The sequence below is a fragment of the Manacus candei genome, unplaced genomic scaffold (assembly GCF_025592945.1).
Source record: "Manacus candei isolate 608988 ecotype Guabito, Panama unplaced genomic scaffold, ASM2559294v1 h1tg000013l, whole genome shotgun sequence".
Taxonomy (NCBI): domain Eukaryota; kingdom Metazoa; phylum Chordata; class Aves; order Passeriformes; family Pipridae; genus Manacus; species Manacus candei.
The window spans coordinates 7,239,004-7,738,536 of record NW_026138061.1 but is presented as its reverse complement, the minus strand read 5'-3'; the positions used below and the strand labels follow the sequence as shown (position 1 = coordinate 7,738,536).

General features: G+C 40.3%; 7 protein-coding genes and 1 long non-coding RNA gene across 20 annotated transcripts; 5 read left to right on the top strand and 3 right to left on the bottom strand.

The window, feature by feature from the left end:
• Positions 1–63,552: 63,552 nt before the first annotated feature.
• Positions 63,553–104,927, top strand: NDRG1 (N-myc downstream regulated 1). Its single transcript, XM_051778569.1, has 16 exons — positions 63,553–63,615; positions 77,488–77,566; positions 81,091–81,126; positions 88,505–88,610; positions 90,287–90,407; positions 92,356–92,418; positions 94,030–94,090; positions 94,538–94,624; positions 96,124–96,180; positions 97,134–97,237; positions 97,631–97,687; positions 98,568–98,619; positions 99,378–99,425; positions 100,931–100,966; positions 102,288–102,339; positions 103,082–104,927. Exons 2-16 carry the CDS (start codon positions 77,504–77,506, stop codon positions 103,345–103,347), a joined length of 1,209 nt encoding a protein of 402 aa, XP_051634529.1. The 5' UTR covers positions 63,553–63,615; positions 77,488–77,503; the 3' UTR covers positions 103,348–104,927.
• An 8,882-nt stretch (positions 104,928–113,809) lies between these two features.
• On the bottom strand, positions 113,810–149,448 carry CCN4 (cellular communication network factor 4). 5 transcript variants are annotated; one of them, XM_051778574.1, is made up of 7 exons: positions 149,211–149,448; positions 134,398–134,411; positions 133,295–133,348; positions 121,473–121,755; positions 117,474–117,731; positions 115,322–115,515; positions 113,810–114,180 (listed from the first exon to the last, which is right to left on the bottom strand). In XM_051778574.1, exons 1-7 carry the CDS (start codon positions 149,281–149,283, stop codon positions 113,881–113,883), a joined length of 1,176 nt encoding a protein of 391 aa, XP_051634534.1. In that variant the 5' UTR covers positions 149,284–149,448; the 3' UTR covers positions 113,810–113,880. The 5 variants fall into 5 exon arrangements, with proteins under 5 accessions (XP_051634534.1, XP_051634530.1, XP_051634532.1 ...); XM_051778570.1 differs by lacking the exons at positions 133,295–133,348; positions 134,398–134,411; XM_051778572.1 differs by lacking the exons at positions 133,295–133,348; positions 134,398–134,411; positions 149,211–149,448 and adding an exon at positions 136,211–136,464 and having other exon boundaries at positions 121,496–121,755.
• Positions 149,449–188,462: 39,014 nt separating this feature from the next.
• TG (thyroglobulin) lies at positions 188,463–336,441 on the bottom strand. Its single transcript, XM_051778582.1, has 48 exons — positions 336,343–336,441; positions 334,599–334,707; positions 333,635–333,732; positions 332,976–333,179; positions 332,476–332,635; positions 328,362–328,468; positions 327,110–327,253; positions 325,112–325,297; positions 320,747–321,811; positions 318,898–319,485; positions 317,491–317,733; positions 317,035–317,172; positions 316,385–316,462; positions 315,824–315,936; positions 314,800–314,911; positions 313,433–313,633; positions 309,452–309,661; positions 307,063–307,217; positions 306,420–306,576; positions 304,850–305,074; positions 299,772–299,921; positions 298,044–298,214; positions 294,017–294,139; positions 292,190–292,305; positions 291,434–291,542; positions 290,555–290,752; positions 290,013–290,180; positions 289,402–289,467; positions 288,603–288,686; positions 286,364–286,501; positions 284,948–285,124; positions 283,860–283,971; positions 283,234–283,313; positions 281,268–281,411; positions 278,855–278,920; positions 269,980–270,117; positions 268,764–268,928; positions 267,452–267,674; positions 263,605–263,698; positions 259,816–259,975; positions 254,602–254,801; positions 222,023–222,187; positions 221,125–221,292; positions 211,352–211,533; positions 206,774–206,881; positions 194,312–194,452; positions 193,357–193,547; positions 188,463–188,784 (listed from the first exon to the last, which is right to left on the bottom strand). Exons 1-48 carry the CDS (start codon positions 336,428–336,430, stop codon positions 188,669–188,671), a joined length of 8,334 nt encoding a protein of 2,777 aa, XP_051634542.1. The 5' UTR covers positions 336,431–336,441; the 3' UTR covers positions 188,463–188,668.
• SLA (Src like adaptor) lies at positions 229,929–251,376 on the top strand. Its single transcript, XM_051778581.1, has 8 exons — positions 229,929–230,105; positions 235,088–235,181; positions 240,475–240,574; positions 243,826–243,912; positions 245,236–245,339; positions 246,793–246,924; positions 248,469–248,601; positions 249,531–251,376. The coding sequence occupies exons 2-8, from the start codon at positions 235,121–235,123 to the stop codon at positions 249,748–249,750; spliced, it is 837 nt and encodes a 278-aa protein (XP_051634541.1). The 5' UTR covers positions 229,929–230,105; positions 235,088–235,120; the 3' UTR covers positions 249,751–251,376.
• LOC127467076 (uncharacterized) lies at positions 326,218–327,200 on the top strand. Its single transcript, XR_007902967.1, has 3 exons — positions 326,218–326,379; positions 326,765–326,864; positions 327,087–327,200. It is a non-coding gene; the product is annotated as an uncharacterized LOC127467076 (long non-coding RNA).
• Positions 336,442–338,949: 2,508 nt separating the features above from the next.
• PHF20L1 (PHD finger protein 20 like 1) lies at positions 338,950–394,844 on the bottom strand. 7 transcript variants are annotated; one of them, XM_051778432.1, is made up of 22 exons: positions 394,740–394,844; positions 393,670–393,775; positions 386,467–386,638; positions 386,228–386,312; positions 385,370–385,458; positions 383,159–383,221; positions 379,355–379,562; positions 378,568–378,699; positions 375,765–375,847; positions 371,761–372,013; positions 369,555–369,740; positions 369,143–369,349; positions 361,587–361,643; positions 360,213–360,317; positions 356,880–357,044; positions 356,316–356,497; positions 354,511–354,610; positions 353,290–353,376; positions 352,149–352,344; positions 351,374–351,743; positions 347,774–347,939; positions 338,950–346,622 (listed from the first exon to the last, which is right to left on the bottom strand). In XM_051778432.1, the coding sequence occupies exons 2-22, from the start codon at positions 393,750–393,752 to the stop codon at positions 346,480–346,482; spliced, it is 3,132 nt and encodes a 1,043-aa protein (XP_051634392.1). In that variant the 5' UTR covers positions 393,753–393,775; positions 394,740–394,844; the 3' UTR covers positions 338,950–346,479. The 7 variants fall into 7 exon arrangements, with proteins under 7 accessions (XP_051634392.1, XP_051634394.1, XP_051634393.1 ...); XM_051778434.1 differs by having other exon boundaries at positions 347,774–347,936; XM_051778433.1 differs by lacking the exon at positions 394,740–394,844 and adding an exon at positions 394,173–394,562.
• A 13,918-nt stretch (positions 394,845–408,762) lies between these two features.
• TMEM71 (transmembrane protein 71) lies at positions 408,763–417,006 on the top strand. Of its 2 annotated transcripts, XM_051778559.1 has the most exons (9): positions 408,763–408,867; positions 411,880–411,937; positions 412,996–413,205; positions 414,008–414,177; positions 414,687–414,866; positions 415,391–415,466; positions 415,968–416,017; positions 416,221–416,293; positions 416,534–417,006. In XM_051778559.1, coding segments are annotated over exons 1-9 (831 nt in total). In that variant the 5' UTR covers positions 408,763–408,854; the 3' UTR covers positions 416,535–417,006. The 2 variants fall into 2 exon arrangements, with proteins under 2 accessions (XP_051634519.1, XP_051634518.1); XM_051778558.1 differs by having other exon boundaries at positions 416,221–417,006.
• Positions 417,007–424,656: 7,650 nt separating this feature from the next.
• On the top strand, positions 424,657–457,999 carry DNAAF11 (dynein axonemal assembly factor 11). 2 transcript variants are annotated; one of them, XM_051778552.1, is made up of 12 exons: positions 424,657–424,741; positions 428,279–428,446; positions 431,059–431,136; positions 432,955–433,127; positions 433,883–434,082; positions 435,238–435,426; positions 438,080–438,157; positions 440,673–440,738; positions 442,390–442,459; positions 443,285–443,380; positions 448,711–448,796; positions 457,429–457,999. In XM_051778552.1, the coding sequence occupies exons 1-12, from the start codon at positions 424,732–424,734 to the stop codon at positions 457,613–457,615; spliced, it is 1,401 nt and encodes a 466-aa protein (XP_051634512.1). In that variant the 5' UTR covers positions 424,657–424,731; the 3' UTR covers positions 457,616–457,999. The 2 variants fall into 2 exon arrangements, with proteins under 2 accessions (XP_051634512.1, XP_051634513.1); XM_051778553.1 differs by lacking the exons at positions 448,711–448,796; positions 457,429–457,999 and adding an exon at positions 445,627–447,196.
• Positions 458,000–499,533: the final 41,534 nt, after the last annotated feature.

Sequence of the window (499,533 nt, the reverse complement as noted above, 5' to 3'; positions counted from 1 at the left end):
CATTCCTCCTCACTGCAGAGCAGGTGCTGGCTCTGTTAGATCTCACTGTTACATCCACTCAGAGACCAGATTTGGCATTTCTGCTTTACTAGCAAGACAGATGAAAATCAAAGCCCATACATATTTTTTTTCCACTATGTGGTTGGGCTGGAACAGTGAAAAGAGATTTATGCTGAAAAACAGTTGCAGAAAGAAAAAGATGCCATGAATGAAGTCTCTACCAAAATGGGAATTGGTAAGGGAAGGGAGTTCACAGTACACAGATTAGTAAAGATTGTCCAGGTCGGAAGGTTAATTGAGGTGTGGGTCTCGATGATGTACAAAGGACAGAAATGTCATTTCATGGCTTCATTCACTCTTTCCTATGGAAAGAATTACTTCTTTTAGAAAATAGTCTGTTCATTTCATTGCACATTTAGCTGTGGGAAGACATCCCTGAACTAACCCTAACCCTAACCCTAACCCTGAACTGGCCTGGGGAATGGAGAAAGAGAGAGAGACATCAGGTGTTCCTATTCTACACATGATCCCATCCTCAACTAAGACCACGGCTGATACTAGCCTGCCATGAGAAGGTGACAGGTCCAACATCCCCTCCTCATCATCTGCAGTGTGGTCAGCTCAGAGGTGAGCAGGCAGCAGCCCCATCAGGATGTCCTGCTGAATCAGCCCTTCACTCCACCTGATTTAGGGTTGTTACTGACCTTGCTGAGACAGGAGGGAGTGAAGTGAAAGCTGCAAAGCCTCCTATTCCATTCCTCATCCCCTGCTCCATGCAGTAGCCTCAGGAAAGTCTCTGGTTCATCAGTTTGTTATTGATCCACGTCACTTACAGCAGTTGTAATTGCAGAGATGGGAATCACAATTAGAGCAGTGGGAACAGTGTAACCTGTGGTGGTTTCCAGAAGAGGCACATCTCTCATGCAGGAGTGGGCAGAGCTGATCCAGAGACTGTGTGGTCAGGAGCAGTATAATTGGTCTCTGATTTCCACTTTTCAAACCATGCAGGTCACCCCATTTTCCTCAACCCACACCTCACTGCGTGTGCGTCTCACCTCATTTCTCCTGGCCTGAAAAGAAACAGAGCACTTGAACTCCTAAGGACTGTTCAAAAGCCTGGAAGGCAGAACTGAGCATCTCTGACAGCCACATAGCTTTTGGACAAGAAGCCCCTGCTCATGCAAGAAGACATGCAGCACATTCCACTAACCCTAAGATGATCTGGGTAGTCCCTGTGTCCTTCTGCTGTGTGCTGGATAAGAGAGCTCAGAATCCTAAGATCGTTCATTTTAAGGGATAAATAAGCAGGTTTTAAGTCAGAACACTTTTTCTGAAGAAGAACAGACTAGGACCTCCACTGTTAAGAGCTAAAAAACCAGGTTTTCACACAGCAGTCTTACTGAACAAAAAAAAAAATAAATTGTTTTACAGAAGCTGGTAGAGCTCCAACCAACTGATGCTTGATTTTTAACCCTTCCCATCTAATTAGAACCAGAGCTTGTTCAAGGCAGTAGGAGTGTAATGTTGCAACCGTGGGCAAGGAAAGGAGGGAATGTGAAAAGAGAGAGTGAAATCTGTCCCTTTCAAGATCCAAGAGATGCCAGACTGGTTCTCCCTTTTCATGTCACAAGGAAGAGGCTGTGCAGCTGCATAACCACATCTCTGTACACAGGAGCAAACAGCAGCAGCCACTGCTCATGAAGAGCCCATATCTACTGGATTTTTTCCCTTAGTAAATCCATACTTTTGCTAGAGCTGCTCTGGATTGGCTGTTCCACACAGCTATAGGAACCAGCAATAACCAACAAGCATAATTAACAGATTAGACTGCCCTGCTTCTGGCAGAGAAGCCTCTCCAGTTCTTTGTGGTCTTCTTCCAGAAGGGTAGGCAAGGACATGTGGCATATGTACAGCTTCATTTATTCTGTCCCTGACCTGCATTTTGGTCCTGATTATAGTCTCTTCTCTGGTAACAGCTAATGAAATCCCAGTGTGGGCTTTTTCTGATTTTCTCACCCCTCTCCTTGCTCCCATTTCTGACTTCTGAGATGTCCTGAAAATAATTCTGTTAGCAGGAAAATAAACAGGACACTACTCTTGATGGTATTCAATTGTATTTTCTCTTTCCCTGATGTCAGCCCCTGGTAGAGGGGGATGAAGAAGAACTCAGAGCTATCGGAGAAGCTTTTCTGGCACAGACGAGGAACCCGCACTCTGCCAAACCCTTTGCTATTGTTCAGCGTGCACCCTGCTGCTTGTTTGGGACCAGGAAAATAGAGCCTTACTGTGAAATTTTAAGTGAAAAAGATTAAAACTGAGCATAGCAAAGGCAGGTCAAGCAGCAGAATGAGCTGGTCCAGCAAATGGCCATTTTTGCCTTCTGTGACAGCTGATGGTGACAAACAAGAATTTGGGTTTTTTAGTGTCTATTGTTATTTTTGGCTTAGAGATGAGGGGTTTTATAAGAGTCTGAGCAGAAGTAAGACAGAATACAAACTAGGCTTGCATCTTTTCAGGCTCATTTCATGGGGCAGTCTTTGTCCCCACAGACACAGCTAGGCCCTCCTTGGGTTAGCTCACCACAATCTAACATTCACTCCCAGCCTGCCAGGCCCCTGACTTCCACCATTGCTGGACATCTTGCTCATCCAGGAATCCTGTGTCCATCTGTGCTGAGGGTGCTGAGTGCTCTTGCTTGTTTGTTCAAATTTACCTCCTCTGAGTGAAACAGAGATTGTGGTGTTGCAGGATCAGTTCCTTTCCAGAGCAAATTTGCTTAAGCACAAGTTGTATTAGTGAAAAACACAGTTATTAAACTTTGGAAGAATTTCCTCTGCACCACAGGGCAAGGTTGTCCCATTTCAGGGTCATACATCTTCAGGAGTTTCCTCACACCCTGCAAGGGCTCAGGATGTTCCAGTCAGTCAAGATACGGAAGAGCCAACTTCTGAGGAGACTCAGCTGAACCCCTGATCACAGTGAGTATTGCCATCTCACTTCTCAGACTTTCCTCCAGATGGCAAACAGCATGTGCTCAGTTAAACTGAGTGACAGGCTGAAATAACAAGTGAATACATCAGGAGTGACAGTGAGGGAGAGATATTGCTTGAGGCGACACTCCGGACTGAATGGAGTTGCTTGGAAGCAGGAGGGCAAACAAGACGCTGTAGGTGGAAGAAGACATATCAAATCACCCTTTTCTTCCTCACAGTGAGCATCAGCCTGTTTTCTATCCTGCCAAGCATATTGCATTGCTTTTACTCTGATTGCTGCAGAAATGTCTTAAGTCTCCATGTTCCCTTCCTGCCCAGATTTTTCCCTGAGAGCTTAAGTTTGGCCACAGAGTGACAGACAAAAGGCTCAGCTGCCCCAGCATCCCATCTGCAATGGACATCCTGGAGCAGATGCCTGTGAATGTGCACACACAGCAAGTCAATTATTCCTTCTATTCTCTCTCAACTTCTGGCAGTTGACACACCAAAGAAGGGGTTATACTTCAATCCATTCTGTCCTATGTGGATTTCTCTTGCTGTTTTGACTCACGTTGAAAGACTCTGCAGGAGTTGAAAAAGGTCTGAACTCTTTCCATCAAGAGAGGGCAGTGCTGTTCTCACTGTCACAGCCCAGGGACACCTGTGCCAAGGAGAGATAAAGTGCATGATGAGTTATTAAAGTGGCACAGTTCTGTGTTTTGGTCTCCTAGCAAACCAATTGAAGAACTGCTGGGGTTACAAAAGCCAGGAGTTAATCAGTAACTCAGATGTTTATCACTTGCATGTTTAACTATTTTTTTCCTCAATTGCAATACCTGCTGGTTTGGGTTATTCTGCCTTCATTTAATGAGTAACTACTGAGAAGGGGATTAAATACACCTGTTCTCTCAACATATTGGGACTTTTAGTGGTAGCCATTTTGACTGTAAGCAGCTGTATCCCACATTCATTAACACATGGAAAGGAAAATTCAAGCGTTTCTAGAGATAAAAAGAGTTGAGTCTCTTCAGTACAGATCAGCCTGTTCCACTGTCTAGTCTGGCAACTTCCTAGTTCAGTGCTGTTTTGTAGACATGAATCTTCATGCACACCCCAGTATGACTTTACCCATTATATATTCTCTCAACATCTGCTGTTGTTCTTTCCTTTCCATCTGTTCACACAGAACCACAGAAACCTGTGGAGCAGAGAGATCTCCAGAGGTTTTTGGCCCATATCTTCCCTCTGCTCTATGTCAGTGTTTCCATTTACTGGGACAGGAACAAGGAGGTGAAAAATTTTATTGTAGAGTGAATTTTGGATTAGGTGCTTTCTATAGGGGAGGACCTGTTGTTCCCAGTTTTGCTATTGCTAAGTGTGTGAAGGGTTGCAAATCAAGAACTCTGCCTGCTCATATGTAACCTGAAGCAATGTGGTCCAGGAGCACTGCAATGGTAAATCAGCTGAGCATGAAGGTTTTTAACATTTATAAAAGTGTGTTAAGGCAGCACTAAGCAATATTATGCATTTTTTTATGCAATTCTTCCTGAAGAATGGGCTGATCTCTTCATGCCTCTTCCCACTCTATCATTCTGATTCCTTCTTGTGTTTCATTTCTCCCCAGGTCCTCACTGTTCTTGGCTGCTTTTCTCTCTCTCTCTTCAAAATACAGCTTTTAAAGCAACTGTTAAAAAGTTCATGGTGTCAAAGCTTTGTGTACATTCATAATCCACTTTTCTCACTACTGATAATGACATGCAACAATCCGGGTTTAACTCCTCTTTGCTCAGCAGAAGTGCTACAGCTCTCTCTTTAACTTAATTTCACTTTCCTAGTGGGGCTGTCTTCCCCAGAGCCTCTGCTCAGTCACATGACATCCAGCAGATTGGGCTGTGAACACGGGCCTGAGCTCACCCAAAACAAAAGCACATATGCAAATGAAGGCAGCAATGCTTCTGCAATGTGTACTCCTGGTGATGCTGACCGAGCCTGAAAGCACAGAGCTGGATGCCAGCAGCCCAGGCTGAGTTTAAAGAAGTGGTACTGGGAAAAGAAGGATGGATTGATGGGCATATTCTTCTTGTAAACTGGAAAAGTCTGACCACAGACAGTCAGAAACCACAAATCCAGAACTGTGCTGGGCAAATTTCATGGTTGTTTTTCAGAGAAGAAACTCTCTTGACCTGGCAATGATGTTACCAGCTCCCTAGCATTGATTCTGAAGTTCACTTCTCTCTTTCCAGCCTAAATTAAACGCTAAATAAAGTCATCTATTGCAAAAACAGCCCTATGTTTGTGGTACTATTTATTAAACTGCCTGAAAAGCCCCAGCTCCCTAGTGAGATAAGAGGAAACAATATTTTTGTGTTACCAATTTTTTTATTAACTCTGTCAGTTATATGCAGTGAGGTGAAAGAGGTAAAAGAAAGGAATAGCAAAGGAGGGAGAGATCTCACGAGAAAGGGGGTCAGTAATTTGCCATTTGCCATTTGCTGGAGGTAGAGTAGTAGTTTGGTCTCAAAGAAGAGAACAATAAAAACAAACAGAGGTCCATGCTCTGCAGCACAAACAGAAATCAGCTTCCACAGAACATGCCAAGAAAACCTGTGACCAAGCCACAACCATGTTGCCCCATTCAATGGTTGTTAACAAGTCAGTAACAAATTTGTACATTTCTGTCTACATTCAGCTACTGCTTGTGCAACCAATTTATCTTTTCTGCTCAGTCAGTGACATGTCATCATTTCTGGTGTGTACCTTCAGTCAAATGATTGCAGGTGAGAGAAGCACACACAGGCTGTAGGCCTGTAGGAGATGACTGGATGGCTGCAACAGACAAGGGGCAAGACAGTAAATTCCCTTAGTTTCCCACTTATTTCCCATTAAGTTTTCCCAAGTAGATGCCCTTACATTGTAATCTCTTCTGAAATCTTCTGATAAACACTGCTCATGGCAGAACCAGGTATTACAGGCACATATGACCTGCAAATCAGGAAAGCTAATTTGCTGTGCTTGGAAAGCTTTTCTTCAGTTTACCTTGCCTGAAGACAGATACTCTTTTTATCTGCATTGTGAGAAAAGGCATTATCTTTCAGAAACATAACAATATATTGAGATGGAAAAAAATCACACCAGACCTGAAGTCAACAGATACGAGCAGAAGCACTTTTTATGACCATGACCTTAATTCTCAAAAACAATTAAGAATGGAAGAGGGAGGATGAAAGAGAACAGTTCATTAGAGGCAATGACGTGCTCAGAGCTCACACAGGTCAAAACATGCCAGGCAGCATTGTTCTTCTTTTAGCACTAGACTCAGAAATATCACATGGAAGGTGTATGTCCCAGGAAAAGGTATCACCCACTCCTTTGAGACATTATGGACGTGCTTGCAGGGACGTGATTTTAGAGAATCAGTTGCTGATTCACCATGGGATTTTCGTCCGAGTTAAAATTTTACTTTTCTTTCCTAACACTACACAGCTCAGCCTGGAACTCACCAAATCTAGCAAGATTTATAATCTGCTAACTTTCAACTTTGCCTCCACTTCTGTCCTTTGCAACTAATCATTGTTTTATTTCTGGAAAGTTGAAACCAGACATAGGGAAAAGTGACCAATCAAGCAATAATATTCCAGTTCCTACCAATGCCAGACACAGAACTTCCTAACTGTGTGTTTACATGTACAAGGGCTAGAAGTCCAAGAGCAGGAGGCTGGAGATGACTGCTCCTGAAAACTACCTGGAGGGCATTTCTAGGTCCAATTTTCATCCTCCTCCCCAGACCAGACACTCATAAGATCCAAGGCATTCCCAAGGCTCAGTTTCATTTAAGCCAATGGGGATTCTCAGACGAAATTCAACATTAGTCTTGTCTTGGACTCCAGGCAACCTGGAAAGGCCTAACATAATCTTAGCATTTGTACATACACCCCCTCCTGTGCCTGGTGAGCAGATCTCAGATTTCCCTGTACATTCAGTGCAGCTTTTACCACCATTGCCATTCTGCACAAGGGCAGTATGCAACACACAGACATGCACAGACACCAACACATGGGAGTTTCACACTAGGTTTCTGAATTCATCATTTCTCTTCATGTATCAATATAATAACAAACTAAGACCCCCCAAAAAAATAAAAAATTAGGCACTTCCAATCATGTCCTCTGTTGCAGTTCTCTGAATTCTCAGGTGCCTTTCTCCTTCTCTGATATTAGTTCTTCATCTTGATAAAACAATTTCCATCTCTTCCCCCTCCTGCTAAGTGGTTTCTGTGAATCTTGGCAAGTTCCACCTCTCTTCTGTTTTAAAACATCCTGTATTTCCCTGAGCTTGTGTCGGAGACATTTCACCCTCCAAAATGCCCTCCAGTACATAAGGAAAGGAAAAGACATGAACTTCACCCTGCCTCGTGTGTGGGTAGGATGAAGTCATCAGATTTGATGACTCACTTTGCTCCTCTACGAAAGGTGAGACACTCTTTTGTCATCAAGGATGGCTACAAAGAAAAAAATCTTGATTTGCACATCAGCTTCCTCATACCAGAATCATGCCTGTAATCTGTGTGGTGCACATGTGCTGATATTCAAACAGCACAGCATGTCTCAATTCAGAGCTGAGAGATTAAGAGAGTCGGGGTTATTCAAGACATAAACTCTTTTAGGTCACTTTGCAAAATCCTTCCTTTGAAGTCAGCAGGCCCGGGGTCAGAAGAGAAAAAAAATCAGCCTAAGCATATGACAAAAGGGAACAGAGGTGATGACCTCGAGGAAATGAGTGTGGACCAGGATATAGGTCTCTCTTAGTCACACAGGGACTGTACAGGTGCCAACGGTATCACGCTTCACACACAGATGTAGCAGTACCATCTCAATTTTACTGCTATTTTTAGTATCAAAAAAGCGAATAAACTCTTATATTTAATGGTCTGAATACTCCTGCTAATAGGAACTAAGCTTGGACCTGCCCAGGATTTGAATGGGAAATCCCTGCTGTGGGTTCACAAGAATTAAAATTGATCACTTGGTAGGAAAGCAGTAAAGCAACATAGAATAGGTTAACTGTTCTTTTTGGCACCATCTTCACAGAACAGTAAAAAGGAGATAATGGTGACATGAACCCCCCATGCAAACAGTGCATCCTGATGGGTCATCACTAAGAGGAGGGTCTTGTGTTAGTAGTGGGGAGACTGAGTATGGCAGAGGAGTAAGGAATTTATGAAGAGCCTGAGGAATTATTAACACACTGTAGATTTGATTTCAGAACTTTAAACTGGGGGTCTCTGAGTTCATGATGAATCAGCTGTAATACACTGTACAAAGAAAATAACTTCCTGGCTTCTCCAGGTCTCGAATACTCTCCATCCCCAAACAGAGCACAACAAGATTAATGGTGCTCCAGACACAGACCATGAGGATGTGTCTGTTCTCACAGGCCCAGCTCTATATCTTTGCATGCTGAAAGGGAAACAGATGTTCTCCAGATGAAATTCATGTTATTACCACTTGTCCTACTGTCCTGCACTAAGAATCTTTTTTTCTGAAAAGCAGAGATCCTGTGTAAGTTGGGATGGGATCAGACTAGGTGAGTGACTGGATGTTGCTGCAATTCAGAAATGGCAATATAAAACTGAATAGCAGTCAGTGGAGTCCAGGCTGATGCCCAGGTCTTCCCTTTGCTATACAAGTGCCCAAACACATAAGGATAGCACCAACTCCATCAAAGAAGAGCTAAACTCAGTCAAGTCCAGGATGATGAAGCTATTGGCATAAAACTTGGGGTTTTAACAGTTGATTTCCCAGAAGCTTATCAGTTAAGTGTTTTCTTTCCTTTTGTTTCTTCACTAAAGCACTGCAGGGCCCAACTCAGACCAGCTGCCTGACCATACAAAACCTACCAAAGTCTGTAAACCAGCAGTGACATAGAAAACTGGTATCAGGAAGATCACTGTTACACAGCAGTGTGATTTCTTTCAAATGTGCAAGGAGTTCTAGTGAAAATTATGCCTGGAAAATGGTTTTCTATAGAGGAAAACACTTAACCAAGTTCTAGAGAGCATCAGTCTGTGTCAGCATTGCCAACACTGCTTCTTGATGCCAGATTTTCCCAAGACAGCTGCAGATTCAATACCACCTACCTCCTCACAAAGTACTTTACACACTCCTGCCCTGTCCTCCAAAAAGTCCTTTCAAGAGGATAGAGTTAGGAAGATCTTTCAGACAGCATCTATCTGAGGTGTCTTTAACATATTCCATATTTCACTGGCATGCATACAAGAAATATGCTCTTAGTCTATGGTAGAATTCAGGAAATACTAAGATGCATAGATCTGTAGTAGACTGGGATCCTTTAAAGGACCTATGAATATGGAAGAACAGATGCTTCAGGGAATTACCATATGAATTCACGGCATACACAATGCAATACAAAAAATGCTATTTATGATGATTATGTCATTTTTGTGAAAACAAAACCTGCAGCAAATGGGCTAGAATAGCACTATTCAAATACTTCAGAAATGCAATTCCCCAGTGGTAGTTGTTAGAAGCCTGATCTTTCTGCAATGTAAAGACTCTCTAGGAGGTAAAAAGGAATAAAATACGGCCCCAAGTCTCACTGAGAATCCCAGATAGGATAATTAGCATACCTGTAAATTGAATTTCAGTGACAGACAGAGAAATGTTTAACCTTCAGTGTAAGGCAGGCTGCAAGTTACCTGCACTAGATGTTATCCAGTAAATAAATCTACTCTACAACAGGCTTTCTCACAAGTTTTCTGGCAGCTATGCTATTTTCATCCCCCCTGAGAGCTCCACCCAAAGAAATTGAAAGTTTGTGTGAGGAGAAGCAGAAACCTTCCTTCCCCACCCTCCTCTGTGGGTCTGCTTTCCATCCAGGCTCTTAGAAATCCCCCACACCTCCGTTCTACTCCACAACAGCAGGCAGGTCCTACCACTCCTTCTAGCATGGAGCATCCTACCATGCCCAGCTGTGATAGAATAGCTGTGACAGAGTAGTCCACTTCTGTGGACATCATGTAGTGCCCTGGAAATTATACTGTGATACGAAATCCTGGTTTTTTTTCCTCCCTGTCAAAACTCAAAAAAACTTCATGAGCATTTAGCTTTCTGCAGTGAAGCATGAATGTTGTACCCTACCCTGACTTTTGTAAAATATATAGCAAAAGGGTAAATTCCTAGAGGACATCTCAAATCTTCCTTTCAGGTGTATAATCTTCTATCAGACCTTACAAGATTTATTTGCAAAGAGTAAGTCCTTGCAATTCAGTATAATGTTTCCTTCAGGCTGCCTTTGCCTCACACCCAGGGAACTGTCTCAGGATTTTTTTCCCATTAAAAGTAGGTTGGGTCTCATCTGCTGAGGGCTGGGCTATTCCCTGCAGGATCCCAAGTGCATTCCTGAAATAGTTGTTGGGTGGATCACTTATCCTGGGGTCCATCCTGTTTGAATATGTAAAGGATTCCAGTGTTATCTGGCATGTTATCTGTAGGGTACTGCCCTGTGCTTTCCTCTCTTGCCTTATCTGGGGTTTCCTACTCTTTGAACACAGCCAGGAAGGTGCTGGTGGTGCCATATTACCTGCAGTAATGCCTCTCTCCGGTGACTTCTCCCGGTGAGTCCCATTACAGTGGGATGTGCCCACCTCCACAGACTTCTAATCCAGCCTGCCAGAAGCAGTCTGCCCAGGGTTTTTTTAAGTCTAGTCCCATCCTCACAGGGTCATTATATTAAATATCAATTATTGTTAATTAATAATATATTAATATTAATTATTTATCTGTAGTGTATAGGAGAAATATCCTTTTTGGGGGCTGGGGGGAGGGAGAAGTGTATATGTGTGTGCATGCTGTGGGAATTCTACATATACTCTGAACCTGCAGCAGACCTCAGGTAATGTGGGGTTGTGTTTACACCCTGCTGGTAATCTTCTGAGAAATCTTCATCTTTCATGGGGAAATGCAGATGCAAATAAATTCAAAATGTATCCTAGGAAAGAATGATTAAAGAATTTGTCATTTCAGACAGAAGTGCCAAGAAAGAAACAACCCACTTAATCATCACCTCAAGTGGAAAGTTCTGTTCTCTTTTCCAATGCAAAAAATCAGGACTCCAACTTACAAATGGTCTTTTCTTTCATAATTCAGAGTTGCTTTGTGGAGCTGGGGTTGCTTTGTGCAGCACCTGGGCAGGCAGGAGGCCTCAAAGATCAAGAGACTCAGGTCTCAGGAGATCCAGGGACCTTTACACCTGATGAATTTTGGACAACATCTCGGCATTGAGACTTTAGCAAAGACTTTCCAGCCTGGGGGACCTCTGGGTAAAAACTTGTGTCAGATGAGAGAGGAAGAGAAGTTTTTTGCAGCCTGTGAGCACAGAACTAGCAAGAGTGAGCAGGCAATCAGTAAGGAGCTGGAGGAGGAGCAGAGACAGGGCTGCCACTGATGCCCAGCTTGCCCTGCCCTGTGGATCAGGCATCTCTGGGCAGGAGCATGAAGATGGGGTGACGGATGATGGGAGAGGTCAGGGAGCAGTAAACAGAGAAGATCAGCCTTGCAGCTGTGTTTAAAGGATGCTGGAACAGCAAAACTAGATCGTGAGACAAGGAGGTTAAGGGGAGATGACCTTTATCAGTTTATTTGACACAGCTGGAAAAGGCAGAAGGTGCTTCTGGACTGCAAACCCTTCTCCAAGTTGGTATGGTTTACCCAACTGTAGTAGGTAGAAATATAACCTCTTCATGTAGACTTTTCAAATCTCACATTTAGAGATTTGCATAGATGTCACATCACTTCTGAAATGACACTCTGACATTCATAGCCACAGAAAGTCCTAAGAACACTTCCCCTACCCAGTAGTGGGTGCTCCAGCATGTGAAGTCTTCAACTGGTTTGTTTGCTGCCCACATTCTGTTTTAATTTATTTATTTTTAAACACTAAAATACACCTGAAAAATCAAATGGCAGAGGCACAGTTGAAAATACAAAGCATCCTGTACATTTGTGGGAAACAAGGTAAAAGGAGTAAATCTCTGTGACTCAGTGGTGAGACATGTATCTGCCATCAGTTCAAGTGATAAATCCTTTTCTAGAGGAATGCAAAACCTGAAAGCTAGCTGTGGTTGCAGCTTTGCTGTCCTAGATTTAGGGATGTTTTTAAGAGGCAATCAAACAATTCGTCTAGTAAGTAAAACTTGTGACTCCCTTTCTCCCACTCACACACAGTATAATAATGCTCATTGTTTTGATTACAAGTTATGTGGGGGAAATAATACTTCCCCTTAACTGAGGCAGCATTTTAAAGAATGGTGAATCGTGTTAGAAGGCATTTTAGCTTCTGAGAAATGCAGTGCAAGGTCTCGATAAATGTGTATCTGCTCCCAGCCGGCCTCTCAGTAAAGGTCAGTGGGCAGACTGAGTAGCTGTCTGAGGTTTCAAAATGCTAGTGTCCTTCAGGAAAGGTTATCTTTGGTCAGACTCTGACAGTTTGGACAGGATGGTGTGGCCCTTGGAAGCAGAGCTGCTCCGGTACTGGTGCAGATGAGCAGTTTGGTTGGGTAAGCAGTGCAGGTTTTCGACTACAGGCTGATATTTGTTTGTATGGAGCAGGGACACTGACCAACACAAACCTGGCTTCTGCTCAGATTGGAGTCCATCTGACCTTGTTTACTACCTCATCCCTTCCCACTGAGGCCCCAGGGTGACAGGTTCAAGTTGCTGCACCAACAGCTGGGTTGTGGCATTTTTATCAAGCAAGCTTTATTTTTCTCCTATCTTGTTCATCCCTGTCATTGTTGCAGTTACACACCCCTGAATGATGTGTTCCCTGTAGTAAGCCGGGTGGTTACTATTATGGCCACTATTAAAACATAAAGGAGAGATAAAGACGTGTCTCAAAGCAACAAAGGAACAGAAAGGCAGATGAATGCAAACAACTGAGTAATTAACACGTATTTCTGGATAAGCATTCTTATCTGAAGTCAAAGCTTCATGTTTACATTTTGAACTCTCATAAATGCCTGCTGAGCAGAAAGCAAAGTACAGTAAAGCAGTATTTAATTTCAGGATGGTGTTGACCAAGCTTTGCCATATCCCCTGGCAAATCTCATTGAGTGTGTCGAGAGCTCCCTTAGAACAGTAACATATTACAAATGAAAATGAGAATTTAATCAATAACTGATTTTCAGGGGGTTTTCAGCAGACATCACAAATCATCACTGATCTTTGCTCAAGCACATGACTGCTCTGAATAAACACATGCAAGGGAGTGAGTCCAAGTGTGCTAATAAATAGTGTCTCCAGAACAGTAGTGTCTCCAGGAGCAGTAGTTTATCTCTTTGTTGGTATCAATATGGTAGTTCTAATTTTGGAGGTGTGCAAGGTGAAACGAGCAGACATCGATCCCGAAAGGAGGAGGCACAGGTCTGTAGTTAGCACTGTATCCCTCACAGGTTCAGCAATGACCTCAGTCAACTCCTATTCCTTTGGCACTTTGAGTTGTGGCTACAAACACACATCTTGTGAAAGAGTTTTCCTCCCTTAGGTGTGCATAGGGTACATTTAGAGTCCATCAGAGCTTTTGATTTCCATGATTGATGAAGACTTGGTTGCTTGTTTTCCTTGTGGTACTTTTTCTCTGACCCATCACTCTTCCCATGGTGTTATTCCAAGCTGTGATCATTGTAAACAGGTAACATTCAATCTGTCTCCATTTTCATCATGATATAGGGGAAAGAGCACCAGGCTGGGGTCAAGGAGGCACAGGGAGCTGCTGGAAGCAACTTAGGGCTGTAATCACAAGCAGAAGCCCCAGCACTTGTTACTGCTTGAGAAGACGGGACTGTGGATTTGCAATGGTGAGTGGGGCAACCAGAAAGGAGATGGAGCGATGTTGTAGAGCCCTCTCTGCAGTTTCCACCCTGGAGCCCTCAGCAGTGTGGGAGTTTCTGAGCTCTGCCTGTACGAAAATAATTCACACCAAATAAAAAAGTGTTAGTCTTACAAAAACTCAAAATAAAAGGAACTTCAGACATGTGACCTTTTCTCCCTAAAACAAATATATACTTCCATCATGCTAAAGTGATTTCTTATTTCTTTATCTTACACTTAAAAAAAACAGGCAAGGTATTATATAAAGCACTTGCATAAGCTCACCATCTTGGTGAACATCACATTCCCAAATACTAGCGTCCAACACCAGAAGACTGGTAAGCTGAATAAGTTAATTTGTAGCAGCACTGTGCTACACCATTTGAAACATCCCTTGCATAGCTGATTCTTTTGATGGGATCTTTACACCGGAAAAGAAAACACCATGCATACATATATTCTGTTGAGAAGTTGTAACATGCTGCTACTGACTTTACTGAGGAGTTAGGCCAAATGGAGGATGTGCTCTACCAAAGTGATGGTGGAAAAAGATATTACTCGGAGGTGATCCTGCAGACCAAAGTAAGAGGAGTCAGAAAAGAAGGGGTGCAGACCCACGTTTGCCTTTCCAGCACTCTGCCCAAAAGCATCTGTCTCCTGCATTTCTTTGAGACACTATGTTTGGAGCTGTAGATCTGCTTCTATTTCATCTTCTCCAGATCATTCTTTTTTTTTCTCGTGCAGCAGAGCCAGGAGAACACTCAAGCACCTTTCTCAAATGCTGCACACTTACCAGCTATGCAGATGGTCCCCATTTCAGTCATTTAAGGCCATAGAACAGCATGGCACTCATGGGACTGCCCTATCCTGAATCACAAACCCATATGGAAGATGGTCAGCTCTCAGGTTGCTGGGAGAAAATCAGGACTGCATTAGTAAGGCTGATTTCCAAACCTTATCTTTCAGCTAATACTCTTGGCCTTGAAAGGTCACTGGGAATGGCACTGATATGGCCTTGAGGGCTGGGGAAGGAACCCCCCTCCCTCTCTCCTGTAGGAGTGCAATCACTTCTTACTGGTATCTTGAATGAGCATTGCCCAGCCCATAACACTACAAATTATCTGACATTACTGGGCAAACCTTCCTCAATTCAAACACTAAGCATAAACCCTGATGTGACTGAGTCACATCAGCACTGAGGTCATTACTGAAGCTATTTAAATACTTTCTACTCCCTTCCCTCCTCCTCCTGCCCACTGCTCCATACTCCAAACTAAAAAATTTCCCTTGCCCATGCTATATTAAGATAATATGCAGAAAATCCAATACATTATCCTCAGGATTAAGTAGCATCAGTAGAGCATATTAACACGTTGCTGCTGTGCTTATATCAGGGGCACATTTATTCTCAGCAGGAACTAAATGTTCCCAGCGATTCCCTGCACAGGGAAGGTGGGTAGCATACCAAAGCCATGCATTTAGAGGCTGTGGAACACTTTAACTACAGATATATTAAGGAATTTGCCTCAGGAATGTAAACAGATCCAGAAGGTTTTGTGAGCCAAGGCAATTAATTTTAAGAGTTCTCTTGCATGCACACACATGAGTACGCACACGTACGTGCTACACCCTTCTGCCTGTACCATACATAAATATACAACTAAAGCAATATTTCTGAGACACTAATAATAGTAAGTGCTCTTGCCACAGAGAAGAATACTTCATACTTATTTGGGGTGGAGTGAGAGGTCATTCACTGGTCAAACAAGGAGTTGTCCATTCATAATACAATATTAAAGGATGACTTGGGTTTAGCTGCAATGCATGGAGAGTGTACATAAAACACATCTCTGAGGAGCTGAATATGGTTAAATAAATTTACTGGAACAAAGAACAGCTTGACATCAGGAAAGAAAAATCAAATTTAATCTTGTCAGGCATTTATTGGATCTTAGGGTCATCTTAATCCTTCAGTGCAAATTGTTTATTCCCTGTGTTTTTGTGCAGCTCTCAGACACTCAAATGAAATGTTTTTACATGCCCCGGTCAGTCAATTCTAGCCTTAATCTCAGTCATACTCTCGTTTTAGGCTTGGACTGCTTCAAGATTACACTCAAAACACTGCACCTAAAATTTCTGTATGGTCCTTTGGCAAAAAGAGATGAAGACATATACAACAGGACTTTGGCAGCTGTGGATGTTCAATAATCTTCAGTCATCACCCAGTTAATCAGACTACTGATCAGCTTCTGCACATGCACTCAGCTGCCCTATCCAAGCAATCAGCCACCTTATCCCCATGTTCACACAGCTTTGAAACCATACTGGGCACTGGCTCTGTCCCCTGAGGGTCCAGTTTCATTTTCTGTGCCAGCAAGACCATCATCCTGGAAAGATCAGGCTCCTCTCAAAATCAAAGTGTGGCCACCCCTTTTAAAAAGTCACCTTGTCACTCTCTACAACTCTCTGAAAGGAGGTTGTAGTAAGATGGGGGTCTGTTTCTTCTCCCAGGTAACTAATGACAGTAGGAGAGGAAATGGTCTGAAGTTTTGCCAGGGGAGGTTTAGACTGGATATTAAGAAGAATTTCTTCAACAATAAAGCACTGGAACAGGCTGCCCAGAGAAGTAGTGGAGGGATTTAAAACACATGTAGATGTGGCATGTGGGGACATGGTTTAGTGGTGGATTTGGTAGTTCTGGGTTGATGGTTGGACTGAATGATCCTAGAGGTCTTTTCTGACCTAAATGATTCTATCATTTTATGATCCTAAACACAAATTTTCTTTATTCTAAGTGTCTGAAATATGAGAGTTTTTCCAACATATTTAGATCAAGGAATTAAAATTTCAGAATATTTTCTCTGATGTTTCTCTATCTAAATAGTAAAAATATTTATAGTTCACTACATACAGATCCAAGATTTCAGTTCATGTCCACCTTTAATTTTAATATGGCTCTTTGGATTCTTACTATGCTTGAATTTTACTGAGGGGTTTTTGTGACTTTTTATTTTACCAGTGGATTAGAGTCCAGTGTTTAACACACTGTAAAGGAAACAGATATTAAAACAAATTCTACTTAAGAAACTAATTATATTGTCAAATTTTTTTGATAAGTTGTTTGTAGACTCTTCCTAAAACACTACACATCACAAATTACACATCACAAATTACACATCACAAATTACCAAACTGCCATTCTTTTTTGTTCAAATTTGTTCATCATGTTTGAAGAGTTAAGAAAGTTCTTCTTTACAACTTCAGATAAGATACAGGGATGTCTTAGTCTGATTTTGTCCAAGTAAAAATTTATTATTTTTTCTCTTTACTTATATCTTTTTATGGTCAATACACAGAACTAACTGACCTTTTCCTGAGTGGTGGGCAGTACTGCACTTACAAGAGCAACTGAAACAGGTTTGGGATTTTTTGGGCATAAAGTCAAGCTTTATGAAAGACACAAAAAAATCATACACTTCCCTGATACACAAAGACAAAACAGTCCAACATCTGGCAGCCTCATTCAGTCAGATTCTGTCTTTTCTTGGCAGTAGCAATACAGGCACAAACAAACATTAGTGTAATCACTGGGGGTTTTTCTTTATTTTTCATGTTTTATTAAAGTAATGCTTCATTGTTTTACGAGATACTTGGAACCTACAGCTAATTGAATCCTGACTTTTAATTTGTTCTGAGGTCATGCCTAGCTGTCTCAGCCACAGCCCATGGTTTCCCAGCTGTGACAAAAATGCTGGAGGACAGCACCCTTTGGATGGCACAGTGTGGTTCTTTCCCATGGAAATGCAGAGCAGGACCTGTTCTCACCATGTGAAATACTTGGATTTTTTAAGCCAGAGCAGGCAAAGGCTTTCCACAAACCTCTAGTAAGCTACACGTGAGGTCTCACTATACCTGCTCCCATAAAAGGAGTTCTGATGATCTTTCTCTGTTGTTCATAGAAGGACTTTCAAGGACGAAATTATCTAATTTTGCCCACCTAAATGTTTGATATCCAATGCAAACTGATCTTGTACTCTCCCTCTGTAATTAGTGCAAAAAATAAACACATGGGAGGAAAATCCTACCCCTCCTAGACTCTCCTTTGGGGATGTGATGGATAATCTTGCATAGATACTTCTGCATTGCCTGGAAATGACTGATGTGCCTTTTAGTAGAGAAGAATTCCACGTTTAAATTACATACACTGAGGTAAAAAAACCACAAAAACAAACAAACAATGCCTAGCTACTCTGAATTCTCTCAACTCTGCACTGAAACTGAGCCGTCTCACCAGTAAATGGTAAAAACATCAGACACTGTGTCAGTTGTCAACATTACAACTACCTCCTTGCCTCTGCCCTGGGAAGGGCTAAGCCTTTATATGAAACTTTACTGAATGTCTATTTATAGCTGTTATTTATTAAATAGATTCACCTGACCAGAAGGCTGCCATGTCAGTTCACTCTTGATACTGTTTTAAGTGGAGGCTTTATAGTAATCTACAGTAAAAACCTGCCTTCAGGATTGTGCAGCTACAATTTAGGGTGGCTACTGTTATTTTTTAAAGATCAAAGCTCCTTTCAATGTATTGATTATAAACACTAAGGGAAAGAACAGTTCAAGAGCCAAGAGAAACTTCAAAATCATTTTGTTGCATCTGAAGAAACCTAGAACTTCTGGCACTTTGTGCTTTCCATGTTATATCTGCTGTCCCATTTAAACTTCTGCTCAGAAGCAGCTCAGTGTCATTTCAAACACAAACCCCATCCAGCCCCACACTGTGGGCAGCTCCTTGCTGTTCTCAGTGGTGAGTTTGGCTGCCTAGGAGACAGCCAGACATCAATTGCATTGAGACTTGCCTGACCCATGTCCATGGCTCGTCCTCTTACTTCGCCCTGCGACATCTTTTGAACATTACAGCTTCTTACAGTTTGGTCCTGCCCTGTTCCTGACATTTGTTCCACTTCTTGCTCTGCTGTTTTGCTCTTTCTGACACCTCATTTCTTTGCTCTGTTTGTTTTCCTTAATAAGAAAAAAAAAACAACCAAGCAATGAACAAAGGGAAAAAAAAAGGCAAAAAAGGAGAAGCGGTGTGAATCATCACCTTGAAGTTTCTCTCTCCTTTGGGTTGCTTTGACTTGATGCCAGCCTAAAAAGTTGGTCAAACGCTTCTAAAATTAATCATTTCAAGCTGCCTTTGCTCTTTAACCAGAAGCCCAGTGATTAGTATGATCTAGTCTTTGTCCCTGTTTTCTTCAGAAGAGTTTTTTCCAGAGAGTATTTTCATTAGTAGTCTACAGGATATTCCCTTGTAAAACTGCTCCAATTATATTTAATCACTAACACTGTACATACAATAATTAATTAACATTAAACCAGAGAGAGCTTGACATTGCTATTCATTGGTTTGATAGTCTTTGATCCGCTATTCAGCTGCTTTATCTTCCATAGCTTATGGAGCAAATCCTTTTGGGAATCTGGTTCAGTGTGTCAAGACTCTCCAGTTCTGTTCCAGTGTTACCAATATTCAGTTTAATATCCAGTTTCTTGAATTTCTTTCTTTTCTTTCTTTCTTTTCTGAATTTCTTTCCATCAACAAACTAATCAGTGCATGGAAACTCATGACGCAAAAGCTGAAGTTTTTCAACAGCATGTCCAAAACTCTTTATTATCCTGCTTTGAGAGATGATGTATCAGGGGACAATTTTGTAGTTTGAAAGTGGAAAAAGTTTCCAGAGTCCACAAAGTTCACTTTCTTCCTGAAATATGATATGATACATCTCTTCTTCACCATGAACACTCAGCATGTAGCAGGAAGGTAGAACAAAACACTGGGCTTTAGGCACTTCCCAAAGAAAAATATCATGTGCAATAAAGCTTTTTCTTCTTTCATTAAACAGAAAATTTAAATCACTTTTTTGCCAGCAAAAATAATTGCAAACCTGAAGGGAGGACTCAGATAAAAATAAGCATCTCAGATTCCTTGTGGCCTGGCTAAAACAATATTCTATCCTTAATCTTCATTATAAACAGTATGAGGAGCAAAATCCAAAAGAAATAGATTTACACATTGATGCTTCATGTAACAAATAGATTTGAATGAGCACTTTCAAGCCGTTTTTGCTGCACAGAATTTGGTCTTCTGGCCAGTGCTGAACACTGGGCTGCTGCAGTCCTTCTTCCAGCTATGTCCTGATAATTGGGCTAAGTTCAGACATTTAGATTTTTAAAAAAACATAGAAGCAAAGAACTTATGTTTCATGTCCTGTTGATACATCATTTAGCGCCTGCTTGAGGTTTGCAATTTCTGCTTGTGGAATGGAGAGAAATTGCCTGGAGTCAGCTACTTCTTGGAGCTATTCCTATTTATTTTAATGGAGTCACAAATATCTGATCCTGCAAATAACAGCCCAGGGATCCCTTCACCCAGCAGCCTCTTTGCAAGAGCAATTCCACATCTGAGATGCACTGAGTATCTCCTCAACCAGCAGCATTCTGGATCCATACCCCACAGTAAACATCATCGGAAACTCCCAGCACCGAGTTACATGGTAATTCACTATGTTAGCTGAGAGCTACATAGCTACTAGCCCAGTCTCCAAAACCCTGACTTTTGGTGAGTGAAGGGTTGAAGTGAAGGATCAAACATCTAAGCTGGGACCAGACCAGTCGAGACTTGCACCCAAGCACATTAGGAAGCATCACGATGCTCCATCAAAATTCCAGGTCAGGGTAGATCTAAAATACAAAAATTTAGTGGCATCACTGCACTGATCAGGAGTGGGAAAGAATAGTAGTGTGAACTAAGGTAGTAATATCACATGCAAAACTCTCCTCAGAAAGGCAAGATACACGTGCAAAGGGAGCCTATTTATATGTATATTTACAACTGATGCAGTCTGGGGGGAAATTTGATCAAATGCTTTTGTCAACATGAGCTCTGTCATTACTGGCTAAATGAACCGAGTCTATGTGTGTTGCCTAGTCCTCCTGCCTTTCTCTTGGAATTACCAAGCATTTCAAAAGCATGAGCCTTATAGTTGCAGCTGTACATCTTGATTGTCACGGATAATATGGCCTTTTAGGTTGAAAATGGCTATTATTTGGTGCCTGATTAACTCTGCTGTAAGCAGATATTACTATTTTACTCCTCTGGTTTGGTGACTGAAACGATATCCATCAGACACTACATCTCCCCTTGACGCTTGCAATTTTTCCCATGGTGTCTGAAACCTGAGGTCAACATTTGTGTTTTTTGTATTATTATTGGTTCTGCATGGACAATGTATTTTGTACTCATTTATGCTCCCTTTAAGCTCTGAAGGTTGTAGGATGGCAGGTAATTGTCCAAGAAATGTACAGAGTCAACCTGCCAGCAGCAGCCAGCCCTGTCCACTCAACTGTGATTTAGAGATTGATGGGTTTCACCACCTTCATTGCATCCATCATATAAGTCTGTGTAGCTTAACTCACCTGAACATCACTGGTAATAAACAGCAGTCTCTGTGTCACATTGCTCTTCATGCATTTTTTCGCTCAAATGAGTTTTGTTAGCTGAGACCTTGCTCTCCTGCTCTCAGCAGCGCTGCCGTAATCATCTGTGAAAGAGCTTAAGTGGACCATCAGGTCCAATCTTCAGCTATCCCCAGGCTGATCATAAATGAGCTGTTATAGGACAGATACAACATAATCCTGACAAGCAGATCTGGCTTCCAAGTTTATCTGTATTTTCTATTATATCTGGTTCAGTAATGTCCTGAAAATTGCTCTCTGGAATTCTAGAATTGAAAATGAAGCATTTTGCTATTTAAGAAGACAAAACCACTGAAAATTTTTAATCAAAGACATGTGAAGACAGAGGGGAAAAAAAGGAATGTTTTATGGAACCTTTTCACTGGAAAAAATGCAGTTAGCTTTACTAATAATAATAACTGAACACACATGTGACCCCTTTTCAGGAACTACTGCTGAGGGGAGAATGGAACAAGAGAGTAGGAGCACAGCCAGACCTCCCCATCAATGGCTTCAAACCAAAAGATTTAGATTAGATATTCAGAAGAAATTCTTCACTGTGAGGGTGGTGAGGCACTGGAGCAGGTTGCCCAGAGAAGCTGTAGATGCCCCATCCCTAAAAGTGTTGAAGGTCAGGTTGTCTGGGGCTTTGAGGAGTCTGGTTTAATGGAAGATATTCCTGCCCATGGCAGGGGATTTGGAACCAGATGATCTTTGAAGTCACTTCCAACCCAAACCACTCTATGATTCTATGATTCTATGTTGGAATATGGGACTCTGCAAGGGACAAGCCCATAATCTGGGCCCAGGATGTGAGATTTGATCATTTTGATAGAGGATGGGAAAGACACAAGGACTGGTAACATACAAGTGCTTTTATGCCACAAAGCATGGGCTGCAAAAATTCCATGTGCACAGTCCTATTTTTACAATGTGTATTTTGCAAAACACAGATGCCTTTTGGACTGACAGTTACCAGTCTGCGGCTCTTGAGGAGTCTGTGGTAGGATCCGTGCATTTAAAGATGAAGCAATTTCTCCTCTTGTGGAGATATTGTGGTGAAAATATGCATTAGCAGGGAGGCCTGCAGGCATGTTCCCTACAAATGGAAGCATTTTTCTGGACTTAGCGAGATCTGTCTTTCTGCTCTGTACATGCATTTATAAATGCATATGAAATGTGATCACAATATATGTTCAAGATAAGAAACAAAGCCAGTGATGTCCAAATGATTAGCTTTGACTGGTTAATAAGTACCTACATGGCAAACATCAAAGTCCAATGGAAAGAACTGTTACATTTGAAAAAAAATTGAAGCTATCGTTAAGTAAGGGATGAAAACAATAAGGTAACAAAAATAACTGTCACACTTTCTGCTTCAGCATCCCAAGTAAAATTAGGCAGCTCATGTGCTGGGTGATCAGACCCAAGAGTAGGCATTTCCATCAAACTGCATGGGAAACAGAGATGGGTCGAGCTGGGACCGCTTCTGGTTTTTCACACTGACCTGACACTTAGGCCCCAAACCTTCTGTTTAATCCCTAGGAATATGGCTAAATTTCATGACATTGGGCTGCAATTTTCCATGTTGTTTCCATGCCTTAAATGAGTCTGAACCTCAAGGTTTGAATCTTAAGACATTTTGTTTGTTTGCTTTTCTTGTAGTTTCAGGTTTGCTTTGAGTTTCTTGTAGAAGCAATCGACCAAAATTAGACACAAAGATCTAAAAAAGGGAAGGAAGGAAAGGAACAGAAATAGAACAGGGAAGGATAGGCCTGCCACTCACAGAAAGGGAAGAGACCATCAAAAAAACAAAAACAAGAAAGCTGACTACAGTGGGGAGAAGGACTTGATGCAAGAAGAGGCTGAGAAAAAACATGGAGTGCAGTGAGACAGAGGAAGAGGTGGTCCTCCATCCTCAGGCTGTGCCAGAACAATAGGGAAGACGAGTTTCATGAAGAATTGAAATGACCTGTCCTATTTCTTTTAAAAAAAATCAATATCCAGTTGCAACATTCCCTTAAGCAAAGATTGCATTAATGTTAGGAAACAAGGTTAACTAACGTACTTAAATTTGGAGGCAAAAGAATGTGTGTCCAGGGCCTACAGAGAAAAAGAGAACATGGGAATAATAAAACCTTTGTTGTCTGCTCCAGCATGAATCTGTAAGATGATCTTGAGAAAACCATCTGCAAAAGAAAAAACCCTATAACCAAAAAATCTCAGTGTCTCACAGGAGGGCTGAAAGGCCGTGTAGCTGCCAGTTTTCAGTTACTACCATGTTAAACTCTCTAGGATAGCTTAAACAATAATTTTCTCAGATTTGCTCTATACGTTTTTTTTGCCAAGGATGCTTTGAATGCTGCTTCACCCTACAGCCCTCACACCAGGGCAGCTTTATGATGCTGATTTCTATCAGAGGATTGCTTTTGTAAGGGCTGTCTTGTCCTAGTATCTCTGGAGAAGATCTATAAAGCTGAGGTGGACTCACTGAAACTCTCACAGGGTACCTTTATTGCAGATCACCCCACCCTGGCCTAGAAAACCTTGCCAGCATGTACAAACTGCTGCTTATTCTGCAGGAGTGAAACCTGCTGCAGCACAGAGGTTTGCAACAACACTGGAGCCCCTTTTGCTGGACCTGTGTGGCTTCTGACAGTGACCATGGGCTTGAGGCACTCCGCCAGCCCCCTTCTCCCTGGTTATAAGGAGTTCTATGAAGCAGCCCTTCTACCCAATCCAGAAGTACACACAGAGACAAATGGACCTATTTGGGTCTTCTACAATTCTGCTTTAGCCTTTCCATCTGCCTAGGAAATCCTGTTCCCCCCGGACACCACTCTAGCTTACCCAGGCTGCAGATGCTTTTTGTTGGGACATGCAAATCCTCCGTCTTGGGGCACACTATGTTATATGCAGGGACACCCCAAGGCAGATGCCTGCATCCAGACATAGTGTTGACACTAATGGTCCAAAGGAACCTTTCAGATGCCCTCTGCACAGGATTTTGCCTCTCCTTCCTCAAAAGACTACTTCAGTTAAAGCCTCTCTGGGATGGATGCCTATCCCTTCCTGCCCCCGTCAGAGCAGGGCCCAACCCTTCCTTCGAAAGACTGGTGATGAGATTTCCAGCTGAAAGTGGGATTTGATCTCTTTGTTTAGGAACAGAAATGAAACACGTTTCATTGCACCTCATGAATTCTTCCAACATAAGCATCTTGAGTTACATGTTTCTGTAACTGGACATATGTGTCTGTCACCACTGTAAGGGAGAGAAGAATTTTCACTGAAATGAAAGTGTGGTGCTCCCTTTTCTCCTGATCTCTTTGTTAAACAAATGAGCTGCCTTTAAAAGCACTGCAACATTTATTTGTGCCTCCAAAAGCGGTTGTTTTTACCCCTATATAAGTTTACACTTGAAGTAGCAACATTCTTTTTACAGGCTCTGTTAATTAAGGGAAATAGTCTTAATTTCAGTTAGTAAAATTGCTTTGTGTGTATGTGGGTGTGTGAAAATAATACAGTATCTTATTTCAAACCTCATGGGGTTTCAGCAATTATGCCTTTAACAGAAAATCTCAAAAGTCAACAGCCTTATAATGCCTAACTCCTGGGAACCAGAGTAAGGGGAAATTAAACATCCATCTTTGAGTTTAATGGTGTAAAAATACTCATGTAGATAACTGCCGTTACGTGCATGATTCCCTTCTGCTGAAATACAGATCCCAAAAGGTTCACCTTGCCCAGACAAGGTTAAGCCATATCCCACCGCCCCTTGTTGCTTGTATCAGCCTGCATGGGAATATTGCACTTGGGGAGGAGAGTGGGGCTGTGCCCAGGCAGACATTTGTAGGTGCAAAGCAGCACGTCCCAGGTGAGGAAAACCTCACCCACTTCTGAACATGCTTTTCATCTTGGCTGTTCCCTGATCATCCCACCCTTCTTCAGCTCCTGGTCCTTTTTTATTTTTTTCTTGATCAAGGATATGCAAATGCTGCTCTGAATCACAGCTGCTGCAATAGGAGGTTCATCTCACCAGCAAGAGCAGCACTGCGTGAGTGTGTGCATTTCTGCTTTACGTGATTGTCTGCACGTCCCTTGGCACACAGCAAGTATGTCTCCCAAACCACAGCTCACATGTCTAATCACTTCCACTCCAGACTCTTGAGACTGAGCTAGGGACAATATAATAACCAGCTTCTTGCAGACAACTGGGCAGTGGTCCAGGCAAAAAGGTTCAGTGAATCTGCTGGCTGACATCTAACTCATCTGAAGTTCAGGTCCACAAACACTCTTCTACAGTCTCTTGGCAGAGGTAAGATTCAGAGAGACCTGATCTTCTTGGGCTTTCCTGCACTTGACTTTGCAGGAGATCATACCCCAAAAATTTGGAGGGATAAGTGCTACTTTTGGAGATAGAGGGTTTGTATTTGCACATCAAACCACTATCATTTGAAATTAACAATTTTTTGGCAACAGAGAGATTTACATTCAGGTTGGCAGATATCTGAAATTCTTCCAGTCCTGAAATACTCTTTGTAGATGTTTGCACAGAGTCCAGTATAATGGGATCTGGTCCCAATTAAGTCCTGTTGTAGTGCACATGGTAAATAGCATGGGGAAATTACAGGAAACAGACCTTACAGGAGAACTGTTAAAATGAAACAGCAGCGTGTAGACAACATGGACACTGAGACAAAGACTGGTTCCACAGCCCTGTCCTTATCCAGCTGGAAGATCACCAAAGAGACAGGGGAGAGAACTAAAATTACCTGGAAGAGAACCCTTCCTTCCTTCTTTCCTTCCTTCCTTCCTTCCTTCCTTCCTTCCTTCCTTCCTTCCTTCCTTCCTTCCTTCCTTCCTTCCTTCCTTCCCTATTCTCCATTTTCCAGTTTTGGAAGGTTTCAGAAGGTCCAACAGAAGGCATAGGCAGACCTTTGTCTAAAATTGGCACATTGACTTCAGAAAGAGCTTATCTGAGAAGATAATGCAGGGGTGGGACCAGTGATGCACTTTCACATTTCCAGCAGTACACCTGAAGCAAGGGGGTGGGTCAGGTATGACAGGGTGTCATGATTTGTGACTTTTAGAGCCACCAATCACTGAGTGTTTCTAAGGAGATGGTGTGAGGCAGGACAGACTCATCAGACAGTTCAGCAATTTTTTATAGTGCACACGATAAATCTTCCTCATATTATTCACTATGTCAAATATTACTCTGTTGCACAATACTGTGTGTTCTAGATTGCACTTCTCAACTACCCTTGAAAAAGAAACTTATCAATGTGAGTTCTTAGAGCAATGTCTTGTCACATAAATAACAATTTTGGTCATTTTTATTCAAACATGGCTTAGTACTAAAAGTTTTTCTCTTTGGTTTTTGGCTTGTTTATGTATTTTCTTGGTTTCCTCATTAAAAAATTCTTGTTCACTTAGCAGCAGACCTTGTGACTTTTGTCTGAATGAGGAGAAACAGTCAGACCATAATTTGGCTCTGTCAGTAGTGAGGGGATGGAGGAGGAAATATTGAGAGAGGAGAGTATTGTTTTCATTTTGCTTGAGCCACATACCACAACAATTTGAAATACCTGTTTACAGGTAGAACTGGCTAATTTGCTGGCACACATGAGTCTTAGGAGTCAGGACAGACTCCATCCACAGCTGTTAACCAGTGCTTTACCCTGGCAGATGCACAAAGATACAAGAATTGGAAAGTCCCGTGGGATAAACCTGAGGACAAGAAAAAGTATGATAAAACTCAGTGAGAGCTGTCTATAACTCACCAAGTAGCCCAACACATGACACAAGGGCTTGGACTGGAGCAACAGCAGGTTGGAAGGGTTACTTGCTCCAACATCTTCTCTTAAATGCGGTCAAATAGACCCCTGTGTAACTAGTGGACTTGCTGTTGGTAGCCAGGCAGGGATACTGCAGATGTAGGCTGACAGTGTAGGGTGGCACTGGGCTAGTGGAGAAATCAGCTAATTCACTAACCATCCTCTGGCAAAAGGAGATGAAACAAGTCCAAAGATTCATCAAAAGATACTTGAAAACCAGTTTTACTAGTCTGTTTTTGGTTCTCTGCACTTGGTAGGGGATGGCTATCTGTTGAAGTAATTTTATTTAAAGAATTGTTGGACATAACAGCCAGGGAAGTTTTTTTAATAAGATTTTTTTAAAGCATTCCTTAATGACTGATGTTGGAATGCAGAGAGCAAAAGAGTACTTGGTCAGGGTTACAAAGTAAGAGATGTGGATGGGAGAACCAATTTTGGCCCATGTCAGCACATACAGATGTGACTCTCTTCATGTGTCTTACTCGAGCACCCCACCTCGGGCAGCCCTGGTTTGCTGTTCTGGCACAGATGTCTGTTGTTGAACAGATGTTGTCTTGTAAGCTCCCCTAAGCAGCTCCATTTTCCAATCAGAATTGTAACTGGAATTATGTACAGAAGATAATTGCAGCATTTATAGAAGGGGAGTCCAAAAAACTGGCCTTGAAGCTCAGTGAATTGAGGTCACCCATCAAGCTGCTGCCTTCCCCTCCTGCTTTTTCAAAAAAGCTAGATGATTTTATTAGAGTCAACTGCTGAATAGAAGCTGTTGGCATTACAAGTCAGGAAAGACAGCTAGGATACTCTTGTCACTAACTTATTCTTGGCCAGAGAACAAACCAATGCTTGCTGTATCATCAAACAGGTAACGGTCTCTCGTGTAATTAGATCAAATTATTATAATAGTGATTATAATAATTTATAGCTATTTGTCCCTTAAACCAGCTCCTTCATTATGTTTTCCACTGTCTGCTCTGTGATTGTCTTGTTGAGATCATAAGCATTTTGGGCAGGGACTTTCGGTGTCATAGGCAGGGCTGGTCACCCTACTCATGCCTAACAAGCAAGGTTTTGGTAATTATATTGTATCACTGAAATCAGCTGTTAGTAACAAGAGAAAAAAACGTAGCATCTGCATCAGTATATGATAGCTGCAAGAAATCACAGTATTAATTTTATTGTGAAGAATCACAATATTATTTTCCCTGCCCTTGCTTTCAAGACCTGTGCAAATGCATAAATCCACCAGGATTGGATTGTCTGTGAAGTTGGCTAATGAGACATTGACAATTAGTTTAGGCCTCAGCTAGTAGTCCTCAGAGGACTACAATGACCCTGTAATTTAGCAGGTGCAAATCAGTACAAAATAGTTGTCGAAAATCTGACCCATAGATTAAAGTGAGTTATATCTAAAGCCAAGGAATAATCTTTGGATATAGCACTGCCTGAATAAAAAAAATGTGGTTTAGATTAAATCTTCAATCTGCGATGCTAATATAATTATAATGTCAGAAAAAAAGAAAGCACTAACCATGTTAAATAAACATGTCTCTGGCAGAGAACAGAACTTTTAAATAGACAACATATATCTGTGAGCCAAATAAAAATCTAAGAGGCAATCCAGAGTACTTTTCTGTAAACAACTTGAAAGTTTCTCCATAGCTCCCTTTTTCTTCCATGTTCTAATCACGATAGGGAGATGATTGTCTAAGACCAATATTCAGAGCACAGCAGATAGATCAAATATTTCACTGCAGACAAGCCTGTGGTTTGGATAAGGTCCACTGTTTTTGTAAGAGCTTCAGCTCTGTATGTCTTTTGGTACATAGACTTGATTGCAAAATGCCTGTAGATGCAGAAGTGTGTACACAAAATCCGATGTTAAGATCTAAACGGGGCACCTCAGACACTTGGATAATGGACCATGAAACTAAAATGTGCAAGTGGAGACTTTGCTGCAGTCTTAGCTACTCAAAGACCCTGCAATGGCAGAAATTATGTCCACCTAAAGTTCACTGCAATGGCAGGATCCAATTCAGATTCTGCTAGCACAGAATGACGGCAATGCCTCACGTTCAAGAAATTGATTTTGCTGTTGCACACTGCACACTGCAAATCACACATGAATGTATTTATGTATACTAAATTATATACATATATAATATACACACATGCACACATAGAATAGAGGTATATATGTACTTAAAACTGTAAGGAAAAAGTATGTATACTTTGAAAAATTATGTCTTTATCGTCTTTGTAAGTTTTCAATTTCTGCTAACCATAATTTCAACGTTAATCATTTTCACACTTTGGACTTCATAAGCAGTCAGACCAATGAGGTTAAACCAGATGATTTTTGTTGCCTACTTCATACAAGCTGTTAAGGGACAATGCTGTTAAAAGGGTAAGAGGAATTCCAAAATACTGGAAGCCACTGGGATGCTGGGTGAGTTTGAAAGTCCAATGCTCCCAGCAGAAGCAGGGAGGTTGGCAGGTAAACAGGAGTCTGTCATACAGGTGTCTCAGTTTCTTGTGTATCATGGAGTGTTTGGATTGATGCTATACAGCTGCCACTCTGAGACAGATATAAGGAACAAATATTCTTAAAATCCTTGTGAGATCCTCTAAGATCTACAGATCACTTGAGGGAAATTTTTCTCCTAGGATCAGAGGGAGCTGGGATTTCACTCATGTTTGTTGCTGTCATTACAGACAGGAAGTGGTTAAAGCAGTAAAACAGAGTCAAAAATTTGAAGTAACAGAAATCACAGAAACCAGTCATAAAAGAAGGCTATGTTTGTGATGTGCAGCAACTTCAGAACCACTGGGTATTTCAATTTTGTATTGACTCCAGCAGTTTCAGAGCTGCAAGGTTTCCCCTTGGTCAGCATGGTGGTTGTCTCCCAGGTGGACAGAAGAGCCAAAGCAAGAACCAGTCCCGCTGTGTCCCTACCCTTGAGTTGGTGCTGGGGCAGGTTGAGTGCTCTTGACAGAGCTGGTTTCCTTCCCCTGCAGTATCCTGGGAAACAAACTGACTTTAGGGAATGGAGAAGGGAGGTCAATCTTCCTGCTTGAAAGAGAAATCTTCCCTCCCTAGGTACATGGTTTAACCAAGCACATGGTTTAACCAAGCCATCTTCTAGAGATGTTGGCCTACTTCCATTCCCTGAATCAGCGAGGCTATTGAGGTGCCACAATTGAACCCCTACTCTGTGCTTCATTGCATTTCCTTCCCCAGGAGGATGCTTTAGGGTGATAAGGTATTGTGTGCAAACCCCTTGAGGTGCATATGGCTCTGTAAACCTGCTCTGCAAGATGAGGGGCTCAACAGCAGGTGACAAGCAAGAAATCAAAGAGGAATCAGTCCCAGGCTGGCCACCCCTGGTCAGAGAAAGCCCTGGCCTCATCTGACAGCCTCAAAATATATCAAAGCTTCCTTTTGCTGTCTCAAAGAGGCCTGGGAATTCCAGCCTTACAGTCAGGAGAGTTGTTGTCCTCCAAAATAAGTCGCCCTGGACACAATAAAAGTATCATCCTGACCAGAGCAGCCAAGGAGCTTGAGAAGGGTAAAGGAAGCACTTAAATATTTTCTTTCTGGATTTTGACTGCCAAATCTCTCAGGAGAGGTTGGATTCTTCACAAAAATGCTTGATGGGAAGAAACTCCCCAGGAAGGGATTGTTCTGTTTTGGTTTGGACTTGAAGGCCTCCAGTTAACTTGGGGCACTGCCACCAGCCACCTAAGGAAAGCTTGAAGCATTTCTACTCAGGGTGGGGTAAATTCCTACTGTGGGTGTACAAAAGGCCTTCAGAGGCATGACTTTCCTGGGACACAACCTTCCTACCACAATATATTTTGTGGTTGAACATAAATTGGGTGGTTTGGTGCTTGTAATTACAAAATTCTACTGAGGTTCATCTTTCCCCTCCCATCCCCCTGTGGCTTTTATTCCAGTTTAACATGAGGTTTTCCCTGGAAATTAGTCTTTATGATTCCTGTGTGCCTGCTATCGCTTTTTTTTCCCCAGTGACTTTTTTTAAAGAAAAATGCATAAACAATCCAAGAAGCAAATGGAAAACTAGTTTACCTGTTCAGGGATAGAAGACTTCCTTGCTGGCTTGAGCATCTTGCTCTCTTTAACACACTCTGTTGGTCCCTGAATCTTTCATTTTAGGCAGTACATCCTCAAGGGGAGGGCAGAGACTGTTTTACTCCCATTCTTTGTTTTCCTTGGTCCCTGCTTTAAGGACTCCTCTCCTGAGCATGTCCTCCCCACTGAGGACAGTAGAGTCCTCTGGGCTAGAGGAGCAGAGATGTTCATTGATCCTTCTGCATACACTCTGAGGTTGGGACACTGGGAAAAACATGGACTTTTACATGTTCAACCTGGTGCTGAGGGCTCATAACTCTCACAGCAGGGGCTCAGCAGTGTTGGTGTGGGAGCAGTGAGCTGTGATGACTTCAATCCCTACTGCCTTCTGCAAGCACCCTCAGTGCCACAGTCCACATGTTTGAAGGTAATTTCATGGAAATTCTGGGCTCCAAAGTTATCTAGTGGCTATTTTTTGGGTATGTCCTTGGGTTTAACACCCAGTTTCTGTCTGAGTTCTCTTTTTGGGAGCTAAGTGCTATTTTGGAATATTACTGATTGACTGTTCCTTCCTCAGCTTCTTTAAGAATATAAGAGAGGTTACAATATTTTCTGGCCTCACAAATTTATTTTGATGATGCATATGTTTAAGACAGCTTAAAATGAGGTGAAATGAATTTTCTACATGTTTGTGATAAAAAAACCAGAACCCTGGTTATTTTGGTTTCCTAAAAGACACTTCTGATCAAAACTCTACACTCTGAGCAACATCTATAGGAGTGTGCAGATGGATTTTGTAGGAAGTGCAGTAAAAAATAACAGGTACAGTGTTGAGACTCCTAAAACACTGGTCCAGGTACCAGTTTCTTTAAAGACATCTTTATTAAAGAACAAATCTGTGACTGTGTGGGAGACTGTAATATTCCAAGATGAAAATTTCCCCTCTCTATGGAAGGAATACAGTTGATTTGGTTTTATTAACCCAGACATAAAAAATAAACACAGATTCTGTTGTTGACTATTTGCAGCTCCCACAACTCCCAAGGCCACAGCATGAATTGCCCTTAAATTTGACTAATGCTACAAAATGAAAATACATAAGTAGTCAGAAAAATACAGGCAGAGCTTCCTTTTTTTTTTTTTTGCTTAGTGAGGAGGCGATGGGAAACTGCCTGTAAGATGCACCACAGTAATTCAGATTCAGCTTAGGGCTGAGAGCTTGACCTCCCCGGGTCACAGTGTACGAACTGTGCCCATGTCCTGTTTAATTGATGTTCTGCTTACCACTCTGTTAAGCACCAGATTTGGAAACTCTCCAGCTCATGTGGAGGAAAGAATGGTATCTATTTGCCCCTATTCATTTGTCCACTGCTGTACAGAAGAAGGTGGGATTTGCCTCTCTGTTGGGATTTTAATCATTACTCTTTAAAATTAGTACAGGCATTTATGATTTTCTTTCTGCCTGGCACATGTTAAGTGACACTAGGACTGAACTGTGAATGGAACAATGTAGTGGTGAACAGCTCTACTTTGCAGCCCTGGAGTCAGAAACTAACTTGTTTCTCATTCAGGAACACTAATCTCTTGCAAACCTGCCAGTGGCACATTTTTAAATAAGATGTCAATGAAAGGATTTGGTTTACTCCATGTTAAGCACATCCTCCCTTTAAATTATAAATGTCTTCTCCCTCCACACTCCCCATCCCATCCCCAGTGTGTCCAAGAGAGATTAGTATTATATTTTTTAACTACAGAAAAAATGGAAGTAGTGAGTCAAAACAGTTGCCATTATCAGTGTTTCAGTTTTAGATAAGAAACATTGTGCTTGTAACCAGCAAATGTAAAGAAATTTGTTGACCAGAGATGATTCACATACAGAACCAGACTGCTCATGGACAGATTGTGAATGGAAGGAAAAGCTAAATTTATTATAGTGCAGATGTTATCTCTATTTACAGATAGACAAATTGAAACTCATAAAACTGAATTGCTTGCCAAGAAAAGACAGAAAAGGCAATTGCAGGTCTGGGGAAAGACTTTGGATCTGTTGTCTCCAAATCATCAGCTCTACTAAGCAACTGTACCTCCCTTTAATTAATAATTCATTGTTAAACGTTTGGAAACATCTGAGTAACAAACACATTACAATAAAAGATGTATTGTTGGCATCTTTTTGGCCATGAAAGGTGTGATTTAATATTCCTTCATTTTAGCATTGAGAAAGCCTGTGTATGGCAAAGAGCAGCTGTTCCTGGTCTTCATGAGTGATCAAAGGTGAACAATTGATTTACTACTTTTGCTATGGATCTTGTTGGCAAACATTCAAGATGTGAATTGCCTAGTTGTTTTTCTCTTGGTAAATGTAATGTTTATGATAAATGTTTTTATACATATATTTATATCTCAGAGGACCTCTCTTTTGTCTTAGCTCTGTTGTACTAAACCATCATCTCTTTTCAACCTTATCTTTCACAGGAAGAGTTTCAGACTCTCCTTTCATTCATAAGAAACAAAGGGAGAAAAAAAAGAAGTCTTTGATTTGTTTTTGATCTATAGATCTTCACATCACTAAAAAAACCTGACAGCTGGACTGTGTCATTAAGCATTTCCTTTCTGCTTGTAAAGACTTTATCTCCTGCTTCTTGTTATTTGACTTAAGTACTGCATGTTTGGACCTTTATAGATCAGCTTCTATGAGTTATCAACTCCTGTCCATCTGAGTCTGGCTGCTTCTCTGGGTATGCCAGGTGCCTTTGACAGGGATGCTCCACAGTCATCCACTGTGCAGATGCAAAAGCATTTCCCTATCAAGAGTCAGAGGGAATTAGATTTAAAGCCATGTTTACTGGAGTCCTTAGACTCATCCAACTCATGTGGTTATTTAACCTGGAGAGAAGGAAACTCAGGGGGCACCTCATCTCTTTCTACAACTACCTGAAGGGAGGTTGACTGTAGGGGGTCAGTCTTTTCTCCCAGGTAACAAGCAATAGGACAAGAGGAAGTGGTCTCAAGTTGTGTCAAGGAAGGTTTAGATTAGATATTGAGAAAAATTTCTTCACCAAAACACTTGTCAAGCATTGGAACAGGCTGCCCAGGGGAGTGGTGGAGTCACCATCTCTGGGGGGATTTAAAAGACATGTAGATGTGGCACTTGGGGACATGATTTGGTTGTGAACATGGTGATGCTAGGTTAATGGTAGGACTTGGTGATCTTGCAGGTCTTTTCCAATCTAAGCTATTGTACCATTTTAGAAGGCTTAACATGGCTTCAGGCAGCCTCAATGCTATTATCTTTGCTGAGGCACAGGCTCTGCTGACAGTCCTATGGACAGTGTGATGGACAAGTTCTTGTGAGGCCTCCATGTGGATTGTGGTTCCTTGTGTCCACAGTCACCTGAAGTAGCTCTTTAAGGGAACAAACAGTCTATATCTTACAAATTCCTGATTTTATGTCTAATTTTTTTGTGTCTGTCCTACACACAAACACTGAACAAACTTCGTGTGTCCACCAGATCATATTATTTTGTCTCTATGCTGACATAGCAGTGTCATTGCTGTGTCAATATTTTGAGCATTTATTTGGTCTAAGTGTTATTTGTGTGCCACAGCTACACCCATACTGAAATCACTGTCCATGAGTCCACCTTCTCTCAGCCCTTCCAAAGTCCAAATATCAACCCCCTTTCTCTCAACTCTTTCAAAGTCCAAATATCAACCCCCTCTCTGCCAGAACAGAAAACATGTCCCTGTGTTGCCCACCATGTCAGTTGCCCGGATTCCTACCCAGGTAAAATATCTCCAGTGGTGAACTCCCAAGTACAGAGAGAAATGATACACATCCTCATATAATGCCAATGGACAAAGTCCAAAAATTTCCTTCTTTTTCAGCATCCTCCCATTCATGTGCTCTAAACTCTTGCTCCATCTAAGCTCATTGACATTGCCAAAGTCTTTCCTGTATTTCCACTCTTGCTTAGCTCATGCTTGTCTTCTTTTTCTCCCTGTCCCACCCTTTCCCTCCTAACACCTGAGTCACACAATCATTGAATCATAGAATCATTAAGGTTGGAAAAACCTGCAAGATCATCAAGTCCAACCATTAACCCAGCACCACTATGTTCACCTTTAAACCCTGTCCCACATCTACATGTCTTTTAAATACCCCCAGAGATGGTGAGGCAATCCCTTCTGTGGGCAGCCTGTTCCAGGGCTTGACAACCCCTTCCATGAAAAAATTATTCCCAATATTCTATCTAAACATCCTCTGGTGCAACTTAAGGCCATTTCCTCTTTTTCTATCACTTGTTACTTGGGAGAAGAGACCAACCCCCACCTCAGCACGACCTCCTTCCAGAGAGTTATAGAAAGGGAGAAGGTCCACCCCAGCCTTCTCTTCTCCAGACTTAACATCCCCAGCTCCCTCAGCAGCTCCTCATAGGATTTATTCTCCAGACTCTTCCTCAGCTCTGTTGCCTTTCCTTGGACACACTCTAGAACCTCAGTGTCTTTCTTGTAGTGAGGGGCCCAAAACTGAACACAGGAGTTGAGGTGTGGCTTCACTGGTGCCAAGTACCGGGGCAATCACTGCTCTGGTCCTGCTGGACACACTATTGCTGACACAAACCACTGCTCTAGGGCCCTTCTGGGAAACTCCTTCTTGTAGGACACCAGTACCTTGTCATGTTAGCATTATTTTCAAGTTGCCACCAAACCTGTCTTCTTTACCAAGGCTTCTTTGCCTAGCTGAGCTCCTTCGCCCAGGTTTCATTCTTGGCAGCTACAGACAGTATTTCATGATGTGAACATGCTGTGAACAACAGCAGTGGCAAAGGGGGTGAATGTCCTCTCATTGGAGTAAATCAAGTAACCAAATCTGATGTGTTGTTGCTCAAGTGGAAAAAAACAGGCCTGTGCACAAAATACTGCAGAGCATGGAAGATCAGTGTGCTGTGCCACTGTGAAAACCATGACCTGTGCACCTCATGTGATAGCATTGCTAAATGAGCTTTGAAAAGAGATCATTTTTCTAGTGGCCTCTTAAAGAATGTGGGTGGCAAAGCAGCAACAGTAATCAGCAATGTTAATTGCAGTCACACATCAGTTTTCATTGGCGTTTTCCAGCTTTCCATATAAAAGACATTGTTCCACCGAAAGCGTAGGTCGAGTTAGCTAATCATTTACAGCATATTTACTTTCTCCCAGGATTGTCTAGGAGGAATTGTACCTTGTGTTTTAAAGCTGTTTGAAGCAAAAAGCCTGGAGAGAAATTGTTTAATTTGATTTAAAGTTTTTATAGCTGACCTGCCAGTCAAAGTGATTCAGGTAACTAGGTGACGAATGAGACTCGACTCTGTGTTGCACTAATTAATGTGGGGATTATCTCTGAGGAATTGATCTGCCTTTTTTTCCAAAATGTTGATGTCAGTGAAATGGTACTACTACCATTTATTTAAAACCCTCCGCTATGTCTGTTGTTAAAAATCATGGGACTGTGAGTCAGCCATCCTGGATGACTTATGGTTCTGTCACTGATTCACTGAAAATGAATGTCTACACTGCACCCAACACGAACTAAATGAAAGCTCAGACACAAAAAGTAATCTAGCCAAAGGGCTAGAAGGTCTGTCACTGGCTAATCAGGGTAAACTATAAGGCTATAGTTTCATGAGTCTATTTTTAAGGTTGAAGTGTTTCCAGTTATGATACATACCTGCTCAGAATGGACTAGTTCCTTTACAGTCCTGTGCCCAAAGTTATCTAGCTGTACAATGGGTGAATAATATATTTTCCCAACTGAGAAATGTTCAGGCATGGTAAAGTGTTTTTAAAGGAGTATTTTAGTCATTGCATTACAATGAGGTTTTTTCCTTCAAGTTATGGAATACGACTTTAATAGATAAATGGGGGAGATTAGGCTTTCAATCACAATATATCTGTTTATAGGCCAAATATAAAATGGATTAAAAAAAAATCAAGCAAACAACTATAATTTGTATTCAACCATATGACCTGGCACAAGACTCTGCAATGAAGACAATTAATGATTCAGATTTGTGAGTAAACTATGCATTTTCCAGCCTCATTAACGACCTGGACCATCTAATGCCACCTTCTGCAGACAAAGGTAACTTGTCCTAAATTTATCAGCTATTCATTAGCAGTCATTGAAGGCTTGAGAACTCTTGCCTCCTGAACACTTCCAGGAGTTCAGCACAAAAGCTGGCTGCTGCCCCTGTGAAGAGGAAAGCTTTAGCTCAGACCATTGCTGCAGCTTGGCTTCCTTCAGGGTCTGGTCTGAATTGCCACCCTTCTCTCAAATGCCTGGTGCTACCTCCCAGCACACCCCATCTCCATGGGAGAGGGGCTCTGTCCTGCCAAAGCTGCTCAGGACAGTCAGAGGAGCCTTGTGCAGCTGTAACAACAGCAGCACTGAGGTAGCACTACAAAGCAGTGAGCAGTGAGCCAGCACCTAGGAGGTCCTGCTGCTGCCTCTCATCCTTGTCTGAGGCACTTGCTGCTGCTTTTCTGCAGCAAAGTCATCTTTATTTTATTTTTTTTATTAGATGAACTGGTACAGAACCCAACTTCATATGTTTAGCAAAAATTAAATTCTTAGGCTCTGCCTTACTCTAATCTCCATATAACATGTCCTTAGGGAAGGGATGGGTTAGTCCCCTCCATACTTCACTGCGCAACACCACAGCTACATGCATACATGCACAGAGAATAGGGACAGAATTTACATAACATTTCGTAAATTCACAACTTGCCAGGACACAAATAAAGGCAACATTTCTCATCCCTTGACAAGTTCGTGTCACATACTGTATCTTTGCTTTCACCTTGTGACTGTGCTGTTGTCTTTCATGTACCTCCTGTGTGGACCACCATGATCAGTGGAGCATGTCCTCCCATGCCACAGAGGAGCAGGAGTCTCTCTGCTAGAGGTTTTCTATACTGAAAGTCTCCTGTGCAAAAGGGGGACTTTCCAAAACCTTTTGTTTTGGTTGGGATCCAGCGTAGGTTGGAAGGACTGGTTTCAACAGAAGGTGCCAGACAACTGAACAGGCACAGTTAAAACTTCATGTGCTTTCTTACCCAGCATTGTGATAAGAGCTTTCCTTGCATGTTCATGTTTGACCTTCATAGGCTGCCACTGCTGCTCTTGGGTTTCCCCAAGAGAGAGTGAGTGTTGCTGTTGATACCACAGTCGTATCAACATAGTACACCCCTATCAGCATAGGGAACTGGGTGTTCACAGCCCCTGCACTCGCTTGCTCTTTCGCAAGGATCAGTCACTGAACTAGTTCTGTGGTCAGGCTTATTCAGGAAGCAAGACATTGCAACTGCAGGCATTTGTTTGTGTCCGTGTTTGGCACAGTCTTAAGTCAACTCCACCTTTCTGATCTTCTCTTCCCTATGCCTTATTTTTAATGCATTCTTTCTCCTCCTGTCCTACCCTCTCCCTACCAAACCTCTGTTGTTTCATTTCCAGAGAAATGCCATCAATCACATCTTGATTTCAAAACGAACTTTTCTAATTATGGTATGGTAACCTTGCTCATTGCCAAAAGTCATTATGAAAATCATGAAGTTGTTGGAGGTTCAGAGGGTAAACCAACACACAACGCTGATGTTACAGGAATCCTTTATTATAGGAAGGGGAAGGAAACCTACACTGCTTCCAGTTCTGGAACTGGCTGAAGAAGTGGTGTGAACATTCACCTCTGCTCTCAGATATTCCCTTCTGGAATGTCCTAAAAACAAATTATACAGGACAGTTCCATGTGATTGTCCCTTGTATTCACACTGGTCTGGGAAATGGACTGCAAATTGCAATGGGAGAGAAGCTGGGGGCTTTTCATCCTTGTGGTTCCCCTTGAATCATTTTGGCCACAAGGATACAAAAGATTTTGTTTTGCTCTAAAGAGGCAGGGCAAATCTAAAAAAGGCAAGTTTAAGCCAACTGTGCTAGCTTTAGTACCCTGTACAGCCCACAATGCAGGGCTTTGTGCAGACTCCAAGGAGAAGAACATATGTGCGTGTTTAAATGGGAACTGAAAGAAATGCTCTGTTAACTGACCAGGAGCTGGAATGTTTAGGGATCAGTTTCCAAAGCGAGCTCAATGGCATGAGAGCAGTTCGGAGATAATTCAAATTAACATGCAGAGCAAAGCCCTCTGAAAGACAGTCTTGCCCTGAACATATAATGTGTAGAATAGGTCTCAACTGAAATAGATCTCTTTCTGAAGTGTGTTTGAGTAATGAATGCATAGGCAGGAAAGGATCTCTACTAGACTTTGCTTCTCCTGGAAACACTTCCTGTTAGGCAGAGGACAGGTCGATAGAGACCCAAGCAGAAATGTCCATCTTGTTAGACATGCCTCTGGGATGCACTTATGTCAGTCGTTACCCCTTCTAGATGTTTGTCACTGCCAATCTACTGGATGAGCCATTTGTGGGACTGTTGTTTCTTTTCCTTGTGGAAAATCAGCTGAATTACTTTCATTGTTCAGCTTGTTGGTCTGAGCTGATTTTCAGCAGCAGCTGACTGAAGAGTGTTGCTGTATATTGCTCTGCCTGTAGGGTGGTTGGCAGTCAGTGACAGCCAGGATAGCAGGAGAAGAACAGTAGGGACAGCAGAGTCCAGCAATAAGACCTCAAAAAGTTGTAAAACCACCAGCTGAAGCCTAGAAACCTTTTATTCCCTCACTTCACTCAACCACAGTAGCTCCCTAGAGTCTAGTGCACCAAGCTGTGAACCGTGAGCCTTGATAATTGCCACAGCAAGGGGAGACTGATTCCTGCAATCTAGAGATTAGGTAGGTAGAAGGACACTCCAGTTTTAGTTTGGGCCACAGTGGAAAGAAAGACAGGATATGCAGGTAGAATATCTCTTCAACAATTTCACAGCTCCTTTGCACAATTCCTGCTCACCCCAGCAGCACTGCTACATCATGAGTAATGACAGGCATCTTTTATACAGGAACACCTTTTGTATAGCACATCCTTTATGTGCCTATAAGGTACCCTAAAATAAGTGATGGACAATTCTGAATGAGACACTTCTCCAGTACTCCTTTGGAGTATCAGTCATGGTATAGCCAAGAGCAGAAGGTGCCTGGGTCCAGAGAACAGTCCCTACACAGCAGTCATCTGCTCTCAGGAGAAGGACCTTCATCCCCAGCAGACAGTGATAATTCCATTTCTCTTCCACTTTAGGTATATAAATCCAGAGTAGGACAGTAGTGCAGTAAACCCATGAACTTCATGTTCCTGTCAGGTAGGCAGTGCTTGTTCTTCACGTTTAGATCATGTTTATGCACTATTTATGGAATCTTGTGTCTGGATTTCATTGTGATGACTGTGTACGTAAAGCTTGAGCCTTGGTATTCCTGAGGGCTGGGCAACGTTTGGCCACAGGTCCCCTGAGAACAGTTTGTTTTGTTGCAGGGTCATCTGTCACTGCACCTGAAATGTGCTTCTGCTGCCTTGTGTTCCACCTAAGAGCTGAACATGGAGCCCCACCATGGAGCACCGTGTTTTTGATGGGGATTCAAGTAAAAGTAGAGCATATCTCAGTGAGGGATTAGTCATTTACTTCCCACAATATTTCTGCTGCGTATAGAACAGTCTTAGTCCCTGTGCAGCCGAAATATTAAACAGACCAGTGAGCTGTTCCTGGCCTTTCCTTACATATAGTCATCTCTGCCCACCACCTCAGGGTCTGTGCATATCAAAAAGATGCAAACTAAGCTGGTAGAAACCGTTTTTCACAATGTCTTTACTCTCATGAGCAATTTGGTTTGCTTGCAACCATCACCACATCAGTCACACTGTCATTGTGGCATGAACAACACCTCCTTCCATTTGCTGCCAGACTGAAGAATAGGCTTGGTTCTCCTTTGTTGCATGTAACAGTGACAGTCCTGGTAGAAGGAAAGTGCTGAGACCACCAACCCTCCTGACTGCCGTGGATTTCCCCCACCTTGACTCTACACCAACAAACGCTGAGGCCTCTGGACCACAGTACCATGACACAGCTTTCCTACTCAGTAGCTACACCACCAGCCAAGGTATCCATGGAAAAGGATGTTTTTAAACCCTCTGTCAGCTGCTCTTCCTTCCCAGGCTAACAAGTTGACAATTAAACCATCTTGAAGCAAAGTTGAGAAAACCATGTGGTCTGTACGTGTATCCAGCAAATAGGCAAAAACGCCCCCAGACCTCGTCTGTTCTGTCTTATCCCCCGTGCCTGTGGAAATCTGCCCTTGATTTTCATTAATTTTTTCCACAAACATTTGAAAATCAGTTCATTCCTCTGAAGTTTTGCGGTCACCTGGTTTGAGTAACCTGAGGAGCTAACACCAGGTCTGTAGACCCTGTTAACCCAGCACATAAGCAAGACCTTTTTGAGATTAACTCCTAAATTTGTGCTTAGATGCTTTCCAGGATTCTGAATTAATGTTTGAATGGAAATTTTAGGCTGTTCTTACAAGGCTATGCGAGTCAGAGGTGTGTACACACAAAGCCCACTCTACCTGCCTGCCCTTGCTTGACTTTTAGATAATCTTCTTTCTTGCATCCCTCTTGGACAGCCTTCTGCGGCTGACAGCAGATGGACAAGCTGGGTAATAGAATTTGTCTTTCTGCCCCTAAAATGCTACAGTTTCACTGAAAAGTAGACCAGCCATCAGGGAACCAGCCTTGTTGCCCTGTGGGGCACTATAGGAATCGATTCTCTGTTCCTATCACAAGGTAGACCAAGGTGGTGATTTTGTAATACAGACCTTAGGGCTCATTCCTATGGGAAAGCATGAGAGCCTGGGGGTTCAAAACAGGAGTGATGATAGAGGCAACATAAGGCATCTGGTTTGGTCTCACCCTTACTGCCAGTGGGGAAGGTTTCTTAGGGGAGGTGTCACCCACACAACACCAGGCTTGTGTCTTGGGCAGAGCTGGTTGGGTTGTTCTCTAACATATCCTAGGAGAAAAGAAATGGTTTTGAAGTGTGAGCAGTCTGAGTTCGAGTTGCCTCAGTTTCTTCCCTGGATGATTTTTATTTGGTAAGGCAGACATAACACTGGAGGACAGGTGGGAGATCCAACTGTTCAGAGCTTATTGTACAGTCCTCTCTCAGGGACAGAGAAGACAGAGTCCCTGGTTTTTGAAAGAGGATTTCCTGGTTAAAGTACTCACCCCTCTTGTTTTTTATATTCAAACACCAACCACCAAGCAAAAACCAACGGAGTTTTTTGGCTACAAAAAAGCCCACCCTGCACGTTGAAGATGCCCTTCACTAAAAACTTTTCCTTTCCTCCCACTTCTGCAGCTGGTTGACAGAAGGCCTTAGAGATTAGCTGCGTTCCTGTGAGCTATTTATACTGAAATATTTTGTGTTGAAAGATGTAAGCCCTTTGTTTCCTCTGTATGTACACGGTGATCCCTGCGGGCAAGCAAACCCTCTTTTGTTTTGAATCAGATATGCTGTGAATTGCTGTTGTAAGACAGCCCTGAGTGCACTTTTATGAGTCAGTCTCACCTTTACGCTTCCACATGTCACCAGGCTCTCTCGGATGTCTGTGTAGCTTTCCAATTCCAGATTACCCCAGTTAAAACAAGTCTAATCCCCACTTGGGATGATGCTTCCAAAACATTTTCTCTGAAACAATATTTCTTGATATTTTTTCCAGGCAGAGAAAGCATTTAGTTCCTTGGTTGAGCAAAATAAGAAAATCCCTCAGTAACATGCTTGGCCAATTTGGCTGGATGATGTGTTGGATTAGGCAATCCTCATCTGTAATGCAACCCTTATGGCCTAAAATAAAATGCGTGGGACCATACAGTATTCTCTGTTCCTATGAATGGAGGACTATGATCAGCCCAGGTGAGAGGAACTAAAAGGAACCATGGAGATGAGAATGATACAAAAATGCAGGCAGAAAAACATAGGAAGAGATTTCACCTCAGACATCCACCCCTTCCTCTCTGTCCATAGCAGAATAGCTTGTCTGCTGGAGCATACAGTCAGGCTTGTGTGGTAAGAGCAAGCTCATGAATGAGACTCTGGCACAAGTGGCCAGGTGGAGATTTTTTTTCTAAGTGTCTGCATTGTGGAGAGCACCTGCAAAGATGGGGATCTGAACAACCATCAAGCTCCATACTGAGCCAGTTTGACGAGTCTAGAGACCCTCTGACCAAAACTCCCTCAGCCTTTCCAGCGCCATAAGCAAGGACTCTGTCTTAGGGAAAAACCCAGAAGTATGAAATCTGAGTATTGGGTTTGAAGGAGAAGTCAGCTGGCAATACAACACAGCCTTTCCAGTCTCCAAGTCTTCTTCTCACTTCTCCTCCCCTCAGCTCTGCACTGAATCTGACAGGATCAGAGGCAATGGGCACAAACCAAAAGACAGGAGAATTCAATATTCAGTTGATCAGGAAACCCTTTCTTACTGTGAGGGTGACTGAGCACTGGCACAGGTTGCCCAGGGAGATGGTGGAGTCTCTCTCCTTTGAGACAACAGCCATCGGGACACGATCCTGGGCAACCAGCTCTAGGTGGTCCTGCTTGAGCAGGGGGATTGGACCTGGTGACCTCCAGAAATCCCTTCCAGCCTTCACCATTATCTGTGATTCTGTGAATTGACAGGAAAGGTCCCTTGCCCTGAAGCCTCCCACATTCTGTATGGTAGCAGGGAAGCTCAGCATTAGCAGCAGCCCTCTGTTACAGTCTCTAACTGGGAGACAGATTTATGGGATCCAGTATGAGTCACTGGAGTTGCAGGTCAATGGCCAAATTCTTCTTTTTGTTACACCCATAGAGTCCTGTGGGCTTCAGCGAGTGGGAGGGGAATGGAACAAGTCCAGATGCATTTTATTAGAGAAAAACTGCATTTCGGTCCAAGCTATTTCAAAAGCACTCAATAAACAAAGCACACTTTATTATGATGTCCTGGAAAGGTCACCCAAATCTTATTCCTTTGGGGAGATAATTAATTTAAATAAGATTGGTTGAGGAATAATACCATCCGAAAGGGGATTTTGCTTTTTCTTGGACAGTATAGGTTGCCATCAGTTGCTGAACCTTTCCTTGGTTGCACAATTTAGTGATACAAACACAAACTGCTGCTATGTACTGGGCACTATTTACACTGTTAATTCCCCTGAAATAAGATTTTATGCCAGGGGTTTCCACACTTCATTGGCAATCTGGTTTTAAAAATTTAAATGTGTAGACTTTTGTTTTCACATTAGCTTTGATTAGAGGATTTTATTTTCCGTTACTTGCAAGTTATCTGTACCACACTTATAGGCATGCTGCAGCCTTAAAAGGCTCCTTCAGATCAACTCAAAACACCCTGAACACTTTGCCACATTTTTGTGATATCTTTGGAGAGCATATGATGATGATTTTTCAGATTGAGACAGCAATATGTTCAAAATGCCCTCATCCCTCCCAAGTGAATATCACAACCAACCAGAAAACGTGTCTTTAAATAAAGTTTCATTATATGGTCTTTATGAAACTTTTCTATGGCCAACACACATGAATAAGGATATCAGATGACTCAGATGATATCAGATGGCTGCAGTGGAATTTTATTTTGCTCTGCAAAGCAGTAGTGCTATAGGAAAAAATGTCACTATTGTTAACAATGTTGCTGCCAATTAACAAAAGTTAATTTTAACCAATAGGTTTGTTATAATTGATTTTTTTTTACATGGAGCTATTCTACATTATGGATGAATATTTTGAATCAAGCATATTTATGGAGAGTAAAACAAAAGATATTTGTGATTTGCAATTTTTATTTTACTAAGTGGAATATTCACATTCATTAGATTTCTGATTTCTATTACTAAAGGAAAATCCTCCACTTTTAAACATACTAAAACATCCGGTTATATTTATACAGAACCCAGACAACAAACTCCACACTTTGTCTCTTGAGGTTTTTTTCCTCTGGCTTCTTCCTGCCTCCTATACTGCATAGACTCCTCAGTCTACCAGCCCTGATTGCTGGGACCGTGCCTGGCATTAAACATTTAACAGAGACCTTTTGTTGCTCACTGCATGATTATGACAAATGGCAGATTGTTACAGCAGGAGCTGTGTTATCTAAAGTCAATCAAGAGTGTGCCAAAAACTCTGGCCCCTTTTGCAGAATTCCGACATGGAATAGGCATTGTCTAGATTAGAGAAAGAGACAACTCATAAACACCAGCCAAATAAAAACCGTAGAGAGAATGAGAGGTGTGCAACTGGAACCAGCAAGTGTGTCACCAAGTGTTCTTTTTCACTTGTTTTTGCTAGAAAAATCCTTAAAAGAGGGAACCTTTAAAAGCTGACTGGAATGAGGTGAGCCCTGAAGACTAGTGGGGGCGAGTGTCCTATCTACATTTAAGGAGGTGGAAGCAGAGTAGAGGAACAAATCCAAGGAGTTTCATCTTGTGGAAAGCTATTGGAACAAATTATGAAATGGCCTGTGAGCACTTGGAAGCTAATATGGTGCTAAGAAACGGCCAGCACAGTTTTGTCAAGAGTAAAGCATGTTAATGGAATTTAGTTTCTTCTCTGACATGGTAAGTCACTGTGCAGGGTTCACATGGTCAGGTTTTGGTAGCAGGGGGGCTGCAGGGGTGGCTTGTGTGAGAAGGTGCCAGAGTCTTCCCCCATGTCCAACAGAGCCAATGCCAGCCAGCTCCAGGACAGACCCATCGCCGGCCAAAGTTGAGCTCATCAGCAACTGTGGTAGCACTTCTGGGATAACGCATTTAAGAAGAGGGAAAAAAACATCTGTGCAACATCAGCCAGAGGAGAGAGAAGTGAGAATGTGTGAGAGAAACAGTCCTGTGGAAAACCAGGTTAGTGAAAAAAGAGAGACAGGAGGTGCTCCGGGTGTCAGAGCAGAGACTCCCCAATAGCCTGGTCTCACAGATCATGGTGAGGCAGCTGTACCCCTGCAGACCATGGAAGTCTGCAGGGGAGCAGAAATCCATCACGCAGCCCGTGGAGGACCCCACACTGGAGCAGGGAGATGTGCCCTGAAGGAAGCTGCAGCCTGTGAAGAGCCCATGCTGGAGCAATCTGATTCTGAAGGACTGCAGGCTGTGGAAAGGAAAAATGCTGGAGAAGTTCCCGAAGGATTGTGTCCTGTGACTGGGACTCCACACTGGAGCTGGGGAAGAGCATGAGGAGGAATGTGTGATGAACTGACCACAACTCCCATTTCCCATTCCCTTTAGCTTCTGGAGGGGGATGAGTCAGCAGCGAAGATGAGCATGGGAAGAAAGGAGGACAGAGGGAAAGTGTTTGGGGGTTTTCTTTTATTTCTCACTGTTTACAATTGGCAGTAGATTAAATTAATCTTCCCCGAGTCAGGTCTGTTTTTCCCATGGTGGTAATTGGTGAGTGGTCTCCCTTCTTCTCTCAACCCACAAGCTTTTCATCTTATTTCCTCCTTATCCTGGTAAGAAGGGGGAGTGAAAGAGCAGCTTGATGGGCAGTTGGTAGCCAGCCAAGGTCAGTCCACCACTTTCACCCAGCTGGTGACAGGGAAACATCTGACATAATTAATTGAATTTGTAATAAAACCTTGGGATATATGGTCTACACCACAATACTGTAAAGTAACCACAAAATTCAGTGGTATGACTCAGAGCAGGGTGCAACAATTTCTACCCAACAGAGATGGCACATCAAATAGCTCCTCTGAGTCTGTGATTTGGAATATCATTGTGAAATATCCAATTTATATGAGCAACTGGCACCAATGTGTGCAGGCAGGTTCAACACTCAAATTGATCTCATTAAGAAGAGGAAATGACCTAAATTAATGAATTTATTAAAAACATAGAAATGAGAAATCACAGACCAACTAGGAAAAGAAGAGAAGCTCTCAAGGCAACAATAGCACAGAATAGGTTTTATGAACTGAACATGAAAAAGTATGATACATGAGAAACCAAATGTCACTCTGGGACATATTAGCAGGACTACTGTAAGCCAAAGATAGGAGGTAAACTTCAACCTTCATTTATCCCCCTTTGAGTAACAAATCCATAGAGGACCCTTCAGCACCTCTGATTTCCAGATTTCAGTGCCAACTTTGAATAGTGCACATTAGAAAAGACGTAAGGAAAACAGAGACACTTGAGTGAAGAACTATGATCCTGGCAAGCCCTTTAGGCAACAAGACTTATGAGGAAATGTTTTAAAAATAAAGTTTGTTGTGTTTTTCAATACTAAAAGGGGAAAACCAATAGAAACACCACAGAAACACAGAGAAGGAAAGCCCGAAAACTGCTGACCTTCCTGTGCTTGGAATTATTATCTAGAGTGTTACATATTAGAAAAAAAAACTTGTTCTCCAGGTGCCCTCAGCCTATGATAAGAAAGAACTAACAGGAAGAAAAAAAACAAAAAATAATTTCTTAAGGTAATATATCTCAGAATAACCTAGAGAAACCTCACACTCTATTTCCAGAGGATTTTAAAACAGGTTTAAAAACGTTGATAAGCAATAGGTACATTTACTTGACCCTTTTTCCAAAGGTACAGATTCTCATTTTGAGTCCTCTTCATCTCTACTTTTCTATGATTTGATATGAAAATACAAGTTCTGTTCTTTCCACTAGAAGCTACTTGGCACTCTCCTCACTTTAAGGGGGAAAAAAATTAGTGTTTGGAAAATGCTGTGAGTTTCTTTCCAACTCTGGTTTCCTGTCAATAGACTAAAGCCTTGATTCTTATTCAAAGTCTTGAGGCTAGCAGACTGTTTTTTCAAATGTTTACAGTAAGTCGGTACTTCCAGTAGTGTTTCTATCTAGTATCTTGTTTTAATCCTTTTTTATGCAGCACTGCAGAGCTTTAGATACTTTTTTTCCCTAAGTCTTGAGCTGTCTAAATGGTTACAAATACAAGAAACAGCCTGAGCTTCACTAATCCTCTCTCTATAGGAAAGACCCTTGCAGGGTCACATCCCTTTTTTCAGAATGTCTGAGTATCCCTTCTCCACATGTTTTTGTGATGTTTATGCTGTTTTCCTTCTCCAAATGTTTACATCATCAGTAGAGCGAGTACAAAGCAATAAACAGGAAAAATCATGTTCAGCTTCTAGAGTTGCTCGTTTTTTGTCTATTTTGTGCAGTGATACCTGCCCATCTTGCCCAAAGCCCTTGTCATCTGGGTTACCCCATTCCTCAGTGCAGCTTCCTGAACTTAGACTTAACCATCTTAAATGGAGTTAAACTTTCTGAAGACCAGCAGCTATACCATATGCTTATACTTTAAATGAGAAATAGTCTGAAGAAGATGAAGTTGACTTTTACATGTTACCATATTCCGCCCTCTCCCCCTTCTTTTTATTCTTTCTTCCTGCTACTACATCTCTCCCTCTTATGACCAGGAAAACAGGGATCTGTCCCTATCCAAAATAAAAAAGGATTGAACACAGAACATGCTACAATGTCCAGGATTTCCTCTTGACTGAAAACACCTCTAATCTTTGGTCAGTAATTCAGACTAGGACAGATATGTTGTTCCTTTTCCACATTTATAAAAAAACCTTCTATATTAAGGAACTGATTTAAATATTCAAAGAGAAAACACATCAATGACAACAATGAATCATTGTTGTTATTTAACTATAGGAAGAACTTCAGGTGTCATAATATAAGTGAATGTTTAGGAGAAAGAGGTGTTTTTAAATAGTGGTTAATCCTAACCTTAAATATTTACCAGATCTGCAGACTCTGCATCACACTCCGTGCCCTGGCTCAGCCTTTCTGTAGTACCAGGGAACATACTAACTGAGGCCCCTTCAGATTATTCCAGGGAGGTTTGATACTTCGCCAGGAAAACTCTTGAGTACATAACATAACTGCTGGATGTTGGCAATGGGCACGCAGACGATGTGGCTCTAAAAATGTCCAGTTCAGTACACTGCAGCTGCTAGGAAAAAAAAGGGACACTTCCCCTTTTGGTGAAGAACGTTCTGTTTTAACAAACATCTAAGTAGAGGCACTGGCAGCTGCTGAGCCCAGGGCACTTTTGGTACCAGCAGTTATTGTGAGACACCTTGTTTGGGCTTTTTTCCTTCTTGGGCTTTTAACCCAAGAACCCGCTTGGTTCAGTGTAATTATCCAGGCAGGGAGTCCATTCTCTGCAGCACTGACGGTGGCTGGTCCCCAACAGCTAGACACTTCTTTGAAGCCACCTGGATATAGGTGAGGATCCATTTTCCACAGCACATACCCTAGACCATCAATTCTGGTAAGCTGCTCCTGTAAATTTGCATACAGGGTCCAAGTCAAGGATGTGATTTCTTTCATCTAGAAAAAGCCCTGAACGACTTAACTTTACGGCAAGGCTGCTTTCCAGCAGATGAGGTTACAAATCTTGTACACTGGGAGTAAAATCCACCAGAGTCCCCCACCACCTGAGTGCTTAGCACACAATCTTGTCACTACATGAGCTCTCACCTGCGTTTGTGGAGAGATCAGAATTGGGTGGGCGTCTTGAGGTATCTCAAGAGTTCTTGGGACCCTTCCTGAAAAAGGAAACACTCAGAAGGAAGGGATGAGGTCTGGCTTTCATGCCCACATCTGGAGCTTTCAGCATGGTCAAGACTAGGATTAAGCTAAAACCGCTGACCTGACAAAAGGCCAACTAATAATGGGTCTCAGGAAGCTCAAGCCTGCATTCAGCCTTTGTCTTGAGTTTCTAATAGAAAGGACCTAGAGAAACCCCTTTCACAATTGAGAATAAAATGCTTTAAAGCAGCTTCACAGTTGCCCAGGGCAGGTGGGAAATAGCTGTCCCTTCTCCCAACCTGCATCAAATGCCGCAGAAAGAACATAAGATTAAATTTGGTTCCTGTGGGCTCTTCTGTCTTGGAACTAATGACAATGATAAACCAGTAGGAAGAATCAGATATGTCATATGTCATATGTCTGAGTTTGTAGGTAAAGAATATAGTTCAAGTTTTTTGATTTTTTCCATGCTACTTTATAAGATTTTTTAAAGAATGTTCCTCACTTTCCTGTAATTCTTAGTTTTAAATACTACTGCAGACAGAGTTTTTCACAATGCGTTAACTAGTTATGCTCAAGGCTTCCTTTCTGAGTTAAGAAATTTTTTTAGGACTTATTTAAGTTTCTAACAAGATGCTTTGAAGTTCTGTCCAAATATACCTTGAGATATCATGTTTGAAAATGGACCATAAAAACCACGACAGATTTTTATCCTCTTTTAAATTCTGATAATTTTTAAGGAGCTTCTTCTGAGATAAAAATATCCTACAATGTGTGGGACAAACAAAGCCATAAATACATTCCATCAGGGAAAGCATGCTAAACAGGAAATCTTACATTCAGTAAAAAATGTTCTTCATGTCATCCCTTATCAGTTTGCTCAGGGTCTTTCTCAGCTGAAGGGATGCAAATTGTGGTACAGGCAGTCTTTTCAGACACAGGGCCTCTGAGTTCAAAATGTTTTGTTTCAGTGTGTTCATACTACTCTCCCAGGGTGACGTTGGTATTAATCATCCTGCTGAAAACTCTGGTCTCGTGGCTCACATGAGCCAAGCTCCATGATATGCAGTGCTGTTTGCTGGGGGTTAGATTCCCCCTTTTCCCAAGACTGCCTGGTACCACAGCCCACACGTGGGTGGATTACAGCATTCAGGCCATTCACAAAGCGTACCTACGTGCACTCAGAATCTACTCATCTCACAACACTACTATTTGTGGTAGCTCCAATATTGCAATTATCAATAACTGTGAAGTATTCAAGATTTATACCGTGGTCTTGGTCCCCTAGCAGCAGATGATAGAGAATGTCCTCACCATTTCAATAATGAGCACTTTTGACACAAACTGCCTCTCAAAATTAATTTCTAGTAAATTTAGTAAATCAAAGCAGGATTCCTAACCTTAGCTCTACCCAGCAATGAAATACCAAAATTAACAAATAATAGTTATCCATGTTTGTAAAGCTTTGCTACGCACTATTAAACACATGTGGCCTTGCAGCCATAGATGATATGTCTCAGTGCTGGGTGACGAAAAGCCAAATTAAATCCTGCATCATGCTGACAGACACTTACAGAGTTCAGTGAGGTAAGAGAGCTCAACACAAACTTCCTGAAAAGCTGCTTTTTCCATTTGATATCATTGATGATCAGTCCACTGCACTGAGGACAGAGGAAACAGCAGCAGTGTGTGTGTACATGTATCTCACCATAAAGTGTGGGAGTTCCTGCCCACTGGGTTGTGGTACCTGTTGGGCATTGCCAGCTATGCATGTGCTGTGTAATAACAATAAATTACATATCTGAGTACTTTATCTTATACTGGGGCCATTTAGGATAGTAACTAGAAGGACTATGCTTCCTAGATAATAAACACAACTGGCCCTCTAAGATGTGTTTTTTTCCAGCTGCTGTTAACACTAGTTTGGTTGTTTCTTCTTACTCTGCTTGGCCTGTACTTTTTGTAAAAGTGGTAAAACTAGGATTCTGTTAACTCTGTTCATTGGATACCCCCCAAGACAGCCCTGAAAGCCTCCAGTTGTGATATCCTTGTCCTCAGCATATTCACCTGAATTCCTTCCTGATCCTTCCTCCCCAGTCTGGTACCTCTGAATCAAGTTTTATTCACCAGTGAGCTCTTCTCTTTCCAGTGACAACTGGAGCTGGAAAAAGGTTGTGCAGCCATCACCTAACAATAACTTTAATAATTTTTTTCTGATCTAAAGCCCAGCCTTAGCTGTAGTTCTGCCAGTGTTGATCACCTATTTGTTCAAAAAGGAAATGTGATTTATACAGGTTTTAAGTGACGTTGACCTGCTCACATCAAACCTCAGATATTTGCTCTGTTAGATATTTGTTCTAAGTATTAATACATGGGTCAAAAATAACTATTTTTCTTCCAAAATTGCCTTTTATTTTTCATTATGAAAATTATGTTCTGAAATTTTTTGTAGTGTTTAGTTCATTCAGTATAGCAGTGACATTAAATATCATGTATTAGTCTCCTATAGATAAAATCTTAGAATTTTCCACACCCAAAGCTCAACCTCAATCATTTCTTTCTCTTACTATCAAAATTCTATTTGCTTCTGGAAGACTTATCTTTGATCCTTTTGTAGAAAAGCACTAAGTCAACCATTTCTTTGGGATATTGGATAACTCCACTTACTGCTAATTGAAATATTATAGTAACAGAGTCCCGACACCACTTCAGTTTCTGCCTTGGGGTTTTGAAACTCTAAGCTTGCATCCTGTATCCAGAGGACATACTGCACAGTAGAATTTCAGATCAACAACTGATTATTTTGGCAAATAGGTGAAGCCTCCAGAGTTCACCTTTTTAAGCATTCTTGGCACCCTTCACTGTTCACTCTGCTTTATGGTGGTAATCCCAACATTGCTGTTATCAATAACTGTGAAGTATTCAAGACTTATACTGTGGCCTTGGTCCCCTAGCAGAAGATGATGGAGAATGTCCTCACCATTTCAATAATGAGCACTTTTGACACAAACTGCCTCTCAAAATTAATTTCTAGTAAATTTAGTAAATCAAAGCAGGATTCCTAACCTTAGCTCTACCCAGCAATGAAATACCAAAATTAATCCCAACTTATTTTGGTTTCCTTAGCTTTATGTTAGTGTCTTAAACCTCAGACTAATTTAAGCCTCCCACACTACAACTTGTAGCTGTTGCCCCATTATATTCTGTGCCAGTACCAAAATGAGTTTGGCTTCATCATCCCTTCAGTTTCCTGCCTCAGAGATGTAGGCTGCTACTAGACCACCCCAGTGATTCTTCTTGCCAGGACTAGACAAGCCTTCTTACCTTCTCCTTGAAGATTGTCTGCCCTAACCCCTCTAACTATCTTTGTAGCTTTTTGTTGAGACTTTTAGGGTTCTTGACATTCTGGTAGGCCCAAAACTAGTCCCACCAGGAATAAGGAAAGTAGGTAATAATTTCCCTGGATCTGCTGCATGCTTCTCGTGGTGTAACTCCATGTGATATTTGCACTACCTGTGATAAGAACAGACCATTGCCTCCTGACTCATTCTGGCATCGTCCGCAAGCCCCACATCCCCTTTCATCAAGTCTCAGCCATTCATTTCCCAGCCTGTGCTGATGTGTGGGGTTATTCCACCCCAAGCACAGAACTTGGCACTTCTCTCTGCTGAGTTTCAGGAAGTTCTTGTTGGTACAATTTTCATGTTTCTCAAAGTCCTTCTGGGCTAAATCTTTTTGATTTGGTATATCAGTCACTTTCCCTCACTGAGCATCATCTTGAATTTGCTGCAGGATGCACACCCCTTGTCTCATCATCCAAATCATTGATGAAGACACTGAACAATACTGAACCTCTGTGGCACTCCATTTGTTGCTGTCCTTCAGCTGGATGTTAAGCCATTGATTATGACACTCTTTAGCCCCGGCAGCACAACCATTTTTCAAGCACACCCATGATCCATACTTTCTCAACTTGAAAATAAGAATATTGTGGGTGATAGTGTCAAAAATGCTACAAGAGACAACACATATTCACCACTGTTTCTTTATTCACATAACCAGTCTTTCCACCAGCAGTCCTTTTCCAAGGACAAGTGTTAGGAACTAATTGACATGATGTTTTGCAGATGGTAGACATCAACCTGGCAATTACTCATCTTTGATGGTTTCAGTAGCTGGATGGTTCCTACAATGATCCTTTTTGCCTTAGGCTGAGGAAAGCTTTCTTGCAGGTATGATTTGGATTACAGATATCCCTATTCTGTGATATCTTGAGAAATCCTTAATTTTACTTTTGCTTTTTCTTTCTAATAAAAATATAACAGCTATGTTTCATTTATGGTAGTGCCTGTATTTTGTTAAAAAAACTTTTCAGAGTTGTTCTTGTGTTACCTGGAAGATGTTGAACACATCAAAAAATTCAGTTGCTGTGAAAAATAAGGCTACTGTCTTCCTTTTGGCACCCAATTTCTGGCAGATAGAAGCTGAAATGCTGCTGAAATTTCCTGGTTTTCCACCTATCCAGAGGCTGCCAGTGGAGGTGGTGCTTCACCTGCTGCAATTCTTCATTAGTGAGAAACTGCTGAAGAGCACCAAGGGCTTGAGATATTTGCACAGACACTGCTTAGTGTCTAACTCTAGGTGGATGCATGTGATGATAAAACCTACAGAGGAACCTGCTCAGTTTTTCTGGATACGTGTAGGCTAAAAGGGGACAGAGTATGAGCTCGACACCCAGACCCTTGTCTGTCCACACACTGAGTTTTTATTTGGTTTGCTGGCCCTGCCCTCCTCCCATGAGCTGTCACCAGGCAGAATGGACATGACCACTCTGCAGCCCACACAGTCCCCCAAGGCTGTCCCATCAGGTTCAGCCCCATGCATACCCTGGGGGATGCAACATATCCCTTCAGCTTCAGGCCATAAAAACATCACTCTTACGGGTTGCAACACCACCCTTAGATTCTTCCAGAGCCTCTGAACTCAAAAACACATTACGAAAATGAAGATAAATCTTAGGACCAAAGGGACACAACTTGTAGCACAGAAGAGAGCCAGGGCCAAATGCCACACAATGTGTGGGGTCAGTTTGCTAGTCCAAAGACACAAAGCCTGAGTCAGGTCACGACACTTAGGGCCAGAGACTGGGGTTTGGCTATTTTATATTTAGTAGTATGGACACAGAATCTGTTTGAGATGCAGCTTGTGCGGGCCAAAACTTAACACCAAACTGGGATTTTTTTCTGTGACTCATTTGCTTTGCTAATCTGAAACAGATTCACCATGCCTTGTTTAATAGCAAGCAGCCTCTAAAGTTATTAAATGAATGAATTGCTGGTTTAGAGCCGGCTGTTTGATTCTGAGCAACTGTTTTGAAATTGCTGGGAAAAAGAGCGTGTCCAGTTTTGCTGCAAGAGCTGCAATCAGCTCACCTATTGCTCTCTTCTCCTGTCCCTACTGCCTCCACTACTTTGTCTTAAGGCTGCACACCTGGTCTTTGTCAAAAGAAGCCTGAAGTGACCCCTTAAACAGACTGCAATCAAAAACTGCTGCTTGTGTCCTATCTCCTCTCTGGTACCTTCTTCCTTGAAGCTTTTGGAAGAAGTGAATCCACCTTTGTCTCCTCTGCCTGGACACAAGACAGGGAAGAAACCTGAGGTATTTGTTTTGTAGGTGTTTGTGTTTTATGCCCTGAAGTTCAAGACCACGATCATGGTTCCAGGTGGTCCCAGGTCTGTTGGTGTGATCAGCTCTGAGTACACAGTACCAACCAGTAACATTACTTTGTGCTTCCTTTACTTTGGATTCAGAGCTGTAAGACCAGCATTTATAACCAAAAACTTCATAAAACAACTGTAGCCATCTAACTGATCACAAGCAATATGTGTCATTTAGGGTCTTGAAGAACCAGACTTTCTTTTAGTTAATTGCTTGGTTGTGTTACTGCTGTGTAAATGTGTTCTTAGGGCAAAAGGACATGCACTTTTAACTGCATTTTCAAGCAGAGGGAACATGACATTACTATGTGAGGAAGATTAGACAACGATCAGGCCTTTTACCAGCTCTTCCTTATCAGACATCAGCTAGTACAGAATTCTGACTTGCACTTGCTTAGCTGCTCCTCAAATTGATAGGCGCCCTGTTTTGCTTGATTTTGAGCTATCTCAGCCTTGATGGGTTCAAAAGTTCAGCTGAGATGTGAGTTGGATGTTCCTTCAGTGGGGCTGTGAAAAATGGAATGGGAAGGACTCTGGTACACACAGATGAACTCATGGCTACGTGTTTGTGTGTATAGCAACGCCTCAGCCAGACTGAGTGGGAGGCAGAGGTGAGGGGGAAGGGAAGTACTTTCCAGGTTTCTAGCTAGTAGAGGAACTTCTTTAAAAATATAACAACTAAAGATAGGGCCTAAAGGGAGAGACTGGAGCACTTGTACTTCAGTTTTGAAGCAATTTTACTCAGCCAAATAATGACCACAGAGAATCAAAAAGATGCTAAATTGCATTTGGTGCTTTCTGCCTTGGTCAATACAACAGTTGCAGGTAACTAAGCTGAAGTGACCTGCAGCAGAGTGTTTGGAAACAGATTTCCTCATGGCTTCCAAGTCCTATAATCTCTTGCTTCAAATAGCCTAATTTATTACAGCATACCTCATACCCAGACTATCCCTGGTAACACCTTTCTGCTAAAGAAGAAGTTGCTGCAAAGTCTGTTTCAGAAAAATGATTTAAAGTCCCCTTCAGGTTGCAGCCCCCAAGTGAGTTCTGTTTGAACATTCCTAACCCTGTGTCTCCAGGGAGGATGAGAGCAGGGTTCATAATGTTCAATATATAGAATTCCGCCTTTCTAGTATGTGAATGCAGCTTTTAAGAAAAGGCATTTACAACTTGCAGATACTTCTTTAAACTTGTTGAGTTTGCAGCAGAGGACAGAAGTTGCAGTGGATGGTTAGTCAGATTCTCCACACTTAGTGAATGGAGATAGAGAGTCCCGGCATCCAAGGCTTTATCCAGGCAGACTGAGGGAGGATTACAGATGCAAGAAGTTGTAGATGACCATTTGTGGGCATCAGCTGGGCTCTGTTAAAATCTCTACTCATCCATTGCTTCAGAAATTGAATTAGTAACTTGTGTAGTTTGTTTTCTTGTAGGTTATTTTGAAAAGAAATGTTCAAAAGGAAGAAATGTCAAAGGGTAGTTCTTAAAGCCAAAGGTAGTAATGTCTAATTGGTTTTCTTTAGCCAGAGTAAACCCTTTCTGATAAACACCAAGTTTCTTGTTGGAAAGAGGATGGTGAAGGCCACCCAACTCTGAGAGAGCTGAGGAAAATCCCCCCTTATTTAAAACCTTTCAATATTTCATTTCTCCACGTCTTACTACCGTGTAGGGCTATGGCACTGCTTTTAGTTCACAGTTAAGACAGGTCTCTCTACTTTCTTCCCTGCCCATAGCTGACAACAAAAAGAATCAACATGAATTAAAAAGAAAATAATATCTTGTACCAGCTCAGTAAAGCTACATCTGTAAGGGAACTTACTGTGTTTATCTGTATTTTTGGTGTTGATCACTAAAGGAACGAGCTCTATACAACTGTACATACAAGTGTGTACATGTGTGTTTAACAGGTGGGCAAGTCTGAGGAGTTCAATATTCCTCCGGTAGGAATAAACAAACTCATGCAAGAGGCTACCAGATACCCATAAAAACAATTCTCTGATCTCCAGGTAGCCCCAAGAAACTTTCTGTTTGGACCATTGAACAAACACTGGGCAGGTGAGTAGCTGGTCACCAGACACGTCCTTCTGGGGCCATCAGCAAGGACAGGGATCTCCATGGGCCACAGTGCATGGCATTGTGCGAACTTCTTCTGCACAGTGGCAAGCAGGTGACGAAGAAGGATACACAAAGAACCCATCTGAGTAGACAAACTGAGACTACATAAGTGCATTACACGTTGATTGTGGTGAATTAACCTGAACCTCACAGAATCACAGAATAACAGAATCAAAGAATCACAGAATCACAGAACCACAGAATCACAGAATCACAGAATCACAGAATGGGTAAGGTTGGAAGGCACCACAGTGGGTCATCTGGTTCAACCTCCCTGCTCCAGCAGGGTCATCCCAGAGCATGTGGCATAGGGTTGTGTCCAGACAGTTCTTGAATATCTCCAGTGAGGGAGATTCCACAACCTCTCTGGGGGACTTGTTTCAGTGTGTGCTCAGTCACAGACACGGTAAAGTTCTTCCTCATGTTCAGGTGGAATTTCCTGTACATTCATTTCTTCCTGTTGCCTCTTGTCCTATTGCTTGGAACCACCAAGAAGAGCCTGGTCCATCTCCTTGGCACCCTCCCTTCAGATACTTGTGTACAGCGATGAGGTCCTCTCTTACTCATCTCTTCTTGAGGCTGAACAGGCCCAGTTACTTCAGCCTTTCCTCATAAGAAGGGTGCTTCAAACCCTTAATCATCTTTGTTGCCCTCCTCTGGACCTGCTCCAAGAGCTCCATATCTCTCTTGTTCCGAGGAGCCCAGAACTGGACACAACACTCCAGATGTGGCCTCACCAGGGCAGAGTAGAAGGTCAGGATCACTTCCCTCAACCTGCTGGCAATGGTCTTTCTAATGTACCCCAGGATGTTGTTGGTCTTCTTGGCCCCCAGGACACACTGTCTGCTCATGGACAGCCTGTTGTCCACCAGGATCCCCAAGTCCTTCTCTCCAGAGCTTCTTCCCAGCATGTCAACCCCCAGCCTGTACTGGCGCCTGCAGTTATTCCTCCCCAGGTGCAGAACCCTGCATTTGCCTCCTTAGTCTGAAACACAGACACCACTGAGAACTGTAAAATCAAAGCTGGGTTGCCACCAAATCAGGATGTGTGTGAAACCACTGCCATCCTTGGAAAAGGAGTTGCTTTAGATCCTAACTGAAAACCCAGTTGGGATTTCTTCCCTTTTGTTTTATCCTGTGCGAGTTCCAGATAATCCCTGCTGGCTTAATCTTTGCACAATAGATAGCTTCTAAAATGAAGGCTTTCTTTGTGAGTTCTTGGTGTGAGAAATAGATTTTAATCTAGATATTGCAATTGGAGCCTTTTCTGTTTGGAGGAGCAGTGGAAGTATGCAGCAAGTCCCAATTCTCTTTCCAACTGTAGCAGGGATATAGAGCTATCTCCCTGCTTTCATAATGACATCTGTGAGCTACAGAGCCAAATTCTTTCTTCTTCCTGTTTGGCTTGATGAACTTTCATTATTTTTGCAAAATGTGTTAACCCCATCAGGAGAAATTGCAAGCAAAGAATTGTGCAATTGGTACATAACCACCCTGTAGGAGGTGGTTGAGATTTTTTCCTGGTAAGGAGAAGAGCTGTACTCAAACACAACAGAGTGAGTATCGTATCTGACACTGTCCCTAGTTGCCTGCATCCTCTGTGGGTTCCAGAATGTGAGGCAGTATCAGAGAAAACTCTCAGTGACCATAGGTATTCATCTCAGAGAGAACTCACAGTCAAAAACCTTACGTGGAAATAAACATAAAATCTATTTTAGAGCTTGTCTCTCTTGGCTTTTTCTCTTGGCTAGCTTTAATATTTACCAGTCATCATGTTGACTTCTCATAAACCCAGGTCTTAGGCACTTACTTGTCCATGTGCACTGGACTGAAAGCCTGAGTGGCAAATGCAGGGCTGGGCAGCTGCGTCAATCAGCAGCTAAGTCCTGCTGTGCATGCAGCTCACAAATTCCACACCAACCAACAGAGCTTCCTACAGATATGTTTCCCTTGGTAAAACATTCCACCAAATGTCCTCCTGAAGGGACATACCTATTCAAAACAAAACAACCCCCCCCCCCCCATCACCTCCATTTATCAAATGAACTTACAGATAAACTCAATATTCTGAAATATATTAAAAAAAGAATCCACTTCCTTTGAAAATGGCAGGAAGTTCCTAATGCAAGACCAAATAAATGACTCACCCTGCATCTATGCTTTTGCTGAAGCAGACAAACCTGCCAAAAGCAGTTTCCAAACTGGAAATAAGTACTTAAGTGGGAATATGAATAATACCAGGCAGTTCTCTGACAAAGGCATGTGAATCTTCAGTCTGTGGTGTTATTTATTTATATTTTTAATTGAGGTCAGTGCCCTTGGTTCAAAGCTGCATTGAATAATTTTTGGAAGGACAACCAATCTGTATGGCTACATGTCAGCATCATCAAGGGATCCAAAGACAACAACAAAAGGCTATAGTAGAATAAAATTCCCAGTAGATGGGGTGTGATATTTGATGGGTCACACAGGGAATTCTTTTAACATGAACCAGCAAACATCAAGTATATTTTTCATAAAACATGTAGCTTAATCCAAAATTATCCCTTCTGTATTGTTAGCAAGAACAAGGGAACACCCAGTTTCTTTTGCAGTGACTAATAATATTACCACTGCTTAAATGTAAACAGAGTGCAGAGATCTTTCTAAACAAATGCACAATATTTTTTGCAAAATATAACACTGCGCTCCTTTATTTAACTCTTTTTCCTTCTTTGCTGCTGCAGCACAACCACTGAAATTTCCTGTGTTAATGTTGGCATAGCAAGAAATATAATGTCAAGGGAAAGAGGAATAGTCTTTTAATTAACATCTGTTTCCATAGCATTGAAATAGATGGAATTTGTACCTTTCGGTGGACTTTGGATCAGATCTCTTGTCTGGTGGTTCTTCATTTTCACCACCCTCTTTCCCCTGGAGCCTTGCAAGCATTGATTAGTTAATGGCTTTAAAGTGCTATTTAAATGCTGAAATATTGTTACTGCCAGATACTGGAACACAGAGGCAGGTTTCAGCTCAGCACATATGATTAGTCTTTCACTAACATAGAAGTACGGTCTTTCATTCTTTGTGCATATGTGTCTTTGGATGTGTGGATACTTGCAACAACCCAGTTTAGTAAAACAAAATAAAACAATAAATCAAGGACTTGTTTACTTTACCCTTAAAGAACTTGGAGACATGAGCTGTGGTCTCAAGTGAAAGTCATCAACAGCACTGGAGAGGTTTCAGGTTCATTTTCACAGCTCGTTTTCTGGTACAGGAATGGAGATCCGTGTTGAGGCAGCCACCCCTCTAGAGATGCTCTTCTGGAAAGGACAAGTGCATGCCAGCTGCGTAGAGCTGGTTTATTCAATGAAATAATATTTACAGTAGAAGTACTTCTTGAGATTTCAGTGGGTCCACGTGGGTGGCAGCTTGTATTGTCTCCCGAGCACAGCAGTTCCTAAAGTACACACGTCTGTGCACGTACGGATACTGGCACAGGAGCCACTCCAGTGCTGCGGGAATGCGGTGTGAGCAGTCCTGCAGCCCAGCACGGGCTGAAAAGTCACTGAGGCTCTGGCATTCTGGCAAATTGAGGCTTGACATTCCTGTTTTTCCAACCTGTCTTCTGAGTGGACTTTTTCAAGCAGAGAGGAGTGATGCTCCCCAAGCTTTCACCCATGCTCCTTTCTGGCACACACCAGAATTTGAATCTCTGAGTATAAACTTTAGCAATTACATCTTCACATAGTAAAATACTTTCTAACTTGGATTTTCAGAATTAATTCATTTTCTTTTGCAATCCACGATCACCCTCAAAAGATATTGTAAATTACTGTGTTATTCCCGGCCATAACTAGCAAAATAGCTGGGAAGAGTGCATGAACTAGCAAAGGCTCTGTTTGGGTGCACAGATTACCAGGCTTTTAAGCAACTACTCCTTGGGGCTTCTACCTGCTGGCCTCCAACATTTTAGAAGGTCCAACACCACATGTGATCTAAATAGCAAACAAACTGCAAAGGTCAAAGCAGAAGAAAACACTTCATTCCAGTTTTCCAGTCCATTCCAGACTCAGTACTTGTTTTTTACTGATGAAGTCTGCATCTAGTGCACAGAGAACAGTTAATTCCATCTGAATCTCTGGAGCTTTCAGCCCCTTCCCCAAAAAGCAGCCAAGCACAGCAGATTGAAAAACTACTTGAGGATGGGCCAAATCACACAACTCAGACACTGACCCAGGTCTGTTTTCTGAAGGACTGAATGTTTCTCAGCTAGGATTTTGTTTCATGATCAGATACAGGAAGGATTAATCTGTTGGAAAATTAATCAAGCCCATCTTCTCATTCTAGCATTTACACTTTTTCCATAACTTTGGTACACCAAGCTAGGCAGATCTTCTATAACAAACAGCATGCCAGCGATTTGATGACATAATTTTGAAGATATGACTTCAAAATAGGCTCAGTTGCAAATTAAATTATTTGTGATGGTTTCATTTGTTTCCTGGCATCACAGTTTAAGATGATTATGAAAAAGATTAGACATTTTATGATCCAAAAAAACAAAGAAAGCACACACAGAGCATTGCTGTCTTAGAATGACAAATGCTTCTCCTCCGTTGTTCAGAAATACTTTTCATCCTTGCTAACATCAACTAAGAAAACAAGATAAGAAATTTCCTTTATTCTACACTTGGTAATACTTTGGAATTATTGCCGAACAACATGATCTCCCATCATTTTGTGGTGAAAAAGGGACCAGAATTCCAGGGTTTTTTTTCCTGAAGGCAGCAGTTTCTGACTCAGGTGCAGAAGTTGACTTAGGAGGGGAGAAGCTAATATGCATTTTAACAGGAGCAAGCTTTTGTAGATCAACTTAATAAGCTCATTGTATAGCCAAGAAAACAGGAGGCAGAGAGTTTAATAAAGTTTCAGAGTTGAGCAATTTCTGATTTCCTTTTCAGGCCACCTAATGAGGGAGAATGACAACATGCTGTGATTTCATCAGTTTGGGTCACAGTAACCTACCATAAAAGTGAGGTTGTTAAGTGAAATCACACTCTTGCGGGAAGTGTTGCTTTACAGAGAAGTCACAGAAAAAGCAGCTCAGGCCGTCACAGTTTAACCCGCCCCTTGGCGGGTGGCTACACGCAGAACTGTGTATACACAGATACTCTTTGCTCAGCAGGCGAGGGCCTCTTTTTGGAATAAACGATTGGCTGCCCTTCTTGCCGAAGAGCTGTTCACTGGGAAACTCACACAGCACTTGCGGCACCCCCTGCACCCTCTGAACTTCACCAGAAATGTGCAAAGGCATTATTTTCCTCTTGCAAATACAGCTCCTTCCTAGTGGTCACTTTGATCTATGAGAATAAGATTTTGCAACTAAGGATCTGGTAAACAGACTTTATGTCTATATAGAAGTATGTAGGTCCGCAGGACTTTGCCCACCTGTTGCACGACCCCGCTGTCGCCGTCCCCGGCTCAGCCTTTCTCAAGGCTCCTGTTCTTCAGGTCTTTGGGCAAGCCCTTGCACACACTCCTCTCTCCTCACTAAAGTGTGAGAAACCCCTGCTAACGGGATCCGGGAAGCAGGACGGGTGACGGGTCTCCGCCGCTCACTGCTCCCGAGTCTGCCCGGGAATGAGATGGCAGCGCTGAGTTCTCTCCAGTCGGGCTGCGCGGCCAGGAAGGAGGGGAGAGCTGGGCTTGCGGCTGGGCGCCGAGGTTCCCGGCTGACATCCAGGAACCCCGTGCGCACCTGGCACACGGGGTGTATCCGCCGCCGCAGTCGCCCGCGGCCGGCGGGGCAACCCCGGGGCCGGGCGGGCGGAGCCCCGGGACGGGCGGCGGCGGCGGCACCGCCCGGCAGGCGGAGCCCGGGCTATAAATCCGCCCCGCGGGCCCGGGCGGTGTCGGAGCGCGGTGGCGGCAGCAGGCGGAGTAGGGACAGCAGGAGCGTGGCAGGTAGGGTAGTTCCCTCCATCCATCTTTATCTCTATCCATCCTTCCATCCGTTCGCCCGACCCGCGAACCTCGCGGTTCCCTCGAGCGCGCATTACCCTCCTCCTTGTTCATATAACTAAATCCCTTTCCCGCTCCTTCGAGCAGGGCTCTGCCATCTGTAGGGGAGACGGATGGCTCTCAGTGGGGTGGTGACTCGGAGGGGACCCCGGCCTTTCCCGGGAACGGGGGTGGCTGCGGGATGCTGCTGTCCGGGTTCCCGGGCAGCAGCGGGATGGGCTGGAAAGCAGCTGTGTAGCCCAGACACAAACTTTCCCTACGGAAGTTGACCACTGATGATTGTTGCCTGCGTCTCTCTGCTCTCGCAGCTCTGTGCTGGGTTTGGAGCACGGGACAGCCTTGACTGGTGGTGTCTGGTCAGTTGTTTCAGTGGAGTTGTTGTCGCTGTATGTGGCGACAGGCACAGTTTTGCCGCCCGTGCTTCCAGGCACCCCTCAGTTCAGAGCACTTCAGCGTAGTGTTTGCAGGGAGGCACAGCCACGCACTGGGGCTGATGAAATAAGGGATTTCACTTCTGCTAGGGAGAATGTTTTGGCTAATGCTTTTCGTCATGCTATGGTTTTCCTATGAAACACAAGCTGCCATTACTCATTGTTTAACCCAGCGTTTTATAAAGATCACAGTGCCCGATTTGGCACCCCATCCCCAGAACAGGACTTCAGAGAGAACTGATAACAAACTAACTGATAACAAAATAACAGATGTGTTATTTTGATGACTTTTTTTTCTCCTACTTAAATAGGAACTGTATTCTGAATGTAGCAAATGCAGTTGTAGTGACATGGAAGAGTTCAAAGACTACCTGAAGCTTTCTGCCCACATTCTCTGTATGGTGTTTTGACTTCCTCTGGCTTTCTATCAAATTTTTTTCTGTGTGTCCAATTGTGTCAAAGATACATAGCTGCTGAAAAACTCACTGCTGAGAGCAAGCAGTGGAAATAACCTGTAAACGGGAGCTAGCAACTGTTTCAGGTAAATATCTGAGAAGCCCGTCTTGCTCTTTTTAGTCTTGGCTCTCACAGACATGAACTTGACTCTGGAAACGTTTGGTGGTTTTTTGGTTTTGTTTTGCTTTTTTTTTTTTAAATTTTGTACTCTTTTACCCAGAGTCTAATGTAGTTAGACATGGAAGGGCTGTGTTTTTGTCACAAGTATTTGAGTAAACAGCAGGCAGCTAGTGCTGTGTGATGCCCTGCGCACAGCAAGAATTTAATGACTGTGGATGAAATAGTAAAACTCAGAAGTAGATGCAGCAAAAATAGTGTTCCTTAAAGGCTTATGCAGTTCCCAGGGTACTAATGAGTCCAATGTTCTTGGAAAAAACAAAAATCATAAATGTTCAGGAGGAACTGTTGTGTGTTTTGACATGGAAAACACTGTGCAGTGAAAACAGGTTTTAGTGTAGTAATGAGACCCCTTAGGGTGTCTGTGGTTTCTATATCTAGTTGTTCAGTATAAACTGAACAGATGCCATGGTATAATGGTTTGGGAACCTGGAGGCCTCAACTTCTGCATCTGAGCTCCTTGTGCAACAGACACCTGAATGGGCAGGACTTCAACCTTGAAAACTTTTAACCAGAATTTCTACAGTTAGTGAACTAAGAGCTTGTAAAAAGGTTTGAGTTGGAAGGGACCTTAAAGGCTATATATTTCCAACACTCTTGCCATAGTCAGGGACATCTTTCACTGGACCAGGTTCCTCAAAGCCCTGTCCAGCCTGGCCTTGAACACTTCCAGGATGAGATATCCACAGCTTCTCTGGGCATCCTGTTTCAGTGCCTCACCACCTTCACAATGAAGAATTTCTTCCTAATATCTAACTTTAATTGACCTTCTTTCAGTTTAAAGCCATTCTGCCTTGTCCTGTCACTATGTGCCCTTGTAAAAATATTAACTCATCCCTTGAAAATGGGCACTCTACAAATTGGCTGACCTTGACCTTGAACCAGGCTGGGGCAGAGGGTCTAGAAGGTCTTGACTAGCTCTGGTTTTCATCTGTTTTCCTTAGAAAGGGGAGGGTTTGTGTACTTATTTTCTATGTTCATTGGCCTCTTCACCAAGGTGACAGCAAGGTAGAGATGTCAAGGCATCAGGTGTCCATGGAATTAGGCAACAGCCAAAGAAGTGTCACCTGCTGCTGAGAGAGGGCAGCCACATGCACTGCCTGTGTTTGGGAACCAGCACCACCAGAAAACAAGCTCTCAAGTTTTTCAGTTTCGGCCCTGCACAATGGCGCTTTTATTTTTTGCCAAAACAAAAAGGAACACTAAAACTGTGACAGGTCATCTGAGTAGATCGTATGAATGCTCAGTGAAACCAGGAGGATTCTGCAATTGTCTTTACTCCTGTGGGAGGCACTCTCCTCTTCAAATTCCTTTTTGCACTATGACAGTTACATGGGGAGATTACAGTATACCTTTTGGAGCATTTTGGCATGGAATCCTGGTCCTTAGAAGTAGTTATAAGGCAATTAAGTAATTTTCACTTGTAGTTCAGGTGGAATTAGCAGTGAACTGCTGTGAGAAAAATTCTTTGATTCAGGTTTTTAAACCCAAGTGATTAATTTACTTGACTGAAGTGCAACATACATCTTCTCACGAGCAGCTTAAGGGATTTTGGCAAACTTCTAACTTCCCACAGAAAATACTGTTTTTTCACTCAACCTCATGAGAGCCCAAAACATAGATGATACATGTAATGAAACATTTCCTGCTTTTGTTGTCTCAAAATAGACAAAGAGTGAAAGAAAAGATAAAGAAGGGATGAAACCGGCTTGAAGCTCTTCAGAATGAAGACAAGTAGAAACTCTGAAACTCAAAAATAACACAAATTCTAATTGTGTTGGATCAGCAGTGTTTACATCATGTGTACAGCTGGAAGCTTAAGGCAGCAAAAGCCTGTTTGCTGTCAGGGATAGCATTGCCTACTAAAGCAATGGCCTGAATTGGTTCAGTCACAGCAGTATGCAGCAAGATTACTTGCTCTGGTTTGATCATCTGAAAGGAAAACCTTCTAAAAACCAGGAGATGCAACTTCTTGGTATTAAAAAGGATGAAATGCTGGTTCTGGAGATGAAGTATGAATTCCAGCTGACTTTTTACATCTAACTTTCATGTTGAGTCACAGCACCTGGAAATCTCAGGCAGAAGTATAGAAGAGCTTACTTTGTCCTGTCACCTTTTTGCTAAATAAATGATATTGCATGTAGACTGTCCCTGGCTTCAGCTTTAGGTGGGAATTTGAATGTTTACCCTAATGCATGATGGTGATGCCCCTGCAGTCTTCTCAGTGAAGAACATCCCTGGACTGCTGGGGAGTAGTCTCCAGCTGTCAGCAGGTCATTGTAAAATCATAGAAAGGCTTGGGTTAGAAGGGACCTTAAAGATCATCTAGTTCTAACCCCTCTGCCATGGGCAGGGATGCCAGCCACTAGGTCAGGTTGCTCAGATCCAGGAGCAGCAGCTACCCTTCTGCCCTCTGTCAAAAGCTCTGTCCCAAAAGTTGCAAGCAAATTAGTTGCTGCTGCTGAAAAGTCAGGGGAAATATTCTGCAACTGTTTCAAAGACTGGGAGTTAAGGAAATTTTAAGGGTTGGTGGTGTGTGTTGCTATGGATGACTAAAATCTGGGTTAGACCTCTTGGAAATCAATGGCTGTGAATGTAATGGCTATTGAACTTGGTGTTTCTCTCAAATGGAGGCAGCTTTTTTTTCCTATCCAGAGCCCTGGGTGACTTCAATGCGGGACAGTCAGTGGGAGGTAATCCCTACTGTTAATTTCCTTTGGCTATGGAGCTGGAGCTGTAAGGAACCATTCAGAGGCTTCTGCTGAATATGTGTTCATGTATCATTGAAGTGTTATTAGGACAAAATTTAACTGAGTACTGAGCATCCATGTGAATCAGTCACGTGAACCATTATCTGGCATTTAATCCAGCACAGTAAGTGTGGAGTAGAGAAAAAAGTAAAACCTAAAATTATTGAATTGTCAAATTTGAATGTGTGAGCTCCTATGTTGGATGATGAAGGAAATGAGTTTTTAATTTTAGCTAAGGACTGCTGCAGGTTTAGGCCTGTTTTGTTTCCCAGCTGGCATGAGTGTTGCCTTTGGATAATGCTTAGCAGCTTGTTGTTAGAGGGGCGCTCTCCATGCAGAGGTGCACTGTGGTGAGCTTGCTGATGCACAGCTGGGTTGCCTATGCTGATGAAATTTTCCACAGCTGTATCTGTTTGTACTAAGCAGGATGTCTGTCAGTTTTGCTGCTCTTATTTTGTGTGGCTGATCACATTTCCTATGTTTCTTTTGGGTTTGGGGCTACTTCCTTTCAGTTAGTTGTCAAAATTTTAATACATCTTTTTCATCTGTCAAGGTTTTTTCTCTTAGTAGCTGGAAGTTGGTCAATGCAGGTCTTCCTCTTCAAGCCCTGTTTTTAAAACTGGGTATTCACTACTCTTCCAAGCCTTTAACTGACTGCTTCCTGTCTGACCTAACTATAGCTTCAAAAGTGTGGCTCTTTTAGCTTATTTTCTACCATGGATGTGTAAGGTCAGCCTGCTAGTACTGTATGGATGATGTAGAAAGTAATGGAAAGAGAAAACCTTAGGACTTAGTGCAGCATGAAAACCTAACTCACAAATCTTTCCATGTACTTTCAACCCTCCATTGGGTTTGGTTATTTGTGTGGTTGTCAGTCCTTGCTGTTTCACTGCTCTTAGGACTTGACTTTCTAAAAAATTCTGAATTTTAGGAAGAACAAAAGAAATAATAAAGATCCAAAACTGTAATGGCCCAATGAAGACCCTGAAAGCGGAGGTACTGGTATTGAAAGCAAAAAAGTGTTGTGTTTACTGGTAGGCATAAGGCATAATGTAAAATAATAAGCAAAGTAGGATGCAACTTTTGAAGGAACTTTTATTTGTGTACACAGTAAGCAGACATCTAGATGGGAAGTGTTAAAGGAAGGAAGGATTGCTCTTGCTGTGGGATTTTGGATTACTTCCTTCAGGAAGCTTGTGTGCACCTTGACAAACTAATGATCTCATTCTCCTGCTGCCATAGTTCTACAGTGCTCTAAACATACTTTTCATGAACTGTATGTAACATATCCCTGCTAAATTTGTCCAAGGATACAAATACATCTTAAAAGTTGTGACATACTGGCTTATGGGACTAGTTTGTGCAGCAGAAACACTGCAGTTTTATGATGACCCTTTATGTTATGACAAATTCAAAGTACTGTTCTCTTTTCCAGATGACTCAGTTTAAGAGCATCACATCTTTTTTTCCCATATGAAACACTGAATTTTATGAAGTTGTATATAAAAGCTCGTATGAAAGCTCGGACATCTAGAACTCCAACCCGTACTGTAAACATAGTCTGAAAAGTGATAACGAAGTTCTCTGCCTGATGTAATAGACACTAATTTGGAGTGTAGGTGGGTAAGGCTTTGACAAAAGTCAGCTGAGGATGGTGAATTGGTTTTTTGCCCATTTTGAAGGATTTTGAAAGGGCTTATTTTGTGAGGCAAGGAGTATTTTGGCAGTGGATGGTGCTGACTTGGGTACTCCCTCACCAGTCCCACCTGTTGTGATACAGGCTGTGTGCTCAGCCCTCGGGAGACCATATTGTATCTTGAGGTGCTGAGGCAATGGAAGACTGTTACACAAATCTAGTCTCAAGTAATTCAGTATGTGAAAATGCTTAAATTTGGGTAATTTTATAAAGGATCTTTCCTGGGAAAAATGAAAGATGTGTCCTTAATGCAATGACCATCTGTGCAAAATTTGAGTCCAGATTAAGCTCTAGAAGGCTAAAATTCATCTAGAAAAAGGGAATGGTGGCTCACAGGAACAGAATATTTATAAATTATACTTTTCCCCTCAACAAACAAACAAACCCTCATACACTCATCATGGAAAACTTCAGCCCAGACATTTTGGCAGGGATTAGAAAGAAAACTTGTAACAGCAATGAGCAAGCATTTTTAAAAGGTAGTAGAACAAGTCTTATATGTACTCAGAAGCTGTAACCCATCTTGCATGACCTCATGAATAAATGTAAATTAAGAAACATCATCAATGATAGCTTCAATGTTTTGTAATTTAAGTCCTCATCTCTGCAAGGCCATGTGAAAATGCAAAACCTACAAAAAGAACCCACTATATACTTGTGAGGGTGCAACCTAGAGAGCCAGACAGCATTCTTTATCTCTGAGGATACTGTGGGCCTGTCCCTTCTGGAATTATCTCGGTATGTTTTTCCTCTGACTTTGACAGAACCACCCACTTGTTGGAGCGGCTGCAGCTGGGCAGCAGCTATGAACTATTAAAGCATGGCAGATTGAGAATAGGAGGGGGCAGGGAGAACTGGTGAGCTGCAGGAACAATAGCTTGTTTCTTGTCTGTTTAGACTGCAGTCTTTGTGACAGAAGCTGTCTCTTCCACATTATGAAATGCCTAATCCATCTTTGCAGTATATGTTGTTTAATCTGCCTGCAAAGCCCAGCCTAGCACTCAGGTGCACAGCAGGTGCCAGGTCCTGTACCAGCGCACTGCCTTTAATCTTTGCCTCAGACCTTTGTGCGCAGTCAGCTGGAGGAGGAGTGGGACGGATGTAGAGGAGGGTGTTGGGAGGATGCTGGGGCAGAGGAAGGAGATAGGCTGGCTGGAGAGGTGTGTAAGGAAATGTAGCCTGGGAAAACAGCTGATTGCTCTTCACTCTTTCCACCCTGCAGTGCTGCCACCCACAGCCTGGAGTCCTTTAAAGTTAAAGGACAATACTGGCACCCTTTCCAGTGGGCATAATGTGTTTGCAAATAGATTTAGGCTGCTGCTCAGATGCAGGATTTCTTAGGAAAGCCCTGGGTTTCCCTACCTCCTTTCTGAGCCTTTGCCCTCTGCAAGGACAGTTTGTCACCAGTGCATGGTGGCTGCTTGAGGAGGGAGCTTGGGCTAATGGCACTCATCATAGCCAGAGAGGCCTGGGAATCACAATGATTTTTCATAGAATCCTGGTGTAGTTTGAGTTGGAAGAGACCTTAAAGATCATCTAACCCCCAAGCCAAGGGCAGGGACACCTTCCATTAGACCAGATTGCTCAAAGAGCTATCCAGCCTGGTATTGAGCAATTTTAGTTTCTTTAAAGGAACTTTACCATTATTAGAGGTACCTCTATGAGAAGTAGTTGTGTGGCCAGGAACATTTTCAAGTTGTAAATGCTAAAGAAAATTGAATTTCAGAGAACTTTGCTAGGGTTTGTAATCTGTCCCTCATGGAGTTGTGATATTATAGCATAGGTAGTATTAGGGATTGCTACAATAGGAAAAAGCCCTAAGACATTGCAAGGCTTTCCATTTCCCTGCCAGCTAGGAAGAGAATAGCTGCTCATTATATTGGCAGGGGGTACACAACAGGGGTGTCCATCATGGGGCAATGGGGACAGCAGGCGTGTCCTTTGGCTAGCACACCAACCCTTCCCACAGCCACTTTCTGCTCCTGTGGAGCATGAGAGGACCTCGAGCTTTCTAAGGAACACACTTCACTGCATCCCACAGTAGGAGGATTGTGCAAGCTGCATTGCAACAGTTTTCTTGCTCAACATCTGCAGGGTAGACAGAAGAGCTGCTTCCAGCTCCCTGTGTTTTGATGCTACTCTCAGTGTGCAGCTGCCAGTGCAGTTTGTGGGTGTGGAGAGTGACCAACCCCTGGTCTGGAGGAACTGGCAGCTTCAAGGCTGTGTTTGATCCCAGAGCAATCACAGCTGAGCAGTTCTGTGTCCATCAGGCACTGGAACCAGTCGCATGAGTGAAAACCAGCCAGAGGAGAAGGGCTGGAGTCAAGCCTGGAGATCTCACCTCTCTAACTGCAGGAGTGTGCCACAGCCAGCAGCAAGGGGGCTGGGGGAGATGCTGTGGCCCCCCATCTGTGCCTTGCTGGTGGGACAGCTGCTGGCTCTGTCCCTGCAGCTGTCTCCGTGTGGCTTCACCCAGCTGTTATTTGGCACAGGGCTAGAGTTCTTGGTTGAAATGTTTTGGTTTCCTAATCAGATTGATTAGCACGTAGCATAAGTCTGAACTTAAAAATGGCTAAAACTTTAGGGCCTTCTTGATTTTTTGGCTTTGAAAAAAATCACTGTTATGCTACATTATGCTGCTAACAACCCATATTTTGTTTTGTTTTTTTTCTTGGATTCCAGCTTTTATTTTCAGCTAGAGCCTTCACAAAAGCATGCTGGTGGAGTAGCTCAAGAGGGGGGTTGAAAGAAAATTAAAGCACATTGATTAGAAAAAAATAATGAAATTGAATATCAACAGTGTGCTGTACTTGAAGAGGGCTGGGTGATGGTGGCTCACAGGACATCTGTGAACTGGAGACCACCAGGCAGTGTAGCTGTTTCTGTTACCTGATATTATTTGATTTAATGCTTTGGCTCCTGACCTTTTTCTCATTTGAAACTTTAGGTTATTTAAGGGTTCTGTTTCCAAGCTTTGTTTGTTATCTTTTGTTCTCAGTTTATTAACTTTTAGTTGCAAATTGAGATTATGTGTAACTGGAGGCTAAGGAAACCCAGAGAGTCCCAGGTAGTTGAGTGCCTTCAGCTTTTGACACTTCCTGCTCAAACTGTTTAGTCAGATGCTACTTAACTGTCAGAAGTCATCTGCCTTATTTTTAAAGGGAAGGAACTGCTATAAAACCTCTTTCATGATTTATTGTGTGGAACAGTGTCAGAGAAAATCAGTAACTGTACACAAAGAGCCTCGTGATACCAGCGCCTGTAACAAAGACTAGTTTAAACAGGGCAGAGTGTGGGCAGATGCTTATGCATGAATTGTTTTGAATGCTTGCAAAGGAATAATTTTCAAATGATTCACAAACAGGAAGATTAAATTTGTCAAATTTGTTGTAGAATATCTGAAATGTAAACTACACTTAAGGAGAGATGCATTGTGGACCATAACCATACATGGGTGCTATGAATTGTCTTGTATTGGTGTCCACTTGTCTCTGTTTAGTCTCTGCTTAATGAAGACAAGGTTTTGTTTCAAGCTGCTCTCTAGTTTGCAGTAACCATTTTTTATGTTAGGGCCAGTCAGACAAGTTTACAGCATTTAGTGTTAATGACTGGAAGAGGTCTAATTGGCTGTGTATAAGCCTCAAAGGTTGTTTGAGTGTCACAGTAACTTTCCTTGCTTCATCGTCAGAGGCCCAAGCTGCTTGGTTGTTTTTCTGACCTGGAACTGATGCAGGTATCTGCTAATCAACATTTGCAGTGCTTTGGAGACACTTTGGCTCTCTTCATCCTTGTTTCATTCTTGCTTTAATTGTGTTGTGAGCTGCTACAGGTGTGCAAAACCTCTGTCACCCCTGTCCTTCCAACCTGCCTTGATGCCAGAGTGTGAAGACACCTGTAGCTTTCAAGGAATAAAGTGCGGAGTGGTGCGATGGGCTTGGAAACACCTCCCACCTGTGACTCTGGAGCCTAAGTTCTGTGTGGTCCCTCTCTCTCCAAAGAGAGCAACACCAGAGCTCAGAGCTGTGACCCTCAGTGCCCACGACCGTTTTCCTCTTTGCCATTAGATGCTCATGAGTATTTAATCCCACATGTAAAGTGATTGCTGTCCCTCCTGCTCGCTCAGCCTGCAGAGATGAAAATACCATCAGGCTGCTCTGATGACATTACCCTTCTATGCATCAGTACTGAAAAGGATAATAATCTCCTTTTGCTAGTATTTAAAGAAGCAGTTTTGAGGAAACTGCCGCCTTTATGAAACACTCGGGCAAGAATCTTTCCCTGTTCTTTGTTTTATATGATAGCACATTAATAAAAAACAGCTAGGTAAGAGGGCAGAGGTAAATCCTGTAGTGCTGACAGCAGTGCTCCCAAACCTTTATGGGCGTGAGGCCATAGCCCTTGATGATGCGTGCCCCACGGCACAAACTTGGACAACCCCTACACGTGTCTTGAGAAATATGAAGTTTGAAATGAGGGATCGTTGGACTTGTTTTGCTCCTGTGCTTGAAATTAATTTGGTCACATATATGCATATTACCTAATATTTGGTATTTGATTGCAACACTGCTTGTGCCTGAGGATGGATAGTCTGATAGGTGGTTTCTTAGCTCCTCTGATATCTGTTGTGCACATCAGTCCTGTACCTCCTGCTGCCAAAACAAGGCTCCAGCAATGACTGGCCCTCCAGCAATGATGTGGACGGACAGAGGATGTATTCTGAACCTTCAATATCAAAATAATCAGACTCCTGATACAGACTTATGAGCTTCTAGTCTTGTTTATGGCAGCCGTTGCAGTGGTTTTAGAGCAGTGGGCTTTGGTTGGAATGGGTACACAATTAAATTAGTAAACACTAATTTAATTGTTTAATTGAATTAAATTAGTAAACACAGTATTGCACAGATGACTTCACTCTTCCCCACACACCCCTTGCTTCCTAGAGGCTGGTTTGATGTCTTTCCTGCTAGTTGGCAAAGGTAGGTATGCCATCAGTTTTAAAACACTTTGCCAGCTGCAGAGGTGTCTTAAACTTTTAACTTTTTCTTAGTTAGAAGTATGATTCTTTTAAAACTTAAATATCTGAGCAGCCATTGCAACAGGTAGTGAGTGGTGAGTGTGGTGCAGGGTGATGAGTGTCCACCAACATCTGGTGCAGGGTGGTGAGTGTCCACTGGGTGGAAGTGGCTTCTTCCAGAAAAGAGAATTTGGGACCTCTCAGCAGGCTGAATTGGCCAAGCAGAGTGAAAAGTTGTTTTTATCCAAGTTGGCAACTTTACACTACTGCTTGCAGATATAAATGAACTTTGTCTTTGAAAGGCTTCTGTGAGGAAAGTGCTTTGAAATGTGTATAATGGGATGCTTGTATAGTTATCTATTTGGGAGAGTTATGCAGTTGCATTAGCTTCGAGCTGCCCTGTCACATAACGGGGGGAGCACAAAGCACCTATTTAGAGAGTATAAAATTTGTGCTGAACAAGGGTGGTACAAAGCCACTTCTCCATCTTTCTCCTTGGAAAATAAGATGTTTTTTACAGCACTGTCAAATAGCAGGGCTTTGTTTGCCAGCTCTTGTGAACAAATAGCATGTTGTTGTGCCACCTTATCACAAGGTTGTTGCTTGGTAGGAATGTTTCAGGTATCCCTGATGCACAGAGGGAAAACCCAGAGCTTGAAAATGTCTGATCTAAAATTGTTATATGGCACCAAGATGTGGTATCTTTCCGAAAGTGAAAACTTGGTGAACGTTGTGCTTTTGTTCAGCAAACCTGATGGCAGTCGTGTAATCTGCTGATCAGCACTTCCTAATGCTGGCTCTTTTGGAAACATAGAGCAACAACTTTGAACTATTAAAAAAACAGGATTGCTTTTTAAGGCTATAAAAAGCATCCATCTTGTGCTTTTCTGGCACAGGTTTTTTTTGGTCATTTGTAGTCAGTACTCTGAGTCCCTGAAAGTCTGAAACTGCCCTGTGTAAACAACTCTCTTCCACAAGCACTCGCTGCAGCTTTGTTTCCTGAGCTGTTTCTTACTGGAAAACTGCAGGGGACCTCACTTCTTACTTTCCTCACCTATGGGCAAACCACAGAAAAATGTCCTGCACTTCTAGTCCCAATTGCAGAATTAGGTGCAACATCAAGGTGTTACTTCTGTCTTAACAGAATTTGCCGAATTTTAAAAATAAAATAAAAAAAAAAAAATAAAAAAAAAAATAAAAAAATTAAAAATCCATTTGGCTTCGGTACAATTGCACATGAATATTTTCGACTTCCAAATATTGCAGCAGCATTTATCTTACATCTCTATCGTACACAATTGCTCACTACATTGATGACTGTAATCGCAAAAATATGTAACATTTACTAAAATGTCACTTGCAGTTGCTTGAAATCTTGTGAACTTGTTTTTTGCTTGTTCTTTAACATAAAAATTTGTAATGGACAAAACTTAATGGAAAAGCTGGAGAAAAAGTGTGAATCAGAGTAACTTGAGTCTTTTAACTATTTATGTATCCCTGCCCTGTTTTAAATTTGGATAACAAAGCACTGGCAATGGGGTCAGTTTTGGTACTGTTCCCATGCCTCAAGTGGTGGGGTAAAATACTAATAAAACGTTTCTCTAAGCTTAAGTTTCCTGATCTAATTCTTTAGCATAGCTAGCAGGAAGGCTTCCTAAAATCCAAAACTACATGCATGGACACCCATGTTTTTTCAGCATTGACTTTCTTAGTCTGAGTGCATCCCTTCATAGCTTCCTGCAGCATCCAACCATCTTGAGAGCAGTCACTAGAGCATCTTTACCCAGGGACAAAAGCATCAAGTTAACCCACGTGGCAGAGTGAAAAATGTTGCTGCTGCCACTGCCTGGATGCTCCTGTGGGCTTCACAGCCCTTCTTGAGCACCAGGTCATTTATTTAGACAGGGTCTATTGGCTTAAATCAGATTTAAGTCAGGAGGTGGGGAAATCATGGCTTAAAGAATCAATGTAAATTTTGTTCTGTATTTCTATGCTTATCTTCAGGAAAACTGTTAATAATTAAAATGTGTGCAGTTACATATAGTCAATAATTCCTAAATACATTTCACCCTTTTGTCTTGTCTTGCATATACTTACTCATATGCCTAATTTCTAAACTTTTTAAGAAAAGTAAATTATTCACTTGGTTTATAGTTATGTAGATGGACAAAATTGGAAATTTATGAAAGATGGCTAAACCCTACATGACGTGCATTTCTCCAGCAGGCCAGAGGATATGTAATAAACATACTTTGACTTTTGTATTTGTCATCTTGCTGCTGAAACAGTCCCAGTATCTCTTGAGAACTGTTTCAGGTCATCATTAGAGCTTCCTAAAGAACAGTCCTCTAGAGTGCCTCTGGCACTGTGCAGGGCCAAGAGCTGAACTCAATGATCCTTGTGGGTCCCTTCCAACTCGGCATATTCTGTGATTCTATGACCTTATCTTTGTCAAGAGAATGAAAACACATTATTTTTTAAACTCCCAGTTTGGACTGTTGTGCTTGATGAACTGAGATGCCTGTTAGTCCAAGTGTAGAGGGTGCTCTGCACATGCAGCACAGCCTATGTCTCTGTTTGCCTTTGCAGTCGCCTCTTCTGTTTGACTGTGTCTCTGTTCCCAGCTAAGCTTTCTGCAGTTGAGAGCTGGACATTGCATTGCTAATCCTGTCCTAGAGCAGGATAGAGCAATCTTGTTCCTTCTTTTGACAGTTTTGAAAATTGCATTATTGCACATATCTTGTTGGTGTTCACTTAAAGGAATATCTGACTTTTATCTCTCCTGAAGAATGGAGCATATTAATCTGAGAGTAAAATAGTGCTAATGAGTGTCTAATTCACTTTTCTTACAGTAAAATGTGGAGTGTAGAAAGAGAGCCTTGCATAAACTAAAAACAAAAGGTTTCAGGAGCAAGTATTCAAGCGAGTTTCAGAAGGTAGTTGTGCAGATTTGGCTATGCCTCCTTTCAACTGTGGAATGATAGTTTTCATGACTCTCTCCACTGGTGCCTGCCCTGTTTCCTTCAACATTCCCTAGTTTGAAGCTGCCAAACTTCTGTTTGATCTTGCAGAATTCTTGCAAGAATTTCTTTAATCTTGTATTGTGCACGAGTGTGTATATAAATAAACCAGTGAGGCATTTTACAAGAGATTCATAATGTTCTTGCAGAGGTCTTTTAAACTATAACCTGAGTGGGTCATTGTGGGGGGCTGGGTGGAGCAGGATCTCCACTTGTTTCTGTATTTAATCTTTGATGCAAGCTGAGAACAAATCTCTTTTCATCTTTGCAGATATCAGCTACTGACCATGTCAACAGAGTTCCAGGATGCTCACCTTGCAGAGGTGAAACCTCTGGTGGAGAAGGAGGAGGTAAATACTGTAAAGCTTTTTAGAGCTTATCTATTTTGTTAGGACTGCTGTTGGTGCTGCACCTGTGCTCTTGAATTAGTTCTGACATATTATATAGAGAAAACAAGAAAAACTGGAGATGGAATAAGAGCACTTTGGGGTTGTTTTAAATAATGCAAAACTGAGCCTTAATTGTTTGTTCTTTCTTCCTGTTTGGTTTTGTGCTTCTCTAAGTATGGTGGTGACACTTTTTCTTCTCAGAATAATGACAGCTCTGTCTCTAGCTGTAGTGAATGATGCCAATTGGGCAATCTCATGTACATCTGTCTATACCTACAGACTTCTCAATGTAAAGACAGACTTTACTCTGTCAGCTGCCTGTCAGGGAGGAACAGAGAGCCTTTATTTTTCCTTTGGGCACATCTGAATCCAGAGGTAGGGCTGAGCCCCATCCCATCCTCTCTGAGTGGATGGGGACAGCAGTTACACACCAACTGCCTGGTCTGCAGCCAGCTGGGTGCGCACAACCTGTTGCAGCATAGAAACATCCTAGCCTTTTTTTTTTCCCCTTTAGTCTTGTACTACTTTCCTTTTCTTTTTATGCCTTTTTTTTTTTTTTTTCCAAAATTCTGCTGACATCATCTAGATTCGGCAGCTGTCTGACTCTTCAATAGTAGCAATTCTCTGTGCTTTGGTATGTTCATGGCAAAAAATTCACTGTAATACATGAAGCAATGTCTCAGTTTTTTTTTCTTGAATATAAACTAAGATTTTTTTTTTTCCCTTTTTCCCAGTGAGGTTAGTTCTTGACAATGACATATATAAATGTGTTGCGGTTTCTTTTTGATTTTCTACACTAAAATTCATTGCTCTATCTGATACTTTCTTTATTTTCTACCTCTTTTGTGTAAACACTTTAGCAAATCATTTCCACTTATGATTGCAGTGAAATGGCTAGAGAAACTTTAAACACAGCTTGTTTGCCAAGGACATTGCATGAAAGCAGAGCTTGTTTGAATACCAGTGAAGGCAGGACTCAAACTTTTCAGAAACTAAGATCCTTTTTTAATGCCTGTATTGTTCAGTAGTAGCGAAGCAAAGGAGAGACTGAGCAGTAGACCAGTTAATACTGGAATATCTTTGCTTTAAAATTCAGAAATATCTTAAGACACTGATTAACTTCCTGGGTTTCTGTAGCACATAGGTGTTACGACCCGCCCCAGGAAAAGAGGGGGGGGGGTAACCCAGGTTTTATCAAAAATTCCTTTGGGGTGGATTAAAGCGAAACGACACTTAATAATCAGTGTATGAAAATATATATATTGATAAGATTTATTTTAACAATTTTGAATCAACAGGTAAGTTAACATTTTTGGGTGCTGTCATAACCTTTCTGGGGAGGAGAAAAATGCATAGGGGAGAGAAAGGCAGGATAAGAGCCAGGGAGAGTAAGAGAAAAGAAAAGAACCCCTTTTGGGGGTGGGGAGAAACTGTTTAGGGGAGAGGAAAACCAGGATGAGAGTAAGGGAAAAGAGAAGCTGAGAGTATAAAAGAAATGGACATAGTCACCGCCCACTGGATCCAGCGATGCTTGAGAGCGATGGTCTTGATTCGCAGGTGGTGGGGGAGAAGGAGAACTCCCCAAATTCTCAAAGTCACCAGTCAGTTTATATACCCTCAGCATGCTCTGGCACCTCCCTGGCATGAGGGGTTGTTTTTCCTTTTTTGGGCTTAGTCCACCTGAGGCATCTTCTAGGCCTTGTGCTGTGTCTTTTGTGTTTCGCCTGGTTCCCGCCTTTCAAGTTTAGCAGAGGGAGGGCGGGTCCTGATTGCCCATCAGATGTATCAATAGTCAAAAGCCTGCAAGGTCAGTTCTTGCCTTTTCAGGACTTCACACCTCCAGCACTGGAGGGAGGGAGGGGCTGGACTGCTCATCAGAGGTATCATGCAAGTCAAAAGCCTGCAAAAGTCTCCTAGAATGCATAAATCATCAACCATTTCAGTCTCTGACAATAGGTCAAAAGTTGGAATCTTGACAATGAACCCTAAATGCTTTTGTTCATGATGTTAGCTTAAATTTTGTCTGGATGGGGAAACTAGCAGAGAATTTGATTCCTCTGTGGCCATTCTTCACACAGATGAAGGAAATTACTTAATGTATTTTGAGAAAGTGGAAAATATTGCCCTGAAAAACACTCAGCACATGCTAAGGTTAACAGTGGAGCTGGTTTTGAGTGGGTGATGCAACCTGAAGTCATGTCCTGGCTTGTTGTTCTTGGGTTTCTGCTGTAGCTGAGTTTTCATTCCTGAACAGTGATCAGCCTTATTTCATATGCTGCTAGTACAGATGCCACATACACTTATTGCTTTCAACTCTAGGTCCACTGGAACAACGGTGGATGACATGCTATGTTTAAAAGCTCGTGAGACCCACAGTATAGTAAGATTAAAACCCAGCAAGCACATTGCCTAAAGCTAGGCTATGTAAAGTGACTTCCACAAGCTCAATCAGCTCTTCAGCTACTTGTTTGTATGAACAAGACAGTGCCTAATTGCCTAAAGGCTCTCTCAAGTTGTGTCAGAATTGCAGATTGGACTGCAATGCTTTGAGGTTCACCATCTGAAACAATATTGCCTAATACAGCAGCTGTATTGCTTCTGGTATCTGCTCTTAATTTATCTGGGCTTCTGGAGCTGAGTGACCTCCTTGTCATGATTCTAAGCTTTCCTTTTCATCTCCATTTTTTTTTTTTTTTTTTCAAGCTTTGGCCTCTCTCTCACTTTACAGCATAAAGTGTTTGCTTGGCTGCTCTTCCTTCTGTTTTCAGCCCTGCAGTGGAAATAGGAATTTGACTTCTTCCTTGTCTTTTAATAAAAGGAGGTGACTATAAGACACTTCTTTTGAAGCTTTAAGCCTCATACTATCGGAGATGGGGAGGATGTCGCTGAAGTCCTTTCCTGGGGGAGATCCTTGACAGATTTTTTTCAAGAATCTTGACAGTAAGAGTTTGTCAGTAATAGCTGTTGTGGGTCACAGGTTGGAATGGACCTCTCTGTGTTCATCCAGCCTCCCAAACACTACAAAGACTAATTTTGGCTAGAATAAACTCCTTCTCACCTTCCACATCACGTAACCAAATCTCAATAATGACTGCTTAACTGAGTTGGAAGTGCTCAGTGCATGCTTGAATGGTGACTTTTCATCCTGGGCAGGACTGTTGGCTGTACCATGGCTACAATAAGCTCAGTGTTTTACTGTTCCTTGTGAGCATACTGTTCAGTGATTTTAACAATAACTGAGGATGCACCAGGTTTTATTTTTCATTTTGCTGGTCTGTGATCTAGTATTTTACTGTTTCATGTTCTCCATCAAGGTTAGCAGGTAAAAAGTTCTTGGGTGAATTTGACATTCATCAAGAGAGCTGTCATTGAATGAAGGGACAGGCAGAGCTCTGAGCTGCAAAACTGGTGGGTTAGATCATGTCCCAGCATAGGTTTCTGTAGCTGCAAGTTACTTCCATTAATGCTTTCAACTCTCTTCACAGGCTATCACTCGCCTCCTTCCAGACTTTGATGTTCAGGTAAGTAAAGTTATGGTTTTGTTGTTTGTTTGTTTGGGGGTTTTTTTTTATGGATTTTTTTTTTTTTGTGTGTGTGTGTGTGTTTTCGTTTTTTGTTTTTGTTTTTTTTTTTTTTTTTTTTTTTTCTGGCAAAAGGGGAAATGGAATTGACATTTGAGAAAACAGCAAGATGTGACCAGAAGGGACTGCCTGCTTGCCAGGAATGCTGTTACTGTGAGAGGGGTCTGAATGGGGCTATGCTGTAGTGATGTGACGGGGACCAGGGGAGGTCTTTTCAATCTGGAGCTGAGAAAGTTTCATTCAAAAGGGTGACTGGATTGCAAGCAGTTCTATTCTTGCTGAGAGAATGAGAATCTTTGTTAGTGATACTGAAAACAATATATTCCCTTCCCCCATGGACACACACTTTCCCCAATTAATTTGCTTTCATTAGCACTGTGCATACCTTTCCTTGGAAGAAATGCCCTTGTGGACACATCCTGTTATGCTGTTGAAATTTTCCAAGAGATTCCTGAGGCCTGTGTGGTCATGAAAGGTGTTAGGCAATCCGTGATATCAGTAATAGGACATATTTATTTATGGTCAGAACATAAGAGTTCATAAAGCACACCACTAGGTCATATGGTGGCTCTCCACTTTCTGTGTGTCATGCTTTTGAAAGATGACTTAGTAAATCTCCTGGCCCCTCTTATTTCGTTGTCATTTGGGCTTTTGACTGAGAAGTTTGTTCTTGCTGGCTCTTAAGCTGAGACTAAGAAAATGGACAGCTGCAGGAATCAGGCTGTGTTCAACTGGGATGGAGAGCAGGGGGCATGTACCTGTGTCGATAAAAAGAGTGAGTGGTGTTTTCCCATTGCTGAGGACAAGGAGTATGTGTTGGCAAAAAAGGCTCCTTTTTATCAAGGGGTGTAGAAATGGAGGTAGACTGTACAGGAAATAGGGAAAGCTATTAAATTGTTCTAGTCTTTTGAAGGTTCAGGCAGAGGTCCTTGAAGGAAACAACCCCTCTGCACTTTATTGTGTTTTGCACTTTATTAGCATCTGTCTATATTTTTATTCAATGTTGTGCAAACTGGTTAAATTCAGTAGTCTTTACTTTGGATACCAAGTGAGACAGTTATCTCAGACATCTTTCAATGGTTCTTACTTCAATAGCAATGCTGTAGTTTACACCAATCCTGCATCTTCCCTGTCATCTTTTCTAAGGATGAAATCCACTGCCTGAAGTCTTGAAAAATGTACATTAAAGTTGCCACTATGCAGTTTCTTGATGGACTATGCACAGCGTGGGAGAAGCTTTCCATTCGGGTCCAGATTGATCACTTGGTCTAAATAAATCTGAATCCCAGATTAAGTCTGCTAACAGGAATACTGTGGTATTTTGATTAAGAATCCAGAAGTGACCCATATTTCACTTCTATTCTTGGAATAAATTGCTTGGTTTGTAAACCATGTATATATATAGGTTTTTTAACTTGCAAGATCAAATTCTCTAAGCCTTTTTGCTTTTTTTTCCATGTTTTGGATTAACTGCCACTAATCCAGAGCAGTGGTTCTTGTCATTTAGTGCTGTTCTGCCAGATCTTACTTTTTTTAATGATCCTTCTTTGTTAAGAGTTTAATCTGTGGCTGTTCTAGTTCAGAGAGAAAAAATGTGGAAGAACAGTCTCAATGCATTAAGAACTGTGGCTGCAAAGGAGGCTTAGCCCCCAAGTACCCTACCTATGTGTCTTTTAAATTCTGTGGTTGATTTGTGAAAGAGGTGGTTTGGAGCTGTTGTGAGAGACTTGATTGCTTTGTTTATTGGAAAAGTTCAGGCTCTGGAGGACTCAGGTCACTGAGGGCTGACACTGAAGTTGAAGTGTGCTCTTAGTGAGCGACCTTTCCCATGAGTCACTCTTGGGTGGAGGATGGATCTGGTCAGGGAAGGTGATCAGTACTTGGCAGGATGGAGCTTCTTATTTAATGCATGTGTATGGGTATGGGTGTCCACCACATCCAATGCAACTTGCTCTGTCCTTCTGGGAACAAGTTATGCACTGTTCAGTTAGTGTCTTTGTTTCTGCCACTGGTGAAAAGTAATGATTGTCTGTGGCATGTCTTCCTTCCAAGAATAAATTTTATCTAGCTATTCAGATTTGGAAAAAAATACACCCTTATTTCACATGCTGTTTAAGATAGACTGGAGTTAAACATAGTTTTCCATTTTTAAAGTAAGCCACTGTATACTGCAATATCACCCTCCTAAAAACACACATTGCAAGATGTGTATGTGGTTATTCTCTGGAGTAAAGTGTTCATGAAGTTACCAGGGGATGGCCAAGACAAGATATGGAAGAACTGACAGCTCTGAACTACATCTAGTAAGCATTCTGTCTGTTATTATGTCAGTGGCACCCACCTGAAAATTTAAGTAAAGGTCCCCTGCCTCTCAAGAAGGGGGAGTGTTCCTGACCAAACCTGTAGCATAATTAATGATAATCCAGTGCAGGGCAGTGTGCCCTGTGTGGCTTTGTTTTCACCATGCTGAGCACATTTCAGTTGTATTTCCAGTTTGATGTATTTGCCTATTCTCTAGCTCAGTAGGCTGGGAGCCAACAGGAACCTGGCTCCTCAACACTGTGTGTAAATTCTCTCAGCTCTGTGTTTCAGTCCATCAGGACACTGCTTTCTCAGTAACTAAGAAAACTTTGTGCTGTGTGGCATCTGTAGGTGGCAGAGATGAGTTTGTCCCTTGTGATTCATGGCTTGTGGCCATCTGTATCCACCGGCATGCAACAGCTGTGGAAGCTTTACTTCCTTCTCCTGCCCTGCAATGGGAGATGAATCAGCTGCTCCTCGTGGCATGACAGGGTGGCTTTTCCACTGGCATCAGTGGATGCGGTTTGGAGCATTGCAGGATGTTCTGTGGATTTCCTCATCCTTTTAGGTCGCTGAAGGAGTAGGCTGGGGGTGGTTGCAGTTTTGTGCCTGGCAGAGCAGTGTGACCCAGTGCTAATCGGACTAAGAAGAATCCCTGGGCAGAACTATCGCAACAACCTGCGTCAGTTCCTGCACCAAAGTTTTTGTTATTGGCTTTCACCTTAGCAGGACCACTTACTTTTACATCTAAAGTCATCATCCTCATTAATGCACCTGACTCACAGCCTGAACTGGGGAACTAAAACAGGGATCCTAACAAAACAAAAAACACAACAAAAAGAGGAAAAATAACTGGAAATGTGGGCACTGGGGTTTTAGAAAACTATAAGATGACTTGAAATCCTATTTTAAAGTAGAAAAAGCTGGGAGGAAAATGTTAACTTCAGGGCAAAGGGGATTTGAAACTCGACAATGAAATACCACATTAAAAGCTCAAATATCTTTTATCTTAAAGACATTGAAAAAAAGAAGGGAAAAAATAGCTTACACAGGTATTACTATATTAAAGTTCTTAGGTAATATGGATTTAAAATATACTGTCTCCTAGCAATTTAAAAGCTTTTTAAATCATCTTTAAAAACTCTGAAGCTTTTCTCTCAGTTATGAAGCAAGAGAAGGGAGGTGTATTTAACAGAAATAATATTATAAATTAAAATGAAAGCATGAGATTGTAATTGAGGATTATGTATATTTGAAAGCTTTAAAATCTTGATGGAATTAAGTATTTTACTTAAAATATAAAATGACTTATTTATCAAAATGTGCAATGTGTGTGTACAGTTTTGCTTTTTAGATATTTTCTTTTTAGATATCATTTTGGTTGCATATCCCATACTTGAGAAAACAACTTGTTCATAAACATGTTCCTCAATCCATGTCTTCCTTAGTGAGGAGGGAGAGGGAAAGGAAAAAATGAGCTCTCCTGTGTGATAACAGATTTTCCCCCTTCTAACCTCATGAAAAAAAAAATCAAAAAATGTTACTTGAAGCAAAAATAAAATCTATTTTAGAATGGCTCAGCACCCTCAAACTGAGACTCTTTTAAATTGCACATATTTAAAGTATTTTTGTGTATGTTTTTAGGACACTAAGATAAGACTGCACCTCTGTTAAAGTGAGAGATGTGAACAGATGGTGTGTTTGTCTTTATCCTTCTATCGGATTAGTGTACCTTGGATTTTTTTCTAAGATAGTATTTTAATACAAATCAGTTGGTGAAGAGCCTCTTACTATAATGTTGATGTTGATTGGGATGTGTTGCCATCTGTTTTCAGTGCTCTGCATTTTGAAAACATCCATCCCTACATCACGTAGACAAATCTCTTGATCTTTAATAGGATCAATAGGGATGTGAAGTTGTTGGTTTGATGTCACCAAACAAACTGGTTTGAATTGATTTGTTTTTTAGAACCTTGTGGGTATTTCCCGTTAAGAATTTGAGCTACTGGAAAATAACACAACCTCTTTGAATTAGGGGAGTCTTACTGTGAAGGTAATGAGGAATTAAGCCAATTATTAAACTGACTGTGTTTTATGCCAGTTATTGGGATGATGGTCGCCTGTTGTCTCTGAACTATTTTTAGTTGACACTGAGTTTGAACTAGACTCAGGTTTCTAGTTCCAGTAGAAATAGCTGTGGCAGTCAGTGGGATGTGCAGGTTCAAGAGTTTGGCTTTATCGACCATGAACAGTCTTTTTCATTCTTGCATGAAGGAGGGAGATCCAAAATCTTGAGGTGATCCCTGCAAAGAAAACACATTCTGGATTTTTCAGTGCTGTTACTGGAAGGTTCTAGTAATGAAAATCTGAGTATATGAAATGTCTATTAACCTCTGAGGAAGAAATAATTTCTGTATTCCACACTCGACTGGAGGTGTGTTACACAATGACACTTACTCTCAGTACTGTGAGGTTACCAAATTATCAATTTTTATGCTTTGCCTTGAAAATTATCTAAGTACAGAAGGGAGAGTAGAATGTGGAAAATATTATTTACCATTATTATTAATTTCCACTATCATTAATTGCTATCTACTGCCATTGCAAATCTCTTCTGGACTACTGTATAATGACATTACCCAATTTTATGTTAATTATATGATATTATATATTATTGGGTCCCTGAGCAATCTGATCTAGTGGGTGACATCCCTGCCCACAGCAAGGAGGTTGGAAGGGATGTTAAAGATCATTTTTCTGTGATTCTACGATTCTATTTTAATAGTCTGTGTTAATGATATACCCAAAGTATAATGTACAATAACCTATTTTCTGCCAGAAATTCAGCTTATAGTGGCATTAGTGTAATGTGGGAATTCTTTTGACTAGAAGTTGTGTACCTACTTTGGAAAATAGTAGATTTCAAACATTTAAAAGTCCTTGGTTTTGTCATGCAGAATAATTGACTTAGACTAATTTCTCAAAGTGTTTTGTGTTTATACTGAAAACTTTAATCCTGACTTTTAGGAAAGAACTTGCTTCTGATTTATTTGAACATAAGTTTGGGGTATTTTAGCATTTGAGATAATAAAATATGCAGTGAAGCTAAACTTCTCAAAACCTGATGGAATCAGCAACAGGACAGACTGTGCTGGGTTTTAAAGTTTGGCACTTTGTACATTGTGTGGCAGGGACTTAGTTCATCTTTGATGTCTGAGCTCTATTGAGTATGTACTTCCCCGGTCAAACCTGACTCAAATCCTATTTAAGAATGACATCCTCATGAATTAGTCTGTTTTGGTTTTCCTAGCTGGGCATTATGGGAGTCATAAGCCTATGTAGGGTAGCAGCTTGTCTATATAACCCAGTTTCCTACTGGGACAAAGTAGAAACCCGCTACCCGTCCTCTTTATGACTTGCTGGATTTATCACCCTGTTTTGCCTAAGGATGGTTCTGGATGTGGAAGATACAGCTTACCTGCTAAATAATGCAGTGAGTATGCAGAGGAATGAGTCTCTAAGGAGACATAAAAGCTGAAAATTAGAATTTTGATGGAATATAGTTCAGATAGCAGCAATGCTCAGCTCGCCAAGTGCAAGGGATGTAGATCTTGATTCATTGCTGTAGTTGTAACTTAAAACTGGTGTAATTATGTAATTAAAAGCAGAATAGATGAAATGTAGAATGGCATTGCCCAGAATCCTTATTTTCAACAAAATGTGCAATGTATACGTTGTATCAAATTAAGGATCTGAGATTTAGTTTGAATTGTTACCTCAGATCTTTGGAGAGTTTTTTAAAGGTTTTTATAGAGGTTGTATGCCTCTGATTTCTACAGAATACTTTTAATAGGGTTGAATTTAACTTGGACTTTGCCTCTGGGCATTATAAGGCAGAGCAAGTCAAGCAAGCCCTGCAGCAGTAGGTAGGACATTGAATGACATGGATCATATCTTATCTGTGTCCTGTACAGTACATAAAGTATTCTGCTGAGATAAGACTGACTGCTACCTATTAACTGCTTTGACTTCTATGTGAGTGTAACGGTACTGTAAATAAGAGTCATAAATAACTGTTGGTTTGTGATTCCCCTTATACATGTTGGCAAAACAACAAATTGTTTGTGCCCATCTGAAGTTCAAGTGCAGAAGAAACAAAAAGCTGTTCCATCTGTTGTATAAGTTAGATATGACCCAAGCCCATCTAACTTTCATAGAGATCGAATAAATAAGTTGGTGCTGAGAGGGACTTCGGTTTGTTAATGATATCCTTGGCTTTATTAAATACTGTTTGTCATTAAATAGTACAAACTCCTGTTATGCCAAATAATAGTGACATGCTTCTTAATGTTGTTTTTCTGATAATCACCACAATGTTGTAGTTATTCCGCTCTATAGCGAAGTAACTTCAGGCAGTGTTTTATGCTTAAGTCTGTACCTCAAAAGCCATGAATAAAACACATGGTGGCTGTTTTTACTGGGGAAGGCTACTGCTATCAGAAGCTTCATACTATGATAAGCCTTTATGGCAAACATGCAAACACAAGCTGCTTAATACTGCTTTCTTTGGGGAGTAGTAATTATTTACTGAGTCCTTTTCCTAGAAAACAAGTATTTTGTCTTTGCAACTTGCAGTTTTGCAAATGTTGAGAGTCATAGTTGTAAGTTCCTGTTCTCTTAGGTGTCACTACATCAAAGTGCTTTTCTAGTTTTCTTATACTGCCTTTTAATGAGGTTAAAAACTGTTTAACTGTTCCCTCAGCATCTGGTTAAAGCTAGAAGCTTAAGTGCTTCTGTAGTTGTCTGTGGAACTGGAGTAGGTGACAGTCAGATCTAAAATGTTAGCACAGAATTCTTACCATGGGGGAGAAGATGGGCTGTTAGCACAGGTATTGTGGAACAGACCCTGGGATGGGCAGGACCTGTGCTCTTGGTTGTACAAGGTCTGCTGCAGCAGATGGGGAGTACTTGGTCAATCCCCTGACACATTCTTCCCATTCTTCCTGTTCTCTACCAGGAGCAAGATGTGGAGACTGTGCACGGATCAGTCCGTGTCACCATGTGTGGGACCCCCAGGGGGAACCGCCCGGCCATCCTCACCTACCACGACATCGGGCTGAACCGTAAGTAGACTTTTTATTTAACAGCACAGGCACAACCTGTTTCTGTAACACTAACTGCTGTAACAGTTCTGTAACTGCTGGAATCAGAGGTGTGGAAGCAGCGATGGTTAGGAAACCTTCCCCAGGTCCTCGACTGTTTGTGTGCATTGAAACCTGCTAGACAGCTCATGACTCCTCTCTTACAGCAAATTTAATTCTCAGATTTTTTTTTTTTATCCTTGTGAAGTAAATAACTGGAATATTTCAGTGGCAGGAGCAAAAGATCGCTGGATGTTCATAACAACTCTGTATAAGCGCTGTAAAAACATCTCTAGGGAGGCTTGATGGTGTAGTGACAGCAGGACTGAAAAACAGCACTGCTGGGGCTTTGTCTTAGGTTCCTGTCTGATAACCAGCCTTGTGCTGCTGTGGGTTTATGTGAATTACAAGTCAAGTTAGGATGATTACATAAGTGCTGGCTTTGTGTCCTTAGACAAGGAAGTTCTTACTAGGGAAAAAACTTTAAGTGCCTTTTATCTGTTATTTAACGAGCTAATATCCAGACCTGCTCTAGTTTGTTCTTTTCACCAGTACTATTTGCTTCACACAATTCACTGTTTCTTAATAAGTGATTGATATTTAAAAACACCTGCAGATCTTTAAAGTCTGGCTATTACTGGGGAGTGGATATTATTAATATGAAAAATAACCTGTTTTCTTGTCCATTTTTAGTGGAACTTTTCTTATTTTATTTTTGATTTTCAGTGGATCAGGGTAGAGCTTAATCTGGATCCTATCTTTGAGTAAGACTTTTTTCTGCCTAGAGTTACAAAGTCTATGGTAAATAAACTTTCTCTCCCTTTTGAAAGTGGAGGAAACTTTTCCCAAGCTTGTGTGTTCTCTCAAAGCTGATTTGAGCTAAAAGTACTTTATAATCTGCAAGGATTTTGGATGTATGTTGTAGTATGAAGACATGCAGAAACACACAGAATATCGTATAATTTTCTAGGCATCTCAAATCTGGTGTGTTCTACTCCAGAAGGAAAACATGCTAATCCTCTCCCCACATTAATATTGCTTAAAAATCAGAAAATCAAATCACCTCAAAGTATGGGGCCTATAGGACTGAGTATCCCAGAAGGATACTGTTGGCTTGAGCTACCTGCAACAGTTGATCATGCACTGTTTATCTTGTAGTGTTTGGGTGAAAGCACAAGCCATGATCTCAGCCTTGGATACTTTTTTTCTTCCATCATTTTGACACAATCAAAAAAATAAAGATTGGACAAGGAAATGGATAGATAATTTAATCTAAGCAAAAACCTCAGATGAATATCCTTAACTACATTTTATTATTTTAACTTTGCATAAAAATAATTTTTTGAGAATTCAGTGTACCAAGAAAATACTGGTGGCAGGAACCAAAATAACCTGGATAAACCTTAGCTGGACATGATAAAGGAGCTGTTCAGGTTTTATGCTTCAAGAAATTAAAGCAAGTTGCTTTGTAGTAGGGCTTTACTTGTCTTTCCTACTTAGAAATAAAACTACCCCTTTTCCGAGGCTGCAGCACCACTGATCTGGTTGAGTCAACTTTTGATTAACATGCAGGATAGTTTAATAAATTATTCTTTTATAGTAGCAAACGTACTATGTCCCGCAGCGTTATTATTTTGTATTTTCTTTTCCTTCTCAAGATAAAACTTGCTTCAATCCTCTCTTCAACTTTGAGGATATGCAGGAAATCACCCAGCACTTTGCAGTCTGCCATGTGGATGCACCTGGTCAGCAGGATGGAGCACCGTCTTTTCAAGCTGGGTGAGTTGTCTGGGAAACAGCCCATTTCTTTAGAGCTATCCTCTTCCTGGAAAAAGTCTTGATCTGCAATATGATTAAAAAGGGCTTGAAGCAAACACAGCAGTTGGCTTTTGAACTCAAATCCTGATACTAAAGTACTGGAGCCTGGGAGCTGTTTTGTTGTGCCAGTTCAGCCCCCGATAGACTTTGGGGCTGAAATTTTAAGTTTTTACTCTGATAACTAGACTGCTTTTAAAGCAGTTCCTTGACAGATGTCTACATCTTGTCAATTTAAATATGGAGTCAACTAGTTTTGTGATGACATCATGAAGACAAAAAACATAAATTATTCCTATAAATAAGACAGACATTACTATAATGTCCTTCTTAAATCTGTGGTCTTAGTGAAATGGCAGCATGGTAAATGTTAATAAGCAGACCTGATAACCTCCCTGGAAAATCCAAGATTTTGGACAGAAACAAGGTGGTGTACCCCCACAGAAGGCCATAGATAGCTGCATGCTTCTGATTGTGTATCATGCTGTAACTCTTCAAAACCTTGTGTGCCATGAGCACCAAAATGCTTGACCCATTTAGGTCAAATGATGCAGGTTTACACAGAAATGCTCCTTGGATAGGAGTCAGCTTGGTTGAGGAAGGGAGCAGCCAACATGCTAAGAGGAGGATACAAGGAGAGAACTAGTTGTTCTGTAAGAACTAAGTATTAAGGAGCTTATATGTACCCTTATTGCATGAGCCAGTCTATTTCCCTTCTTAATTTTTAAGCTGGTCTGATGCTGAGGAGGTCATGATGGGCCAGGTTCTCAGCTGTTGTTGACTGCAATAGATCAGTTGTCTATCAGAGCAGCCTACAAAGCTATTTCAGTCACCCCTTCTTTCCATTTGTTTAAATCATGAGCTTTTAAGTGCCTTAACCCTCACATCCTGAGCAAGTGTTAACACTTCTAAGTTGTCAGCTGCATGAGGGCAATCATCGTGATCTATGCTAGTAAATACCTCTACTTGATAGAATCATCAATATAAAGTCAATATAATTGTCAATATAAAGAGCTGTATTATCTCTACTTGTCCTCCAACTGGGAGACCAGCATGTTTAAGTTAAGTTGTAGAATCGTAGAATGGCTTGGTCTGAAAGGGAAATTTGCAGGTCATATGGGTCAGCTCCCATGTAATGAGCAGGGACATCTTGAACTAGATCAGATTTTTCAGAGGCCTATCCAACCTGACCTTCAGTGTTTCCAGGGATGGGACATCCACTACCTCTGTTCCAGTGTTTTGCCACCCTCGTTGTAAAATATTTTTGTTCCACCTGCTGCTCAGTTGAGATTTTGCTCAGAATTTCCTCTCCTTAAAATTTTATTTCTGCTCTGCAGAAGACCAGGAGCATTAACAAACAGCTGTTTTTATTGAGCTTCCTCAGCAACTTCATAACCCTTCTTATGCCTTCATTTTCTCCATTAATATTAATAGAAAGCTATTCTCATTTATCCTATGGTAATTTGTGTTTCCCTGAAAACATGCATGCAAGTTATTTGCCAGATATCTAGATCTCATTGCTGTAGTCTGTGATTCTGCAACACAGGGAAACTTTTGAGGCAGACCAGAAGTAAAAATGTGGTGAATGTGGTTGGAAATTTGCCTTTCCTGTTCAAACTTCTTCATAGGTTCTAAGTGTTAACTTTTCTTGGAAAAGATTCATTGTGGTCTATTTTTCTCTTAGATGGACCAGACATTTATTGTTCTGTAACTCATAAAGTGCCATATAGATTATACACATTTCTGTTAAATTAGTTACTTGTGCTTGCTCCTGTTCTAAATTCTGCTCATACGCTCAATGATCTCATAATAAGCACATTTGGTGCCAAATCTAGTGATGACTGTGTCTAAATTTGCCAGCCTACACTGCTGAACGTGGTGTAGTAACTCCACAAACACATGCTTGTTGTAGATATGTGTATCCCTCCATGGATCAGCTGGCTGAAATGATTCCTGGAATCCTGAAACAGTTTGGGTGAGTGAAGAATTGTTTACTTATCTTTCTTATTCTTTTCTCCACATGTCTCACTGAAAGAGCGGGGCAAAGCAGGCATTTGCTTTGATCTGGCTGTCTGGCATTTTGTTTGCTAGAACCACACTTGTGATTGTTTCTGATTCTTCTGTTATGGGTGGATTACTTTTGCCTTGGTTTCTGACAGAGCTTATTTTTTGGCCTTTTTTGAAATGTCTGTTTATTTTTAAACAGGAAGCAACTTCAAGTGAAATCCCATGTGCTTAATTTAGGGGTTTCCTCCAGTATTTTCTATGTATCACCCGCACAGGGGCAGGGCACAGACGATCTGTTCTTCCCACTGTAACAACCCACATTTTCCTGTGTGGTTAACAGGAAAAAAAACCCCATGGTTGCATCTGAAGACACTTACTGTTTTGCTTCTTTGGCTCGAGTGTCTTTAGAAGGTCAGTCTGACCTCCTTAAGCCTCTTCTACCGCCAAGTGCAGATGCCAGGTTGCCAATGTCGAAAGACCTAGTGGCAGTGTTCCTCGGCTGTCTACGTGCAACAAGTTTAGGTGTGTGGCCTCCCTTAAAGCTCAGCTTTAGCGAGAGCTGTAGCTGAGAAAGGTTCCTGTTCTGTTGAGCTTCTTGTACACAGTGAAGTGGGCAGGTAGGCACCTCCAAGGGGTTTTCAGAGCAAGTAGAGAAAACCTGGCATTCAGGAGTAGGCAGCCTTGGAGAACAGACAGGCTGGGCTGGTGGTGCGGATTTCAGACCAGCATCCCAATTTAGACATTGTTCAGTTGTAACCAATTGTTACAGTACCTTGAATGAGTTTACCTCACTTCTTAAGAGATGTTTTTTGAAATGCCTGATGCAAGTCTCAAGGTTGTCAGTTCTGGTGCACTGGAGTAAAAAATGCTAACAATAACGTCGGTACCTTGAAAATTAATTAAACTGGAGTGTATTTACAAAGTGTTGATTTAATCATGCTAATGAGAATGAAAATTATCCTCAGGTATTTTCCTAAAAGCATTGAATAAGCTGTTTTTCTAAATGGTTTTGTCTAGTCTTCCCTTCCATGTATTTTCTAAGACCTTGAAGGTGATGCTTTAAACCCAATTCCAGTTAATGGAAATATTTGGTTTGTCTCTGCCCTGTTTGGTTATGAAGTTTAAACTTCATCACCCCAGTGGCTGGAGAAGAGGAGATGTTTCCTTGCCAGCCCCCTGTTAGAGAGGAATCAGTGTCCCAGCTCGAGAGCTGTAATGGGGAGAGGGCAGGGGAAGCCTGGGGAGTGGGGGAGCTTTGTATTTAGGCTGCAGATTTCAGGTCTGTATCTTATAAGTTTTTCTGGCAGAGACTAACCATTTCCCCCCAGAGTCAGAAAAATGCTATGTTTGCTCAGTATATTTACTTAAAGATAAGTAAGAATATCTGCTGCCCTGCAATGTGCAAGGACCAGTGTCCTGCAAATCTTACCGGGGCTGGTGGCATTGCTTAGAGTCCAGTTTGCCTGAGCTGAGCCCAACTTCTGTAGCTACATGCTGGCATGTGAAAGAGGAAGGCTACTGATGTAACTTATTTTTGGCACTCTTCCTCATTTGTCTCTTCTGTTTTATTGCCGTGCAGGCTGAAGACCATTATAGGAATGGGAACTGGAGCCGGTGCCTACATCTTAACCAGATTTGCTGTAAGTTTTGTGGAGCTTCCCTAGAGCCTCTATCGTGATTTCCCTTACATATTATTGTCCCTGTAGCATGCAGAGAGGATTCCTGCTCTGCTGTGCCCATTTAAGTAAGCAGTCAGGCTTTTAAGTGAAATACCACAGTCTGCAGGATAGCTAATCTAGAAGACCTAGATTTTCCATTTCAAGGCCTGAGCTCTTCCCAGTTAATTTGCAGAAGGTTTTTATAATGGGAGTTCTCTATTTAAACTGAGGGTGGAGGAAAAAGTTAAATCTTAATGTTCTCCAGCTGCTCAGTTGAATTGCTTCAGTGAAAAATTTTTTCCCATACATATGCTTGTTTTGTGCAAGATAAAACTAGACCTACCACCTTCCTCCCCAGGAGATAATTTGCTAATTCAAATTTTTTGCTGACTGATAGATCTGATGAATCTTCAATCTTTTCTTTTGCAGTTAAACCATCCAGACATGGTGGAGGGATTAGTTCTCATTAATGTAAACCCTTGTGCTGAAGGTTGGATGGACTGGGCAGCAACTAAGGTAAACATCTTTAAGTTGGTAAAACAAATCTTACTGGAAGACTGTCGAACATGAGGAGCTGGGCAAGCTTGTATGCCAAGACATGGCTGCAGACACAAAGTATCCCAGAATAACTCCTTTTGGGGTTTATTCTTCCATTTGCAAACATACCTCCTACAGGACTAGTGATAAAAATAAGTACTTTCAGAAAACAAATACTTGTGACATAGTGGAGCTACTGGGCATGGACAATTCTTAAGAGCCAGTAACTGCCTGGGAGAATAGAGTTTAACCTGGACACAATAGTTTGGAAACATTTCAAGTAAACTTCAGGTGTTAGTGTAACATTCAGTTCTTTCTTGTTCATGGCTTTATTTACCAGAACAGACCAAAATGTGAACTAGAACACAGAAAAATACTCAGAACAACATCTTCCACGTTTCAGTCATCTGTGTGAGTCTTGGATACTAAAATGACTCAGAAAAGGCTACAGTAACTGTGGACAGATTGTTCATACCAGACTTCTAAGTGAAAATGTTCTCATATAAAAGAGCTCCTGTTAACTCTGTTCTTTTGCAGTTGTAAGAAACATTGCAATGTGGGAAAACAGGCACTGAGAACCAGCTTAAAAATCTTCCTGGAACCATTATATATAAATAAGCATAAACGTTACATTACATGTTACTCAAATTTAACATGTTAAAACATTTTTCAAGGTAAACTGATGGCAGACACTTCATATCATTCAGGGTCACATTTAAGTGAATGGTAGTTGCTCTAAACACTGAGAAGTACAAAAATTAGTGTCATCTTTTAATCACACAGAGACAACCCATTGTAAGCTTCTAAGATGATGAAATGTAATGTAATGGCAACACTGTAATACAAGGAGAGACTTGCAGAGCTAGGATATAACATTCTTTCAAGGCTTAAGTTACTAAATAAACTCCCAGATGAAACTTATAAAAATAAACTGATATACAGACTTATTTTAAAAAAGTAGTAACTTGTCTATGTTGAAATTTAGCAGTAGACCCATTTTGATTATCTCACCCAGTATCTTGCTGTAATTAAATTTTTCCCTATCTATGCCTTTGCCTTCTACCTGTCAAGTATTGCTAAACTTAGGAGTACAGCAGGTGATTTTTATTCTTCTGTCCTTACAAAGCAAGAGCACATATGTGGGTATCAGATCCATTGGGTTGTCAGGGAGGAGATTGGGCAGTGACACCCATCTGGCTGGTTTGCTTGGTGTTCCTGCAGAGAGTGATTCCATAAACATCTATGCACTAGCACTGTTTCCTGAATAACTGCATTAAAAAAGACACCTGAAGAGTCACTCAAACATAAACAACCCCTAATGGCATTATAATTGAATTGAGGGGGGGAAAAATATCAGTCCAGAATATTGTACATATAGAAACAACATACATAGAAATATCCATTTATGGGTAATTAGAAGGTTTCAGTTGTTCAAGTGTTGTGTTAATAGCAGATACTTAGATAATCTTGCTGTTCAGATTTCAGGTTGGACAAATGCTTTGCCAGACATGGTCATTTCACATCTATTTGGAAAGGTAAGGATGTTCAAAAGATTCCTCTGATGTATTCAGTGTTCTGTATCTACCTTCTGGGGCTGGAAGGAGAGGAGAAGCCTTCACTTAAACAACAAAGGACAGAGTTAAACTGTGAGATAGGTTTCATACTTGCATTCCCGGTATTTTGGAGGTGGTATGCTGCCATGGGGCTTGCTGTGTCCTGAGGACTCAAGTGCATCTCAGTTGTGACAACTCTAGCAGGGACAACTCTAAACCCTACTGTTTAGACAACCAACACTTAAACATGAGTATTACTGCCACATTCAGCTCAGGACATGAGCATATTACCCCACATATTTTTTTATATAACCTACTTGTAGCTCTGACAGCTGGTTATTAGTACTAATGGCACTCTTCAGTGCAAGCCTAATGGAAAGTACTGTAATGTTTTCTGAGGCTACTTTGCTGTGCTTGAAACTGTTAGTAAGTGCAATGGAAAACTCCATTCCAGCAGAACAAGGGACTAATCTATAAAGACTTTAGAACCAAACTGTTTGAAAATGTTACTGATTGAAGTCCTTGGAGTTTAGTTATTTACAATTGTGAAATTGAGTTCCACATTACATACATTTGTAAGCTTTCAACATCTACTTTGCCCTGAAAACATTTATTAGGCTTCTTACTCTGAATCTTTATTTGTTTTAAAACCTCACACTTGCCTGACTGTAACCTACTAACATCTGCACTACAGCTGCAGTTTTTGCAACTGTGAGATCTTAACATTACAACATACTGAAGTTTTAAAGTGAAAATTGTGGTACCGCAATTACAAGCTAATATTAATTGTGGGTGACATCATGCTGGAAGTTGTCCCTTCCCTCAGAGTGCACCCCTGGTGTGTAGATATGAGTCTGATATGCAACTACTGTGCCATGTCTTCAGATCCTTTCAGAAAATAGCCCCTATTCTGAATGATTCTGTCTCCACTTTAGGAAGAAATTCACAGCAACCATGACCTGATCCATACTTACCGTCAGCATATTATTAATGATATGAATCAAACCAACCTTCATCTCTTTGTCAACTCTTACAACAGGTAATACATTTACCTGATTTCTAACTGAAAATTGTTTTAACAGGCTGTCCAGGTCTTTAGAGACAGTATTACTTGTGTGGTGAAATTGTGTGTTCCCCCAGTATAAAGTTCTGCTTGAGAGTGCCTTTAGGAATCTCAAGTGGTTTGGTTATGGGAGAAGGGCCTTGTACATTTGTGGGTTGAAAGATGTTACACTGGGACTAAACTAACACATTGATCCTTCAGTCTAAGTATGGCTCTACATCAGTTATGGAGGTTACAACACATATCAGATTAAATTAACATGTGAATGTCTGTGCTTTCTCTAAATTAGAAGAATATGGAAGTGTCTGTAAAATCTCAGTGTATCAAAAGCCTTTCTCCTCTCCATTATTTTTTTTTTTTTTTTTTTAGCCGGCGAGACCTAGAGATCGAGCGCCCTGTTCCTGGAGTAAATGTTGTCACCCTTCAGTAAGTATTTTATTTCCTACCAGTTCATTTGTACATGATGTGAGGTAAGAGGTGTGATCAGTAGTTGCATTGCAAATGCACTGCAGAACTGTAGTTGCATGTGCTTACGTGCTGTAATGTAGGAGATGAGAGGTTACTGCAAGTCAGGGACTGCCATTAGGAAGATTTCCTCTCTTCAGACTTGACAAACATATGTTAGCTGAAATGGAAAGTTAAGCAGTTCCAGTTCCTGTGCATGCGCAAACTTGGGCTTACGAAGTACTTGAAAAGTAGATGTACTTATCCTCATGCAGAAATACATTGTAGTTAATGGGAACAACTGAAAAACCCAACCTAAAACCATTTGAAAAAACAACCAAACAAAAATTCAGGAAGATGGAGCAGGTATGAGAATGACTTTGAGATCTTCTACTAACATCTTTTCACTTATGCTGCAAATTGTGCAACATAACAGTTGTCAAGTCCTTCTCTGCTCAGCTGCTGATGGTTACATACAGGAGACTCTACTCCTCTGCCAATCTGTTTGGAATAGGATGGACAGATGCTAAAGTTGGAATTCAGGGGCCTGGAGGTGGGGGTGAGACTTTGGTGCTGATGCTCACATTCAATTTCTTTTAAAGCAAGGAATAAGAGTACTGGCAAGGGCTGATTTGCTGCCAGGTGGGGAAAAGGACAGGTTCTCAGGCAAGGAATCAGCGCATGTCAGTAGGTCTGCAGCTAATGCAGTGGATTTGATGTATGTTTAAGATGTCTGGAGCACAAACCAAATCACTTCCACACACTTAACTGTCTCATCCTTCCAGTGACACAAAATGCAGCTTAGGGCAAGTCCAGGCTGGATCACAGAGATAACTCCACTCCTGTCTGTGCTTCTTTGCAGGTGTCCTGTCCTCCTGGTGGTCGGTGACAGCTCCCCGGCGGTGGATGCAGTGGTGGGTACACTGAGCCTTCTTTGCCACCCTGCTGGGTGATGGGTGGGCGAGCCAAGCAGTTGCACAGGACCAGCAGAGCTCCTGCCATACAGCAGCCTGGCTGGCTATCAGTCCAGCCCAGCTGGCTCTCTTCTTTGACTGCAGGAGAGCTGCCGTTAATCCCTTGCTGTTTGTGCCCTCTGTGTGCGCACCATTATTTAATAGCTAACACGTTAGGAACAATCACCACAGCAGTTCCAGTGAACCGCAAATATTTTCCTTCAGAGAGGGATCTGCTCCTGGTATTTTAACTTGTTGTGTGGTGCTGGAGCTGTGCCCTGGATCACTATGGAAGTGAAGAGCTGCTTTTTTACCATTATAACTCACCCCAGATGACTGGATGACTTCAAATGTTGTGCCTTAATGGGCATGCCCAGTCTGCTGGCCCGAGGCCACATGGCTGCTCACCACTTGGGATGCTACCAGATGACCCCAAATCACAAGATAAACAGCACTTGTTGCCACTGGAGTCCCAGAGACAGATGAAAAATCCACAGTTCCCAACTAATGGGTTTGTACAGGGAAAAAGATGCAGTCAGAAAAGTGAACTGACTTGGGTTTAAAGATGCATATATGTATACATAGTCTTCATACAGAGGCATAAGATACTCATTTTACTCTGTATTAAGTCAGAAAACAGGATTTTTGATCTCTTTTCGTCTGGCAGCTCATAATTAAGTCTTGTGTACAATGCCTTATGCTGCTATTCTTTTATGTAGGTTGAATGCAATGCAAAACTGGACCCAACAAGGACCACACTTCTGAAGGTAATAACAAAAACTCTGATTTTTCAAAATAAACATTCCTCTCATGTAAAACCAGTTGGATTAACTAAAAAGAAAAGGCAGAACCAGAGTGATATGCTGCAGTAGAATCCAGTTCTAATGTGAAAAGATAGCTCCTTCAGGGTAAGAGTATTTTAGTAGAATAAACAAGGCTAGGGGCTTCTTGTTGGGGTCAACAGTACAGAATTTTTTAGCTCCTCCACTTTAAAGCATTAGGGTTGAGACTTGAAATGCTCTGTATTTCACACACCCATAATGAATTTGACTAGAACTGGCAAAGCTCATCTTGAGGTATTTGAAAATGTTTGAAAAAGCATGGAAGGGAAGTGCAAACCAGCTCATTCTGTTCCTGTGCTTGCCTGTCCCTCAGCAGTAGTGTCAGACTAATCGATAGCTATTGACAACTGACATTTATCAGCCACAGTTTGGTCATCCTGCCTTTTATGAGGGTACAGTCCAGGATATCTTATCAGAAAGTTGATAAAATGCACTTCCAAACAGCAGAATATGATGCAAAGGTTTTGGCTGATGCTTGGCATTCAGAGGATGGGTGCAGTTTTCAGCTCGTTACTGATGAAGTAATAGCATGCAAACAGTGAAACGAATTCAGTCATGCTTCTGCTGTGAACTTCTACTGCATCTACTGCACTGAACTGGGCAGTGAAAATTATAATAATGATTTTTTTATTTTTTTCCCAAATGCTTTTTCCTCCTAACATTGAAGAGTTACACTGCTACCCTACCATGTGGGTGTGAGACTATCTCAGATGCTGTATCTGTGACCAGCTTTTTCTCAGTCCAGGGATATGGGTGATGCCAGATCCCATTGCAGGCCTGTTTTGCTGCTAACTAATCCTAGATAGGATTTGGGATTTCCTGTAATTTACAGCTCCACTGTTTTGAGCTTGTGGTGTTCCTTGGAACAGGGCTGTTTTTGTTGGGTTGACTTTGAGGGGTGGAGTGGCAGGAAAAATGAAATGCTCCAAAAATACTGCATGCACTCAAGATAGCTTTTCTCATTTGGCTTTCCCTGCTTCCCTTGGCAAGGCAGGCTGATGCTTGCCATCCGCAATCTCAGCAAATTGTTTTTCCTTCTCACCTCTGAGCCTCAGGTGTTTGTTTTCTCTCCCCTGTTTGTCATCCAGGTCAATACAGAGTCATGCTATTGTAATTCAGAGCTGAACTTGTAACCAGGACTATCAGGCTGGTTTCTAAGAAACTGGTAATCACTGCCTAGTAAAAAAACACTTGTAGCTCCAACTGATTCTTTGCCTGATGGTCAAGAAACTTCAGGGTTTTCTGGGGTCCACTCATAACTTTTATAAATGTGTAACGACTTACTTTGTATTCATCCACGTGGACGTTACTCACATAACAAGAGGAAATGTTTCTCTGCCAGATAGCTAAAAAAGGTCATTTTAATATATCCTGAGCACAAATGAGTTCCTCTGGCATTACACTAACTGGCTGTTCTCATCTTGTTTCAGATGGCTGACTGCGGTGGGCTCCCCCAAGTTTCCCAGGTAGGATTTGGTTGGCGGAAATCCTACTAATCCTGTTCTGAAGTGTGTCAGACTGCAACAAAGGGGTGTTTTCCTGTAGGGTACTTGCTGTTCCCAAGTGTCAGCCAAAAGGATGGTTATGATTTCATGAATAATGATGTGAATTGGTCATCTGAGTTTTCTTTTTTCTTAAAAGAGCAGCGAAGCACAAAATTAAGATTGGGAGGAGATATTATTTTCACTAATAGTCTTAATCAAGTAAAGATCTGAGGTGGGAATGCAGAAGTATTATTTTATACCTATTTACTAAGCAGATGTGGATTAAGGCTTGAGCACTAGCATTTTGAAAACAGTCTTATTTGGACTATTTATAGCATAGATCAGGAAAGTGGAGTCAGGAAATAACAATGTTATGTTCTTGCATACACTGACTCTGCTTGACTGAGAATGAACTGGAGTTTATGAAATATATTTAGGCCTAAATTCAAAGTTGGTAATAAAATTAGGGTGGGAAAGTTAAAATTTACCTGTGTTCTTGTGTTGCCTCACTAAAGGAGCTGCCCTATAAATCAACTTTAGAATCTAACATCTAAACAAATTTCTAAGCAATATAACGTGGTGTTTGTGAACTTAAGGAAAACCTGAATTTGTAATTGCCTTCAGCTGAAGTCCCTGGACAGGCAGTGTGTGCTCCAACAGTGGGAGTCAGGAAAAGGCTTTTTCTAAAGCTACAGGGTAGTATGTGCATTGCTTCTGCTATGCAGAGTCCATTCTTTGCAGTGATTCAGATAGAATACAAAAAATATTTTCATGTGCAATGATTGAGATTGTGAGGCTTATGTGGCCACTGTGTCAGCAGCAGAGAAAAACTGGGAGTGCCTCATTGCAAGAATGTCAATCATAGGCAGTTGTGCCTGTGTATTCCTGCTAAGCTTTTTTTGCCCTATAAATATAACTATCAGCTCTGACTAGAATTTGTTCTCTGCTGATTAGGAATCACTCAGTTACTGACCATGCATGAACTGCCTTGTATATTTTGTGAGGCCAGCTGTTTTACTTTAGTTCACCTGCTTCAGTAACTGCACAAGCATAGTTTGAGCCAGACTTGTCACTTCTATGGAAATCTCATTCTTAAATACCTGTGTTCATTTTCTAAAATAATGAGGCAGGGGAGCAGTCTAGAGAGGGGAATGGTGGATTTTTGTCATAAATTAAGCTTTCAGAGGGTCAGTAGAGTCCAGAGAATATTTGAGAACCCTGTTAAGATAGGACATCTGTGACATCTATGACACTGTAATGTAACTAACTTACTGCCTAAAATAACACTTTCTCTCTTTTGCAGCCTGCCAAGCTTGCAGAAGCTTTCAAATACTTCGTTCAGGGAATGGGATACAGTAAGTATTGGTTTTATAGAATGGTTGATCTGACTATCAAAGTTAATTGGGCATCTAAGCACCCAGAGTCTCTGATCTCAGGTGTGTGATCTTTGCCCTGTTGGATGTGCATTTGCAAGGGGAAAGAAAAGAACACTTGTGGTATCTGGGCAAAAGGTTTTCAGACCAAATGATGTTATTAAACAGAAGAAAGCTTTTTGAACAGCTGATACCCACGAATAGCTGTTTAACTTTATCTTGATGTTTTTAAGGTGGATATTTGTAATAGTGTCCCCTTGTGGCATCACAGGATATGGTTCATATACTGCATGTAACATTGAAAACCTCATTAGCTCAGAGGTTTCTTTGAGTTGTAGCTGGGGTTTTTTTCCACATATGTGCTTATGGCAGCTACTTGTGTACAGCTGCTTCCAGCCTGGGCTGCCAGCAAAGGTTAAACATCTGAAAGTAATGGGAGGTCTCATGGAGTCTCTTTAGTTTATCTCTGTATTCTTGCAGCCACAACAATGCACCATAAAGCTGCCTTGAATCCCTCAGCCCTGACCACCAATTTTACCTTAGTAATTTAGGCTCCTTAACTGTATGCCTGGAGCAGTGAAGGTAGTTCTGCATGAGAGGCTACCATGAAAAGCATGTATTTGATCTCGAAGGCTTCTATAAGGGTGGTCAAGGTTAGAGAGGAAGGCAAGGACTTCCTTCCAAACCCTTGAAGGAAGGAATTAATGAAAGACTCTTCTTCCAGTGCCCTCTGCTAGCATGACGCGGCTGATGAGGTCCCGCACCGCTTCTGGCTCCAGCGTAACCTCTTTGGAAGGACAGAGGAGCCGGTCTCACACCGGGGAAGGCACAAGGAGCCGGTCTCACACTGGGGAGGGAACAAGGAGCCGATCCCACACTGGGGATGGTTCCAGGAACCGCTCCCACACAGACACACGCATTGAGCTGACACCGAACTCGGCAAGCAACGCTGAACAATCAAGCCCCAAGTCCATGGAAGTGTCCTGTTAGATGGATGTGGGAGGTTTAAACTGGTCACGGTGTGAAAAAGTAATGGATGCCCCCTGTGTATCATAAAAACATAACTGGTATTAATCTCAAGCTATTCTGTAGGAGAAACTCTGTTCACCAGGGTCTGACAGGGACCAAAGAAAAGAAGCATCTCATTTGCTCTATTGTTATTCTTGTATCTCAGACAGCTGCTGCTATTGTGCCCTCCTTCAGTGGATGCCAAATTCTAAAGGATACTTGCCAAAAGCTGATGTGGTTGTAAACACTTCAGAGTCAAACCAGAATTGCTCAATACCCTCCTTTAAAATCAAAGCTGTTACAGGCCCCTTTATCTCTTATTATCTTGAAGTAAACTGGCACAATTTGAGATGAGTTTCAAAGAGGGGGAGAAAAATATTATGGATTACTTTTACGAAAGGAAATGAAACAAATGTGTTATGGCCTCATGTTGAAGCTGGAGTTGAATTCATTGTATATAGCTTGACTTCAATGATAGAGAAATTAATGTATCGTGCATTTATAGGCCTTCTAATTCATTAGTATTCAAGCCTGTTTTCCTATGTACAATAATATACTACTAAAATAGGCGATTTTAATGTGACTTTGAGATGAACTAAATCTTTAAGCTTTTTTTATTTCACTTTTTTGAGACTTAGTTTCATTCTTCCTTTCCTTCCCCCCTCCTAGACCCTAAAATCTGCTTAGCCAAAAGAGGACAAGATTTAAATTTGATAAGCAAGATAGGATTCCCTGTTTGGGAACTTGGGCCAAAGGGTTTACCATACTGTGGAACTTGGTGTAGTTGTAAGAAGTAGCATAGCCATACACGCCAGCAAAGCAGAAACAGCTTGATTTTTCCTTCAGGAAGGTTCTTATCTTTGCAACTCAAGTTTTTTGTGTCCAGCACAATTGTGATAAATTTGAAATTCTGCAAGCGAAGCCAGATCCAGCTGTTCTTTGTCAGGAGAGATGAATAACTGGGATGGCATGTAATTAGATACTGTATGTTCAACTGCCACTAATTACCTGATTTGAAACTGATGAGATCTCACCGGTGCTGAGAACTGTATTCCACAAAGTGGTGGAGCAGCAACACTCTATCTCTGAAATACAGTGTCTAATGACTGCGTAAATGTCATGATCTGCTGGTTCTGCATCTTTACATAGCCTCCTGATACCTTGGGTTGCTTTCTTTGAAGCTAGTGGCTTGATACCTATCTGCCAGTCAGATTTTCACAGTTGGGTGTTCTTAAATTTGTCCTTCCATAGATAGCAGGACAGGATTTCCTGAGCTCCAGTGCATACCTGCTGAACTGCAGTCCTCACACAAGCAAAAAGCTCAAAGGCCAAGCAGCTAAATAGCAAATGATAATACTTTGGGATTGCTTGTTCAGAAGAACACCATCTAGGTTACTTTATATTGACTAACTTCAGCTCTTGTGTAGAATATTCATAATGGTTTGTGGGAAGAACAGACAATTTCCAGAAAGAATAAAGCTATTGTGTAAAGTCTATAAAGAAAAGTTTCTTAATGAAGTATTTGTATTTATTTCAAAACAAATAAATTTGTAACTTTGCAATGTCTGGTGTCTTTATGTTTTACCAGGAGTACAATCTTTCTCAGTCCAAGTATATTCTTATCCTTTTGTATCAATGAAATCTTTTTTTCTTTTACTTATATCTCTGCTATTACCTACTTCTGTGCTCAGTTTTTTCCCCCCATTCCAGCTTACTATTTATACTAAGAAAACACCACACATTTCAGCATTTTTATTGGCAATATTAATACTAAAGGATAATTTTACTCTAAGAAATATAGCAAAATATTAAGCCATGATATAGAGTACTATTTGCTGTTTGAAGTTTTCTTTGTCTCTCTGGCTATAGTACTGTCTAGTGCACAGATCTGTGGTCTGTACACTGGCTTCCTCGCTGGTGCCATGCTCATTTTATCCTTTCTGATGCAGATCTGATCTGTAAATCCATTGATGTGACATGTTCTTTGTGAATAGCTGGAGGTATGCAGACCTCTTGACTGAAATTGCAGATGCCACTTTGAGTTTCTAAAGGCATTTCTTTTTGGACCTCTTGTAAGAATCTAACTTCAGAAGAGTAAAGATTAACCTAGTGACTTACCTAACATACTGATGTTGTCAGGGACAGGTGGCTTTGTGACTTTGCTGGGACTCTTTTGGGCTGCTCATTCCTCCTGTATCTCAAAAAATCCTGTGATAGGAAGAGGCAAAAGCAAATATTTGACATGTCTGAGCCAAGGCTCTGCTAGACATGCTGATTCAGCAGTCATGATTGGACTGATACCAGCAAAGGGCTTGATTTGGTTAACCACAGCCAGCGCCAGTGAAAACAGGAGGAACCTGTGCCAGTTCATCTTACAAAAGAAGGGCAAAGCTATGTTCTTTGCTGAGCTTTTCTGGGAATGGCTAATCATTCCTTCCACAAGGACACCATGGTGTGCCTGTTAAGCCCAGGCACTTTATTTTGGTTTAATGGGGAGGAATGCATCCAAGCCTTCTTGAAGCACAAAAGGGTCTGCAAACACTTCTGAGCAGCGAGGCGTTTCTAGGACCACTATAAATGTCAGCTTTGCAACAAAGAGTATTCATTTGGCAAAGAACAGTGTGTATCTGCAAATAAAAGCTGGAGGGCAGCACAGAGGAGTAATGCCTTACCTTTTACAAGGAGTTATGACTCCTCTTTCCCTGCAGTACTGATCTCCTGGCATCTTTAACTTGTGCTGTAACTAAAGAGATGCAAGTGGCTTTCAGATTTATTAGATTTTTTTTATAAAAAGCCTTCTTAGAGATTGCAAAAGTTGATTTTACAATATTCTTGGGGACAGAATTAACCTGGATAGTGTAGTGTCACTAATCCAGAAAAGGCTTTTTTCTCCAAATATGAATGGCCATCAGGGGACAAGGAGCTCTTACAGCATAGAGGAAATTCAGGTTCGATAAAAGGAGGTTTCCAGAAAATAACCAGATCACATCTCACACTGCTTTTGGGGTTATAAAGGGTGGAAGAGAACAGAATGGGCTCTCAGGGACCATGACGCTTCCTGATGCCGTCAATATACTTCAATACCAAATCTTTGCTGTTGTGGTGCTCTTCAAAACCACTAATAGAAAGGATGTCATTGCTGAAATCTGGGTTCTTTCCATCTCTGTCTGGGCCTTGACATCTACTGTACAAAAGTCTGGCTGAACTTCAAGATGTATTTCCCCTGCCCTGTCCTTGCAGAGAAGGAATTGGAGAGGATGTACCAACACCATGTCATGGCAGCGGGTCTTTTGTGCTGAAGGATGTTGCTTTCCTCTTTAAAAGTCTCTATAGATTGAACAGCTGGAAACTTTAACCTAGATGTGTTTTCAAGGTTTATGATTAATGTCGTGTCGCAAGTGATGGACTGAGCTGGAGTGAAAACTGTTTATAGCAAAGCTGCTTATTTTTACTCTCCAGTGCAGGAACCCTCTTTATGTCTGTTTTTGTATCTTGGGCAGAGTATCTGCTGCAATCCTTAACGTGCTGGTAATGGGGTCTGTTGCATCCACCAATTCAGCACATTGAACAGTGCTGCTGCAACTTGGCCCTCCCCCTTCCCACATGCTGCCTTTTTTATTTTTTTGCAGTATTTTGCACTACTTCACGTTCACTGGAACAGAAAGCCTCTCCTGGTCTATCCCTATGAACAGCTACTTTGATGTGTGGATTTAGCATTTCCACCAAGCCAAATATAGGCTTTATGTTGGTAGCTGATCATTGCTATGCCTAATGTTTAAATAACTGAGAGAAAGGATGTCAGGGTATTTTAGGAGCTCAACCCTTCCCCCTCAGCCCTTTGTAATAGACAGACACAGCCTTTCACTGTTTCTATGTATTGCTTCATTAAGGGCTCCATTCATTTTATAAACAACACAGCTGCTGACCAGTGTTAGGGGGGGAAAAAAAGGAAAAAAGGCTTCTGATTCCAACTGCCAAACAGTTCAATGTCTGTTCCCTGCAACTCAGCTTGGGGATCGTTACCCTGCACTCCTGGGGGCTGGAGGAGAATTGTTATTTGGATGTCATTAAAGAAGCAGCCCCACATCCCATATACTCTACGTGTTTTCACACTGGTGGCTGTGGGATGTGCATCATACACTGGATGCAGGCATCACTAGACATGTCCAGAAGAGCCCAGCGGTTGAGAAAGGGGATAGCAGGCAGCTCTTGCTTCCCAAGCAGCAGCATCACAGAGAGCTATGACCTGCAGCAGAGCTGGAAAAAGTATCCTTGGATGACCTGCCACTCTCTGCAATTGCTTATGGCTGGAGTGGATTATGGTATTCAGGCCAAGGTCAGTGTGTGGAGGGGGCTGGGGAGGGAACGGCTGTTTGCTGGGCAGCAGCACTGGGGGAGGGCTGGGACAGCTCCCAGTGAAGTCTCCATGACCAACCTGCTTGTAGGGTTTGGTGAGCCTACACTATGCAAAGGTGCCACCCAGCTTCTTGTGCAGTGGTGACATGCACACTGTCACACCCTCCCTGCTGGACCTCAGTCCTGCACTTATATCTCTCCAGCTCGGAAATTGTCATTTACTGACTGATTGCAATATGATTTCACTTCTTTTCAATGATGAAAAGTCACCAAATCAAAAAAAAATCGTAGTTCTTTACCACCAGCTGCCAGTGTTAAGCATTGATCCCGTGGTGATTCCCTCCCTGCCACTCATGCAGATTTGGAGCAGGGGAGGTCCTACAGAAGTAGAGCCTATCACAGGGTCAACACATCATTTGGAAAGTGCACAGTACTCAGGAGATGATGGTTTTCCCAGACTAATGACCCTTCAGGCAAGACTGTGCACTTGGCAGCTGCCACATGGGAGAGCACAGGACACATGGAATTTCTGGTGCCTATAGAGACAGCAGAGAAATGTGGTACCTTTGATGAAAGCTATTGCCAGAGGCACAGTTTTCTGGAAAGTGCTTAAAATGTAGATAATTACCCTTTCCAGTAAACAAACAAACAAACAAAACCGACCAGCAACAAAATGAAACAAAAATAAAGCACACTGAAAGAGAAGGCTGGAAAGAACATGCTTTCTCACCTAAAATTCCAGGAACTGTAAGCAACTCCAACACCAACCCAGAACTGTTCAGAACATGAGGCCACTCACAGTGTTTAAATTCCTACCAAGGCAAGTAACCTGCTTCAGGCTGGAAGGCAAACTTGATTTGTGGGAAAACTCTACAAGCATATTTTTCTAGAATTAAAGGGTAGAATCCTTACTGGGGGTATTTCTGAGGATATGTAAATTAAGGGATATGGATTAGTGAATGCTTTCCCCTATGTCTTTAATGACCTTGTTTGAACAATTTTGGTATGTATGGCTGCTGCAAACAGGTTACTACTACAGCCTCTCAAGGGAGCTGCTAACAAAGGCACACTTAGACAGGTTAAGAACACACTCCACTTTGCTCAGAGACTCTAGAAGTCTGTCCCAAGTCCAGTAAGGGGAAAAAAAACCCAAACAAATGTAGATCCAGAAACAGACCAGCAAACAAGAACATGTTAGTTTGGGAACACCTGGCTTTCCCAAGCTGACAAAATACTCACACTGAAGGAGAAACTTCCACATCATCCTTTTTTACCATATTACTGGCTCTTTATTTGTATGCATCCTCCAGTTCAGGGCTTTGTCACAGATCATGAATGCACACTTGGACATTGACCAGGCAAGGAGATCAGTAAAGGAAAAGAACTGCCAATGGCAGACATATTTCACTTCCATTTGCCTGCCTAAGCTTCTAAATGAGGTGTCAGTCATAGATTCATTAACCATTTACTACTTATGAGGTTATTTAATATCTTTAAACCATAGCAGCAACATGCTATCTCAAAAAGCCTCACCATGATGCTTTACGAACAAGTAATGTGTTATGTATAGCTGGAGTAACTCAGGCTGACACTGCCAAGCCAATCTGGTTTTCCTATTAATTTTTCCTGTATTTCAGTGTATGAAGCTTATAGGTATAACTGTAGAACTGTTAAAACAGGAAAAGCCACAATTTCAGTAGGTATGTGTATGGATATGTGCCTCTAGATAGTGAGAGCACTCCGTCTATATCAGTTTAATAAAGTGTTTGTTTTAAAACTCCTTCCAAAAAAATGGGACCAAAAAAACCTCAGGGTTTAATTTACAAGATGACACAGTGTTTCTGAGTTTTGTGTTTTTCCTAGAGTTTTACATATGCACAGCACAACCCTAGTGAGCACATAAAAAATATTGCAACTGCACTACACCCTGTTTCCAATCTCATGCACACGAAAATGATGCTTTAATTTCCAGCCAATGCTCCATGAAAAGGCATTTGAATAAATTTCATGCCTGCTTCTTTGCTGAGTGGATAACCTGCTTTCTGGGATTCCCAAACAAGACAGCTTCAGCTACTGTACTGACTGTGATGAAGTCCCTACAGAAGGCTAATGGCTACGGACACTGGAGCTCACTGGAGTTTTACTGTTCATACCACCATGAGTAGACCTTCAAAATCCCACCCTCCATCCTTGTCCCAGACTACAGGTCTAACAAGATAATTGCTGTGAGCAGAATGTGTGTCAAACTGTCTTGACTTAGACTGGATTGCAAAATTGTCACTCTCATCCTTTCTCAAGCCTTTCCCAGGACTGCTGCAGCAGAGGGTTCTAACACCAGCTCTGCTCCTGGTATCTCCTCCAATGCTATTACTGTTGCTTCCTTGGGTTATGGTATCCCTTTCAGGTCCCAGCAGAGACCTGGGCCCATTGTACAAATGTACAGAGAACATCAGTTCCTGCTGGAGGAGTTTTCACTCTCAACAGAGGCAATGAACAGTAGAGTCTTGTTCTGGCTCTGAAGTACTGAGAAAAAGTGAAACCAAGGGCTGGATCCATGAAAGCCTTTGAGGATCTAGATCCTCAATGTATTTAAACAACAACCACAAAATGCTTTTATAAAGATATATGGTTTGCCCAAGCACAGAGGGAGCCAGGGAGCTGAATCTAAAGGCTGGTCTGTTGCCTTAGTCCTAGCGCTAATCTTCTTGTAAACATCTGTTAGAACAAAGGATCTCTGATGCACCACAGACTGCAGGTCAAGTTCACTGTCCACAAGTGATGCTCTTCCCTTTCAGAGTCACCAGAAAAAGAGTTGTAAAAGCAGAAGAGTTAACGAGGCTGTGCATCCTATAGATTTGTGTCCAATCTCCCCACAATTTACAGCACTATTTACACTATTTACAGCAGTGCAATAACCACTATTCCCCGTCTGTGATTGCTTCAGCTGTGCCTCCTCCATGGCTGCTGGTTTCCAACTGGTGCATCTGTTCAAAACCCCTTTAAACTGCTGCTGAGGTGTTTGGACCACACTGCAGACATGCTGGACACATTGGCTGCCTGGCAGATGTGCACGGGCTTGACAGGGACAATGTGGTGGTCCTCTTCCCTGTCCTGCTCTTTGGTTTCATTTTTTTGCATGAATTGCAACGCTTCTGAGATCTTTACACTTCTGCCCCCTTTGTTTGGCATTTCCCACAAAGGGACTGGCTGACAGACAGACAAACAAATGGATGGCAGGGTTGCATATGCCTTGCTTCCTTAGGAAACCAGGCTAGAAACAGAAACATCTTGGGTGCACTGGGCAAGATCTGTGGTTTCCAGGCATTCACTTCACTAAAAACTGACATGCACTGGAGCTGCTGGCCATGCATAAGTTTTCAATAGCTTCTTTTATCTTGCAGTGAAAGCCGTGTGTTACAGCCGCTGCAGCATTTCATTGAGAGGGTTACAGCATTAGCTAATTGCAAAGCAAAGCAAGCCTGTTGAGGGACACAGTTCTTTGAACATAATCTGATCCTGGTTTTGTTTCCTTATGTGTACATGTAAAACAGAGAAAGACTGATTGTACATATAAACACACATTACATATGCACTCCTTTTTATGCACCAAAGACTGCACCATAGGAATATATATATGTAAATATACACATATATATTCATGGGCATGTTTCTATGTATAATATTACATACAATATTATATAACTGCATCCACATAATATTTTATGGATGTATAAGGAGTCTTTCTGCTGTGCCTTTTGCAATTGGACATGTCTATCTAGTATTGGCCTTATTAGCCACCAGCGTGCTTGTAACAAATGTGGATAGAGCCTTTCCCAAATCTTCGTTTGCGAAGCCTAGCCATGGTGATATGTATATCTATATACACACACATATATATATATGACATTTTAAGATGGGCAAGAACTAGAACACAGGATTCCAAGCCATATTTAAGGGATCTTAAGTATGAGATTTAAATATTTAGATTTAAATACTGAAAGAGAGATCCTAGTATGCCTTCCCTATAACATGTCTCAGTACAAACCATTTTCCCTTTTGGAAAACATTGTCAATGTTTTCCGCTTCCTGGCCAAGGCCTCTTTTTTGTATATTCTCATGAGACTTTTTTACCAAGGGGTGGAGTTTAAAATGTAACATTCTCAGTCTTGCTAGTGCTGAGGTCTCATTTGGGTGGAGGTGAATAGGTCAGATATGACCTCTGCTGTCACATCATCCAGGCCAAAGCAGTCATGGGGCTGAATCTTGCAAAATGCTGGTGACCTCAGGTTCCTTATCATCAGAGGAACAAAGAGGAAAGAATGTTGAAACATGCAGGGAGATACCACCCTTCTTTTCTGCCACTGGGTTCTTCATGGAAGCTTAAAGAAAGAAATAATAAAAGCTTTGACTTGAGGAATGGCCCAGCTCTATGGGAAATATGTGGGCAGAATTCTTATATACAAACAAATATGTTATTGGAGTTAGCAGCTTTTGAAGATACACAGCATTTTTCCTAGTTGTCTTTACATAGGGACTACATTGTTTTCAGATCACTCACGAGAACTTTTAATTCATCATAACCAAAAAGATTTATATCTCCCAGAAACTAATCTAGCTTCCACTGGGTTATCAAGATGGAGACAACTTGCCAACTGAAACTAAAGCAAAATAAGTGACTAATTTAAAACACTTGCATCATTCCAAGTTCAGCCTTGTACTGGTCCAATCTCCAGACCATATGTCAATCAGTTCTACTGTGCCACCAGGGATTTTGGAACAGATACTACAGTTCTCCATGCAGAAACACATTTCTTCTCTCCCAAGTAAAGCAATAGCAAATGTGCCATAGGGCATGGGTGCTGTACTAGCAATTTATTGGAAAAAAACCTGGCTCCAGCACCTTTCAGTGATGATAAATGTATTGCTTGGAATGGTAATGACAGATTTTTTTCTTCTCTTAGCTGATATTTGCATGTGAAACCATTTCTGAAGAAAATGCTTTACCTTGATGTTTACTCTAAGCCTCATCCCAGTTGGAACTAATGGACCAGAAGCTGTGACAAGGATTGCCTCTCCTTCTGCATCCACACATTCACAGAGCTGATGGGAAGCTTAATGTCTGTTTTCTCATTTAGCATATGTCTCCTTTCCTCTACCCCAGCCATGTAAAACAATGATTTGTGTCACTGATAAGGCAGCAGTGGAGTGACCTGCATGCTGATAACCATATGGGGAGGAGGAGGTGGTGTTCCCCAGACACAGGCTACACAATTTCTGTGTGAATAAATGGGTGCATGAGGTGTTGCCCCTTCATCTCTCATCTGGTTCTCTACATTTCATCCTTCAGGTCTGCAGAGCTAGCCTAGGAGCAATACGTAACCCCTGGATAGAGGATCTATACTGAAAATATGAGTTCTGGGATGGCTATTTTGGATTCAGAGCAGGTAGAGAACCGTGAAAATGTCCCTGGCACAAGATACTCCAAGAGATTGAGGTGAATCCAAGGAGAGCAGGACACAGAGGTTCTTGGACCCAGCCTATTGCAGTGAGAGACAGACTCATCACAAAGAGATTTCAGGAAAAACATTCTTCCCCCTAGGCTTATCCCATGAAATTCACCATGGAGAAGGATCTGACTGAGAATGACGGAGGGGCAGTTCTAGCACTGATCTCAGTGTGACAGACACTAGACTTTAGTCCCAAGGGTCAGACCATCAAATCTTCATGTCTAATGTTAAAAATAAAACATATATGTCAATTTTCCATCTTAGACAACATTGTTCAAGAAATGACAATAAGGGTGTCTGAATCTCATGTCTAAGCTACTGACAGCATATTTTGCTGTCATACTAGTGTACTATTCTTTCCTTTGGGCAATTAAACTGCTGGCCTGATAAATGGCAGTGCCAACATAGCTGTCATTTAAGTCCTGGAATCAGTGAATGAAGGAATTCCTGGCTGCTGTTAATGGATGAAGATCTATTGGAGTTAAAAATCCTGCTTGTTCAAGACCTCTCCAAAACAGTGTGGCAAAACAAGGATATTTAACATCCTACCTCAGGAAAAAAAATTGTACACTGGCAGTGGATGAAAATTCTCCTTTTATTTTAAAACCTCTGTAAAATCAGAGCAATGGGTCAATTCAAGCATTCAGCCAATTTAATTAGCGATTTCAGAGTAATCGTGGTAATGAGCCAAGTCGGCAAAGATGTCATTGGGGTTCCTGCAGTTCAAATTGCAAAAACAAGCATTGATCCACATGATTTTCCAGGAAAACTCAGTTCCATCTGGGCACTGAAACCTCACTTCAATAGTCTTGGACTTGTAGGGTGTGCAGCACCTGTTGTCTGTGCAGACGCCGCAATATTTGGGTCTGTATGGACTTTTGCTCACACATCCTGAGATGGTGTAGTTCATGGGTTCATTGGCCCTGTAGACAGCCAAACACTTCTTTCCAGGCTAAATCAGAGAAGAAAATAAAAAAAAAGAGAGGTTAATATTTGATGCTGACATAGAATCATAGAGTCAACAGGGTTGGAAAAGACCTCTGAGATCATCAAGTCCAACCCTTGATCCAACACTGCCGTGGTTACCAGACCATGCCACTAAGTGCCATGCCCAGTCTCATCCTAAAAACCTCCAGGGACAGTGAATCTATCACCTCCCTGGGCAGTCCATTCCAATGTTTGATTACTCTGTCTGTAAAGAATTTCTTCCTAATATCCAACCTAAACCTCCCCTGGCACAGCTTAAGACCGTGCCCTCTTGTCCTACTGCTGGTTGCCTGGGAGAACACACCGACCCCCACCTGGCTACAGACTCCTTTCAGATAGCTGTAGAAAGTGATGAGGTAGGACATAAAATTCACCTTGCTCTCTATAACTACCTGAAAGGAGGTTGTGACAGAGTCAGACTTGGCCTCTTCTCCCAGGTAGATAATGATAGGACAAGGGGAAATGGTCTCAAATTACTCCATGGGAGGTTCAGCTTAGATATTAGGAAAAATTTCTTAGTTGAGAGAGTGGTTAAGCATTTGAACAGGTTGCCCAGGGAAGTGGAGGAATCACCATCCCTGGAAGTGTTCAAAAACAAGTAGACATAGGATTTCACAATGAGGTCTAGTGGGCATAGTGGTATTTGGTCAAAGGTTGGACTTGATCATCCTGGATTTCTTTTCCAGCTTCAATGATTCTATGATTCTGTTCTATGATTCCTGTATTTAAAAGTGTTTGAAGCTGTTAGGAATCCCTATAGACCATGACAGATTTACATGTTCAGACCTGTGAACCCAGTAGGATACTTGCAAAATGGAGTTCACAGCCACGAGCAGACATTCAGCATTACTTTTCCACTAGATGAGTACAGGTCTGTCTAAGCCACCACTGTGCACAGCAGGCTCTGCTTGGCCTTCTTTGCAAGGACCTTTTGGCTGCAGCTAAAGCTCTCAGGGCAAGGTTTTCATACCAGCACATGGAAGCACAGGGAGGACACATTTTGGAACTCTGTGCAGCACAGTAAAGTCCATGTAGAGGTGCAGCCCTCTGAGGCCTGAAAGCTGCACAACAAAAGCTGAAGGGGCACACAAAGAAACACTCTCCACCTTGATGTGCTGGGTTATATCCACCTCACAGGGCCTCATGTTGCACAGGCGGCTTTCCTTCAGGAGCCGGCACTGGTCGTTGTCGTTGGAAATCCTGGTGGAGATGCCCAGCCCACAGGTCTTTGAGCAGGGACTCCAGGGTGAGGTGTGAACGATGCAGTTCTTCTGCCAGGCTTCATCCTCTCCCTCATAGGCTGTGGAGACAGTTTAACCCCACATTATTCAGCCAAGACAGCTTTACATATTAAAGACCCTCTCCCCAGCTCATTACACATTCAGGCCACTAACCCAAATAATTAAACTACAGCTAAGTGGCTCAGCATTCCTGTGAAGCCCCTCATCCCACCCCCTTTGTGCTGACCTACTTGTGTCAGACTCCCCAGCTCTGTGAGTGCTCAGGGCCAGGGCTCATTTCTTTATTCCTTCCCCTTCACAGCCTCGCACAAGGAGGTCCTTGTCTGGGACCCCCAGGTGCTGCCACAATACAAATAATTACAGAAGCTTGTTCCAGCGGGTGGAAAAAAGGGATGAGATTTGATCTCACCATGAAGGTTTATTTCTGAGCCCGTTCAATTGATTCCCTGTAGCAGAAAGTGGTCAACAGTCTCTGCTGGATGGCAGAGGGCTTGGGAAGCAGCCACAGCCTTTCACTGTGAGGAAGAGCAGTTTGAATAGCTCACAGAGAGCTCAGTAGCCATTTGGAGAAGGGTGGGCTCTCTTTTGAAAGCAGCCTACAACCCCAGTTCAGGTTCTTTCACAGCCTCAGCCAAAGTCCCCTCTGCTTTGCAGCTCATGGGACAGCTCAAAGGAAAAACTCTAGTAGAAACTGCTGCACTGAGCTTACTCACTGTTATGTTTATTAGTATATTAATCACTATACTAAACATAATAAATGCTAGTCGTATTTCTGTAAGAATTCTACTTACAAGAGGAAAGTCAGGCAAGCAAAGCTCTGTTATGCCCATTTTGGGACAAAGGCCATGAAGACATAAGGCCAGTTTCAGTACCAGATGCTTTGAATTTGGACCTGCATCACATTTCAGAGCTACTAGGGACAGAATTGAGGGCTAAACTCTGGTGGGTTTAACCCACAGAATGGAGATTGAAGCTTTGTTTTGTGCTGTAAAAATATAGACCAAGGACTGGGGGAAAAAAATCCTGTACCACCAAGGAAACAAAATCCTGGTTTACAACAAGCATCCTACATCTCCTTGAGCTTTGCTTTGTGAGATAGTCTAAAATATGGAGCTAATGTGGCTAATGGCAATACATTGCATTGCAGGGCATTTTGAGGATAAATTTGACATATGGCAAGGTGAGTCCGTCTTAAGCATTTGGGATCATATTTGAGGCAAATGGTACCACCTCTGTGCAGTGGGCTACGAACGTGTGTGGAAAGAAGACACATTATGTGATACACAAAATAGGTAGTTCAGTAATATCATCAGTCCAGAACTGATGAAAAGCTATACTAACACAAAGACAATTTAGCCCATCTGGCAATGAAACTTCCACCACAATAACTGTTTTCAAGGTGTTATATAAGTTTGAGGCTACTATGATACAGGGGCTTTAAAATTGCACTACCAAAGCAATATGACCCAGACAGAAAGCCTCAGTCCCAAGTTAAACTGAACCCATTCTGTTTCCCAGAGGGCCGACTGAAAAAAAAAAAAGAGGAAGCATTAAAAAGGACTTGTGATATCTTCAAAGTTCCAGCAGATGCTTCAAAGGGGGCTTTGTCACACGGAATCACAGAATGGTTGCATAAGCATCTTTGGTGAACCTCATAATGATAGAATCATAGAATGGTTTGGGTTGAAAAGGGCCTTAAAGATCATTTTGATCCAGCTCCCCTGTAATGGGCAGAGATGCCACACTAGATCAGGTTGCTCAGGGCCCCATCCAACCTGGCCTTGAATGCTTCCAAGGATAAGACATCCATATCCACATTGCTGCTAAGGAGTTTGAGCACACCACATGGGTTTGCCTGTTCTGTTCTTCAGCACATGTTGTGTGGGAGTCTCTGTGCCTCCTTCACACAAAGACTAGATACCTGCCAGGTCTGGCAGTGCAAGCTGATACTTTGCTTGTAGATTCTGTCTTCAGCTTCCTGATGGCAAAGGAGAAGTCTGTCTCACTGCCTCCATACCTGCAGAGGAGATGTGACGTGGAGACGTCTTCCTGATTTTTCTGGAGTCATCACAAACCCACTGCTCGCAGCACTTCCCTGCCATCTTAATCAGCTTTGGGTTTGGGCACCAGACAAGGGGAGGGCGTGAGTTTGTGCACATGGGAATACAGCCCACAGCCCCGTTAATGCACGTGCAGTTGTATTTGCAGTTGGGCTGAAACGCTTCCCCATTCTTATACCTGACTCCATTGAGGACACATCCTACACCAACAATTTCTGGAAAGAAAGAAAAAGAGAGAAAGACACACAGAGCACCATTAAAATAATGCTGGCAACAAGCAGCTCTGATGTGTTTCTTTACCAATCTGATCCCTGGGCTGCCAGAGCCAACACGGAGACACGGCAGTGCTGCAGGGCGATGTGTTCAGCGTGATGCTGAGACAGGGGTAGTCACACCATCTAGGAAATTGTTTTCATTCTAAATCACAGCAAAAAAAGAGAATCTTTCAATGCTTCATGGAAAAATAAGTTAGAAAATAAAACAAGCTTTATCAACAAATTCTTACTTAAAAAATCATTTCATGGCATGGTGGTAGGAGTTATTCACGGTAGGAACAATCAAAGCAATTAAAACAGATAATGAGCAAAATTTGAAGCTTTCAGAGACATATGAGGGACTATATGGGGTCACATATATGACACAGTTCTTCACAACACTTGTACCCATCTGAAGCAGAGAGGGAAAGACAACCAAGGTAGCAAAAGAGCACCTAAAAGGCACTGGATTCCTAAATTTCGGCAACTGGATCCTACCCACAGGATTTATCACAGAATAGTTTTCTAGGAAAATGAAGTATGCATTATAAAGCCATGAAAATAATTATTTGGTGTATTTTTTTAAGCAAAGTTACAAAAAAAAAAAAAAATTCAAGCATTTCGATTGCCCGAGAACAGGGATCATATTGATTCAAACAGCAGTGTTTGGGGTTTTGTTATTTTTAAAGGTATGGCCAGTTATTTGGAAGCACTGGCAGAAATCTTTCAGTGGAAAATTCAAAGTTTAGTTTCTTGTTTGGTCACATGGAGGCAGTGCACACGCACTGGTCAGATCACTTATGTTTTAAGTCTGGTGGGAAATGGAGCAGCAATGTGGCTGCTTCAGGGGAACACAAATTGAAATGCTGGATTAAAATTCTGCAAAGGCTATTTCTGGAATGGACTGAACGAAAACATCAAACACAAATTCCTTCTTCTGTACCAAAAGAAGAGCTGTTGGAATTTGAAGCACAAATCTAGATCTCCAGTTCATCCTCAGGTCCAATTTTGGTAATGCTTCAGTCTTTGTCCTGAAAAAATATCACTTAGTGCTGGACCTAAGAATTCAGGTATATCTCTAGGTGTTCACATGGACTACAACAATTCAAGAAAATGCTGTATTTCCTGGTGTTTTCCTACCAGCATATCCCTCCCACACTACGAGAACAGCCTTCTTCAAATCTCCTACACCAAGAGGCTCACCATGTGAACACTTCCAAACACAAAGGGGTTGCTGAATGCCTTCATGCAGAACTTCACTAAGTCTGAAATTAAGCAATTTGGAAGCACATCCCTAATCCCAGCCCCATGTGCACAATGCCTGACTCCCCACCTGGGCGTGTGCTCAGCACTCTGCTGTCTCTGCTTCGGTACAGAGAAAATCCAACAACAAAAGGAGAGCTGTAGTGGCCCCCAACAGGTTCTTATTTCATGTCTGGGAGGTTAGATCCTGGGATACACCTCAGCACACCAGTCCACATACAGCCTGAATTTCCCCCAGTTTGACTGCATTCCCTTTCCCAAAACCAGTTCCTAGTTCTTTCAGTATCTTTAGTTTTCCACATATTATATTGTTTCCCTAGACCTGCGTGCTCTGGATTCTCTAGGTTCTCTAGACCTATAGCACCTATATGCAAAGCAAATTCCTCACAGCAGTTAGTCCCCAACACCCAACAAGGTGCCACTCACATGAGCCTTCACTCACCCTGTGATCAGGACAGAACCTGATGGGCTGAGAGTGGGGTGATGCAGCCTATATGTGCCCCAGGGTACAAGAAAGAACATGTCAGCAGATCCTGTCCTATGCATCTACCTGGATGATGAACGCAAGGGAAAGACTACAGGTTTCTTTGGCAGCCAGAGACAACCCACTTCAGTCCTAACCGTGGAAAGACCTACCTCTCATTCCCCTCAGCTCTGTATGCCACAATGCCCCTCACCATAGAATCACAGATATCACATAATAGGGAATATATTGTCATGGTAGTAAGGATGATAAAGCATAGACTGGGAGTCTCTCCAGACCTCACTGGAAAATCTGGAGCTCAATCTTAATACATTGTGGTGCTGCTGCCACAGACACACTGAATGCCTGTAATATATGGGAGGACTGCAAAAACCAAAAGATATCCAACTAAGAAAGCAAGCATTTAAATAAATAAACAAATGTGAAGCAACGTGAAGGTCTTTAAAGAGTTCTAGGAAGGCTGATAGCTTTGAGACAACATCAAGCCTGTTTTCCTCTCCCAACCCAGGGCCAGCTGTAACGATGTCATTCTTGACAGTGTTTGTCTAACCTGCCCTTACAGACCTCCCACATACTCCAGACAATACACTTGAATGATCTCATATCCTCTTTTCTTAACCTTAATCTTTTCTAATCTTGAAAATCACTGTTTAAGCATACAGCTCCTTGCACGTAACTTCTCTTCTTGTTATTTTGATCATATTCCGCAAAAATCTGGTTAGACTGCACTTTTTGCATGCCTTTTTTTTTCTTCTCTAGCTGAGCTACTGCAAAGCCAAGGTCATTTCTTACTACACTTTCCATCCTTCTGCTAAGGAACAGCAACACCTTGTATCACTTCTGGGAGAAACTGTCAGCTTCCCTGAACTGCTTCACTCTTCAGACCTGCCCCTGGTGTGACTTCTGCTGTTTTAAATTTATGAAAGCCCACAGTTTGTAATCTCTTTCCTCTTCTGTGAATCAGTTATTCTATCTATTCATCTCACAATCAGCTCTCCTCCAGGTCTTGTTTCACCTTTAGATTTCCTCTTAGATCATTCATAGTTATGTTCCAACCTAGAAGACCCTACCTCTAAGTGACTTTTTCCTGTTTACGTACCTAAAGCCATGGCCATATATTCTAATAACTTGCTAAATAGTCAACAGCCTTTCTGATCAGCAATCTGTGTGGTTGTGCTTGCGATCCTTTCACTTTTAATCTTTCCCAGAGGAGTGATTGTCAGCAATTTCTGACATTTATGAGCTAATCAGATTCACTGTCATGTTCTGGATCTCAGAACAAGTGAACATATCCTTGGCACAAGAAACATTACCTAACTTTTTTTCCTCTGCTTGAGTAAAAGCATTCCAGTCACGTGAAACCAAGAGTTTGTTACAATAGGCGGGAAGAAATCCTTCTGCCTCATGGCAGCTAATATGACTGTAATCATTGTAATATTAAGGCTCAGACCTCAATTTGTGTTGAAAAGCTCTGATAGGAGAGGATCCACTCCTGACCCTCTTGACAGGATACCACGTGCTATCCTTTCAAAGGATCCACAGTAGGGAATATGCCAAAAGCATCCCCTTAATGTCATCGTTTTCATGTAGATGCCTACGTTGCTTGTCTTTAAATCTGGCTGCACACCTACCCTTCCTTCATCCTTAACCCACTGCAGAACCTCCTTCTGTTGCACGGAATATGGAATCATCTACTTGCACATCTGGAGACCTCCCAGTGCTGGTTGGTCTTTGCTCTTGGCTGCAGCCAACTCAAAGAGCAAGAATTCAGATGTCATTTCCCATTGAGCCACCTGCCCTGAGAACAAAGACAGATACAATGGAATGGAAGATGATGCATGGAGGAGTAGATGAGCGTGCAGTCAGTAATCTAATGAGATAAACCTCACCCACTGCTCAGACTGAGGGGAGCTGCCAACGTATATCTAAGTCAAAAATATATGTACATCACTTACGTGCACATACTCCTATTTCGTACCTAGGTCTGTCTCCGCTGTAGTCACAGTACAAGCCCCTGTGGAAATCACAGGTGTCAGCCTCTGTGCAGTTCTCTCCACGCTGCCTGGCACAGGTCTTGCAGCAGTCACAGCCATCCATGACCAGGCTGACGCCCACGGAGCACCGCGGTGGGGACTTGGGGCACTCGCATGGCCACTTGCAGTACTGGGTCCGTGTGTAGGTCTCTGTCGTGCCTGGGACAGTGGGGGCCATGGTGGTGATGGAAGTCCGGGAAATGGCCTGCAAACAGAGAAACACAGCTTGGAGAGCGTTACAGAGAAATGGAGGCTGCAAAAGTAGTGGTGATTAGTCCTCAGTTAAAGTCCCCTCAGCTCTAATGAGTCTGTAAGGAAACCAAAGAATAAATGTCAAAGAGCCATGGAATTGTGGTGGTGCTTACTGTCTTGTAAACCCTTCAAGCCCCAGCTGAGGGCAAATGCTCTGTGATTGGGACCACCATGCAAACAGCCTGGCACCACTTTGCTGGCCCTCAGCCCCTTCTAGACCTCTCTCTCTAAACAGAGGTCTCTCACCATGTAGGAATGTACCAAAACCTCTCTGATACATGAGAAGAAGGTGTGAGGTGTGTCCAGTCTTCATGGCCTTGTGGTGCTTGGTTCTGGCAGAGGATTGTGCCACCCCATATTATTGTCACTGCTGGTTGAGAGAAGGCTCTAGAGACTCTTGACTACTTGTAGGCTTCTTTTACACAGCAATCACTGCTTTTCAGGTCACCAAGAAAGATAAAGGTCATCGTGTTGCAGTGTGAAAGCACATGTCCCTGTTTGGCCTCACATTCCTGAGACTTATCCATATTTTTGTGGCTCTTGCAACCAAAACACAGGATCTCACAAATCCACAAGGGGACTGGGATCAACCCTGTCAGCCTGCCATCCTCACAGACACCCAGTCCTGAACCACTGTGCTGTGAGGATGTTTGGAAACCCACTGACTCAGTCACTCCATCATGGATCTCCTGAAGATGCCCTGTCCATTTTTTCGCTTCTTGCAATGCTCCTAATACCACAACAACTACTGCCTTATGATGTCCTAGCCCTTTGTCTTGACTAAAGATGAGGTTTGAGAAAGGAAAAGATACCCTCTGAAACCAAAATCTATGTAATTGGCTGTGAATGTCATGTTGCACAAGTTCACTCACCTCTGTTTGAAAAATGTTTTGCTTGTCTCCACCCCTATAACACAACACACATGCAGTTCAGCTCCCTGACAGAGTCCCAGTCCTAAGCAGTGAAGCTATACTATGGCTAAAACAAATACAAAAAATTAAAAAAATATTAATAAAAATGTTTTAAAAAGTAATGTATGCACTCTAAGCACTCTGACAACCACCCTTACCCATCCTTCACAGTGTTCAGACTATCATACTCAGCAGAAATGCTCTCTGAGCCATGAGGCTCATGAGTCTGTCAGCAGTGGGCTCTTCCTGGTCACATACTGTAGTTCCCATGATGTTGCCCTGGCTCACACAGTCAAAAACCTGGGATATTCCTGCAGTGATTTTCCACCTTCTCCTTTTGGCAGGTGCTTTTGTCCTACATGGAGTCATTGTGGCACATGTAAGTTGGACGAGTGAAGCTTCATAACATTAGTGTTTTTTGCATTAGCCATGCACAAATATTTACCACCATGGTGAGAAAGGAAGGAATACTTTTAGGGGGAGGGTAATACTGCCAAGTTTCCATTTCCTGAACTCCATTTCTTGGCAAATAAGTAAAAAAAAAACCCAACAAACTAGCCTTCATGTTAATTCAAAATCTGATCATCAGATAAAAAATTGAGGTAAATAAAGGTAGAAAAGGGACTTTGTGTAACACAGTGATGTGACTGCAGTAGACACATCCAGGTGTCGCTATTACTTAGATCATGGGGTACTGGGATCCCTTAATTCATTGAAAAACCCACAGAAAGTAGAGGTTCACTGCCTTCTGCACTCCCCAGTCTTCACAGAGCAAACTCTGGATGACATTTAACAGCACCAGCCACACTTGTGGTGCAGGAAGGGTGCAAATCAGCGTGGTGACAAAGCAAAGATGCAACTTTTCTGTGAGTATCACTGTACAGAAAACCTGAGCTTTTTGTGGGGGTCAAGCAGGGCACAACAGCTTAGGCATAGAAAAAAACAGGGTTATTTACATACTGTCAACAGCAACCAGAACATAGCACTGCTTTGGTACCTGTGGCCTAGAAGCCCTTCCTAATGACAAGGTGTGAGGGTTGCAAAGAATAAGTGAGTAATCCTAAAAAGTTCCGAGAAGGAAAGTCAGGCTCTAGAAACTGCTAAGGCAATTCCATCTATTGCTGGCTTCCTTGTGCTGTACTATATATCCCCAGTGTTTTGTCCTCTTTGCAGTTTCAGATGTCTCAAACAGAAGGCTTTCCAACAACTCTCCACAAAGAAAATGCCTCAACCCAAGACTTTGTGTCACCCCCAAGAACTGTGATCCCGCAGTCAGTGAACTATCCATGAGGATATCTCTGCAAAGCCCCTTTACTGTCTTCTACAGCTTCTTTGTTAGCAGGCTCAGATTTTAATAAAGTACATTTCTAAACCTGCTACTGCTTTATCTGAAGGTCCATTTAAGTCCTTTAGTATTTGGTTACCCTATATTTAGTTAATTGTGAACACATTACTAATCACTGCCAAACAGAGAACGTGTTTGCTCTGGGCATGATTCCCAATTCCATTAAGGCCTCCTTTACAAACAGTTGGCCTTAAAGTTGGCTTAAAAACACCTTTAAAGTAATGTTTAAACTAAAACATACCAATATAATTTACTCCCACTTTAAGGCTCATTGATGCTGCCAGAGTTGTTAATAGAGAAACATTCAGATTGATGAAAAGCCTTGGCCTTTTAATAGTAGGATTTTTCATTCTAATCACAATGATTTGAGTAGGTGCAATAATCTGCCACTTGAGAAGAGAGGCCTCCTCAAGTGCAATAAACCTATTTACTTTGTCACTGATCATTAAAAGAAAGTGCTTAATCATCAAATCCAGATGCACAGACAAAAGTCACACAGCTATTTAAAAAGCCCATTGCCACGGCCCAACCCTGTAAGTAAATCCCTTGCCCATCTCTTGTTTCTATTGTCAACAAGAGCAAGCAAACAGCTTATATGCTGTGTAGATATAAGAGTGTCTGTGAACCAACACGCAGCAAAGAGGAACCCTGCTACTCCTGTGGGTTTAGTTAATATGTGAAGGACTGGGGCTGAATTCTTACAGAGGACTGGATAGCTGGGAGACTTTTGGTGGTTTTTGATAGACAAGAATTTGGAACGAACTATTTAACAGCCCTTCCTGTAGGTCTAAAGCCTGAGTTGGCCAAGGAAGCCTTTCCAGTGTCCTTATAGTGGTTACTTGTTCTTGGATGTGCTGGATGAAATGTCCAGTGGTATGGCTGAGTAAGCTTTGTGAGGACACAGTGTGGGCTGCATAAGCATCTTCAAATAACCAGTGTGAACAGGCATCAAAATACTATGACTCCTGTGTTTTACAGTAGGGAAGACATGGAGTGATGGAAGCAGCAGTATGTCCTAGGCTCCATCACCACCCAACCAAAACCTTTGGAAACTATTGTCCATTGAGCACTTTAACAAGTGCACAACATGTAGAGCTTCCAGGACCTCTTCTTCTCCCCTCCTAAGTCCCTCATTACTTAACTATGGGGGAAACAATTCCGCAGAATTATAAAATTGTTGGCTTTCTCTTTTCCATGGTCAGCTGTCATCACTGGAATGTCTAAATACCTTCGGAAAAGTCATTCAGCCCTACTATGTCAATATCCCAGAACATTTTGGGATATAGACTTACTTATTAATAAGTATGTTGGTTAAGACATCATGACTAATGCTTTCCACAAGTGCCATCAAAAGGAAATCATACTCCAATGGCCTTCATCAATGGCCATCCCTAACTAGAAAAAAATGTCAAACAAGTAAACAAAAAAACCCACTCATGTAATTTAAGGTTTAAGGAATCATATATTTAGGGTCAATATAACATATAGGACAACAAAGGTTTTGTAAGAAATCCAAAATAGGAGCAAAGGGAAAATTAACACCAAAAATCACAGTGGTGGGCATTTGACAAGTTTATTTTAAAATGTCAGAAAGATAAAAGAACGTGCCTAGTAGGAAATTAATTTTTGCAAGTACTGGTAATTAACCTATTTTATTTAATTATTCTTCAGTCTTGGAGTCTGTAGTCTTGGATGCCAAGGAGAAAATATTTCACCACAAGTTATTCATGAGTTCTAATTTTGCTGCTTTTGGAGGTACAAGCCCATTCTTATTAAAACAAGATGAAGCCTTTCTCACGCTGCCATGCTTGATAACTCCCTATTAAAGTCACTCCTGATTTATGCTTGGCAAGCTCCAAAATTACTTTCTTTATGCATCTACAGAGCAGATTGCTAGCAACAATTTATAACTAATTTCTGTGTTCACATTGAAGAGGAGAGAAGGAGAAATAAAATATTACCCATAGCCACAAACACAATATTTTTAATAGCCATGAGTTTTATTATCCAAATTTAAAGATATGAAAGGGATAGTAGCATTTTAGTGGCAGATTCTACCTCCTGGTAAAGTATATTTTCAATTTGTTGGAAAATATTGTAATTTTTATCATGTTTTAGTTTCAAAATCTGGAAAGACCAAGCTATGGTGTTGAAATTACAGTCCAAACTGCAAGCCAGGCAGATATATTGCACTTTTACACAGTGCCAGAGGAGTCTCCACCTTTTCTTTAGAGCAGCAAAGCCCTACATGGATCACAATATATTCTTTTTCTTCCAGTTTTTACAGATGTTTAAAAATACACTCATGTATTGATTTCACTGTTTCAGTCCTTCAAGATCTTACATTTAAAACATTTTTCTTTCAAGTATTTTTCTCATCAGGATCAACTGGGTTAAGGTAAGGAGAAGACACTGATGTTCTTTCCCTCCAGTTTATTGATGGAAAGAAGTTCAGAAAGGACAATGACTTTAAATTTGATTCCTCTGGCTGTTGACAGAGCTGGGGAAGTAGTTCCACAGTACCAGAAACCTTAGCACTTTAGCACCTCCTACTGCTTTCTCTTTGGTGGTAATTTGGTCTCCAAGATGGACTTGTTAATTCACTCTGAGCTGCCCAGGCTGTATTTTGCAGGGCACATGCCACTGGGTGCACTACATTTAATTTCCCACAGTAGAACACATTAAAGGAATATTTTTAGCCTACATTTCTGATGCTGCCTTTTGAGTAAATGCCAGATGTCGTTGATGGAGGGATACGATGTGATCTGGATTATCCCCTGTTGTCTATCTCTGACATATTCACAAGTGAAAATGGTCAGTGAGGAAATTTTATTAAAACATCCTCTTTATTACTGTGTGATGAAATCAGCTCATTTGCAAGCTGACCCAAGCTGGTGGGAGTTTGTGCACCAAGGTCTGACAGCGTCAACCTGTCATTTTTTAGAAATAACTTTTTTTTTTTGCTGTTTGACTATCCTAAACGTGAACAATGAAGTTAAAACCACAATTTTAATCAGACACCTTGGGATGAATCTCCCAGGAAAGGGCTGAGCATTTGTGCATACAGCACATCTACTTTCCCCTGGTTCCACCTGCTGGCTGAACTGTCGAGACAGCACAAGCAAAAATGTCTGTAGAGCCAACTCCGGTTCCACGAACCACCCCAAATGTTCCCATTATCCAAAATTACTTTAAAAGGTACCCTAGGAGACTGACATGCACGTTCTCAGAGTTGCAAACACTAACCTGACATAGCACATTCCCAGGAGAATACAGCATCTGGAGCTCAATAAAGAAGTAAAAAACAAAAGGACAAAATTAAATATAATTAATCTACTAAATAAAGCCACATACTCTTTCATCCCTCAGTTGTATTTCTGGGCAAGTGTAGAGATTGCTTAGTTTCATCCCAGAACTCACAGAGGTTAAAAACTCATAATGTGTGTCAGAGAGGTGGGCATATTGGCAATGAAAATCAGGACCTGGCTTACATCAGTGGGCTTAAATCAGGCCCTCAGGGTAGAAGTTTGTTCTTGATTTTTCTCAGCTGAAACTTCTGTGCTGAATATTGATGAATATTTGCATTGTTTTTATACCCAAAACAGATGGGTCGACAGAGGGCCAGTTCTTACAGCGAGATCACTGGTAATCACAGTACCATCAGGACTTCCTCACTGTTAAACTCTTGCTACAAATCCCTAAGTCCCCATGAATGCTCATAAACTGTCACAAGTTAATACTAGTGATAAGTGAGCTAGCATCAGGACAGAGATATAAATCAGATTCTGCAGGACACGTAATGGAAAATATGATTATTCAGGGCTCAGCGTTCCCAGAGTATTCATGAGGTTCTAGATACTTCATTAAAATTAATCCCAGACATGAAATGTCCAGAACAGATTGTGAAATAACAGAGTCTGAATCCAGAAAACATAAGACAGTTTTAAAGATGTCAGGTGCCAGCTGGATTTATTCTTGCTGTGTATGGTAGGTTGAGCAGAAAGGAACATTCTGCATGAAGCAAACATTCAATAGCCTAACAAAATAAAATATCCACAGTGAGTCAACCGTTATATTTCTGTGGATTCATGAATGATGAACAACCAGCTTCCCATAACTTTATTTTGGGAAATGTATCTGTGGGAAGAATGTAGACAGATATTTGGAATAGTCTTTTCTAATTCAGTTTAGACAATTACAGAGTAAAGATTACATACATTCATCTCTTTGCCAAAAAAATTGCTTATACTGGCAAACTCAGTGTGGCCTCACATTTTCTTCTTATTTTTCCATGGAGTGGGCAGAGGGAAAAAACTTCCCTGTTAGAATGCAACCTGATGTTTTGTAAGTGCTGTCCCAGTACAAGCAACACTTAGAATAGAGTGGCCTAAAAATGTTTGGGCATCATTAACAGATTTACACTGTCACCATGGACCCAACAAATCAAGATATTAAACAACACAGTTTTGTGCTCTAAGAACATTTTAGTGTCTCGAGCTGCAAGTGTTTGGTTTGTGCATCTAATGAGCTCATCCCATGAAACAGGCTTGAACTGGAGTTTGAAAAGTAACAGGGAACATCTGGAGGAACAACGAGAAAAGTCTCCAGAAGGGACAAGCAGGTAGACTTCAGTTTTAGGAAAGGAAAAGTGCATGGGGAACTTACAAGGTCCTAGAGTTACAAACCATCCTAAAACTGTGCAGTACAAGACATTGATATAGCAGCCACGAACTGGGCAACAAAAGTACGAGTTCCAGCTGCCAGATAAGAGCAAACTGCTGTGGCAGAGGTTTTACTTTGCAAGTAATCTGCATTTGCTTATCTTCTATTTTTCAGTCATGGCCTTGAAATCAAAAGGAAGACACTTTTTGTCCTCTTACCCTCTTGGGGAAACTCTGTTCCAAGGTGAGCAAAAAAAATAAAAAAAAATTATCAAGCTCTACTTGTTTGTTTGTTTGTTTGGCGAGAACAGCACAGATTTCATGGTATTTTTCTAAATTATCTTGGATTCCATGATTTTTTCTAATAAGAATAGAAATCTACATTTTCAAGTATCAACAATTTTCTGTTTCTGTTCCAATGCAGAGAATTTTGACTTATAACAACTTTTCATTTTTAAATTTCATTGTCATTTAAATTCTGAAATCTGAAACTGTATGCTCTTCCCTAGAGCTGCTGATGAACTGACATAGTCATGCAACTCTATTTCCTTTAAATAGCAATTTCCCCTCCATATCAAGTTTCCACAGCTATTTCCTCCAGCTTTACCTTTCTGAGTCGATTATTTTATTTTCCAACTATCAAAGTTTCTTCCCTGTTGAAATCCATACTAAGGGCTAGTTATTTGCTTTCATTTTGCAAGTATTAAATTGTTTGGATGGAATATGGAAAAGAATCTGGTCTTGGTAAGATATCAATAGATTAATTAATTTCCTGGACTATAGTTTTGAATCCTCACTGCCAGTGGCATATCTAGGAGTTGCCAGTCTAGAGGATGGCAACCAAGATGGTCAGAGACCAAAAGGAGAAGACACATTGAGGGAGCTGGGCTTTGTTAGTCTGACAAAGAGGTTAACGGGTGATCTACTATAAAGCCACTCTTCCCAGTGGTAGCAGAGGGTATACAATGGGCAGCAGCCACAAAAATAGAGTTGAGGAAGTTCAGTCTGAACATCAGGAAGGCAACTTCTTTGCTAGAAGAGAAAGGCATCACTGAGACATATCATCCAGGAGGCTCTGAATTCTCCGTCCTTTTCTGTTGCATTAAGACCCCCAGGAAGCACAAACAATCAGCATTACTGGCAGACTGTGAATGCACACCTTGCCAAAACCACACACAGAATATGCCTGTAAACTGAAATGACCAACAAGATGTCCTCATCAGTTGAGTCCTGCGTTGTGCTACCTAAAGTCTGGTTCTGGCTCAGGGAATAAAAACTAATCTATTTGTTAAAAGGTACATTTAGTACAGACAAAAGAATTCTGTTGTTCTAATCCATCCTCTCTCCTGTCTTAAGAACGGCCAAAAAAGCTATTTGGCAGCTAATTATTATTTTATCTGATAACAGGAATCCTACCAGAAGTCTGGTTTTGTAGCTGGAAGATTTTGAGATAACAGAAGGAAAGAGACACTGCTTCTGTTGCTACTGCTACTTTAATGGCCCCTTTGGAACACATGGCACACATGGCTTCATCCAAAAAAACATAGCTGCCATTTAATACAGTGTTGTATCATATCAAAGCCACCTCAAGACTCTCAATGATGAGCAGTCTTGCTACATCCCTGTGGTTAAGTAAAAAACAGATGGAGCCTACAACTTATCTGAATAAACAGCAGCATTTCCAGATACAGAGTCCTATCATAAAAGGATATTTTTGTGCCAAGCATGGCATATTTTGGTAACTGTAGCTTACAGTATTTTATGAGATCTGTCAGACAGAGAATGCACTTGGAAGACATATAGGTCAGCAGTATCCTTAGGGCCAACAGAAGATGCCAGACTCCTGCATACTTTAGGAGGACCTGACACTAATTCAGAGTCTGATTGCAGAACATTATGATCCTGCTTGAAATGATATATGTTATCTTAGCCTTTGCCAGGCAAAATCATGGCAAGTGTTTCTTGTAGCATCTGAAGCGAGTTAGTTCTGTGTGCTCAGAGGGACCAGTAAATCAGCATTTGTACACTTGAAACAAAGGCATTCGCATCAATACCTGCCACACTGATCATCTGATCTGAATATGGTCTGGCCACACTTCTGTGAGGGAAGCAGTTTTTCTTCATAGAATCATGGAATCCAAATGTTCAACCAGAATCTGGCTAGTGCCTGAGGCTTTTTCTAGATAACCAAATCAGGAAAGCACTGAAACCCAGAGTAGGAGAGGGGTATCATCAGATTGAATCATACACCGAGCAGGGGGAAAGAATAATGGCAATACTGCAATTCTAAGTACCAGCAATGCCAAACCCTATCCACTTCATTGCTGTGTTGTGCTTGCAAGGCCAAGTCTTTCACCTTGGTCTCCACCATAACTCAGCTCAGTTTGTGATACTTTCACGTCTTTTTTGTGAAAAATTCAGCTGATATGATGTACAGTGAGATCCTCTGAGAAAGAACAGATTAACTTCCTAAGACCAAAGGAACTAGTATTTAAATTAAGGAAGGGAAAAAGAAGTTGAAGAGAATAGGATACATCCAGACAGCAACAAATTGAACTGATGTTCTGAAAAAGTACCAGGTGTCTAGAAATCTCTAAAAACTCACATAGTCAGAAGGCAAACCACAAAACCTCTCTGTGAGTAAAAGTCATATTACATGGTAAAGGCAGGGTGAGGGATGAACCACAAACATGAGATAACTGGCGTCCCCATGTTATCACAAAGAGCAAAAAGGAACTGAACACTTTATACCGGTTTCCTCATCAAACTCTTTGAGCATCTGATTGAGAAGTGGGCACAGACTGTATGGGGCATCAAGACAACCAAAGACCCCCAAAACCCTCTGACTCATTTCCATAAAGGTCTAGAAAAACAGACTGTGCATAATAACTAATTTACACAGAAAGTGAGAAACTTATCTCCAGGGCAGGGAAAACTTATCTATAAAATGGTACTCCCATGAAACACAGGCATGCGTTCCCCTCAGAACCCTGGGCATCCCAGCAACTGGATCAACAGGACTCTTCCTTTCCCTCTTTCTCATCCTCTTTAATCCGTATCTCTCTCTTTCTCCCTTCCCTTTCACCCTACCCCTTTATCCAAAACATGGTAGTAACAATGTGTTTACACTGGGAGAACAGAGACTTACTTATATCAATTTCCAGACCAAGTGTGTAATTTACTAATAAAAATTTGTGAACTTTTGTGGACCCTTCAACTTTTGTCATTCCTTTCAACCGTGAGCATCTAAAAATCTCGGATGCTTTCTTCTCCTTAAGGGTGGCATGCCACATACTCCTTAGGGGTGGGATGCCACATAAGTCCCTTCTGCCTCTCTTTCAAGATCCTAGACAGTATTCCCTCGACATTTCTCTTGAGTGCTATAAACTGAGTCACACAAATAGACACATATCCAAACAATCTTCAGTTCAGGGATCTGAAGGAAAGTATAAAATGCTACACAGCACAGAGCAGATGCTGCTTTAAATCACATCCTCAAGGAACTGAAGTATTGAATTCCCTGGAGAGACATTATCTTCCTAATCTGTTTTCTTCCTAAAGTTGATATCAAGCTTTTAGCCATATCACAGGTTACCAAAGTCAAACAACTGCCTTTTAAAATCCCTCTAGAAGATTTTGTCCCTGTACTTTAGAATGCACCAAAAAGGTTCTTAAAAAGGAAATCTGAAGTCCTTTGTAGCAGTGATACCTGATGTCTAAAAAGAGAAGCAAGCAGTTGAATGCTAAGCACACACTTCTGAGCATTTTTGCTTCTGACTTAGAAAGCAAAATCCAAAAAACAAGAACACACGAGACATGCAGAAACAGACTAATAACTTTTAAATGAAACCAGTAAATTCAATAGAAATGTAACTGCAAGCTCTGCATGAGTTCAAATGTACAGAACCTGGTTGGAAGGGAGTCTGCGCCCATGCACACCACGTAGGCAACAAGCCAGAAGCATGGTGATCCATAAGCTAGAGAAATGATGAATTGCTGTAAGCTCATATTAGAAGTTAAACTGAGATCAGCACAAGCGACCTTGCCAATTTTATGGTGAGATAATTTAGCAGGAGTGTGGTGATTAGCTAGAGGCCTCCTTTTCCCAAGCTTTGCCGAGCTTATCTGCCTAAATCCCTGGAACAAGCCCAACCTATCTGAAGAAATTTACTAGCTCAACATGTGGAGCAGCGACACTGCTTGCCAAACCATGTACACAATGACCCTTCACAAAAATTATATTGGAGACCATCATTGGCCTGAGGCTATGAGAATGGAAAAGAACAGTAAACAAATCTGTAATTTGTTAACTTTTCTAGATGATAGTTGAGACACCGAGGTAGATCAGAGTATAGGTTTTGTAAGCAGAAAGGTGGAGACGGCAAATTGAGGATACTCAATGTACTTATCACCAGATGTATCAGATCCAGGACACTCCTGAGTTTTGTATGAACTGTTAGAAGTGACAAGCCCACACAAGTAGTTTAGTTTGTGGTCTACCAAAAAGGAGAATGTTGTAAAGAAGCATCCTTTTCCTTTGATATCTGGGAAACTGAGATCTAGTGATATTCTTACCCAGCTCCCCAACTCAGGCTTGGTGATAGACAGGTGTGAAATGCCATACAGTACCTGATCCTAAGGGACATGCAAAAGGACATCAGAATCCACAGACTGAATGCCATCTAGTATGAAACTAATCCCTTAAAGCTGGCACCTATCTGAGACAAGAAAGTTCTCTGTAAGAGATTTAAACCTATCTGGGGATCATGCTACAAATAAACATCAGCACTGTAATTCCAAAGAGAGCATCTAATAAGACATGTAAAACCATGAACTGTTTTTACATGTTATTAATCTTCTTAATGCTGTCATTAACTTCATGTAAGCTGCAGGTCCAAACACAAACAAACCTTCCATTTCTTAAGAAAGGAAAAGAAAATTCTGCTTTCAAGACAAGTCTATCAGGAGGGAAAAGCTTTGGGGCACACAGCTATTTGAGGGTCAATTCATGCTATTAAAGGTGAATTTAGAAACTACTCAGTTCTTACATAACTAAGAGGATATCAGACCAGCTTTCCCCCAGGAAAGGCAAGAATCCACTAGACGAGGTTGCTCAGAGTCCCATCCAGCCTGATCTTGAACATTTCCAAGGATGGGGCACCCACAATTGTTCTGGGCAATCTGTGTCACTGCACACCTCACAGTAAAAGATTTCTTCCTAATATGTGACCTAAATCTCTCCTCTTCTGGTTTAAAACAGTTACCCCTTGTCCTATCACTATCTGCCCATGTAAAAAGTCACTGTTCTTTTTTATAAGCTGCTTTTATAAGTACTGGAAGGTCATAATGAGACCTCCATGGAGCCTTCTCTTTTCCAGGCTGAACAACCCCAGCTCTTTCAGCTTGTCACTGGATAGACGTAGATGGAGAGAGGAGGAGAGTAAATCAGTTTTGACTGGGACCTGGAGGTGCCCATATAGTAAGACACAGTTACAAATAAGACTACTAAAAGGAGCCAATGGAAGCAGCTTGTTTTTGACAGCTGTTTTTGACAGTTCCTTAAGAGAAGTTCCTTTTCTAACGTAGACCACATAGCCACACTGTTATTGCACATGGATGCATCTTGTTCACTTCTCATAGTCACTGCAAAGGATAAATGACAGGCAGAGCAGCATCACTGAAATAGCAATGCCTTGAAAGAATATTTATGCTAATGAAAGATGATTTGCACAGTCAAATTAATTTGAGCTCGTCAACAAATAAAACCTCTGGCAGTCAAATGTTTATGGACATTGATTTCAAAAATTTCCTGGAGCAAGTCCCCAGCTCACTGTTTAGTGCTGCAGAAGATTGCAAGTTTGGTTATAAGCCTTTACTGCATTTGTGAGACACTCAGTAGTAGATCAATGGAATCTTTGGCACTGATGAAATGATATGTAAAAAGTCTCACTCTTCTCAGCTCCTCTGAGCAACAAGCTGTACTCAAAGCTGCTAGGTGCAAATCCTGAACCCCTCTCTGCTGACAGCTGAGGGGATCATTGCATTGACCATACGGGAGACTCAATTACTCCAGATAAAATACCTAAATCTGAGGCAGCTAAAGGGAGAGAAGGTAAACACTACATTGGAAGACTAGGGCATGACTTTGGTGCTTGAACTCAGCTTTTAACCTCTCTATGTCTGCAGAACAGGGATGGTAACACTTCTTTGGCTACAAGAAACAAACCTTGAAGACTGTGAACTGCCCAGACCATGGAGGAACATGCAACTGCCATCAAGGGAGATGGCAGCCAGGGAATAAGGGCAAGAGAGATCCCAAGAGAGTTCCCCTATGAAGATAGGGAGAGATAGGAATACTAGAGCCGTTTAAAGGACTATACATCCAGGACTTTCCTGGTGCTGTGCCTGGGAAGAAAAAATTTCTATCTATGCACCCATAGAAAAATCAGTATTCAGCTTGTAGCATATGAATTTTTCTGAATATGACTTTCAGATGTGTCTGGAGGAGTTCAAATATGGTGGAACACCACAGCTGAGCACCTTGAAACCATCTACTTTAGACAAAAAGAAAAGGTTTCTCCGTTTTGTTCTGATAAGAGGAACAATAATCTGGCAGTCAGCATATTCCTCAGGCTGGATATACTTGTAGCTTCAATAGCAGAGAGGTTTCACCCAGGGTGGCACAGCCACATGCAACCAGGTCCTCATCGATAGGTGTGATGCCACCATGCCATCAATTCAAGCAGAATGAAAACAGACTCAGCACCAGAATTAAAACAATAACAGATGAAGATTTTGTTGTGGTATGAAAGACTGAAATACCCTGGCATGTAATTTATGATAAGCTTAGTTCTCATCTCATACACTAAAAATTTTTTATGGAGAATTCTGGTGCATTGGTTTTCTGCTGGTGCTCTTGTCAGGGAATTTGATAATTAAATTTTAATTACTGTAAATTAAACTTAGAAGGTGTAATTACTTTTCCCTCCACAAACACAACAGTAGAAAGTGGGGGTTGTAAAGGAGAGAAGTTTTCTCACCAAAGGCACAAGGAAATCCTGTTCTTTTTGAGTAAAGTGGTAAATCACAGCAGGACGTGAAATGCGTGAGGATGTGCAAAAAGAAGAAAGAGAAAAAAAAAAAAGGATGCTCTGGACAGAAGCAAGAGGGGAAATTTTCTTTCAGAAGACAAACTAGTGATGCTGAAGCAACACAACTGCAAGAATTGAAGGGTTAAACTGTCTGTTTACAGAGCCATCCAGTAGAAAACACACAGCTGTATCAACAGGAAACTGGAATCTGGAGTCAGAAGAGCATTTTTAAACTTGTCCTTTTCTTTCTCAAATCTACCAAGGAGATTAACAGTAGAGATTTAACACACACACAAAAAGAAAGACCTCAACTGTGCAAACTCTTCAGCAACAAAGCACAGAGAGGGGAGAGAACAGGTTCCAGTGAACTGGCACAGCACTTATCAGCAATAACACCCACCTTCCAGGCCACTGCAGAGACATAAAACCTATTCAAGGTTCAAGGAAGTCTCACATGATGGGAATTTGTTGGCATGGGGCTGACTGACAGGCCCTTAGGTCAAGCTGAGCCAGAAGCAGCCAAATTTCTGTGGCCTTTGTGACTATCCATCTCCTTGCATACACCCCAACATTTCTCCTGGTCTCCAGGTCACTTTTCCTTATTTCCTCTACTCTTCTTGATTGAATAGCCTTAAGAAGTTATAATTTCCCATTTCTTCATTTCCTCAGCCCAGGTCCCAGCCTCAGAGTGTCCAAATCTTATTAGTTTCAATCTGAATTCAGACACAAAGTAGAGAAAAATAAAGAGGTGTTAGAACACTGGTGTGGACCTGTATCTGACCCCACACAAAGCTCACATTAGCTTTCCAAGAAAACAGTTGAATTCAGCATTTTAATTGTAATACAGAAGGACTTTTCTTCCTCCCCCACCTCTGTTTCTGTTTTCAGTTCACCAGAACTATAAAAATGGCAGGAAATGCATTTGCCTTTATCAGAAGGTGAGCAAAAAACTGTGAATTTTGTTACTCACATGTCATTTGGGGTATCCTTTCTACTCAGGCTCTTTTATTAGGAAAAACAAAACACAGATACACACGCAAGAAAGCTTTTTACGAAGAGACTGATACAAAATGAGAAGGAACAACATTTTAGTTTTCCAAATACACTCGTCTTGTAAGACAACAACTAGTAATTTCAAGTCTGCTACAAACTACACTGAGGTTGAGGAGAATTTAAGGCTGGCTCTTGAGGACCAGGGTCTCATACCCCATGTTCACAGAACGCACAACCATGAACTCCCCAAATCAGGAGGGAAAACAGATACTGCTTGCTTCTTAGTGGCTTTTCAGTGGCTTGTCAGAGAGGATCCGTGGGGTCTGCATTTACTCTGCTATATTTTTCCTTATTCTTAATCTTTAAGAGGGATTTAGATCTATATCCTGTTTCTTTGGGGTTTTATTTCAGGTGATTACCCAATTCAGGGTAAATGTTGATCTGTCATTTCATGCCATAGCATCAAATAATCCACATGGATTGGTAAATTTAAAAAAAAAAAAAAAAAGAGTGAAAACAGTAGAGAATGTGAATCACTTAACTTTAGAAGCATTAAAAGAAAATATTATGATCACAAAATATTAAGAGATTTAAGAATACCAGAAAGCATTGAGGGTTTCAACAGGCAGAGGCTGAAAATGCAGGGCAACTGCTAGAAGGCAGCAGGTACATTCATAATATTAAGATCATTTGGAATGACTACTACTCAAATACCTCAGACATTCATGAGAAGGGAACAAAGGAATGGTTTCATTCCAAAATAGTGATTCTTCAGCACTGAACCAAGGAAGTTCCCATCAACAGATGCTCTGAGATCTTCTCTGCAGCTCAAATTTATGAGACATTTCTTTTTAATAACTTGGCTACATGATAGCATTCTTTAAAGAAAACCTTTAATTCAGATTCAAAATTTTCACCTTGATGTTCTCTCACATTTGTAAAGTTTCCTTACTATGTCATGGGCCATTTCTCTACATCTAGTCTGAATTGGTCTGGATTTCCATGGAGCTCACATTCAAATTTCTACAGACCTGGCACGGTAAAGTTCCTTCTTTTGGTCGCTATCTCATGGCTAGGAAAAGAATTCTTTCCCTTTCTGAAAATTGGCAGTACTTGGTTGAGAATATTTAGCTTGGAAGACTTGAATAAAGTTGGTTAAGCCCTCATGCAAGTTCAGAGGGCCATTACATTGTGGCACAGCTCTACAGCAGGCTTTTGCCCATCTCCTACCCTGGAGCCCCATGTCAAAGTAAGGCTACCTGATGCTGTGGGTGCCCAGGCACTGAGGTCACTAATCTAGATTTAACTGCCATGGCAGCCCTACAATGCAGCCCTGGGAAGCAGCATGTCCTTGATACTGACAGGACAACACCCTGGGGTTCCCTCAGCCACGTTTTGGCTGCCCACAGGAGTAGCTGAGCAGAGTATCAGGATGAGGGGCCTGCAGGGTCACAGGGAGAGACAGACAAAGGGAGCTTGGAGAGATCACCATAACCCATGTAAGTCTCCCACGTGGCAGGTGGGCTGATCCAAACAACTTTTCTAAAGGGTATTTGGGTTTTTTAGCAAGAACTGCTACAGAGGAGAAGTCAGCAGAGTGATGGCTACAGCCTGCATCTTGTCCCGCGTGTTGTGAAAGAGGAGGAAGGGGTGGTGATGAGTCCCTGAACGGGGGGAACAGGCTGTTCCCAAAGACCTGGCCCAGAAACAGCAAAATGAGCAAATTTGTGTAGTAGGAATGAGGGGGCTCAAAAGAGGAGCCAGCTCTTGAGCCAGCTTGGGCTTTGCACTACAAACGTTATTCCAGACACGCTTGAATCTCAGATCCTGTTTTAATACACAACAGAAAGCCCCAAAAAGCAGCTGTTCCTTCCCCACCACCCCCAACAGAAGCTGACATAATGCAAATGGGGAAGAAAGAAAAAAGAGAGAGGTCTGTAGATTAGCCCTTGGCTTTTACAAGATGTTGGGGACTAAACCATTGCTTTTCAATTAAATACAGTGGAAACTACAAGTGAAGAAAAAAGAACACTTCCTGGCACAAATTCATTAAGAAAAAAAAGGAAAGGAGCGAAGCTATTACTGTAGAAAAATGAAGTGTTGGGCTGGAGAATTAATCTCCCTGCTCCTCAAGTCAGTGGAAAGAGAACTGAAATTCAGTGCTTTGGTAAAATAAGATGCCAGAGAGTGAACCTAAAAAACTGGTGCAAGCAGTAAATGTGAGGGCTGGTATATTCAGAGGTATCAGATCTCCAAATGGGAATGCACACATGTCACTTGCAAAGCAGGTAGAACATGTCACATTCTGTGTCTAGGATGAACTCATGGTGGAAAGGAGCACCTTTCACGAGGATGAAATTATTAAATGATCCTGGTTTAATCTGGGGCCCAAGAGATAAAATGACTGTCCCAAAGGCAGACAGGATGTCTGTGGCAGAGCCAGAAATAGCTGTAAGATTTCTTGTTCCTACACTGTAACCATACCATGATCCCTCCTCCCACACACAGCTAATAAACTAAGTCACTGAGTTCTTACTGGATGCAAAAAAGCAATTACTCCACTGAGCTGAGTCTCAGATGCTGTCAGTTCAGCTTAGTGTTTGACTTTCAACCCTCTCTCGCATCTGATGCCTGCAAAAGAACAGGACTTGTTCACCTCTCCAACAACTTCAAATCCAACACACCAGTGGTGATCAGCAGTTTCCGCTTGATAGATCCATGCAAAGTGATGAAGTGGGTGCTTCACTCTTGCTTACAGGCAGCTATGATACCTGCTGGGGCCCAGGTCTAAACTGACCAGGTGACAAAAATCCAAAATTCCCCTTTTGTGATGTGGAGACCTGCTGATACTATGAACAGCATAATGTAAACTAAATCAAACTAAACCAGAACAAAGCAAACCAAAAAAACCCCCCAGCCTTCCTCGGGCCAGAGTATTGCTTTCACATCCAAAAAAACGCGAACCTGGAGAGTGGTAACATATCAGCCCTTAAACAGTTAATGCTTCTGGTTTTGTACATAGAGGAGGACACCAGCTGTGTGTTTTGTCTCCCGGAGGATAAAGATGAATTGCTAATTGTCTGGTTACTGACATTTGAGTCTCCCAAATCCCCGACACGTGAGGGCAGTGTTGGTGTAGAAATGGCTGTGGTGCTCTGCAGCAGCCCTGCACAGCACCCTGCTTCTTCCGAACATCCCCCGGGCCAAAGCGGCTCCACAGACAGCACTCGTGCCAGAAAAACCACATTTGAGAAGCGTATGGGGAGGGGGAGGGAGGTGTTAAGCCAAAATATTTATATCTGCCCAGCTCCCACTGCAGAGGCAGTTTTTATGTTTCCCCAGTAGGTTATAGGGTGCACAATAAAAACAAGATCAACCCTTTTATAGTCATATAGTCACGTGGAAATGAAACAAATTCAATTCTTTAATCATTGCTCTATAAAAATGTTACAATTATAAAGGATGCAGAGGATTTAAAGGAATCTCTATTTTGCTGCCATAATATCCACTTACTCCTCTAATCAAATACTACAGCCTCCTCTGGAAATCATTTTAAACTAGCTGGGACAGGGAGAAACAGCTAAAAATGTGACATAAACATCTCATCAAGTGCAAGCAGACTGTTTGTATGATATATATGGAAAAACTGACACAAACCAAAAAAATACAAGGGGGGTGAGTGGGTACATGCATATATGTATTATATGTATATATGTAAATCATACAGAATTAAGTGTATCATCTAAAAAAAGCAGAAGCTTCATATTTGAGTCTGAAAATAGGCATGTAATGCATTGTTCCACCACAAATTCAGGAGCCTACCCACCCTGGGTAGCTTTGTTGGATAAGGAATTCACCAACCTAAATGTGCATGATCACACCAACTCTTTGGCCAACCCCAAAACACTGAGGAAAATTAGTACAGGTTTTGATGCAAAATCTGGAAATATAAGTCAAGCAGCCTCCAGAACTCCATTACATATGACCCCTTTGCCAGCCTCATGGAGTACTGTGTCTCATAGAAATGTTCACATAAATGTAATTTTAAAAATTACACTTGTACACTTGTCACTCAAGTAAAATGTGAAAAATAATAGTGAATGGTCTCCATAAATGAACTACAGTGTTAAATAGCAGGGATGTCATTGTATATTTAACTATTAAGGTCAAATGTGGAAGAAAAACTCACAGAAATGAGCCAACTGAATTTTCCTTTATTCTCTTACATCAATGTACATCAGCCCACACACAGATGCCGGGGTATGACCCAGTCTTGTAAGACCAAGATCCAGCAGGAAATACTGCCTTCAGTACTTAAAAATCACCTGCTGAATGCCCGAATTAGTTAATGGAACCTGGATGTTTTCCTAATTATTGTTTTCCACCCTTTTTCCCCCCCTCATAAAAATGTAGCCAAAGAGTTTTATAGTGTAATCCACTTGCAGATTCTTAGCACTGGCTGCAGCTTTTGTGGTTTGGTCCTTCCTTGCTAAACAGCTAAAATGACCCAGCTGTTACTCTAAACCCATGGAATTGGTAGCCTGGGGGCAGCCAAATACATGTGCCAGCCATTTGGAGGAGAACTTAATTCTCCCCATATGGATTTTGATGTCTTTGCCTGTTTATCAGACCAGATACAGAGAGTTCTTTTTGTCACAGACGGTATAAGTTGGTGATCATAAATGTGAGCAAATAGCCTGCTTGATCATCACATATATCCAGGAATATATTGATGGATTCCACAAACCAGAAAGAAGGATTTGCAAGTCCAAAAAATGCAGATACAGAGTAACCTTGTGCACCCACGACTAGGAGAATCCCAAGGACACCATGTATCAGGCACGGCAGTGACAATGATGCAGGTGATAAGAGCATGGTCAGGAGAAGCTATAGGATAGTCATGGCACTTTCTGGGGAATTGCCAGCCTCTCTGCAGAGCCCTGGTATATTACTGTCTGCTCAGTCGTTAGTGTTGCCCCCAAAACTGTGTTTCAGCAAAGACATGCTTCATTTTTTTTCTCTGTATTCTTCCTTTCACAGGCCAAACATATGTACGTGGAGATGTAGAAATTTCATCAAGAGAAAGAAATAACCCTCCACTCCTCCTGCTGTCACTTGTTACTCAAAAAGTTTCAGTAAGAAACCACAAAACAGGAAAGCAGGATGGTAGTCTGGAAAACTTGTAGAGCGTGGAAGGAACCAAAACTTTTAAGCCACTCAGAAAATGTGAGTTACGTTCACAAATTCTAGAAAGGGAAAAGTGCAACTGTTCACATGCAGCTAAAAACATTGTTACCTTTTAATAAAAATAATTAAAAAAATGTTTAATAATAATCACGTCTGAGTCATTCAGAGCAATTTTGATCAAAGTTTTGTTCCTGGTGGCAGGTAGCAAATTTTGTTTCAAGTATCATACAGGATTACAAAGTTGCTTACTACTACTGACTTTACTGTGTTCTTTTCCTTATATACAGATACTGCAAGGGCACAAGGGGTAATGGGTTTAAACTGAAGGTCGATTTGTATTAGACATAAGAAAAAAGATTTTTATGAGGACTGTGTAACACTGGACCAAGTTGCCCAGAGAGTGGTAGATGTCCCATCCCTGGAAACGCTGAAGGTCAGGTTGGATGGGGCTCTGAGCAACCTGGCTGTGTCGAAGATGTCCCTGCTCACTGCATGGGGGCTGGACTGTATGACCTCTAAAAGTCCCTTCCAACCCAAACCATTCTATAATTCTATGACTACATATGATATTTCCATGTTTCTAAATCTAATGTAACTACTAACTCAGTCAAGCTACACAGTTGCAAGCTAGAGATGTAACAATAAAACCAATCCATTTTATCTACCTGGAAGCCTTTCACTGGAGATTATATCAATATGTTTGGAAGGGAAAGGGCAGGTTTACCTTAAGCTGAGTAGAAGGAGTCTGTTTCAGTTCCAAATAGGAAAAGGTATAAAATCAGACAAAGTATTACAGGTATTGTGAGCTCTGTTGGTCTAAGTGTCACTGAAATTCTGGACCAAGTTATCTTGCTATGCCCTCCCATTGCCAAGCATGAGACACTTTTTCTAGGAACTCCAATGAATTTGCAAGGCAAGATCTTAGGAGAAGGTCCTTTTGCAGGGCTGGAATTGCTCCATGACAGCAAAGACCTAACTCTGCAGATGTTCAGCAGCATGATGATCCAGGTGACTCATAGCCCTCCATGGATGAGCCCGCAATTATTTCTGCAAATACCTCTCAAGTTTCCCTTTGGGCTCATTGCAAGCCATTCTGGAGTTCACGAAACTTGGTCTTCCAACTTGCTCATCTCTCGTTTTGTTTATAGGTTAAGTGGAATGACAGACCCAGACTAATAAAACAGAATGTGGGAGCTATTGAGAAAAAGAGGAACAGAGATGACCACACAGTCCTGGAATGCGTTACCAACTCAAGTATTAGAAATTCATTACTCAAATTGTGCTGCAAAGCTCAGCTTAAGTGTTATCTTCTTCCACAGCTGTTCCTGCCTAAAGGCTCTCCTTTCCTTCCCCATCCACAAGAAGAATTACTTGTAGACAAGAGCCAGCAGTTGGAACCCACAGATGTAAAAATGCCTTTTTTCTCTTCTACTTTCCCACACTCAGCCTAGATGCAAGGATGACAAGTCAATGCCCAGCAGCAGTCTATGAGAAGACACAAGGGATTAGAAGGACTCCAGAATTTTTACCCAGGATGCCAGAACACACATTAGGTGTCAGTATGGATGCACTAAATAACAGAGACACCAGCAGAGGTACATCTCAAAGTTGAGAGAGCACCAGGATGCAGGAGAACCGGTGATCCTCACCCACAGCTAGGAAACTCAGAGCAGCACTGGCAAATAACTGCACAGAGTTGCTAAAGCAGCAGAGTCAGAGCCCCTTGGACCTGCAAGACATTTGTAAAAATCAAGCCAACCTACAGCAATGGGAGACTGCACACAACTCAGCTCAGGATGCAGCAAACCCTGGGTGGGACAACACATGTAGAGGGAATGATGGGGAAATTGGGTGCTGCAAGCACAATTAAAGAAATTGGGTCCAAATTCTGATGTCAGACATCAGAACACAGAAAGAAAACAAATGGGTAGACTTCCTTTGAGCCTCTCACTGCCAAGCCAACATCTGCCAGTCAGTGTTTCTACTCAATAGAAAGAGAAAATTGTGCTTTTAACATAAGAATGTTATGTTAAGAATGAGGGTGCTTGACCTATGCTGTAAAAAGGCAAAGGGGGAAGCAGGAAGAACAACTTAATCCAGGGTGACTACCTGAACCTCCTGGTGACAGATATGAAAGACTGAGAACACCTTATCCTGTTTTCTGGCCCATAAAATGAGACACTGTCAGGTTCAATACACAAATATATCTCCAGCTGAAGCTGTGGGTGTCTGGCTTTCACCAGGCAACAACTGCCAAGGTTCACATACATGGTATTGTTTCTTGGGTTTATAAACAGCTTCATTTCCACCCATGCATGAGAGCCAGGGCTGTCCAGACAGGAATGCTCAAGACCCCTCTGGGACACTGAGACCATCCAAAAAGAGCAGTTCTCAGTAAGCTGAGCACTGGCAAAATGCTAAAGCAACTCTTAACATCCCAATATGGGAGCCCAGAGCTTCTGAAAAGAGAAGTCAAATGTTCTATGCGAGTGTGGAGGACTTCTGAAATTTTCGAATGTTGCCTTTTCATAGTACCCAGAAAAGGCAGGAGAAACTAAACATGCACAAGTCTTTCAAAGGACAGACATCCAGTGTCATCATATAAATTTTACGCTTTTGCTAAAATCCACAGCTGTCACTTGTAAACAATGTCTTTTCCCGGAGAAGCCTCACCTGCAGGCAGGTGCAGTGTGGAAGGGAGGAAGGACAGACACAAGGGACACAAACAGGCAGTGGCACAACTGCAAGGAGGGTGAGGAAGCCAATCCCTGTCCCCAGCTCTGTTGTGGTTGATGTTGGCAAAGAGATTGTTGAACACTGGCAGCTGATGTCTACCAAAGCAAATTCAGATACCAGTAGGAAAAGTTGTGAAAAAAATGCACAAACTCCTGCTTCTCTCAGCAAAAACTTCACAGGTTCGTGTTTGTGTACTTAGGAGGCACCTTCATGAGAAACAGACTTGGGTTTGGGCCTCTGATCCACATGAACACATTCAGTGCTACCTTCAGGGTGTTGCCTTAGCAATGATTTCATTCTTTGAGTGGGTGTGTGAGGGAGGACTGCCAAACAAAAGATCAGCTTTGGGAAGGCCCCACATACGATGCAGCCATACCCACGGGAACTCTGTCTTCCAGCTCCAAGCCTCAGGATGCTCATTTTCATGGCTGGATCTTCAGCTTCTATAACCAGAGCAATTTCAATTGACACCTACAATTTATGTAAGCATAGGATAAGAGCCCTTCTATAGAGAAGTGTATCCAGACTATCTCTGGTAACCAGATGCTGTCAAGCAATAGGGAATGGTGAGAAGGTTAAAGGAACAAAACATAGAAACTTTGAACCTGTGCTGCCTGAGATTATCTGTGCATCATTAGCCATGATGAAAATCTGTAGCCTTCTGATAAGAAGCACTCAACAGGTAAACCTTAGCTCTCCTCCACTGGAGAGCCACAAGATTTTTCCAGGCAAGAGGGTGTCACTTTTTTTCTTTTTTTTTTTCTTTTTTTTTTTTTGGTTGTTTGTTTGGGGTTTTGTTTTGGTTTTTTTTCTTCCTTTTTTTTTGTTTTTGTTGTTGTTGTTTATGTTTGGTCAGAATGTGGTTTTGCCTGGAAGAGCCCAATGAAATGTAATCATTTTTTCCTACTACCAAATCCAAGTATTTTACAAATTAAATCCTTGGTTTTATATCTGTAAACATAAACCTCACAAAAAGAAGGAAAACCCACACATTATGGTTTTTAAACCACTTTCCACACAACCTGAGCTTGGGTCAATATCAGTAACTATCTAGTGAACTACATGCCCACAAAGGAGATGATGCCTACATAAAACCATCTTTGAACATCTCTCTCCTCCCTCCCACTCACCGAAGCCAGAAGCCTGGTGTCTGTGCACCATGACTGCCATCACATATAGCAGTCAATACCTGCCTACTAGTTAACATGATGAAGAGCAACACCATTCTTCACTATTTGAGGAAAAGTCTACAGATTTCCATTCACCCTGTTATCATTTATTTTACATTTTTATATCCACACACCACCCGTTTCTCCACTTCAAATATTTTAGAAACCTCCAATGCTGTTCTTTCTATCTAATGTCCTTTACTAATTTTCTACTAAGTGCAGAATTGTTTTTCTAATCATCATCCTGGTTTGGAACATTTTGTCCCATCTGAACAAGTGGTCTCACTTCTTCTGAGTCATCAGGACTTGGGGCTGAAGATTCTGGCTCTGATTCCTCACTGTATAACACTGAAAGGGGCCAACACATCCAACCTTAAAGTCCTTGCTGCAAAAATGACTCAGGGCTCTGAGGAATCTCAGCTTAGTTGACAGGACTTGAGCTCCCATGGTCTCTGCCCTTGTATCTATGAAAAAAAATATTTTAAGAAAAGTTTGAAAACTTATGTCTGAAATTCCAGCTATGCTCTGTTATTTTTTCTTTCACAAGCCCATCACCTGTGCAGTTTCGATCTAAAAAAAACCCCAAACCTTGTTGGTAAAACTATTTAAGAACTCGGTAACTGCTTGTAGCTTCATACAGTATTGGGGGACGCTTAATCTGACAGCTGCCTTCTGAAATGCCTTTTCAGAAGGCATTCTGAAGGTCTGCCTGACCTTCCCATATTGACTCCTGTGCCTTTCTTTCTGGAACGAGAATATATATATCCTAGATAGTCAACTCTCCTCTTTCCCAGTGGAGCATCTTTTTTTTGTCCATAGTTCTTCATACACATAAAGAGTGACAAGTCCCCAGGGAGACCACAAGGCTTTGCACAATATGCACAGTCACCTGATGCTACCACTCCATGGATGTCTCTGGAGCATTGGAAAGATCTTTATTACTGTTATGAGTATGCCAGCAAAGACGAACACTAAGGACAGTGAGGTGGGGTAGTGTTAGAGCTTTCCCAGTACCCCTCTGTTAAAATATCTCAATATTACTTGTTCCTTTGGACATCCCCCTTAATCAGATCAAACTAAGCCTGCTCTTCTCCCAAAAGTCCTTTAAGTATTACATAGGCAAATACTACCTCCCAGTTGTTCTGTCCCCAGCCCCTCTCACCAATTCATGCCATACACTTTGTCATCTCTGTTTCCCCATTCCCTTATGAGTGATGGACAGAAATCTCCCTTTCATCAGCCTATAAACCCTCCACCACACCCCAGTTCAGGTGTGGAGAAGACCTAAAGGAAACCAGTTCATTACTGGGGAAAAGTTGTCCCTGCTCAGGAGTTTTTAAGTACAACACCCTGTGGATGTGTCTGGGAGGTGACAGTGTCCCTGAATGCTCCAGGGAGGCACAGCTTCACCTGTTCAATTCGATGGAGAGCTGGAACTGGAACTGCTGAGACCCAGGACTCTTTTTAGGCTACTGTTGGTAGTGTTTTGAACTCTTTAGATACTCTTTAGACCAGACACGCAGCTAGGGATATCAGGACTGCACTCCCTTCCTCACCCCCCCAGCAGGCACATGTGCCTGCATGCACTCACACACATATTTTCATGCTGCAGCAGCTTTTTTTACAAACATCTCTGATACCAAGGGAACCCAGGACAACCACCGTACAATATACAAGGCTCACACAGATATCCTCTAGTAACAGTGTTTGGGGAGTTTGTGGACGACTCCCTCTGTGATTTTTTTACTTGCTGGACAAAAATCAACTGTGGTAAGAGCCAGCTTCCCTCAGAAAGCCCAAGAGGAGCAGTTTGTTTGCTGTTAGTTTTGTGTTGTGGTTGTTTTCTAGAAGAGACCCTGTTATCAGTCCATCTCAACGTCCACACAGGATTTATCTCTGTTCCATCTGCTCTCGCACAGGTGTGCCTGGTGTGCCACATCACCCGTGCTACTTTCCTGTCTTAAAGCGTTGCTTTATCTCTCAACACACAAGCCAACCCCTGGTGCCGGCAGCCCTGCTAAGCAAAATCCCCTGAGCAGAGTAGTTGATATCATCCCACTCAGAGCAGGGGGATGCTCAGACACAGTTTACACGTGTCTGTCTGGTTCAGGGAATTCCCCAGCCTCAAGCTGGGCAGCCCGAAGGGGTCCCTAGGAACCCCTCGCTCTCGGGACTCCCACGGATCCCTTGGCCCAGGGCTGCCTCCGGGAACGCGGGACAGGGGACCGCTCCCCTGCCGGGGATGGGCGCTGCCCGCTCCCGTCGGAGCCTCATCCCCTTCCCACGGCAGCTCTCAGTCCAAGAAACTGAGATTCTCTCTCTCCCGAGAATTCCATCGAATCTGAGAGCACGCACCGGGAAAGCAAAGCAAAATGCCTGCACCTTTGGAAAATGAGCGGCTTCCCCTGACAGGTTTTTCCAAAGAGGATGGGGAAGGAAAGTGGCTGCTGCTGCGTGGAGAGGGCAGCTCCGATAGATCGGGAGGGGGAACAAACCCTTCTGCCTCTCCGGCTCCGGGGCAGACGCAGCAGCTCCTCGCCTGCGGGAGTGGCCGCAGCACCTCCCGGCCCCGCTCCTGTCCCCGCCCCGTCCCGGTACCGGCACCGGCGCTGCCTCGGCCCTGGCCCATCCCGGGCATCGCCGCCAGTCGGGAACCTGCCCTTTCCCCTCCAGCCCGGTCCCCTCACCAGCCTCAGCCTGGCTCTTCAGGCAGCAACGGGGGATCTCTTCCTTCTTTTGCTCCACGACACAACTAGTAGCAATAAACAAACAAACAAACAAACAAACAAAAAACCAAACAAACAAAACCAACCAACGAACCAACTAAACAAACAAATAAAAAAAGAAAAAACACAACCTACAGTTTTCTGTGCAGATCCACCTGGATGTTGAGTAGAACTCAACTCTGACACATTTCTGCACACTTCTCCCTTTCCTTTCCTTTCCTTTCCTTTCCTTTCCTTTCCTTTCCTTTCCTTTCCTTTCCTTTCCTTTCCTTTCCTTTCCTTTCCTTTCCTTTCCTTTCCTTTCCTTTCCTTTCCTTTCCTTTCCTTTCCTTTCCTTTCCTTTCCTTTCCTTTCCTTTCCTTTCCTTTCCTTTCCTTTCCTTTCCTTTCCTTTCCTTTCCTTTCCTTTCCTTTCCTTTCCTTTCCTCTCCCCCACAGCTCACCTTTCCTTTCCTACTGTCACATGTCCCACCTCCCCAGATTTTGCAAGTGCCCACCTTCCCACATGCACCACACTCAGCTCTCCCTGCCCACCTCACATTTAACCCAAGTGTGTTTGCAGAAGTCTCTCCTGCAGTTTCCAAACTCACCTGCAAAATGCTGCTTGCTGCTAGAATCCAGGGCAAAAGCCACCTCATCCCTGGAAGCCGGGATTAAATACATTTGATTGAACCCAGATTTAGATCCGTTTTGAACAAAAACACCACTTTGGGGAATGCAGAGCAATCCTGAACTGGCAACCTAGCCTAGGCACTCTGCCTTTTTCTCTTGGCTCTTTGGGGATTTTATTAAAGACAGATCTGACGTCATGGTGAAGGACAAGCCCTGCATTTTTCCTCTGGAGAAACTTTTCCTGCCTTCACTTCTTCATTTTTGTGTGTGGTGTTGTCCCACCTCCTGCATTTCAGTGCATCGCCGTGAGCCAAAGGGCTCTTAAAGGGAAAGCTGCAGCGCCGGGGTCCAACACGCTGCGATTTTAGCACAGCTCTGAAATGCTCAGAGCTCACCCCTCACGTTGCTCATGGTTTTCAGACTCCTGCAATGTACAGCAAGAAATGTTTGATCTGGCTTTACTGATTTTGATTAACGAGCTGACACGTATACAAATATGCACAGATGTGTGATTTATTTGATTTTTAAAAAAGAGTGGCTTCATTTGAAGAGCAAAAGGATATTTGCCCTGCAAGCACACCCTGTGGGAGCCGGTCTACCAGTTCCCTTGGGACTCCTTTTTTTACAGAGCAACCCTAGATCACCAATCCCCTGCCATGCCACACATCCCTCCCATGATTTCAGTGGAGTGTTTAAGAGTGTGCATCAGCTCCTGGGCCCAATCATACTTCTATCCTGTGCCAGCAGTGGGCATAAAAAATTTTGCCCAGGTACATGGGAGTGCAAATCCCACCCTGAACTCAAACCCCATCCCAAACTCTCTGATCACCTGTATCACTGTTAATGCATACCTGATTTTAGCTGGGCCGTCTGTGATATATTTTTCTCCTTTTACTCAGGCACAAGGTAGAGTATTTACTGTCATTCTTCTAAACCTCAATTTGAAAGAATTCAAAGTCTCTTTCATCCTTAAACTGAAATAGGATAGTATAAGGAAAATGAGTGTTTTCGAAGGGAAAATCGTGTTAAACAGCTTTACAGGTCTTAAACACCAGAGGTGATTCATGGGCTAAAAGAGTGTCAAGGTAAATTTAAAAGTAGTCAAGCCTTTCTGCTTGATGTGACACAGCTGGGCAGCAATGGCCAAACCAGAACTGAGATTTTTCCTTAACCTCTGTTCAGTTTTGGGGACCTCCTGGAACTCAGGTGTGCCAGGTCATGTTCCCCAGCCTAAGCAGCCACCCAACATAAGAAGGATGTGGGTCCATTGAAGTAAGTCCAGAGGAGAGCCACTAAGATGATCAGAGGGATGGAGCATCTCTCCTGTGAGGAAAGGCTGAGAGAGTTGGGGTTGTTCAACTTGGAGAAGGCTCTGAGAAGACCTTATAGCACCTTTCTACACCTTAAAGAGGTCTACAAGAGAGCAGGGAAGGAGTCTTCGACAAAGGCATGTGGTGGCAGGACAAGGGGGGATGGCTTTAAACTAAAAGAGGGTGGGTTTAGATTAGATATTATGAAGAAATTCTTTCCCGTGGGAGTTGTAAAAGACTGGAACAAGTTGCCCAGAGCTGTGGATGCCCCATCCCTGGAAGTGTTCAAGGCCAGGTTGGAGGGGTTTTGAGCAATCTGGTCTAGTGGAAGCTGTCCCTGTCCATGGGAAGGGGGTTGGAACTAGATGACTTTAAGGTTCCTTCCAACCCAAACCATTCTATGATTCTAAACCAGCCCTCCTGGGGGCCTGGTGCTGTGGTGGGGTTTGCTCCCCAGACTGGGCACAACTGAATGCTCAAGGCTGTGGTTGACAGTGACTGGGATGGCGAGAGCGAGGAATCTGTGCTCCAGTACCACTTGTTCTCACAGCAACTTCAATCCCTTTGTGCTGCGAGATGTGACATGGGCAGTTTAATGTTTTACACCATCTGGATCAGGGAACCCTAAAAGAACACATTATTTGTGTGACAGCCTGGATACCCACAGTTGCTGTGGGAGATGATTCAACCAGAATTGGCTGCAAACTAAAGAAAGTTCCACGTCCTGTCGTCCTCCTCCATCACCTTCTCCCCTACCATAGCCTCTTCCCAGGACTCAAAATCCTAAAGACCAGGCTGAGGACTGTGTTTTCTGTCAGGTTCCTCCAGTCTGTTTCTGTTCTTCCTCCTTTATATCCTTCCCTCCTTTTCCTCAATTCCTCCTCTATTCATTCATTCTACCTCTTTCTATTTCAATATTTCTCTCTCACCTTGCTGTCACCAGCACACATCCTTCCTTGTACACTGTCAACATTCAGTCACGGGGATTCTCTTTCTCTGCTGAGGAACTTAAAACAAACCCTGCTATCTTTGTGACACCCAGCTGGTGTTCATCTGCATCTGGATACCACTGAGTGCCTGACTTTGGGGTCCAAATCTCTGAATAATTTGTGAAGCAGCTGAGGTCACTTGGTCCGTTCAGCCTGGAGAACAGGAGACTGAGGGGAGATCTCATTTCAGTCTACAACTTCCTTGTGAGGGGAAGAGGAGGGGCAGGCACTGATCTCTTCTCTGTGGTGACCAGTGACAGGACCTGAGGGAATGGCATCAAGTTGCCAGGGGAGGTTTAGGTTGGATATTAGAAAAAGGTTCTTCACTCACAGGGTGGTTGGGCACTAGAACAGGCTCCCCAGAGAAGTGATCACTGTACCAAGGCTGACAGAACTCCAGAAGGATTTGACAGCAGTCTTAGGCACATGGTGTGACTCTTGGGAATGGTCTTGTATAGGGCTGGATGATCCTGGTGAGTCCCTTCGACTCAGTATATTCTGTGATTCCATGAAGTGAAAGGTGAAGCTAGATGGATTAGCCTAGGGTAATAGGCTCAGAGGTAGAGTTGGCAGCTAATACCTTATACAAATTGTGATTAATGGCTCAGAGACAAAGGAGCTATGATGGTAGGACTAGCAAAAGTAGCTTTGCAAATGGAGGAGGAACAAGAGTTCAAAACTCCTGGGTTATCAGACTCCAACATCAAGGGAAAGAACACTTTAAGAATGACATCAGAAATGGCACTGTGTGGATTTGGATTTTTTTCCCCAGAAAAACATTTGGTTATCTCACTCTTCTTTGACTGTTTCCACTGCATATTTCACTGCCCTCATTGAATTCCTTAGCATATGCTGTGGTCAAGTGTGTCAGCAAAGATGGAGACATTGAGAGTGGACATCTGGCTGTGTGAAGCTCCACAGCCCATCTCACATTGTTTGCGAGAGTTTGTCTTATGACACTTATAAACCAGACACTCTGTCTTAGTTTGGATGAGACAGGGATCAAGGAGTGGGCCTGCAGCTCCAGGGCAGGGGTGCTGAGACATCCAGTTGCCTCAGCAAATCTTTCTGATAGTGATTCCTCTGTGGATATGGCACATCGGTGCACTTAGAGCTGTAACTGGGTGTAGGATTATTTCATTAAATCTCAAGTGACAGGGACATTTTGGCCCTTGTTGAACTCAGTGATGGCAGCAGCCTACACCTTGGCTTCTGTGAGCTCTTGGATTCCTCTACGGATGACAGTGCTGAAAGAGATCATTGCAATCCTGCATTTGGTTTGATCCTGGGGAGTCTTGTACTGACCCCAATAAACAGAGGCTCTAAATACACTTCTCTGTCTAGTTCAAAGACTTCAATTTCAGATCTTCAAACAATGGAAAATCCACTTCATGTTTGATGAGTTCAGTTACATTTGCTATTAAAAGTTTGTGCCTTATTTTCAGTCTGAGTTTGCTGGTTTCATCTTTCTGCCAATGTCTGCTTGGCTGATGAGAGTTTGGCACCTCCTTCCGACACATAAACATGCAAGGGTTCCATAAATCACTGCTGACTCTTCTCTTCAATAAAACAAGGAAGCCATATTGCTTTTGGTTCTCTGTGTCTAATCGGTTTTCCGGATCTTGAATATTATAGTTCTATGATTTTTCTCTTTACCTTTCACTTTCCATGGACATTATATCTGTGAATGCCACTATCCATCACTCTGCAACCACATCATCCACAGTGGACTGGAAACAGGTAGCACACTCCTGTTAAGACCTCAGATTGTGTTAGGCTAACACTTTAATATCACTCCTTCCTCAATACCTGCCTTATGCTTCTTAGCCTCGTAAACAGGTTTCTCAATTTGACTCTATTTTACAGTCTTCTTAGAATAAATAAACTGGGAAATAGGCTGATTTATTTTATCCCATTTAATGTGTCTGGTACTTTTACTGAGGACTGTAGCCAGCCAAAGAATACAGGGACTACTAAGAATAGAAAGGGAGTTCAGGTAGGATGGGTGCAGTTCTCTCTTGCAAAAGTGTGGCAGGAATAGCTCCTTGCCTGTAGTGGATTTCCCTTGTAATAAGTGAGATCAGACAGAGAGTCTGATCTCTGTCTGCCTAAAAGTACAGGGGGAAAACAAAAAAAGAGCACCTTGGAATTTCCTGACCCATAAAAGGTAAAGGCTGAGTCATGAGTCTGGCTTTTAAACAAGCCAAATGAGTAGCTGTGTTAGTTTTCTATCAGGTTGCATTTTCTTCTGCTTTTCTCCATGACAGAGTGATGGAGAAGATGCTTTCAACCAGCATGAAGGCTGGGATTCAGGAAGCACATACTGGAATGGAAAGGGAGGTGGGGAAGTCAAACTGCCCCACCTGAAAAATACTGACTACTGAAAAGTAGTCAAATCTATTATTGTTGTTGTTATTACTACTTAGGTGATGCAAAGGAGAGTTACATCAGCCTGGCCCTTTGAAATATCAAAGAAGCTTTGGAAACAGGAATATGAAAACATCTGTTTTAGCTGACTCTTGACAACATCAAGCATCTTAAAATTGAGTCAACATGTGCTCCAGCTGAGCACAGGTAAATATCTCATTTCCACAGAGATGCTGGCCTTTGTAGATGAGACTTGACACTGGAGTGTAAGAAGCTGCAATACCACAGGAGGACTCATTCTGTTGCTGTCTACACAGTTTTTTCAAAAGAAAAAATGGATGGGAATAACACTGTGGACAGAGAGACAAATGCTCCTTTGCTCCTCTTTAGCCTCATATCCCTGGCACAGTGATACAGAAGGTACCAGCAAGGAGCTAATGTGACAAATCCACGACTGAATTCCCTCAGTCCCTTTAAAAATGCCAGATTAAGGGATTTACCTTGGAATGTTATTCAACCCAGGTTTCCATTACTGAGTAAGTATGCACCATGCTGTGTGGCTTGCACTCTTCATGCCAGAATACTTGTGAGGCTGATCACACATCCAACAGCTAAACAGGAAATCAGCTAGGTCAGGTAAACCAGCCTATCAGCACCCCAGGACTAAGGAATCATTTCTGCATAGGTCTGGTATAAATTAGATCCACTAATATGGGTGAAGGGGTAGCTGAGTCTTAAAAGTGGAGCATTCAATATTAATTCATTCATGCAGCCAAAACAATTTATTCTCACCATTCAAGTGAGAATATTGCCTCTGGGGAGACACGACTGTGGTTTCGTCCCTCATAAATAAACTCAGATTTATTAGGACAGGTCTTCAGGTGGTGTCAATCTGTGTGACTCCTTTGATTTCAGCAGTACTAATCTGACTGACAGCAGCTGAGTAAAAATGTAAGGGTGTCAATGACAGTAGCCAAAAAACAAATCATTAAAATACTATTTTCTGTACTTTCTCATTTAAAATTATGTAGAACTTTATATCAATTTATAAACATGTGTTTTATTAGATTTTCAGTTATTGATGACAGGAACATATTGTATTTTCTTCATTGCCCTCAAGAGCAATGGCCTGACTGCTGTGTTCATCTATTCTTAAATTCTCATAATTTCCTGATGGACATTTATGTGGCCAGAATACATATTCTAATGATTTTGAACAAGTACCAGGCATTTGTAACAGCAGCAACAGTACACCAGGGTATCCAGTGTTTTTCCTGGGCAATTGTCTGTCCCAGTACTTGCATTCAAAAACCCATCAATTTCTTAATTAAAGCTTTCAAACAGAACTTAGCATAAGAGAAAAAAAGGCCAAAATAATAAGAATAAAAAAAAAAGCAACCAAACACAAAAACAGCACACAAATAAGATACCAAGCTCTGAGGATAATTAACCAAAATGAACAGGACACAAAGAATGAGGAACCTGCTAAAAGTATAAACAACCTCTGATAAATCCTTGCCGTAGAAAAGTAGTCCTCTGGAAATAAAGATTGACCTTATATTTACTAATCAATGAAAGAATCTGGATAAATGGCACATATTGAGTCTGAGCCTCAGCTGGTTTAAGTATGAAGTCCTTGGAGTTGAATTGATTTGTGGCATTTATTGATGCAATGCATTATTCATGAATATTAGTTCAACTATTTGAACAAATGTGGGAAGAGCAAGGTTTGCCTCCTGCAGATGTTTTTCTTGATGTCCATGAAAAGAGAGGAGAATATATTGGATAACAAGCTATGAAAGGATGAAAAATCCCAAAAATATTGCACACATTCCTGAAGCAACTCAGCCTGCTCCCTCCATAGGTTGGTCGGCTTCATATCATGGTCTCCAGGACAAGTCATTTCATGACATGCTCCAAAAAACCATGTCATCCACTGTAGATAATGTCCACACACATTGCATATGTATAGAATAATTCTATTCTCTGGATCAATGACTACAGACCTGTACAACTATTCATTCATCTGGGCCTTTTTCCTTTTACTAGCACAGTAATATTCTCCAGTCTCTGGGATGGAGTTGGCTATAAAAGGAGGGAAATCTCTGTTCTCCTGGAAATTCTAGTCTAGGTAAGATTGGACTCAAATTTTATCTTTTCAGTCACACACTGAGGCTTTCCAGCACTCTAAATATGTCTGTGAATTTCCAAGGTTGGGTTAGATCATACATAGCTTTGGTTGGAAAAAAAAAAGAAAAAAGAAACCCAAACAAGCCCATGAAATTGCATTAAATGTACAAGTACAATGGGGTCTATAAAACAGAACCATCTCCTGTCTGAGATAGGCTTGTTTTTCTGTTGAAAAGTAGGTCTACCCTTCTAACCCATGTGTTGTTTTTAAAATATTTTGTTAATAAATGCAGACAAATCATATTTCTTTTCTTATTAAAGAAAATAATAATGAAACCTTATGAGATGTTTAGAAAAGCTATGAATAGATCCCCAGGAGATTGAACCTGTTTGAAACATGAAATATTTGAGGACCAAATATTTTCCCTCTATGGCCTGAGTATCCAAATTCTGCATTCTAACTCTGGTAACGTTTTATTCAAAGTTTCCTGTGGTATTTGGTTAGTAAACATTTCTCTTTCAACAGAGCTGCTTTCAGTCCGTGTTTCCTGGGGAAATGGAGCTTATGCAATCACTTTGTGTGTGTTCATGTCTGTCTCTCCCTGTGCCTTTGCAGTAATTTTTGAGCCTTTTGGGCAAAACCAAGCCAAGTTTTCAGAAAGATGGGTATCTCACAGACGATCACATTCCTGTGCACTTTGTGAAGGAGGCTCCCAGGAAGATGAGAGAGGCCACAGGAGTATCACACCTTTGGGAAAAGTGGGGTGGTTACTCACACACTATTAGAGGCCAGAGAAGCCACGCAGCTGAGACCTCTCAGACAGACAACTGCAGGAAAACAGCTTCAGCTGAAGTTTGCAGTCAGCCACCAGACACAAATCTATGGGGAAAGTGGCTTTATTGATGTAGTGCTCACAAAAATACTGCTACTTTAGGCACACATAGTCCACGTGCTCTCAAGTTCTCATCTTTTTACTTTTTTATTGCTTGCAAGCAACACTTTGCACTTCCTCTCCTCCCATCCCATGACAATATTTTCCCTTAGTTTAGTCTCTGTTATAAAAGCAAAAGGGGTGAAAACAAAGGTATCCATTTTCATGCTACCACCTTAGGAAGTAAAATATTAAGTCTGTTCCAATCACAAATATACAGTCACTTTTCCGTGGATATAGAGTGGTTCTGCCTCAAGAAGATGAATAAATTGAGGGTCTGATTATACGAGCTCTTTCGGAGACCTCAGCAGAAGGAGGTGTCACTTATGAAGATCACTCAAGATATACATGTTTTTGTTACCATTGATAATTGCATCTGAAACATTTTAAAAAGATGATATTGAAGATAATAAACTACTTTTCCATGCCCTGGAGGGTGTTCACCACAATGTCTGCTAGCATTCATTTTCAGTTTTTCAAAATTGGGAGCATTCTGATTTTGTTTCCTAATTTCATTTAGAGGACTGTTGTTTGCCAACACAGAAGTCCCAATGCAAAGAAAGGGAACAGGGCACAGGAAGCGATGTATCACACCTGGATTCCCAGAGCAGATCACTGCCCCAGGCTCTGGTCTTTGTGGTCAGTTCCACTGTTTTCCATCCCTACCGAGTGTGATAGAACTTTCCACCCTCTTCTGGACTGAGGGCACCACACTGAGTAGTCACTGCTTCTTCCTGGGCTTCTCTTTTTCTTCCTCCTGCCAGCCTTTTGGAGCAGATGTCATGATATGGACTTGTATTCAACCTGAGGGAAAAGGAGAAGAACAGGCTAGGACAAGGCACTGACCCTGCATGCTCAGGGAAAAGGTCAGTGCAATTTATGACTTCATGATGATCCAGCAAATGCTTTTCTTCATCAATTAAAAAAATGGTTTCATGGGTTCTGGCAGTACTTCTTGCCCTTTACCATGGCTTTGATCTCACACAAAGTTGTTGAGTCCCTGAGGAACTGCTGGGCTGCACATGTTCAGCCAGGACAGGCTTCACAAAGCAAATTTGGACAAGGAGGACATATTTTGGGACACTATGTGAGGCTTCATATGGGATCCACAACACTATGATGCTGCAGCTGTATTAGTTATTTCAGCTCTAAGCATGGGAAAAATATACAGAGGGTAAATCCTGTATCCCCCACATTGAGCAAAAATTGTTGCCAGCATGGTTTCTGGTTTGTTTTCTTTTTAACAAAGAAAAGTTAAAATTGCAACCTGTAAATCCATCAGCCCTGAAGAACATCCAGTTTCACTGAGATTGTTGTACCTATTATTCATAAGTTGGAACTCAATTTGACATTAGTAGCACCACTAGATGCCAAGAATGAAAACCCTTCACCATGTTCCAAAAAGTCATTTTCTGCCCTAATTATGTCATGATACCTACTCCTTACTTGACAAAGGAGAAGTTTAGCGACTTAAGGGATCAACTTGACTTGAAGAATTTAGAGGCTAATTCCAGTAAATCAAAGGGTCCTTCTCACTCTGTCCCCACTCCTACATCTATTTTTAATTAACTCTTCCTTTCTACTGTGTTACAAGATGTAGTCTTCACTTTTCCAGAACTGTTATTTAGGGTCTATTATAACATGGCTTCAGTCCCTGAATAGTGTGTTCAGGCTGCAATACAGTGGGAACTATTTGAGTTGTAGTGAAGCCACCCCCTGATCCTGTAGGTCCTTCAGTTCCTCACAGGCTGGTTTCCATTACTCCCACTCACTGACTCCCTGACCTCCATTTGGTGCATCACAACATGACCCACACTTCTCAGATTGTCCTTTGGGGCATCTCACAGAAACATCCCTCAGAACAAATAAAAATGCTCAGTTTTAAAGGAAGAAACTAGAATTTTGAAAAAAAAAAATTGGTCGCTTTTGACCATTAAGGTCTATCTTTATTTGTCAGGCTCTTTCTGATGCCTTTTGAAGTTTTATCTGTTCACTTTTTCAGTCGCAAATGCATTTCTTTGGCATGACATCCCTGGTCCCTGGTGACAGCCCTTGAGGGACTGTCTGGCTGTACTGCCTGCACTTCACAGACCAGGATTCTACATGGAGCGAGGAAGATGCGCAGTTTGTCCCCCTGACTGAGACACCACCATGCCCTCGGTGAGTAGAGAGTCTCCTCTATTTTCAGTTGCCTCAAGTTGTTGTAGGCCATGGGGGTGAGGGGTTTCCCAGGAAAACCACCCTTTTCTTTTCACAGTGGGGACTGTTGTCTTCATCTTCTGTCACCTCCCAGAGGCACCTCAAGGAGAAAAATCTCTGACCCATTTGAGTCTTAAGGTGGCTGCTGAGGCTACAAGTAAGGTGGCCAGGTTAGGAGAGCTTCCACGTTTCTTGAAATGTGCCTTGGACAAGTGTCCACATAGGTGATGGAGAGGGATGGCTTCCCTCAGAGTACCAGTGATGGAGTACAGCTCCTGGCAAGGGACTTCCTCAGGTGGGAGCCATCACAACCTCTCTCCCGCCTGAGGACCCCAGGCTGGTTTTGGAGCAGGGAAGGATATGGGCTGAGAGCAAGGCCAAGGCTCTGAGCCTCTGGTGAGCAGACTCTGGAGCTCAAGAAGAAAAATGTGAGGGGGAGGGAGTTAAGGGAGTACATCTGAGGCACAATCAGAGGACTGGAAGAGACTAAAGGGTTCCTCTCATGTCTCTCCTGCCCCAAGGCACAAACTGCATTAACTAAACTCTTCCTGACAGATGCTTGTCTAACCTTGTCTCCAGGGAGCAAGGCTGATTCCCTCTAACCACTCTGCAGTGAACTGTTCCAGGCCTTCCCTCTCTTCATAGTTAGAGAGTTAAGCCTAATATCTACCATAAATCTCTCCTACTTCAGTGTAGGTCCCCTGTTCTTTGGGCACACTGGAAAAAAAATCCTTTCTATGCTCTTCATTGCAGCGTTCAATGAGTTTAAAGACAACATACATATTTCCACTGCAATATCTTCTTTCCCAGTTGTCCAACTGTTTGCTCAGACATCATAATTTCTTGGTCTCCCTGTATTCTTTGAGGTGTCCCAAACTAGGGCTGGCACTTGAACTAGAAAGAGACCCCCTCTTTATACTTCCTAGAGTTCACTTCCCAGACCTAGGAAGCCACGAATTCTCACTACCCTGGTTGCTCCCACTGAAGGAGATGACTGTCAAGCATCACCTGAATGGCCACAACCCTGTTGTTGGCATCTGGTCACCATTGCAGCAGAAGAGGGAGGATGTCTGCAACATCACTTAAATCTTCTGGGATAAAATGGTTGACAAAAGCAACAAGGTCTCAACAGCAGCAGCAGCCACCCTCAGAAATGCCCTGGCAGGACCAGTAGCCTGCAAGGCTTTACTTCTCTCCCTCTCTGTTATTTCCCCTGTATTAGTTTTCCTATGATAAATGCACGCCAAGCCTTTACTGAATCCTTGGAGAAAATAAGTCATTGCTGTTGATACAACTGAGAAGCCTGAGCCAACCCCATGCCTGCTGTGGTCCTAAACTCTTTTATGAACTAATTATTTCATAGGATCTCTTGGTGATTCTTTTTTTTTTTTAAACCTCCATTTGCACCATCAGCAGATGTAGCTCCTATGTGCTGCTACTTAAGACAGAAAGATTTTGAAAGACCTCAGGTTACATTTCAAAGTCCCACTCCAGCTTTCCCTCCAGGACAAGAGAGCAGCACAGACAACTCCCAACTCCTGCCAGATAGCCATCCACACTACAGGATTGAATCTGGGTTAGATTCCAAACTCACTTGAGTAAATTTCATGTGGTGTAGTGGCAAAAGTCCTGCTACAGTCAAGGTGAAATCATACCAGAGTAATTTCATCTTCTTCTATAGTAGATATTCTGTCACAAATCTGGTGTTCTTTTAATCATGATTTGTTTTTAAACAAAACAAGTCATAATGTTGCTAAACTCCCTCTGATCTTCAAAGTGTTCCTAAATGGTTTGTTCCATTAGTTTGAGTGTTTTTCTAGGAGTTGACAGTATACTGATTGGTTAATAATTCCCTAGCTCTTCCCTTTCCTCCAGAACAATAGACCCATATCTGCCTTTTTCTCTCCCTCCTAGATCTCACATATCCTTCAAGACAGTGACTTGCCAGTTCTGCAATTTGAAACAAAAGAATCTGTCTTTTCAATGAAATCCCTTAGCCTACCTTTTGGTTGTTGTAGACTGAATTGCTCCTCCCCACTCACTGGTGTTACCATGTTCGTCATGAGCTCATTGCGGTTTTAGTGAAGGCAGAAAGGTGAAAGGCATTAACCACTTCAGCCCTCCAGGCATTATTAGCTTCCCTTCCTCCCTAAGTGAAGGACCAGCTTCTTCCCTCATCTTCCTCCTTCTGCTGAAATATTAATAGAAAGCTCTTTGCTACCTTTCATGTATTTTGTTTTGTGTTTTGGTCTTTATGATTTTGCTCCTGCATGCTCCAGCAATTCTTTTATGGGCATCTTTAGTAAACTGACCTAGTTTCCACTTCTTGCATGTCCTCATAGACCATCTGTCTGATGCATGGAATTGCCAGTCAGTATCGGTGTAGGCTGTATTTCATCTCCAGTCTGAAGACTGGGGGAAACCAGGATCCTCTACCAACTCATTTTCACCAGGACTGAGGTTGCTACAAAGAAATGTTCTAGGATCATTGCTTCTGTGAGCAAAGAGAAACCTCAGTGTTGCACTGGATTGAGAAGCAGGTGCCTAACAAACAGATGTGCCATCAAATGACAGAAGATATAAGCCCTCTGTATTCAGTTATAGATGTCTCTTTCTTACACTCTCCTTGAAAACTGGGTCATGGAAATTCTGAAGAGAAATAGGATATTAAATGATGTCAGATACACACCACTGTGCATTAATCCTCTCCCACGTTTTCTTAAAAGTTTTGCTCTTTTGCTCTAGAAAAGGTCAAAATGGCAACACATCCACACCAACAAGCCAAAAAGCATTTCTTGTGACATCTCCCCAGGGATCTGCAAGTACTTATTGAGGGATAGCTGTTTCCACTGTACGTTCCTGTGGAGAAGCACGGTGAAGAAAGTGCTGGAGGAAATTATCTGGTGTTTGACTTATTGTCATGAATGATAAAACAGATGTTTCATATGCATGAACTTTTCATGATCTTGATCTGCAGGCTGGCTGGATAATGAAATATTATTACAGCATGGAACAAGGAGTTGTAGTGGGCACATAAATCTCAAATCTAGCTCCTGATGATATAGTTTTTTCCACAGTTTATCCCTTAAACCACACATGTGCTGGTTCTTGCACATCCAGCAGCATTTCAATACCCCTTCCTAGCTGGAAGTGTGACATTTGGCAAATTATTTGGAAAACTCCATAAAATATATATTTCTGTCTCCTCAGCTAATGCTAAGCTCAGTGCCCTTCAGTGTGCTCAGGGTCTCTGGAAGGTTCTTGGGAATGATTGCTTCTATTTCCTTGTCCCAGGTGAGACTGTCTATTCTTACACCTACCATTAGCATTCCCTGGGCTTTGCAGGAGAAAATGCATCAAACCCCTTTGCACTGCCCCAGGGACACAAAGCAGCTATAAAGCAGGCTAAAGCAGTTAAGTGTTCTGCTTCCCCAAAGCAGCATAAAGGAGTTGGACTTCCCTGGAGAATCCAGTATTTACAGAGTAGTTTCTGTTGTGTGAAAAGTGTAACCCTTAAAACCATAGACATAATGCCCAAAGGGATTTTAGATCCCAAAGTCCAACTTTTCACACCGAGGTGGGCTCAGGGTTAAAGGTAGGTTACAGTTGATGATGTTTGCTTACACCTTTTTATGAACTGAAGGTGTTTATGCAATATATATCTGGAGACTGCTTTGTACCTGCACATGTGGAATGGCTGAGCTCTCAGAAGAGATTTGCACACCAAATTCTCAGTCTACTCTTTCTGTTTGCTGTGCAATTTTCACACCTACTGTAGAGTGGCTGACAGGAACCAACACTGGAGACAGCAGTAGAACTCTCTTCTCCCATTGGACCCTGGGGCTTGAACCAGGACTTGCCACTGTATGAAAGATTGTGACCCTGCATTTGGGATCCAGGCAAAGCCTTCCTCCAGCTGCACTGCTGGCAGAGAGCAGTGCCTCATTGACTGCTGCCTCTCCAGTGGGCCTGAGCACATGAAGCAGAGCTGAATATCCCCCACATGCTGTATGTGTTGGTCTAAGGTCAACTCTAGATTATATGACTACCATATTTTCCCTGTGAAAAGAGAAAAAATGGACTTTTGGTATAAATGACTCTGATCTTGAGTAATTCCTTGCAGCACTTCCTTGCATTCACACTACTAATCATGAGGTTAGGGAAATACTACTTGAAAGATGTGGTAATGACTTGGAGACCAGAACAATTAGGAAAAAATTGTGTTATTTTAGGAAATATTATCCTATAAATATAACATATCTGCATAGTCTCTGTCTTAGCATATATGGACCACGGAGAGGAAATTATATTACATCATCACAGTGTCATGTGCAGTTGGCATGAATTCTGGGAGCTGTTCCTAAGCTCCATGATTAAATAACAGCAAAAAGGGGAAAGAAACAAGTGACTGGTAGAGCTGCAACAAGGTAAAATATTCAATTTTTTTAAATAATTTTTTTGTCTGAGACAGTTGTACAATGATAGAAACGTAAACCCATCTTCTCCCAACTTGGCCAAAGTTTCTATGGGTTTAAATCCTTCAAATGCAATTTATACATGTTTCGAAGTCATTTGCTTGGCTTTATCCTAAAAAAACAGGGTCATCTAGTTTCCTTTTGCCATATGCAATAAAATTAATTGCAACATAGGCCAAAGCAATGTATTCCATTTGGCCCTACATGCTGCTCATACCAAAACCCTCAGCAATAGGGAAGATCTGTAGGACCAACAGAAGTGACTCATCACACCTGCCGTTGTAGGAGGCAAACCTGAGCTGGCTGTCTGGTCTGCCATCACAGCCAGTTGAGTCAGTGGAGTTTATGGTTTAGTTTATCCACCCACCCACAGGTGTGTTCTTGAGAAGTTGAACCATCCCCTCAGCCCCACAGACGCTGTTGGTTTGTTCTCCATTGAATCACAGAGACATAGAGTCATAGAATGGTTTGGGTTGGAAGAGACCCCAAAGATCATCTGGTTCCAAACCCTCTGCTGTGAGCAGGGACACCTCCCACTAGACCAGGTTGTTCAAAGTTTGACTATAAAGAGAAATTGGGTTGGTTCGGTCATAAACAGAAGCCTTATGGATATGTGTACTATGTGATGTCAAGCCTAATTATTGACTTCTGTGGGGATTTGCAGAATTCAGCCTTCCATGGAACTGCATGGCTTTGGAGTTTGGGTTTGTTTGGTTTTTTCCCATGAGGAAATTTGCTATGTGGTGGAAATAACTCAGTGATGGATATGAAATGCCAGATGCATACATGGGAATCTGAGGCATGCTTGATTGCTACCAATAAATTAACAGAAAGAGGTCAAAAAGAATAGAAAAAATTTGGGAAGCTCTCTCTCTATATATTGCTTCATAGTCCTTTGTTAAAAAAGAAAATATGCCTACACATATTAAGGCAGTGGCCTCTAAAATCTCTGTACAGTAATATCTAGATTTCTCTTGTGCATTACCAGCAGCTCAGAGCAGGGCCATTTTTGCAGGATTTAAGACTACTTTTCTCTCATCCTGTGAATTGCAAGTCACAGAATATCACCCAGTCGCCTGCAATCAGATCATGGTAAAGGATTATCTTGAAAAGCATCCAACCACGGCTGGAAACAGCAGGAGTTTGAGCTGCCACCACTCCTCTTGCTCTCTTGCTTCACTGATCTAATCAATCTCCCTTTGGAGAGACTGGTAGACCTTACCTCTGCCTTAAGCTTGTCTCATTTTAACTGTTAGCTGTTGTCTTCTGTGCAACTTCTGTTACCTTGTGTTTTCTCCATGCCTCCTCATTCTTCCTACCTAGTAACTTACAGAAGGCAGATTTTCTAATAACTTACTTATTTAATTGTGAGATATTTTCTTTCAGCTCTAGAGTTGTTGGGTATTTTTCTGTGGCTTTTCTCTGCTTCCTGTGCAATTTTTCACCAAGCCTTTAAAAACAGGGTTATCAGGCCAAGATGCAGTACTCTGGTACACATTGCTGCCACAAAACCAGGTGGAAATCACATCCCTTCTCTTACTCACTTTCCTCCCCTGTGTATGTCTGATGATCACATCAGTGATGTCATTTTCCCCACCATCATTCTTAAGATAAAAATTCATCTGTGCACCCAATATCATCTTTAGGTCTGCCACCTTTATTCATTTGCATTTACTCTGAATGGACCCAATTTACAAAATGTTTCATCATCTTTTTTTATTATCTAGTCACAGGAAAAATTTAGGAGTCTGACAATCTTTATGTCATTGGGAAGCTTTAGTTTCAACCCCAAAGGTGCTGATAAAAACTTGATTTTGGACCAATCTCTATGAAATCCACTAGGAGATCTATTGCTTCGTAGAATCTACTCACTAAAAAAAAATAAATAAATTGAAAGCTGTCAGAAAAGAGGCTCTTTAATTCATTAGTATTTGTGCTTCAGTGTTGTACAGAGTATACTTTATCTTATTTTATTTAGAATACTACGTGGTACTAAAAGCCTAAAATATTTAGAGTATGTTCAAGCTATGCAGTCTCCTTAGTAAGTTTACTGCCATATAGAAAGCATCAGTTTTGTTAGATAAGAGCTATTTTCATAGTAACATGTCATTAATGGTCATTAATTGTAGTCCTAGCCTTGAGCCTTATAGTTGATTTATGAATATGTCTCTTTTTCATACAAACAGCTGGTTGGCTTTGAGCCTATCTTTGCATTGTCTTGTTTGTCCTCAGCAAATATTGGCAGAGAATTAACATTTTTCCAGTAGTCTGTAATTTCCCCAGTATTGTGAGATTAAAAGGAAACATCAGGGAACCAGAAACCACATCAACTTCACTTTAAGATGCCGAAGTCAAAGTTATCCAGACCTGCTGTTGTTCCGTGTTCTCTGAACCACTACAGGCTCAGAAAGCAGTCTGTCATCCTCATGCGATCTCAGTGTATCATCCTGCTTGCTCCCCAGTACAGACTAGAAGCACGCCACCTTCATTGTTATTGGCATTTAATTTGTTCCTGACACACTTAAAAACCCTCTCTTTCATCCTGTCTTTGGCCCTTTTAACTCTGATTGATGTCTGATGTCTTCAGCTTCCCTTATCAACCACCTAATTAGAGAAAAATCACGTAATATGTTTCCAACCTTCTCATTTGTTATATTATCTTCTTTTTAAATTGTTTCCACTCATTGCCTTTACTTGCCAATTGCACTTTTAACTAAAACTGGTGTGGGTTTTTTCTTTTCTTGTGATCTGACACATTCTTCATAAATAAAGTCCAGTTGCTTTTCCTGATGACTCTCTTCTTTCTTTTAGTGCGTTTTTAGTTGCAAGACCTGAGCTTATAGACAAACCTCACTGTTTCCATTTCTGCAATAAGCAATGCTGAGTGAGTGATAAAAAGACTTTGAAACTTCAGCAGGAGACCCAGTGTACAGAAACATGATAGCTGAGACCACAAAAAAAATAATAACTAAGAAATATAAATCGGTGAATGCAACCTATTGGTGATTTTGTTAAAACATCTACCTGAGAGTATCAGAGCAGTACACAGGGCATTGATCTGATTATTGGGAGAATTAAGCCATTGACTGACCTCTGCCACTGCCTGGCTGTGTGATCACTGTCGACTTTTTCTCAGTGTTTGTCCCTTGAAAATGAACAGATAGCAATAAATAAATTTTATAATAAATAAAGGAATAAATAAATTATATAATAAATATCTATGTTTAATAAGAGTTTAGTGAAGGTTGCAGATGCAATCATAAATCCAGTGCTCATAACTGTGTGAAGACCTAATTTGCAATGTGAATGTTCTCTTCTGCACATTTCCCCTTGTTTGTTTGCTTTTTTAATATGCAGTTTCCCAGGAATTAGTTTGTTTGGGTTTTTTTACTGAAGGAAGAAAGCAGCTTTCTTTTCATACATTGCTGTTTGTTTGCTTGCTTTTTTGATATGCGGCTCCCATGGATTTTTCTTTTTTTTGTGGTAAGTGAAGAATCCCACAAAGTTTTGCATCAGTCTGCACACCAAGCACCAGTAACACACTCGAGCCACACCTTGTGGTCCATAGCAGAGAGAGAGATAGAGCTTGTATGAAGCCCTTGCAGGCAGCCTCTCTCAGCCACAGGCAGCCAGGTGTTCTTGAGCAGTGCTGGGCCGCTAAGTCTGATGTGGCAGGCACGAGTGAGTTTACAGAGAGATCTTGTCTTCCTTTTCCTCCTGTTTTTATGTCTCTTAGTTACTGTCAGGGGGTTTTTACTGACATGGGCCCTGCTATCTAAAACATGAATATCTGTGGCCACACGTTCGTGTTCCAGAATTGTAACAGGCTCACAGAATTTTTTTGAGAATCACCTGTGACAGAAAAATACTGATTTTTATGACAAAGTGCAGCTCAAACAAATACATCTGGAATTCCACACAACAAAAGGCAATGGCAAATCTCTAAACCTTAGCCTTCCTTGCACTGAAATTTCAAAGGCCAGCAGACAGAAAGGCCCTTACATTTCTCTTTAAGATTAAAATAATCCGGTAAGTCTGACAAATGTCTCTATATCTCTCCCTGTGTTATGACAAGGCCAAGTTAAATATTTATATTCCTCAACTCTTATGCTGTGTCACCGTTGAGGCTGTTGCTGAGCATGTTGTGACCTACCAGCTGTGAAGGCAATGCAGGAAACACAGGGAGCAGAATAAGCTACTGAAATCTGTGGAGAATTTCTTTGCAGATGATGGGATTAGTCCTGGCAGGGCACGTTCCTCTCCATAAAGTAATCACTGGCTGATCTTTAGAGGTTTGAGTGCCACCAGCTGTGATCTTCTGCTCTTGAGCACTTTTTAGGAAACTACTAGAAAATGTGATTTCTGTAGTCATTTAAGTTAATTACAGATTGAACACTTGTATGGCAAACTTAAACCCATGGCAGTATTTCCTGACTCTCCTCTGATTTTTGTTCTCAAGATGCTGAAAAACATGTTTTTATTGGGAATTCTATGGAAAAGCCTCAAACAACATGTTATCAAATCAAAGTTCTGTGTTTGTGTCTATATTTTTTTACTGAGGCCATTTATTAGTGCCACATTTATGATATTGTTTTGATTATTTCAGCTAGCAGGATGCAAAATATGAATGGCACCAGTAAAAGTCACACAACCTATTGGTTGACCCCAATCTCTAAGTGATGCACTTGTCTGTTTCCACTCTTCCTCAGAAGGGGGGATATATTCCCACTGTCAGATAACAACACCCAAAATTTACTTTCAAGCCTACTCACTAGATTATTCACTTTGTCTAAATACTGATTGTAACTCATGCTTTGTTTTGGAGTGAACTATCTCTTTATGCAACACAAAACCTCTGATGGGGCATAGTTCAGCTTAAGGGCATTTCCCAATACACAGGATCAGGGAGACTGCAGTGTACGTGTCTCCAACCCTCATTTAACAATATACATGCAGCCTGAAATGTCTTTGCCCTGAACATGCAGTTTATAAAGTCTTCCCATTTGGCTCTTCTGTGTCTAGTTCTCTAGGCTTAAGATAGAGATTTTACTCTTCTGTTCCTCATAAAATATTTATGTAAACATTTTTAAAGTTGAAATAACCCAACAATATATCTCAAGCCAAGTCTATCACACACAAATGACCCACTTGATTCTTCATTAAGCAGCCACCTCCGGTACTGTAGAATATACCCATATCCATAAATGGTGAAAGAACCCTGGAATCCCCAGCAGCCATCCAAACAACAAAGAAAAATGACTGTTATTATCACAATGTGTAATGGGAATGCTATTTGAGATGCATCATACCCTTTACACACTGCAAGAAGCATCCTCTGGTACTTGAATACCATCATTTCCCTTGGAAAAAGGTCATGGAAATGAAACCCACAAACCTTATGTTCAAATAACATTGTAGGCCTGGCTGCAATCCATGACAGTAAATGAAAATGCTTAATTAAGGTTTCCATTTTACCCCTAATTCACTCCACATTGCTTAAGTATTACAGCATATGTCTCACGTTGTACTCACAGTGAGATCCCTCGGGGACTGAAGATTCCTTCCACACCCAGCAGCCTGGGTGAATCCAAAAGGACTTCATTAGCTCTTAACTTACTATTTTTGTGGGTTTCTGAGTGATCTTTAATGTTATTTGAATACTGCAATCTGGATAATAAACTCTGGCTTTTACAATGGCACTCCAACAATAACACTCCAAGGGCAGCCTAAATATGGTAACGTCATTAACAAAGCTATTAAAGATTACTGCTTGATTTTTTTTTTTTTCCTTTTACCACTATAGCATTCAAAGATAAAGTACTAAACAAAGGTTTTAAGAGATGAGGCTTTCTCACAAGGTTTCTACATGACTTTGGAAAATCAGCTAGTCCAGATTTAACCCAACTGGCTTTGATTTTAGGCTACCTATATGGTGAAAAGATGAAAAAGACAGAGAAATTAAAAAGGACTGGAGGCTTTTAGAGAGAAATTCATCCCACATTAATGAGGATTGTCCAGGTGACTGACTTCTTTGAAAGCTGCAGGAACCAGGAACCTTGGCCCGCTGTTTTCCTGCTTGAGGAGCTTCAGTCCATCAAGCAAAGTAAATAAAAGACATTTGGGTACATATCTCCAGGCAGTAGATCTCTAACTGTTAAATGTCTGCCTCTGTGCAATGGGGAGCGATGAAAAAAAAGATTCCCCAAACAGTAAGAGATGCTGCATCCACAGTAACTCAGCTGCTCCAATGCAAGTCCTGTCAGCAGGATATGATATGCATATGATTCTTAAACTCACATATTGGGTATGCTTTTCACTGGCCCATGTGCATTACTTCCATAGCTCATATCAGTTTAAACTGAAGGAGGGTAAAATTAGATTACATACTAGGAAGAAATTCTTCCCTGCGAGAGTGGTGAGGCACTGGAACAAGCTGTCCAGAGAAGCTGTGGATGCCCCATTCCTGGAGGTGTTCACTGCCAGACTGGATGGAGCTATGAGCAACCTGGTCCAGTGGGAGGTGTCCCTGCCCGTGGCAAGGGGGTTGGAACGAGATGATCCTTCAGTTCCCTTCCACTTCAAACCATTCTATGATTCTGTGATGACCAGCCTGACTCTGGAATGTCTCTGATGAATGGTATATCCCAGTGGAGCACAGAAAATCAGTTGAAAACAAGATGAAGCTTCACTGTTGCTATTCTTGTCAGTCCCTGTTCATCTGACCTTGTCCAAGATTACAATTTATAAACTTATACTGCTCACTGTAAATTAGTATTTACCTCACACAAACTTCTTTAATAACAACCCAAGTTTACAGCAAATTTAATACAATCTAAATGTGAAATGTTTGGCTTTGTAAAGTTGCTTTGGTGCTATGTTAACTTTTACTAACAATTGTATTTATTTTCACAGGGGCAGTGTTTTTCTTTTCCCATGTCTTGCAACATGACTAAGACAGAGGCAGAGGATTAACCCTTCTATATCCAGACCACTAACACCCAAAGCACATCCAGCTGAGCTGCAGAGGCATAGACAGATTCCACTCAGGGAAAAAAACACTGAAATTCTGAGGCTTCCCAAATTCAGGGTCATCTTTGTACAGAGTACATATTTTGCTAGGAGAAATTTGTACCCTTAGTGAACCCAGTGTAATAAACTATTATTATAACCAAGTTATCATATCTTGGTTCTGGCAATTTCCTCAGTGAGTGGCTTTTCCTACCACAGAACTGCTGAGTCCAGAATCCAACTTCAATTTTGAAGGTAATTTCCATTTTGAAGGGGTCTGTAAGCTACATCTAAGTCATGTGACAACTACACAGCCTATAGTTATGGAGATATGTTTTAAACTGACTAGAATGAGGATCAACAGCTCAGAGCTTTAATGTGGATTTTTTTTCCCAGGCAGATAAACCAGCCCACCCCTAAGGCCATCAACAGGCTGCTACTAACATCCGAAGGGGAATGCTGTTTGGCATGGGCCAAAACTGGACCAGTTTTTGTGCTGACAATTAAACTTTAGGCATGACCACAGCACAGTTGGGCCTATTCCCCTATTTTAACACTACAGTGCAGCTGCAGTCGTACAAACAGGTCTGAACCTAGCTTGATGTTCCTAATCCTGATGAATGCCTGCAAGTTAACAGAGACACTAAAAATTCCAGAGGGTCATACTTTATTAAGACCTCATGTTATTTCATGAGGCAGTGTTATTTCATGGCAGTTGAGGCTCACATTTTTACAAGACATAAGACAAAGGGAGATCGTTTTGCCAAGAATGGATGTGTTCGTTACCGCTCCATATATGTATCACAGATGTCTCACAAGACAAAAAGCTAAGACTGTTTTGCAGCAGCATAGATAATTTATGTTCCACTTCCACAGCTAACTGCCCTTCCATGATTACAAAATATTTTCTTCTCTCTCCTCCTTAAAAAAAAATAATAAAAGCACTGGTCAGGATACTTGGTGGGATGATGGAATGTCTGTTACACTGAAGTAGGGGACTGTGCTGGCTACATGTTGATGTGTGGAGTGTAACTTTTATGTAAAATATCATCTTCAAATGCTTAGCAGCTGGTCCTCACACAAGATGCCCTCTGTCCCACCAGTGTGAGCGCACAACAAAGCCTGTGATGCTGAAATATTTTGGATTCGGGGATTTAGAATGTCTCTTCTCTTAGGGCAGGATGTAATAAAATATTAACCCATGGATGATTAGGAAGTGTTTAGCGAGGGTGGAGAAACAGACAGTGTTTACTCAACTGAACCCCCATTCCATGGTGGCTAAAAGATGCTTTCATTCTGAGATGAAATGCAGACTTGAGGTTCAAAAGTAGAACCCATGTTGCCAACTTGCATTTCTGAGACAAAACTATGGGGGTTTACTGGAACTAAAGCAGCTCATGTCTTCCAAAATAAAGCACAAGCCCAGTCATGGGATGAGAAGTCTATCATAGACTGAAACCATGAAAGGGTCTAATAAGCTTTGCATTTTAACATTTTTTTCTCATTATGAGACCCACTAAGGGCAAATCTTTTGTGTCCTCTTTTTATTTTTGTTTCGTTATCATTGTTTATAGGAAATAGGATGGTGAGATTTTATATATGACTCTATGATTCTATTGTTCTTGGATTTGAATTTATTTGGGCAAGTTACTCATCTGTGACTAATTACATTTGTTTTAATGTCACAGACATGTTGTTATAGAAAAGCTTTTCTGTATTTCTTTTTTCTTCTTTACTGTATGGTGAATATAAATTTGCCCTAAAAAATCCTTGTCAGGATCTCGCAATTCTTATTACTAAATATTTATTAATCACAATAATTTGCTCAGGAACCAGTCATAAAATTACCCTCAGCTAAATATCATATATAGCCAGAAAATAAAAGAAGATATGACTGCAATCTGCATCATTGTCCATCCTCCAAGTGCTGTTCTTTAATAACACAGTATCTTTAATAACACAATATCTCAGTCACAGCATGGAGGGCAACAATATTACAGTAAACAGATCCTTTTTCTGCTAGTTCTTCACCAGTAATCCCAGTTCCACCACTGATTCAAAAACCACAGGACAAGGCCAACATTAATATTGCTCCCCACTCAGAATTTGTGACTATTTTCATTTTTACACAAATAAATTTACCTTTTCAACCAAACCATGTACTTTTCTTTAAAAGATCAGGCAAATCCTTGCAAAATCACATAACTGTCTTTTGAAGAAAAATAAAAATTATAGGTCTTTTAATGATATCATCCTTCTTCCAGTTTTATTCTTACCAGTTGACAGCCTAATCCTGCCACTCTTCCTGAATACTAACATAGGATGGAAAGCAAGGCTGAGTTCTTCAGTTTGACCACAAAAAAGATGTCCAAGCTAAGCTAATCATACATATATTCTACAGTTGACAAAAGAAGACAGGGGTTGGGGATTGAGCCAATTTAATTTAAACACCTGTCTTAGTATGAGAACAATTTCCCCCGGGATTGACTGAAGAGAGAGTCTAACTCACTATTTGGAATACATGAATACATTCATAATAGATGCATAATCTAATTATTTTAGATGACCTTAATTCTGCTCTACATGCCCTCCACAGAGCCCCCACAAGTCATGGCGTGCCTTTCAGCATAAAAATGTTCTGAGAAAATACCAACCTTTGCAAAAGGCCAGAGCAGACACCATACATGAAAGAATACTTCAAAATAGCGTTAAAGTGGGCATAAACAATGTGTGTCCTCTGCGCAAGGACAAATTCCACCATCCCATTGCTGTTCCGCTCCTGAATTTTGTATGTTAAGGTCCTCTGGGATATGACAGTGGGGCTAAAATATTTAACTTATGAAATAAATTCTTATAACACACATGGTCATCTTAAAAAAAACCAGCACTGGAGCAATGCTGGAAGGTTAGTACACCCAAGATGGAAACATCTCCTAAGACTGAGGATTGATTTTTTGCCCTGTGCAAGTGATTGCCACTTGCAGCACATGTACATACCAATATCTCTGGAAAACAGAAACACACTGAAAATCTTCACCACAAGTCCCCCTGGTCTGATGCTGAGGTATAAATACAACACGTGCTTTCTTTGGTCACACAAAGCCAAGCCACAACAATGCACAGTAATGGGTGCTTCCGAGTTTATTCTTGCTGTGGGACAGACAGGGTTGAGCTCAGAAGCCCCGTGGCAAAAAAAAGCACAACCCTAATTGCCTTGAAACTGGGTCTAGAGGGAGCAGTTTCCTGTCTAAACCTGCTGTGCTAATTATAGTCCTGCAAAATGGACATGAACTCTGACCTGTGTTTGCAGACATAGCTTGAAGACAGCCCTTGGCCCAGATCCAGCAACAATCTCCAGGCTGTGGATCCTGGTGTTCATGAATCACCAGGAAAAGTAGATCCTCCATGTATACACTGAAAGACGTAAAAAAAATGCTGGCTGAACAAAGAGGTTATAATCAAAATCTGTAACACAAACAGGGTGGGTTGAAATGCACAAAGAGTAAAGATGGCAGATGGACCTTGTTGAAGTATATTTGTCTAAGTACAGCCTGAAAAATAAGAATTGTTTTATAATTAAGATATGAAATTGAAGGGAGTCCAAGTTTAAACTCTTGTTCTTATAGACACTTGTTTCATATTTTTCATCATGTCACTGATTCAATCCTTTAGAGTTCAAGAAAAGCTTTGAAGAATTGTGTGCCAGGTCCCCTTCTCTCTGCGAAGGGAGAACTTGTAATTCCTCTGTCTATGTCTCATTTTTTGCAGAAGCCCTTCCTCCCGCTCATGAAGGATAGCTAAAATATGTGGACATAGCTATACAGTTCACATTCATAACTTGTAAATAGAGATTGCCATAAAACTCTAGGCTCTGAAGTAGATAATGTAGGAATAACAATTTAAAGAAGTCATTTGAATGTGTCAAAAGTTTAATTTCCTGGGGGTATTTCATCAGTGGCGAAGTGAGCTGAGTCTTCTTCTATCCTTGGTAATTATCAGGTATCGTGAAACTGTAGTTTACTAGATGATTTAGATCCTATAACTGAGATTCTATATTTGAAATATAAATGGGAATTATGCCATTTAAAAGTTTTGAACGCATGATCTTCCTTTGAATGCTCTCTATAATATAGCCCTATATTCTTCCTATATTGTGGGTCTCAGAACTGCACACTTTATAAAGGAAAATTTTTAAACAGGTCAATTCATCCACTACCATCATTCACAAGTCCCATTTAGTTTTCCCTCTAAGCCTGGCAGAAGGCACCATAGTCAAGACTGCATGATTAGACATTAAGTCTTAGGGACAGTAGGTTTCTAACTGAGGAGGGTTTTTAAAAGCATCCAATTTCAAACATGTTTTTGAGCCTCCTAGCTACATCTAGAATGCCTAAAACATGTGTAGGATCATGCCTTATTGATTAATTGATTTCAGGTAGAAGTAATGAATGGAATGTGTAAAACAAAAACGAGACCCTGTCCTAAGAGTCTTCAGCCTTTAGCAGGGAGGGCTGATCACTTTCAGCCTCAAAAAGGGTGTTTGTTATTCAGTTCCAAAACTCTTAGCACTGACAAATCTCAGCACTATTTATCAGTGCACTGTACTAAATACACCAGACAGTGGCACAAGACTGAAAAATTTTGCAGCCAGGACGGGATTACTGGTGTCTCGTCTGTTACTACAGGTAACTGGGTACAGCAATCAACATTAGTGACCTGATGACAAGGGGAAATGCTTTTTTACTAAAAGTTTCTCTGAACTTGGCTGTGTAAAAAATTGGAGTAAAGGGAATGTTCAGTTTCCAGGTTTCCAGGTTGAGTTAGTCACACTGGAATTATTAACACTTAGAAATAAAACGCCTTCCTGCAAAAATACAAATTTAGCATTGGTAAAAATGATAAACTTCTCATTAATGCAGACACTGAGAATAATTGAGAAGACATCTGTTTTTATCACATGAGAAGACCACAAAGCCTCCAGGACCAGCATTTTTTGGATTAAGGAACAAAAGTAACATACGGCCATAGGCATGATGGAATTTCCATCACAGCAGACAAGAAACCCATGTTTTCACATCTCAACATGAAAGAAAAAGTGAGCACATGCCTTGGAATTATGAAACTGTGGTTGAATTTCCAAGAAATCTTAGCAGCTGTGATTGAGCCAAATGCCTCAAGCCAGGAATCCTGGTGTGAGCACATTAGATGAGGAGAGAGTGTTTGGGATGCTTGTGGCAAGGAACGTCTTCAGGTTCAGAGAGGTCAGAGGAGCTGCTCAGAGAGCATGTCAGGCTACTGTGCTGGTGAGAACCATGTGGAACCAGGTCACCTGACAAAGACACTACAGCAAAAATCAGTCAGAGATTAACATTGCACTAAACAAAGCAAGAATTCCTTGACATCATGCATTCATAACTGGCTGATGTTGATGAGTAGTCAGGCAACAGGGCATCTCAAGAAAGAACATTCTGAAGAAAAGGCCCGAAAACTGATCTTCAGGAGGAAACCGAGGTTGGAAAGGTATTTTTCAGATGTATTTTCTTTAATTCCTTGCCCCTTCTTAGGTCCTTCTCTGTCTCAGATACAGACACTCAGACACAGCTGTAACATGGCTCAAAGGAAAAATAACTCTTCATATTAAAAAAAAGAAAAAAGACTAAGATGAAAAAATCAAATCCTGATAAACCTATCCCTTCAAATTTTTATTCTAAATGTGTTCAAATCTCTGTTTTCAGGATAGGGAAAGGAAAAGGAAAGTGGGAACAAGTAACATGTAGACTGATATATGGACAGTCCTTACAGCAGATGAGACTATTAGGTTTTCACTTTGATGGTTCATCCCAAGAGAGAGCCAATCTGAATTGGGAAGTCCCCTGCTGACACTGGAATTTTAGGATCTCAATGTGGGACTACTGAAGCCAGATTGGGGTGTCTCACAAGTATCCCTTAGTTGCTGATGATTAGTTGATAGACTTTTAGCCATGAAACATCCTTAGCCATGGCAGAAGTCCTTAGTCTCTGCCCCAGGCTGTTCTACCTCTCCTGCAGATAAACGTGTCCACCCAGATGTCCAGCACATCTTCTGCCAACACCTGGGGGTGGTCATTCCCTTCAAAAGGCTCCAGAAAAGCTTACTCTTGACATTTTGTAAATTATAGAAAAAAACAGGGATGTTATTAGTAAATCTTAAAAAATGGAGCTTTTTATGAGGTTTCTTCTTTCCATTATCTACAGTGGCTATATCAGTATTAGTGATTTAAATAAAGATGGGACATGCCTCTGGCCTCCTACCCTGATGCATCTTCTGTACAGGACAGGTAATTGCTCCTGTGTTTCCTGACCCTGGATTGTGACTATCAGTTCACATCATCCTCCCTTTCAGAATGATGAGTTCTGAGGGATGGTAAATAATAGTAGGGAACACAGGAAGAAACAACAGAAATATTTTTTGTCAGGATAAAACATTTCAAATTACTCTGTAGATGAAGATTAGAAGGAGTTGAAGTCATCCAGACATTTGGAGTAGTAGTGAAACACCTGGCCCCAGATCATCAGTCATTTCTTGCAGGATGACGAAAGGAGGACCTTTGAGCATCTTGCAAAACCAAATGATTCAGGGACTTCTGTTTGCTGGACACACTTTTTTTTTCCCAGTCACTTAAGGAAAAAAATGAAACCTGCATTTTTATTGTGCTTGCTGCTTTTTGGAATGAAATACAGAAAATATTCTACTATTTCAAACTAACAGTCTGAAGACTGAAAATTTCTGCCTCAATCTTCATGATGGAAGAGTGACTGCATCCTCCATAAAAAAATCTCCTCAAACAGACAAGGGATTATGCAAGAAAGAATACACTTCCATGTCCTTCCTCTTTTTTTTCTTTTCTGCCTTTTGTGCAGCAGTTGGTTCTATCAACACTTCATTTTTCTTCATTGAGAAACAACCTTTAATCTCAAAGAAACCCTGAATGGTAGCCTCAGAATTTTCAGAGCTTTGAATGTTTGGACCCCTTCAGCAGAGAAGAAAAACAAAATAAAACTTCATCTCTTCATCTGAAGGCTGTGTCTCACTCACTAGCTACTGGATGACAATCTGGAAAGTTTTAAACTCTCCTGACAGTTCTGGCCATTAATAACTGAGATGATACATGTTTTTCTGAGGCTGCCAACAACCTCATCTGTCCAGGCTTTAGTCAGGACTCTGTTGATTATTTTTATGTCACTTAATGCTGTTTTTGTAGAGCACATTTCAGTTAATAAAGTTGTTCACAAGAAGAGTCTGAAAAATAATGGGAAAACTCAGCAGGTGTCTGTGGAAGAATGTCTGGCTCCACAGCCCTTGTCAGCTCACCATGGTACTGGTGCAGTCTCCCAATTCCTCCACTGGGATTTTGCTGTGGATCCATAAATCTCTATGTCATCTGCAATTTCTGTAGGCATGAGAGAGTGGTGCTGTCTAGAAGAATGACTGAGAAACCTATCCCTGCCGAGCACTTTTAAAGTTTTCCTTTAGCTACATGGTAAACTGTGTTTTGGGAATTTAAGATAAGAAGTCTTGATGAAGGTCTTAGCATCTGCAAGTTATTTCTGTATTCATCATTTCTGCTGCCTGTCTGCAGCGATTGCCCCAGAGCTGTAATAAAAACTAATGTCCCTCACATGCCACTAACTCTGCGGGTTCAGGTTACAGCCAAAGAAACAGTGCCCAGTGGAGGCTGCAGCCACTGGAGCAAAACAAATATATAAGAGTAATGGTCTCACGTTGTGAAAGATGAAGAAATGATGAAGCACAAGAGAAAGGCTTCAGAGTGTTCAGAGCTGTTAGCTGGGCACTTAAAAGTCAAGTAGAGATTTCACAGTGGTAGGGACCAATTTACACTGTATCTTAATAGGGTGACAAATACTGTGTGCATATGTATACATATAAAATGTATTCATTCCTAACAGACACGAGCACATTGCTCCTGCCCAAGATTTGCTGAAAATTCTCTGCCTTGGGCTTTTGCTTAAAATATACTAACGAGTGGCAGGAAAGGTGCCAGTTGCACATCTCACTTGGGAGGGAGACTTGGCAAATTGCTAATTATTTATGTCTCCCTGTGTCATTGCAGCATTATTTCAGTTGCATTGAGTCTCCGGCTTGTCTCAAGATGCACATCTTTGGAAGGAAATTTGTACTGACAGAGGGAGCCTCCATCCTGCTGGGTATTTTGTGTTCAGCTGATCACCCTGCTTAACCCTGGCCCTGCTTCTCCTTCTCCTCCTCCTCCTCCCCAGCAACACCAGCAATACTCTGACAAGTACTCCACTCATTCCCTGTACATGGACATCTGTCCTCTTCTCCTTGTCCCTACAGATCTCTGGTCCTTTCTCTTGCAAGAAGTGAACACCCAAGTTAGTTATCAAGTATAATAATCTGATATTTGGTGCTTTTACCTCTTGCCCTGGTTCTATCTGCACTGCAGCCCACAGGGCGAGGGGGGTTTTGGAATTTTGCACTATTTATTTCTAAGCTAACCATGGACCAGACTCAGCCCTGCAACACTCTCTCTTTTTAAGGCTAAGGCATGGTGATCTTGCAGTGCCATCAAGTTTTACTTGCTTTTACCTGTCCACTGCTCTCATCAGGGAAGACTAAGACTTTTAGTCAGAGAGATTTTAGCTGTGGGTTTTAATGGGAGGAGACCTCAGCTCTATTTAACTTTCTGTTTTCTTTCAAAGTATTAAGAACTTCAGGCTGCTTCCAGGGCCAGACACTTTCTTGGCCAGTTGCAGGAAGCCTTCCTGATCTGGCTGTGGTACAAGCAGCCAGAATTTCACTTGGATGAACTGTTCTCAAACAACGTTTCCAATGTATTAGTCAAAAAAAAGGCTTTTCTTTGATGTCAGCTGTTATGCAGGTTCTTTTATCTTAGCAGACTTTCATTCACAGACCTATTTACTGTGGTGGATGAGTGAAAATGCTGAATGGGAATTAAAGATGTTGTGTCTCAGGCATCACTGCAGTGCAGTTTTATTTTGGGTTGGAGTTTTTTTTTTCCCCTCTATACTATTACCATTATATTTTATCTATTATCTTAAAAGTTGCTCTCTGAGGCTATGAATCAACTTCTTTCTACAGAGCTCCATTCTTTTAATTAGCACTAAACTGACTTCCCAAGCACCTTTTAACATTATAAACACTATATTAATTTGTTGGGGAGGGGGTGTCTTGATGTTTTATTTTTTTACTCAGAGTCATCATAAATTGTGAATTAAATCTCAGGAAAAGTGAAAGTGGAATAAGTCCAAGTTCCCTGCAGTAGAAGCATGACAAGCAATGGTGCAAATGCAAAGCACAGCAGGTAAAAAATTTCTGTTAAGGTTTGCTACAGTTAAGAACAGAATCACAGCACAGAAGGCAAAATGGGCAGGGACTGTGGTCCTTACTCAGTGCCAGTCACCTGGAGAGGAGTACCTTGCTGGGACTCTGCAGTGCAGCCCAACTGTTAGCTTTGGATCAGAATCTCAGCTTGAAGGTGAGGGAAAAGAGCTTTGTGAAATGAATATGGACAGTGATAAATAAATAATTAGGGGTTAAGCAGAACAACAAAAGCAGCTGCAGAGGGCAGGAGGAAGTGGGGGCAGAAAAGAGGCTGTGTGCTGGCAAGTTCAGTCTCAGCAGGCCAAAGAAGGGCTGCGGATATGGAGCAGGACTCTTCCAGGAAAGCATTTCCTGTTGACTCAGGGGCTGCGATGAAACCAATATCAGTCAGGGAATGTGGATTTCTTGATACACTTCTGTGCTGGCAAAAGCACCACCATTATAGATGAAAAGGGCCTTTTTTGAGTTTCATGAGCAATAGGAGTGCTTCTCCACTAGTACAAGCTGATTTGTGCAGAAGAATCTGGCTGGACCAACAAACCCAGTTTCAGCATCCTCACAAACAGGACACTTTTCTCAAAGAGACCTGACCTATGGCAGCACTAAGAGCAGGGTGGGAATTGTGGTCTCCTCTAATTCACCTTTTCCTGAGGGGCAATTTCTTGCATTGCTATACCTTAAAATCTACCTCCACCCCCCTCCTGCAGCCCTCCTGCAATGACAGAAAAAGAGGATTCAAGCACATGATAAAAGAAACACATGTAGATATGTCTGGAGGCTTACAGCTCTCCCAGCCAGGAACCAGAATGCTGCAGAGCTGTAAGCATGACACTGCTGGGAAGATGAAACTCAAGAGCCTACTGAAAACCTGTGCCTTAGGTAAGTTATATTAGGTATTATTCTACTTCTCCAGCTGTAAAATGGGAATAATAAAAAGTCTTTGCACACAGGAAAACAAAGTTAATGCCTCATCCTAAACCTAATAAAAATGTGGTTGGTTTGTTTGTTTGTTTGTTTTTAAAGTCCAGAAACATCCTATAGAGACATAAGTTCTGGACATACAGAGCACTCACCTTCCCTCAAATAATAGGTGTTGTTGAGCATCATATTGCACAAACTCTGGTTGTACACACCATGGGTGTCTTGCTTACACATGATGTTGTGGTGCGTAAGCACCAGGTTAACTGAACTTGAAGTGATGACCATCAGCCACAGAGGACTGTGAAACTTTGGAGGTAGTGAGGGTGACAGGAGTGGAGGAGTAACCACAAAGGGGGACATGGGATCCTTCACCAGAACCAGCCTGGTCAGCCGTGGAGAACTGCATGCAAGAGAATAATAATAGGGAAGACAAATTTTACCCAAAGTAAAAGGTGGTGGATTAAAGTAGTAGGTTTCATTTGTCTGGGCAGATCCCAAGCACCTGATTCCTGGGAATCACCCTCACAATTTAGCTTTCTAGTCTTCCAACCAGGCTTCATTGACCTCCAGTCTGAGAGACAATGGGCTTACTGAGAGCTAATCATAGCTCAAGAGGTTTATTTTTAGCATGCTAAAATGTTCCAAAAAGGTGATAAAAAGGGTGTAAATCTCCAACTGGACCCCAGGGTGGAAGGCTAGGGGTTTCTTGGGTGAAAAATGGCTTTCTTAGAGAAAGTGTTTCTTTTAGAGAACTTGTGGCATCTTGGCAAGGGAATAATCCACTCCCTCATAAACACAGTCATCACTCTGAGTGCCACTGGTGTGAATCAGTGCTGCTTGCAGCCTCTGGCTCTCCTGACACTTCTGACTTCAGCCGAAAGGCAGGCCCATGGCTTCTGAGAGAAAGATCTCTGCCAAATTTAAGAGCTTCAGCCTTTGTCCAGGCGTTTATTACCAGGCACGAAAGGAGCAGACTGCCTTGCAAGTGATCTGAAGCAAACGTGTCTGTCAGAGTTTGCATTCTCTCTCTGCCTCTGTCAGAGTTTGCATTCTCTCTCTGCCTGTCAGCTGCTGCCTTTGAAAGCAGTCAGGCTTGTGACAGGGTTTTTGACTGTGTTGGCTGGATCAGGAACAGTTTGTCAAGACGATCCTTTAACTGGCTCCATGGGAGCCTGTCTCCTGGGAGTGCTTGTCCTCAAGGATTCCCACACGTGGGCATGCAGCCCTTGCATCATGGTGTCCAAGGAATTCACCTTTCATCTCTGAGCACAATTCCTCACAGCCCAGGAAGCTGTAACAAAAACTGCAAAAACCCCCAGAGTTTTAGAGTCAGAGAAACCAGGCTATCAGCCACAACTCTGGTTGATCTTGAAATCCTAATTTCATACCCACATTTTATATAGTATTTACTGAAAAAAACTAAGAATAGGAAAACAGGTGTTGGGCTTAGCTCCTAAAGTGCTAAGTTAGGTGCCTAAATGACTTTGTGAACTCAGACAAATGTGGATATGACATAGGGCTCTCTTCAGCACGTTTTGGGAAGTGATTGCACCCTTTCTGGATACTTTATCCCTCACAGAGTCCTCCATGGAGAGGGAGAGACAGGGTGAAGTCCATCCTTCCCCTGCTGTAAGCATTGCTGGAAACATCTCTACTACTTCTGAACAAAGTGCTGTGGGTCACCACCACAGAGTGATCTACACCCCATGTAAAAGGATCTGACTTGTGTAACTGCCATGCACCTCACTCTGCTATAAGATAGGATTTTGAATGAAAAACACCATTTGGAATTTTTTTTGCACTTTGGACTGGGCTGAGATGCTGAATTTAATGATGCTGCTTTGGCCTCTTCCTGTGATAAACCAATCAATCATTTGGTTTATTATTTGACCAATCTTTCACCTTAACATGGACTTTACTCCAGAGTCAAATCTCCCAAGTAGTTCAGTATCCAGTCATTCACCTTTGACTTACCACTCCAAAGATCAGCCATCAATTCAGACTTGTATGCACTGTGTTTTAGGATGCAAATACCGAGCAAGATATTCAGAGCCAGAATAAATCCTTACCTTACCTACGTATCCTGTTCTTAAGGTACTTACCCAAAATCTTTTAAACAAAAGACTTTTCACTGAGAAGTCATCCTTCTATTATTTAAAGCAGATGTATTTGAGCAATTATGATTGCATAAAGTAATTCTTTCTGTGATACAATTAAAATCAAAACAATAGCCCTCCTGATGTTGGTGTTTTGTTTTATTTCTCTTCTACCCCCCTCAAAAAAAACCAAACAAAACCCCCACAAAAATAACCCCAAAACAAAACTAAATCAGTTCTACAGAATCCTACAGTGTGACAAAAATCATAGAGTTCCTTATAAAATCATTTTTTTAAATTTTCTTTGGTCCAGGTTTGACTTTTAACCTTGCAGCCTGTCATGGAAAGGCAGTTCTACTTTACACATTCTTTGTAGATGATGTGTCAGTCTGTGGGAGCAGAACTGAGAAGAAACATCAAGCCTCTTTGCTCTTGAAGTTGGGCTCTCGTTTCACTTAAACTGCCCGACACATGCAGAGCAGATCACTACTTTCAGTGGTCCGTATAAAATGCTGCTGTAAACTGATTGTGACTCCTCTGAATTCTTTCATGTTGTGGTTGCAGAATAGGGATATGTGGGTGCCTATGGAGGTGTGCATTACTTCTGTGTCTGGGACTGTACTTGCATGCTAATAATGGTCATGAAAAGTGCTGGCTGCCCCTGAAAACTGGTCACTGTTTTATTCATATGAAACAAAAAAATAAGCAAACTTTTTTTATCTGTCTTGCTAGAGATCTCAATCTTCACCAGGGAAGCTAAGCAACAAGCAAAATTCTCCCTTTGTGAGTCAAAGAACTGCTGCCAATTGCAACGGTGCTTTTCTCCACAGACATCCACTCACCATGAAAGGGACAAGGCTCCTAAATGAGCACTGACCATTTCACAGATGTTGGGTGGGGTTTCAAAGCCATAATGGGAACTGGGCATCCAAATTCCCTACAGGTTAGTGGGATCTGACTTACAGAGTTCCTTCATCAGCTTTGAAAAACATCTGCAATGTTTAAAAATATCCCTTTCCATCTGACTTCCATCAGTGGCCCAGAAGATACTATCAGTTTCATTGACTTTTGCTCACAGGACTCTCTGCAGAGGGATTGTATAAGAAGCAGAAAAGGTAAACTCTGGAGACATTGCCTCCAATTCCTTGACAGCAGAATACATGAGGAATAACAACAGGAAGGAAAAGAAGGTCTCCTTAAAACAAGAAAATAACAGCTTTTGTAATGACTCAAAATCTGTGCTGTGAAACATGGCCTTCTCCACATCCATTCATACAATGAGCCTCTTAAAGAATGAGTAGACTTGTAAGGAATCCTGATGCAAAACTGTCTTAATTCTCCTTGAGAATTAAGCACATGAGCTCTCAGTTGAAGTTCCTTGAGTTATATCCACTGCTGGAATCAAAGGGTCTTTCTTGGGCAGCTGGAGAACTAGGAGAGTTTTCCATATCATGAGATGAGACCTGACATCATCATGACCAAAGGATTCATATCTGCAGGGGCAGGAAGTAGTGACCCCTCAGCTTTGGGCCAGGTCAGCATCATATAAAAATATTAAAAATAGAAAAAGTTGAAAGCACTGACTATCACACTTCCTACTAACCAAGTTCTCTCACACCTGAAACTTATATAAAATCCCTGCTAGGCGGGTGTCTGTTTCAGAAACCAAATGAGAACCATGTGGAGGATCTTTGGCTTTGTGATCATGTTTATTTTTTTAGCTTCATATAGGGAGGAGCGACAGTCCACAAATCTATAATTACTACTGCCACTGCTATAGACTGTAGTTGGAGCAAGTTACAGAGAATATGAGCCTTTATATAATACAGAGCATTGGCTATGATGTTGCTATGGTGAAAGACTGAGACCCTAATTTTAGCCAAGAGAATTATATGATGTGGGTCCCTACGGCAGCAGGAAGAGAACTGTGATGTTCCAGCTTTATGTGTCAAGTACTTATGAAAACAATTAGCCTTCCAGCATTGCCATTTAGTCAGCTGATTTCTTTCCAACTCTGCATGGCAAAATCTTTCTAATACTCCACATTTTTTCTGTGTTGCCTAATATCTCCTGTGTCAAAGAATCACACAAAATGCTGTAGGTTAGATATTCAAGTATTAAAATCAACATATACAGAAAGGTTCTGATGGCTTGTCTTTCAAAAAGCTCAGATTAAATAACTTCATTGGCATTAACTTGGATTGTCTGTGTGTGTGCTCATAGGAAGTTTAAAAGAATGCTTTACTTTCAGTAAGTTATAGCCATTTCCAGAGGAGGGAGGAAAGCATGGCTCTAGTCATCATGCTTCTGTGCATTGCTTCACTACCAGATCACTGCAGGCTTTGGTATTTCAGTTTAAAGCACAATGACCTAAATAGTCTGAGAATGTATTTTCCTAGCTAAGAATTGTATGTGGGAGCAGACTTGGCCTCTCAGTATCACCAAGGCTAAAGTTTCTTGACCTCTCTGTCAGTCAGTCCACATGTATGCTTTTCTAATTAAATCTCCTGTTGGATTGGAGCAATAATAATAGTGTGGTTCCCCAAAAGAAAGAGGAGTAAAGTCAGGCGGGTGATGAGGTTCACAACCAAAGACTGAATCATGTGTGCTGCTGCAAATGTTATTTCATATTTCAAAAATGTTTGAGCTTAAGGACCCAGAATGGAAGATGTGGGAAGATGAGGAAATGTGGGATTCGAGGAACACAAGGGATCATGAGGCTGCATTTGTCTGCATCAAAATGCACCTTGACAGAAGCAAGCTAAACGAGGTATGGAGAGTGAGCAGGACAAGTATAAGGGGAGAAGACGGTGCAGAGAACTGTGGAAGAGTATTTTCATGCTTTTTTGAAGGAGGAAACAAACAGTGGGCTATAGAAAAGAGGCTTCTAGATAACCTGGAGAGAGATAGAATGGTCTAAAGAGCTGCACCCAGTGTAATGGGGGGGGGGTTTGGGGCATTCAGTCACTTATGAAATGAAGATGTTTTATGAAAATTTCATACTTCAAAAGTCTTTTTTACCAAACTGACAGTCAAGCTGAGTACCTCAGGAGGGGTGACCTAAAAGGCAAGTCAGACCTGCCTATCTACCATGCCAACCAGACAGACAAGACTGTAATTAGGAGGATACTAGGCTAAGCTGCTGCTTTCCTAGTTCAAAATTAAAACCTTTTCTCAAATTCCAGAGGCATCTCTGGGCTCAAGGTGGAGCTGAATAGTGAGTGGGGAAAGGTTATATATTTGGCTTTCTTTAACACAAGTCAATACTGAATAGTTTTAAATCTGTCCTTTGTTTACCAGTTACATGGGCAGGAGGTTAGTACTGGAGTTGCTGTGTACAACAATTAGTTCTCAAATATTTTTAACTTTTTTTATTTTCTGCTTTATGATGTTGTGATGCAGAAGACAGTGAGTTCACAGTAGTGTGAAAGGATCCCTGATGAACTGAGCATTTCCTGTTGGAGTTTTTGGAGGTGTTTTTTTTTTTATTTAATGGTTTAGAAGCCAGTTGAGACTAATTACTTTTTGGGAATGACACTGCCAAAATTTGTATACAGGGCAGGGAGAAAAACTATTTCTTTTCCTTTTTTATTTGTAAATATTCACCTATAAAATATAATAATATTAATTAAAAGCATATGCTTATAGTTTACTAGAATTTAAGTGGTTTAGGTACATATTTAACATTCCAGTGGTTCTGCAATAGCCTTTTGATGTCTCTTCAGCAGGACATATGGGATATTGGGTTGATTTGTCAGAATTGTTACTCTCATGGCCCACTTTTTCCCAAAGTGATTGTTTGTAATAATACAGCCTGGCAAATGGCTATACCAAGCCAATTGTCCACAAACAGCAGCCCATATTAACATCAGTATTTCACAGGGATTTGGCTGATGTTCTGGAGAATTTGATTTTTTTTTTAGGAGTACAGTGCAGAAGAAAAGAACATTAGCTGGGAGAAAACGACTCAGCATGAGGATTGTAAGGTAGGCAGACCAGTGTAGAGGTCAAAGTGATCTAAAATGCATTAGATTAGTTATAATGCATTTGTTTAGTGGATGATGAAGAAGAACTTTTCACATTTATTGAGAATTTATATATATATATATAATAAAGAAGATTGACAGGACTATTAGGGTCAAGCCAAGAAGGACTAGGATGCTTCCACTGTGGAAATTATGTGGCTGAAAATATGCACATGACTGCCTCCATATGTGGACACAGGCAAAATCATACCTGTTACTAATATAAGATGTTTTCTCAGGGTGCATTAAGTTGTAAATAGAATCTATTAGACATAGGTTTCAAGGAGCTGTCTCAAAAGAGGGAAAAGTAAACCCAATTTTGGCCAAGAAATCATAACTGCTGTATCTATAGTTACTGCAAAGAAAGAATCCTCTGTTGAAATTCACGTTTAAGATCTGGGCTTTTTAAAAAGTTTTTAAATATTTTCATTTTTTTCCATTACCCGTTAGCTAGTTTAAATAAAGTTAATGATGGAAAATTCAGTTTGAGTTCTCCATCTTTACTCTTTTATTTTTAGTCAGTTAACAAGCTTCTTGATTCTTTTTATTTTTATTGAACAAGATGTAAGTATAAGAACTATGAGTGTTACACAGTTTTTCTTCTGTCTTGGTAACATCTTTGGAAACCTGGATACATGGAAGACAGCAGTAAAGACTGCTCATGCACTGGCAAAGGTCTCAAGAAGCAAACAAAACCTTGTGAGTTGTTTTAGTAATTATTTCAGCACTGCAAAGAAATTTGTGTCCTACTCAAATCAATGGAAATGTTGTGAAATATCATAAAAGTGTGTGTGATAAACTAGCAACTGAGGATTATGCCAAACAATCCCAGCAATGAATTAACAACCTAATCCAAAATACTTTAAGAGCCATTACAGGTATCCTATGATTTTCCCTACACTTCCAAAAGTAGTCTGTATCTCACCTTCTCCTTCCAAAAGATAAATGTTCCAAGAACAAGTTCTAAGTTTTAATTAACATATTCTTTCTGTTATCTCTGCTGTGTGTTCTGCCTTAACCAAATTGTCTTACACATAATTTCACAAGGATCATGACATGAATATAACGTGTGCATGTGCCTGACTTCATGTGAACACACTCGGTGCATACTCTTACTTCTCTTCTTACATTGTTCTCTCTTCCCATTTTGAAGTTTTTTAGTTTTCTCCAGAATGCCAAATCAGGCTCCCACTCCTATGAGCAGCTTGTGATAGGACAAGTAACAATCAAGGACAAGACAGATGTGACATCTAACAAATCTGAGCCTCATCAACCCAGAGACTCCTAAGTGGTTTAATGTATGGCTTTTTCTGGCTGGTGGTACTACAACATGTTGGCATTTGTGTAGTTGCAAGAAATGAAGTCCAAGCATATTTGTTTTGGTTTTGCAGTTTTTATTGATACTTCATTTTTCAAATTACAGTTTCTTTTGACCTTATACAATAGCTGTAGTATTTATTTTGTGCCATATTCATCAATTTTCTTGAAAAACTACCTTATTGAGAAGTCTACTTTACTTGTTCAGAAAGTTAACTAAAGGAAGCAGCTTGTTCATTCAGTGTGAGATGGTTGTGCAGATGTACAACATGTGACAAACCCATCTGATAGCACTGTGATTTCCTATCTGCTGTAAGACACTCTGTCTCCCAGGGGTTGGCTCTCCAGGGAGGAAAGTCCTTCACTGGGAGCTTCACTAGGGCTGTTTTCACCAGATGATTCTCCATCACTTGCACTTCCTGAAAAGACAATATAACTGAGATAAAAAGAGATGTCATATCCTTGATGAAGCAGGTTGTGAGGTACACAGTTGATCAATGACACTTAGAAGACTTTTATGCAACTATAAATGTTCAGGAAGATATTTTTCTCAGTTTGCAGTCCATTTGCAAAATGCTTTAGGGTAACAGCAGATCACCTGATGATATTTAAGAATTGTGCCTCCAGCATGCTTTAAATAATTGCCATTGGAATGTATAATAGTTTGCTCTCCACTCATCCAAGACTTTTTTTTTTTTGTATTATCTCCTGATACTTCCCTACTAGGTAGGAAGTGTGGGGAACATTAATTTTTTGTCTGTCTGGAATATACAAGGCCCCAAGGACCCCACCTCTGATAGGTCTCTTCTTTATTATGTTTTTCCTTCTGTGGTTTTACTCTTCCACCCTATTTCAGTGACACATTTGCCTCAGCACCACCAAACCGTGTCAAGAAAGTGTACTGAGGGTGCTTATTAAATGTCTCCTAGAGAGAGTGCTCTCATAGCTGCACAAATATCCCCCCATACTAAAGGAATCTGTTCTCTAGCTGAGATTTTGAAAAGGAAGGTGTGAATAGAAAGGATAAAAGATTAATTCTAACCACAACATTCCTGATTCGGCTTTGATTCAAGTCTGAACTCTGAATACTGTTGCTTTTTTTGGACTCTTGTGTGGTTACCCTTGGTGTCCCAGAGCTCATGGAAAAGGCTTCAGCTTTGGTACCTGTTTTCTACAGATGGGGTCCAGTCTGGCTAACTTGGACATGTAAAATATGCCCAGATGTCTAAATGTAGGCACAAGAGTTAGGCAGACAAGATTCAACTTTGAGACACTAAAGGTATCTCTTTCTCCCCATTTGCAACATTGCTTACAGAGGCACTTCTTTTAGGAGGACTGGTTCTGTTTAGATACCAGTCAGATGAGTAAGAGATGAAGACTGGATCCAAGTCCACCTGTTTGGGATGCAGTGAGAGGCCCCTTACAAAGGGACTCACTGTTAGGCAGTACAGTCCACCATACTATGCAAGGGGAATTTTAGCATTCAGACATCTGTCTGAATATACATAAACATTCTGGAGCTCCTGTTTTTAACTGAATTGCAAGTTGTTAACACATTCTCTGGAAAAAGCCATTCACAGCTTATTTTTTCCACAATGGCCACTCTTCTTGTTTATCGTTTTGATGTTTCCCATGGAAACCGTCATAATTCAAAATATAAAGCATGTCTTTGAAATGCAACCATGGGAACTCCATTTACTAAATCCAAACCTTTTCAAGCATCAACAGTTTCATAATTCCCCAGGTAGACTGCTCCTCAAAATGCCTACTCTACAAACTGGTCTCAAACAAAAATTCAAGAGATTTATAGTTTATCTGCAATGAAACAAATTCAGACTTCCCTCCATAATTTGTAAAGGCACTGCCAGCAAACACCATGATGAATCAATGCATTTATGACATGAATTTTGTTAAATTATCTCCAATTACATCTACATACATTCCATTTATGTGCCAGGAACAAATTATACATTCCATCAGTAAATATTGTGCTCTGATCACAAAATGAAACACCTACTTCGACTTGGACAGTATTTTACAGAATGGAAAGAAAATTGCAAGTAATAGTTAAGCTAGATAAATATACAACAGTTTCTAGATCCAGCAGTGAATAACTTAAAGACATGTAAGATTCTAAATATGAGAAGATTTTATCCCAGAAACTGCAATTTATGAGTTTAGCATAAACCACAACAAGGAATACCTCGGTTTTCAGTTGGACTGAGATATTGAGCTTTGAGCCTTCAGTTATCCTTAATTTGACATTTCTAAGTCAAGACATTTCACCTGGTTCTATACAAAGGATCAAGAAAGATTTTTGAAAAGCTAGTTTCTGTTATATTTTATGATCACTGGCTTGTCTAGTTCTTCTCCATTTTATTGAAATATGTTGGGGTTTTTTGCTTACAGATCACAGATGACATATGAAGCTGAAAAAAACTGATTTCAAGGAAAAGGTGAGATGGGCAAAACAGAATTCATCACAATAGGTTGAGACTGCATCAGACTACATTCTGTACATCTTTGCACTTACATGTGAAAACTGGATTGTTTCGTTATCAGTACCTCTTGCTGACACACTTGTAACTTCCATCTACTTGGCAGGAGGCCACAGATTGCAATCCATAATAATCCAAGAACACTATCATGGACTTTTATATTTATTGAAAGGTGGGAAAGTGTTAGATCGGACCTCAGAGTACCTGACTGACAGCCTGACAGCACTCCAGGAACAGAGGCTGGAGCACTCAGGTAACAACAGAGGTGCAATGCTTCTGTTCTGAAGGGAGGTAGAGCAAGTAACCTTGGGTGCAAAGGAGACACATCAACATGATGCACAGGGATGCAACTCCTGCAGAATCCAATTTTTGGGAGCTATGCAAGTGATGAACTTGTACTGATGGATTGACACATTTCAGCACAACATCTCAAAAAAAATTGAGGGTCTTCAGCCATCAGCATCCGAATTTTATATTGTCTTTCTAGGGGAACTGATGAACATTATGAATCTTTTTTCCAAGGAGGTGTGCTCAGATTGTTATCAAGAGACCCACAGTATGAATCTCTATAAGATACCATCCCAGGCTGAGGTCTGGAACAGAAATGGGTTTGATGGGATGCCTATTAAAATTGTATGAGAAGTTTCAGTATTCCAAGGCGAGATAAGATTAAAGATGACTATCAGGGCAAGGCAACAAGCCAACACTGCTATGAGATGGAATTTAGCAGAAGTCAGCTGTGTAACTGCATTAGCATGGTTCTGGGGCCAAGCAAACACTGGCTTAAAGAGCCAGCTGGGTGTACTCAGTTCTGCTTGAAGAATAACATGTTGACATGTACTTTTTAAATCTTTTCTTGACAATCTATACTCCATAAATTTCACACTTTATGGCTTGTTTTCAAAAATTTTACTCAACTTCGTGAACTCTTTCTGTGTGTTTTTCTCTCCCTCCCTATTTTTTTGTTTAACATTCCAGTATTTGGCTTTGGCCACTGACAAGGGCAGGATATTGAGTTAGACAGATCATTGGACCAACTCATACACGAATGTTGTGTTCTTATGCCAGTTTGGATGGTTTTAGACCTTCTCTGTGCCAAAACTAATCTGCCCTGGTAGATATTTTTCCACCTTTTGGGGGGATAATCTGTAAATGCTGGGAATAGCCTCTGTCCGTGGTGCTTGGTCAACAGTAATGCTCAGTCTGGCATTACACAGGCATAATGCTGAGAGGTGAAGTCCCAAAAGATCTAGAAGTTATAGCCAGGACTGTTTAAACATCACAATCAAGCTTTGAAAATTAGCAATATCTCAACCACCAGAAAGCCATTGGAGAGATCAAAATACCCCCTCTGAACTTGAAAGATTTTGAGGGACATCAAGAAACTGATGAAAAGGCTTTCTGCAAAATCTTGAGTTCACTTTGGAAGAAAGACCATGAGTGAAGATTGGAGCTGTCTCTTCAACAAGAGAATTGATGCCTTCTGTTTGCATCAGAATCACCAAATTAATGGTTCTGAGACATTACAGTTTTGCCTTACACAAATGTCAGCCTCAGCCCATTTGAAGTCTTCTGTCAGCCACAGATACCCTGGGTAGTTTGGTGTCTTGGAAAGTACATTTTGTTCCCAGAATTGCAATGTCCCCAAAAGCAGAGAGAGCTCGAAGATGAAACCTTAGGACATAAAAAACACTCGCAAACTTGCAGGCCTCCAAGAACAATTCAAAACATCTCTGCCTGCCAAAAAGGGATGGTTTTGTTTGCTTTCCTCGAGGCTATCCAAATTTATTTACAAGATACACAGCCACGAAGTGGACTTTATTTACCAGAATTAATTCAGGACAGGCAGCAGATTGAAATCTCTGTGGAGTTGGTTTTACTGTCCTAAGCAGTAAGAAAAAATTGAAGGACTCTTATAGCTGCATTGAAATTTATGGTGACGAAGGAGAAATACAAGGGGCATAATCAGCATAACTATAAAAAAAAAGTCAGAGAAATTTATCTGTTGTGAAGTCAAAGCATACAGGAACGATAATGACATATAAGTAAAGCCTCAGTTACAACTTTACAGTGGATAGTCATCATTGTGCTCCTCCTAAACCATAGGAATCTCAGCATTCTCATGTTAGGTGTTTCCAGGAGACAAAACAGGCCTGTATACCCAGCCTTCCAATTTAGTCAAAGTCTATATTATAACTGCAAATAGAGAGCAAACTATTAGAAGATATAGCTTTGTTATATCATCACAGCAGGAAGATTTCTCTAGTTCTAACTCCAGAGCAATTAAACTTTATTACTCACTATCTGCTACAAAATAAATTTGTTTACTGTTGCATCCTTTCACTCTCAGGACAGTCTTAACTATATGCCCCAGACAATGAAAAATGTTTAATTTATGAAAAGTGTTTTTCCACAGTGATAGAGCTACATTCAGAGGAAAACATTAAGCAGAGAATTTAGATTTTATTTAATGTCAGAAAATGCTCTTCTCACCTGTGGATGCTTTCAGCCTTCTGATATAATCAGACCAAAAGGAACAGTCTGCTTTTTTCAATCCTTTAAGTGTTGGTAAAGAAACAGTGAACTCCTTGTAGTTATCACCATCATCACTTGACAGATACATAGGCCAGAAGGGCATCACCCCTGACATCCTTCTCGAGAAACTATGAAAGTAGTTTGGATTTCTAAGGGAGCAGGAGAAATGATCATTAGAAAACAATGACATGAACAGTAAAGTGAGACGAAGATTGGGTAGGTCAGGGAAATGTGTATCCAGTCCCTCTGGCCAGCAGGGCTCAAATTCAGTCCACAGTGGTGAATCATCCACGGTAACTTGTTAGTTCCTAAGTTCCTAGTCCTTAGTTCCTAAGGAACAGGTACATAGAATCTGTATAGACACAGGCTTATGAACACCCTCAACAGCCCTCAATCCCAACCCAACCCAAGATACCATAAAAAGCACATGAAGTCACCCTTCCCCCCATTCCCACACTAGTTTTCTAGAGATACTCCTCATTCTCAAGCATGGTCACAGCACAGTAAAGCTGAAGAATATTCACAGACTAGTTAGTAAAGGCTGCACTGTGTCCCCCCTTTTTTGGGGGGGATAAGGGAACTCTTAGGCAAGAGACTTCAGAATGTGGGTCCTAGAACTAAGCTCTAGAAACAACAAGAAGGCCTCTGCAGCCCCTATGTATTTAAGCAGAATTTGCTGCTGGTCAATGGAGACAAAATGTCTATTCCTTCTAGCTAAGAGTCAAACTACAAATCTTTGGTGTCTGCTCTGCTTGAGGACTTTCCAACAGTTTTGACCAAAACCCTCTATAGGCTTACAAGTTGTTAGAAGAAATGGAGGCTGTTTGAGAGAGGGCAGGATCTGGACTGACTACACTCCGTATACTCTTCATCTCGTCCCCAGTCATAGCAATCTTAAATACCACCCACTTACCCAGAGTTTACAAAATTGGAGATATACTGCATAATTTGCAAGGAAAGACCCTTTTCTTCCAGAGTGAATTGTTCTTCATACTTCGGGTAGAATGGCAGACCAAATGCATACTGAACATCCAGCAAGAGCTCCTGACCTGAGCTAAAGTAAATATTTATGGAAAGATAATTAAAACCATCATCTATTTGTTTGGGTAAGAAAGGGATATAATGTAATTCAGAGAATAAAGCAAAATGGTATATAATTAATGACCATTAATTAGAGTGTGGAGAGCTGTGGGACTTTTTCAAATCAAAACATAAAAGAAGAGCAAGCAATAACAGGGAGAATTTGCCACTAGATTAATGCAGGGTCTTTAACATTTGTTACAAGAGCAAATTGTGGAAGGTATCAGGGCACATTTTCTAAATTAAAGAGAAAGTGATAGAGAGAAAGTCACTTGGCTATTCCTTAAATGTCTCTTAAGTTATGGACAGATTTTCACTAAATTCAGAAAGTGGAAGCAAGTGGTGACATGGATTCTGGCAGCCACGATGGAAGGCTAATTATGGTTTATTTCACAGACTTGGAATAAAATCCTGGCCCTTCTTAGCAGCAATTGGATTTTTTCCATTGACTTCACTGTGGCCAGGATTCTAACCCAAATCTTTGGATAAGAAAAGATGTAATAGGAGATGTTTATGAAGATTTTTCTTAGACACAGTTTTAATCTAATTTCTCTGCTGGTTGGGTGGTTTTGACTCATACACTCTGTTCTCCCCTAGTTTTATATGGCAGCCAAGTCAAAACAGCTTGAGATAATCACCTAGATCAGATTTAAGAAAGAACAATTCTTGAATAGTTCCATGTAATAATTAACACATATTATAAGGAATATTTCAACAATTCAGAGACAAGACTGGCCAGGTAAGACCGCAACACTTGCAGGACCTAACAGTAAAGGTCACACACCTCAACACCTTCAAGTGCTGCAGAAAAACAGTGGTCAATTTCTGCTAATAAAATTATAACTAAATTATGCTCAACACACAGCTTTGAACCACATTTCAGAAGGAGACATTTCTTTTGTGGTCCAATTGCATTTTGCATATTCCACATTTAGACAAAGGTCTTATTGACTTGGTTTAGTGCTGCATGAAGGCAGACAGCATCAGGGGACCTGGGAGAAGGAACAGATGTCTGTGAGGCAAGAACAAACAAATCCCAGATCCACTCAGCAAGATTTGATCTGCACTGGCTGCAGTGGCTGTTGTCAAAAGGTGTCACAACTGAAACTATTTTATCTTTGGGCATGAAATGCAGCAGCACTGATATGACCCTGATACTGCCTCCAAAGGAACAAGGAGTGTAGTTCAAACTATTATGGGCAGGTGGGTTGAAAGCAAGATGACTCTTTTACATTTTATAAGTGGTGGCACCAAAATCTCTATTTTGAAAAACAAACACACAGCTCTCTAAATGAAATACATCTTTGGTTGTGTTTTCCTTAGTCTTATCATAATACCTCAGTAATACTTTGCATCTGGAAAGTGAATTATTCACAGATTATTCACCAAAAAAATGTAGAACTGAAACGAGATTAAAGCATATTTTTCTTCCCCAAATGTTTATAGAAGGATTAAGCAAGATCATAGTTTAATAATTTTGCCTTAAAAATAATTTGCTTGGCCCAGTATACAACAGCAATTTCTAGTGTCAGTATTCCAGCAAAGGTATGATATACTTAAAGGAGCAATTTTCTTTTCAATGAAGAGTTGCTTTTGATTAGATTACAGGACATGAAATTAGTTGAGGTGCAATGAAGAGACAAGTGTACCCATTTAGGGAAGGCATAGCAGAGATGAACTTAGCTGTGAAGCTAAAATAAGTGAGCTGGGACTGAGTTTTTCCCCCCAGTGAGACTGTTCTCAGTCCTCATGTTTCTAGAGGTGAAAACTGCTAAGGTCACAGCCCAGACTGAAATTCAGCAGTCTCTTAAATACATAACTTTTTAGGTTTGAAATTATTTGTACAACTCTTTTGGGTTTGATATAAAGATATAAAGTGGTAAAAAAGGCTATAATTTCATGGGCTGCTTTCAATATTTCTCGTTGATGTGAAAGAAAACATGAGGATAAGAAAAAAACCCTAAGGTTAAGAGAGGAAAGAGGCACATAAATAAACGCACAGAACAGCAGGAAAGACAACTGGGAAACATATAGAGGGCAGCTAGATGAGAAATATCAGAGGAATATTTCTGTCTCCTCCCTCAAACTCTGATCATAGAATCACAGAATCAAAGAATGATAGAATGGTTTGGGTTGGAAGGGACCAGAGGGGAGTGCCAAATGGCCAGAAATATCCAAACAAGGACCTTGGAGTCTTGTAGGAGCTCTGAGCGTACTCAAGGTAGCACCAGGTAGAGACAGTGTTTTGACTGGAAGAAAAGTGGAGTGAGAGAAAGAGAGAAGTGACAAATAAACATTTACAGCTTTGCTGTTGTGCACTACCAGCTCTGCAGGGAAGTTTTTATTTCCTGAGCTGCTCCAAACTGCACTCCCAGGATACTGTACAGGTGCTCAATAGCAGCAACTCTGAATGGGGAAACAAAGGTTCCACAACCAGTGCATTTCAGAGCACAATTTGATAAAAGAAAGGATAGCAAGAAATAAGGGCAAAGGGGGTTTTTTAAGTGTTTTTAAGGAATCCAAACTAATAGCAACTAACTTCTGCTATGGAAGTCCCTTTTCAAGGAACAGATCTGTTATTTTACTAACAGTGGTGAATGCAATTATGTGTAAGGATGAAATCTTGGATTTATTGACTACACAGGACTAGTACTTCATGCAAAGGTATCACTTCAGATCTTCCCTGTATAACTTTGCATTTAAAATGTCAATGTTTTTAGAAACAGATTCATAGCTCCTCTTCTTATGTGACAAGACAGACCAGTAAACTGAGCCATGGGGAAGCTAGGATACAGATCCTACCACTTTGTTCACATTAAAATGAGGTCTCTGTGGGGAATTTTCAGTTCACCTCAGAAGGAGGCGCTACTGGAGTTCAGTTATCCAGTTTACAGAAAATCAGATGGCAAAATCTGAAATGATTTAACAGTAGACCCTGAAATATCATTTGCAGGGAATTTTCATTATCCAGTTCCAAGCCATTTAATTGGATAGGTGTAGGTTCTGAGAAATTTTTCCTTGAACCTGAGATGGAGTATCCATTTAAATGTTTCTAATTAAGAAAGACAGAAAGGAATTACTTAGCCATTCAGATACTCCACTGCTCTCTCTGTAGAGCTGTGGCTACTTTCATGTACAAAACAGCTTCGATGGGGAAGAGTAAAAGATGAGTAGATCAGAATTTAGAACAAAAATACCCAGTTAATGGTTAACTTGGTTTAAATTCTTGTTCCAAATCAAAGATAGCATAGATGTAAACCCCCTCATCCAACAGCTGAAGTTAGCATCTTAATCACAAGCTTTTGGAACAGAAAAAACAAACAAACAAACAAACAAAAAAAAACAAAACCAAAAAAAACCCAAAAGAAAACAAAGCAGCAACAACAACAAAAATACCCAAAAAAACCCCAACCGAGCCCCCCAACTCAGAACTCCTCAAAAATTTTGTTTGCAAAATGAAATTGTCGTCACTGGTTATCCATAATCATGGCAGTCAGAATAGAAGAACATGACCTGGCAGACCACCATGCTATTCTGTGCTAGGACTGAATGCACAACTTGAAGTTGGGGCTGCAGGGACCTCACAGTGTGTTCTGTGGTAAATTAGGACATATATCTCATTTTGAACTTTGTCCTTGCTCTAGGTCTGGCTAATTAGTTCATACTGGAAGCTCATCCTGATGATTAATGACTGACTCTGGCCTAATATTTCTCTTTTTTTCCCTTTCCTTTAAAAATAGTCCTTACTTTCCTTTTCAACTAGTTTCAACTAATATCAAACCCTTTTGAGTCATAGCTTCTATTCTTAGTTGTCTTAATGTAGTTTTTGGTTCTTTTTAAAAACTACACACACATGTAGAAGCCAATGTAAATTATCTCAAAATTCAAATGATATCTTATACGATACCAAAATACCAAACTTCCCACTGCTATTCAGTCATTTAAATTTTAAAATAACAAGACAAACATAACAAGCCAGAGTTCAGCCAGAGTTACCAGAGATCGTCTGAGAAATTGAGAAGAAATATTGTACTCAAACTCATGTCAGTCACTGACCCGAGCAGATATTGGCAATTGGTGACAGATTGGGGAGGTAAGAAAACCATTTATCCTTTAATGTAAACCTTTTTGAAAATAACTGCTCATTTTAACAGTTCTGGGAAAGATTTAGTGTTAGAGATGGGATCTCAGCTTTGAGTTCCTAGTCCTGCAATGAAGGCCCTGTTCAGTATCCCATTGGCAAGAGTAGGACTATCATCATAAAAACCAAAAAAATAGCTCTCCACTGTCACTTGGCTTTGGTGAGAACAGGTTATTATTTAAATTCTGATTGAGTTGAGCACCATAGGTGAAACCCAGACTCATAGAGTTGGTGATAAATCTCCTGCTGATTTGAACCAACATAGGATTTCATAAAAACCTTGTCTCCAGAGAAGAGGATATCATTTATATATAATGTGCCACAGCCTTCATGCTCTTGTGGCCCCATTCTGTGTTTATTTTTAACAAATAGATTTTAAATTTTTTTTTGTAAGAATTATTGGAAATATTTAATGTGCTTTTTGCACCCATCTGCATTATCTTCATATTAATACCAGCAGATTTACAAAGTATATTTGCAGATCTAGTATCCCAAACTGTGAACAGGCACCATTTCATCCATGTCATGGGAGAGGAGCAGCTTACCAACACTGCACTTCACCTGAAATGAAGTGTTCATTTTGATGCTAAGCAAAATAATTTTAAAAAATTACATATAGCCACACATCTTGTAAAAGGAAATGGCATGTGATTGCAGGGAGAAAAGAATAATCAAAGGATAGCTGGATATTTATAGAAATTTAATGGGCCAATGTAAGGCCTGGTGTGACCTCTGCAGTTCTAGGGACGCATTTGGCTCATTGCATCTCCTCTCATTACAAACTCCTGCCAGACAAATGGGGTAAAGGATGTGAAAAACAGATGAACATTCTTTTCCTTCTTCTTTTCAGGAAAATCAGGACGTATGGAAAAACTTAACTCCTAAAAGGATTAAATTGCCAGGTTTATCCACATTTGTACCAAAAAAGCCCTATAGAGACATGTGACTTGCAAAAGTATCTTGGAGTTTGCTGTGTCTTTTCCATTTGAATTACTCCCAATACACACAATGTTCCACTTTGCATTATAGCCCTGCCAATTGAAGAAAATAAAACTGAAGTAGCAGATAGTAAATTCAAGAACCTGAAAGCTCACATTAATTGAAAAAAAAATATCACAGATATTAAGGCAGGAAGAAAGCACTTTTATCAACCTGTCAGAACTCCTAAAAATCACAAATTACACAATTCTATCAGGAAATGACTGTATTTAAAATCTAGAAATAGGTATGTTGACACTTGAGTGCACTTTGGGGAGACAGAAATTTAAGCATTTGTTCATTATGGCTATTCCTGAGCTGAATGAATGGATGAATTTCCTGAAAAAGATGATGTGTCCATTGGAAGATCCTAGAGTCCCAAAGAATACATGGGGCTCTACAGATTACATATGGGAACAGCCTGTCCCAGTGCAGCACATGCAGTTCCAAAAATTGTTTTGTACTTTTCTGAATCTTTTAGCTGAATTTTTGTTTCATTTAAAGTTGATTTATGCCTTTTCTGAGCTTGGTACTTTGTCTTTGCATATTTATGACTAGTTTCCAAGATCTGAATGATAAAGGCCTCTAAACCACTTCATGGGAAAAAAGGCCATATTGTTCTGACCTCAGTCCTTTAGAAACAAAGAAACTGTCTAAAGACTTGAGAACAGTGTGATGTGGTTGTATCAGTGGGATAGCATTTTCACAGCTGTAGCTGGACATAGTGCAATGGACAAGAGGAATGAAAGGCACTTTCAATAAGAAGAGCAAAGCAACAGCTTTTAGGAGATGATTGGGAGTAGAGCTTTATAGAGCACAACAAGCTGTTGTTGCAGCAAGTGGATGTATCTGCCTAAGGCAACTGAGGTGCTTGCCCAGCTGTGTAGGCAATGTGCATCTTGTGCTTGTCACCACCTCAGTGCTAATTTATTTGCCCTCTGTGTTTACACGAGTTCCTTTGAAGGCCAGAGATATAAAGACATAAATTTCTGTCTGCCTGCACAGCACCCAATTCACAATGTGGACACCAACCTATGGGGTGTTGGTACCCATGGACTAACAGCTACAGTCAGGAGGAGAGCATGAAGTGGACAGGTGGTGGATGGATTAAAGGGCAGGGATATAATTGTTATGAAATCAAAAGAGTAGAAAAATCTCCTTTAATTAAAGGGATATAAAGAATAGCCAGAATTACCACAGCATACAGAATAAACAGAAACCAAAAATACTTTACAGAGTTGAATGGGTTTATACACAAACATTTTTGGTTTTTGTTTTTTTTTTTTTTTAATCAGTCAAGAGTTCCTGCCTTCAGTTAAAGGAATTGTAAGAAGCGTTACCAAAATCCAGCCAACTATGTGAGCATTGGCATGGAGCAGCCTTTCAACAGCTCACATCAACATACACAAAAGTGCACAGACAGGAGGTAAAGACAGCCCCAAATAAAATTACACAGACAGCAGATCATTTATTTGTCCCATACTCAACAATTAAGAAATTTGCGACAATTTTTTATGGTCATGTTAATGACTATAAGATAGAGATTCTTAGTCCTCAGTTCAGACTGTTACAATAATGATGCTTTGCCACCCTGCTGCAGTTGATGATCTGTCCCTCTCAGTTGGCAGAGCACTGATTTTTATGCACCATCTTTAAGACAGAACATTTGGCACCACAGTGTGAATTGGAAACTGTGCTGGTATAGCAGGCAGTACTCCTTCATATAATATGCAAAAATCACCCAGAAATCTCTTGAAGGGTTAACAAGACAAATCTTTTTATAGTTAATAATATTATCCTTGTCAAAACATACTTCTGCTATCACACATTTCTTCACTGTAACTAAAGCTATACCCCAGCCCTCCCCACTAATCCCAGGCAGTGCTGAGCAGCCACATTCCTCCTGCATTGTTTAGAATAAATGTTTACTCCAAGGTCTAAGTGTTCTCAGAAAGAGAGTGAGAAAATGGCAGCTGGGTTATGTATATATTTTTACCACAGATTATTAATGTGGGAGTTGGCTCCTTATTCAAATGGGAACTGAAGACTAAAGCAGACATGGTGTCATGCCAAGCTTGGGAGAATGCTACCACGTGGAAGGAGATATTATTCTGCTCTCTGCAAGATCCATTCATCTATACAAAAACTGTCAGTTCATGGTTTTATGTGATTTTCCACATATGTCATAGACATCAGTTTAGAGCGGGCTCTTTAACCCTACCCCTGTACCTATGCATGCTTGAATGTGTGTATATGTATACATTTTAGAAACATCCAGTTGCAAGACAAACTTTGGCTAATTGACTTTTACTGGTAAAAAATCCTCCCTGTTTAATAACTTTTTGTCTACTTCGCATCGTTGCATTGGGTCTGTCTTTACTGGCTGACTTCTCCCTCCCTCTCGTTTATCTTGCTGTGAGTTATTAAGGGACTGCTCCTTGTGAAACAAAAGGAAATACCAGTACTTTTTCATCCCTGCATTTTAACTCTGTTCTGTTACACATTTTGGAAGACACACATAAAGTAGAAGAGAGGTGACAAAGTAGAAATTGAAGATTATGTTGCTATATGGTGTCTTAATTAGTGAACAGTTATTTCCCCAGCCAGAATATTTTACCTAAGAGTAAATAGTCTTCCAGTGTTGCAGTTATCTGAATATTATTTTAATGTACTCTTTCCAATATCCCTGTGGGGTAGCTATTAGAAGTTATTATGGAAAATATTTAATTATATTATCATCTTCCTTATGATATAGATAGCAAATACAAAGAGGGAGAGGTCCATACCCTGTGTAAAATGGCTTCTTAGGAACAATTTAGATCCAAAGGCAAAAAGCCTCATTATTTTATCTTTTATGTTACCCTATGGACATAATACTATAAAAATTCTCATTTTCACAAGTGGAAGTCTGTATCTCAGCAAATCCAGATGCAGTCCAGTATCAAAATGGCTGAGTAATCATTTTTCTCTCAAAAGCCTATGAGTGATCAGGAATATCTAACAACGTGTTCCTCCAGCTACAATGCACTGAGGGGATCTGATCCAGTATGTGTACTCAAAGAATATCCTACACATGGCTACCATGTGTAAATCACACTTTAGTTATTGCATTAATTAACACAAAGAAATGGCTATAACAGGGTTCTTCTAGGGAAGGTTATGGAGTAGATCATCCTAAGTGCAATCACACAGCACCTACAGGATGGACAAGGGGTCAGACCCAAGCAGCATGGGTTTAGGAAGGGCAGGTCCTGTCTGACCAACCTGATCTCCTTTTATGACCAGGTGACTCGCCTGGTGGATGAGGGGAAGGCTGTGGATGTGTCTACCTGGACTTCAGCAAAGCCTTTGCCACACTCCTGGAAAAGCTGGCAGCCCATGGTTTGGAGCTGTGGAGCACAGAGCCCATTCTGTGCTGGGTTAGGAACTGGCTGGAGCGCCGGGCCCAGAAAGTGGTAGTGAACGGGGCTGCATCCAGTTGGTAGTCAGTCACTAGTGGTGTCCCCGAGGGATCAGTGTTGGGCCCAGTCCTGTTTAATATCTTTATTGATGATTTAGATGAGAGGATTGAGTCCACCATTAGCTAATTTACAGATGACACTAAGTTGAGCGGGAGTGTTGATCAGCTGGAAGGCAGGAGGGCTCTGCAGAGGGACCTGGACAGGCTGGAGAGTTGGGCTGATTCCAACAGGATGAGGTTCAACAAGGCCATGTGCCGGGTCCTGCTCTTTGGCCACAACAACCCCCTGCAGTGCTACAGGCTGGGGACAGAGTGGCTGGAGAGCAGCCAGGCAGAAAGGGACCTGGGAGTTTGGATTGACAGGAAGCTGAACATGAGCCAGCAGTGTGCCCAGGTGGCCAAGAAGGCCAATGGCATCCTGGCCTGGATCAGGAACAGTGTGGCCAACAGGACCAGGGAAGTGATTCTTCCCCTGTGGCCTCACCCTTCAGCGCTGGTGAGGCCACACCTGGAGTACTGTGTCCAGTTCTGGGCCCCTCAGTTCAGGAAGGATATTGAGGTGCTGGAGCAGGTCCAGAGAAGAGCAATGAGGCTGGTGAAGGGACTGGAGCACAAGTCCTATGAGGAGAGGCTGAGGGAGCTGGAGTTGTTTAGTCTGGAGAAAAAGAGTCTCAGGGGAGACCTCATCACTCTCCACAACTCCCTGACAGGAGGTTGTAGCCAGGTGGGGGTTGGTCTCTTCTCCCAGGCAACCAGCAGTAGGACAAGACATCATGGTCTTAAGCTGTGCCAGGGGAGGTTTAGGTTGGATATTAAGAAGAAATCTTTTACAGAGAGAGTAATCAAACATTGGAATGGACTGCCTAGGGAGGTGGTGGATTCACCATCCCCGGAGGTTTTTAAGATGAGACTGGATGTGGCACTTAGTGCCATAGTCTGGTAACCACGGCGGTGTTGGATCAAGGGTTGGCCTTGATGATCTCAGAGGTCTTTTCCAACCCGGTTTATTCTATGATTCATGATTCTATGATTCTAGTCAGGAATTTAATAGAGTGTTTGCAAGGTCCCAGATTCAATTCTCACTTCTGCTGAGCATGTTCAAAGCCACACATCCTGCCTTCCAGCCTAAGCTGTAGCTTACTTGGCAGAGTATCTGCCTCTTCTCCTCTTCCTAAGAGTTACAATTTTCAAAGAAAAACTTGACAACTGTCAGGACTCATTATGTCAGTGGTTAGAGAAGTCCTCTGCGAGGTGGTGACGTGGTGGCCAGATCTTTCCCCAAGTTTAGTTTATATATTATACTTGAAGGCTGTTTCACGTACATCATTAGTTTTATTCTGGTAGGACAAATCACCAATAATATTCCCAAACACTCTGTTTTGTTGATTTCAGATTACTGATGGTTTATCAATTTTTAGGAGTTAAGGCCACTCTCACATGTGAAGCTTCTTCCCTTGACAGCATCATACCATGGTCATGCAGTGAGGCTGCTGGACAGCCTGCAATGCACCTATACTATATGGAGGGGGGTATGCTATAGGGAGGGTGAGGAAGAGAGATGACATGGCCAAACTAGGATGAAGAATAAAGAAAGATTCAGTTAGGAATGCATGACAACAATATTTACACAAAATACTCTCTGAGTATTCAGCAGAGGACCTAGTTGGAGTCCCTTGGGAAAACAAGAGCATCACTTCATAAATAGCCACATAGTAGCATCAAATGAGATCATTTCATACACAGACAAGCTGAATTCTGCAACTTCTACTTAAGTGCTTGCTTTGCCACCCAAATAGTATTTATTTTAATGGTACTTAAGAATAAATAAAGACGAAAGGAGCAACGGTGCCCCACAGCATATTAATTTGGGCCATTTCTCCTTGCAAGTGGCTTAACTTAAGGCACTTGAGCCTCTGCCTCATGTTCCCACAAGTTTCGGACAGCAAGTTGGCTTTGTTCTTTTAAAGAACAAAGCAAACTAAATGCAAACTAACAAGTCGCACTAAAGTTTAAAAGTAATTAGTTTAGGAGACCAGTGTCAACATAAATGATATTAAAATGTCTAGCCAAGTGCTATGTAAACTACTGCAGCACTGGAGAGTGTGAGGACATCTAAATAACATGGGCACAAGAGAAATCTTAAATAGGTGTAGATAGAAAAGAAAATTCTCATCCATTCAAAATCACTGCCTCAAAGCCAGTAAGTCTAAGTTGTATAAGTACTATTTCATCTATTTTCAAATAAGGTCTAATAGTAGATGACTGGGTCACTATCATTCTCCGAAGCAAGAGAAAAATTGCTAGCTCACTTCAGAACATATCTTTTCCTTTTGAGCAGCTGAATTTTTGGCATACCACAGCTCAGCCCTGTTTGGAGCCTTGTAAAAGTCATTTCTTTGAGCCTATCAGTAGCCAAACGGAGCACTGCGAACATTCTCGCTGGAGCTGCCAGCGAAACAACGGCTCCCCGAGGATTAACTTCTTCTCAGAAAGAAAGCGAGCTTGTGTTACCACAGCATAATGGCCTTCATCTGTAACCTAGATCTGAGCTGGTTTCTTTCAAATGCCTTCTCACTGTGCTATCAGGAAAGCCACTCAATGTTCAGCAAACTTCACAGGATCAAATGGTGCCATTGGGAACCTGCTGTCCTTTCCCTGAGCCCTTTTGGAGAAAGCCTGAGAAAAAGGAAAGGGTCTCAAATATCTTTCCTGGAGAGAGAGGTATGGGGCAGTACAGGGAGCAGGGAACAAGCACATCTTTCTCCTCAGGAAACAGTATGATAAACATCCCTTTGTGCTTTGCTGCCCTGACATGTGGATCCAGGGGACAGGAGGGGCAACGCTCACTGCAGTTTCTGGTCACTCAGCCTTTGACAGCAAGGGGGCAGGAGCAACTGTGGTGTGTCATATGGCAGCCCAAAGTGCTGACCACTGCCTGCAAACATCCGTGTCTCCTCCTGTCTGAGGCTGGGTCTAAAATAAAACCAGGGAAGGTGACCTTAAAGGCCTCTGCCTTCCAGCTTGTTCTGTACCCAAGGGAACAAGGTATTTGCATCTCCCATGGGCATATAGGCCTTTCTGTCTAAAATACAATACAGTTTGTCCTGCTGAACATTTTTCAGGTAAGCTTCTAACATGAAGGATGACACAGAGCCTGAATCTGTAAATGCTTGTGTGAAAAAAAAAATATTTTTTGCTACCATGAGACAATCTGCTGGCAGATCACCAGTCACAGTAATGGAGCAGGAAGGAATAAATCTCAGAACTCATCCACACTGAAGGCCAGTCACTGTAACTGGGGTACAACTGCTCTGACCTCTAAAGGGGGCAGTGTTAAATAAATGTTGAGTCCTTAGAAAACATTACCCCATTTATTTTGAGAGCTGTGAACTCCTGATGACTTAGACCACATTCTGGTTCTTTGTGGGAGATTTATCAGATGTATGGTAGGAATCTGAAAGACTGTCTGGAACAGGCAAGGAAAGTTGGAAAGGGGAAACTTAATTTGGACATCTAATGATAAGTGCTCCAGTTCAGAAAAACATTCCTCCATAGTCGGAGAAGTAAACTATCAGAGACCAAACCCCCCTTTGCTGATCTGAACTGTTTATTTGAGGTACCTACATCTATTCATTTACTCCACAGCATGCCCAAGCAGTCAGCCCTGGTTTTACAAATTCTACATCCAAGAAAGATAATAAAATATATCTCCTTACCTGCTCTGTGAGGAGCTCTCAGGTACATGGTACATGAAGACGTTTCCTCGAGAGGCAGCAGCCCAGTAACTGGCCATGTTTATGATGGGACATGTGATAAACTGGTCACTGATAAAAAAGGAGGAGCAGGGAACAGACACAGTCATGTAATGGACAAAAAGAAAGAACCCCCACAACCAACAGACCACTCTCTATCTTGATAATTTTCTTTAAATATTCCAAAACAGCTCATATCTCTGCCTTCAAATCCACTGAAGTAAACCACATTTACCACCTACGAGTGCAGTATCACTTAGAATTCACTAAAATTGCTGTTTTATGGAGTGTTGAACAACAGTGATGATAGTAAATAAGCCAGATCTGACACCAAGGACTATCCGGGCCAAAAAAACAATCCCATTTTATTCTAGTTTATGGGGGCCCTTGCTTATAATAGAATAAAGCTCCTTCTGGCACCACTAGGTTGCAATGACATCTAATAAAAGTTTTTATATATTTCCTGGATTAAGGGCCAAAAATATAATTTCTGAATTTGGATCTGTGTGATTTCTTTGGGTAAAGCTTCCACTGCTGGAAGAGGCAAGAGACCACTTTTGAAGATAACCTGCAGGGTTCATCAATACGGAATATCTGGTGCAATACATTTGGGAGACAAAGGTTAACCAATAAGAGTGCAATGAGATAGCTAAATGATCAGTTTAACACCAGGTAACGTAATGCAAAAGGTATGAGTGAAGCAACTGTATCCAAACCTTCCTACTTTCCACTGCCCCAAGAAGGGGGGCTGTAACATGGGGTCAGCAGTAGCTGGAAGAAGCACAAGTTGTTCAAGGGGGGCAGGTAGAAAACAGGACATCTTACTGCAAACACCTTACTTGTTATGATTCCTCAAGGCAATACTATATATACACATATCATTCTCACTCTTCACGTGCCCAAAGACTCAGCACATTCTTTGGGCATTTATATACCCTTACCTACATAAGTGCACACAAACATATCTGCTGAGGAAGTGGGAGGTTTCAATTCTCAGTTTAGTGAATCTGAAACAGTAGCTTCTCCTTCAGACTTGGTAGGTAAAAAAAACAAAAAAATAAATGACTGGTGCAAGAAAGAACAGTGTCAGAGAAGCATGAAAACACATTGCTATATTTAACTGGTATGGTTATGAAAGGCACTGTTTGGGTATCTATCTTGGTTCAGCAGAGTTTATTTTAAGCCCATCTGTGAGACCACAAGCTATGGGTTGACTGACCACAGTGCTCTTTGACAGTTATGGTTGACAACACCCATATGAAATGAAAATTACCGATCTTCACATGCCTACCAGCACGGGGTTTTAGAAGAGCAGATGGTCTTTGAAAACTAGGGAGTCTGGGAGAGCATTAGCTCTCGAGAAATGCTTTGAGATACATTTCACCATTTAAAACTGATTCTCAGTTGCTGCTATGGGGGAAAAAATAGTCAGCTATTCTGGGGAAGTAAAAAAAGTTAAATACATAGTAACCACAAAAATGAAAAAGCTGTTTCTTATAGGCATGGAATATGTTTAAAAAAAAAAAAGGAAAAAAGAAAAAGAAAATGAAACTAATTTTATACTTAGGAAAAAAAATACAAGAATTCAGTGGAAATATTTTAAAACTATGAAATATGCACAATGTATGTAGTTTATAACAACCACTTATGTTGCTCTATCACACTTTGTAATTCCTGTTAAAACTTAAGCTGTCAATCATAACTTCCTGAACTAGAACTTTTCTAAGCTTACACACCTATGCTGGTAGTAAGGTTTTTGTCAAAAAGAAACAAAACTAAGAGAAAAGAACCCCAAAACCAAAACCAACTAACCAAATATCAAAAAATCTGAACAATCCCCTCTTTTCTTCACCATTTATATGATACTGATGTAGGTGACTGTCATTCTGCACCTGCTGTCTCCCTTTCCCTTCTGCTGTAGCTGGAGTACATTCCAAAGTGTTTAAAGTAAAGATTATCATCAGATGCTCTTACTACTCATCCTTCTTCTTGCTCAAGAATGAGCCATCCACTTCTTTACTTAGCCAAGGCATTTGCCTCATATCATAAAGGAGTAGGGAATCCCTATGCCCAGGAGGTTGTCACAGGCGCTTGCAAGGAACTGTTGGTGTATAACATTCCTGCTGGAAGTGAGCTCTGTGCCAGCCCTTGTAGCTTTGCAAAAGTCAATGTTTGCACCACGCTGAGCCCTGGGCTATATGTGGATGATCAAATGTGGCAGCCCTGTGTTATAACAGCTCCTGACAGAGCTATGAGGGGAGATCCCATCACAGTCTACAATTTCCTTGTGAGAGGAAGAGGAGGGGCAGACACTGATCTCTTCTTTGTGATTACCACTGACAGAACCAAAGGGAATGGCCTGAAGTTGTGTCAGGGGAGGTTTAGGTTAGACATTAGAAAAAAGTTATTCACCCAGAGGGTGGTTGGCACTGGAACAGGCTCCACAGAGAATTGGTCACAGCACCAAGCCTGACAGAGTTCAAGAAGCATTTGGACAATACTCTCAGCCACATGGTGTGACTCTCGGTGATGGTCCTGTGCAGGGCCAGGAGTTGGACTCAATGATTCCTGTGTCTCTTCCAACTCAGTATATCTGTGATTCTGTATCTCTAGATAAGAAGGGTTAAAATTTATGTCCTTCAGTGGTTTATTATGGCTTAAAACCTTACTGATCTGACTAAAGAATTATAATCCCATGGCTAACAGCGGTGATGGAAGGAGACTGAAGACGAGTTCTGGTTTTAATGCCCATGAACTATAGTGCTTCCACAGGTACTGCAGGCAGTGTCTCCAGATGTCACAGTGATGGGTGGCCTGTCCCTGGGACAGGCTACAAGGGAGGACAAATGTGTCATGGTGCGAGAGTTGACAAATGGTACAAAGCTCAACCCACAGCCTTCTGGCTTGTTTACTCAAAGCACTGGCACACCTGGACCACCCAGAAACTACTGTCCACTTTCTTGGAGCAGATGTTTCCATGCAAATCTTGGCTCCTGTTCATCTCCTGCTCCCTAAGGCTGCCCTGGAGCGATGTTCTGCAGCTCCGATGGAAGAATAAAAGGAAAACCCTGTTTCTGAGGTGTTGTGGAGAGGGTCACAGTGGGACAGAAAACACTGAGACTGCAGATACCAGGAGCTTGTAGCTATTATGCCTCAGTTAAGAACAGAGGTGAAACATCTTGGACTGGCATGTTAGGACTCAAGCCACCAGTTTATAAACCACATCACATTAGAAATGTGAAGAGTTTTCATAATGCATCTGCTCATGAAGTAGAGACAGGAATAGGGAAAGAGTTCTTGATTAATTTTTGGAAAATCTGTTCCACTTAAACATTCAGTCCCTTAGTTTGCACAGAGGCAGAAAACAGGAAATTTCTCCTCAGTTTGCCTTCTTTTAGAAAAACTGAAACACGCCCCACCCCTCAGTTTAAGATCTGTAACTGGCTAAAGCAAACTGGTTGCCTGTGGGGGAGACAGCAAACTCCAGTCTTCTCTGCAGACAAAACCAGTATGTGACCCAAGCTAAAGACATCCACCAGGCTCTGTGGCCAACCATAGGTGTCATGACTGCTGTGGAGTCCTAGTTCAACTGGGCAATGAACCCTTCCAACTGACTGTTATCCAGAACTGCTTGACCCTGATGCCAGGGTTTGACCCTGATACCCAGTTAGGGTTGAAGTTATGCATACATACAAGGTGGTGTGAACGTGGCCCACTGTTCATCTTCCACCTCCCAGTGGTCCATAAAATGTTTCAGTGCAAAGTATAGGAGTGTATATATTGGAAGTAAGTTGCTCATGACTCTGCTGACATGTATGAGGTGCTAGAGTGTGTCCAGAGAAGGGCAACAGAGCTGGTGAAGGGTCTGGAGCACAAGTCTGAAGAGGAGCAGCCAAGGGAGCTGCGGGTGCTTATCCTGGAGAAAAAGAGGCTCAGAGGCAACCTTATTGCTCCCTACAATTGCCTGAAAGGAGGCTGTAGTAAGGTGAGGGTTGGTTTCTTCTCCCAAGTAACACTCGAGAGGAAATGGCATCAAGTCGTGCCTGACATTGTGAAGAAATATATTTTGCAGGTTTCATAATAAAGAAAATAATGTAATTGCTGAAATCCAAGTTTTCAAACTTGACCACTGAGGAAAAGTATCTAACTGTATAATTAGGTGACTGTTTGGGAATAAAAGCCAGTCTATTAGTTCTTCTACTGTCACAGGGATGAGAGGACTCAAGAAATAGTTGATGCAGAGTATGCAAACAACCCAGTCATCTTTGATGTGAAAGAGTACACAAATAAGCATTAGTAGTCTGAATCCAATATACAGTTCTTGAAAGACGTGTCAAACTTTTAACAAGGTACAAAATCAGTTCTATTTCCATTTACCAATGACATTGGAAACCTCACAGAATATGAAATCATATTGCCCATTTTTTGTTCATTTGCATAAGAATTTCTCAAGTTTTTCAGAATATAAATGCACACTGTAGATAAGCAAAATAAACCTTGTTCAACTCCAATCACACAGTTGTAATAGGATGACTTTCTTACCGGGTAGCATTTTCCAAAGCCCTGGAAAAGGATGAATAATCATCAGTTGAATGTTCAAGGGAGTAATACCATGTAGCTGCATCTTCAATGAACAAGTTGGACTCTTCTCCTCCTAGAGAATTTTGCAGAGCCTGATAAAAGGCTGTTTTGCTGTTGGCTCTTCCTTGACTTTCTTCAAATTTCTGAGAACAAAATGCATACATGGAATTTAGAAACAAAAACAAAAGATTCATTTTTTGGTGAAACAATATAGGCTCAGATCTCCCTCTGCTGGAACAAGTCCTCTATGCTGTGATCCCTGATTCCTAGGGGATTAAGTAGGGGACAGTCCTACTTTCGTTTTCCCAAAACTGTCACCGACCAGAAGCATTGGCTTCTTCTAAGTATAGTATAGGACAAAAACCTTGATCTAGTAATTCCAAATCATAGGTACCACGCTGAGCAGATGGAGCTCTAATAGTTCAGAAATTCTGCTGGCTCTCACAGAAGTAGTTCCCAGGGATAGCTCTCTACTGTGTGTCCAATTCTGTCTTTCTGATGAATTCCCTGAGAGAAAACTAGAGGGGAGAGAGGGAGATTTTCCTGCTTCCCTTTGAAAATTCCAGAAAGAAAACATGTTGTATAACCATTTCATGGCTATATCAATCTGTCTCTTCTGGGAACACCTACAAAATAATGTGGCTGCTGTAAGTTCTGTATTTAGGTCCCTTTCTGGAATAATATCTGCCTTAGCCCTGGAAGAGAAATTCCATTTCTCCAAATCCCAATGCAAGGTACAGCTATGATCTTCAAGCTTCATAAATGCTAGGGCCTTTCAAAGAAACCAACAGTGAAACACCCTTTTCCTGTGGTCTGAAACCTTTCTTAACATGAAGGCGCATTCTCCAGAGCAAAGTGCCCATGTCACAGGAACAATCTTCTATGCCAAACTGCATACCCAAACACACTTTTATCAAAGCTAGACTGCTGGAATTTTTCAGGACATCTTTCTTTGAGGAAGTTTTTTATTTTGTCAATTCAGTTTTTTTAATTTTTTTCTAAAGAATTTATTTCAAGTTCAGAAACAGAGCAACTTCTCTGTTCATCAAGTCCTTTCTAAAGAGGGCACCATGTAGGTGCATATTGGGTGAAACTTGGATAAGAACTCTAGAGAAAAAGATCTAATAAACCACCTCTATTATTTTGGGCAGTCAGTCTGATGCAAAATAGGTCAGTGTCTGCCCAGTCCAGTTAGTGTCGATGCTTTACTGAAAATATTATTTTGATGGCCCACAGCTGGTTTTCATCACAATTCTAGAAGGTCTTTCCACAACCCTATACAGAAAGTACAAACGGAATAATTACTTTTCAATAGATTCACAGAAATTAAAGACGGAAAATAAGTTCCCGATGTGCTGAGGTTGTCCTTAGTGACATATTCTAATGCTCTGTGCATTTTGATTAAGTCATTTTGAGGGATTTCAAAACACTAACAAATATCCCAAGGTCCAAGAAGATCTTGGAAATCTTCCTCATACTTGTAAAAAATTCCTCTTTTGCTAGATTTTGGCCTATGCATTGTGAAAGAGTCATGTGGTGGCAGTTTTAGTAATACAGCTGTACTTTGAAAAAGATGGGCAACTCACTCATGACACGTCACTTCATGTGCATAAATGCCACATAAGAAACTGCATAGCACACTTGCCTGCAGAATCGTTCAGCTTAAATACAGCAAGGACACGCATATTCTTCTGCAAGAAATAGAAATGATCACTGGAGACCTGACTGAAAGTTCACTGAATTCAAAGGCAATCTTTCCATCACAGCTTTGGCACACATCAATTCAGACTCCTACCAACCAGCAGAAGCAGTGTTTGTCTAGATAGGGATCTCTCATTTGGTGACTGAGGTTAGCAGTTATGGGTAAGAACAGATGCTTTTCCATGCCAGTGCAAAGCCCAAGCTCTTGTGTATAAATCATCCGGGTACAAGCAACTTTCATGCAATACTTTAATTTTATTGGCTTTTTAAAATGGATTTGTTACCTTATTCTACACCTGTCATGGATACTTAAACCAGAGAGAAATAAAGAGAAGAATCTTAGGGTATTGATTACGTACCCTAGGAACTGTTCCTTCACTGTGTCATTGATGGCCAAGTATCAAATAAACATTAAGGTTGAAAACCACAGAGAAGGAGATGGATCATTATACAATAACACACAGTTAAGCTGAGGAACTCCTTGCCACATGGTTTTGTGGATGCCAAATTGGTGGAGATGAAGTTTCATGAACGAGTTTTTTAATTAAAAAATAAATAAATTATTTGATGGTTATTAGATACAGAAAGACCGATTCAGGCTAGGAAGTCTCTGAGTTGCAAAGTGCTAGAGGTTTGCAGAGCATTTAGCAGAAGTATCATATTTGCTTACCCTATTTTTACAAACAGCCTCTCTTAACCATTGCTGGAAACACCATTTTGTGCTAAACAGGCCTTTTATCTGGCTCAGTGCAGTCAGCCTTAGGTATTTAATGTCAGAGGTCAAGCAGACAAGGCAGAGGGCTGGCTTGGCTGAACAGGGATCTTACCTTAGAAATAAAGCAAAAAAAGAAGGTATATGCCCAAGGTCAGGTGATATGGGAAGAATACAGAGATGCTGCTTGCCACTGTAGAGAGAAAATTTGTGTGGCCAAAGCTCTACTGGAGTTGAAGCTGGCTATGAATGCGGGGCATAATAAAAAGAGGTTTTTTCAAACATATTAATGGCAAAAGGCAGTGTAGAATAAACATCAGCCCCTTACAGGATGAGGATGGTCACCTCAAACAGGGACATAGACAAGGCAAAGGTGTTTAATACATTCTTTTGCCTCTGTCTTCAACACAGATGACGAATAAAGGGGGTCTCAGTGTCCTGAGCTGGAGGACCATGACTGTGAGAATGATCAACTTCCAGTCTACCCTGAAATTGTGTAGGATTTGCTGCTCCAGATGGATCCCAATAAATCTATGGGACCTGACGGGATTTCGTCTAAGAGCTGCTGATGTCATTGCAATGCCTCTCTCAACTATTTTCAAGCAGTCTTGGGAATCTGGAGAGGTCCCAGCTGACTGGAAGGTGGTGAATGTTGTCCTGATTTTCAAGAGGGGCAATAAAGAGGACCCTAGAAACTACAGGCCTGTCAGTCTCACCAATGCTTGCTAAAATCATGGAAAAGATTATTCTGAGAGGTATTGAAAGACATCTGGAGGACAATGCAGCCATTGGTCACAGCCAGCATGTGTTCATGAGGGGAAAGTCCTGCCTGTCGAACAGGATTTCCTTCTATGACAAGGTAACCCACCTAGTTGATCAAGGGAAGTCAGCTGATGTAATCTTTTTGGATTTCAGTAAAGCTTTCAATACTGTCTCTCACAGGATCCCTCTGGACAAAATGTGCAGCACATAGCTGGAAAACCATGTTAAACAATGAGTGAGCAACTGGCTCACAAGTCAGGCACAAAGAGTTATAGTGAACAGGGTAACATCAGGCTGATGACCTGTTCACTAGTGGGGTTCCGCAGGACTCCATCTTAGGCCCTATTCTCTTCAATATCTTCATTAACTCCTTGGATACAGGACTCGAAGGAACACTGAGTTTGCCAACAACACTAAATTGGGAGGAGCTGTCAACTGCCTCCAGGGCAGAGAGGCCCTGCAGAGAGACCTCAACAAATTAGAGAAATGGGCAATCACCAACTTCGTGAATTTTAACAAGGGCAAGTGCTGGACTCTGCAGCTGGAATGGTGAAACCCTGGCTGTGTGTATAGACTGGGAAATGAGAGGCTGGAGAGCAGCACTGCAGGAAGGGACCTGGGGGTTCTGGTCAATGGCAAGGTGAATATGAATCGGCAGTGCCCTGCAGCCAGGAGGGCAGTTAAAGGCTGACAGACCTCAGCCTTTCATTGTAAGCAATTAAACCATGTCCTGAGCTGTATCAGGCAAAGCATCGCCAGTTGGTCGAGGGAGAGGATTGTCCTGCTCTGCTCTGCACTGGGGTGGCCTCACCTTGAATATTGTGGTAGTTTTGGGCACCACAATATAAAAAAGACATTAAGCTGTTAGAGAGCATTCAAAGGAGGCCAATGAGGGTGGTGAAGGGCCTGTAGAGGAAGTCTTATAAGGAGCATCTGAGGTCACTTAGGTTGTTCAGCCTGGAGGAGACTGAGGGGAGACCTTATCGTGGACTTCAACATCCTCACAAGAGGAAGTGGAGGGGCAGATACAGATCTCTTCACTCTCATGACCAGTGAAATGGCCCCAAAGAAATGGCACAAAGTTGAGTTGGGTGAGGTTTAGGTTAGATACCAGGAAAAGTTTTTTCATCCAGAGAGTGGCTGGGCATTGGAACAGGCTCTCCAGGGCAGTGGTCACAGCACCAAGCCTGACAGAGTTCAAGAAGCATTTGGACAATGTTCTCAGACACATGGTGTGACTCTTGGGCTGTCCTGCACAGGGTCAGGAGTTGGACTCCACAATCCTGATGAGTCCCTTCCAACTCAGTAAATTCTACGATTCTATTCTATGATTTTATGATTTATTGTGCCTATGTACCAGTTTCTGCGATCTCCAAAATGCCCCAAAAACTCTGGTGACCTTTCTCAGCAATAACTGATAATAGAGTGATGTCCCCGAAATTTGTTGAGTCAGACGAAAGAGGACTCAACTGGCAGAGATGGATAAGAAACAGAACTGGCATTTGTAATATATTTTAGGAATTTTCATCCCCCAGACAGCACTAAAATAGCACAATCTAAAAGAATTTCTGAAGTGTCCCTTTGGTTACAATATAATATAATTTAAACTTCCGACTTGAACATGATAGCCCCAAACAAAGCAATACATTCAAAATGAAATTCACTAAACATTAAAAAGACAAAACATTTTAACTTCTCAGAAATTGATTCAATTAGACCAATTTTCCATCTCCAACAAATGTTTCCCATTAGAAAATATACAACCAACGAACAATCTTCAAATTACAGTTGATACAACAGCTACTACCAGATTAATAGAAACAGCTGCACATCATGTAAAATAATTTACATTCTGCTAACCTTTAAAGAGGTATTAGCAACTGACCTCAGAGTTATAGTGGGGTTTTCAAGCTTTTTTAGAAAGCATGTAAGACAATCATTAAAGTCAGCAGGCGCACTCCCTTCTACTCTTCTGGTGATGCAAAGTCATCATAAACATTGCTTAAATAATGAGTTAAATATTGCTTACTGTTCTTGCTGCAGGATACCTACCGGAGCATATGAATGAATCTAGTCCAGTGTTTTATTTTAAAAGAAATTGTAGCAGTAGGTAGACCAGACATTTACATCTTCCAAGGGGCAAAATTTACTTTTTCTGACAAACTGGAATAGTGATAACACTAACAGAGATCTTAGGCCTTATATTGCTTTTGACAAACACTGTCACAAAGGATGGTAAAAGACCTGACAGCCATTCAGCAGAGTCTTCTAAGAATTCCATCTAGTTGCAAGATGAAGTAAAGAGCTGATATCAGCCTATTCTCCTCACTGATGGGATTTATCAGGACTCTGCTCCCCTGGTCACTACAATAAATATACATATATCTGCCACCTATTGTACATTGCTGAATTCCTTTTTCCATAAAGAAATTAACTGATTTTAATACAGTGCAGGATGGAAGTTCTGGTCTGCATAGGTCCGGTTGCTTACATGAGGTAAACAAACTAGATTTCTATCTATCCAGTCCCCTATGTCTTGGTTTTGGGTTTTGCATCCAACTAGATTGTACTAAGGAGGGAAAGAAAAAGAAAGAAAATGCAAAAAATACAGCCTTAGTATTTCAACTAAATCGTTGCAGTGTGGAGATTACACAGTAGGCACCGAACATATGGAGGATGTGGACTGGATTATACTGACCTACGTGCTTAGAGAGACAAACACAGACATTGAGCCACATGAGTGAATCCATATATTTAATGCCATTAGGTCCTCCCACCTGAGCATCACATATAGCACAGGGACAAAATTTTGTCAGTTGGGAATTGAAATCAACATTTTCAGAGGTTTCTGCTCAGCTGCCCTAATCTATGACTGCTCAAAGCTAATATTCGCTGAAGGTCTGCCATGGGAATTGTAGTGAATGGTTTCAGGCTTAACTACTCCATATGCCACACAACAGTGCATTATGGTACCACTTGCCAGTCCCTTAACAAACTCTGCTTTGTTTCTCACTTAGTTTCAACCATCTGATGGCTGCACAGGGGATGAGTAGGAAGCGCTGCAGGAAGTGCTGAATCTGTCTCAGTTCACATGAATAAGCATTTCAGTGAATACCATAAAATGGACATTTCCACGAGCAAGACATTGAGCACATCCTACTCCCTGCTGCATCATTGGGAGACCTCAGCCTTTAACTGTAGGCAAATAGAACAGAAATGTTTTGCCAACACTTAAGTGATGCCTTCTGTCTTTCTAGTTCATTTTTAATAGCAAAGATCTTAATAGGCACAAGCACAGTGTTGCCATGGGAGTACAGAGACACCCAGCACAACCAAGTGTCAGTAAGCCCCCAGAGAACAACATAGTGCCAACTGGATTTACCACCTTTAGGTCTAGTTGCAGTCTAGAGGTTTTACTCTCACTTCTACAGCTCATCTGCTGAGAGTTTATAAAACCTGCATGCAACTCCAGTCTAAAGTGATAAGATTTGCATCACATCTCAAGCTTGCTTATATCCAAATGGATAAAAGTATATCCTTACTACTTAATAGGATCAGTATTCATAGAGATCAGGATTAACAGAGCCAGCCCTTGACTGAATTGGCCAACACAGTTAGTCGCAGGAGCTGGCAGAGCAAGTCAGCAGGGGTTAGGTTTTTCTAACCCCCACTCTTTGCATTAACTACACTGAAATCAGTCACCCTACAAAAGATGGAAATGAAGGACTTTGTCAAATCTGTACACATGCCACAGCACCTTTTAGCTGTGTTTATCTGCTGAAATACATGCATGGTTCTTCTCTCTACAGAGTGGGAATACAACCACAGATGGATTTTCATCCCAGGGAGGTTTGGTCCCCTCTTTGTAGAACAGATTAAATACTCTGTTTGTAGTCAGAGGCAAACTAGGAACTTGATTCCCCAAGTTGAGCTCAGTACTCTGTCCACCAGCTAATCCTTCCCACACTCCTTAGTGTAACAGTAAAACCAGCTTTGGGTTTTCTTACAAAGATGCAAGACAGATCTACCTCAAGAGAACCCTTAAAATTAATAAAGTAGAAGAGTGGGATACAGTGTGGGTTGTCTCAAATCCTTCTTCAAGGTCTGTTGTGGGGAGAGGACATTTAGCATAGATTAAAGGTTCCTTATAACATTATGATAGAGGAAATGGGGCACAAACTTCCACATAACAACCACCATCTGCACTAGTTTCTATCACTGTGGCTAAATACGTCTGTGGCTTACTCAGGACTTCATCTGACTGACTGAAACCATACATGGTCATGGTAATGACACAGAAATTCTTCTGAGAACCTGGAGAATGCATGTTGTTAAATAGCTTAATAAGCATTGCAGTTTCCCAGCAATTAATACACTGTGTCAACAAGGGAGAAATCAGGAAACTTTAACCTTGCAGCAAGTCTTTAAGAAAACAATCCAGACAGGAACACAGATTGGTTAAGACACTCTTATTCCCTCAAGTCTTAAAAACCTGGAGCCACAGGAAAACAGAAATAGAGGAAAATGTGCATTTAAAAAATCATCAGTTCTACCAAGACCGTGAAAACAGCTTAAGAAAGTCAAAAGGAAGAAAATAGAATAGAACCACCTACCATGAATATTATGAGTTTTCTGGAACACAGATGGAATTTGACTTAAGGCATTAGGACAAAGTAAGGTAGTTATTACTATAATAGGTAGTAAAGAAGTCAATTATCCTTCTAAGTAAGGATAGTTAAACCTTAATAGTAATAAGAAACTTGGGGACAAACGTCTTAGTAGTGCCTATTGCAACGGGACATGGGACAACGGTTTTAGACTAGAAGTGGTAGATTAGTGGATAGAATATCAGGAAGAAGCTTATTACAATGAGGGTGGTGAAATACTGGAACATTGCCCAGAAAGGTGGTAGATGCACCATCCCTGGAAACGTTCAAGGTCATGTTGGACAGGGCTCTGAGCAGCCTGTCTCATTGCAGGAGGGACTGGACTAGATGAGCTTTAAAGGCCCCTTTCAACCCAAACCATTCCATGATTCAATGATAAACTTTGACAAGGAAGATCAGAGGATCCCCAAACAGGTCTCAGGCTGAGGTAGATATGACCTTTCTTATGGTTGAGTTGCACCAACTTTTTGAGTTCCCTTCCAATCTTATTTTTTGCAAGCCTTTAAATAAACAAGATATTTCAGATTTTCTTTTTGGAAAGGCAACATTTTTCTGCTAAGCTCTCAGTTATGAGTGTTTTTTCTTTCCATTTCAATCTGACACTACTGGGATTTAGCACTTTTGCCTTTCATCAACACCATGATTTGTTGCATAATCTTTAAAACATCACGGAATTTCATTTCAATTCTCCAGACAACTGTGATATGCGGAAACAGTTGTAAAGGAAAGAATTTCACTTCCTAGTCTTCATCACAGGACTTATATTGAGGCTACTGAGGTTTCTTCCCCTCTCACAAGGTCTGGATCATTGTCTGCAGGCCTCCAGCATCACAGTACATCTTCTATGTCTTCCTCCTATGACTTCCTCTTTTAATTGATTCCAAAAGAGAAAGATACATGAAATAAGAGCAGGAATCTTCTGATGGAGACTAAACAGGTAATATGAACTTAATTCAGGTGGGTCAAAGGGGTACTTTTGCCATTAATTCTGAAGTAAATTGGTCTACGTATTTGTTATTGGCTACCAACAAAGAGAAGTTGGGATTGAACTTTCACATCCAAGACATGAAATCCACACAGTTCCAGAAAGACAGCAACAGACCTGCAGCTCACTTAGAAAACCCTCAAAACAATCCCTGCTGTGTTACATTCTCCTGTTGATTTCTTAGCACATATCTGAGCACTTGCTAATATTTAATTTAATTTGGCACTGTTAAACAGAGAAGAGCTATTGCTCCTATCACAGAGAAGGACAAATGAACTAGAAAAGACTGATATGCTGTCTCAGGAAAAAAACAGTGCCAGAAGCCTCACAAGAAGACATAAAATCTCTGTGGATAAACTTTCAGGTTTTTGAGGACTTTTATGTCCAAAGTACAGCATGGATGCAATTCTTTTTCATTTCACCAGTTTGTGTCCTGAAACCTCAGACTAGTGCTGTTCTTAGTTATAGGCAGTCCATATTCAGAATCATCTTTATGAATCATCTTAAAGGCAACAGAGAAAACAGGTTACCAAAAAAACCCCCATCCCAAAATGCTGACTTAATCCTGCTGCAAAGTGAAGAACTTCATAACCAAGTTATGAGCTTGGTTTCTGTTTTGTGAGATATTACTGAGATTTAAATACAAATAGGATTTTGGAGACTGTAAAACATAAATGCTAAATCCCTGCTGATCTCCTACCTTTTCATATGTCCCTGAGAAATGTTAATCAACAAATATGATAATGAACAGGACTGGCTGGAGATGGATATTTTGGAGATGGATATATTGCATATTTCCATGTAACATAATTCACAACTTGTAAAAATCAAAAAACATCTATCCTTGCCCCATATGATTACTGTCATCACTATACCATTAGTTCATTAACAGTGAGTGTCCTCCTACCTTAATTGCTTTGGCTCTGCTGATGAGCCCATCTTGCTGAACACTTCCAATGAGCAGATCTACTTTCTGAAGCTGAGGGCGCCGCAGGGCTTCGGCTAAAGGTTCCTGCAGGTAAATTCCATCCACCACTGGCCCCCAGTACTGGAATGGGCCACTTATAGCTAGCAGCTATGTTAGCAAAAAAAAGCAAGAATTGTGCAGTTAAATTAGCTTACCCTTTCATTTCCACTTTATTTATGCTTAAGACAACTGATCTGATACCCTTCAAAGGAACAAGTGATCAGTTAATATAAGTGCAAGCTCACCACTGGGAGGAAACAATGGTTTTGCTGACAGTCTCAGTAAGTCAAACAGGCTGAAGAGACCAAAAGAGTTGATGGTCTTATAGACATAAAATATTATTTGAAATAAGGGATTGGCTCCATGCTGATCTTGATAAGAAAATTTATTGTCAAGTGGGCGTTTTAATTTGTGGGTAAAAGATCCATCTCTAGAATTATTTATACTGCAGCTTTCACAAGTCTCCCACTTCAGATACAAAACACTGGCATCCCTCCCTACTTCCTTTTCTACATAAATTCAGTTATTGAAGCTACAGACACGACTCTTCTCCAGAGTAAAACCAAGGGGCAGATAAAAGGGAACTGAAAGAAGGCAAAAACTATATTTAGATTTATTTAGGAGACATGGTCAAAGCAGTGTAAAAGGAATTTAGTCTAAAGGAGAATCATAGCTCAGAGGTGGATGTCATGGACATCAACTTCCCCCTACCAAAAGTAGTCTAGTTCCTCATTGACAAGGATTGAGAATAATTTATCTTTTTAAGATTTCTCACATCTTTGTGTAAACGCAAACTTTTTGGTTTCTTGCCAATGGCATATATTTTGCTATGTTGTACCTTAGTCTGTGCATCGTTGAGGACACGAGCAGGCAACAGGCGGAGGCAGGCTACAGTTCCCTCACTGGTGGAGGAAGGGCATCCCACATCTTCAGCCAGGACTGCTGCTTGTGTCTGTGCTCTTCTTGAGGTAATAATGGATGCTGGAGAAAAAGCTGAACCTCCCTGGAAAAAAAACCCCACAATAACAGTCAACACATTGTCGAAACACCTGGTTCCCTGGTGCAGGTAAAAAAGATGAGAAGAAAAATCTGTCCAGCTGCAGAATGCAAGGCACTGGTATTTAAATCAATTGAAGCAAGTTCTAATGATTAGAAAGCAAAGAGGTGTAGGGTTGGTTGGGCTGTTTGCAGATCTGCCACAGTTATTTTGGAAGAGCTCCGAAAAGTGTCTATACTATGTCTCTAACCAAGTCACAAACCTGTCTGAAAACTTTGTGGGAAGGAGAAACACTGAGACAGGAGCAGATACAAAGAAGGTACTGTGAGGCACAGGAGGGGAGGGGATGAGGACTCCATCTTACGAGAGGAGATTAAATAGAGTTTTATTATAACTGTGATAAACAAGGACTGAGAGCAGGTGTGATGTTCCTAAAGAAGAGCTATTTATACCCTGGGACAACGCTTGTACAAGGACATGGGCATTAAGTATTCATATTGAATGCAAATTAATTTCAGCTAGAAATCCTAAGACAGCTAACCCAAGAAGTAGTGAGGGTTTGGAAGAGCTATGAACTCAGGTAGTAGGAACAAAAGACTAAACCAAACTACAGAAGATCAAACAGAGCACGAAGACTAAAATCAGAGTAGAGGCTACAGTCCAATCTCTATCCCAGACTCTTCGTTTCTTTACTACATCTGCGCCAACATATAAAATGTCCGTACCAAGAAAAGATGATACAACATTTTTGAGTAGGCGTGAAAACTTCTTAATGAAAATGCAGATAAATTAGCATAAATCTGATAAGATCTGGCCTAGAACAGAAAGGTTGGAATAGCTCTGACATGTTTCAAATGACTAATTTCTAAACATTTACATCAGTTTACTATAATAACTGCTAATATTAGCTTCTGTCCTCTAAAAAACCCCACACCCTAGACGTATGATATGAAAGACCCTGATCTATTCTACCGATTAACTTCTTCTTGAATTTGCTCAAAGCATAACTACAAGTCTGCAAAAGCAAGTTAAAAAGGAACACAAAACAAACAGCAAAGCCTTAATTTGAAACTGTCTCAAAACTCTGAGGCCAGAGAATTCTGTGTAGCTCTGGCCAGAACGCAGGATATTTTTTTATATTTCAAACAAGCAGAGCCATGGTTACTAACAGGATACCATTGCTCACAACTGGAGAAATTGGTTTCCAAAAATAACTAGGAAGAGGTTATTGTTTGGGTGTAGAGACAGTCTTTTTAGATCACTGCATGTAGAATTTCCAGTGCTACTACCTTCCTGAAAGGTTTCTCTTCTTTTTTAAGGGAACTGGAAAATAAGCACTGTTATTAGCTTAATGGTTGAGAAGTAGATGGTTGCAAATAATCAAAGTGAAAACCTAATTTTCAATCCTGGGCCACTGGAAGAGCCATCTCCAGTTTTAAGAGTGTGAAAGAACTAAAGAAGAAGACATAAACACCACTTGGTCTTATTCCTTACTTCTGCACTCAATTTAGATTAAGAACTCAAGTGAGCCATGGGCTTTATCTTCACGTGGGATTTGCGGTCGCCTATTTTGTGTTTGTAAGGCACGATATTTGCCAGCTGCTGACTAGGTGCACTGACTCAGATGGGCATGAGAGAGAAAGAAAAATATCCTTGATGAGAGTATCTCATGTGTGGGTGGGTCTCCAGCACGCAAAGCGAGAATGATGTCTTTTCACCTGGCCTTCAGAAGAGCATGTTCTCCACAGCTAGGATGAGTGAGACTAGAAAAAGGAAAGCACAGCATGCCAGCATCCCTCGGAAGAGTAGCTTCCTTGCATTTCATTTGGAGCAAGAAATTATGTACCTCCTTGGTATAGCAGAAAAATTAAATCTAGGATTGAGCAATATTTAATCCACTAATATGGCAAACATATTCTTCCCCATGGGATCTGAACATGCTCAGCATGTTTTATCAAGTATCCAATACCTCCACATGGCATTCATTTAAAACAAAACAAAGCCAAACCATCAAAAATTAACGGGCTTCAGTTTCCCAAACTCCGAGAGCTTCACAAATTTTGAAAATGGAAGTTCCTGTGGAAATTCTGAAGTTGTCTCATTAAAAGGCCAAGTTTGGTAGGGAAAGAGAGTACTGAGATCAGATGACATACAGAACACAGAAATTCACTGGGACCAAGCAAAACATCCTGGTGTGTGCTTGATTTTGAACACATCTCCTTCCAGAGGTTTTAAAAGCTGTACAAAGTCTCCCTATCTCTGAGATATCTACAACCTAAAAGACTGTCCTTGGGTCATGTACTGAGTCAAACAACAACTGCAAAAACTTCTGGATGGACCTGTCCCACAAGTTGTCCACTGCAGGGGTAGAACTAAGGGCCTGGACAGGCAAACCTTCATGTCACAGCACTGGATACGTATGGGCTAACAATAGATATGATCAAAGTTCGATGACTAAAAATAAAACCCAAAACTTCTACAGATACATTTGTGAGGTAAGTAGGGCTCCTGTTTGGAGCCTTACTCTGGTTGTGGATATTTTCTCTTCTTTCCATGAGTGATTAGAAGAGGTTTATGTGGTCTTTTTTATTCTGTTTTTTTCTTCCATTTTCCACGGTAATGGCCATTTCCCCATTTTGCTTTTTTTGATAACATCCATATTCAGGGAGTAAGTCTTGCATTTGGGGTTTGAAAGAGATGTGTTATCTATTACTTCTAATAATGTTTAACTTTTACTAGGACTGGAAGGAGGTGATAGAGAAGCTTGGGACATCATTCAAGCAGTATTTGAAAGAAACAGCATTATGTTCCCTTCCCAGGTACATCTAAAATATGTTTCAGGCTTTGAAAACATGGCTCCTCTTACTGCAGAAGTTAGGCAAGCAAAACTGTACCAGTTCTCTGTTTTTCAAATTCACATAAAAATTTAGGCTCATTGTTTCCTCATCCTTGCCAAAAAAAACCCCAAAAACCTCAGGAACAAATAAGTGAGAAAAGAAGCTGTGACTGCCCAGAATTAATTTTCTTTCTTTTTGAGCCTGCAGTTTTTATATTAAATAGAAATCTTCCCTAAACACTGTAGCCACAGGCTCAGGACACAGAGGATAACACAGCTACACTCAGCATTTCTCTCTTTCCCTATAAAACTGTAATTTATTTGTGTGATTAGTCCCAGAAACCAGCAATGGAGGACTTGTGTGCTTTAAAAAATAGGACTATTTAGGCAGAAGCAGAAATAGTGGAGGGCCTGTTTATTTCCATTACATGCACCCATATTACCATCAACATGACAGAATCATGAATCAGAAAACCAAAAATCATGAGATCAGCTCAGAAATAACAAACACTGTGTTCTTTTTGTTAGTCCTCTCTTTTTTAATTCTCCAGGAATTCTCCTTTACCTATCAACTCAAGAGCTAAAAAGTTCACTTTTAAAACTAACAGCTGAAACCTTCAGATATTCCTGCAGAGTTGTTTTTTGAAAACAAACCTCTAAAAAATATGACATATACAATAAAATTGTGAACATTAGCCACCCTGTCATCACTGGGTATTTCCTATCTCAGCATCATTTGGAAGGGTTTTACAGGGAACCAAAGTCACACACAGTTCCTGCTTTAGCTGTCCTTACAGATGGACCCACTGTCAACAGAGGAAGTGCTGATTACATTTTTGACAACGACCCAGATGAAAGTGTTCAGTACTGAACTGCTAAGAAAAAGCACAGTACACAACAGCAATGTTACAGTGCACTCTGAAATTCATAGGAATAGCAGGAACATTACAATGTTGGGCAGTAGTACCTGCTGCAACAAGTGATGGCACTGAAAATGGGAGGCAAAGCCCTCAGTACTGCTTAGTTCAGGGACTAGGGGCATTGTCAGCATTTCCTCATTTCTCTTTTCAAAATCAGTTGGACAGTAGAAATTCAGATACTAGGAAATGCTGTGGCTCACAATGGTGAGAAGGTGATGAATGCAAACTGGTGTTACGTGATGATGAATTCTCACTTTGATGTGAGGCTGTGATCAGCTAGCTGGGGCTGGTGCCTCTTGTAAAAACTTTTCTTTTGGAACATCATAGCTCAAAAGACCTGCACTGTTGCTATCCTGGCCATCCCAATTCTTTCTCCACAAGCCCATGTTGCTATTCTGATGACATAATAAAAAAGGATATATGGTCCTGTATTTGGTTTGAGTGGCCAGGTTTTGGTAGTGAGAGGCTACATACAGTAACTGCATTGTTGTGCAGAAGAGTCAGAGTGGCAGATCTCAGAGGGTCATAATCATGCTTTACTTCTCATTATTCAGCTCTGATTTAATTTGTAATAAATTAAACTAATTTCTCTCTTTTGTCTGTGATGGTAACTTGTGAGCAATCTCTCCCTGTCCTTTTCTTGACCCACAAGCCTTTCACTATATTTTCTCTGCCCTGTCCAGCTGAGGAGGGCAGTGACAGAGCAGCTTTGGTGGGTGCCTGGTGTCCAGCCAGAGTCAACCCTCCACAGCACTATCACTGTCATCTGCCCCTCTGTCTCCCAACATACCCAGAAAAGACAATTGCCATATAAGCTGCAGTGGTGAATGTCTTTTGATTTCTCATTTAGTTTGGAAACTCACTTTTGAAAAAAATTTTCAAAACTCATTCAGAACACATCTAATGATTAGAAACTTCACTGGACTTATTTTTATCAGCCACACTCTGCAAACCCAAAACCACCTTCCTCTTCTTACATCATGACCTTTTGTTTTTCCAACCTGACTTTAAAATTAAATTCTTGCTTGAGCCACATTTTTCTTTTCAACCCATGCACTCCCTGCAAATGAATGGAGTTTCTCTGATGGCTGCAACCAAAGCAGGCTTGCTTTCTGCCCTGAACCCTGCTATAGGCAATGCAAACAGCAATTACAGTAACACCACCCAAAAACCAAGATCAAAGACATCTAATGCAAACAGTCAGAGCAATGAAATGTCCTGAGAATTCTATTTTCTCAAAAGAGCCAGCTGTACAGCAATATTTTATTTGTTAAAAATAGGTACTCTCCAGGCTCAGCAGCACACAGTTCCCAGCCAGAAGTATCTGTCAGACCATCTGGTTTGACCTCCGGGATAGCCAGGGCTCTTCCATTTCCTGACTGCTGAGCTCAAGTGCTTCCTATCACTTAAACCATAGCTTGTGTTTGACTAAAGCCTGATCTTGCATGAAGCATTTAAACTGGGCTCGGAAATCCTGAGAAATGGATACCACAGCCTTCTCCTTTTCAGTGTGGGTCTAAAGATAATCACTCCACTGACAGAAAATGGCACCTAATTTCTGTTTGAGACTGTCTTCAGTTTCAGTTAATGCCAGATTAAAGATACTGTTTAACTCCTGGGTTTTTTCCCTGCAAAAATAAGCAAGCTGCAACTAAGTGACCACTAACTCTCTTTTCAGGTTAGTTTAACAGATTATTCTCTAAAAGAGTGGATTTAAATTATTTTCAGAAGTTGTTTTCAATTTGGAGCCTATTTGTTTCTTTCTTGCAGGGTTTTTTTCAGTATCCTGCACTGTTTTTCCTTAGACATCCAGCTCTGCATAGTGGCAAGTGCTTACAAGACATCAAGGTTGCAGGGCTCTATGTGATGACATTGGTATTTTCCCAGGCTTTTACAAAGTCTGGCTTCCAGAGCCTGGAGGAGCAGAAATCTTTGGGACCAGCTCAGGGAGTGTCTGTCACAGCTAAGAAGCCATGGGGTAGACACATGGCAAACGCAAGCACATGGACGGTAACAGTAAATTGGCAGGCCAGTCCAGCAATGGAAAGGTAGACTGAGATACAAACACTTTTCCCTCCATAACTCTCTACCAGAACTGTAATTTCCAGGTAAAAATGGGGAAGAGGGGACGGTCCTCTCTCTTACATGAAAAATCACATTTTGAAGAAGGAAGATTTCTTTTTCATACATCAGCCTTTGCAAATCCCTCTTTGTTGTCATCAGAGGCAGACCTGCAAGTGCAATGTTCCTCTCTCAAGTGACTCACTGAGTGTCTTTGTCAGGCACTGTGAGTGACTTGAATAACAGGATATGAATACTTTTAAGCTGACATATAAAGCCCCACTTAATTCGTTTAAACACTTTCTTCCATTTAGATGTAAACTCTATCCTATAAATTATCAAGGTATTCGCTGAATGCACTGAAAGGTTAAACCAGCTCTCATCATTGCACAAGAGCACGCAGCCCCCAGTAGCAGGCAGAAATGACATGGAAACTGAGAATTCTATTTACCTCCCTCCACTGCGAACTCATCTGTTCCTCTACACGCACGGTACAAATGGTGTCTGAGACTCACTGAGTTTCCAGGGGACCATGTTCTATCAAGCAAGTCCAACCTGTCCTTTAGTGTGACCAATCTTTCCTGCTCAGTCTGAGACCTGCCCCAGTTCTGAGTGCACTTTAGGATGTAATCTCACTTCTTGTAAAGGCACAAAGACCATCAGAGTCAGTCTAAGGCAGAGAGTGGTGAAAAGGATCAGGAAAAGGCTCTGCCTTTTCCCACATGCAAATCTCGCCTAACCCATGATATTTTAGTAATTCCAGAGACACTGTACATCAGTTCAGTGAATACCATTAAGGAACATGCACGTCCCATCCTTGAGATCTGAAGAAAGCAATAAGGTCCTAGACAAATCAAAACATAACTGGTAGGGGTAACCAAGGGGTGTTATAATAAAACCAGCTCCCAGAGCACTGGCTACAATGCTGTCTAAGCTGTTTGCTGTAGACTGATTTGCTTATTAAGCTCCCTAATGCTTTCCTGTCCCTTCAAACTGAGGACTGCTAGTACAGCCCATCAAAGAGAAAGGATATTCTCCTGAAACTACCATAGCTCCAAATTTTGGCATAGCTTTGGGATTTGATCAGTGTTTCCTTGTTCCAATAACAATTACACAACATTTCTTAGTTTTCATCATCAAACAGACTGGCATCACAATAAGCATCTACTTGAAGCTACTCTGGTGCAAAGTAGGAAGTCTCCATGGGCTTGCTCGGTTTTCTGTTTTGGTTTGGTTTTTTTTTATTTATTTTCCTATACAACATCAGGTATACAAGCTTTTCAGACCACATCTTGATTATAAAAGCAAAAGGCAAACATTAATAAATTCCTTTGATTTCTATTCATATCCACAGTACTATATTCTTCAGTGCCCTTAGTGAGGTTATTTAACAGGCCAGTATCATGGTTCACCCACCTCAGACACTGAGATGAAGAAGGTCCTGAGGCTTCTGTATTTTGTACAACTGATGTGAAAATGGGTTTCATAGACAGGCTTTCAATCCCTATTTCTTCATTGCTGATAATAAGCTTCAATTATTTGCAGACAGAGGTATTTTTGGGTACAGAAGCAAAGCTTGCATTCCTATTCAGACTCTATAAGAGTGAAAACAATGTTTTGTGCCTCTTCCTGTCTGTGTGAAAAAAATAGCAAAACTACATAAAACAAAACAGTTGGGGAAAGGGGATTACTGGATAAATAAATTTGGAAGAAGAAAAAAAACCAGAAACCGTTTTTGTGTAAGTAATGTAAACCAGGTTATTTTTACTCATTTTTTATATCTGCTAAAACCAGCCCCGATGCAATACGTTAAAAACCTCCCTGTTTTTCTCAGCCCATAGATAAAAAGTGCCTTCAGTAGTGACTTGCAACAGGAACCTCATCTGTTGCAAACACTTTGAGCCTTCCTTATTTCTCAGAGAGGAAGTATGTGGCCTGTTTGGCAAATGCTGCTCTACATGACAGCATGAACTTCACAACACACTCATTCGACCGGCTGCTCCTCGACTTGATCAGCTAAACCTTGCTGGCAGCATGAGAGCAGTATTATGACTACAGCTTTTTTCAGAAATACTGCAACCTGGAATACCATGCCCAGCATTTAAAGGTAATCATTGCTCTGATAATGTTTTTGATTATCTGCATACGGGACCAAATGTTTCAATTTTATTTATTTAAGAGGGAGTTCTATTTTATTAACAATGACAGTATTCAGACCGTGGATTTCAAGTACCACCAAAGGTAGAAATAGAAGAACCTGCCTTGATCCTTTTCTTAAGGAATGATACTAAAGATAGAAGGGACAAGGAGTATTTCTGCTGAAAGCTTACAGTAAGATAGATGCTTAAGCCGTTATGCTGAAGCAAACTGAGTTTTATTATAACCCAAAATATGAGCTCACAGATTAGTGGGCTTTTTATTCAAAGTGTTAGAAGTGTGTATAGTGTGGTATTTCTGTGTTGTTTCATGGTTGCATGTTTCTGTGAATTACTCTGATCAGAGTATTATGTTGTTCTTTCTAAGTGTAAAGGTACAAGTGCCTCAAAGCTGAAAGGATGTTCATTTTGATTGACAACAAATTAAGGGAAATTAACCAAAAAATATACAGCTTCTGAAATCTAATCTGTTTTTTTTCCCCCACATGAAAAAATAACAGGATGCTGGTGCTTTCATTTTCAAGCCAAATGGGATTCAGACATTGCCTGTGAACCTTACTGAGAATTAAATTGTAAGATATTGGCAGTATAGATGTGGATGTCAGGAAGTAAAAATAAAATTGGATATAGCATCACAGGAATGATGAATGTCCTAATTTTACTAGTCTGCAGTATTCCTTGTAGAGGGGCTTTACTTGGGTGTTTATTTGCCTTTTTATTTCTCTTATTTTTAATTTCTTTATATTTAGTATTCCACCATCATTTAAAATATAACCATGAAAAAGTTCTTCCAAAGTGACAGACTTTCCTATGTTCTACACAGAGACGGAAGGGGAAAACTGTACTACAGGTTTTGGGGACCCCTGATGTAGGTCAGTGGGATTCCAGTCTTGACAGCTGAAGAATTCGCATCTGTTGAGAGTTTTGCCACTGATAAATAGGACGCAGAGCAGGACAGAGACTTCAGATGTTTCCTCACCTTCCTTTTGGCAGCAAAGATCACTAAGCACTAGTAGGTGTGTGTGTGCAAACAGTTATGGCTGCAGCAACCGCCTTTCCTCGAACAGCATGTGCACAAGTGGAAAGGGGAGGGGAGGAAGGACCAATGACTGGAACACTGTAAATGTGATCTTAATGGTTAAAATCAAATTTCCACACAAGCCTGAGGAGGTGGCTGGTGAGCGGGTAGAGCTGCAGGTGGATTTTGGGCTGCAGCCCAGCCGCCCAGCGGTTCCTCTGAGCTAAGCAGCAGTTGCATTCCTCCATACAGGGCTCGAGGTTGATAGGGTACAGTGACTTTAGTGTCTATCATTTCTCCTCAATTCTTCCCAAATCCCCCTCAATGAATTATTTCCTTTGGATCTGGCATAATTATGCGCTTCTATGACAGAGGGATGCCACCTCTACTTGTATCCCGAACCCTGTCATCAAGTTTAGATATAAGGAACGACGTTTTTATGGTGAGGGGGGTGAAACACGAAAACAGGTTGCTCAGAGAGGTAGATGCCCCATCCTTGGAAGCATTCAAAGCCAGGTTGGAAAGGGCTCTGAGCTACCTGATCTAGTTGCAGATGTCCCTGCCAGTGGCAAGAGTGTTGGACTAGGTGGCCTTTAAAGGTCCCTTCAATCCCAATTATTCTATGATCCAATAAGTTCAAGTGAGATTCAGTGCCTGGAGCAGATTTGCTATTTCAAAAGATTATCATCTGTAAAACTGTTACTGTTCTGCTATTGACTTCAGTGATAAAAAATGGTTTAGCCACAAGATCTCTAAAGCTTCTGGTAAGTGCAGTTTTGCAGGGTGTCTCCAAATTTCAGAAAACCAACAAAAAATTTATCATGTAGTGATACAGTGCATTTATATTGTGGTGCCAACAATCAACACAAGCATGAGCTACTTAAGCCATTAAGTTCCATTACTCACTTGAGAGTAAAGTGCACCTTTAATCACTTCCGTTAAGTGAATCAACAGCAAGGGTCGCAGCTTTCCATTTGTTTATTTTTATTGAACGCTTCTGCCATGGTTCTAGAGAACATCTTGAACTCTCTATGACTTTCATCTCTATCTAAGACTTTATGCTACCAATGGCAGTGACGGTAAAAGAGCACGGAAAATGCAATGAGATACGGCAAACGCTAATGACATCAAAGTCCAAGACGTCATTGCTCTTCACTGTTACTGAAAGTACTTTATAACATTCGTATTTTCTGGAAGTCAGATTCCTCCACACCTAAAGCAGCAGCATGGGGCTGCATGCTCTGTCCTGATGACTGAGGTTCTTAGAGAAGAATGATGCCTGAGGGCATCGGTCTGGTGCGGCAGAAGCGAGCCAGGCCAGTTTTGGATGCATTCTGCAAAAATACAAAGTAGGAACTTGCCTGTTGTCCAGTATTTAACCCCCTGGACTAGACAGTGGTTTAATTGAAAACTACATATAAGAAAACCTGCCAAAAATATTTCAGATGTTTTTAAAGCAACGTTTAGAGTCTCTAGAAAAAATGAAGGTGCCATGGTCAAACATGCCATGCTTTTAGAAAGTTTGTAAGCATAAGGTAAAATTTTCAGAACTCTTTCTATCATGTACAAATACTACCTATCACTTTCCAAAGTGACTCAGGCACACCTGAAATTAAAAATAGAAAAAACGCCCTTGAAAGCACTCGGTCACAAGTCTGACACTAGTAGGATGACTTGCTTTCCTGGCCCTCAAATACCAAGACCCAGCATATCTGGGTACATAGAGGGGTGCACAGAGGTAGGACCCTCACTTTTATTTTTTTTCAGACCTTTGGAAGACAAAATTTGAGCTATTCTCATCTAAATAACAATTGTATGTGTCAAAATTATATACAGGCATAAGATGTTTATGCTGTTATTCTTGCCATCTATCTGGAATTGCACAATGCTTTTGATAACTGCAGCTCAGTTACTATACATTGAGCAAGATTTGAGTTTCCCTTTTAAATTACTGCAAAAATGCAGGTACTAGAGCGCAGAGCTCAGCAGAGGTTACCTGTCCAGGTATTTATCTCACTTCCCTGGTTGACTTTTTCAGTCCTGTTGAGCTCTCTATTGCTGTGCCCAGGAAAATTTCTGACTAATTTGAAGATGAGCCAGGAACATCTATAATATCTGTAGCCAAAGTACTGGCTGCACTACTTCTCTGGGTATACTTTTTAATGGGATACAACTGAGAAAAACATTCAGTAAATTAATATTGGGTCTTGCAGAAAAATATTCATAGTTAGATCAGGAAATTATGATCTTGCAAGCAGATAGTGCCTAAAAAAATGAATTCAGGTTTCAGTCTTGGTAATTTAGGTGCATTTAAATGGAGGAAGATTTTTTGCTTTCTATCAAAAGGGATCTTTTTTTTTCAAATGTGAATACCCAAATAGCTTATTTAAATTTATGACTGCTGTTTTATTCAGCTTCTAGACTTGTTCTATCAGCCAGTTTTTTGTTCTTGTGACAGTAGATTTCAGACGCCTGTCAGAAACACTGGCACAGCTGCACCCTACAGATGTGCCACAAGCTCGTTCTGAGTGCAGACAGCAAAGGGGTAATGTGCCATTTGGCCAGAGAAATAGAGAATTCTAGCAAAGAGCCTTTGGGAACAAGCACTAAGAAGTTTGGAAATCAGATGAGGTAGAGTCAAACTGTGCACTACCATCTGTTCTAGCACTGATCTCCTTGCTTCGATAAAGGACGAATTTTCTTTCCTTTGAACAGCATTTTTTTCTGTAGGGTGTCTTCCTAAACTGGCTGTAAGACATAAAAAATTTATGGTAATAATCAACATACTCAAGTTCTGCCAATCTTATTCCAAAAGACAATTAGTAATAAAGTCTTGCTGATGTTAGCAGTTCTGCTTCTCAGAGCTGACACCTCTCCAGTTGACATCAGCAGGCTCTAGCCTGCATAAGTAAAGAGCAGCACACCAAAGTCAGTAATCATTTTTTAAATACTTAAGCTAGAAAAGACAAAACCATGCAGAATAGCCACACTATGCTGCTACAGCTCCTGATATCATTTTCACAGGGCAATGGACAGAAATATATTTTTGAAAAAATAATTACCCATTTGCTGGTGTTGAGTTACTTTGCTTTAATGTACAGTTTTAAATAGATATAGCTTATTCTCCCCTCCCTCTAAAAATATACCATAGCATGAGACACCTTCCACATCCAACGGGTTTTTCTCTCAGTCCTCTGTCAGGGAGAATCAGAATGGCTGCAGCAAAGCCATAAGAAGGAACTATTCCTCTCACAGTATTTAGTTCCACAATTGTCTAATATTGTTTCTTGTACATCCACCAAAGCTTTTTAAAACAAGTATCTGAAGAATTTGCACCACTGGCTTTATGCTGGAGGACTGTTTTGAGATGAAAAAATTTTTAGGCAAGGTGTTACTTTAAAAAAAAAAGTAAAAAAAGAAAGAAAAAGGAGGAAAAACGTTGTCCACATTTGCTGAGAACACGACTGCATCAGAGAAAACCTAGCAAGCAACATTCTATGTGTTCTATAGTAAAGCAACACACGCACAGTGCTGGAAACCACCAACATCAGCCTAAATAGATCCTTTGTATTTCCAGAACCCCAAATGCTGAAAAGAATATTTTGTATATGAAATGATTGTATGGGCATGGCTCTGCTGTTACTTCCTATTGTGCTGAGGTACTGGTAATGGAAACTTTTACTACATCGTGTTCTTCTGAGCAACTTCCCTAGTTGTGGTTTTCTGCTATTCCCCTGATAAAAGCACTAAAGTGGTGAGAGTTTAGCAAGTATGTAAAACTCACATGAATTTGACACAAGAGCTCTCAAAAGCAAAACTGTATAAAACTAGAGACACTCAAACTAGGTCATTTCTCATCTGTTGGCACAGCAGGTGTTATTCTGATGTTAAATTTCAATACCTCCTTTGATTTAGTTCCGAAGAACTTTGGTGGCATTAGAGAGCGCAATGGGAAATACTGTGAAAACTCCAAGACCATCCGAAGAAACAAACATGCTGAGCCAAACGGGTAAGCACTCATTTCATTTCTTTCAAGAGAAAATGATGTTCGAAAGATATGGTAGATTCATCCATGTGTTTTCCTTCACCCGCCTGATGTAGTAAGAGCAGACAAGTGCATGACTGATGTGGGAGAAGGACTTCCACTAGACAATGCTTATTTTTAGCTACATTCTAGCTCATTTTCCAAGAAGTACTTTGACAAAAAATCCTAAATGTTAAACTTATTATTTGCCAGTGATCCTTGAAAGATGTTCCTTCCAAATCAGAAAGCACGGAAACACCACTTCAGAAACCAGAAATTCTGTATTTTGACACAGATGCATGGGATATTTTATAAAAATTTGTTCTTGAAGTTTGGGTTTCCTTCATTTAGGGTTATAAATTTTAATGATGTTATGCTTGCACTGAACTTCATGCCCACCGTAGCACATAACCAACTTGTCGCCAGGTTTATTGATAAGGGTTATACAGAAATACAAGTTTCACAAGGGAAGCTGCCAAAGGTGACTGCAACACATCTGCCCTATGCATCCACATGTGAATAAATCAGGTTGCAAATCCCTCCCTGCCTCTTCCATAGGCTGGTAGAGGTCAGGTATCTGATGGGGAAAGCAGGAGGGATGTCATGACCTGCTGCTCCAAACTGTGAGTGAGTGGGTGGAGAGTCAGTGCAGCCTCAGCTCTCATGATGCAGTGAGACAGGCAGCTGGCACAAGAGCTGCAATAAATCACCCCCTGAGGGTGAGGAAGAGAAAAAAGTTTTGATTTTTAGCTTTGGGTTTGGGGTGGGGGTTTTTCAGTTACTTTTTTTAGAGGGAGAAGGCATTAATCAAAATTTTTGGGGTTTCCATGAAAGCTGATCTGGCTGGCTGCTCATTATTATAAGGATAGGGAATGAGTTTGGTTTCATTACTGCTGCAAGGAAACCAAGCCCTTCTTTTAGCATGGTCAGGAACCAGCTGATATGAGCAGCCTTGCAGCCCTAAGTCCTAATACAGCAGAGACAAAATATGACTCAGAGGCCCATAACATAAAATGACAATTTTTAATTTTTTTTTTTTTTGAGAGTGCCTTATGCTGATATTCCCAACAACTGCTGCCACGAATATCACAAATAACCATCCAAACAGAGACATGCACACACTCGGAGCAGGACTTCACTGAGGAGCATGCCATGGCTGTGACCAAGTTTGTACTGTTCCTGCACATGCTAAAACTCAGGATTTAGCAGGGCTAAAAACAACTGCATCCCTTCCTGCAACATAAACGGAACACACCCCTAAAAGATAATTCAGTAAACATTGATAGGACAACAATTACAAGGGGAAAATATCCATTTAGAAATTCATATCTCAATCTACTTGCACTCTCCTTCACGTCTAGAACACCGAGAAAGGCGATTTGTTAATCCTGACTGACCTCCTGCTAACACCTGGGGAAAGAACAAGTCTCCCATGGCTGCAGTGGCATCTACCAAGGACACAGGGATGTCTTGGACACTCTCACAGCACCAGACACCTATGCTGAAACATTCAAAGGCAGGGTTTTAGCCACAAAAATTATCGGAGTGATGGAACACCTCTCCTATGCACCCTTTTAGCAGCGCTTGTTGTCATACAACAATGGGTGATGGTTTTAAACTAAAATAGGGTAGATTTAGACCAGATATAAGGAAGAGAGTTTTTACAATGAGGGTGGTGCAACACTAGACCAGGTTGCCTAGAGAGGTAGTAGATGTCCCACCTCTAGAAACTTTCATCAGGTTGGATGGGGCTCTGAGCAACCTGATCTGGCTGAAGATGTCCCTGCTCACTGTAGAGGGTTAGACTAGATGACCTGTAAAGGTCTCTTCCAAGCCAAACTGTTCTATGATGATTCTATGATTTATCAGCCTACATAGCTCTTTAGATCCATCTCTTAGTCTGGATCAGACCAGCATCTTTCATAATGACTTAGATATTGCTAATGAAAGTTGTGAATACAAACATTAGTACTGTCCTGCAAATCCTATGGAAAAAGACTTCTAGAAATGAACCTGGTACTCAAAGCACACGTTGGGATCAATCCAGTGAGTGTGTATCTGTTTGTCTTCCTGAGCAGACCAAACTCCAAATCACATTACAAAACACAGAAGATTTCTGCCAGGCCAGGAAGAGCCACCTTTGATTTAACTGAGGCAGAAGATCCAATCCACAGATTACAGTCGAAATAGTTATTAGGAAAAACAGGTTTGACACTGGTTCATTTCAGTAAGACTGAATAAAATGAAGGACTGAAACAGAAGGGAAAGAATGAAAGGAAAGAATGTCCAGCAAAAAGGGGGAAGAAACAGATAACCGAAGTCTGCAGACTTGATTTGCAGTGTGAATGTGTTCATCAAACACCTATGAGCCCTTGTGCTGCCTGAAAGCTGCACTGAAAGCAAGACCTTGTGCTGTCCCCACTACCAGTGCACCAGTCTTGATCCCAAGAAAGGGAACAGTGTAAAAGCTGCATTTCCCAAGGAGGCATTTGGACTCCAAGGATAACTGCACCCACCTGACAGCACATTGCACGGGCATCCCTGGCATAACCCAGGTATTGATAACAGTAGCCAGGGCAGCAAGAGACCAGCAGGGATTGTGAGCTCACCCCCTCTTCTCTCCTCCCTTGGGACCCTGAATCAAAGGTTAATCCCTACTGAGCTGCACTTCCATAGTTCTTAGTTTCCAAGCTGGCTGGTTCAGATCTACTTTGGGCACCAGAGTGTGACTCTGCAGCCACACCTTTCAGTGCTGCACAGACAGTCTCTGAGATGCAGAGTGCCCTCGTTCACCCCCTCTGGTACACACCATGCCATAAATTATAGTATTTCTGCTGCACAGTAAAGCTGGATGATGCATGAAGTTCATGCCCAATACAGCCATGGACTACACCAGTGCACAGCACAGCAGGTTTTTAAGGGTGATGAGCTGAATCTGGATGCTCTGCCTGTGCTCTTCCTACACTCTTATAATGTTTCTTAGTCCATTCACGATGAATAATTTGAAGGATGCGATAATCAGTCTCACACTTTGCAACACATTCAGGGATGCAGACATCTAAAATTAGCATGTGTTTCACATTCATTTCCTACTCTTAAAAACCCACTCAGTATTAACACCTGATTCAGTGGAAATGATTGTGCTTCGATCTTTCCACTCTAACTTTTGATGTGTTCCATTTCAGAACCTACACTTGCACTGCGGAGGAGAACTTGTGTTAGAAAAACTTAGCCAAATCTTTTTTCTTTTACAACTAGAAAGTGTGGGGAACTCATCAGATCAAATCTATTAGATCACTGAGTGGAGAAAGAGTGTAATATGTTTAGTTCCTGTTTCCAGTCTTTTGTGTTTGTAAGGAGCTAGTCTGGGTTCTGTGAAATGTTGTAGAGTACGGTGGGGTGCTTTGAGTGACCAAAAACCCCAGTGAGGTTTGATTTAAACACCAATTAAAACAAAGTCCTCTTTGTGAAGAACAAGGAGCCCTCTGCACTTTAAGTATATGTAGTTTAAGAGGTAACATTTGCATGGATGTGGAAGCTAACACTATGATGAATTCCCTCCTTTTCAGAACTATAAACTGGCATGCAAAATTGAAACAAATTAAAGATGAAAGTGTAAGCAAAGTAACACAGGTCTTGCTAGAGTAGAGAAAAAGTCACATACTCTACAGTGCGTAACGAAATGCAAACCACCAGTACACAAGGAAGAAGAAAAGCACTTGTTTTCTGCCCTTTCAGTATGGAAACAGAACATTTATAAATAAACAACAGAACTTTAAAAAAGGCATTGCTAAAGACATTGTCATTAAGGTCAAAATAATTATATTCCATGTAGAACTGTTGTCTTACAACCTGCAATGAGAAATTAAGTGATGGCACTTTATCCTCATTTTGTAGTTCTTAAAATGTACCTTCTGGCCTGTATTTGTAGCCCTGGGTAAAGATTTTGTTTTGTCAAAAAAAGACTCTGCACCAATGCTTAAGTCTTGTTAGGCCTCAGGTACTAAGTAGTTTCATAGACAGAGAAACTGTGACCTAAGTTTTCTGTGAGGAACAAGGAAGCAATCAAAGGCTTAGTACAGAAGTTCTTCAGCAGGGTTGAACTAACTGTATAATAAATTACAGTAGATTAACCACAACAATTGTCTGTACTGGACTAGTCTTGTTTAATTCAGTCACACTAATCAACTAAGAAAACCATGGCAATACTAATACTAAACACACTGTCAAAATAATCATAGAATGGTTTGGTTTGGAAGGGATTTTAAAGATTATCTAATTCCAATGCCACTGCCATGGGAAGGGATGCCAAGCACATCAGGTTGCTCAGGGCCCCCATCCAGCCTGGCCTTGAAACTTCCAGGGATGGGGCATTCACAACTTCTCAAAGCAACCTGTTGTGTTTCTTTTCTGCATGTTTCCTTCAGCCTTTTATTGTTATCAGTGTGAGTTGTTTCTAAGGCCCTGAGACACGCAGGCTGAAAACACAGAGCCAGTTTCAGCATTCATTCAGGATGTTGCACCTAGGTTTCCCTAAAAAGTTGTCCTCCTTAAAGAGAAGTTGGCAAGGACTCTATATTAAATGAGAAAAACTAACAAGATACTGAAGTGTGTCTAATTCTCTGTCTAATTACTTTATCTCCTACCCCGAATTCATTCCCATTTTTGCACATGTTGAGCTACAGAGAGTCCAGTTTCCACACAAAGGGGAGAACAAAGTGCAGTGGTTGTTCATCAAGCTCATTTTAAAAAGTGATGGAAATGGGAAATATTGGCCAGACTCTCATTGACCTCGATCTAAACTAATTTCATACCTTTGAAAAGGATCAGTGGTGCTAAATGATGGAACAATTCAACATGCATCTTCCTTGTCTTAAATATAATGCTACAAAACTGTAGTTAGAGGCAATTACAGTGCCATTAGACAGTGGCATTACTCAAACTGCGTTACTTCCTAACACTATAAATACTTACTAATTTTTCTAGTTTCAAAATGAATATGTCCTTTAAATATGGTAATTACTAGAAAAAGTGGTCTAAATTTAGCTGCTTACAATTAACCAAATTACTTTTTTCATTTCTAGCATCTTCACCTTCTTCTTATAAAGAAGATAGTTCTAGGTTCACCTTGAGCTCTTTATGTTTACCAAGTGACATTTCAGAGATTTTTTTTTCCATTTGATCTACTACATAAAATATATCATACTTATTGAAAAATCCATTTCTGTTTCAGAACTCTATCTCTGTTTTAAGTGATGTTTTCCTTCTCCTTTAATAGGCCAGGAGAGTGACTTCCTTGCTGTCCTGTACGATTATCCTTCAGCAGACATAAGCCAACCTATATTTCATGTAGGGGAAAAACTACGTGTGCTATCAGAGTAAGTTGATCAATTTATTTTTAAATTAGGTTTTATTACAATTGATGCTAAGTTCTGTTTTATGCACCTGGTCCAAATTGGATGCAGTTCAGCAGAACAGAGTTCAGAATTTTCAAGGAAGGATGCTTAGCCATGGTGTAAATTTACCTGTGTTTTAAGAATTTGGGATTACAGATTGCTCTTTGATTCTTAGATTCCTCTAACATGGTTACTTAAGCTGATTCAGACACTATTCTAAAATAGGACTCAAAACAGAAATCTGCTTTAAAAAAATGATTTTCAGAAGGTATTCCCCCAATGTTAGTGGAAAACAGATTAAGAGCCAAAATAGTTTGAATCACATAAAATAGGAAAATAATTCTGAAATTCTATATGTCAAATGTATCTTTCATTTTCTCTCTCATCCTTCTTAATCCAACAATCCATCATGATTCAGTCTCAGAATTTCATCCTAGATTTAAGGCAAATCTAACAAAAATAAAATAAAAAGTAGCACTTTTTTCCTTCTTTTTCTATTTTTTTATGGATTTTGCATTTTCTTAGTGGGGAAAAATAAAAGCCAGTGGCTTCCCAGTCAGTTCCAAAATTTATCAGCCCCAGAAGGAGGCAGGCTTAAGAGCACTGGTTGAGACTGACCTTGAAATGAAAAATGGAAAGTTAGCAGCCCTGATATTCTTTTATACACAACTTGTATTGGCACACAGTGACCTCCCAGAAGCTGATTGGCCTCACAGCCATGCTTTGCACTGCTCAAAATGAAATGAAAGATTTCATTTTTGCAGCTGGCAGAGCAGATGGATTCAAGGAGAGACCAGACACATTCATAGCGGAGAAATCCTCTGAGGACTTTAAATTCATAAAATAAATTCTCTACCTGAGAGAGTCAAATGGTTGGAGGACAGAAGTAGTCAAGAGAAGTATCATGGATGGTTGAAGAATTCTCAGACTCTTCCATGACCTGCAATGGCCTTTGTCAGTCACAAGACACAGGGCTGTGTGGACCTTTGGTCTGACCCAGAATGGCTGCAGTTACGCTCTGCTTTCGCTGCTTCCCTGAACCTAAAGGTCATAAGACTGTACCACTAGATAAATCTTCTGCTGAGAGAGAGTTTCCCTAAACCAGGGGGATTCTGCTCTGGTAACTTCCAGCAGTTTAAACCTTGGTCCAGTTTGCATAACATACATGACATGGTACAACTGCTTCAGCTTGGAAATTCCAGCTTAAAGCCTCAATCTCAGTTTTCACCAGCTATGAGCCCTCACACCACCACACAACTGCATATGCCTGTATAAATGGTAATTATATGTGTGGCATATCACATGCATACACATGCTGCAAAATACAATCTACTGGAAGAACAACTTCTGAAAGAACACGTTTTTGCAGCAGAAGCTTTTGGCATGTTTGCCTGTTGTGCAGTGATCAAGAGCTTCTCCTGACAGTAAATAAGAGGAAAAGCAAGCCTTGATGGAAACTTTCCCCTTCCTGTTTTAAATCATGAGCTTGTTCACAGAAGACAGTTCAATGCCCTATGCAAACCATAGTGTCCTAATGAAGGACCTGTTCTTCCCTACTGGGGTATGTGCTGATATTGGTAGGAACTATTTGACTGCAGCATCTTCCTGCTCATAAGCTGTAGGCATACTCTTCTTCTCAAGTCATTAAAATAATTACAGTAAAAAAGAAGAGTAGTATGGCAGGACCAGAGCACAGGTGATGAGGAGTCACCACAGAGAAGTCAGCATGAGCAGGGAGCACATACTGCTTTTACAAGGGCAGCTTTTCAGCCTTCTGCCAAAGCAACGATGTGCAGCAGCAATCAGCCCTACCAGTCCCGCCAGGAACATGATATATGGAATCTACATAGGAAACACAAGTCCTCACAGATATTTGTGGTCGCTCTGGGTTGGCAGGATTGGATAAGCACCACTGACACAGTTTCTCACTCTCCACACTTGTCAGGCACCTTTCATTACCAGATGAACAACTGCATTTAGGTGGCAGCAGTCAACCCAAATGTCCTCCAAGATCCCCCCTCAGATTACATAATTTCTGTAGCTCCTGCCCCAGGAGACGTGTGTTGCTTTGGTAATTTTAATCATCACAGGGATTTTTCAGAGTTAGTAATATTAAAGTTTGGAGTACAGGAGATGATGAGTCTCTCCAGTTTTTTCTTATTGCAATTCTTGGTTCTGTCTAGGAGAGTTGTGAGGAAAAGAAGACAAAAATAACCTAAAATTCTTATAGACAGTTTCATGTCAGCTGGAAAACCACAAACAAAACTTGTGGGGGCCTGAAATTTCCAGCTCCAAGCAGTAGATACTTCTCTTTTTCCCTCAGCATAGACATTCTGGACCATGGTCCCAGTGGCTGTAACTCATGACATTTCACATAAGAGTTTTCAGCTCAGCTGTTTTGACATACACTGAGACTCTGGTCCGCAGTCTGGACATTATTTGAGAACCTTTATATGAAAACCAATATTCAAACACAAGACACTATTATTTGGATTTAAACTCTTAAAGTGAAGGTGGAGAGAACCCATCAATCATCAGCATCCTTGCACTATCACTAAAGCTCTGCAGCATCCCTGTGAAAATTTGGTACCCTGGATTTCTGAAGGTATTCAAAAGCCAAAGCCAGCATTCCGTATCACAGCAAAAAGCGAAGATATATTGGTGAAAATACATATGTCCAGTCACCTGGCTTCAGCTACAAGGTCTTTTTCATTGGAGTCTGGTCTGCAACTCATTGAAGACAAGGAAAAGAGCAAACCACAAACCAGGTTCTTTTGGACTGAAAGCCTGTTCCAAAGCAAACACAATCCGTTTCCCAAGTACCTCTATCCTGAAGTTACAGGAGTAACTACAGGGCTGTCCAGACACAGCACATTCAGCTGTAAATGGAATATCTTGGGTACAAGTACAAGTCTAGCTGTGGGAAGGCAGAGCACAGCATGGTTTAACCACTAAGTATTTACCCTTCTTCTTCTAACTACAGAAAAATATTTTATTACTTACGTAATTTAAATGGAACAAATGTAGCTTATTTCTGTGTCCAAACTTAATTCTTGAGTAGGTTTAGAAATGGAACAACTCTAAATGGAACGAATTTGGGTCCCTTTCTGAACAAATAGGTTCAGGAGCACAGAGAGAAGGTTACAGGCTAACCTATATGTCCACTAATTTCCAAAATGAGGAGAAGCATCTGAAATGCATCTGAAAATATCCCTTCTTTTGCTTTCACACAGTGAAGGAGGCTGGTGGAGAGTCCACTCCCTTACAACAGGTCGAGAAAACTATATTCCAGGAAAATATGTAGCAAAGGTTTATCATGGGTAAGTTAATGCATTTCCCACAGCCTTTCAACACTATGTTTCTACATATACTGCTCCAATTGGTTATTCAGTGTCATAATCCAAACCATGGTAATAGTGACTTGACAGACAGAAATTTTATTTATTGACAGTCTAAAATAGCTCCTTTGAAAACTGAGAACATCAAATCCACATATAAATTTAGATTAAATGAAAAGGAAAAAATCTTTCTGTTAAATGCTGGAAAGGGCCAAAGCCACCTCAATTGTCATAGAAGATATTTAACATACTTCCATTGCATGAACTGATCTCTAATTTTAAGACATTGATAAAGAGAGCCTATTTAGAATGAATTTTTAATATTTACAAAGAGTAAATTTTAAGCTAGGTTTTCCCATGGAAAACAGACCAAAAAGAACAAATAGAAACACTAATAAGTCATTCAAGAATGTAAACTCTCTCACTGGAAGAACTAAGGAAATTCAGAGATTTCTTGTTGCCCTGGACACCACTCAGGGGAAAAAAAGAACATTAAAGCACGCACTGAGAAGTTTTCTGGCAAAAGTTTTAATACTTGCCTAATTTTAGGGATATGAACTGTGAATTTCACTGTGAACTATGCAAGCGCTTTTATATCCTCCTGAAACAGAGATGCTTTCCCAAAGACAGGGCAATGCTAATGGAAGCTACTGACTGAAACCTTCCCCAAGAGCATTTTGATGACAGCAGACTAGACCAAACACATGAGAACAACTTTAAAATAAAATGCCAGTAACTCTAGATCAGCTGAGCAAACCCAGTTACATGGTCAGACACTGGCTGTGGCAAAACACAGCAGTGCACCAAGCTGTGGTGAAAATTAGTAGGACTAATTCCTTTCTCTACAAAGTTGATTAACTTAAATGGCTGGACTGTTCCCTAGAAGAAGTAAAATAATTCTAACTTATCTGGGGTTTATTTATGATACAATTTGGGGTTAATGAAAGTGGTTTAAATGAAAAAGAGAGATTTAACTAATGCTACAGATGTCATCAATATACCATATGAATCAGTCCCTAGCAATTCAGATCAAGACAGCTCAAAAAGTTTTGTTTTCCTTAATAAGTCCAAACCTTATTCATTCTTCTCTTTGCCTCAAAAAAGTTAATGGAACTCAAAACCAGCAGAATTTTCTCCATAAACTGGGGAAACATGCCTGAATGTAGTTCAGGGAATAACTGTAGAAAGCCACAGTGTTATTTTTGCAGTCACTTTTCCTGGCTAATGCAGCACATTCACAGCCACATGCTGCTCTCTGTTTCACTGCTGTCCAAATTTCAGAATTTGTTTTTTCCTGCTTCACAGCTGGTTATTTGAAGGGCTGGGAAGAGAAAAAGCTGAGGAACTTCTACAGCTACCCAACACCAAGGTCGGCTCCTTCATGATCAGAGAGAGTGAAACAAGGAAAGGTGAGAAAATATAATTTTTCCCCCCCTTGATCTCATTAACATTAACAGTTTTACAGCTTATTAATTCACTCCCTGTCCTGCTTCATATGGATCAGTCCAAACCCAGAAAATGCAAAGGCACCTAGTGCAGCACACCATTCTTTATCAGTCACCTACATTTTGAGCAGTGCTGGAAAGAGGGTTAGTGATAGCCATGGAAAGTTCCACAGGCATCAGCACAAACAAGATACAGTTGTTTAAACACTATTATTTACTTTGGTCTCATACAAACCTTATGAGGCAGTGGGACTTCTCAATTTTGTTTACTTTTTAAAAATGAAATGCCTTCAGTTTTGTTTTCTTTCTCTTGCTACATGGGTATTGTACTGTACCAACTTTATACTTTTATTCTCTTCAATGACAACATAGAATCCTAGAAACCCTGAGTTGGAAGGCACCCACAAGGATCATTAAGTCCAACTCCTGGCCCTGCACAGGACCACCCCAAGAATCACACCATATGCCTGAGTGTTGTCCAAATGCTTCTTGAACTCTGTCAGGCTTGGTGCTGTAACCACTGCCCTGGGGAGCCTGTTCTAGTGCCCAACCACCCTCTGGGTGAAAAACCTTTTCCTCATTTCCAACCTAACCTCCCCTGGCACAGCTTCATGTCATTCCCTTGGGTCCTGTCACTGGTCACCACAGAGCAGAGCTCAGGGCCTGCCCCAACTCTTCCCCTCACGAGAAAGTTGTAACTGCAATTAGGTCTCCTCTCAGTCTCCTCTTCTCCAGGCTGAACAGACCTCTCATGTGTAATGTGCTGTCTTCCTTTTCTGAAGCACAAGAACATATCCTAATGTCATGACACTACGGTTAAAAGAGAATAATAAATCATCTACTCTGACTTCTTGTGTACCACAGGCCAAACAGTTTTTTAATACCTATACTAAATTCAAAGAAATTTCAGATTAGCATTCAGTCCTTGCCAATAAATGCTGCATAACAGTTTTAAACAAAGAAACAGAAAAATCCAAGTGGTCACCTCCTATCTCCTGCCAGGACTGCATTATCAGGTCTCAGCTACTACATGAATTGAAGCTGACTAAATCAGCACATACCAGCCTGTGAGTCTGATCTCCCTCTTCAGCAGAAGGCAAACAACTTCTGCAAAGGCCTATTTCCTTTACATCATTTCAAAAGATCCCATACCAGCAAAAATACAGGAAAAGCACACCAGAAATTTTAATTCAACCAAAATCTCATGCCCTGATGTTGTACTCTTTATTTTTCTTAAGTATATATAAAAAGTATATTATATAAGTAGAAATTAGGATGGTCACTCAGGTTTTTTCAGATTTTTCTGGGATGTTTTGGATAATGGCATCATATCTTACAGATACTCTGGTCGTAGTCACACTTATCCACCCAGAACTGCAGCTCTACTTTGGTGTAACTAGTTCTTCTCTTTCCCCAGGGTTATATTCCTTGTCAGTGCGACACAGGCAAGTGAAACATTACAGGATCTTCCGCCTTCCAAATAATTGGTATTACATCTCTCCACGTCAAACCTTTCAGTGCCTTGAAGACCTGGTCAATCACTACTCAGGTAAAAAGAAGTATAGAATAAACCTACTGTCCACTGGCAACTGTAAAACTATATATCAAAGGCCCAGAACAAGAAGTTTTGCCTATGTCCAAGACTTGCAAATACTGCCACAATGCAATGGAAAAATTGTTGGCTTATAGTCTTTTACTTTATTTCTCACCCTAAACACAAATATGCTGCCCTTAACAGGACAACTGAAATCAATCCAAGAACTCAGCTAAATAAAGTCAGATAGGCTTGTATTGGTACATGATATTGTATGTCCATGTCAATAACACTATTTGGGCCAAACACTAGTGTCTAGCACTTCCCTAGAGAACATTCAAATACAGTTTGGAGGTCAGCAGAGGTCAGGAATGCCCAGCCCCTCTCAGAGCACACAAAGTCAAAGTTTGAGCATATAAAAATGTTCAGCTGTATGGATGCCATGTACCCATGGTTCTGGCTTCCAGAGCCAAAGTACAGCTCCTGGGTCACTGTGTTTACCAGTATGAATATCTCTGCCATTTATTTGTTTATCATATAGACAGGCAGATAGCATTAGGGCATGCAAGACAAGATTCTGTAATCACATTTCCTTGAAGAACCACTACAGTACACAATGTTAAAACAGAAAACTCTCAGAAATGTTGTAAGCTTCTTCCCTATCACTTCAGAAGAAGAGTATGGCTGGAATTTATCAGCAGAACTTAGCTCAAGGAGCTCAAACTGTTAGCTCAAATCTAGATTCAGCTCTCACTGTTACTAATATCAGTCCAGTGGATGACACTTGTTTCAATGGCAGTTTTCCAGATTTATGGCAATTCAACCCGGGTTCAGAGAGACAACTTTACAAACTGCACAGTTAAGTGGCTGCAGTTACCATACATGATAATGAGAACATTTTAAAATGAGGAAGGAAATTGCAATAAATTAATTGCCTAAAAGTTACAAGAGAACAATAGGTTCTGTGCTTTAATAAGCAATGGGTACTCTGTAATTTTTAAAGTGTGAAGTTACCATACCTGCATATTTCATAGGTAAATGAAAAAGTGTACTTTTCAAAGTATGAAGTACTTTGTACTCTGCAAAAACAGTACTCTAATAAACTGGGGAGAAAAGTCATATTCACATTCAAAACATGCAAAAGAAATGTTCAAGTCCAACAATATAAACAGAGGAGTAAGAATTTGGACAGGATTTTTATTTTTATATTTATATATATATGTATATATACATGTATATATATGTACATATATATATATGGTTCATGTTTCTGCTCTGTCACAAACTTCCTTCTAGTCTCTGAGTAAGTCACTTTATCTTTCTGTGTCTCACTTGTACTCACTTGTACTCACTTGTTCCTCACTTGTACTGTATAAAATATACTCTGTGATAAATTAAAAGGCAAAGGTATGAGGAAAGGAAAAAGTTAAGCCTGTGTTACTGTGTCCTTGCTGAGAACACACAATTTACTGAGTCCAAAACTGTTTATCTGAGCATGTGCCAAGGAAAGAAAACAGTGTCAAACACTAACTGTCTGTGTATTCATTTTCCCCATTCAGAAGTTGCTGATGGTCTCTGCTGTGTCCTCACAACACCTTGTCTTACCCAGTGCACTAACAACAACACCATGACGAATCCAGTCCCTCCTGTGGTCATGAGGAATAAAAATTTCAACTGGAGAAACATTCACAGGTACCACATTCAACACAGGCTGCCAGAAATAACAAGGGTGTTTTCCAGTCCTTGTATATACTTGTACTTGCAACACAGAAGATACAGCCATTTCCTCCTCCTGAGACCAGTTTTACAGATTAGACAATCTTCTGGCAGCAAGTTAACCCATGAGAACTGGATGCCCAACTCTCTAACTGATAATCTACACCTAACTTCAAAAGAAAGTATAGTTAGCATTTAATCATTTCTGCTATCCAGCTATCCACATATGCAGTCCCCTTGGGACTCCTGAGTCCTTTCCAACGAGGGGGCAGGAGTAAGAGCCAGGTCACAAAGCCTGGTCAGATCCACCACCACTGGCACACCAATGTGCATTGGCTTTCAGGTGAGCCCCAACAGAAGGGGTTCCCCCTTGTTCACATGGTGACCATCCATTAAGCAGCACAGGTGCAGTGAACACATTATCCCAGACCTATTGAATCTCTCTCAACACACAGCCCAAACTGAAGTTCATGAGATTTCTAATATCACAACTGCAACTAGAGAAAGTAGGTCAGGTTTCAAAAGCTGGGGAAACAACCACCCTCAGAAACAAATGCGCCTTCTACTTTTGAAGCGCAAATTTCCCTCCACTACTCGTCCTTCACAAAACATATTCATGCTTACAAAGGCAAGAAAATTTTGTGCAGTATTGAGGTCATTTTTCCTACAGATTAAGAAGAGAGTATAGTTGCTATTTCCTTTTCAGATGCCAAAAAATATTAAGATATTACTGTTGTACTGGTTTTTTTGAAAACTGCTAAGTGACAGAAATTTTCAGTGATTTATGAGGCAGGAATTTTTTTATACAACAAAAATAACATTATTAGGTTTAACAACTGTTAGTAGTATAACAATAGGCTCAGTCCAAGTAGCTGAAACAGTAATAAGATTTTGTTCTTTTAAAGGCTGGAGGTGACTGAAGATACCAAAAGCACTCTGGCAGCAATGGATGACTCTTGTCTCAGCTATGGCCTGAGGGAAAGTATTGCTTCCTACCTCTCCCTAACAGAAGATGACAACGCTTCTTTTGCAAGTGCCAGAAAGAAGAAAACCCAATCTCTTATATACACAGGGAACAAACGTAAAAGTGCCCTTCACTTGCCACCTACGTACTACGAAGACTAAATATAAGACAATCAGGGGGAAAAAACCCAACAACTGAAGTGTTAGAAGAGAAATCCAGAGCATCCCGTGGTCCTGCAGTCCTTCAACAGCTAAGAAATACAGGCACCCCAGCTGGTGACCCAACTCTAGAACTTCTGCATTTTCTCTTCTGAATGCTACCCAGAGACTTTCTCAAGGGTGTTATCTCAGCCACAGCATATGCTGGGAACGTCTCCAGTGCACCTGAAATTAGAACTGGCTCACATACAGGATAAACTGAGATAGACTCCAAATCAAAAGCCAGGTGAGGCAGGTGACTCTTCAGCAAGGGTGATGCCCAGCACTGTACAAAGATGACTGCATAGGGAAGGACTAACTGCAGCTCAAGAACTGAAATTAAGTCTTGCTCTGGTATTCTCCACAAAGCTGAAAACCACCTTCACAAAACCTATCTACACTGGAAAAAGAAGCCTTTTTCTTCTCAAGGCAGAATTATCCACTGTCATTAACAATGGGTCAGAAAGTTGTCAATAACTTTAAGAAAGCATTTAACACCCAGCATCCAAGAAACATCTGATTATATTGACTCCATACTTACTTTTTAGGAGAAAAAATTAAAATCATTGACTTTGCAAGTTGCATTTATATCATCTGCTGGCAATGGCCTGCAGCATCATAAAGTAGTCACAAAATTAAGAGCAGGCTTAATTCACTGAGAAAAGCAGTTCCTGCTTATCCCTGAGATGGGAGTACAGACTTATCCAAACATGTAACTCAGCTGCTCATAGTGTAGCAGATATAAAACAGAGAACAAAGAGGGGGTTAAGCGAAAAGGAAAATGTGATAATATTGTGCCTAACTGCAAAGGTTGGTTTGCAAAGGTGTGACCTTTTATGTGTAGAGGAATATATTTTAACTTCATCTTCTGAAGTAAGCCACATATTTATGTATAATATTTATATTATTAGCAGTTTTTAAAATAATTAAACTAAGAGAACAAATCACTAACAGTGGAAGTTAAAGATTTTTCCTGATTTCTTGTCTGAAGAGAGTTATGTCAAATAGTAATAACACTTTTCATCAAATCACTTAAAGATTAAAGGGTTTTCTGAAATTTCATTAATTTTTCTACATGTATGTACCCTTTGCTAAGGGGATAAAAAGCAGGTAGCATGTTCCTTTGAACTTGCCTCATGATTGCTTTCGAAATCAAGCAATAACTCACATCTGAGGGTGTAAAAGTCCACAACTTACGTTCTCAAGCTGACGTATTTTCAGTCCAATATTCTATTGAACCTTTTTGTGCAGATTTGAATAATGAAGATTTGGAGAAGTAGAGAACTTCTCTACTTCTATGTGTGTATATATATATATATATATAAATATCACCTGTAAACACATCTGTATGCTCTCTTTGCACTAGCAAGAGAGATTCATAGATGAATGTATTTCACAGCCTATTTAAACACATTTCAGAATGTACAGGATGAATGTAATTGGCTGGTAAACATTGAACTCCAAAAAGCAAAAGAAACTCAGAAACTCCAGGCATTTGCATAATCTCATCACTGTTACTGATCATTAATATGTTACAGTGACTGCATTTTATCCATGAAATATATATGGGGAGCATTACAGATTTCTAAGTCATGACTTGTATTTATTAATTAAAATAATATCCAGTAGTTACTTTGTATTACTTTTAGAAAAAGAAAAACCTAGTGTGCAACTAGTTCAAGCACTCAGTCTTGCAATGCCACTGCCAGAAGGTATCTTTGATGGAACACAACAAAAGAATCCAAGAGCCCATACAATTGGCAGCACTTGGAACATGCTCTGTAAGAAGTGTTGGAAGGGACCTCCAGACATCATCTGGTCCAATCCCTGTGTTCCAACAGGGCCACCTTTAGCCAGTTGCCCAGGACCATGTCCAGATGGCTTTGGAATATTTCCAGGATGAAGACTTCACAACCTCCCTGGGCAACCTAGACAGGCACCCGGTCACTTCCCTGGGCAACCTGTGCAGATGCTCAGTCACCTTCACAAGTGATGACATGAGAAGGTGACAGAAACTAACTGCATGTGCCATAGGGATGGCTGCATTTTACAGATGGTTTTGGGAGAAATTCTATGAGGCCTGGTTGTTTCTCACAAATAACTGAAAGAATATATTTGGGACCTTTAGGGAAACACAATCTTGCAAGGGCCAACAACACCGAGGCGATTCTATACAAATCTGAGACTACCTAAGACACGATATCAGGAATACCAAATTTGGGTAGGGATGTAGCAAAACTGGGATCACTGGAAAAAAAGTAATCAGAGTTGGTTGATTTGTTTGAGAGGGAGTGAGCCTGGTAAAGGGGAAGAAAAGGAGATGGCAAAAGAGGAAAGAAAGGGGATCTAAAGTGTAGTTAATCACCAGGATCAGGGATATTTATAGTCCACGTCAGACAGCCCTGCACCTGACTGCAGTAGTTTCAGAAGGGCAATAAACCTTCTCTTTCCAGTATTGACTGATCTGCTTCCATGGCCAGGAGGGACCTGGTGTCTTCCCTTGTGTTGTGTGGAAGAAGTCTGGGAGCTTTCCTCCTGACACCTGCCAGGGATGCCTGGGGAGGACACCTAACATAGCTGCCCTCCACAGCTTCCTGAAATCCATACCATTGATCCACTCTTCTATATCAAAATTGCACTGGCAAATAAATAAATTAATCAAAAGATGAAGTCAGATGCCAGGTTAATGCCCTTAAACCATTTAAAACAAGACCATAATCACTGATACCACTTTTTAATAATCACACAACTGAAAGGTGAAATAAATTATAAAGGGTCCTCATGATAGCTTTTTATTGATTTTGTACAATCTGTTTACAGATCTGTTAAAAAAAAAACACCTATTATAGGGTAGACATAGGAAACTCAAAAGCATTTTGCTGTTTCAGGTGCTTGTCTTCTTGTAAAGAAAGTTTCATACATCACACCTCTCTGCACGCTCAGAAACAGTATGGTTTTATCATGCATAGCAAAGACCGAAACAAAGAGCACAAAGCTGACTTTTGCAGAAGAGCTGTACTGCTTCATGGTATTTTCCCTCAGGAAAGCTATACCTGGTATATATTCTCAGTTTTATGCTTCTTAGCCTGTGTGCAGCTCCTTTTTTACAGTAAAATTAAAAGTATTCAATGATTTTGGTGTCTGGGAACAAAAGCAAGACACATCCCTTTACAGTAGGTGTAAGTGAGAAATCTGAGTAAACCAACAGTTGCATTTGGCATCACTTTAATAAAAAACAAAATCTTAAAAAAAAAAAAAGCAATCAAGTATATTTTAAAGCTACAAGCTCCTTGTACTGTTGCTTGCTTTTCATTTTGTCAGTGTACTTCACAAGAAAACTACATCCACTGTGATGCTGTCAGGATAAATAATTAATACTTCTCTGAAACCACTGGAGACCCTGTTTTTGCTAAGACAGTGGTCTGCACAGTCCCAGGAAGAAAATTGTTGTTACAAACTTTAGGTAAGTGGAAAGAACTGATGCACCTGCCTGCTCATTGCACTTGTCACTGTTTTCCATTATTCAATGTTCTGCTGCAGGAGAAAGAATGAGTTTAGACTTTTTTGTATAAAAGAAAAGATGTAATGTGGAACTACACTCAGAAGTAACAATAAGCAAAGAGGTTCTTGCATTTCCCTTTCTCGAGTTGCTCAACTGGTAAATTGCACTTTATCCTGCCACAGCTTTCACAGGGCCCCATCCTCAGTCATGTCAGTAAAGGGTTTGTGATTTCAGAGTAAAAGTACGATAAAACTGAAAGAAAACAGCTCTGGGTCTCCTGGCCAATTAACTGCTATGCCAAGAGCTGAGTAAAAATCTTGGAACTGTGTGAGGAATGATCTGACAATGACACAAAAAACCCCCCAACTACTGAGCAGCGATTTTCATGACTTCCCTTGCCTTCCCCATTAGAGTGATGCAATTAAAATAAACTTACTGAGCCATGGGGATGCAAAAGGCAAGTTATGTTTTCTGAAGCAAGGACACAGTGAAGAAAAATTAAGATGTCATTATTTTCAAGACAAGATTGTATTTAATTGGGCCCTAGGCTTCCTGAACCAAGAATTCCATCCCCCTGCTTACTGTTTGAAGTCAACCCTGCTAGCAGAGAGATCATTTTGTCCAAGTACCATTTCTGCTGGATACATAAACCTCCTCTGATCATTAAGCCTTATTTAGAGCACACCACTCTTATCTTAGGCTGTAAAGAGAAACGGCAGTATTGACACTGACAAAACTGATCTCAAAGTCCTGAGATTCAACATGGGAAAGGCTGTAAAAACATGGATCACTTGGACTGACTGAGAAAATGGTCTAAGCTGACAGCAAATAAGCCCATCAGTAAACACATTTTTACTCTCTGAAACTTCCTTTTCTTTTAAATGAAATCTGCCATAAGATCTGATAAAAAGATTGGATACTTTAACGTGTAGAAATCTGGCTCATCAGTTTTAGAGTCTAAAGACTGCTGACCAACAAATGTATTTATGGAATGGAAACTAAGCTGTTGTACCTGTAAGTTATGAAACAAGATTATTTATATAATGCACAAAAAACCACAGTGACGAAAACTAGATTCTTACTATGAGTAAATCAAACACAAAAGTGCATCTCTTGTACATCCTGGTGAAGCGCTCAGCTCCTGGAGATAACAGTCCCAGGTGAGATGAAAAATAACTATAGCAATAACAGCCCTATTAGTGCTGCCAAGGTATGGACGAAATAAAACCAGCACCCACACACTGCAACATCCTCATCTCTGCATCAACATCCTTTCACAATGAAGTTGAAGCTGAAGCAGGAATGGAACTTACCATCAACAACACCCTCCTGAAAAGGTCAGTATCCGCTGTCTCTGTGAGCAGGTGAATGCTGGTGACATCTGCCCCACCACGGTCAGCTCCCAAAGAAACCCTGCTGGGGTCTCCTCCAAAGCCAGCAATGTTCTGCTGCACCCACTTCAAAGCTGCCAGTTGATCCAAAAGTCCAGCATTCCCACTCGCCTCAGCAGAACCTGTTGTAGAAAATAAAACGGGGCTGAAAAGAAACAAAACTATAAACCTTTGAAGTTTTGACTAAATGTCACATTTTTAGCAGCTCCTGAAGCTGAACTTGGACAAAACTGCTACCATAAGTTAAAAGTCTAAAGTGGTCTCTTCCAAGGTTATCACTTTACAGACTGACTCCATTTCAGTTTTTACCACTCCACCAGGCAGCCCTGGAGGTGCCTCTTTGTCTGTCCTGTTGATAGAAAAATAACACCCCAACTTCTAAGCTTCATTAGGACACATCATGGCAGGAGACTTGAACACAGGCTCAGGTATCCACAAATTTAGCCATAAGATTCTTTTTCTACGTAAGTAGATCGATCTTAGAATGAATTAAAAGCACACAAAAAAATCTGTGTGTTTTCCAGATTCTTGAGTTGGAAGGGACCCATAAGGATCATTGACTGTTTCCCTAGAGTGCACCTAATTGCATATTTCCTTCCTACATCCCTTTTATACACTTACCCTGTCTGACCAATCATTATAAGTCATAACATCTTGGATTTCTTTACATGCTTCCAGACATTATTTTAAAATGCATATCTCCATCTACATCCTCTGAGATTATCCCATGTCTAACTGATAGAAATCTGATATATATATATATATATTTCAGAAATATGAATATATAAATACTCATATTTTTGTTAACATGGAAACAAATAATTAATCATGTATTTCACATGCCTAAGTATCAACACTTACTTTTCAACCTCAACAAGTGGTAACCTGATACTTTGATTAATAGGAAACTAATGCTGAAAGCATCTAATGATGCAACCCCCTAGGTAAGGTTAATTTTATATCAACAAAAGCAGAAATAAGTAATTCCTCCACAATCTGTAAGAAAGGAATAGAAAATGATTATTCACTGTCTACTTCTTTATAATCCACAATGAGCCATTTATTTTTAAAGTTTTAAAATTCTCCACATTTAAAACTTGAGGAAAAAAGCCCCACAGGGCAAGACAAAAAAGTCATGAATAGAAAAACAGATGAAACTATTTGTTTCTTCCATTGCCAAGACCAAATAGTACAATTTTAAACTAAGGGTAGGTTCAGAAACTAGTGAATCAAAATCAACAGAGAGTGGAATAAAAAGCTGCCACTTTGTGGAGATGTAGCCCTGTCTTGGGCAAAGAGCAATTGAAAGTTTACATCCTGTGGTAGATATCAATATACTTACTGTAATGAATTACTGAGGTGTCAAACATACCAGTTTAAGCAGCAGAATAAATACAGAGGAGAATAGATTACTGGTAGCCTTGTAGGGTTTAGAGATACCCACATCATAACAGGCATCACTGTAAGTACCCTTCCAGTAGGGCAGCCAAAAACTAAGTGGTGCAAAAACCAAAAAAACATAATCTTCCATCTATAGCCATAGTTTCAGATGAACAGTGCAAGCCATACCAGTGAAGCAATGGAGAAAAAGCTTTCCCTGGTCAGTTTTTGGGGTTTGGTTTGGTTTGGTTTTAGTTTTTTTCTGCACACCACGACCAGTTCCCAGGGTCCTCAATCCAACAATAAACCCACTCTGTGCTGTTGAAAAGGCAATCTCATTTTAAGGACTTGCTGCATCCCTTGTGAGACATCCCCAGAGGAAGTGAAATCACAGAATCATTTAGGTTGGAAGAGACCCTTAAGATCATCAAATCCAAGTGTTAACTGCCAGGTCCATCACTAAACCACGTCCCCAAGTGCCACAGCAACAAATCTTTTAAATGGTGACTCCACTACTGCCCTGAACTGCCTGTTCCAGTGCTTGACAATCCTTTTGGTGAAGAAATTTTTATACGTAAATCCATGTAAATGTTTTAGCCACACAATTATTATATATATATATATATATAATATATATTTGTTTAATATAGTACCAATACATTAAACAAAAAGTTCTAAGAGGGAAATATAACCAGTTCCTTTTGCCCTGGCAAAAACCACAACCAGGTTGTGAAATGTACCACACTGGAGAACAGTGGACATTCACAGGAGTTAGACCAAAAGAAACATGTCTGCCAGGAATCTTTTCCACTGCCTTTTTGTAGGAAAAGATTGCATTCCTGAGAACCACAGGAGACTGAAAAGAAACCAGTGTCTTTGTTTGCTTCCTTCTGAACATACATTTCTGTTATTACCAAATGGGAGAACAATAGTGCTAAACAAAAGCATGAAAATCATTCTGTTTTATATGATTTCATGGAATCTTAAAAGAATCAAACCCAAAACCATGACTGTCTTCTCCATATCCTTGCCATTTGTATCAATGGCAATTCACCCTTATTTTTCCAGATGCAAAGCAAGAGGTAAAGGCACTAGTAAGAATGTGCATCTTCTTTTGTAACATCAATGAGTGACAGTAAATTAAATTAAACATCTTTTGTATGAAGAAGGAAAAGAGTTCTTTCAGTTCTTGAAAAAGCCCTGCCATTGAGATCAGAACAGCTGCAGAACTAACAAAAACCCCAACCAAACAAAAGGAAATCTGTTGTTTTCACTGCTCTTCAGTTCCTTAAATATCCATTCAATTTCTTCATTTCTAGTTTTGCAATTTATAACAAGTCAACTTAAGAGGATTCAGCACTTTGCTTAGTTGGACAATGAAATTAATATTACTCACAAGTTCATAACTTTTATTTCTAATTGTAGAGCCTTCTAACAGTCCTGCTGCTAATGTTCCCACAGTCCTAAGGGCGAGCTCCTGCCTCCCTTGAAACTAATGGTTAAACTTCCAAAGGACCAGGATTTGTCTTTCATGAAGAATGAAAAACATCCCTGGAATATCACTAAGGATCTGTTAGAGAAAAATCCTTGTATTACTTGACCCAGACTGCTAAGATTCATTGAAAATCCCCAGTGGCTACTGTCATGTACAGAAGGATTCAAAGATGTTCTATCAACCTGTGGGGGACCAGAATGGGTATGACTGAAAATCCCTGCTGCTGGGAACCCTGATACAAACACACACACTTTATTACCCCCACCCCATGGAGTAAAGACAACATAGGGGAGATAGTATGTGATACTGAAGGAATTTTTAAGGTTTCCCATGAATATGGAGCTTAGCTTGCTGTTTGGACAACACTCTGATACATGATGTGATTCTTGGGGTTGCCCTGTGCAGGGCCAGGAGTTGAAATCTGATGTTCCTCGTAGGTCCCTTCCAACTCAGGATATTCTATGATTCTAGGATACCAGGATTTTCCCAAATTCACACCAAGGACTTCTCAAAGAGGATGAGGTCAGCAAAGACTGCACTTTTCTTTGGCCACAGCTCCACAGTACAAATGAGGAAAAGGTCCCCAGATAGTCCCAAAGTGTAATGAACCACCTCTATCTGAAGGTTTGCAGGAATGCCAATCAGGTACAGCAAGCCCATGTCTTGACATTTTGGGACATGTAAACAGATCCCTACGAAAAAGAGACTGAATAATTTTCCTGATCCCAAAATTATGGACCATCACATAAATACTGGTGTATAATATTCAGCCCCTCCAGCAGTTTCTGTTTAGGAAGAAACCTGGGTGAGGTTCACTGGGCTGAAGGAGGTTAGTGGGTAATGTGTGGGCAGTGCTGCGTAATGGAAGCTCCCACAGCACATATCCACACTGCATTTGGCTCTAGACAAAATTAAATTATGGTATCGCTTTCATAAACATCAGGTTTGCACTGATGAAAACAGCGATTTTTTTTTTCTCACAGATACACTTATAGCCAATTTCTTATCTAAATGAGTAAGGAGCTTTAGTGCCAGATCTCTAGATATTGAATGAAAGATGGGCTTTGCTGGGAGTGAGCTTTGAACAAAACAGTAAATAGAGAAGGGACAAAATAACCAATAACTGCAGTTATAACCCCAAACTGGGCAAAATCTACCCAGCAGTGAACACTTAAAAGAATCATGATGCAAAGTATGTAGGTCTGGTAATTGCAAACATGGCAAATATAACTTCCTAAAGGTTATAAAGGTATTAAAATGCCCACAAAGGAGACCAAGAATTGCTGCAAGACCAATAGAGACAGAGCTCCATTTGGAACTGTTGCATTTTCTCTCCACGTCTCTCTACCTTAGTTCCCCTGCCCCAGGCAGAAGTGAAAGATGGTATAAAGAAAAGTATTCTCTATTTGCTTAAACAGGTAAGTCTAATAAAAGTCAAAATGAAAAAAAGAAAAAAAAACAATCCCAAAGAGCAGATGGCACTACCACAAAGGTTTAGGGAGATCCAATGTACATTTTCATGTGTATGTGCCTCTTTGTGATGGGAATTTGTATAATTTTCAATAGCAATTGATATTAGGGGGCAATAGGAGAGCAAAAGTGTCCTTTATACTAGAGTATGGGGAAGAGTTGCAAACACAGAACATGCAGTTAGATTCAGGACAGTATGGAGGGCTAACAGATTCAAATTAAATGTGGCAAGTCCTTCAGAGGAGAAGTCAAGCTGAACTGCTGAGGAACCAACCATCTTTGTGCCATACTTCCATCCTTTCGCATTCTTCTTACCATGAACCTGCAGTTATTCCTCTCTGCCTCTTCCCCACTCTGACATGGGCACAACAGAGCATCAGCAAAATTTCATGGATGGAACAATTTGGAAGTTGGAGTCATTGAAAACCATACCCGCAATGGTAGGCCACTGGAATTAGCAGGAATTTTGATGCCTAACCTATCTTCATGTATGTCTGCAAAACCCAATATCCACAGTTGCATTTGCAAACAGAAGTCTAACCAGTGCTTCGATACGGATGCTTGAGTTTGGTTTGTTGTCCCTTTGCCTCCAGCCCTTCCCCTTTCTCTTCAGATCTAGTCACCACCATTTCTTGACCATTTTTCTTTTCAAAAAAAAGAAAAAAAACAAATCAGTGAAATATATGGGTTTCTCAAGTTAAAAAACTACTTTAAAAAAAAATCAGAAGCAGAAGTGGTACAGAATGCAATTTATCCCATAGCTGTGTTTGCTCTGGAAATCCATGACTTACCAGTACTAAGGAAGCCAAAGACACCAACCCGGTAGTTTGCTGTCACAACAATGACGTTACCGATGGCAGCGAGGTAGGATCCATCCAGAGTTGTCTTTCCCTCCTCAGCACTGTAACTCCCTCCATTGTGGAAGAACAGCAACACAGACATATTTTTGACCTGCCATGACAACAACCAGGTTACTATTCCTGTAGCCAACTGCTTTTGTCAGTCACCGATGAGAACACAAGCATCTTCCCCATTAATATTATCTAAGCCATTTATAGCTCTTTATGAGTGACCATAATGAGGGGGTATCTGGCTATCTGTCTGGAATTCAATGGCTATTGTCATAATTCTCCACAAATTGTCCACAATTACCTATATACCATTAAAGAGGGCACTCTGTCCAGTATAAGGTGGATCTAATAGCATCATTGTGTTCCACCAGTCAATATCTCCTCTAGGTTAGCCCAAGGCAGCTCCTCTTGCCTTGGCCACTGAGCATGTGGTGGGCTTATCTTTGCTAAAGCATACCTGCTTCACACAAACATTCAGGAAAAGTTCAAAGAAGAGGGAAACAGGAGAAGGGCTGCAGCCAGGCAGGAGACCTCAGCACATACCAGCAGGTTACAGTTCTACCAAGATGACACTCTAAAGAAATACCCTCAGTGAAACATACGGAGGGGTTTTGTTTCAGTTTTTGTCTTTTTTTTTCTTTCCTGCTGAATAAAGCAGAATAACCTGCTCCAATGATAGAAAGGTTTTTTCAAAATGTAACCCCAATTTTCCATTCAGCACTTTCATCCCCTATTGCCCACTTTGGGACTATCCTGAAGGAGGCTCCTCTCTCCTCTGCTCAGCAGCAGGTCACACACACCCACCATCCCACTTTCTGCATTGGCAGCTGGCGGTGTTTTCTGAAGAAGAGCTGGTGGCCCCTGCAGCAGCATCAAAGTACATCTGGGGTTGGTTTTCCCTGCAGTTAGAGGGCAATGAGCTCTGCTGCTGTTATTTTCTGGATGGAGCTTAGCTAAACACAGCAGTGCCATCTGTTCTGGCAAAGGATGTCTCCAGCAAAAACATGACTGGCTGTACAGGAGAAGCAGCATCCTGAAAAATTATGGAATAGAAGGCAAACACCCCTCAGTTGCCCTTAATTTTTCACAACTGTGCACACTCCTCACTTATCTATCTGGTGAATCACTTCAGGGGCTTCTTGTGAACATGACAATGTTACCAAGAAAACCCAAGAAATTGCAAGCACTGAGACTTGCTGCTTTTTCTCATTAACTTCTCCGAATTGAAATTGCCTAATTTGCAGTGCCTTGTCTGTGGTTCCCATTTCTGCACTGCACGCAGCACAGAGAGAGATGGAGGTAAAGAAAAAAATGAAATAATGTGTTTTCAGATGGAAACTCATTCTGAAATACAACCACATGGAGCCATGTCAGCTAAAACAGTATTAACCATCATATTCAGCCTGCTCCATCCCCTCAGTTCACCATGGTTAAGCCTGAGGTTCACACTAAGCATTTCCCATGTGTCCACAGCCTCTGTAGCACCATGCCCTCCAGTTGCCCTGTAAATTGCATATTACATTATTCTGAGTGACTTTACCCAATGCTATAGTGATGAAAAGCTTAAGAAAGGTTAAGTCAGGCAATAAAATTTTGAAATGGCAAACCAAAGCCATTTGCAACAGCTGCAACAGATATGGAGTAATTCAGGGGAAGATTTAGCACTGGGACTGTGCACAGTGCCAAGTGTATGGATGTAGTATTCCCATTTCTTAGTCTGCATCCAGCAATGGGAAGCCCAGCAGCTCCATCATAGTCTCATGACTGCAAGGTCTTAGGTCCCATGTGAAAACCCTAACAGGAGAATGAAGTTCAGCAGCACCAGGAAGTCTGAAAGGCTTCATAATATTCAGAACCATCTTCTCTATCACAGAATCACAGAACGGGTAATGTTGGAAGGGACCACCGGTGGGGTTATCTGGTCCAACCCTCCCTGCTCATCCTTCTGTAAAAAACACTTGGCAGGAATAGATTTAAACTCTACCAAGCCAGGCAATCTACAGTGCTTTTACTACTGCAAAATATTGTTCAGTAAATAATTGAGTGCAATGGGGATGATGCACTAAGGATGGGAATAACATGTGCAGGGGATGGGGTAGGAGGAGAGAGGGTACACTTTCTATTCCTATTTAATGGAGATTTTAAAATCATGATTGTACAATTAAACTCTTCTTAAATGAAGGTAAAGCACAGCTTTGCTTTGCTCGTGTAACAGGTGGTGATGATTACAGATGGAAAAAATCAGAAGTGCCAGTTTAATTGTGATACTTGTAGCTACAGAAGCAAAATGATGTCATTCACCTTCTTCACTGATTGATACTTTGAGAGTCCTTTGGCAACAGGCATCAGTCCCTGCACTGTGCTCTTGTTGAGGCTCAAAATGCTCCTGAATGACCTCTGCATTCACTGCTTTTCAAGAGATTTTGTATTCAATATTTACTAGCTGATTTAACCTTCCATGGGCTGAAAATACATAACTATAGTTCTCTGTGAGTAAAAAATAGAGCTCACCACAAAAAGAGGCAGGAAAATGCAATGCTTTCTGCTCCCAGCTACTTCTGTAAAACCAGAAGTTTTAGTTCTCTCTTGGTCTGGACTTCTACATGTGAAACTGATTGACTTGATTGGATCTACTTCTACTTTACACCTCTACAAAAGAGGGATTCAGCTCACAGGACCGCCAGGAGAAGAGACAAGCCTATTTAGTCTATCAGATGGTAGAAAATACAATGTTTTCAAATAAACTATCTTGAAAGCAGCTCTTAAGCATAGATGGCAAACTGCCTGGGACAGTGACCTGATGGTTTCAATAAGTGGGGACTACACTCGAGGCAAAATGACAGTCTGATGCTGCAGGGAGAAGACAGACTGCTGGTCTCTCTGATGATTAAAACGGGCCTGCAAGGCACTCTCTGTGCTGCTGTCAGATAGCTAGACCAGCTCTTTCCAGACATGATGTATGACAGACTTATAAATTTCTACTATAACTACCATCACCTTCTGAAAATTTCCAGTAGTGTGGAAAGAAACAGTTCCTGTCTCTGAGCCCACTCTTCAATGAGATTCATATGTTATTCAGCAGCTTTATCCCCAGCCCCCCAGGGGTTGGCCAATCATTTTAGCTTGGCTTTAACTTGAAGCTTTCTTTTATATCTTTTAGAATGAGAAAATCAAGAACTTTCAAATGATGATTCCTCACATTGTACCAGTGGCCCAGTCATTTTTGAAACATCTATTTTTATGCCCTGTGAGCTGGCCACAAATCTAGCATTGCTTTGCCACTCTCATTCCTCAACAGATCTCCCACAGATGTCAACAGGGGAACAGTAAATATGAGGGTGAAATAAAACCATCAGCAGCTCCCTGACTGGTGGCAAGTGTTGATGTATTGTCTAGCATTATTGTCTGCTGGACAGTTGATCTCACTGCAGGAACATTGCCATTTCTGTCCCTAATTTCTCCACCTTTGCCCCCACCTTCTTCTTGTCCTTTGTTTCTCTCTTTGTCTCTCTTATTTCTAGCTTTTTAGTATACTCTCCTCCTGGTTACCCAACACGGCTCATGGAAAGTCTGCAGGGAATACTCTTGCACTAGTAAAAACACTAGAGTGCCTAATTTAACTTTGCAGGTTCTGTGAACACAGGAAAAACAAGCACTCATGTCAGTTAAATTACTTTGAAAAAAGACAGTGCTCAGCTACAAAAAAAATTCGACTTGTCTCCTACTTACAGAGGTGGTAGGAACAAAGATGTTCAGATACAGGCAGTCTTCACTGACAGACTGTGGCGGGGCCTCTCCATCTCCTGGCTGCCAACACACTGCCCTAGAGACACCAATTGAGAAAGCTACAATAAAAAGGCTTGTACTCTTTTTCCACTGGTGTTATTTCCTCATATTTTGATGCATTAGCTTAATAAAATCATTAAATCTGCAGATCTCAATCACATTTAAAACCGTGCCCACCTATATTTTAGTAACAGGTATGTAGATTTGTACACACACACACAGTGCAATGTATTTGTATGTCAAGAGTCCTTCCTCAGAAGCCCTGCCCCATTTTAAAAAGCTAAGAACTTGACAATATGTTTTCAAAAAACTCACGCTTTACATAAACTGCACAAAATTATCACCAGCTGCAAGGGGAGCAGAGCTGGGGGTCTCAGGCCCAGATCTCCCCTGCTACTGCCTGTACAACTATATAATCCACTCTTTTGATGAAATGTCAGTTATTTATTTTAATTTCTAATAGTCTGTGGGCTACATATATTTTGATTAATTTTCTAATGGTCTGTGGGCTCCATTTCTTTATGTTTAATTTATTTTCTAATGGTCTGTGGGAAAATACAGTAAGTTTAAAATTTTAATGCATTTTTAAAATCTCTTTGCTTTAAGTAGCAGAGCAGACCATTAACAGTGCCAATCAATGTTAAAAGTGACCTTGTAACAGGAGTTCAGGAGCCAACCACGTACAGAAAACCATTCTCTGGCCATCATCTGAATGAGAGTCATATGCTCAAGCATATAAAGTATAAGAATCAAGTGGATGAATTTTGCAGTTCTGTAATAAGCTACTTTGAAGCCAGTTCCTTCTACTTTACAGCCATATTTGTATCAGACAATGAGTTATGGAAAAACATCACAATTTATTAGAGAATAAGCCAAAAGAGGCTATGGAAAGATGGTAATATTTCAGAGAATTGTTTCTAAATTATTATTTTAATGCCTTTGTAAAATTTTGCCTTGAAGGTGTGAAGAAAGTAATAGAAAACCACAAAGAAAAGGACCAGATTTAATGTAATTCTACAATTTTTTTCCATAAGGTGATATCACTCAACAGCTTTCCCACTGACATAGAGAATCACATCATCTCCAACCAAAACTGCTAAAGCCATTTTAGGCAGAGAAAATATGAATTCCCAGGTAGGAATCCTGCCAGGACAACAGGTCTAACACTACTAATCATACAGCTTTCCACAGGGCAGCAGGAATCATCACCCATGACCACGGTTTTTTTTTTGTCCAGCTCCCAGAAGCTCCTCATGCTGGGACCGACTCCAGGGAAAGGCTGCCACCTGCTGAGGCAAGTCCACAGCTCTTCCAGCAGCTAGAGACTTCAATAGCTGGATGGGGGTTTTAGTTGGGTTGGGTTGGGTTTTTTTAAGTCTTTTATCAGGTCCAGGGTGATAAATAAATGTTTCTCTTCCATCACTAATAGTACTGTGCTCGTGTGAGTTTATTATATACAAGTATTGAGCAACATTAATATATAATCCTAAAAAAATCAACACTTTCTATACATACAGAGAGTGAGGTCTCTCCTATTCTCCAAGTGAAAAGTCAAATAATTATATTTTTTAACTGGTCTACTCTGGCCTCCAATCGGGAGGTCTGGAGACACACTATTTTTAACGCTGCTGATGCTTTTGAGAAAGCATGCAGGATCACTCTTGAGGAGAAAAGACAACACAGAAAGAATTGTGTCTTGCAGAATATACCACCTAAAGAGTCTTTCTGCTGTGCCTTTTGCAACTGGACGTGTCTCTCTCATATTGGCCTTTTTAGCCACCAGCGTGCTTGTAACAAACATGGGTAGAGCCCTTCCCAAATCTTCGTTCGCGAAGCCTGGCCATGATAACCCTAAATTAATAATAGAAGATAATGGCCAAATTCTTCATTGGACTAAGACAGCACTGTGAATTCAAAAGATAGGAACAGATTAACTAAGGTCCCTAAATTGTTTTCAAAACCAGCCAGGTTGCTCATTGCAACACCAGGTCTTCAAAGGGAGACCACAGAGGCAGGTAGGTCTCACCAAAGCCCTACAGACACCACACTGTGGCTGTGGACACCAAGAGCTCGTGCTGTCTGTGCTAATTTAACATCACTGTGAACATGAGAAAGTAAAAAGCCACGTCCCACCAGACTTAACCAATGTACATGAGGTTGTGGCTACTGTGGTTATGCTGTTAACACCTCTGCAGGTCAGGTGCAACCTGAAGGACAAGATCACCACAGGCCAGATGCTCTTTCAACTCCCCAAGAAAACAAATGCCACATCTCTTTTCACTCAGTTCATCAAAGACTTTGCTAGAAACCTCTGGAGACAAATCCTGAGTAAAGGAGGGACCAAATAGATTCCACACAGCTGACAGGTGTCTAAATCTGTAGCCTCAGAGTGTGTTTCCACCAAAGCAGGTGGTGATTCATGTCAGGCCTGCAGGCCCTCATCCTCCCAGATCCCTTGCAAAACCTCCCATTTCCTTAACCATGAAGCTCCTGGTCAGATTTGTTTGCTCAAGTAGTTCATCACTAACCACATGAGGACCACTCTTGGTGCCAGGAACTGAACAGGACTGCATGGCTCTGTGTGCATGATCTCAGTAGACCTCAGGTCCATATTAGCTGCCTGGGAAGCTCTTGAGCTGCTAACCCCAGCTCTCAGCCCTGATTTCTCCAACTTCCTCTACAGAAACTTCATGTAGTCCTTTAACAAGTTCTCTCCTTCTGACTGTTCTGCATCTTTGATCTCCCGGTTCTTGTTTCTATCATTATTTTTTTCCTTGCAGCTATTCATGTCTGCCGTGAAACAGTCAGTAGGGATGCGCTGTGAGAAAGGCCCTATAAGAAACACTCCACTTTCAAAGATTATAGCTGGTTTCTTGTTGTTGCTGCATTTTTATTTGCTTTGGGGTTTTTGTAATCCACTGTCCTGACATGTTCCACAGCACTGGTATTCTAAGCAGTGTCACCCAAACCCTCTTTTCTTTAGGAAACAGACACTCACAATTTGTCATTTTGTTTCCCCAGTGTAACAAAATTAAGACTTCTATTGTAAGACTAAATTAAACACAAACATGCACACAAAGGTGATGTCTGTAGAGTGCCTCTAACCTAAACTCACCAGACAGAGATGCCTGTAGAGCTCTGGAGAGCAGGGACAGCCAATTAGAAACACTAGATAGAGGCACTTAGGAGAAATTTAGCCCATCTGTTAAAACAGTTCCTAGCACTCTTTCCATCTTAAGGCATTACCTAAATGTTTATAACTTCTGTATTTCTATCCAAGCCATTTAGCAAGTATTTGTCTTTTAATAGTTTTTGGACAGAAAAGATTTTCTGGGTCCTTCAGCCTGATCTCCTGGACACAACTAGGCAGATAATTTCTATATGAGGCCCACAGCTTCTGGTTACATCAGTGTTTAAATACCCCTGTTTGACTAAATGTCTACAAATTTATGGCTCAGTAGGAGTAAAATATATTTGTATAAATATCAAAAATACCTGTATAAATTCCATTCAGAATGAAAATGCACAGACAGCAGACATTTGGTGGGGAGTTACCTATAGATTCAAGGCGACGTACTGGAATTTGCCTTTTTTCTTAAGGGGCTTGCATGCTTTAACATATAGATGGACAAAATATTCTTTTTGCTAATCAAAGTCCCAAAGTTGTACCTGTCTGTACTCTATAGCTTGCTTTGTAAGAAAGGACATGAGTATTGTGGTCATCACTCCAGCTGCTTTCATACACCTGGACCGACAAGCGCTTCTGTAGATGGTGACAGGGGTTTCTTACCGAGCCACTGTGGCATTCCAGGTTTCCACCCAGGCAGAGGGCTCTGGAGGATTGAAGCGCCTCTCTGCAAGGGGAGGGGCAGCATATGGGACCCCCAGGAACTGGTTGATATTTCTCCATTCTGAGCCAACGCGGATCACCTGGGATTTGCCCACCAGATTTCCATGGGACGGGATGTACACAGACGGGGTCAAATCCAATTCAGAAATGGGCAGGAATAAATCTGTCACAGAGGGAACAGAGGAAAAATAATTGGCTTTTTCAAGTTATTACCATTTCAGAAATGAAAATCAGCCCTATTTCCCTTAGTTTTAAACTATGTGCCCGATTTCCTTCTTTAAATGAAACAGATAAATTTGTGTTATTGTCTCATTATAAAATAATTCATTAAAATAGAGCTATTTCTTTCCTAAAACAATGTATTTGATAGGCAGAAACCAAATTCCAAACCATGGAACTAAAACCCAAACTGTACAGAACAAACGCACAAGTCTAGCTTTTTTTGTCTCTGTCTCTGATTTTGCTGCACTTGACAATGACAACCCCCTTTTCTCTCATTGAGTTTGAACTTGGAAGGTTCTCATTGACTTCTGACTCTTCACAGAATTTCAGTGAAACAAAAACAAAAATTTTCTTCCCTTCCCCTTTATTTTTACCTGGGTTCTAATTACTTCTAATAAATGAAATAATCAGTATTACATGAAAAGAAAACAGTATCTATAGAAATCAAGGGGAATAAAATCAATGAAATTTCTAGTTTCAAATAAGTACTTAACCATATAATAGAATTTTTACCTGTCTACACTGTCTACACAATTTCTTTTTCTCTCTAAAATCATTTTCACTTCTTTAAAATATTAGTTCATCCTGGTTTGGGAAAAGGGATGTCTGTTTGGGGTGGGTTTTTTTGTTTTCTCCAGAGATGGTCCTTAACACTTTAAATTGACAGTGGGCTTTCAACACTCTGTGTGTAATTCTCAGAGTTTAAAAGGAAGGGCATATCATTTTCTGCAGATGAAAAGGATCTGGACTTTCACTACTGTTCTTGTTTGGTTTTACTGTTCTGCACTTTCTAAAGCACCTTTCATAAACTAGACTTCCTTTACCATACCTGCTTCAGCACTAGAGGGTAACATCATGATTTCATGCATTTTTACAAAAAGTGCTAGGCTGTAACTCCACTGAAACGGCAATGGACAAGTGTCTAGGAGACATCTATATCACTTCATGTCTAGTGAGGATTTCCTCACCCCCCATTCACAAGAACTGTGCACAGCTCAGGTCCTCCCCCACAGCCTTAACCTGTTCTTACCTTGTCTCCTGTAGATATAGGCAGCAGGTTCTTTGAGTAAAACCCGGCAGCTGTGTCCTTGCAGGCCGTGTGTGCAGATCTGTGTATCAGGGTAGAAAACGCATCTTATTGCTGAAGGCTGGATTTCTAGTGTAACCACTGTACATGACTGGTTCTTTGAACAAGCTATGAGGTGAAACATGAAGAAAAAGGGCAGGTAAAAATGTATCCTCACAGCAGTTTATATGACATTGTTACACTATGCTTAAAAGAAAGGGTTTAGAACAGGTGAAGCAACAAGATATAAAGTAGCTCTAAAGCAGAATAATGGGATATAAAAGTCCTCAAATTCCCAGAAAATTCTCCAAAATAGCCAAAGGACTAGAAGGTTACATTGGCTTTAAAATGGAATAATACAGCAAGAGAAATATTATCACAGGTTTTAGAAGGAGAAAAGCATTATCTAATAAAGTACTGATAACCTCATCTGAATTCAAACAGTCCCCAGGGAGCCCCAGAGAAAGGTTTAATTCTCAGTCTGTACTCAGACGTGGGTATCCAACACTTTGCCTCTAGAAATAATCCTTCAAACAGTTACAGGAAAAGGAAAAAAACCCAGTTAGTTACACTGCTCACCCTCACAAGGTGAGGACCATCTACTGAAAAAAGTGGGACTATTATCATCTTCAGCAGTAGGTGGGAACTTTTCCTTATTTCTACTGCCCTACAGCATTGAGGATTTCCCTGTCATGTGTAGTTAAAGGACTCTTTCCTGTCTAGTCAAGCTGTTGATTAAAGCAGTTCCCTTTGCTTCATTCCAGCTCTCAGTTAACCACCCTCACACACCACCACTATAGGTTACTTTAGGTAGTGGTAGGTGGGTCTTTCACCTGTCTCAGTCGATGAGCTTCCCTTAACTGTCCTTTAGAAAAATATGACATCATCACTTTCATTATTTGCTACAATATGCTCCAGGTTGTACAATGCCTGGAGAAGTAAGAGATGTCTGTGCCCAAGAAGTGTCAAAATTACACAATCACTGTATGGCATTTTATGTCTATTGTATATTTCACCTGCTAAACTATTTCAGGTCCCTTCTCTTAGACTCAAAAACACTCGAGTAGTATTTAAAAATAAACAAAATCAGTGTATCTATGTCAGAAGTGGGGGAGCTGTTCTTGGTTTTCAAGCTCACAGATCAGTATTTTCTGCAAAGCTATGAATGACCATTTCTTACCAGATAGGCAAAAGTCTCTGGCAGTGGAGAAGTCATTGGATATGTCTCTACTAACTTGCACAACTTCAAAGTTTGAGATGGATGAATCCACAAGAACAGAGGACATATTTAAGGGTTGCCATACATCCAAAAGCTCTGCTAAATGAAATGTAAAAACCAATATAACTAAAAGAATCAGTAAAAACTTCTGAGGAAACTAACATAGAATTAAAAGCATTGGGGAGTTCCCCAATAAACAACTTTCATCTTCCTTTGCATCCACTGGGAATAAATGAAATATAAAGGTTTACAAAGTTAAGAAAAAGATAAATGTGAAGTAGCTCCATCCAGGTTTGCATGTAATTCCAACTGATTTCAATAAAAGGAACAGGGTTAAATACATTAAAGGGCATGAGTAATAATGCTTGCACACAAGTTGCTGAGCAGGTACAGCCAGTAAATCCTTGGAAAGTAAATGGATGTTAATTTGATCACTTCATTCTATTTCATATGTATATATACAGAAACATACATGTGTAAATATAATCATGTGTATCACATATATACAAACATGCATATCACAAATATACATTTTACATGCATGTACATGTGTGAGCCTCTACATACACATAGGTACTGTCTCTAGTGTTCCTCAAGAATTGTTTTTCTCTTTCACAGTATATTTTTAAAAAATGCCACAAACATTCCTTTCTCATACACAAACAGATAAAAATATCTGCAGACTCTCAATTTTGCACACAGAAGACAAAAAAAAGAAGGCTTGAAAAACAATGGGCCTTTAATTATTTTAGTTCCTTTCAACAGTTCAATTTGTTTCAAAAGCAGAAGACCCCACTGTGGCCACCGAGTCCTAAACAGTAAGTTGGCATTATCCTCTCCATGTAATTGTAGGGTGAGGACAGAGCTGAGTTAGCTCTTCCTTTGCTATTCCTGGTGAGCGGGTCTTGCCCTGTTGCTAGAGTTCATTTACCACACAAATGCAAAAGTTGTGAATGTTCATTTCATTAAACATTCCTTTTAATCTACTGAGAAATCTACTGAGATGGCCAAAGTTTCATTCCTGAAGCTGAGGCCTGGGGACCATATTATCAACTTGGAAATCCTGGTGTTGACATACTTGTCCAGATGATGAGAACCCAAGAACCAAAACACACCATGGACAAGGCTGATTCCATCCTTCCTTGAGCAAATAGGCAGGGAATAGCAATGACTAAATTAGATTTTCCAATAATATTATTCCAAATAATTCATGACAGCACAGGGTAACTTGCCACAATTCAGGGCCCTACATTGATGCTAAAAGTCTTCACTTTTGCAAGGTAAATCCTTCCCTTGGAAGCATAAACCTCAAGCACGAGTTATCTCCCAGAGGACAAGCTGAAAAAACCTGATGTGCTACCACTATTGCCAAGGTTAATGCCTTAGTGCTGGTTCCTTTGTCATCACCCTTGTTGAAAAAAACCTCTGATGCAGTGATGAACTGATCTACTCAACTCCATATAACCTCTCAGACAGCCCTGCCCCAGTTCAGGCTTTTGAACTAGAGGCAAGAAAGAAGGACTGGGTCCCATGGGTCCTTTACAGCCACTTCAAAATCATTCCATTCCTGTTATATTTGGGAGCAACTCCTCTGAGAGAGGTGCTGAAAGTCTCCAGCTAAGTAGACATGAAGGTTAATTCAGTGCTGCACCGTTGGATGTAAAAACCACAAGCTTACTTGATGTCACAGAGTACCAAAGTCATCACTAGCAGTCTGTTCAGAGGGAGCCTGAACTAGTCAGGGGGCAATGACCCTGCAGTCACAGTTTGACCTGTGCAACAGACCCACCGCACTGAATATTTTCTTACCCTTAAGCACAGACTATTCAGTCATTTTAGAGGAACAGAGTGATTTTAGTCATGTGGAAATAAGTATTTTTCATATTCTCAATGATTTCTCTATTTGAAAGCATTTAATATGAGTTGTCATATGACCCATGTCAGAAAATTTCAGCCTCTCCATCTAGTGTGCCAGTTGGTGACATTTATTTAGAAAGACATGTAAAAATAGAAATCAACTCTGTAAGTAATGGAGAAGTAAGCATTACATCCTTTCCAGAGATTGTCTGCCTGCACTACTAGACCCTCCAGGTCTTTCTTTTCCAGACTAAGTTTTACAGGTTTTGTGGTTTTTTTCTGAAAACATGAACAAGAAAAGATTTCTTTTATCAATATGACTCAAACTTTGTTTTTCCATAAGAGCAATGTTGCCATCCTGTGCTGTGTACAGTACTAGTAACTGAGGTCCTACTACAGGAACGAGCAATCTCTCTAGGTTCAGACACAAAGCTTCAAATTACCAGCTGTGGTTCTTTCAAAAGAGAGCTTTGTCTGGATTCCACTGTAAGGCAAAAAGTCTGGGTGTATCAGTGGTTTCAGAAGATATTTCCCCAGACAGACTCTCTTCCCATAGCTTCCCTGACTCACCGAGTGACCTCGGGCAAGTCTCATCATCACATTTCTCCATTTCCCACACACCAAAACAAATCTACAAAAGCAAAATAAATTTCTTGGATTTACACCTCTGACATTAAATTTGGCCTCCTATTCCGACTTCACAAGATAAACTTCCTACTTCTACATGAAAAGATACTTATTTCATCCCTTTATGTGGCATTGGTCAAGTCAGTAACATGCATTTTACATGCATATAAGACACAATGGGCACTTTGTAGCCCATGTTAGGCACAGAAGAGTGACCACTCATAATGGAAACATCCGTATATCATACATTCACACCTAAACTGCTTATTCATTGCCCTAAATCTCACAGAGGTGACCCTTGAAAAATCTCACATGGGGTTGTTCTTTAGGTTGGGTTGGAGTACGGAGTGGGTTTTTTTTCATTTTCAGTCCTAGATGAAATATTCATAACCTCAGATCAGATTTATATGTTGAGACTTCCAGTGTTTTTCTTTTCCCTTCCTCTGCCCAGCTGATTCCAGATGCAGAGAGAGGCAGAAACACTAATGCTTACTTTAATAACAGAGCAAAACTCTTTAACCCAGAGACGTGCATGGCACCACTGTGGACGCTGCCAGCCAGCAGTGAGCTGCAAAAGAGATTTTGGCTATTATTTGCTTCCTTCTTCCCTTCTGCTCGCAGTAGATCCAGCAATGCCCATAGATCCCCACTTTCCATGGCTGATCTAAACTTGACTTGTCTAGAAACTGCTCTCATGAGGCACAGAGCTACAACCTGGCACTGCGTACTGGAAATGCACAGTGCACCTGATGGGCTGGAAGACATTTCTGCTTTATATATAGGTTAAGCTCTGACCTTCCAAACCACATTTTGGCAAATGCTTTGATTGGATAATTACAGCCCTCTGAATCCATCCAGCCCTATAACTTTTACTGCAAAATTATAGATGTCCCATACAGAGAGCCTCTCTCTTCCAGATGTTCTTGTTTGGGTAGGCAAGGTTTAAGACTGGATTTGCAAAAGGACTCACGCTGGCCTTACTCTGTTCCCACTCCATTTATAAGATCAGAAGACTGGAAAAGATTTCCTGGGGACACAGAGTTCAGCCTCCCACTTTCACAGGCAATGAAATTATAAACTCTTTGTAATAAAGTCAACTAAAGTTTCATCACTGACTTCAGTGGAAAAAAAGAGGCATCAGTTCTGAGCGTGCTGGAAAATTTAACATTTTATATAAGGAAACAGATACAGAAATACAATAAACTAACAAGTTAAATTTAAAAGAAAACTCATGAAGTTGAGGAGGTTAATATGAGCTTAAGAAGGCACATAAATCAGATCTGTGTTCAGTATACCTGATTTATTTTTGAAAGACAAGTTCTGATCTTAGTTCTGAGATTTGTGAGCCATATTCAATAGCCCTGAGTCAAGCCCAAAACATGCTTACAGACCGAACTCAGTGTTTTATATTCCCAGTATTCAGAGTTTATTCTCAACAAAGACTGCTAACCTGTCTATATACCAACAATCTCCAAAACCAGCAAATCATCAAAAGAGTGGAACTGTAGAAAATATATCCTTCCTAAAATATAACTGCTTCTCATTTTTGTCCATCTACTGAGATTTGTATAACTCAAAATGAGTAGTTCTCTTTAAACTGCTGCATAATAACTGTAATCACACCTGAGACAAACAGGTCCCAAAACTAACAACTGTGTTATTTATGGTCTTTAGCAGTGAGCAATCTTGCTATGTTACTGTTAAATGCAAGCTTTTTGCCTATTTTAGGGGTGCCAGTTACAATAAGTGATATAGTAGTGGGATATTAAAACTGTACTATATATTTATCCAGGTTTAAAGCAAGCCATTTTAAAAAGGTTGAAATTCTCATATTTACAGACAGAATAAAAATCAAACTTAAGACCAAAGATAGAGCAATTCCACACCAGAGGTCCGATTTGCTGTGTGGGAGCACAGTAGATCAGTTCCCAAAGATGGATAAAAAAAGGCTGTCTTTGTTTCAAAGCAAAAATCTCTCTGAAAAATACTTGGCATTGTGGGAAAACAGGAAGACAAATGATACTATTAATCACCAAAGTCAGCTACATCAGCATTTGTACTATCAGCATCTCATCTCTGTTGAGAATAGAAATACCCCACATGCTGACATAGCCCCATGGGAAATTTATTCCCATGTTGGAATATCCCATAGCCACTGCTCAGTCCTGCCTCAAGGGAATGGCTGTAAATCACTAGGGGATCACTGGAGGCAGAAATAGGAAGGGCCTAACAGATCATTACATCCATATGCCTCAGTGGTTTCTTAATTAATTACTTGATTTGCATGGAATGGGAACAGAGCCCATATGATCTGTATACAATCCACAGTCCCATGCAGAGACCACCATTAAAGGGCCACTATATTCTTGCAGTTGCCAAATCTAAAATAGACATATCCTAGTTAGAACTGAAGACAAAAATGTTCAGTAAATTTTGGATAATTACTGTATACAATTCACAAATCTCATAACAAAGTCAAAGTCATACATTGGAGTCACTGCTCCCACATGCACAGGAGTATTTTCAGTCTCTCCAGTCTGCTTTAAGCACAAGTGTTCCTTCTAAAAATCCAAGTAACATGTTTCATAGATTGTTTTGCTTCTTTCAGGCTTAATTGTAAATACATAAAGACTTCCAGAGCTCAAACCCCTGTGCATAAACTGTTTGAAAAACAGCATTACATACTGTAAAATTACAATACGTAATATATATTAAAAAAAACCCTTTTCTTATCTCTCCTAGCTTACAGCTGGCTGCAGAAAGTTCCATCTCAAACCTAATTCTGAGACCTGGCTGTTTCCTCTTTTACATAACATTCCCCCATGTTCACACAGCTCAGTGGAGTTGTTATTTAAATACCAGTGTAGGTAAACCAAAACTGCAGGATGACATATGAGCATCTTCAGCACGGACAGTCTTAAAATAACAGCTGTTCTCCCACCATTAAAGGTCACAGATCATACCTGAAACTCACCACAGATGGTTCCATACTCAGTGTCATTACAGCACATTTTCTTCAGGGGAAAAAATGTTCCAAATGTAACAAGTTGGACTTTCCCAGTCTGTCCAGACTATCGATTTTTCGAGCATTATTTCTTAGATCACAGAAACTATGTGGAAATCATAATAGCCCAGTAGGAGTATGCTCTGCTCCATGCAATGGAGGTATGGAAGTAAATTAAAGTATTCATTCAGTTAAAAATGAAAACCACACATTCAGTTAAACACACTATAGCCTGGTGATGAAGATGACTTGGAGAGTTTAACCTTGTAGCAGAAAGGATTTTGCAAGAATACAAATAGGCAAAACTTGTTGAAGCAACAACAAAACAACAAGAATTCAGGTAAAAGTTTGCAGTTCACCTCCCTCCTGCTAGAGAGTAGTGACCTGCAGGCACTACAGAGCACTTAATTCCTGGTTTTCATAGGCTAGTGGGGTATCTAATGAGTGTTAGAAACGCACAGCAGTGCTGCTTGTAGGGGGAGTAATCTGGGAAAAGCCCACTGGAGCCTCAGGCTTTTGAAAGGAACCACAGGGCTGCAATGGGTTGCTGGATGATCAGTCTGACACAAGGCAAAGAACAGGAAGAACCTCAAGCCTCCCCTCGTGCTGTGTCTCTCCTGAGGTTATAGCCTCACACAGAGAAGGGACTTTTTTTGCAGCTCCCTGGTGTCTGCAGGCTGCTCTATGACAAGGCATGAAAAGAAGTCGCTCTTGAAAATTATTTTTCTCATTGCAGATTCAAAAGTCTGGAGATTTTATGACTATTACTTCTGGTGAACTTCTTTAAAGCCCACACCAGGGAACAGAAGGAAAACAAATACCTCCCCAATCAGCAGAGCCTTTCAAAGGTGTTTGAGAGTGGTCTCAGAATTACATTAACCAGCTCCCTCTGCAGTCATGGGTTTGTATGTCCAGATTGTTCCCTGACCTGATCCTCCTCCACTGAGGATAAATCTTCCTTGCTGCAGTTTTCCCCCCAGTCTGTAGGGCCTGAAGACTGGACTTGCCAGTAAAGACTGAGGTGAAGAAGGCACTTTGTCCTTTTCCATATCCTTTGGAATCAGGTCTCCTGCCCCATTCATCAGCAGACCCATATTTTCCCTACTCTTCCTTTTGCTACTAAGCACATACTTGTAGAAAACCTTCCTGTTGAGATTTTCTGTTGGTTTATGATCCTACAACACCTTTACCCTCTCTGTTGAGAAGAGTACTTAGTAAAACAGGAAAGCATCTACTTCCCACAAGACTGAAAATAAGTCTACTCATATGGCTTTCTTCACAGTATGTTGGGGCTGCAAACACCACAGATATTGAATGGAGCAGCATCCTGACTGCAAATGGGAGGAAGCAAATTGCTAGGCAGTGTCCTGAGCATTGCAAAGTGGCTAACTAGGAAAGGAGGCAGTCAAGTGAATTAACTGTCCAATGAAATGTAGGCCTTGATGGTGCTCTAGTTAACTCAGCCTCTAGACTGAACATAACATCAGCTTCACTATTCCACAGAGCCTTCTGGCAAAGCATACAAATCTAAGTATCTTTCTGATCTTTGGATGGAAAAAATTATATTTTTATATGTATATATATGTGCTTACATGTACACACACAGATATATATATATACACAGCAGTGCCCTTTAAATAGTGACATTTTCTCACACTCACCATCTGGTTACCACAGAGGAGTCACAGTAATTTTTTTTCCCATGTACAAGCATTACAACAACATACAAAATTCACTCACTTTTCTGTTATGTCCAACTCTAAAACAGTTAGTCTTCTATAGCATATATTAATATAACATATATAATTACCAAGAATTTGGAAACAATGTTTTTGAAATTTTTTCAAAACCTCTGACAACAGAGCACAATCTGACCTAAGCAGCCAGGCTGGTACTTTTACTATTGAAATGAGGCAGAATAAAAGAAGTACAGATGATGCCCAGTTGCATTTTGAATGCGTTGCTGCACCCACTGATGTCAGATGCAAAGTCTACAGGATACTGGTGCTAATTTGACTTCCAGGCCAGTTGTGCTCTTTATAATTCAGTGACATGTCCTGACCACTGTCAGCCCTCAGGACCACAGCTCTAATCCAGAATCCTGCACCCTTGTGGGAGGCTCTGCCTGCTTGGGTTGCTTAACCAGACCTTTGCAAACTAGAGACATCCCTAGTTGCTCTGCATTTGAAAAGATGACCTGGAAGTGGGTGTGACAGATCAGGGCTGTTACCAAGGGCAAAATGACTCACTTCCTGGGCAGCTTTTAGAGTAGAAAGTAAATGACAGCAGACCTAATTTCCTTAAGTGCTGTTTAGGTTACTGTTTTCCTAGACTTAAGTAAGCAAGAAAAACAGAAACATGACAAAATTACTACTAAGCTTCACTCTGGGAGGAAGAAAGTTTTAGTGACATGGTTTTCCACATCCCATGGGAAAAACAGTTTGCAAAGGAGCTGAATTGCCCAACCTACACATTACCCCACCAGCTCTTCAAAGCATTTCACACAAAAATTATTTCTGCTTACTCATGAAGTAACAAGTTCTCCTTCTATTACATTAAACTGATAATTAAAAAGCACAAATTCTACTAATAAATACAAAGACTGTGAACTTGATCATGACTAGTGGCCATGGATATGATGATAAAATAGATAATAATAAATTCTAAACTCCATATTGCAAATATCAACCATCCCCTGTAAACCCAGTTGCATAGAGTTTAAGGAGAGACAGATATAAACAGATTACATATTTGTTCAGATCAAACAGAAAATCAAAGGCAGAGATGGACGAGAGTTCTCAATTTCAGTTTAACTAGAGGGTTAAATTGAGTTTTCTAATGACAAGTTAACCTGCTTCCATTCCATTTCACATGGCATTTAGCAGCTATGCTGTGTACTTCTGGAAAGGACACATCAGGGAAACCTGTAGCTGTTGAAAATTTGCATATTTTAGGGGACAATAGACACAAAGCCCTGAAAGACAGTAGTAAAGTTTCGTTTATTAAGAGGATCCACCCACTTTTAAAATAACACGTGAGTACCATAAGATTCATCATACTTGTTGAAAGTGATGTGACATCCACACTCACAAATAAATGTCTTTATCAATCCTGCCAAACATTTTGCTTCAGTGACCTCATGCGGCAGTGAATGTGAGATATTAGGTCAGCATTGTAGATATGACAATTCTTCCATTTAAATGATACATAATTAATAAAAATAAGTCATCATCTAAATGAGTAACCTCATGGGGAACACATATATTTCACAATAGTGTGATCTTTTAGCAATGCATACAAAATAGAGGATGTTTCCTGGTTTTTTCCTCAATACATAAATGCACTTACCACTTTCTGGTCTGAGAGGCAAACTAACAGGTGGACAGAGGTCAGGCATGGTGCTCTTCAAGTCAGCTAAAAGCAGAAAAAAATAACACATTTGAAAACAATTATACTTGAAGGTTTAGAATGGAATCAATATCTCAATATTTCCAGCATTACTTCTAGGATCTGGATGTTGCATCTTCTCACCACAAATACCAAGAGTAAGGATGTGAGGCTGCTTTGCTATCTAACCCTTTTGAGTTCATACATGAAGCCAGATTTCCCTAAATTTCCATCTTTATAAACATTCTTCCAAACACTTTTTGGGGCACAGTTATGAACAATTCATTTCAGTAGCTCTGCGGTTTTTTCCATGCACCTCTCTGCATTTGGGCTTCGGCATCACAAGAGACGTGAGTTTTTCTCTGCTCCCAGTAAACGGGAATTTCTCAAAATAGGAATTAGAAACAAGGCAGTTTCCAGCACAGTACTTTCCAAATTAAAATTCAAGCAAGAATTCATTTCCATACACAAGACTTCTCATTTGCTAATATTTCCCATAAATAATTTGCAATCACAAAAAAACACACATCAACTTAACATAACACATTATGAAATGTGGAGGCACAAGTACCTTCCTACAAGACTGTGGACTAAAGCAAAAGACCCTGTTTCATGCTAATGTCCCCGCTGCCTACGGTAAATCACTCCTTCAGATTTCACTCATTTTTCTTTTTTAGCCTCAGAGCCTTTTTGTTCCTTTTCCTGGTTCCCAGACCTTAGCACAGCAGCACAACTGATACAAATTTTTGTCTGTAAATATCTCCATTTGCATAAACACCTGTGCCTTGCTGTGTGTTACAGTGCCTTGGTGTGTCTTACAGTGGAAACACATCTGAAGCTCCCTCACTACATTAGGAAACACCACTGTCTCTCCTGACACTCCCTGCTTTGCATAAACCCATGGCTCTGCTTTGTCATCCTTCTGTCCATCCAGTGAGAAACATCCTTTATTTTTAGTTGGTTCTTTGTTGACAAGAGGAAAAACAATTCTAAGAACTAAAAGTGTATCTACCCCTCTTCTGTCTGCTCTTCACCTTTCTACCATTCTTCACTGTTACCCCTGATTCCCTCTTAACTCCCCCTGCCACCAGGATCCTGCCACTTTATCAGGGCTGTTGTTCCCTTTCTCTCAGTGCTAGATCCTCAGCCCATCCCTGCCTAGCTTCTGTAGTGCTTCCCAACCCCATGCTGTCTCTTACCTTTTAACAAGGACTGCCCCACTAGAGGAGGACATGGATGTTCCAGGGGGCATAGAGCCAGCACAGGACTTGAAAAGCTCAGGACCGAGTTCATATTTCAAACACAGAGTGTGAATGAAGGTTTTCTCTATCAACACTGTAAAATGCAGCATACTACCATGATATCTGATCTATCTCTACACAGCTTTAGCTGGATTATCTTTCTATCACATTCCCTGGACAATATATATCCAGACTTTGTGCCTCCCCTCTCCTCTCAGCTATCAGCCCTTCTCTACTCTGCAAGAACTAAGGGAGTGTAAAAGCAGGAAAAAGTACTCTTTATTCAATTTTTTCCCTGATTCTGTCAACATCACCAGACCTGCCCCCATGGGGCCTCTCTGCTCTGGAGTTCAACAAGGCTGTGCCTACGTGACTAAGTAAAAGGCTGTCCTCCCAATAAAGGGGGACACAGTCAGGCAGGCAATTGTCTTCCTTATTGTTTCAGTTATGTGAAATCAAAGCTTAACAAAGTAGAACTAGATCTGCCCAAAAGAAGTGTGACAAATGAGAAATCCATTTAAAGTTTTTAATGAAGTAATGGAACTTTTGTTTTGCTACGGAAAATAAAATCCACTTTGACAAAGAGTGGTTTTGATTCCTCCTGAGGAAGTAACCCAACATCTCATAACTGCTCTTCTGCTTAAACATGTGATAGCTTCTTACTGCTTGAAAAATACAGTGCTACCTTGGAATCTGGTCTTGGCCTTTTCTTTACCAAAACAGTCAAAAGAAAATTTTAAATTCTGTAGCAAAACCAAATCTTTTGAGGTTCTGTATCCACACAGATGGTAAAACCATAAGCCCAGCAGTGAGCAAGAAACAAAGAATGATTTACTGACGAGGACTGTGCAGTGGGGCAAAATATATTTGAATTCCAACATCGGCCACAAGTCTCCCATACAATCCAAGAAATTAAATTATACTTCTTTGAGGTATTACTATTCTTTTTCTATTAAAATGGAGACTAAATTGCGCTTTTCTTTTCCTTGTACACGCTTGTCTGCCTTGTCTATTTGTAATCCTTGCAAATGGGTCCTACAGCTGGAAGCTGGAATTTGTATACAATGAAGCTGAAAAATAAACTTCAATGCGCAGAAACCAGTTAGAAAGGTCATGTGTCCTGCATCACTTACCAGGCTTCTGATACCAGCCAAATGGGTGTATTCTGACTTCAGCATCTGGTGAACTACAATTTGAAATGTGCCAAGCACTTCTTGTTTCCTCAGCACATGTCTGGATTCCAAGGCTGTTCAGAGTCACGCACACGATCTTTCCACCTGCCAAGGAAATAAATGGTTATAGAAATCATAAGGAAAATTTTCCTCTTCTAGATAGTTGTGAGGAAAGAGAACACAGCATGGTTCCACTGTGTTAAATGAAGTTCAACTGACTTAGAAATTGAAGGCAGGAAATATCTAAAATGGGCCAAGTACCTGAAACTAGCGTTGAAAAATCCCAATGAATTCCGTGTGAAGGAAGGTGGGTACCAACATTATTAATTATTATAATCCAAGGTCACAGAGCATCTCCACCAAGCAAAGATCAGGACTCTTTGAGCAAGCAGCCCTTTCAGGTTAATGCAATCCTTGAAATTGAAAATCTGCATGTATATTGAAACATGGTCACTACTTACATCAAGATAAAAATTCTGTCTTTCAAAGACCTTGTGTAAATTTTTTTGTTGCTGAAAAAAAATGGAGGGTTTGAAACACAGCTAGCAGATTCACTGAAGATTTTAGCTCATATTAAAATCATTGCTGAAAGTTCTTTTGACTATACAAGCGTCAGGACTGGATGCCTGAAATGTCACAGATACTTAATATCAGATAAACTAAAGAGGTGTGAGTTTTCCATGTTTAGTGCTTTAAAATTCTTCATTTATTTTACAACTCTTTAAAGAAACCTAAAGCCACATTACGTTAAGACTTCAAATTTCATATGGTCATATGGAGGTATGAAAACTGAACTATTTTGTATTTGCACATTACTTGCAATCTAAACTACATTGGATTAATTTTCCAAGCTACTCATTTTTTGACCAACTGAAAATTTCGTCTGCTCAACAAATTAAAAATTTGGAATTAAAAATATATATTTCTGAACTGTTTCAAATTCCCAAGCGAGTTGTAAAGCCAGCACATCCTAAATGACCTCAGGAACAGTTGATTAGCATATGACCCTTCCAAAAACAAAGTTAGACATTTTAGTGGTCTAAATCTGAATGTGGAATAAAGTACTAAAATCTATTTCATTTACTTTGATCTAGGTGGCATCCAATTCTAAACACCAGCTTTTCTTTAAAAAGAGCACTTCCTTTAAAGTCAGTGGAGACAAAGAAAAGTACCTCCAGAACAGGATTCAGTCAAGTAAAGTTCTTAATGACTCTATAGTTGTGTCTATACATCTCTCTGCTGACTAGAGAAGGAGCATGGGGTGACAACACCCCTTAACTTTGCTATCCCAGGAGAATAAAGCATTTTTGTTTGACATTTTAATGGCTTTCAAGTCAAACATACGTCAAAAGATTTGAGTTCTGCAGACTAACAGAACTCCTACTTGAGATGTCTTAAGTAGCTAAAATACTAAGGAGGAGCAGATAGGCATCCTCAAGCAGAAGACTAAAATCTGGGAGCACAGAAGTTCAGACATCCAAGAAAGACAAAAGGCTCAGCTGTCCCAAAGTACCCACAGACATTATGGGCTCACATGCATTTAATTTCATTATTATTTAGGTTTATAAGCCCTTTAGGTTTTAAAAAATGAAACAACAAAAAAGGGGGAAAAAGTCACAAAATGAAGTCAAGCAATATTTTGGAAGAGAGTTTGATAAATGAGTAGTAACTGGAGTTTTATCAGTTTGGATTTCATGCTGTTGGAACTGCAGCCTCTTAATGGCTCATGAAGTTTTCTCAATAATTTCTGAGACGTGGAGTGGGGCATTGGGCTCAACCTTCAGAAGTGGTTACGGTTACTCGAAAAGAGAGATGCATGAGATCTGCAAGCACTTTCTAAGTGCTCTTAAGAGCAAAAGAATGGTAAAAATTTGGATAATGAAGAAAGACTGAAGTTATCTTAAAAATAAAACTAGAGGAAAAATACCTGACAGCTGTGAGTTATTAAAAAAGCCAAATCCTGTGCAACAGGGGTCAGCATCACACCAACGCTCACACGCAAAAAACCTGGGAAAGGAGAACATTACTCTCAGTGCCACTGTGTCCATGATGGAGAAAAGAGGATATTGCATGGGGGAGAGACACTGAGAACCTGCAGAGATAGCTTTCAGAAAAAGGTTGAAGAACCAGTCTGGTTCTTATTGCATACACACTTCCATGCATTTTCCATATGTAGGTGAAATTACGTTTGGTTGTTATACATCTATCAGACTACCTCTAATAATTTAGATGATTATTTTGATATCCGCCCTAAAAAAATCAGCCTAAATTAATTTGATATATTATTGATAAGAGATTTAACTGGCTAACTAGCAATGCAATATCAGCAGAAATAATAATTTTCATATATATAATTAGTAATTATATACATTATTATTTATAACTCAATTATACAATTCCTTTAAATCATGTGTTTGTTTTTTTTTTCATTAAATACTCCTAAATGATGGTTTTGGATAAACATATTTAATCCCCCTCATCTGTATAATGGGGTCTTGGTACTCCAAGCATGGTTAAAATTCCAGGAAAAAGAAAGGAACGTTCATGTCCTACCCGTCTGAAACAGTTTTTCTGCTCATGTCAGTCTTATTCCTCACTGAGATTCCTGTTACTTTCTGGAATGGCACACGTGTGTAGAAGCTCTTCACTGAACTTTGAAGAGTGACTGGAAGGAAAAAAAAAACAAAATTGGAAAAATCAGTTTAACTGCCATATACATATACTGGTCAAGTAATCACATGGTAAGGGTCAAGTTTATGTTTCTATGCTGAGTTCCAGCAGATTAAAAGATAATTTGACATCATCACAGCAAAATTTTGATGGTTAAGCCTGAAGATGAACAAAAATCCAACAAGTGAAGGCTCTAAAAGCTGAGCAAAATACATTGTCCAAGAAAGACTTCTAGTCCAGGACTTCTGTTTCTGAGATCTGCATTGATGCTACTCCTTTCACAAGGTCAAAAACTGGAATACAGTTTGGAAAACTCCAGATTGGAAAACTCCAGTGTGCTCATCCATTAGTCAACCCATGCTGCCCTTTAGGCTCCCCAAAAAGACATGGTTGAGTAGCTTAGTTCAGTGGACCTTTACATTTTTTCACAGCAAAATTACAGGTTCCTGTGCAGTGATAACAGGCTTGTTTGTCCAGCTTCCTTACATAAGCCCTATGAGAAAAAACACTGAACCTCCCAAGCATTCACAGAGCAAAGGTTAAAATCCACATCTATAGCTCTGCACATGCAAAGAAAAAGCAAAAAAAAATTACACTCAACCCTTTCATTGTTGCACTACTTAGCTACCAAGGAAATTTTAATTGTAGAAAATGGGATTAATGACATTCCAATGACATTCCCATTCCACCCTTTATAAAAAGATCGAAGAGCTGGTATACAAATTATTTGATCTACCCTTGGCCTCTCTGAATTGGGAATAGCTGACATGGAGAATGAAACTGGTGATTAATAACTTTCCATTCTGAACAGAAAATGAACATCCGTGCCAAGAACAGTCTGGTCTGCCCTTGCATCATCACATCCCAGGATTCATTCTTATACTTAGACTTTTTTTATCAGAATCAAGAGCCAAACACCAGTTTGTATTACCAGGGTTAGAGCAGACATAAATCCAAATACCAAAACTTGCCTATTTTACGATACAGTGCCTGTGGTTGCCGGGGTAGTACAGTTGGACAGTTCCCTGGTGTTTGATCAATGCTGCTGTCACAAATCTGTGCCTCTGGATAGAGGGTACACACAAAGTATTTGTCTGTGGTGTTTTGAAGATCTGCCATTCGGCAAAACTCATCTTCTTGGGTACAGCCTGAGAAGCAAAGTCAGAAAGAGTTACACACACAAGGGCTCCTTCCCCTCTCTGCTCCTGTTCATGTTGTCGGTGCACTTAAAGCTAAACATCAGCAAACAACTAAGAGTGAGAATTTCAATATTATCCTATTAGTTGTGCAAATTAATTAGTTCAGTTAATTAAAGTCCAAGAGAAAGAGGGACATATTCCAATTCTAGTGGCATTGAAGAGCAGGTGTACCTGGAGAACACAGAAAAGGAGCTACAGCAGAGCTAATAGGGAAGATAAATTCCCCAGCTGTGGCAAGTGTTACTTCAGTGTATTGGTGTCACTCTAATATTTAATAATAAAAATCTCTTTCTTTTTAGCAAATTTGACATACAAATTGTATAATCATAAAAGAACTCTGCACCAGTTGTGGGTCTCTTATTTAATGAGTAACAATGGACAATAAAGTCTACAATGTCTTAGGAAGTTTTCACAAAAAGTCATGATCATGGCTAGGCTTCGCAAACGAAGATTTGGGAAGGCTCTATCCACATTTGTTACAGGCACACTGGTGGCTTATGAGGCCAATACGAGACAACCACAAAAAGTATATCTTAAGCATTCATGCATCACACAAAATTACACTTAACTTTTCTGGAATCAACTGTCCAAGCCATTTGCTTGTAGCAATTTTTTCTGAAATTTACCCCAGGGTAATAATGCACCTTCAGAAAAGTACCAAAGCTGCCAAACCCATCTCTTAATTACCATGGCAATGGCTTCTGTAAACATGCATCATTTTACAATGCATCACATTAAACAGGCATATCTCGACTGACCTCTTACAGTGATGCTTGTGCACTGTTTAGTACTCTTAGTTCTGACTTCCTGGTAGAGCTGGAAACCCTTCTCCATCTATTGCATCAAAATACACTTTATCATTAACACCAAATATCTGTGTTTTACCTTCTACTTTTACCACTATGACATCTATCTATTTGGAAGGGTACTTTTCAAGAACACCAGAGCATTGCCTAAGTTGTATCTTTGACTTCTCTTGCCCATAACAGGGTACCCTGATGATGAATGACAGTTACCCTTTCTGCCATGGCACACTAAGACTGTAAGGAAGAAACAAGTGGCCTCATTAGCAATTTCCATGAAAATCTTAGGAGTCCAAAGTTTCCATGGGTCATTACTATAATACCTATTAAAAGATTTTAGTTAATTATTATTTCCTACAGAATAACAGTCTCCAAGAAGTCTTACGTGTGAGACACCAAAGCACAGCTTCCTCAGTTGAGTATTTCTGACTGAAGATCCAATACTGCTGGTAAGGGAGAGAATAGTTCTGGTCACTTTGTACTTGGTTGTTGTCCATTAGGTAGAAAAGATCCTTTGTGGCATCTGAGATACAAACAAACAAACAATACCACAAAAAAATTTAAATATGATCTGGAATAAATTAAATTTATTTATGCATAAAATTCTGCCTTTCACAGTAAAACAGCTGCAAACGTTTTGTAGAGTTAGCATACACCAAAGGCTGCTTTTCATAACACAACTGTCCACCCACAGTTAGAGATGCTCCTGTAGGCAATGCCCCCTCTCTGAGCTGCACTGCATAACACAGCATTGTCAGACTATTTCCACCTCCCAAAAACTTGACAGCTCCCAGAAATTAGACCATTCTCTCTGTCATGCAACACAATATCCTAGCATTGAAGTATGATGTCTCAGAGGATGTTTGCAATTTCTTAATCAATCTAATTTTATTAGTCCAAAGTACAGCATCTTCCTTATATTCCCTTGAGAAGCTTTTACACCTCTCTTCTCTATGTTAAAAGTTTTCTTGACAAGTTTAATACCTATTTCTGTCATTTGACCTCATTTCTCCTAGTTTATGCTCCCACAGACCACATTAAATAACCCCTTTTTGTCACCTGCCTGTGACCTTTAGACATGTATGCAATGCTTTATACCTCCTGAGCTCCCTCTGAAACAATCAATCACAGGTCTTTCAGGCTGTTTCCAAATTTATCCCTTTAAATAAAGTTGCAATATTGAAAGAAATGGACACTCTTCACTGATCTCTTACAAATTTCTTCTTCAACACTTTCTTATTTATCAAATGTCATCAGCAGGTCTCATCCCCAGGTACATTGTGAGACATTCTGTTATTTAATCTTACATGCAGTGAAACAACCAGACAATAATGCAAACAAGGAGAAGACATGCTGATGATTACTGTTGAAGTGTTGAAGCACCTACTGACATGCTGGGAGTGCACTATAGCTTTGAATTTTCTGTCAGAAACTAGGAAAGATATGTTACCATGTGTTTTATGAAAGATCATCAAGTAATAAAAGCTTTGTAGACATTTTCCCATGACTTATAATGTAAGTTATGTACCCCTAACTTCTTAAAACATGTGGCTTATAATTCCTGTTACCTCTCGAGCCTTAACTTCAACCTTGAGTTTCTCTGGAAACAGCTGGTGTCACAACTAAGACTTAGGGATGCAGGTAGAAACTGCATTCCTTGCATAACTTCACGTTTTAATGACACCATCAGCCCCAGCAAGATAAATGGAGAACCCTGAGGGCTACACTCATGCCTTGGCAGGTAAATGCAAGAGAATTTCACCCACTGCATTACCCGCATTTTTTTCTCTCATTTTTGAGCCTAGACTTTAAAATACTCCTAATTGTATAGGAGCACTGTTTGGTAAATGTGCATTTTCAGTTTACCTCCCTTTCGAATTCCAAAAGAAAATCCTTTTAGGATTTTGCATGTATTAAATCATGTGCTCAGACGTTCATCAAGACTCCTCAGCAAAGATTACATTTACTTAAAGGTGAGTCAAGGTGCTCTCAACAGGCTCCACTGCTCTCTTTCTATTAGGATTATGGTGGTGAAGGCCCAAATGAATTCTAGTAACTTACTACAAATTCTTTAGGACCTACCTACACATGACTTATAGTATAACCAAGAGCAAACCCTGGAATAACAAAGGAGCTAACAGAAGTTCACAGGTCCCTCACTATCATCATGCATGGAGGAAACACTTGTGATTGCAGTTTTATCCTGATTTTCTCTAAGCATGATATTTGCAGCCATACTGTCACTAGCAGTAAAGATTCCCAGGTACCTAAGCTAAGGATTTAATTTCTGGGTCTATGTGAAATTTTTTTTCAGCCAAATAATATTTTCTGAGTCTCTTCAATTTAGTAAGTCTGAAAGAACAAACTTTCACAAAACATTTTAACATTTTCATTTCCAGCCTAGCCTAGGAAGGTAAAAACCATGAAGCCAGGAGGTTTACATTTTGAACATCTTCCTCAAAACCTCTATGGGCCTTCCTACCTAAGAGGAATCCTCTCTACTTCACAATACCTAGGGCATTATGAACATATATAGCAATATATAATATTTTCTGGTTAAACTCTGCATCCCTCATCTGCTGTCTTCTGCTGTCCTCTCTGCCCACTCCTCCTGACAATAGTACCTGACAATGTTAAGTCATTCTCTGTCTTCAAAACAGCAGAAGCATCACACGCGGAGGTTTTAGTCCGGGTGACCATATCAGAATCTGCAATGAAACAGGAATTAAAGAGCATTGTGATTCCCCTTATCTGTCTTTTACAAGACCATCCTTAGATCCCAAATTTAACAAATATTTTACAGTGCACCATTTAGGAAAACTCTTTAGGTAGTTCCACCAGTTGTTGAATCAAAAACAAGTAAACCATCTCTGGACAGCTCTGGGGAAAACCTAAACCAAACTGCACCGTTTGCAGGATAAAAGCAAATGCCATATCCACAATCACTATGCACTCAGCAGCAGCAGTCTGCAGACTGTGTGCATTTATAAAGCAGCATCAAAAATCATTTGTGCAGGTCCTGCTATGTACATGGTGACATTCGGAAAGCAAACTTGCAAAAATAACACATACAGGGTTATCATGCTAAAAACCATAACCTATGTAGTTAAGCATAAAGCACTAAATTATTATGGCACCTGGACACTGATGGGACAAAAGCAAGTGTGTTAATGTTACAATTTTCACAGGTATTAAAAGCTATAAATTATGTTCTCAGACACAAGAAATTACCCAAATTTTACGAAACTGGCGGTAGCGGAATTACCCCAGATTACCCATCCTACCAGAAAAGACTTCTGAGTAGTGTCTCAATTTGGACGCCATAAAATGAAGTGACAGTGACACTTCCACTATAGAACACACGTCTGCCACTGCCAACAGTTCACCATAAGTTTTTATAACAACTTGAGCGAGGTAACTCACCTCTCCACAGGTAAACTTGCTGAAAGGTAGTAAAATTTCTTTCAGTCTCTTTCACCAACTGAGAAGCTAATAAAAAAAAAATTTTGTTAGAGTAGCTGCTCAAATTACACAGATAGTATTGAAATGCTCAGAAATTGCATAGAAAGCGCATCACTACACTATGCATCACCTTATTTATAATACAAAACACTAAGGAAGAAGGTCCCAGGTGTCAAGGGGCTAGTCTGGGTCTAGGGTGCCAAGGCTTTACTCAATTTTCAATCATTGTTTTTACTGTGCAGCTCTGGGCACCTCCCTTTTTATCTTTGCTCTGGACTTTACCTTTCTTTCAGATTATTGGGTTGAATCTGCCTGAATTAAATGCTTGAATTATTACGGGGTGACATATTAAACACATTCTTGACTCTCATTAATGTACTCACAGTACATGGGAGGTCCATCTATCTAACAATGCATCCAGTTAGAAAGTTCTTATTCTCTTGTGATTGTATTGATATGGACTTAAATTGAGGAAAAAAGCACTGAAGCACAAGAGCAGGCTGGTGAAAAAGGCAGAGTCTATACAACAATTAAAGAAGACTAATGTAAATTGAGAGAATTAATTGACATACTTCCACTGAACACTTGTCCTCCCAGGGTAAAGGAAAATGTCTTCTCCTTCTCATCATAGTTCACACCATTACATATCCCACCTATGACAGAGATTGGTGTCGGACTCCAGACACTTCCATCGCAGATCAGCACGTCTGGGGAGCTCAGCAAACTACACAGAATGGTACCTAGGGTCAGGCAAAGAGAGAGCTGCAGCACTCCAGTTATGGCAACCAAGTTGTGCTACTTAAGGAGAGAGGTGTTTCAGAATGATTTATCTTATGCAGATGCAGATGTCTAAAGCAGGTTAAAAGAACTATCCTTTCAAAACTGTCCATTTTGCTTCAAGTGCAGGTTGCTACCTCAGGTCTTTATCTCTACTGCTCCAGACCAAGTCTCGGGCACTACTCAAATTCTGACAACACCAAAAAAATGTCAGTGATGTAGAGACAGGCTGCTGACAGTGGCATGACACAGAGGTAGGTGTGCTGTGTCCAAAAATGAGTTCTACTCAGCGTTGGTTCCCTGCTGCAGGAGGTTTTGTTGTGCAGTTGGGCAGTACCTCCATCCAGTGCAGCCTGGCTCAGGATGAAGCCGTCGCAGCAGGAGTCCCCACTGCAGAGCTGCCGACACAGGAGCTGAGCGTCAGTCAGCGATGCAGCAGCAGCTGAGAGCACCACGGAGCGGAACACGCCAGACAGCACGTTCTGAAAACCAGTCCTCTCAAAGGCCTTGAGTCCAGATGAGTTAAATTCCTGTCCTGGATAGACAGAACGGGAAAAGAACGTTCAAGAGGAGTTCAAGGGATGCTTTTGGATTGCAAGCAGACCAAAGCTGGTTTTATGAAGGTTTTATGATAAAAGCTCTGTTTTAAAAGTCCTTTTCTGGACTTTGAGTTTCAGATGCAAGATAAGATCATCAAATGGTTTGGTGCCTTTCTAACTGGGTAGCTGGTCTGAATGTACTGCCCGCAAAGGGCTCCTAAACTGATGCATGCAGTAAGGTTCATAATATTCCCCTTTCAAGCACTGCATTAGTAACTCCCAAATACAAATTTATCTCATTAAAAAAGTAAAATGTTTCTGCCAACTAGGAGGGTCACTAATAATGCCTTATATATACAAATAACAAATACTTAATAAAGAGAAATCATAATGCAACAGAGCAGAGCAGAATAGGATAATACATTTGATAGAATTAGAGTATTTGGGGACTGCTTGCTGGCAAAAGCTGTCAAAATGGCTTAGAAAAACTGTATTCCTAATTTCTAGGAAGCATGACATTGCTGTGGTTTCTGGGCTATCACTAAATGTTGAGCTCTCAAAAGTATTGTGCCTTCTTAAAAAAAGATGCTCCCCATATTTAATCGTGATCCTATATAATAGCAACTACCATCTTGGGCACAGAGTCTAATATTAGGTGAGTGATTCTCATCTGGTACCTCTCTTCAAATAGACCATCAGTGCATCTCTTTCTGGATTCCTGATATGAAGCAGGCAGCTGAGGCTACCAATGCCAGTGGCAGAAGGGTTCCCCAAAACACCTTGTACCTGAGACAGAAAACAGGCATGCACAATAAACACAACTGAATTGATTTCCTCTCCTAAAATACATTTTCTTTATTCAGAAACTCAGGGAGAGGATCTAGCACACACAGGGATTATTACCACCACAGTTTCATGTGGACATTTTTTATTCTATCTAATATGGACATTTTTTTATTCTATTAAACATAACTGACTTCATCAAAGCCACATTGCTGTGTTTAGAAGTAGTGAATAGGAAAATATTACAGTGATAAAGAGTACACAGTTCAAACTCTGGGCTAGTGGAAGGAACTTAAAAATTATGACTGTTTCAGGTGACACGATTACCAACCTGGATACTTCTAGTTTGAACTATTCAGATTATTCCTCTTTTTAAATCAACCTGATTTCCTAACTGCAGGAGCACAGCATGTTTTAGGAACAATAGTGCTTTATGATGTTTCAACCAAACACTGAGGCATCCAGATGTCACTTTTGCAACTATGTGGGTGTAGCTTCTTTACCAACTTGCCAGAATTTATTACTGCAATAGGGAAGAGCAATGTCCAAGGGGTCAGGTAACAGCCTGCCTTTCTTCTGTGATCTTGTCCACTTATATTGAACATACAGCATTTTGATAAACACATATTTTTAAATATGATCATTCTTACTAATCCAGAGGTGGTGCAGTTGAAGTTGACTTCAGCAGTACTGTATAATTCACAGAGAACTTCAGCACCAGCAGGAGTTACAGTTGCAAAGCCACACGCATCTTCCTTCTCGCAGCCTGAAAAACAGGGAAGAAGTCTCAGGTTTCCTAGTAATTCACATGCCATATTTTTGCTTCAAATCCCACTTATTACTGCCACTTACTTCATCTGCCTGTCAGAGTGCAAGCACATGAATTTCATTAGCCAGATGAACTAAGTATTCAACTATTTTAGTAGTGGGTTAAGAATTTTAAATTAACTTAAATTCATGCAAAAAGTTGTTCTTTGCCTGATAATATAAACAGTTCAGACAGGACTAATCACCCACCCAAATATTCAATCTCTGTTGGATAATTTTGCTTGAGGCAGGACTCTAATGAACCACTTTGCCAGCACATCACATCTGCCTGATACAGTAATCCCTTGGCAAAGAGGTTGTGACAGATATCGGGGTAGTAGGACGGAGGGAAGCATCAAATTCTTCAATCACACTGGCTGCCTCTGCAGAAACCCCCTGGTCAGTGTAAGGGAGCAACAGCCATCCCTCTCCAGATTTAGGAGTGGCTGAAGTTCCTTCTGCCCTTACACACTCACTGTTAATTTGCTCCCACAGCTTTGCTCCTGGCACAGGTGAATTCTTTTCCAAATATCTTTCACATAAAATAAACCAACTTAGATCAAAACATCATCAGAAATGTAAGCTGAGCTATCTGATCTCATAGGGACTCAGAGATGGAAATATTAACCCTTACTCCTCAAACGAGCACTCCAGCAGTAGTATTTTGTAGCAGTGTCACCACTTACAGTGGATGTAACTTATAATGAAAATATGGCTATGGGCACTGAATCAGATTACTTGTCAAAGGGACATAATTTCCTCCCTAAATTCATTCTCAGGTTCTCTCTGTTCAGTTTCTTGCTTTTGAAGGTCTCCGTTTTCAGAGGAAGATGCAAGAAATCTAACAGTCTACAGCTTGGGGATGATCCGGTGCAGGAAACTCCTTCTAGTAACACATATCAGGCTTCACATACTCAGTTCTTAGCGTGAGAGGTGACTGCTCCAGATAGACCACAGTATGTGACACAAAGCCACTGATTTGTCAGACTTGTGTGATATCTGCCCTGCAATCAGGCAACCTGTGTTATTACTGCCAGGGTGGTTTTTTTTGGACATGTCCCCTCTGCCTCCCTTCTAAGCCTGAGCATTAGGAGACACAAGGTGAGACTGACTCAAAGCATTCTGAAAGCACTGAGGTGATTCCCCTCGGTTTTAGAGAATTTTGAACCAACTTAAACCAGCAAATATGATGTATCCAGATGTAATGTAGTACATAGACTGCAAGATTTGGCAGAGGACTATCTTTGCACTCCTTATAATACCCTTCTGATCCAAGCAAGGATAATTATTATTTTTTTATGTGCCGATCAGGTGATTTGGGAAGAGGTAAAAGCTTGGTTTTCATATATTCTGAACACCTAATCCTTCTTTTTTCTGTACATCTGCAAAGTCTGATGAATGTTTCTGTTTTAAATCTCAGCTCTCATCTGTATTGCAAACTATAGATTACTTCTTTCTGAAAGAGACACCAATCTCTTCTCTGAACCAAGGTCATCAAAAGTTGTAAATATGTTGCAGTGAATTGATGCCAAACTGCAGAAAATACAGTTCATGTAGGAACTTAACTATAAGCTCAATGTATAAAAAGATTATTATTTTCCATTATGGTTAGTGTTCTCTCTACAGTTTTTATCAGAGCTGTATCTACATTATCTACAGCATTTTCTCACCTGAAATGCACTGAAAATATGTACTTTGCAGGTCTCCTCCAAATGACTGAGACTGAAGAATCTGAGCTTCTTCGGATCTATAAATCAGACGGGAGGCAGGAACTCTTTCAAATTTTCTGAGCACTAAAATAAAACCAAAAAAAACCCCAATCAGCTACTATTATCAGTTCCCATGCTCCAAACAGACAGATTTACATGGAAATAAAACTTGAAGAATTCTGTACAGAAAGAGGATTATTCATTAAATGATGTACCATAACCCACAGACAATGCAGGAGACAGCTGGAGTGAGGATAGAATTTCTGCTTTGAAAAAAAAAGCATTACAAGATTTTTGGAAAAACACGTAGCCAGGAGTGGGCTGGGAGTTTACATCCAAGTGAGGCTTTCTCTTCCAGCAGCACACCTGCCATCTCTCATTACTTCTTCAAGACACTGAACCAACTATTGAGTCAAGTGAGGAACCAACTTCCTGCAAAACAGCCACTGAAACAAGAGCAGCTGGTTAGAAAGGAAATCTAGGAGCCTTATTGTTTCCAGGGGCACGATAGCCTGATCTCCACTGACTTCAGGATCAGGGGTATATCCAAGGTAGTATGTCCTACATGTTGTTTTATTACTCCCTCATTTTCAACTTTTAAAACCTGACTGCCACTCTACGGACCACAGTTTTATCTGTTCCCTCTGCAGTGGACCCACTGCACCCATGTGTAAGGACGTCTGACAAGCAGCACTATCTGCAAACCAAAAAAGCTCATGGGGTCTAGAGACTCAAACCCCAAAGGTCATTAAATGGAGCGAGGAATCCATTTAAGCTCCAAAGGGTTTGGCCCTGGCTGTGGCCTGAAGAAGATCACAGACTGGTGAAGGGACACAGTGCCACCACCACCCTGCTCAAGTTGCTACTGCCTGTACTACCAGGGGGGTGGGCACAGTGTGCCCATGTGTTGATATATCAGTATATTTCAGTGAGCACAGCACATTATCCCTTCTCATGGCCAGGAGTTGGAACTAGACAATCTTTAAGGTCCCTTCCAACCCAAAACATTCTATGATTAAGGAAAGAACATGGTGACACAGCATCATCCCTGTGCAAACTTCTCTAAATGCCCCAAGTGAAGGCAAACCTCTGGCTCATTGCAGCCAACACCTGTCCTAGACCTATAAGAGGTAAGAAGTAGGAGTCCTGGTCTGATCCCAGCCTGTGGGAGATGTCTGCACGAGGAAGAGCTGGAGCTCAGCCCTTCTCCCCCCTTCACTCATGGATGCAGAGCTCCAGCCGGAGGATCACAGGCCTCTGCCCCTGAAATGTCTGGATAAACCACAAAATAAAAGCTGGAGGATCACAGGTCCCTGTCCCTGAAATGTCTGGCTAAACCACAAAATAAAAGCTGGAGGATCACAGGCCCCTGTCTCTGAAATGTCTGGATAAGCCACAAAATAAAAGTCAAAGGGATAAGTTCTTAAAACAATCACTTGTACTCTTACAGCAAGACAGTCAGGACTAAATCAGAAGCAAATGTCAATTGCTGTCAGGGCTGAGTCAGCAGGTGCTTTTGATAAAACCATCATTTCTGCTTAGAAAAAAAATCAAAAGGGTTTGTCAAACACAAGAAAATCCTGGCACTCCAGCTCAGATGGGGACAGGGAAGAATGATGGTGTAAACAGAGGTGGAAGCTTTTTCCTTCCTAGAAATACGGGGCACCGAAATATAAGCATTAGCTAAATTCTGCACTAAACTGAATCCCTTCTGCATCTGCAACTTGAAGTGATGCCTGGTTAAAAACTGTTCTCATTTCTACTGCAAAATTCAAATTACAAAATTACATTTTCAAATGTTTTTCTTTTCTTCTGATTTTTCCCCCCCTAATTCTGACTTCATCCTGCCCTTACATTTTCAAGAGAAATCTTTTTTCTCTATTTTTCTCCCATATTATTGAATACAATATTATTGAATACAATAATATGGGAGAAAAGTAGAGAAAATATAGAAAGTTTAGTGAAACGAAACTGAAAACATTGCAAAAATAATTCTTGAATTTTATTTTTTAATATGAAGAAAGGTAAAAAAATTGCATTCATAAAGCCATTTCACAGACTTAGTGTGGAGTGGAAATTCTCTGTCTCACATACTACTAGAGTAAAGCTGTAGGTCCTACTTGTGTTGCTGTAATCAGAGAATCACATAATACCCTGAGTTGGTAGAGACCCAGGGAGATCATCGAGTCCAGCTTAGGACAGGACACCCCCAAGATTCACACCATGTGCCTGAGAGCATTGTCCAAATGTTTCTTGAACTCTGGCAGGCTTCATAGAATTGTTTGGGTTGGAAGGAACCTTAAAGATCTCCTAGACCCAACCTCCATATAATAAATGTTAAGTAATAAATGTTAAGTGTAAATGTTAAGTGGCCTAAAATATAAGAAGAGAGAGAATTATGAGAATGAGCAACGGTTGTTACAGCTTATTACTGTGCTTTCATAGAAGGCAATTCTTCTGCCTGAAGACTCAAAAGCTGAAGACCAGCTGGGTTTTATTGACGCTGCCCAACCACCAACCTCCTGTCAAAGCAAGGTCAGCCTTCAGCCCCTGCTGTCTTGCTGTGTGCAGAATTCAGTTAAGGGAAATAGCAGGGGCAGGGGAAAAAGTAAAAATAGAGATAAACAGTTTCACTTCGTATAATGCTTTCTGGAAATGCAACATGATCTTTAAAAGAAAAAAAAAGAAATTAAATTAGCCTGTAAATTATTTAAAAAAAAAAAAAAACAAAACCAGAAACAAAATCACACAAAACCCAAAACAAACAAAACCCAAAAAAAACAACCAGACTTTTTGGGTGTGCATGGGGCCCTGAACAACTTGATCTATTAGGTGGCATCCCTGCCCATGGAAGCAGGATTGGAACTAGATGATCGTTAAGGTCCTTGCCAACCCAAACTCTTTTATGATACGTTTTTGCTGGGTTTTTAAACCCAAAATTTTTAACAGTCATAAATACTTGTAGTGACATTTTGTAGCATGATCCACTAAAACAAGCACAGGTATCTAGAACTGCTCCATCATGGACAGAATCAGAAATGCCCACGCAGGAAGGCTCAAGGTGAATAACAAGAGAATTGAACTCCTGAATCCTTTGCCCAGAGAAACATCCCAACTGCCCCATGATCAAGAGCAACAGAGGCTCACACCTCGTGTTTATAACTGTGACCAGTTTCTCAGTATGCTCAGAGGAAAAAAAAAGCTATTTTAACTGAAGATAGTTTTGCAACCTCTTCACAACTGAGGGCTTTCATTTCACACTCCTTCCACTTGTCATAAGATATTGTCTAATTCAAAGCACACCATGACATCAGTTTCTAAACAGAATATCCCATTAATTTCAATACCAATCATATGATGGGTACATAAAAACTTCTGGGGAAAAGTAAAAGCTTTGAGGCTGTGAGGTGTAATCAGACCTTACTGCGGGCAGTCTGGGGACTGTTTGATGGATGACTTTGTTTTTTCAGACTTTTCATCCTTGAGAACCAGCATTTCACAGCTGTATTCAAGCAGAAGTAACCTCATCCAGCTTGCAAGGATATGTTCACGAAGGCAGATATTTTACAGCAGGAGCTGAGAGAGTGATGCTACATTGTGCCTGTGAGATCATTGCTGAAAATAGTCTATTTCCCAGGAATACACCGATGAGGGATAATTTTACAAGGAAATTAATAATTCTGCTTCTTTCCCATTAGCGCTCTCATTATTCTTTTGGGTTTCCAAGCAGAGAGCAGGAGGTCAGCACACATCAAAAGCTGTCAGACATCTGAGAGTGCAGGAAACCTGCTTCTCTCTCTTCTCTTACCAGAAATAACTTCCCGAATGTAGTCAAGAAATGAAAAACTAAGGAGGAATGTGGCTTAAGGCAGAGGTCACAACTATGGGAAAGTGAATCCCCAGAAACTGTGGAGTGATTAGTCTCTTCAAAAGGAGGTTTTACTTATGTAGGGTCAAAACAAATCCAAAACATTCTTCTGGCTCTTACCCATGCACTGGTCATCTGTAAGGAGATCTTCTGTTCCAGGCCAGTCCAGTGCTGCTCCAAAGTTATTGACACAGAAGTACTTCTTAGTGCCAGGGTCTTTCTGGGAAGGTCTATACTGGCCATCTTCATCACACTGCAGACCCTGTTCATTGCTCTGACAATATGTGATGCCTGTTACAAGTAAACAAGTAAACAAGAAAAAAAGGTACTTTGATAATGCTGTCACTGGGTTTCACAGGATGGCAGAGGTTGGACAGGACCTCTGGAGGCTGTACAGTCCAACCTCCCTGCTCAGGCAGAGCCACCAAGAGCTGGTTGCCAAGGACCATGTCCAGATGGCTTCAACCCATTTCCAAGGTTAGAGACTCCACAACCTCCCTGGGCAACCTGAGCCAGTGCTCAGTCATCCTTACAGTAAAAACATGGTTTCTGATGTTCAGAGGGAACATCCTGTGCCTCAGTTGTGCCCATTTACTTTGGTCCTGTCAATGCAATAGGACAATGTTTCATTGCTGTAGGACAAAAGTCCCCTTACTACAGCAGAGACTTCATTGAAAATTAAGCTAGGATTTGCACAGTGTTTTATGCTCTAAAACATGAGAGTCTCATTGTTTTTTTGTTACTTCAATTCATGTTTCAAACATTTTTTGGATTCTCTGCCATGGATCAAATCTCTGTTGATGTATCTCCAGTACTGTAAAGCAAAGGGGTGCAGAGAAGGAATTGTATTTTCATACAGGTTTGTTCAGCGCCTGCTACAATGGGTCTGCAGAACACTCTGAACAACAGCACAAGAGGCATCATAACAATTAATTCAGAAAAACTTTTCAGACTTTGTAAGGAGACAGCAGGGAAAGAAAGAAAGCAGGAAGCTAATCTGTACAACCTGGTCTTTTGGAGAGGGCTGGTACTGAGATACAGCACATGGGTAAGGTGGAAACTAGGAGGGGACCAGATTTAGTAAAGAAAACTCCAAGTGCAGTAAAAAAAATCCTAAAAAGGAAATTTCTAAAGACATAAGCCCAACAAATACACAGGGAATACACATGGAAATGAAGAAGGACAACTTTAGGCAAAAACTAATTGATGTTAGGATGCATTAAAATAAAACTGGATTTTTTTATCCCACCTAAGAGAACAAATAGGTTGAAAGAGAACAAAGTAGACAATGACACACCCAAGAAATCCATTCCTGCTACTTTTATTTTTATCCATAAGCTAATTCCGCAGACAAAACTGAATTTAGACTTAACTGATTTTCTGTATGGAACTGCATAAAAAAATAAGTAATTTAAGCTGAAATCACCAACTTTTGTGAACATTTGAATAGTTGCTTTGTGAGAAGTGTTTGTATTTGCAGGGGAAAGAGCTGCACAAAATAATAATACTTTAGTGTTCATGAAAGTGGCAATAAATCAACTGCATGAGACATTTCTCACTGATACCCAGATATCATTCCTGAGGACAATGAACATGTCTAAAGGAACCACAACATCCTGGATGAGACTGACCACTTGTTTCTCATGCATTTTTGGTTAAAACACCAGACAGTTTGTACTGCCTGTTCAAATGCCTTTGAATGCATGCAGAAGGGATCACATCCATCCAAAAAGCCCCAGAGGGAGGATTTTATTTTTTTTTAACTTACAGATGAATAATAATAAAAAAAATCATTAGTTATTGGAAGCCAGACTATAAAGGATATGGGAAAAAATGAGTTCAACTTACAGTGATCAGTACTGATTGCCCCATAGGAGTTGGTAGTTTTGCCCACAGGACACTTGATACAGGAGGAACGTCCTGTCTGATCCTGATAGTAGCCAAGAGGGCAGGGAATGCATTCATTGCCCTGGAAATGACTGCCCGGAGGACAAACAACTGCAAAGAGAACAATCACCTTATTACTCCTTTGGAATTCAACCAGTTTGGGCATTTGTACACATATGTGTGGGTGTGTATATGTATATATGAATATATCTTATCTTAGACTGGTCATAGGCTTCAAGCTCTTAATATGTGTATTTCTAAGTGGTATAACAAGGGTAAACACTCCTTAAATGATCACTAAACTCATCAATGACAGGAATACAGGCTGTGGTCTGTTTTCCCAGATCACCCTAAACTTGTTCTTGAATTAGTGCACTTGAAGCTGCTCAGAAATGCCAAATTCAAGCCTGATTTCTGTTTGTCAAATCCATTTGTAATAAGATAATGCACTTTGTGGATAAGTTGTGAAGGAAAACAAAGGACGACAAGTTACAGAGTAACTTCTAACACTATAGACAGAAACAGGAAGGTTCCTTGGAGTAGAAACTCCAAAACCATCATACAGAAACCCACCATATGGTAACACTTTCATTCAGAATTCCTGGTAATGAAATTTTAGTTAAGTACTTCCAAACTAAACAGTAATGCCTGGATTAAGAGTCACTAGTTGTGCACATGACAACCCAAACACAAAACAAAAAGATGTTCTTAGTCTATATAGATATGATTTTCAAAACAATCAGGAACAATATTTCCAGCTGACTTGTTGCCTATTAGGAAGAAAACTTTCTTCTGGGATGTCATGGAATACTGTCTTTCCCTCCAGAGCATTCAAATGAACATTAAAGCAGAAGAGTCACGGACACACTTACAGGACAATACCTCTACTTGTTATTTCACAGCTGCTTTCCAGATGTAGATTTCCTTCAAAACACTATTAAATGTATATTTTGGGACCTGGACAAGGTGCAAAACTTCATTTCTTTTTTTGCCTTGCATCTTGGCAGCAGTTTAAGCTTGCATGAGCAAGAAACAGTAATGGAAAATTGGCCATCCTCACTACAACCCATATGATGAATTGCTGTTCTGGCCAACACACCAGAATGTAAATTAATTTAACTTATAGGAGTACCTAAATTATAATAGACTAAAAAGACAGCTAGTAGAAAAATTATCATATCTTCCTTCATCTGCTGTATATGGTCCAATGGGAAGGTCTAGGATGATACAACTGTGAGACTGAAATTTTCCTTCCAAGTACATATCAAGGGAATTACTCAAGGTAAAACACATATCTAAAATCAATTACACAACGTAAAAAAATCCTGGATTATACATAATTCTCCTTTCACAAGCACATTATTTAATACACAAGAGTGTCTGATACATTTTAAATAGTTTCCAACACATGAAAAAAGGATCATACTCATTGAGAACGAACAACAGTGGAAATTAAAATGAAATGAGCAATCCATGCCTAAATTGAAGACAAAAGCAAAGAATGAAGGAGACTCATTAGGCAATTACAGTTTTAAAAGGAACAAATTAAGCTTTTCAAACCTGTTTTCATAGTTTTAATCACAATGTGAAAGAAACATCTGTGTCTCCTATTATATTTAAGCAAGTAAAATTCCCTTTCATCTCACACATTACATTGGCAAAAGGACACAAAGAGCAGTAAAAAATCTTGGTGCAGAGACACATTTTTTAGACTCTGTAACTCTTGGAGGCAGCTGTACTTTCAGCTCCAGGTCACATTCAACACAATCCCATAGAAGTTCAGTTCGATCCTAGTAGTCAGACAAATCACCACATTGTACTTCTTTCAAGCTTTAACATGCATACATTTTGACAGTATAAGAAAGTAGAGAACAGCTTTGAGCCAAAATCTCAGAGCTGGTTGTTAGCACTGGGCCCAAGCTTTGTATCCCTAAAACAGGAAAAAAGAAAATCAAATATAGAAATAAAAATAAACTCCAAATTTAATCCCTTGCTCCTGCACAGGAAATTTAGAACCTGGTCTTACTTCTAACTAGATTCGAGCTTCTGTGTACCAGGGGAACAACTTGCTCAGTAGCAAAATCCAGGCTACAGAGCAACTCACTGGAGTGACTGCACAGGGACACCTCAGTTCACAAGAGCCTCCTTTTACTTAAGATTAGCTCTCACTACACTAAGCAAGATCAAAACCTGTCACAAATGATCATTGTCCAATGCTCTTTCCTCCCTCTAGAGATACTGGAAAACTTTGGGATACCAGATTCTTGATCTAGACTATTGGAAATGAAGTCTTGAGCTGCTGGCTCAGCTATAAATCTAGTATGTTCTTTGATTTGGGTTATGTTCTGCTCAAAGCAACTCTGATAGAATTGCCAAGCATTTTAAATAATAAAAGGAACCAGCATAAAAATTTATAATAAAACAAAGCTAAGTTACAAACGGTCTTCAGGCTTTCTCCTGAAATAAATAGGGGTAGAAGAGTTATGTTTCTAAAGTTCTCCTAGACAGTTTCCAACTCTCTTCTTTTGTCTCATTAAAATTTAGCTAAAATAAAACTTTTACCTCCAACTCTTAAGGAGTTATATTCATAAATACCTGTGGCATAATGTAGCTCACCATAAGACTGACACTAAGAAAAAAAGTCACACAAGAAAAACTAACACATGATAAATGTGTTAGTTGCAGGTAGGAAAACATGAAACAAATCTACAATAAATACAAACCTAAATAAAGAGATTACTTTAGAGGAAATACATGAGATGAAGAAGCAGATTCATGTAAACTGTATGTTCCTAGATGAAAATATTAAGCTTATTGAGACCACCAGAAACTTGTTGTTACTAAGAGCTGACCACATCTCCTGAATGAAAGGCAAATTACATTGATCGTGAAATAAAACCAAACAAATTAAAAAGATCAGGATCTGAAAACCCAATTTGTATTTCAGCAACAAGTTGGAACAGGAAAGGGAATAGAATAAAGAATCTCTGTCACCCTCACACAACTTTGGTTTCTGTAGTCACAGGTGATACTTCCTACTGATATAGTCTCCAGTAGAGACGCAGATCCAGACAGGATGAATGATCAGGATATATCCAGATAGACAGATAGAGAGCTGGTGTGGAGGATCTTGGACCAGAGCAGAACTTAAAGGGTCACCAAAGCAGAGGACATTGCCAGAACAGAAAAGAATGTGGCAGAAGGTGGGAAGTGTCTACAAGGTGCGTGGAGCCAAAGGTCATGTGACACAGAACAAGATGATTGAAGAAAAGAAGAAAGTGTGTTGAAAGTTGATAGGTGTAAAGATGGACATTAGTTGTTGATAGGTAGAAACATGCATACTGTAATTTTATAGGGCCAAGTATTGCTTGTTGATAGGTTAAAGATGAAACCAGTTCTTCTATAAATAGAGGCCTGAAATAAATGATAGATGATACTCTTGCATCACACCAAGGGAGTCCGTGCCTTCAGTCGCTACAAGATAGATAGATAGATCTTAGAGGAACCAGAACCTGAATTCCTAAATTCCCTGTTCAGAATAAAATATGCATTCCTACTACACAAACCACTGTCCAACAGCAGGTACACCATGACAGGTTAGAGTACAAAAGCTCTGCCTAAAGCTCTGCCAAAAGCCGGACCAGAAACTGTCTCCTTTCCGCATCTCTATAATGTCTGTTTTCTGACTTTTTCCACAGCCAGCTCATTCAAATACATATGAATTAACTCACAAGGTGACTAAATTCACTGCTTCCCAGAGGCCTTTATCCTTGGCAGGAAATATTTGGCAGAAAGATCTAATTCTTTGTAAGTTCTGCTCTAAGTGATGGATTCTACTTAAAATATAATGATACCTCCAATCTGTACAACACTACATCTTGTTAAGTAGCTGCAAGTTGTTACAAACTCTGGATTCTCAGTAGGAATTAATATTTTTTTCTGTATGAATCTGCAGTCAATTTACCCTTAAAGGTCCAAGCTGGAACCTGGAGCAGTTGAGAACTGATTCATCGCTTGATTACCTTGCCCAGGCATCAGGAAATTCTCTGAACTTAAAGAGAAACATCACACCAATCAGGGAGCTAAGTCGTATTCTGGTTTACTCTTAGAGTCTCTAACTTAAGCTGCATAGTGTTGAAGTTCTCTCATCTGAAAATATTCCCCACATTGGAAAACCTCTCCAATACCTTCTGTTGTTATCTTACACATACTCGTGGTACAGCTCTCCTCTGTTCTGCCCCTCCAAAAAAAAAGGTAGACATAGTGAATACACCCCAAACTGGTATAAGTAAGACACAGACTCATGGAGGACAGCTGGGCCAACGAGACCAATCAAGGTTGCACTGCAGGAGAGTTGGTGTTGATAGAAACAAGAATAGAGTTGTTTAAGTCAAAGGCAGCTTGTCAGCATGAGCTGGTACCCAGGACAGCCAGGCAAAGCTGTGGGGAACCATGGAAAAGGTAGGTTTGGCAGCCCTAAGCAGGATTTTGACAGAAAGGCAGCCTGTTCCAGGGAAGCAGACTAAACAGAAGGAAAGGAGAAGAAGAAAAGAGGGAAGAAGTGTAGTCAGGTCTGGGTGTTGGCCAACACTGAGAAAGCTTCCATCTGAGCAGTCTGGACTTGGCCCAGGAACTCATAATCTCAGGACTTTTCCCATTTCAGCATCTAGGTTTCTATTCTAGGTAAGATACCATCATCTGAAGCACTGGCTACATTATCTTTGTGAAATCCTCTTATTAAGGATCACTAACACTACAGAATTACTATTATGAGACAGATCTAAAATAATCCCCAAAAATTTTTGCAAAACCTTCTGTACAGTGTCAGTGCCATGATGCCTATTCCAAACCATTGGTGCAACACAAGGACTGAACAGTAAGCAAAGCACTAATTCCCATCTCTCCCCAAATTTATCATTAAAGTTGGTGCCTCACACCTTTCACATATGAACCATAAACAAAAGTGCAACAATTTTCTAACTTCAGTTTACACTGATTCCTGACAACATCCAAGAATGGAAAGCTTAAGTGAGACATACCACATCCTTGCAATTTTGGGACTGCTTTCCCAGGAGATGAAATTCTTCGAAACCCACTTCTACATCCTAGCTGCACACGTGGAGACAGATCAAATGCTTCATCCCGGGGAAAATCAATCACAGAATCTGCTAGGAACTGCTTGGAGTCCAAATGCAGCAGAAAATCACCATCCTTTATCTCTTTTATAAATGCTCCAATGAGATTTTCCCCAACAATTGCATTTTCTAAAGAGGGGAAAAACACAACAAAATAGCATGAAAGACATTTCCAATATGGGAATAGATAACCACACAGAAAATGATGAACATAAAGTTAAAAACATAGGCAAGTGCAGAAATACAAGCATTTTAACAAACAGCAGACCAAAATGAATCTGTACGGTGTCTATCAAATTAAAGCCTTAATTTGCTCACTGTTCTTGAATACACCAGAAAACACCTTAAACAGCAAGACTCAAAGCTGCCTTAGATGGTAATGGAAGTTGGAACATAAAGGAAGTTGATGGTGCTGTGACTAGAGCTCTGTCTCTTCCAAAACCATACAGTCATTCCCTGAAAAAACAATTTTAGTAATACAGGGAGTTTATAGTCTAGAGAGGGTCGAAAAGGTAATGCCCTCAAAGAAGGACACTTTAAAAAAAAATTTAATATAAAATTTAATATAAAACCAAAACTGAACACAGGATTTGAAGTGTGGTCTCACCAGTGCTGAGTACAGGAGGACAATCACTGCCCTGGCCCTGCTGGCCACACTATTCTTGATACAGGCTACTATTCTTGATATGCCCACAGAGGGTATTTGAACCTGGGATATATTTTTTGTATCTTTTATTTTAAAGGAAAACAGTGATTGCTTTGAAAGAATTTCCTTACACCATCCCTAACTTGCATGGAAACCACAGCAAAGATCTGTCAGTTGGTGCACAGTTGCTCTAGGATATCCAAGGTAAGGGTCATTTTTTTGTATCTTTTATTTTAAAGGAAAACAGTGATTGCTTTGAAAGAATTTCCTTACACTATCCCTAACTTGCATGGAAACCACAGCAAAGATCTGTCAGTTGGTGCACAGTTGCTCTAGGATATCCAAGGTAAGGGTCATTCTTTAGTGTCAAAGGCAATGCAATCAACAGAAAAAGGGGGAAAAGGAAAAAAAAAAAGAAAAAAAAACAACTTGGAAGAAATTATTTAAATTTTTGGCAACATGTGAACTGTGTTTCTCTGAGTACAATGAATAAGAAACACAATCTTTTCCATCACCGAGGACATGACCGATGGAAATGAACATCTGGGACAGTTCAGCTCATGCCCAATAAAGTAATTTTCAGTCCCTGTTAAGGCAGCTGGGAGAGGCACTGCTATCTGAAAAAAACCCATTCAATTATGGCTCCTTTCCACTGTGTGGTCACAGCCTGAAAGGAGAAATACATCAACACCAAAATCTCAAAAACACAACACCAGTGTTATACAGGCAGTGAGCATTTATAATTCCTGAGAGCGCACACAGGGAAGCAAAACAACTAAAAGCAAATCAGGTTTAATCCACAGAAATATCAGAGGAAATAAAACTCACCAATATCATGTAAGTCAGGGAGAGAAGCTGTCAGGATGTTTTCCAGCTGAGTCCTCCACGTGACATTCACTCCCAGGCGGTCTGTGCTCAGGCATTCAACATAGACAGTGGAATCATCACAGACAGAAACTGAGCCAGTATTCCCAAATGCATTTACCTCGAATTCAGAATCAAATGAAACCACAGTTAGTTAACCTCAGAACTTTCTGGTTCTGGCCTTGCAGTATACCATGCTCAAAAGTAACATTTATAAAAGGGACTGTAAAAACAGAAGCAAAAAAATATAATTTTAGCAAGTCATTTACTCACTGTTAGAATAGTCAAAATACCCTCTTCCATTTAAACAAATTTTTCCTAAAAACTGGATTGATGTGATATGACTTCTTGGCTAGAAGTAAGCTGATCTGCTGATGTGGTGTCAGTGAGACTAAAACTCCTATTTTCCCACTCATCTATATGAGAGTGCTGCCAATTCTGACAGATTTCATAGCATGTTCTGTTCTTCCACCTCTCTCAGGCAGGTAAAGGTCTATGTTGTGTTTCTTTTTTTTTAATATTAAAAACCCCAACCAAAGAAAACAAAAACAAACAAACAATAACAACAAAACTCTAACACCAATAGAGAATAAGGAATTTAAATTACCTGAAGGTGACATAAACCACGAGCCTTCAACTCATCTAAAATAAATATCTGGAAGGCCTGGAGTAATCCAGAGTAGTCAGAACTACATGTATTCTCAGGAGGCAGGAGTAGTTGAAAGTGTGTTTGAGCTTGGACTGTCTGGAATAATTGGAGCTCTAAAAATAAAGTAGAAAGGGCATTTAGTAACCTCACTAATGAAGAACCTGACTTTCAGCATTACTTTGAGGAAAGACAACATTGATTTGACATTCTCACGTTGTATCAATAGTATCTTCCCACTTTTAGGTGAAAGTAGTAGAGTTGTCAGTCGTAAATAATAAGCAGCAAGAGACAAGCTTCATAAATATATATGTTGTGCATCAGGGAAAAAGCCAGGTTATACAGTTATATAATAATAAAGAGATGTTTTACACTGGAGCTCTAACTCACAGAAGGGTAAGGAACAATTTGGATCATTAATGATGATTTTTCACAAGCCTTAACAGATAGCAATTTCCAGAGAACTACACGAAAGCTGACATTATGCCAATACTTCAAAAAGAAAGAGGAAGACAAGAATTATTGGCCTGTCTACTTTCACTTTTCTTACACACAATCATGAAAATGCTCATATTAAAAAAGTAATTAAATGGTGAAAACAATTTTAACTAATTCCAATGGGGTTTTGCTTGTCAAACTAACTGGGAATAAGCTTTAGGAGAGAATTAATTTGATTGCATAATGATGGCATTGACATGGATGTCCAAGAAGAGCCTTCTGATAGCTTTTTGATAGCAAACCAAAATGTTGCAAATCACACAAATCGATGAGAAATCTGTGAGCTCATCAGTCACAAAATGAAAATCTATTTAGTCAGTTTTTAGCAAAGAGAAAAAAAGATGCAAATTTCTTGTCTCCCCTGGAGTAACTCTGATCCCAGGCTTCATGGAGGTTTGTTACCTCAGATTCAGCACAACTGTCCTGCTGTCATTGTACCTCCAAAGGGAGCTGGCTTTTATCCCACCAGCCTGGACAAGCAGCAGAGCTCTCCCTCATTCACCTCCTCTACAGGCTCTCACTGCATCACATACAAGTGCCATTGTGGGAGCACAACTCGCAACTCTCACCCCAAAAACGAGCGTGGGAAAGCCTGGAAAGCCTCCAAGGAGAATGATGGGAGTGATCAGAGGACACAAGAACCTGCTTCTTCCTCCAAGGCACGAAGCTCTCTCTGCTTAGTGTATCGGAGAGTATTTAAGAGCTGATTTAACCACAATCTCTACATGTATACATAAAGAACGGGCAATAAGATTTTTAAAATTGTGGACAATTATCCATTGGAACTAATTACTAAGTGTTTTGGTGAATTCTTCATTATTGTGAAGTTAATTCAATCACCTTCTGATGTGTTGGTAATTTTTTCCTCTCTCCTTAAAACCAAATTATTGGGGGAAGTCCTTGGCTTACATTAAACTTTACAGCAGATTGTCACATACTCCCCTCTGGTCTTACAAAGTTATTCAGCTGCCATCAGCAAACATGGAAGTTATTTCATAGCATGCTAAAAAATTTAACAAACACAGTCACAGACAGACAAAAGTCTCAGTCTGAAATTTTAAAGTTTAAAAACATTTGCATCTGGAATAGAAGACCTGAGTACAATTGGAAATGTGATAATATAAGAGTCCTAGAATGAGTTTAATCCATTCTGGAGATTGATTAATGGGTTTAACCTACTTTGAAAATGAAAAGTAGTTGCAAGCTAGACAGCAAAACCTGTATTTCTCAAAGTCCAGCACTGCTATAAATTGCCATTTTTGATCAGAAAATGTCTCTATTTGAAATAATTGAAAAGGTCAACATTAGTACCCAAGTACATGAGTTCTGAATACACAACCAATTCTTCCAAGAATTAAAGTGACATTTTTTTCTTGAAAGCAAAATGGTTTGAAAAACACCAAAAGCCAGTGAACAAAGACAACAATAATCCTAAAGAACAGGCTGCTGCTGCAAAAAAGATGCAAATGTAACAGTGACTTGATTATGCAAATAAACAGTCGAGTTCTGCCAAATTCAAACATCTGGCGCTCATCTGGTCTTCCAGGACTAAGTAGTTCCATCAGAATTACTTATGGTGCCAGCATCTTTTAACTAACAAAGAAAAATCTGCAAATAGAATGAATAGTTATTTATAGCTATATTATTACAGGCAAGCAGAGTTGTTTCTGGCACAGGGGCCAGCCAAGAGCCAGAGGTGAGGATGGCAGAAGACAGGACCAAACAACTTCACCTTATAACTGTTACGCCCTATTATTGTCATTCACACAGCAGCTTTCTGATGAAAGCTTATTTTTGTGCATCTGTTTGCTCTGCTCTGAGCCCTTCCCAACCCCCAGCAGCTCTGACATACTCTGGCAGGCCTGGAGGAGTGGGGCAACCTGGACCCACCGCCGCTGCTGCACATCACACTGGAAGGAGGTGCTGGAAGAGGCACTGTGGAAGCCCTGACGACACACCAGCTGGCACTGCTGGACACCTGGAGCTTGTCCAGAAATGTTTTCACAAAGTACAGCTCCGTTGGGAATAGATGAGGCACCGAAGGGCAGAGCACACTGTGGACCTTCACGTGAGAAAGGAGATATGTATTAGTGGCATAATATTATGACTTCTAGTAAAAAGTCCACAAAACCTTCATATCAGCAGGGAAAATCTAGACAGCACTCTTTGCATTTCCCACTCAACAGCTTGGATCTGGTTTGATGTCAGTATGGTTCAGTTTACTGAAGCTGAGGAAAAGGCACATTATTGGCTTTGATGGGTAATGCATTGGGTCCAGAAAGGTATGTGTATGGTTTCTAAGAACAGATACATTTTAAACAGCCATGAATAAACTTAAGCAGGAAATGAGAAGGAGATTTCTAACCATCAGCAGAACAAACCTTTACAAAAGATATCTAGTGGAAACAGGTAGAGCCAAAAAAACCTTATCTCAATTCCCTTCAGACTAAACTCTGAAAACTTTAAGATCAGGAGCTCATGACTGTGGTGTCTTCAAGAACACCAGGATGTTTCTAGTGACCCAGCAGATCAGCATATACAGTTTATATATACAGAAATAGTAGTACACAGCTTTGGAATTGGAGCACAGTTTTTCCTATCAACTCACTCTGCAACCGTACAGTCATTCCAATCCTGCTACCCCACTGTAACAGACTATTTTTGCAGGTTAACTACAATGATAATTCATTTCTACTAATCAGAACAAACCAACTGCTTCACTCAGTATTAGCCAAATCCCAATCGACTACTAAATATATCTGGTAATAATTAAATATTTATGAGTTCTAGAGCTACAAAACATAGGAATAATAAAGAACTTTCTTGCTTAGAAATAAATATAAAGAAAAAGATGTTATCATACAATTCACTTGCTTGGTGTATACATAGATCATTTTCCAAACTGCAGTGCTCAGATCAGCCCCAAAATCCCTAGTCACTGGAGGGAGGCGAACATTGATGATAGTTCAGGTCTGAGTCTCCCTCTCCCCTTCTGATGGAGATAGGAAGATTAATTCCATAACTTAGCAGCCACCTCGGTTAAAGCTTAAAACAATGCAGGATGAATCTGGGATACAGTGTGTTCAGCATATCTTTGTTTTCAAACCCTGTGTATTTCAATGACAAAATATAAGGCTTTCATATCTTGCTGAATATCCAAATGCATATTTTTTTCTAAGTCTCCTTTATAGCATCATTTCTGCAAGAACTCTGTTAATGTGGCCACTACATTCCTTCACTCCACTCACTGACTCTGTAGCCAGACTCTTTTTCTCAGTAGAAGTGGAAACCTGGCATCCTTGCTTTAATAAACTTTTAATAAATCTCCCAAGATTTTAGGACCAAAAAGATATCACTGCAAAAGAGACAGTAATACTTATCCTGACCATTTAAACTACATCCGCAGCCATGTGTTAATTACATTAATATCTCTTTACACAAAGTATGTAAAAACCATCCTGTGGTTTCTTAATTGTTCTAACACGTTTTTATATCCAGCAAGTCATATCCAGTCTCAGCTGCATGCTGCCACAGTCTTTTACTGCCTGTTCCAATGAGATTTGTCTTACGAACCAGGGAAATAACTACCCCTCAAAACTCAAGAGATCAACGGTTTCCTGGTGTGGTTTAGAGGTTTCAGTTCACCACCACTAATTTGCTCATTTATCCCTCTACAGATGTCACTTCATTTACTTCTATTATCAAGCCTGCACCATTTTGTGATTCTTCTGTTTCTTGGTCCTGTAGGAGTGAATCATGATCCAGTTGAATATTGACACTTCTTTCACAGGTGATTCTAAAGATTTCCACAAGGAAACTAACATCTCCAGAACCTTCTCTGGAGACCTTTCTCTCCTCTATCTCTACTCAGAGTTGTGGGCAGTGGCATGAGGATGGGAGACGCCTGTGAGGACTGCAAGAATACTTGGCATCGTCCCTCCAGTGCATGTCAACTAGAAGAAGTTGGATTCTACCTCTGATGGAAATGATTAAACTAATGAAAAACTTGCATGCACTGGGCACTGTGGATTATTACTTTCTGTTTACAGCTGTCTGTTCTGATGCTGAAGAAGAAGTTTATCATATATTCCCACCAAAACAGTTTGTTTTCCTGATAGACAAGTAGTGAGAGATTATTCCTTTTTCCTGAATGATTATTAGTAGTTCTCGGGACTAGAGGTATAAGGTTGGATAGACTGAGGAGAAAAGTAACTTTTTCTTCTTTATTTTTACACAATTACTAAGTTGTTTATCATGAAAAGTTCCATTGTTATTTCAAAATCCAGAAAAATTATTAAAAATTATTTCAATCTCTATGCAGAAAGTAACAAATAGCTTTCAGTCAAGCCAGGTTTCCACTATATTTTCAAAGAAGTTCTCCCTCTCAGCTCAGTCTTTGAAAAAAGAAAGGTCATTAATCATTCAGTCAGTGTTTCCTCTAGGAAAAGTACAGCATTACAGGATCCCAAAAAACAACAGATATGCACCCAAAATGTAAAATCATCTTAAAGGCATATCTTGGGGTACTCCTACATCCTCCTTAGAACATATTCCATAAATTCTGTTGGAATTCAGGGGGAAATCTAGAAAATGAGCTTTCATGGAGAGAAGAAGATATCAAGGACTTAACATTTACAACTAGTTTGAGTTTTGTCTGGAGCTCATCCCCTCAGAGCTTGGATGGGCATCTCCACACAACACCACAAGCATGGGGCAGATACAACCATGAGGTCTCCTTCTGGCTTCTCATAAAATCCCATCCTCCTAACTCTCCTTGAACAAGAGAGTTCAAAGAAAATTATGTTGTTGGTGGTTTCCAAGTTGACTGAGCAGCTGCCTAGTTGATTAAAACACCTTACAGGCAGCTGGGTACACAAAGGCATTTGTATCATAGGATTGTAGAATCATTAAGGTTGGAAAAGACCTGTTAAGATCACTGAGTCCAGCCATTAATCCAGCACTGCCAAGTCCACCACTGAACCACGACCCCATATCATACTCACTATAGGAAACTGAAGTAATTTCTTCTCATATGGTCACCTTTCCCTACATTTTTGTCAAAAAAAGCCCAAACCAAACCGAACAAAATCAAGCAAACAAAAAGAAATCCCACCAACAAAAGAACTATGGAAACAGCAGTGTCCTGAAGACACCAGTTGAAGGTTTTCTTTTTACATCTTTTTACATTAGTTTCCACTAACCACTACACTTTGGAGCACAGCCTTTTAGAAAGTTTAATTAATTTTGCTACACTTCAGTGATGGGAAGATGTATAAAGAGCCACTGCAAATTAAATTTATTCAAATTCCTCCCATTTGGACATCTCACTGGAAACCCTGAGTGAATTCCAGTGCTTCACAGCTCCGGTCATGCAGGAAATACTCTGTGAATATGTAGCATTTTGGCACATCCTTTTCGCAATTCTGGTCAGCAGTCAAGAGTTGGAATGGCAGAAGCATACATTTTTCAAATTTTATTTCAGTCAGCTGAATGGTTTTTAATCCCAGAGCCAGGTCAGACTGGAACAGATTCGAGTTTGCAGCAAGCTGTTCAGATTGACTTTATAGCTGGGTTTTATAGCTCAACTGGTTTGATTCAACCAATTTTATGAATAAAAAGATACAGTCCCTTCTCCTTTTTCCCTGACAAAGCACCTGAAGAAAACTGGACATCATGCCCAGGCAGGTCTGGGCAAAGATAAGCATGTTGCTTGAGCAAAAGTCTCTACAGGTCTGAAGAAATAGGATTAAATACAACTAAAGAGTGGAAAAATTTAGGATCTGGGTTAAGTTCCAGACCTGGATTTGCTCATGTAGCTCAAACAGGAACTCACTTGCACATGCTGGTCTTCCTCCACTCACTCGTGTCCCTGGCACCTCCTCTCCATTGTCAAAGACACACCAGCAGCTCTCCTGACCCTGGCTGCACTGCACAGGTGAGAAACTCCCGTCCTCCCCTTCACACTGTGGGATGTAGCCTTTGGCAGAGTCTCGTGAAACAGCTTTAGACTTCAGCATATTACAGAAACTGGGACCTTTAAAGAGAGAAATTCATTGCAAGTTACAGAAAAGAAGACAATAAATTGTCCTAAAGGTTTTAACAGCAGTGCTGTCAGACTGTTTTGTTAGAAGGAAGAAAGATGAGTGATCATGAAACTATAAATAATTTTAATTATTACAGAAATGGGAAATTTTACTTCCACTAGAAAACACATTTTTTTTCTAAAGAATAAAGTGTAAGTTATATGCATTTACATGAATAAAGTAATTGAAAAAACTCTGGGTTTTTTCCCATAAGTTTCATAGTATATCATTTAGACACTGATATTTAAAAGGTTAAAAAAATCAAACTAATCTTTTTAGCAAAAATTTTTGATCAAGGTAATCTTAAATGTAACAATATGACCATTTACTTTTTAAAACAGTTAATATGTCCTAGTTTCATACCTACAAAACTGGGGGGAAAAACAGCCATGAAAAAGCAATACTTATGGTCTCCCACAAACACACAAAACAGGGACGTGAGCGAGCAGAACCACCCCCCGACAAGAAGATCCAAAAAGTTCAATCTGAACTTGAGACAATATTGTTCTTTAGCTAAAACCACTAGTTAAAGAACTGCAGAACAAGCACAGCAGAACTGTGGGCTCTTGGGTTGCCTGTACTGTTCAGAAGAGCAGACCCAGGGCACAGGCTCCAATAGAGCATCCCAATTCATGCAAACGGCAATTCTTTAACTTCTTGAGTCGACCACCTCCTATGAGACTTCAACAATTCTCTGTCTTTATTTGAAGACAATAAAAAGGTACTAAAGGTCCAATTCCATTCCATAAAGTGGTTGAGGATCATGCCAAACGGACTCAGTGCCTGCATGTGGCCTAGTTCCCACAGCTCAGAATTCACTCCCTTAGAAAAGTCTAAGAATTTTCTCTGGTGGTAAGAAATGGAAGGTAAAAAAATGGATAGCAGCTTATCCATCAGTTTGTCTAAACTAGTTTATTTCTGGTGTTATGAAAGTAAGGGGTAATTATTTTTGGACACCCTTTCAGTGTTGATGTGCTTGTATGTACTGTGTCACTGAGGAATTAAACTATAAGCCTCCCATGTTTCACAGGCAGCGTTCTGAAAAGGAAAGCACATATGCTGCTAAGCATGAGGCATCTCCACAAGCACCACAGGTGGTGGGTAAAGCATTACTCACACTCAGGATTGCCATCCAAGGCTTTGCTGCCACGCTGAAATATTTCTCCTGACGCAGGATTCACACACCAAATACCTGTGTCAGATCTCTGTAGCACAGTGTATTCGCCTGTCTAAAAAAAAATCAGGACATGTCATTGTAGAGTAATGCATTTTAATACAGTTATGCCTCAATCCATACCCCAAAGGTTGGTTAAAATGTTTTATTTATTTACATTATTTATTGTTTTTATTTTGTTGTATTTTTATTGTACTAATTTTTCCATTAATATAACATATTGAAAAAAATCAAAAAATACAATCTACCTAATTTAATACATAGGCAAGTCCCCGAGACAATCAAGAATCATTTAGGTTGGAAAAGACCTCTAAGATCATCGAGTCCAAACATTAAATAGGATGCAAACTAAAAGCCCATTGAGATGAAGTTCTGGTAAAATCCTGGATTGAAATGTGTTCTAAAATGTGCAGATGTGGTGCTTAAAGATCTGGTTTAGTGGTAGACTCCACAATGCTGGGGTAATAGTTGGGCTTGATGATCTCTGAGGTCTTCCAACCTAATGATTACATGATTCTATATGATAATGATTCTATTACATGAAATCTCTGTTCTTGCCCATCTCTATCCTGCTCACTGTCACATTTTGAGAGCATCATGGACCCTATTCTGGGATATCTGCATCCAGCTCTCCTGTAATTCTCTCACAGCTCAAGAAGAAAGAGCCCCCAAATGTCAGTCAATTAAGGTGTGCCTTCCAAGTACAACTCTGCAAAAGCACCAGGCAGAGCCAACCTGTGGGAGGGAATCGTGGGCAGGAACAGAGTTTCCTCTTCCCAGTCTTCACCTCAGAACTATTTAAGTTCTGCCTTCTGCAGGGCAATGCCTTCTGTTAGTTTTGCCTTACCCTTTTCTTTCAGGTTAATAGAAATGCACAAGGGATGCTTAAGGAGCATGGGCTGAAAGTGTACAGGACTTTGGTGTGGTGTGAGCAAAACTGCTTCCTCCCTAAGTCACGGTAAATCACCTCAAGGCAGTTGGGGATGAATAGATCAGCTGCAGACACATCCACCTTTGAGCTGCCCTGTCTCCAGCTGGAAATTAATGCATTAGTTTGAGATCGCTGACATGAAGTCTGGCCTGGGAGAGGGAAAATGGACATTTACATTAAAATAAAATCGAGTTCTGAGACCTAAGCAAGAGAAAGGCATCTGTCACCATCTCCTTCACACATCTGCAATAGGCTCTCCTACAGCCTCAGGTAGGGAATTCCTGATTAGTATTTGATAACCACAGAACAGCTGAGGGTGGAAGGGACATCTGGAAACATCTGGTTGGACAGCTGGTCCAATCCCCCTGCTCAGGCAGGGACACCAACAGTAGAGGGTCTACTCAAATCAAGCAAGCCAAAATCATGCATAATTAAATGAAATGAATTAGCAAAATAAGCATAAAATTAATTTTTCTTTTCTTACAGCAGTTAGAAGCAAGCCCCCTACTTCATGCATATCATACTAGAATTTTCAATAAATACTAAAATTTGTAAGAACAAGTACAGAAAAATATTTAGGAAGAAAAACCAACTGACATTTGGGAAGTTCTGCTGAGCGTGAGACCAAGGAATCCATGACATAACGTCCTCTCTCATCCACGCACCAGCAATGACCTGGCCGGGGAAGAAGAGCAGCTTTATTTTAAATGATGTATTGCAGTGTGCTTTGTTGCATACCGGGAAGATTTTCAGCCTCAGCAGAACTATAGAAAGGGCTCAGTAAATCTAAGTCACAGTTAACTCTGCTATCCAGGGATCAGTAGACCACACCTGAGAGCAGTGGTGAGAATGGAAATATAGCACCTCTGGTGAGACTCTCCCGTTGCAGCCCTATCCTGCAGCATATCATCTAATCCCAGAAATTTGGCATCACCCATGAACTCGACGAGCATGCACTCCATGTCATCGTCCTGGTCATGAATGAAGGCACTAAGCAATACCAGCCCCTGGAATGAGCCCCAAGGAACACAACTAGCAGCAAGCAACTGAATAGCTACTAATTTTTTGTGCCCCAGTGAGCTGCCACTTGAGTCCCTCACTCCAGTCAATTTTCCACACATCTTGTAGACCACATCACCCTTCTCCAGTTTGACTACAAGAATCCTGGTTTTCTACCTTTTTATTAGAATTCTTCTTAGTTTTGATTTGCTCAGACACCCCAGAGTATCTTGTTAGGAATTGCTCACCTGTGCTCTCATAGCACTGAGTTGGCTCCCAGTTTCCCAGGCCATCACACTGTGGGATGTAAGGGAGAAATCCCAGCTGTGCTGCTTCCCCAGCAGAACCTTTTGAAGAAAAGTGAGTCTGCCAATAGAAGCGCAGGACTATAAAAGAGAAGTAAAAGAAAGCTCTTAGTGTCCAATACAGGATATCTTAAACGTGTTCACAAAAACCTGAGTGTCCTCTGTACTTCAGAAGACAAATTAATAATTTTGCAAGTACATAAAGGCTGGTAAGTGCCCAGATTTTATATCTGCACTGTGTCATACATGTGAGACAACTGAAATCAGCTCTTGGCTTGGCACGTTAATGACACTGATTAATTATACCTGCTGAGTTGCACTTCCTTTGCAGCAAAGTACACTTGCACAGATCCTGGGCATGACTCCATTTAATTAAGCTCTCATCTCCCTTTCACCCACCTGACCATGCAGCCAGCTGGAGAGCAGAGTCACTGCCTGAGAGCAGCTTTTGGGAGTCCAGCACCTGTGACTCATAGGGCCGAGCAGAGCGCAGGAGGTCCCTGTCTGTGAGCTGTATCCCTTTTGCCATCAAGAAGCTCTCTCCAAAAGCAAAGTGGGACTCATTTGAGGCTAAGATGAGCTGCTCTGCCTCCTCCATGAATTTCATGGCTTTCTGCTTCACACCTTCACATATACCAGGACCTGTAGAAGCAAAGGTATATTAACAACTTTCATCTAAATCCAGTGAACGTTTTCATGTGAAGACTACCTGGTCTTTTAATTAGCATCATCTGCTTCCTTCTGCACTAGCTCACTTTTGAGTTGCATAATGAAGCAAGTGAAGGTGACTTGTTAAATGCTTAGCTATTTAATAGCAAGAGTCTGAGAGTACCAGGAATCACCCAAATATTCTCCAAGTCCTAGGCCAAATGCTTGATGATTTTAAAATAAGTCTTCATTGGTTATAAACAGAGTTAATATGTCTCTACAGAATATTCCCTCAGTTGCTGCCATAAAAAACTGTGAATGATCAGAAGTGAGAGTCAGAAAGGAAAACGAACATCCCTTGGGTCCAGAGTGGCCACTTGGCCTGCCCCCTCCATACATCTACTGACTCAGAAAGGGTATTTCAACACACTGAACCAGCTTCATGAAAGCTGCTCCTCCAAAATAACTCTGCTAATCTGCTTCATCCCCTTTATTCTCCACCTGCCCACAGAACTGGAATCTCTGGCAGTTTGTCATTCATTGTCCTGTCCCTTCTTCACACCTGGAAAAATATTACGTGATAAGAATGATTTCAGTGATGACTATAATATAGGTCATTTGCTGAAGTAGCCCCAAAGAAGGCCCAGTAGCTTTGGTGGAGGTCTCTAAACAGAGGGATCACCAAACTTCAGTGCTGACCTCACTCTTCTCCTAGTGACTTCTAGGAGATACCTGTTAGTCTTGACCACATAGTAAGAATCAGCAAAGAAAATCCCTCTTGCTTCAATTTAAGGCATTCTTGAAAGTTATTTACATCACTGTGTAATCCTGAATTTTCCATAAAACTCTTCAAAGTGTCCTCTGCCACCTGGCTAAGTATCTTCTGCAAAATCATTACATGTCCAAATTCCAAATTACAAAATCTACATAAACTTGAAATGGAACTTTATTCCTCCTTATTCCCAAAGCTGAGGCACCAGTTATTTATCAGAAATGAGTTACCCCATTTCTGATGTCAAGCAATAATGTCAGTACTGATGACCTTTCTGACAAGTTATTGTCTGCTACTTCACAACAATTGAAAGGACTTCCTTCTCCTGTGGCATAAAAGAAAAGACCAGAAACAGTACTACTTACATGCCAGAAATTGTTACTTACACGCAGGAACCTGGTTCACTCCTGCCTTTGTTCCTTGTAGCTCTTCTCCTTTGCTATCAACACACCAGCAATCACGAAGTTCAAAGTGGTCTAATGGAGCACTGAAATCAGTATAGGGTCCTGGGTAATATGTCAGCTGCTCATTCAGAAGCTGCCAGAAAGTATATGGATCCAGCAAAATGCTCTGAGATGCACTGGTCAAGTTTCCCTCCAGCACTTCAGGTGGGAGATCCGTGAAGGAGGAATACATGGCAAATGCGGGAAAGACATTCTGGTGCCCAGCCTCATACAAAGCTTTAGCAAAAGCTGAAAAGCCTTTAGATGATGCCTCTTTATATCCAGATACGATGTTCAATAGGTCAGCAATGGGCAGGGGTTTGCCCTCGTTGTTCTCTGCAATCCACCTGTTGTACCACTCAAAGACTTGCTCGGGAGGGCCACTGCACTGCACCTGCCTCCAGGCACCCTCTGCATCACACTGTGGGAGGTAAATGCTGGAGAGCTGGGACACAGCGCCTGGATCTGACAACAGGAGCTTTGCAGCCTTTAGGAACTCCTGACCAGCTTTTACTTGGCAAGCACTTGGGCCTGGGGAAAAGAAAAAAACATGCAGAGCATGTCTTATGAATGCTCTGAAGATATACAATACTCCTACCCCTCTGTTACAATAAACACCACTGCTAAAACTTGGTCACTCATCCCAATACTAACAACAACATTCCTGGCCTGTTACTAAGCGAGCTTAGTGATATTAAGGTCCCATGGTGAATCAGGGTAAGATTTCCAAAGGGACATGAGCCCTGAAAGATGCATAAAGATATGATTTTTAAAAATATGTGAGTACATTAGGTGCCTGTAGTTCTTATTGGGGGATAGGTGCTTGGTGCCACTAAATGCCTTCTTGAATCTGTTTGCACCAACCAGGTATTTTCAGCTACACTTGGTAATCTGGGAGTTGCTTCTTATTCAGCCAATCCCTGCAAAACCAGCCATTTGAATAGCATGGTAATACTGATTTATTTCCCCTTGAACCTAACCAGAATTTTAAGACTGTGTGTCCTCTCTTCCCATTCTCCACTGAACATTGCTGCTAAATACAAAAATACCATCCCTCAAAATACTGGAGTGAGTTTGATTTGGAAGTCTTTTCTGCCAAATTTCACTTCGTCACCAAGCAGCTCTATAAACCCAGTAACCCACAGGAGATCATCTTCTTTTGGGCACCAGAGAATTCTGAAACTGTTTATTTCTGTTTGCACAGATGGGTTGCTAGATATAAATCCCATCCCAATTCAGATCATTGTGATAAACTCCCGACTACTTCTGCAAACTGTGATTCAAAGGAGTTCCCTCACTACATACCACTCTCTGGATACTCTGATATCCCTCCCAAAATGAGAAGCAGGCTCTTCTTTTGGTCTGTTATACCTGTTGATGTGCCATTTTCAGTTCACAGAAACTTGAAAGACAAGTATCCCCAGCCCATGTGCTTCCTTCTTCCTTTGTATTTCATTAATAGAAGGGCAAGAAGAGGCAATTCACAGTCTATAAGCAAGTTGCCAAATTGATGTCTGAGCAGTCATTTGTAACTCACTTTTCTGGCCTGACTGCATGGTCCTTAAGAGAAGCCTATCAGCCACTGAATTTCTCTCTTTTGTTTGGACAATACATACACTGTACTTCCCACTATCCCCCTGCCACTGCAAAGTTGACTTGCTTTCCTTTTAGGAGACAATATCATTTGCATTCATCATCCATATATCACCAGATACAATCAGATATAAAGAAAGAATCATGAAATTCCAACATAAAAGAAAGCATCTTTAAATTCCCAGTCCCTAAGACTTACATTTCATTGGCTTTCCAGCTTTTCCCCTTATTCCTGGAATAGTCTTGCCATTCAAATCCACACAGAAGCAATTTGTCCCATAACACTGGAGTGGCAGAAAGTCTCCATCCTCGGTACAAGAGGGAATAAAAAGGTCTGATCCCGCAGGCAGACTTTTCTTCAGGTTTTGCAGGTTTCTCCTTTGCTTCTCACAATCAGTGGGACACCTTGGACGTTTGCCTGGAAGTCTTGAGCCTGGAATTTCCTTACCTGAAGGGTCCAAGCACCAGCACTCTCCTGCATAGCACTGAACTTCTTCATACCTCCCTTCCTTGGTGCATGTTGGAACAAACAGATCCCTTGGCTGCTCACCACAGTCTTTGGATCCCAATGCTAGTTGCACCACTTCACCTAAATCTTCAGCAACGTTTTTGGGGACAGAAATCACTTGTTGAAGAAAAGTAAAGAACTCTGGCAGTTCCAGAACAGAGGAAAGGAATTTCATCATGTTCTGATTGTCCTGTAGAGTTACTATGCGGCCAAAGCTGCCTACAAGAGGTTTACTCAAAACGGAACTCCCCTTTGATACCTCCAATGAAAATGCCTCAGCTGATTCCAGAGGGCTTTGGCTGTTATTCCTCTCTGATGCATCCTCCTGTTGGAAAAATTGGCCAATGCTGTATTTCCCACTAGTGCCAAGTGCTCCTGTGAAGTTAAACTGGATCAAATTCTTCAAGAACCTTCCTCCGAAGAGGTTTTCCTGGAAACGCTTTGGATTGGCAGTAAATTGTAGTGCCACTTGAGCCAGCTCCCTTGATGGGAACATCCCCGTGATGGCTTCACTAAGGGTAGTTTCTAACCCAGAAGTCGGGCTGACAAATGGGCTTTGTGCAACTGGGGATGACAATCCAGAGCCCAGAAACAGCTCCTTGAAGGAAGGAGGGCAGGGTCTTGAAAAGCCAGCTGTTTTTTCCGTCTGCTTATCTGGTGTGGAAAACAAACTGGACTGACTGAAGTACCCAGCAGGGCCATAAAAGAGCCTCGTCAAGGCCCGTCGCCTCTCAGAGATGCACCCTTGTTCTTCACCTAGGGAAAGATTTAAGAAAAAATATGCAAGCTCTGGTATCTTCCACACTTACAACTCTATTTCAAGCAGCTGGGGCAGAAATGACTCAGAAGTGCACATTAACCTGATTCTCAACTGTGCATCGTGCACATTGATATGGAAATTTGAACTGTTATTGCATATGCTATGTAAATAAAATTCACCAGTCAAGACACAAAAGGAAAGGAAATATTCCTTCCCTATGCCCGAGTTCTGTGCTCTGCAGGTTCTATTGCTTCCCAATGTAAATCTTCGTTCCTGTTTCTATGGTTGAAAGAACAAAGTCTTTTCCAAATACTGTAACTACCTTGTAGGATGCCTGCTGCTAATGGGAACCTCTGATGATCCAGGTGCAATATGTGAACCTAAGAAAGAGAAACTTTCTGCAGAAGAACAGAAAGTTTTTTTGACCAATGCCCCCTAAGGAGGGATTTATGGAGGTTTCCTAACTAGATCTGCAGTTTCATATTGAGGTGTTCATTTACAAGAGGTTTGAAAACAAATCGTTAAAATAAGCAGTAATAGAGTGCTAAGGACCATGGATGGCATTCACAAGCAGGCTCTAAGGGAAAAAATACAAGATTTCAACAAAAGTAGTCAAATATCAGGGTACTGAGGGTACCAACAGTGGCCCTGGCCACCCATACCCTGGGCTAAGCTATGTCACAGGTGTAGCTGCATCCAGACCCATCTGTAGATTCATACACAGGCAGCAATGGCTCCAAGTTAGGATGCAACACATCACTGAAGAAGGACTAAGTCATCAAAAAAGGAAAGACCTGGTAAATATAAAGACATTGAGAATCAGACAGACAGGATGGTTACAGCACTGACTGGATCTCTGGAACGCATGCAGCAGCTTGACTCATGTGCCACACAGTTACCTTTCCTTGAAAAGTAGCAGAATTATAGAGAAGGGATGCAAAAGTAGCAGAACTATAGAGAAGGGAGGCAAAAATATCGGAAGGACAGAACATATTTTCCATTAGGAGAGACCATTCAGCTTAAACAAAAAAAAATAATTGATAAAGGTTTTCAAAAAACAGGATTCTCCACATCATCCACAGTAGACAATTATTATTCAGTATTTCTCACAGTACAGAGAAGTCCAGAAGTGGAACATGGAATTATGATCATGAAATTTATTGCTAGAGAGTGCTAGGAAAGATAAAGGGTTAAGGGGCACTTAGGCAAATCCCTGGAAGATAACTCCATACAGGAGGGCTGAGCACAATAATCTGGGCTCAGCCTTCAGTTTGGGGCCCCTCCTGCCTGCAGAAGGATATATGGAAGCTATGTGCATTTTCCCTGTTTCTCACACTTTCTCCCTAAGCACCACTGCTGTCCCAGTAGGGGACAAGACAGCTTTAGTCTGCTCCAGCACAGCCTTCCTTGGGCTCCCCACTCAATCTCCATTTATTCCATGACCAGGCAATATGACAAAGCAGTCATAAGCTCTGTTAACAGTAAGGATAAAAGGTGTAAATCTAAAAAAGCTGCTAAAATAGATAAGCAAGCAATCTGACATTCTGTGACTGACATCTTTCTCACTCCTCCTGTTGCACCATTGTCCTGCTCCACAGCTCCTGACAGGGGTTCAGGGTCCCTCCCAGCAGATTCTTTGCAAACACACTTTCTGTAGGATGGGCCTCTCCTGTTTTCAATGTTGGCTCGTGGTTAGAGGGATGGAGAACATTCCTCCAAGGACAAGTAAGTTAATGCAAGCCACAATTCCACAAGAACAGTAATATGAAACAAATGTAGGATCATGGTTCATAAACACTCTCCCCTCCTAGCCACCATTGAAAAAATCAAAGCAGAGGGAGAAAGAATAAACACAAAAGCACTGCTGGGGTGAATTTACTGTAAAAGGTCTGAAAAGCAGCACATCCCTTATCAGGACTGCCTGGTGCCCCAGGTGATGTGAGGACCCCACATGCTGCCCACACCTACAGCTCTGGCTCCTCTAGTGTTCATGGCGCTGAGTGTGAGAGCCAAAGACACTAAAGAATCATAGAATCATAGAATTATTAAGATTGGAAAAGACCTGTAAGATTATAGAATCCAACCACTAACCCAGCACTGTCAAGTCCACAATTAAACCATGTCCCAAAGTACCACATCTACATGCTCTTTGAACATGAAATAAATCAGAGCAGAACTGGAGACACACACAGGGAATGTAGGTGTCTGAAACAGACTGCAGCTATATCCTCATGAAATACCTTCTCAGGAGTTAATCTGCGAAACCTCTGCAGCAATTTTTCCCTGCTGAAATTTCCTGAGTCTGCCAAAAAAAGCTGCAAGCAGCCTCAAGTCATTGTCCCCCCTCCCCTTCCTTCCCACAAAAATCATCAGGAGGGCTCAGTAAAGCACATTCAAAGAGAAAACAAGCAGTCCCAACATATGGCGAGGCCCCTCAGAGGTTCCCTTGCAATATCCTTGGTGATCAGCCTCGGAGGCAGGCTAACATTTTCATTTCACAGTAAGCCTGTCTGTGCCCAGAGCACTCTGAGCACTTGGATCTGTGACACCTAGGGCAGATTCCTCCTTCTCTAGCTGCATTGTAAGGCTGTGTCTTGCAGACAGAGCAATTTACTTTCCCGGAAGGCAGCCCCCGCATTAAGACCCTGTGCCCCAGACCTCCAGCACAATCCTGAATATTTAGGTAGTGCACTTCAGGGTGAGGTGTTTTAACTTTCCTCCTCCCCTCCAGCCCTTGCACATTTTTGCTGTCATTTCCATTTAGGGCACTGATTTGATGGTGTATTCTCTGTGGAATCTCTCAAAGCCCAAACCTATACACTTTTTCTGAATTGTTTGTTGGGTGTATTCTGACTGGATTTGGTAGTTTTCATGGCAAAATATGCAGTGACAGTGATGGGAAAAAAGTGCTCAGGGTGGGAGATGACTTAGAAATTCCACAGTATTTCATCAAGGGAAAGAGGTAAAACCCAAAACCACCATCACTGGCTTCTTTATATTATCCCAGATATTCCAACTTAAGGCCCCAGCTCCTGGAGTCAAGAAACAGATATCAGGGCTGCAAAGAAAAGCCTTGCTGCATGCAAAACTAAAAGGCTAAAGAGAAAAGAAAATAAAACAAATATGATATTTAACAGTTTATTAGAATGTGATTCTTAACCCCAGGGGGGTTTCAGGATCTCAGTTTTTGAACACCAGAACCCATCAGAGCTGAGAAAGGAGTTGATCCTTTGAGTTTCCTTTACAAGGACGCCAAGAGATGGGCTCATGTTTCCTTTTCCAAACCTCACACCTACCACAGGATGGGGGTTGTCCTCGTCTCTTTGTGCCTGGGACCTCTTGCCCCTTGGTGTCCACACACCAGCACTGTCCTCCCTGCTGGCACTGCAGTGGCTCGTAGCCCCCGTCGGCGGTGCAGGACGGCACAAAGGGGTGCTGGTAGCGCAGGGCCGCGAAACGCTCAGCCTCACACCTCGAGGGGCCTGCAAGGAAACCAGTGTGAATTAAGGAGGGAAAGCTTAAAGTTTCAGAGCCATCTCTGCTTGATGCCATTGTTTGCCTATCTGGAAGGGGAAAAAAAAAAAAGTTTAATTTCTTGATTTTTTTCAGTGATATTTCAAGTACCAGCTCAAAACGCAACTTCTCCATCCCCTTTTTCCCCCGGATAATTTGCCCCAGGGTTTTCTACTGCAGGTATTAATTTTTGAAAACTAAACAGAAGATAAAACCTCAACACATTTTGCAGCCACAGTTGCAGGTAGGCAGAGCAGCAGCATCTCTCCCAGGGAGCTGTGCTGGAGGCTGAGGTAGCTCTGGCCCTTAACGCAAAAGCGAAGTTGGTCAACAGAGACAGATGTGCAGCTTGGGGGATTGATTTTGTTCTGATTTTGTTTCTGAAGAGAATGAGGCATTGCTCCTGCAAACAAATCTGCACCTGACTCTCGAGATTTGAGCTGGGCCCATCCCACTTCTTTATTTCCCTCTGCAGGGATATGAAGACCCTATTACTGTCAAGCTGGCCTTAGTGGCAGAGACACCAAAAAATTCATAAAGCAAATTTTCTGGGCTATGATCTCTCCAATACAGGACTTTCATCTTCCAACAGAAATTTTGCTTGTTTATATAAAACTGAAATTCTACAGCCTAAACATCTCTTACTTTCAAGAGTTTTCCAGCTACACTCAGCTACCGGTTTGAGGCAGCGAGAGCATCTTATCAGAGCAACCTGCTCATCAAGGAGTCTGACAACTTTCCTAATGCAAGAGGCTTCAGGTGGTGGTGTGAGAGCTGGGTAAGTCACCAGAGCACCCCCTCGGTGGCTGATGAACAGGGTCACATCTCCATCTTGTGGCTGTTACAGTTTCATCTGTTTTGACAGTTGTTGCAGCCCCAGCTACAGCCAGAGCTAAGCCAAAACCACTGTGCAGTGAGAGGAGGAAGACACTTTCCAGACTCCCCAGAATTATCAGCTTGTCCCAAAACCAGAAAAATGTGTGACTACGTGGCCAGAAGACTGACATCAGTATCTGCTTAATATTTCTAACGATGCAACTCCTTAGTGAGGGTCAGACAGCAATGTCAGAGGAGTTTTGGTGGGAGGATGAAGTATCATGCAGGGGTTTTAAACTTTCCTTGGCCAAGGCAGTTTTCTTGGGCTCTGGTGCAGGAAGGAGGAGGTACCTGACCTCCTGTCCCACAGAGTTCACTGCCTGTGGGCAGAGAAACTCTCCCCATGTACCTGCCCTGACCAGGAATGGGCCCAAGGACAGATCCAAAAGTTCAGCCTTGCTGGCTAAGGCACTACAAACTGTTGTGTGACCTCCTGGGAATGGAGCGTGTTGTGGTCAGTCTAAGATCCTTCCTGTTTCTGAGCGTACCAACATAAATTAGAGAGCATTTTCTCAGGCTTTTAATTTAATAAATCATCATATCCATCTCCATAATCTCAGGGCAAGAGATACAGAGGGTTCATGGGATTTCAACTGATGTGAACTTCAAGTGCACAGGAAAGCATTGATCAGAGGACACGTACAATCAGCTGGTACGAATGTAAGTGCAGAGTAAGTGTCTTAGTTACTTCTTACCTGTCTTACCTTACTTTTCAAGGTAAGAAGGTAGGTGCAGAGGATAAAAGGCAGCTGTAATTCAGAGTCCTTGCATCTTGCACTGAAATTGTGTTGTTATAAGCTTTTAGAGTGAGAAACTCCTAGAACAACTCTCCCCAATGGCACCTGTCATACATAAGCTACGAAACTGTCACCCTTTTTACAGGGCATCACCTGGGTGCTACTTACACCTGAACTTTCCAGAGGTGGCCAGCTGAACTGCCAGGAACCGCCTCTGGAGGATCCGATAGACGCCGGTCTCTGAGAAAGTGCGGGCGGGCTCTGCCGCGGAGAAAACTGTGTCGTAAACCTCATCAAGCAGCAGCTCCAAGCCTGGGAAAGACAGACTTTTAGCACAGAGCCTGGTTTTAAGACAAAAAGTAACCTGGTTTATGTCACCAGAGTAGCAGAACTGGGAGACCATAAAGAAAAAGAAATCCGATGCTCTAAACAGGCCAAATGTGAGGTTATACTGCATAACCCTAATGTACCCAGTGCTGGGTGCCCAGGCACTACCTGTATGCCCTGACATCTATTAAAACAAGAAGGAGAAGTATCTTGTAACTGGCTGTTTGCTGTGGTTTTTTAAGGCTCAATCTGCAGTAAAGACAAGGATGGAATTTTGGAAATTGATGTTATCAAAACCAGTTCCCGGTCATTTTGGTTGCATACTAAAAACCAAGATGTTCAGCAGGTTTCCTGAGTGCACAAATCTTTTGAGAACTTCTCTCCCTTCTGGGAATTAAATGTTGAACTTCTTGTCTCTCATCTAAATTTTAAACTATTTTGCTTTGCATTTCTCCCTCTTAAAAAAAAATAAAAAAACCTACAGTATCTAAGAAAGTTCTGGAAGTTCTCAACCTTCTAATTCCTCCTTGTTGAAAATAAAACATTCTTTCTTCTGAAGTGTCCCATCAACTATTAAGATGTCTAAAAGGTATCCTGAGGCTATGAGAGAAGAGGAAGAACTGCCTGATGTCCCTGCTAATGGTTAAGGTGGTTGGACTAGATGTTCTGTAAAGGTCTCTTCCAACCCAAACCATTCCATGATTCTACCTGAGCAAGAAGAAAGACTTCATTCTCCAGGCCCTTTATATTCCTCTGTATTTGCTAATTGGACATATTGAATATGAGGCAGTTTTCTGGTTGGACAGAGGATGGACATTCAGAAATCCTATTCCACCATTCCAAAAAGGACAGGGTTAGCTCCCAGGCAGCATCTCCACTTGATACTGACTGAAGTGGTGCTCCAAAGGGTAGGATTTCATCAGTGAGTTCCAGCCTTTCCCATGGGCACTACACTGGTCACAGTGGTCTTACCCCTTGTAAGAATGAAATTGAAGATCCAAATGAACCTGAAGACTGATATTTGTTATTTGTCCTTTCCCTTGGGAATTCAACACCACCCAAACTAAAGGATTAAATGCTGGTGGGCACTTACCAGTGTCTGCCAACTCCCTCCCCAGGCTGTCCACACAGTGACAGTATCCAGAGATCTCCGGGAACTTCTCCCGCAAGGAGCTGAATGCCTGGAAAGCCCTTGGGAACCTGGAAGCAAAAAAAGCCTCCTGTGAAGAGCCCAGGGAGGGCCATCAACAACAACAAGCATCATCTATTTCCTTCCTGAATTTGTACAACAGAGATGTCTGCATAAGGTCAGTACAAAACCCTTTGGTCTCCTTTTGGCAACCAGGCTCTGACATGATCCAGATCAGTGTTCCAGCAGGATAACAAATCTCCTAAATGCCACTTTTTAAAGAAACACATGACAATCTCCCTTCAGACAGATTCCTGACCCTTCCTAAGCAGCCACCCAGCATCTAACACTCATTTTCAATTCGATTCTCAACTTTGAAAGTCTGCCAAAGAGTGTAAAATAGAAGGGCGTTGGCTTAATGTTATTATAGGACCCATATAGTAGCTCCTTCCACAAATCTGCACAGGATGGCAGAAAGCCTAAACAAACAGGTTGCTCCCCCTTCCCTACATGCTACGTGTGCTTTCTGCACTGAAATAAGTACAAAAGCTGATAAAAACCTCGCTAATATCTTTCATTTCAGGGCATTGCTCAACAGATTGAGGAGAAGGAAAAAGGGTTTTTAATGTGCTACAAGTAAGGCTGACTTTTACTTCTGGAGACCAAAGAGATATTAGTTTCCACTGTAATATTCTAGGAGTGACAACAGCTAGATTCCAGGAAAGTAATGATTTAAGAAGGAAATTTAATAGGGTCAGAGTTGGAAAAAACCACAATAAATGTGATCTTAACTGACAGATATCCTAGGGTTTCTCCAAGCAAAAGATAAGTTTTTCTAGCTTCAAAGTGCCAGGTTCCAAAACAATCATATTATTTTTCGGACACATCCCCTTATCCCAAAATACGATAAAGGTGTGGTGCCCCAGCTGCACGGGGCTTATTTGGGAAAAGCTAGCAACAGGGAAGTGAAATTTTCTGCTCAAGACATTCAGAGAGTTACACAAATTAAGTTTTTACCAAGGGAGGACACTCAGCAGCAGATTGGGCCCAGATTAACTGAGAAAAAGCAGTTTCCAGCCACCCTGTGAAACTGGGACTGTGACCAGGTTCAATTCCAGTGCCACCCTCCAGCAGCCTCAGGGATGCTCTAGCACATGCAGCCTGAGAACAGCAATGAAATGCTTGTCTGGCTCAAAGATGGTGCTCAAGTGAGCAGAGCAGAGCAGACCAAGGAGCCTTTGCCAACTCCAGGACTCTGCCTGAATAATAGAACATTTTGGGTTGAAAGGAACCTTAAAGATTATCTAGTTCCAACCCCTGTGCCATGGGCAGGGACACCTTCCATTAGACCAGGTTGCTCAGGGTCACATCCAGCCTTGAACACTTCCAGGGACAGGGCATCCACAACTTCTCTGGGCAACCTGTTCCAGTGCCACACTCACAGGAAAGAATTTCTTCCTAATATCTAAGTCTAAACCTACCCTCTTTCTGTTCAAAGACATTCCCCCTTGTGCTATCACTATATGCATTTGTTGAAAGTCCCTCTCCATATCTCTTGTAGCCCCCTTTAGGTACTGCAAGGTGTTATAAGGTCTTCCCAGAGTCTTCTCTTCTCTCAGCCTGTCTTCACGGGAGAGGTGACTCCTGAGAGCTCTCCCACCTCCTGTCAGGAGAGCTGAAAATGTTACTGCTTCCTCCTTTTTCAGGACATCAAAGCACAGGCTTGGAAATGCACAAAGCAACAGCAACCTCCGTCAGAGGAAGGGGCTGGTAACCTCAGGGTTGTCCCAGTGTTACCCAGCCATGCTGTCATCTCAGAACTTGCACAACCCTGTGCAGTGCTGCTGTGTTCTGGTACCCTTCCATGTCTTCAAATTAAAACCTACTGACTCCTCCCACTTTGGATTGTCAAATCCTGCTCTGCTGCTGACACTGGCATGCTAAAAGCAATCAAAATGTCATACTTCACAGAACAGAGGGACTTATGTCATGTATTTCTGTGGTCTTTAATGTACACACATAACATAAAGATGCTTGGGGTATTTCAAGGCCTTTCAGATCCCCTGGATTATCATGCAGCAGCCACTACCTAACTGGGAATATGATCTCTACTCTGCACTGCTCATGTCCTTGGAGTTCATCACCTCAGCATCTCAACACCTAGCTGAGTGAAACAGGATTCAGTGAAAAAACTCTGCATGGTGCTTTCCTTCAAAGTTAAGAAGTCACAATTATGCTACTTTTATCTGGGGCAGCTGTATAGTCATATCCTGTCATTCTGGTTATTTTTGTTGCAAGTTGAGAGTACAGGTAAATAAAGTACAAACAGATATAAATTAGGCCCGTACAAACAAGAGGGCAGAACTTTTCTCACCTTATGTGGAAAACTCACTTCCTAACACATTTTTTTTCTTTTCTCAGAAAAGAAAAAAACACAGCTTTTTAACCACAGCCCTTACAATGAGTAGCAATAACTCACAGTAGCAATAACACAGAGTTCCTCATCTCTCAGAGCCAGGTTAAAACAATGGATAAAGCAAAGGTGACCACATTTAAGTTATGGATAAATTTATAGTGTATCTATGTGTTTCAACAAGAATATTTGCACTCAAAAATACAGGAAAGCAAATAAAAGCGAGATTGTTAATCTTGTCTTTGAACTTTGAGTTGCTCCACTGGTTCCACATGAATATAAAATATGGGTTAAAATCCCTGTTGTACTACAGTTCTTTGCTATGGAGTTCATCACTTCAACTCTGTATTCTGACCCCCCCTTTTTCGAGAAGGGATAGATAATGACACTTCAAGCAGGAGTAGTGTGAAAATAAATATATTAATGACCTGAAACACTCAGATATGATGGTAATAGGTTAAGTCAATGCCATAATTAGAAAGGTGTAGAGCTGGGAGTAAAATAATCCTGCTGTGATTAATTACATGGCACAGACACAATGTAAATCTAATCTCACAGGTCTTTGCAGACAAATCTCCCAATGGGAGGAAAAAATATACCAATTTAAAGCATTGATTTCTCCTCTGTAATTGCTCTTTTAGAATTTCCACACACCACAGGCCAACAAACAAAAAAACCAAATTATTTTGCTCTTGCCAAAATAACCTCTCCTGAAGCTCTGAGAAATTTGCATTGTGCATTTGGGCCCATCCTTCAGTTTTTCTTAAATTAAAAAAAGAAAATAGAAAAATTGACATTTACAATAAAATTGCTTTGCTGCTACAGAGCCAAGTCAGAATGAGGGATTACATTTACTCCACTGGCCTCCAGCAGGGAAATGTGCTGACTGAGATGGCCCTCATGAGAGACGAAAAGGTTTCTCTGGAGAGTCTGAACATCTGTGCCAAAACAAATTCCTCCCCCTTCAGTTCCCATTGCCTCTCCCTTGTTTCTCCATCTCAGTATTAATTCCAGCTCCACCTCAGTATTAACTCCCAACAGCTTCTTGCTCCCACAGATAAGGATTTGATCCAGCATTCTGGAGCCTTCTCCAACTCCCTCCAACTTCCTAAGGCCAGTCGTACACCAGCATAACAATTCATCACTTGCTTGATTCTCCTGTGAGCAACCCTGGCACTGCCTAAACAGATAAAAGTTTCCCATCATCACATGGAACTTCACCTTTGTATCTTGCCTCTTGTCTGTCCATTCATCTCTTTTCATCTCCCATAGGGAACTGTCTTTCCTACTTCATATATATATCTGAATTCCTCTGCTCCTTCTGTATTTATCTCATTTGGTGCTGTCCATGTGAGAAGTAGCCCTGTCTACTTTTCCAAACACGGATTGCAATGTGGCATCCAGTGCTGTGTGAAGACACACAGATTACACTGCAGGGATGGAATACATTTTTTTAAAAAAAATCAGCAAATTTAATTGAGAAGGAAAAGGCTTTCTACTGGGTCCATTCATTAACAGAAAATAACATCATGTACAGTCACAGAAGAAGGGTTTCATGTGGGGGAAAAAAACCCACAAAAAAACCCCCAGTAAGACACTGCCACTTCAAGTGCCTGGAAGAGGTATGCAGGACTGCTTTCCTGATTCAGAGGCCTGAGCTCTTACCTGTTGTAACTATGAACAAGATCAAAAAACATCATGTCTGTTGTATTGACAAACTTGCACTGGACAGGCAGAAACTCTCCATCTGCTGAGCACTGTGGGGGGCTCTTCTCCCCAAACCCATGCAGAATGCGACGGTCTCGGATCTCACAGTTCCCTGGGCCTGATAGGAAGAAAGGTAATGTTATTGGGTGTTTTAACTTCCCCTGAACAGCTGAATAGCAGCCCCACTGTTTGGAAGGGGTTTACATTCATTACATTGAGCATGGACACTGAGGTGCATCATCTTGTTTTTATGAAGAGCAGGGAATTGTACTCAATAATCTTATAAGTCCCTTCCAAGTTGATATATTCTTTGGTTCTACAAAACAGGAACTTCGATGGTTCGGTTAACTACCTATAATTCTATAGACTGCAGTGCCCAGGTTCCTGATCTACCACCTTTCATTCAGACCAAGCCTTTCAAACCTACAAACCCCACCATTTTGTTGAATATTACTTACACCGTGCTGGCTTTCCTCTTTGCCTGGTGCCATAAATCTCCATCCCTTCTGGATCTACACACCAGCACTGCCCCAGCTCCATGTCACACTGCACCTCATCAAAAGCCCCTGAATCCAGGCACTGAGGGATGTAGGAGATGCTGCTGCTGTTGATGTATCGACTCACCAAGATCCTCTGCTTTTGCAGCTGGCAAAAGGACAAGCCTGAAACACCAGAGAGCAGCACTGTTAGATGAAGGTTCTTATTAGGCACTGAATCATTTATTAAGACAACATCTGAGTTGTTTTGGAACTACGAGTTCTGAGTCTGCCACCCAGGTGTTGTGAGAACATTGATGAATTTGAGGTTATGAAAATTGGCACAGAGAAACCTACCACAGATGGGGTTAAAGCTCTCTAATTCAAAAGCCAATACACTAAATTGATCTTTCATTCACAATTTACCTTAGTCTGACCTTCATAAATACAGACATCCAGGTGTATCAGGATTCCATGATTAGCCCTGAAGAAACTCCAGAACTTCCACTAGTCCCAGCAAATTATAACAAACTAGAGGTCATCAAAGTCTAGGGCTAACTTATTTTTCATTTCAGCAGTTCAGATGCAGATTTAAACAGTTCTTTACCCAATCTGAACAGAAATAGACACTTGTGACTCACAAGATATGGGATATCCACTCTGTCTGCTGCCAGGTACCTCAACACCATTCTCATCCACACACCAACAGGAGAGACCATTCCTACTGCACTGGACTGTCCTGAAGGAGATCACAAGTAATATTTTTTATTTTGTGAGTGACAGAGTCCTCAGTCAGTACCAGACACAAAACTATAAAGCAAGCCAAACAACTTCAAGTACTTTAACATCACTAATAAGGGAATCAACAAGGGCTGTGTTTCTGGTGACTCTACTCGATGGGAACTCTTAATTTTAGTAATTCTGTGAATTCTTCAGGAATTGCAGATATGTGATTTGAAGTCATTAAGGAAGCAAACGGGTAGGACACAATCCTGATCCTCATTATCTGAGATTCACCATACATTTTGAGATAGTTTCTAAGTCAAATCTAGAATGGCCAAAGTTGCCACCAGAGGCAACAAGATAACAGTAGAGAACATTACAATCTGTACTCAGCTTCAGCTTTAAGTTATTGGCTTCTTGCACCTTCAAGCAACACACTGCTCTCTAAATCACTGTTCTCCATATGCTTTTTTGTTCCTTTACTGCCTTTAGAAGGAAACCCAACTGTGCCACTTACAGCAGAGTGGGTAACTTCTCAGTCAACTTGGTTGACCTCTGCCAGCTGGCACACACATTCACCTATGAGCACGTGTAGGATGACAGCAGCTGCATTGCACAGCAACCTGCACCAAGTATTTAACATGCAAATAATGCTGCCAAGACTAGTCTTAGAGATTATTTCTTAGATATTATTTCCAGCAACAGGGAATTCATTCAGGAGAGGCTGGATCTGCAACATGGCTCAGTGAAGTCACTTCAAGTCTCCTGCACTCATCATCCTCAAGTCCACTGATAGAGAGGTTTTTCAAAACAGGCTCAAATTTCCATCAGCAATGAAAGGTGACCTCATATAACAGCAGATTAACAGCAGGGATGAATTACCTGAACTGGCCATCTTCTGAGCACTGAGGAACGTAGGCTTCTCCTGCTGAAAAAGCCTTTTCCCTCTGAAGTTCGCATGGACGCAGTGGTTGGGAATCCGTCTGATACTCTGAAAGCAGCAAGAAGGTAAAAACATAAGAGTGATTTCACCACAAACCTGTTCTTACCCTGTTAGTGCCAGCACTGCGTGGTAACAATCCCAGGTTCATGGGTCCTCCCTGGTTGTTTCCCTAGTGCTTCTTGTGTGCATTTCTGTGTGGGACAGTGAGAGGGAGGTACTGAAAAAATTTGCTGAACTGCCAGCTGCAGGATGAGCACATGGTGGAGATGCTCGTGAACTCCTTTCCCAGGTCTGTGTTTAGTTAGTCTCAGCTCTGTTCTGTACTGGCACTGGTACCTGGGGTACATAGATTTAGTTGTGCCTGTGACCACAAAAGAGCCCTTTGCCATAACCACACATATCACTATTAAAGTTTCTGAGTAATTATTCTTTATTGAAGTCACTCATTACTTCACCAAAATGAGAGATATTTCTTCTTAATCTCATGAACAATCTAAGAAGAATCAGTCTAGCAGTAGTGTCAAACTAATTCATATTAGGAGCACTCTCAATTTTTACTAGGGTACATGATCAAATACTGAAGCCACCTAGCAAAGAAACAGTCAACTTCTCAGTTCTTAATGCATTCAAAGCTGCATTTGCTGCTGTTTTAGGAGAATGATGAAATTCAGTAAGTTCTTTTTCACAGAACAAATTAGTTGATTTGACACTTTCCCCATCCTCAAAATCTGATTAGTGTCATGCTCTTAAATCCATTGACTATTTATAAAAATACTGCAAACAAACCCATAGGTACAGTGATTTAGACCAAAGGTTCACTTGAGCTAGTATTTTTTCTGAATGTGACCACACACAGTAGTGCAAGTACATCATAAGTATTCTCAACACTTTTCACCTTCAAATATTCAATTTGCAGGTCAGGGAACTTCTGCAGCCACAGATGGTTCCTGTGCATCTAAGACCTCTCAAACACAGCTGTTTCTGTGAGTTTTTACTGTGTCTCCTTAAGACCATGTGAAAATTTTCATGAAATTGTAACATTTCACATTATCTCATACACAGACAACTACACGTAGGCAAACCTCACCATTTTCACCTCAAACATGACTCTGAGCCAGTTGCTCTGGGATGTGTGGAGATCTTTGTGTACAGTGCTGGAGCGGGTCCACCAAGACATATGAGTTAAAAGACTAATTCAGTGATTCAAATTGCTGGTTGTGCAGGACTATCAAACTCAGACCAAAGAACTAGGGCGGTGCAGCACTCAGGCTACCCAGTATCTTTAGGTTCAAGCCAAAATTAGATGATGGCACATACAGGTAGAAGATGTAATCTTAGGACCTTCACATCTCTGCAGCACCACATCTGCAGCACCATGTCTGCAGCTTTTCTTACCTAAGCTCCTTCTGTAGCCCAGTCTGTTCCTTGAGAAAACTTTTTTTTCCGCCCAAAATCCAGGTGTGCTAACTCAGATAAACCTGACCACTTAAGATCCTTATAGTTTATTATTTAACCTGGACCCCAGACTCAGTTTCCACAGCATACAATAACTAGCTAAGTTTGCAGCGGGCAAGAGTCAAGATAATCACATATGTCATCAGAAAAACACACAGAGCAGCACAAAGATCACAGGACCACAGTCACCACTGTACACAGGCAGAAGAAAAGAACAAGAGTACTTACCAAATATATTGGCTGTTACTATGCTAGTAAAGCAGCAAAGAAGGGCGCAAAATGGGATGGATCCCATCTCACGATGGGATTGCTCCATCCCTTCTGTCAGGGAGGCAGCCCTGTGCACCCCGTGTGGCCTTTACCTGCCTTTTTATAGCAACCATCACATGGATGGGTTCACTCAAGTGCTAGTAGACTGGGTATAAAATTGGGTGAGTGACGCACACGATGCTTCTGGGAAAACTGCAAGAGGTTCGTTCACCTGAACTGCCCTCGTGGTTCTCCTCAGCCAGTTCTCATCCCCGCTCCAGGGAGCACGACTGAGCCCGGTCAGTGGAGAGAACAAGTGGCAGCAGGTACAGCAGGTGGCAGGGGGGGACTCAGTTACATCAACAAGCAAATTGAGCACATTGACATGACCCCAGGCAGAGCTCTGGCTCTCACCTGCACTGGGGCACAAACAGTATCTGTTCTCACTATTAGAAGTGCACCTTTTTGCATTCCCAGAGAGCCTGAGCCTGCTGAGGGACAGGTGAGAGTTAGGCCTGCGAGTGCTGCAGCATTAGGAGTAAATAGAATTCATAATGTGGTTATTTATTAAGTGAAAAACAGGATGGATGCAGTTCCATTGACTGAAGTGAATTGAGGGTCAAAGTCAAACACATTCAGTCTTTTGCCTTTACTCTCATTTGCACCATGCACTTTAACACAGTCAAGAATCTGACAGAAGCAGCTTTGCTTCTTGGGCTATTCTCCAGCTATAACATCTATATGACCATAAAGCTTGTTAAGCCAAGTTTTTTGATACTAATTGCATGCAAGATCCTCAACCTAAAATATGTCAGAAATATTATTTCCTTGGTTCCAGAGTATCACTTCTCAATTGTCCACCTCTTATGAGTCAGCATTTAGTTGCACCAGGAATTACGAGAACTGACCCTCACTTGTACAAAGGTGGTTGGATAAATAAGCCCAAAATAATTAGGTAAATAATAACAGCACATGTTTGAAGTTGGATTTGGGTGGATTTCAATAAAAAGTGAAAGCAGCACTCTTGTTTGTGATTCATGGGTACTAGACAGTCTAGAAATAACTCTATCTACTGATACTCCCCTACAGACCAACACTGTACTAAGAGTGATCCAAGCATCCTTCTGTGTGGGTCGTAGACCACTGCCATGCCATGGGATTTGATGTACATGGTAAATATGATCTCAAACAGCAGCACGAGTTTGATTTAGCATGACTAGGCTTTTAAAAATGAGTGGGACTATATGTGGAATTTACTTTCAAGCAACCTACTCTTGACTTGAGAAAAGTCAATAGTTTGCCAAAAGATCAAGCTGAGAAAAGATGAAGAACATGGCCAATGCAGATGACAGATCACAAAATGGCAACCCTTAGAGGGATAAAGACAACAAATCCTGTAACAGCCCTGACTGAGCAGGCACAGACAGAAACTGAATTTCTGGATTAGCGTAGCATTTGTAGGGAAAATACATGCAGAGCAAAGCAATCTGCCGAAATAGCCATTATTAAATTAGGGTGGCTGAATCAGGAAGGAAGTAAAGTTTGACCATGACATATATTTCTGACTCAAGGGTGCTTTAAGAGCATCAGGTTCATGTCTGACCCCCATGCAGTGGGGCAGACACAGGGAAGCAACCAGAAACAGCCCAGCCCAGTGACACAGGCTCTCCAGGGGCAGCAGGAGCTGTGCTTACAGGCACCACAATGGAACACACAACCAGAGTGTGCTGGGTGTGTGATACTGATTCAATCCAATTTTCTAAAGTTATTAGAAAAGTGTTATTCAGGTTCCTTGCACAGCAAAAGGGGAGAGAAGCAAGCTTATTAAGGTCACTACTCACTTTCCTCTTTTATTCTTTGCTACAAAAGGCTGATAATGGATTAAGGCAGACAGGAACCCAGGAAGGTGTCAAAGAGCTATTACTAACAGAAAGAAGCACAAATCCACAATATCTGAATAGTGTAGGTTCCCAAGATGACTTTTATTTCCTTCTGAAACACTCAGAAAACAACCTCTGAGTTAGGCAGAACCGCCAAGTCTCAGAAACCTCTTAAAAAAACAAAGTAAGAAAAGGAATTTTGGCAATTTGCATCCCTTAAACCACTTCTAGATGTGCGTCAAACCAAGGTGGGCATCTTGGTACATGCACGTTCAAGGGGATGTAATAGCCCATGGATTAAAAAGGAAAAAAAAAATTGTTTACAGAGCAATACGTGCAATTCACATTCATCAGAGAAAAAGAGGCACTTGTCTGTGGTTGAACAAATACAAACCAAGAAAAGCTTTGCATGACCTTCAGCGGAGGGAAAATGGAATTTACCTCTATTTTTAGCACCTGAGAAAAAAAAGAATAGTATCTTAAATTAGCTCACCAATGAAGGGCAGAAAAGGAGTAAGCAGAAAAAGTCCCCAGACCATTAAGCCTTAGAACTATCATGTCTTCAAAATCATTGTTCTAGTGCTGGAAATGAGGGAAAAGCTACAGCACACATTGGTAAAAGCTACTCAGTCTATACTACAAACTAGAACTGCTGGGGGAAAGACAAAGATCAGTGAGAGGAGACACTGAAATCACAAACCTCAAGGGAGAAGCAGAGATTTATTCGTTGTTCCAGTTTTGCATACACTTTCTTTGCAGAAGAGATGGTCTGTGCAACTGCAGTTTTTACATGTCAAAAAGCCCAAGGATAAATGATTCCTGTATATGAATACACAAACATCTGTAGATATAAAAAAGTTACTCTTACCCAAATAAAACTTGAGCCTGAGAAGTCAACCTTAGCTTAAGAAAACTTGAGGGAGCCTCTTGAATGAGGCAGCAAATTGGAAGCAAAAAATTTTAAGAACTGAAAACACTGTGAAATCATGCCCACATCAATCAGTTCATTTATTTAAAAATAATAAATTGTTCTGTGTTAAATAAAGCACCAATATCAGATAGTTCTCTCACACATTTTAGGAAAACTATGTAAAAACAAGACTAACACCATTTATTACACTTACAGATAGACAACTAAGGTTTACAGTCAGTACATTTCTTTCCAAGACCTTGTGAAGCACTTATCTTTATCATCTCTTATTAAGTCCTCATGTGATGCAAAATTAAAAGATGACAGGATGACAGCCTCAGATAATACACCTTTCAGTCACTTTATACATGACACATTCTTCAAATTGAAAGAATGGGGAAGTTCCAATAACTTCCATGCTAAACTTGGCTAGATCAGAAAAGTGGGTACAGGACTTGTCAATTGTTTTAATTATAATTTAGCATAGGAGAAAAATGCCTTTGGTGACAGAAGAACCTAAAGAAGCCCACGTAAGAACATTTGAATTTGCATTTGTCCCTGGAGAAATCCAGGTAAAATCTTACTCATTGAAGATAATACAATTGTCCTCTATCAAATAGTACCACAGTGATTCAAAGTAGAAAAATATTTATTTTCACAACAACTAGGATGCAAGTTGGCTTGAAATCCCAAGCAGGAGCCAGATCTGCAACCTGCAGTGACACAAAGGATTTGCACCTTGAATCAACTGAATGTTTGACAAACACAAGCTGATGCAGTGAGAAAAGTCACCACCAGTCACACAAGGGCAGTAACAGGGTGCCAAACTCTGAGTGTTGATGGGACAAAACTACTTTGGGTCTTTTCAATAATGCAACAATTAACCTTCTCTGAACTGAAGGCAATGGTGTAGAGCCAATGGAGTCAGAAAAGAAGTTCAAGGACAAACACAATCCCTGCCACACAACAAAGTTGTGAATTCAGTAAGCCACCAATGAAAAAAGATGGATTAAACTCAAGGAGCACAAGCCTGTCAGGGAGTGTTTAAACTGATGGACTTCATAAAAATTTTGGTAAGGGAAACCTCAGTTTAACAGCAGTGAAAGATTTAATTAGGGAAAGGCCAATTTGTACAGATATGACATTGTTTCTACTGCACATAAGACACTGGGCTGACCAGATGGTTGGCCTGACTCGGGAAACCTCATCTTTAAAAACTCTGCTAATTAAAAAAAAAAGTGTTTTGGTGTATTGCTCCAAGATCTGAATTTGGCCTTACACCTTAAATTTGAGAGACCATTTTGGGAGGCTCCCTTAAACAATGACTAAAATGTTTCAGAATTAAAATTTTCAAGTTGGCTACATTTACGATCATATCTTTTTTTATGTGAACAACAGAACAATTTTTCTGTATCAGTAACTCATTGAGACTCTGTCCAATTTCATTCATCTGCTGCTTGCCATTTGTGCCCTGGTCCACAGGATGTCTAAGAGAAGAAGCTTCTTAGCATGGTTGGTTTATTTATTTTCTACCACAGCAGAGTGCGGAACAGCTTGTGGGCAATATTAAAATAAATCATTAAAAGCAAATTGAAGTTACTTTGTAAATGACACTGTACAAAGGCACAAAACACCCTTAGAAGGCCCACAAGAAGAGATGCCATCACTGTGAACATGCTGAAAAGACATTGTTTTTTAAGAAGCCAGTGCATTGCAAAACTCAAACCTTGAAATTGTTAAACACCAAAGCAGTTCAGGAATAGAAAAATCTTCCACTTACTTAGCTACACAGTAATTAATTCAGTACTGTAAAAATAATTTACTGACTGTATAATTTGCCTACAGGCTAAAATACAATTAAAGCTTTGCAATGTAGACAAATGAGTATCAATGACTGCACATAAGTTATGGACTACAGGTTAAACATGCAACTGAAGATTCCTGAATGCTTTAAAACATACTCAAACAACCACTAGCTCTCCAAAAGAAAAGTCCATGGAATGGGAGCCCAGGCACATAACAATCTCAACAGACCTTTATTGTGAGTATTAGAATGCAGTCAACATTATTGCTATTATAAAAAACAAATCACAGAAGTATTTTGCTTCTCTCATAGAAGATTTAATCATAGTGCAGTGCTGCCTCTCTCAGAGTGTTTAGTGACAATACACTGATGAACGAGCTACAGCTGAACAGAGGAGGCTCCGGCCAGTTTTAAGGAAGGCTGCTGTTTGAAGCAAACAGCAACTCAACTAGCTTTAGTTATCCAACCCACAGAGTAGGGCTGGCTTATCCACTGCTTACACACAGGCCAAGTGTGTATGGAAAGGGAAATTCAGTCCTGAATGATTCTTTACACGCTAGTTCGTTTTCTCCACATGGTCTCCAATTTTTCAAGAGTCGTTCAGGCTGGTGCAGAATGGCTGCCAAATGCACAATCTGCACTCCGTGCAGTGTATTTTCACCATCGTTACATGCTCTGTATTTGTTTTCCATATATAAACAGATATACACATAGTGTATAATATTTATTGCTAAAGACAGACTCCCCCCAAACCCAGTGCCCAGGACATAACAAAGTACAACAGAAACCATTAATGAAGCATTTCAAATGGCCTCTGCAAAATGCTCACCTAAAGCCATATGGAATCAGTACAACAGAAAAAGATGGTCAGCTAATAAAATGTGAGAATAGCAATGGGCATTTCAAAAGTCATTAAGCCTCTGACTTCAATAAGCACTCCAAAATTAAGGTTCATATACTGCAACATTTTAAAGCAGCAGCGAGAAAACCTACAGTTCCAGTGTTCTAAACCATCCTGTTTGCAATCGAACGGCATCACCGCACACATCCCCCCTTACACATCAGCACCTCCACAGAGCCACTAACCGGGCAAGGCAGTCAGGAGGGCCTGACTGCTCTTCTGGCTATGAAGCCCCTGCCTCCAGAGTCCTTCCCACCCTCTACTTGTTGATTTTTACATCAAGCTCCAGTTCGGTTCAGGATCTGTTTTGTGCCTTTTAAAGTTCCAGTGAAGAAAAACGGTTGCAGTTTCCCTTCAAATACAAAGGAAAAATGCTGTGGTCTGCAAACATCAAAATTATTCTATAGTTCTACTGTAATGTTTGAACAACTCCTTTACATCCCAACCCTCAGTTTGGTAAGGAGTGCTGGAGCCCAGCAGTGCCAGAGGGGTTTTGCTGTAATATTAATTCAAGTCTAGTTAGAAGCCAGATGGGAGCAGAGGGAGATCAGCACTTGCACAAGATAGAAGAGGCTTATTTAAGGAAGGCAGCAGAAACAGTTGAGATTTTGATCATGGTACACACACTCCTAGGTACACACAAGTCCTAGGACACACTGGAGGCTGAGGACAGAACAGCAGAGGAGACCCCTCCCCATGACTGCTTCCCACAGTAGGCAGAGGAACTGGGCATGAGAACAGAGGAATGAAGCCCTCCAGGCACCACAGAAGTCAGACACAGAAAGCTGAAGAACAAGAGGAACCGATGCAATCTGCAGAACAAGCAGATGAGAAGTACATGCAGAAGCTCAGAGACAAAATTAAGAGAGACAGGTGGATGTACAAGAAGACTCCACCCATGGAAGAACTGTCTCAATTCTCTGCCACCCAGCAAATACGAGAAATCTATCAGAAAATTGCAACCCACCTTCTTTGTCTCTTTGAAAGAGGTTGACAGGCTTCTGCTGCTGTAAATCACTCCACTGCTAAACAAAGATCTGTGCAGCTAAGGCCAGAATATCCAAAATATGGGCACTACTCAACTTACAGCTACCCAAGAAAAGGTTAGCAGGAAGTATCTTCCAATCCATTCCCTGCCATATGACCTGAAGTACCTCAGTTTTGTAAGCAGAATGTGGCAGCCCCATCATGTTGTCCCAGATTACACCACCAAGACTATGTTTCATTAGTGACTGCAATTAAAACACACAGTTCCTGATGCAGATGCCTACAGTTTGGTCACAGGTAGGAGCAGGCTTTGAAACAAATCACCTCGATAACTCCATTAAAGAAAAAAAAAACAAAAACCCCCCAAAAACACCAATCCTCAGACAAGAAGCTGGGCATTCAAGGGCTCTACAACTATGCCACTTAGCCCTGTGAAATCACAAGAGGCTTCTGTACAATGGCTTTTCCCTTTTGTCTGTTACTATTTAGGACTTCTATTCAGTCAAAGAGGGCTGTAAATTTAAACATTTTACCTCTCTGTGCACGTATATAAAACAGTCCTTACACTGCCACATACTATTTTTGCCACAGAGAGGGTATGCCCTCTCCAGCAAACAGCACAGTTGCAACTCATACCCCGAAAAAAACGCCACAAAAAGACTGAACGTAGGTCCCTGGCTTATTTAGGAGGAGGCAGGAAGACCGATGGAAAATGATGCCTACAGGAAAAAGATTCTCTTGATAAGGCCAACTAGGAAGAAATACTGGTAAAAGCCAGATCACATCAGGGTTGACTGGCACACAAGAAAAGCAATCAACTATAGGTTACATTTTGTGCAAAACACTTAGTATTTTTATGGCACTTGACTTGTAAGTGTTTGAAAGAAAAAACCTCAAAAGCATCCCAAACCTCTGAACACTTGAGAAACAGGGGCCAAAAACTAAAGTTCACATGTTACAGACCAGCACCACAACTTGAGAAAGCAAACTCAGACAAGTTTGTGAAGCATTTGAGCAGTACACGATGTATCACAGCATGGTCCATATGGACACTGAGATTGTATTTCCTAGAAGATATGAATGCTTGCAGAAATTTTTACAATACATGACTACACAATGAAGATTAAAAAAATACTGAACAGATTGTTTTTGTAAGCACAGTCTATCCTGAACAAGGCAGGATCTTGAGGGATAAAATTACATATTCATGTAAATTAAGAGGCCATTACACATACAAACAGAAGACACATTAAAGCTGCAAGTGCAACTTCAACTTCGACCTTAGTACTTCCTTTTCAGGATACTATTCCTCCATCTTTGCACTAAAAGTAAAACCTCTGTCCTCTCCACTGAAATCTAAGTCCACCTCCACCTTCAGTAACATTTACAATTATATTACATCACATGCGTGCACACACACTCCATAACAGTGCTACAGTGTATGCTGTATAAATTCTGTAAATACACTCCACTTTGTTTCAAAGTAACTCATCTGGATTTACATTTCTCTTATACAGTACACACAGTACCACATTCAAGGATATGCAGCAAGTGAATAGTATATAAAGTCTCACATATCCAAAAGCAAGTAGGTCACTCAATTATTCATATTGTTTGAAGCAGTTATTTAAGCATCAACTATATAACACAGAGTTATTTTATTTATTAACAGTTGCTATGAAACATCAACAGCTCCTCAGCTCTTATGTTCCTTCTGCAATATGGAGCTGCCAACCATTCCATATTTCCATGTTACCACGCAGCCCTGTGATGTCTCCTACAAGCTTGATGTGGGAAGATTTTTTAAATAGCAACCATTCTGTAATAGGGATTTACATTTTGCTTTGGCCATCAGGAATGATAACTCACTTCAGATATGATAGACAAACAGGAAAGGTCAGGGTAGGTTTATTTTAGCAATGAACCAGTCACGCTGCTTTCTTTCTCAATAATGGTTTTATCATGAAAGTTCAATGCAATGGTTGCAAAGTCTTTCCCAGATAATCCATCTTTGGCACATTTTTCAATTGTATGTATCCTTAAAAGGCATTCCAAGATTTTTTGATGGTCTGTACATAATAACAATCACTTCTTTTTTACATTTATATGTAGATCAGGAAGAAAAGTGGAAAATGTAGAATATGCAGAATAGTTTTAATAAACAGTTTTACATACAGTACCTTACATATAGAACAGTGTGTTTGCAAATTTAAATAATTTTTGAATGTACAGTGGCTTGTACTCTTATCAAAAGGTAAATTCAAGTTTACTGTCTATCGGTTCTAAAATGCATTTATACAGATAACTAGAACTGATAAACAGATGTGAGGCATAAAATGTTCAAGTATCTTAATGTCCTCAGTTAAATAGCCTCCTTTTAACAGTCATATTTTACAAATTTCAAAACCTGTACATACATTATTTTCAATTTTAGAAACTGCTTGTTAAAAGGTAACATGAACCACCAGTTCTTATAGTCTATTGTACTAAAACTAGACATGTGTAGATAGAAATGTATATAGTATGTATATATGTACATGTGTGTCTGTCCACACATACATACACACACAGACGTGTAAGTAGCACTGGATCCAGCGGCAACTTATAATCACAGGAAAAGTCCCGGGCTCAAAATCCAGCAAGAGCTAACAGAGCAAGTAGGCTGCCTTTGGTTTCATGACATGTCGTTTACTGAAGCTGAAAGATTTTATAGAAAAACATCTTGGATAAGGTATCTTGTGATATTTTCTCCAGTGGTTTAGAATTTTCACAGCCACAGACAGTTTTGCTGCTCTCGTCATTCCTCATCCCAGCTGAGGATGGTGAAGTTTTCAGAGGGCCAATACCAGAATAGAGCTACCCAGGACAAAATCTGTACCTTGACTCCTGAATACTGCAGTAGAACATAAAAAAATATAAACTAGATACAATTTTGGATGGATTGCTGGCACTGAGTAGGACTTTGGAAAAAAACCTTCACGTAAGTCATAATCGAACTCTCATTCCAGTGGTTTTAATATCATTTGGCACATCTGACCAGTATTTGCCACTTATGTTTTAAAGGAGCCTAGGGGTGCTGTTCTAGGGATTTCTATGTAAAAAAATATTTTCAAAAGGAAACCATGATAAGCAATTTCTTTCAAAAATCAAAGCTAGTATGTTCATCTTCCTGAACCTCATGAGAGAAGAAAATAATCTAAAAACTTTCCTTGTAGAGAGAATACAGATCTCTCTGTGTCTATCTTTCACTAGTAAGATAAGAGGATTGAATTTTTAGTCAGCTGAATTCTGCTAATTTAGAAATGTTTGCCAAAGGTTTAAAAATAGTAGCTCTTTGCAGAGTTTTTCTTTGTTCAATTTTCTTGTATACGGGGATTTACTTGTTTAACATGTTGAAATCCTGAGACATTGATATTTCTCAGTATATCATACACCATTGAAAATTTTAATATTTTCAATATAACAGATCCCTGACTCTAAACTTCCTCTCCTCTTTCTAAAGCTTCAGACTATTAACGCAATCAGCAAAGAACCAGATAAATGCTCAGCTTTTCGCTGCCTTCCTGTCAGTCTTGTGGCTAGTAAGAAAATTCACTGTAAAGAACCTATTTTTATTTCTTTATTCTTCCTTTTGTCATACAGAGCAAAGCGTTGCTATTTGCTGTACTTTCCCCATGTCAATTAAGAGCTGTTTGATACGTCGCTTGAGCTGAGGCAATCTTGCCAGAGGATCTGGTGGTTCCAGTTCTCCAGTGAAATCAAGCCAGCTTTCTAAAACTACAGAAGGAAAAGAAGAAATCGATTAGAATAAATCTTCAAGAAACAGTTTCCAGAAAAATTAAACTTTTATTTCTTACTCTCTGTCTTTTGTAACAAGGGAAAAATACACCAAGGGTGTGATATTTATTTCACTGAAAAAACTTTTATTAGGGAAACATCAACTAATTCCCTGTTTATTTTAAACAATCCAAACATATCTTCTGATTTGATTGTTACTATAAAAAGGTACCTGGGAGTAACTTATACTCTTGGCTTACAATTTACCATCTACACAAATAAAAGCAACTTTGGTTCACAATCTTCTATCTATGACAGTTCTGTAATAGAAAATGCAACCCTTAAATGCAGGGCTTGCTTGTGCCACTGTAACAAGCTCCTGTGGTCAAGGTCCAGATTACAGAATGGTTGTCCAACCTTCAACAAATGTTTTCAAGGAATTTCTATACTTGTAGAAACAGAGAAGGGGAAAGGTCAACCCTGTTAGCTTAGAAATACTGCTGAGTAAAAGCAGGAATATTGGAAGTAAAACTGCAAATAGAAATAAGACGACTTTGTTTGTCAAAAGAAAATTAAGGACTCCTATGATTAGACTACAAGCTCCTAGCATTCCTGATTTCCATGACAGGCAAGTTATAGAAACTTAAGTGCTGTAATATTCTTCTACACTGTAATTTCATTCAAGTTCTCATGAAGACTGAATTGTCTTCATGAAATGAGCTGTTTACTAATATATACCAAACCAAACTTGAAGGCTGAAATGAACACATCTGGGTTTTTTCCTAAATATTGTCGACTAGCAGAACAATCATGCAAAAACCACTTCAGACATAGAAAAATTCATCAACTACATGATCCACATCTGGACAAAGACCAGATAAGTTATCTAAGCTTTCTGAAGTCTGTCAAATATCACAAGCTTTGAGCTCAGGGGTTCTGAACACAATAAAGTGCTTAAGCTACTTTATTGGGCACTAAAAACTTATGGACGGGGGTGAGGGGATCAAGGGTACGAGCTCTGTTTATAATCCTGGGACCCAAGTTTGAACACATTACTTAAAAATCCATCCTCAGTGTCTCAGATCCCCTTGAATATATTGGGTATGGTAGATGTTACAGGGGCATTAACAATTATCTGGCAATGCAGTTACCATCAACTTCTTTTTCAATCAGGTCCATTCTGCTGGTGACTTCGTTCTGTACATTCTCTATGTGGGTAAGGAGATTTAGCTGCCATTGAAGATGTGTGTCCACTTGTTCTTCTGAGCCTTTTCTTTCATTACAAACAAACACTGTGTTTCCTTCAGCAGAATTCTTCTTCATGGGAGCAACAGAAAGAAAAAAAAATTGCCGTTTAAGATGGTTTTTTTCTTTGTTTTAATTTCTGGTGTTGATTTCAACATTTAAGTCACATGATAAACTAGGTTGGCTTAGAACTGTACTTCTGTCTACATGACAAAAAGCATACTCAAAAAGCCACATAGCATGACACATCAATAGACCAAACAAAACAAAATGCAAATTCCATACAAATGAGCATATACAACTCCTGCCTCATTTCCCTAATGCTAAAGTTTACCAGCTCAAGCACTTTGTTTAATGCAGTAAGATAGACTGCACTTCTGCGCCCTTCTTATACAAACAGCAACTTAAATCATGAAATGCTGAACTGCCTGGGTCTACTGTCACCAAAAATGTGCAAAATCCTACAGTTTGTTTCCATGAAGGAAAACTTCCTAAAATGCAGTAGTATCTAAGATGTCAACAGTCATTTTCTGGCACGAATAAGCTGGCCATTTTCATTCACAGAATCACAGAATGCGGCAGGTCGGAAGGGATCACAGTGTGTCATCTGGTCCAACCTGCCTGCTCAACAGGGTCACCCCAGAGCACATGGCACAGGATTGTATCCAGGTGGTTCTGGAATATCACCAGTGAGGGAGTGACTTCACAACCTCTCTGGGCAACCTGTTCTATTTGCTGATTAAGACAAAATACTTCTCCTCCTACCTGCTCTGGGACAGAACTGAACATGTTTGGGGACAGTTACAGTAACACACAGGGTTATGCAAACACAGTATCTGAGGAAGACTGACTTCTTTGAAATAATTAGTATCTTCACAGCAACTCAGAGATAATACAAAAGCTCCTAATCTTTCTGTATTTGATGTTTCAGCTACTGGAAGGAAGCATACCAGAGTTAACGAGTTAAAATATTCGGCATCTCCATTAATTAGCAGGATTAACAGTTTCCATTTTATATCCACTATGATTTCATATCCAATGAAGTTCTTTCACTACTGAAGATTCTATTTGAAGAACTAGAATGCTGGATACATGTGCTCACATAGTGTCAGTTCATGGCAAATGCCAGAGCAAGGAGTGAATTTTATTGTATTAATATACTTCTCTGAAGAGCTCAGCTAATTTTCTACATCACATAAGAAAAGAATGGTGTTAAGTCTGTTATCAAAATACTTCTTCCTCCAGTCAAGAAGGAGAAAAAGAAAATAGGGACTGATGGATTTTAAGTTACTACTCAAGCAAAAAAACCCACCAACTTTCTTTTTAAGACTTAAAATCAATTAAAAAAACCCAAAACAAATAAAACTTAGACTGACCTGCTGGCAGCTTTATCAGCAAGTTGTGGGGGACAAGTATTGCTAATACTCACAATGTTCATTAAAGGAGTTAAAGTTATGTATTAAAGATAGATTTTAAAAGACATAAAAACCTCAAAACTCTCACACCTTTCAGATAAAATTTCTCTTCTCTCAAGATATCAGGTTTGCCTCCACAGTGTTTTGAGTATTCAAATTGCTATTAATCTTATAGAAGATATTTCCAACATAAATAAGAAAAGCTCTATTCCTTACAATTTTCAGACCCTCTCTAAACCCTCAAGAATGACATTTTTCCCTTGCTGTATAAGGGCCCAAGTCCATAATTCTAAATCCAAAATCATCTTTCAGATGCGTCCAGTAAGTCAGAAAAAAATTCAAAGCTAAATAACTTCTAAATAACATCAAAAAGTCGGTTTTTTCCTTCTAATGACCTCTGTATTTATTCAAATGGCTAATAAATGCTCCTTGGGAAAAAAAAAAAAACCACAAAACAAACAAAAAATCCAACAGGGATCAATGTAGGCAATCAGGGAGCAATGGCAGGAGAAGCAGAGTACAGGATCCAGTTTGTGAAGAAGAAATAAACTGAAGGTTCAGGTGGGGAAGGTTTATTCTTTCAGAAGCAAAACCAAGGAAACTAAATACTATTCCAAAAAGGGACTTGATAACACTCAATCCAAACACTGTTTGTAAGAGAAAAGAAGGTATGCAACAGAAATGCAGATTAAGACAAAACAGTGTGGAAAACCAGAATATTCAAGGCTCTGCAGGATGCTAGAAAGGAGAATTCAAAGCCCTAACTAAAACTTTGACAAGGAGAGGTGAAGGTGGCACCTCACAGAGAAGTCAGATAATCAAAAAATGGTCCTTCAATGCCACTTTTAAGGCAAGTCATAACAGGTTCATGGAGATGCCAAGGGGATGTTTTCCATGCCTATCACATTTAGACAGAAGGACTTATTTTAGTGTCAAGGCTACTGACAAGGTGAGTTAAGGTGTCTTAAAGGAAAAAACATTGACGCTACCCTAAGCAGATCTCTTCTTGGTTTAAAACAGAAAGTACCTAGTTTTTTAGATATATGCTTGAGTCTCTGAAGGAAACATTGTTTCACTACTCACATATATTTTCTTTTAATTCTAAATGTATTCATAACGTTTACAATGACAATTTAAGCTACTGTTTGAAGGAAAGTATTTAACACTGATGCACATCTCCTTGTTATACAAACTAAATACAGTCCTGTGATTTAGCATACAAACAGTTATTTCTAACTAGAATGAGCCAAAAATTTCCCATTCAGACTATATAGCTTACACGCCACATTTAAAACTAAAATTCAAAGGAAAAAAAGGTGAATCTTACTCATTTCTTCCACACCAGAAACAGTACTTCAAAAGGGGGATGAGTTGGGTGATTTATTTTCACACAGTTGGTATTGTAGAAAACAGAAAGGTTTGTTTCACTTTGCTTTTTGTTCAAAGAGAACTCTTCACTAAAACCAGACTAACAAGTTTCAGACCTTTTCCACCAAATAAAGGATTCAAACCATTAATGTAAAAATGAGAGAGAGATGTTTAAATAGCAAAATATAATACTGGCTAAAAATCTGTAAAACATTTAATTAGAAGAAATATGTAATATAAAAGACAGAACAGAAGTTGCATATGAGGTGAAATTAGTTTCTCAGTAAATTATTACTTGTGAACAGCCATTCCAGATAGTGTTGCTATTGAAGAAGAATACAGTACAATAATAAACACTACTAAAAATCTCAGTTTAACAAAAAAACCCTCCACATTAGATAACAGAACTGATAGAAAAATGGAAATGTATCCCATTTTCCTCACCTTGCAAAAACCACTTAAGTTCTGCTCCAAGACCCTGCATTTTAAGCATAAGGGGTTTTCCCCCTCTCAAAACACTGGACTGAGTATAGAAGTATATGAAATGAATATACATCACCTGAAACTATTTCAGTGATCCAACTTTGCTTCTCGTGCTTTCTGCTGACTTATCTGATAGAACATGTTGACTTGCACTTTTAAATACTTGTATATGCTTTAACTTGATCAGATTGAACATACTGGCCCAACTAAGAAACTCCCCAGATGAAGGAGGATACTTACCTGCTCACTCATGCCACCATCTTTAAAAGAATATTGTAAACAGTTTTTATTCTCTGTGTGAAATTCCTGATCTTCCTCAAAACTACTTGTGTCTTCATCATCTGAGCTCATAGGGTCAGTGACCGCTTTGTAGTCTTGACTAAAACTCTGTGGTTTTTGGTAACTGTGCTCACTTGTGATGTACGTTTCTTCCATCTTCAGGGGTATACTGGGTGGTTCTTTATGGTTTTGACTATGACACGTCCTTTCAGCTGGATTAACAGCATCCTGTAAAGTTACTAATTTTTTCTCTACCCCAACAGTTCTTTGTTCTTGTTCTTTTCGCATCCCTGAATAAGCCCAGAGATGAAGGTCTGGGTGATGTTTATTTCTGCAATGAAGGGGAAGAAAAAAAATCAAGTTACAGAGAGCACCACTTACAGCACTTAACTATTAAACATCCAATTTTGCTAGATCTCAGCTACTGATAAGCACCATTATCAAACACTAAGTATTCGTAGGTCACTCATCAATTTAAGATAAATCTAGAATGTCCCTTGAAACATAAAATTGACAAAAAAAAAAGTCACCAATTATCCCAATACATCATATCTTCTTGGATTCTGAACACCTAACTCCCACTGAAGCTGAGGGTATTCTACATCTTGCACTTGAAGTACTTAAAGTATTATACAAGAAAGAATTCTAATGTGAGAGAAAAATGTATATGGGACAATGATAGTCTCTGCTACCTGAATATCTACAGCTGGAAAATGAACCTTGCACTGATACTTACTTTAATATCCCGATCTTCAACTGCAACCCATGCAGTATTTCAGTGACACCATAAACATCTGCCAGTAGGTGATGTGTTGACACAATCTTTTTGGCATTAAGATGAGAGTAGTTTTCTTTCAAAAATGATAATCCACACATGTGTCCATTGTTTAGCCAGTCTTTATCATAAAGATATTTGGCACTCCACCTCTGTCCTGGGGTGAGCAATAAACAAATTGAGGGACATCTAAAGCCACAGCAGAATTACATTTACAACTCAAGTGCTATAATTATATGCTGTACTCTCCTAAATATCTCCTAACATCCATGAAAGGATGACTCAAGATCTTCCTATTAATATATTAAAATTTAGTTTTCATGGATTAAGAAGAAAGTCTTAAAATGTATGAAAACAAAAATAAGCCTGAAACCTCAAGATCTCTCTAAATGGTATTTGAAATGAAAATCTAATCACCTCTGCCATCAAATTATATGATATTAAGAACTGTGCTATTATCAAAATAATCACCAAAAAATAGTTTAAATTGGCATTTTATTTATCTAAATACTGCAGCTTACTTTTTTGTAAGAAAAAGGAAGCCTAAGTTACCAAGAGAAATGTTAGAGAGTGGATTTTATACTGACATATCCAAAAAACCTAGCTTGTTTCTAAAAGACCAGTGTTTGGCTTCAATACTCAAGTCAGTGTCTATTTATTAGAAGTCAGGAGAAGGCTTCACAAAAGCAGATATTACAAAGTTATCTGACAGCAGAGCTCTAACATTCTCCTTTGAGGTGCCTTTCACCAGACACCAGGGTATTGCTGTATGTGGGCCCTTGGTCTCCCATGCCATGGTAACATCTACAGCCTTAACCCAACTAGCATGAATGAATATTTAGCTAATGCTTCTACACTAACTCAATGCTTATTTGAAAAACCCAATCAAATTCAACCAATAATAAAAAAAAAACAAACAACCAAAACAAACCCCACAAAAAAAAAAAATCCCCAAACTAGAAATGCATAATGCTAATTATTGCAACATTATTGTTTACAACAAGGAACCCAAATGGACTGACCAAAATATCTTACACTCAATTTCAAATCAGACTATCATCATATACAGAACAAAGAATGGGTTGATGGAAGCCCTTCATACCTTTCAGGAGAATACCCTGTCTATCTCCTTTTTGCCCATTATCCCAATACACTTTAAAATACTGACATTGAGAATGACTTTTTTCTCCTGACATAGAAAGAAAAGAAGTAATGGTTAGGAAGGGAGAGAAGATAAAAATTAGGGACACAGACTCTGCATAGCAGGGGAAAACGAAGTACCTAGCACAGTGCAGGGAAAGAACACAAGACAAATTCGCTGGGTTTAGTAAGAAAAAGCTTGACTGCTCAAAGAGACACCACACAGAACTATCAAACAAGACTCTCTACAACCAGATTAGATTCAGACTGGGGCAAATGGAACAAAGTCACATCTTTCCAGCTCTATTTTCCTAATATTTCTTTGCAAAAACAGCTAATAAAAACTCTGCAAACAGTTTTCAGATTTCACTTCTTAAACTTATAATGAAAGTAAATTTGAGGTCTCATTGCCCTTTTGAAACAGCTGGAGTGCTGCATATTTCACTAGAAGACAAGTACGTGCATTTGTATCACCTGTCAGAAAAAAATACAAAATATTTTCTTCCAAATTGTACAGTTTTCCTCCAAATATGCGTTAAGAAAAATGGGTTTATCAGAGAACTGTTTTGAAATCAACACCTTCCTAATCAAATGTATTCAGTTTAAAAGTAAATAGAATTTTCCTAGTTCTTAAAAGCTGAACCAAGTTCAACGTGTGCTGTTTGTGCACTGCTGCTTACCATAAAAAGTGCTAGATTTTTCTATCTTTTACAGAGTCAGTGCCACACCTTTGCGCAGCTCGGGGCAAATGCAAACATTATAAAATTGTAATTAATAAGAAATTACTTCCACAGCACATTTGAGTGTACTGCAGTAATGAGTCCTTTTTCTCCAAAAAATATTTACATGAAATGTGATTCCAAGTATTGGCAAAACAGATCTCTGAACAAGAATGATTTGTTTGGGAGTTCCTGCACTACACAGACATAAAAAAGTGCTAAGGTTTTGGGGGAATTCAGTTTCAACATGTAAAGCAACATGAATAAGATTTAGCACACCTGACCAAGATGTTTCTAACCGGAAAGTTAAGTTTCTGCTGAGAGCCAAACTTAGAATCACTCGCCCCAAAGAAGCAAAACACATAACACAAAACAGACAAAGCTTTAACAATTTAAGCAATGCATAACATCTCTGCTCAAAAATCCCAAGCAGAGAGCTGCAGATAAAGGTGGTTTACCCATACCTGGTGGATCTCTGCAGATGTAACAGATGTACTGATCTGGAATGCTGTCCTCCAACAGTCCCATGCATACACTGTGCTGCCAACACAAGCATTCTTCACACTGACATCAGGGGAAAAAAAAACCAAAAGGAAAAACTAAATCTGAGATAAGTAGATTCAAAAAATCAGGAGCCATTTCTTGTATCATCAAAATGCAAAGAATGGCAGTTTAACTTAAATAGCTGGTTTGAGTATGATCATTTTAGTTGGGCAATTTGTGTTTGCGTAGGCAAAGACATTAAGATAAAAAAAGAGCTCTAGTTCTGAAAGTTACCTCAACCACAAATTCCAAACTGGGGGAAAAAAAAAGAAACTGAAGATGTAATATTTAATAATATTTTATTACAACATTCAGTATTTTAGCACCTACATATTTAGTAGTGAAACATAAGACAGGAGTATAATATTACAGTAAAGTAGAAAGATAATGTAATACATTACAGCATAACAGTGAAAAGTAGAAAACTCTTCAGTTTAATTATTTATATTTACAAAGCATCTCTCCAGTGCGCTAGAAAGATGTGCTTTTAATATCGTACCAATGGAAAATCTAAAAGAAAAAGAAAATGAAGAGAAAATGAAAGAGGAGAAACAAGAGAACAGAAGAGTAAAACAGAAGAGAGCAAATGAGGGCCTAGAAACAACAAACTGGTTGCTCTCGGTGAGATAAGCCATGAAGAGGAAAAAATCAGGCTGTCACTGGACTTCAGAAACAGGCAGGAAACTACCTCTTATAAAGACATTTCCCTTTCTCAACTCTGTGCTTGCCAGTGTTTTACATATCTGCTGGTTTACTACTGAAAAATCTCTCCTCTTTGCTTTGACTTGCTTTTGAGTATCAACCTATTTAAAACACCAGTCACCTTTCCTCCTGCCATACCACTATGGTTACAACTTCCTCTCCTCTCTCCAAAGATTTCTACACCAGTCCATTTGTCCACATCATTACCATAAACCAAACTCCTGCTCAGTTCCTCCAACACAGCACTTCTGCTCCCAGACACAGACTCTGTGTCCTTCATTTTCAGGGCTCTGTCATTTCCAAAAGACTAAGTCCACTAACACAGGACAGTCATACCTGCTTCCTTCAAATCTTGACTAAAAAAGCTCCACACTTTCAAAAGAAGCTGCACCACAGTCACAGTTGAACATAAACCTGTTTTCTGAATGGGGGGGAAAAAACCACAGGAAATTCATGCCTTTTTTAAAGTTACTGACAACCAAGTTCTTCCTTACTGTTGTTAGCACCTGATTTACTCACTACATTATAAATGCCTTGAGGAAAAGACGTGAAATTACTCATTAGTAGATGGGAAGTGCCCTCCTTATTGGAGTATAAATAAATAAGCAGCAGGAGTTGCAATCCATCAACATTTGAATGCTGTCATGATATACTCTTCTTCCCTTTTATCTATACCAAGTTAAGATTTAAATTCTCAGCAGTTTTTAAAACCTGGTAGTGATATCCAGTGTGAGATGTGCTGTTCTAAAGATAAAGCACACACATTACAGGACTGACAATATTAGTTTCTGCAGAGGAGTAATGTCACAGCTGAGGGTCATTTACAGTGAGCAGAGAGGTTTCTGCAAGTGGTACTGTAAAGCACAAGGGCCAATGCAGAAGTGCTGATAACTGGGATGGTCTGGGGACAGAAGCCATGGTTTCTGTGTGGGAAAGGATACTTTATTCCAAATTTATCAAAAGGGTACCTTCAGAGTAAAACATTCCCATGGAAAATGCAACTCCACACACCAAATTTCTTTACCTGAATCATAAAGCCATTTTCTTCATCCAGTTCACAAATGCATCTAACAATTTCATTGAGAGCATCATCTTCATCCTGAGACTCTTCAAAGTTAGTTGAATCAAAATCCTGATTGTATTCATCACCACTAAGTAACAAACTCTCTGTGGAAGAATCGTCCAAGAACTCCACATCTGAAAGGTCTAATAAAAATAAATACATGTGAAACTGTGTGTAGAGAGGCACAATAATTCAGAGAAATACAGGGATTTTGGCAGTTAAAAATCTTAACCTGCATATAGCAAAAAAATATCGCTCTCAAACACACTGTTGGTATATCAGATTTCACAATGAATTCTGCAAAATGTCTTTAAGGTGCTCTCCTCAGAAGTAGAGTAGCAACAATTAACCAAAGCAAGTATAATGTAGAACAGCTTGAGGAGTATTTTGATTTAAATAGATGAAGGTTAAATCAGTCGCCATATTTATAGTTACAATCCAAACATAAACTGAATTATTTTCTTTTAATTCTCTTTCTTAAAGCATTAAACATGTAAACTGAAATTTGCTGTTCAGCCAACCTACTTTCTCCACTAAGGTCAACAGACAAAATAGCTCTTGGATACTGGTAGGTTGTGTTCTTATCCGAGAACATGCTGCGCAAAGTCAGGGAGCTGCCCGACGACCGGGTTAAGGGAGAGGAGCACCTGTCCAAGAATTCAACAGAACTGTCTTCATAATCTGAATAATCTGAAAAGTTAAAAGAAAAACTGCTCTTACAAAAGTAGTTTATGACAAATGCAAAAAAAAAAAATACTGTTTATAGATTATACTGCAACATTATGCTCAGAAGTACAGAATAAACACTGAGGTATCAGGATGATGAAAATGAAACTACGAAATGGTAAAACCTCTTCGTAACATTTTAGTAAAAGAACTGCAGTAAGAAACATAATCAAGTTTGATAGCTAAAACAAGTATCACCAATTTAATCCCCCCCAATCTCTGAATATCTCTGAATGTACAGAGGAATAATTTTTCCTGGAACATTATACAGTCCCCTTTTTCCACAATTAATCCTGTACCACCTGCTATCCTTAGAGATGCTGCTAGTAGCTCTGCCTTTTGCCTTACGTCTGCACTACCAACATTGCTACCCAGAGGTAATCACAGATCCTGTCAGTGTGAGTGACAAAAGCTTGTCAGCACACCTGCAAAGGGACACAGGGAGTCCAAAGAAAACCCTCTTGGGATGCTCCCAAGGCCATGTCAGGAGCCACCGGTCATCGACAGGCCAACGCATCCTGGGACGGGCCCAGGAGCACCCCAGGAGAGTATACACAAGCCCAGAGGAGGAGGATGAGCAGGCAAACAACAAGCACACCCTGCCCAGGCCCCTCTCAGGGCTTTCCCAGCAGTACCATTGCCTCCATTGTCCATTTATGAAACACATCATATGTTACCCAGAGGACTCTCTGGATCACCTTCTGGACTAAGGGTGGTTGGAGCCCACTATGGGATGTAGGGGAAAATAATTTTGGGATTGCAAAAGACTCATTATGGAATGTTTAGGAATGAAAACAAAGGTTGGGAAAATGGGTGGACCAAAGTGATTTGGGGAGAATAGGGGAATAAAAGGATAAAGAGGGCCAGTTGTGCATAAATAGTTTGGTGGTCAGAACACTTGTCTGGCATGCCCTGAGTCTGATCTGTTCTGGGAGAGATCATGAGTCTCTCTCCTTGGAGATATGGAAAAGTTGTCTGCACAAAGTCCTGGGCAAGTGATGCTTGGGGTTAACGAGATCGCTCAGGGCTCCATCCAGCCCATCCTTTAACACTTTCAGGGATGGGGCATCCACAACTTCTCTGGGATATCTGTTCTAGAGCCTCATCACTCTCACAATACAGCATTTCTTCCTAATATCTAATCTAAATCATCCCTCATTCATTTTAAAACGGTTACCTCTTGTCCTACCATTACACTCCCTCAGAAAGAACCACTCCCCATCGTTTCTGTAGGTCTCCTTTAAGTACTAGAAGGCCACTGTAAGGTGTTCCCAGAGCCTTCTCATTTCTAGGCTAAACAGTCTCTCAGTCTTTCCTTATAGGGAAGGTACTCCAGCCCTCTGATCATCTTCGTGGCCTCCTCTGGACCCACTTAAGCAAGTCCATGTCTTCAACTGGTAAATACGAGTCCCTATCCATTTACTTCTCTTAAAACTTATTACTTTGAATAAAAGTGAGTAATCAGATTTGTACACTTTCATCCTTCTGTAGGAAGCATTCCTGCTCCCACCTGTAACAGCTTTCCTGCAGTGGGTTCCACAACATCCTTCTCCCCTACATAACCCTCCACAAAGTCACTGTTCCTCTTTACTTTCTCTTGTCAAAAGCACACTATCTCCATCATTTCCCAAGGATATTCACTGTAGAGAAACCAACTCAATGAGTAGTTGAGCTGATTATTCCAACAGCATTGCTATCAACCTCACTGTAACAGAGTAGTATAAATAACAGGTATTACCCACCTTCTGCTATATGTGGGTTTTACACAATCAGCATTTCATATATCCACTCAGAGAAGAAAAAACAGTTTTTGTTTTGAAGTCTTGTGTAAAACTTATCTGGTGCACACAATGTGCCCATTCCCTGTTCTTCCCCAAGATGCCTCAATCTGACTCCAAACTAAAGGAGCATGTCTAACACCCTTATACTTCTGTTCATGCCTGGAGTAGAGTGCACTAGTCCTGGAGAAAGAGTCCTATTTCTTTTGACAGATGGGCTTTTTCAGTGTCAGACACTCGAGTCAGAATCCGCCAAAGAATGTTTCTTTTTTCCCCAATTAAAAAAAAAAAAAAAAAAAAAGCCAGACAGAATACTTCTGTATTGCTAAAACCAGATTTTCACAAGATGAATTTGTTAAGAATAAGAATGTTCAAGTTTTACTCATTGTTTTCTGCATCTGGATTTAACATTTCTATTCGTTGGGGCACTGGGCATATTTTCTTCTCATATTTACAAACACTGGACAGTTAGAACCTAGTCATGGTACCTCTGCCAGGTTTCTAAGTTTCAAGACAAGCTGGCAGAAAGACCAAAGATATAAAAAGATGAAAAAAAACACAAACAAACAACCCACAGCAAACCACCTTACGATATCAACAAGACAAAACCAAAGAACAATACTGGGCACATACCTAGCATTTATCAGTATCTTCTTGCAAATACTTAAATGTCTTCTCAGTGCAAGTAAAAAATCCCAATAATTTTTAGGGTAAAATAGGCAATTAAAGTTTATAGCTTAAAACTGTATTATTCCAATCTATATATGGTGAAGTACACAAAACCTACAATACTGCAATTCACACTCAAGCACTGCATGATTTGGAAGCACTTTCATGTTATAGCACAAATCTTGGACAGAGAAACACATAATCCACATAACATAATCCCCATTTGTCAAGGCAACAGACAAGGCTGTTACAACAGAGATGCCAACCTCAGCTGTTAAGGATTAACTGTTGAGGAAGGGCTGCATTGTCTACAGTAAACCACTGAAATTTAGCAACAGACTAGATACTAGAATAATTTTAGTGTCCAAGCAAAATAGGTAGGACATGTATATAGAGCTTCAAATGAAGAATTAAAAGAGATAAAAAGAGTAAGTGTATCTTTTGGAGGAAGAAAAAAGATCTATGAAATATCTGTGCCTGTCACATAGAGACAAGGTATAAACCCACACACATAAAAAAAAAGAGGTCATAGACCTAAGTGTCCTTTTCATATTTAAGGCCAGAAGTTATTCCTTGAAATTTCTAAAATTTGACATCAGTATTGTTTAGAAACAAGTTTTACAATCTAAAGCCAGAAATATACTGAGTGGTTTTACTTATTTTAAAAAATATAAATTGAACTTACCATGCTGCTTAGATTTCTTCTTTTTTTTCTTCTTCTTTTTCTGTTTTGGTTTATGATCTTTTTCCTTTTTCTCTTTTTTCTCCTTTTCTTTTTCTTTCTTTTTACCTGAAACAAAAATTAAACAATTTAAACCAGCAGTAGTATTCAGCTGAACCTAAAAAGACACATTCAAAATCAAGTGTTCTAGTTGTCTAATCAGATCAAAGTGATTCATTTAGTTTACTCGCTATCTTGGGCACATCTCTCCTTAGCTGCTGGTACAACGGTTTGAAGGAATCTCATTCAACAAATAATATTTTACCACTGTTAGTATTTCCAAATGAGATATCATAGCAGAAAAAGATACAGCAAAGCACACAAAATGATTTAAACATCATTTAAATAGCTTGTAACATCTATTTTACTTACAGTTTATAACAAAAAGATTTGGACAAGAGGAAAAGCTTTCAGAAGTGCTAAATTCCCAGTTATAAGGATAACATTGCCCTAAAAACACATATTAGGCCTACATAAAGACATTTGAAGGAAATTTCAGTATCACAGATCTGCTGATGCTGTCAGCACTTTGCACTATACAGCCATATCCTCACAGAAAACTGATTCTGTCTAGAATTTGACACATTTTTACACTGCAGTTCACTTTTAACCACTGTTGGTGTACATGAGGACAAGTATTCTGACTCTGAAAAATTCTACTTACCCTGTCAATCCTCCCCAGACAAAATACACCCTACAACAGTCTCACTCCACAATCATTTTTTAAATAAGCAGTGAGACAAACAATGACATCAACTTGCTACAAAAAATAAGCCTTAAAGTCAGCATTTAAGGATTATTTCCTGCACACAAATTGGAGTCTTATTATCTTGAAGAATACAGAAACAAAACTTTTACTTCCAGGAGGAACAAGGAAGAATCACTTAGGAATTCTTGTCTGTCTCTAACAATTTATTTTAAACACAGGATAAAACCAAAGTCCTCCTATATTTTATTTCATGAATTGCCAAATATTTTGCTAGTAACACTTCTTTGCTCCTCCCACCTCGAACCTGTCAGTACAATGAAATAACCAGTATCAATCATTTCACAAAAAAACCCCAACCAAAATGAAAATCCAGAGGCAGCAGGCATCTCATAAGTACCTCTGGATCCTTCAAAATCCTTGCTACAGACACTTTAATTTTATCTTATAAAATTATTCTTTTTTTATAAACCTGTCATATATGTAAAAACTGTTTTTAAGACCTAAAAGAAAAAAAGTGGTGCAGCTGGGCCCCGGAAATATTTTATGCTTTTACATTTGCTCTTGAGAGACATCAAGTGTTAAGAGAATTTCTCCTATTTTTCCTAAAAATAATACTGCACTCTACATACCATACGCTGAAGAACTTTTCTCTTCCAGTTTTCCTTTTCTTTCCACTTTTGCTGCACCTGCAAATGAAGAATATACAACATAAGGCCAATGTCTGACTGATGACCCACTTTCTTGTAAAAGTCATTAGACCGTAAGACATCCTAATGGCACACAGTAATAAGATACAAACATGAAAATTATTTTTAATATCATTTTACAATTATTTTTATCATCTAAAGCACTGGAAACAAAAAGTGTTGTAGTTTACCAACTTCTGAATGCTTGTCCTTCTCAATCATGTTCTTTAATATTTTTTCCTTCAGACTCTCAAAACACTTCTCCTTTACAGGCACAGAGCACTGTATCTCTGCCCCTTCAGAGCTCACTGATGTGGAAGACCTCTTTTTTTTACTATTCCCTTTAGGTAACTTTAGACTATTGGTTAAAGGCATTTCCAGATGCAAGCCATGTACAAGGGACGAGGGTGCTGAAAACAAGAAGACAGATTTACTAGGCATTCCACAGGGACTGCAGCCAGCTCACCGGCTGGGTCAGATCCCTGAAACGTCAATACTGGTCACAGCATCACCACACTTAACAGATAATTACTTCATATGAATGCCTAGGTCTTAGTCGTACATACAAGACAATACATGCCACAGAAAGTTTCTGTTTTGGGCTTTTAAACTACTTGTACTGCTTAAAGTGTACTTTTCTTGCCCCTTTTAACCCTTTTTGTTTCCTTTTTATTTCACTGTAATGGAAACCCATGATAAGAGTAATAATTAAATAATTAAATAATTAAATAATGTCAGCATAATTTAACTTAATGCTCCATTATGTTAACAAAGAAATTAAACTCCAGCACATTTTTAGCGCTATGTATAACACACTTCTGCTTCCTGAATTTCTTGTTGATTTTAATAATATTTAAATAATTCACTGTCTTTCATATAGGTATTTAATCAGCATTAGAATTACATGCAAAATACTGTGATGATCTGTCAGAACTCAGCACCATATACTGACAATTCTTATCTTGTACTATTCAGAAAAGTTTATTCTGTAAAATATTTAATAGCTTTTTTTAAACCTCTGATGCAAACTAAGAAGTAAGATGGCAAAACAAAACTAAAAAATTATAATTTTCATTGCTAATATTTATAATAATTTCTAAATAAACTAGAATAAAAGTTATTTATAAAGAACACTACTGAGATAATTCAAAACTCTCTATTACTGTGTCCATCAATATGCTGAGAGCTTCAAGTTTCATTTAAATATAATTAGGAAAGCCTAATCTTCATCAGGCCATTGAGGATATTTCAGGACATGCCAAGGACATACTGTGCAAAAATGCAGCTCTTCAAAGCCATAAGAGGTTCAGTCTTTTCAATGCAAGAGGTAAACTCTTAGAGGCACCAGTTACCTTTGGTATCTCTCAGCAGAGAAGTGAAACAAAAGCAACAGCATGTAAAAAGTCATGAAAAATACCTGCTATTGGTTAAGATATTCAACAAGACAAAATATGGAGCTCATCTGGAATGGGTTCTTTGAGCTCCCCCTTTGACCTTCTTTGATTTACTCTTTTTTAAATATTCAGTAATAGAACAAAAAATAGATTTAAATAAACAGTGTTAAGATAATTTAGTAAATTCATAATTCAAAGAGGATTCTGGGGAAAAGGGAACTCTACAGGGCTGACTCTATAAGGCAGCCTTACAGGCTCGGACAGATCAACCCAATTCTAGCAGGATGCAACACACAGGTTACATAAAGGTAACTCTAGCTGCCAGTCAGCCTTCCTGGGAAAACAAAGTGCCACTGAGTGAGAAAGCCACAGGGGTAGCAGAAGTAGAAACGGTACATCACCTACCACACAACACAGCACTTTTAAATGCCAGATGTTTCCAGCTGCAAGACATCATTATACCGTGCCATCCAGCCAGCAGCTGCTGCTCAGTTCTGTGTGCTGGCTCCTACCACTCCACACGAGCTGCATGACCACGGCTGAGGCTACCTGAGTCCTGCCCTACCTCAAATCAACCATCTCACCTAACACCACAATGCTTTTAAGGCTGATCTGCTATTCAGGCTCTTGCCTTTGTCTGTATTTCAACTGAATTTAGCTTACCGGGATGCTTATTATTGACACAAAACACTACCCAAATTATTCCTTTCTTCAGTTTCCTAATTACCATTTGTCTCTCTTACAGGACTGAAACGCTTTGCCATCTGTAGAGCAGTAAGTATATTTTAGCACATTAGTAAAAGAAAAAGTGACACTTCCCCACATCATCACGCTATCAACGTCTTGTCTCATTTCTGTAACAAGCACAAAAGGATCACCCAAATGCACATAATTCAGTTAGGTCACTGCCATTTTGATGAAGAGAGGTGAGAACACTCCATCCAAACAATTTCAGAAGGAATTCAGTCTCAACATTAGATGAGTTAGTATTTAAACTTCATGATTGAGAAGGAATCCTGACCTGACATTCAAATGTGCTCCAGTACTGATAGCCACAACACAACAAGCTTCAGTATCTGAATAATGCACAACACAAGCACATCTGACAAAGTCATCAACTAGTAACAAAATAACTATTTGAGAGAACATTTATGTTGGGCAGAAATCTGCTTCAGTCACACAAATACCCATTCTTAAGACAGAGCTCTCCAGGCTGCCTTTCTGTTGTAACCTGAAAATAGGAATTGCTATTACGCCTGCATACATTGCAATGTTATGCTCGGCTTTTACTTTTATTCATCAGATATCATTCTAGATTAAGAATCCTGAATTCTCAAATCCTAAATAAAGTGCTAAGGCTCGAAAAGTCCACTTTTCAACAGTGCAATCACTATGCACATGCAAGTAACCACTTGCCTTACAAGTAACCACAAAATTAAATTGTCAGAGTCAGAAGGTCAAGTAACAAATACAGCAAGAAAAATATTAGTTCCTTTACGGAAATACTACCTCTTTTCTGAACTGTTACTTTTAATTGCAAGTTTATTCCTGCTCAGGAGTCTAGCCAGACACCTCCCACACAGTGAATGAGGGAGGTCTGCAGTTAACACTCAGCAAAGAGAAAGACCACTAGAGATTAGACTTGATAAACTACTGATTTTGTCACTGTTCCAAGATCAATTTTATCACTAGAAGACTGATTTCAGATTAAAAAGAAATGCAAACCATGGCACTTCCAGTCCAGCTAATGACACGTTTCCAGTGCTACCTCTCCTGATCTGGCACAGGGAAGTGACAAAAGCCCCTTATTTGAGCACAGGCACAGGGACAAGATGATGTGCCACATGTGCAGCAGCACAGGTGGGCTTGCAGTGGTACTGCTTATTGCAATTCAGCAAATTCAAATAAGTTGTACCAATCTGAGGCAACTTATTTTGCTGATTAATATTCTATTCCGTGGCTTTCAATGTTTCAAAATAATATCAGAAATATCATTATCTGCATCAATATTCAAATTAAATCATATTGTAACAGAAACATGAATTATGCTGGTCATGTTTAATTTAGTGTTCTGAATTCCCAGCACATAGGATCAATTTTATTTCTAAACACATTTCAGTTACATATCACAGATTAATATCAGATCCTACACAAAATGATCTCTTCAGGAAAGATAAGCCCATGAAGAGGTTCTTGCTTGCTTTCAGCTAACCAACTCAAACTGGGAACTTCAGGGCAGAGATCAGAATGGCAGACATTCAAATCAGGGACTAAATCTGACTGTTAATACATGTTTGTTTTACTCCTAGTAGCCCCAAAGTGACAAGAGCTACAGTTCACCCCTCTTAAAAGCAGTGTAAACCAGGAACGCAGGCAAGAGTTTTTAAAAAGCCACTGATCTCATTTTCTGAAAATTTTGTCCATCAGCTGTTTCTTGTTCCTGCTGCAGTAAACTGTTATCGATGAAATTATGTAAAAGTATGCAATGTTCTTTTTCTTTTAATCTAAGTGCAAATTTCTCCCATATAGTTAACCTAATGTTACCCTAGTAGCAACAGCATCTATAGACTAGTTACAACAGGAGATAACAACTAATGATAATATTGTTATATTAGTATTATAAATATTGTATTGTTAGATGACTGAGTGTAACAATATTTTCCTTTCACTTAAATTTCAAAACCCAGATTGCTTGCTGAAATAATGTTTGCTCAATACATAACAGCTAAACTAACACAAATGGTACAGAGTTATAGAAACCAAGAAAAACAATCACAAATCTAAAGAAAAGCACAACTACAGAAAGATTTGCACTTCATATACTCAGAACTGCAAAACTATAGTGTTTTGCAGGTATTCTGACTGACTGTGGATTTGAAGGCCAGTTATCTGCATTTTAAGCAATTTGGCAAATGAAAACAAAGATTCTTAGTTATGTGTGTACAATGTCAAGTGATCACAAGGAGGCCCTCACAACAGTTTAGGCAAAGCAGTACCTCTGTTCAGTAACTAATGGGTACAGGATGTACCAAAGTGCACAGTACTTCCATGGAGCTTGTGGACTGAAGGAATTATAACAGAATATTTGTGTGGCCTTTACAAAACAATCAGTTGTTAATTCTGAGCAGTGATTTTGAAATCTATGTGTTATTACTATGAGTTGCCATTTATGTATCTGCACTTCAGTGCACCTAGTCCTTCTCCTCTAAAAAACACTAAGGCAGTGACTTTTGAATAAAGAAATTAAAACATATCATTTTAAAAAGTACCATTATTTTTTCAACTGACTCAACTGACAGGTTCCATCACAAGAAGAACTTGCAATACCACAAATAACATCTCTGGCCCTAAACCAGTCCAGCTCTGTTACAGAAGGGGCAGTGACCACAACAGGCTGTTCTAGGCCAAATACCTCCATTACCTTCATCATCTCTAAAACTATCTACACTTACAAAGACAGTGGGTCTAATCTAAATGCACTTAGCAAACCCCAGTGATGTCAAAATGTAGAACACCACATCCGTTCGCACTGTGTCAATAAAATCTAAAAAACAGCAATATCATAAACAGATGTAATTTGAAACAGTTCTTTCAGATCAAGAAAACCCAATTACAGGACAGTTTGGATTTTACACCAGAGTTCTCAATTTGTAGCGTATAGAGTCACAGTGGATACACTGAACAATGCAATATATTAAACTGCACTTAGGGATATGTTCCTGTATAGTGCAAATTAACTTTTCTTGATAATTTCAAGCTCTGACAGGAATGAGAAAGGAAAGCTTTGGGCATCTCTCCTTTATATATTTGCTTGTTATTGTTTAAACGAGTTAACTAGAAAAGTACTGATAAATAGAGTGGATTCTATTAGTTCTCTGAAGCATGGAAGAACGTGTTGTTAAATAACATGACTTCAGAACCTGTGCTATTTCAAAGGCAAAGCAATGCCTTCTAAAGCAAAGAATACAAAACTATTCAACAGTGTAAATTAACTCCAGAGGTTTCAAACCTGAGCATAAAAGCTACATTCTTCTTTTTCTTCTAAGAAGAATATGAGAAGGAAAAACAAATTTCACCAGAGTTAGAAGCCTGAGATGAAACCAAAAGCCACACAAGCTTCAGTTAGAGTCACAGAGATTCAACTGAGAAAGGCAGCTAGCTCCAAAACCTGCTAGGAACTAAAGATCTCAAAGGCATAGATTAGCCTATCAGGCCACAAAGCTAATACTCAAGATGATGCTGCACTGCAAACTACTGAGAACTTCTAACATTTGGACAAAAAGTCATCATTAAAACTCAAGACAGAGTTCCACTGATGGCATGGAGGAAAACTGTAATACATGAAAATTAGGAAAAAAGCAGATTTGTTTGGAAGGTAAAAACCCAGAAGACAAAAAGGTAGCTGGAAAACCATTTCCTTTAGAGTTTATAACTCTTAAAATTATATAGATACAATAAAAGCTTCATTACGCTTTAAATACAGTATAAACTCTATTCTCCATCATAGGCTGCAAGTGTTTCCAGCTTCCCATAATAGACTCAACTAGTAATAACAAACAATTTTATCAGGGAATGTTTTACCCTGACACAAACTGTGTGGACATCTCAAATAATTCTGAGTCAAATACAGGTGTCCATAAATGAAACTTATTCTTTCTTTAATGAGATTCTGTTGTGGTCATGACCAAGACCCAGCTCACCAAGCAAAGAGGTACAAGTGCACTCCTGGATGCTGGGTTTAGAACCACCTCACTTGGACTCTGAGTCAGGCCCATAATGGAAGCAGGCAACTTCCAGTATTACCAACTGTACGTTAAATGAGCCAGAAAATATACCAGAAAAGCCAGAAGTTAAATTCCTAGTAACTGAAAGGAGTTCTACCAAACAAGAAACAGATGGCAGTTGGAAGCTGTTGGTTTCTTTTAGGAGCTTGTTCAGTGAGTGGGCAAATACACATCTCCCAAAAGCACTTCTCTTAGTAGCAGAAGACCATAACATAAAAAGGACTTTTACAGAGGTACTTTTCCCAGGAATCTGTGATTCTACTGCTATGCAATGTATCAAGGGCAAATGAAGACTGTCACATTTTTCGAGTAATTAAGTAATATTTTAATATTTTAAAAACCTCAAATGGCAGCTCATTAGAAATTCCCATAGCCCTTATTTTTACAAATTAGTTTAAGAGATTCACAGATTAATGGAGTAAGATATATTTTAAGTGTCATAACTATATCCTTTAAGGTCATGCTGTCCTCCCTTACCATCAATCACTTTTATCAACAACTTTTCCAGCAGAGTATAATAATTCGATTTTTTCCCCTCACTTCAGAGTACAATTTTCTCATTAAAAAAAAAAACAACTTGTGAAAAGAATTCTTTCTTGGAAGTCAGTTAGAAATTATTTGATACTCGCCCACATGAGGTTTATTTATAAGAAATTACATGGACACCTAACACACACCGGATGAACGCAGTCCACTTCTAGGGCCTGCAAACCACTATACCAACCCTTCCCCATATCTCTTCATTACCTCTATCCAAGTGTTTCATGTAAGCCACAGAGGTCAGTAAACTGTTAGAAAGGGAGAGGCAGTACAGAATTCCAGTACTGGACTGTGTGCTAATTCTGAGGGGGACCATGTCTATATAAAAGTTTTTGAAGACTTTGCATAAATATTTTCAAGTAATATTTCAAAGCGAGCAAAGGGCAAAATTTCCCCTGCAAATAGACAGAAAGCAGAAGAATACTGTCTTTGAAAGCACCACTGTTTTAAAGCTGAAGCTACAAGTGTATATTAGTATGTTAGTAAACACTTCATTAATTATTTCTACAACTTTCAACAATAATTTAAAATATTTTTGAAATAAATACTGCTTCCAACATTCCACACTCTCAGATTCTCCTTAAAACCTGTTAGAAGTGCTAATGCAGCTCAGATCCAGGGGAAGATAAAGAATATGCAGATGGAGTCCAGGAAGAGTGGCAGGTTTCTGAGTGCGAAGGAAGGAAAACAAAAAGTATCCCCTCTTTCTGTGAGACTGAATACACACACATTTTAACCCTGCAGCTATAAACCTGTCTGGTTGTATACTGAATCTCTTTACCTGACGCTGTTGTAGCTACTCTTCCATCAGTTACTGCTTTAGAAGAAAGATATGTAACCATCTGAAAATCTTCCTTGTCTTTACTGGGATATTCATTACAGAAAGTGGATTCTGTGGATAATGGCGCTGTAACTTCCGAACTACGGCTTAAATCAAGAGGGAGACATGTTCCACGCTTCTCAAGTGACATATGAGCAACATCAGGTACTACACAAAAGAAAAAATGTCATATTAAAAAAGATACACAGTCCAACAAACAATAGTCTGGATTGCAGCGTTACATAACATAGGAACAGCAAACAGCTTTAGCTACAGCAAGTCAAAATACCCCATTAGATGAAAACCATGAAAGGTTTAGTTTTTATGATTCAATTTCTCTTGGGCAGTTCTTTATTAGATTAAGATACATTACCCTCCAATTTTGATGACTGTTGGTTTTGACCACTGATGGAGAACACTTTTCCATCAGTAACTGAAGAGGGAGAAGAAACTTTTTCTACAGAATCATCAGGCAAGGAGCAAGTGGCTAAACGCTGTGATCTTCTTCTCCGCTGGCTATGTTTGTAGGATCTAGGGGAATTCACTGGCTGTGATGGACCTAAAAAGAGATCTTTCAATGTTCATGAAGCAGAGAGATATACCATCATCTTACCGAAGTATTTGAGATCTAAAGATGGGGACTATTTTAAGTAGCTCTTATTTGCAAAGCTGGTAATCACAGCAAAACTGGTAAAAGTAATTACAAAACTGTGACTATCAGGAGCAAAAGAAAGAGCTATGCTCAAGACATGATTCTGGTTTTTGCTTACTATACAATATTAGGGCACCTACTTCCCCACTGATAAAGGTTGTTGTTTTAGGTAAACAGGGTATTTACAATAAGCAACCCTCCCCATAAAACCCATGAGAGTAGGCTACTTAAAATGGAAGGGGGCAATAGGATTTAACAATAAACAGAACAAATGATCACAGTTAATGATCCAAAAAGTCATGGATAATGTTAACATATAACTTAGAAAAATAACTGAAAACAGAGTTTAATTTTATATTCCACCTCCTCTCTTCTGCTAACCTGATATCAATACCCCAGCTGTAACTGAAACATACACTGCCAATGCATGGCACAGTGAGAAGGCTCCAGAACTTTATATTCAACAAAATAAAAAAAAAAAAGACGGGAGGAGGATTGATATAGGTTAATATAGGCCTGATTCATTAAAAACAAAAAACCCACACTCTGCTACACCTCTTCAATTTTACCCAGTTTCAGAAAATTTTGCCTTAGAAAAACATTTAAGTCACTATAACACTGTAAATCACTCTTTTCTCCTTTTTGTAAGCAGTTTTTAGAGTCAAAGATGCACAGATTTAAAAATAAAGACATAGCAAAACTAAATTTCCATTAGAGGTAGCAAAAACTTGGAAGTCAAACATTAAAAGACAAGATCTGAGCTATTAAGTAACCAATTTTTAAATTAGCTAATTTTAAAATACACTACAGAGAAGTCTAACTTAACCCAAGACATAAACATGCTCCAGGAAAACTACTTACCATTGTTCTAGGGGTGGGGATAGAAGGCATATTACAATATAGATGACTGCTAATATTTATTGGGGACAAAATACAGTTTTTACCACTGTGTCCTGAATAAATGAAGACAGCTGAATTTGCACCCCTCCCTCTCCCACTCATTTAGAGTTATCTGTGAGTAAAGATTAAAAAGAAACTTATAAGGGAAAATATGAAGGTTAAGGGGAACACATGATGCAGGTTGAATCTTCCATCCTCAATCACTATTCTAAAAGTGAAACAAAAATGTAGCTTCTGACTTACTGAAAACTGCATTTATTTTAACCCTTGGTCTCATCACTCAATGTTCTTCAGGCAAAGAACCTGACACTAAGCAACACTAAAAACCTAATGTAATCTCAAAAAAAATTATAGAAATATTTTAATAGTCACAAAAAATAGCATATTCACGCAAGCAGCGTAAAACTTTCCCTGTTCTTCTGATAAAACAGTATTTTGGTACTTGGCAAATCAGTTACATATGTTAAGAAGCTGAACACCTACGAGATTTTTCTGGGACAAAGAAACACAATTTTTTATATTTCTCCACCACAGATCTTGAACCCATCTTCTCTTTCACATCATATTTGGAGGAAATATCACATAAGGTGAAGAATGCCACAGCCAACAGGTACAGCACGTCAGCCTGCTGAAGGTGAAATTTCTCAGAGAAGGAAAGGTCCACACCAAGGTGTATGTCTTTTCTTTTTAATGAATCAGGCCCTTTTCAGAAGGGAGGTTTGATTTTTCCTGTATCACTGTTAATACTAAAGTGGAGATTTAAGCTGGAGGGAAAGCCAACCATTAAAAGCCACAACTCTATAAATATCAATATATTATTTAAATGTATTATTTCTGGTAGAGTAATTCAAATGCCTTATTAAGCAACTTGACTTTTAAAATACTGAGCTACCCCTAATTCTCCCACTTGGACCCTTTATTTAAAGCAGATTAATTTTTAAAAGCAATAGCCATTTACAACCAAAGAAAATTTCTGTATATCTCTTATAAGTAGTTACGGTATTTTTTTTAAAATGTCTGTGCTCACTAGTTTTATTAATCACAGAAGAAGGAAGCTGAGAGACCAGCGTCAAATCCTCGACTTGTATTAATTCTGGGGAAAGTGGTGATTTAGGGGGCTTTATACACCCAGAAGAATCTCCAGATTCTTGTTTGCATTTCTTGCTGCGAGCCTTTCCTGAAGACAAAGTTGAGGATAACAGTGCAGGTTTCTGAATGTTGGCAGAACTGCTAATATCAGCTTCATTTTTTTTCTGACTTTGTGGTTTAGGTGAAATCTCCTGAATAAATAATAAAAAATTGATACTTTTATTTCAGTTTCTTCGCTGTAGTTCTTGTATTCTATTTTGATCTTTTTAAAAGCAATTTTAGTATTCAAACACATATTAAAGCAACATTATTTTAAGAACAAGTGAAAACTATTTAAAATGCATCACATTAAATTTTGCTTTTTTTAAAGGAGCACTATCAATTGTTTTCAGTATTCAGAAGGCTCAATTCTTACTATTTGAAATACCTGCAAAAAGCCCAAAAAGAAAATATTTTTCCTCTATTTCCCATTTAAAAATTCACTGAAGTCTTTCATCTCCAATTGACCAGGACTGTCAGTGCAGTCTCCATGTATAACTTGGAGAACACTTGTTCCAGGCTGGAATACACACACCTATGTACAATCACAGAACACCTGAGGTTGGAAGGGAGCCATAAGGATCACTGAGTCCAACTCCCTGCTCCTTGCAGGACTGGCTACTGCTGAACCATATGACTGAGAGTGTTGTCCAGACACTCCCTGAACTCTGGCACTGCTACGAACAAACAAACCTTCCTCAGGGGATTGAAGTTTTAAAAAAAGTTGCCAAAATTTTCCCTGCATGGTCATTTCCCTGATCATAGCCAAAACAAAAAAAAATAATTAAGAAGTTCCTCAAGAAATCCATATTTAACATGAAAAAAATTTGTATTTTTGAGAACCTGAAAAAGTTGATAATGCTCCTTTAAGTAATGCCAGAAAACAACAAAAGGTTTCCAAATACTGAGCACACTCTCACACAACCCCTTTCAGTGCTGGGAGTCTGGATTTCACCACATTATATGTTTGTGCAAACATGAAGAAATCACAACTTCTAGCACCACAGGGTTAAATAGATTGCTAACTGTTGGAGAAAAAACGAGCAGATAAAGAGTTAAAACAGTTTTTGAAGGAAACAAAGTCAACACATAAAGCAGCTTTCCAAATTCATCAATTTTCATCCTTCTTAACACACACTATTATTTTTAGACCGTTAGCATGCATTGACAGACATTGGCATTTTAAATTTTTAACTGGAAGGTCTTCCTGCATTACTAAAACCATGAATGTGTTACAACTTGCCTAATAAGGGCAAACTACAATATCTGAACATAACTCCTTAAGCCTGTCCCCTTTCTTGTCTCAGTTACATCACACGGCATAGTAGCATCTAATAAAACCATAACTAACAAAGCAGAAAGGTACTTCTAGAACTTGTGCACCAGTTTATCCAAACTAAAAACATTTCATCTCTGGTGATTTGAGGGTATTATTGAGTTTTGTTATAAATTGCAATTTTATTTTCCACTGGAACTTTCCATGTTCCAGTGGAGGAAAAACAAAAAAGGTAAAATAAAACCCCACAAGCGCACATTCTATGTCTGTAAAAGGGCACCCTTGAATGCTACATGAATTGCTCGCTGGAATTATCCTGTAAAGGTCCGGTGCAAAACATCCCAGTCAGCAGACATCAGTGCTACCTTGAATAACTCAATTACACGCATACTAAGTGCAGTTTATTCATTTAAATAAAATATTCCATGGACCATGGAAGATACCTATGCTGGTTATGAGAGGTATTACCAGAAATTAATTAGAGTCGTAACTTGTAAATAAACAATTTTATTGTTCATCTTCACAGATGTGAAAGACATACTACAGCATCCATTACTTTCAAATTACAAAGTTATTTAAACAAGATTAAAAAAATTAAATTAAGATTTTGATAAGGTGCTTAACCTCTTAACAGGACAAATTAACATTAAAAACCTTAATGAATTAATGTTATCCATCTAATCAGGTCTTGGTCAAAAGGAAATATAACATGACATACCCTAATACAATTAAATAAACTACTGTATCTGCAACTAATTGTCTGAGGTTTTGGGTTTAAGACAACTGTAAACTAAAAATATATAAACAAAAACTTCCATCAACAAAGTCAGTTTTCGGCTATTGGCCTGAATACTTCTACTACCATGTTCTGTATTACATTATTAAAAAAACCCTACAAGATATTTTACCCATTCAATTTTATAGCAGTAGCAGACAAAACCTCTAAGGAATGTCAGCTTCACTACTGGAACACTTTTGGGGAGGTTTATAACTCGGCCATTTTAATTTCAGTTTGGGCAGAAACTTAGTGAGAAAAGCTTTAAGCTCAAAAATTTTCCTCCCCAAAGTCAATCATTTAAATGTTTGTGAGGTTTCAGGTTTTAGTTAGTTAGCAAAGGAACAGGACAATTTGGGATTTTAGATGCCTCTTTAATTGAGTTTAACTAGTACTTTCAAAAAATGAGGTTTTTCAGACCATTAGCATGTAAACAATGACAGAGACATCTTTTTTTTTATATGTGATCAATAAACAGGAACAGCTGAGTTACTAAGTCTAAGAAGTAACAAAAAGGTTATAGTAAATATGCACCGCAGTTTATACTGTTGCATACACAGTCTATGTAAACCACAAAGTCCCATTCACCGCAATGGGATTCTGCATGGCAAGATTTACATTGTAATGATTCTTCCAAAAAAACAACATGCTGTAAGCCATTTCACAGTTTTTTGCACATTGAAAATATCACACACAGTAGCAAGAAAAATCATAGCATCTTTAATATGCAAAAATTTGAGAAATGGAATGTCGTGTCAATACACTGTAAACCTTTATGCAAAATATCGGTCAATGCATCGGCACCACGGCGGCTCCACCGGCCCTTACAGTGACAGCATCAAAAACAGAGAATCAGGTTCCACTGACAAAACTTGCATCCAATGCAGCGTCAATGGGAAAACCAGAGCAATGCAATCATGTATCAGCTCTAAAGAACCAGTACAACCAAAATATCAAATCAAGTCTGGGGTAGGGACTGTTTGCAGAGGGTGCCAGGGGCTAAAGAACAGAAGTGCTTGTTAAAGAATTGCAGGCAGCAAGGCTGTTAGGTTCAAATGCTGCTGTTAAAGAAGAATGAAAATGCATACAAAAAAGCTGTATTAAAACTACATTAAGGCTCTGATTTAAATCATTGGAAAACAAAGATGTCCTGAATCAAGACTACTGTTCATCCTCAGCTTGCTTTACCGTGCTCAGGCATTCAGCCCTTTTTATATGCAAGTAACTGCACAACTGGGAGTCAAGCAATGCCTGAAAACAGTGAAATAAGCTAAAGACAAAACGGTAGCCTCCAGGTCCTGCCAATATGCAGGTTTAAAAAATCAGACCCTTAACATTATTTAAAAGTTTCTTTTTTGTATTTATTAAAATACACACCCTTGCAAAATGTATGGCTCATTGAGCAGTTCATAAAACACATACAAGCCTACAACACCAAATTCTTACAATATAAAAGAAACTTCTTTTTAAAGAAGTTCTATGTGATGTCAAAAACCCTGTTTCAAACACAAATTAAATTTGTGTAAGGGCCTTTTCCTAAGCCAGTCATGGTTCCAGCTATAAAACTGGACCTTGGGACGCTGGTCTCCTCACATTTCTTGTGTGGAGACTTCATTTTATTTTGTTTTCTGCTATTTTTTTAACACAAAAGCTCATTATTGAAATTCAAGTCAACGCTATTTAGAGACAATTAAATTCCATACTTCTGGCTCTGCCAGAAATGTAAACATAAGATAAATTTTCAGTTCCCTGTTATATCTGAAGGGGAAAATTTTAATGTTGTAGGTACTACATCTCCATGGCACACTCCAGTGGGAACTTTGCAAAAAAATCAAACTCTACCATTTCATACCTGCTCCAGGACTGGAGCTGTTTCTTTGTTGCCTTCCTTTTTTTCAGCACCATCCGCAACAACAGCTTTGGATGCCAATAAACCTTAGGAGAAAAGTTGTAGATATTTATAGTTAGAAGCACCTTGCAACAAGAATTTGTAGAAAACAAAGCTAATATGAACTGCATATATCTACAACAAGAATCTTTCTGAAATGGCTCCATGCAAAGTTGAACACTTTAAATTAGAAGAAACAAAAAAGTGTCAGAAAAGGACATTCCAATGATGGCATCCTTACACAGGAGGTACATCTCTGGCATTTCCACTGACAGGATGAAAATCAAATTATCAGTTGTAAAATAAAGCCTCACCATCTTTCCAAAGCCCCAGCACTTGGGCTTTAAAACACTACGTATGATGCATAAGTAAATTTTGCAATCAGAATAAGTTACAAAACTGCTCTCTCTCTCCCCTTTCCAGTCTTTAAGAAATCTGCATCAGAATTTGTATTACTACTTCTTAACTCTAACACATGTAAACCTTTCTGAGACAGAAAGGGATTTAATTTCCAAACAAATGATTCTCAGCAGTGAAGCTCCCAAATTACCTCAATAATGAGACCATATTGGGAGCAAATATATATATTAGAATATGTCACTTCATTAACACACTTATGCACAATATCACTACTACAAAAAACCTGTAAAAGACAAGGCAATATAAAAATAAGAAAGCTTTTTTCAGTAAAGCATATGGTAATAGCTCAGTTGTACCTCACACAATAACTTTAATTGCCTAAGTATGAAGAGAAAGAAAAAGTTCTATGTCACAAGACAAAGCAGAACTGATACAACCTGAAAATCTGAATAAAAACTCCTATTATAATATCTAAGGATGTCATTATTGGGGGTGAAAAATTGAAGTCCCCAAAAATAACCTGACAAATACAGAGGGAATTCCTGCTGCATTCCACGAAAAATTAGATATGCCAAAGGTGCACAATGCCCAAAGAATTATAAATTAGTGAAGCCTGGGCTCTCAGGACCTATTCAGGACATAAAAATAAAACAAAAATATTTCAGTTCTCCACAATAAACACCTGGTGCTTTGTTTCATTTATTTGTTGTGTTAGATTAAGTTGTGCTTCAGTTTAGGTTAACTGAAAAGCAGAAATTTACTTAGTCCTATCACATAAAACCAAAATTATCAGGTAAAATTTTAATTCTGCATTAGGCTACATAAAAGATTTAGGTTTTATGGCCTAGAATAAGTATTTGGAACTCAAACTATCCTGTTTAAATCAAGTTCCAAATTGCAGAGTTATTTACCTTGACAATGTGTTTATACCAAAAAACATAAAAGAATTCTCAAAATCTAGTGAAGTAGTTTTAAATACAAAAGAACAAGCTACTGTCCATGAGGAAGTTTTTGTGGTTCTATAAATCACAGGTTCCCCAGAGAAGAGTGGCTGCCCTGTCCCTGGAAGATTTCAAGACCAGGCTGGATGAGGCTTTGAGAAAGCTAGCCTAGTGGAAGGTGTCCCTGCCCATGGCAGCAGGGTTGGAATTAGATGACTTTTAAGATCCCTTCTAACCCAAACCATTCTGTCATTCTCAGATTCTCTTACTTCTAGGTAGATGCTCAGTGCTCAGAAATTCAAGTCATTAAAGGAATCTAGATTCTGCCAGACCTGTCAATATACAACCCTTATTCTCTCCTTCTTCTCTATCCCAAGAAGTATTTTTCTAACCAACCACCATGCCTCTACAACTGCCGCCGCAGGACTACAGGTTCACCATCCTCTGTAAGTAACAGCACACCACAGAAGCATTCTTTATAAAAACCCATTTTCTGCCTCCAGGATTTTCATTCCTAGAAGGCTCCTTTGTTTGGTTCCAAGTTTAGTTAACAGATATCTAATTTACCAACTTCATTTCTACTCTCCTTTGCCCATATTATGTACATCCTCAGTTGAGTCCCAATTTAATTGCTGCCATGAGCAGCAGTAGTATAAGATGTACAGACTAGTGATACATATTTACAAAGAAATGTTCATTTCTTTACAATAGCATTTAGTGGCAGAAGAGACTAAAACCAGTTGAAAAAACTGTAGTTTTAGAAATCATATTTACCTGTGCTTGTGGATAGATTTTTATTTCCTAAGGAGCTTTACGAGAATAATAGCTGGCAGACAGGCTCATACAGACTGAGCTGAATAATCGGAAACCATGATTTTGTAGCCTTTGACTTTACTATAATTTTAAAAAGTGTATGTCTCTCTCCACAAAGGCATACTCTGCTAGCAGAGAATATGTTACCTTTCAGTGAAAGTGAATTAATCCTTTAAATACAAGAGGAAATACAGCTTGTGCATTTGTAAATGACGTACTGTGAACTCTTCTCAGCAACAATTTTACTTTGTGACAAAACATTTACTGTTTCCCCACAGTTAACCATAGTTCTAATTTACAGTGGTAGTATGTAACTCCTGACCTTGTTAAGAAGTTGTACAAAGCCCAAAAATTCATCCAATAATGGAGAAAACTTTGCAGCTGGAGTTAAAACATACTCAAGAAATTCACCAATTCAGGATGACTACTGTCCTAAAAATCTAAAAAGACCAAGTACAGTCTGAGACCATTCTTTGAATGTACGAACAAGGCACATTTTACCATTTATAGATTCCTTTAAAATTCTCAACAAGTAAAAGAGTGCAGCGACCATCTCCCTCATGAGTGTGAAATTACTCCAATACCTTCTATATAAACATCTATGTTTCACTACACGAAAAGGAACAAAGTCAACAATGAAAAAAATATTTTACCAGTGATCTTGTTAAGACGAGCTCTCTTGGCCTGAAATGAGTTGCCTAGATTACTTTTCCTCTTGTGTGATAACGTGCTCTCTGCCTGCACAAAGGCCATCTTTGGAACATCCACTACAGGAAACCCTACATCTAAACACAAGAGAAACCTCATTAACTCACATTTCATAAATACATCACAACACACAAAATACTTAAATATTTCAGAACTGCTATTATACACTGAAGTAAAGAAAATTTAAACGTCTATTAAAAATTAAGATGACATATTCTGAAGATCTAGTATTACACACTGAAGCATTACATGCATATTACCTTAAAACTTGTAATTTTTACTCAGAATTATGAGAATTCAGCATTAAAGACTATAAAAATGAGCAAATTCATATGGAACCAGAAACAGTTTCAAACATCCATGAACATGGATATATCTTGCATATTGGAATTTTTTTTTTTCTTAGAACAATATCAAGGATTATCTCACAGGTAACAGAAGATGCAGGAATATGAACTGAAGTGTACAATGAAGTAATTGAGAAAAACCAATGTTCTGCTCTTGATAAAGCTAGTCAGAAGTTTTGCACAGAGAGTGCTGACTGAACTAGATTTATCTGATAAAATGGTTTCTGAACCGATTACCATTATATATCACAAAGTTATCATAATAGCAAATGAGACACCTTCCTCTAGAAATATTAGTTATTACTTAATTGCAAAATTAACAACAGGAATTCTAATTCAACAGTACAGGAAAACCAATTTTGTCTTTTATAGAATGTGTTTTTACCAAATGTTTCACTAGATGTAGGCTCCTCTTCCTTTTTCTGGACATCCTGCATGATTGTAGAGGTTGAGGTTTCTTCCTTTTTTGAAGGGACTTTTAGCCATTTTCTGTCCTCTTTATCCTTATTGCTGTTTGCGCTGGTTCTGGGTTTACTTCCTGCTTTGTTCTTGGCTGCTGCTGCTGCAGCAGCTTTGACCAAAGCTATCCAATCCTCCAAAAAGGAAAAAATGGTAAGTAAGTATTAAAGAGTGCTTGAGACTCAAACAGAAAATACTCTTAAACCCCAGTGAAACTTCATTTAGAAATGTTCAAGAGCAGTTCAATTTATTTTTACGGTTACTACTCAAAGACTGGTAAAATGAGTTTCCCAAACAGCCTTAATAAACTTGAAGAACTATCAGAATGCCACAAGAATAAAAACAAAACCAAAACTTAAAAAAACCCACTGTGTATAGAATTATGACTGTACACATTCCCTGTTACCTACTTTTTGTGTCATTGCTTTACAAACCCAGGAGCTCCCAAACCCAGAACACTGGCATTTTTCTTACCCTTCTGGCTCTGAAATACACAATTCCATAACTGTTGAACTATTATGCAAAGCTACAACCACCTCAAAGCCTGGTCCAGCTGCATAATTGGGCAGAGTTCTTCCTGAATTAAATTGATAAAGCAGGGATAATTCCTATCTAATTATACCTGTGTTTCTAGAGTAACTACAGATTGCACTCTTTTATTCTTTTTGTATTACATATTATAGGTTTCATCCAGTAATTTCAATAAAGTGCTCTATAATATAATTTCACAATCCATACTTATAGCAATAAAAAAGACATTTTTGATAATGGCTTATTTTGACCATACAGAGACAACAACTTAGATCTCAAATTTTTAGCATTTAGACCAAGTCAAGCCACCCTATATCAACAGAGAGAACTAAACACTTCCAAGGCTGAGACAAGCTGTTTCCACTAGTTTGGAGCAATCAGATTCCTGCCTTATGTCTCCTGACTGCAAAAACTGTAACTTGATCCTTTTGACTGAAGTATTTTTTTTAATTCTCTGTAACATCAAGGTACAGATTTTTTCCATGCAGAAGTTATATGCGATATAAAAGGCAATAGCAGTCAATGATCCACCAGGCAGAATTAAGTATCTGAGTGTTCTGAATGATAATTCATTTACTAAATGGTGGTCTGGCTACACAAGTACTACCACACACAAAATAAGTATGAAAAAGATTATTTTTTGTCTAGTTATAAGAGTGGTTTACAAATAGTAATTCCCCCCCCCCCTAGTTGTAGACAGACTTTGTTTTATTCTGGAGTATTTCTTTGTTGTTATGTCACCATGAGATACCTTAAGTAGCTTGATTTTACAAATCTTGTTTCAATGCAACTTTTCCCACTCATTACATATTATAAGCCTTGCAAGTTTCTGTTCTACTGAGAGTTTCTTTACCTTCGTTGATGTATGAGAAAAGCATAACACAAATACAGAGCACTACTTCTTGTATCATGCTTTTCCTTTTCCACAGCTCAATACTTTTAAATAACTGCTTTACATGGGTTATGCTTCTACTTTGCATCAAGCTATGTACTTAGAAACACCAACAGTTTTGATTCCTCTAAGATAAAGTGTTCCATGTCCACACTGTCAGTGCAGTTGCACACACTCAGATTAGCCAGCAGCAAAGTTTGGAAGCACTTTGGCAATGTTCACACAACAGGCAACTACCGAGGCCATTTGGTGATGTGCCAGCACCAACGAGCGTGTCTAAGTGCCAGCTGCAGTCAATCAAAAGCGCATATATCTCTTTTTTGGCCAGCCAAAACAAGCACACACATTAGCTCCAGTCCATCCAGAGCCTTGCCCATCCAGCAGGACAAAAAACAGATTGAGCTATTTATGGCGGCGAGGAATTAGGAGACCTGAGAGTAGAAGTCTTACACTGTACCCTGGCCAACGGATGAAGAGGATCAGTAACATGGCTGGAGCTTGGATCTTTTGATAAAAACGGGAAGGAAAGCCTGTGTCAAAATAGCTTCTAAAGGGCATTCTAATTTTCAGTCAAGCTAAGCACCCTGAATCAAAAGCTTTCAAGAAGATACCAGGTTTCAAGGACCAAGCTGAACCAAGTATCCTGTTCTACCAGCAGCTGTTTTGGTGCAACACAAAGGGGTTTTTCTTTGTACTTAATTTCATTGTTTGGATACTGTTCTTAAAACAAGGAGCTTACAAAGGGCAGCAGGACACATAACAATGAAGCAAATAAAGGTTAAGCATTCAGAAGCCAGAACAGAGACACAGTAATTACGGTGACAGTTATACTTTTTTCCTAGATTAACATGTAAATTTAAACTCAGTGAAGAGAACTTTGAGCAGTGGTGGGAGATAAGATAATGTCAAGTGGTCACTTCCAACAAACAATTTTGTGATTCTGACTTGGTCAGAAACTCTGTGGGTCCATTTTTATTCTGGCTCTGGAGAAAACAAATAGGCATTAAAGTGACACAGGTAATTCCTGCTTTTTAACCTTGACCTCCTGCTCAGTGACTGCTCAGCAGCACAGCTCCTGATGTGCAACAACTATTTAGCATCTAATATGCCGAGGCAATTATATTTCTTTTGAAGAGCACAGGAACTCCTTCAAAAAGATCCATTTGTGTGTTTTTCAGAATTTTTAGAAAAAATTAACAAAAAAATTTGCAAGTAACAGTGGGAGCCTAAAGCACAATAAAGTATGAACTTTGTCTCAGGGTAATAGTAAGGTATCTACCCTGACAACCATAATAGCAGGACAGTAAATACCACAGATATCACAGAAACTAGTTACAACTCTTCAATAGCAGGACATTTTCCCAGATCATTCAGTATACACAAAGCCAAGGGCCCAAATATGAACACGTTACAAATTAATAAAGTAAAATCAAAAACCTCCTAAGAGAAGTTTTCCCTATTTTTCCCTCGTGTCCTGGTATTGCCTCTCTATTGGCTGTAGTTGTGTAAGTCTGCACCGGTTACTCTGCACCATTCAGCCTGATTTCCCACTTCCCACAGTATCTCACTCCAGTGAGTTTCTCATTTACATATACAACTTAAAAAAAAAAAAAATGTGCATTTCCTTCTTTTTTATTCTTACTAAAATTCATCCTTCAAGTAAGCTAAGAAAATTGACAGTAGAAAAGTAATGAGACACTGTAGTTAGAAAACAAAACATTATCACTGCTGAGAAAAACTGTCATTATGCTAATCAGATTCACTAAATCAAAACACAGGAAATTGCACGATCAAGAACTACACCAGTAGAAATTACCAGACAGCCTTACACATCAATTGGCTGAAACACTTGTATTTTAAAATAGTCCTCTGTGTGACCTTAATCCTGCAACAGTTGGAAGGCAAAACCAGAATAATTTCTAAATCCAACCCTTGTGTCAATAGCAGAATTCACACACACATCGGTCTCCCTTCATCTGCCTAAAACCATCACCTTTTTGCTTCTCTACAGTACTAAAGATACAGCTGTTTTTCCTCTCCTGGCACACCACAACTCCCACACATTCATACATACACATACATAAAACATCAATCTATCGACTGGCTGATTCCACATCAAGCCTGGATTCCTTACCCTCACCTTTCAATTCTAAACAGTCTGCCCCACCTACATCTTGGCTCACATTGTCTCCTGTCATATCTTCTTTTTTCCTCTGGCCCATTGGCAAATCCATGCTTTTTCCTCAGCTTCCTCTTCCTGTGTGTCAAGTCCCCTCCCTCTCCTTCAAATCCCTCCTCAAAACTCACTTCTTTTGGTTCGATTTCCGTCACTAATCTCAGCTCCGGCGCTATCTGCTCCCTCTCGCGCGCCTGATTACATCGAAGATAAAACAAAAAACATGAAACAGAAAAAGTAAGTTATCCAAATACTTCATATGTGCTCTCACAAGGGTAGTCTCAATACCCCCCTTTTTTCCTCTCTGTACTCCGTAAGCCACATATCTGTGTGATTTCTATTAATTTGTTCTTATCTGCACAGCAACTGATCCTCGAGTCTCATTGCACTGAGACACACAAATATTTTCCACTCTTTAAAAATTTTCCCTTTCCACCCTCACAGCTGAGTCTTATTATAACACACTTATGCTGCAACTCAAAAACAGTTTTTGTGTTAGTGTTTACAATCTCTTCCTTCAAGTCACACCAAGCTGAAATCAAAGTATTAACTAATCTGTATCTCTCTCCATGTAATTCAAATTCTGCATGCTTAGTACACACCTTCCAAAAAGATCTTATATTTGTTAGATTTGCTGATGCACTAGAACTGGAAGGATCTTAAGCTTACACTGATCTCTTGAAAAGTATTATTTTTTGCTTTGGAAACAGACAAAAATCAAGTTATAGGTTTAAATTATGCATGAAGCATTGGATCTGATAACTCCACTAGTTTTCAAATCAATTTATTGTCTTGGCAATTTTTTTAGCTTTACATAAATTTTATTAAGTGTTTTCTTATAAAAATCAATAATGCAAAAGAGTAAAAACATCCATTTGCATTTTAGACTTAGACAAAGCTCAGTTTCAGAAAACTGATTTCCAAACCAAATCGTAGATCACATGTTTTCATTCTGAAATAACACAAAAATATTCAGAAAAACAAGCATTTTACCATAGCATGATTTAGGAGAAATGTTGTAAGAAAAATTTTATCTTTGTCTTCGAAAGCTAAAGATCTTCACGCTTATTTCTACTTCTGCAAGATTAAATGCTACAACTAGTATCAATTAGCATTACAGAAAGCACAATTGGTGGTGTTCTTGCTTCAAGACAACTTAAAAATTCTAAATCCATCTTAGAAAGTGTAAATTTGTCCCCCTTATTCTTTCTCAAGATTTCACTGAAGCAACCTACATTCAGCCCCTGAGATGCATGAGTGGCACCATAACTCTCAACTACTGAGAAAAATTAGAAATAATAGATGAGCTGGACTGCCACCAAGCACGTCTGGACAACATAATGGTTGTGGAGAAATGGATTTACTCTTTCTTTTTAAAGCTGAAAATGCCTGTGGCCTAAAAGTAGTAACTCAAGATTAGATACAACATTGCTTCCTAGAAAATCACAGGACAGAGTCGGGGACTTCTTTACACTGTCACAAAAGGGTTATTTTATTTCAGTCACAATCACATTACCCAAGTTTTGCCTTTTAAAAAATGAAATGGAACACTGTAGTTTCCTAATTTACTGTCATACTGAGAATATTCTTTGAAATACTACACATAGGTTCAACAGAGTTACTGTAACACTGCAGCAAGAAACCAGGGTTAACGTGACTATGGATTTCAGGTTAACCTCTTTCTGGAACCAATTTAAAGTAAAGCTATGCCTAGAGACTAAATCATGTCCTCTACTTCACAGTCTCCCTCAACTTCCATTCAGCATCTTGTCTTTAACTAACAGCAGCTAGACATTATAAAAGATAAGAAACACTTATCTGTCCAAATGCCCAAAAGTTCTGACATCAGGGAGAAAACCTCCAGTCATGTTAATAAGAACACATGGGCAAAAGGTATCACAGTAGCAAACTAAAGAAATGGAGTAGAGGGTGGGGAATAAATAAAACTAAACAAAAAAATGAGCAGCACAGACTGCTGACAAACTAAAGCTTTTTCCTGAAGGACATCTGAGGGAAAAGTCACTGGATGCCCCTGGTTTTGTCAACTCTGCAAGACAAGACTCTGGGAACAGATTAGTTGGCAATGGAGTGTCCAGCAGCCAGGCATTTCAGAGAGAGGCAAGGCCACTGGAGCAGCACACTCTGAGGCAGCATCCATAAACTGGTGAAGCAAGGCAGTGCAGGACCTAGAATAAAGACTGTTACCTAAAAACCAGTTGTGCTACATGACACTTTTACTATCTCAAGATATTAAAAAAAAAAAAACCAAACAAAAAAACAAACCAACAAAAAACCAAATAACCATATAAAACCTAACACAGCAATACCTAAAGTATTCTTACCTGCCCTTTTGCATCCTCTGGCATAGATTTGATATGCATCCTTTTAAGACATCGAATGACACCATCATAGAACTGTACTGTGAACGTTCCTAGAAAATGATTGATGCAATCACTATGAGTACTTAAGAAGCAAACACATCTTGTTACCATGAAAGCTTTAGCAAAATGTTTTGTATGTTGTATGAAGGGAGTAACAAGGTGTTACAGACAGTTGGGATTCAGAATTTTAAGGAAAAAAAAAATTACAGCCTCAATAAAATCCTGCTTTAATATTGTTGCTCTTTGTCCAGTTGAACAATTTCAAGCATGTTTAAGCTATTGAGTCACTTTTGCTCATAATTCATTGCAAGAATTATGTCATATTTAAGGTGTCACACTAGAGAAACAATTCAACTTACAATCAAATCCTCATTTGCTTTACACTACAGTAAAAACTTCAACTTCTACTTATGTTCATTAGAACTATCACCACTGTGAAGTATTTCATCTAAGGTGTTCCTTTATTTCCCCATTTCTATTGTTTTTCTTCAATAAGCAGACTAAAACAATCAGAAAAATTTAAATATATCATTAACACAAATCAACAATAGGATGAAATATTCCTAAGACTGTGCACTGGATCTTCTGATCACTGATTAAAAGCACTAAGCATTTTGTCTTCTAGGAGAAATTCCAGTTTTCTGATTTCGTACAGATAAAATACAAACCTAATACTAAATTTGATAAACAGAAACAAATTCACTTAATATTGAGGCAGTGAGGAAAACTTTATAGGCATATCTCTTTTTTAAGTAGACTAAATCTACAGCATAACATATGCAAACAGACCTCACCTATGGACCTTACATGCATACATACCTTCTTTATTAATGGCTTCGATCTTTGCAGGGTAATATCGACAGTCTGTCCAACGAGCTAGGACTTCCTCTCCAGGTTTAAAATCCTATTTTATACAAATTTATTCATTAATATTTAAATAATTTAGATTTTTTTTTCCCCCTAAAATGAATTAAACATTATGTGCTAGAGAGATTTAATGTAGGAAAACAAGCAGGACAGTTAGCAAAAGTCTAAGACAAAATAAATGTGCCACTTACAACAAATTCTTCATCATCTTTTAGGCCCTCTTTCCTTAATGCTGGTCGCTCCAAAGGTCGCAATCTATTGCTGTCCCAGTAAATCCACTCATCGTAGCGATGACTCCAGCGTTCAAAATGGACCAACATCTTCCCCTCTTCATAATCTATCTTCTCAATACGAGATGGATACCTTGAATGATAAACATAGACTGGTAAAGCTCAAAAGTTTGTTTCTTGTTTTAGATACAACAGTGCTTACACAACCATTCAGAAAGTTGTAATAAACACCTTGTACTGAGAACTCTCCAAGTCTGAAAAAAATTAAGTTACTAAATTTGTACGATTTAGTTCAAGAGCTGATATACATCAGTGAAAATGGGAATGAGGCAGAATTCAGTTCCTTCTTGCCCTTCACAGAAGTACTGAAACAGATTCAACAGTGCAAAGAATCTCTCAAAAAAAAAAAAAAGTTAATTAGATCATTAATTTTTTTACCAGAGTTTATACTAGGGATGATCTGAAGTTAACAAAGCATGTATTGAAAAGAAAGACCACAGCCAAGGACAGCTGCCTTTAACTTTTGCAACGTGTTTTTCTAACCAAGTGCTACTGTGGAGCAATAGTAAGAGAGCAGAGCTTGAGGGACCAATTCCCAGCCCTACTGCAAATTCCATCAGCTAGAAAAGCAACTACACAGGAACCCTGTCAACACCATCAATTTTGAATACTTTCTCTCCAAAATACTGACTGTGCTGTTAAAGCAGTCTCTAACACTATGTTCTGATTAAAATATAAGTTTTCAAGAAGCACAAGATTTCCTTATTTCCTAGTGACTAGAACTAAGCATTAAAACAAAAAGGTATCAATCCCAATTTCTTCCTTCCTTTCTCCAGTCCTACTTCTTAACTGCAGGGATGTACACAGCTTCCCAACAGTTAAATATTTCAGGAGTCGTTGATTACAAAAAAATTATTTTCTAGTTACTCCTTCAGCCACATATCACCCTCACATCAGAATTCACAGACAGTCCAAGTTGTTGTTGCATTTCTCTCATCCATACGTTTCAGAAACGCAAAATATTTGCATAGCTGTTCTTCTAAGTTCCCAACTTCTCCTCACTGCACTTCAAAAAAAACCCCACAAAGTCTTAGTCTAAAACTGTAGACTCTCATTTGCAACTCTACTAACAAAATCCTTTTCAAGACACTTCATGGGTCTTCTTTCAGAGAAACAACAAGGTCAACCCCCCTTTCCCCTCTCAAGCGGACTGACAACACTCTAATGAGAATGGTGAAGATGATGATCAGCTGCATCAAAGCAGAAAGTAAAACTCATAGGTCAAACCTGAATTCCAGCAGCAGCATTCTGGTTTAACTTTGAACAACCATATGCTGCTACATTTCGGAATTTTATTATAAAATTCCTTACTATTTTTTCTCATCTTCCCAAGTCTTCCAGTTTCAGACTTTTTACAACTAGACACCAAGTCTCAGAATAAGCAGAAAGAGGAATAAAGCAGAGCAAAAAGAAAAGTTACTGTTCCTAGAGCAAACCTGTGAGTAACAATGCTACCAAAAGGACGATACAGAAAGCATTTATCAGAGGGAAGGAAAAACATCAGAAAAGCAAGAGGATGGGAAGTCAACTTTGTAGCCAACAAAAAGGAGAGCTTGTGTTACAGCAGTGAAATGGAAGCCAGGAATGATACTTTCTCAGCACAGTTAGAAATATTAGGTTTATCAGATGCCAGACACCTAGTGATGCAAAACTATGGTTATTACACAAAAATCAGCTGAAAGACAAAATTCTGCTTTTCCTACACATCTCCAATGCAAACACTTTGTTCCCGTTATGGTGCTTCCCTACAGCAGTTTCCTTGTTATGGCCGGGAGCTTTCCCTGGTCAGCAGCAGCCAAGTCACCATTCCAAGCACTGCGTGAGAAGACAACAGAAGGGACAAACCAGGAAATTACAGTACAAAGTCCTGGAAAAAGAAAACCAAGTAAGAGGGGGAACTAAAATACAGAGTAGAGTTTAGAGACAAATATTTTAAAATTAAGGTAGTGTTAAACAAAAATTCAGCAAGCCAAGAATCAAGAAATTAATATATACAGAAAATAAAAAGAGCAAAAAAGAGCAAAGCTAGCATGAGTTAATGAAAGAAGATGTGAAAAATATTAAGCCTCATTAGAGATCACTCCAGAGACGAAATGCAGCACAAGGTACTTATCAGTTAGTTTCCCTTTGATAAAAACCATTTCTGCAATCAAAATTTTTTATAATTTATGTTTCTCCAATGTATCTTAAGAGAGTGGTTGCAAGATGAATAGACAAAACCTGCATTCAACTTCAGTCCCCAGAGATGGAACCACCCAAGCCATGTGTGATTGGTTATTAGGCAACCCAAACACAACTTTGTATGGATTTAGCAACAAGCTATTACCCTCAGTATCTACTAAAATTAGACACACAATGTACCAAAATATGTACAAACAGTAATATTTCACAATACTGATCTGACAGTGGAAAAGAGCAGAACATACATATTGCAGAATTTACTACTGCAAATTTTACACAGAAACATCTTTCTGGTGTTTTTGTACTTTTACTGAAAATAATCAATTTCATAAATTAAAAAGATTAATATGAAGATGCTTAAATCTCGTACACATTGCAAATTACGAAGTTACATCTGAAGAAGTGCTACAAAGTAGGATACAAACAGTACCAAATCATAAAGATGTCCAAGGCCAAAACAACCTTCCAGTCAGGTTAATTCCCCCAGCAAGTACTGTACGCTAAGTGATCAGAATGAAACTAATATACAAACAGCTTTGCCAACACTTAATCAGTGTAAACCAAGAAAACCAAACAGACCAGCCCACTGAAATTCAATAATCAAAGTGTTCTTTTTGCGGGAAGAAACAATAACCTGAAAATTTGGGGTGTGTTTTTTTAACAGGATGCTAGAAAGAGTATCTACTAATCACAAATGAAGTTTCATCCAAATTTCAGGGGTGTTTGTTCTTGTTTTTTAAAGAGAGAACAGGAGAATTGTTGTTAGTTGATGGTATCTACCCAATTTACATACTGCATGCTCTCCATTGGCAGGTTCCAATCCCAGTGATTCCAACCCATTACACTTATGCAATTCTTTAGAAAGCTTCAGAATTTAATATGGCTTACAAAACTTACACTATGAAGTACTGGTCAGACAATGATAGTGTTCTAACATTCATACAAGAAAAATTCATTGAAAACTTCCCATTTTCATTTCTTGACAGTATAAAAAAAAAAAACCTAAACCCAAACTATTTTATCCAATGCACTCAACACACAGTAACAGCTACTTTTTTCATTTTTACATCGTCTTCCCTTTAACCCGTCAAAAGTGATGAAAAAGTGGTGAATTGCTCCGTGAAATGGGACAACAGGCATTTCAAACTGTAAAAAAAGATGCAAGAACATTAGTAAATTTGCCCAAGTTTGTACCTACCAAGTCCACAGACACAGTTCTTGCCTTCACAATTCTGATATAAAAACTGTTTCCTTCTACCTCGTAGAGGATATAAAACCAAATACCCTCCATCCTGACTTCTCACAAATAGTGTTCTGGTATCTGCAAAATCTGCAAACACATATTTCTAGGTCTTCTAGTTTTTACATATATATATTTTATTCAACCAATATGAAGCAGAGTCTTCACCACCCTTTCAAATACCTGTCACGTAAACCAGTGAACTGAAATCTAAAGCAAGGATTGTCCCAAGCAAGATTTCCCAAAGACTTACAGGGAGAAGGCTTCTTTCGTACAGGGGAAAAAAAAAAATCCATCCAAATAATCAAATACACCAACTAACCTATTTTAGTGACCTGCTTCCATTTCAGAACAACAAGGGCCATGTATCTTGTACTTCTCTCGTTACCTCAGAGTTTAGATCAAGCAAATTAATAAAGAACTATGGTCTCAGAAATACAACAGGGTTGTTTTCTTCAAAGCAGTATCTGCAGCTTATGGGACAACCAGTCCCATAAAGACACACAAAGACAGAAAAAAAACACGAGATGCATCTTTAAATACATCAGCTTTGCAGGGCCAGTGTCCTATTTGTGAGAGTTGACAGGTTAAGAACTGTCTTACACACAGACATGCATTTGCAGGTATGTGCAGCCTTACTGCTGTTTCATTTGTTTCCTCAGTGAGAGGCAGGGGGGTGTGCACATTTATCAGCTTGTGTATGAGATCACAGGATAATTCAAGTTGAAAGAGACCTCAGAAAGCCTCTAGACCAACCTCCCTCTCAAAGCAGGGTCAGCTATGGGGTCAGGTCAGGTTTTCCTGTGCTTTATCCATCCCAGTCTTGGAAAACCTCCAATGCTGGAAACTCCAGAAACTCTTCAGGCAACCTGATGACTGTCCCATGGGAAGAGATTCTCCTTGAACCCAGCCTAAATCTCTCATTTCAACTTATGCCTGTTGTCTCTTACCCTCTAACTACCTGTACAGATTGGCCAAGTAAATCTTCTTGATTACAGCCTTGTAGGTATTGGAAGGCTGACATGGGACTCCTGAAGCCTTCTCCAAACTAAACAAGTCCAGTTTCTTCACTCTCTCTTCACAGGTCTTACAATCCAGGCCCCTGATCATCTTGTATACTTAATAATTTTCTATTTCATCATTTTCAATCACATCCCATTTACTATATGCTGACAGATGATCACATCGATTTTGATTAGAGCTGCATTTCATAGTTTGCTTTAGTGAATTTAAATGTAACAAGTGGTCCAAATTCATTATGTAAGACAATGCCCTGCAACAGCACAACTGCTGCACTTGATAAAGCTGCAATTGCAGTTACCTCCACAATAAAGCAAAAATAAACACACCCACTGACAGCCTGTCTTTGCTGACCAGTTTGACCAGGCTTTCTTTTACTGTCATGGTACATGACAAATGATACCAGTGACCCAAACACTCTCCACAAGAACTTCATTTAAAACTACGGAGCTTTTAAGCAATAAATAGTCAAAGTACACAATGGCCTCTCCAAAGTTTACAGATCATAAATAGAACACCAGATTCCATGAGATGAATTTCAGCAACTATTACAGAGCTGAAAATTTCAGACCTGTAAAAGTGCCTCAGAAAGTAAAAACATACTTTACTATATTTTTTTCTCACATCCTCTAGAAGCCTTTCTTGATTAACATTTTAACTGGTCATGAACAGTGGATCTTTAAATGACAGCAAGTTTTCAGAAAAATGGAGGGAAAAAAATAAAACCCTTTAAAAGGCTATTTTTCAGCAAGTGCTCTCAATTTGTCACTTGCAGAAAAACTGAGCTAAGCAATATCACTGCTCTTCAATTTAGCTTTTGTTAAAAAATATAAAGAGATTTCATGTAAGTTCAGCAACTTTATTTTCTTTGAAGTCTGTATTTATGCATGCAAATCAAGGGAATGCATTCAGATTATATATAGAAAGAATTTAAAAAACATCCACCACCCCCTTATGCAACAGAAAGCTAAGAAAAAAATCACATGGAGTATTATTGCAACCCATGTCACCCTAATAATAACACGACAGGAGACTTTCTGTCACAAGCTGTTTGGTTCTGTATGTGAATATTAGTTCATTTGAAACAGAGTTCTGCTTTCAGTCTTGCTGCAACTGCAAAATTTCCATTATTAAATTTCTCCTCCTGTATATGGCACCACCAAAGTTTACATGCATATAAGACTTGACCTGTTCTACCCAGTGGTACAGATGATGAATAAATTCCTAGAAAGTTCAGGATAAATTCTGTTCTTCCTGAAAACACCCAGGAACTCAGCTGCAGAGCTTGTGACATGGCCCTGACAACCCAAACCTAGACAAGAACTCCAGAGTTCACATGCAACCCTCCCCTGTGAAAACAGTGGGTATATCTCAAACAAACTATACACTGGATATTCAGTGATAATTTTTTGATACAATTAAGCTGAAGCTATTTTTACATATTAATTTTTGTTACCTAGTTATATTAACCAATTATCTCTTGTCACAGATGTTATAAAAAGTTGTATTAAAATTATTTTGTTAGCGCTATTTGGATGTTTTTGTTATCCTGGCATTCAGTTATAGAATCAGTATGTTGAAAGCCCACTCTACGGCGACAGGTAAGAAAAAGAACTGTTCTGTAAATCAATTCTTTTAGAGACCATTGATTAAAACAAACAATTTTGCTATAATTAAAATCAAAGTTCTACAGATAAAAGGTTTGACCCAACTTTTTATACAGAGCATGTAACTACTGGAGCAAACATGTCAATAATACACAGACCTCTCTCTCACTTCAATTGGAGTTAAAGGACCAGATATTTACAGGAGCATGCTGAGCTCACCAGGAATGCAGCAGAAAAGCAGGTACACACCTCTACGTTTCCTAGCCCTAATAAATCAGAAAGTAGCTGAGAAAAAAATTCTGGGTAGCACCAATTTCTTCCATCATCTGCTTTAACAAAACCAGGGATTTTTCAAACGGAACTAGCATGGCCAGCACACATCATCAAATTAGTCCACTTGCTTTAATAAAATTTTGACTAACAATTTATTTCATAAGAACAGCTCCTTTCACAACACACATGCTGTGCAGCATGGTCCTTGTGCCCACAATTTTGATTTTATAGCCTTTGAACCCACAACATGCCTGGGTGGTTGCAGAGTCAGTTTTAAGCGCTTCATTCTTCCAGCTGTTTGATCCAAACACAACTGCACCTGCCTATCCCATGCACTCCAACTAAGGATGTTTTCTTTTTTTTTAAAATTAGTTTTGTGAACCTATGAAGTGTGATAACTAAATACAGAAGAAATCCCCTTCCATGCCTCAAATGAAAACAAAAGAAGCCTTTGGTCACGGGGGTTTGCCACGCTGACTTACCAACCACCTCAGCCATGACACTGCATTCCACACTACTCCAGAAATGCTCTTTGCTTACTACAGATACACAAGCAACCAAAAGCAAACAAACAAAAACCGACAGAAAAGTTTAGTTTGATTTCTGAAGAGAGAGTACTTTTTCCTAAAAGTGTACAGTTTTAATGGACTTTGTTGGAAACTCATAAAGTTCACATGTGAAACAGTCAATTAATAGGTGCACTAAATTATATAATCAGATATCAAAACGCACAATGTACACAAAATAATTATGCTCTCAGTAAATGCAAAATGTCTTCCATACCATTTTTGTAAATAGTCCAGTGCTTCCAAACGAGCACCAATCTCAAATGTGATTCCAGGACGATTTGGAGGCTTTTTACTCATCTTGGTATTTTCTTTTTCACCACCTTTGAAGGAAGAAAAAAGTTGCATTATAACACATAATGCTGCCTAAAACGTTTCACTGACAGCAAATACATACCAGAGGGTGGAAAAAGATGTGAAATTTTGATCCTGACTGTTCATTTAACTGCTCAGCTTACAGAAATACAGTCAAGGCCCAAAGAAGGCATTGAAGAAACATTCGTATGTATTTTTATTCAGATTTCTTTCTCTTCAAAAAAAACCCAAAAACTGTCATCAACCTTAAGTCAAAAATAATAGGAAAAAAAATCTTATGGCCATCTCTGGAACTGTACTACACTGTAATTCCTTGACATCCTTTTGGAGCAATTTTAATTTACTTATAATCAACACGCATGCTCTCCTCATATGCAGAAAACATAAAAACTAATTAAAACTTACCTTACCAAGAATAGATATACATGGCCTAAAGGACAAGCAAAATGAAAATTAGCACAAAAAAAAAAAAAAGCTATCTGCAGCCTTTCTGTGCACTCCGGAGTCACACTCATAGCACTGAGCAAGTTTCAGTCACAACTAGCTTTTAATTTCATTTTGGATGCCAGTAACTGTTAAAAAAAAACAACAATAAAAATCACTTCTCCGAGCAAGCACCGCCGCTATTACGGTGACTTTCCGCTGTGCCCCCCCGAGCCCGGTGCCGGGCAGGGGCGCGGGGATGCGGGGCCGGAGCCGCGGCGGGAGCGGCACCAGGACCCCCGTTCTGCGGCGGGGCTGCACCGCCAGCGCCGGGAGCACAGACACAGCGACGGCCCCGCGCTCCGGCCCCGCGGGGGCTCCGCGCTCGGCGCTCCCGGGGGAGGCCCTGCCGGACCCCCCGGCCGCGGGCGGGGCCCGGCGCGGGCAGAGCCGCGGGCGCCGCCCCGCCAAGGCCCGGGCGCGGTGCGGGGGACGCCGGAGCCGCACGGCCCGCGCTACCCCGAGCCCCCCCCCGCGCTCCGCCCTTACCGCCCGCTCCGCTCGCCCGGCGGCTCCCGCGGGGTGTCCGGCCCGGCCCGGCCGCCCCTCAGCGCCCCATCCTGCCCGCGCCCCGCGCGCGTCACCGCCGCGCGACGCGCCCCGCCCCCGGCACGTGACACCGCGGGGGCGGGCGGAGACAGAGACAAAGAGCGGCGGCGGCGCTGAGGGAGCCCGGGGTGGGCAGGGATACCGTGATAGGGACGCCGGGCTGCCCTGGGGACACCGGGGGCTGGGGACACCGGGGGCTGGGGACACCGGGGGCTGGGGACACCGGGGGCTGGGGACACCGGGGGCTGGGGACACCGGGGGCTGGGCATACTGCCTTAGGGACACTGGGCTGCTATGGGGATACACTGGGATGGGGACACTGTGCCAGGATGAGGCTGCCCTGGGGATACACTGTGGGGGACACTGGGACGGGGAATACTGCTCTGAGGACAGTGCTCTGGGAACACTGTGCCAGGGACACCGGGCTGCCCTGGGGACACACTGGAGTGGAGACAAACTTGGGGACACTGCACTGGGGATACTGCCATGGGCACACTGGGCTGGGCACACACTGGGATAGGGACCCTATGCCGGGGATGAGGACACTGTGACAGGAACACCGGCTGCTTGGGGGGCACTGGGGCAGGAACACTGCTCTGGGAAATGTGTGCCGGGGATGGGGTCACTGTGACAGGGACACACTGGGCTGCCCTGGGGATACCCTGCACTGGGGACACCAGGCTGGGGATACTGCCTTGGGGACACTGGGCCAGGGACTCAGGGCTGCCATGGGGACACACTGCTGGGGACACTGCAGTAGGCACACTGGGCTGGGAACACCACCCGGGGGACACTGGGTTGGAGACACCCTGCGATGGGGACACTATCAGTGTCGCTGCTTTCCCCAATGCCGTCACCGCCTGTCAGCCTCTGTCTTAGCAATAGGGGAGAGTGGAGGGCAAGAAAAATGGTGAAGGGACTGGAGCATCTCTCCTACAAGGAAAGGCTGAGGGAGCTGGGGCTGTTCAGTCTTGAGAAGAGATGACTGAGAGGGCACCTCATCAATGTCTATGACTATCTGAAGGGAGGGTGGCAAGATGATGGAATCAGGCTCTTCCTGGTGGTGCTGAGCAATAGGACAAGAAGCAACAGGCAGAAACTCATGCACAGGAAGTTCCACCTGAATATGAGTAAGAACTTTACTGTGCAGTGACTGAGCACTGGAACAGGTTGCCTAGAGAGTTTGTGGAGTCTCCCTCATTGGCGATATTCAAGAACTGTCTGTACACAATCCTGTGCCATGTGCTCTAGGATGGTGCTGCTTAAGCAGGCAGGTTGGTTAAGATGACCCACTGTGGTCCCTTCCAACATAAGCCATTCTATGATTCTGTGAGAAGGACACTTATTCATTTCAGTTTCCCCACATCCCTCTGTGAGCAGGGGTGAGTGAGCAGCTGCGTGGGCACTTGGATGCTGGTGGAACCACCCCACTGCCGTCCCTGTGGCACCCAGAGTTGTGGTGACTGGTCTGTCTGTTTTTCACAGCTGTTAAGCTGCTACTTGCTGTTGCTGGTCCCAATGCTGAATTATTTGTTCCCTCTCTTGCTGCACATTAAGCTCCAAAGCTTCTGCATGGCTGCTGTCAGCTCTTGCTGTTTGTTGTGCTGCTTATCACTGTGTTCTGCTCTGCCTGGGAGACCTGTGATAAAGGCAATGACCGAGAGCCAAGTCTGGCGTTCGGCCCCTGCATTGCTGCCATCCCAGTGTTCAGGGAACCGTCTCATGGAGACATTCTCTTCTTCTCCAGGACAGATGTTTCCAAGCTTGTAATAGCAAGATCAGCATTATCATATCCCCATGGATGTGATCAGTAAGATAAATGTCGAGTTTCCACCAGCTAATAAAAAAGTTTTCCTAGGCATAGTGCATCTCTGGAAACTGCGTATTCTGGGTCACAGTCACTTTGTGAGTCCTCTCCATTGAGTGACCTTAAAGAACTGTTTCAAATGTATTGTTTGTGTGGCAAGATTTTGGTAGTTGGGGGCCAGGGGGGCGGCTTCTGTGGGAGATTGACAGAAACTTCCTCCATGTCCAACAGAGCCAATCCCTACCAGCTCTGAGCTGGACCTGCCATCAGCAACAACAGAGCCCATCAGTGATAGTGTTTTGCCCCTGAGGGTAACTGGTGAGTGATCTCTCCCTGTCCTTATCTTGACCTAGGAGACTTTTGTTACATTTTCTCTCCCCTGTCCAGCTGAGGAGGGAAGTGACAGAGCAGCTTTGGTGGGCACCTGGTGTCTGGACAAGGTGAACCCACCACAGTTCCTAAACAGCAGCAGGATGGTTTGTGTGGTAGCCCTTGGGCCTGTCCAAAAAGTATCAGCTGTAAGAAACATGCTCTGTTCACCTCGAGCCTCTGGCAGAAAATACCTGGAAAGACCCAAGGTTGACCGCTGAGGTTCTGGAGCTGGGGGTATCAAGGGTTCGAGGTGCTTGTGCTGCACTAGATGTTCACAGGAAGGGTCGCCTCTACACATCATGCAACGAAAGCTACATTGAGTAAGAGGGTAGGATTGATCACACAGCTGGCTCAAATGAGGAAACCCCAGTGCCCTTGTGTTACAATCTGCTTAAATGTTGCAGAAAGAATTTCAGATCCGTATATACCCTGGAGCAAAATTAAAACTCACACAAATTATCTGTTGATACCAAAACTGATTTTATTAATTGCTAAGAGATGCAAAGAGAAAGATGAAAAAATAAGAAAAGGTTGGAAAATGCTAAGATTACTTCTAGAAGCAGAGAAAAGATACCACCAAAAACTACCTCTCCACGGAGCTGGTGTTGGGGGGCTGGGGGGTGGTGTCTTAACAGCTTTAGTTCTCTGGAATGCAGCTAGGATGAGTGGTTTTGCTGCTCATGCCAAGAGCCATGTCCCAGGCTGTGCAGGGGTTGCAGTTCAGACGCACCTTTCAGCCTTCAAAAATATGGTCAGGGTGGAGAAATAAAATATAACTCACGTATGTCACACAGTGGTTCTCAGTCCTCTCCAGGCTGGCAGAATTCCAGTCTCCCGTGACAGCTAGGCAGCATACAGTGGCAGAAGAAAGGTGAGGGGGGCTTGGGAGAGATTCTCAGCTAGGGTAACTGGTTCTCTCTCTCCCTTTGCTGTCCCCTTGATTTTTCCCAAATTTTTCCTCAACTTTTATAGTGTTCAAAGGAGGTTGTGTGTGGTTTCTTGGCACGTAGCCCTATTCAGATGTTCGAGGAGATATGATAACCATAAACAATAGCAGGATCTTTTGGCAGGAAAACTCCAGCAGGAAGCTCTAGTGAGAACTTCTGGTAGAAAGCTGACAGAGAATTTTTGGTAGGAAGTTTTTTGACAGGCAGAAACAATGGCGAAACATTATTTTTGGCATTCCTATGTTATATGTGTGCTACAGCTTGAATGCTGGAAGAGATCACTGTTGGGCCGGGAGGCAGAGATTTCAGAGCATCATCTGAGAGGTGGCTCAAGCCCAAAAGTATAATAAATAACAGAAGGTGAAAGGCAATATGCTCTATTTGCCAGTGGATCCCGTTGTGTTGTGTGAAACCATCTGATGTGCTCCACACAGCAGCTTCCTACAAGTCATGGACCAAATTGATTTGCTAGACTTGTATGGACATTTGGGAGATGTCCCACAGACTAAGGGAATGACGTCTGTGCGTATGTCAAAGGACCAGAAGGGCAGTTGTGGTTGCTGGTGATGACTGAGAATGTAGGACGTGAGTATGGTGGTAATGGTGTGGAGCAGTGGGTGGAGACTGTACTGGGTCTGACTGGGATGGAGTTAACTTTCTTTGTTGCTGCCCATGTGCTGCCATGTTTGGGATTTGTAGCTAAAACAGTGTTGATAACACACTAGTGTTATCAACTATTGCTGAATAATACTTGCACAGAATCAAGGCTTGCATTTTTTTTTTTCACTTGTCTTCCCCAGCAAGTAGATGGGGGCTGGACAAGAGAAAGGGAGGGGGCAGAACCAGGACAGTTGACCCAAATTGGCCAAAGGCATATTCCATGCCATTCCATTGACCTCAGCGAGAAAAGCTGTGGCAGAGGAAGAAGTATGGTGGGGCTTTAGTCTTCCAAGGTGACTGTTGCTGGGAGGCCGTCTGGGTGTAGGTCTGCTGGTGGGAAGTGGTGAGTGATTGCCTATGCATTGCTTAGGGGTTTTTTGGGTTGGGTTGTTTTGCTTAGATTTTTTATTTTTTTGCTTTCCTTTATTCATTGCTGTCCTTATCTGGAACTACAAACATTCCTGGGGGTGCTGGTTGACAGCAGCTGAACATGAGCCAGTGTGTGCCCAGGTGGCTAAGAAGGCCAATGGCATCCTGGCCTGGATCAGCAATAGTTTAGCCAGCAGGACCAGGGCAGTGATCGTCACCCTGTACTTGGCACTGGAGAAGCCACACCTTGAATTCTGTGTTCAGTTCTGGGTCCCTCACTACAAAAAGGACATTGAGTTGCTGGAGCATGTCCAGAGAAGCGCAACAGAGCTGGGGGAGGGTCTGGAGCACAAGTCTGATGAGAAGCAGCTGAGGGAGCTGGAGGTGTTTACCCTGGAGAAAAGAAGGCTCAGGGGGGACCTTCTCACTCTCTACAACTCTCTGAAAGGAGTTTGTAGCAAGGGGGGGTTAGATCTCTTCTCCCAGGTACAAAATGGCAGGACAAGAGGAAATTTCCTCAAGTTCCACCAGGGGACATTTAGATTGGATATCAGGGAAAATTTTTTCATAGGAAGGGTGGTCAGGCATTGGAACAGGCTGCTCAGGGAAGTGGTGGAATCCCCATCCCTGAAAGTGTTCAGAAAAACATGTGGATGTGGCAGCTGGGGACATGGTTTAGTGGTGAACACAGCAGCACTCAGATGATGGTTGGACTTGATTATCTTAGAGGTCTTTTCCAACCTTAAGGACTCTATGATTCCCACTTGTGTTCCTTCTATTTTCTCCCCTATGCCACTGCTGGGGGAGTGAGCAAGTGGCTGTGTGGGTGTTTGGCTGCTGTTCGAGGTCAACCCATCTGCTTCATTTAATCCCTATAAGGCTGCCTCCCACTTGAAGAATCTTTATAAGCAGACTGTTCAGTAGGATATTTTAAAGTATTTGCTATGGTATTTCTTTTTCTTCCTTTGATTTTCTCCTGTTATAATTTTCTGGAAGGTGGTGGCAAACAGGAGAGACTGAAGGAAGAAAGCGGCTTGAAGAAAAACACAGCAAACAAAATAAGAAAACAAAAAAAGGAGAGGAAGTGAGAAGTTGTTTTCCTTTTTTTCAGTAAAGAAGTTGCCATTGCATTCATTTGAATTCTTCAGTTCTTGCTGCCCTGAGTGTAGTTTTGATGCAGGCTTTTGTTTAGAGGGGATTGTTACAGGATGGTGAAGGCTGTTGTGCAGGGAATGAGATCTCTCTGAGTGGCAAGGAATGTGCAGTATCAGGATACCTTTAGAAAAGTGACGGTGCTTCTGTCCAAAGAGAGAGAGAGGTGGCAGAGGCAGTGAGGATGGGGCTGGGTATGTGGGGTGATTGAGTCATGCTCTTGACTGCCAGCAGCTGTCTGGGTTATCCTGTGGCATGAGAAGGGCTCAGAGCAGTGTGTGACGTCTCACTGCTGAGGGAGTTGGGAAAGGGAGGCAGAGCTGCCAGAAGATTACAAAGGCACAGCAAGCCCCAGGTATTTGGTAATATGGACATCTGCACACTCACAGAAGGGCACAGGAGGGTGAGCCCATATAATCTCCTGCCCTGGCAACTCCCGGGGGCAATCAGGACATCAAAATCCCATTTCCTTGATCTCTGAGGAGCACAGGGGCAAAATGGCAGGTGGGAACCAAATTAAGGACTCAGAGGAAGGGACACCCAATGTAGGGTGCTATGTGTGACTTCTACCACGCTGTCTTCAGAACAACAGAAGTCCACTTGTGGTCCAGCAGTACAGGGTAGCATTTCATTGCACTATTATCAGAACATTTAGGAAAACAAGGAGCCCCAGCCAGTGTACCCGTTTCCTTGCTACCATTTCATATATGGCACCCCTGCTCTGGTGGCCCCCTGCAGGCACCCACAGCCTCTGGTGGCCCTGACTTGCCCATCCCAGTGCCTCCCCACCACTGTCCATGGTCCAGGACCCAATTTCAGCTACACTGTTCCACCGTAAAGCAGCAACTTTGGCCAAGACCTTTTTTTATTCTTGTAGCACAAAAACATATCTGACATTTAGTTTGTCTCGTAGGAAAACAGGGTTGAATTGCCTGTCTGCCTTCCATTTTATCCTTCCTCACTTTTTCCTGAAACTTCCACCATACTTCAAGCTTGACAGAGAGAGAGAAATATCTCATCACATTATCCCAACCTTTCCTGTTAAAATACTCAACTGGACAGGGGAGAGCAATGGTGTCGACCTCACCATGATGGAAAGACTTGGTCCTTCTTTTCCTTCAGACACCAAAACATGACAAGGGAGAGGTGCAGGAAAAGAGATTTCACTGCTTCTATAGTGTTTAATCTTGTCACGAAGTAGGTCTTTAGCATCATGAATATTATACAGACCATAAATTGGAAACCAAACTGGATAGGAGATTTTATCTTGCCAGTCAGTGACTCACTGAGACTTGGAGGGGGAAGAGAGGATTTCATAATCAGCTGAGCATGAGCTCATGATATGCTGTTGATGCTGAAAAGACTAATGCAGTCTTTGCAAAGCACATGCACACGGAAGCACAGAGTAGGAGTAGAGAGGTGACATTATCGCTGCGCTTGGCACTAGTATGTTGTTATTAAAATAACTTACTGTTCAGAAAAGCCATCCGAAAACTGGAAGGGTTCAGGAAAGGTCTGGGAGCACAATTAAACACCTGGTGAGAAACCCAGACATCAGTTTATTTATTTTGCCATTTATTTTTTCTCGTGGGCGATTGTGTTAGTCCTTAAAGGAGCCAATTTAAATGTCAAATATTGCAATCATGAGGTGACAGCAGAATAAAGCTAAGTTGTTGTTTTTACCTTTATTATAGTAGAAAGACATATTTAAGATGACTGCTGGTGCTTGTATTCAAATGATGTCTGCACAGTCTCAGTTTAGCAAACGTACAGCAGCACCTCTGCCCTGCTCTATCCATCTCTGGAAGCAGCTTGGTCATGACCTGGCTCTGCTCCATCATCATCTCTCCTTTTCCTGCCACTTCCTTGGTCTACTTCAACACCATGTCTGACAACAAGTTGTTGTGTCCTCCTCTTCAGTTTCTCTGCCCTTCTTCTTTCATCCAAGAAACTCCTTCCCCTCCAGAAATTCCTCCCTCCTTTGTGAAGGTTTCCACTATCTCACCAAACACTTATCTTTCCCTCTTAAAGCCCTAAATTTTCCAGAAGCTGGGAAATACCCTAAAGTGGATGAGTTTTGTAGCATCTGGCCTTGTATGGGAAAAGAAAGTAGTTTCCACCCATTGCTATGGACACCAAACAAAATAGTAAACACACCGGTTTGGGATACAAACCCCATTTTTTTCCAGTTTTGAAAGATACCGAAACTGAACATTTTTTACTCAGTTGCTCACTGGTTCTTTGCAGAGTGCCTTTAACTCAATAAATGATTTCTCTCAGAGAACTGGCTGTTGGCTGCATTTCACTGCATGCTGGAGAGGTGACATGAACCTGTGAACTAGAAGAAAGGTTTCCTACTGGCAGTATTTTAAGGGTGAAGTACAGTAAGGTGAGGATGCTAAGGAATGAAACCTGCTAAAGCCGGGTTGGTAATGAAATTGCATTTATCAGAGTTCCAACATTAGTGAAAGAGTCCCAAATCCATGCAAAGAAAGAGAAGAAAGAGCAAACATTTACATTTGATGGGGTTAAAGGGAATCCTTGAGGCAGAGGTTGCTGCTCACCAGAGTGAGCTGCTCACCCTGATGCTCTGCATGGTTGGAAGGGAGCAGATACCTGTTTTGGATGCAGGCAGCTTTGCTGTGTCACGTTGAAGCCTCGTTAAACCACTTTCTGTGTATCACTTGATATTTCTTGGGGGCACACTCAACATTTGCTGTGCTATGAATACTGTTTTGCAATGAATGTTAGACCTCTTGAGATGTAATTGTGCTTTTGCCTTACAAACATTGCTGTGCAATGCATCACTTACTTCTGCCTTACATATTGCAGCCATCTGTCTTGGATTGTGTTTTGTTTTTAGGGTAGATTCTGTAGATTGGAACACATCAGTAAATATTTTACTGACTTTTCTTTCAAAGCCTTGATGACAGCAGTGCTGAACAAAAGCTATACTAATCATACCTGCTCTATGCACTGATTTCCTAGATTATTTCCCTGTGAGATTGAAATTCAGCATATACTTTATGGTGGATCAACAGTGCCCTTGGCTCACAAACATATCTCAGTGGTGTGTTTTTCATGGTTTACCATTTCTGAGAGCAGACCTCAGGGTGGGTAAGGACTGTCCTGCCAAGACGACAGCTGAGTTGGAGGCACTGTCTGAGCACTCAGCAATGGGATGTTTATCAGCATCATAATGATATTGGGGAGTCCTGTACGGGGAAAGCACTGCAAACCCTGTAGTCTGGCAAGGATGGGCTTGTAGTCAGATAGACAGTGTTAATGCGTAGAGAGACTTTGCAACTTGGACTGAAGGAAAACAGAACTCCCAAACTCACATGTCCAGACTGGTGGAGTCCAGGAGTGAGAATGAAAAAGTATTAATCACATCTGCCAGCAGGCAATACCAATCACTTTGTAAAACTAATGTGATATTTTCCTGTGTTCTTTGTGGTCCTGTGGAAACTGGGATGTCCTCAGGGGCTGAAGGGTAGTGGTTGATTTTGAGATAAGCCCTTAGTGCCCAACCCTGCCAGTAAAATGCTTGCAAAGCATTTGTTCATGAGAGCACGTGTTCATGGCAGGAGTCACTTGTTTCTTGATACTTGGCCATTGTGTCTGTGCTGGCATCACATGGGCAGGTTCCTGGAAGGCTATCGGAGTTCTACTCTCTGTCCTTAATTGCCTTGTAGGCCATGTTCAAATCCTTGATCTTTATGCAATGCTGGAGAGCATCCAAGCTGTAAAACCACTCTGCCTCTAGTGTGTCGTGATCCTCCTCTGGATACCAAGGCTCCCTGTGCCTTTGCCTCTCCCTAGACATTGAATTAGTCCAAGACATCAGTTTGAATCCAGGTGAAAATGCAAATATGGCACAGGCATGGCTAGAAAAATTGCAAACAGTTCCAAGAAAGGCCTGTGGATTCTCAGCACAAATTTCACAAATTTAGACTTCGTTTAAGTACTGGTAGACAGGCAGAAAGGAACTCAGTCACTGTCAGACTACAGTGGTTATTTACAGAGACACAACTGATAAGGGCACTGTGTAAAGACAGGCATTTTAAAGAATGTTATTAGAGTATCACTGTCAGTTGTTATGTCTTCATTTGTGCCTCACTCAGCTTGATTTACTATGAAATGACCACGACATCAGTATGATCAGTATTTTGCCAGTACTGTTGTCTCAGGAATGAGTGGTACCAACACCTCTCAACTATAGGTTTTCAATATATATAAAGCATGCTGTGATCCTTTATAGTCATATGTTGGCCAAAAGCCTTCGCAGTACATTGGTACAAGATCCTCTGGTCCATGTAGATCACATCAGGACTGTCACAGAGACTGCACAGGTTCTCAGGTACAGTGAGCAGCAGTGCAGCACCATCTCCAGAGGAATATTAATTTTCATTTTGAGACTCAAAAAATCACAAGGAAACTCCCAACCAAAGACTGAGATTTTACATGTCTAGTTAGAGCACCTAGAAGGTCCCTAAAGCTGCATGTATCTAAGTGGCCTGTTCAGCTTTCAGCCCCCAAGGTGCTGCTATGTAGGTGGTCTGTCCAGCATTAACCACAGTGACATGGAAGACAAGGAACATGGGCAATCAAGTCTTCACCATGTCTTATGAGTTCTTCCTGGGTTGACCACACAGTGATGTGTTTGGACACGATCTTTTACACCCTTTAGAGCTGAGAATAAGCAATCTTCCCATCCTGTCCTATCTGCTTTAGTCTTTGTCCTTTCCCTCTCAGTCTGGGTGTCTTAAAATGTGTCATGTAGATTTGTGCTGGAAGCTTGATGACCTGCTAGCTTAGGAACAAGCCACACACCATTCACACCTGCCACATCAAACCTCTTCCCACTCATTCTCTACTCAGACCAGCGATCAGTGCATTAATGTTTCTATTCTCTGCAAATAAGGTGCTGCTGGAGAACGATTGGCCAGGAGCTGACTCTGTCCTGATGCTTCTAGTCACTGCAGACAGGGCAGTGTGCTGATTCATGAACTTTTTTTCATCCTTAATAAAAATAAGTCAGACAGCTTTTAGTACAGATTTGTTGCTTATCTTAGTGTTTTCTTAGTGTTCCTACCTTCTTGTTCAGTAAAGTCAGTTCTCCTTGTGAGGAAATTTATGAAGAACTCTAATGAGGACCCACCTGAGTTCTATTAGAAACCTTGCCTAAATTCTGCTTTGGCTGATGGATTTGAGCCTCTTCCTTTTATTTTCTTTCTCTGATAAAAGTTTCAAAGCAAGCAGTATTTTCAGATGCAAGGTCAGGGAGCTGCAGACTCTAATGGAAGCACTTCTTTTATTTTCCCCGTATCTACTATTACACTGCTCATGATGTGGCATTTTGCCATGTCTACAACAAGTTAAATACCGAGGAAATTTCCCTCTGCTACCATATAATCAAAGAGCAGTGAGATACAACACAGACTGGTCATGGCTTTGTACAGAGAAATATCATTGTACATTGCAGGTTCACTTGATTTAGATCTTTTCTAAACACTTTTTGTCTATCTGTGTGCATAGTATACCACAGAGGTAGCTGACACAGCATTATTGCAGGTAAGCTCTTGTTGAGATCCAAGCAGCATGGACGTATCAGCACACTCAGAGCTAATTCCAAGTTTTACAGGTCTATGCATTGAACTCCACCATGCAAACAAAAAAATGCCCTTTGTTACCTGTTTTGCAGGAATAATTAAGCTAAATTAATTAATTTTGGAGGGAAAAGAAATCAAGCCTGAATCTAAGAAAGTCTCTGATAGAGTATGATGGGGTTGCCATCCGATAACATTAAAAATTACTTTGTTCCTCATTAAAGCAAATTAATCTTTGTTCATACAGCTGACCTGATAAGATTATTAAAATCATATATGATGTGTCAGTTCTCTAACTTGCAGTGTAATGCTAACTTAATGCAGGATCAGCCTTCTCTTAAAATTGAAATTAAATGTCTAGGTTTGTGAGATTTTTTTTTTTTAAATTACCAGGGTACCTCAAACATTGCTAAGTTTAAAGGAATGCCGCATAAAGGAATGCACTTGGCTTAAAATGTTATCATTCATGAAAGTGTATGGAAATGGGTCTTAATTTTCCATGCAGCAAGACTGCAGGCAAGGACAGTTTCATTTTGACCCAGTGTTGCTGCTCCGAGGTTCTCATGGTCAGCCCTTCCCCTGCCGTTTTTTGGGGATTTTTTTTTTAATTTTTTCAATTAAATTTCAGATATTTCAGAATATTTTTTATTTGTTGAATACTATATAAAAGTATTGGCACAGCTCTGTGATATGGGACAAATGGCCTGATTTGATCACTGAAGCTGGTGGAAAAGCTAAAGGCTGTGAGGTTTCCAGGAGGTTCAAAGAGAGCTACAGAAGCATCACATTACTTTCAGTTGCATTCAATCAATAAGCATTCTACTCCCTCCACCACAGCCACTCAATTAACTCTACCAGGAAAATACCCTTCCTGAAAATTGTGTGTTTAGCTTAATAGTGCACTGCATTGAGTTGCAGTGGGTTGCTGAGATGGCAGAGTTATGGTGTAATATGTGCTAAAAGCTCATCTGCACACCCACAGAGGAGCTCAGAGAGACAACAGTGTGAGGGGGAGCCCAAAGAATGCCCTGCCCCAGCTGTTCCCATTCCAGCAGCCATCAGCCTAGAGGAATCCAGGGGCACAAAGTCAGGTGGGAACCTGAATTAAGGACTAAAGAGGAAGGGACTCCCTGTTGGGCCTTTCCCAAGGAGCATGTTGCTGCCTCAGCCTCACCCCTCTTGGACTGTCAGACCCAACGTAATATGGTGCATCAAAAGTAGAGTAAGCCTGGGAGAAGAGTAGAAAGATGGGTGGTGTCTAGTATTGTAATTTTTCATTTCCTTCCCTTTGTGGGTTGCACAAAACTACTGCACAGCAAGTAATCTTGTTGCTCTACTCATTTTGTAGAATCTGAAACCTGGCAATTGAGACAGGGCTTGGGGTGAGGTGGGAAATTCGAGGACCAACAGGGAGGGGAAGAGAAAAAGCTGTATATATACCTTTGTGTGTGTACTAACTATAATCAAGCACTCACTTATAAAATATTCACCAATGCACAAAGTTTATGCATCAAATGCTTGTGGAACAGTGAGTTTCAGATACAAATAGTAGTGATTAAAAAAGAAAACACCTCCAAGTCTAAACATGATGTAGACACAATATATTTTAACTATATAGACAAACAGGACATTCAAAAAAGCAGCCCTTCCAAAAAGCAGTCCAAGCTTGGAATTAACTGCTTTCTGTTGAGAAGAATATGAAAAGAAACCAAAAATACGCCCAAGGAGTAAATTAGTGTGTGTAAAAAAAATTCTTCTGTAGGTGACCTAGTTTTAAAGATCATTGGGAATTTATATTCATTGCCTGTAGAGAGACAGGGTGGCCAGGGAAATGCTGCTGTGATGCATCCATGGAAATAGTGTTGGACTAAATTTCCTCATGGGCATAATTGCACTAAATTAAAAGAACTGATGTGAAGATCGAATATGTTCCTGTGTTTTCATGTTCGAGAAAAAGGACCATAAAATGTTCATTTTAGTTTAACTCCCAAACAGAAGGTCTTTTGCAACATCCTAATTGCCTAATTCCTATTTTTGTTTTGTTTTCTATGAGGTGAGATTTTTATATTCCTTTTATCAGTAGAAATATTTTGCCTTCTCCAAGGGGAAAAAACCCCACAAACTATCATTAAATCAAATCAATCATATTTTACTAGATTTATGTTTTCTTCTTTTGTCAGTGATACATAGATACATCTAGAGATATAACTAGTAGAATATTTTATCTATTTGGAGATGAAGTTTTACCCCCTAAGGCTGTACAATTCTTCAGTGTCGAGCAACTGATTTATATTACTTTTGTGTGTAATAGTTCTACAGCCAAATCCTTTTGATTGCCGGGACATCTTATTCAGGCTCCATTTCTCTTATGTGGATTTGACTTTATTTTTGTATACTTCAAGGTATGAGGGATGGATACCTTACACAGTACGAAACATACAGAGTACAACAATGAATATGTTTACAAGTGGCTTTATTCCTTTCTCTTTTCAATGGAATTTATATTAACATTGCATGATATATATCTGCAATAATGTTTTTGACCATGAAACTTAAACAGCTCTGAACTCCCAGCAAACGCATCTTCTGTACAATAGTGCTTTTGCAAAATGTCATTATTGTACATGGATTTTTTTTTTGGTAGCAGGATCATTTTCTTACATCAAAGCCTCTCAGGCTGACAAGTATTTCAACAAATGGAATGATTTGGATACACCACTTCAAAGTTTTCTGCATGAGGTAGAAAAGTAAATTTGAAACAGAAAGGTGTCACTTTTCTTTATGAGAAAAGGTTCTGTCTTTGTTCTCTATATGATCGTTGGAGTGAAACGTTATTTGTAGTGTATCTCCTCTTTCACAAGAGCCTGTAAGAGCGTTCACTGAGCTAATCTTAATCTTCAAAACGAATGCTTCTGATGGGAGGCTACTTTACAGGAAGCGTGACCTCATTCGGTCTCTGTGCCGCTGATTGCACGGGGCTGTTTTCAAAAGGAAACAGGGGACTTCATAACCTGCCTCTCCGAAGGGCCAGAGCTGATCTCTCCCAGGAAGCTGCCAAAGGAACACCCTCCACCAACCACCGACAAGCTCTCGGGCTGATCATAAGAAACTTTTTTGCACACATTGGGTTAATTGTGAGATGGATTTTCCAGGTTTGGAAGATTTTAGACTTATTTATCTCTTAATAGATTTGTCAGCTGAGGAATAACTAAGCTTTGGATTCATTTCTATGCTGCTCTTCAGGAAGTTTTGCGTTCTTGTGAATGTTGTTATCATTACCTGCAGGGAGAAAAGACTAAACTGCTCTTCAAAAATAACTGATATGTGTGAACAAATAAAACTCTCTTTGCAGACACTTGTGTTTGATAGGTACAATAGAATAAAACTGGTTGCCTGGGCTTCAGCTATTTTGATAGTTAGCACTATATTTTGGCAGGTACTAATGTAAATATTTAGATTGTAAACTGATGGCATCATTGGCTTGAACACTAATTTGATTTTTGGAGGGAAAGATATTTAAAACTGACTGGCTTGGACTGTGATTTTTGTTTATATTATAACATGAACTTTTATGTGTTTTGAAATTCAAGGGGAGTTGTTGACTTAAATTTTTATTTGAGTTCTTTACATAAAATATTACCACATTCACCTCAGATTCACTTTTAGTGAGAGTTCATAGAGCTATTGGTCTTTTTGCATGCCATAGTTTAAAGGTTCTCTGTTGATGGTTCATTTTGTGGGTTACAGATACAATAGTAGTGCTTCATTGTGCAGTGGTGGTTGAGATGCTTTGTTTTGGCTTGCTTATGTCGTTACTATAGCTTCTCACGCTATTAATAGCCCAGAACTAGGACTGAATATTAAATGAAAGCAGAACACTGTGCAGCATTGTCTAAAACATGATGTTTCCATGTTTTCTCCATCACTGATTGAATTATGATTTTCAGGAACTCTTTCATTATTCATGAGACAAAAAATTTCATGATCAAGGGCAGCAAAAAAATCTATTGGACTGCCTGTTCTACAACTGTTCACAGAAGCTTGGTATTATCATTACTTAAAACAGTTTGAAAGCAAATTACAACTGCTTATTAACTGTTCTTGAAAAGAGAGAAATTCATCACCTCCCAGTAATATAATTGCATGTGTATATTGCTCACTGTCTTTTATAAATAGATGTATATACTCTATTCTATCTGAAACTTTATTTCTGTGGAGGGTGATGGATAAACAAGCATCCTGCAGACACACCTTGCAAAGTTATGAAACAATTCAAATGAGTAACAGAAGGACTGTGGTTTGTTCTGCCACTGTGATCACTATGTGTCAACACTTTCTAATGAAAGCACTACCCATATGAAAGCTGCCACTCTTAAAAGTTATTCTTTTTTAGCAGCTGCTTTATATTATCAGAACTGAAACAATCACATGCAATACAGCTGTGTTGTGGGTTTCAGTTGCTGGAAAGTTTCGCTCGGATCATTAGAGAGTTGTAGCAGGTATAACTGATCATGAGATACACTTCTATATCCCTTTTCAAACAAATTTGCTCTAGAATCAATCATTTTTGCCTGAGAATACATTATAACTAATAATGTTAATGATAGAATCTTACAGATCCTAATTTTCAAACAAGGTAAAATGTGTTTTTAAAAGTCTTTTCCAGGTAATCTATACTCCCTGTTAACCAAGAGTGTATGAAACAGTCCTTTTCAAGATGTATGGACTATCACATGCTGCACTGACAGCAGGAGCAAGTCAATTTGGGCACATTTGTCAGAGCTTTTAATAAAAAAAATATCTTGTGGAGGGGATCTTGTTTGACTGATAAGATTTGGGATTTTGCTGGGTTTAGTTTATATCCAGATCTACAAACTACCTGTTGAGTTCTTCCTGTATTTTCTTTTAGAGTTTGGATGGATTTCTTGGTTTTGAATACAATATTTTTTTCTCCTTTAAAAATCATGATTTTGCCTAAAATAAGAGAAATTATTTCAGAAGCTAGTTGTATGTGAAAAACAGTAGCTCTAATATGTCAGACTATGAAATACACCACCGCTCTCCCTGTTTGTACAACTTGCTCTGTGGTGTTCTGACCAATGCTACTTGATCTCTCTGTACCTCCACCAAATTTCTTCCAGTTGTCTCCTCCTTTTGGAAGCATTAGAGCATAATTTTTGCTTAGTAAAGTGATTTTTTTTAAAGGGTAGGAGAAACGGTATGTATGGGAGCAGGGCAATAAGACTGATTTGTAAAAAATACCCTGAAGGTTTTACTTCTCTTTTTTGGTGACCCTTCCTGGTCCCAAGGGTGTGACTGACAGCTGAACTCCAAATGAGGATAAACAAGATTACCAAAGTGGAAACACTGACCTTCCTGTCTTTTCTTTGCCTCAACTCATAACTGAACAGAAAAAAATAAAATTCTCTTAGACTTATCTCCTCTAGGAGGTGAATGACGGACACTTACTAACAATGTTGTAAGTCTGAAGCTCTAAAGATATAGAAGAAGCAAGGTAATATAGGGGAAGATCATATCTTTTATCTTTTTATGTAATAACAGATATAAATTCTCCCTATGCATAGCCATTGCTCGTATTTCCTAAGATTGATTCTGTCAGGTGCTGAACACCCAGCAGCACTTTGCGGGCTTGAGCCATGGTAATCCAGACAAATCCTATTTCCTTAGTCTCCTGCCACAATATTACTGTCAAATATTTGTCACTGTCACAATCCCTGTGCCTGTTGTGCTATGTCTGCAATTTTCATCTGAAAATATAATGTAATGGTAACAGTGTACTTTCCATTCTATTCTATATCTATTGCCAGTATATGTACTTGTTTTGGCATGAAGCAGATCTCTGGTAAAACACCATTAAAATTACTGCAGTTATTGTATTTGTGCCTACAATTATTTCTCTGAAGTCTGTAATCTATGCAGAGCACAGGTATCTAATTTTGGTTGCCTCTGATTCTGCATTGCTCAGATGAGTTTCTTATAAACACTATGTCTTTCCCCCGTTCTTTCATCTGTTTTATCTCCTTTAATCCCACTATTAATTTCCTTTTCATTTTTTAGCTTTTTTATGATCTTTTTGATATACACAAGGTACCAGTCAGTGAATATGGTAACAACTCCTTCATATTTCACCTTTGCCTCTGCAGGTTCAACAGCATTTAATGGAGAGCATAGACGCAGCCTCTCACAACATATTTTTCCAAGGTACTGAGGAAAGTCCCACTTAATTTTATTTTGCTGTAGATTTTGTAAAAATACCTTTTGGGCCACTTAGAATTGTAGTGCCGATATTAATTTAATTACTGCTTTAAATGGAAGTTCAGAAGTACTGCTGTGGAGGTTGGAAACACTGGCTTTGCAATTACAAGGTTTTGGAGTATCTCTCTTCCATCTGCTTTTCCCTACGCTGAAATTATGGTATCACTCTGTGGCATGCCATATGGGATAGTTAAACCTGCTAGTGAAACACAGGTCAGACACTGAATCAATCCAGTGTCTTCCTTTCTTTCAAAGATGTCACTGCATGGCAATTTGGAACTTGGAGGTGTTGAGGAGAAAGGACTAACCATAAATCCAATCTTACTTAAGCTAAGTAAAATGTCTACGACATTTAGATTCTTTCACCTCTGTCACTACTTACTTCTATTTTAAATACCACATAGTATATTTTACTGTGCTAAATTTCATCTCAGAGTCAATCGTGTTTCAGTGCTGGATGAAGTTATCACCATGTGTAGACTTTATGTCATGTTGTTCTAGCTGTATGGTATTCTAGGATTTGTGAGAGTTACAAGTCATGTATCCTTAAATCTTCTCCAAGTATGGTTAGGCTATAAAAGAACAAATAAATCCTATCTTGTTCAGAGGCACCCATCTCGTGCCACATAGAGTAACTCAGAGAAGCAAAATACTGGGATGCCTCTGATGGCTCCAGATAGGTGTAGGTGTGGCAGGATTCCTTGGCCAAGAGCGCTGCTGCAGAAACACACCATGCACGTCTCAGCTCAAGCTGGCTCCACGCAGGCATGAAATGCTCCTCTGGCATGTATCCCTCCTGTAATCTGAAGCTCTGGAAAGCGTGATGCAGGCACACTTCAGCTGGCTGAAACCCCCTGGTACAAAATATCATTTCATACACATATTTTAAATCGATGCCATTACCAGCCTGCCTCAGCTGCGAATGCAAATTCATTGCTATTAAATGGTGGGTTTGCTCTGTCTAGACCTTCACTAAATTAGAAGCTTTCATTTCTCCTTTTCAGTTGTGCTTGTGCCTTTCTGGACGATGATCCTGCCTATGAGTGTTCCACAAGCCCTCTGACAGGCTCCCTTTCCCCAAGCCGCCGCAGCCCTCGGCTGCTTTCTAATGGTTATTACGTTTTGACAGAAGACAGTTTTCTGTCTGATGAAGAGGGCAACGTAACACTGACACCATCCCACACAAGAGTTACATATAAAGAGAATTTAATTCGGTAAGTGAACTATGTGCAGATTTTACTCCGTGCTGGCAACTGCTTCCACCTCTCTGGCCTTATCCAGAGGTATCTGTGTGTGTCTACGTTCTGCTTGGCATAAGATCAGCATTGCTTCTGAATGGGAACATCCCAATTGCTTTAGTTTAGAGAGTGCAGTGATTGAAATAACCTGATTTTCAGTCATGTCTTACTACCCAAAAACTCTTCAGTACACACTTGCTGCTATAATTGAAGTTGTTTCCAATAACAAAAAAGGAGAGCTACAGCTCATTTTGCCAATGGGGTGTTGCTCTGAAAAGGACTAAAAAAAACCTACATATAAATGTCTAAATACCTATATCTAAAAAACACATGCATATATATAAACATACATATATATACATAAAAAAAAAGGTCTTGTCCTGGAATTCTTACTCAAGGAAAAACCTCTGTTGATTTCAGAAGAACATCGGTTTAGCCAGGTATATAAAATGTAGTTCAAAAAAAGTTGAAGTTCAATGGATTCATATGGCAGGGTGAAGCTCATGAGTAGCATGATACAGCAGTATCAGAGACCAATAGCTGTGATATCATTCAGCATCATAGACTCCAGGATCACAACAGCATCATGTGCCCTCCTGCCAATACATTCTCTGACATTCTATGGTGTGCAGGAGTAATTCCTAGCGACACACCCAGGGGCAAGAACAGGGCTAGGAGTAGCACCCAGAACCTGGTTCTTTCATGTCATTCTTGCAAGTTTTAGAGCTCAGCAAGAATAATTAGCTCTATTCCTTGACAACATATCTTTTCTTTCTAGTGTATTCAGGCGAAGGAAGAAAATCCGTCGCTCTCTTGACAGCTTGTTCAACCTCAGTACCTCCAGCTCATGGCTCAGCTCCACCATTCCCAGCAATATGGATTCCTCCCATGTAGATGATCCTTGGCCTGATGGATGCAGTAAACCAGAAGCCAGTTACAGCAATATTGGTAAGCCCTGATCAGGTACCAAGTAATTAAACTACAATATTACAGACTGTATTTAGTGGGACTTTGAGTATCTCTTTTTGTAAGTTTTATGGGGGTTGTCTGCCAGGATGTGCAAATAAAGGATAGATGCTCAACAGAATTCAAAGTGGGGAGTAAAGCTCCTGGCACTAAACCAGCACATGAGTTTGTAAAGACCTTTGTTCCAAAGAGGCATTTTTAAACTGAATTTGAATCCAAAGTCATCATCAGTACTGTTTATTCTGCTGTGATTAATATCTGGCACTCTCTGCTTTCACCTGGGTCTTCCAATAACTTCATCATGTTATACTCTATGCAGTTTTGTCTTTACTCTGCATATCTTCTGCGTACATTGGACCTGCCAATTCCCTACCCATAACAATTTGGGGCCCCTCCTGTGATTAAGCAATTAACTCCCTCCCTAGTTCATTAACACAAAGTCTCAAAGTTCTTCTTTTGTGCAATCTCAGTTATATGTGCACTTTTTGCAGGTGATTCAGACTTTTCTTATGGATATAATAAACATGTGGCACAAAGGCAAATTCCAGCATATAATGGAGCATCTCTCACCAAAGATGATGAGTTTCTTCAGTCTGAGAAACCATTTAGTGCTTCAAAACCCTTCTCACCATTTATGATAAATGCAAATAAAGAAACCTTGAGCAGTGGAGGTATGTTGTGTTCTTATTCTGACATGCCTCATTTTTGAGTGAACTGAAAATACATTAAAAATATGGATCTGGTCCCTTGCAAAATAGAATTTATTTCCTTAAACATATATTTTAAATGAATTATTAAAATTAACAAAATATTAAAATTCTTATTTACTTGTTTACTCCCTTCTGCTCAGAGCTTTTCCTCTCCCATTTTTTGTAAAAAAAAAATGTGGAGTGAAGAGGAAAATGGAGGAAAGGGCATGGGAACAAAAACTGAAACGGGCAATTATGCAGAAAAGCTTGTTTTCTGAGAGCATGGAGGGCATAGTGTCTCTGTGGTTGTGGGGGAAAAAGACTCCTGAGAGACACCCAGAGCATGAAAATTAGGTTTCTGCTTTGAATCACTCTAGGCAAGTTCTCTTAAAAAGGAACTGAAGAGACTGGTCTCACAGGCTGAAGGTAGTCTTTCAAAACACCTCCTGTCAGATATTTACTTTCCTGAAAACCCATTAAAATTATTTTTCTGATTTTTATTTTAGAATCCAGGACAGTGCAAAATGTCGTTTCTCAGATGGTTGCACTGATCATGTGTTTAATCATTTCAATATGTACAAGGTAATTTTTATTTCTTTTATTTGCTGTTTCTGATGTTAGTAGTTATTCCATTTCAACTGGTGAAAAAAATTTAAATTAAGGGTCACATTTTCAAAGTTCCCTATATCTTTCTGTGAAAATCTATTTTCACATGATAGTCGATGCAGGCAATTATCTGAACTATAGAGATATACACAAAAATAAGAAATGTATGCAGATATGAAAACTACCTTTCCAAGTGTGCTTGGACAGGGGTTTTGGCAGGCTGAGAAGAATCTGAATGCATCCATGTCTTTTTAAGTGGATGTTTCAGTCTGGGAAAGCTGAGGTCTTTTTTTCTTGGAGATTATCCTCAATAGTTTACGCAATTTAAAAAGTTTCAAATTGCAGTTCACCTACCAGAGTTCAGAGGGTTCATCTGCAAAAACCTTCTCTCCTCCTCCCATCCAGGCTTCAACTCTTTTAACCAAATATGCATCCTGTGGCTATTTCTAAACTTTCTGGATAATTTTATATTTTCAGATATTTTCTAGGAGGATTGCCTGCCACTTTGTTGCTGATAATTTTAGTTGGTAAGTACAGAATTTCTTTATATACAGCACAGGGATTTTTTTCTAAAAAAGAGGGGTTTTCTAAAAAAAAATCCAAGAACCAAAATCCATCCTTGGATGTATATCCATGGCTCTTACTGATGCCAATAAGAGCAGTATGTGGGCACATGGGCACAGAATGTAACCTTTAATCTATTAGAGGATTTTGCATTTGAATTTCACAGGTCTTTTGTCTCAAGATGCTGCTGTGTCATCTTTCTTCAGTCTTGACACATCTTTCAAAACCACAAAGTTTTGGTAAGTGGCTCCAGTGTCATGTGGTGAATAGGGGAATCTAGAAGTTTTATATTAAGAAGAGGAAGGAGAGATTCCTGCTGTTGTTTTCATGTCAGAAGAGAGAAGACAAGATCTGAAGCTACTAATGGAGTATTTGGCTTTTCCTGTTACTGATTTGTATTCATAGAAACTTTCTGTTTATTTTGAAAATTTGCCTTTTCATAATGTGCAATAAATTTTGTAGCACCTATTTGTTTGCAGAAAAGGAAGATAAACCTAATATGTCGTAACACAGACAGAGACAGACCAAGAAGAGTAACTTACGAATCCAGAGATGTGCCGTCAAGCCTTGCACTGAAGTCCTTGCACTCTCAGGCCACCAAATGGAGCCTTTTTTTTTAACTGGGAAAAAATAAAACCAGCTAATTATGGTGCCAGCCCCATCACCACCTTCCAGGGACTGCAAAATTGACATAACTTGGGCCCAGTAACCCAATGCACCATTAGATTCAGGAGAGCTTTTCCTTTGGCTGATACTGCAACCTGATAAATGTCTTAGAAAGAAGAATTTAATCAGTCCAATCAGTTGAATAAAGGTGCAGATGTTGCTGTTTCAGACTGCATTATTTCTTTGTTTCAAGTGTTGCACAGAGCTGTAGCTTTTAAATCCTTCTGGAGAAAAATTCTTACATGTTTAGAGGGTTTGAATTATATCTTTAGATGAAGCTCACACATAGGCCTTCATGCTGAAAGCACGTATGGATGTGCTCGATTTATGAATTGCCATTCTTTTACATTTTATGCATCAGAAAATTCTAAAGGTCTAAAATCTAAAATGCTGTTAAGACTAAAAAGTTAGGGCTTATCTGAATTTTTATGGGGTGAAAGTGAAGCTCAAGAGGATCTCGTTTGTTTCTGACACTGTCAGTGTTCAGGAGTTCAGTGTATCCCAAGGGCAAAAAGATAATCTGACAGACCTTTTAGCCTTTGAATTGAGTATGTTGGAAATGAAAAACAGCAAGGCATAGCTTGGAGAGCCATATTGCAATCATCGTCTCACTTTTTGAGCACCCAAGGGTCTTAGCACACCACCCTGGATACTCAAGGATGCTATTTCCCACTTTTGTACTATGTAATTAGTCCCTAAAACTTTGGTTTTACCAAGGTCACCACGTTAGGACCACTGTGTTGCAAACACATGCTCCAAAGTGCTTTCTGTCTTCCTGAATAGTTTAGCCCTGAGTCATAAACAGAGCTGTTCTTCACAAGAGAAAAACAAACACACTCTGAGAGCTTTTCTGTCACAGGTATACAGAAAATAACCTTTTTTATGCTCATCACAAGTGAGAAGTTACCTGCTCAAACAAGTAGTCCTACAACTGAACTAAATTTGTCAAACAGGGCCTACAATATATACTGATTATAAGAATCTGTGGTTTAAATCACGACATACAAAAACTTATTCTATTTTTTTCCCCCAGAGAATACAATAAGAAAGAAAGAATAATTGGTGAGTATATGTTTAAGTTTAGAAAGAATTCCATCTTTTTAGGGATAAGCTCTATTATGAGACAGGGTTCAAGCCGGGTTTAGAAAGGTTCCATGGACTTATGATTAAAAGGTTTAGCTGCAGTACCCTTGCAGTTTCCACTGCAAATGACTCCCACTTTGGTATCTACAACTCCTTTTTTACTTAATTTGGATTAAATATTCTTTTTTATTGTTTGACAACAGTGGCTAAATAGTGTAAGCTGTTAACAATTGCTGTGCTTCAGCCCAGAGAAAACACGTTTTTCAGTAACAGGCAAAGCAAGTCTTCGTTTTTCCAAGTTTGAACTGAACAGCAGGACCAGGTGCTGTGCTGCTCTGACTCGGTAGCATTCCATGGAAGCAGTGAAGCAGCATCAACATGAATCAGTTCAGAATATCTGAAAAACACTTACAGATTCTTCTATTCCCTATCCTTTTTCACTAAAGCCTCATGCTCAGATTCCAGTTTCTGTTTTTCAAGCATTTCCAAGCTTTGCTGAAGCTCAAACCTTTAAAACAGGAGCACTGATTTACTTCAACTTGGAATTGGCCATCCCAGTCCTGGCTCCATTATTTCCTTTATGTCTTTACTTTATAAGGATAAAAATGAAAAGAAGGAATTAATTGGAGCTGTGCCCATGTTTGTGTTCCTTACAGTGTGGGCAGAGCAGCCTTGTTCATCAGCTTCCTAGTTGAGTGCAGTTGAGCTTCTGAGATCTAAAGGCATCTGCACGGCTGCAGACACAACCTGGAAAACCTTGCAGTCAGCCCTCAGAAGGAGGGTGTTAATCCTGAGAACAGTATTTTAGAAAGGAGTGCAGGCATTTGATCACTTTGCAGAATTGTTAAAGCCTATGGTTAAAATGACATTCTATTCACAGTGTGCCAAGTTGTGGACACTACATATGGCATTTAAAGTCAGTGGAGCTGTTCCTGTAAGGGCTGCAACACCAGGGCTTGAGAGCTGACTCTGATTTTGAAAGCCAGTATCAATGTTAACCAAAGCAGGTTCTACAGGATGGAGTAAAGAACTTGGCACTTGTTGCCTAGCAGGAGTAAATTCAATACAGACTGGCATAGGTTACTATGAGACAGGAGCTCCCACTGTTCAAAGTAAGCTTGTCTCTTGCATTTCATAAAAACTTAAAAGCAGAGTTGTTAATTCTGTATATTTTGAAATGAGTTCACTAAAAGTTTTCATTTTTCCTCCTCCTCAAATTTATTTTTCTCAGCTCTTCAGCATCAAACTCCTGTATACCTCCTTATGGCCATTGTTATACATGTTCCTGTGGAAAAAAAAACCAACCAGAATTGTTAGTATTCTTCCTCCAAATACAATTCATTTTAGCTTTATTTTTGTTCTGGTTACATGTGAATGAGGCCATACTTCTTGGTGACTGAAAGCAGTCATGCAAAATATTGCTGTACATATAGTCTCTTATGTCAATGAAATTCTATGTAGACATGTAGACTACAAGCATTTTGACAATATATTGATGGTAAAAAGTGTTTTCTAATCCCCATGAAATACTTTTATTTATAAAAATTCATGTTATCTCATATTTTATCTATAAATTTCTTGTAACAACATGCTGTCAAAGATAATGGATTTGGATAGTGGCTGAGTACATGTAATAACATATTTCAGAAGCTTTATTATATCATGTATATGAACTGCCTTTTGGCCTTTATGCTGAGCATTAAGAAGACAGGAAAAAAAAAGAAAAGAAAGAACTATTACTGGAAGGAGAGCACTCTTCAGAAAACCAGGAATCAGGATGTGGTAAAGCAATGATGAATCTGCATTACCTGGAATCATGTACCAAAATGTGAGACCTGTAGGTATTTACTTTGGAAACACTGAGCCCCATTTTTCAGCTTGTATCTTTGCTACAGACTAAACTACAAATAGAGCCAAAACCTGTTATCTTGTGACTCCTAATAATCTGTTTCTTAAAATACGTCCCTGTGGGCCAGTTTATCTAGAACAGCATGGATTTCGTCTGCCTGTGCAATAAAGCGATGATAATGCATGAAGATGCTGTCACCCACCAAATCATTCTCTAACTCCTGTTGCTTCTGGTCTCCTTGTCCCCTGGTGTGCTAAAAGCAGTGCTAGCACTGACTTGAAACGCTGCCTGTGGAAGGGTTGGGTCTGCCCACGAGGTACAGTCAGGCTGGGAGGCAGAATGACAGGGATTCAAAAACTCTGCAGCAAAACTGCACAAGCGACAGGTTCTGGAGGAAATAAAAACCTACCTAACTAAAACACCACTGTCTGTCAGACACTGTGTCTAAGCCAAACTCAGGGAGGTTATAACTGTATTTCTAGCAGCAAAAATCCAAACAAATGATGCAATGAGGAAAAGAGTACTTGAAGATAAAATGTACATTTCTCTTCCAAAGGGTAAATGTATGCTGGTTATATTTTGAAGATAAGCATCAATAACTCAGCATTAAGAGCTTAAAGAGTGAAATTTCACCCAAATTACCAATTTTCATCGTCATTCACTGTATTCTAGTCCATTAAATTGACTGCATGAAGACAGACCATTGATATAACAACACCAGGAATAAATGGTGACAATGGAATGTTCTTCATAAAACTGATGTATTATGTAAGTAAAACAGTATTTATAAGACTCATCCTCATATTTACTTGTAGTTAATGCAGGTGAAGAATTTTGTCAGTATTAAATAATTCCTCTTCCTTATTTAAACTACGGAGACAACTGAGAGTAAATATCATTGTGTAAAATGTATAAATATTTTGTTACCTGTTTTATGACTACTTATAAAAGGTCCAGTATGAAATGCACTTTTAGAACTAAAGAATTATAAAGATCTTTAGCGTTCAAATAATCTCCTGGAATAATAATCTGGAAAATCAAATCCCATATTGAGAGAAAAGTCTAAGACTGCAATTACTCTGCAGTCATCAAAGCAATTATGCTGAAAACTAGAAAAACAGAGTCACTGTAAACTAGTTAATTCCCTGTAAACTAGTGAAGAAAAAGCTGATTCAGACTAAAAAAAAAAAATGGTCTGAAATGAATTGCTATAATCTATCTATTAATAAATACAAACTGTAAATTAGAATGGTTTTGATCTGGAGAGAAGGAACTTCAAGAGCAATTTCCCAACTGGAGCTCAAGAGCTAAAAATAAAGTTCTCAGGACCTGCTTAAGACCTGCTCTCCATGATATTCATTAACGTTGAATTAACAAAGCTCTGTTCAGTCACCAAACTGGTTGGCTGTGAGAGTTCCCTTCCATATATTCCAATGGACATAAACACAGGCCTCATCTGTTTTCTCTAAAAACAGGCACAATTATACATTCATTCCTGTTGGATGAAAAACTGAACCCAGGGTCTGCCTGATGAAAAAGTGAAAACAACATTTTGCAGCCTCAGTGTTTAAATTCAGACTTTCAGAGGCAATTAGTATTTGCGGGTTCTGTTAACTAACTGATAATTGTGAAACGTAATTCTAGCAAAGTAAAAGCACTTATTGATTAATGATTAACTGACACATCCACAAACAGAGAAAACAACAAGAATTTCATGATTTTGTCCCCAGTGATTAAACTCTTACTCCACTTTAACATAGCACGTTATTTAGAAAAAGAGAATCAAATAGAAATTTCAAGGTATAGATTTATAACTCCCTGTATATTATCTCAAACCATTTATTACTTTTTTAAAATTTATTTTTGTCATTACACCTTGTTTTACACTTTCTTATTTCTTGCTGTGTTCAGCTGAATTTCAGGGTCACTCCTGAGCATATATCATGTAGTGCTTTATAGCGAGAATGTTCATGTTGAAGATGATAATATTGATGGCATCTCTTACCTTATAATGTTCTTAGTCTGTGAGCAGGTCTGGTTTGTAGTTATCCTGAAAGCATTACTCATAGAAGCCAACCCATACAAGGATAACATCTTTTATTTAAGTGATATGGAATAAGCTACACTGGTACAGAATACAGATTATTACCATTTAGTCCAGTTCTGCAGAGTCTGCTCTTTGATGTATGTTTTTGTGAATTGGCTGCACTGTTTTTTAAACCTCTTTATACATTTTAATATACACTGAGCAAAACTGTTACTTCATTTTGTATTCAGGAGGGTTTTTTAATGGTTTCTCATGATGCTTTTCTCCCCTATCTCTGGCATTTCCATATCAGTACAGTTGTTCCTGTTCTCATTCATTCCTGTATTTGAGGGTGTTGTCAGTAATGCAGATTATTATCATTAGGAACTTCGCATATTTCAGTGAATTTCTTATTTGTGAGCTTATGTCCTGCCCTGCGGATTGTGTGCTCTTTGGGAAAGGATTTATTGGTATTTTTGTGCAAACATAAAGCCTTGGTCTGTTATACTATGGTGATAAGTTCCTTATCTATCATAGAAAAATTAAATAAAAAGTAATATTTTAAAAATCAGTAATTTAATAGGAAATAAATAGAAATATATAGGTTCAGATTCTGAGTGGGTATTAATCAGCTGATTTACACCAGCTGAGACTCTGAGCTGCAGCATTTCAACAGCTAAGATTCAGCCATGGATATCAATTTGCTGGGGTTGTAGCACCTTACCTGAGTATATACTGATGGAACCAACACATGTTCAAAATAATTCTGATACACTGTAATAATTATGCTATAAAGATTATTTTGTCATGACATAGAAACATTTTATATTGCATTGTTTTGTGCGTTTGACAAATAAAGTTGTAATGTATTAAAGCAGTAAAGTGAATTTCTTCAGGAAAGGCATGCCAGATGCGACCCTTTTTCTTCCTTCTCTACTCCATTCTTCTGTTTGAAATGTGGGTCATTACATTATCTCTGGCATGTACATTGCTTCCTGCTAATATTTCAGGCTTGTGTCACTTGAAGCTCTTTGTACATAATTTGAGTGAAAAATAACTGTGTGAAAATAGTGAACACAAAAAAACCCCTAATTTAGCATCTTGCTTTGCCCTATGTGTGCCAGGCCACCAGGTTAGGACCAGTGTGTTGCAAACACATGCTCCAAAGTTCTTTCTGTCTTCCTGAATAATTTAACCCTGAGTCATAAACAAAACTGTTCTTCGCAAGAGAAAAACAAACACATTCTGAGAGCTTTTCAGTCACTGGTGTACAGAGAATACTTCTTTTGTGCTAAAAAACTTCTCACAAGTGAGAAGTTACCTGCTCAAACAAGTAGTCCTGTAGCTTAAGTAGATTTGGCAAACAGGACCTACACATATACTGATTAAAACAAACCATGGCTTCACTCAGGATATAAAGGTAAAAGGGTTTGGAGTGAAGTTGATCTGGGAAGAAGGGAGGAATAAAAGAGGGTGCATTTAGAGTTATTATTTCTCACTATCCTACTCTGTTTAGTTGTCAGTAAATTAAATTAATTTTCCCAAGTTGAACCTGTTTTACCCATGATGGTAATTGTTTTGTCACGTTCCTGTCCTTATTTCAATCCATGAGCTTCTCCCCCTCTTCTGTTGAGGCTGGGAAGTGAGACAACAGGTGGGCACCTGGCATCCAGACAAGGCCAACCCACCACACCTTACTATTTGACAATTTATTTAACTGCAGACTGTATATTTCTTTCCTCAGAACTATCATACAGAATCTCAGCAAAAGGGATGAACACCCTCCCCCCTCGTTTTTAGCATAACAACATAACATAGTTACTTCCATGTAATACAATGTAGCATTTAAAATACTGTACACAGCAAGAACAAGATTTTTTTCTTCTTCTACTTATTGAAATTGATTGCTTTGATTGTGATCTCTGCTCCCAAGTAAAGAATTGACAGTACTAGCAAAAGGAGTAGCTATAAAAGTCCTTATTTGAAGAGGCCTGCAATTTGATATGAACCAGCAGGTAGTGGAACCAGTGGCCCTCCTTTAATCTCTGTGGCTCTGTGGAGGGGCCTTGGGACACAGTGGTGACTCCGTCCAGCTGTGTAAACATCCCTGTCCTCGGCATAGATTTGATACTCAGCCAGTCAGACAGGCCTGGACAAATACTATGTAGTTATAATAAAGTGCATAAACTACTTCTGCTCCTTTGTGTCTCATTATCTCCACAAAACTCAGTAGCCTGAACTCAATGACACCTTCATCCTCCATTCTCTAATCTGCAATACAGCAAGAAAGTTGCAGAGTGGCTGTGGAGAGTTGCATTTACATCAGAGGCAAATGACTTAATAAATGAATTTGATAATTTTTAGAAATCTTACAGCCTTATTTAAACTTACATGTGACTTTCCTGTTGGTAGAAGATGACCTTTAGGTTTAATTAGACCTTTAGGTTAATGAAGACCTGTGTTAGCAAAGAGGTAGGAACTACACAGTGACTTTCTTGCTGTTTCCACTTTGATCTGACGACAGCTGTGATCAGGAATTGGAATAGGCTGCCCAAGGAAGTGGTGGAGTGACCATGTCACCATCCCTAGAGGGGTGTGAAGGACGTGTAGATGTGGCACTTGGGGACATGGTTTAATGGTGACTTGTCAGTGCTTGGTTAACAGGTGGATTTGGTGATCTTAGAGGTATTTTCCAACCTGAACGGCTCTATGATTCTAAAATTCTATGAATCACGGGAACAGGCAGCTTCCATAAACATGCTTTCAGCCCCAAATGCGTGAGGCAAACTGGCTGACAAACACGCAGGAGGAGGACAAAAGTGTCATAGAAAGGACAGACGTGAGATTTATGCCTGCGGAAAAGGCACCTCTGTTGAGTCTTCCCAGACGAACAACGGGGGCAGGAGCAGTTTCAGCTCGTATGTACAAACGAGCTGAAACTCTCGTATGTTTGTACAAAAGCCTCGGCACCTCCCTCAGCACCGCCCGCCAGGGCCCGTTGCCGGGGCAGCGCGGCGGCGTCCGGTAATGGCGGCGGCGGCGGAGGGGCGGCCATGGTGCGGAGTGAGTGTCAAAGAGCCGCGTCCCTCCCCTCCCCGGCTCCTTCCCTCATCCCCAGGACCTGCCCCGCGCCCTGGACACCCCCTTCGTGTCCACAGAAGGGCACAACTCTGATGAGGAGCGGCTGAGGGAGCTGGGGGGTCTCAGCCTGGAGAAGAGGAGGCTCAGGGCAGACCTTGTCGCTCTCTGTAATTCCCTGCAAGGAGGTTGTAGTAAGGTGGGGGTCGGACTCTTCTCCCAGTAACAAGTGACAGGACGAGAGGACATGGCCTCAAGTTATGCCAGGGTTTAGATTAGATATTAGGGAAAATTTCTTCACTGAAAGGGCACTGACTCCCCAGGGAAGTGGTGGAATCACCATCCCTGGAGGTATTTAAAAGGCACAGACATGACACTTAGGGGCATGGTTTAGTGGTGGATTTAGTAGTACTGGGTTGGTCTCGATGATCTCAAAGGTCTTTTCCAACCTGAACGATTCCATGATTCGTTTCCTCTTCCCTACCATTCCCACACTCCCCTGGCTGCCCCCTCCCCTCCTGCCTCCCTTGCTCTCCTCAGCTTGGCTCGATTATCAGGTTTCCCTCCTCCCTGGCAATAACAACCCACCACATCCAGCACAGGGGTGCTCTTGTCTCCTGAAACAGCCCCCGAGAGGCCTCGCAGGCGGCCCAGCTGGGGAGCCCTCTGTGTGTATGGCAGCCCCTGCAAGGGGAGATGCTGGACAGGATGGGTCGTGTCTGAGCCGGGGGCTGTCAGATGTGACAAAAACCCAAATGGGGTTAAAATACTCCCTACTGTTACTTATGAATTGATTATCTGTTACGGGTACATCATCTGTTACAGGTACAGCAGTATGATTTAGAAGATTGAGTGCTCACTCCTACCACTCATAAAAAAAGCTACTGAGGAGTTCCCTTCCTCTGTGACTTTTCCTGTAATCTATTTTGATTGTATATCATCACTGGACTGCCAGTCCCGTGTGGGGCTAAAACAGTGCTTTGGAAAGGAGCTCCTTCTCCCTGCATGAAGCTGTCAGATGCCTTCCCTGAGCAGGCACTGCCTGAAGGAGAATGGCTTTGCCTCCTGAACAGCACAGCATGAATTTGAGTCCTAAAATAATGGTTGCATACTTCACCTTTCTGAAATGCAGCTGCCCCTACTGTTTTGAGATACACATGCAGCTGTCCACCTGCTTATTCTTCCAATTTTTTTAATATTATCCTTCGTATCTGCTTCCTTTTTTGAGTAAAACATGCAATTTTTGGAAGTTAGATCTTCAAGGTCTGTTGTCTCCAGTTGAGTGATGCCATCCCTTATTTCCTCCTGTGTTCGTGGGAACCGGAGAGTAGCTGTTACCTCCCAGGTCACTGGGCCAGTCTCCTGTTACTGCACACAACATCAGAAAATCTGTTTAATGAACTTCTCAGTGAATTCAGTGTGTTTTGTCAATGTCCTGAAAATGCTGTTGTTTTAAATTGCATTTAAAATTTGTTTTTTCTTACAAGCTTGTTTCCCTCATTCCTCTTAAATGAACTAGATCATATACCAAATGCCAAATATTCACTCAGTTGCCTGCAGCAGGACCCCAAAATAGGTCCCTAAAGCTCCACAGTAGCTTCTATGTGAATGATTGTCTCTGCTTTGCAAACCATCTGGTAATGGAAGTGGACATTTTTGCATAATTGCTGCAACAGTAATTTCAATTTTCATCAGAAAAGGGAAATCTGGCTGTAATTAAGCTGCCAGGAACAGTTTGTATGACTTTGTATAAAAGGTTTAGAGCATAGTATTGCCATAGTGTGTATGTATGCAGATTAAGGAATATTGTTTTCTTGCTCAAAATTACTTGGAAATAGTGGCACTGAAAAATCTGCTCCAAATACAGTAGTAAGAAGGCCTTTTTTTTATCTTTTAATTTCCAGCAGATTTACTGAGTAACTTATTAGAAATGACAGTGTTTTCATAATTTCTCTGAAGACTAAAGTATTTAGTCATGGTTATTTGCCTTTTTTTTTCTCTTTTCTCTGTTACTCTAATCAAGTTCAATCAATGGTCTGTTAAAGAGAAGATGGTTGTTCAGATGCAGCAAACCTGCCCAAGATGGTTAAAAAATACAAAGACACTTACCTTTCCCAATATGATTTATGTGCAGACAGGTTCCCCCCTTCCATCAATATCAGTATCACCACGTTTAATTCTGTAAATCATGCCAGATGAAAATCTGTTGAGCAGAAGGGAGATTTAAGCCTTGTCATCTCTAAATCATATAATATACACAAAACCAGTTTCACCCCTTTTTCCAAAGACTGTAGCTACAGGAGAGGCACAGACACATGTGAGTTTGGGCTGTATTGGTACATAGTTTTCCCAGTCTGGAGCAGACCTCTCTGTGTGAAAGTGTGCAGCCATTCCAGGACCACTATACAACTGGATAATGTCACAAACCCTTCCTGAGATAAAGAAGTGAAAGAATACTTTTAATTAATGCATGATAGGAACAGTTTGTTTTCACAGATCTCTCTGTAATTTTTACTTATTTTTCTTCAGAGTCTTTTTTAAAGGATTAATTTTTTGGGTGGGGAAGGGAGGGGGGTTGTTTTCAGGGTTTTTTGGGGGTTTTTTGTGGGTCTTTTGGCGTTAGCAATCCTGAAAATACCTATGCTAATTTAATAAACCACTAGTTTTTTCATCAGTGCTTCACTCCTTGTCAAGGAGAAGAAAATGCCAGCGTTTTTTGGTGCAGCGGGCTGGAAACAAAGTACTAACATCTAGCTCAAGAGTGAGCATTGGTTCTCACAGAATTTCTTTACCTTCATTATCCAGAGCCTTTCCACTGTTTGAAAGATTGCCTGGCATTAAATATTACTACAGGATAACTCTGAACCCAGGTCTGATGTTTTTCAGCCACTGAAATTCCTTTGCTGGCTGCTAATGAGCTGGTGGTGCCTAAGAAATGTCCAGGTACACATTTCATTCTAACAAAGATTTATAGGCATGAGTTAGTTATGGCTTTGCCTTAAAAAATATCTGCCTACTTTCAACATTTATCCTGCTTATTTCTGTGCACACTGTACTGAAGAATATGATGACACACTGTAGTTAGTTTCCTTTCCTCCCACCCCCCTACTGCTCTCTGTGATGTGAACATCTGGCATCTGGAAATAAAACAGCATAAAACACTCCATTTCTTGTCTATATGAATCAATCTGCAACCCAAGCTATGCAGAAAATAATGGCTGCTGGATTAATTTCTGCAAGGGTTGTATCACACTCTTATGGAACACTCAGCAGTTTTCATTTGGATTTTTCCAAATGTTACAGGTGACATGAGTGTGTTTCACAAAAGGTGTTTACTGTGGGAGAGTGGCTCGAGGTTACTTGGTACTCAATATCTTTTCTTGCAGATTTTATTTTTGTTGGCATTCCTACTGGGCTATTTGGTGTGGTGGAAAAAAGTATTGTAATGAATTTATAAGTTGTTTATAAGTCAGATGGCAGAAAAGGACTAAGGGGAAATATGACATCTAATGTTTCTTTCAGTCACTGAAGATCTTGTTAGAAGACGTGCAGAACATAACAACTGTGAAATTTTTTCACTGGAAGAAATCTCTTTACATCAGCAGGAAATAGAAAAACTAGAGTATCTTGACAAATGGTGTCGAGATTTAAAAATTCTCTATCTTCAGAATAATCTCATTCCAAAAATTGGTAAGTGTTTTCTGAATATGTTTATTTTAAAATGGATTTACATGCATAATTTTGAAATCAGGTAAAAAAAAAAGTAAGAGAATGTACAGTGAGTAACTACAGAGAGGTTCCTTGTGGATGTGCTCCTACAAGAGTTCCTTCCCTGATTTCTTTATTAAATTTCTAAGAAGCTCAGAAATTTGCAAGAGAAATTTTAAATGGAAAAGATACTACTGGGATACAGATACTCACTAGAATATGAGTGTGGAACACCTTTCACTGATTAAAATCTTGAAAGTCAAGATATTATTAAATATCCCATATTTGTGGCAAACAAAGTGTTTAGCCATGGACTATGGTGTCGTAGGATTAGCTCTTTTCAGGCTCATTTTAAAATGAAGTGTTTATGCAAATGGTATTTTTTTGTTGACATTGAAATAATTTTCATTAGAATAAAATACTTGCTTTTATGCATAAACCAAACTTTTTACAACACAGTCTCAGTGGTCTTCCTGCACCACAGGAGAGGATATGACTTCATATGGTCTGCATTTTTTGGCATTGGTTCATGTGTTTCATTGGCATTCTATTGAAAGATGCAACATCAAGCCTATGGCTGGAAAAGCTTAGACTCTACAGATAGTGCATAGATGAGTACTGAAAAGTTGGAAGTGTTCAGGAATTATATTAGCATGTCTCTTTAAAGTTCCCTAAGAGGAAGAAATTAAATACTGAAGTTTTAAGATGAAATTCTGTGCTCAGAACTTGTAGGCAAGTCTGCTAAATTCTCTGAAGTGGCTCATCATGAAACTGTACTGCTACCATCTGCATTTCTTAGAGAGAAGGAATCTTCTCCCAGAGAGAATAAGTTTTTTGAAACTACTTTATGATGCTTTGCCCCATCAAAAATGGGACTGAAACTGAAGTTGCTTTTCTCTCTGTTACTGTGTCCTTAACAAGTTTTCATCTTGTGGATTTTCTGTCAACACTCAGGCCTCCTTTAGGTTAGTACAGGATATCATATTCAGATTGTTGCTTTTTGGACACAAAGTTTTCTCAGCAATTTCAAGCATGCTTCTGAATATCATCCTGGAATGGTTTATATTGACTCTGTCGGGATGTGTCCTTTCTCTTCTTAAACAAAACCTTTCTGCAGGCCTCAAGATCAGACTTGCCTACTGAGCAAGGTTGTCAGGCACCCACTGTATGGATGCGTCCTGATTCTCTTCTATAAATGGAAAAAACCCCAAGATATCACTGGCTTCAACACTCAGCTCTCTCACGTCTTCGTGTGTACAGGCACTGCCATTACAGAAATACTGTAAGAAAAACATGCAACCTAAGCTGCACAAGTTCTTGCTGAGAAATTAATTTCATCATTTTTTTGTGAATTATGAAGAAAATACCTCTCCAAGGTCTTAGTACTAAGTGGTAGGATTCATGTCACCAAATTTGTAGACATCTTTGTCTACAAATTACAGTACCTTCCCTTTATAACCAGTCACGAAGAAAAGGCATATTTTTGTGCATGATTTGATTCACTAGTTTTAGACAGCCAATTTAAGGTAAGATGAACTGCACCTTGAACAGCCTAGTTCTCTGTAATCATCGTAGAAGAGCCTGAACAACTAACTCAGCTGCAGACATGATCTGTGGTTGTCAGATGAAGCTCCCTCTGCTTGAATTACTTTGTTTGTCCCAGCAGGCACAGTTTGTACAACAGTTATTCAGTGCAGCTTGTGAGTTAGAATTTGAGGTAAACTTGATGACTTCTTTGGACAGGTTTTCCAGTCAGATCTTTGAAACGTGGTGATTGGGAAGAAATTGGTAACTATGACACAAGTTACCCGCTGTATCTTGTCTCAGATTTAAGTCTCTGACCTGTGGGTCATCTATCTCAAGTGGTCTTTGCATTTTTCAGACATTTTTGGGAGTGATGAAGATTGTTGCTACCCTCTTCCCTCTTTACCCCTTTTCGGTATTCCAAAGAGGAAATGTTTCCCACTCACTGTGAACCTGCTAATTCCAATAGGTCATGGTGAAAATAATACAGGTTAGACTCCAAGATCAGGGAATGTGTGTGTGTGTCTTTGTTTTGTTCATACTGAACTCACAGAAATCCTTATGTGTAAAATTTTTAGAAAAGGGGAAGAGGAAGTTTCTTGTACTAAACCTGTAGATTAAAGATGTCAAAAATTTACAGATAAACTAAAAAAGCCAATATTTTCTATATAAGTAAGTGTAAAACTTTAATTTTATAAAGCTTGTCCAACTATGGTCTGATCTTTTCTGAGTTTGACAACAGGTGCTTTTTGCATTTGTCATGCTCTCACCATGCTTTTTGGCCAGTCCTCTTGCATTAGATATGTGTCTTATGGATTTGTGCTAAAAATGTGTGTATAAGATTCCTTATTTCTTTTTACTTTTTTATTTTAATTTGTGTTTTCAGAGAACTTTTTTGTTTTGTCCTTTAACTAATATTTAAATATTGATGCCTGGTAATGTGATGTGTGTTCTGATTTGTCCTTCCTATTTTCTGCTTTATTTTTTCTTTGAAGTAAAGTGAACAGGTAAAATGATAATGCCCTTTCCAATGCAGAGAACTGAAATAATGTATCTGTGTTGTGTTACAGAAAATGTGAGCAAACTAAAGAAGCTGGAATATTTAAATGTAGCTTTGAACAACATTGAAAGAATTGAAAATCTGGAAGGTCAGTTTTTAAACAAACCATTTAGCCTTTTCATATTAGAACACTTAAACTGTGACTTAGTGTGAAAGAGGGTAGAAGCCATTAAGCAGGTTCACCAGTGAAGGTATTTTCTTGATACTGAGTGGTTTTGTATGCAGGGTTTCAATAAATGCTGCTTTGTAGCCAAGGGCTTCCTAGTGCTGAAGTTTTCTCATTGAACTTTCTTAAAATTAAACACTGAACTTTTTAAAATGTCTCTTTGTAATGTTTCAACAATCATCTTCAGTTCAGCAGTCAAATGCCACACACAGGAAGGTTCTGCTGTGAGCACAGGTTGCATTGAGGGTGTGGGGTATTTTTAAAGAGGTTTTCAGATGATTTTTTTTCTCTCTCATTGCATGAAATCCTGTCTGTTTTATCTGTGTTTAATCCTTTATCCTATCACTTTTGCACATTTCATGTGCAAAGATATGGCATTTTCCAAGACTATAATCAACACTTAGAGCCACCCATAAACACATTCCATATTACTTGAATAATTTATGACTTGATTGTTTTCTGTTTCTTGATTCTGATTGGACCACTTACTGACTCTTTAAGATATCTGCCTTGAAAAATGAACAGTAAAAGAAAAAAAAAAATCTGGGTTTTTTTGGTTGGTTGGTTGTTTTGGGGTTTTTTTTTTTGGTTGGTTGGTTGGTTTGGTTTGGTTCGTTTTGTGGTTGGTTTATTTTGTTTGTGTTTTGAAGTCTGCGAGCTGATTCAAGAGGATGGCTTAAATAAACAATAAGCAAATAGTCTAAACACGAATTTGTAAAAGTTGAAGAAATAGGTAGTACATCATATTTTTGGCAATTTATTGAGAAACTTGCATTTGTTTTCATGCTACTAAATTTTAAATTCATCTATCAGGCTGCATTATTTTTTACTGTGATTTGTTATTTACTTAGAAGTTAGAAGCTTTGGGAATGACCCTTGCATAAATTTGGGTTATAATCCCCTGATAAATTGTTTTGCATTGTTACTTTCCTTCAGCTCCACTGTGAATAAAACTTACCAAATAGACCAGCAAAGGAAAAGAAGTGATTACAGTGATGAGCATCAAAGCTGAGCTTGCTCTTACCTGGACGTTTTTACTCTTAGAGTCAAGGTTTCATGGACAGATTATGATAAAAGGAGAGGCTGATAAATTTTGGATCGAGATTTTCCAGAGCATTTTGTTATCTAATTGAGAGTTTCTGTTTATGATTTAGTTAACATTTTCTCACCAGTATTTGCAATTTAACCAGTGATAAAATGTTTAAAATGATAGCTGAGTCCAGAGTGAAACCTATGCAAGACCTCTTCTTAACTTGGAGTGAATTTTTAGAAAACCTTGACTTTTCACTTTAATAATATTACCAAAGGTTAACCATATACAAATGAAACCCCTAATTTATCCTGCTGTCCTCAAGCACTTAGACAGTGTTTTACCAACATGGTTGAGACTCAGTTGAGGAGGGGCATCCAGGTAATCAGACTGTTAAAAGTGAAGTCCAGCTTTTCTAGAAATGAAACATTTAATATCTCATCTAAATGATCACAAAGTTTTGATACTGATAAAACCAACAATGTTTTGGTATTTTTTATTTTATTGAGTTTGTTTCCTTCCTATAAATATTGTGAGTCACTCTTTTCACTCAGAGTCTCAGAAAAGATGTATTCTGATAGAATAAAAATAGTTTACAGAACACAAATGGAGACAGTTTTATATCCAGATGTGTGCATGTGTGTGTCTTTGTATGTCATGTGTACATTTATGTTATGGACAAACTGAATTAAGATTTTTCCAAAATTTAGGCTGTGAAGAACTGAAGAAACTTGACCTGACAGCAAATTTCATTGGTGAACTCTCCAGTATTGAATCCCTAAAACATAACATACATCTGAAGGAACTGTTTCTAGCGGGTAACCCATGCACTGAATTTGAAGGCTATAGACAATTTGTAGTGGCAACACTTCATCAGTTAAAAGTAAGATTTAAAAAATGAAATTCAAATAAAAAAAGAGCACTGTCGACTGAACCTACTAATCCTAAATAAAATAAATACCTGTTCTGGGAAAACCAGTAGCATTATTTTACTGTCCACAGGAAATTAAATGATATTCTGATGAATAAGTGACTGCAGTAAATTAATTCTAATAATTGGTTCTGTTTTGATGGAACCACATGCATTTGTGAACTTTTCTGTCTTTCTTATTTAAGATCCCTAAAGTTTTGAAGAAATAAATGTTTGTTCTGGCTTTTTTTTTTCTCATTTGTTTAAATACGCAGTGGATTTTAAATTATTATCATGGTTGCAGAAAGTTACCAGGTTGTTGGTACCATACCAACAGTATGTATATGTATATGTATATGTATATGTATATATACCAACAGTATGTTGGTTGGCATACCAACAGTATGTTCTAAACCTGCAATGCAAGGCAGTAGAAAGGCACAAGTTGGTGTAAAAATGTGCTATGTTGCATTGGCTGTAAATAGCTACTTTGAGACTGAGGTTCTGTGCAATGGCCAAAACTACCACAAACCATTTTCACATCTGAATAGACAGTTATTGATAATTCTTTTTAATAGATTATAACATAGTTCTATGAAGGTTTGAAAGGTACATTTCTAATTGTATACAGAATTTTCAAAATTAACCTACAGTTTAATAGATTTATTGATTTGAATATGCTTATAATTTCTCACATATCTATACTGATTTTTTTCCACCTTGGGAAGTATTTGGATAGTAAAGAAATAGAACGTTCAGAGAGGATTAAAGCAGTTCAAAACTATCCAGAAGTGAAACAGAAAATCAGAGAACAGGAACAAGTTTACCTTCTCAAAAGGGCCAGAGAAAAGGAAGAGGCTCAAAGAAGGATACAAGAAAGAAAGGACAAGAAACAAAACCAAATGAAATCTAAGCTTGGATTTGACAGGTAACAGTAGGCAACAATAGTATGTGAATAAATATCATTCTTCTCTTTCTTTATTAAGAAGTTTGGTTTTCTTCATTGAAGAGTTTATATTATTTCACATAAATATTTTTGTTCATCTTTATTGTTGATTCAAGCAGAATTATTTCTCCTTTTTGCATGTTATCTCTAATGAAAAATATAACTAATTACAAACAAGTTTGTTATTTGCCTGCAGACAGTGCAATAGAATTTTTGTCCCAAAACTCCAAGCTAAGTTGTCTGGATGCCAAAATAGTGTAATTGATTGCTTCTTTCAGGAGAACAGCTGGAAATTGTTATTTAAGGTAATGCAGAGGTTCCAGAGAAAGTGTCTGTTCACCTATAACTGCTTTTGCTTTAGCATTATTAGATCTGAAGACTGAAATGGAATGTAGCAGGTCTTTGGAGATGTAAAAGGCTTTGCAGTGTTGATTTTCATACTTCTTTCACTTCATATCACTGATAGTCCCTAGACAGCAGCAGGATTTTTATCTGGGGTCATCTTACACTGCAGTTGCCATCCATCTTATTTTTAATCTAATAGAGACTAAGTTCCATGGAGCTGCCTGCAGAACTTTGTCCTCATAGATCACAGCTCTATCATAAATTTAGTTTTCTCCCTCTGTTGGTAGAGAATTAGAGAGGCTTAGAGCTAGAAGAAAAAAATTACTCAATGTTAAGATGGCACTTGAGGAGATGCTTATTGCTACTTTATAAGTTTCTAATTTGCTGCTGCCTGATATTGGGAATACTTAAACATCACATGGGCTGAAAGTTTTCTCTCACCTGAAAGTTGTGAGGGTATCTGAAAATTCTGCCTCTGAAATTGAATCTGTTGAACTATCTATCAGGGTTTTCAGAGGATTAGTCATAGCCATACTATCACTTCTTAGACAAGTCAATGAAAAACATTATGTCAAAATGTGTTTTGTTGATTGACAGAAAAAGCAGAGCAGAGGATATATATATATATATATATAATATATAAGATATATATATATATAAGATATTGTTCTTGGTAGGAATTATACAGTTGTTATTACTGGGTTGAAAAAAATACTACTGTAATTATTCATTAGCAAGACCTGTTACTCTTCCTTCATTTCATTGGGATAATATTCCAGTTTTCTTGTGTAGCCCCGATTCCCTACAGGAGAAAGAAAACCATCAAGCAGAAGGAGATGGAGAGCAGGAAACATGCAGAACAGTTGAAGATGATGAAGAAGACAGAAGATTTTGGGAGGAGCCTACACCATATACTCCAGAATCTAGATTAGAAACTCACAGATACATTGAAGAAAAGCGGAGAGCTAAAGACAATATAAGGTGCTTTTTTGTTTTAATATGTTCTATGAATTGAAGAAAGAGACATTTTCTAAGGTACAGAGGACAGGTGGGTGACTGCCTAACATTAAATATTACTGAGAACTGGCAGCTTAAATCCCTGTTGCCTGTGAAAATAGGCTTATAAAAATATAAATTAAATATTCAGATTGTTCATTTTGCTTTGTTTCATTTTCTGAACTTCATTTATGGTACTCTTTATTTTTCCTCGAATAGGGTTTTTAAATGTAATTTCTCTTTTCAACTCCATTTGATGGAGTTTAGAAGTTTCACATTTCTGTCAGCTAACTAATATGTTTTGTGTAGTTCTACATTTAATATTCTGCTAAAAGCATTCATGCAGATTGCAGTATATAAATGCCATAAGGTCATGCTACAAAATTTTTGCACAAGTGGCATTTCAGGAACTTTTTCTGTGTAACTGAGAATTTTTTTCGCATACTTTAGAAAGTATATTTGTCACAAGTAATAGGATTCTTCATGTTATCTGGGCTACTTGGCATGGTGAATCTGAAGAAGTCTGGCCCCTGAAAAGCCTTTAAAACCTTCTAAAGTTGTCACTGGTTTTGCTGAACATGGAAAATTCATGCAGATACTAGCAAAAAGCCACAGTATTTTACTGCTACTGGCTTATCAGTTCCACAACCATTGTAAGCAATGTCTTTTTTTTTTCTTTACTTATATAACATAATTTGTACCAGAGATTTTTTTAGCTGTTCTTTTTAAGGGCATGCTTTTTGGAAATTTTATCAAGCCTAAGTGTTGAAAAAGTCAGTCCTAGGGAACTCTCCAAGAAATCTGGAAGTGTGCATAACTTGTTGCTATTATTAATTCAAGGTCTAACTTGAAGAACTACTGTGAATCCAGATCCTACCCAGTTAGAATTTTGCTATGTTTGGAAGTGCCTTGCTCTACTCAAAAGCAAATGTGTTCCAAATGCTTCCCTGTAAGGATTCAAGGAGAGTCCAAATAGTGTTGTATTAAAGATAGAATAATTATTTTTGGGATTTTTCTAAATTTTGAGAGCATTTGAAGGAGTTAAATATCCTTTTGGTGTTTGTTTTGGTTTAGAGTTGATGTTTGTGTTAGGTAGCATGAGAAAGGTTAGAACAGAAAAGTGGCCCTAACAACTTGAAATCCTCTGGTAGACAGAGGCTGAAATACAACTTTCATATAAGTTACTCAGTATAAAAGGATGTGTATTTTAGTATAAAATTGACATGAACATATCTTTTGAGCAGGGTGGTGGTTTGTTCACTTTTATTTCAAGTCAAGAGTTGAAATTCAGGTATAGAAACTCTTAGCCCACAAATCCCACATGAGAACTCTGATTTATATTGTAGAATAGTATTTAACACATGGATAACTGTGAATCTTTCTTAAACAGAAATTGGTTTTATATAGTCATTCTAGTAGCTGAGTGGTTTTATTTCTTCCTCAAATCCGTTGTATTTATAGACCAAATCTGGTTTTATGTTTTTTCCCCCCAAGGGGTTCTAAATCTTAAGTATACTTTATATCCCTCATTAGTGATTTATATTTAATATTCTCTTAACCTTGGACTTAGAGTAAGAAATTGGTTCAGGAGCAAAAAAACCCAATGCATTACTGTTGAGTTTTTTTGAGAAATATTTTCTTTTTGATATGCTGGCTGAAATAAGCATACCCCCTATATTGACCAGCTGAAGAGTAGATTAATACAACATGACAATTGCAGTGCTGTATTTTTAACAGCCATATTTTTACCTACATGCAAGCAAGGTTTTTCTTTTTCATGTTATAAGATTCCTTACTCTTCCTTTCCTTGCTAAACATTTAAAGAGGAAAATACCAGTACTACAACTCTTAATGATCTTACTGTGACCTGCTTTGTTTGGGCAGATAAATTTAAGGTAGCTTCTTTATTGCACTAATTGAAAGTCAGCCATAGTTTGATTGCTGATAGCTGGAACTGGATAGTGAATAAGTACATCATCAATACATCAGGAATACGTATTGTATTTTTTCAAGGAAGAACACAGCAAAAAAATGTAATAAATACATCAACAAATAATGTATATGTCTGCACTTGGGCCCTACTGTATCATATTTGGTGCTGCTTGTAATCTTCTGACCATTAAAATTCTTTTTACTAGTGCAGAAGTGACTGAGAGACTGATGCTGTTTGGAGATAGGCCAAGCATTTGTTCAGTAGCAGTAATTAAGTGAGCATAAATAAAATTTCTTTAGACTTGCTTAAACATACATCAAACCAGTTAGCAGCAACAACACTTCATGATTAGTTTGACCATTCATAACTAGAATTTTCAGATGTTTAAGCAATCCACTGTTTTCTTATGGTATACCAGATAATTTGATATATTACTGTTTGATAGTGGATATTGTGACATGCAAAAGAAATTGTTATCCATGTAAGATGTGATATTACAAAGCATTTGCTCATCTTTAGCCAATGTTTTTAATGTGCAGTTGGAAATGTGATATAATCTGTTTTGTTCCTGAAATAAGTTATAGCCTGAACATCAAATACCAGATAATTCTTACTTCTTACCATGCTCTTTTTTTGCTATTAAACATAATAATAGCAAAATTTTAACCGTTAACCATAAACCATTTTTGTTTCTGTTTTGTTAAGGGAATCAAAAAAGAGTGAGAAGCCTCCTTGGACATTGATCACTGCAGAAGGAAAAGTTCTGAATGTGAATGTGCCTAAGTATGTAAGGTTAAGAAGTTAAACAGTCTAATCTCTCTATAGCTGATTTGGGAAACTAGTTCAACATGTGTGACAATACAAAAGTAAGAGAGATGAGAAATTCTTGTTGGAGTATTATATTCCTTTTGGAAAAACTGTCTTCTAAATTTGTACTCTGGTGCTGGAAAAAGAATCAGTTTTCAGTGAGTAAAGTGTTGAAGGTTGTTTAATTTAATATCTTAGTCTTAAATGATTAAACAACTTGTTTTTCTGTAAAAGATATATTTTAGTCTTTACCTTTCTATGGTAAGGCTCTTTCTTGGAGCATCTTGTTAATATGGAAAAAGTTTAACTGGTTTGACTATTAAAGGTAAATGTGTATGAGCAGCCACTTTAAATGTGGAAAAAAACATCCATGTAATATTTCTGGATGAAATCATTTTGTCCTCTGATAACAAATGTAAAATTGGCAGAATTGGGAAGGATACCTTATCAGCTTCTGTGGCATGAGGCCCTTTGACACTGAGTGAAGTCTATAGCAACAGAGGCTGGTGTTCTATCAGCCTCTGTTGTACCTGGGTATTCGACTGTTTTGGAATGAGTTTCCAGGGATATCAGCCACGTGTTGTCATTAGTTTCACTTGAACCAAACCTTCATTTCTAAGGGAAAGGAGGAGACTGAGAGCACAAATGTTCCCTTATAAACAGCTCCCCAAAGAGCCTCCTACAAGAGACTGGCATCAGAAAGTGGCCACTTACCTGTCTGCTGTTCTCTGAAGAAGTTTTTCCATCTTAAGACTTAAATAGCTGCAAAACCAAAGCTATGAAAACACTTGTCCTGCTTTCCAAATCTTGGAAATTCATAAATCCATGCAAATCAAAAGAATTTGAAAACCTACATTATATGTAGTACACAATATTCAGTAAAAATATATATATAAATTTCTAGTCCAGAGAAGACAACCATAAAATAATTTAAATCTTGTGCTAATAGAAGCTAATTATGCCTTTAAAAAGCAGAGATATGTAGACTAAAGCCCTGGCTGTCTTTTTAGAAAAAATACAGGGTTTACTGTTAGCAGCAGACCTGTTTGTGTCACCCAAGTTTTCTGGATTAGAATTTAGTCTGTGGATGTGCCCACGTAAAGCCAGACCAATGAGCATTTTTTTTTCATGGCTTCAACAAGAATATCACAGCTCCTCAGTGCAATCTGGCAGTGAATTGGAGAGGCATAAAGAGAGAGATACGAGCAAGCAGATGGTATTCTCCAAAGTTTTTGCTTCAGTGTGGAAGTCTAATGTCCATAAGAGTGTCCAGGTTTCTCTGCCGTTCTTTTGGAAGGTTAGGAAGAGAAATGACTGCATTCTACTGAGGACAGACTATTTCTCTTCTTCAGTTCTGATTAAGCTTCCTCCTAGAAAATTTTACAGTTCTGTCCTCTTGTTCACCCTTTATGTGTTAGTGAATTCTCAAAACCAGTAATGCAGTGAGAGAAAGAAGCTGTTTTGTATTCATTGCACTTTCCCATTAAAAAGACACATAAACTACTATTCCATAAACTTTCTTGCAAATTGACTGTATCAGAATATAGGAGAGAAAAGAGTAAAAAGTATATCTGGCAAATATTTTTATTGCTGAAAAAATTTACTCTTTTATCTGTTAACATTTGAGCATCTTTCCGTTATGTGAACCCAATATATCTAAGTATTTTAATGTCAATGAAATAGTCCAGATAAATTACCTCAAGCAAACACCTCTCATTTTATACTAATAACTAATTTATAAAAATATTCTCATAGGTGATTTTATTCTGTTTTTTTCTCTACTTTAATACATGGGAAACTTTTGAGCATGTGAGCAGACCTTATAAGTCTAGACTAGATCTCCTTACATTGTAGCAATAGGTGATGTTTTCAATTTATAACTGGTAAGATTTGTTTATAATTTTAAGAACTCAGCCAGCAGATCACAAACATGCAGATAATACAATCTACAGGCTCATTTTCAACAAATGTGAAGATTATAGAACCGAGGATATTATGCAAATCATGTTTTACTTTGGAAATGCACAGACCAATATCTAGGCAAATTAATTGCTATGAACAAAATTGATTTTTTTTAACATACCATAATGTTAGAGTTGCCAAGTTCTGGGCTTTCCATGCATTTTATATCTGATTTTTTTCTATGAAGATGTAACAGAGCAGGCAGGTTTCACCAGCAGATGTCTCTCGTTCTGCATTGACAGAATGAGCTTAATTTTAACTGACCTTCAGCAGTGGGGTTTTTTTTCATTTTCTAGTGGATTGAGTGGGAAGAACAGAAAATAAATGTAAGAATTACTTCGGTTCAAATGCCAGTATTTTTTTCTGTTCATGAGGCAAGTTGCAACCGTTTCTAAAATGATCACATGACATATTGTCTAAATGGTATTTGTATTCATCCGAAAGTGCTAGCAGTTGAAGTGTGCTGTAATGTTTGCTTATTCACTGCAGTTGTATTTATACTGGAAGTGTTTCTTATCATTGTTATTAGGCTTCATTTCTCTTTGAAAGATGATGAAGAAAACAACCAGTTCATCTTGGAACTTGCTGTTTACAGGTCAGATTTCTTTTTTTCCTCTTAATTTTTGCCATTCGTAAGATCTCGTACACGGTGTTTCAATTATACTCCTCCCTGTACTTGCGCCTTTTCAAGAGGAAAACAAAAACCAAAGGGGTGATGCAATAAATCTTGAAGCCTGTGCCACAGAAGTGAAGCCAAATAAGCTAAAGACCCTTCAGGCTGTTCTGTTACTCCTGAATGAGGACTGTGTCCTTTTGGGAAGTGATGTTTTCTGCAGTCCACAGGCAGGTCTCCTCCATGCCTGTCGTTTCATACTTACGTAAAATCTTTTCCATTCTTCATTTGCAGATCAGGGTTGTAGGGAGTGGGCTTTTTGCTCATTTTTTGGCCCTAGAAGTGCTCCAGTACAATTCACATCCTTATACTTAAATTCTTCTCCTCCCTGAAAAAGAGCAGGGTAGCCTTGTCCTACTTTCCTTGCTTACTGGAAAGAGTCCATGGCTAATTCTTGAACTATACCAGGGCATTACCTGGAATAAATTTGGTTGAACCAGGCCAAAGTATCATGAAGAGAACTGATAACTATTTGGTAGTATGTATATTTAAGCAGTACAATGACCTTTTCCATTCTTCAGGAAGAGGCTGGAAACCCACAAGTTTATCTACCCATAATAGGAACTTGTTAGAATAAAGCTGGAACTAGTTTTACAGCACAGAAATACTGTTCTTGCCAGGTGTTCTTCCCTTAAAGCTCGTTAATTTCCCTCAGAAGAGGCCTGCTCCATGTTTCTGAATTATAAGATACAGGCTTTTTGGAAGCTCAGAAAATCTGTTCAGGTGCAATAAATTGTTTGATGTGTTACAGAATCAAAGAATCATTTAGGTTGAAAAAGACCTCCAAGATCATGGAGTCCAACCTTTGACCCATCATCACCTTGTCAACTAAACCATGGCACAGAATGCCATGTCCAGTCATTTCTTGAACACCTCCAGGGATAGTGACTGCACCACCTCCATGGCAGTGCATATCGTAATGTTCTGTGCTCACTTGTAAGAAATGCAGACTAAATAATCTGAAAAATTCACCTGAGAAGTAATGTTATTAAAGAAGGGAAATGGGGAATACATACTTGTACATTCACATGACTCGCATCAGGTGTCACATGATGAAGAGCAGATGTTAAAGTGGAGTTTTTACAGGTCATAAATTTTGTTTGACAGTACTGAAATTTAAAAGTATTGTGTTTTTTGGGAACGTAAAGTATTTCTGTTCATTAGTTTCCAGCAAATTCTGTGCAAAAAAAGAGAAGTCCTATTATAAATTTACTAGTAAAGACTTCAGAAAGAAAAGTAGGAAAACAATTTTGCAATTTTAAATAGAACATAGATTACTTTTCTTATTAATGTAAAGCACTACAGTAATAGATGAAAAACCTTTTTGTTCTCCACAAAGGTTTTGAATTCTTGCAGTTATACAATAGCTAATGGGATGGACTTCACAGAATTTAGACATTATTTTAATGGACATTCACAAGAAGATTGTGTTTTTCTTTCAAAGACTTTAAATTCTAATAATACAACTTAATAACTGAAATTTAAGTTTGTACTTTATAAACTGTGAAATCATCACAAAAGAGGTATATAGTCTACTATAGATTGATTCATGTATTTATATTTCATTCTGAAGATATTTAGACACTTCTCTGCTTGATGTTGACGTGCAGCCAACTTACATACGAGTACTGGTGAAGGAAAAGGTTGGTGTTTTCTTACTACATTCATTTCCAACCAGGAGTTAATGTTTACCATAGTTGTTCAGTGGACTATGGATTTGATTCGTATGAGTTCCCAATTGTATCTATGCAAAAAGAATGTTCTTTAAATACCTGCTTTATTTTGGACCACATATAAACTGTGGACATCCTAACCAGAAGACTTGCAAAGCCTGCAATTGAAATTTCACTGTCTTTCTCTCCTTCTCTCTTCTTATTCCCCCCACACAGTGTACCATAATTCACTTTAGAAGAGAGCTTCCCAGTTGCCCTAGGCTAGAATTTAGCAATTTCACAATCTGGAATTTATAGCTGACAGAAACCAATGGATGTATACTCTTCTAAAAGGGCATTTAAAATGTCATTCCAGTTTTCTCTCTTCTCAGTGGTTTTAATTTTGTCATCGTTTTTTTTTAAAAATTCAAAGTACTTTCACAGTAAACCAAAATCCCTATTTTTGACTGTACCAACTGAATAAACAAAACTTCAGAATTGCTTTACATCCAAAATAGACTGGATAATCTTTCTCATTTAATTGCTAATGTAAGTCAAGCATCATTTTATAACCTTCTTTAGAAATGTCACTTCAGGAATGGCAGCAATTCAGGAATATACATCTGACTATACTTACAAGTAAAAGCTGGTTAGCATGCTAATAATTTATTAGGATTATATAAAGTGAGAGGATTTAGACCTATACTGGCCTTAAAATCAAAGGATGTGAGAGTGATATTTTAACATGTGTTCTGTCCATATCAAAGAAAGAAAAAAAGTTAGCATGATGTACTTCAATCCCGTATTTTCTTATAGCCATTTCAGTTTGTCCTCCCTGAGGAAGTGAAGCCAGACAGCAGCTCTGCTAAAAGATCACAAACAACTGGTCATTTGGTTGTCACCATGCCAAAGGTATGTAAAGTAGTCTGAGGAGACATCACACGAAGATCTTTAAATGTTGTGAGTACTTTGGGAATATTTCTGAGTTACAGGTAACATCTGGCTTGATAAAGATATACAGGCTAGCCTTTCCCATCGGGGCATATTTTCCAAAAAAGGAACATTGCATAAGGACAATATAATCAGAGAGCCAAACCTTAGTATTTATAATCCCTTTAAAGGAACATTATGAAAATCAGTATTAATAGAACTGTTTGTATTTCCTTTATTTTAAACAAACTCAGCTTTTTATGTGCTAAAAAAGACTCTGCAAAACATGCAGTATTATGCAAATGTGTGAGAAGATAATTTTTTTTGAAATAATGAAAATAAGCAACATACCTACTTTCTTTTTCCACTTGTGAAACAATAAAAACAATTCAGTTTTTCAAAATCTGTGTGGCACACATATGTATGAAGGTTACATTGTTGTGGAAATAGAGACACTCCTGTCATGTCTCATGTTTGGAACAAGAGTTGTTTCATTCATTTCTCCTTCATGCTCTCCCTGGTTGGAAAGGATCCACTGAGTAGTTGTACAAAGTGTTGTAGTCATAGAGCAAGAAGGTTGTAGCAATTCAGTATTTCAATTGAAACTACTTGGAGCAGAGAGAGAGCTGGAAGTTTTAGGGAGGTGGAGTTCCAGAGATGAGAATGAATTCTGTGATGGGGTCCTGGAAGTTGAGGGAGAGGTTAATCAAGTGTTCTTCTGCAATTATGCCTTGGGAAGGTTGGGCTGCTTTTCAGACCTTTAGGACTACATCATATACTTTCAGTTTTCAGAGTAGGGTAACCCTGCCCTAGGATAGTTACAGTAAAAAATTAACCTTTTGGTGTTCTAGCCTTACCCTTCTGGCCTTTAGGAAGTTTCTTTGCTTTGTAGGAGCAGAGGTACATGGGGCTACATGTGAGTCTACCAGAATATATCAATTACAGCATTTTCTTCTGAAAGAAGAAGCTATTTAGCTGAAATAGCTTCAGCTGCTGTTTGGGGTCAGTTCTTTCTTTTTGTGCTCTGATTTAATTTTAAGACTATGCAGCTAGTAGTTCTAACTAAAAAGTTATTTTTCATTTTTGGCTTTGTCCATTTGTGGTTCTTACCTTCTATATTTCCTTCCATTATCCAGTCCCATAGTCTGTCTGTCCCTATGAGGAGAGCCTCTCATTAAATCACAAACTATCACTCTAGCATCAAGCGTGCAGTTTTACTAAGAGCTGAAAGAACACTGAAAATTGAACTCATTTGGTTAAGGTCCATATTTTGTTAATGTTCAAAATTCACTCATATGAGAATTTATGCTTTCATAAATTTATTTGAAAATGAGGCCTTGACATTTACCATTTTGGATAATGTCATTTTCAAATGTATATGAACAGTCTTGTTTACTACTTACTTGTTTGCATATTTTAAGCGCTATCAGCTTTCTATCCCATGCCCTGCTTTATTACTCATCCATCTTGCTAGTTCTTTGTGGATGATCAGTGCCTTAGAAAATGTAAATATTTCAGAGAGTCTTTGGATATATATTCAACTCTACTGCCTGCCTAGCAAGTCATACCTAAATCAGCAAAATTAATATTAGCTCTTTGTACTGTGATTGAGAACTGCCTTTATTCCATTATTAACTTTATATGTAACCTGCCTTAATATTTTGCTACACCTAAGTTTTTTACTTAGCCTCAGAGTCTGGAGTGTGCTTCATCTCAGAGGACCTGATTCTCAGGTATCTGTAAGACATGAGGAAAGAGAATAACTGGGTCAGCGTTCTCAACTTTGCCTTGGTTTGGTTAAAAACTACTTGAGTAGCTTGGACACAGCAAGAGACGCATGATCGGAGTGCTGCATGGTCTAATGTCTTTGTTGTCATTGGATCCAAACACTTGGATCCTGGAAAGCAGCTTTGCAGAAAAGCACTGGGGAGTCTTTGTTGCCATGAAACTGAACATGAGTCAGCAATGTCCTCTTCTGTCAAAGACCAATTGTATCCTGAGCTGCATTAGGAGTGTTGTCAGCAGGTTGAGGGAGGCAATCCTTCCCCTGTGTTTGGCATTGCTGAGGTACACATGGAGAACTGTGTCCAGTGCTGGGCTCCCCAGTGCAAGAGAGACATGGACATGCTGGAGAGAATGTTGTTATTATTAATAGTATGTAATCTAGGAAGCGAGGTATAATGAATAATGATTAACAACTGGAAGACCAATAGGTATTTTTCTTGCAGAATATTATGGCTGATTTTATCAACAATGCTTGAGAATACTAATTTGAGATCGCCAACTTAATATGAGTTCTTTTTAGTAAGATAATTGGAAGACCAGAGTTCATGCAAGTTCTTTCAGGCTGTATCAATAAGACAAGCCTAGTGACTATATTGCACTACATTTAATATTTTTGTTCCTGATAAAAAGTTATCAAAATAAAATTATTTGCAACTAGATAAATGGCCTAGCACATTCCTTAGGTAACTGAAATATTAAAAAATGCCACTGACCTAAAAATAGTGTCCTATAAGATGCTGCTTGCCATAGTATCCTAAAAATATCTCACTCTTCTCAGTAACAGAACAGAAATCTAACTGAATTGTGAGTGTTTTTCACTTCCTTTAGTGAGTTTCTAATCAAGTTACTAAACCTTGCACCATTCATCTTCCAGCCTGTTCATAGTTCTCAAGACTTTAAAAAGAAAAACAAAACCTCTTTCCTTGCCTCTCCAATGACCTTGCCACACCACAGATGCTGGAGATAGTAAATTCCACATGAAGCAGAAGAAAGCAAATAATTTTCACCTTCTTTTCTGGGAACATTTTTTTTAACTGTGCTGTTTACTATACATCAAATCCCACAGAATGGGTGCCTTTCTAAGGCAGTGTCTATTAACATTTTTTTGGAAGGTCATCAAAAGAACCTGAAGGACACAAGTTTCAGTGAAATGATACAGTGACACTGTTAAAGTGTAGTGTTTGTGCTGTAATAATCATCTGTACAGAGATTTTGCATGACTACATTGTATGTGCTTCATATTCTGGGAAAAATATTTGAGACTTGAAGCTTTTCAAATCTTGAACATCTGTTCCTGGCAGCATCATCTTTGCAGATGATGCAGGAAAATTAAAACCTGAGAGTTTCTTTAAAAGACTTTGACCAAAATTGGCGTATATGATTTTATGAAATGTCATCCTGGATTACACCAGTAACATTTTAATTAATGTCTGAGAAAAAGCATCGAAACCCAATATTATTAGCAAGCAGGTTTAATTTAGGGTTCTGAGACATTCTGTGTCATGTTTTAAAACTTTCCTTTTCTTATTTTAGTGAATCAGACAGAAAAATTTGAACTTTTGATCACAAATGAATTCTGACAGCTTTTTATTGCCTGGGCCTTCAAAAGCATTTAGAAATGTAAAGATCAGTGAGAGTTAAATTCCTTAATTAATCTAAAAATAGAAGTGGTATATATTATGCATGTCAGTGTTATTTGATAGAATTACATTATATAATTCTCACTTATCTAGGTATGGTAAATGCAGTAATATTTCATTACCATCAAAGGCATGTGGAGACATACAGCTGTGGAGCCCTGGAAATCTAATAATCCTTCAGAATAAATGTGTTTCAGTGAAACTCTGTTACTCAATGGAATTCCCATTGTAGAAGAAGAAAGTACTGCAGGAAAAAAATGTGGACTGAAAATATGAATAAAAATACAGTTTTCACATATTTCTACTGGTTTCTCAACTATACTCCAGAATCTGTTTAACACACCTATGTCTAGCACTCTCTGATAATGGTGTTGTTTCTGTTTTCTAATTAATGTAAATATTAGAAATAGTTTCATATAATAACTTCCAGAAAACTTCATCATATTAATTTAGTCCATCTTCCCGCATACCATAGGCTTTAAATTTGACACAGTTACCTCTGTACTGAGCCCAGTCTTACCTTTGGCCACAATTGAAGCTATGGCAGTTCTGTTTTTCAGAGCAGTTTTCCTCAGTGATCACTGTCACTAAGAGGTGGACAGTCAGTTACTGGCGTGGTGAAGCTCACATACCATTTTTTCAGAAAGAACTAAAATTACAAAGTATTCCTTAGTTTTTGGTTTGTTTGTTTGGGTTTTTTTTAACTGAACAGAGGTAGGAGGACATCTTTTGAGCAGAAGAACTTTTATGTCAAGCAATATTTGATAATTGATAGATGTTCTCGTAGGCAAGTCCTAATAACCCTTACCTAAGTTGCAAGATCAGTTCTTGTCAAGGAACTATCTTCTGTTGAGTCCAGAACCAGCACATTTCTTTACCATCCTTGATGATGCTCTGAGGGCAAAGTAAGGAACACGAGTCTCAAGGGGATCAGTGGAATAAATTATTTTAACAGAACAGAACACTTGAGGGCCTCCTGAGAAAAGAGGATACAAAGAAACAGACTTTGCTTCACCAGAGCATATAGAGAATGAAAGGGCATCAGCCCCTTCACACTGAATTCTGGAAACAAATGACAGAAGCTACAGGTTTTGTCTTATTTCTTGGGGGCATTAAAATGGAGACTCTAAATTCGCAACGCTTCTGGAACAGACTGCTCTCAAATCAACTACACTATGAAATAGTCAATAAAATGAACTATTTGGTATGCTTCCTGGTCTTCTTCCTTTCAAATGCTTAAGGGATCCCTCTCCCATGATGTTGTTAAGAAGGGAAAAAGACTCCTTTGCAATGAGATAACACATCTTCCAAAAAATGATGGCAGACATGTTTTCTTTGAGAAGGGGAATTCACTTGGACTTTAAACTTAAGATTCTGTTTTAGCAAAGATGCTGAGGGAGTTTGTGGTCACTTGTAATTTTTATAAAGAGTGAGGAGAAGTCCAGACTGTAGCCGAGTCTGTAATAAAAATGTCTGAACAACAAGCACATGGACACCAGAACTGAAATGTAAGTGAGAGGCATATCATGAATCAATTAGTTAGCTATGGAAAAAATAAGTAATATGCATTATTAACATGGTACTAAACAAGACAGCATATATTTAAATATTAATAGATGTATATATTTAAATACTCTCATATATATATATATATATACACTTTTATAAATGTTTGACTATAATTTCATTCAGATAATTTGGTTAAATTTGCCTTATGTCTGTGCTTCATGCTGAGTGAAGAGTGTTAAAATCTATCAGAAGGAATAAATGTCACAAGAGAAAATTTATGCAGACACTCTCAATTTTCTATTTTGGAGAGTATTTAAATGCTTGTGAGCAAAGTGTCAACTTTTATGAGAATTATTTTTTTGTCTGTTTTTATTTCAGGCTAAAGAAATAATCCTGGCTAAGCAAAAACTTTCAGCTTCAAATAAACATTCTGACTGCAATACACTGCAAAAAAATGCAAGAAGGTAGTTCCTTTTTTTCTTCCATATTCGTTTTATTTTTGTCAGTGTGTTATTCACATGCCAGAAAATGTGCTTCTTATTATGTTATTGCTGAAAATAGGAAAACATTGATTTGTGTAGAGTAAAACTATTTCTATAAGCTTTAGACTAATAGCCTGTCTGGTGCTGTTTATAAAGTGATCTCCTCCAATAGCAGAGCCAAAAAAGCACTTACTTCTGCCCATCGGTTTTGTACCACCAGCTCATTCAGATTATTAACTGGTATATACTAAAACTAAATCACCTACTGAGAATGGGCTCTGCAGAGCTCCTTGCTATGGAACCCAAGTCTGAAAACCTTTTAGAAAGCAATGATTTCGAACCTCTGTCATGAATGTATTTTCTCACTGATACACAGTTTGAGCTACTGTGCAAGTAAATAGGTTCTGAAGGCAATTCTGCAAGGGTTTATAACATAGATCCATCCTGTTAAATGTGGTGCAAACTCCAGCTCTTGAAATCTTCCAGTTAGTGACTGCCAGAAGCAAGTATCCATGATGCAGGATTTTTTGGTTTTACCCTTAGCAAGTATTAATGTAGATGGACACTAGGTTTGATGGACACTTGGCCTAAGTAAAAATACTATGATATCTCTTTTAATCCTTCCTTTTCCTCTTGCTGTAGCCAATGGTATTTATATCAGAATAAGATAACAACAGAGTTTGTTGAGTTGTTTATCTGTTTATATTTGAAGTGTTGCACTTGTTTCCTTGTTTGATTTCATTGTGGTGAATGTTGACAAAAAGACTAAGCAGATAGTAAAAAAAAATGGTTCTGCAAGCGTCAGTTGTAATTAACGCTGCTTGTTATTTCTAATAAAAATCAGTCATTAACTTCTTTTCTTTAATAACCTGCATCATGAGAAGATAGGGCAACTGTAAGAATTTATTGAGGTAACTAAAGAGCCACAAGGACTGCACCAAGTCAGCAGTCATCACAACAGTGCATCATCTTGATTACTGAGTATTTCAAAAATTTTTAGGAGATCCAATCTAAATAGTGGATTCTTACTCTCCATTATATTTCTGAAGTCATGACGGTCAGGGGAAGTCCCTGGTGACTGGAAAAAATGGAAAGATTGCACCCATTTTTAAAAAAGGGAGGAAAAAAAGAGGACACTAGGGACTAGTTACCTGTCAGCCTCACCTTTGAAATTTCTACTTTGGGAAGATCATAGAACAGATCCTCCTAGAAGCTGTGTTAAGGCATGTGGAGGACAGGGGGCTGATTCAGGACAGCCAGCACAGCTTCCCCAAGGGCAAGTCCTGCCTGACTAACTGAGGGCCTTCTATGATGGAGTGACCACATCAGTGGACAAGGGAAGGGCTATGGATGTCATCTATCTGGACTTCTGTAAAGCCTTTGACACAGTCCCCCACAACATCCTTCTCTCTGAATTGGAGAGAGATGGCTCTGATGGATGGACTGCTTCAGTGGATGAGGACTTGGTAGCATGGTTGCATCTAGAGGGGAGTAGGCAACGACTCAATGTCTGGAGGGAGATCCGTGATAAGTGGTGTCCCTCAGGGGACAGTGACATAGACAGTGGAACCAAGTGCACCCTCAACAGGTTTGCCAGTGACACCAAGCTGAGGGGTGCAGTTGACAGACCTGAAGGACGGGATGCCATCCAGAGGGACCTGGACAAGCTTGAGAAGTGGGCCCATGTGAATGTCATGAGGCTGGACAAGACCAAATGCAAGGTGCTGCATCTGGGTCAGGGCAACCCCTGGTGTAAATAAAGGGGAAAGAAGGGATTGAGAGAAGCCCTGAGAAGTACTTGGGGATACCTGTGCATGGAAAACTGGACATGAACTGGCAATGTGCACTTGCATCCAGAAAGCCAGTTGTATCCTGGGCTGCATCCAAAGCAGTGTGGCCAGCAGGTCCAGGGAGGGGATTCCCCCTCTCTACTCCACTCTGGTGAAATCCTGCCTGGAGTACTCCATCCAGCTCTGGGGTCCTCAGTACAGGAAAGACATGGACCTGTTGGAACCAGTCCAGAAGAGGACCACAAAAGTCATCAGAGGGCAGGGGCATCTGTCCTTTGAGGAAAGGCTGAGAGAGTTTGGGTTCTTTAGTCTGGAAAAGATAAGGCTCCAGGGAGCAGCCTTGCATAATAAAGAGGATCTTATAAAAAAGATGGGGACAGATTTTTTAATAGGGCTTGTAGCTACAGGACAAGGGGTGATTGTTTTAAAGTAAAAGAGGAGAAATATATAAGAAAGAAATTTTTTATTATGAGGATTGCCCAGAAAGGTGGTGGATGCACCATCCCTGTAACCATTAAAGGTCACGTTGAATGGGGCTCTGAGCAACCTGATCTAGTTGAGGATGTCCTTGCTCATTGCAGGGGTGTTGGATTTCAGTGCAGTTTTAAGTAATTATGAATATGCTTCCTGCAGATTTTGAGGGTTAAAATATTACAGGAATGTATATCACAAAAGTAGAAGTAGGAAAAGAGTCTCTGAATTACAGCTCTTTCTAAAAATAGTAAGTTTTGACCTCTTTAGTTGAAAAGTCGCTGAGTAGCCAGATGTTAAAAAATTTGCTGAATAGTTGTCTCTTAGATTACAGAACATTCATTACAGTGATTACACTTGACAGCTACAGATGTCTTAGCTAAATGCTGTCAGACATATAATCTGCTAAACTGTAATGTAGAGCTTTAAATCTCTTTAACTCTTGTTAGCTAGATTACATGATGATACTGTCATTACTTCTGCCACATATGAGGGATTTCTTGTGTGACTGTATACAGAACTGTATTTCAAACCTTCAGAGAGGCGAGTGTCTGTGGAAAGAATTTGACAGAGTGATTTATTACACTTACAAAGCCCCTATCAATGTAGCTCAGTATGCCAGTTCTGACTGGAACTGGCCTCACAGTTCAGCTGTGAGGTACTGGAGTTGAGTTCTCCACAACTGCATGGATGAAACTCAGTGGTAGGTAGGAACTCACTTTTCTGAATAATACTGGAAATTTTAAGAGTAACAGTTACATAAAGTCAATAATCCTTGTCTCAGCTTTAGACTATGCTTCCTTTAGCATATTGGAAAAGAAAAAAAATGGAATGAAACTCAAAATCTCTCTAAATGTAAATATATACTTCCTCCAGTAAAGAAAGATATATAAGAATATAACTATTTTTCTTTGTTTTTGGGGGTTTGTTGGGTTTGTTTTGTTTTGTTTTGTTTTTTACTGTAGATCTTAATATATGGAGGTTGAGAAATGCAGACAGAGAATGGATTAATTTGAAGAGGCAAAGGAATAGAGTGGCAATTTCTGCTTCACAAAGCAGAATTAAAAACTAGTCAGCAAGTTTCGATCTATACACATCTTCTATAATGAAATAAGGAATGTAAGGTAAAGGTAATTTCTGTTTGTGTAGTTCAGGCATTGCAAATCTGACTGCTTACTCAAAGTGTCTTTTTCCTCTTAGCTAAGCAGGAGTGCACTGGATGACTAAGCCAGCAGGTGCTGTCGAAAATATTGTGCAATGCATTAGGCTGGAAATCTGACTTGTGTTCTACTGGAATCAGTTCTTGGTGGCAGTATGTAATGTGTGCCTTTTTACAGAGTTTTTGTTTTGATGGGTTGTGTGGTTGGTTTGTTGGTTTGATTTGGTTCTTTGTCTGGATTCTTAAGGGGAAAAAAACCAAAAAATATACTGCTGGAATATCCACTCTGTCTGCTGGAATACCCATAAATGTCTTTGAACAGTTTCAGCAGATTTCACTAATTGTGAGAAACATAAAATATATAAAATTGCCTCTAAGTTATGTTGAACTTGGGACCAGGAAAATTGCAGTTTCATGGTGATAAACAAGCATTACTTTACTTTCCTTGGAGAAGTTTTTGGGTTTAGTTGAGCTTTTTTTCATTTATTAACAAGTAAAGAATAAAAGACTGATTCTTTCAAAAACTCTGTATGGTTGTCTCACTTGAGATGTAACAGTTTTGCTGAAGATGAGACATACTGAGATGTAGTGTTTGCCTTCGTTAAGTACCTGGGAGTAGATCACAAATCTTGAGTTGAATAGATTTGGAGAATTAATATTTTCTGGTTACAAAGTTTGCTATCTGTCATGAAGACATTGAGAACTTCTAGAATGCAAGTTATATTGTCTGGGAAATAAGGAATCATAGGAACTGTAATTCAATTGACTATTTAACCAGAAAGTAGAGTCAGGTATGACTAAGCAACATATTAAAAAGGCTTTTTACTCAAATTAACCTTCAAGTATGGACTCATTTACATTCTCATGGAGGCATGGAGCAGAGGGTATACACCTCTATCATTTGACTAATGAGGAGAACAAAAGGTGGGGTGCCTCAGAAGTGATTTGAAAATTAATTGTCAGACACAGGCCTCTGATAATCCCTAACTGTAATAAGGGCAAGGAGACTTCAGAAAGGTGCCCTTCTGGAGGAAAAGCATTCTCAAAGACACTGCTCAGTAAGGTCTTGGTCACTACAATCTGAAGTTATCTCCAGTGTGTATATGTGACAAGGACAAAAGACTGAGGGCAGAGATGAACTTTAAAGTCATGTTCTAAAATTCCATAACTTTGTAGACAACTTTGCTAGAATAAAATTTTGTGTCACTATAAGCTTCCCTAATGTTTAACACACTAGGGACTCGACTTTGGCTGACAAATTGAACAGTGAAAGGGGTGAAAATAAGATGATATTACAGCCACATGCGAAAATTCAGAGTCAATTTACTCATTGCAGGTATTGGAGCATATATTTTGCTAACAGACAAGGTCAGTTTATTTAGTATCTTGAAGTGATTATGCGTAAGAAGGTAAGGGATGGAACAGTGAAGTTTAAAATGTCACAGTGATTATGATTTTCTGTCTAACTTTTAGAAACTTGGACTCTACTGTTATATACGGTCTCAGTATGATGAATCCTATTTGTGAGATGTATTTGTCTTTTAGAACAGAATGACCCAGACGTCATCAGCCTTTCATTTATCAGAACTGCTCACCAGTGATTTGTTAGTTCTTGGTTGTAGTTCAGTCCCTGAAAAATGAATTTGATTTTACCAGTATTTATATTTTTCCAATGATCCACTCAGTCTGAAGACTCTAGTTATAGTTTCATTTCTCTATGTAGAGAGATTTGAAAGACCTCTTATACAATGAAAGAGGTATTACCATAATTATTTGCTTAGATTACCTAGTAGATTTTTCTAAGTCTGTATTTTCAAGAGTTGAGACCAGGGTATGGTAAAAGTCATACATTTGCCATCAGTTTTTGACATACATAAATAAAGATTTGTCTCTCTCTCAGCTCTCAAATAAGATATTCGATATAACAGACTCATTCTGTTTTCTTATTCAAGAAAAGGATTTTAGTACTTTTTCTAAGATGAAATTATTTTTATGCTGTTTCATTCATAATCTTAGAAGACTGGAAAAAGTGTCTCTTCAAAGCAGTTGGTTGTGACTTGTAAATATCTTTGGATATCCTGGTGCCAGAAACAAAACTTTCAATTAAATTTCAATGATTGTATATTCTGGATTAAACATATGAGAAATCTTTAGCAACTTAAATTTTATTGAAATTCAGAAGTTGAAGCAGGGGAATGTAACTGTCAAATCATTAAAGTATCAAATATGTGCATTAAGAACTGTGTGAACAAAAAGTGTAAATTATCAAGAAATACCAAATTATCAGTTATGTGCTCTGTCACACACCAGATTGTTCAGCAGGCTGCTATAGTTATGCAAAATGGAGGGACTAACTTTCTTTATTGTGGTCTTCTCATTTTTACTTTAAAAGCATTATCAAACAGTGTGAAGTTAGAAATAGCCTCTCAAAGGAACATAAATACCAGGAAAAAAGAAAGGATGTAATCCAGTATTATTTATTTTTGTATGGTACTCTTGTCTTTACACCATAATTTTTTGAGTAGAGAACATTCAACAGCAGGTAGTAGTGCCAAAAACTGTGACCATCTTCTTTTAAACCTGAACTTGAAGTAATTTGCAAACACTGAGATTTTCAGATCTGTGCTCTGGCTGGTCCTGCAAGAAATATCACAGTTGTCTTACTATTGCTCATGGAAGAGCTTCAGCAACGAGATGATTTTATTTCCACTAGGTAGAATTACATGGAAAAAACCCTAATTCTTTCTTGCAAAAATGTTCAGGTGGGTTAGTCTTGATGTCATCAATACCCAGGCTCTTTTTGCATGGATTGCACGATGAGTGGAGCAGATTCTCAGCAGATACTGTGCTGTAGCTGCACTGACTTCAGCATAACCGAGTCTTCTTGTCAGCCAAAGCTGTATCATGGTAGTTGTGATCCCACTCTGAAGCTTTGCTAAACAAGTATAGAATGTTTGATCATGTTCATGTAAGTATGTAAAAATCCACTCCCTTTCTGGAAAAAAATCACCTCTACTTGATTCTCAGTCTTACCTGTTGTCTGTTGCTAAGACACTTCCAGGTTACGTATTGATGGAATTTTGAGAATGGCTGATGCATATAATCCTTTCACAGCTTGTTGATGTGCATTGTTACTTATGAAACTACTATGAAGATTGTTACTTATGAAATAATTCATTTCTGGTATACTGAAGTTTATTCTGCTACTAAACAAGCTACTCAAACTCCACAGAGTTTTTTGTATTTGAATGACTAACAATTTGTACAATTTTAGAGCTGCTCAACAAGTGTGAAATACCACTGCTAATTAAAATACTTCTAATCAAGGAAATTCTTTTCTAATGTGATGGAAACAAACACTGAGCCTAATTTATTTTCATATTTATGATTTTTCAGCTTTTTCTGTGGTACTTCGGATTAGTGGTTAATGATTAAGATTCTGGACAGGGTCTGCTCTCTTTGCCATTCACCAAGAGCTACTGAAAAAGTGATTGCAGGTCACAGCACATTTCATAAATTAGACAGGAAGCAAAAATGTCTGTTAATTTTTGGGGATGAACATTTTCCAGAATGTTACCACAAATAGAATCCATTTTTATTTCATTAAATAGCATAGTGTAATATATGGAAAAAATCTAATCTTATAAATTGAAGAACATTCAGGGTAAAGAAATAAGACTTTTCTTGTATTTGTTTTCATTGCTCTTAAAATTCTACTCTGAGTAGTTTTTGCTTATGCCACTATTTGGAAAAGGTTTATCCAGGTTATTAAAGCAGGCTGCTTCTCTGGTTGTTTTCCCCTCAGCAAAATGATCAGTTGATTCCTGTAGTACAAGAGAAATCCAGTGGCATAGGGCTGAGAGGTGGTTGGGCTGGGGGCCTCTTCTTTCGTCATGCTGTTCTCAGCACAGCATAGGAGGAAACCTCCCATGAACTCTTTTGCTTCTTCACTGGGACAGAAATCCTGCACACAGATGTGGGCTGGGATGTCTGCTAAAATCTGACAGAGCCTTGATGGAGAAGCACTGGCAGAATTTGGAAACTGCTTGGCAGAACTCTCCCTGTTTTAATAACTAAAGATGGCGTATTTTCAGTTAAAAATCTTTTAATATACTTTATTTACATGCTTTCGTCATCTGTGTTGTGATCCCAGAAGTGCATTCTCTCATACAGTGACTTTGCCTCTTTTCTGTTTGTTCTGGTTCTGATCTCCTGGGTAAACACATAGTTTTCTCACATCTGTCTTGTGCCATACTGAGCTTGGAACTGTGACCCAAAGTACCACTCAGTATACAATGGAGTAGGAAGATGTACAAATCATGTTGTAATTGGGAGAAATTAAACATTGTACTATTAAATTTCCATTTTGCTATTTTTTATGTAAACACAAATTGCATGAAAGCAAGCTAGATTTTTTTCCATTTAATCATTGAGCTCCTCTATTAGAAAAGAACAATGAGATTAAATGCTAAAATCTGAGAGTATATTTCAAATCTTTGATCATCATTTGAAGTGGCTAAGTTGCCTTAATGAGTGGCCTGTACACATTTCTAAGTGTAATCTAAAGGAGTATCCTTAATAGCAGTAGAATCTGAAAATTTTGTTAAAACTCTAACCTTTCTTATAAATTTTTTTTCATAGTACAAACATGGGGAGGATTGACATTGCTAAAACGTAAAAATTAGATGATCAAATCAAAAAGTTTATACAATTTTGTTTTCACTCTAAATAAAAGTATTTCTGTTTTCCAAAGATGAATCTGTCACATAAAAATTAATAGACAGCCAGTGTGTTAAAAATGAACAGAAAAAAAATTAAAAAAACCAATTAGATTAAAAAAATGTTCTTATATCAAAAGCCAACCATTTGTAGTGTGATACCAGCAGTCACCACGTTCTGATATAAAACAAATTACACATATGAAAAATTACATTTTGACGTTCGTAGACTAAAGATTCTTTTCTACAAAATCTTAGAGATTTTGTAGTACTTTTCTGGGTTTACACATTTTTAAGTTATAAGAACTCTTAATCCTGGTTTAATTGGACTTAGTAACAACCCTCACACTAAAGTCAATCTCTTTATAAACAGGTACTCAAAATAGAATCATGGAATCATAGAATAAAGTCAAATAGTTCTTTTATATTTGACACTGAAATTAAGTTTCTTTCCATTTATTTCCCTCTTGTTTCAGGAGTGGAAAAGTTGAGAAGTTAGAAGTGGATCCTAGTAAATATTCATTCCCTGATGTGACAAAGATAATCCAAGAAAAGGAACGAACTGGACAGGGACCTATAAAGCTACATCCAGAGAGGATTACAGAAGTTAAGAAGAGTTCTGTTAATTTTGAAAATGATGAAGATGTTCCTCCCTTAATTTGAAACATTCTTAAACAGTCCCTCTATAATACATTCTTAAACAGTCCCTCTCTCTCTATATATATGTAGTGTGTATGCTTGAGTTGATTTTGGAACCCTATGTGTAAAGCAAATACAATAGAGCTGGAGCTGGAAATATCATTACATTTCTTATCAATAACTTTTTTTTGCTTGTGTTTTTTGCTGAATTTTCTGTTAGTATATTGCTATATAAATTCATTTTTCTACATTGCTTACTTAGTGTGAAATCAGAATGGGAGTCATATATCAGAGATTGTCATTTCTTCAAAGAATTTACTGTCTGGGTTGAAAGATGACATATTACTGTAGAAAAAGAGAGAAGGAAGGAAGAAAGCACTTGTAACTGGATTTATGATTATTCTTATTAAACTACGGATAGAAAAAATCTCTGCATTCCTTCAGTGTTTTCATTTTCATGAAGGACAACAGTAGAAGAAAATAAGGCATTAGGAGAGTGAGAGACACTGCTGTAATCTACCATACATCAGTGGATTTTCCTGCATAATGCAAACTCCTGGATTCTGGAGCTGGTTTAACAGTGCCACTCCATGAAGATTTTGGGAGAGAATAAAAAGAAACTTCAAGCAAAAAGTGACCTACATTACCTTGCTAATGCTCTTGAAGTTGTTTCTTTGTAAAGAAAGACTTCATTTGGTTCTGCAGAAAGAAAATGCTTCAGATTTAAATCAACTTTTGCTTCTAGTCAAATGGGATAGGGCAGGCAAATTTAAGTCAGGAAGTATCAAACCACATTATGTGGTTAGAACTTGTTTACATCCTTAAGGTAGAAAATTAATAAGTTGCAATTATAACTGAACCACTAAAACTCCACTTAAAATATAGTGTTTAAGTAGCAGTCTAGATTCAGATAATACCCATAATACCTTCAACACATAGTCAAGTTCATGACACATTCTTTAAAAGTGCTGTATCCCTAATTGTGAAAAACATCATGCAAAAAACCTCAGCAGTTTGAATGAAAATATTACTATTGAATTCTGGGAATTTTTAGCCACTCTGAAGTGCTTTACGATTCTTCACAGATGTTTAATGTAAGATAAAGATAAATAATCTATCTTAAAGTGCACTGAGGAGAAGCAGAATATACCCATCAACTCAGGCTGATGGCTTGAACTGATGCATTTTCTTCGGTTCAATTTGAAACGGATATAGGATTTAAAAAATGAAGTTTCATACTAATGCTGCCTATACTGAGAGCTGAAAAGAAAGTTTATATATTACAAAGACATAGACCAAAGTGGAATTTGAGCATCGTGTGCTGTACTGGCATATCATCTCAGATTTTTCTTATGAACTGACTCAATTTTTCCAGTTCCAGAATACATTCTTCCATGATACAAGCCTCTCGGCCCTGAAATCTATTTAATTAGCTCTGCTCTGGTTAATGGAGTATAAAAACATCAACTGCTTTTGCAATATGTCCCTATTCACTATAAATGCCTAATTGTGCCGAGGAGGAGAAGCAAAGGAGGGAGCTGCAGCAGAGGCACCCTGAGGGGAGCTGGAGGAGGAGGAGGAGGGCAGGGGGGAGCTGCAGGTCCTGGGCAGGGATCACCCCCTGGCAGCCCCAGGAAGACTTCACTGGAGCAGAGACCCCCCTGAAGCCTGGGGGATCCTAAAAGTTGGTGCTATTTTATGTAACTGTGCAGCCCTAGTAGGGAAACAAGCAACAATGTAATTTTTACCAGTCAGATGGGCAATTCATGTTTTTGTTCTTTTTCAAGTCTATTTCCTTTTATTTTGTGTGGGAGTATGAATATTGCTGACCTTGGGATGGGTGAAGAGGAAAGGCTCCACCACCTGTTTGAGGATAAAAATCAGTAGATTTTGGCAGCACATCCAAAAATTTGTCTCCTGTAGTTTCATTGATTGCTGTGGGGATTTTCTGAAGTTTCTAAGAGTTGAACCCATTGCAGGTTTCCCTCTTTTTTCTTCATTGCTTATTTCTGAAAGTCATGTAGGGACAATCCACCTTTCAGACCTTCTGCCAATTTGGATGAACCTGTCAAGAGTTTCAGAAGGTTGTAGAAAACAGGCATCTGGTCATGTATGATTATTTTATTTTTTTCATAAGCAGAGAGCTCTAAAAATTGATCCTTTTTTCCAAACCAAAGGATAACACAACTGGATCTTTCCCCATTCCAACTCAGATCTCTTTTTCATGTAGTTTCTACTGAATATATTTTGCTGTTTTGGGAAAAAACAAACAAACAAAAAACTGCATTGAGCTACAATTACACCTCATAGGAGAATTAATAGCAGATACCAAAATATACTTGGAACTACCGAAGAAAGAGTTCTTTCACATGGTACCATAATTTTGAGTCCAGCCTGAAAATGGAGTGTATTCTGAGAATCAGCTTCAACAAAACTCTCAGAGTGCATGTATGGGCCAGGGAGAACATGAACAGAGGTTGATCACAGAGAAATGAAGTGCACAAGCACAAGATGACACCAATGGCCCACAGGAGCATAAACACACCTCACTAAGTATCAATTACTGATCACTAAGGTAATGCAACTTTGAGAAAAGAAAACAAGAGGAGAAAGGACGTGTGGCCAATGTAGATAAAATATCCCCTGTACAGTGAAAATGCAAAGAGGATAACAAAAGGAATAAAAGATAGTCACAGCCCTCACCAGGAAAAGGAAGAGCAAAGAAGGAAACTCCAACATCATCTCCCCCAGTTAAGGATGTGGCAGCTGATCAAAGCCATTGTGCATCTGCAGCATGATGCTCCTACTTAGAGCAGGCAACAAAGAGCTGCTTTTTGATTTGCCACTTGCCTCATTCTGCCACTGCAGACTCAGCAGTTGAATGTACAGCATTATCTCTTACTATGTAATTGGGTTAAGTAGATTAAAATTTCAGACAGCACGGAGTGTGCGTTGTGATATTTCACCTCTAACTAGATGACTGGATGAATTTTAGCAGTATGCAGTGGATGGAACAATTCATCATCCATTAGACAGGAGATGGATGAGGTTAATGACAAATTCTAGCAGTACTAGGAGGAAAGATCTGTAATGGTTCAGGAGTGCCCTTGGATTTCCACAAAATCTTACTCTTGTTCTATAACTGGGATGGCATTTGCAGTCAGAACAAGAGGGTTTGTTGATGCACAAAACAGGTGTCCAGTTCCCTCTAGCACTAAATTGATTCATCTTAGTCAAAAAAAAGCAAAGGCAGAAGTAAATCTGTTACACTATGACAGGGTAAAGCTATCCTGCACTCACAATTACAGCTGTATTGTAGAGCAACATGCAATAAAATAGCAAAGCTTGGTTCAAAACTGCCTTTTGTCTTACAGTCTTAGATGTATTTGTGAATATACTCAGTATGGGTAACAGCATTGGACATGCAAAATGTGCTTTCCCACTGCATGTTTCAACTGATATTTGCCATAAGGGGAAGCTGAAGGGGAAGCTGGTGAGGAGCAGATAACATTTCTTCCTGGTTAATGAATACTGAAAGAAAGCTGCAGAGTGGCCCAAGCATTAAGCCTTTTTCTGAACAATTGCTAAAGACCAGGTGTTTGCTGTCAGAGCTAGACTGGGTAACTAACTTCACCCAAACAAAAACAGCATCCCAAGATGTTCAAAGTTGGAAGGGGCCTATGGTGATCATCTCGTCCAACTTCCCCGCTCAAACCTAGAGCCAGTTGCCCTGGACCATGTCCAGATGGCTTTGGAATATCTTCAGAGATGGAGAATTCACAGCCTCTCTGGGTGATCTGTGGAGGCACATGGTCACCCTCAGAGTAAGAAAGTGTTTCCTGATGTTTAGGGAGAACCTCCTGTGTTTCAATGTGTGCCCACTATCTCTGGTCCTGTCACTGGGCACCACCTATTTATTGTTTAATTGTAAATTATTTGTGAATAAATGTATTTCTTCTGTTATAGAGTCATCTGTAGCATGCTGAAGCTTATTGTTCTCATTTGCAGCACTTAAACGATACTGACAGAATCCAGCTGTCTCTTTCCACCTCTGATAAAACCAGGCAGACTAAAAGCTCAATGAAGCTGAAATCTGAGAAAACAGCATCTAAAATAACAAAGACAAAAGGTATGACATAATTTAGAAAACACAGCTTACTCTGAGAGTGACAGTTCATGTTTTACTTTTTAAAAAGCAGAAATGATCAAATAGATTAGTAGTGGCAGAAGTGCTGTTGTTTGTTGCGCAGTTGTGCACTGAAACTATCTAATAATCAACTGGGATCTCTCTGAGGCAAATTCTGTACAAATTGTTCCCGCATCAAACCTGTCACAGTTAAAACACTATGAAAGCCACATCAGGCCTCGGGACTGTTAACTGTATCAGTTTCCAAACCACCATGGATTAGCTGAGCTAGTTATAAAACCTTTAGACATTAGAAGGAACAGGGAAGCAAGGGAAATAATGTCCCCCATCAACCCAACCACTGGAGATGTTACTTTGTCCCTTGTTTCCTTTAACATAAAGCAAGTTAGAAAGTCTGGGCATAGTCTCTTCTGCCTTACAAGCCCTTCCTCTAGGCAACAGCCACGCCCCCCTGCCACAGAACAGACTAACACAAAGCTTAAAAGAGAGCCACACATTGGTTTAAGAAACTACTCTACAGCTCCTCCATAGGGAAGCCCTGATATGGTGGGAATTGGCCAGGGATTGAAAGTCAAAAGCCCATTCCCTTAAGGAGATGGGATAGTACAGAAGCAGCCCTCTGCTTTGTCTGGGTGTTGGCATAATAAATAGTTTGCCCTTGAATGGCTTCAGATCTGCACGGTGGCAATTTTTCTGTATAGGGCATGGTCTCAACCTATAAGGGACTCTTCTCATATTTAACAAAAGCATGGGAAAATCATGATAACCAAGTCCGTGCTGGGAATGGTACTGCTGGTACTGAAAATAGAGCTTTCAGTGTGGTACAGCCTGAGTGTCTGGGGGAAAAAGTCTCAGAAGTTATAGCATGCATCATATGAACAGAAGCACTTAAAAGCTCCACAGCTCTAAACTCTAAGCATCTTTCTCCTCAGAAACTTCACGGGAAATATGTGTATAGAAGAGTTGACTGGGGAACATTTGGCTAGAAAGATGTGAGCTGTGGCTATGCTTTGACCTTTGTTGTTGTGCTCTCAGTGCTAACCATCTGCAAGTCTACCAGCAGCATAATTATGCCTGTTTGACAGTGTACATAAATTAGTGTTGGCCCTTCTGGTTTTGCAACAAAGCAGGCAGCCATGCGACTTTTTAATTAAGGATTTAACTGAGATTGATAATAAAGTTCCAATATGCTTCCATATTTAAATGAAAGTGCATCAGCATTATAAAATTTTCAAAGGGAAAACATCCATGGAGATTTATCAGTCACCTGTGAAGCATAGCTGAAGTGAAGCATGACATCAGCTATGGAAGAAATCCAAGCTGTCTGTTTTTCCTGCACCGAACTACATTCTGCAGTGGAAATCCTCCAAGGGAATCAAGTCCCTTTTTTTCACTCATTTTATTTTAATTTCCATGAACCTGAGACTTGGTATTGTACTTGTGAACATTTAAAGATGCTGATATCCTGCATCATTTTCAGAACTTCCTTACATGTGCTTATGCTCAGTATCTAGTTACAGCTTCAGCTACTAAAATGCTTAAGTTCCACCCTCCCTTATGTTTATAGTAAAAGCTATATTCATCTCACTAAAATTATTTTTCAATATTCTAAATAAAAATGTATGTCTGTTTAAATTTATGCTTAAAGTTTAGCTCAATCTGGAAATTCATGTTTGAAACTAAATCCCTGTCAAATATTCTTAAAACTTTTCCAAGTGCGCCTCCAGTACAGGTCTACAGTATCTTAAATCAATCAATTAAACTTTTTCAGTTTCCTTCTCACAAATCTTGAGTGCAGCCTGAACATTCTTAAAGTGGTAGTGAAGTGCCAAAGGCTCCTGCAGCATGTTAATGTGTACCTTATAGGTGTGAATGTGTCATCAGATTACTTAGTGCTGACTGTGCTGGGGGGATTTTTGTGGGGCTGGAGGTAATTTCTCACACTTTGTCAGCTGTGATGAGACACATCATTACATGCCTGTGATCTGTAAAGCAAATTCTCCCTCTTTATCAGTGTTTGACACTGGATGCTTAACAACCTGGTTAATCAAAACTAGATTATACTGCTGGAATTAATGAGGCATTGAAAGGATTTAATGACTGAAGGAAGCTTTTCAAAGCTTGTGTCAAATAGATTACTTAGTTTAATATTTGCTCATAAATAATAGAGAAATGTGTGACATGGAAGTTGCAGTTATTCAGACAAATGAATTTCCCTGGGTCAACCTAACCCTGATATCACTGAAAATCTGATGTCTAGTTCATGTTCTTTTGATAGACAAAGAAGCTCTTTCTTCTTTCCCATTGTATTAGTTCAGGGTTCAATGTATAAGATTCAAGGACAGCTGACAAAAATGACCATCTAATCTGAATTAGAAGAGATTTTATTGTTGGATATAATATCTGAATCACGGGGTTAAAACAAATTATTACACCTAGTTAGAGATAGGGAAGTCTGCCTGTTATATGAGCTACAGAGTTAGTTTCAGCACCTGATAGCTCTTGAATTTGTCACTGGGCCCTTCAATCAGGAAAAAAAAGCATAGTTTGGTCAGACAGACTGAGGTTCAAGGTTTCCCTCTTTGATTATAAAAACTTTATGTGGTATTCTTTGACCTGGAGCTTTTGTCAGATTGGGAAAGAGGATCCAAAGTGTTGTTCAGTGTGTCCAAGGAATGAACACCTGTGTGGGAACGCAAGTACGAATGTTCTCCCCACTGCTTGTACTGCAATGCTTCTGTACTTCCTTGCTCATACTGGGACATGACAGTGGGTCTTTTCAGGTGGTTCTAGGAATCTATTGCCTGACATTGCAAACAAGGGAACAGCAAATGGATACAAGCAGGACACCCACTTCAAAAGTACCATTCGGTCCTGAACTAAGCCATATTCCACCAGTCCATTTACAGGCTGTTGCTTCTCGTGAATGTGGAGCTGGTTTGGACCTTTCATGCTGATTTTAGAGTTCTTGGTTTATGTTCACAGGAACTTGCCATTTGCTTTTGCCAAAGGAATTTGAGTAAACAGCTTGATGTGCAAACTAACTCTTAAATTCTGCATCTAGCATGGTTTATTGTCAAGATGAGTCACTTACGGAAAAATGCCTTTGCAGAAAGAAATCCCCAGCACTCAGATCCACAGGTCCTTTACTCCAGGACCCCATGGATTATACCCCACAGTTTCCCAGAAAGGGCTGAGCTCTATTGGTTTATCTAGTCCCTACTCACTTCCTGAGGAGGCCTGAAAGCTTCCCAACATATCTCAGCTTCACAGATGCTGAAATTACTGGTGAACTAAGAGTCAAAACTGGGAAAATATATCCCCATCCTATGGGTGAGCACATGAAGAATTTTAGGTAAAGTGACAAACATCAGTAACTCAATTCAATAGTGGCAGAGCTGAGGATATAATTCTGAACCCCATCACTTGAGGATATCATTCAGTTGAGAGTAGGAGGCACAAATACACCAATAAATTCCTTATGCAATGACCCACAGCAGTAGGTGTAAGGAAGACCAGCTGAAGCCACATCAGGAGTCCATTTGGCCCAAGATGTGGCTCAGTTCAAGCAGGACTTTTCATAGGCCAGTGAATACAGTGAATAGCAATGTAGCCACCACTCTGGAGGGCTGTGTGTGACTGCCCCATCACACTTGCTAACCCTTGAGGGAGGCAGGATTGACACTGTGGTTCTCTTGCACACTCCAACATAGCCCAGCCCCTTCCTCCTCATCCTGGAAGAGGTAAAATTCATTTTTGCATATCCTGCTGGGAGCACTTGACCCTGTTCTGTATAAGAAATGTTGAAAAGAGTGATCTTTCCCTGATACAATCTCAGACAGTCAGCAGCTGTAGGAAAGCCTGGCCTAAGGGTTAACATGCAATTATCTTTGATGGAACACTCCTCTGTGAATTTGTGTTGTCATTATTTCACACTAACTATGTTTATAAACCTCCATTCTGTATCCTGTGGCTACAAGTTTCATGCTTCAATTATGCATCCTGCAAATATTGACCTTAGTTTATTTTAAGCTTATCAGCATTTCCTTGGGGATTCTTAGTTCCTTTGATTCATCCTGTTGTTTTCCTCAGAACCTGTTCTACTTCTAAACATTGAGGAATGACCAGGACAAAATCCAAGAAGTGCTTGTTCTGTAGTTTCACACAGCCCCATGTTATCTCTCATTTTCCTACAGATTTGTAATGGTCTCCTATCTTTTGAATACTGTCAAGCACTGAGCCCACATATTTATAAAACTGCCTACAGGGAGCTCAGATTTTATTTCCTGAGTTTTAATAGCTAGACAAGAACCTGCCACTATGTACTGACAGATCAAGCTGGTTTAGGTAATTTTCCCCTTTGTATTTAGAGACATTAAACTATTGTTTCCTTCAGTCACTCAACTCCTTGGGATTTTCAGACATTTTTCTGCTCTTCTCAGTCAGTTTGAGATATGATTCCTGCAAGCTATTTTATCACCTCAAAAATTATTTTAGCAAATACTATCACCTCATTGTTCATCTCTTTTTCTGGACCATTTGAGAGGCTCAACTTTAAGTCCAGGTCTCCCTAGGGATCCAAAGATAATCCTCCATTGTGAAAACTGACTATTTATTCCTACTCTGTCCTGTCTTTAAGAAATTCTTAATCCTTGGGGTGACCTTCCTTCTTATGACATGGCAGCTTAGTTCCCTTCATAATCTTTCAACCTTGTCAAAAGCTTTCTGAAAAACTGAATGCATTATATCAACTAGAACATCCTTTCCCATATACTCACTAAAAGTATTTCTATTTGAGTTGAAATATTGACAGGAAAACTTTCAAGTGACTGGTCATTTTAGTTGCTTCTGTATTTGGTATCTAATGTGAGATGCCTTTGGAGGGCAGTGATTTTTTACTTTTTCAGTAAGTGACCAAACACTTTAGTCATTACCCTGGAGAAGTTTAAAGTTGAACACGCCAGTTCTTGCTTAAAAACTCTTAAGCTATGTGGAAATGTACAAACAGAAAGTAGAATAAAGTGGCATTTCTGATTATGCTGAAAAGAGAAACCGGTCCCAAAACACAAAGGTGAGAATTTCAAAAACACATGTCCTTCAAAACACACAAAATAGACACTCCTTGCTTCCCATCCAGCTTTTATGCAGTTAAACAAGTTAAACACACAAGATGTTTTTTCCCATGAAGGCAGATAGGATGAAAAAAAGACATCACCACTTACAGAGAAAGCAGAGGAGAGAGTGTCCTCCCCTCTTCTGGACTGGAGTTGAGGAGGAAGCAGAACATGCTGAGATTCCAAAGGCACTAAGGGCAAAAACCCTTCAAGCACTTTTGTCCATGTCACTGCCTGAGAGTAAATTGCTGGGGCCTTTTCACTTCCACAGCAATCTGGCTGTACAATGGTTTTCAAAAATGTCATTTTCAATTGGAAGGTCATTCCAGCAGAAAAGTTCTCCAACAGCTAGCAGTGCAAATTTTGACTTTCACCTTTAGAAATCCATTTGCAAATTCCTTTTTGATTTTTTTTTAAAGGTAATGAACTCTTATTCTACACTAGAACTCGAAAGAGCTGCATGTTCTTGTTCCCTTTAGACTTGAAAGAATTTACCATTTGCATGTCAATAGTCTTTAGTAGATCCACTTTGTACATCATTTGCATGCCTTTGACTGCATGACAATTAACAAATTAATATCTGCGATGTATCTTTCTGGGAAATGGTAAGAGGTTAGTGAGAAGCTTTACCATATTCAACATATTCATTGGCATTTCAGGGTAAAGCAATTACAGTGTCTCCATTAAATTTATTACTGCACTCTGTCAGGGGATTCAGACCTTGACAGTTTAACCTTGGTTATTCTGATAGTGTGATATGGAAATATGGCAGACCATAAAAAATGCAAGAATTGTTTAGACCTTAGTCAGGAAACTCATTGTGAATTCCATTGTAAAGAGTTTTGGAGTGAAGCATGACTTGGGGGTCCAAATATAGCATTTTAAATGGCAAATACATCAGTGAACCTGAGAACATCAGTCAGGAGAAGGAGTTATGGTCTGAATACAGGAACTGCAAACAGGTCCTAATTCTTCTTCCACTAAATCCTTATGAACTTGGGTAGTTTTTATTGGTCTCCTCCTTCATTCTGGCATTTCAATACAAGAAAGGCTGTGAAGAATTCAGCTGCATCTCCACCTCCATGCATAAGTGTTGAATCCTTGTAAACAAGGTCTGATATAAATTTTTGCAGACCTTATGCATATTAATCCACTGATGCACCACTAAGGTTGTATTTGTAAAACCCTGCAGAAGTGAGACAAGAAGAATTGACTTGACATATACCATGAAGCTTCCTGAGATCACTTTTACTTGCCTCTTTCCCATCAAGCGTTTCTATAATCCTCACAGGGTTGATGGAGTTACCTGATCCTGGTCCTCACTGCCTCTGCTTCCTGTTTCAAAGTGGGAATATGTGGGTTGTAAGGCAACAAAATTTCTTCCTGCAGTGGTGATAATGCACTGTAATACCCATACTGTGGCAGTCTGACAAATTACCATTTTCTACACTCTATAGACATTTAGAGGATGAGGGTGCACAGAAAGGTTGAAGGTAAGTGGGAGGGGGGAGTTGGGTGTGCTGGCAACCTTTGGTTGGCTTATGCTGGATTTCATAAGTAGGATACACTTTAGATTCATGGCTTCCTACAAGCTTCCCACTGTGTGCTGGTTTAAAGGTAAACCAGCAGGAGAAATGAACCCAACTCAAAAGAGACCACAAGTCAGAGTTACAATTTAATAAAAAATTATACAATAATACAATTATACGGACAAGCAATTGGTTTTAACCCACAAAACCCAGATGTATAACCCAGTACTCTGGGGTATGAACAGAATGGTGTTTGTTGGCCCCTGTGCTGAGCCCCACATGGTCCCCCTGAGTCCAAAGTGAAAGGAAAGGTTGGTAAGAGTGCTGGTTGCAGTCTGGTCGAGGGTGCTGGTCACAGTCCGGTTGAGGTTCTGGTCCTCCTCTGGACCTGACAAGTGGTACCAGAAGTCCCAAGACCCCAAGATTATATACACTCAGGTTCAAGTGGGAATGCCCAGTACCTCCCCCAGGGCAGGAAGTTCCACAGTGGGTGGTTGTGAGCCTTGTGATATTTTTAGAATCCGTGGTGACCCCTCAGGCTGGGTGTGGAGGTGCTAATGACTCCTTGGAGGAGAGTTAACATCACCCATAACTATAACCTGAGGGGTCAGGTGTGCTCTGGGCAGCTGCTGTAAATGGTCTATTGTTAACAGTTCCTGGGAAATGACACAGAGGGTGTAGAATACACAGTTTGGGTCACACCCACACAGTGATGAACTGCTCCTGGCTGCTCTAACTAGGACACACTGCAATATCCATAGCCTAACACTCTGGTGATGACAGCCAGCCTTCTGGTTTGGAGTGCTCATATAGGACAGGTGAAAAAAGACTGCAGCATCCTGGGCACTTTTTTGAAGACTTTTGGCTGGTAGTAGTGGATGGAGTCTGACAGTGGGTGCCTCATCCTGAGCTCTCCAGGCTCTCTCCAGGCAGGGGGAGTCGGCTGGTGAGTGACACCAGAAGGCTGAAGGCAAGTGATCCACAACATGTGGTACCCAGTCACCCTTAGCAACCCTTCCCTTTGATAAGACAAGAGGATCTGCATGACTTTTTGGTGAAATTAGCTCATAGAAAACAAACCTTTGCTTATTAAATGCATGACACATCAATTGTTTGTACATGCATCTAATTAGCACGAGATTTGAAGACATCTTTGGAGGAAGCCAGAGGGTAGGGAAGGCATCACATTCTGCTTGTTTGTCACTTTTTCTTTGTCAAACCCATGTCATTTATGTTAAATGCCTTATTAACCAGAGCTTGGCTTTCTGACATGTAAAAATACATCCCTTTGAAACTAAGCTTTCCAGATTATGTAAGACCCAAGACACATTTATTCCAGCCTTGCAATGGATTAGCCTCTGTTACCAGGTCAGTGAACACTGACATCTTTTTTGTTTGATAGCTCTGCATATGTAGTTGCTGAGCAAACCAAGATCCCTTTTACTTTTTTTTAATTTTTTTTTTTGCCTCTAGGTGCATTGCCAAGGTGCAGTCAAGCAGCAGAACATTTCAGTAAGTATTTTATGAAAGAATTTGAATTTGGTTATGTCTTACATGAATTCATCCCAAGTCACCTTTGGTAGTTTAAAATACTAAGTAGCCTTTAAATTGGACACATGCAAATGCTCCATTTTAATTGAGGGCCTATTTAATTGGGTGCTGGAGCAGGTTGCCCAGAGAAGTTGTGGATGCCCCATCCCTGGAAATGTTCAAGGCCAGATTGGATGGGGCCCCGAGCAACCTGATCTAGTGGGTGGCATCTCTGCCCATGGCAGGGGGGTTGGGACAAGACAATCTTTAAGGTCCCTCCTAACCCAAGCCATTCTATGATTTTTCAAGTGTCTTTTCCTACCTCATCCAAACTTTACTAACATGAAACTTTACAATCAGGTCTTTGCACAGGCTGCAGCACATCCTAGGAGCTCTTCTGCAGAATGGCCATGCACAGAGCATGCCTTATGCATGACCTACACAAGGTCTCTTCACCCCCTGTCCCCATGCCTCAGTATCTTCTAACAGTATCTGATCTGTGCATTTCCAAAACTGACAGTCATCATAGAATATCCTGAGTTGGAAGGGAGCAGCAACTAACAGTCTTACAGAAGTAAAATACCTTCCAATCTTTTTTTTTGCGCTGGGAAACTGTAAAGGGAGTTCACTGCCATTGAGAGCAGCTATTGCAAGTTCTGCTGGCACTTGCTTTTGCACAGGAGCCAGGGGAGGAATGTACAGAGAAGCCAGACTGGGAGCATGGAGAAAGGCCCTTCAAAATGCCAGTCACCTTTGAGAACAGAGATGAAGATGATCCAGGAAACTGAAAGCTGAAGATGTGCTGTGGAAAACTCACCAAAAAGACCCAGACACACTTGCAGAAGTTGTTCATGGAGCTGATCTAGTCAGAGGGGCCCTTTGCAAACAAGACATATGAGGAGATCCCCAGTCAACAGATCATTAGCAAAATACCTTCCATCTGTGGATCTGTGGGTACAGCCAGATCTTAATTTATCCTCAATCTGTCTAAAAGCAAGGCTGATTTACTTCACTCCTGTCCATATGCAATGTGGGGCAGAATATCACCATGACTGTGAGGTTTTTTGTCCTTTGGATCAGGCTCAGAAAATGATGGGAAGAATCAGCCAGCCTGAGGGAGCTGAGGAGCAGTGTAGTTATGGCTGATACCATGGAGAGCAGGCACAGTTTTTGGGTGATATGAAAAGCAGTGATATCAGTAAAAATTTTCAGTGACTCCAGCTCATTGCAAATATTGTGCTAGTTCCAGATGTCTAGTAAGCACCAAATTGCTGAGCAAATAAAAAAACCATAAAATATAAAGAGAAATAAATGGGATATTAAGCACTCCAGAGACAGGGAATACCAAAAGACATGGTTGCCCTGAAAAAATCAGCTCTGCTTTAGTGCACACACCTGGCAGTCTTTATTCAGTCTTTCTCATCTTTATATAGAAAGAGAATGAATATATGTATACTTAAAAGATAGGGTTGATTCGCACTGAAATGAACTATCATTACTGTAGGAATTCCTGACTTCATATATGCCTAAAATATTTTCTTTGAATAATATTTGTATTAATCTTGTTTTTATTTTTAATTTATTTAATTCTGAAAAAATATTTAAACTCCAGAGATGCCTTGAAAGAAGTCACAGACAACTATATGCTCCTGCTTAATATTCAGAAGAAAGAGAAAAGAAGCTGTTAAACTATCCATGGTCTGTGCCAGATCTCCAAATGTCTTCTCTGAAAGCTAATTACATCTTGGCATATGGAGTCTTGGCAAAAGTGTTGCAACAAAAATAGAGAATAAGAAAAGAAATAATTCTCTGCACTTAAAAAAAAAATTCTTAGAGCAAAACTCCTTGGTCTCCTGCTGCTTGCAAGCTGTTAATATAGAGCAGAAAGGAACGTTTCCTAATTTAGTATGGACTTTCTTGTAAGAACTGCCAATTCTTCAGATGCTGGAAGAGAGCTAGAGTAGAAGAGCTGTCCAGAATACCAGAGTTATAATTGTTTTTGTCAGTCTCTGCTGCCTATCAGCAGAGACACTGGCAAGTAATCCAATTAAAACAAGCATCTCTCATTTGGATACTTGAAACTCAACAAGGAAATCCAAGTTTCAATGAGGAAAATGGGAGTTTGCCCTCAGCTTCAGTGAAACCAGGACTGAAAGAACTGGCCTTGATTTTAGAAATTATTGATGGGCAAGAAGGACATTTGAAGTACATGTGTAAAACTTAACCTATTAATTAAGTGCCACTGACTTTAATGTGGGACATTACGTTCCAAGTCTAGCTGTCAGACAATTCAGGAAGATTCACCCCAGCTACCTTTAGATTCCTACCACGTAGATGTCTATCTCTCTCCTAGTCACTTTTCACACTTTTAAAGTCAGAGAGAGAAAAATAAACTGCTTAAAGATGTAAATAATCTACTTTTGGCATTTATGACAAAGTGTCTGTTTCTCAAGTTTATCTGGAAGAGGACTCTCAGGCTACATCTGTGCTATTAAGTTAACGGTGTTGATTGTCCACACAGTTTCTGGAAATTATTCCTGATGCATTTTCTGCCTGGGACCAACTAACATGCTCCCACATAGTCCCCAGACTCATCTGAGGAGCTAACACAAGCCAGGGTCATTCTCTATGGGACTATGGATGCAACTCCTCTGTTTCCCAGTGCAGAGGATTTGTTCATACAGGAGCAGGCAGCTGCCCTTGGTGTCAGACAGGGGGATGTAGACACAACCTGAAAGACTTGGTCCAGAGTACAGGTCAGCTTTGGAGAGGTCTGCATTCAGCCACATGAATGGCTTTTGTGTGTCTGAGTAGATGAAATGGGTTTTTTCTTCCTAATAAAAAAACTATTCCACGGCACATTTCTTTGATGGCAAGGGCAAACATGGCAATCAAGTAAAAGCATCGTGTGTTGTAAAGTGAGATTAAAAGGAAAGTACTGTCAGCAGCAACAGAACTGAATTCCTCTGCAGTTCTGATGCACTGTTCATCCTCTCTGAGCCTGGCCTGGCAGGCAGAAATCTAGACAGCCTAGAAAACAAGTTCAATATGTTGCAGCTACTGTGCAACCCTTGATCTGCATTACTTAGAGCAAACGGGAACCTGATCATGTGCTCAGTGCATGCCTGTATTAGAAATTGCAGTGTTTATCTTACTACATCTAGCAATAGATGTAGTAAGATGTACACACTAACAACAGAATTAGGATTTTGACCTTCACAGAGAAGGAAAGAGAGTTAAAGCTAAATAGATACTGACCAGTGACATGGTGACAGCATATTCCTGGACATTTCTCAGATTTCATACACTTTGTGCCTTTTAGTGCTCAAATATTTTTCTTCCAAGGTTTATTAAAAGAAAGCTAATCTTGAAATACTTGTGACTTTGGGTATGTGTTTGTGAAATTCAATTTGACATAGGATAGAGATAATATTAGTTTACCCAAGGCCATGGAGAAAATCAGCTTCAGTGACGCCAATCCCAGATCAGTTTAGAAGAGTGTGATTTTTCTAGGGTCTGAGTAGATATGCTATAAAAAGATGAGGAGGACATTTTAACCATCCAAACAAAAATTTTATGGAAGATATTTTCAGAATCAGCCAAGAGATTGTAATCCAAGTGCCACTGAAATAAAAAATAACAGGACTTTGGATCACCAGGACTATTTAAGAATTTTAAATAGATTGCATTTTAATGTTTCTTACCCATGTCACTTTCCAACAGGAGTTAGTTGGGAAAGACACTCCTGCACCTTTAAAACATTTTCATGATATATAATTAAAGTATATAAGGCAAGTATGTTACTGCTCATTTTAAGTCTAAACAGAACACATTTCATTAAACTATTATAGACTTTGCTCTTGGTGGTCAGACTCACAGAACCATAAAATCGTAGAAAGTCCTGAGCTAGAAGGGACCCACAAGGAGTATTGAGTCCAATTCCTGACCCTGCACAGGACAACTACAAGAAATACACCATGTGCCTGAGAGCATTGTCCAAACCCTTCTTGAGCTCTGTCAGGCTTGGTGCTGTGACCACTTCCCTGGGGAGCCTGTTCCAGTGCCCAACCACCTCTGGGGGAAGAACCTTTTTTCTAATATCCAATCTAAACCTCCCCCTGACACAACTTCAGGCCATTCCCTAGGGTCCTATCACTGGTCATCAGAGGTTACACAAATCTCCATTGATACTTTGCTACTTTAGATTTTGATCTGTTACACAGAGTTATTGCATGAAGTTCTGGATTCATTTAGTCTAAAATTGAGAGGTAGAGTCATACCTGTTATAAAATCAGGGAGGTGTTTATTTAGCTTAACATCTTCTGCATTAATGAGAATATCACAATATGTAGGAACACTGCCCTGGGGAAACCACCAAGAAACTATTCCCTCATATAGATTACCTGCCCCCCCCCCTTCAGTTATTCAAATTTACTATAATTTTTCAAGACCATATTATTTCTACAGCTTCACCTTCTATTTCATTACCAAGGACGACTGTAGCAAACAATGAAAATGCTCTCATTTATGCTAATGTTCTCTTTTTATTTTGCTTTTCATTCAGCAAACAGGGTTGTACTAATCTTCCTCAGCAACTGAAACACTTCAGTCTATTAATAGAACAAGATGTTCAATGTTCAGCTATCAAATGATGTTAAGCATATTTCTTATTCCAAAATCAAACAGTAAGAAAGAGGAATAGAGGTTAAAACTTAATTAAAAAAATAGATTTGCACTAACACAATGATTGAAAATTATGAGATTTATGAACATTTCATATACAACTAGTGGTTTCTCCCATGTTTACAAATCAGTGATAATAGGGAACCAATCAAAGTCAGGGAGTGAAATGCCCGTGTTAGACTCACAAGTGTATGAATTGTGCTTTAATGAGGGCTGCATCTGGCCTTTCAGAGAACAGAAAGGTGCCCAGCGAGGCTTCTGTGAGAGCCAGCAGCACAGCCTGAGTGAGGTTTGGGTTCTGAAAACCATAGGCTGCAGTGAGAGCCCCAGACCCAGCCTCCATGTGGGAGCCCATGGGCATTGCTGGAACACTCACTGCAGTCCATAAGCAGCTTCTCACAGAGATGATGGACAACCACGGGCCCTCTGATCCAGCAGGCAAAGGTACAGAGGCCCAGGGACTATAAACCGAAGCCACATTGCCAGGAATGGAAAAGTAAAGCTAATGTTTAAATAAGAGGGCAATTAACCAACTTCATGATAAATCAAATAAAGTCTTTTATCATTACAGGCCTTTAAACCATGGCTGAGAGCCTTCTACTATAAAAATTATAGGTCAACTCTAAGATAAGTTGTGGTCCCTGCTGTGTCTTGACCCCTTCCCTCTCTACACATCCAGTAAATTGTTTCATTTTTGAGGGAGGTGCTTGGAGGTTCCCAATAATTTGAATTTCATCCTTTGCCCTGCTTCCCTACTTCCTACTAAGAATTCCTCTTGAAGACCACCATGAACTTCCCTGACTGGCAGTGCAGACAAGCCCCACTGCTCTTCTGCAGTCTGTTTGTGGGTATCACTTACGTGGGCAGAGCAGGAAAAGAAATCACTTCTATTTAAATAGGGAGAATTTGGTCTGCAAATGGAGGTCAGGTCAGTCATGTTACAATTCTCCAAGAGCCATTGAGTCCTCCCACTGGAGTCATATTGGATTATTTAATCTAAAGAACGGAAGAGAGATCTGTTATGAAAAAGAGATGGGATAAGTACTGTGTGACATGATCACAGGCCAGGACTATGTGTCACTTGTAAGTTAAAACTTAGATTGTCAGCAATTTAGACTGTCAGTGAAGTCAAAGAATCACGTCTTGTTGAGAGCAAAATTAGGGCTGTTGTGCATGGTGTTCAGAAATAGCACAGTATGTAAATGCAATTAAACCAGTATCACTGATGACTCTGAGACACTATGCCAGCAGAATAAGCCTTGGCAAAGCAGTGACTGGTTCTGAGGCCCCTCTTCCACTTCCCTTGTGGAGCAGCTACCCCCTAGGGAAAGAGGCATGATTGTCTATGGCCTTTCATCCTGGATGTAGCCTTTAAGTCGCATCCCAGTGTGGTTCTGCTGTCAAGACCTTTCTGTGCCCACCCACACACCACTGGATGAGCTTGGCACCTGGTTCCCAGTGCTGCTGTGGGGTCCCCCAGAGTCTTAGGAATTAGAGCACTGAGGACATATTAGAGACTGCTTCAGTTCCTCAAGATCAGAACAGCTATACCCAAACTTTTCTCAGATGTTTGCCTAATGTGCCTGTAAAAGCAGTGTCTGTGACCATGTTGTTTTCATGCTGTAGATTAACACAGCACCATTTTGTCTGCCCTCGCTGAGCAGAAAATATTGCTTATCCCTTCCACAGCCACCTTGCCTGTATGCTATGACTCCTAAAAGGCTCAGCCACACTTTCCCACTACTTCCCAGTTGATCCTTTCTCTGAAACACTGCTCTTCTTTGGACATCTTGATCTAGCTACTCTTTCTAAAAGCTTGTGTTAGGACTAAACTTGAATTAAATTTGAATTTGAGATATAACTTTTCCTAAGGGCTGTGCAAATGTTTGTGGAAGGTAGTCTCATCTCCAGCAGCTGAATTCAGCTATGTGCAATTTTCTTCTGCCTAGCACGAGGCCTTCTTAAAAAACTGTACCAGGGAGATGAGTAAAGGTTTGTTCTGTTAAAGAAGATGAAACCAAGGAGTGAGGTTTATTGTTATTGCTAGTATTTAGTCACTGTGTGGGAAACAGATTTCCCAAACCATAGGACTAAGGAAGATTCCAAATGACTTGACAGCCAGTACACAGAGAGGGGCAGCATGGGAAGGCAGTGATATTTTAATAGTCAACCTTGCCAAAGATAAAGATCTAGACTGAAAAGAACTGTCCTACTTTGGATATGTCTTTTCAGTATACAGAAAGAGTGTAAGACAAAGTGTTTCAGTTTCAATGCTCTACTTCTCTTGCACTCAGTTTGGGAAATGCAGAGCCAGCAACTGCAAGTGCTCATGAGATACAGAGAAAACTGTAGAACAACGAGGCATTTAGGGCCTTGTGGATCCCAGTAATGACAGATGATGGGCTACAATAGGGCAAAGCACAGACCTTTTGCTGGGTAAAGCCCTTTTGGAAGTTAAAAATAAGAGCAGGAAATAGGAAAATTGGACTTGATGATAGTGCAAGAGCACATATGGGGGAGAAAGAAATCAGGCGAAACACTGAATAGGAGAAAGACTCTGAGAAATCAATGACAATGAGGGAGGCATAAGGGAACTGCAAGCAGTGAATCATATATGAGCCTGAAAAGCAGTAGGGGAAGTAAAGATTTTTAAAGAAAGCAGTATAATTTTGGACTGGAGACCCAGGTTCCTACTCCAGATTGCATAGTAAGTAGTTGTCAAGCAGCAGCTCCCAACTTTACTATTTGCAAGCTTTACTCTCTCTAATATGTTCCTCCTTCCATTTGCCCATTTCTGGGCTCATGAGCCTATTGACATTATCAAATATGAGCTTGTGTCCCTCTCTTCAAATCTAATGATATATTGATTTCACTTTCATTTCAGAATTCTTTAGGCATTTTATTCTAATCTGTTCAAATATAAGGACAGAAACCTTTTTGAATGTTCTGCTAGCATGCAGGCCAAATTCTTATGAAGTCTACATAAGTCATGTTTAGAAATTTTCGCTAAAGTTCGAAGGACTTTTATGTTCACAAACCACATTCAAAACACCCTCAGAAAGTTTCTGGTCTTTGGTGCCAACCCTAATGGAGTTCTCATGGGTGTACTGGAAGGAATATGTGTAATTGGGGACTGAGATTGGTCTAGTTTCACTTTTGCAGCATGCAACACACTGAGAAAGGATAATGTTGCTTTTTCTTGCTCACTGATTATACTCTTTTATTGCTTTAATTCTCAAAATGAACTGCATCCAGTTAAACTTCAGAAATTTTAGGCAAGTTGGAAAAAAGTAATAGCATAATGCTAGAAAGATTTTGGCAGGGAGAAGTGAGTTTTGAAGGACAAAGCAATCACAGTGGGGCTAGATTGAAATTGGTGACTTTAAGGCAAACAATTTGAAATAATAAGGCAAATCCTAAAATAGCCTGGTCAGTCCTTATCCCTGCAGAAAAACCTCCAGTGATGTCTCAGGCAGCTGTTTTAACAATGGTTACTTAGAAGCATTTAGAAAATTAGTTTGCTTTGATTTTAGTAGTGTCAGAAACCTGAACTTCTTTTAGGAAGTTTACCAAAAATATGGATTTAAGAAAATACATCAGTATCTGGTTTCATATTAGCTTACATGGAAGAGAAGTGCTGTCACAGCGGGATGTAAAGGGATACAGTCTAGAAGCACCACCTTATTGCAGTTTGTTTTGAAGGGATGAGAAGAATGTGTCATATCTATTTTGATCCAAGGTCAAGTGGTAAAAACAATAAAACCCAGTGATATGCTAAATCAAAACTTAAGCCTGGCAAAAGGATTTGTCCAGACTGAGGTATTCACTCTACCTGACAGTTATTCTGCATAGTGTGAACAATCAAGTATATATAAGATTATATACATATATGAGCATATAAATATATAAATCTTTATGTATTCTAAGTCACTAGCGTGTCTACCAAAAAAACCTTCCCAAATACAAACATTGTTGCAGCATTAGCTATTTCTTCTGCAAGCAGACCAAAACACCTTCTCTGAATGATGTCTGCGCCTGCCACTCACTGTTATCCTTGTTGAGAGCAGCTGCACTATTTTTCTCCATCAGGGTAGTTCCAATATGACTTGCTATCACTCACTGTGCCTTGCAGGTACAGGGCCAAAACACAGTCCCTGTGCTAAAGAGCATCAAAGAAGTATAACTTTAATCAGACACGTTTCCTATTTAAGGCCCATAGCTGACTAATAGTTGTAAAGCCTAACGTCAAATCTAGAAGATACTATTAATAAAAACTCTGCTAGTGACTGTGTTGCCAGGTGGGGCACCCAGGGAGACTGCAAGAGAGACAAAAAAGGAAAGAGGCAAGGGAATCTGAGTCAGATTGGAAGGGAGGATAATGCAGGATGATGTGCTGCAAAGCATATTGGCCATTGTAGCAAGTGCAGCATGTTAGAAGTCATAAAGATTTTTTCAGAATTTAGTCACTGAAGGAACACTTTATTCTGCTCTTGATCTCTGTGCAAGTTTCTGCTTGACATCAGTGGGAAATTCCCCTGCTGTCTATCAGCCTGAGGATCATCACCAAAAAGGACACTGACAATCACTTCCCAGTGTCAGTAACTATCCAATGAGCACTACTCTATTTACAGATTACACTCTTTCTGTCTACCCACTGTTCCCCACTTATTGATACATCAGCTTAATGACAGCAAATGTTGTCAGACCAGCCTTGAAGGCTCCAGCTTTTTAGATTTTTTTTTTTTTTTTAACCCAGAAAGACCATAGGCAGCAGTGGTAGAGTTTACCTCTGCTCCTCTGCTAATATTCCTTATTCCCCAATGCCAGGGACCTGCAGGGAGCAGATAGAATTGAATTTCTGCCTTCCCTCTGTTTATGCTGCTAATGAAGGAGACTCATGGACACATTCATTCTGGGACACAGACAGCTATTTTTTGAGAAATGAGACTGAGAACTCAGCTCATTTTGTCAGGGAAACTCAGCAGTGAAGACAATCACACTTGTTATTGAACTTCCAGGTTGCTTGCAGCCTTCTTCTGGGGGTTTCTGGGAGGGAGTGGAAGCTGTGTGACAACATTAATCAATGCAAGAGCCTGTTCATAACTCCCTGTCTGTGAGGGGGACCACGTGGAAAGAGAAGATACTGAGGCAGATGAGCATGCACTGCAGAGTTAACCAGCATATATACACTGTATGAGGTACATACCATACAGCTGGTGGCTTTTTGTCGAGGTCTTTTGCTCACACAGTAGTTAGATGTTTTCTACTCACATCAATGTGCTCCATCAGCCATGGCAGTGGGAGGGCACTGGGACACAGGCTAAGACCCCTGAAACCCAGTTCTCCTCCATACTAGGCAAATGGTGGCTTTTGGCCCATAAAAAATCCCTTTGCTTTGCTGCATCACGGGGGCTGTAAGTCTTCATCTCAGCTGCACGTTGGGTAAGCCAGTGCCTACAGTGCTGACACAGGGCTCTGGGTTTATGCAGTGGAGGCACTTCCTAACAGCACAGAGAAAGCTGTGGCTGTGAATACAAAAAGCAGGTAATCCTGTTTTCTACAAAGAATATAAAGAGGAAAAAAAAAATCCGTTGAGACATTCTCAAATCTTTTCCCCTCCCATCTCCTAAAAACCACAAGAAATTCTGCTGAAAAAGGCATTTGTCAAAAATATACACGAAAAATAGATCACTGCCTAAGTATGCCTGTGACTGGAGTGGAGAGGTACTGTTCTTTGCTGGAAATCCGGATCTGGGATTGTACCCAACATGGCACTGCAGGCTTCCATGAATAGCCTCTGCCAACAGCATCTAGGAGTAGTTCCTTTGGAAAACTGCTGGAACACATACCTGTGATAACCTAACCAGCCACTGAGTGTCCTCTTCGCTCCATAAACCCATCTGGAAAAGTACTTGTATGACAGAAAGGAGAAGGGATGTTTGACTATGAGGAGCTCTCAGATACAACTCTTAGGAGCAAGACACAAACCTCGTGGTAAACTGGAGAACATTAATTAACTCACCTGCTTGAACAGCACAGCGTTCAGTCTCTTTGATCTGCAGTTTCTCTCTGATGTGAGCATTTGAACTTAAAGATCACAGCTTGCTTCTGGAGAATGGAAAGAATAAATTTCTTTCTGTTGTCTCCAGATGTGCTAAACCCAGGGATGGATTTGACCCAGTGAAGCATAAGGCTGAGCTAGTGAGCACCAAAGTAATATCTTCCTCTTCATACTTAGGGGCTGAATCTCACAATGCAGCAGGTATTCTCTTTCCTTCCCCATTAATTAATTGCAGTATATAGTTCTCCTGAAATGGCCCATGCACTGAAACAGATAGCCTGACTCATATTTTCCACTGAACATTGGCCAAGCTTTCCTGTCCAGGGATCCAATGCTACATCATTTGAGCCAAGACTCTTTATTTAATAACCATAACTCTTTTAATGGACTCAGTCTCCTCCTCATGTCTTGCTGGACAGGCTCCAGGTCTGTTCCCTGACAGGTCAGAGAATGCTGCCAAGACCTCAGGGACCTGCAACACATTTCGTGACTTGTCAGCAGACAAGCTGTGACAGTTCAAGTCACTCCTAGATGACTCGGGACTGTGGACAGCCACCAGCATGTCTCTCTCAGACTCTCCAGTTATGGTCCTACATAGGCAAGGTCATGCACAAGGCCATTTGCAGCTGCTCTGAGATGTTCAAAGTAATTTTTCATCTAACATTAGTCTGCTGACTGCAAACACCTTTGCCTTTGCTCAGCCACAGGACTCTCAGCACCTTGGTTCTCACACTTCCTAATCCCTCTCCTTTACCATCTCAAGATGATTGCAGACAGCATCTCCTCTTTGTTACTGTATGGAGGCACAGCTGAGCACCACTGCAGTAATCAAAATGTATTTATTGGTTTCTTGCTACTATATATAGGCTGTTAGGAAGTTTAAGTTTGAATCCCTGCTGGGGAACGATCAGGAAATCATTAGGCAGAAGTAGAAGAAAATTAAATTCTAGAGGAGACTGTTCTTCCTAAACTGTACCATAAACATGCAAAAAATTATGGCAATACTTGCAAGAGGAGAGTCATGGATATCAGAGGAAATTCTCTCCCAAAAATTTTTGATGCAAGGAGAAACATGGCAGTGTCTGTGGATATATTTGCCACTTCAATTCCATCTGTGTACTCTTCTGTGCTGACTTATAAAGAGGTACTGTGTTGAGACACCAAATGAACAGTATTTGGTTTCCCCCAGCAATTTATTCTTGTCTAATTAAAACCATAAACTCAGAATATCCTCTTGCTGTTCTGCAAGAGGGCAAATCTTACTCAAGTCTGAACAAAGGCACCTGAAGATGCCTGAGTTATGGAGCTTCCATTTCAGCCAACTGCCATCAGAGTAATCACAAAGCATATCCCAGTGTCAGATATATTGTCCCAGTTTCACAGGTGGAGCTCTGACCTTAAATTTGAAGGACTGGCTCTAACTCCCGGATCAGCTGTTGACCCACTGTCTCACTTGTTTTGCCCACCACTCCAGTAGAACTGAACAGTCTCATGTTTAAGAATTAAGTAGCACTGTTGTGTGTTCTAAAGGTTTAAGTGTGTCAGATCTGTAGTACAGGTCCTCAGGTCTTACCTGGGACGGAGGCAGTGACCTTCAAGTGTGACTCCAGAGAATCTGTTTTATTCAAGCACCAAGCAAAACCCCCCTGCCACCCCTTCTTTTATATATCTTCAGAACATAAGTTACACAGTGACTGACTTTCAGCCAAAGAATATGTGAATAACTTTTTGCAGCCAGTCACTGGGCAGGTTGGGCTTCACAAAATTACATAGCAGCTGAGGTTGGAAGACACATCTGGAGCTCATGTAGTCCAATTCCCTGCTCAAAACAGGGTCACATATCAGACTGCCAGGGCAATATCCTGTCAGGCTCTGAGCATCTCCAAGGATGGAGACTACACAACCTGTCCAAGAAACACATTCCATTTCCAACCACCCTCAGAATACAAAGGTATTTTTGTATATTAAGTGGAATTTCCTGTATTTCAATTTGTGCCTATTGCCTCTTTTACTATCACTGAATGTTACGACCCGCCCCAGGAAAAGAGAGGGGGGGGGGGTAACTCAGGTTTTATCAAAAATTCCTTTGGGGTGGATTAAAGTGAAGCGACACTAAATAATCGGTGTATGAAAATATATAAGATTTATTTCAACAGTTTTGTATCAACAGGTAAGTTAATAAGATTTATTTTAACAGTTTTGTATCAACAGATAGGTTAACATTTTTGGGTGCTGTCATAATCAATAGGTAAACTAACACCTTTGGGTGCTGTCATAAGCTTTCTGGGGAGGAGAAAAATGCATAGGGGAGAGAAAGGCAGGATAAGAGCCAGGGAGAGTAAGGGAAAGAAAAGCTGAGAGTAGATAGATGTCCATAGTCACCGCCCACGGGGTCCAGCGATGCTTGATGGTCTTGATTCGCAGGCGGTGGGGGAGAAGAACTCCCCAAATTCCCAAAGTCACCAGTAAGTTTATATGCTCTGGCGCCTCCCTGGCATGAGGGGTTGCCTCCCTTTTTTGGACTTAGTCCTCCAGAGGCACATTGTCTTTTCAGTTGTTGTTCGCCCAGCAGAGGTGTCAATAGGCAAGAGCCTGCAAGGTTGACTCCTCATGGGCTATCAGAGGTAACTAATCGCCCAGCAGGTGTGTCAAAGCCCGAGGTCAATTGTTGTTTTTTAGGAGGAACAGTCAAGAGCCCGCAAGCTCGGCTACTCCCCAGCAGGTGTGTCAAAAGCCCGAGAATGCATAAAACATCAACTATCTCAGTCTCTGACACCACCCCGTGATTTATGCATTCAATAGTTTTTCTTCTTTTGTCGTTCTCTGTGAATCTTCTTTGTGGGCGGTGCTTTTCGTATAGTGGACAGGGAGACAGAAGAGTGAAGAAAAGGAAGAGATTGCCCTAATGCATTACAATTCTCCCCCCCTTCAAAAAAAAAAAAAAACAAGCTAATTGTATAATAACATAGTAAGCTAATTTGCACTAGTTACTCTCTCCACCCCGTGAGTAGTCATAGGGGATGTAATAGGATCTCAATGACTACAATCAAATTTCTTAACATTAATGAGGTTACAAACATACATACAAATATTTGAAATTATACATCAAAAAACACTGAGTTACTTGGGAGCTGGTAAAAGGCTTTCTTATGTTTTCTTTTAGGCCTAAATTTAGTTTCGTTTTTGTTAAATTTAACCAAATATAAAATTCAATGCCTTTCAAGGCAGAAGGCTAATGTATATAATGCATATTCATATAACTCTAAATATGCACAAATACTTGTACTAACTCCCAGGTTATATTTGGTTGAGTTTCTCAATCGAGAGAGATATTTAAAAGGACAAAATGAACTTGACAAAAATCAAATTAACAGTACATCTTATACAATTTTACCAGTAAGTTGTTCACATTCAAAAGCTTCTCCCAAACTAACCTGCCCCCCAACAAAATAATAAAACAAACTTGGCAAAACGAAATTAGCAGTACATAAAATGGCTCGTCCTACACAATCTTATCAGTGAATTGTTCATAATAAAAAAAAAAAAAAACCTAGATAAGTTAACAATTATTAATAAGCTGATAACACAAGTAATTCTGGGAGTAGAGGGAGCACAAACACAATGTTTGTGGCAAACTTTTACATATTGCAGACTTGAGACAAAAATACATATAGGCATGCATATTACAAAGTTATTAAGATAAAAACATTAAGAACAGTATAAGTCTTCAGTCTCGTTGCTATTTCGTTTTCTCATGCTGCCTCTTGCTGTAATTGAGGCTCCATTGGTTCCATGCAGTTTGATCTCATCTGCTGGCAGGTTTCTGCAAAAGAACAAATCTGGCCCACTACAGACCCATTATTAAAAAGAAGGAACTATCTATTTATCCAACTCCTTTTCTTATCTGGCATAATGTTACTAGGGCAATAATAATAGAGAAGTTTGGAACATGTTTTCTCCAAAAAACAAATAAACTCAGACGGACAGAGAGGGGTGGGAGGCCAAACACCCATTCTCTCCCTCTGGCATCTCTCCAGGCTCGACCCTTTAATAAATCTAACCCCAGGATATTAGCTGGTAGTGGCCCCACAATCATGGTAGTTTCTGGGGCTGTCTCATCTCCAGGTAAGCAGCATTTCACTCGAGCAGTGTATTGGGGTTGGGATTTGCCAAAGGCATCAGTTACCCATATTTCCTTTTTGTCTGGCTTAATGCCACACTGGGTAGCAGCTTCAGTTTGGAGTGCTGAGACCTGTGCACCCGTGTCTACCATGAATGTAACTAAAGATTTAAAAGGGCCAAGAGGAAAAGTGATTACCAAATCTCCCTGGTTGTTTTCTGTAAGCTTTCTCTCATAAACCCACTGGCTATTTTTTGGCTTATTTACTTGAGGACAGTAAGTCCAGTTCCTTGACTCAGAACTGGTCAAACTGGTTAGTCCGGTTTCTGGAGAGGCTGAGGGGATCACAGTGTTGGACTCCTTAGAGGGGCTGCCCTTAGGGGGTGCCTTGTGCTCTTTGATCTTATCCCAGTGCTTTATCAAGTATTCTAAATTAGCAGTGGGTAATTTATCCATCACTTCTAGAGGAATTCCTTTTGCAACACCTTCTCTCCACAGACTGTATCTCTTTCTTCCGCTAGATGACACATTTTGTTGACAAATACCTGGCGAGGCAGGTTTTTGGACTTTCCCTGCCCTCCTGCAGTGTATTCTCTGGCCATTGGTACCAGGGAGCCCCAGCTGCTGACCAGTAGCTATTAATTCTTGGGCTATTTCCAACCAGGTTATTCCTGATGGAGCACCCCTTCCTCTAGGTCTGGGGGTTGCCTTTATGCGCTCCTGTAGTTGTTTAGCATAAACTTTTAGTGCATCAGGCAGGCCTCGAATTAAAACTGGAAATCTCTGTGGATCTGCCTCGAGTTCCATTGGGGAATTTCGTTGTGGGTCTAATAATTTTGTATGCATTAACTGGAGACATGCGGTTTTTTGTACACTTTTTACAATGTGGCCAATTGTGGGTGTTTTAATCGTGTAAGGATCTCCCCTTTCTATAGGGTCTAACCCACCTGCCCAGTAGGCAGCTCTCTGGGTCAGGGACCACGGGGCTCGGTTATCATTTGTGGTCAGGAAAACCCCTGGGCCCCAAAATCCTCTGGCCTCATCTTCACTTAATAAAATTCGGTCTCCCCCAGTAAGGGACACCCTCCACACATATTCAGTCTCTGATTCGCTGGCCTTACGGCTGTATTTCTCCTGAATTCTGGCCAGTGCTTCCCCCGTGTACGGGGTAGTTCGTGTGGTAGTTTGCCGATCTGCCCCCAGGCCAGTGGTTTCAGTTTTAATGAGGGGACGCATATGTATTACCCCGTCCTCCGGGTAACTTTGCTTCAATTCTTCTAATTCCCCAGAGGGGTACAGGGATTTGTTAACATCTACCGGTTTAGGGTATTTTGAATTGATGTCTCGCAATTCACAATTTTTCATTTCCAGTATTTTTTTAAGCCTTTCATTTTGTTCCTCCTCATCTTCAAGGGCTGACCGAAGCAATGAGTTAATCTCTCTCTCTTTCTCCAGTGCCTGGCGTTCAGCAGTTAACTGCAGGCGTTCTTTTTCTAATTGCTCCTGTAATGCCTTCATTGTCTCTTGAAGAGACCTTATCACCTCACCGGTAGATTTTTGAGTAGCCTCTTTTCCTAGCTGGTCCTGCAAAGTTCTCATTGACTCTTGGAAAGATTCTATCACTTCACTTACAGATTTTTGAATAGCTAATTTTTGCCTTTGCACTGCTCTAAGGAATACGCCTAAGACAGCACCCAAAAAAAACAGTTCTAAACCAAGGATAGCTATCAGGAGGGAGTAATCCCCATATAACTCAACCCGGGGTGTCATCATCCCCTTCGCCTCAGTCATTAACCCAGCTTAGGTTAATGTCTTTCTCCCCCTTAACCCTCTGAGGGCTGGTTTGACTCTCTCCTGGAAAACCTTTCAACAGGTCCAGGTACCAGAGAACCTTTCAACAGGTCCAGGCCACACCAGGAAACCTTTCAACAGGTCTGATGTGCCCGGGTCACACCGAGAGGAGAAAAATTCTTACTATAACTTTACTGCGAGGGGACAGTCACCATTTGACTCGCCCTCGGTACCAGTTTTAGACTACACCGATTACTCCACCACATCCAAAGTATCCTGTCCGTGACGCCAAAAATGTTACGACCCGCCCCAGGAAAAGAGAGGGGGGGGGGGTAACTCAGGTTTTATCAAAAATTCCTTTGGGGTGGATTAAAGTGAAGCGACACTAAATAATCGGTGTATGAAAATATATAAGATTTATTTCAACAGTTTTGTATCAACAGGTAAGTTAATAAGATTTATTTTAACAGTTTTGTATCAACAGATAGGTTAACATTTTTGGGTGCTGTCATAATCAATAGGTAAACTAACACCTTTGGGTGCTGTCATAAGCTTTCTGGGGAGGAGAAAAATGCATAGGGGAGAGAAAGGCAGGATAAGAGCCAGGGAGAGTAAGGGAAAGAAAAGCTGAGAGTAGATAGATGTCCATAGTCACCGCCCACGGGGTCCAGCGATGCTTGATGGTCTTGATTCGCAGGCGGTGGGGGAGAAGAACTCCCCAAATTCCCAAAGTCACCAGTAAGTTTATATGCTCTGGCGCCTCCCTGGCATGAGGGGTTGCCTCCCTTTTTTGGACTTAGTCCTCCAGAGGCACATTGTCTTTTCAGTTGTTGTTCGCCCAGCAGAGGTGTCAATAGGCAAGAGCCTGCAAGGTTGACTCCTCATGGGCTATCAGAGGTAACTAATCGCCCAGCAGGTGTGTCAAAGCCCGAGGTCAATTGTTGTTTTTTAGGAGGAACAGTCAAGAGCCCGCAAGCTCGGCTACTCCCCAGCAGGTGTGTCAAAAGCCCGAGAATGCATAAAACATCAACTATCTCAGTCTCTGACACTGAACATCAGTGAGAAGACTTCATCTCCATCATCTTTACTCCTCCAAACACGTATTTATAACCAAGGATAAGATCCCACTGATCCTTTTCTGCTTCTGGCTGAATAGTCTGAGCTCTCTCAGACTCTCTTTGTGCAAGAGATGCTGCAACCCCCTCGTCATCTTCGCAGCCCTTCAATGGATTTGTTCCAATGTGGCCATGTCTCTCTCACACTGGAAAGCCCAGCACTGGATACAGAATGCAGGTGTGTCACACCAGGGTTGTGGAGAGGGGAAGGATCACCTTTCCTAGCCTGCTGGCAATACTTTGTCTACTGCAGCCCGAAAGGACACGGGTCTTCTTTGCTGCAAGGACAAATTTCTGTGTCATGGTCTACTTGGAATTCACCAGGGACCCCATGATCCTGTTCTGCAAAGCTGTTTTCCAGCTTGTTGGCACCCAGCCTATTATGGTGCATGGGGTTGTTGTTTGGCAGATGCAGGACTTTCCATTTCCATGTGTTGAATCTCACTAGATTCCTGTCAACCCATTTTTCCAGCCTGTTCAGGTACCTCTGAATGGCAACATGACCCTCTGGTGTATCAACCACTTCTTCCAGTCTGTGTCACTTGAAAATCTTCTGAGGCTGCACAGTCAAGTCATCTATGTCAGTAAAGCAGATGTTAAATAATATTTGGGCCAGGATCAAAGCCGTTTTACACCACTAGTGACTGATCTCTGGCTGAGCTGCTGCTGATAACAGAACACTGAACCTGGAAGTGGATTGTTTGTGACCTCCTGTATTGCCCCTTCAGAGGATACCTGAGTGATTCAAGCCCCCTCTGCAGACCAGGGTCTATGAACGTGAGGCTTCTTTCAGTTTTCTGAAGAAGCATCATCTGATGCTTTTATCAGCTCCATATCAGCTGTGCTTTTCTGACCACTATTCCAGACCCATGAGCTCTCATCTGGGTCATAATCCACCCCTAGACAGAGGTTATTGCCTTTCTGCTGCTCTCACACACAGGGAAACTTGCTTTACTTTCCAACCAGTCCCTCCCAAAGAGCCTTTACTCATCCACTGTAGCACTCCAGCCATCTCTACTATCCCACCACAACTCTGTGATCCCAATGAGACTGTATTTGACAAGTTTTCTACTAAAAGTAAGCTATTTTTATTTTATTAAATGGTCAGGGTTAGCAGCCTTCAAATGCATATCACCCTGTTCATAGAAAACCTTAATGAATAACACAAAAAAAAATCACCTTAAAAATGAGCTATATTGATGAAATAGAGAAACATGGGAAAGATAAAGAGTCAGCAGATCATAAAAATAATATTCTCCAATAAAATATTAATAGAGTGGGAAAGATTGTGGTTCAGTGAAACTTAGACCTCATGAAAGCCAGTGGGATCTCAAAATCCCTTTCAGGGCAGAATAAAGGTTGTAATGGGAAACAGAGGCAGAGGAAGATTGTTGGCACCTGAGGAGACAGTCCTTATCTTAGGACTTGGGAAACAGAAGTGTGTGTCTCCAGCAGGTATAAGGGTTTGCCTTGCTAGGACAGCTGCTTCTGCACTGACTGACTTATAAAAGCTGTGCCAGATGAAGATGCATGGCTGTTTTTCATGTTCTTAGCCAGTGCAGCCAACTGATGAAAATTCTGCCTAGAGCGGGATGTTTCCTTGGTATGGTGCTCATCATAGGCCTTGCCACAATCATTTCAATGATTTCTTTTGCAAATACAGATGTGCTAGAAAGTAACTCACATGCCACAATGTTTTGCAGTTTTTTCATGTTTTTTGTCTTTCTGCTCTGTAGCCATGCATCTGTTCTTATTCAAATTATAATGCACTTCCTTCCCCTTTCTTTTCCTCTTCATATTTTCACATTTTCCCTATACAGCTCGATGATTTCTTTTAAGTGGTAATTATTGGAGGTTTGTATTCATCATATTTGTGTCAGTTTATACCCAGGAACATAAGAAGAATGAGTCCTTTCTGCATGCAGTCAAAACAGTTCCTTTGATAAAAATTGTCAACAGAAGAGATCCCCCAGATAGAGAGTCTATGACATATTAGACAATGCACTGCCCACACATGGTGTGTTAGAATTCTCTCTGGTTTCATTTCTCTGCAAAAATTGTGTCCCGAGTCCAGGTGTGCAGCTCAGAGACAGAGATGATCAGCTGTAGTAGATCAGTAAGAGATGGTGAAACCTTGAGGAAAGGAGTGAAGGATACAGAGAAAGTGCTAAAAATGTGGGAGCAGCAAGGGAAAAATGAAAGTGAAGTGAAGGATGGAGAAGGCTAAAATGAGTCATTGTGAGAAGAAAGTAGTGTCAGACCAGATGTCAGGGACTGAATGGAGGCTTTGGACAAGGTTTATCAGGGAGACTGTCCTTTTGAGTCATGAGGTGCAGAAAGAACCCTCTTGCTCTCTAAACTCCTCAGAAAGGAGCCTGCATGTAGCTGGATCCACTTCTAATCCCAGACTTGGTCAATGATTTATGTCTAAAGGATTATATAGGTGTAATTGGGCCTCTATATGACTTTGTTGCACAGGATTAAGGATGGCAAGCCAAACATATGGATTAAAAAAATGATTTATTTAAAATGATGATGATAATGATAATGATTAGACTACGAGGCTTTAATCAGAATTATTTACTACACAGTATAGGTAGCTAGAACTATTAGTATAGTACACTATTTATTAAATCAACAATTTCAAAGCTATCTTAATAATTTCGAAGTAGAGATTGAGGTTAGTCACCCATATCAATGACTTTGGGCAAATCTCTTTCACTCAGCCTTGAGGAGTGACCTTGAGGGGAGTCCCCAGTCAAGGGGGAATCTCCACACACTCCTAGGAGGGGTGTGTTAAAAGTCCCTACCATTAAAAAGTGGGAATGGACTTTTATAGGATAAAGTGACTGTCAGTCAGATATTTCCAGGTGAGCTGTGTCAGCTCAGTAGCCTTTGGCTCAGCAGCCTTAGATAGGTCCTCAGTACTATGACTTGTTGGTTCCTTTGTCAGGAGCCTTGTGGGCCACATCCTCACCAGTGCTAGTTTCTGCTAGAAAACATTGTTCTTCACATCCTCTGAATGTTTAACTTTGGGGCTGATGGATCAGGCTGGTCTCAGCATTCTTCAACACCAAAAGCAGGATGACCCCACTCCTCCATCCACCAAAAGCTTTTGCAAATAGAAAAAAGTTTGAGCTATTTTACCCCCACTTAGGCAGAGCATCCACCAGAGCTTTCCAAGGAGCCAGACATCTCTGCTTTGGATGCTCTTGGAAGTGCTTTTATCAGCGGGGCCTCCTCAGGCCTTCATGGCAAGGATTGAAGGTATAGGTATCATCTGGGATGAGGAAGCACATGATGTTCCCCTAAATTGGAGCTGAAGAAATATCCTGTTAATAAACCTGTAGTTTTCTTGTCCATCTGCCTAGCAACAAGAATCCAGAGTGCTGCCGTGACCTCTGTTTTTGTTCAAGGTCTCTGGGTATTTGTCACTTCCAATTTTTGCATTTCTCCTAAACACGGACACAACACTCCCCGCTGTAAGAGGGCAGAGAGCCAACGCGATGCGACGTGCAGCCCTGCTTCCACTTTGTATATGTAGTTTCCTCTCACATAAAGCAATTCTTGGAAGAACTCACTGTCTTTAGGAATCCTTCCTTCATGGAGGTTTGGGAGCTGATGAAGCATCATTCGGTCATTTTTTTTAAGATGAGACCTAGAATCAGGTCAATGATCCAATGGCTACAGGACAGAACAACCCAGTCTGCCTTTAAACACCACTTGCCTTTGCTCCCAAGCTGCTTCCCTCGGAGAAATTTTTTCATCATCTCTGTTTACTTGGAAAGATTTAAGGAATAAGGACAAGAATCCTGTCTTCTTGATAAGCTTAAAATTGGTACAGAGCTTGCAGTGCTGATATTAATAAAGGATTGCAACAGTTCAGCTATTAATACATTTTCTCTGGCAGAGCTTAGCAGAATATGATGAATTCTGGGTATAGTATGTTATGCTAATTAGCATAAATATAGGAAAGCCCTTTTCCCTTCTGAATATAAGAATACTCCAAGCAAATACTGAAGGTAACATATGCACACAGGATCATAAGATTATATGTATCACTGACAACATCAGTTTATTAGCTACAAACATATGCTTTGTACAAGGAGAGGTTCTTATTGTTAAAGGAAGGGCAGGATACTGGCAGATGAGGTAAGGAGAAGTAGTAGGTGGTGTAGCTCTTTAGATACAGTTCATAGAGACAATCTTGGAGACTTCTTAGACTGAAAACTGCTTGTTTCTATATAAACATATTTCTATACAACAGCTCTTCAGGGCTTTTTTGGGAAAAAAAAATGAAATGACCCAACCCTGTCCTTCCCATCACATTTATATAAGTTAATTAAAGTGGACTGGATTTTTTTTCCCCCTTTAATAAGAGCTATCATGCAAAGATGAAGGGGAAAAAAACAAGCCCCTCAAAGATATCTTTCTCCTCAGTAGTCCAGGTATTCAGCTCCATGGAAATAAATAACCTTGTCTGAAATGCTTCCTTATATAATTTCCAAAAATGTAATAACTCCATAGGAATAAGGGGGGGGGGCAGTTTCCTTTTCTTTTTAAATACTGTCTTGACATAAGAAATGGAAAAACTTCCAAAGCTTTTGTAATCAATTGGCAGAATTGGATGCTGGTATGAAATATTGCTTTTGGAAAGATAACCAGGACTGTGTCACAGCGGGAGCTACAGTAGGATAATGAAGCACAATCCTCCTAATTACAAGATTGAAACAAAACAAAATGCTAATGCTTCTCAAATCACATGTTGTGCACAGACATAGTAGATGTTGCTGAAGTGGAGGTCTTTATATCTTTCCCCTTTCTTTTAGCACCCCTTTAAACCAAAAAGAATTTCTCTGCTGTTGTGGTTGTTCATATAAAGCAGAGTTTGGCTCATGTCTCTTGATGGCACTGATGTAAAGTGACTTAGCCCTCTGAACCAAAAGTGGGGATTTATTGAGCAGCTGGAGCTTTGGATTTTACGGCATGTAGAACATAAGGTTGGGTCAAGGGTACCTTACAAAAGGCCAAGGGTCTCTACCAGGTACTGCTGAAATTAGCACTGAGTTTACTGTACCTTCTGGTCAACCTTTTTTTGGGCATCTGATGGAAAATCCATTGGGAATGGTGGAATTATTAGGTGGCCTTGAGCAACCTGGTCTAGCGGAAGGTGTCCCTGCCCATGGCAGTGGGCTTTAACTAGGTGATCTTTAAGGTTCCTTCCAACCTGAACCATTCTATAATTCCAAATTTCTAGTTATTTGAGGTTGAATTGTATTTCCTCTGTGAACACTTATGAGCAATTTTATATACGAGAGTAACAAGAGGAAGTAGAAACAAATGTACAGCAGAATTTCTTTTCATTTTTCACTCAGAAGCTGTTAAGAGTCTGATTTCTTCATCTCAAGTCTAGAAAATTACTTCAGGTGCCATACTTGAAGAACTAATAAAAATATGAGCAGCCTAATCTCACAAAGTTTACAGAAGTCAATACAAAGTTCCCCACTGCCTTTCTAGAGTTTTACGTTTGGGCTTTTTTTTTTTTTTTTTAGGAATGAGTGTTTCTATTTGACCTGTATTGTGGTGCTTCATCATAAAAAATTAAGATGATACACAATATCTTCTATTATTCAGTACTACTCTGAAGATGCATCAAATGGAGTATGTTTTCCAAGCACAGGATGGCCCGTCTGCTGTTACTTATGCTGCAGTAAATTCTCTGGGGGATACATTATATGACTCAAAATCAGGTTGAAATAACACAGTCCCACTTGGTTCCTGGTAATCACATTGGAGAGGCACTTTGCACCATCCTATGCACAGACCATGTTGTATTATTCAGATCCATCTTTTTAGTCTCTGTTTTCTTTCAAGTACACAAAACACAGGGATAGGTCATCAAAAGTTCAGGTTTTGGTGAGACAGCACTTATGATTATGGTTCTAGCCTGTGTTCATAGTAAAAGGAATATATATATAAATAGCCACACCATAACCCTGGTTGCTCCAGATCTTTTCCAGGTTGAAGGAAGAAGGAAAGACAAGGCAGAACTGCCATTCAGACACAAAATGCTAGAAGGTTATTTTTGGGATTGTGGGATTTTTTTCCCCCTATTCAATGTTAGATACCTTTATTTACAAAATGCTTCTATCACCTATTCTCTAACCAGTCAGTACAGGCTTTTACAATTGATAGAAACATAAGTGTAATAAAGGTAAAAATATTCTCCAAAATTATATGTGGGTTAAAATGTACTTGTTAACAGAAGTGTAATACCAAAAATTTGCAAAAGACTTTGGCTATTGAGACAGATGCTTCAGAGAACGACTATTTCTCCTTCTATCCCAGCAACAATTTATTGAAGGTCTGTATTTAGAAACATAGATCATGGATGTCTTGGAGAGGGCTGCAGAAGTACAGCTGCTCCAATCACATTCTGTATAATTTTGATCACCAGGATCCAAGAGTAAGACCTGCAGTGCAAGGCTGCAGTTCTTTGAGCTTCAGGGTGGACTGTCTGAAAATTAAGTGATCTAAGCTGCCTAACAGTTCTTTGGATTTAATTGCTCAGAAACACTTGTGCATATTTTACATATTATAGAGATGTTCTGAAAAAAATACTTATTTTTTCCTTTACATGTGTTCTCTGTCAACCAAGTAAAGTTAAGATTTCCTCTGTCTCACTGCTGCACTGTAAACATTGGTTAAGTGAAGAGTTGGAAGTATTTAATTATTGTGATAATATGAGGCCATTATACCCCATTGATTGTAGGTAACTGGCTCTAGGGAATGGACTGTATAAACATCTGAAGTGCTTTCCAGATACTAATTATTGCCACATCATCTCCATTTGAAGGTAGGGAAATTAAGGCATGGATCAGTGAGCACTGGGGCTTTAAAAAACCACAAATCCCAGTTTAGGCACCGAAATCCATACTGAAATTTTCCAACTAATTCCAGAGTTTTGCTCTTTCCAAGCTTGCTGGAAATCTGTTGGGGAAATACACAGGTATTCAGATGTGACTGAGGCCTTTCAGTTTGGCCAAGTCATCCTTGCTTGCCCTTAACTTTCCATTAGTTCTGTTTGTGCAGAGCTTCTGGTGGTTAATACAGCTTGTGCCTGGGTGAACTAAGGACAAACTTTGGAATTTGGGGGCCAAGAGGTTTGCTCCCTGTTGTGCTGTGAGCTGCTGGGGTGAGAGTTAGAAATTCCAGATTCAGCTTCCCAGATCTCCCGCCCTTCCATCTTTCAGTCTCCAGCAGCACCGAGTCACACCTCTGGAACAGCACAGCCCTGTCATAGACAAATGCTGAAAGGCAGCTGAGGAAGTGAGCAGGAACGTGGGCTTCCCTCCAACATCACAAATGTGCAACGTCTCATTAATGCTTTTAAATTAATGCTCTTGTAGCTTCCTGGTGAGGACAAAAATATCTTGTGATGCTGGCATTTTCCCTTTTAGTGAACAGTGATGCCTCCAATAAATAAGGTCTTGACAGTCTGAAATAATTAAGTCTCTTTTTGAGCAGAAAGGTCAGCCACAGGTGAAGGAGTTGCGCTGAGAATACCTTTTAAACTGTTCTGTCTCTTGCCTCCATGATGAATTGCTGGAAGTTCTTTCTCAAAGCCTAGATATATTTAGACTTTCTTTGATAGATCATTCTTTTAATAGCAGATTGATTGGGCCAAGATAGGAGCAGATCAGCTGTAATTTGGCCTTGAAGTAGACAGTGATCTGGCAAAATGGATCCTTGTCTGCATCTCTTCCTCTGAGCTCTTATGTTTTATTCACTTACTGGCATCTGTGCTGAACTCTGCTACATTCACATGGGCCACCAATACTCAAAAGAACAAGAAAATACCCAGGAAGGCATTTAAATACATTTAAATATGCTAAATTGGTGGGATTCAAACTTCAAGAGGCTGTAAGAGGGTGCTGAACTGGAGGCTGTAACATTGCTCTTCTGCTAGAAGTAGCAAAGTCTTGGGATGAGCTCTGGACCTTGCACTGTTCAAAGCCTCTGCCATTCAAGGGGCTGTAATTTCCAAGACCTCACATTACGACATGAAAAGAAAGTGGAAGCTTATTTTTTAACCTGGTTTTTTTACCCCCCCCCCCCCCCCCCCATGAAATTACAAAAGTGGGTTTGCAGAGTTCTTCTGAAACTACAGAAAGGTGCCTGAACACTGGTCCAAGAAAGGTGTCCCCACTAGGATCAAACATCTGGAATGGCAAATCCCTATGGTAAAAAAGAGAGGCCATGAGATCCCCCAGTCTCTTAGCTTGTCTTATATGTTCTGCAACCAAAAAACAATGTTGTTTTACCTTAGCAAAGCAACAGCCAGCTCAGGTAGCCAAAATCTATGACTAGAGCAGAGTTAAAATTTATTTCTCTGTAGCCAATCTAAATTGCTTGTGAACTAGGGAGGAAGGCACAGCACCCTGAACTTCAGCTGCTTGAGCAATGCCCCTCAGCCATCATCAGTCTTTGCTGGGTGGAGTTTGGGGTGTTTGAGGCTGTTACGATGACGCAACTACACAGATGGATTTCACTACAAACACAGGGAAAAAGAGGTGTGGCACTGGAAAGGAACAAGAAATGGGTTCTGGCTGCTGTCAGGTTACTGAATGCAGAGCAATGCCATAAAAAAAGTCACTGCAAATTCAACCCCATTAAAGAACCTCATGCAACTACAGCAGTACTGCAAGCAATCTCAAAACTCAGAAAACAGTGGGAGAAATTTGTTTTTAACTGTTCAAAATACTCGATTTTGGCTTTGGCCAAATTTCTAATTTTGTTGCTACTGGTTTGAACTTCTTAAAAACCCCTTTGAAATGGTAAAACATACACTTTAAAACAAATCTTCAAAAGAAAATTTTTAACTCTGTTTAAGCTTCTGCAAAAGAGTTAAAACCCCTCCACCCAATTTTATCTTTGTTATCATTTTCCTGTTAATATTTTTTGAGTTTGATGAAAAAAAAGTTTCCCCTTAGCTCAACTTGTGGTCCCATCATGAATTCAAGAGCTTGAATCCATTCATCTCACAATGCTTTTGTTCTCATAGCTTGCTAGAAATGTCTACCAAAGACTTCAGCATTGTGGTTTGTAGTGAACCTGGATATCACAAATGATCTTCTGCCTAACAAGGAGGATCAAGCTGGAATTAAGCTTGAGTGTTCCTCAGTTTGATTTCAGTCTCCAATAAAACAGTCATAGAATCATAGAGTCGTAGAATGGTTTGGTTTGGAAAGGACCTTTAACACCATCGAGTTCCAACCCCCTGCCATGGGCAGGGACACCTTCCACTAGACCAGCTTGCTCCAAGTCCTGTCCAGCCTCCAGCCACAGTCACAGCCCAAGCATTGGCTGCTGTGAAAATGGGATGGGACAGCAAGATGAACACACAGCCATGCAAGGAAGAAATATTTTCTCTTTTCATCAGAACAGAACTGATGTTTAGCTTGGGAGCCCAGGAGGTTATGACACCTTCTTTAAAAGGTGAAACATTACAACACCGAGTGTGAGTTCAGGTTGTCTGAAGATTCAAACAAACATGGGGACATGTGGCCTTGCTAGTGAACCTCAGTTAAAAATGTATCAAATCTTCCCCGTTTACAGGGTCACAGGTCAGCAAACAGATCTTTGGCTGAGTGGGAACAGCCTGTTCAGTCCCTGCCGTTCTGTGCTGCCCTGGCTGGTCATGCGTGTCCTCAGTGTCCAGCCCAAGAAGAAAACAGTGCCCTGGTTTAAACCTCCCTGAAGCTCTGAGCACGAGGAACTGCTGAGATACTGAAACCTTGAATTATTGTTTGCTCAACCTTTTAACAACTTCTTGCCAAACTTTTCCATTTTGCTGTTTTTATTTTGTTAAACTGAAATAGAATCAGCTTTCAAACTATTTTTAGTGAGCAAAAAACTTGTTTCCCAAGCAAGAAACTTATAAAACTTCTTTCCAAGAAAGAATAATAATAAAAAGAAAGACCTTAAGTTAGCACATTTTGATTTAAAAAAAAAAATTGGTTTCTCTTTTTTTAATCAGTTCATCCATTCAAAAGAAAACTCTGAGAGTCTTTAACTTATTGTTGAAGAATTTCCATGGGTTTATGTTCCTATCGAAGTTTGCAGCTCTTGGACCACTATTCCCCTATCTAGGGTGTGTCCACTCCTCAACTAGCCCTGAACTAAAATATAGGTTAAATAAATTACAGTAACTTTGGGCACAGAGAGGAACCATCTGGTGGAGATGAGGCTAACAGATGTGTTTTCACTGTCAGTACCTCAGTCCACACACTTAAGAACTGCACTGCCATCCACCTCCTCGTTCACCTGCTTATTAATAATGTAGCACGTCTGTTCCTGCAGCGCTGAGGGAGCCCATTCATCATGCCAGGCCCTGTGTAGTACCAGACGTTGTACTCCCAAAGCACTAAAGCCCTAATGCTCCAGTGAACTGTGTGCACTGGCCTTGGTAGAAAATGAAGCACAGGACCAAAGCCTAAGGAATTGAGACAAACAGCTGTTCCCTGAATGGTACATGGAGTATTACTGATCACAGTCACACAAGGAATAAGTAATAGCAGAAAAAGAAACCAAGATCTTTTAAGTGCTACACCCACATATTAATTTCCAATTCAACTCTCCTCCTGAACAGATAAGAGCAAATCCTACTCCTTCTCTCTGTGTCTTCTAGACAACTGTCTCTGCTCACAGTTTCTTTGAATCTTCTGTTATGAAATCAAGCTAAGAAATAATATGGTTTAAGGAGCACCTCCATGTTGTCACTGCTCAGGTACCCTGGACTCTTCCAAACCAACATTTGCAATTTTCCTGCAAGGGTAACTTGCTGGGTAGGCAGAGGGTTACTCCAAAGCAGAGTAATCGTGATCGTGTTCTCATGGCTACTTCCCAACTAGCCCTTTTTAGGAACAGGAAAGATAATAGTAGTAGGAACAAGTTGCTTTGATAGTGCAGGGCTCCACATCCTTCAGGTTTGGAGGTATGGACATTTATTGTCCAGAAAAGGGGAATAAATATTTAATTTGGCAGATTCCCAGTGCATTCCTTACTCACTAAGCTATAGGAATTATGTGATACCTGGGAGCTGCCACAAAGTTATAGTCACACCATGGTTTCTTGTCTGAAGTCAACTGTGGTACTGTGCAGGCTAATCAACATTTATCTTTGTGCAATAAAGTACAGTTACATACAGTCAATGATTTTCCCTTTCTCCTTCTAAACACTAACATAGAGGAGGTGCAAATTATGAAACAGAAAGGCAGCATTTGAGAACAACAGAAGCCATAAATTTTGGACCATCATTCAAAGGGTTTGAGTGTGTTGGGGTGGGTCTGGTAAGCTGAAAAGCAGGTAGAAAAAAATCTGTGAGCTCCTGGCATTGTGCAGCTCACTGTTACTTTCAACATGAAGAGACTACATGAGTCTCTTCATGTAGTCTCAGGAGAGCTGTGCCTGCCTGCGCAGGAGGATGTCCACCCTCAGACGAACCATCTGAAAATTTGGATATGTGTGGGGGGTGGACTTGGAGGCTTTTGCTGGTCCTTCAGAGCTGTAGTGTTCAGAAAGCCCTGGAGAAGCTTGTCAGAGACTGCTTTCAATGGAAGAGGGAAGTATCATCTTGGAGATGAGTGGGCAAGGAAAAGGAGGCTGGAAATAGATTTTCAGTTTTACATTTGCAAAGACAGAAGTTGTCCTAACACAGGGTACTTTTTTCCTCTGTTTAGGGAAGTGATAAGTGGCATCCTTGGAAGACTGGAGCGAAATCTTGCAGCTACCAAAGACAGTGGACAGAAATTTTGCCTGGAGGATCACTGCCAGCCCATAGGGTGTTCTCC

Excerpts from the sequence above, each read along its gene's own strand:
- CCN4 (XM_051778574.1), bottom strand. The coding sequence starts at position 149,283 with ATGTATTTAATCCCGGCTTCCAGGGATGAGGTGGCTTTTGCCCTGGAT. Across the intron at positions 117,732-121,472 it reads CGAAATAGGAGTATGTGCAC|AAATTGTTGGTGTAGGATGT; the intron begins GTAAGTGATGTA and ends CTTTCTTTCCAG. Across the intron at positions 114,181-115,321 it reads ATATAACCCAGCACATCAAG|CCTGGAAAGAAGTGTTTGGC; the intron begins GTGGAGAGTGTT and ends TCTCTGATTTAG.
- DNAAF11 (XM_051778552.1), top strand. Across the intron at positions 443,381-448,710 it reads TGGTTGTCACCATGCCAAAG|GCTAAAGAAATAATCCTGGC; the intron begins GTATGTAAAGTA and ends TTTTTATTTCAG. Across the intron at positions 448,797-457,428 it reads CTGCAAAAAAATGCAAGAAG|GAGTGGAAAAGTTGAGAAGT; the intron begins GTAGTTCCTTTT and ends CTCTTGTTTCAG.
- SLA (XM_051778581.1), top strand. The coding sequence starts at position 235,121 with ATGGGAAATACTGTGAAAACTCCAAGACCATCCGAAGAAACAAACATG. Across the intron at positions 245,340-246,792 it reads AGAGAGTGAAACAAGGAAAG|GGTTATATTCCTTGTCAGTG; the intron begins GTGAGAAAATAT and ends CTCTTTCCCCAG. Across the intron at positions 246,925-248,468 it reads CCTGGTCAATCACTACTCAG|AAGTTGCTGATGGTCTCTGC; the intron begins GTAAAAAGAAGT and ends TTCCCCATTCAG.
- TMEM71 (XM_051778558.1), top strand. Across the intron at positions 414,178-414,686 it reads AGCCAGTTACAGCAATATTG|GTGATTCAGACTTTTCTTAT; the intron begins GTAAGCCCTGAT and ends CACTTTTTGCAG. Across the intron at positions 416,018-416,220 it reads GTTGCTGATAATTTTAGTTG|GTCTTTTGTCTCAAGATGCT; the intron begins GTAAGTACAGAA and ends TGAATTTCACAG.
- TG (XM_051778582.1), bottom strand. The coding sequence starts at position 336,430 with ATGGAGCAATCCCATCGTGAGATGGGATCCATCCCATTTTGCGCCCTT. Across the intron at positions 294,140-298,043 it reads TACAGATGACCAGTGCATGG|TGCTCAGAAAATTTGAAAGA; the intron begins GTAAGAGCCAGA and ends GTTTTATTTTAG. Across the intron at positions 259,976-263,604 it reads TCTTTGTTCCTACCACCTCT|GTCAAAAATATGTCTGTGTT; the intron begins GTAAGTAGGAGA and ends TTGTCATGGCAG.
- PHF20L1 (XM_051778432.1), bottom strand. The coding sequence starts at position 393,752 with ATGAGTAAAAAGCCTCCAAATCGTCCTGGAATCACATTTGAGATTGGT. Across the intron at positions 369,741-371,760 it reads TTCTGTGATTAATAAAACTA|GTCCATCACAGCCAGTGAAT; the intron begins GTGAGCACAGAC and ends ATCTCTTTTTAG. Across the intron at positions 360,318-361,586 it reads GAAAAGTTCTTCAGCGTATG|GTAAAAAGAAAGAAAAAGAA; the intron begins GTATGTAGAGTG and ends TTTTTGTTTCAG.
- NDRG1 (XM_051778569.1), top strand. The coding sequence starts at position 77,504 with ATGTCAACAGAGTTCCAGGATGCTCACCTTGCAGAGGTGAAACCTCTG. Across the intron at positions 96,181-97,133 it reads TTTCACATCTATTTGGAAAG|GAAGAAATTCACAGCAACCA; the intron begins GTAAGGATGTTC and ends TCTCCACTTTAG. Across the intron at positions 100,967-102,287 it reads GGCTCCCCCAAGTTTCCCAG|CCTGCCAAGCTTGCAGAAGC; the intron begins GTAGGATTTGGT and ends TCTCTTTTGCAG.